This window comes from Pezoporus wallicus, unplaced genomic scaffold (genome assembly GCF_028554395.1).
Source record: "Pezoporus wallicus isolate ANWC-B61680 ecotype Strahan unplaced genomic scaffold, APGP_CSIRO_Pwel_v1 contig_14787, whole genome shotgun sequence".
Lineage (NCBI taxonomy): Eukaryota > Metazoa > Chordata > Aves > Psittaciformes > Psittacidae > Pezoporus > Pezoporus wallicus.
Window position 1 is genome coordinate 1 of NW_026640813.1, and position 546,163 is coordinate 546,163.

At 52.8% G+C, this 546,163-nt stretch overlaps 35 protein-coding genes, 5 long non-coding RNA genes and 4 other non-coding genes across 72 annotated transcripts; 27 read left to right on the forward strand and 17 right to left on the reverse strand.

The window, feature by feature from the left end:
• Positions 1-168: 168 nt before the first annotated feature.
• Positions 169-31,959, forward strand: PHF12 (PHD finger protein 12; the record flags this gene model as incomplete). Its single annotated transcript, XM_057420792.1, has 14 exons — positions 169-424; positions 14,842-14,914; positions 16,498-16,885; positions 17,441-17,561; positions 18,672-18,804; positions 19,518-19,682; positions 20,329-20,490; positions 21,591-22,407; positions 24,286-24,408; positions 25,764-25,907; positions 27,495-27,593; positions 28,156-28,238; positions 29,862-30,000; positions 30,753-31,959. Coding segments are annotated over 14 exons (3,038 nt in total), but the record flags the coding sequence as incomplete, so codon positions are not given.
• A 1,534-nt stretch (positions 31,960-33,493) lies between these two features.
• Positions 33,494-56,813, forward strand: FLOT2 (flotillin 2). 9 transcript variants are annotated; one of them, XM_057420749.1, is made up of 12 exons: positions 33,494-33,648; positions 33,733-34,044; positions 45,669-45,750; positions 47,954-48,044; positions 53,876-53,999; positions 54,396-54,514; positions 54,956-55,069; positions 55,152-55,271; positions 55,680-55,894; positions 55,986-56,169; positions 56,305-56,454; positions 56,622-56,813. In XM_057420749.1, exons 1-12 carry the CDS (start codon positions 33,552-33,554, stop codon positions 56,658-56,660), a joined length of 1,647 nt encoding a protein of 548 aa, XP_057276732.1. In that variant the 5' UTR covers positions 33,494-33,551; the 3' UTR covers positions 56,661-56,813. The 9 variants fall into 9 exon arrangements, with proteins under 9 accessions (XP_057276732.1, XP_057276731.1, XP_057276733.1 ...); XM_057420748.1 differs by lacking the exon at positions 47,954-48,044 and adding an exon at positions 49,957-50,047 and having other exon boundaries at positions 33,495-33,648; XM_057420750.1 differs by lacking the exon at positions 47,954-48,044 and adding an exon at positions 49,957-50,047 and having other exon boundaries at positions 33,525-33,648; positions 33,783-34,044.
• A 45-nt stretch (positions 56,814-56,858) lies between these two features.
• On the forward strand, positions 56,859-58,012 carry LOC130605335 (uncharacterized). Its single transcript, XR_008973665.1, has 2 exons — positions 56,859-57,651; positions 57,696-58,012. It is a non-coding gene; the product is annotated as an uncharacterized LOC130605335 (long non-coding RNA).
• A 3,572-nt stretch (positions 58,013-61,584) lies between these two features.
• ERAL1 (Era like 12S mitochondrial rRNA chaperone 1) lies at positions 61,585-65,945 on the forward strand. Of its 2 annotated transcripts, XM_057420806.1 has the most exons (11): positions 61,585-61,672; positions 61,751-61,885; positions 61,980-62,107; positions 62,212-62,289; positions 62,485-62,531; positions 62,863-62,924; positions 63,354-63,466; positions 63,707-64,087; positions 64,956-65,105; positions 65,353-65,433; positions 65,706-65,945. In XM_057420806.1, exons 1-11 carry the CDS (start codon positions 61,585-61,587, stop codon positions 65,826-65,828), a joined length of 1,386 nt encoding a protein of 461 aa, XP_057276789.1. In that variant the 3' UTR covers positions 65,829-65,945. The 2 variants fall into 2 exon arrangements, with proteins under 2 accessions (XP_057276789.1, XP_057276788.1); XM_057420805.1 differs by having other exon boundaries at positions 61,585-61,885.
• A 1,071-nt stretch (positions 65,946-67,016) lies between these two features.
• On the forward strand, positions 67,017-102,858 carry FAM222B (family with sequence similarity 222 member B). 2 transcript variants are annotated; one of them, XM_057420742.1, is made up of 3 exons: positions 67,017-67,145; positions 93,386-93,513; positions 99,739-102,858. In XM_057420742.1, exons 2-3 carry the CDS (start codon positions 93,432-93,434, stop codon positions 101,322-101,324), a joined length of 1,668 nt encoding a protein of 555 aa, XP_057276725.1. In that variant the 5' UTR covers positions 67,017-67,145; positions 93,386-93,431; the 3' UTR covers positions 101,325-102,858. The 2 variants fall into 2 exon arrangements, with proteins under 2 accessions (XP_057276725.1, XP_057276726.1); XM_057420743.1 differs by lacking the exon at positions 93,386-93,513 and having other exon boundaries at positions 67,029-67,145.
• A 6,260-nt stretch (positions 102,859-109,118) lies between these two features.
• Positions 109,119-115,271, reverse strand: TRAF4 (TNF receptor associated factor 4). The gene is made up of 7 exons (XM_057420808.1): positions 115,045-115,271; positions 112,538-112,589; positions 112,109-112,213; positions 111,855-112,016; positions 110,968-111,129; positions 110,740-110,895; positions 109,119-110,099 (listed from the first exon to the last, which is right to left on the reverse strand). Exons 1-7 carry the CDS (start codon positions 115,185-115,187, stop codon positions 109,467-109,469), a joined length of 1,413 nt encoding a protein of 470 aa, XP_057276791.1. The 5' UTR covers positions 115,188-115,271; the 3' UTR covers positions 109,119-109,466.
• Positions 115,272-119,092: 3,821 nt separating this feature from the next.
• On the reverse strand, positions 119,093-129,922 carry NEK8 (NIMA related kinase 8). 3 transcript variants are annotated; one of them, XR_008973673.1, is made up of 16 exons: positions 129,836-129,922; positions 129,310-129,515; positions 128,231-128,463; positions 127,423-127,554; positions 127,024-127,232; positions 126,566-126,645; positions 125,898-126,079; positions 125,551-125,701; positions 124,471-124,547; positions 123,240-123,357; positions 122,835-122,985; positions 122,457-122,620; positions 122,091-122,249; positions 121,785-121,943; positions 120,958-121,659; positions 120,173-120,215 (listed from the first exon to the last, which is right to left on the reverse strand). XR_008973673.1 is itself a non-coding variant. In XM_057420793.1 (15 exons), the coding sequence occupies exons 1-15, from the start codon at positions 129,880-129,882 to the stop codon at positions 120,187-120,189; spliced, it is 2,097 nt and encodes a 698-aa protein (XP_057276776.1). In that variant the 5' UTR covers positions 129,883-129,922; the 3' UTR covers positions 119,093-120,186. The 3 variants fall into 3 exon arrangements, 2 of the variants coding, with proteins under 2 accessions (XP_057276776.1, XP_057276777.1); XM_057420793.1 differs by lacking the exon at positions 120,958-121,659 and having other exon boundaries at positions 119,093-120,215; XM_057420794.1 differs by lacking the exon at positions 120,173-120,215 and having other exon boundaries at positions 120,591-121,659.
• A 750-nt stretch (positions 129,923-130,672) lies between these two features.
• TLCD1 (TLC domain containing 1) lies at positions 130,673-132,768 on the forward strand. Its single transcript, XM_057420810.1, has 4 exons — positions 130,673-130,924; positions 131,065-131,147; positions 131,478-131,560; positions 132,002-132,768. Exons 1-4 carry the CDS (start codon positions 130,728-130,730, stop codon positions 132,395-132,397), a joined length of 759 nt encoding a protein of 252 aa, XP_057276793.1. The 5' UTR covers positions 130,673-130,727; the 3' UTR covers positions 132,398-132,768.
• Positions 132,769-135,590: 2,822 nt separating this feature from the next.
• RPL23A (ribosomal protein L23a) lies at positions 135,591-137,630 on the reverse strand. Its single transcript, XM_057420809.1, has 5 exons — positions 137,531-137,630; positions 136,873-137,053; positions 136,423-136,599; positions 136,041-136,110; positions 135,591-135,657 (listed from the first exon to the last, which is right to left on the reverse strand). Exons 1-5 carry the CDS (start codon positions 137,553-137,555, stop codon positions 135,643-135,645), a joined length of 468 nt encoding a protein of 155 aa, XP_057276792.1. The 5' UTR covers positions 137,556-137,630; the 3' UTR covers positions 135,591-135,642.
• Positions 136,186-136,252, reverse strand: LOC130605380 (small nucleolar RNA SNORD42). Its single transcript, XR_008973674.1, has one exon. It is a non-coding gene; the product is annotated as a small nucleolar RNA SNORD42 (small nucleolar RNA).
• Positions 136,673-136,746, reverse strand: LOC130605381 (small nucleolar RNA Z17). The gene has a single exon (XR_008973675.1). It is a non-coding gene; the product is annotated as a small nucleolar RNA Z17 (small nucleolar RNA).
• Positions 137,631-137,918: 288 nt separating the features above from the next.
• Positions 137,919-140,974, forward strand: RAB34 (RAB34, member RAS oncogene family). Of its 3 annotated transcripts, none has more exons than XM_057420761.1 (11): positions 137,919-138,002; positions 138,655-138,780; positions 138,877-138,968; positions 139,333-139,398; positions 139,605-139,706; positions 139,785-139,849; positions 139,932-139,983; positions 140,114-140,195; positions 140,279-140,369; positions 140,466-140,573; positions 140,678-140,974. In XM_057420761.1, the coding sequence occupies exons 2-11, from the start codon at positions 138,727-138,729 to the stop codon at positions 140,743-140,745; spliced, it is 780 nt and encodes a 259-aa protein (XP_057276744.1). In that variant the 5' UTR covers positions 137,919-138,002; positions 138,655-138,726; the 3' UTR covers positions 140,746-140,974. The 3 variants fall into 3 exon arrangements, with proteins under 3 accessions (XP_057276744.1, XP_057276742.1, XP_057276745.1); XM_057420759.1 differs by having other exon boundaries at positions 137,929-137,995; XM_057420762.1 differs by having other exon boundaries at positions 137,949-138,002; positions 138,694-138,780.
• LOC130605338 (adenine phosphoribosyltransferase-like) lies at positions 140,936-142,501 on the reverse strand. Of its 3 annotated transcripts, XM_057420765.1 has the most exons (6): positions 142,323-142,487; positions 142,047-142,187; positions 141,812-141,905; positions 141,583-141,729; positions 141,400-141,495; positions 140,936-141,321 (listed from the first exon to the last, which is right to left on the reverse strand). In XM_057420765.1, exons 2-6 carry the CDS (start codon positions 142,167-142,169, stop codon positions 141,194-141,196), a joined length of 588 nt encoding a protein of 195 aa, XP_057276748.1. In that variant the 5' UTR covers positions 142,170-142,187; positions 142,323-142,487; the 3' UTR covers positions 140,936-141,193. The 3 variants fall into 3 exon arrangements, with proteins under 3 accessions (XP_057276748.1, XP_057276747.1, XP_057276746.1); XM_057420764.1 differs by having other exon boundaries at positions 140,936-141,495; positions 142,047-142,139; positions 142,323-142,501; XM_057420763.1 differs by having other exon boundaries at positions 140,936-141,495; positions 142,323-142,497.
• Positions 142,502-143,382: 881 nt separating this feature from the next.
• Positions 143,383-145,377, forward strand: PROCA1 (protein interacting with cyclin A1). The gene is made up of 4 exons (XM_057420811.1): positions 143,383-143,584; positions 144,397-144,529; positions 144,633-144,767; positions 144,849-145,377. Exons 1-4 carry the CDS (start codon positions 143,383-143,385, stop codon positions 145,375-145,377), a joined length of 999 nt encoding a protein of 332 aa, XP_057276794.1.
• A 1,874-nt stretch (positions 145,378-147,251) lies between these two features.
• On the reverse strand, positions 147,252-174,731 carry SUPT6H (SPT6 homolog, histone chaperone and transcription elongation factor). Of its 2 annotated transcripts, XM_057420745.1 has the most exons (37): positions 174,605-174,731; positions 168,552-168,693; positions 167,935-168,090; positions 167,689-167,759; positions 166,897-167,092; positions 166,147-166,231; positions 165,446-165,719; positions 164,265-164,366; positions 163,675-163,791; positions 163,063-163,152; positions 162,465-162,607; positions 162,050-162,201; positions 161,517-161,615; positions 161,269-161,398; positions 161,032-161,182; positions 160,458-160,612; positions 159,698-159,893; positions 159,073-159,212; positions 158,877-158,994; positions 158,274-158,350; positions 157,979-158,114; positions 157,424-157,561; positions 156,949-157,116; positions 156,337-156,464; positions 155,397-155,604; positions 154,799-154,946; positions 154,442-154,584; positions 153,568-153,708; positions 152,284-152,479; positions 151,911-152,149; positions 151,682-151,795; positions 151,073-151,197; positions 150,514-150,626; positions 150,224-150,301; positions 149,970-150,136; positions 148,453-148,640; positions 147,252-148,292 (listed from the first exon to the last, which is right to left on the reverse strand). In XM_057420745.1, the coding sequence occupies exons 2-37, from the start codon at positions 168,658-168,660 to the stop codon at positions 148,106-148,108; spliced, it is 5,178 nt and encodes a 1,725-aa protein (XP_057276728.1). In that variant the 5' UTR covers positions 168,661-168,693; positions 174,605-174,731; the 3' UTR covers positions 147,252-148,105. The 2 variants fall into 2 exon arrangements, with proteins under 2 accessions (XP_057276728.1, XP_057276727.1); XM_057420744.1 differs by lacking the exon at positions 174,605-174,731 and having other exon boundaries at positions 168,552-168,923.
• A 3-nt stretch (positions 174,732-174,734) lies between these two features.
• SDF2 (stromal cell derived factor 2) lies at positions 174,735-176,244 on the forward strand. The gene is made up of 3 exons (XM_057420747.1): positions 174,735-174,928; positions 175,009-175,205; positions 175,814-176,244. The coding sequence occupies exons 1-3, from the start codon at positions 174,739-174,741 to the stop codon at positions 176,099-176,101; spliced, it is 675 nt and encodes a 224-aa protein (XP_057276730.1). The 5' UTR covers positions 174,735-174,738; the 3' UTR covers positions 176,102-176,244.
• Positions 176,245-177,049: 805 nt separating this feature from the next.
• BLTP2 (bridge-like lipid transfer protein family member 2) lies at positions 177,050-190,593 on the forward strand. Its single transcript, XM_057420766.1, has 39 exons — positions 177,050-177,121; positions 177,871-178,000; positions 178,247-178,293; positions 178,526-178,688; positions 178,762-178,880; positions 179,452-179,512; positions 179,793-179,991; positions 180,127-180,250; positions 180,593-180,717; positions 180,804-180,871; positions 180,960-181,108; positions 181,335-181,453; positions 181,602-181,765; positions 182,127-182,391; positions 182,493-182,698; positions 182,852-183,941; positions 184,180-184,371; positions 184,456-184,658; positions 184,738-184,856; positions 184,930-185,150; positions 185,255-185,445; positions 185,530-185,629; positions 185,692-185,894; positions 186,176-186,470; positions 186,589-186,746; positions 186,827-187,033; positions 187,108-187,207; positions 187,383-187,565; positions 187,829-187,950; positions 188,031-188,186; positions 188,261-188,382; positions 188,469-188,649; positions 188,728-188,814; positions 188,900-189,010; positions 189,091-189,226; positions 189,424-189,548; positions 189,782-189,883; positions 189,984-190,118; positions 190,319-190,593. Exons 1-39 carry the CDS (start codon positions 177,057-177,059, stop codon positions 190,499-190,501), a joined length of 6,726 nt encoding a protein of 2,241 aa, XP_057276749.1. The 5' UTR covers positions 177,050-177,056; the 3' UTR covers positions 190,502-190,593.
• A 565-nt stretch (positions 190,594-191,158) lies between these two features.
• On the forward strand, positions 191,159-194,559 carry RSKR (ribosomal protein S6 kinase related). The gene is made up of 12 exons (XM_057420807.1): positions 191,159-191,265; positions 191,359-191,550; positions 192,174-192,257; positions 192,337-192,405; positions 192,541-192,610; positions 193,249-193,356; positions 193,482-193,522; positions 193,620-193,647; positions 193,752-193,841; positions 193,913-194,001; positions 194,074-194,184; positions 194,268-194,559. Exons 1-12 carry the CDS (start codon positions 191,209-191,211, stop codon positions 194,499-194,501), a joined length of 1,173 nt encoding a protein of 390 aa, XP_057276790.1. The 5' UTR covers positions 191,159-191,208; the 3' UTR covers positions 194,502-194,559.
• Positions 194,560-195,825: 1,266 nt separating this feature from the next.
• SPAG5 (sperm associated antigen 5) lies at positions 195,826-201,785 on the forward strand. Its single transcript, XM_057420812.1, has 20 exons — positions 195,826-196,607; positions 196,645-196,932; positions 197,018-197,210; positions 197,489-197,608; positions 197,721-197,813; positions 197,916-198,050; positions 198,158-198,251; positions 198,323-198,437; positions 198,531-198,612; positions 198,973-199,106; positions 199,369-199,534; positions 199,651-199,837; positions 200,050-200,121; positions 200,234-200,357; positions 200,536-200,647; positions 200,875-200,955; positions 201,040-201,183; positions 201,301-201,363; positions 201,445-201,525; positions 201,603-201,785. The coding sequence occupies exons 1-20, from the start codon at positions 195,826-195,828 to the stop codon at positions 201,714-201,716; spliced, it is 3,180 nt and encodes a 1,059-aa protein (XP_057276795.1). The 3' UTR covers positions 201,717-201,785.
• Positions 201,786-204,032: 2,247 nt separating this feature from the next.
• On the forward strand, positions 204,033-207,370 carry ALDOC (aldolase, fructose-bisphosphate C). The gene is made up of 9 exons (XM_057420758.1): positions 204,033-204,184; positions 204,918-205,037; positions 205,121-205,332; positions 205,415-205,469; positions 205,540-205,700; positions 206,064-206,147; positions 206,232-206,406; positions 206,491-206,690; positions 207,139-207,370. Exons 2-9 carry the CDS (start codon positions 204,926-204,928, stop codon positions 207,232-207,234), a joined length of 1,095 nt encoding a protein of 364 aa, XP_057276741.1. The 5' UTR covers positions 204,033-204,184; positions 204,918-204,925; the 3' UTR covers positions 207,235-207,370.
• A 680-nt stretch (positions 207,371-208,050) lies between these two features.
• PIGS (phosphatidylinositol glycan anchor biosynthesis class S) lies at positions 208,051-211,867 on the forward strand. The gene is made up of 12 exons (XM_057420804.1): positions 208,051-208,144; positions 208,225-208,364; positions 208,434-208,545; positions 208,961-209,050; positions 209,163-209,254; positions 209,411-209,609; positions 209,881-210,023; positions 210,125-210,239; positions 210,430-210,575; positions 210,686-210,786; positions 210,982-211,192; positions 211,303-211,867. The coding sequence occupies exons 1-12, from the start codon at positions 208,114-208,116 to the stop codon at positions 211,576-211,578; spliced, it is 1,656 nt and encodes a 551-aa protein (XP_057276787.1). The 5' UTR covers positions 208,051-208,113; the 3' UTR covers positions 211,579-211,867.
• Positions 211,868-212,664: 797 nt separating this feature from the next.
• Positions 212,665-227,955, forward strand: UNC119 (unc-119 lipid binding chaperone). The gene is made up of 5 exons (XM_057420791.1): positions 212,665-212,848; positions 222,201-222,314; positions 223,161-223,263; positions 224,102-224,274; positions 225,112-227,955. The coding sequence occupies exons 1-5, from the start codon at positions 212,731-212,733 to the stop codon at positions 225,222-225,224; spliced, it is 621 nt and encodes a 206-aa protein (XP_057276774.1). The 5' UTR covers positions 212,665-212,730; the 3' UTR covers positions 225,225-227,955.
• On the reverse strand, positions 219,769-233,951 carry LOC130605359 (uncharacterized). Its single transcript, XR_008973672.1, has 3 exons — positions 233,766-233,951; positions 231,235-231,307; positions 219,769-220,140 (listed from the first exon to the last, which is right to left on the reverse strand). It is a non-coding gene; the product is annotated as an uncharacterized LOC130605359 (long non-coding RNA).
• A 5,852-nt stretch (positions 233,952-239,803) lies between these two features.
• Positions 239,804-260,094, reverse strand: FOXN1 (forkhead box N1). Its single transcript, XM_057420788.1, has 8 exons — positions 259,975-260,094; positions 257,822-258,325; positions 255,585-255,695; positions 250,224-250,351; positions 249,329-249,425; positions 243,537-243,744; positions 242,466-242,993; positions 239,804-240,618 (listed from the first exon to the last, which is right to left on the reverse strand). Exons 1-8 carry the CDS (start codon positions 260,092-260,094, stop codon positions 240,350-240,352), a joined length of 1,965 nt encoding a protein of 654 aa, XP_057276771.1. The 3' UTR covers positions 239,804-240,349.
• LOC130605356 (uncharacterized) lies at positions 251,970-298,702 on the forward strand. 4 transcript variants are annotated; one of them, XR_008973669.1, is made up of 5 exons: positions 289,451-289,832; positions 290,123-290,775; positions 293,710-293,792; positions 298,044-298,076; positions 298,557-298,702. It is a non-coding gene; the product is annotated as an uncharacterized LOC130605356 (long non-coding RNA). The 4 variants fall into 4 exon arrangements; XR_008973668.1 differs by lacking the exons at positions 298,044-298,076; positions 298,557-298,702 and adding an exon at positions 294,520-294,915; XR_008973670.1 differs by lacking the exons at positions 298,044-298,076; positions 298,557-298,702 and adding an exon at positions 294,520-294,915 and having other exon boundaries at positions 290,123-290,264.
• On the reverse strand, positions 295,223-307,519 carry SLC13A2 (solute carrier family 13 member 2). The gene is made up of 12 exons (XM_057420779.1): positions 307,321-307,519; positions 304,075-304,203; positions 303,611-303,747; positions 302,372-302,598; positions 301,506-301,686; positions 301,166-301,288; positions 300,030-300,251; positions 299,832-299,933; positions 298,715-298,832; positions 297,776-297,937; positions 296,692-296,829; positions 295,223-296,068 (listed from the first exon to the last, which is right to left on the reverse strand). The coding sequence occupies exons 1-12, from the start codon at positions 307,420-307,422 to the stop codon at positions 295,937-295,939; spliced, it is 1,773 nt and encodes a 590-aa protein (XP_057276762.1). The 5' UTR covers positions 307,423-307,519; the 3' UTR covers positions 295,223-295,936.
• Positions 307,520-308,996: 1,477 nt separating this feature from the next.
• SLC46A1 (solute carrier family 46 member 1) lies at positions 308,997-314,181 on the forward strand. Its single transcript, XM_057420814.1, has 6 exons — positions 308,997-309,061; positions 309,879-310,203; positions 310,328-311,180; positions 311,648-311,731; positions 312,686-312,842; positions 313,362-314,181. Exons 1-6 carry the CDS (start codon positions 308,997-308,999, stop codon positions 313,435-313,437), a joined length of 1,560 nt encoding a protein of 519 aa, XP_057276797.1. The 3' UTR covers positions 313,438-314,181.
• Positions 314,182-315,467: 1,286 nt separating this feature from the next.
• SARM1 (sterile alpha and TIR motif containing 1) lies at positions 315,468-324,086 on the reverse strand. Of its 3 annotated transcripts, XM_057420775.1 has the most exons (10): positions 323,595-324,086; positions 320,468-321,086; positions 320,079-320,291; positions 319,874-319,965; positions 319,164-319,399; positions 318,966-319,059; positions 318,342-318,531; positions 318,117-318,238; positions 316,434-316,501; positions 315,468-316,010 (listed from the first exon to the last, which is right to left on the reverse strand). In XM_057420775.1, the coding sequence occupies exons 1-9, from the start codon at positions 324,047-324,049 to the stop codon at positions 316,462-316,464; spliced, it is 2,061 nt and encodes a 686-aa protein (XP_057276758.1). In that variant the 5' UTR covers positions 324,050-324,086; the 3' UTR covers positions 315,468-316,010; positions 316,434-316,461. The 3 variants fall into 3 exon arrangements, with proteins under 3 accessions (XP_057276758.1, XP_057276759.1, XP_057276757.1); XM_057420776.1 differs by lacking the exon at positions 316,434-316,501; XM_057420774.1 differs by lacking the exons at positions 315,468-316,010; positions 316,434-316,501 and adding an exon at positions 316,534-317,605.
• LOC130605355 (uncharacterized) lies at positions 317,181-320,461 on the forward strand. Its single transcript, XR_008973667.1, has 4 exons — positions 317,181-317,293; positions 319,500-319,626; positions 319,810-320,000; positions 320,121-320,461. It is a non-coding gene; the product is annotated as an uncharacterized LOC130605355 (long non-coding RNA).
• A 765-nt stretch (positions 324,087-324,851) lies between the features above and the next one.
• VTN (vitronectin) lies at positions 324,852-329,967 on the forward strand. Of its 2 annotated transcripts, XM_057420781.1 has the most exons (10): positions 324,852-324,866; positions 324,955-325,052; positions 326,718-326,866; positions 327,339-327,458; positions 327,701-328,015; positions 328,132-328,271; positions 328,501-328,657; positions 328,753-328,902; positions 329,386-329,658; positions 329,777-329,967. In XM_057420781.1, exons 3-10 carry the CDS (start codon positions 326,806-326,808, stop codon positions 329,893-329,895), a joined length of 1,335 nt encoding a protein of 444 aa, XP_057276764.1. In that variant the 5' UTR covers positions 324,852-324,866; positions 324,955-325,052; positions 326,718-326,805; the 3' UTR covers positions 329,896-329,967. The 2 variants fall into 2 exon arrangements, with proteins under 2 accessions (XP_057276764.1, XP_057276763.1); XM_057420780.1 differs by lacking the exon at positions 324,852-324,866 and having other exon boundaries at positions 324,907-325,052.
• A 211-nt stretch (positions 329,968-330,178) lies between these two features.
• On the reverse strand, positions 330,179-334,470 carry LOC130605343 (kinesin-like protein KIF12). 2 transcript variants are annotated; one of them, XM_057420772.1, is made up of 16 exons: positions 334,241-334,470; positions 333,826-333,891; positions 333,637-333,715; positions 333,435-333,556; positions 333,211-333,286; positions 332,974-333,108; positions 332,753-332,888; positions 332,496-332,587; positions 332,124-332,259; positions 331,925-332,043; positions 331,714-331,818; positions 331,349-331,638; positions 331,121-331,262; positions 330,757-330,893; positions 330,519-330,655; positions 330,179-330,390 (listed from the first exon to the last, which is right to left on the reverse strand). In XM_057420772.1, exons 1-16 carry the CDS (start codon positions 334,417-334,419, stop codon positions 330,326-330,328), a joined length of 2,016 nt encoding a protein of 671 aa, XP_057276755.1. In that variant the 5' UTR covers positions 334,420-334,470; the 3' UTR covers positions 330,179-330,325. The 2 variants fall into 2 exon arrangements, with proteins under 2 accessions (XP_057276755.1, XP_057276754.1); XM_057420771.1 differs by lacking the exons at positions 333,826-333,891; positions 334,241-334,470 and having other exon boundaries at positions 331,121-331,214; positions 333,637-333,727.
• LOC130605354 (uncharacterized) lies at positions 331,888-333,647 on the forward strand. The gene is made up of 3 exons (XR_008973666.1): positions 331,888-331,970; positions 332,995-333,130; positions 333,487-333,647. It is a non-coding gene; the product is annotated as an uncharacterized LOC130605354 (long non-coding RNA).
• A 97-nt stretch (positions 334,471-334,567) lies between the features above and the next one.
• SEBOX (SEBOX homeobox) lies at positions 334,568-335,334 on the forward strand. Its single transcript, XM_057420787.1, has 2 exons — positions 334,568-334,993; positions 335,071-335,334. The coding sequence occupies exons 1-2, from the start codon at positions 334,733-334,735 to the stop codon at positions 335,314-335,316; spliced, it is 507 nt and encodes a 168-aa protein (XP_057276770.1). The 5' UTR covers positions 334,568-334,732; the 3' UTR covers positions 335,317-335,334.
• A 1,003-nt stretch (positions 335,335-336,337) lies between these two features.
• On the reverse strand, positions 336,338-338,597 carry TMEM199 (transmembrane protein 199). The gene is made up of 6 exons (XM_057420785.1): positions 338,407-338,597; positions 338,247-338,320; positions 338,065-338,154; positions 336,910-336,946; positions 336,542-336,654; positions 336,338-336,451 (listed from the first exon to the last, which is right to left on the reverse strand). The coding sequence occupies exons 1-6, from the start codon at positions 338,576-338,578 to the stop codon at positions 336,356-336,358; spliced, it is 582 nt and encodes a 193-aa protein (XP_057276768.1). The 5' UTR covers positions 338,579-338,597; the 3' UTR covers positions 336,338-336,355.
• A 99-nt stretch (positions 338,598-338,696) lies between these two features.
• Positions 338,697-347,226, forward strand: POLDIP2 (DNA polymerase delta interacting protein 2). Of its 2 annotated transcripts, none has more exons than XM_057420783.1 (11): positions 338,697-338,734; positions 339,173-339,254; positions 339,794-339,891; positions 340,813-340,909; positions 341,355-341,430; positions 341,978-342,085; positions 343,284-343,420; positions 344,296-344,322; positions 344,504-344,629; positions 345,274-345,353; positions 346,756-347,226. In XM_057420783.1, the coding sequence occupies exons 1-11, from the start codon at positions 338,712-338,714 to the stop codon at positions 346,868-346,870; spliced, it is 969 nt and encodes a 322-aa protein (XP_057276766.1). In that variant the 5' UTR covers positions 338,697-338,711; the 3' UTR covers positions 346,871-347,226. The 2 variants fall into 2 exon arrangements, with proteins under 2 accessions (XP_057276766.1, XP_057276765.1); XM_057420782.1 differs by having other exon boundaries at positions 338,712-338,902.
• Positions 347,227-348,959: 1,733 nt separating this feature from the next.
• On the forward strand, positions 348,960-354,827 carry TSR1 (TSR1 ribosome maturation factor). Its single transcript, XM_057420770.1, has 15 exons — positions 348,960-349,093; positions 349,173-349,279; positions 349,479-349,695; positions 349,776-349,910; positions 350,437-350,864; positions 351,116-351,275; positions 351,425-351,585; positions 351,764-351,966; positions 352,385-352,547; positions 352,748-352,858; positions 353,173-353,305; positions 353,675-353,791; positions 354,049-354,189; positions 354,308-354,382; positions 354,457-354,827. Exons 1-15 carry the CDS (start codon positions 348,994-348,996, stop codon positions 354,633-354,635), a joined length of 2,430 nt encoding a protein of 809 aa, XP_057276753.1. The 5' UTR covers positions 348,960-348,993; the 3' UTR covers positions 354,636-354,827.
• Positions 352,032-352,124, forward strand: LOC130605382 (small nucleolar RNA SNORD91 family). The gene has a single exon (XR_008973676.1). It is a non-coding gene; the product is annotated as a small nucleolar RNA SNORD91 family (small nucleolar RNA).
• LOC130605383 (small nucleolar RNA SNORD91 family) lies at positions 353,338-353,430 on the forward strand. The gene has a single exon (XR_008973677.1). It is a non-coding gene; the product is annotated as a small nucleolar RNA SNORD91 family (small nucleolar RNA).
• SMG6 (SMG6 nonsense mediated mRNA decay factor) lies at positions 354,647-461,544 on the forward strand. Of its 3 annotated transcripts, none has more exons than XM_057420769.1 (19): positions 354,647-354,773; positions 358,244-359,975; positions 360,878-361,070; positions 361,767-361,877; positions 362,502-362,608; positions 363,682-363,760; positions 364,671-364,781; positions 365,429-365,641; positions 379,620-379,681; positions 383,249-383,394; positions 408,001-408,117; positions 408,611-408,779; positions 417,262-417,463; positions 445,637-445,813; positions 448,829-448,978; positions 455,757-455,910; positions 459,195-459,406; positions 459,662-459,743; positions 461,335-461,544. In XM_057420769.1, exons 1-19 carry the CDS (start codon positions 354,719-354,721, stop codon positions 461,463-461,465), a joined length of 4,203 nt encoding a protein of 1,400 aa, XP_057276752.1. In that variant the 5' UTR covers positions 354,647-354,718; the 3' UTR covers positions 461,466-461,544. The 3 variants fall into 3 exon arrangements, with proteins under 3 accessions (XP_057276752.1, XP_057276750.1, XP_057276751.1); XM_057420767.1 differs by lacking the exon at positions 354,647-354,773 and adding an exon at positions 357,302-357,411; XM_057420768.1 differs by lacking the exon at positions 354,647-354,773 and adding an exon at positions 357,302-357,411 and having other exon boundaries at positions 448,832-448,978.
• SRR (serine racemase) lies at positions 355,160-357,216 on the reverse strand. Its single transcript, XM_057420784.1, has 7 exons — positions 357,045-357,216; positions 356,782-356,917; positions 356,459-356,562; positions 356,267-356,386; positions 356,094-356,168; positions 355,669-355,878; positions 355,160-355,428 (listed from the first exon to the last, which is right to left on the reverse strand). Exons 1-7 carry the CDS (start codon positions 357,210-357,212, stop codon positions 355,231-355,233), a joined length of 1,011 nt encoding a protein of 336 aa, XP_057276767.1. The 5' UTR covers positions 357,213-357,216; the 3' UTR covers positions 355,160-355,230.
• Positions 461,545-464,693: 3,149 nt separating the features above from the next.
• Positions 464,694-467,879, reverse strand: HIC1 (HIC ZBTB transcriptional repressor 1). Of its 2 annotated transcripts, none has more exons than XM_057420778.1 (2): positions 467,493-467,879; positions 464,694-466,746 (listed from the first exon to the last, which is right to left on the reverse strand). In XM_057420778.1, exon 2 carries the CDS (start codon positions 466,685-466,687, stop codon positions 464,762-464,764), a length of 1,926 nt encoding a protein of 641 aa, XP_057276761.1. In that variant the 5' UTR covers positions 466,688-466,746; positions 467,493-467,879; the 3' UTR covers positions 464,694-464,761. The 2 variants fall into 2 exon arrangements, with proteins under 2 accessions (XP_057276761.1, XP_057276760.1); XM_057420777.1 differs by having other exon boundaries at positions 464,694-466,707; positions 467,493-467,878.
• Positions 467,880-479,888: 12,009 nt separating this feature from the next.
• Positions 479,889-480,677, reverse strand: OVCA2 (OVCA2 serine hydrolase domain containing). The gene has a single exon (XM_057420789.1). The coding sequence runs from the start codon at positions 480,600-480,602 to the stop codon at positions 479,922-479,924; it is 681 nt and encodes a 226-aa protein (XP_057276772.1). The 5' UTR covers positions 480,603-480,677; the 3' UTR covers positions 479,889-479,921.
• Positions 480,678-481,035: 358 nt separating this feature from the next.
• DPH1 (diphthamide biosynthesis 1) lies at positions 481,036-498,556 on the reverse strand. The gene is made up of 12 exons (XM_057420815.1): positions 498,425-498,556; positions 497,525-497,677; positions 495,208-495,271; positions 487,915-488,036; positions 486,136-486,290; positions 485,363-485,484; positions 484,165-484,233; positions 483,266-483,422; positions 482,257-482,357; positions 481,917-481,995; positions 481,634-481,765; positions 481,036-481,188 (listed from the first exon to the last, which is right to left on the reverse strand). The coding sequence occupies exons 1-12, from the start codon at positions 498,471-498,473 to the stop codon at positions 481,036-481,038; spliced, it is 1,356 nt and encodes a 451-aa protein (XP_057276798.1). The 5' UTR covers positions 498,474-498,556.
• Positions 498,557-500,020: 1,464 nt separating this feature from the next.
• On the forward strand, positions 500,021-528,520 carry RTN4RL1 (reticulon 4 receptor like 1). Its single transcript, XM_057420795.1, has 2 exons — positions 500,021-500,157; positions 525,807-528,520. The coding sequence occupies exons 1-2, from the start codon at positions 500,145-500,147 to the stop codon at positions 527,168-527,170; spliced, it is 1,377 nt and encodes a 458-aa protein (XP_057276778.1). The 5' UTR covers positions 500,021-500,144; the 3' UTR covers positions 527,171-528,520.
• The last annotated feature ends 17,643 nt before the right edge of the window (positions 528,521-546,163 follow it).

Below are 546,163 nucleotides of genomic sequence, written 5' to 3' on the forward strand. Positions count from 1 at the left end.
CCCGTGGCCATAGAAGGAAGTGCGGAGGGACGGAGGCAGCTCGCCCAATCCCCGGGAGAGGTCCTCCGGACACGGGCCCGGCGGGCGGGGCGGGCCCGGCACAGGCCTTGTGTCCCGTCGTCCCGTCCCGTCCCCCCCCCCGGGGGCCGCTTTCCCCTCGTCGGTGAGGCGGGAGAAGGGCGCTTGGGGTCAGGGTCGGTGCCAGCCCCTCAGAGGCGCTGTCTGTGTGTCTGTCCGTGCAGCAAATCCAGGCCCTCCTGGCTCCCCCCAAGAGTGAAGATGGGGAAAAGAAGAGCAGGAGGCCCGAGAAGGAGCCCAGGCGAAGTGGCAGGGCCACTAACCACGATAGCTGCGATAGCTGCAAGGAAGGAGGGGATCTGCTGTGCTGCGATCACTGCCCCGCCGCTTTCCACCTCCAGTGCTGGTAAGGCTCGGCGCTGTCCTCCTTCCGGATCCAGCCATCCCGGCCCAGGCAGCACCTTCCCTCCAGCAGTTCCTGCTCCCCGTTAGCTTTGCGCTGGGAAAAGGGGGGTGCACGACAGGAACAAAAAGGAGGTGCAAACCTGCAGCCCCCCCCCCCTCATGTCCATCCCCTTCTCCGTGGTTAATCCACGGCAGCCGGGGTGCAGAGCGTTGTGGCTGCCCTCCCTGCGGGTGGGGGTCCGCCACCCTCCTTTCTTTATGTGCTGAGCAGCGGCCGAGAGGCCTGGAGGAGGAGCGAGGCCCTGGCTGCGCGGCCTGCCCGCGCTGCTGCTGCTGCTGCCCCTGCCCGGCCTTCCTCCACCCTCCCCAGCGGGGAACTTCCCCTCCTCACCCCTCTCCGAGGGTGCTTTGCTTGGGGCGGGGGGGACCCTCCGGAGCGCTGTGGCCGGAGGGAGGGAAGGAAGCGGCGGTGGCGTCTCCGCACCAGGCCTGACATTCCCAGCGCTTCCGTGCTGCTGCAGCTGCTGGGAATAATGGAGGTTGCTGTCTCTGTGTCTCCCTGCCTCACTGTTTACAATATGGCGACCTTCCTTTAAATTATATTTTTATTCTCAGCGCCATTTTGGCTGCATTTGTGACTTCCAAACCCTCGCAGTGCTCCCTCCAACGTGAAAGCACCTTCCCTGTGGACAATCTGGCCCTCCAGGCTTTAAGATTGGCCGGGTTTATTCCTTTCCCTCCTTTTTTTCCCCTCTTCCTCCTCACTCCAGACCTGCTCTGGCAGTGTCTGCTGTGGACTGGGGGGCATTAGGATCCTCTCGCAGGGCGTTGGGTGGCTTTGTGGGTGAAGGCAGATCTCCCTGCATGCAAATCTGGGTGCAGTGTGGGAGCCGAGGTGCATGTGGAGGCGGTGGTGAAGCTCTGGTCGGTGCAGGCTGCAGCGGGGAAGGACTCTTGCTGCCTTCCCTTGCAGCTTCCTGAGCTCTTGGCACAAAGCGACCCGCTCCAAAAAGCACCTCAACTTTCCATCCCAAAGTTTTTCCCCTTTTTCTGGATGCATCCCAGGCTGCCTTACCCGAATCTCCCCTTCAACAGTTGACGCAGGCGGTTTGTGTTAAATTAGCACAGCCAGAATGGATAATGGAGTGGAGGAGGGAGCGGGGCAAGTCAAACAGCTGGAGCTCGGGCGTAGAGAGTATTCTTCCTTAGGGGAGATTTTTTAACCACATTCCTTTCTCTCTTTCATGCTTTGGAGCTTTGTTTGCCACCCTGTTACAGCTGGCTGTCTGCTTTTTTTTCCTCTCCCCCTTTTTTACTTGGTGGTTGCACTGCGTTTCTATGCTAATTGCAGGTCTCTGAACACTTATTAAACTGATTGCTGATACCAGGAAAACCGAGTGTGTGGTCACAGTTCTGTAGGGAGTGTCCCGTTAGCAGCGTGTAGCCAGGCGAACCCGACAATGCTGTAGCATGCAGCCATGACATCATCCCCTCCTACCCTCAGGAAGTGCTACTGGTGGTAGTGCAGATCCTCTAACATTTACTAGGAGGACACTAATTGTTTAATTATTTTTGTCCAGCGTTCTTGATGGGCTTTAATTTAAGTTCTTTGGGGGTGGGTTTTTAAGTTCTCCGTGGCATAGGTGCTTAAAAACTCAGTGTTTGCTTTCAGATGCTGCTGAGTGCATCCTGAGCTTTCTCTTAGCGAGGCTAGAGCAATGGTTAAAGCTTCACATTTTGAGGTGGAAGATCTGTGACTAATGCTGTAGGGCTTCCTGGTTGACTCTTGAGTCTTGGTTAAGTCTAACCGTAAATGAGACCGCTTTGTGCATGGCTAAATCTGGCTGAGTTTCATGGCTTAATATGGCAAGTTTCTTGTAGTTGGTGAGTGGGAAGCAGTTGTGTAAATCGGGTATCGGTAAAGCTTTGGCTGTATTTGAGTTAGTTACATTATAATTACTTTAAAGATACATATTTTTGGCTAGGTGGTCACCTTTTGAAACAGAAATGGAAGGAGCAGTTGTGATGAGGCTTTCTCACTTCAATTGTTGCCTTTCCTGGGGTATCCTTTTGACAATGGCACAGACTCTGCTGTGGGATGTGGCACGGTTTAGGGTGGCACAGGAGATAGGCTTCACCTAAAGCTCTCTGGCTTGGGTCTGGTTCTGCCTCCCTCCTCGTGGAAGCCTGTCCATGGCTTGGCCAGGGTCTTCCCGTGAACCAGGTTGTCTAGAAGGGATGCTCAGGTTTTGTTTTCCTGTTTTCTTCCCTTTGCCACCTGCATCTTCCTTGCAGTAAGCTTCTGCTCTGGCTATAAACCTAGGCATAAAGGCAGCAGTTGTAACTTCCTTTCTGCTTCCTTTTGTTTTTGTATTTGAAGAGTAGCAGCTGTAATGCAATGCTTGTTTGAAGTCATTTGAATAGTGGTTTAAATGCTCTGCTGGGGCATAGTAGCTGAATAGTGTCGACAGCTTACCTGTTCTTTAAATATTTATTGCAATCTTTAGCACCAGGTTGCATTTATTATCAGCATAGAAAAAATTAAAGAGAAATTAAGAAGAGCAGCTCTTAATTGGTCTGGGGTTTGTAATCAGTTGATTAAAGCTGTGTAGAGAGACCATACTATCAAAGACAATGAATGACAAGGGTGTGATCAGCCCATGTCACGCAGGCGACTGGAGACAAACCCAGGAGTTAACCCAGCTCAGTAGCCCATAAGCTAGTTTTGTGTCTTCCTGTGTCAAGAAGTCTTCTCTGTCGTGTTGCTTGAACCTGTAGTGAGCAAGTTGGCTTCATTAGGTGAGTGTGTGGTGCTCAAACTTCAGCACTTTGCTTTAACTTCAGTTTGGGGCCTGAACCTGTTGCCTTCTGCAGGAAACAGAAGGCACTCGGCCAAAATCCCCCAAACTTTCCGAGCCTGATAGTATTGCGCATCTCTGATGGTAAATAACAAGTTCTGTTGATGCACTGTGCAAGTGGCTTCCTCATTCATCTGTCAGTGTGTCAGCTCTTCTTGCAACTCCATTTCAGAACCTCTTGCTTGGCATGAAACTCCTGCAGGTACTGTGAGAGCCCACGGAGCAGGAGGATCACCAGCCAGGCTGCAGATAAAGTGCCTTGGTGGAAGGGATACAGGAAAGCGTAAAATCCCTTCCAGACACTTAATTTCAACATACTTGGATTAATATTGTGGTCAGGTGACTGTCTTCAGGTTTGAATTTACAGAGAGGGCTGGGTTTTTTTCAGTCCTTAGTAATTCTTGAAACAGAGCGAAGGCTTTTTAGCTCTTAAGTCTGCTTTTGGTTATGCTGTTTGCCCATAATCCGCTGCTTTGGGTAATGGTGCAGCCTGCATTTCCATTCTGATGTTCTGCCTTAACCCAGGCCCCTGGGAATGGTGTACGCTCCTTCTTTACATGATTGAAACCCAATTTTCCAGTGCTATTCTATTCTTCCCCTTTTATATCCTCCTTCTGGCTATGTGATTGTTAGAATTCCCTGTGTTTTCTGGAGCTCGTGGTAAACTCGATTCACGTTGAAGCCTGTTTGCAGAGTGCCTGATGTTGCAAATTCATTACAGCTTCGCTGAAGGATTAGAAAGATCCCTGGGAGAGGAAAAGTTTAGTTAACAAGCAGGGGGAGGGGAGTGACAACAGGAGGGAGAACTAACACAGAACAGTTTTGTGTTGGGGTTTTTTTTCATCCCTGTTTTTTAAGTCTAACTGCCCAAGTTTCTGGTTGGAGGAGCCCAGAATGACCAACCTTACTGAATGCTGCTCTTCACGGCCCTCTTACAAATCCCTGCTGCTGGCTGTGAGGCACTGCTAGCACGGCAAAGTGACCTGAGGTACCTAAAGCTGCCCCCTACCCTAAACAGACAGTACCAGTTTGATGGCACTGCCCAGCAAAACCACTTTCCTTAGCTGCTGGGAGAGGTACGCTGCACCCATACTAGGGCCTGCTAGCTCCATCAACACTTCCCTCTCCATGTTTATATTTGGAGCCTTTGGCTCCATTTCTCCTTCAATTTGGCAGTCTTTGCCAAAGTTGTCGAAGAACTGGAGTAACAGAGCTGCAAAGAGAAGGAGTGAAGCTTAAACTAGCCATATTTTCTATGAGTCACAGTGGGTAAGTGCTTTGCACAAAGAATGGAAAAAAGTTGTGTTAGGTAGGACATCTGTAACTCTTCCCCCCTTTACTCAGGTCTGAAGTGTCCTGCTTTTATCTTGGCATTTGGTCTGGATTTGGGTTTTTTACAGAAATATCTGTTCTCTGAGAGGGGAGGGAAACTTTAGCCTGTCTATTGTGTTAGTTAATCCTTCCTCTAACGGGCATCTTTGGCTGCCTCCAGAGTTTCAGGTGAAGCTTTGAATGGTCTGAAGCATCTGCTGCTGCAAGGAGTGGCAGGATGGCCAGAAATGCTGCTGGAGAGGTTAGCTTCATCTCTCATAGTGAACTATGGAGGAGCAGGTTTCTGTACATTGAATTCATTGTGTTGCTGGCACTTCTGACAGCTTCAAAAGCTTGTGGTTTAACTGCAGCAAGTTTGTATTTTGAGGCTTTCTGGGTAGTTTTTACATTAAATAACTGGCAAAACACCTGCTTGAATGTTTGTGAGTGCATTTTGAAGATCAGGGTAAGCTCTTCTGTTCCAAACATTAATTTAAATGTATCCACCTTTACTGATAGTTTGTTAAAACAGTAGTTTTAAGTATGTACTTTTTAACACCTCCCCCCCTCTGAAGTTTGGGCTTTATGTGTCTTTGGTTCTGATATTTGGTAGCATTGGGACCAGCCTGGTCTCCATCCTAAAGCAGAAGGAAGCAGTGGCACTGGCTTGGTTCCTAACTGTGGAGGGTCACTGCGCATGTGCCTGCAGATGTGGTAACATGATCAGTCTTGGCAGTTCTGTTGAGCAAAGTTGTACCAATGAGACCTTTCCCTCTCCTTGTTTTGTCCTAAATCTCTCCATGCAAAGGCAGATAAGGTCAGCCCAAATCTACCAATTTAAGCTGAGGGCACCCCAAAACCATTCACAGTAAGAATCTGATGAATTAATCTGACTTGGGGGCTTACAAACCACGATTCTCACCTGTGTGTGCTCGTGTTAAACTGAGAGTGAGCAAATTTTGCAGCATGGGCAAGAGTTTGGGCATTCAGATCAAGCTGTGGATCACAGCTGCTGCTCTCACTATCAGCATAAAGTGGTAGGAGCAAAGCATTAGGGTTCTGACACAGTCAAGAAGGGATGTTTAGCTGCTTAACTTAACACTTTGTCTTCAGGCATGGCTGCTGTATGGACTAGCATTATGTGAAACGTCCATAATGAACTGGAGCTGTTTAAAGGGCACGGTATGAGACTGTTAATAAGGAAAGTTCTCTGCTGTTTTGTCCCTTTGCTTGGGAAAGTGCCAGTTTTGTTGACTGGGACTTGTGGGACTGAGGACTCTTTCTTTTGTGGACTCCTGAAGTTCAGTAGATTGCAGTGGCTTCGAGGTGGGGTTCAGGCCTTTGTTCATGCTGCTTCAGAGCTGGTCTTTCCTGGTATGTCAGACCTGCAGGCGTGACTCATGGAAAGGTCTTCCCAGAGGAATTCCAGCTCCTCCAGGCATTTGCAAAGGAAATTCTTAATTGGATTAGATTCATAATACTAATCTGCTAATGACTGTTTGTTATGGAGATCTTAGCACTATCTTGTAAATATATTCACCTTATTTAGCTTGCCTCATGTCTTTTATCATGGACAAGCTGTTAAGATTGTACACCTGGCTGTGGATCTTGGGAATGGGAGGACTGTGTTTAGTACACAAAATCATGTAATACTCATAATTCTCCCCTCTCTTTACATTCCTCAGCATTGCTTTAGGTGGGGGTAGTAAATGGGAAGTGGTAATGATGAGCATGTCTAGCATCAGGCTGTGCTTCTCTTACAGAGGGTGTGAAGGACATCTCGAGTGGGGAAAGCCCCCACAGTGTTGTCAGGAACAGAGCTGTGTATTTTTGGTAAGAGACAGGACCAAATATGCTGCTTTTTCTTCCTGAAACTCACCTTTTTGACTTGGCTTGTAGGTGCTGTTGTGGTGGTGTGAAGAACACACTGCATGGAGGGCAAGGCTTCTGGCTGGTTCCTTGTATAGAACAGAGTCAATTCAGGATTTCAGTTGTAGCATCAATACTGAAACAGCCTTTCTGCATAATAAAGGCACTAACATCAATTCTGTTTATTGACCCACACAAGTGGATGGATGTTAAGCTGGTTTTGTTGCTGGACTGACTCACTGGTAGGTGTCGGGTTCTTGAGTTTTTCCTGTGCTCCGGAGCCCTTATTAATCCTTGAGTCAGTAGCAAATAGCAGGAACCTGCCAAGAAGAAAGAGAGCTTCCAGAGCAGGAAGGAGGTTCTATCTTCCTGAGAGCAAGTGTTACAAAGTCTGTATGGTCAGGGTGTGCTGCCTGTTGCAATATAAACCACATGTGAGGAGGATGTACCTGTGTTTAACCAGTCCGGAAGTACGCTAGGAGTTGTGACAATGCTAATGTATCCGAGGTTATAGTATGGATTTGTTGTAGGGAAATGAAGTAGTGGGTTTAAAAGAAGGGAATGTAAGCAAAAAGCATCTTGTCACGTCAGGTTACTGGCTAAACTTGTGATTTCTGTGGCATGGTCAGAATGTCACAACTGGCTTTTTCTCCTTTTTGTAGTCAATTTATGCTGCTTTCGACTCCACTGCTCTCAGGATATCTGCCCAGCTTCCTCAAAGGAATGCTGTGGTATCCAGTAGCTGTAAGCCAAGTAAAAATGGCGTTGTACCTTCCCTTTAACAAAGGGGTTGACAGATGTCAGGTGTAATGCCATTACATACCTTTTTAGGGTATGGAGTAAATGCTTCTTATGGCCAAAAATGAAGGGAAAAGAATCTATAAGTCATTCTTCCAGTCGGTGTGTCTGATCATGAGTACAAAAGGCAAAGAGCATCTCGGCCAGCTGAGGGAAGCGTGGTGCCTGAACCCAGCTCTAACCTATTTCTGCTGACGTCTGCTCTGCACGAGTCACTTGAAGTAAACTAGATGGAGCTGGAGATTACCCACTTTGAAGCCTGCAGAAAGCAGTGGCCTGAGGATGCAATTTAGGAGGCTGCAAACCCCATGCTGAATTTCTGGCGTGCACTAGTGATTGGTGTGAAACACCTGCCTGGACAGCCTCTGACTCTGGGCAAACAGCATGTGAACTTCCCAGTGATCTCCATCTAGAATAGCAACAGGAGCAGGATATGAAGGTGATCTGGAAAAAGCGGAGAAGAATGCATGCCCTCCTTTTGGTGGCTTTTTCTATCGCTGCTCTTTCCCATCTCTTCCCCTGTGTTCATGGGAAAGCCTCGTCTACCTGGAGATGTCAGAATTACACTTCACTTGTGTCTGTGTGAAGACAGATTCATCCTTTTGCTTTTATGGGTCTGTCCTTCATCCTCTTCTGATGTGCTGCTTTCCTTTTTTCCACCTTATTGCTTCTGTCCTTTCACCCCTGTCTGCTTTGAACGTGTTCAGGATGGCTGGGGCTGAATGTGGTCGCTCCTCTGAAACCTCTCAGACCTGTGTTTTGATTATTTTTTTTCTTCCCCCACCAGAGATGTCTCTTCATTTATTGTTCTTTAAAGGCGAAATTGGATGAAGTGATTCTCACTCGAGCTGTGTTGTTCCTCAGACCTTTCTTTTTCCTGGTGCTGCCCTGTGTGTCATCCTGCTTTGTGAAGATGACTTCTAATCTGTTAAGAAGATGGTGCTGGAAAGATCTGAACACTTAACAATGAACCTGGACACTGAATTCAGGCTATTGTTGCTATTGTCTGCAGTGAAGGCATGAGTGATGCATGGAAAAGAAACAGGAGTCAGGATGTGCAGAACGCTTGAATTTCTGCATCTGACCCAAATTTTCCAAAGTCAACACGTCTTCCTGTTGAATTCCATGATTTCTGATTAGAAATACAAAGCTGCATGCTTCCCTAGCAGATATGTCCCAAATATCAGAGTTTTTAACCAGTATCAGAGTTGTTAACCAACCAGACTTACTGAAAAACCAGATCAGGAAGCCTCAGGTGGTATTATACAGTTTTTAAAGCACATTTATTTATCTAGACGTACACTTGGTGGGTTTTAGACCTTCATGGAAGTTTAATATCTTAAAACCCACTATTTTTTGTCAGCTTTTAATGAGGGTTGTCTGTGGAATGGTCTCTGTGGGCCAGGTTCTCTCCATAAATAGAAGTCACTAATTACATCAGGTGATCACATGTGTACATGCAGCTTATCCAGTGTATTGGACTCTCCTGCTTGTCAAGCTTGAGACAGAAATGTTCTGCTGCATCCCATGTGAGGGAACTTTCTTGATTCCTTGGGACTGGCTGTGCATGGGGAGGACTCTGATGATGGTAGGAAGGGAAGTGAGGTAAGGTGGATGACACATGCATCCATGATGTTGTACTTGGCTTTCCCTTCTCAGGATGGGACTAGCAGTAGCAGTTTGAGGTTGGGTACAAGTAAATAACTTCACTGGCTTCAAAATACTCAAATTCACAATACCCCAGTGCTTTGGTTTGTGGTTCTTACTGCTGCCAGAGGCTTGAATGATGTTCTGCCCTTGCAGTGGTGAACACTGGCTGGTTTAGAAGGCAGAGATAAGCACCTAGTAAATGAAATGTTGGGATTTAGCATACCTGTCCGTGTTACTTCTTAGACTCTTAACTTGCAGTCTTCCTCCACTCTTGCACTGGCACATGGACAGATTATGTTAGTCTAATTTGTCCTTGTGTGCATCTTGTTTCTCACTGTCTGGCCATAAAATGGTGTTTTAATCATCCTTCTGTTCTCTGTCTGTTGCTGAACCCTTATTTCCAACTCTGGCCATGCTGCTGGAAAGATGCATGCTAAGCAGATGCACTGTTCCAGCTGATGGGATAGTTGGTGACCTGTGAAATGGCCACTTCAGCTCCCTTGCTTGCATAGTGGCAGCCAAAATAACCGTGTACTGATCTGTCCAGGTCTCCTTGCTGGATGTTACTAGTTTAGAACTTTTTCTATACATTCTCAGGGCTTTCACTTCAGTGTGAACAAAGTTATGCTGGCTGCTATCAAAGTGTTTTTCACTAGTTCCCTCAGGAGCAGATGCACCACTGATAAAAGTCTAGTGGCTGATGGTCTGTAGGTAGTGCGGATTGCACTACTGGCTTCAAGTAGGTAAAACTTCATAGGCAAGCCTAGTTGAGACCAGAAAGTTCCTGAAACTCGGTAAGAGTTAATGTGATCAGGTCATGCTTGCAAGTCTATAAAGAGCAAAGATTATGTCTGGTTTATGTAAGGTTTGGTGGTGTCTGCATTGGTGCTTGAGAAATGTTCAGCATTATCAGGGCGACTGTTTCTCATAAAACTATAGAATAGTTTGGATTGAAGGGAACTTAAAGCTCATCCAGTTCCAACCCCTGACACAGGCAGGGATACCTTCCACTAGAGCAGCTTGCACCAAGCCCCATCCAACCTGGCCTTGAGCACTGCCAGGGATGGGGCATTTCTTGTACTCCTGAGCGTTGGGACTTTACCCATGTCAATCAGCAGAACTTGGAGACCTTCACTGAGTAGTTTGTGCTGAAGAATAATCCTGAAACTGGAACAGGGGAGAGAGCTGACACTATTCCTAATAACCCTCTTGGAATCTTGACTTCTGTCTTCAGAAAACAGTAAACTTTCCATTGGTCCAAGAATTGCAATAGGAAGGTAAGGGAGTTGCAGTGGGGAGAAACTTGGAACGGCTGATAGCTTGTTTCATGTGCTTTTGTTACCTATAAGGTAGAGGCTCTGGGTGTCCTCCTCCTGTTTTGGAGCAGCTGTGAGCAGAAGTGTGTAACTTGGAACCAGTAAAACTGTTTCAAAGCCCTGAATCTGTAAGTGCTGTGACTTTCTGTGTTTCTCAATGGGGTGTTTGTAATGCCCTGACAGTGAGGTTGGTTTCCTGGTTTGTTTTAGTTGCGGCTGGCATTGAGGCGCTGCTGTTGGAAGCCGGGAAGCCTTGTTCTTTATGAAGCTGGTAGAACAGCTGTAGCTCTATCCCATCACTGGGATAAATAGGAGTCCAATAGAAGAGCCGAAAGCTTTCTTCCTTTAACTGGCAAACATAACCAGCATCCTTCATTATAAGCCTGTCACTGAGTTATTTAGAAGATTAAATGTTCTTGCCTACAATTTTTTCGTGGAGTTGCTATCTTCCTCTGCACAGAAAAGAAAACCTTAAGTCAGATGTTGAAAACAACTGACATCAGAGACAAGCTATTCAAGAAAGCCTCCCCAGACACTGGTTTGTTTTCCTGCCACCACGATCCCAGCCTGATAGCTGGCTGTATCCTGGTGGGTCCGGAGTGTGTTCTCAGCAGTGTCAACGTGCCTTTGACGCAAGATGGCCACCAGGAATGCCGTGTGTAAATAACTTCAGGTTTGCTTCCAACTGGTTCCTTTGAGAGCTGTAGCCCTGTTCATAGTGAAGAAGGTGCCATTCCTTGGAGTGTTTGTTTACTTATTTATTGAGGTCAGCAAAGTGAAGAGTAATTACGGGATTCAGACTGCAACAGGCATCTGATGGATGAGAGCTCCGGGGTGTGAAATTGAAAAGCTAAGTGGCTTCTTGCTGTTGTTTGCTTGATAAAAACTCCTAATGTGTGGGTAACTCTTGAAGATTTCTTTATTTCTTCATAGCCATTTAAACTTTATTTAAGGGAGGCTTTGCATGATGTTCTGACCATGGAAGAGCAAATCCTGACAACATAAATCTAGTTTGAATTTCATGGAGATGGCTTTTCTTTAGAAAAGAGCCATGAGGCTCATCATATGGCAAATGACTTCCTATCCGTGTAGTGGCTTTTGAATAGGCAGTGATAAATATCTCCTTTGATTTTCAGAGGCTTTGTATGAGTTGGTCTTCCAGGTGTTTGTATAGATCCTAACTTTGAAAGCCAGCCCCAGTTTTTCAGCGCTGTCTTTATCTTCAATTCAGAAGCGTGTTTGATTTGGGGCACACCAAACCTTCCAGGTAAAACAGTGCTGGTCACTGCTCTCTCCTGTGATGACAAAAGGGGAAACTCTGAAACAAAGGCTCGGTGGATCAGAACAGTGCAACTCGTTGGTGTGTAGTTGGGAGGAGATGTGTTGTAAGTGAAGATAAAGTTGGTGCTGTACAATTGCAGGTCCTGTTGGCAGCCAGCACTAGGGACTGGAGATCTGCGTGCTAATGAACCTAAGAAAGATAAGGAAAAAAGGGCCATGGTGCTCCTGCCAGAATGTTAATTCTTGCTGTGGTTATGAAGATCAAGTATCTTGTTCAGACTTAAAAATCAGTTTCTCTTATGCTTACAGTAAAAGGTTGACAGATGTGGTCATAACTACTCAATTAAAACAGCATTCCTTAGCGCTTCCCTGGCTTTACGCTAAGACCCAGGAAACGCCGTGTGCTCACAGAGGGGCCAGTGGTGCAGGAGCAGTGTTCATCAGTCTTTGTTAGTGCAGCAGGCTGCCTTGATGAACAGTTCATTAACCAGGAGAAGCAGAATCAGTCTTTTAATACACTTGCTATAGCAGCTAGGCCCTGACAGCAAGCAAAAAAACTCAGGAGGCTACTCTGAGAGCTAAAACCTCGCTGCTGGTCTGAAACTAATCTTTCCCCCTCCTTCCACAAGCCTTTGGGTAGCAGCATTCATTAAAACACTTCTCCAAGCTGTCATTTAAGAGTACTGTGCATGTAGGATCTCATGGTTGTTGAGCAGATAGTTCAGCATAACAAATGGGACAATAACATACACACTGAGGAAGAAAAGCATTCAAACTCTCCTCGGCACCTCTCAGGATTCACTGTGGCATTAATTGTTTCATTGTAAGAGGCATCAGGTTGAGGTAACAGTTAAAACAAATAACCAGGAGGCATCTGGCAGCATGCAGATCCCTGGCACGCTGCTTGGAATGGGGCAGACGTGTTTCCAGCGGTTCAGGCATGCTCGTCGGTGCCTTCAGAGGGATGAATTCCCTATGAACAAATCAAATACTGTGGGTTCTTTTCCCCCTGAGGTGTTGGGAGGGGGGGGAATGAGCCTGATGAATCCCTGCTCGCTGTAGCTGCAGATCTGAGAGCTCCGTTTCTAGCAGTTGTTGTTGCAGGATCCACCTTAGGGCTCGGAATGGATTTGCACCGCAGCAAGCACACGGGGGTCATTTGTTCCTCTTCTCCTTCCACCCCCTTTCCCTGCTTCTATCGGTTTGGGGCTCACTGCTTCAGCCAAACGTTTGAGGCTTCACGTAAAGCAGCCAGTAGTCGAGGTTTTGGTGCTCGCGTCTAGAGCCTGATCTCTCGTTCATCCAAGTCCTCCAGGAAATGAGAAACATAAGCTGCAGGTATGTTTGCGCGTATACGCGGAGCGCTGCGCTTCTGGAGCGCCTGGAACACGGAGGCCTCCGAAAGCCTGCTCTCCTCCTCAAAATGGCTGCCAGATGTGTTGGCTCTACTGAATTCCCCGGAGCCTGACACCAGAAACGCTAAGGTTGTTGCCAGTTTGGTTCTTGCTGCTGTCTTCCTTCAGTCTTCCAGGCAAGGCCGAGTGTGACCCTGGGTGGCTGCGGTACCTGCGGAGGTTTGCTGCTGGCACACTGGTGCGCTCGGGGCAAGGCTCGCCGGGACTCTGTTTAAACAAAGGAAGCGTGTTTGTTTTTACAGCTCAAGCTTGGGAGCCTGGGCTGGGATCCTGAGCCATTTCCCTGTGCTAGGAGCAAGATTCTCGAGGAAGGCAGCCTCTCCCTTTGCTGCAGAGCACAGCTCTTACCGGCCAACAAATACGTGTCTTATCGTCGCTGGCTTGTTGGTGCTGGAGACTTCTTAAAGCTTAACTTGGGTTTGGCTTGATAACTGTCTGTAGGTGAAATAAACAGTATGGAGACTCCTGAAGTGAACCGCAGTCTGCTTCCCCACGCTCATGTGGCTTCTTGGGCTGGTCTTGTAAGCTTGTAAGAGAGATGGGTTTGTTCAGCCTGAGAGGAGAAGGCTCCAAGGAGGTCTTAGAGCAGCTTCCAGTGCCTAAAGGGGCTCCAGGAAACCTGGAGGGGGGCTTTGGACAAGGGCCCGTAGGGTCAGGCCAAGGGGAATGGCTTTAACCTGCCAGAGGGGAGACTGAGATGAGCTCTTAGGCAAAGTTCTTCCCTGTGAGGGTGCTGAGGCGCTGGCACAGGGTGCCCAGAGAAGCTGTGGCTGCCCCATCCCTGGCAGTGCTCAAGGCCAGGTTGGACACAAGGGCTTGGATCAAGCTGCTCTAGTGGAAGGTGTCCCTGCCTGTGGCAGGGTTTGGAACTGGAGGAGCTTTAAGATCCCTTTCAATCCAAACTATTCCATGATTCTATGATGTCCCAGTCAGTGGGAAATGGAGCTTCTAGGTCCTGTGATAGCGCATCTCTCTGTTGAGTGTTGAGCACAAGGGAGCACTCTTGCTATGCAGCTGTCATCATTCTGCATCAGTAGGCAAACTTTTAAAAGTATTATCTTAAGCCCCACTGCATGGTAAGTGCCTGTTTTTCTGACAGCATGTACACTTCTTCTGCAACAGTCAGCACTTTGCTGAAATAACAAATCTTAATGATAAAGAGGTGTTGGAAAGTTCTTGGGCTAGTAGTAGGATCTGTAAGGAAAGTATCATCTAACATATGCTGCTCTGCTTCTAACTGAGGAGAAGTGTTTCTCGAAATAATCCTCCTTACTCCTTCATGTAAGTTGCTTTGGTTTATTTCTAGCATCCAAATGAGAATGTCATTTTGATGTGATACAGCTTTTATAGTAAGTACAAATCCATATGAGTAGGATGTATCTTGTGCTTCATAGCCAAGGCAAGCTGTATATGGTGACGCCTTTAAGAGTATTTGGGTTGCCTTAAGATAGAAAGTGGTTTCCACCATTAAGTAAGCATCCCCATGGATGGAGTACATGGGAAGCAGTGGGTAGACTTCATGGCAGCTTGTTCTGTTGGACTCATACTGCAAATCCAGGGGATGCAAATGCCTGGATACATGACTGTGCTTGCTGCATGGGAATCTGTGTAGTCTTACGTGGAGTAATCAAGTTATTTCAGGAGGCACTAGTTTTAGGATGGAGGTGTATGTGTTGTACACAAGCGAATCTTTTTATCTTTGCTATTCAATTCTAAGGCTGTCTTCTGAAATGGTGGAGGTGAGATGGGTGTTGTGGAAGGCTGCTTAGAGGTGTCCTCCGAAGTGGATGTATGCGGGGACAAAACCAGGGAGCATCTGTCGGGAACAGAACCTGCAGAGCTACCCTGACTCGGGCTGGTGCCCATGAAGAGAAGCCTTCAGAAATAACAATAAAGCATTGCTTTGTGCTTCTCTTGTAGCAACCCTCCGCTCAGTGAGGAAATGCTGCCTCCGGGGGAATGGATGTGTCACCGCTGCACTGTACGCCGCAAGGTAAAGCCTCTCCTCCCAGCCATGATCCCTGCCCTTAACCCTGTCTATTCAAAATGTGAACCCAGTGTTTTACAGCTTCCTCACCTCTTAATATGTACGTATGAGCACCAGGGTTACTCTTTGTGCTTGCAGTTGCAAGAGGCTGTGTTAGGAGGAAGCTTAAAGAAAACTAAAGGGTCTTGATGAGACCCTGCAGGTATTTTTAACCTCAGACAGGAACCAGAACTGAAGTGCCTGACATGTTCTTGCCAGGCTGTGCCTTTTAAATTGTTTTCCTTCCCCACACACTTCTGGAAAGGAGGGAGAGCTGAGGCACAGAGGAAATGGGAATGGCTCCCATGGTTGAGGAGGTGAGCTGTCTGCAGGTGAAACAGGAGTCATGTTAATGCAGCTTTGGCACCAGGGCTGTGATTCTGGTTAATGTGTGGGGGGTTGTCTTGAAGTGTGACTTTGCAGCAGTTGCACATCAGCAGAGGGTGAAATCACAGTGAGTTATGATTTCCTGGGCTGTTGAACAGGACGGGAAGGAGGTGATTGAGCAAGACTGTGGCTTGTCTTTTTTCCTTGATGCTCTTTCTCCAGGAAGCCGTCTTGCACAATGTAAACATCTTATTGCTGTGCCTACGTAAGGCAGCGTAGCAGAGGGTTTAGAAACTGCACCAAACTATCTAGCAACTGTTCCCTTGAAGTGACACCCAAAACAGATTGGAAGAAAACTGTATTCAGCCTTTTGTTCCTCAGTGAATTGCCTTGTTGTTTCCAGGGTGCTGTTCAGCCATCTGCTAACAGTTAAAATGAAGGTTGCAAATTGAAATATGATGATAAATATGATAGTATGATAATAAAATAAGTAAAAGGGGGGGGGGAGGAAGAAAAACAGTCCCCAACTTCTCAGTTTTAAAAATTGCCTACTAACACACTTTGCTCCTTTTGCAGACCATTTTAGTGATCAAATAGATTGGTTCATCCACATTGGTGATGCTGGAGCAGTGCGCAGTTGCCCATGCTAGGCCATGTGTTGTCCCCTCCTGCTGCAAAATGGACCTTGCAGTGATCCCAATGTATTGTTTTCCTCTACTGCAGTTCTCCCTGCCCACCTCATTCAGGATTCCTGTCATCAAGAGATAGCAGCATGTTGTTTGTATCTTGTGCTTGTATTCTCAAGCTGATCTTCTTGTTCTGCCATGGGTTTGGATGCACTGACAGGGTTAATAGGGTGCGTTGACAATGAACAGTCCACTGTGGAGTTTCTCAGTGAGGGTTAGCAGAGTAAACAGAGTTGCCTGATTTGGCAGGTATTTAGGGCTAGATGATGTGAAACGTTGTCCTGATCAAATACGGCTGTCCTGAAAGGAGAGGGACGTGCTGATTTCCTTCGCCATGCTTGGTTCCCTTCAGCTGTTTTGTCATCTGTCTGTTAGCTGCAGACAAATGGGGTTTGCCGAGTTAAGGCTTCACGGGGGAAGTTGTAGTAAGTGGCTTAAGCCTTTTCAGATGCTGTTTGTCTTCGATTGCATATTTGTCAAGGTTGATGTGCTTTGTTTGTGGCCTCCATGATAAGCCTGCCTATTCATGTCGTGCAGAAGCGAGAGCAGAAGAAAGAGCTGGGGCAGGTAAATGGATTGGTGGACAAATCTGGGAAAAGGACCACCTCCCCCACCAGTGACGCAGACCTGTTGGACAGGTCTAGCAGCAGCATCAGGGCTAATGCGCATGCCAGGATCTTGGAAAGGAGAGCAAGCCGGCCTGGCACTCCCACATCCAATGCCAGCACCGAGACCCCCAACTCAGAGCAGAATGATGTGGATGAGGACATAATTGACGTGGATGATGACTCTGCCATTGCAGAAATGGACTGTGGGCAGCCCCAGCTGAAGCGACCCTTTGAGCTTCTTATTGCTGCTGCCATGGAAAGGAACCCAACGCAGTTCCAGTTGCCGAACGAACTGACCTGCACCACAGCACTTCCAGGTGAGCGATGGCTTGTCCAGTGGTGGTGAAGGTGTCTGCAGTTGCATCCTGCTGCCATCTTCCCTCTTTCCACTCCTTACTCCTTAGTAGTTGTGGCTCCAGTGGTGCTTGCTGGTACAGAAGTACCCTTGGTCCTCCTCCAGCTCTCCAACAGTAGGTGGCCTTTCAGATGTGAGCTGTGGGGACACTTCTGCTGCATGCTGCACTCCATCAGTGCTTGTGATAGATGCTTGCTGTTGTCACCTTGGTCTAGATCATCAGTCTGAAGAAATAAATTCCAACTGTGAAAATACTCAATTTTGATTTATGATATGATAATCTAGTAACAAAGTAATGACTTGATGTATGGGATATCACTGAAATGATTAAGTATAAAATCCACCTGCCTTTAAAGACAGTCTGTGTCACTTAAGGCTAGATTTAGTGGTTGATAAGGATGCCTTAAGCAGCTCTCTTTGCCTTTTCTGTTTGTCTCTGCCCGAGATGATTATGTGCATCTATCAGAAAGCAAATCGCTATGTGGGTAACCCAAAGCCTGTCAAATTTTACTTTCAGGTACTAGTAAGAGGAGGAGAAAGGAAGAAACCACAGGAAAGAATGTCAAGAAAGCACAACATGAGTTAGACCACAATGGTTTGGTTCCCTTGCCGGTGAAAGTCTGCTTCACATGCAACAGGTACTCGACTCTTCCAGGGAGGCTGTTTGGTGTAGCTACACCCTTCACAGGAGCAAAGTTCTTGATGGAAAAATACAGATGACCTGTTCCCTTTCCCATTCTCCTTCATTACTTGCTTACAATCCTCTAAACAAACGGTGGAATAATCATCTTTGCTAACTAACAGATGTTTAACCATGGCAAGGGTAGGTGTGGCTCCTGCAGCCTTGTGTGGCTGTAAAAGGCTTTAAAACGTAGCCTGAAGAGCGTGAGCTTGTCTTGGGTATTTTTCTACTTTCTCAAGTGATGATGGTGTAGAATACGGAGGTATTTGTTTATGGCTCATGTGTGAGGAGGTGACCTTTAGGAAATAGGAATCTGCTGAGAGAGGTATAAGCCCAAGGCAAATAGGAATATTGTACTGAAGTAGTAAATCTGAAACCCAGTGCAAAACACTTGCTGGTTTTTATAACTGCAGAAAAAAAGGCACGCAATTGTCTCCCAGTGCAAAGCGTGAGTGAAACCAAAAAGCTTTATTTCAGGACCCCAGTCAGTGAGTTTCTGGAAGTGGGCGGGAGACTCGGGGGCTTTTGTGGGGAGCAGCTGGTGACTTTGTCATAGAGTGAAGACTTTAAAGCCTGGGGAATCAGATGTAGCTTTTTGGAGTTTGAGGCCTGTTCTGAGAACATCTTGTTGAAGTAAACGTCCCAGCTTCACACATGATTCATCTGAGGAAAAAAATGCAGTGACCTAAACCTGAGATTTCCTTTTGATCTCTGAATTTTGCTCTAAACAAAGCCACTCAGAACTGACAGACAAGGTCAGCTTGAAAAGTTGCTGATGTGAACCTGAGAGGTACTCGCAGCTTTCCAGCACCAGCATCTCTTCCTGCCATGGGACCTGTTCTGCAACGAGAAACCCTCATGTGTGTGGGCAAGTCCTTTTGCCTTCAGTGGGTCTTGCAGAAGGTCCACAGCGATCAAGTTACAAATCAGAAGCCTAATTTTAGTTGCATGTAACGTAGCGTAGGGGAATTGGTGGGGAAAGATAAGCTCAAGTGGTTAGCCAAGCTTGCCTGTGTGCTCAGTTTATATTCTGTATGGGACATAAGAGGCGGTTTTGTCTTTGCAGGAGTTGCAGAGTGGCACCTCTCATTCAGTGTGATTATTGCCCACTCCTGTTCCACATGGATTGTCTGGAGCCACCGCTTACTGCCATGCCTCTGGGTAGATGGATGTGCCCAAATCACATAGAACATGTGGTGGTAAGCAAGGACTATGATTGCAGTATGGTAACCGGATGCTGGAGTTTAAGCTGGCAGGTCCATTTAAAGGACAAAGTGCAACAAATGTAAAACAGCTTCTGAGCTCTTATTGCTCCCTGTAACGCCTGTAAAGCTCCCGCTGCAAGCAGCGTGCTCTCCAGAGGAATATGATGCTGCTGTCTGCAATAAAATGTAAAGATGGGGAAACTCCTTCCTGTAACTGATGCTGACAGCTCGGACTGCGGCTCACTGACAGCTTGTCTAGTTTTCTGACTGGACTCTTTAAGATCTAGATGAGCTTTCCAGAACTGTGATACAAAGCAGCACAGTGCTACAAATAGGGGAAGTAATTCTTTGCATGCTTAACCCAAAAAGCTTTCATTCCAAATGGGAGCTTTCATTCCAAATGGGAGTTTTCATTTGTGGAAAAGCAGTTTGCTTGAGACTTAAATACTCAGGAAACAGGGGGCTGAAACAAAGGGCTTGTGCCCAGACAGACTGCTTCTGGGAGCATTGATGCTGCTTAGTAGGCCTCTAAATGCTTTTGTATTCATCTCCAGCAGTGTGCCCTTTAACAGAAATGGTTAGTGCTGCAGGAAACAAATAGTCTAAAGCTGAGCTGATGCCACTGCTACGAGGCATTAAGAAAGTCTTAGGGTACAGTAGAGTGACCTGCAGATCCCTAACTCCTGTGGCATTATCTGATCACCCAGCTGAACCAGAAGAACTTGACCCTGAGTAATCGGTGCCGAGTATTTGACCGGTTCCAGGACACCATATCTCAGCACGTGGTCAAGGTGGATTTCTTAAACCGAATCCATAAGAAACATCCTCCGAATCGCAGAGTTCTTCAGTCTGGAAAGAGGAAAGGTTTGAAGGTACGTGTAAACAAGTAGGTGTTGGTGAAAATCCCTGTGTGTGTATTCCAGTTTGGAAGGGAAGCTGGCACGCCCTGCAGGGATAGCCTTCGGGGCAGGAGGAAGAGGGTGGGGTGTGAATGGAGGCGGTGGTGAGAGGTCTGGGAGTCAGCAGTTACTTTTCACTACGGGTGGAATTGAAGAACCTCGTTTTGCTGCCAGCCATAAGGTTCAGCTATTACAACTAAGCCTTTAAATCGAGCACAAGCATAAAAAGTGCAACACACAACCTCCTGAATGTGACCCTGCCGTCAGAATTGGGGCTGCTGTGTTAAACCTCAAAGAGTATTTGTTGCCAGAACACCTGAAAAATGCCATCCAGGTTTCCCTTCTTCTGTGGCCTTTTTTTTGGCGTGACTTCTGTTCTGCTGTAGCCACCATGTTGTGCTGAAGTCACGCCTGACCTAAGGGAATAAAAGCTATTAATTTCATCATGGCTGCATCAATGTGAAGTACTCAGTCCTTGAAACAGCTAATGTATTGTCTGCAGGGTTCCTTTGGGTCAGGAAGCAGCGAAGACGAAGCAGAGTGGTGGTTAGGCACTTTGTTTAACTAGTCATTCTTGAGTAATTGTTCTCATGTGTGATCTTCTTTCTCCACAATGTAGGTTCCTGATGCTATAAAGTCCCAATACCGGCTTCCACCCCCGTTACTTGCGCCTGCAGCAATTAGAGATGGCGAGCTGATCTGTAACGGGATCCCTGAGGAACCCTTGCAGAAGCACCTTTTGAACACTGAGCACTTAGCCAGCCAGACAGAACAACAGGAGGTAAATGAAGTCAAATGTTTGGACTCTGTGTCTGTAGTTTCTTTGGTGCAAAGATCCTCTTCCATTTCAGTCATGATCAGAGCAGTTGTCTAGGAAACCAGTCTCAAAATCATGTCTGAAGGTGATAACTTGTCTTGTCTCTGACACCCTTGCCCATTAAAACTTCATTTTGGCTTTCCAGGTGAAATGTAAAACTCCCCACTTGACACTTCAGGGAAGTGGTGATATAGTCTTCTGGCTTTAAGAGTGAAGTCGAGGGCTTTCTGTCTAGATGTCATCTCTATTTCCTAGCTGAGGGAGAAATACTTTCCACTTTGATTATGTTAGGCTGCTCTCTGACACATTTATTTGTATGTTAATGTCACATTTCTGGCCTGCTCTTTATTGCTAGAGAATTGGACTTTTAAGCCAAGGTCAAGTGAGTGTTTAAACCTTGTGTGAAACTTCTTGCCAGATTCTGCAGCACGAAGCCATGTTGCTTTGCAGTCAGTGGTGTCTTCATGTCCTTCTGTTAGCGCAGGAAGGGTGCTTCTATGTGGCAGGTGTATATTCACCATGCAGCTTAAAACTAGGAATAAATCTTTTGGTCTTCCTCTACCTTGTGAAAAGGGAAGATGTTCTCCACCCCAGCTTTGGTGGGTGACTCCCTGTAACACGAGGTAGATCAGTTTATCTTTCCAGCGTGCTACAGAGAAAGCTGGAGGATTGTGTTTGGATAGAAGCCCGGATCAGTGAAAGATGTGTTTGTAACCAGCTGAAGAGTTGCAACACAAGTGAAGAGGGGAAGGAGGAGTTTGGGGCTGAGGAAGCGCGTCTGCTGCCTTCTCCCTCCTTTCATCTCAGCTCCTCTCTGTGCTGTCCCTGGCCTGGAGATACACACTGTGTAACTTTGATTGTGCTTTTGTACCTCTGGACAAAACTTCCTTCTGATTCTAGATGAGCATCAAAGCAGATGCTGTAGTTCCAGGCTGCATCTGAGCACTCAGCAGCACAGAGAGGCAGCTGAATCTCTTTGAGCTGGGTGAATCATTGAGTAACTGTTGAGGTTTGAAGCACTGTCTGCCTGTGGAGCTAACCTGTGCTTTTTTCCTTCCTCCCAGTGGCTCTGTAGTGTTGTTGCGCTCCAGTGCAGCATATTGAAACATTTATCTGCTAAGCAGATGACTTCTCTTTGGGACTCTGAACAAACAGAGAAGGCTGATATTAAGCCTGTTATTGTGGCAGATGGCTCACTCGCCAACCCTTACCAGGCAGCTGACAAGGCACCCACACCTTCCCTCTATTCCATGTCATCCTGCACCTCAGGGATTACCACCCAGAATTCCTTGAGCTCCTCGCAATCCCAGCAGACTTTGTCACAGGAAGATGTCAACTGCAGCTCTTGTATAGATAAATCCAAGAAGGTGTCTTCTTGTGGGACTTCCAACGGGCCGACAGCCTCTGACATTAAAGTCAATGGTCCTCATTTCTATGGCGTTGCGTCCGAATCTTCAGCACAGTTGACTGACTCCCAGAGGCTGGTTGGGTCTGGTAACACAATCCCTGTTTTGTCCCATCGGCAAACGTGGCCTCGGCCCCTCACGCCCCCAGCGAGTTGTGGACTTGTGAATCACACCATCGGAACCATCGTCAAAACGGAGAACGTAGCAGGACCTGTTTCTTGTGCACAAAGGGGTTCTGTGCCGGTCACAAGTATGCCTACGTCCATATCAAGCTCCTGTGCCAGCCTGGAGACCACCAGCACTTTGCAAAGGAAGAATGTGCAGGCACAGATAGGACCGCCACTGACGGCAGACCTGCGATCCATGGGCTCCCCTCTGAGTGCCACGAGGGCTCTCACCCCGCCGCAGGCTGCAGGAGATGGGATCTCTGCTGTTGGGGCCACAAACCGATTCTGTTCACCAGCACCACCTTCAGGTACGTGCTAAAGAGCTGATCTTGGCCCCCCCCGGAGGCTGAGGAAGTGTTCAGGCTCAGTGTTACTCTGAGCCTCAAGGCTGTAGCGGTCTGCCCGTGTTTAACTGGGGATTGTGCTTTCTGTGGAGAGCTGGGAGAAGTTTGTCCCCTCTGTCTTGGCTCCCTTCATGGAAGCCACAGGATGTGAATTTGCTGCCTGCATATACCTGAGAAGCAGGATAGTAGATTAGTTTAATTCTGGCAAGCAATAGTTTTAAATCAGTTGGCTGCTGTGTCTAATGCTGCCTTAAAGCACTAGTTGCAAGGCAGTTCTCGCAGGATAATTCTGATCCTGGGATTTGTGTACACAGTAAACGCTCTGGTGTAATGGTTCTGTCCCCTAGCACGGATGTGTTTGAAGTCTTTAGCTGCATAGCCTTGGTGTTAGAGAAAGATGGACTTCAGAAGCTGTCGTCTGCTTAGTATCTGCTAGTCTGTTAATACAGGGAAGTTATGGACTTGGATATACCATCTCTGTCCCAGGTTGTACCCAAAACCCTTGCTGTTAAAGTGTATATACCCATCCTTCAGTATAAAAACATCAAGTCCGAGATGCTGATAGCTGTTGAAGTCAGAATAACTGCCCATGGCTCAAATTTGGCTTTGACAGAGCTCTCTTATGTCTCTTGCAGTTCCCAGCTGCTCAGTGCCAGGCCTGCATGCAGCGCTTAGATCCGAGCAGGCAACAGAGGCAACAGCTTTTTATCCTTAAAATTCCTTAATGAGTAACTTCGGAGCTTCACCTCTTGTTTGGAAGCAGTTCCAAGAGTATTTGGCCTCTTGCTTATTGCTGAACAAACTTGGTTACTCCGAGGCTCCTAGTTTGACCATGCCCTGCTTAGAAATGCAAGACTGGAAGAAGCTTTGGTAGTGGAAATGAGCCCACACTATAGGAAACTTCTTGCTTTGTGGTTTGAAGAGCACTGCAAACCCTACATAATTTTGCAGTTACTTAAGATGTTAATTAATTGCCTTTGCTGCAGTCTACAAAATGCAGATTAAACCATTCTTTTGGTGCAGTGTCTCTCGGGAGAGGTGTAAATATTTAGATTTCCCCATTTAATGTGATGTACATATATAGATTTACAATAAATCTTAAATTAAACTGTGCACATTTTGTTGCTGAGTACAGAAATACAAATCATTCATGACCTTTTCTTGGTGGTGTTGCCATAAATTTCAGGCTTACAGTAGCTCTGAGCAAACCAATTCAAGAAGATCTGGTATCAACAACGCATTAAAGGGATTTTGTTTCCTGGCACTTGCCATTGTCTCTTTCAGCTGTGTGGTCAGTGCCAAAGCAGGAGGGGTTTATTTTGCATATAAGAAAATCTGCTTTTAACTGTCACCTTGTTACTGGATAGTGAAGTACAGCCCTTGATAATTGTGCAGAAATAAAATGGGGCTGTTTGTACTTTTTAGGCATGTTCAGACCTAGACAAGCTCCTTGGCAAATGGCCCTGGGTTTAGTTAGCTTTTCCAGCTCCTGGGGGTTTGGTGCTCATCTTCCCAGTCTCTGTAGGACATCATTTACAGTCTGTCGTTGCTGTTGCTTCTAACAGGGGGTAGGAGCTTAAATGTATAGGTCCAGAATTCCTCTGGCAGCAGGATGTGAGAGGCAGGAGCTGGCAGTTGGCTCTGTGTTGGGAGCACACACGAGTCCTGTGAGCAGAGCAAAGCTAATGTCCTCTAATTCAGGCCATTTTCAGAGCATGACTATGACTATGAGCAAAATTAGTCATTCTGAGCAGCTTGGAAGGGAAGCGCAGCCTGAGGGCTGGGAGCATGTCTCACGAACGTCACAGTGACATATCTTCTCTACACCATCTTTCTCTGTAGATGGTAAGGTCAGTCCCAGCACCTTATCCATAGGAAGCGCTTTAACTCTACCCTCATCACTCACTTCAAACTCTGCAGCTATGTTGGACCTCACCAGTTCCCTGAAAGCATTTATGGACGGCGGTGAGTATTCAGTTTGTTATCAGTATCTGTTTGTTTGCTTCCCTACAGCATTCTGTCTCTCCTTAAGGAAAAGGATCCAGAGGTAAAGAAGGGTTGCAGTCAGGTGAGGGTGGAGCTGGGTATACATTACCTTAAATATGTCACATGCTTCCCTACTTGTAGTGTTGCCAAGGCAGCGAGGCCAGTGAAGTGTTTCTGCCTGGAGCTTTTCTGGGGAATGATCACAAAGCTATTGCACGGGCAGCTTTCCAGGTGGAATTCACATGCACAGACCTGCAGCCCTGCCATGGTGTGGTGCTCTCTGCAATCCAGAGCTGCTCCTGGCGGCTGTAAAGTCCAGTAACAGTAGGCCTTATGGTTGAGCGCTCACCTGAGTGGTGATGCTCTGATGGATCAGTTAATGTTCTGATTTATTTCTGCTTCTGTCAGGCTTCCAGACTGGCCTGTTTTGTATTTTCCCTTTGTTGCACTTGGCAAGAAATGCTAAACCTTAGTGGAGTGACTCGAGGAGGAGGAGATTGATGAACAGCACTCGTCAGTAGCATAGGGAGGCTGCTGCCAGAGACAACTTCTGCATCTGAAGAGCAGCCTTTCTGGCATTGCCAATGTTGACCCTCTTTTCTTGGGTGAACCCCAACTCCTCATCCTGCCCCAGCTACTTCTCTACCACCAGGAAAGGCTGTTAAAGTTCTGCTTCTTCTGCTTGACATTTTACCCATTGTTGATGTGAAGAAAGCTCTTGGAAAGAAGAGATTAGCCAGCCTGCTTGTTGCTAGAAAGCAGACCTCTGTAGGGCTTTACAAATATCAATACTTCAGAGCTGTCAGCCACAGATCTGTTTTAAAGTTCAATAATACTGTCTGAATTGCCCTGTTTGGTTTAACTGACCCTGCTATGTAAACCCGTGGCTCAAGAATGAGCCTGTAGCAGCTTCAAAGGTGGCTACACCTTTCCCCTGTAACGTAGGGTTGCACTTTCTAACTAGATAATGGAGCTTCCCAAGAGGGACCCAACCTGCTGCCTGAAGGGGCACGATGCCCACCTCTGCAGATCCACTGGTTCTGAGCCAGACCAGCAGGTTTTCAGCTTTGTCAGCCCTTGTTCCCCTAAGCTTCTGCTTGCAGCCTCAGTTGTAGCTCTGTGGCCGTGGTTAGTGCGCTCCTTGCACACTGCTCACAGGAGATGATATGAAGTAATAAATCAGCTCTGTGTAAGATTCTTGATACTGCAGAATTTGTCAAGTCTTTGCTGTTGAAGCAAATGGCACGTTTGAAAGCGGGACAGTTAAATCCACTGCAGCTCAGATTGCACCCTTTCCATGAATAACTTACTAATTGCTTTTTGTTTATTAACAGAGATTGAGATAAATATGCTGGATGAGCAGCTGATCAAGTTTCTGGCCTTGCAGAGAATACATCAGCTTTTTCCTTCCAAAGCTCAGTCTCTAGCGAGCAGTGTCAGTTCCCATCAGCAATCTCCTGTAGGAAACCACATTGAAGGTAAGAGCAGCCCTAGAATAGTTGGTTGATGTTGAGCCACAGCTTTTTGGCACTCCCTTGCTTATCCATTGAGGGAGATCTTCTCTTGTCTTCTGGTATCTGTCTGATGCTGCCTTTCATGTTTCTTTCATCCCCCCACTCTGGATATCCACTGGCCAGAAACTCCTTCAGGTCCCTCTGTTTAATTATTTATAGACTATGGCAATGGAAATACCTTCAGTAACTCCTGATTTTCTGCTGGAAATCTTTAGTGAAGTTGTGTTTTCTTCATCTTACAATTAGCAATGGGAAGGTTCAGCTGCTTGCTTTTTTGTCCTCACCTTTGATATGGGCAAGAGAAATACATGAATTCCTGCTCCTTCTTTCTGGAGAAGTTGCTTGTGAGACAAACACAAACAGGAGGATCTGAGGCACAGAATATATGTGCTGTCATTGCTGTGCAGGATAATATTGCTGTCAAGCTTGAAACACTAAATGCAACTAATGCAAATAGTGGAAAACAACTTGCTCCTCTGTTGGAAATCTCCAGATTCCCGAGTTCAGCAGTGGCTTTGTTTATGGGCACTGGTATCAGCATGCTAACACCTAAAGCTGCAGGGTGAACTGGCTTCTGTACCCAGTCAGTTTAGTCTGTTTCCAAGCACTAACTGGACAGCCTTGTTGTGGAAGCTGTTGCCTGCTCCCTCTCTGCTAGGCCTGGGGGTAAATATCCAAGATAAGATCTTTGGAAGTCTGCTACCAGTCAGTAACCTCTGAAACTCTGTGCTTGCCTGCTCTGCTGCTGTAGCATCACAGCATTCTCTAAATGCTTTGTCGGTCTTCTTTTGAACGCTGTTGTAGGACAGCAGCTGTGCTATGAGCTGTGTTCCAGTGCTGCTCCTAACAGATGAGGTCTGGAAATTCTTCAGCAGTCTTAACCCATCACCCTTTAGGGGCAGGAATGCTTAGAATCGCTGATGAAATATTTGATACGAGACCTTTAGTGAGCCCTTTTGAGCCAGACAGCTCAAAGGACTTGTGCAGGGCAGAGGTGGGGATCTGCATACTGCAGCTTCATTGAGTGCTGCTTGTCCAGTGATGCCACTCAGTGTGGCCAGTGTCCTTGATGTAGGTGGCTCTGGAAACAATCTCTCAGAACCCTCGTGTTCTGTTCTTTGATTTCACGCTCTTGGTGTAAAACTGCCATGCAGATGTGGTGTCAGGAGAGGCCTAAACCCTGTGGGGTTTTTGGTGTCAAAGTGACACTTAGGCTCAGCTCTTTGATTATCCAAAGAGGAAGCGATTGAGAAGCTAGTGGTAGGAAGCTGGTGTCTTCCTCACTGTGGCTCCATTGTGCACACTCACCATTAACATTCCCCTGCTGCATGGCTTGTGTGGGTGATGGGAGAGAGCAATTTTCTCTGGTGACTGGCAAAGAGATGTTTAATGCACAAACATTCCTAGAGGGTTGGGAGCTGAGGGTTAGGACAAAGCTGACTGCATCCTCTTTAGGATCTGTGCTTTTTGGAGAGTCTAGCACTGGGGACTGGGCTCAAGCAGCCTTTGTGGCTGATAACTTTGTTCAAGGGATTTCTTCTTCTCTTGCAGCGCAAAGAAAGGAAGTGCAAGCACGGGCAGTGTTCTATCCCCTCATGGGCTTGGGGGGTGCAGTCAACATGTGCTATCGAACCCTCTACATTGGGACAGGTGAGTAGCTTTTCCCTGGCCTGACCTTGCAGAATCAGGGTGGTTCTCCCTGACCTCTCCCTAAGTGTTTGCCAAGTGGGTGTAGAAGGAAACAGACCCATTCTGGACACTGGTGTGCTGGTGCTGGGATTCTTCGTTACCAGGAAACATGGCAATATTCCCCATCCACTTGAACGTTCGTGGGGTTGCACCTTTGTAACCTGGCTGGTATCAAAGGGTGGCTCTCCTGGAGATGTAATGCTTGACTGATGGAGAGAAGAGCTTATGGTTTGCTTGCAGGTTTCATATGTTTGCCTACATTCTTGTAGTGCTCTGGATAGACCCAAGAGCTGAAATGCTCTTCAGCCTCCCTGGAGCTGCTAGCCTTCCCTTCCCCCACTGAAACTTTGTTCTGTGGCTTATCGAGGCATTATTCATGCAGTCCTGGGAGCTCAGACAAAGGCAGTTGCTCCCCTGTTGTTTTGCTAATTGAAGTTTAATTCTGTCTGTTGTTCTCTGCTGCCTGACAGTTTTTTCCTGCCTCTGGAATGAACTGAGCTTGTTTTGTCCTTCCTATTGACAGGAGCTGATATGGATGTGTGCCTTACAAGCTATGGTCACTGTAACTACGTGTCTGGCAAACATGCCTGCATATTCTACGATGAGGTGAGTGCTTGAGTGTTGCTTGGTTTGGGGGTTTCTTATTTGGCATGCACAGCAGTAGGAGAGCTGGAGATGCAGGCAGCAGGTTGCCTTTGTGTGGGGCTCCTTTGTGGACTACAAAGTAAAGAGCCAGGGCTGTGAATGGTTTCACTCCATCGAAGGCTGCGTCAGCGTTTTCTGTCAAACCCTTTTCTGAAGCCCAGAGCTCTGCCAGCGTGATTCCTCTGAGCTAACTGCTTGTGGACAAAGCCTGACCACAAGTAAGCACTGTCACTGCTTCGTGTCCAGGGAAAGAAAAAGTCATGGAAATGGTTTGATGCTTTTTGATCCAGCTGCGTGTCGACATCAGACCGCAGCTGGAACAAGGCAGGGAACTCCTCCCAGGCTCTGCTTTCAGGTGTGGCAGTGCTGCTGAGCGATCATGCCATCTGCAGGACTCTGTAAATTCTTTATTGAACTGGATTTCAGTGAAGCTCTCAGCATAAACAGAGGTCTGCAGTTGCTCCTTGACTACAGGCCTGAGATTAGTTTGTTCTTGAAGTAAACAGGCTGGTGGGGCTGCCAATAAAAGCACTGCTGGAGATGTCTCTTAGCATGGAAACGGTCTTTGAAGCAAGATAGAGTCTTTTATATCACCATTAGTCAAACAGTTACTGAGCAGCATCCAGGATTAACCCACAGCCAGCTTTGGCCATTCCTCCAGTGCACTACAAGTTACAGAACACACTCAGTAATGGGATCCAGACCTTAAATCTGTGTTGAAGCATCTCCTCACAGTGGTCAGTCCTAAATCAGGCTCTAGGCACTGAACTTCTTCCACACTCCAGCAGGCCTCCTATGGCTGTGGTTGCTCTAGAAGGAGAATTTCCTCTTCCTTAGCTCTGTTTGCTGTTTCTGCTTCTGCCCATTGGCAGCCCTTGGTCTCTGCAGCTTAACAGGTTACTTGAAAACTCGCTCTTCTGTGCACGGGAAGCTTTTGTAACTTATTCAAGCTCTGTAGCCCCTGGGGGACAGGGTTTTCAGGCCTCATACGATTCCTGTGAGCTAACCTGAAACCTCCTCCGCTCTGTCAACATCCTCTGCAAAGCTCAGTTGAGCGTGACGCTGCTGGTGTAATGCTGCGTGTCAGGGTAATGTCTCCTGGCATTTCAGACTGCCTCTGTCTTGCAGCTGCTGCAGCACTCTGCCATCCCTCTTGCCATCTTGTGTCTGCTTTCCAAAGTGCATCTCCTCCCTGCTTAGGCACAGGTCTCAGGCCAAGCTTGCATTTAGTGTGCCTGTTAAAATTATGCGCTCCCTTTGGGAGAACCAGCTTGCATCCCTGCTTCCCGAAGGTCTGTTGGTCCAAGTGAAGTAGGAAAACTCTCTTCTCTTCAAAGCTGCTCTGGCTTTGCTTCCCTATGGAGAGCCTGCTCTTGCTGGAAAGCTGTTCTGTCAGCATGAGCCGGTCACGAGGGTCGGGTTGGTGGTCCCTGAAGCTGGAGGATATTTTAACTGCTCTTATTTAACCACCACCAGCAGGAGGGAAGGAGGGGTTGTGTTTCAGTGCTCCAAAAGGGTACATGGGCAGACGCCTTTCTGACTTGATGTCTTGATTCCCACTTCCTCCCTTTTTCTTCTTTTCAGAATACGAAACATTACGAGCTGTTGAACTACAGTGAGCATGGGACGACCGTGGACAACGTTCTGTATTCGTGTGACTTCTCAGAGAAGATGGCTCCCACTCCTCCCAGCAGTATTGTTGCCAAAGTGCAGAGTGTGATAAGTGAGTGTTGGGGCAGCACCAGCCCCATGTATGATCACAGGGAGCTCTTAGAAGGGCATGGGAGGAGGTGCAGATCGATTCCTTGTTGGTGGCCCTTCTTCTGCAGCAGCTGGTGAACCCCTTGCAAGAATCAAGGAATGGTTTGGGCTTGAAGGGATCTTAAAGCTCCTCCAGCTCCAACCCCTGCCACGGGCAGGGACACCTTCCACTAGAGCAGCTTGCTCCAAGGCCCTGTGTCCAACCTGGCCTTGGGTGCTGTCAGGGATGGGGCAGCCCCAGCTTCTCTGTGAAGGGGAAGCCTCTCCATTGGCTTGCAGCCCGGGCAGGGCCCAGGCTCTGCTCTAAACCCTGCTCCTGCCTCCAGTGGCAGAGTTACACCGTGCTGAGGTCCCTGCCTGACATCAGCTCTGGTTCAGAGCTGGACCAGTGGCTTTCCCCATGTCTTCCCCTTCCAGGCTGTGAGTAAGCGATCTGGGCTGTGCTACGGGCATCCCATCCCCAGATGGCCTACTCCTGCTTTCCACTTTATCAGCTCCCTCTTGTTTTGGCTGTTAAAGTGGATGTGTAAATGCCTTTACCTCTCTGGGCTGTGGGGAGATTCCCATTTCCCTTTATCACCCACTCCCTACAGAGGACTGAAACACCTCATTGCTGGAGGATCTTACCCAAGGCACCTCAGCAGTAAGCCTGTTGATGAAAACAAGCTGCCACAGCCCACCTAAACTTCACACGTTACCACTTTCCTTTTCCAGAGCGACATAAAAGCAGAAAACAAGAAGAGGAGCTGCATGAAGAAGCTGCTGTGATGAGTTCCCAGGCACAAGGACAGCATAGGAAACCCTGTAACTGCAAAGCCAGCAGCTCCAGCTTAATAGGGGGCAGCGGGGCTGGCTGGGAGGGGACAGCACTGCTCCACCACGGCAGTTACATCAAGCTGGGCTGCCTGCAGTTTGTTTTCAGCATCACTGAATTTGCGACCAAACAGCCCAAGGGGGACACTGCCTTAGTACAAGACATGGACTTGGAGGAGAAGCTTTCTCTGAAACCCCACCAGGTGCCCGTGCTGCGGTCCAACTCCGTTCCCTAGGAATTTTTTTTAGGAAGAGACCTTTTGGAGTAAAGGAAAATAAAAACACCTTCAGACTGTTGCAATGCAAAACTGTACAAAACCAAGGTGGGATTTTGTGTGTCGGCCCAGAGACTGTTCACACGCCGTTTGCATGAAATGAAGAACGTTTAACTTTTTTTAATTTTAACTTTTTTTTTTTTTTCATTTTTTTGCTCAAGTTTTAGGGGCATTTGCACATATATTTGTACTATACATTTCATTTTAAAAAGGAAAACTGCAGCGAGAGCAGGACGTGTCAGAGCGAGGGGCGACCGCTGTCTGACTCGAGGACTCTCCCTGACAGATAGTTCCCATGCAGTTGTAAAATAATCAGAAACTTGTTCTATTTTGTGCCAGTGACAATAGTTTTATATTAAAAAAAAAGAGAAATACAGTTTTCATACAGCAAATCTATACAATATCATTGTTTTATTTAATGTAAAGAAGCGCTCTTCTTCTTCCCACAGTTATTTTCTTTCTCCCATCCCTCCCTGCTATGGTTGCACTACAAGTAGCTACTGTGTATTATGGGCAGTGAGAAATGAGTTCTTTTCCTGGTGTCCATCCTAATTTTTCTTTCAGACAAAGGAAAAGCGTTGGGATTCTGTGTAAATACATCAGTGATGGCATTTTTTTCAATGTTTTAAAGCTGTGTACAGTGCTACATGTGGTATGACGTTCCTCAAATTGTCTATTGTAGCAGCTCGTTTGTCGTAACCTGTCTGTCTCCTTTTTTGTTTCTATGCCACCTCCCCGCAGAACAGCTTAGTTCCACTGTACATAGTAATTGTAACGTTTTAGACTTTACAGAAAACTTTCCTGTATTCTGTATATAAAAAAAAAATACTTCACATTCTGTTTTCTTGACTGTCTTGTCTTTAACTCTTGTCCCCACAACATGGAGCTTTCTGAGCACGGAAGAGCTGCGGGAAGGATGGAGGCATGGGAAAGTCGTGGTGGTCCAGAAGGGGTGGAGGGTAATAGGACGATTTTGAAGGGCACCAACTTGCTCCAGTCCAAGCTGGTATTGGATGTTTACAGGGATGGGGTGTTAAGAGCAGCAGAATCGTAGAACTCCACACTGGTTTGGCTTGGAAAGGAATTTAAAGCTCATCCAGTTCTAACCTCCCCCTGCAGTGAATATGGACATCCTCAACCAGGTCAGGATTAAACCACATCCAGCCTGGCCTTGAACGTTGCCAGGGTTGATTCATCCACCACCCCTCTGGGCAACCTCTGCCCGTGTTTTACCACCATCATTGTAGAGTTTTTAACTCGGAAGAGGGGAGATGCTGGAGCCCAGTGCCACGGTGATGGGCCTCATGCAGCCGGGAGAGTGCCTTGACCCCAGGGCGTGCTTCCACCGGGGCCAAAGGTCTCTGCACTCCGGTTGCGAAAGGAGCAGCGCGGCCGCGGCTCTTTCCCCGCCCTTCCCTTCCCTTCCCTGCCCTTCCTTGTCCTTCCCCTGGAGGCGGGACCCGGCAGCAGCGGGATGTGCCTGCGGGCGCTGCTCCGGTGCGGGCTGCGCCGAGCCCCGCCGCCCCTCGCCCGGCCCTCGCTGCGTGGCCGCACCGCCATCGTCACCGGTGAGCAGCGGGCAGCGCCGGGCAGCGCCCCGCACACCCGGCCCCGCCGCTCAGCGCTGTGCTCCGCAGGGGGAAGCGGCGGCATCGGCGAGGCCACGGCGCTGGAGCTGGCTCGCTGCGGGGCACGAGTCGTGCTGGCGACGCGCAGCGCCCCGAGAGGGGAGGCCGCGGCACACCGCATCCGCACGGTGAGAGCTGGGGCACCCCTGGAAACCCCCATGGCATCACATGGGGCACCCCCAGAACACCCCTATGGGCACCCCAAGGGAAACCCTATAGCACTCCTCTGGCACTCCTGAGACACCCTCATTAGACAGCACTGGGCATCACATGGGCACCCCAAGGGAAACCCTATAGCATTCACCTGGCACTCCTGAGACACCCTCATTAGACAGCACTGGGCATCACATGGGCACCCCAAGGGAAACCCTATAGCATTCACCTGGCACTCCTGAGACACCCTCATTAGACAGCACTGGGCATCACATGGGCACCCCAAGGGAAACCCTATAGCATTCACCTGGCACTCCTGAGACACCCTCATTAGACAGCACTGGGCATCACATGGGCACCCCAAGGGAAACCCTATAGCATTCACCTGGCACTCCTGAGACACCCTCATTAGACATCCTGGGCATCACATGGGCACCCCCAGAATACCCATGGGCACCCCTCGGAGACTCTTACGGCACACCCCAGGGACAACCCCGTAGGACATCTCCAAGCATCCCAGGGCACCCCCAGCACCCTGCAGCCCTCCCTCACCTGGGTGGGATCCATCCCCACCCCATGGTGCCCCAGCCCTGCCCCAGGCCGTGCTGTGCCCACAGGAGACGGGGAATCCAGATGTGCGATTCATGCATCTGGACCTGGCCAGCCTGTGCTCGGTACGCGCCTTCGCCAGCGCCTTCCTGCGTGAAGAACCCCACCTGCACCTCCTCATCAACAACGCCGGTGAGTTATAGACCCCCTTCCCCCCCCCCACAACTCCAGCACCCCCAGAGCACCCACAATGTGCCACCATTGCCTCCTCGGCAGGGGTGAGCGCCGGGGGCACGACGGAGGACGGCTTCAGCCTGGCGTTCCAGGTGAACCACCTGGGGCACTTCCTGCTGACGGAGCTGCTGCTGGAGCGCCTGCGGAGCTGCGCACCCAGCCGCGTGGTCATCGTGGCCTCCAGCGCCCACCGCGCCGCCCGCCTGCGCCTCCACACCCTGGGGAGCCCGGCCCCGGGGCCTCTGGGTCCCTTCCAGGACTACTGCGACAGCAAGCTGGCCAACGTGCTGCACGCCCGCGAGCTGGCCGCGCGCCTGCGGGGCACCGGCGTCACGTGCTATGCTGCGCACCCAGGTAGGGACGTGGTGCTCTTGGCATGGGGTGTCCCCTGGAGCGTGGTTTGCACTGGGGGCTTCTTGCGTGGTGGATGATGGCAGTGCGTGGAGCACACCTTGCGTGGAGGGTGATCTGCCTGGCGGCTCCCTTTGCACGATGCGTCCTGGGCGTGGAATATCCCTTTGCATGTTGTGCCCTCCTTTGCGCAGGGTGGCCTTTTGCACCGTGCATCCTTGGCATGAAACGTGCCTTCGCACAGCACGTCCCTTTGCATGAAATGTCTTTGCACAGCATGCCTGTTTACATGGAATATGCCTTTGCACAGCGTGTCTCTACATGGAACATGCCTCTGCGTGGCCTGTGTCTTTGCACGGTGCATCCCTTTGCACGACACACTCTTGGCATGAAACATCCCTTTGCACAGTGCACCCTTGCCATGAAACACGCCGTCGCACGGCGTGTCCCTGCGCAGGGGCATCCCCTTCCATGGCGTGTCCCTACGCAGGGTCCATCCCTTTGCACGGCGCACCCACGCACCCTTCTTGCACAAACCCTCGTGCCCCGTTCCACCATGCACCAGCCTTGCCCAAGCTCCGGCAGCACCCGAGGGAAAACCCCATTATATCTGCCCATCCAAAGGGCCCGTGGTGCAGGGTGTGACGCGTCTGCTCCGTCCCTCGCAGGGCTCGTGGACACGGGGCTGTTCCGGCACGCTCCGCTCTGGCTGAAGCCGCTCCTGATGCCGCTGGCCCGGCTCTTCTTCCGCGACGCGGCCGAGGGTGCACGGACGCCGCTGCACTGCGCCCTGCAGCATGGGCTCGAGCCCCTCAGCGGCTGCTACTTCAGCAACTGCGCCCCACAGGACCCCTGCCCGCCCGGTGGGGATGAGCGCCTGGCGCGGGAGCTGCGGGAGGGCAGCCAGCGCCTGCTGGGGCTGTGCGGGGATGGCGATGGCGATGGGGATGGGGACAGGCCCTTGCGTGGCACTGCTGCAGCTCAGCACTGAACGTGACCATGGTGAATGGAGCGGCCTCCGGTAATGCCTTGTGACGGCGTGGGCGTGCTGCGTGGCTCGCCTTGCACAGCCTGCAGTGCGCACACCCTGCTGTACACACCTATAATCACCATAGCTGGCACACCTGTGGTCACACTGCAGTGCGCACACCCTGCTGTACACACCTATAATCACCATAGCTGGCACACCTGTGGTCACACTGCAGTGCGCACACCCTGCTGTACACACCTATAATCACCATAGCTGGCACCCCTGTGGTCACACTGCAGTGCGCACACCCTGCTGTACACACCTATAATCACCATAGCTGGCACACCTGTGGTCACACTGCAGTGTGCACACCCTGCTGTACACACCTATAATCACCATAGCTGGCACACCTGTGGTCACACTGCAGTGCGCACACCCTGCTGTACACACCTATAATCACCATAGCTGGCACACCGATGATCACACTGCAGTGCGCACACCCTGCTGTACACACCTATAATCACCATAGCTGGCACACCTGTGGTCACGCTGCAGCGCGCACACCCTGCTGTACACACCTATAATCACCATAGCTGGCACACCGATGATCACACTGCAGTGCGCACACCCTGCTGTACACACCTATAATCACCATAGCTGGCACACCTGTGGTCACACTGCAGTGCGCACACCCTGCTGTACACACCTATAATCACCATAGCTGGCACACCTGTGGTAGCTGCAGCGCGCACACTGCTGTACACACCTATAATCACCATAGCTGGCACACCGATGATCACACTGCAGTGCGCACACCCTGCTGTACACACCTATAATCACCATAGCTGGCACACCTGTGGTCACGCTGCAGTGCGCACACCCTGCTGTACACACCTATAATCACCATAGCTGGCACACCTGTGGTCACGCTGCAGTGCGCACACCCTGCTGTACACACCTATAAGCACCATAGCTGGCACACCTGTGGTCACACTGCAATGCACACACCATGGCTTGCACACCCGTAGTCGTGCTGTGGTGGGCACGCTGTGCCTTGCACACCTATAGTGCTTAGTGGCGGGGGGGTGGAACTAGATGATCTTAAGGTCCTTTCCAACCCTAACTGTTCTATGATTCTATAATTACACTGCAATGCACACACTGTGCTTTGCACACCTGTAATCATGCTGTGGTGTGTACACTATGCCTTGCTCACCTACAGTGACACTGCAATGCACACACCATGCTTTGCACACCTACAATGACACTGCAATGCACACACTGTGTTGCACATCTACAGTCACACTGCAATGCACACACTGTGCTTTGCACAACTACAATCACACTGCAATGCACACCCCCTGCATTGCACACCTACAGTCACACTGCAATGCACACCCCATGCATTGCACACCCACAGTCACACTGCAGTGCACACCCCATACATTGCACACCTACAATCACACTGCAGTGCACACCCCGTGTGTTGCACACCTACAATCACTGCAGTGCACATGCCGTGTGTTGCACACCCACAATCACACTGCAATGCACACCCCGTGTGTTGCACACCTACAGTCACACTGCAATGCACACCCCATGCATTGCACACCTACAATCACACTGCAATGCACACACTGTGTTTTGCAAACCTACAGTCACACTGCAATGCACACACTGTTTTGCACACCCACAATCACACTGCAGTGCACGCACTGTGTGTTGCACACCTACAATCACACTGTGATGCACAGTGTGTTGCACACCCACAATCACACTGCAGTGCACACACAGTGTGTTGCACACCCACAATCACTGCAGTGGACACACCATACATTGCACACCCACAATCACACTGCAGTGCACACACAGTGTGTTGCACACCCACAATCACACTGCAGTGGACACACCATACATTGCACACCCACAATCACACTGCAGTGCACACACAGTGTGTTGCACACCCACAATCACTGCAGTGCACACACCATACATTGCACACCCACAATCACACTGCTGCACACACAGTGTGTTGCACACCCACAATCACACACACACACAGTGTGTTGCACACCCACAATCACTGCAGTGCACACACCATACATTGCACACCCACAATCACTGCAGTGCACACACCATACATTGCACACCCACAATCACACTGCAGTGCACACACCATACATTGCACACCCACAATCACACTGCAGTGCACACACAGTGTGTTGCACACCCACAATCACTGCAGTGCACACACCATACATTGCACACCCACAATCACTGCAGTGCACACACCATACATTGCACACCCACAATCACACTGCAGTGCACACACAGTGTGTTGCACACCTACAATCACTGCAGTGCACACACCATACATTGCACACCTATAAGGATGCTGCCGCGCAGAGCCCCCTTCCCTTCACACCCCACCTCGCACACACACACACACACACACGCACTCCCTGCAGCCCGCACACGCCCCTCCCTGCCCGCCCATGCACACACCAACATGGCGGCGACACCGCCGACCTCCCCAACATGGCGGCGACGGCGCCGCTGACCTGCCTAAGATGGCGGCAGCGGCGCTGCTCACCTCCCCAACATGGCGGCGCGCAGGGGCGAGGAGCCGCGCTGGGGTGTGGCGAGCGGCGCGGCGGGTTGTGGGAGCGGGCGGCTGAGGAGGAGGAGGAGGAGGAGGAGGAGGAGGAGGTGGGCGCCATGGGCAACTGCCACACGGTGGGGCCCAATGAGGCGCTGGTCGTGTCAGGTACGGCCGGGGTCCGTGTCATGGCGAGAGGGGAGACCCTGAGGGCATCGGGGTCTGCGTTAATGGGGTCTGCCAGGACGGGTCCCTGTCATGGGCGCGGGTGTTGGGGGTCTCTGTGCTGAGGGGGCTTGGGTGGTGCTCTGGGGGGGTGACCCTGTCATGGGGGGGCTGTGGGGAGGGTCCCTGGTGTGGGGGGACACAGGGAGCTGGTGGGGAATGGGGGACCCCGTCTGGGAGGGAGTGGGATCTTGGGGGGTGTGTTTGGGGGTACCTGAGGGAGTTGTGTGGGGAGACTGATGGGGCGCTGGGGGGGGGTCCCTGTCATGAGGGGCCGCTGCGGCTGTCCCTGTGCAGCGGGGCAGAGGGCAGCTCCCTGCAGCGGGGACCCCCGGCTCTGGCACCGCGTCCCCGGGGCGCAGTTGCGGTGCTGGCGGCGCACCCCGGTGCTGCTGCGCTCGGGTGATGTCGGGCGGAGGCACCCGCAGGGCTCTGGGACCCCGCCAGCAGCCTTTGGCTTGGGGCACCGGGAGCCTCCCCCGTGCATGGGGGCTTTGCTGGGGAGCGGAGCCGGGTGTGAGCGTCCCGCTGGGGCGGAGAGAGCAGCTCAGGGCAGCGCCTGGCCCTGCCGTGCCCGTCTCCATCGCGTCCCGCTGCCGCCTCGTTACCGGCGCTGTCTCCGTGCTGGCGGTGGTCACAGTTGATGCCTGTCACACGTGTGCAATGTCATCAGCAGGAGAGCTGGTTGCTTAAGTTAGGGTTCAATTGAAGCCGTAGCGAAATCACCAGGTCTGGTTCAACCTGTAGCTGCTTCAGTACTCGGACAAAGCTCCAGGCTGCGCTTTGGCAGGATTTAATGACCTATTAGGAGATGGAACAGCTTGCTGCAAGAGCTGGGTACTTCACTCTTTATCACAGGCTTGGGCCCAGTGCAAGATAATAACCAGGTTAGTTTACAGATGTTGGTCAATTCTGTCCTCAGTCATGTTACATCCTTTTGTCAACACTCAGCTAGTTTTGGGGCAGGAGCTGTGATATTCAGACCTAACCTTCCCTGCGGAAATGCATGTGAAGGTCAAGGCTGTGCTACCGTCACAGCTCTGCTGTGCATGTCAAACTGTGTTGTGGTGGTGTTGGAGCCAAAGCCTCCAGCGGGCTGTGGCCCTTACTTCTGGCTGCTCTGTTATCATTCCATCTCTCTCGGATAACAAACCTGTTACGGGAATTACTGGGGAGAAGCCAGAAGCAGGCTGCGGTTTTGGAAACAACGATGCTCGCTGTGGCTGCTGCTTCTAAGGAGTTACAAACCGCACCCAGCGCTGCCTGGGGCAGCAGTATTCCTTGTGCTTTCCCTGGTCTTCTGCACGTCTCTGCAGTTCCCAGCTGGGATCTAGAGCCGGTGCTGCACTTCCCTCCAGCGAGACCCCCATCGGAATCAGTGCTGCTTGGAGAATATGCCGTGTCTGGAGATGGGAGGACTAGGGAAGCCGTGCTCCAGGTGTGCCGGGATGCCTTCCAGCCCTTAAAAAGCTGGATTTTTGCATCTGTTCAGCTCTGAAGTGTACAAAACACAGCTTGCAGGATGAGCCAGCAGGAATCTGTGGCATCTGCTCACAATTCCAAGTCTTAGGCTTTCCCACAGCTGGGAGCAGCCAGCCGGGGACACTCCTCGATGTACAACCACATTCTGGGAAGGAAGCGTAAATCATGCCAGGCTCTGTCGGTCAGAACTGGGTTCTGTGCTGCCACCACACCACCACACGTGGTTTTCCTCTGCCGCTGCCCAACTTGGTCTGCAAGCGCTTGCTGTCTCCGGAGAGCACTGGCTGCGAGCTTCAGGGGCAGGCTGAGCGGTTGTGGGAGCTCTGCAGGGCCTGCAGCTGCTCCGTGCGTACACAATGAATGCCAAGGCATTAGTGGGAGGCGTGTAACTACAAGCAGTTGTAGTTCCAGGAACTTCAGCCGTGTCCCTCCAGGGTAAAGCAGAGAGGAAGGAGGGCGGCGGCAGCATTTACTTGCATGCTGTTAGGTTGGATGTGGGGGGAGAAGGGGAAGGTGAGAATAAACCGACAGCAAATAATATTAAAAGCAGGCTTCTGGCTCACAGTCTCGATTTGCCATACGAATGTTATATGAAGGACTTTGTGGGAAGGCACCTCCACCTCGTGAAGCTCACTGAAAAGTTTCCTTATTGCACATCCAGCCTGTGCCTCTTGAAGTTTGGGGTGGCACATGGGGGTTTCCAGGGAACGGTGTTCTTTCTTTTCACTGTCTTGTAAGATATTCTGGCTCCTCCAGTGCTCCAGGAGCAGCCAGCCGTGCCTGGGGAATGTCTGTGTGTGCAGGAGCTTTGCAGCCTTATTTGGGAAGCTGCTTCCCAGGCACAGGTCAGCACTCTAATGGCACTTACATCCTTCTGGTTGAGCAATATTGATCTCCTTCTAAGAACTTCACTCTTAGCCAATCTGTCCATGAAATGTAGAGCCCAGGCTCTACAAACCCTACAGAGGCAATGATGGTGTCTCCAAAATGTGGGCCTAACTTTGCTATCAAGGTTTGGTGCAAGTTCTGAGGAGGCTTTGGCATCGCTGAGTCTTCCAAGAGCCAGTCAAGTTTTCAGGGCAATACACAAAGTACCTGTTCATGCTGATACCAGAATGTTCCCAGCAGCTAAGTAGGTTTTGTTGGATGCATAATGCTGGGTTTGGGTTGAAGTCTAGCTTTTGTGGCTAAGGATCAATCTGCTAATTATGAAATACAATGCTAGGATCTTTCTGCAGTCTCACTGTAAGGAGATGTAATTTGTAATGGCCACGTTCATCTTACAGTCACCCTAAGTAAATAGTATGTTCTGGATCCCTACAGCTGGGACATTTTCCTTTGGGAATGTTGACAGTTGCGGGGCAGCACCGCACAGCAATGGTCCAACAGCCAGAGGAGCTTGGAGTGAGCCCTTGGAGATGGGTGATAGGGGAAGGTTGGCACCCATATTTCCGGGTCAGAACAAACTGCTCTTTCAGCATTAGTTCAGGGTATGAAAGGAGGAAGAAAGCGCAGGGGAATTGCCCAGTCAGCCTGGCTGTATTTCCTGGGAGAGCACTGAAACAAGTACACTGCTTGTAAATGCCTACAAGAAAACAATTCCTTGTATTTGCTGAGCATGAGCCATGTCCAGCTAACCTGACTTCCCCATTAGGTGGGTCAGTGCTCCAGGGGATGGGGAGAAGCCTCTGACGTGCACCTTGCCTTTACTAAAACCTGTTTCATGTGATTTCTCAGAATTCAGCTTGCAAACTACAGCCCAGCCCAGTCTCTCAAACTCTGCTTTCCTGCCTCACCCTTGGAGGCTCCCTGATCTCTGTCAGAGTAAAAGAAGTTTAAAAGAAGTTAATTCCTTTCTTGTGTAAACACTTCCTGATGCACCCCAGCAGCCAGGGGTGGTTTAACCCTTCCAGAGCTGTTCTAACCTCTTGCATCCTGTTAGTGCATCCCTTTTTTCCCCACAAGAACTGGTCCTGATTTGGAGCCAGTGTCGCTGTGCCATTTTCATGGTATTTCTCTTAAGTTGAAAGCCTGAAAATAAAGGTTTCTTGAGGCTCTGCAAGCCATTCCTGAGAGAGAGCTACAGTCCACAGTGCAAGGAGGAACTGGTTTCTCAGATACTGTAAAATTAATATGAAACTGCCTGGAAAAGGGTTGCCAGGGAACTTGACAGTGCCTCACTGTTCAGCTGAAAGGATTTACCAAGTATGTTCCTTGTTTTGGCTTGGATAATGGAATTGAGAATGTGCTTATTGAATTTGCAGACAGTACTGAGCTAGGAATGGATTTGAGAGCTTTGAAGACCTGGATTAGAATCAAAACAAACTCAACAGAGCGATGGAATGGCCTGGAAGAAATATGATGCAGTTCAACAAGGAGAAATGCGGAGAACAACACTTGGGTGAGAACAGCTGATAGCGAGAAAATGGAAGGAGAAGGTCCAGGCTGTGTCCTGGCAGAAAGATGTGGTGAGCAGCAAGAGCCATCTGAGGGTTGAGGTTGAGGTCTTCTACCTCTCACATCAGGCAAGCCATGCAGGAAACTTCTAGTGGCACTCATTGCCAGGTTTGAGTGCTCCTGCCCTTAGGTTCTTCATTTTGGCTGGCCAAGAATCTTCACCTGCAGTTGATTTATTGCTGCTTGTGGTGCTCCGTGGCTGCTGCCCAGAGTGCAGCATCACAGCTTGTTTCAAGTCTGTAGCACAAGGTTGCTGGTGCATATGGGGATGTAGTTTCTCCTCTGGGGGTAGGTCTTCAGCTTTTTGCAGGTGGTGGCACTCAAGGTTTCCCCTGTCAGGTAACTGTTAGATGTCCAAGACTTGCAGATGGCTCATCAGAAAGCATGGCAGGAGAAGGAAGTAGACAGAATAGCTTCGGAGCTTTCCCTTTGGAATTCTGGGGTAGCATCTCTGTGGTTTTGTTGTGTAACTTCATTGTGGTTTGTCTTCTGTGAGTTTCTCTTTACAAGATGAATCAAACTAAATGTGTGTTTTTAAACTCACTCTGAGCATTGATACTTCCAGCCTTTAAGCAGTCATTTTGATACAGATCACATCCAAAGCGAGCTAGCCAGCATCCGTTTCATCTGCTGTAGTGACCATCCAAGGATTTTATGGATTCAACTCAGAACCCTGCACTCTCTGAAATTAATTTTCGTTAACCTTGCCCCATTTCTGCATGTGGACAAAACCTCATTTTTATGCACAGCAGGGCCTAAGAACCAGACTGGCTTTAGTCAAGACCCTGCTTTATTACATGATGTTCTTTATGCCTTTGCTTTTTCTCTCATCTCCATTATGTCTTTTGTCAGTAACTGGTTTCAGTTATCTTTGTCCCCCTTGTCTTTCTGCACTCGTTTATTAACACCCCATGACACGGGGCCATTTCTCTACAAACCTGGCTTCTGTCCCACTGGACCGAGCTGTTTATTCCCTGTTTTGGTGATGGGTCCTTCTGGAGGAGGAGACTCCAGCACAGATTGCCCTGAACCGAGGTGAGGAGATGGCAGCTCTGTCTGTGCAGGTGAGGGTGATGGTGTCTGCTTTGTTCTTGTCTGCAGCCTGTGGCAGTCTCAGGGAAGGAATATCATTATCAAGCTATCATAGCAGCCTGCTTACCATGACCTGATTTCTGAACACTCACCAGTTCCTGCCAGAATACAAGCTCATTGCCTCCAGTTACCTTGGGAGAGCAAACTGAGTTTGTTCCCAGCCTCCCATTGTCCCAGCTTTGCTGTTTCGTGCCCTGTGTCCCTGCTGGGGCTGCTGTTCTTCCTTGCATGCCATCCATCAGGGCAGCAGCTTCCTGTGTCTGCTGAGAGCTCCATTTATCTCCGAACTCCCAAGCGATGAATCTCATCTCATTACAAAACCCCACCAAACCCAAACAGACAACGTGCTTTCTCCTGCCTCTGGGAATTCTTGCTTGAACACGGGACCCCTTCATTTGGGAAGAGGCCAGGCTGGATGGCAGCTTCCTGGTGATGAATCCTGTGTTTGTAGTGTGCCTGGCTGCTGCACACTGCCCCGGAAGAGGCAGTGGATGTTTGTGGAAACGATGGCCAAGCGACTGTGAGACCCGGGCTGCTGGAACAGTGGGTGTATTATAGCCGGAAAAGGCAATTTCTCTGCCAAATCTCATTGTGCAAGAGGGGTTATTCTTAAGCCTTGCAAAGATTTCGCTTTGTTGGTTCCTTTTTCACTTGCTCTTTGAGACTTGGGAAAGAGACTGCGGGACTGCAATGGAAAATGAGCGTTCGGCTCATCCGACTTGTGTTACCAGGACAGAGCTCTGCTGCGCTCAGACGTCCAGCCTGCATGAAAGCAACCAGCTGGCATCCTGCTCCTGTTTGATGTCTTGATTTTTCCCTCTTTTCCTTATGCTTTGAACACTTTTTGACATATAATCTAGCTTAGTAAACTGCTGTGGAGCAGCGTTAGGAAGCAAACAGGGGGCTCGCTTTGGGTGTGATGCCAAAGGTATTTCCTGCGGAAGGGAAGAAACATCTGTGTGGGGAGGAACGTTCTTGTGAGCAGTGGGTTGAGGGTGCAGGGTTTTCTCAGAACATTATTATGAAGCAATTACCAGAGGTTTGGTAAAGGCCACATAGACCTTCTGCAATCAAATACCTTTCCATGTGGAGCTGCTTTTCCCAGCTGCCAGGAACACCTCCCTTCCTGTTCTTGGAAAACAAGGGCCTGGCTAAAAGGCTGAGCTAACTGGGCTGACGTCCTCCAGGAAAAGTTAAGAGGCGTTGCAGTTGAAATGCTGCAGGATGTTGTATCATCAGCTTCTGTAACTGCTTGCCTGGCTGAAATAGCCTTCCAGCTACAGGAAGAAGCTATCCAGAGGCTGAAGAAGCTATCAGGAGGTTGCCTTGGAGGTGGCAGGAGAATGTTCCTCAGGCCTGTGGAGCACAGGAGACCTGAGAAGTGTGTAAACCCATCTCCATTTGTGTTTACTTGCTACTTGGAAGGTGAAGAATTGGAGACGAGGCTGTTGCTTATGGTTTATCAACCACTGCATGGAAGCCAGTGAAGCAGGTGGTACCTTTAGCTGAGAGCAGAAGATGGCCAAACGCTTTAGGATGGGACAGACAGAAGGCCTCTCCTGTGGTCCAGAGAGCTCTGCCAGCACACTGGCCTGGATGTGTGCTGCCTTTGCTTCTTCATTTTGACCTATTGCAGCTTGAAAGAGCTGTCTGCTGGTCTCATAGTTCTCCCTTTCCCCTCCCACGGCGTTCCAGCCGTGCTGTTTTCCCTGTGTGCCGGCTCTGGCTCTGTCTTGCCTGCGTAGATACATCCCCCAGGGCTGAAGCTGCTGCTCTGTTGGTGCAGTGCTCGCCTTGCTGGTGCCCTGGGGTGCTGCTGTAATAAGTATGGTTATGGATGACAGGCTAGGGGGGGACTGCTGGGTTCATCTGCCTGGGAGAAGGCAGCTCACAGCCCTGGTCCAAGCCAGGGCGCTGCAGAGCTCCTCTCTTGCCAAGCATTAAACCTGGGGCTGGTCGTGGCAGGGTGCTCCTTGAAAGGTAAGAGGGGGCTCATTCCTTGGATCAAAGATGTGAGAATCTTCTGGCTTCTCTGGGGTCAAATCTTAAGTGCATCAAAGGAGTTCTGGAAGCTGACCTAAATCTGGGCATAGCCAGCTCTGTGATGGGCCATCACAGCTCCAGGCACTGTAGTATTGCATGAGCCCAAACTAGGAGATGTTCTGGGGGAGCTCCAAGGTTCGTCCCTCCTCCAACAGTGACCTGCTAGCTTTTGGGTGGATTAAAGGGTGCAAGGGAAAGGAGATGGATTTCCTGCTTGGCTTTCCATAACAGAGCTGGTGCATCACGGTTAAAAATACTGAAGCATGAACTGTCTTTGCTAAAAGTGCTTAAACTGCTAAACAAAACTTAAATAAAATCCTGGTTTGAAATCCAGTCACTCTTTGTATGTTATTTCCCACTGAATTATCACAGTTTCCCACTTTTACAAGACAACTCTAAAAAACCACAGGTTGCCTTTGGAAAACTGCTGTGTGAGGCCCATGAGGGTGAGGAAGAGTGTTTTGTTCCCGGTAGCCAGCTGCATTATGGCTGACCAAGGGTGTTCCAGGGCTGCTGTGGATCTTGGAAAGAGTTTTCTGTGTTCATTATTCATCAGATCCTGCAGGCATGCTTGGATTTGTCTGGGTCATGCTGCAGAGCTTGGCTTGGCAGCACTGGTGCTTCCTGTGCTCCAAGGGGCTGGAGGAACCAATGACCCCTCCCCAGGATGCCCTTTCCCCATCACCCCAAGGCTTGTTTGAAGTTGTGCTCGTGACTCAGGTTGGTGTGTGTCATCCCTACATCTCTGCTGTGCTGCAGGTGGCTGTTGCGGCTCTGATGTCAAGCAGTACGTGTACGGAGGCTGGGCCTGGGCTTGGTGGTGCATTACTGACACCCAAAGGTAAGGACCCCCCCTGTTCTTTGTGGTTTTGGAGTAGGAATTCAGCAAAGCCATCCCAGTGGGGCAGTCAGCAGTATTTTTAGGAACATGGGACCTCTCCTCAAACCCAGTTGTTTATTTACAGAAACTCCACCAAGTTGAGAGGGCTGCAGCCTGGCTGGTCAGTGTGTTCCATCCTGTGCTGGTGCTAAGGAAGAGAGGAGCCCTGCTCTCCTCTGCTGTGCTCCAGGCTCTCACAGAGGTGCTGGGCAGCAAAGCACTGGGCTGGCTCATCCCTGAGCTCACCAGAGCTTGTCTCATGCAGTGGCTAGTGCCCCTTCCTGCTCCTCCAGGCTCTGTTCCTAGCAATGTGCTGACTGCTCTCACCTTGGGAGCAGAGTGTGTTCCTATTTAAAACCATGGGATTTCCTTTCTCTGCCTTTCCTCAGTCGTGGTTTTTGCTTGCTGCTTCTTCCTGCACTGGTCTCTGAACTAACATGCTTTGATAATGCTGCTGTCCTGCTCATACAGCTCTTTGTCTTTAGGATCGGTGGGAGTGTTGCTCTCAACACCTCCCCCATGCTCACTGATGCAGGTTTCCTCCATCTGTGTAAAAAAAAAATAGCAGGGAAAAAGATAATGATGAGACTTTTGGGTTTTGCACTGAGTGATGGTCAGAGTTAACCCTTACTGCCTGATCTTGCCACCTCTTCTCCCTGTTCACCTGTTGCCACCAGCAGACTAAGTGAGCACGTTCTGCCCTTGCTCTGCAGATGATACACTGCTGTAGCTGCTCTTCACCTCGAAGCAGGCAGCTTTGCCTTGTGCAAAGGGGTCCTGGCTGCTGCTGCTGACTGACTGGTGGCAGCTCCCAGGTCCTCTCCAGACTGCTCATACTCAGGGTTGCTATGAGAGCATGAAGAGGTCTCAGCTAACACCACACGTTTTAGCCTGGGCTCTCCAGAGGTGCTCATATGAGGCAGGAGGGGAAGGAAAGGCCCAACCTGTGGGTTCAGTCCTTAATAATTCCATTTGATCCGGACAAGCTTCATTCCCAAACTTCTGTGGGGTATCTCATGGGAGAACCATTGATTTAAATGAGTGGTTCCAGCTCCTCCTCTTGCGTGAGAAGCGCAGAGGACAGTGCAGGACCTTGACCTGCCGTGTGCAGGGCATAGCAGATGTATTCAGGAGGCTCACTTATTAAGTTAAGCAAAGGCTGAGTGCAGGGCCAAGAGCTGCTTGCCAGGAGTGAGCTGTCATATGATAGAGGTCTGTGCATTATTTAGCCAACGGGGCTCTTGGCAGCAATTCCAGCACCCACACAAATCTTTGACTTTAAAATCTATCCTCTGATTCACACCATGGGATACGGGGCTTAGTTCTCCTTTGGAAAACAGAACCTTTCCCAAATGAGCCGTGCCACGGATGGAGCCTGCTGCATTAACATGAAGAGTGAGGCAGATTTCCTCCCCTGAAATTAGGACATCTTTTCTGGGGCTGCCAGTGCTGAAAGCAAGAGAGGCAGCAGCAATTGTGTTCCTGTCAGCGGCATCCCGCCAGGTAGCACTAACCTGGGAACAAAAGGAACAGTTAGAGCTGGCAGGGTGCTGGGCTCTTATCCTGCTGCAACCTTGAGGACTGGGGAAGAAAAGGAAAGGAAAAGTCCTGTCCTTGTTTAAGGGTCAGGAAGAAAAGCAGAGAGGGAGGCAGCACGGTCTTGCATGCCTTTGGGGGAGCCAAGTGGCGTTATTCATCTTCTCAGGACAGCATTTGGAAGCACTCTCTTCTCCTCAATGCTTGAGCCAGGGGTGGGTATCCAGGCCCCTAGCATTTAAAACTTCCCTGTCCCCTCTTAAATGTTGGCATAGAAGCATCTGAATCATTACAGGAGGGAATTTTCTGTGTGTGAAGATTGCTTCCAGCAGAGAATTCCTGCAGGATGTCAGTCCAGGTGGGATACATGGCTCAGTTTCATCTGCAGTGACTTGTGGCGCACAGGGTTGAGATGAGCCCCTTCAACCTCATCAAAAGAAGCTGTGATGAAGGGAGCTGGTCTGGCCCAGTGTTAATGAAGCCCTGGGAGAAATAGGTGGGAGAAAGGCAAACTGACCAGGGAGAAGCTGAAACCTGAAAGTCTCGTCTTGTCCTTTTCAATGAGTGTCTTACTCTCTGATAACTGCTTTGTATATTTGCTGTCCTACCCTTATTCCTCGCTGCTCAGACTGTCTTTGGAGGTTATGACCATCCTCTGTCGCTGTGAGAATATTGAGACGTCGGAGGGGGTCCCACTGTACGTAACAGGGGTTGCACAGGTAATAATCCACCAGCTTCCTAACACTGTGTCTGACTTTATCCCTCTGTTCTGAGCAGCAGCAACAGCAGCAGCAGCAGCAGGATAACATAGAAACTAATGGTTTTCTAATGGGACAATTGAAATGTCAATACCCACCTCTCCTTCCCCTCCTCTGGCACTTGCCCTGGGGCGCACTCCATGGCTTATAGGTAATGCAGACAGATGCACACTTGGCAAATCCCAAATCCAGCATTGCTGTACTGGCTTCTTCTGATAATGCTGCAGACATTCGCCCCAGCTGTAACCCTTCACTTGACAGCACTGTTTCCACCGTGTGCTTGGTGGAGAGCAGAAGGGTATTGCTTTTGTGTGGAGCCACAAGCAGGCCAGACTGGATTTGGGGCAGGTTTTGTGCCATTTCAAAAGGAATCCTGTACACATATGGGCAAATGACAACTGTACCTGGCTCTGCAGTTTTGAATATGGGTTTCCACTCAGCCCTACTCCCTCTACACGGAGACAGTGCCTGGTCTGGATATTGTCACGTTTGAAAGTACAGCATAGAGACCTTGGATGAGTTGCAGCACACAGGACTGACATTTACACTGTGAGCGGTTAGGAACCGGTGTAACAGTAATTACCAAGCATCCCTGTGACTTGCTGGCTAACGAGCAGCACAGTCAATTAAACTCAAAGTGTAGGTTAGGTGTTCAGAAGGTTAAAATCCTGCACTAGCTGATTAAAGCTGTGAATGCAGAAAATGCCTCTGTGCATCCTGGACAGTGGGATCTGCTTTATCAGCTCCCAGCTCATGTGCCAGTTTCATTAGGACACTGGCCAAGGCAGGTATGAACTTGCAGAGATAGATTTCAGCACTTGCAGCCAATCCTGCAGCGACTCAGTGTGCACACAGCGGCGCAGTGCAGCCCCTTCATGGTTCAGAGGTTTGACCTAATGTTCGCTGACACAAGTTCTCTGTCCTGTGGCTCCTTGTCCTGACTCCCAGTCCCTTCCCGGCTTGTTAGGGTTGATGGGAGAGCCAGGCTTTGCTTCCTGCAGCAGAACCTGCCGTGGCCAAGCAGCATGTCTCTTGTTTCACCAAACCATGACCTGCAGATTGCCAGGTCTGGCCAAAGTAACTTGAGCTCACCTTGAGTGACTGAGAAAGCCCTGGAGCTGCAGGATGTGCAGCCTGATCTAGTGGAATGTGTCCCTGCTCATAGAAGGGGAGTTGGAACTGGATGAGCTTTGAAGTTTCTTCAGACCCAAACCATTCCATGATTCTATGATTGATCTGTTCCTGGATGCCTGATACTACATAGGCACGGCCCTAAAGAGCTGGAGACTCACTTCTGTCTGCCTTTGGATCACGGGACATAGGAAGAGTATCAGGAGAGGTGAACCAGATCAGGAGGTAGGTCTGTGTTAATGCTGACCCAGTGAGGGCAAAGGCAGGGCTGCTTCTTGCAGCATCAACACCAGGTTTTGCCATGCCCTGCACTCCATGGGGGTGGCACCATGGGGCAGGAGCACCCCAGGTCCATGCTGTGCTTTTAAACCAGTGACAGCAGCCAGCGAGAGCACCGGGGCAGCGCAGCGCAATGAGCCTCTGGTGGGAGGCCCTTTGTGGTCCCAAAGCTGCCAGCTTCTGGTCTCCTTCTAGCCCAGCAGAAGGGAAAGGGTCATGGTATCATTTGTAGCCTGGCTCCCAGCCTTCCTCTGCTGATGAATTGCTTTAAGCATTATCTGAAAATCTATTTCTTGACCAAAGTGTCTGTCTCCAGTCACAGGTGGAGCCTCTCGGCTGCATTCTGGGCCTGTCTTACATTACCTGTGATGAGTGCAGCAAGTTGCCCGGGGCAGGAGGTGCAAAGGGAAGAGCTGAGTGGGTGTAACCTGGAAACGTGCAAATATCTTGCGTTTTTTGGCAGGATTTCCCTAGAGATAATGACGTTACAGCCCAGGTGTGAGGACGTAGAGACGGCGGAGGGGGTAGCTTTAACTGTCACAGGTGTGGCACAGGTACAGTAACTCCAACCATCATTTCAGGAATGCATGTCTCTAAAGTACATCTTGTTTTCCTCCTTAAGAGGTGGCTCTTGTCCAGGAACAGAAGCCGACTGCTCTGAAATCCGTGTACACACTGTCCTTGTTGGTTCAGACACGTCCCATGTTGTGAAGGGAGTTGTGATCTGTCCTCCTCTTCCCAAAAATCATTCCTCTTTTTCCCCAGTCTCATTTGTCCACGTGGCAAATGAGCTGTTTGTGGGTGGCTTGACCTGTGTGTGAAATGCTGATGTAGTGTGGTGCCCGTGGAGCTGTGTGTGACCCTGCAGGACTGAGCCACTCACTCCTGAGGTAGTATTGAGCATTATGTTGCTTTGGATTATTATTATTAGCATGTGGACCTCGTAATTCTTCACGGTGAGTTAAAGCTTAAAAAAGAGCTTAATCCCTCCAGGCACTAAAATTTGTGCGTAAAATTGCTGGCTTTAGTTGAATTTTGATTCTCTCAAGCCTTCTTCCTTGCTGCTTGTGATAGCACACAAACAAGTAAGTTCCTTAGACTCTGAGCTAAGTCCTCATCCAGGGTCTCGTGTCCAGGTCCTGCCTTGGGGAGGATGCTGTCAGGAAAACGTTGTTAGCTTTTGACAGAACCTGACTCCCCAAACAGGCAGTTGGATGCTTTGATTGAGAATTGCTCCTGACAGCTCATTCTGGGTGTAAGAAACCCAAGAGAGTGGTTCTCAGTGCACACAAGGCTGTGGTCACCGTGTGTCCGAGGCATGTCCAGGTCTGTTGTTGCATGAGAGGTGACTGCCACGTTCCTTGAGGTGAGCAGTGATGCAGTGATGTCCCATGTGCATCTAAAGCCCCCCCAAGGGAGAGCACCATGGCTGATGCAGCCCTTTTAAAACCAAGCTCTTGACACACTCCACCCAGCGCATTCCAGCCCAGGTTCATTGGTTTGCTCTGACCTGACATTGCAGAGGGGCTGTGTCTGTGTAAGGGAGGATGGGATCCAGCCAGGAGTGGATTCTGAATTCACACACACAGCAGAAGGGCTGGGCAGGACCATGACTCAACAGTGGAGTGCCCATCACCCTGCTGCTCTTGGGGAGGAGCTACATGCACAGGAGCCAGCATCTTGGCCTCATCCTGGCTCCAGTGATGTGAATCAGCATCCTGGTTTTCCCTTTTCAGTTCTTTATATCCATATATATATCCCATATCCATATTTGTATCACATAACCACAGCAGTCTTTGCATGGTTGGCAAAATGCCTGCACCCATGTTCCCCCTCACACACATCTCACAAATGTGTAGGCTTTTCCTTCTCTATTTGGAAAAGGTATTTCTCTGAAGCCAGCACCCCTTTTTGACCCAGTTTGGGGACATCCTTCCATTGCCTACAGAATGGTCTAGGCTGGTACATGGTAACAGCAGGCTGGATGACTGGGTGCCTTGATTTAAAACTGCAGCTCCCAATCCAGCTCAGTGATGTTATTCTCTCTTCTCACTGTTCTTTTCTTTCACTCTCAATTATTATTAAAGGTTTAGGCTTGTGAGCTGCAAGGATTTGCCCTGCTGAAAGCAGGTTTGAGGCAGCTGGGGCTGTGCATGGCGGAGGTTACCTTGATTCTGCAGAAGTACTTTTGAAGTAAACCTTTTTTCTTTCAAGGGCTTGTGCAAGAAAGGAAAAAAAGCCAAGAAATGATTCCTAGAGACCTTTACCACCTTTAAGAGTGGTTGTTGTATTAATAAAGGGCTTAATGTGCATAAGGATGCTGTCCTTGTCTTGGTGTAATGAGGACACGCCAATAGCTTCTGTCTTGCGTTGGTTGAGTGCTTGGGGTGCTGCTGCCTTAAGCCACATTGGGCTTCGTATCCCCCTGTCCCATTCCTGAGCCTCAAGCCAATTGGATTGTCCCTGCCCAGCCCTCGCTGTGGCTGCAGCTGCCTGGAGCTGGGTGCAGCGCTATCGATCCACATTGGGATGGCTTTATGGGAGCTCTCTGATTTCCTGCCAGCTCCACTCTTTCTGATGTGAATGACTTTTGAAGCAGCCCCCGGTGTCGCAGTGCCCTGTCTGAAAGAGGCAACAAGCTGAGCGCAGATTGCTCAGCTCTGGCTTGTTTTGTGCACCCTTTGGCTTTGTAGGTTGACATCTATATTCAGCCCAGCTCCTTCAGGCCGTCCAGGGTTCACTGGTGCAGGCTTTATTCAGAGCCTGAATTGTTCTTGTTCCTGTTAAGCCCCCCAGGGACTCTCTTAACCAACACCCTGCTCCATCCTATCTGTAGTTCACAAAGGATGGAATTGCTGGCACATGCACACCATAAACCTTGCTGCTGAGTCTGATTGGGTTTGGTATTGCAAAACCCTCCTGTTTGCTGCAGGATGAGCCTTGTGCAGGACCCACACTGGGGGCAGCTCCGTGAGCAGCTCTCCCAACTCCCCCTTGTGTGGGAAGAGCACACTGCTGGCCTTGGGGTGCAAGGACGAGAAATCACCATGGCCTGGCCCTGTGGTTCTCCCTTAGGAGGTGGTGGCTGGTCCCAGCTATCCTGCTCCCTGGCAGTGCTGCTGTTTGGCTCCAGAGGTTAGGCTGCAGGATCATTTTGGACTCACAGGTTAACAGAGCAGGGATGAGGTCTATAGGCTGTGGACCCATCAGAGGGCAGCTTTGAGGAGGTCTCTGAGCCAGGACCGGGCTGGCATCACGGGTAGCAGCCAGGGCACTGTGCTGGGTGCCACCAGCATCTCATGGGACAGGAGGCGCTGCCCAGCCCAGGTGTCTCCATCAGAGGGTGCTGTGGGACTGGCTCAGCACCCAGAGGTCCCAGCAGAGCTGTGTGCCTGGTATGGCCCTGCTTCCTTCTCTGGTGCTGCCACAGAGACATCCCTATGTGCAAACTGGACCTGGTCCCCAGGAGCTGCCACTTTGGTGGGTTGTATCTCCTCATAGCTGGGTCCTGTAGAGCTCCACGAGCACACGTCTCGTTTTTAACCCACTTTGCCTTTCAAAAGCAGCCCCATGACCAGCAGAACCATCTGGAGACCCTGGATGTCTGGATTTAGGGATGCTTTTATGTGTGGCTTTGACGGGGAGATGAAAGCAGTGCTGGGGTAGTTGTGTCCCACCTCTGGGGTTTGTTATCACATTGACCATGCAGAGTGGGACAGCCAGGTCCTGGCCATAGCACACTGGGGTCACTGCAGAGTGCCTTTGGGAGCTCCCAGCCACGAGAAGGGCAAACCAGTGCACTATGGCCATCTCATCTCATCTCTCCTTGCAGGGAACACCGAATGGAGCCCCTGTTCCCAAGCTGCTCCTTGGGCATGTGAGACTCTTCCTTGTTCCCTGCTTTTCCTGTGTCAGAAAAGTTAATTCTAGTGAAGGAGGAGGAAGAGAAAGGTAACAGAATGGCTTTTGGACAGGGGTAGTACTAGAAAGCCCTCTCCTCCTAGGTCTGGTGTTGGTGCAGTAGCTCAGGGCTTTTTGGTAGGGTTTTCATCTGGTGGGACCTGCCCCAACATCACCCCATGGCTGCTGCTGTGGGGTAGATGGCTGCAGGGAGCACCTCTCCACACTGAGCTGCAGTGGGGTTTGCAGAGGTGTCTGCCCCATGCATGTGCCTGCAGCAGGGCTGTCCCCAGCAGCAGTGGCTGGTTTGGTGGCCTGGGTGACCGTGGTGACAGCTCAGCATGGTCCCTTGGAGCATCAGTAGCAGGGGGGCAGCCTGGTGGTGGTACTGCTGCTTCTGCTGCTGCTGCTGCTGCTGTTGGGTGCCTGTGCCTCTTTGAGCAGCAGCCTTCAGTCCCTTTGGTTTTGTCTCCTTTCTCTAGGTGAAGATCATGACCGAGAAGGAGCTCCTGGCTGTGGCTTGCGAGCAGTTCTTGGGGAAGAACGTGCAGGATGTGAAGAACGTGGTCCTTCAGACACTGGAGGGACACCTGCGCTCCATCCTAGGTGTGAGGGGACTCATAGTCTTGAAGGCATCTTGAGTAGCTTTCTCCCCTCTCTGATGGCTGCTCCCAGCAGTATCGCTGCCACCACAGCACCCACAGCGGGTGCCTCCTCTGCTCTCTGCAGAGGTGACATCTGAGGTGGTTCCACCCCTCCAGCAGCTCCTGGGTGTTGTGATAAATAGGTTTGCAGTGCCTGCACTCAGAGATGTCTGAGTCCCCATGGGATCCAGGTGGCACATGTGTCTGGTGGTTGTGCTGTGACACTGAGATGTTGGTGCACACCCTGGCGCCCAGACCTGAGGAGATTAGGGACAGCAGGGATGTTGCTGAGCTTAGACCCATGTTGTTGTGTGTTACCTGTTCCAAATAAAGCACTTCACCTTCCTCCCCTCTGCAGGTACCCTGACAGTGGAGCAGATCTACCAGGACAGGGATCAGTTTGCCAAGCTGGTGCGGGAGGTGGCAGCTCCCGACGTGGGTCGCATGGGGATCGAGATCCTGAGCTTCACCATCAAGGTATGCTCAGGTGCAGGGTGCTGTGCTATGGGGCAGAGCTGTAGGAGCAGCAGAACAGAGCCTGGCCCTGGCTTCTCTGCTGCAGTGAGGTGACAGACTCCAGCTTACAGCCGGCTCCAGCCCTCCGGGTGTTTCCATGACAGCCGCCGCTGCATGTCCTGTATCCAGGCAGATGGCAAAGAGCACCCAGTTAAATCAGCTGCCTCTGTAAACACAGCTTGAGGAGAGAGCTCACTGACAACTGAGCTGCCAGGGAGACAGAGGGAAGATGTCAGGAGAGCCCAGCTCCCCCTGTCACCCCTGTTTGATTTGGCAGCAGGCTGACATGGCTCATTCTGACCCTGGCCTAACTGCACCAGTGATTGTTCTGAGCTTCAGCGGGACACGAGCAGGATGGAATCACTCATCTGAAGTGGTTATGACTTATCTCCCCCTCTCCAGGATGTCTATGATAAAGTGGATTACCTGAGCTCCCTGGGGAAGACTCAGACTGCAGCTGTCCGGAGGGATGCAGACATTGGGGTGGCAGAAGCCGAGCGAGATGCTGGCATTCGGGTGAGTCCAGAGCCTTGCTGGGCTTCCTTAGAGCAGCCTCTTCTGCTCCAGCTGAGCTCTGCTCTCTGTTTCCTGTCTGCAGGAGGCACAGTGCAAGAAGGAAATGCTGGATGTCAAGTTCATGGCAGATACCAAAATAGCAGAGTCCAGACGGGCTTTTGAATTGCAGAAAGCTGCCTTCAGTGAGGAGGTCAACATTAAGGTGAGAGGTGTCTGACAGCACACTGCTGATCCCTGCCTCGTTCCTCGTGGTATTGGTATCTCTGGGACTTGTCAGATTCCTCTTCCTGCACGTGTTAGGAGAGCTGGAGGTGGGGAATCCAGGTTGAAACAGAGAAACCTGGGTTCTGTTCACAACAGTTAGGTGGGACGAGGAGAGGAAAGGATGGGGAGAGTCATCCATGCTGAACCTGGAGCTGGTGGGGCTCAAACGCTATGGAAGAGTGCATAGGGAAGGACAGCAAGTGCAGCTCTAAGGACTGGGGTGCCACCCCTGGGTTGAGGTTTGGGAGCAGGAGCTGTATGTATCTGCTTTCAGTGCTTGCCACGGGCCCTTACGTCCGTGCGCAGGAGAGGATGGCCAAGACCCCTCTCATGTCTCTGTGTGCAGACTGCAGAGGCCCAGCTCGCCTACGAGCTCCAGAGCGCCCGGGAGCAGCAGAAGATCCGCCAGGAGGAGATTGAAATCGAGGTGGTGCAGCGCAAGAAGCAGATCGACGTGGAAGAGAAAGAGATCATCCGCATGGAGAAGGAGCTCATCGCCACCGTGAAGCGGCCGGCCGAGGCCGAAGCCTACCGCATCCAGCAGATCGCCGAGGGCGAGAAGTGAGTGAGCCCTGAGCCTGTGGCTGCAGGAAGGATGGAGGGAAGCAGCGCAGGGATCGGGGCTGCTGGAGGGCTGTGTTTCCCTTTGCAGGGTGAAGCAGGTCCTCCTCGCTCAGGCGGAAGCGGAAAAGATTCGGAAGATCGGGGAAGCGGAGGCTTTTGTGATCGAGGCCATCGGGATGGCAGAGGCTGAGCGGATGAAGCTGAAAGCTGAAGCACTCCAGCAGTATGGAGAAGCTGCCCAGCTGGCTCTAGTGCTGGATGCGCTGCCTGAGGTGAGGAGGGAGCAGCATTCCCTTGCTCCGGGGAGATCCCAGGCTGGGCCAGGTCTCCTGTGGTGTGTAGGGAGCTTTGCCCAGCAGGCTGCTGAGCAGCTCCTTCACTCTGCTCATGCCACCCTGCTTCCCCAGATCGCTGCCAAAGTGGCTGCTCCCCTCTCCAAAGTGGATGAGATCGTTATCCTCAGTGGAGAGAGCAACAGCACCATGTCGGAGGTGAACCGTCTGCTGGCCGAGATCCCTGCCTCCGTGCGTGCCCTCACCGGTGTGGATCTCACAAAGGTGAGCCATGCACCAGCACCTGCAATTCCTGCAGCTCTTCAGGGCGTAGGGAATTGCCTGAAAGCTTCCAGACTCGTAGGGAGCCTTTCCTTGCCCAGCCACAGCGTGCAGGGAGCTTCCTGCCTCTCCCTTTTCCAGCCCTAACAGCTTCTTTTCCCCTCCTGCAGATTCCCCTCATCCAGAAAGCCACCGGAGCCCAGGCATGAGGCTGGCCAAGCCAAAGCTAGTGAAGATCACTCCCTGTTAATGCACTCAGACATCAACTGCCTTCAACACGTGGGAATTCCTTTTATATCAAAGACAATCAGGGTTTCATTTCGAAGCTCTGGTGCCTTATTTTGTAGGGCCAGAAGGTTGCATGTCCGATCAGCTGCTCTTTTTATTACCAAGCTCGGGGTGGGGGGATTTATTTTGTAGTTACCTGTTCTTGTACCAGGCTGGGGTTTGGATCCAAGCCCCAGCTACAACTGGCAGCTTGTCTGGTGTTGCAATCCCAGTGCCTTGCTGTTCTCTGTCCTCGGAGCAGAGGCTCTGTGGGATGCGGAGCTGGAGGAAGAGAACAGCCAGGACCCATCTCCTCTTGGCTCCCTGTCCTCCTCCTTGGGCACTGCCCAACCCCGGCCTCTGCCCATAGCCTGTTCCTGTGGCTTTCCCTGTTGGAGTGTCTCGGGACCTCTGCAGTGCTGGCTTGGCTTCCCAGAGGTGGCAATGATCACGGTGCCCAGGCCCATGCTGCCTTTCCTCAAGGAAGTTTCCTCCTGGGATCTGGAGTGGGGAGAGCCCAACCAAGCCCTGGCCTGGGCCAGACTTGGTGAGGCCCCAGCACCAGGAATGCCAAAAGGTAGCACTGTGCCAAAGCCACCCTGTGCCCCGAGAGGGAGGTGAAACCACTGTGGTGGCTGTGCCCAGGCGCCCCATATCTTGTTCCCCACAGCTCCTGGGTTAGAGGGAGGTTGGGGACCAGGCAGGCACTGCAGTGGGGCAGGGACCAGCAGCCAGGGCTGGTTCTCAGTGCAGGCAGTGCAGAAGCCCCTACCTCGCTCAGTCCCCTTGCCTTTAAGGCCAGTGGCTTTGCTGCCCTGAGTGACAATGTGAAAGAGGTTGTCCCCTGTCCGTGCCCCATAGAGGGCCCTGCGCTGGCCCCTGTCCCTTCCATGCCTGTGTTCAGTGTGGCTGTTGCCAAACCCTTGTGTGGCTGTTGCCAAACCCTTGTGTGGCTGCTGCCAAACCCTTGTGTGAAGCCAGCTGTGGGGTGCTGGGTCCCTCACATTGCCATAGGGTGAGCGCAGGGACTCGGGTCCCCTCCACCTCCTGTCAATGCCCCTTTCTGGCCATTCCCTTTGCCAGGAGTGACCTATGGTCACAGGTGGGTGCTGTGGGGCTGGTGGCACCCTGTCCCCCTCCCTGCCATCGGGGTGGGGAGGGATGGTGTTATCAGCCCCCCGTGTGTGGTGGTGCTGGCGGGTGTGCCGGGCGTTGTGCCCTATCTGCCTGTGCTGTGCATGGCTGTGTCCCTGCCACCCTCGCTGCTGGATGATAATAAAGCCTTGTCACCGTGTCCCTTGGCTCTGTCTTGTGCCTCCTGCACCCATCTCCCCTCATACCATGGCACCCATATCCCCAGCACTGGTGCTTGACCCGCTGCGCCACGGGGGCTGGAGCAGATGGGTGTCCCACTGGGATGAGGGGTGCATGGAAGTTAGGTCCCAGCTCATGCTGCTCCACAGCTCCCATGGCCTTGTGCTCTCCATAAGGTCACCGTGTCCCCATGGGCTCCTTGCCCCATGCCTGGGGCTGCTCTTGGTGGGGGTCGAGCCTTGTCCTGCTCCCATATGGATGAAGGTGGTGATGAGCTCCACAGCATCACCTTTGTCAACCCAGGAGCTGGTCACTGTGGGGGCACCCCACAACCAGCAGCACCCCAGGGTTTGGAGCAGGGCTGGTGCAGCCAGGCTGGTGGCACCACCTTGTGCTACCACCGTGTCCCAGGCTCATACACCCTGTGCTGAGGGACACTGGGGTGGCTCGGGGGGTCCCTGTCCTTCCTGCACACAGGAGCAGTGACAGCAGCCATGGGGGGGCTTTGCTCCACTGCTCTCCCTGCGGCAAAGGGGGTTCCTCAAGACCCCCCTGTTCAGAGCAGGGCACAGGCAGGACGAAGGGCCCCGTCCCTTGCACCCTGCAGCAGGGTGGCCCTGCAGATAGGTGGGGTGGGGACAGCGCTGCAGCCCCCATGCTCTTATCTGCAGCCACATGCACTGCCTGGAGCACGGCTGCGGGAGGCCTGCAGCAGCACCCGGGGGTCCCACATCAGCTCCATGGTACAGACCCTGGGGACACTGGGGCCCCTCTGCCCCATGGGGTGCAGCGCTCCAGCACAGGGCTGTGTTTGGGTACCCACAGGCACCCGGGCTGGCTGGGATGGGGACAATCCCACATGGCACTTTGCCTTTGTCCTGGTTTATGTGCTGGGGTCCTGTGCCACACTCTGGGGAGCTCTGCAGCCCCCCCCAGACACCTCTGGGTGACAGCAGGGGCTGAACACGAGGGGGGGGGCGTCCCTTTCAGCCCCCCAGCTCCCAGCATCCTGATGCCTGGGGAGAGGCTGAAGCTGGGGCTTCATTCACCTTGTGCCACCTCCTGCCATGGCCTGGCCAGGCCGGGGTGGGGGGGTGATGTGGGTGATGCTGCCCCTGTTCCTGTCACCCAGAGGCAGCAGCGGGCCTGGGGACAGCCCGTGTGTCAGGGCAGGGTCCCCGATAGCCGGACACTGCTGCTTATCGGGGTCCCCATGCAGGTCCTGGCAGGGGGCTATCACCTCCCTGCAGGCAGCTTCCAGGAACAGCAGCGTGTCCTGGAGCAAACAATGGGGCGCAATGGCACGGGGGGGACACACACTGGGGGTCCCCCACAATGGGGATGGGGGACACCTATGGCCAGTGGTTGCAATGGGGACAAGTATGACCAGGGTCATTCGCAGTGAGGTGACACAGTACCCTTGGGGACACATATGGCTGGGGGGAATGTCCTATGGGGACACAAAGGGACATCCCTCCAGGGAACACATCCCCTTGGGAAGGAGGCACATAAGACAAGGGACATGTACTGCTATGGGACGTGCCCCTGCAGGCTGGGGGCCCATCTTTTGGGGGGGACACACACACTGCAAGGGGCCATGTCCCTCATGGCAGCACATGTGGTACTTTGAAGGCCACTCACCCCAGGGGGACACAGGGCCCTCACACTCACATCCATGTTAGGGGGACCCCCTGCACACATGTGTTGTTCCCACCATCATCACCCTGGGCCCCATCCCCATGGGGTTCCCATGTCCCCGATGCATGTCCAACAGCTGGGAACCAGTCTGCAATGGGTAGCTCCCAGTTTGGGGTCCCCGCACCATCCTGGTGTCCATAATGCCTCTGGCATGGGGGGTGTCACCCTGAAGACCCCCCCCATCTTCAAGAACCCCATAGGCTACTCCAGGCTGGGTGGGAGCTGTTTAGGGCTGTGTGTCCCGTCCCCCCCCCCAGCGGGCATGAAGGGGTTAAGGGCGCCGTCCAGCTGTGCAGTGCAGATGTGAGATATGCAGATGAGGCAGAGCAGGTTTTATAAGGCGGGTGCAGAGCCAGCACCCCCCAAAGCCACAGTGACACCCCCAGGGGTAGGTACCACCTACTGGGAGCTGCTGCTCCGCTCTGGGGCGATGGGACTGGGGGGACAAGGAAGGGGTAGGGGGGATATTGGGATGGGGAAGGCATCAAGAACCTCCATCCTGCTCCAGGATGGTGGGATTGGGGTGGATAAAGAAGGGCTTGGGGGATTCAAGGTTAGGGAGGACACTGGAGCTTCCACCATGCAGTGGGACCGGGGGGATAGGGATGGCACAATGGGAATGCTGGGTGGGGAGGTGGTGTCTCTAACAGTTCTCTGTGTGTCCCCCCCACAGGCTGTGCTTGCTGCTCGCCCCATGGCACACACCACGCGCCGCCCCGGGCAGGATATCATCGTATACTGTAAGTTCACTATGAGACACTACAGTATAGATGATGTACTCCCCTGCGCTGCACCACCGCTGACGCACCGACCGGCCCAGGACCAGCACCGCGGGCATGGAGGGATGGGGGATGCGTGTGGGGCTGGGATGTGGAACATGGGATGGGGGGGGGGGGGGGGGTAATGGGTGGGGAGGATGGGATGGGGGTACCATGGGTGCAGCCAAGGACCTGCGGCCGGCGGGGAAACCGTTACCATTACTGAGTTTAGTAATGGTAACGGTTCTGCTGACGGCCAGGCACGCGGCACGGACGTGGCACAACGTGGCATGGACATGGCATGGACATGGCAATGGAGCCCCGGGATGGGGCACGGGGCAATAAAGGGGGTTACAGCACCATGGATCTGGCTCTTCTTCTTCACCGTGTCCACTGGGGGCTCTGGGCCTGGGGCAGGGTCACTGGGAGCACTGGGAGGCTCAGGGAGTGCATTTGGGTGTGGGTGGGATGAGGAACCTTGGGGTGCATTTGGGTGTACAGAGGTGCAGGGTGCACTGGGGTGTATTTCAATGGGAGAACTGGGGGGCACGTTGTGGGGACTGGGGAGACTTGGGGAGCACTGGGGTGTACTGCAGTGGGAGCACTGGGATGCACAGGGATGCATTGAAGAGGGGAACTGGGAGCACTGGGGCTTATTGGGGAGCACGGAGGAGTAGTGGATGTGTGGGGTGTGTTGTGGGGGCGTCCCGGGCATCCTGGGGAGCACTGGGATGGGCTGGGGAGTGCTGTAGGGAGCACTGGGACACACTGGGACGTGTTGTGGGGTGCACTGTGTGCACCGGGGTGTGCTCCAGAGGGCACCGGAGCTCACTGGGCTGTGTGCTGGGGGCACTGGGAGCCCCGGGAGGTGAAGGGGGGGCACCGGGACCACTGGAGGCTCCCACCGCCCTGCACCGCGTTGTGGGGCCAGCAGGGGGCACACCCTGCCCCGGCCCCTCCCATCCCGCTTCCTTCCCACACTGCCCCGCGGCGGGCAGCGGCGCGCTGCTCCCGCGCTCTTCCTCTCTCCTCCTCCTCTCTGCACCAATGAGAGCGGGCGGCGCTCCTGCTCCCGGCGTGCCCCGCGGCGGGCAAGATGGCGGCACCCATGGCCGCGGTGGCGGCGCGCTCCGTACGCTGGGCCGTGCGGGCCGCAGCGGCGGGGCCGCTCCGGCTGGGCCCAGGTGTGATGCGGAGCAGCGGGGCCGGGGTAACGCGGCTTTGGGTGCTCTCGGTTCATTCCTTGCGCTGCTTCCTTCCAGCCCCTTCCAGCTGTGTTCCGCGGCCCGCCCGCTGCAGCGGGAGCAGCTCGGCGCTGGGCAGCATCCTGGGGGTCCCCTCGGAGAAGCCGTCCGGAGCGCTGGGCCAGCACCCGCCGCCCCTTGCCACCAGCAGAGGTGAGCGGTCCCGGTCCCGGTCCCACCGGTGATGCCGGTTCTCTCTCGGTGGGGGTTAACAGCGTTCAAACTCCTCTTTTCCGCCCCCCCATAGAGGAGCAGGAGCGGCTCCTGCGGGGTCGGCCCGACCAGCCCCGCAACCCCAAGGTGCTCCGAATCGCCATCATCGGGGCGCCCAACGCGGGCAAGTCCACGCTGTGCAATCAGCTCTTGGGCAGGAAGGTGAGGCCGGGGCGCAGCAGCGGGCTCAGGGCGTTCAGGCCCTCTCTTTGGTGCGAGTCCCGCGTGTCCGATGGGTTGGGTTGGTTTGGTTTGGTTTGCTGCAGGTCTTCCCTGTCTCCAAGAAAGTGCACACAACGCGATGCAAGGCCCGCGGCGTTGTCACCCACGAGGACACTCAGCTGGTGAGCTGCCCTGCTTGGGCTGCGGCGCTGGGAAGCCTTAGAAGTGGGGGGGGGGGTCCTGTTTACACCCATATGTACTTCTCTATTTATATCCCATAATTTCTATCGTACATTCCCTTTATATCCTTCTGATTGCACAAATAAGTTGGGCTTGGTCACAGGCTGCAGGCAAACTTACAAGATTTGTCTTTCTAGGTCATTCTGGACACACCTGGCCTCACTAATCCCTTTAAAGTCAAAAGGTATCATCACTGGTGGTGTGGGGAGAGAAGGGGGGTCCTGTCCATTGAGGTGTGATAAAACCAGAGTGATGGACACCGGGAGTGACTGGAATGCGGGTTTTAGCCTTATTTTGGTCTCTGGGTTTTTTGTTGTTGCAGTTTCAGTGGTGTCCCTTGAGCCCTGTTGTGTTTGATTCTGCCCGTGTGTGTGTAACAGGGGATGTCACAGCCCTTAGGGCAGCCTCGTGTCAGCTGGGATGATGGAAAGGACTGTTTTCCCTGCCCCTTTGAGGGGAAGGAAGACGACTGTGATCCCCTGTGTCTGGCTTACTCCTTTGCATCTGTGTTTCAGACATAAATTGGATGCAGCCATGCTGACAGACCCATGGGACAGCATGAAACACGCAGACTTAGGTGGGTGCTCAGCCCCTCTTGGGTCAAGCCAAGCCCTTTATCTGCCACAGATGTTCACAGCCCCATGGCTGTGATACCTGGATGTTCACTGGGCAGAAAAGGCAGCCCTAGGAGCATGAAATAGGACGGAAGGGTGGTGAAAAGACTTAATACTGAGCTCAGGAGTGGATAAGAATTGCCTGGTGCCAAGGGGGAGCAGCCTGGGTTAATAATTGGGTTTAGATGTTAAGTTTTAGCTCGTGTGATGTTGTTTGGATGGCAGGGATAAACAGCACTTTATAGTTCTGTCGGTTAGAATTCTCCTTTATGGTTCCATCTGCATGGTACTCTTTAGAAGAGGGAGAAGTGGCAGCAGGAGGGCAGCATAAACTGTAGAGAACGTATTGGATAGTGCAGGTTTTTTTTATCTCCTTCCCTCTTTCCTGGCAGTTCTGGTTTTGGTGGATGTGTCTGATCACTGGACACGGAACTCCCTGAGCAAGGAGGTGCTGAAGTGCCTGTCCAAGTTTCCCCAGGTCCCCAGTGTCCTCGTTCTGAACAAGGTAAATGAGGAGCTTCTGCCTTCTACAGTGTTTTACGCTGGTGTCTTTAGACAGCACCATCAGCAGTGATGTGAGTCCAGGTCACTGTGGCTGGGTGTGCTTCTGTCCACTTCTACTGCAGAAGGCTTCTCCTGCAGCAGCTTCCTCCCCTGCGCGGTTTCCTCTGGCTCCTTCGGATCCAGGGCCCCGCTGCCAGCCTCATTTAGGACGAATTCCTGATGCCTCCCTCCCTCCCTTTAGGTGGATCTGCTAAAGAAGAAGTTCCTGCTGCTGGAGCTGGTCAATGAGCTGACGGAGGGAATTGTGAATGGAAAGAAACTGGAAGTGAGAGCTGCGCTTGAACAGGATTCCAGTTCTTCCGCAAAGTCTCCTCTTCAGATCACTCAGGCTTCACCATGTGAGAGCAGGGCCCCCGAGTCAAGCCCAAATCGAGCCCAAGGTGGCTCTGGCTTGGAAAACCACAGTGGTGTGAAGGCTTCAGAGTCCAGCGTTGTCACACGAGAAGCACAGCGGCCGACTGGAAATGGACCCAAAGAGCTGAAAGACAGGAAAGGTTGGCCGGGCTTCCAGGAGATTTTCATGCTGGCAGCTCTCCGTGGGGAGGAGGTGGATACACTCAAGGTAACTGCAGTCTGAGCTGGAGACTGGTGTGCTCTTACCCCTGTGAGACTCCAGTACTTCCTGCTGAGCTTCATGTCCTGGGGTGAAGTAGCAGAGCTGCTGTTCTCAGCCTGGGATCTGGGGGAAGTGTTGTCAACGTGCAGTATGTCCGTGCTGTACCTCCAGAGTTCTCTGTACAGGACTCTTATTTGGGGCTCTCCAAACAGCATCTTGCTCATAAAGATGAGGCCACCTAATGCGTTATCTTTGAGCTACAAAAGATACTGTGGGCTTTTATAACTCGTACAAATGGCTCTGGGGAGGTGTGACCCTTTGGTAGGGTTTCAGTTGCAGATGCTTCCCTTTCTCCTTTCCCGGCCACAGGTACTAAACTACCAGGAGAAGAGAAGGCTCCTGAAGGGGAGACCTTAGAGCAGCTCCAGTGCCTAAAGGGGCTCCAGGAAACCTGGAGAGGGGCTTTGGACAAGGGATGTAGGGACAGGCCAAGGGGAATGGCTTTAACCTGCCAGAGGGGAGACTGAGCTGAGCTCTTAGGCAGAAGCTCTTCCCTGTGAGGGTGCTGAGGCGCTGGCACAGGGTGCCCAGAGAAGCTGTGGCTGCCCCATCCCTGGCAGTGTTCAAGGCCAGGTTGGACACAGGGGCTTGGAGCAAGGTGCTCTAGTGGAAGGGGTCCCTGCCCATGGCAGGGGTTGGAGCTGGATGAGCTTTAAGGTCCCTTCAGCCCAACCCATCCCATGATTCTATGCTCTGAGGCCTGACCAGCAGCAGCATCCTCGTAGTGACTCACAGCAGGATGGGGACCCGGGTAGGTGGCGCCATGTGAGCGGTACATGACATCTGATGATGTGCTGTGTGTTTTGTGTGACAGCGGTACCTCCTCCTGCAAGCCAAGCCAGGCCCTTGGGAGTTTCACAGCGGGGTCTTGACCAGCCAGTCACCTCAGGAGGTCTGTACCAATATCATCAGGGAGAAGATACTGGAGTACCTGCCACTGGAAGTGCCCTATGGTGTGACTCAGGTGGGAAGCATGCAGAAGCAGACTTGCCTTTGAGTGTGGGATGAGAATCCCTTTATTTGAAGCTGTGAGATAGATGTGCCAGACTTTTCACAGCCCCCATGGGGTAACTTGGAACTGACACAATCAGTCTCACAGCGCCTGATGTGCGTTGAAAGGGGTTGGGGAGCCGAGCTGCCCTCTGAGGGAGCAGCATTTGTGGTTGCTGAGGAGCTTTGTGGACGTGCTGAGTGCTCACTTGATATTGCAGGTGACAGAGATGTGGGAGGAAGGAGAGTGTGGGGAGCTCCTCATTGTGCAGAACCTCGTGGTCCCAAGGAAGTCTCATATGGTGAGTGACAGAAGACAGATGGGTGCTGGGGAGTGTGAAATGAGGTTCCTTTGCAGCGTGTGTGCATCCTCGCTGTGATCCCCTCTCCTCAGCTGTGGGCTTTCAGCCTGGCACAGGCTGCTCATGCTTATGCCTTTCTGGGGTTGCCCATGGTTTGATCTTGGGATTTCTATCACTGTTGTATCCCCTGTTGTGTTGTTGGGGCAGTTCCTTCCTGCTGTTAAGCAGCATCAGGGTGAGCATGGTGAGCTTCTCTTTGGGTTTCAATCCAGATGATGCTGATTGGAAAAGGAGGGAAGGTCATCAGCAGGATTGCTCAGGAGGCTGGCCAGGACCTGATGAACGCTTTCCTGTGTGATGTCCGCTTGAAGCTCAAGGTGGAGGTGAAGAGTTGAGCTCTTTGCCCATGTTTTAACAGACTTGAGCTCTCTGTTTGTGCAGAGAAACCAGTCCCGTTTTCCCCCACGGGTCTCTTGGCGCCTTTGTTCAGTCCAGAAGCAGAGAGTGATGGCATCAGGGTTGAGGCCTGAAGTAGGATGTGTTATTCTCTGCGGGAATGGCCCAAAGCCTTCAGACCTGCCACTCTATGGAGCCCTTGTCACAGAGGACAGTGGAGCCCAGCACCCTCCTGAGCTGCACATGGATCTGGTGGTCGGAGGCTTGAGTTTCCTCTCCACATGAGGCTGTGCTCAGGTGTTTGGAGCCAGAAATGCAGGCCAGTCCCCATGTCCTGTTATACATCAACATCGCCGAGTGAGGAGAGCCCGGGCTGCTGCCCCAGCAGTGAGGAGATCTGGGATTTCTGCTCCTGCTTGAACCTGTTGAGCAAATCCTGCACCCACCAGCATAAGATCAGGGAGATGGTTTAGCAGCATTGGGAAAATGGAAATTGGGAGCTGCTGGCGGATATTCCACTGATAGGGATGCCTCATGGATCATCCACGAGCTGGGTGGAAAAGCCTCCCGTGAGGGGCTGCCTTGCCTCTGGGACACTGGGCTCTCTGAAATGCTGCTGTCCAGCTTCTGTATTTGCCTTGCAATAAAGTGAGGTCACAGCACAACTGATTGTTCCCGTCGCCGTTCTTCCTCCCCATCACCCAGACCTCGCAGCCATCGCCTTCCCTAGGCTTTGTTCCTGCTAACTCCAGGCTGCTCTTAGGTTTTTTTTTCCTCCTCCTTTATTCCCAGTTTAGCTTCGATCCCATTTCCTGCAGGTTGCACCTCGGTGGAGGGTAAGTGGGCAAGGAGAGGTTGGAGGTGTCTTGGTGGGTGGGAATATGAAGGGAAAGCCATGGGGAGGTCGGGATGAGCTGGGATGAGGCACGTGGAGCCTTCTTCCAGGCAGGAGCAGGGCACCCGGAGCAGTGGCTGGTCCTGGGGGTGATGGAGGTGTAGGAAGAGAAGAGGTGAGCTCCGTGGTTAATGAGCTTGACGGCAGGGCTCATTAACCCTTGCGCTCGCGGGGTTTAATTGACTTTGCCTCCCACCACCGCCAGGGGGCGACACGCCGCGGCGCTTCGCCCTCCTTTATCCCTCCCCGCGCATGCGCAAGGGGGCGGGCCCGGCGGGTCCGTTGGCGGGCGGCGCGCGTGCGCGGGAGCGGCTGGCGCAGCCACCACGGCGAGAGCGGGCGGCGGCGGCGGCGGCGAGCGGCGGGGCCGGCACGGGCACAGCGGCGGCGGCGCCATGAGGCCCGGGCAGGGGCACCGAGAGTAAGTCCGGGCTGCGGCGGGACGGGAGCGGCCGCCGCCTCCTCACCGGGGTAGCGGGACCTTCGCGGCCCAACCCCCACCCCCCCCTCCCACCCCCCATTGTCCTTCCCCGGTGTCCCCTCCCCCCACAGCGTGAGGTGCTCGCCGCTGTCGTGACCCCCACACCTCCTGTCGCGACAGCGCTTCCCGGAGTTCACCCCCTCCCCCACCCCCGGGGTAGCTCTTCCGCTCAGTCCGGTGTTACCCCCCCCCTCCAGCCTGTGGTCGTCCTTGTGAGGGGCCGGGGGGAGCCTGGCCGGGCCCCTCTGCACCCCCCACACTGCCAATGCCTGCCCCCCGGTAGCGAATACACAGCGGGAGTCGCGAGAATACCTCATCAGTCGCGACAGAGAAGTGCCTTCAGGAAGCGGGGGGGGTTGCGGTCGCGGTGCGTGCGGATCCTTTGTGTAATTCCTTCCCAAGAAAAGTGTCTGCTCGCCAGAGGTGTCCGTAACCACGGGGCGCTTTGATCCCCCCCCAGCCATGTGTTTGCGGGAGAGCTGCGGAGCTCCAGTTCCCTCTTTGCAGCCCTTTTACTGAGCAGAGTACTTGAGATGCTGTTGGTTGTGCAGAGCGTGAGCTTCCACAGCAGCACCTGCGAGGGCTTACGGACATCCTCCATCCTCCTCCCGCATCGCCTCCCGCTGCTCGGTACCAGTTTTAGGGCAGATCCCAAGCGCAGGTTGGGTTAGGTCAGTGTTCATTCATTCCAGTCGCTTCTTACCGCAGCCCTGCGTTTCCTTGTGCCACACCGAGAAAACACAAGTTGATTCGGCAAACTTTTCTTTGCAGCAATGCTCCCTTAGCTGCGTGTTGCACAAACCCTGCTCTTTGTTGCACGGGGATGAGGTTGGCTTCTCGAGTGATGTCATTTGTGCTGGCGATGACTTTGTGATTGAATAAATCCTGCCAGGCTCCGTGGTTCTGTGTGTGTGTGCGTGCCGGAGAAACTTCATCTGCTGCAGCAGCCAACGGGGAGGATTCAGCGAGCGGAGCGGAGTAGGCAGTAAGGGAACAGCGATGGCAGCTGCTTTTCCCCTTCAGCGCGTGTATTTCTGCTCGTGACTTTTTTCCACCTAAAGAATTTGAACTTGTTGGAGTCCTTTCGTTGAAGTAAATGCAGAAAGCAGTGGGAAAGATGCTGTCGAAGCATATTGGTGGTGAGAGCAGGCTCTGGCAGCCAGCAGCCTGGGGAGTGGAGGATGTAAGGGGAGCATTCAGGTCCTGGAAAGCCAATCCAGAGGGTCTGAAAACTCAGGGAGGGAAAAAGCAGCAGCAAGAGAATGAAAGAAGCAAATTAACTGGTGATGTTTTAGCACAGGAAGGTTCGGATCAAGAGCAACCATCAGAACAGAGGGTAAGATTTGCAATAAGTACAGGATCTAAGCCTTCAGGGAAGAATGATCCCATAAAGAAAGTCTGTTTGTAGTTTGTTATATGATATTTACAATGAGCAGAATTTCTGAGGTGAAGAAGTCAGAGACTGACCCTTTCCTGAGGGGAGTCACAGGAGCTGGAGGATGGGTTGATGAACAGGCAGTGATTTACAAGCATGGCTTCAAATATTCTCAGTATTCCTCAACTATTTTAAGTAGCCATATTGAGTTCAAGCCCAACCAGCCTGAGAGTCTGGAGAGAGGAAGCAGGAGCAGGAATTAAGCAAAAATAGAGAAATCTGACATAATGGATGACAAGGGAGAAGATGATTGCTGAAAGATGCCGGCACGCTCCCTGTTCCTTCGTGCTTGCTGTGTGTGTGTTGTGTTACACAGCTTTGGAAGTGTAAGAAAGAAAAGGGAAAAGAAGATGCTGAGATAAAAGAAAAGGCAGGTGCTTAAATTCTGTTAAGGATCAGCTTTGATACTGACAGTAAGTAGTGACCTTACTTGCTGCTCCCTCTCTGTCATTTCCTGAGCTTCTCAATTGAATAAATAATGGGCTTAGCACCAAACAAATACCATTTAATAAGATGGTATTTTTGTTCCCCCTCTCGCTTCACATTTGCAAACAGATTCACACTTTTTCTGCTTGAGCAGAGCCTCGGGTGCTATTTCTGTTAATAACGTTAAAAAAATAAGTTGGAGTATGGCCACATAGTATTGAGGGTTTTTTTTTCCTCTCCAAATGTAAAATTAAGGAACCCTTATGTTCCCTATAACTTGGATATTTGCCTTCATTTAAGTCTTATTTGTATTTGTTTCAAGTTGTCATCTGATAGATAAGCTTTTAGATCTACATGTGCTTCTGGGAACTGTAAGTAGATGAAGAGGCGAGGAAGGGATTTAGTCAAGGACTGAAGTATCTGTGTTTGCCAGAGATGCAGACTGTGTGATGTACAGGAGCCTCAGCTCATATCCTCGCCTGCGCCTGCTGGATATGGGATAGGAACTTGTATAGTTTCCTCTCCAGTGCAGTAGTTTTTCACCTTGGTTTGTCCATTCATCTTTATTCTGCTTTGGTTTTGACCTGGGCTGACACACAGAGATGGGCAGAGGAAGAAGTAGAGGTGGTTGCCCTGATTGCCCCCACCCCAAAGCCTCTATCACAGAAACATGTTGTATCCTATATATTGCTGGCTTGCTCATCTTCAGTGAGTGGACTTACTGATTTATGGAGATGGGAGATGAAGTAATGTCCATTCTGCATTTCTCTAAAGCTTGGTAGCTCCTAGGATTCTGGGATTTATGGAATTATTAAAGACACCACTGAGAGCATAGCCACAGCCTGACTTGCTTGATTTATTTAGCAGATGATCAGAACTTTCACATAATTGCTTTAAGAACATGTAGTTCACTGAAATACTACGCCCAGCAGTGGAGTAGCAGGTCACTCCGTCACGTTGTAGACTAACAGGGGCCTGCTGACTCCTCTGAAGCTGTTCATGGGGTAAGATGCTCCTGAAGATGAGTAAAAGCTTCAGCGTTTTCCTCATGGAATATATCATCCCACCACTCCCTATTTTCAGCATTTAAAACATTTCCAAACTGGGAAGTTAAGTGAATAATTCAGATTCTTACTCCTTGTGTGCTATTCCATATTCCCACTTTCCCATTGTATTCTGGGACTCCTATTAAAATCATAACCATAATGGTCTTGGAGCAGTTTTTCTTTCAATTGCAGATCCTTAGTTTGAATATGAATGCTGAAAGGAGTTTTCTTACACTCTTCATCTTTTTTTCTTCCCCCAAAAATTGCTTCCCAACTACTGATTCAGCTGCTCAGGAACATTGCTTCTGAAAAGGCATTCTGCTGACTGGCATCCAGAACAGTCGGCTTTGGCTTTGTCCAAAAATACTTTTCCAATGGATTGTATTCCTCAAAAGCTGCTGGTTTCCATGTGTTTAGTGATCTAGCTCAGGTTAGATCTAGGGCAGAAGCTTTTCCCTGTGAGGGTGCTGAGGCGCTGGCACAGGGCGCCCAGAGAAGCTGTGGCTGCCCCATCCCTGGCAGTGTTCAAGGCCAGGTTGGACACAGGGGCTTGGAGCAAGCTGCTCTAGTGGAAGGGGTCCCTGCCCGTGGCAGGGGTTGGAACTGGATGAGCTTTAAGGTCCTTTCCAACCCAAACCATTCCATGATTTAAATGGGCACTTAGAAACCAACAGTGATGATGGCCCATGGCTGATCTGGCTTCATAGACTCTGCGGACCCCGCTTCCTTAATTCAGTACGTTCTCTCTGGGTGTCTCTTCATGTCTCCCCACTCGTTTCATATTTGATTTGTTGTTGCTATAATTATTCTCCCCCTGCGCTCGAGAATTATGCATAGTTTACATATTCCCATTGCTTAACTTATTTATACTGTGTTTGAAGCTTGGTCCAAGTTTCCAGGGTTTGTGAAGAAAATGGTGATATTTCAGGATTGGAATCATTTCACAAGGAAGTTTGGCTGCAGTCTGGCTTTGGTGTGGAATAACAAGGGTGTAACAGGGGGGTGCTGGGGTGGGATTGGGAGAGATGTTTTAATGGAAGTTTTCAAGTCCCATGCAGTGCTTCTGATCTGCTGAATGTTGTGTGTGGAGCGGTTGAGTTGAACGTCTGGATTATTGATGTGTTTAGAGATAACTGAGTTGCTCCAAGCTTCTAAATGGATGCATTGATGGATGTACCTTAGGGAAATGTGTTAGAAAACAGGTTTTCTGTTAATGCAATGCATTGGTGACATACTTCTAAGTAAAATTCTGTTGAATTAGGTCCTGCTTCCAGTGTGAACGAGCTCTGTAGCATCAGTGTGCAGTAAGTAAGAAAGGTTTGTAATTTCTTACGATGTCTGTAGTAATGTGATACAGAAAAGGTGAACCATGAAAGTGAAGCTATTTTTAGTATTGAAAAAGAGACAGAAATGATCCACCAAGTGACACGTTGCTGACGTCTGTAGTGCAGCCAACCCAGTTAAGGTGCTGTATATTGTTTCCAGCAGGATTCTGATTGTTTTGGATTCAGAAACCGCATGAGAGCGAAGGGAAATGGGTGAAATGACATGTTCTGCTGTTCAGAGTGGATTTAGCATCCCCTTGTGTCATTCCGCTTCTGCATGGGCAATCTCCCTGTCCTGTGCTCCTCAGCTAAGATGTCAGCCACCCACAGCATTCCCAGGTGATTTTTTTCCTATCTGGTTGGTTTGGGCTTTCTGTCGGAGAAGAAATAGTTGCAGCTATAGTGAAAACAATGGAAAAGGGGGAAAAAACCATGGTTTTACTTGGTGAAATATTGCACAAGTCAATGTTCAGTGCTGTGGAGGGTTTTTATCCCCATTTCCTGACCCAGGCATATCCTTTGCTGTATCCTGCAGTAACTCTTCTTGCTTCCACATATTAAACTTGGAGCGTGTGTTTTAGAGCACTCACATATCACAGTCCTGCCCTTTCCTGTGTCTGTTATCTTGTCACTCATTCTGTTCCTTTCCATAGGCACTTTCTGCATGCAAGAATGCTTTGAAAACTATCATATGATTACCATATGATTACCTGAGCCCATACCATGTGTATATATAGCTTAAATACTGTTGGATAGAAATAGCATTGTATGAGCCTTTGAAGAAGAAAATGACACAGGTGCTCCCACTCTCCAAAGGAAACTTCCTCCCTCTGTTCATCTTTTTTGGAATCTGGAATGGAAAAAGCATACGTTTTCAACAGCTGGAATAGGGAGCCCTTCATGCCTACTTTATTGTTCTTCTCTTTATTGTTCTTGCTCTTGATTCATCCTGTTCTGTCACTCTCTGTCTTAATCTTTTTGCCTTCTAAGCTAGAGGAATATCGCGTGCTTTGGCTTCATTGTGGACAGGAAAAGTCAGGTATTTCCTTGCCTTTATTTCTCTTCCAGCTCATCAGCCTGTTCTGATTCTGAGTTGGTTCATTTTTCTTCCATCTTCTGCCTGGAATGGGTAATGTGTTCCTAGAGCTGGTAATTCATACATCCTCTGGCTTTAAATTGTTCACAGCTATGCTGAGCATTTGTGAATGAGCGTGGAGGAAAATCAATGTGAAAAGGCCAAAGCAGGCAAGGGAAGAGATCTCTTCCAGCACCTTTTTCCTGGTCACACCACTGCCTGGTTCTGAGTTTTCCTGTCTGTGAACTCTTCAGTGTTTAAATTTAGAAATGGCTTGTTTGGGAACAAGTCACTTTTAAGAGCCTTTCCAGAAGATTTGTGTGTAATTTAATCCCTTTCAGGTTTCCTGCTCTGTTGCTCTGATCCGAGTTTAGCTTGTTCTGCAGGGCTTTAGGTTGCTCTTTCTCCCTATCCCTCTCCCAGTATTATCTAGAAATTGGGGATTTTTTTCCTACTCAAAACTGCAGCAGCATTTATGAAGCTTTTTATACCTTTCCTATTCCCTGTTTCTATTCTGTGGCAGGGTAGAATCTTCAGAATGATTATTCTGTTAAAATAGCCCGAATGTTTCAAAATATAAATTCAATTTCTCTGAAGGACCTCATGAGTGACTATAGAATCATAGAACAGTTAGGGTTGGAAAGGACCTTAAGATCATCCAGTTCCACCCCCCTTGCCGCGGGCAGGGACACCTTCCACTAAACCACGTCACCCAAGGCTCTGTCCAGCCTGGCCTTGAACACTGCCAGCGATGGAGCATTCACAGCTTCCCTGAGCACCCCATTCCAGTGCCTTACTACCCTTACAGTAAAGAACTCATCATTGAAACACTCTAGGAATGGAATGCATCTGCTTTGGAAATGAGCCTGAATAATATATTTAATATTTCTGCTGTATAGCCTCTCATATTTACTATTCATTTCCAACCCGGTTTAATATTTCACAGCATCTTCTTGCAGATTATCAATGAAGTTGCCACTGAAGAACCCAAAAAAGGCTTCTCAAAATGTGTTAGTAAGACCTAACATTGCAACCACTTCAGTTTAAAAGGAGGGAAGAATTAAGATTTTACATACTTCCATCTAGTGTGTGTGAGGGAAATTGCATCCATAGTTCAAATCCCAAACATTCTCCAAGCAATTCCAGTTGGACAAGGGCCACCTCACCCGTTGGTCTTTGTTAAGCAGTCCCTGCTGATAAACTGTAGCATCTCCAAGCTGGCAGATTTTAGCTCTTCAGTATTTAGTGTGGCAGTAGCTTTGTGATGTCCATAAAATGGCGATGCAGGAGGCTTAAGAAAAATCACCTTTCACCGTGTGATGCTCATCCTCTCCTTCAGTGTGTTCTGCTCTATTTGCTTGACATTCTGTGCGAGGATTTCAGCTGCTTGATTTATGAATTATCGCTGTTGAAATAAAATTAAAGTGCCTGTTCAGTTATTTAAGAGCCAATTAAATCTGATTTTATTCTGAGGTAACATTTTCAGTGGAAAGTGCATAAAACACAGTCTGTGGAGGAAAGTTACGTCTAAAAATGTTTAGTGTTTGGGGTTTATAATCTGTGGTTTAGATGGCTTGGCTCGCTGAATAAAACCCATTACAACCTCACAGCAATGAGTTCAGATGGAAGAAGTTAATTCTATGTAAGAAAATAAACCAGTTTTGGTGTTTTCAGTGATTCTATATAGGGTCAAAAAGGTTCTTTTATTCAAGCAGGAGAAATTAATTTCTTGTTTGCAATGCTTTTGAAGAATATAAATTATTTATACCAGCCTTTAGTGACTTTGACAGGTAGAAACAATGGGTCTTGTGGGAGTAACATGTCTCCAGTTGTGAGTTGTACTGTCTTGAGGGATCAGCGTTTATATTCATTGAGTTTCCAGTATCAGAATGTGCTACTTGGTGTGAGGTCCCCACTCACAGGGGATGCTCAGGACTAGATGCTTCGAGAAATGCAGCTCTGGAACCTCAAGTGGTTCCTGCAGAATGGACAGAGATGGATCATTTATTGCATGGTGTTGGGGGGGCTGAGGTCACTCTTGACAATTCTGGTGGGGCCCAGATACACCAAAAAGCTAACAGTACCAGAAAACACCCTGCCAAGCTTTGTGGTCCTGTATTATATAGCAATAAATACAGCAGGTGGAGGATGAGCAGGTACTTTTCATTAGGCGTGGCAATTAAAATGCATCTCTTGATTGGGGCGTTTCTTGTTGGGGAAGCGGTGATGCCAGTTTAACACCGTGCATTATGTTTTCTGTGGGCTGGGGGGTGCTGGTGGAGACTGCTCTGATATTAAGGGTCTGGATTGCCTCATTTTTTATTAAAAATAAATCACATTGATGCGGATATAATTCTGTTTCTAACTAGACAAGCCTGCACTAGCCAGCGCTCGGGCTTGTGGCGTCTGTCTCCAGCTAGATCACAGATACGGAGGAAATGACTTATTTTAGTTTCCAACGCTTAGCTAAAACCCTGGTTTTGTGCAGATGGCACTGGAAGGATAGCACAAATGTGTATAAAGCACCATGTATCTGTACCAGAATCCAAATCTTCGGTAATATTGAGATTTATACTACTATGGTACTAGCGTGGGGGTGGTTTTAGCATATAGAATTAGATACCATGTGTAAAAGTTGGTGGGGTTGGTAAACTCCAGCCTGGCTGCTCCTTGCATCTTAGTGGGGAGCTTCCAGCTGCCCACCCTTCCTTCCCAGAACAGCCATTGGGAATTGTCTGGTTCATACCGGAGAATGATTTGGGGTTCTTGGATGTTGAGAGCAGTGCAGGGCAGGAGCGTGAGGATGCTTGGCTTTATGGAGAGGGTTGGAGATGGTGCAGGCGTTTGAGGGGTACCTGCTCCTCCATCAAAGGCTTTCATAAAACACTTTCATAGATAAAGAAAATCCCAATAGCGGCACTAATTCTAAATAAATGTTTACTAAACATCATTAATGGATTTTAAATGTTTTTAGGAATAGTTATTAGTCCTTCAGTCTCGTATGGTGAAGGGAGTTTGGTCTCAATGGGGGGGCTGCCATTTTAATGCTTCCTGGCAGGAGGCCTATTTTGATCATGCAAATTAGGTTGGGAAAAGTAGGCTAAGCCATTAAAAAGTAGGAGAGATCATGAAATTTTAAATGTTTAAGGTGACTGGTTTTCTAGTTATGAGCATTTTTGTTACCATCATTTACATATGTCACTTCATCTCCCTTAAATCTCGCATCCTCATCCCCTAACACTGACAGCCTCGGTGCCCGTTGCTCTCACATCCACTGCTCAAAATGGAAGTTGCAGTCCACTGATTATTTTATTCCCAGCAAGGTGCTTGGAAATATTGCCACGTGCTGTGTTTTGTTGTATAATTAGAAATGCAGATACAGTTTTTTTTCCATTGTGCTGTGGTTAATTTTTTCCTATTCTGTTAACATTAATAGGGACCGAAGGTTAAACTTTGCTTCTGTAAACTCTGGGTATTTGCAGGATGCTTATTGGCAAGGGGATTAATTCCAGCAGTGGGAAAGGGGAACACGTGCGGATGAGTGAGGGTAAGAGCCAGAAGACTGGATCCGAAGCGAAAAGATGCTGGAGTTCTCAGGATGATCTTCATGGGTTCCCCATCAGTTTCTGGACAAGAGGATGAGCTGCTCACCAACAGAGGGGCACAGCACTCGTGGAACACAGGGTCCTATTGAGGATGTGGGGAAGAGCCCCCTGCTACCCTTCCTGGCCAGCATGTGGATCCTGCAGGAACACTGCAGCCCATCCTTTGCATCCCGCTCCTCCGGCCAGCGAGTGCATCGGCAAAATGACTGTCTGGGTGCCTGCCGGCTCGCAGGCTTCATTTAATCCTATTAATTTTTAATAGGAAATTAATATTAAGCTAGCATACTTCTAACATGACTTTGCCTGTGTGCAGAAAGACCCTTTGATTTGTATTTACTTTGGAGGAGAAAAGCGTTGGATCCTGCAGGAGTGAGGGAGCCGGAGCACATGTGTTTAGAGCAGGGGCTCGTGTCTTTGTAGGGCCATCACCTTCAGCTAATACAGTAGTAATGCCCTGATCTGCTTCAATGAGCACAAATGTTGGTTGGATTTCAAATGTATATCTCTCACAGTAGCTCTCTGCAGCGGGGTGGTGTTTGTGGCTGTGCTGCTTGGATAAAGTGAGGGGAGATGAGGTTTTCCAAGTAAATGGGTGCAACAAGAGCATGGTGTGTCCATCGGCAGAGAGCTGACCTGACTGGTGCCTAGTGGAAAATGCCAGGAGTTGAATACCAATTTTATGAGGACTTCAGTAAATATTAATTTAGGTGATTTAGGGTATTTTTAATTGCTGCTTTCACTAGGAGCTGACAAAGGAGAGTTGTGCTGGAGATGGAGGGTTTGTACCCAGCCACCCAACTGTGGCTTTACCACGGTTGACGTTCTGCAGCCTCCAAAACAGTAAGCTTGAAACAGGAAGGTCTGCTCTGTGAGCTGATGCTATCTTTCTCATTAAGGTAGATTCTGGGCAAATAAGCTGCATTCCTTAGCTCTTGCAAGCCTTTTTAATTGTTTTTTCTCACAACCTTCACCTGATCTTATCACATCAGTAATTGTTGCATCATATTTGCTTTATTCTCTGTACTAGGAAGCCAGGTAATTGCTTTATACCTTCTAATGGGAAGTGTTTGGGAAGCCTGTTACCACTTACATGAGCAGTGCAGCAACTGTTGCAACGCTTGCATTATTTCTCTTCCTTTTCTGCAGCTCCGTGGGCAGCAAGTAGGAGAAGGGAGGCACAAGTGGCCAGCAGCTCGTCTAGAATTGAGTAGCAGCCATGAAGTTACTCAGTGGTTTAGACTCCATCATAAAAATAAAGCTACCAGCTCTGATGTGCCTTGTATTTAGGTGCATCTCATCTGCAGCAATATTCAGCCAGACTTCCCTTATGAAGTAGTATTGTAGGGTATTAATTATTCATAGTCAGTTTAATTCTTCTTTCTTGCATATTTAATTGCAATAGCATGCTGTATGTCACAGTGATTTCCCAGAAGAACTGTACACCAAAGGAAAACCATTCAGGTCGAGAGTCTTAAATATGTCGGCGCTAATCTTTGGTGTTTAATGTTGGAGCAGAGCAGGATATCATCAGATGTTTCTTGCAGGGAAACACTTATGCAAAATCATGATTTCGCTCAACCTTCTCAGCTTAACTCTTCAAGCTGGGGTAGCTGATTTGATTTTCCCTCGTGACGTTGACTTGCTCATTTAATGAGGGGAAAAAACACTTAATGGGAGGGAGGACGTGACTTTTGTTTTCTCCTCTGAAGGGGGGAGCCTCTCTCAAAGACATTGGAAGTGCCAATCGATTCCTTCCAGAAGATGAAGGAAGGGAATAAGATTTTTATTGAGTTCTTTGCAGTGATCAGAATAGCAATGCCAAGTGCTTGTGTGATTAAGATTTTAGTTTTTAACAACTAGGATGGGCTCTTAGTGCTTCGTGCGAGAAGATATTGGAGGCGCAGGAACTGCAAATGCATTTGCAATTTGATTTGCATCGTCCTCGTTCTAGAGCTGCCCCAGGCTTGCAAGGGACTTGGTGAAACGGAATCCCTCGCGTTTGGGGGCAGGATTGTTCTCTGGGATTTCCTGTAGGAGTTTAAACTTCTGAAAAATCTGTTTACAATGTGTCTGAACCAGAGGGTAGAGGACACAGTAGAGACTGTTATCTGTTTACTGCTCAGATAAGGAGGTGGAATAGATTGCTGGCCCGTTTCTGAACTCTGCTTAATGAATGGTTGCTAGGCAAATTGCATCTCAATCAGCTTAATCCTCAAGATGTCATTTACAGGTCTGCTCTTTGTGAGGGCCAGAACCGTGTGCTTTCAAACTGCACAGGCCAGAAAGTGCTAGCAAAGCAGCTTAGAATAGCTTGCTCAAAAATTCGGTGTACATGTGTTGCTGAGCTGCCCAATTTCAAGTGCCTGTTGTCGCATGGCCATGCGCTAGATGAGACGTTTGGTGATAGACAGGAGGCAGCAGCATCCGTAGCAGCATTCCTGGATCAGCACAGCACACACACATCATAACGTTTTGGCACTGGATGAACGTGAAAGAAAACGTTTCTAAATGGGGACTGCACTGCTGACGTGAGGAAAGGTATTTCTGTTTTGGCTGAGTTTGCTCTGAGCCAGGTGGGGTTTTGGGGTGTAGATGTGGGATGTGATTAACTTTGGCAAACAGGTGAATATGGGAGGTGATGTTACCTGGCACAGGCTGGCCTTGGGGAGAGAGCTCTGATGGGGTGAGGGCTGGTTGGTTGAAGGCTGCAGCCTGCCTCTGAACTGGTGGGCTTTCTGCTGCAGCATCAGGAGAGAGGCAGTTAATTGCGTATGCTGGTATGTGTGTTGCCCACATACATTAGGCTCGTGATTTAGTCCAAAGGAAAAAGTTTCCCAGCACAGTTAAGCTTTAACAGTCTCTCTGTAAGGGAAGATAACGAGATATTTGATTTTACTAATTTTCCATGACAGAGATTAATCATGTTGCAGGCAGAGAGCATTGTTCTTTGCATGGCTACACCTTCCTATCCTCTGAAATACATCCTCTACCAATGCTGTGTGTCAAGACACTGTAAATGCAAACTGGAAAAGGTTGGACTTGTTGAATGCTGAAACCATTTTAGAACTGCTTATGGTCACTGTGTGCTGATATGAAATGTGCTTCACGTGGCTTGGTTATTTAAAGTGGAGGTGAAAGCGTAGTCTGAACTTTGCAGTGCTTGCATAGTTTGGATGTGTGCGGCTTTTGTGTTAGTCAAAAATACTGTTAGAATTGTAGGAAAAGATGGGATTAAAATGTTGAGAGCCTCTCCAAATAAAGCATAAATAAAATATTCCACCTTAGTCACCAGCAGAAATGACTGCGGTGCTTGCATCTTGATGCTGTAAATGGGAAGAGGACTGTGGAACAGAAGACTTTGTGATCAGAGAGTGCTTTTCATGCAAATGAAGATTTTATTACATGCTGCTGAATCAGGGGCTTGTGTAGTGAGAACAGCACAGAAGTGATAAGATCACTCTGTCAGAGCTTGAAATTTTGCCCAGCATGTCTTTCAGATCGCTGAAACGGGCAAGAAACCCTCTTGTTAAGGGCGCAGCAGTAACTGATAGAATATTTGGGGGCAGAGCTTTTTCTTCATGGTACAGTCTGTCTGCAGCATCCTGCCACGTGTCCACTGCCCTGCTGTCAAAGCAATGAGGAACTGCAACCTGCAGATGACCCTGCAAGGCAGCAGAGTCAAAAAGCTCTGGTTCCTGATGGGATCCCAGTGCTGCTCGTGCTCAGATGGGTACAGATCTCTGCTGCAAGGTGGGAGCCCTTAGCATTGATTAGAGCAGATCTGTCCATCCTTTTGGCTGCCACATCCTGTGCTGCCTGTTTCCCAGTCATGCCAAGTGTTTTGCCCTGGAGGGCACCCATCCAGGACCAGCTCTGTTGGTTTTCCTTTTGTATTTGTTAGCTAGTGTCATCTTCCCAATGTCCTCCTTTCATGGATAGAACCGGTTTGGTTTACTGAGGGCTCTTGTTGCCAGCAGGTGAATGGATATGTGTAGTGGAATAGGCATTTAAATCTTCCCCTGCAGATGGGTAGTGTTCAGCATCCTGATGTGACCTTGGTAAAAGTTCTCTGGTGTGTTACTTTCCCTCTTTATTTATCTCTCCTCCTGTGTAGCAGCTTTCTTTACATCTGAGCTATTGGAAATCTGTCTTCTCTTCCTCCCTCCAGAGACACTGTCAGCCCAAGCTACTTAGATTGATGCCTGAATATTCTGCTTTTGCACAATCAGGAGGCATTCAGTGAAGTAGCAAGAGGAGAGGAAAGTTGAAGATTTAGGACTGACGTTTTTAGACACTTTTCAGTCCATGATTTTGAATAGTCCTGGGGAGGAAGGTCAGAGGCTTCCTTCACATGGGATGCCCCCATATGTGTGGGCTGAGCATCCATCAACGCATATAGCACAGGGGAGAAACATGCTTAATTGCCATCAGACTGCAGCGTGGAGCTCTTCATATTTCAAATTCTCGTCTGAAGAGTCGAGGAACAAAATCTAATCCTGCACATTCCTGGAGAGTTTCAGAGCAGCAGGACGGAACCTTTCCCCTGTTTTTTCTCATGCAAATGATGGGAAGGATTATGGAGTGTTTGAAATCTGGTTTATACTGGCTTCTGAATTTCATTTCAAATAAACATCTGGAGGGCTTTTTGATCTCCTGTGCAAGACTGTTGTCTGCCTCACTCCTTAAAATGACTTCTGCTTAATTTCTAGTGAAAGGCAAAGACCTCAATCCTTTCGGCCCAGAGGCCATCTAAATGGTTCACCTTCTGCAGTTAGGAATTTCCAGGAGCACACAGCCTATCCCACAGGTATTGTAAATCCTTGCCACTTGCGTGGCAGTGATAGATATCTCTTTCTCCTGTGCTGCTACTTGGGATCTGCAGGGCTGCTGCCTGTAGTGTAGCTCGTACTTCTGCAAAGCCTCATTCTCCCAGTGCTGAGCACGTATCCCAGTGGATGCTCCGTTAGAGAATAACATTCCTGTCCCTTTGCAGCTTTGAAGTCCAAAGCCCTCCTCCGGAAGATTGCCACTGTTTGCCTTCATCCCACCGTCAGAGCAGTGGAGCAGTGCCCCACAGGGAGTAATCAGTTATTTATTCAAATAGCCGTTTCATTTGGAGTATGTGTTCTCTTATTTGACAGGAGCTCACTCCTCTACTCTTCACTGGACACTGAAAATGTGTGCCCATGGCGAGAGCGCTGGGTATGTGCTTCCTCTGTCTTTCTGGCTTTGAAATGGGTTCCTGTTGCTCTTTGGCAGACCCTGAAGCAGCCGTCTGTGGAAGCAGCGTATTCAGAGCGAGAGTGACTTTACTTCTTTGTTTTCTCTCTCTATTTATGTCTGTATAGGATCAGCTGGTCCCACATTATGTGTGAAGTAGTTAAATTTTAGCCTGCATCTGTAGGATGTGATTTCCCCCCCCTCTCCTGCAGTCCCTTTGATCAAATCAAATACAAATGCAGCGCTTTCATTTCTAGTTTTGTAGTTTCAAAGACAATCTCTTGACATGCTCTAGCAGCCTGGACCCGAGTCTTTTGCCTTAGTCCAAAGGCACACTGTGTCTTGCGCCTTTCTCTGTATCAGCAGTTGCAATCTGCATTGGCTTTTATCTGTATCAAAAGACAAATGGAAGAGAGCAAGACACTGCAGGAATGGGAAGCAGACTTACATGTGCAATGGGAATATGTAATCCTTAGGTTCAGTTTGCCACATGGAGTACAGACCAGTTTCTGCTTTGGAAATCTGTAGCCTTTCCTCCCAGAAACGTGAGTTTAGATTTTAGGCTTTGAAGGCTGGTTAATCCCACATGAATTTTCCTGTGATGTCAACCCTTTCCTTCTAAATACTGGTTGGTTTGGGTTTTTTTTTTTGCATATGTCAACTATACAAAAGCAACACAATTTGAGAAATGAGCATTCAAACACTCTGTAAGCACTTTATTTTTGTCTGCTTTGTGAGCAGCTGAACACATGTCCAGGCTGAAATACACTGAGCTGCTGCTTCCCAGCAGTGAGGCAGCTCCTGGCCACACAGAACTTGGAACTCTGTCCAGTATCCTGAAAAAAACCTCTCCATCCTGGCAAAGCACATCTGCACATCTCCTGCTCAGCTGCATCCCCAGGGAAAGGATCCCAGCTAAGCCATGTTAAATCATACCCAGTTTCTCAGTGAGATGAGATGAGATGGTCGCTGTCATCCTGATGAAGATCTGCACTGTGTCTGATGGCGTTTGGAATGTCACAGTACGTGGTACCTCTTCAGTGGCAGTGCTTAAAGCAAAGTGTGTTTCTCTCTCTGCACTAAGGAGTCAGATTCAGCTATTCAAAGCAAGTTGCTAAATTGCTTTTCATTAAGTGTCTGAGCGCCAAGGGGTTTGGTGTGTGTTCCAAGGAAAAAAAATACATTAATTACAGCTATTGTGGAGCATTTATCAATCACACAGTTACAAACAGTGCTAATGCAGTTAATTGAAGGTAGAAAAATTTACCTTTTGAATTTGGTGACTGTAGCAATTCCATGGCTGGAAAGACAAGTTGCCTGGAAGTTAAAATCAAGCAATACTTTGGGGATTGCCTGAGTAACCGTGTCTCACACGGTGTTCACAGGGGCTGTGCTGCCCTTTAGCGTGAGATGCTCTATGGAGGTCAGGGCTATTACAGGCCAAGTTATCAGCAGCTCAGCATTCATGTGGGTGGGTTTGTGCTGTGTTTGCTGTTGGGCTGTGGTAGCAGCATTTGTTCTCTTCTTGCCCACACAGCCAGGTTGTGTTTTCCGTGCACAGGGATGTCTCACTGACTGTAGTACAGTTACAGCTGCCTCTTGTGGCCTGTCTATACAAGTTATGTATATTTGTGTGTCTGGTGTTGGTTTGTTTTGGGGTTTCTTAAGGGAAAGGCAAGTGTAGAGGAGGAAGGATGGGCAGGAGCAAACTAAAGTCTCCTGCCCACCTGTAGTCAGTAAAACTGACTGTGGGAAATAGAAGCCTTTTGTGTGTGTAAGCTTTGGATGCAGGCAATGTGTTGGCAGCATCTGAAGGAATCGGGTGAGATCCCACTGAAGTGTTCTATCAGGTCTGCAGACAAAAACCTCTGGTGCTTGTGGTGCACAGAGGTTTTGGAACATCTTGCACATTCGTGTTGCGTTCCCTGTGGCTGTTTTGAACTGCCAGCACTGCAGCTGGCTGGGTTTCATGCTTCTCAGGAAAGCACTGAGTACAGCAAAGACTTTTTATAGTAGCTCACAATTAATGTATTTCTTCTGTTGAGTTGTTACGAGATGGCCTTTACATTTCTTGGGGGATTGATAAGGACACTAAGTCTGGGTCAGGACAAGGGGGGCACCAGCGCCTGGTTTGGAAGGTTGGCAGGAAAACATCATCCCAGTGTCTGGTCCAGCTCTTCAGTATTCACCTGGTGGCTTGTATTTGCTGCTGGTTAGGGTTTTGTACGTGCGTTGCAGCTTCTGTTTGAGGTTCTTAGAATGCTTTTCATCTTTACAGTACGTTGCACGATATCTCTTAAGTACAGAAGGAGGTCTTATCTTGCCCTTACAAATGGTAAAATGTGTATCTAAGAGCTGGTGTGTCCGTGCTCCAGCAGGAAGCTCTGGCACTGTGCAGTTAGACAGAGCTCTCCAGTTTTGTGTCTTAAATACAAATTTGCTGTATATTTCTCCACGTGGTTTGTAAATGGGCTGTTAAAAATTCACTATAGGTGGGACCTTAATTCAGTATCCAAAGAGCTAAATACCAAACCCAAGCCACTGGCAGTGTGATTGGACAGGTCAAAGTGGTACACACACATAGCCAATGCAAACTGAAATCCATCCCCTGTGAGCTGCCCGCCTGTGTTCACAGCCACCAGCGCCCCTGGCCTGCAAGTGAGTCACTTCTTACTATTTTAATTAATATGCAAGTTCAGTTTTCTGTTTTGTATGAAGCCTCATTCATTCTTACCTTATTTGCAAATATTTCTCATTTTCAGGGGAATCTGTTTTTAAAACTGGCCTCAAAGCGTGTTTCTCAGTATCTAACCAGCGTCTGGTTTGCTGTTCGTGTGTTGCATAGAGGTGGAATTTGTTCAGAGTTAGCTCTGAAATAATATGTGTGGTTTTAACAATCAGCTTGCAATAAACAGGGGAAGATGGCTTCTTCCCTACTCGGGGAACTGTCCTAAACTGTGACTTCTGACGATATTCTAGAAAGAAAAACCGTCATGTTGGTGTCATGTGCAGCCACAAGGATTTCTGTAAGTCATGATTAAGACTTTAATTCTGGGCTTTTACAGAGCAAGTGTGGAACAAGTGAAGATAACGGTGATCTGTGCAAAGCAGCCACTAGAGAGGGAACTATGTCATGTTTCCTTTCCCCTTTGCCTAGCCTGCTGTTTGCTGCACTTAAGAACAGCTTCCTTTTGAGATCTGAGAAGGCGAGAAAGTTGAGAGGGAGGAATTCTGGCTGAGAGCAGCATGAGGAAGCTCAGAGCTCTTGCATGGCTTTTGTGGCAAAGTAAAACCCAGAATTACATCCTCGTGCTCTCCCAGACATCGAACCCATAGGAAAGCTGCATGTAACACCAGTGTGGTGCAGGCTCTTGCTAAGGATGTTGAGGTTACAACTGCAACCTCTCCACTATGGGAAGGGGGTCAATGGGTATTCTGGTCTCTTACCACTTGAAGGCAGAAGGAAGTTGCATATGAGGATGGAGAATGTCTGTTGATGGGAATGTGTGGTGCCTCCAGTGGGGTGTGTGTTAGCAGCATCCTGTAGTGCGGTAGTTGCCGGGCTGTGCTGGGTTGGATGGAAGTCATCGCAGCTAACCTTAGCACCCCATGAAAACATGCACACTCGTATCTGTAAGTCTATTTTGTGTTTTATAGTAGCTGCTGTGATATTCTAGGAAGAAGTTGGGTTTAGTTTGCTGAAAGGATAATGGATGCTTTGGAGGAAGGAATCTTTGTTTGCACCTCTCAGTACCTTGTTGCAGAAAATGGTATCTTCTATGAACCTTAAGTGATGGGTAGGGAATCTGGTTTGCATTTTGAAAATACAAGTGTAAGGCTAATACTCTGGGCATGTGATGATTTTGATGGCAATGCTGTGTCTACCTGGCCTCTTCTCTTAACTGCTGTAGTTCAAGTGTAGAATCCTTTGCTCCGTCTCCTAAACAGCCATGCAGAATTATGTACTGTGGAACGCAACTAACATACGTCCCAGACTGTTTCTTTATCCCTGTTTCCCACCGATACAACATTAAAAACTTGGAAGTTACCATATAAAAGGAGAAAGAAAATTAAAGGTCAGGGTGCTTTAGCGTAGTAAAAATTCAGAGGAGGCAGATACAAAGCTATTCAAATCACTTCTGACTTCAGGCAGGTGGATTTTCCTATTTCTTGCATATGTTCCCATGGTAAAAGTAGTATCTCATCTGTCTCATAGCTGACCACTAGCATATGTGTTTCAAGCACAGCCAGAAAATACTCCTTTGAAGCTTTGGCCAGGCCCTGCAATCGTCCTGACTTGTCTTTTCTACATCTTTCCTTCACCTTTAGAAGCAGCCTGCAACACCTGGCAAGACCTACTTAGCGCCTGTGTTGTCTGTCAGCTCCTGCCACACTGCAGAATACAGAGTTAAATCTAAAAATAGGCTTAAAAAGAGGTGAGGGCTTTGAGCAAAGTAAAGTAAGCCACTGATTTGGGTCATGAAAGGGAATTGATGTCACTGGTTCTCTGTCGCAGCTTTCTTGAGCGAAGCAGATCTGTTCTGAGCTGTGAAAACGCAGAGGAGCCGTAGTGAGCAAATGGCACTCAGGGCAGGGAGGGGTGCTTTGCTTCAGTCCTCCCCAGGAGCCTGCCTGGAACATGACTTTGTGAGAAGCCAAGGTGGTATTGAATGCTCCACAAGTTCATTTATCTTCATGGGCTTCTTCCGAGGCAGGAAACTGTCACTCACTGCTGTCCTTTTAACAAGGAGCGACGGTGGCATCAGGTGATTAAATGCTTCATCCCAAACTATGTCAGGAACCTGTGGTGAGCTGGATACCTCCCTCAATCTCTTCTGTCACAGACTAGCCCATAATCAGGAGACCAGTCTTCTAACATAAATCTGGTCAAAAATAACCTTAAGCCTCTGTAAAAGGAGTTATGTGCAATTTCTGCCCGTTTCAGAGTGATTATGTGGCTTCGGTAATGTTTGTTAAGTGCTTTGATATGCTTTGGTGAAGGGCAGAGTGTTAATAATTAAAATTGGAAGGAAGTTCTAAAGTAGTATGTGGGGATGACGACTGCTTTCTGGTCTGTTAGTTAACAAAAATGCAAAACATAAATGCACAAATCAGCAGGAATTCAGTTTAACGCTCCCTTCCCCCAGCCACCTGCATGGGCTGAGGAGAGAAAGCAGCTAATTGTCTGCTCTGCTGAGGAGATGAAAGAAGCTGGTCCTGCAACAGGAAAGGCTATTGAACTGCATGAAGGTGGTAAATTATCAGCACTGCAAACCGAGTTGGTATCTTTATGTGCTCGAAAAGCACGTTATTTGTACTGCTCTTCGCAGCGCCGGGGAGCTGATGAAACCAGCATCTCGTGACATGAATCTTACGTTTCAGGCCATGTAATGAAAGAGGTCAGTAAAACTGAAACTTGGTTTTGAAGCTTTGGGGAGCGTCGCAGGGCGTGCTTGGTGAGGACAGGCCCTCTTAATGGCTTTGTCTTGGCCCAGTTAAAGAGCTGTTTGCAGAACTGCTGTGATGTGCTGTAAAAGCAGGCTCGTGTTTGTCCATTTTACTGCTAGCAGTTCCATTTGCAGAGTGCAGGCAGGAGCAGGCTGCTTGCCAGCAACAGCTTCATTCAGATTAGGGCTTTAGTTCAATTATGTCCAATTAACTTTTATTGCAGATAGCAGTGATAATTACTTGCGAGTCAATTTTTTGGCTGTGGTTATCCCAAGGCTAAAGTCTGAGCTTGATGGATTTTAATAACTGAAGTGACGTATCGCTTTTCCTCTTTTCTCCTTCTTCTTTAGGCCTCAATTAGATGAAAGGTCAGAAGCTATGTAAAAATCCATCTTACAGTTCAAGCCAACTGTTCTCCTCTTCAGCAGATGCGTAGGACTGTGTTTTAAAACAATCTCTTGGGACTGACCTAAAAAAAACCCCAGGCTTTTTAAACGCAAAGATCATAACCTTGGGCTTGCTGCAGCTTTATGCAAAGAGGGAATTTGATGGAGCTGATGCCACACGTGGCAATACCTGGAGCCGGGAGCCGCCGCCTCGGCTTTTGTTACTGCACAACATCCTGTTCAAAATTGCTCACCTAGAAGCCTTTAGTGGTAGCCCTTGGGCATGAGGAGTGTGATATGAACAATATTCCATTTTAAGTGCTGTTGCCCCAAAGCTGCTTCATTTCTTTCCTTGTTGAGCGCTGGCATCGCAGCTTGGGGAGAGGAGCAGAGCTGCAGCAGGAGCCTCCCCTCTCCCAGAGCACCCCACAGACATTTAAATTCCCTCTGCCTTCCCCTCCAAACTGTTTAATTTTGTTGCCTGCCTAACATTATAAATGGAGGTCAGCCTGAAAGCTGAAACGGTTTACAAGCAAAATCATAGTTAATTAAACTGCAAGGAGCCAAAATTGATTTTGATGGAAACTCTAGCAAAGGTCCATCTGAATGCAGAAAGCCAAGAGGTCCTGTGCTGGCAGATGCTGACAGTGCATTCTGCTTGTCACAGAAGGCGACTTTCTATTGTTCACTCTTCCTATTTATTTCTCCCCAAGTACACTCGATGCTATTGTGATTTATTGCCATCTCAAAAGACTACCTCTGTGCACATTATTTTGCAGTTTTCCATTTATAAAACATTAAAGAGGATGTGATACCAGCCTGTGATGAATACAGGGCTAGTCTGGTAATTTTGTTCCAGGAAACAGTAAAATTTATCTCTGGCTTTTCAGCAATCCTGGGAAAGGGCCATGCTGGGAACTGCCCATGAATAAAGGGGGAGTTTTAAGGCAGGAAGCCTGTGGGATCTGTCCGTTGAGGCATGACTGACTGGAAGGAGTCATATCGAGCGCTGAGGTTGGCCATGGGGGTTCAGCATGTGCAGGTCGCACAAACAGCTTCTTGAACCCCTTAGATTTTAGGTTACTTCAGGAGAGGGAAGAGGAATGAGCCTCATTTGGTTTTGAGCAGCCTGAGTTTCCCTTGGAGCATGAAAATTGGCCAGGATTCAATTATGTTTCCTGGCAAGCTCTAACAGACATTTGTACCAAAGCAGCTTCACAACCAGAGTTAGTTTTGGTTTTTGTTTGCAGCATTTATGTTATGCTGAACTTGGAACGTGCCACATGCGCTGTAAATCCCGCTGGCAGTCATGGAACTACATGGAACTACCTTGGGAATAAGGAGAAGTGAAGTGTATCCACCAGCTCCAAGTGCTTAACAACCCTCACATGGCTTATGGGACCCCAGGGTGCTGGAAACTTGGAATAGTTTGGAGCTTTTCTTTTGTGTGGAGGTGGCTGCTCCTGCTTCCTCCCAGCCCCAGGCTTTGTCAACAATTCCTGCAGTTAATGGTGGAATTTCAAACATGCATGTTTACGTTCAGGGCCTAACTTTAGACTTCAGCAGCCTGCTTTCCTCTCAACCAGCTCAGCTTCCCATATTTCACCGGTCCAGGGTGGTTTACAGGGAGTGTTTCCATTGTGTGCTTACCCTGTAAGGCCTCTTGGGAGCTTCAGAGACTGGCGTAGCTAAAACTTGGCAAGAGCTCTGCATATGTGGTCTGTTTATATAATGATAAAGCTGTGTTAGAAGTTTCCTAAGAGTACCACGTTGCTCTATACCTAGGTTTTACTCTAGCTTCTAAAAGTACCCCCTGGCCTGGGGAGCAGTGGCTCTGGCAGAAGCGATGCTACACGTTGAATATCAGGCAGAAAAGAATATGTCTTTTTAGTCCAGAAAAGCAATATCATGGTAAATTTTACTGTAATTGATTCTTAGCTCTACAGGGGGGGTGTCCCTGGGCAATGGGTGGAGGTGAGTTCTTTGTCCTGCCTGGTGAGCATTGGTGGTGACAGGACTTACTCTGAAAACCAGTGCATGGGACATTGCTGTCTGGACCCTGATGTGCAGGTATGGCTGAACGTAACAGTCATTGTGGGGAAGTGAGAGTGACCCCCAAATCCCAAGCACTGCACATCCCTTTTAAGCTTAACATGCTTTGATTTGATGATTAATAAATCTTAGAAGGGAAAAAAAAAAACCCTGTTCATGTGTCTAAACCTGCTAACTATTTCATAGAGCATCCTGCAGTACGTGAGCTGTTAAAATTCTATCCTGCAGCCAAATTAGATTAAAATCACTTCAAAGCAGGGTATTTATTTATTTATTCCATCTAATGATTGTTTCCTCCAGAAATCTACTTTATATATAGTTTCAAGACAGAGCTCGTTGGGCTGTGTTTGGCAGCATACACAATCAGTTTAAAATACAAAGGTAAGGGTTTCACAGCTGCCATATTTTGCTGGGTGCCAAAGCCTACTGGTCTTGCTTTCCAGTTTGCAGCTGACTGGTTTACTGAGCCTGGTACAGTGCAAACCCCCCCCCTGGTTCCTAATTCCTTACATCCATTCCAGTTCCCCCAATAACATCCACCCGTCCTTGGAGGGACTGGGGCAGCTTTGCAGGTGCTGGTGCCCACACAAGTTGCTGCTGTGAAGGGAAGTTTACTGGTGAGAGGTCTTGATGTGCCAAGTCCAGTTTATCTCCTACTCTGGACTAATTAGAAGCAATAAAGCCAAGCTCCTCCCTTCACGTGAAGACCCCTGTTGACCTGAGACTGTGAGTATCAACTGTTTGAGACGCCCATTAGTGCTCACCTCAATCTCAGACACGATGGGGGGATTTCAGTTCATGTTATCTGCATGGTATGTTGGAGTTGTCTGTGTTAGCTCGTGCTGAAGAAGAGCCAGTGAGAAAGCAGCAATCAGGTGCTGAGTATCTCAAAGGGAATATATGTCAAATAATTTCTTACCAAAAAAACCTGAACGGGCTTGTTTGTGAAGACATTTCAAACACTGAGATCTTGATTTTGGAAAACACATTAATTTCATAGAGAACAGAAATTGGAGCAGGGTTTTAATTACGGGATTCAGTGATGGAGTTAAGGTCAGCACTTCTATAGCAGTCTGGATTTCTGTTTTAAATGCTTGGCAGTGACCTAGGTGGCATCGATTTGCCTATTGCAGATCAAGCTAAAAGAATGATGTTATGCTTCTACTTAAAGTTATAAGTCTAGTATTTTCTTTAAAATTATTATTGCCACCCCAGTCCTTACGAACTAAAATGATTATCTGTCTGCAGGAACAAGTTGCCTTTATAACCCTCTCTAAAACATTATTGTCTGTATTGGAGCTAAAGCTCCTGTAAATACATGTTTTGACCTTCAAGGAAATACTTGTGTCTTATCACAGAAGCCCAGCTCTTCTGAGTTTAATGCTGTGGCCACTCTTTAATCACTTGTTCTCTCTCCTAATGTGCTATTATTGTGTTTATTGCTGTGTCTGTGGCGCTGAGCCTCTCAGCAAGAGGCTTACTCCAAGAGCCACAGTGTTGAGGCTGTAATGAGCCTTAATGATGGAGCAGGTGAGCAAACCCACCGAGGATCTTGCTGTCAGAAATGCTGCTTGTTCAGTCAAAGAGCACGTTGAGTGCAGTGCTGTTTCCCTCTGTTGGGGCTGCATGGAAACTTGTCACCAGTTAAGTAATGTAGACACTGAGCTGCTTTGGTTGTGCAGGGATGGGAAGTAATCCTGGCCTGGCATCAGATGTTAACTGGAGGAAAAGATAGATGCTTAGGTGAGTATGAATATTAGGTGAGTATTAGAGAATGGTGTGACCTGATGGTTTGCTGACTCCAGGGAAGGCTCTTAATTTTGTTTGTCTGCTTTTCACTGAGAAATAGGTATTGTTTTTGCCAGTCTTCTGAAGTTGATGAAATGAAGCAAAAAGGAAAACACAGTGACTCTTTTTTCTTGCTGACTGCAAGCGTTTCTGTTGCCTCCTCAGGTAAAGCTCTGGCAACATGCAGTGCTTTTGTCTTCTGATTAAAAAGGAGCTGGCTTCTCATTTTGTCTTTTTGGTCATGCTGGGCATGATCTGGGACAAGAAACTGCTGCCCACTGGCTGTTTGCAGAGTTTCACTGAACCCTACATACTCAGAGTGGTAAATGAATCTCATGTGTAAAGGCTGACCAACTTTTCAATTCCTAAAGTGATTCCTTCAAGTTGTGGATGTGACAGGTCTTCAGTCATCGTTTCTGAGCACCTTCTGAAAGACTCCAACAACTCCACCTCCTACAGAGGATGAAAAGAAAACCTGGGTTTAGATCTACCTTACAAGGTTTTACAGCTACATATCTTCAACTTGTGGTAGTGGAGATCGTTGCTATCTCCTAGGAATGAAATGGAGAATGATGTAAACATGTTGGTGGTTGAGCTGTCGACCCTGCAGCTTGCTGAGGTTGTGTGTTTGTTTCTCACAGCCCTGAGTCACTGTTACTCTGAGTGGGAAGGGTGAATGGGCAATAGCTTGGAGTTGTCAAGCTGACATTCAGTGCCCAAACCTATTTTTAATTGTTAGTCTCAGTGGCACCCAGCGGGCTCACTTAGCAACACTCAGCTTCTGAGAGCTCTCACACAGGGAAGATGCAGAAGTCCTCATAAATTAATGTTTGTGTGAGGTTTTGTTGGCCGTTGGTTTAATCAACCTTTGCATGTTGAACCAAGGATGTAAACATGGAGCTAATGAATTCTACACAGCGAGTAATTGCTGTGCTACAGGAAAGCTTTAAGTCCGTGCTGTTTGCTGCACTGGTGCAAGTGGTCCTTGGGTGGTCTGAGGTTGAGTTTCAAATGAAAGTCATTAAAACATCCCTGTAGAGAAGTCTGATTCTGGAGCTTTCTGGAGCATGAAGGTGGTGGGGCTGTCCAGGACACAGCGTGGACTTTGCCTCACCAGGTGTCATCTGAAGGGTTTATGTTCTTTGTGCAGTCCTCAGCAGTGTGACTCAGAAGTGGCCTCTGTGGCTTCTCACACCAATCGGGAGCTTTCTGTTTCTCATCTTCTGGTCTTTGAATGCCTCCCCAGTTGCTTGAATTGGGGTCTGTGAAACTGACTGGAATTAAATCAGCCTATGACTTTTGAAGCTTTCAACTCCTGCTGTGTCTTGGGGGTCATAGAACAAACCCCAAGGCCTTTCTAGCTGTTCCTCAGGTGTTTTGGCAAAAGTACTCCCTTTAGAGCAGCACCAATGCTGAGGCACAGAAGAGAAGTCAATTGATTACTCCAGTTTGGCTCAGCCACCCTGTTCCCCAGAGCTTTCTAAAGTGCTTGTGGCCGGCTGTGGTTTGTCCCTGTGGCTGTGGCAGAGGGTTCTGGACCAGGAGGCCTCTTGAGACCTTGTTCCACCTTAAATACCTCTCCATAATTCTAGCTGGGAGTCTTTGAGCCTGCGTGAGGTTTGTTGAGAGACACCCCCCCCCCTTTGTACACCGATGATGGGATATGAGGGCAGCCGTGCAGTGTTTATGTATAGAAGAGCTTTAGTGCTCTGTGCATTTGTTTTGAGGTTTGATTTCCTAAATGCTGACCCTCTGCAGCAGAGGCTGGTGGCACCTCTGCATCTGCTTTGTGCAGGAGGCACGTCTGGCTGTTTGTCTAACCCAGGTTAGTGAGTCTCCTATGAAATGAAGGAAGTTGTAGCCATTCATCTTCCAGCCTAATGGACCACAGAAATTACAAGCTGTAGCATGCAGCTTAATCTTGCCACGAGGCAGAGTGCTGCATACTTTGCCTTCAATTTATGCATGCCGTGCCTTTTTATTAAATGTAAAAGAGCAGTTGACAGGATTTCTCCAGAGGACTTGCTTTGGCTACGCTTGGTAGGTAGCCAGCACATTTCAATACAGTGCAAATGAGTGATGGTGGTTTCTGTACCATTCGTAACAACCACCTTTGAAATGTGAGGGTGGAGTTATGGGTTATCCTCTGTGTGTCAAGCAGCAGAGGAGAGTGAGACAGCTATTTTAGTTATAACCCTGCAGGTGACCCACTTCTTGAAGCATGGCCATTGCCGTTACGAGATGCAGGAAGGACTGGAGCAGCGGTTGCGCATCTGTGCTTGGTCAGGCCTTCACCCAGGGATGGCTCTTTGCCGCTTTCTTTTCTCTGTTCCTCCTTGTATTATAACTTTGAATTGTCTCTCTGTTGTTGCAGTGTGCAGAGGAGTGAATGCCCCATGTTGTGTTAGTGCCTGTCTGCCATGCTGGCCTGTCTGCCAGGACCAGGTGACCTCTCCTTTCAGCTTCTTTCTTACACGCAGATGAACACTGGACTTCAGAAATGTGAGTGACGTTTTGTCTGCAGGATGTGGTTAACTGTTAAATCTGGCTCTGGTACAGCTCTGACATAAACATTTAGGATACAGTGGAAAAACTGTTTAATGTTAGAGTCTTTCTTTTGTTATGCCTTCAAGGCATCCATCAATAATGGCTCTGAGAAATGGCTGTGGAGGTTCACGTGTGTGCAGCAAGCTCTCCCCCCCAAACCCCCTTTCCTGGCTTTATAAAGGTTAATTTTAACCACAGCAAGATGAAATGCAAGTGAGGTTTCTGTGAGATTCGTGCCTCTTTGCTGAAAACATTTTGTGCTAAAAGTGTGCCAGCTGACTTGCTCCTTCACACAACTTCTTCCTGACTCTTTTTCACTTCCAGTCATTTAATTGCTCCTAGAAACCAATAAAAGTTGGATCAGGCTAATGCAAACCTTTTGAGGTCAGCAGCTCTGTTGTTCTACACACCTGGGGCATATACTGCAAATATTAGTGATCTAGCCCAAATTACTAAAGTTCAAAGTTTCCGTCTTCTTTCTGATGTCTCTTTGGTGCCTCTGAAAAGATGTCTGCAGAGTTCTCTGAGAATCCTTTTTTGATACCTCCAGTCATTTTTTTGATGGGTATAGTGGTGGTTTTTAGAGCAACTTATGCTTGGGAATGTAAGGTCACTGGCTAGAGATTTGTGTTAAATCTTACTCTGTCTCTCCTGTTTTGCACATTGATTGTTCAGCTGAAATTGCAGAAATACCAGGGTTTCTACATAAGATCTGTACACTTGGCTCTTAGGGCTGTGACCTGCCTGTCCTGTTTGGTATGTACACTGGGAGATCTCTGTACCCTCAGTTTGCTGATGGACTCATTGCTCCTTAAAACCCAAGCAGTTTACAGTCCAGTTGTAACTAAATTATTAGTATTTAAAGACTTGTGATGAAAATAGGTAAGATAATTTTGCAATGAAGGTGACATGCTCAAAGTCCTGATCCTGCCAGAAGTGAATGACACTGTTCATGTCCACGTGTGCTCCCCCTCAGCACTTGCATAGCATTTATGCCAACTCCACAGGCTTGGTAATTGTAATGACACTTCCAGCAATAAGTAAAAATCTTTACTCACAGAAGGACTTCCTTAGGTGGCATGAAACTGGGCACCTCTCCTTTCTCTTTCCCATTTCCAGTTCAAGATTTGCTGACCGATGCTTATTCAAAAGGTAGGCTGTTGTGGTGGAAACGTGCCGAGGTCCTTGCATCACATGAAGTTTCTTTTGATGGATCAGAAAGCTTAGTTCTGAAAGCAAATTGTTGAGGTTCATGTGAGGGTAGCTGTGCATAAATCAGGTATTTGCTAATTACACCTTTACAAGGCAACATGCCGATACGTGGGCAGTTTCTTAACCTGATGGTACCTGATGCTGTTACTGAGAACTGCTTATCCCTGTGCTGAAAGCATCTCTGTATCCTGCTTTGGGAAGAGCTCCGGGTACTGCATTTGAAAGAATTGAGGACATAAAGTAGCTGGCAGGCAGTGGGGGAATGCTCAGCTGTTCCAGTTTGTTCTGATTTATATGGAAAATGAAACTGCTTTTACAGACCTCGCTCACCCCTGCTGCAGATGTGTGTAAGATTAATTGGTGCATTTCTCTCCACACTGTATATGCACAAGCAGCCTAGCCCCTGGCCAAAGCAGAGCTGACTTAATGAGCATTTTTTAATGAACAGTGACTTGTGACTTTGGGGGGGTGGAAGTGGGCTTTAATAATAATGCTATTGCCTTTATGAAAGGCACAGAACTCCGCATGATAACCTTTATTCAGATTTACAGTGTTTGTATTCGTAATTTTTAAGTGTAGTTTTCCAGATTAGACTTTTTATTAATGCTTCAAAATCCACATTAGCTCAGTTAGCTTTTTTTTTTTCTCTCCTCACTTTCAAATAAGAGGCTTTCTTCTTAAAGCTGGTCTGTGCAGTGGGAGTTTAGAGGTTTAATATGCACATATTTTTTCCTTTCAAACTGATCACTACAGCACTTCCAGTTCCAGTGTTTTGCTTTGAATTCCAGCCTGCATCACAGGAAGGGCTCCCCCTGAAATTCATCCTTATCCACACAGGCGGTTTCTCAGGGACTCCAGGCCAGGAGAAACCTGACCAGTCAGTCAGGATACTCAAGACTGTTTGGGCAGTTTCTGGAGTTGCTGTGGGATATAGAAGCAGTGATGCAAGGTCTGAGTAAGAAAGGGTGGTTTTTACAACAGTGCTGTAAAGTCAAGGTGAAAGGTGCTTCTCGGAGAGCTCTTGTTGACGGGGATGAGATAGATGGATGGATCGATGGACAGGAGAGGAAAGAGCAGGTTGGCACTGAATCTGGGGTCATCACCAAAACGAGCCCTTTCTAGGGGTGAGGTCTGTTTCTGTAAACCCTCTAGCAGCTGAGATTTTCATGCAGAAGATGGGCACAGCGGGTTTTGGCTCATCCAAGCGCGGATGCTCTCGTTAGGGCAGAGATCCTGAAAGCCTGTTTGTATGTTGTTTAATGGTAATGAAGATTTAACCGCGGGCACTTTTAAAAGCAGTGGGGTTTAAAGCCTTCTTGTGAAATGCACTTAAAAGACGTTACATTGGTGCTGAGGTGAGGCAGAGAAATCTCATTTCATGATAAAAATAGCTCCAGCGGTGAGAGGCGCGCAGGGCCGTGACCAGATGAGTTGGTTGCCACGGGATTAGCAGGAGTGTGAACCTGCAGCTCACCAATTTACTGGGGTAATTGCTCACATACACAGCTTTCCCTTACAATACACGTGAAATAATTACTTTCCAACGAAAGTATTCTGCCCGGCATTTACCATTAGGTAGCTTTGTGGAGCTCATCCCTTTGTTTTTGTAATGTAGTTCCTTCTCTGCCATCCACCTCATCATTTTATGGCCTGAATTCTTGCACACGAATGATGAGCATATTCTAATACCACCATTTGGTTTGGTCTGTTCTAGCTGGTTTTCCGTTGACTTAGTTACCAGACCTACTTCATTTTTACTGGTTTGTAGGGTATTTGTAGGGAAACTCAGACTCTTGCTCACCCCATAATGCCTTTCTCCTATTTTTTTGCTGTCTTAATTATTACAGTCATTGACTCTTGCCTGTGGAACTACTAGCAAAGCACATTTTAAGCAGCACTTTGGGGCACTCAGAAATGCATCACCTTCAGGCCTGAGTAGAATGGCTGAGTTACTTGATAGTAAAAGGAGCATAATCTCAGCTGTACGCAAAACGGGTGCTGTTAGAAGTGATGAATGGGATTTAAAAGCTGGTTTGCCATGTGGTAGGATGCCAAACTTGATGTTAGTGCGTCATTTAAGTTTAACTGAGGGGTTATTTTCTCTCATCAGAGGAAGGGAGCACTTCCAGATTTGGGATTACAGATGTGTTGCAACTGATAGCTGCCGCCTGTTCAAACATTGACGTTTCAGCTGCTTTCTAAAAGCTTCCGTCGTAGTTTGTATAACAGAATAGGTCCTTGAGTAAAGGGATATTTAGTGTATCTGTTTATTGTTTCCCACCTCATTTGATAATATGCATATAGAAATGTAAACCAGGCTGAGAAATTTTGGTGGTGAAGGTGTCCTAAAGTGGCTGCATAATTTTTCATCTGAAAAGAAAAGCTTTGTGTGACAGTGCTGTGAGCATAACGTGAACCATTACACAGACAAATGTGGGCTCCTTTGTCTGTTGTCAGTGGTTCTCCTCTGATGGTGAGTTGCAAGGGTCATCTCTTGGGGAAGAAACAGAACTTTATGAGCATGGACAGTGCTAAGAATGAAAGGTTGGGAGTTCATGAAGGCTTTGCCTTTGAGGGAAGGTAAATGCCATTCCGAAGCTCTTCTCTCCACTGGGAGCTCACTCAAAAGGATAGATATAAACCACCTGCCTGCAGCGACAGGTACAGGGATATGAACAGAGGGGACCTTCAGGTTGATATCAAACGACCATTTCCTTTGATGAAGAGAAAGGGTGGTGGATGCTGGTGTTTGGACAGCACAGGGAGTAGGAGTACATACAACTGGTGCTGTGGTACGTGCTGTGCTAGAGCTGCAGGACAACCTGCTTGCAAAGCCGCTTATGTCACTAAAGACACTTCTAACATTTCTATAATTATCCTTTCTTTGGGTATCCATTTTCTGACCTTTAACTTTCTGAAAGTGAGTGCTCTTAGAGCAGTGCTGCTCTCCCTCACCTGTGATGACTGGAAGCTGCTGGATGCAGAGAGAAATGCCTGGTGCTCATGTATTCACGAGTCTTTTGGAGGCAGTCATTTAAGAGAAGCAGAGGTGGAATGGCCCAGCTCTGCCTGGAATATGATTATAGCAGGAGAGGCACAAGCATTTCCCTACATGTCTAAAGTTCTTTCCAGAAGCAGTTGGAGCTTGTGGGTAAGGTAGGTATCTGCTAAACCAGAGTAACCCCACACCCCTGTCTCCACAAGTCTTTTGTCTGTGTCTGGGCAGTAGCATATCTTTAATCTTGTGAGGGTATCACGTCAGATTGCTGTGTGATATGAGGATGCTGTCCTTAGCAGGGTGCCATGCTGAAGAAATAATTGCAAGCCATAAAATAATGCATGTGGAGCCTCCTTCCATTTGCTGAACTTGGACTGACAAGGGCTTCCTAATGGACAAAAAGACACTCAAAGTGCTTTCAGATGTCAGCATCTAGAAAAGAACTCAGATGTAAATGGAGGCTTGAGCTGAAGGCTTCAGATGTGTGCTGGGCTTCCATCACAAGGTTTTGGTAGCGGGTGGGGGTGCTGCAGGGATAGCTTCTGTGAGAAGCTTCCTCTATGCCCGATGGAAACAAGAGGAACCCACTGCTGGGCAAGGCCAAGCCCACCAGTGGTGGTGGCAGCAGAAGAGGGGAGGAAAACTGCGGAACTGCAGCCAGAGAGGAGTGAGAATATGTGAGTTTAACAGCTCTGCAGACACTGAGGTCAGTGCAGAAGGAGGGAGAAGATGCTCCAGGCACCAGAGCAGAGGTTCCCCTACAGCCCATGGTGAGACAGGCTGTGCCCTGCAGCCCATGGAGGTCCATGGTGGAGCAGAGATCCACCTGCAGCCCATAGAGGACTCAACACCAGGCAGGGGGATGTCCAAAGGAGTCTGTGACCCTGTGGGAAGCCCACGCTGGAGCAGGTTTGCTGCAGGACTTGTGTCCTCGTGGGGGACACAAGGCTGGAACAGTGTGTTATGGAGGGACTGCACCCCATGGAAGGGACCCACGCTGGAGCAGTTCATGCAGAGCTGCAGCATGTAAGACTGACTCGTGTTGGAGAAGTTCATGGAGGACCGTGTCCCATGGGAAGGGACCCCAACACTGGAGCAGTGGAGGAGTGTGAGGAGTCCTTCCCTGAAGAGGAAGGAGCAGCAAGACAATGTGCAATGAGCTGACCACAACCCCAGTTCCCCTGCACCACTGGGTGCGAGGAGGTAGAGAAAATCAGGAGTGAAGTTGAGCCTGCAGCAAGGGAGGGCTGGGGGGGGGTGAAGATTTAGTTTCTATTTCTCATTTTCCTACTCTGATTCGATTGGTAATAAACTAATTTCCCCAAGTCGAGTCTGGTTTGCCTGGGATGGTAACTGCTGAGCGATCCCTCCCTGTCCTTACCTCAACCCAGGAGCCTTTCATCCTGTTTTCTCTCCCCTGTCCATCTGAGGAGGGGAATGATGGAGCAGCTTTGGCAGGCACCTGGAGTCCAGCCAGGGCCAGCCCACCACAGTATGGTTCCCACCTCAGCATTATATGGGTGTAATGTTTAATTCATAACTTTCTGATTTTCAATTACATGGTAAAGATAGTGAGCATGGCTTGAAGAGCCATGGGGGAGGCAGCCTTAAATTAAGAAGCTAGAAAGTAGGCCACTACCACAAGCTGTAAGAAGTACTTCAGTCTGGAGACAGCCCAGTGTTCATAGCACGTTACCTCTTTTTGTCCAACTATAAACACACTCTGATGAAAACAGTTTTTGTTTTGCTCCCATAGGCAGGTCTTGCCTTAAGCTGAACTGGGGCTTGTGTTGGTCACCAGGTAATAAAGGGAATGCGGCATCTGGTACGTGACCCGCTGGTCTGGGAAGATGAGGTTCTTGCCTCTTGATTCCTTGGAGACTTTCTACTCTTGTTGTGCAACTGTCTTGCCCTGGGCTTGATCCTCCGATTGCCAGGATCGGTATTGATGGTTTTCCTTTTCTCCACAGGGGACACTACACAGAAAATGAGATCTGCACAGTATCCTACCCCAGCAGAATTGGATGCTTATGCTAAGAAGGTCGCCAACAACCCACTGACTATAAAAATCTTCCCAAACAGTGTCAAGGTTCCCCAGAGGAAACACATACGCCGTACTGTGAACGGACTTGATACTTCGGGCCAGAGGTACAGTCCTTACCCATCTCAGGCCACCACCAAAACGGGCCTCCTGGCGATAGTCAAATCTCCAGCAAAAGGAATTATCAAAGACTTTGACGGGACACGCACGCGTCTGCTGCCGGAAGCGATGATGAATCCCCCTTCCACCCCTTACGTTGCACCTAGCACTTTAACCCACCCCCAGGCGCTTGCTCGCCAGCAGGCTCTCCAGCATGCACAGACTTTGCAGCACCCCCAGAGTATCCCGCAGCCACAGACTTTGCAGCACCCTCAGGGTATACCCCAGCCACAAAGCTTACCGCACCCTCAGGGGATCCCGCAGCCGCAGGCGCTGCCGCACCCTCAGAACATGCAGCAGCCTCAGGGCTTGCAGCATCCTCAGACCATGGCACACCAGACTCTGCAGCACCCCCCAAATCCTTTGCTGCAGCCGGGTTTACATGGAAGCAGAAAGATGCCGGATGCAGACGCGCCGCCGAATGTGACCGTGTCTACCTCAACCATTCCCCTCTCTATGGCTGCCACCCTGCAGCAGAACCAGCCACCGGACCTGAGCAGCATTGTGCACCAGATTAACCAGTTCTGCCAGGCCAGAGCTGGCATTAGCACTACCTCAGTGTGTGAGGGACAGATTGCAAACCCCAGCCCTATAAGTCGCAACCTGCTTATCAATGCAAGTACCAGGGTATCTACTCACAATGTCCCTACACCCATGCCTTCCTGTGTAGTTAACCCTGTAGATCATGCTGCTGCTGCTATTCCTCCTGCCTCTGTTAATGTGCCCATGGTGAATATTAACAGGGTGCCGCCCGCGTACCAGAACGAAATCAAATCGGTTGCGTGGAACCAGCACCAGCTTGCGCATCTGCAGCAAATGTGTGGGGATGCTGCTGGGCCTGCTGGACTCGCAGGGAAGCACCCCCAGAGAGAGATCACCGGGCAGAGCTTCCCTGTCAAAACTTCAAACTACCCTCAAGAACTGTGCATGGGCCAGTCCTTCAGCTTGAAGCCCCCCATCGAGAAGCCTACACCTTCTCCACCTGTGAACGGGTTGCAGGGACCCTTGCCATATACCAATGGGCACTATTTCCAGCCCATCTGGAATAACATTCTGCCCACACCCAACAGTGACAGCTCTGGGTCCCAGGACCTCGCCATGCCTTTCCACGGGGGACAGCCGGCAGGAGCACCGCTAGATTGTGCAGGAGGAACTCATTACAGAGCTGGAGCTGGCCCATCCAGCCAGAATAACGTGATGCAGACCATGGATTACCTAAGTGGGGACTTCCAGCAGTCCTGCTTCAGAGATCAGAGCATGGCCGTGCTGGGAAAAGTCCATCGGCCTCCCATGAACCGAGCACCTGAACCAACCGATAGTCGAAATCTTCATATTCAACACCCAGGGTATAGATAGGCTGCAGTCACTTTCACAGACAAAAAAAAACATAGAGGTTTAGTCTTAATTTTAATTAATAAGCAAGGCATTTTTAACTTGCAAACTTGTGTGATCATTATAGTAACCATCAGAAGACAACATACTGTATATTTAAAAGCTTTGCTTACGTGTTACCTATCTCCTTTCTGTATCAGATACTTAACATGCCTTTTGTGTCAGAGGATTTCATTACACTACTTCACACCACAGCCCTTTCCTCACCATAGAACCCCCTTCTGTGCAGCTTCTGCTTAGCAGCTCCTTGCTGGACTGATGTTGAGTTGCTGCAGGGTTTCGCCAGCTCCATCAAGAGCAAGGTAGCGCAGCTGCTTAAATTTCCATCTCCGTTTCCTCTGAAGATTAAGAGCAAGAGGATTTGTCAGGAAGCAGGGCTTATTTTCAGCCGAAAGCCCATTTCATTAATGCATTAAACATTGACCATTTGCACTGTCTAAAGGCCTGTTTAATTGAAAAAGAAGCCTATGTTTGAAACGAGCTAGCTACGGGGATGTACTTGGGCATGAATACAGGACGAAGCTCTTCAGCTCTTCCTTGCCCACCTTTGTCATTTTAGACTTTGTCCAAAGTCAAAAGTCTCCGGCAGGTATTTCTGACACTTCTTTCTTTTGCAGACAGGGTATGGAGAAGGGGGGGAATGGTGGGTTTAGGAGGCAGCATAGCTGCCATAGGTCGCTGCCTTTTCTCTGCATTGTATTTCCCTTCCCCACTGCCTTTTTTGCCTAAGAGCTAGCTTTGTCTGAACCCCTCGCTGCTAGGAGTCTGGCTGTCCTCATGTGAAGGCATCCAGACCCACTGACAACTCCAAAAAGGGTTCAGCTTTTTGGTAGCTAAAATGAATTTCAGGGTGAGGAGACGTAATGAGTGCTCAGGGCAGTGTGGCACGGTCCCACTGCTGTGAAGCTCTGCTCGTGAGCCGCCGTGGGACCAATGGTCCCATATTCCTCTCCTTCGGAACACCACAGCAGGTTTAACAGAACAATTCCACTCCCTGGGGATTAGCAAAGCTCTTTCTAACATCCCTTTATCCCAGGGTCTCGGTGCCTAACTCCTCTTGTTCCTTTCCCACATCACTTCCAGCAGCTAGTAGAGTCAGTGACCGTAGGACACTACTGAGTAACCTCAGCATCTTGTTCCCCTCAGTGTTACCACAGCACACCTTTTCCTTCCTAACAGCTGGATTTCTTGTAAGTAGAAAATTCCTCATCTCCGTTAATGAGACTAATACTTGAACATAATGATCACAATCAAGTTTGGAAATTAAAAAAAAAAAAGAGAAAAAAAGAGAAAAAATCAATAAAAAAAAAACCTAAATGCATTGATTCTTTATATGTACACTGGCTAAAAACTATTGCTCTACACTGTAACTTTTAAGTGTAATATTTCTGTATGAATGTCGCCTGGTAGTGTGGGTTTGAGTAGCATTGTGTATGGGTGAACCCACTTGGCCTCAGCCATCCACTGGCCTCCCTCACAGCCCTTGGAAACAAACAAAGCCTTAAGTATTTGCTCCTTGAACTTTTCCTCCACGAGCATGGTTTCAAAGAGAAAAAAAAAACCACAAAACAAACCCCAATCTTTAAAAGACATCATACAAAAGTTAAAAACACAGAAAAAAAGAACAAAAAAAAAAAGAGAAGTAACCAGTTTTGAAGTGGTGTCCTAGTTGGCTAGAAATCCTTTCCGAGTTTTTGGGTAAATGGAGAAATTAGGAGACATTTCTTTGTATTTTTTTAAGTTAGACGTGTAGTCCTGGGCTGTAACAACTCCTTAGGTTTCAGAGCTTAGCAGAGTACGTTTCCTGACTCCTTGCGTAAGTTAGTACACTTATGGCGTTATTGAAATCCCTTCAAGTGTACTCTGAGCCGTTCTTTAGTGGGAACTCTTCTAGCAAAGCGAAGCAGTTTGACTAAAGACGGATTAAATTATGTGTTGGCTTGTGTTGCCTTATATTTAAAAACAGAAAAGGAAGACTCGCCTGATTGTGTTATGCCAAATGATAGCAACATGAAGTCCTAATTTATTGTTTATAATCGTATTCCTGCAGTCTGTGTGAAAACTGGTAAATATACATCTATGGAAGAACTAAAACCCTGAGGCTTTTCATGCAATATTTTTCTCAGTACATGATAGTGGAAGCCGAGGTTTGAGTCTGAAGCTGCTCCCCTTACGGTCTCCCCCCATCCTACCCCTCCTGAACCGATCTAGGGCTGTGCGATGACTTTAACCTGCTGAGTTAGTTCTGCTCCCTGAATCCTTTTCCTTTTTACTCAATAAACTACTGGCATCTCCTCTGTTCAGTAGCCTGCTGCAAATCTCAACCCAGACTGTTATTAAAAGCTGATTTTTCTGCCTCCTGCTCTTCTCCTGCGAGAGAGAGACCGAGTGGAGTCCCGTGTCGTGCTCTTAGTGGAAGTGGTTTTGAGGCCTGGGAGGTGTTTGGGATCGTTCTGTTCTGGGATCGTTCCGCAGGGAGAGCTGTGACCTCTGAGACTTTGCCCCGGGGCAGCAGGACCGGGAAGCAAAAACACTCCTGAGATTCATCCAGGTGGGACATTGCTTGAAAAATGGGAATCATTTTGCTATTAAAATATACTGAAATATTGCCTTTTGTTCTAGGAGTGAGATTTTTCTTTTAAACCGACCTTTTCCCTTCAGCAGCAGCCTGGTGCTGCCGGGCTCCTCCTTCCTTTCCCTTCCCCACCACATCTTCTGTAAAGAGGAACACAAACCATGACCTGCCTCATTCCCAGCTGCCGCTTTTGGGATCCAGCCCTGCCGCTGTCACTCCCAAAGGGAAGAGCACGGGAGGCATAAGCCCGAGGCTGATGGTCCAGCGCATGGCAGGAGTTGTGCTCTGCTGGAATCCCTTGTGCACACGGGTTTATTTCACACTGCCTGGTATAGAAGTAACGAGAAGGGCCAGGGCCACATCTTCACCCTGCGTTCTCCCTGGTGCAGATTGGCACAAGCCTTTGGGCTCCATGCAGTGCTCAGCTTGTCTCTTTGTAGGCTGCTGACTTCCTGACCTCCAGCACCAGGCTTCTGTTCCCCTTATGGGTCCTTGGAGATAAGAGTTCTGCTCCTTGGGGAAAGAGGAAGGTGTTGCCACTTGTTTTCCTCAGCTGTTTCCATTGCCTCATCACCACTGAGATCTTTCCCTTTTACAGCACCACACTGATACAGCAGAACATCATCATTCTGGTGGTTCCTCCAGCTGGAAGTGGACATTGCGTAGATCCTGAGAGGGATAAACATGAAAGCAGGGTAAACCCTTCCATGAGGAAGCTTCCCCTTCTGATGCTTCCAGCAGAAGCTCTGAAGCTGTTCAATCCCAAACCTGCTTTGTTACAGCCCAAAGTTAACATTTTATAGACACTTGTGCATTTTCCTTAAGCTTTACAATGTGAAAACTCCAGTCCATGGGAGTCAGCCGCTCCCGTAGGAACCAAGCAGGAATGTTTGCAGGAGAGAACTGGGAATTGTTGCTGGGTTTGATTAAACCACAGGCTGATTGTAAACACTGCTGCTTGTGTGCTATGGGTCCAGCCACAATTCCCGCTTGTCTGCAGGGAAAACAGAGAGACCTGGTCCCTCTGCCCCTAGGGCTGCTAAGGTCGGACTGAGAAGTGAGTGCCCTTCCAAGTGCTGACCTACCAGTGCGTGTAATGAGCTCAGTTCTGCTCACTGACATCATTCCAAATTATAAAGGGGCTTCATTACATTTGTAGACCCGTTCTGAAGAGACCCCTGTGCAGCTGTGGGAGGTTTTCTCCCCTCTGTAGTGATTGCACATCGAATTCAATCTATGCTTTCATCCCAGAATGACGCAGCAGCTCAAACCCCATCTCTATGTGCTGGAGTGTCAAAACCTTTCAGACACCAAGCTAACACCTTGCACGCTGTTCCTACTTTTCCCAGATACTAGGAAATGTATTTGTATTCCACGTGCTCCTCCAGAAGTTTGGGGTAAACCAGACCGCCCATCCATCTGCCCACCATGCAGAGACAGAGCCTCGGAATCCTCCATCCTGCAATCACCGGAGCATCTCTGGTAGCATCTTGGCAGCATCTTCATCTGTCCCCCCAGCAGGAGGAATCCCTTCTGCAGGACTCTTCACTCTGTCTTTGCAGGTAGTTAGACCTGTTTACTGGAGCAATAATGAGCCAGTGGGGACTTCTGTGTCAGCAGAGGTCCCTGCAGCCATAACTAAGCTTAAGGCCTCTGGCATACAACAGAGTAAGATCCATCCTTTTAAAGCTTCTCCCTTAGGGCCAAACAGGGTTTTCTTTGCAGATTTAATGGCTGTGTTTGGTTTTCCCCCTACACTGAGCTCCCTGTACCACGGTAGGGGTTAAAAGGGTGCAGACACTGAGGGGTCAGCATCACCCCGAGATGTTCTGTGCCAAAACCCAGCAGCACATTGCCTTGTGATGGAGAGGGGCTGAAGAGAACTCCTGGTCAATGAGGAGAGGGGCACGCTGAAATCAGCTCCTCAGGGCTTGGCTGGGGAAGCTTGTGTTGGACATCAGCCACCTTCGGATGCTCTTCCAATGTTCAACAAGGCCAAATTGCAGTAAAATGACTGGAGTATTTAATCCACTTCAGTTCATTTCCAGGCAATCGGGCGCACAGCATTAACTCAGATGGCCTCAGCGGTGAAATCACACCAGGATTTAACCTGGATAAACCCCTTCTCCTTCACCACCCTCTAAACCCCTTGGTCCTGGGGAGGGGGCGACCCCGGCCGGGTGTTTAATAAAGGATGTGAAAGCAAATTGCTCTTGTGTTTTTCTCCTGATATTAATGGCTGGGTTTGCATCTTGGCGAAGAGTGGCAATAATTGGCACACATCAGGGCTCTGCATTTGTATCCAGAAGAGCAGCAGATGCAGTGGGTTTCACCAGAAATTCTCCCTATCTCTATACCAGAGGTTCTGTAAGGTGTGAAAAGGATTTGGTGTTTAGTTAAATAGGAGCATCTCGGTGCGGTTGGGGTCTTAAACTAAGCTCTGGCCCTTCGATTTCCAGGGTATTTAGTAACACTTTCCTCACTGGCTTGAGCATGTTGTGTGATACTCACCGTGTTGGCCCAGTGGAGCAGGGGCCATGCTGCAAGCTGCTGGGCCTTTAGAATAAACCTTCAAGCCAACAACTTCCCAGGAAGTTTATTTTTAAACTCGAAATTTGAGGCTAAATTTAGGACCAAATCCATTTTATCGCTCCCGCTCCCCCATGAATGTTAAGAGCATCTCCTCCTCCTGCTCTGCAGACAGGGGCTTGCAGGGGAATTGCTCCAACCCCGTGAAGGTTAAGAGGTGCTTCAAGATCCGGTTGACATTTCCAGCCAGGCACCGCACGGAGACGTGGCTCCGGCTGCGACGTGCCGGGATAAAGGGAGCTGTGCTGTGGGGCTCATCAGAGCTACTGGAGAGCCGCACCTGATGGCAAACAGCACTTCAGTGACTGGAGAGGGCAAAGAAAAGGGAATAAGCCCCAAGCAGGGGAAGCAGAGGGATGGATCCTGGGCTTTGAGGAGCTCTCGGCTCCCTGGGGTTGGTTTTCCCCTTGGGTGGGCTTTGAATGAGCACAGTCAGGAGGTGCTGCACAGGCTTCAGCCAGCGGCACTGCCCGCAGTAGCTTTAGGTCATAAAGCCTTTAGGTCACAAATAACTATATGGGGGGGTTCTTCATTATTATTATTATTTGTAATATATAATAATATAATTATTATACATCATACATATATTACATATAATAATTATTATATAATTGTAATACTATATTGTAATAATAATATTATACTATATTGTAATAATAATAGTAATAATAATAATAATTGGGGGGCACAAGGGGCTGCCAACACCCTGCTGTGGTGTACGAATGGGACAGCTCCTATACAGTGTGTGTGCATATATATGTAAATATATATATGTATGTCTATATGTGTAGAGGTATAAATTATATACTACGTAAAACATCAAATACAACCTATAGATATACATATATATCTAAAGGTAAGATATGTGCAGAGAGGGATGGAGGATGTGCTCGGGGGATGCCCCTCACACAGCGGTCAAAGGGGAGCACAAGGGTCTGCAGGAGGCAAAACCGAGTGGGAACGGGCCCGAGAGCGGCGGCTGGGGTGAAACCAAAACACACCGCGAGGCGGCGCCACCGAGTCGAGCACGGGGGGGAAGCCGGGGAATGAGGAGGGGGAGCGCGGTGCGGGCTGGTGCTGGGCAGCGGAATGGGCTGATGATGGGCACTGAAATGGGCTGGAGCTGAGCACCGACATGGGGTGGTGCTGGACACCAGAACGGGCTGGTTCTGAGCATCAGAACGGGCTGATTCTGGGCACCAGAATAAACCGATGCTGGACACCAGTACGGGCTGATTATGAGCATCAGAATGGTCTGATTCTGGGCACCAGAATAAACGGATGCTGGACACCAGAACGGGCTGATTCTGAGCATCAGAATGATCTGATTCTGGGCACCAGAATAAACCGATGCTGGACACCAGAACGGGCTGGTTCTGAGCATCAGAACGGGCTGATTCTGGGCACCAGAATAAACGGATGCTGGACACCAGAACGGGCTGATTCTGAGCATCAGAATGGTCTGATTCTGGGCACCAGAATAAACGGATGCTGGACACCAGAACGGGCTGGTTCTGAGCATCAGAATGATCTGATTCTGAGCATCAGAACGGGCTGATTCTGGGCACCAGAATAAACCGATGCTGGACACCAGTACGGGCTGATTATGAGCATCAGAATGATCTGATTCTGGGCACCAGAATAAACGGATGCTGGACACCAGAACGGGCTGATTCTGAGCATCAGAATGATCTGATTCTGGGCACCAGAATAAACCGATGCTGGGCACCAGAACGGGCTGGTTCTGAGCATCAGAACGGGCTGATTCTGGGCACCAGAATAAACGGATGCTGGACACCAGAACGGGCTGATTCTGAGCATCAGAATGGTCTGATTCTGGGCACCAGAATAAACGGATGCTGGACACCAGAACGGGCTGATTCTGAGCATCAGAATGATCTGATTCTGGGCACCAGAATAAACGGATGCTGGACACCAGAACGGGCTGGTTCAGGGCACCAGAATGAACTAATGCTGGGCACCAGAACGGGCTAATTCTTGGCATCAGAATGGGCTACAGGACTGGCTGATGATGGGGTGGGACAACACGAGGTATGAGCACACTGCAGCAGCTCTACCCCTCTCCACCCTCCAGCCCAGCCCAGCCCAGCCGCGGGTGCAGCTAATTAGGCGCTAATTACATTAAGTCGGAGCAGCACTAATGCAATTGTGGGATTAGGCTGCAGGGATGCGACACCCTCATTGCCGCTGGGGTGATTGGAGGGGGGAACGGGACACCACATCCCTGAGATACCCCTAAAACACCCCCAGTGCCCTCCACCATTACCCACCCCCTTGTACTGAGTCCCTGCTCCCCCCAAGGTGTAATTGGCTTGCCTGGAGGGGGGGGGGGGCTGAAGGACACCCCAGGTCTGGTGGCACCCCCAGCACATCCCATTGCTGGTGATTACTGAGTTACCCATCTCCATCTGACCCTTCTGCTGCTGCCGGGATGTGGGTCAGGGATTACCACCCTCCGAGCCCCCCAGCCCAATGGCTGCACCATGAGCACCCCATTGCTGGGAGGGGGGGCAGCACACAGGGGTCCCCCCCGTCCTTGCCCAGGCAGAGGAAGGAGCTTTCAATCGGCCATAATAAATACAAGAGACGTTTATTGACCAAAACCAAGAGGCGGGGAGGGGGGGCCCGGGGTAATAAATAACAACCGTGCTCCCGGGGGGCACCAGCTTACAAAATATGGCTCTGGGCAGGGGGTCCCCATGGAGACCGGGCACCCCATGAGGGGCTTGGGGGTCCCAGCCCCCCAGCACCCCCCCAAGCACCTGAAAAGGGGCTGCAGCAGGGTCCCAGCCCTGGGATGGACATGGGCAAGCAGCCCTATCCCTGCCCACCCGAGCGGCAGGCAGGGGCTCAGCACCAAATGGGGCACCCCATGGCGGGTGCCCAACTCGTGTCCTGTCCCCCCGGGGAGCACCAAGGGCTCAGGCCAGGATCTTCTGGGGTATCTCCACCGAGGCTTTGATGAAGATGGCGTTATCCCGCACGTAGTTCCGCTTCTTGATGTCCTCGTGGGAGATGAACTTGGGGTAGCCGAAGCCCAGGGTGCTCTCGTCCAGGGAGCTGCGCGACGCTCCCGGCTTCTGGAAGTTCTTCCAGTTGGGATCGGGGTGGAAGGTCTCGGTGATGTGCTGCGGCTTGGAGAGCGAAGGGTCGCTCTGGTCCAGCAGGGAGAAGGTGACGCGGTAGGAGAAGGGCCACTCCAGCAGGTTGTCGTACTCGCCCGGCAGCACGCGGATGTACACGGAGAGGTGGCTGCTCTCCCCGCTCCCGTTGCCGTTAAGGAAAGCCGAGACCTGGAGCTTGTAGCCGTACTTGTGGGTGTAGAAAGGGGGGCTGAAGAACTCGTAGTTGCTGCGGGCTTTGGCTTCCTGCAGCTTGCGGGTGTAGTCGGAGATCTTCCAGATGAGGGTCCCGTCGCTGCTCACCGACAGCTCCTCCACGTCCCGGCGCAGCTCCAGGATCTCCTGACGCTGCCGGCTCACCAGCGCGCACACCATGCCCAGATGGACCTTGGTGCTCTCCTCCAGGTGACGGCCCATGGCCAGCTTGGGGCACTGCGGGGACAATGGGAACGTCAGCAGGGGCATGGGGCAGGATGGGAGGAGGATGCTGTGAGGTTGTCATGGAGATGGCTTTGGAGCGTGGTGGTACTGCAGCAGGATGGCACGGGGATGCTGTGGGGATGTAGAGGTGGCACAGGGACACCTGGTTGGGATGTCGTGGGGACACTCGGGTGGCAGAGGGGAATAGCGATGAGGCAGGACAAGGATAGGGATGCTGGGGAGGGACTCTTCATTAGGGACTGCAGTGACAGGACAAGGGGTAATGGGTTAAAACTTAAACAGGGGAAGTTTAGATTGGATATAAGGAGGAAATTCTTTCCTGTGAGGGTGGTGAGGCACTGGAATGGGTTGCCCAGGGAGGCTGTGAATGCTCCATCCCTGGCGGTGTTCAAGACCAAGGTTGGACAGAGTCTTGGGTGAGATGGTTTAGTGTGAGGTGTCCCTGCCCATGGCAGGGGGTTGGAACTGGATGATCTTAAGGTCCTTTCCAACCCTAACTGTTCTGTGATTCTATGGCATGGATGGGACAGAGCAGAATATGGACACCAGAGGGGACAGGGCAGCAGGAAGGTACGGGGATGCCACGGGGCACACGGGGGCAGCACAAGGATGCTCACAGGGATTCACTCACCCGGTGCTTGCAGCCAGCCTCCTTGAAGGGGCACAGCAGCATGGCAGTGCTGCAGCTCTCCTTGAGGTGCGTGGGCACGTCCTCGCGGGCGATGCTGGGCGTCCCGCACTGGTTGGGGCAGGGCACGGGGTACCGGGGACACTGGTACTGGTGGTTCTGGGGATGGAGAGCGGCCGTCAGCCAGGGGCAGGAGCTGGGACGAGGGGGTCCCCGTGGGCCCCGTCTCACCTGGATGGTGTCGAAGACGAACTCCTTGGCGCAGTAGGTGCAGGGCTGGGTGCGCTTGGGGCACTCGGTCAGGGCGTGCTGGGACAGCAGGCGCCGCATCATGCGGGCCCCGCACTTGTTCTCGCAGTACACGCTCTCCTGGGGACACGTGCCCTGGTGGCCCTGGGCACCAAGACAGCATCGTCACCCTCCGGCTGCCCGCGTGGGCCAGGGACGCGGCCGTGCCGTGCCCCCTATAGCCAAGCTGTGTCCCACAGGGTGTTCCCTACCCAGGATGTGTCCTCTATGGTGTCCTCCACCCAGGCTGTGTCCCCATGGCCAGGCTGTGGCCCCCACGGTGCCCCATGGCCAAACTGGGGTCCCACACCCGGGCTGTGTCCCTATTGCCAGGCTGTATTCCTTATGGTGGCCCCATGGTGCCCTGCAGCCCATCTAAGTCCCCACATTGCTCCTCCCGACCAGGCTACACCCCCATGATACCCACATCAAGGCCATGCCCCTTGTAACACCCCTGTCCATCTGTATCCTCTCCATGGCCACTGTGTTCCAGCACTGCCCCCCAACACTGCCCCCCCAACACTGCCCCCCACCACTGCCCCCCCACCACTGCCCCCAGTACTGCCCCCCCAACACTGCCCCCCAACACTGCCCCCCAACACTGCCCCCCAACACTGCCCCCAGCACTGCCCCCCAACACTGCCCCCCAACACTGCCCCCCAGCATTGCCCCCCACCACTGCCCCCCCACCACTGCCCCCAGTACTGCCCCCCAACACTGCCCCCCAACACTGCCTCCCAACACCCCCCCACCACTGCCCCCCCCACCACTGCCCCCCCAACACTGCCCCCCAACACTGCCCCCCAACACTGCCCCCCAGCACTGCCCACCTCGAAGGCCTCCCCGGTGAAGTCGCTGGCACAGAACTCGCACTTGACGCGGCGCTTGGGGCAGCCGTGCTGGACGTGCTCGGGCAGGTCGCGGCGGCTCAGCTTCGCGCTGCACCGGTTGGGGCACGGGATCACGTTGAAGCCGCAGGTACCGAGATGGGCCTTGGGCAGGGGGGCAATGGGATGGTGAAGGGGGGTCTATGGGGTGCATATGGGGTGCATGGACCCCCCACACGCATCCCGCTGGCCCCTACCTGGAGGTGCTTGATGAGCCCGCTCCAGCGGCAGCCCTCCTCGCTGTGGATGCAGCGGATGGCCAGGCTCAGCACTTGCGCCTCCAGCTCCGGGTCGGGGTAGATCTGGGATAGCAGCACCATGGCATCAGCATCCCAAAGCAGGCTGGGGTGGCGGGGGGCACAGGGACCCCTATCCTGGCCTGGCTGGGAGCTGTGGGCACGCTGCCCAGGGCCGGATCCCCCCCGCCGGCACACGAACAAGCTCCCTTTGTGGGGAATGGGGTTTCCGCTCCCGGCTCCGCGGCACAAAGGGCTCTTGCTTCCGCACGGGTGCCTGTGCCAGGCTGGTGCGGCTGTGCCAGGCGGGAGCGTGGGGCAGGGGGTGGCCGCTCAGTGGGGGATACAGGGATGGCGATGTCCCGCATCCCATCCGTGTGCCGGGCTCACCTTGGCGTACTCCAGGGGCAGCTGGTCCTCGGGGCACTTGAAGACGCCTTCACTACAAGACAGAAGGGTCCGGGTCATTGAGGGCTGGGAACTGCACCGGTGACACAGCCACCATGCCCCACAGGGTCCCCACCATCCCACCCCATGGAGCTGGTGCTGACCCTCCATCGCCGAGCGCTCGCCCCGCGCCAAATCCAGCCCATGGGGAGCCGCAGCTCTAATCCCGCTCCATCTGTCTGAGCTGGGAAATGCCCCCACCAGACACACACACACCCCCCCCGCCCCCCGGGCCCGGCACGGCTGCCCCGGTCCCCAGAGACCTGGACCAGCCGCTGTGAGCGTGGCACCATCTGGACCCCGATCCCCCCCCCTTTGCCCACCCCAATTCCCCTGGGATTACAGCAGGGTGCCGCTGGCGGCGGCCAGCACCGTGGTGGGGACCATGGGCACCCACAGCCTGAGATGCCGGGGCCCAGGGGAGCAGTGGGAGGCCACAGCTGGATGCCAGATGTGCAGCCCGGATGCATGGCCCCGGGGCTCCTGCTCCACAGGAAACGGCCCCACCAGCCACTGAGGTGAGGCAGGATATGGGGACACGCAGCTGTCCTGGAGGGGTCCCCATCCTGCTGGGGCCCAGGATGGGGTGCTCATCCCGAGAGCCATCCCTGAAGAGGGAATGGCTCTGCTCAGCCTGGCCTCTACGGGATGGAAAGCCAGGGATGGAGCCAAACAGGCAGCATGGACGGTGACACTGTTGGCCAGGAACCACCATCACTCCTGGCCCCCATGACATTGCCTGAGGACCGATGAGGTTGGCACCCGTGCGCCATTCCCAACGGACACTGGGACACAGCGCAAGGACCCTGGGTGTCCGGATGAGGCCACAAGGTTGTCCTGCGCACACCCAACCCCTCCACGTCTGATCACCGCGCACCGTTGGCAGGCGCCAGCGTGGCCTCAACCGGAGCTGCCAAGCGGATGTGACTCGGAGCAATGGATCCAGCAGCGCCGCCTGGCACGTGCTGGCTTGGGATGCCCGGGCACAGCGCAGTGACACCCCCTCCATCACCACCCCTGTGCCCCCCAAAGTGACATCCCCCCCCCCCCAGTGAATCCAGCCCAGTGCTGCCAGTGGGACCCCGTGGGGCACAGCCACATCCGTGTGCCCGCTCCGCTGGCTGCAGGTGTTCCCCTGGGGGTCACCAGGCACCCGGGCAGATGAGCTGCTCCCAGCCCCTTCCGGGGAGCCCATGGCATCGCCCCATAGCTGGCAATGGCTTCCCCGGGGGCATCCAGCCCTGCCTGCGCCCCATGGATGGTGTCAGGGTGCTGAGGCTGGCAGGGAAAGAGGGACGGCGACCCAAAGCCAGCGTCTAATCCCCAACAAAGCCTCCCCTTTCCTCACGCTTGGCCAGGCAGGGAATGTGCTGAGGCAGCGCCTGGGGGGACCGTCCTTGCCTCTGACCTTCGCAGCGTGCCGGGGAGCAGCGAGGTGATGGGGTGGGGGAGCCCCAGCACCCCCAAACACCCCCCCGAGCACCGCGCTGGGGCTGGATGGCTCAGCCCACGGGGGGGGTGTCAGTGCGGGACCCCCGTGTCTGACCTCGCTGATAGCGCCGAGGAGCCGCGGGACGGTGCGGGAGGGAGCGGGGCTGCGTGGCACAGGCGCGGGGAACGCCCGGTTTCACCGATACCGGTGACGGTGCCCGCGGGGCCCCCGCACCGGGCAAAGGTCGCTTCGTTGGGGCGAGGTGCAGGCGGGGGCGGCGGCGGAAACAGGGCCCCGAGGGCACGCTCGGCACCGCCGCAAGCCCGGCCCGGGGGACACCGGCACCGGGCACGGTGCGACCCCGGCACCGCACGGAGCCCCGCGGGCAGCAGCCGGCAGCGCCGGGGCCGGTACCGGGGCTGGGGTTGGTAAACAGCAAGCCCTTGGGAAGGGGCCCTGTCCCCTTGGTCGCTATGAGCGCGCACGGACCGGGTCTCGGTCACGGTGGGCACGGCCGTACCGGGGCAGCCGAACCCCCCCCCCGCATGTACGATCGCTTCCTCCAGTGGAGCCGGGGAGGGAAGGGGTTAAACACAAATCTCTGCGAGCGCTCGAAACTCGCCGCTGCGGGCTTCCCCCGGCCTCTTCCTCCTCCTCCTCCTCCTCACCGAGAGGGGCCACGGGCCGCTGCACCCCGTGGGGTGGCTGTCACGGGCTGGGCGAGCCCCGCACCCCTTCACCTCAACCCGGAGCACCCCATAACCCGCAGCACCCAACAACACGGGGTAACCCCTTACCCACCCCGGGACATCCCCAGGGCCGCCCCGACCTCCCCGTCCTGAGCACCCCGCGGCTCCTCGCACCCCTCCCCGGGGCCCCGCACCCGGTAGTGATGTGCGGGGGGGGGGGGGGGGAGAAGCACCCAGTGTCCCCCGTGTTGCAGCACCCCGGACCGGGGTGTGACCGGGGCACCCCATAGGGGAAAGGGTGCTCGTGGTGCGGCCACGGCGGGGCTCACCTGAGGAACTCCTGCAGGCAGGTATCGCAGAAGCGGTGTCCGCAGGTAGAGACGCGGACGGGCTCCCGCATGGGCTTCCCGCAGAGCGGGCACAGCACCCGCCGCCGCGGCCGCTCCAGCAGCTTGTAGTCGTAGCCCGGCATCCCGCCGCCCCGCTCCGCTCCTCCGCGCCCCGCTCCGCTCCGCGCTCAGTGCCCGGCTCCGCCCGGGGGCTGGACGGGGCGGTGGAACCGGACCGACACCGCCCCGCGCCCGGGGCCGGGCTTCGCCGCCTCCCGCACGGGCTCCGCCTCCCCGCACCTTCCCCCCCCAACCCGGCACCCCGGGGAGCATCACATGGGGGGGGGGGGTGTTTGGGGGGCACCGCGTTGGGTACAGACACCATGGGGAGCATCACATAGGATACAGCCCCTCCTGGGGGGGGTGGAACTCCCTGCACTGGGCACAGACCCTCCGGAAGGGATTTGGGACCCCCTGCATTGGGTGCAGCCACCCCAGGAGTCTGGGGAGCATCACGTCATGTCATGTCATATCGTATCATATCACATCATACAGTGCCAGACCAACGTGCAGACCCCCCTTTCCCGGCTGTAGCCTCCCCTGGCCCAGGCTGGGCTCTGGCTGCGGGCTGGGGGCACACAATGCGCTGTCCTCACTGCCCCAGTGTCCCCTCCTTGGGGGTACCACGCTCCTGCTTGGCAGCAACAGGACACAGAGGGGCTGCCCTGATTCCCCCCATGTGCCACAGGCACGATGGGGACACATGCCACGCTCCCGTGGCCTCATCTTACACAGATAAGTAGGATCCAACAGCATCCCTCCAGCCTGCGGTTCCTAACCTCACAAGAGCTCGGAGAAGGGAGAATAAAAGCAAATCTGTCTGGCTCCAGCCCCCACTTTGCTCTTGCAGAAACCGGAGCAGCATATGGGAGTATTTGCCCCTTTCCCTAGAGATGGAGACGAGCAGATGACAGGCTGTGAGCATGTGTTAGTCCCACCAACGCACGCTCCAGCCAGCTTCCCATTAAGGGCGGCAGTTGCTCCAGCCCCAAATGTTAGCAGTTTTCAATTAGCAAATGGCAGAGGAGAGGGATTCCTGGGGGACACGCTAAGCAAGTCAAGCTCTATCACTTGTCACTCAAGGAGCTCACGTTACCCTTCTCCCTGCTTAAAATAAACCCCTACAACAGCCCGAGGGGGAAGGCAGGCTGCCCGCCTGCTGCCCCAGCTGCCAAGAAGGGGATGGGTGGCTCTTTTTGGGGGTTACCCTGACCTGAGCTGCAACAGGGCTTTAACTCCTGACACCCAAATAGCAGGGAAGCTTGTGTCAACATACATGAAGGGCGAACAGTCACTGCAGGGATGTATGGAGCTGGCAGCCTCGGATGGTGGAGAGCACTGAGCTAAACTTTAACCAGCTCCCAGAGAGCTGGAAACCCAACGTGTAGGAACAAGAGCCGGTACAGGGAGCAGAGGGGTGCACCGGGCACCTCGGAGCTGTCTTAGGGGTGGCAGCCTGGGCTTGGGTTCACCCGGAGCCGTGACCCCCCCAGGGCAGGATGTACAAACAGCCCTGTGGTCCGTCTGGTTCTGCCACTAAGTCACAGCACCCCTGGAGCTGGGCTCGCCTTGAACAACCCTCAACCGGGACCTGTCTAAAAACCAGCCCCGGACACTGCTATGGGACGGGGCTCAGACCAAAAGGATGGGCCCTTGGTACCCCACGGGGTGAGGGGACCCCCTGTGCTACCCCATAGCAGGCGTAGGACACTCGGAATCATCACAGAACGGTTTGGGTTGGAAAAGCTCATCCAGTTGCAAGCCCCCACCACGGGCACGGACACCTTCCACTAGAGCAGGCTGCTCCAAGCCCCGTCCTGCATCACTCCTGCTTAGATGAGCTTAAAAAGCCTTCATCTCCCGTGACAGGCAGGGACCAGCTCTGAGTTTTATCACTATTTACCACTTCTCTTTGATGTTTTAAACCTTTCTCGTTCCTAACCTCGCTGAGGAGCATCTCTGCTAATTAGCCAGGAGCTGACAAAGCCATCAGGAGGTGCTGGCTGTGCCGGCAGGACGGCTGGGAGGTGTCAGACCCTGCAAACAAAGATCCTTCCCTTTTCCCCCCCTCTCCCTAAGGGAAGCCCTCCCCGCTCTCAACATCACAGCCGGGGCGTTTGTCTCACACAAAGGCGACACTCGGAGCAGGGCAATTCCCTTTGTGCAGGCGATATGTTCGCTGTCCGCCCTGTGATGGGTCAGTCCTTGAACCCATCTGGGCTTTGGGAAGCCTTCCCCCTGCCCTGCACACCCCTGCTTCATTCACCCCCCCCCCCGCCTTGTATTTAACTTAAACTGGACGGACAGAAAACAAACCTCAGCTTCTAAAGAAGTTAAGGTGGAGCGGTTTGCCCTGGGGGAATGGAGCGGGGAGAGTCCTCTTCCTGCTTTGTGCCCGGGAAAGGCGGGGGTAAGGAGAGCGAGGGTGCTGGACACAGACACAGGCTCACGGAACGGGGATGTGACCACAGCAGAGGGACCGGACTGAAATCAAATCAGCTCTGGGATCAGCAGGGGGGGTCGGGGCTGTTTCCTGCTGACAGCGGTGGCCCCAGGTCACTGGGATCTTCTGGAGCACAGCAACAGGGATGAGCTTTTCCTGGATGACAGTGACAGAGGGTACCTACACCAGCCGGGATGCACAAAGCATCCCTGCATCACCTCCCCTACCCGCTCCCTTCACCCCTTGCCTTCCTTAGCCAAAGAGCCACAGGGACACAGCCGATCCAGCACCAGCTCCCCAGAACACGGGAACAACACAAGGATAAAAGGGAGAAGCCCCAAGACCTGCAGCTTTCACCGGGAGCTTCTGCAAGGAAACAAAGCAGCAGACGTGAGGAATGCAGTGGCCTATTTGCCCGGGCTGCTGTGTGCCTGCGGCAGCGCGGACATGCCTCGGCTTGTCGCTTCAAGAGCTATTGTTGCTCGGGGCTGGGGGCCTCTTTGTTTCCTTTACCCTTTCGCCAGGCTTGGTCACAGCCTGGTATTAAATTATTCAAATCATCTCGCTGGGCTTCCCAGCTGAGCTGCTGCACGGAGCACGCAGGCTGCGGAATCCCCAGGGCTCCAGCGCCGGGCCCTGCACTAGCACTGGTCCACACGGGCTCCTCCGACCATAATAAGGCTGGTGACAGCTCAGCACTGCGGTGCGAAAGCATCGTTAAGCCATAAACCCCACTTCACACCAGCACATCAGTGGGAAAAGGGGGCTGACAGAGGCTCACCCCTCCATTTGGCAGCACGGGGAGATCCCAGTGGCTCTCTGTGCTGCGCATCCCATGAAGCAATGGCATATTGGTGCCACCACCTTCAACACAAAGGGGGGCAGAGAGCTCTGTCCTGCCATCCCAACCAGCTCTCAGCCCTGGCGAGGCTGTAGCAGAACATCAGCCCCTTCTGATGGGATGTGTTTGCATGTGGTGCAAGGAGCTCAGCAAGGAGCTGAGCACAACGCAGGCAAGAGATGTCTGTTGCTGTAGGAGCCGGTGCTGCCACCAGCTCGGCACAGGCAGCAGCGCAGAGGGGCTTTGAGGTGATTTAACCCAGCCCCGCAATCACCCCGGTGCCCAGGAGTGGGGAACACCCTCACCTCTGCTGACACCAGGCTGCTGGAGCCATCCCTATAACCTGCAGCACAAAGCGAGTGCCAAGGGACTGGCAGAGCCTTTGAATTCCAGTGAGCTTCCTGGGCTCCCAGGGTGTAACCGCCTGGAAAGGCAGCTCCAAAGCAGGGAAAAACCCCTGCTCCCACCCTGGCAGGAGCCAAAGAGGGAGGCAGTGTCTGCAGGCAGGGCACACGCCTCTCCCGGCCGGACAGGACCTGCTCCCTTCCCAACCTGGAGCCTGGGAGGTGAAGGGAAGAAAGAGCAGGAGAGCTGCTGGGATTCATTACCTTCCACATGAGAGAGGGATCAGTTGGCTTCTAGCAGAGCCCAGCGAGGTTCCCCTCATTGAACACAGGAAAGAATCACAGAAATAATTAGAGAGATTTCATCTCAGCCACCTCATGAAAGCCCTGACTTTATACACAACAGATTGGCAACGGCACAAAGATGGATGTGAAAGGCAGGAGCATTTGCAGTGTCAGACAGATCAGAGACAGGAGCTCATCAAAAACTGGCCCAGGGCAGATGTAAGTTAAAAAAAGAAAAGGGGGGGGGGGAAGGAAAGGAAAAGACCTTTCTTGAGATAAAACCTGCAGCTCCTGTCTGTGACATGGTGATATGCCCCCTCCTGCCTACAGACAGGATCCCTGGTGAAAGCTCATCACCCCCCTGGAGAGATCTGGGTTAAAAACCTTCAAGTGCTGACAATCACTCGCTGTGTTCCACTGCCTTCCGCTAGCTCAGCTGGGAGCCTGTGAGCTGGTCAGCAGCAGGATTTAGGGGCCTGAGGACAAATGTCAGCTGGAGGATCCTCTGGTGAGCTCCTGGCGCTGGGGGAGGCTCTAATTGGAAAGCTCCAGGCTGTGTTTTGGGGAGAGCAAACCAGGTTGTGCTGCACAAAGGGGCTGTTCACCCCGGGTTCGTCCTGCTGTGCAGAGCAGGACCCTCAGAAGCATGATAAACAGCCCAACAAATGGGTGAAATGCTCTTTGGGGGATGGGAAAGGACAGGCTTCTCTAATTAGAAAAGAGGTTTGCACTTAGTCACCCCGAGTAGTGCCTGGGGCCCTAACTCCAGACACTGCTGTGCACAGGCTGACAGCTCTCTCAGACACCGAGCTGTCAGCCTGGGCTCTGTAACCAGAGACAGTTTCCACTGGGAAAACAACCTTTGTGCTCCTCACCCTTCCACAGGCACTTCCAGCAGGGAGGCTTCCCCATTGACAGCAGCAGCGGAGCTCTGGGGATGCCCACCCCATGGCACATCCAGGGCAGCAGCTCTCGGGCACTGAAGGTTCACAGTGACCCTTGTTGATTCCATAAGAGAAACCAGCTCCGGTTCCATGGGAACCATCGTTAGGAGCTCCCTGTTTCCTGTTTGGAGCTCCTGAGCCTGGGGATGCAGGGCTGAGCCATCAGGAAGCGCTGAGAGGACAAGGCATTCCAGGCAGCTGGATGTGTCCCCTCCCGACTCAAACTCACTGGGAAGGCGACTCTTCCACAACAGCTGAAACACAAAGGGCAAGGACCAAGAATAAGCCACAAGCCACTATCCTGGTGAAGCTACAGGGAGCAGTGCCTGCCCCGCACAGACCAGATACCCAAGGGATGGGCAGCTGCAATCCTTGCCTTGCTATCCCAGGAAGCAAGGCCTCAGTAGTGGCACAAGGAGGAGGCAGCGCCCGGCACACAGAGCCCAAGCAGGAGTCTCTTGCAGCTTGTGCCCTCCTCCTCCTCCCTTCCAGCACACCTGCCTTTTCCCAGTTACTCCTGTGTTTACAGTGGGATCGAGCAAAGGGCACAGCAGCAGCCTCAACAATGAAGAGGGAGGAAACCCAAACGGGTCACAAACGGCGTTTGCCACACGGGAGGAAAGCACAGAGGGGTGCAGAACGGCTGCCCCAGAGGCAGAGCCCTGCTCGCCTGTGCCAGCAGCCTCTGTGGGGCAGATCACAGCCGGAGCTGGCAGCAGCAATGACACCGCACGTGGCACCAGCAATCGTGTGCTCTCTGGAGAAGCTTCCAGGCAGATTGAGCTGTGTGAAAGCCCAAATCTCAGCTTTTTACAGAGCTCCCGACGCTTTTTGCACCCTGGCTACTGAGGGATAGGGATAGCAAGGCCAGGCTGCTGCCCTGATGCTGCTGCTGCTGAGTTTGCACTGCCAGTACCGGGGCAAGCAGGTTGAGGTTTCAGACTGGGCAGTGCAGAGGGAGAGAAATGGGGCTACACGCTCAGTCCCTACACTTACAGTGCTGCAGGTGGAAGCCCACAAACCAGCTCTGGAAGGGGAGAGCAGCCTGCTGCAGACACAGAACCCTCCTGCTCCCATGACAAATGTCCTCCTAGTTTCTGAGCCCAGGGACTCGGCCGTTCCCTGTCCCCTTCACATGGCAGCACACAGCACGAGAGCTCGGCCCTCGCAGGGGAAGAACAGGAGCCACGGCCCATTGCGCTGCACTGGGGCAGTCACAGCCCTGCCTCCTCCCCTCCAGGGTGTAATTAGCCTGCTTGAAGTGGGCTGGGACTGGGATCCCTCAGCCCAGCACTGAGGCCATAATCAGCCCAGGAAAGGAGGAAGAAAGGCCCCTCCAGGAGCGTGGGCCAGGCTCCCATCATACACCCAGGGAACGGAAGGGCAGGTCATGCCACGGGCACGTTTTAACCACGCAGCGATGCTGCCTTTGGGCTGAGCAGAGAGGAACCACAAAACCAGTGCTATCTTTTCCAAACCACAATGGAAAGGCAGCAGCCAAAACGACGCCTCAAATCTCAGCTTCTATTTCAGCAGCAGCAATTAGAGAGCTGCTCCTTTTGGATCCTCAGCTCCCCGCCAATGTGGGAGTGCAGGAGAACCTCTTCTGCTGTCCCCCTGCTCTCCCAGCCCAGCGGAAGCATCCCAGTGCTGAAGGGGAATTTTTATGGGCCTCAAGCTATTTCTGTTCACCTACAGCTGGAGAGGGCCTAGAATAACACAGAGCTCACATGCCAGGGTTACTTGGGACAGCTCCAGTCACAAGGCATTGTGTCTGGCTGGGCTCTCACGGCAGGAATCACAGTAACAAAGCCTCTACTCACGCTTTACTGCCAGCAGCGTGTTCCCATGGCAGCAGGCAACGGAGGTCACCAGGTAGGGATGTGTCTCCTCCAGCTGCACCGGCTTTGGTGTTCCTGTTTCCTCATCCTTCCTGCCCAGGCGTCCCCTGGCTCCTTTCCCCCATGTGCACACCTCACCATCTGCAAAGGGATATATCCCTTCACTGCACACAGAGCCTCCCTCCTCCCTCGTACCTACCCAGGCTATCTCCTTGACCACAGCATGGACTGCAGGCAGAGGAAAGCTAGAGTCTGCTGCAGCCCAAAACACTGGGGTTTCATTCTCACCTGCACCAATGGCCACAGTAAAGGCATCCCCACAAGCCACCACAGTGACCTTCATCGCCTGGAGCCCCACAACCAGATGGGGTACACGGCTGTTGCGGCAGGAGCTGGTGCCCAGCTGCCCGTGCTGGTTGCTGCCAAAGGTGTAACACTGGCCAGAAGCTAACAATAGAGACAAGAGAAACAACTGGGTGTCACCTGAGGATGCACTGAAGCTCTTTGCTCTGTACCACGCTGAGCATCCACAGAGCTCCAGCATCAGGAGCAGGGTGTCTCCCTCTTCTCTGAGGTCTCTGCCCATGGGAAATGGCAGGAGGATGGAGAAATGCAGGTGCCCCTCAGCCAGGTGTTTGGGCACCCAGCCCTCACCTGTGACTGCAGCTGAGTGCGCTGTACCAATGTCAGCGCACACAATCGGCTCTTGGTTCAAGGGGACCGACTGGGCACACATGAACACGGTGGCCTCTTCCACTTGGTCCTCTGGGGAGGGCTCCTCTGCTGAGCTAATCCGATCCAGGCCCAGCTTGTTACACCTGCATGGGGAAAAGCACAGTTCAGAGCTGGCAGAATGGAGACAAACCCTGCCCTGGCATAACCACACCACCAGCAGCGTGATGCTGGGGAGCAGGATCACACAGTGAGCGATGTCTTCTACAGCCCCTTGCTCCCTCTTCCCGGGCTGAGCACAGATGGAAAGGCCCAGGAGGCTGTAACAAGCTCTGGAGCACAGGCCCTCACCCCTCTTACCTATTGCTCCCACAGGCAAGAATCTGGTTCTTCACAGTGAGGACCATGGAGGAGTCGATGCCACAGATGACTCTGTGGACCTCATGCTCCGGCGGGACTGTGACCTGCTGGGGGGAGTTGTGGCACTCCAGGGTACCCAGCCCGAGCCGACCTGGCAGAGGGAACAGAGCAGGACACAGCTGATGGCAACGCACAAACCTGAGCATCAACGTAGCTGCTCCAAGAGCCATAGAAGCGAAATCCAAACCCCAGGGGCACTGGCATGCGGTGAAGCAGCTGCAGCTCCTCCACACCCACCTACCCTGGCACATCTGGAGAGGACCGTGGGCAAGCAGGGCTGGTGAGAGGAGTGGGAACAGGCAATGGGAAGCACAAGCCCTGTTTTACCAGGCAGCCGTCTCTTACCATTATCCCCCCTGCCCCAGGCAAACACTTCCCGTTCGTTGGAAACTGCCAGGACGTGGGATGCGCCACAGGCCACCTGCACCATCTCATAGCCCAGCAGGGCCTCCACGATCTTGGGCTGGCAGGGGAAGAGCAGCAGCCATCAGCCGAGACCTCCCAGCCAGCCCCATCCCTCCCACCCGGCCCCCCAGCCTCAACACAGCGCTGGCAGCATCCCAGTTTTCATCCAACACAAACACCAGGGAAGGGTTTCTAGTTCCAAACAGCCTTCAAAGGGTTCAGAGACTACGTGCACGCAGCACAGAAGATAATGCAAACATCTCTGGGGCAGAAGAAAGCAGCCAGCACCAACGGTTTGGAGAGGGAAGGGTTGGGATTCGCCCCCCTGCCCATGTGGGGAGTGCCAGGGGCTGTAACGCACTCCCTGAGCAGGCAGGGGCTTGGTGCAGGATGCGTTGGCTGAAAGGCTCTTGTGTGCAAGAGCCGTGAGCTATCAGTGAGGGTGTGGAGAGACCAGGATCTCCACAGCTCACCCAGCCCCTGCTGTGACCTGCTGTTAGATCTGACACCTCGCCACAGCCAACCTCATCCTCATTATCTTCTGCCAGTGAAAAGCACCATTTGTTGGGATCTGGCTGCTGCTCCCAACTGCTCCCCCCCCCCCCAACTCTCCCCAGCAATAAGCTCAGCTCCGGACGGAGCCAGCTGACCACGGGGCCAAATGGCAGCAGTGCCTGTGCTCGGCTGGAAGCCATCGTGCTGCTGCCACATCCGAGGAGAGGGCTGGAAGGGAGCGATGTGCCCGGGGCCCTTGTGTTCGGAGCCCGTCGGAAGCGCACGGCTCTCCTTCAAATAGTGCTGCTTTTGAGCAATAACTTTTCTCAGTGAACCCTGGCAGCTGCAGGCCAAGAGTGGAGCAGGCAGGTGTGTGATTGGAGGCAGGCTCCAAGCTGGGAGCCTGCCAACAGCAACCACAAGGCAGCTCTTGACTTCCCCCACGCTCAAAGGGATCATTGTGTAGGGGCGGGGGGGAGAAAGAAGGAAAGAGAGACGCAGGTTGGGTCTTTTAAACCCCGCAGTGACAGGGAGAGAAAGGGGAGGGAGCTGGATGCCAAAGCACGGCTGGGATGCGCATCCCTGGAGCTGGGATGAGCCCTCTCACGTGGCGCAGGAGGCAGGAGCCATCCTGTGCCCCGGGGGAAGCAGCACGCCCAGCACCCTCACGACAAACCTGGCTCACATCCGTGAAGTTTCCGTGCCCCAAACAGCCATTGCTGCCGCTGCCGAAGGTCATGATTATCCCCCTGTCTGCAAAAGCAGAGGGAAGTCGTGTTACTGGCGTGTATGAGGCCCTGCAAGGCACACACACAGCACCCACTCCGGTCCCTTCCAACCCAAACTACTCTATGGTTGTATGATTCCATAACTTGCTGCAGGGGCCGGAAGCCTTTAGTGAGCTTCCAGAGAGCAGCAGCCTCAGTGTGCTGTAACAGCTCACCAAACAAAGAGCAGATGACAGGAGAGAGCTGAGATAACATTATTGCAGCTGTGTAACTCCACGGTGTGTCAAGGTGTTACACACACAGAGGCACTCGCTGAGCAGCCACCCAGCAGAAGGGGAGGCAGGAAATGCCATGGAGAAGTAGAACAAACCCATGCCTGCAGTTTGTCTATTGCATGTCTGCCATTTGCTGCCCTGATCACCAGCAGAAGTGCAAACAGGGCTCTAAAAGGACTACTGGGAGGGCTTTGCTCTACAAACAGCCTCAAGCTGGTGTGTGCGCTCCTCTCCCAGCCAGAAGCTGCCTGGTTCACTCTAAGGGGTCTTCAGACCTTATCTTCCTATAGCTGAGGACAACCAGCCCTATAGGAGCTCACACTGACTTCACACTGCAACGCCAGTCACTGATGGTCGCTGCTTGTGTCTGCATCACACTCACAGGGTGACAAAGGCTGAACTTCCCAGATGCTTCTCACACTGCAGTCCCCACTCTACAGGTCAGTTCTGGCTCCATATAACACCAATGCAGCCAGGACAGCAAAAGGAGGAGATCTGTAGCCCTCCCCACACCAGACACACCTTTGGGATCAAGTTGACCACTTGAGCATCATAGGAGGACCATGCCTGTTATCTCTGCCCCTTACCTAATGTTATATGAGAGGCCACGCAGACTTTGTGCCATCCCACCCCAGCATCTCCAGGGTTCCTCTCTGTGCAGGCTCCCCAGGCAGTGACACTACATTTACAAGCCCAATGCCATGCAAAGGGGTCTGGCACCTGGGGAGGCGAAGGCAGGAGGCAGCAGCTCACCTGTGAGGCAGGCTGTGAAGAGATCCCCACAGGACACGTGTTTGATGGTCACACCAGACTGACCCTCCAGGAAGCGGGACACAAACTGAGGCTGGAGCTGCTCAGTGGCTCCGGGGAGGGAAGGGCCTCCTGCAGCACCCATCGGGGGAGCCTGGTGGAGAGAAGCTGTGTCATCTGCGGTGGGGTTGGGGACCTCAGAGGAGTCCCTTCCCACACTGTGACCCTGGACAGTGGCGCTGCTGGATGCAGCGCCAGGGCTTACGCAGTGAGCAGAAGTGTGCTCTCCTCAGAACTCACACATCTGAGGCTTCCACGGCCACTGGAAGCCAGCAGTCCCCATCACTCACCTCCCACAGGATGAGCCTTCCCGACTTGGTGACCCCAGCCTTCTGTGTCCTGCCTGCAGACACCTGCACCACCTCAGTGTTAAGCATGGGCAGTCGGAGAGGGGTGGTGATCCCGCTCCCCCACGTGTAGATGGATGACAATGGAGGAGGGATTCCTGTCCTGGCCGAGCCCCCTCGAACACCTATGGGTCATAGAGAAATCATTAACATGGATCCATGACTCTCTTCCCACAGGAACAGAAGACACCAGCCAGTCTGGGTGCCAGCATAGCTGTCTGCCAGCCAGCAGAGCCAGACCAGTGCCTGGCCAAGGCTGGCAAGGGGCTGCTGCAGAGCTCCCCACCAGGGCTGGGAACAGGTCCTTGTATTTACCCCAGAATTGAGGGAAGTGGCACCACAACTGCTCTATCCTAATTGTTATCAATGCCAGCTGCACCGGCCTGCACCAGGACTTCCCCCTCAGCATCCCCCTGGCTCATTCCCAGCCTTTGTTGGGAACAGCAGAAACTTGGTTCAGGCACCCATGGGCTCCTCCAGGGCTCATGGAGGCTGACACCTCTTAATCTTCCCCTCTCCAGAAGCTCCAGTGCCTCTCTGACCCTCCCACCATCCAAAGGAAAGGGTCCTTCTGAATGGAGCTGTGTTGAACACACCGTGCCAGGACTCACCCCTCGGCCTGGCACTGCTCACTCGTCCCCCCGTCCGGCTGTGGGTCACAGTTGGCACCGGAGCCAAGGGTTTTTCAGGCCTGCCAAATCAAAATCCAGCCTTTAACATCAGCTTAGTCCAGAGGTCCTGCAGAGCCCTGGATCACAGAAGGTCTGGGCAGAGCTACAGCATAAGCCACGGCTGAATGGCCTCGGCAGGTGCTTTAAAACACCTGAGAAGGGAGTTGGCATCACTGTGCTTCCCCCTGAGCTCACAGCTCTGTTTGCTCTAATGACAAGTTCATACCTGCCATGGCACCTGCTATGGCCTCGAGCCACTGGGCCAGGCTTGGCCTGCAGCAGCTGCACATTGGCTAACACAGGAGAGCTGCATGGGGAAATGCTCTCTGGAGCTCGGTCAGACACGTGCGGGCTGTGGCAGCCTGCCCAAGGCACACTAAGGTGACACCTTCACTTGCCTTCTCATCTTGACACTGCCCACGTCAGTGTAGAGGTTCAGAAGGGGCCGAATGCAGATGGCCTGGGCCATGATCTCATTCAGCTGGGGCCGCTTGGAAGGATCCAGGTTCAGCATGCTAAGGATGAGCTGGCGCAGGTCGGGGCTGTATCTGTCTGATATTGGGGCAAACGTCCCACTCATGATCTTCAGTACCAGGGCAGGAAGATTCTGGAGAGACAACAAGAGACACATACAGTATCTGGGTGGTCAGAGGCGAGGCTGAGGAGCAGGAAGCTCTGAGCACTGCTCTCTGCCTTCACACCTCCAGGCTCAGTGAGAAGAGGGATCCAAGCATGCATTTGCACCTCTCTGAGAGGCCACAGCTCCCTGTGCTGTGTGTAAACTACCTCCCTCTTACCGCGGCTTCGAAAGCCCTCTTGAGGCTGGCGAGTTCATAGAGCACACAGCCCAGAGCCCAGATATCACTCTTCTGGTTGTAAGGCTTCCCTTCACAGAGCTCTGGGGAGATGTAGCACGGGGTTCCCACAACCTAGAAGAGACAATTTTACCATGATGCTGGGAAACTGGGGCAGCGAGGTGGAAGGAGAAAGGCTCAGTTTAGAGCACAGCATGCAGGCTGGCTAGAGCACCACCAACCAAAGCTTGGTGGAGCTGGGCTTTTTGTTCCTTGGTGTCAACATCTGCTTGAGATTCTCAGGAAAAACCTTGAGGATTTGCCTTTCTGGTGACCCCCTTTGCTCAAACAGAGATTACCTCTCAGTTTGCTCCCATTCACTGGAGAGAATCAGAGCCTGGAGCAATGAGCATGATATAAATGTCTAGTCACTTTAGACCAGGTGGGGAATGATACTCAAGCAGAGAGAGGAGATTAAGTCAAGGCAGGACAGAGGCACTGGCAGGGATTTTGTTGCCAAGTATGTGTCAGACAAACCCACAAATACCACCCCTCCCACTGTGACAACGGGAGGAGCCCTGCCTCCCCTTACCAGCGCGCCCAAAGAGCTGCAGCAAACTTGGGTGTGAAGACATCAGTTTATATAAACTCCAAGGACCAAAGCAGCACCATGACACGTGGATGTGGCCTACTGCAAGTGTGCTACATCCAACCTCGCTGCCAGCTTCCAAGAGATTATCCTGAGCCAAGTCCAGCTTCCAGCTGGCTGCTATGGTGGTAAGCAGCCCCCCTGCAGAGCCAGGCCACTCACCGTGTAGGCTTTGCTCTTGCTGCTCAGGATTTTGGAGATGCCAAAGTCTCCGATCTTGACAATCATGCGGTGCTTGTCCAAGAGGATGTTCTGAGTCTTCAGGTCACGGTGCAGGATCTGCTTGGTGTGCACGTGGTGGAGAGCCAGGAGGATCTGCACGAAGAAGTGCAGGATGGTGTCCTCGTCCAGCAGGGAGTTGCAGCGCTTATGAATGAACTCTGCTAGTGTGCCCCCTGTGATGAACAATAACGGGCTATCAGCAAGGGTGGCTGCACAAACCCAGCCTCAAATCCAGTGGGATTTAGCCATGGCATCTTAAGCCAAGCACATCCTGGTGGGACACGCAGCATGTCCTCCAGTGCTGCTGAGACCATGCAGAGAACAACGGCAGCACAGTTGGTGGGACAACGGAATGGCAAAAGAGAAGTTACAGTTGACATATTGTCAAAGGCAGCAGGAAAAGAAACGCTAAAATTACAGCTCTTGGAGGAGGACACAAACCTCAAGCGCAGAACAAGATAAGCCTGTTCTGCAGAAGGGAATTCTTGCTGTCCAAGAGGCCACGTGGCAAGGAGAGGCCCCTGTCGAGAAGGGAAGGTGCAGATTCAGGGCTCACGCACAGCTTCTAACAAACCCTGATGCAAACGCTGATTTCAGCTGCAACTCCACAGCAGATCTCGTTAGAAATCACACCTTCCCACACAGAGCTGGGGGAGCAGCAGCGTGGCCAAGAGCTGACACAGGGAAATGTGTGTGAAACCTAGGCCAAGGGCAGATGGCAGCACGCTCACTGGTGACAGAGGTGTTAGAAATCTTTGTTTTGGATATGATTAACATGCATAAGGCACAGAATCATAGAATCATGGAATGGGTTAGGTTGGAAGGGACCTTAAAGCTCATCCAGTTCCAATCCCCCTGCTATGGGCAGGGACCCCTTCCACTAGAGCAGCTTGCTCCAAGCCCCTGTGTCCAACCTGGCCTTGAACACTGCCAGGGATGAGGCAGCCACAGCTTCTCTGGGCACCCTTGGCTCATGGTCAGCTGCCAAGGAAGCAGTGACAAGGGACCCGAGGGCCTACCTGGGGCGTACTCCATGGCGATCATGAGCGCCTTGTCCTCCAGGAAGTTCTCGTAGTACTCGATGACGTTGGGGTGGCTGAGCAGCTTGAGGACCTGGCACTCGTTCTGCGCCGCCAGCCGCTCGTCCTTGCTCATCTGCTCCACCGGGATCTGCTTCAGGATCACCAGCTTCTGGTCGGCCTTGCGCAGGCAGAGGTGCACGATGCTGCAGGACGGGGACAGGCTCTCAGTGCAGGGGACATGCAGCCACCACCCCGGGGTGACACGTGGCCCCTGCCCCTCCCGTTGCCATGGCAACAGGGCCTGCACCCCAGGGCCGTGTCACCCCATCGCCATGGCAACAGACAGAGACCGGACACCCCCCCTCCCTTAGGGTACCACATACCGGCTGACCCCCCGCGTTGCCACGGCGACACTTTGTTGCCATGGTAACGCGGCCTGCCTCCCACCGCCGCTCCCCGCACACAGCCGGGACGTCCCCGTTCCGACACCCCCGGCTCCCCGCCGGCCCGGAGCCGCCCTCACCCGAAGGCTCCTCTCCCCACCACCCGGATCCGCTCGTATTTCTCCATCGCTGCCCCGGCCGGGGCCAGCCTCCTCCCGTCTCCATGGAGACACTTCCGGGGGTTCCTACGGCAGCCGCGGGTGGACAAAACACCGCCTGTGTCTCGCTGTGTGTATAGGGCTGGCGGGGGACGGGACGGGGACTCTCCGCTTCTACCGGGAGAGCGATGCCGCCCCACGGCGACCTAGCCCCTCGCTTGTGGGGGTACCCACGGCTCGGGCTCCCGCCCTGCACCCGGCGTGGAGGGGGGACAAGGGACCGCGCTGGCACTGCCAACCGCACGCTACGTGGCCGTGCTGCCATCTAGCGACCGGCTTACCGGGAGCAGAGCCACACCGTACCCGGGACACGCACACGGTGCCCGGGACAGATGCGCTGGACCCGCGGCACCTGTGCAGCAACAGGAGAGATGTGCAAAGCCCGGAATGGATGCGCAACGCCTGTCACGCACACGCGGTGCCAGCCCTGCACGGACACACACGCGTGTGCCACGCACGCCTGACCCGCACGGGTGCAACGCTTCGCACCGAGATAGCACCACAATCACGCACTACACCGGCAGGAACACGCACAACACCCCCAACCGGCGCAGACACAAGCGCAGCGCCTTGCACACGTGCGTGCAACACCCCGCCTTAACACACACATACACACGTGCGCGCCCCCCGCACGTCCGCTCCCGCGCAGACGGGGGAAGGAGGCGTGGCCAGATGAGGCGTGGCCAATAGGGTGGCGTGGTCACTTGGGAGGCGGGGCCAGCGCGGTGGTGTGGTCAATGGGGAGGCGTGGTCAGCGGAGAGGCGCGGCCAATGGGGGCGTGGCCAGGCGGCCGCGCCGCCGGAGCTGGGCGCGATGGGCCCGGGCTGGCGGGCTCCGTCCGCGGCGCTGGTGGCCGGTAGCGTGGCGATCTTCGCGGGGCTACGGCGGCTGGCGCTGGCCCTGCCCCGGCCCGCTGCCGTGCGGAGCCGCCCCGGCCGCGCCTGGCGCTGGCTGAACCTCCTCGTCTCTTTCGCACACTCCGTGCTGGCCGGGCTATGGGCCCTCTTCAGGTACCGGGCGGTTGGGACGGGAGAGGGGTGCACACCGTGCGAAACGGGAGCGGGGATCTGGACCCCTCTGCCCCCGGGTTCCCCTGGCCCCCAGGGCCCTGCCTCTGACCCCCTCCTTCCTTTCCTGTCCTCACCCCCAGCCTCTGGCACGCCCCGGAGCTGCTCTCCGACATCCAGGACGGCTACAGCGTCTCAGGGCACCTGCTGGTCTGCTTCTCCTCAGGTAAGCTTAGAGCCGGGGAGAGCGATGGCTGCAGTCACTCCCTGGGCTCTGCCCAATCCCTCTCCAGCACTCTCCCAGCACTCTGGGCTGTGGGGAGCCCTGGTTTAAGGGCCGGGCAACTTTCCTCCATACCTCCCGCTTTAATCATGAGCGTGGAGCCTGCAGACTTCCAGCCCCTGGGGCCTGGCCGTCACCCCACGCTCAGACAGGGTGGAGGTGCAACACATGGAGCATACTCACAGCACCCTCCTCCTCATTGCTGCTTCCCCTTACCGCAGCGGGTGACTGTACACAACCCAGATCCCCTCAGTGTTCTCCTTCGTCCCACAGGCTACTTCATCCACGACACCCTTGACATCATCTTCAACCATCAATCCCGCTCGTCTTGGGAATACCTGGTGCACCACGCCATGGTGAGTATGACCCCGGGGAGGTGAGGGGCCAGCACAGTCAGTACCACACACCCCAGAGCTCAGCCCATGCAGGTTTTGGGTGCTATGGCAGGGCAAGCTGGAGCCCTTCCCTCCGCCTCGCCCTGGCTGCCAGGTAGGCTGCACATCAAGGCAAGGGTGCCTGGCGGGGCAGGACTCCTGCCAGCGTCGGCTCGGAGCGCCGGGAGCCAGACAGGCTGCCGCGGCGGCGAGGGAAGAGCTCCCCAGCACAGGGAGGTGGAACTGGTCCTGGGGGAACTGGCTCTCCAGACTGGTTCTCCAGGTGCCTGCGGGGCTCTCTGTGTGTGGGGAGCAGCACTGTGTGGTCCCACTGAGGGTACACCTAGACCAACGGAGGGAAGGAGTCACCTTCCCCAGGGCGAGGAGAGTTTACCTTGTGTACCCTGTGTGTGTGTTCCCTAGGCCATCTCTGCCTTCGTCTCGCTCATCATCACAGGCCGCTTCTTGGTGGCAGCCATGCTGCTGCTGCTGGTGGAGGTGAGCAACATCTTCCTCACCATGCGCATGCTGCTGAAGATGAGCAACGTGCCTTCCCCGGCACTCTACGAGGCCAACAAGTACGTCAACCTGGTGATGTACTTCGCCTTCCGCCTGGCGCCCCAGGCTTACCTCACCTGGTACTTCCTCCGCTACGTGGAGGTGCAGGGCCAGGGTGCCTTCCTCACCGCCAACCTCCTGCTGCTCGATGCCATGATCCTCATGTACTTCTCCCGCCTCCTCCGCTCCGATTTCTTCCCCTCCCTGCGGAAGGGCTCTGCGGGGAGAGATGTGGATGGTGAGAAGTTTCTGATAGACTGAGACATGCGCGCCAAGGGGGGCCCAGGCTCTGGCTTCTGGAGGTTTTGGGCTCTTCCAGCCTGCTCTGATGTGCCTTAGGGCTTGCTCCGCAGCCCCGGGCTCTGCCTTCACCTGCTCTGCCGCCTAAAAGCACTTCCCTGCTGGACCAGCCCGAAAGCCTCACCTCGCCGCAGGGATGCCACCGAAACCAGGGGCACGGCTGAGGGAGAAGCAGCCCAAGCCGGTTTCCACGGGGGCAGCTGGAGGGCCAGGGGTGACTGCATTCTGCAGCTGATGGCCTGAGAGGGTTGCGAGGGCAGGGACGAGTCCCTCCCGTGGTGATGTCGGGTGTTATGTGCATTAAAATCGGTCTGATTACTGCTGCCGCAGCAGGCCTGAGCTGGCTCTTCTGTGGGGCAGAGCAGGGTCAGGGAGGGGATGATGGGAACAGAGTGATGGGAAAGGATGTGCCCCCATTCCCAGAGGAGGGCTGGCAGTCCTCAGGGATGGAGAGGACAGATTTCTGTTCTAGGGACCCTCCAGAGGTGCACTCAAGCCTCTTGGTCCCACCAGCTCAGCTGAGCCTTTAAGCAAGACCCCATCCCTCCCATGGATAGGTCCCTCTTCTTCTCACTCATCTTCCAGAGAGCCGGGGCTGAGCAGGGGAAGGGAGCCAGGAGAGGTATGGAGCCTTGCTGCAGTCCCTGACCCGGCTCCTGCCTGGCGGCGCGGAGCCTGGCTGCTCTGCATGACTCACCCAGCAGCCACGTGAAGTGGAGCTGGCATGGGAAAGCCGTGTGAGGCCACGGGCTCTTCCTGGAAGCCTGCTGCATGTTTGCATCCCCCCTTGGAGCGCTCTTCATTGGCACAGAGCAGCTCCAGCCTCCTGTGAGGGTGCTGGGTCCAACCCTGCAGAGGAAGGACCAGGCTGGCTCCAGCAGCACGCCCAGAGCAGCAGGAGGAGGGGTCAGCTCCCTGGGGCAGTGGGGCCAGAACCAGCCCAGCCAGTCCTGTGGAACACCAGAGCATTGGGAAGGCAAAACCTGCTGACGTGACAGCTCAGGGATCACATCGGACTGGCATAAGCAATATGGCTTAAAGGGACTCAGCTCCGGGACAGGATCCATCCCACCACCACCTCAGCTCAGGCACACATAAACTGGAAGAAGCTGGTGGTTAAGTAGGAGCAGCGGGGGAATCCCACAGGGCTGGGATGCTGCTGGGGCTCCCTTGATGCACTGCCACCAGGGAAGGTGCTGGGAATAGCCTGGCAGCTGGAGCAGAAACAGGACACTCTGGATGTGGGCAGGGACCTACGCCAGCTTCAAACCCTCAGAAGAGAGCTCAGCAGCCCCAGCAGGGCACAGCCTCACCCTCAGCAGCACGTCCTGGCAGATACACATCTGCCCAGCTGCAGCTGAAGCCCCATGGCCTCTGTGCATCAACTCCATCTACAGATCACCCACACAAGCTCAGGATCTGTTTCTCCTCACCCCGGTTGCTGCGCCTTTCCCCTTGTCTCTCTGCACAGAGCAGGTATGACTCCATCCCAGCTCAGGGCACCACCACTCTTACAGCAGCATGGAAGGGTCAGGCATGACAAAGCTTCCCGAAGCAGGGAGCCCTGTTTTCCCCCTTCCCTGCCTGGCTTCCAGATGGATCATCTCCCAGCAGTGCTGGGGCAGCTGTGGACCAGGCCGGCTGCCAGCCCGGAGCAAGGGGCAAAGCACAGGGGAGCACACAGCCAGCCAGCAGCAGCAGCCACCGTGCAGGGTCAAGGCAGACTGCAAGTCATGCTGATGTGAAATCACTCCTCAGTGCCTGTGCTGCAGCACAACCTGCTCCTCACCCCAGCAGCGGTACCAGCTTTGCTACAGGAAGGACACCTTTCCCCATTTGTCTTTCTTGGGGTGACTACAGTGGAGGCAGCACAGGGGTGAGGCAAACCCCCCTGAGCCCCTGCTGCTGCTCATCCCCTCCCCAGACCATGGGCAGGAGGTTGGGCTGGTGCCCGGGAAGCACCCAGGGAAGCTGTGCTCCTCCCTCCGGGTGGTTTCTCATCCCTCACCTCCTGCCTCTCCTCCCAGCCTGGCTGAGCATCCTACAGGGCCAGGGAGAAGGGGGTGCTTCCAGGCAGCTCCCACCTCCAACCCCAGGATCCCAGTTCCTTGGACAAGGTGAGGCTGTGACGGCAGCTCTGAGCACCAGGTTGAAGGCTCTCAAACCAAGGGCCACACAAACCAGCACAGATCTTTACCCCTATGGCAGCAGCTCCCCCTTCCCATCCACCCCTCTCCTGTACACATGCAAACCACCCCCAAAGGACTCTGAGAGGCTCAAGGAACTCAATGTCCCACGCCTCAAGAGCTCAATTAGCCCAATCAGTATTTGGACACAGCTTTCAACACCTTTCTCACTCGGGTCTAACTCCACACTTAAGATCAAGTACCTCTAAAAGCTTACCTGTTCTTTGCCTCCCTTTCCTGCTCACCCACATTCCTGCAGCTCTCGAACACTGACACGCCAGTTTCATCTACAAATTCAAGGAAGTAAAAGACTGCCAAGGCAGGAAGAAGTTTGAAAACAGCCCTGATGAGGACTGTGAACCTGTGGGGTTAGAGGAACAGTGCCCATGGAAACCAGGCTGTGATTCATACACTGCAGTGTGGGGAGTAGAGATCACACCAGGGAAACAAAAACACAGCACCTCTACTATTGGATTAGCTTAAGGGCTTCATCAAGTGAAGCCTGCAACATAGCAAAGAGCTGATAAGCTGATACACTTAGGAAGTGGTGTGACACTTGGCTTGTGCCAGATCTGAAGCATTCACACGTTTCTGTTGTTACTGCCTCCCTCCTGGGCACTCAACAGCCTGGGATATGCTCCACAAGGAAGGACACCAATCACAAACACATGCTAATTGCACAGGGCAGAAAAATGCAGGAGGATACCAGAGGCCTGAGGTAAATACAGAGATCTGAGACCTGGGGGACTGTCACCTCATGCTTTACCCACAGCAAAGGTCAGTGATGCAGGAGACCTCACCAGCAGGACAGCACGGCTCCCCGTGTGATCCCCCAGGGAGCAGGCAGCTCTGCCCACCCAGAGCCAGGGAAGCAGACAGGAACCCCCTTCACTGAAGTGAACCCCAGAAGTCGGCTGGGTGCTCTCTTTCACAGAGGCTGTGCTGGCACAAAACACAAGAGCCCCTCGGTGGTGTCACAAGGTTTATTCTCCTGTCTGTACAGTCCTTGGTAGATGCAGTTTAGATGATTCCAATCTGGAAAGAAGCAAAGCATGTTAAAACGGATGTTACGGTGGCAGGAAGGCAGAGCCTCCAACCAGGTATCACTGCATCTCCCCAGGATTCCTGTCCTCTGAGCACAGGCTTCTTCATCCCAGACCTGCCCTTATACAACAGCTTTATGCATTTAAACCACAGTAACTTGCACTAAGTCACATTCCCTCTTGCCTACCCCAAAAACCTCGAGGACTGAACTGTCCGCCACTTCCAGCAACACAGCAGTGGTCTTGCTTCTGAACCCCTGGATCCTGTCTTACTACCAGGACACCCCAAAGTGCTACTGTGCTCGGAGCACAATCCCTCATGTGTACATCAGGACAATCAGGTGGGGAAGATACAAGACAACCAATGTCTCTCACCTTGTTGGCTACATCCAGCGCATCGTAATCTGGAGCCAGTCGGACGTAAGCCTTCTTCTCTCCATCAGGCCTAGAGTGGAACAGGGGACATCAGAACAAAGGCACACAACAACTCCCACGTGCTCCACCTTCCCACTATACCAATGTGCATCAGTGGTTCCTTTGGAAACATCACTGCAGTCAGTGAATAACAACGTTTACATCACTTGCACAAGGCTCCCTGGGTGTTAGAAGGGCTCCCTGGTGAAGCCCCTTTGGTCTGCCACCGTCTCCCACTCCCACTGAGATGTGCTCAGTCACAAAGTGCATGTCTCAAAGCTTTAACACTGAACCACCACAGAGCTCAATCACCACCAATGACCTATTCTCCCCCTCTTCTCACCTAATCAATGTGTTGACCTTGGCCACATCAATATCATAAAGCTTCTTGACAGCCTGTTTGATCTGGTGCTTGTTTGCCTTGACATCCACGATGAAAACAAGGGTGTTGTTATCCTCTATCTTCTTCATGGCAGACTCTGTGGTCAAAGGGAACTTGATAATGGCATAATGGTCCAGCCTGCAGGAGAGAAACCCCGTGGTTAACAGAAGGCTGGAAGAAGCCATTTCTGCTCTTCAAGGGCTTTCTCTGGGGTGCATCAGTTGCCAAAAAAAGTTCTCATCACAAACTCTCAGGCTTTGGTCGCTTGAAATCATCACCTGCACCCCAAACCCACCCCAGGGCTCTGCCCAGCTCCCAAGATGGGACATTGGCAAGCTCTCACCCTGAGACCTGCAGCAAAGTCCACAGGGCTGCTTCCACCCCACACCACCCACAGCACCCCACACATACTTGTTTCTCCGTGGGGCGCTCTTCCGGGGGTACTTGGGCTGCCGCCGGAGCCGCAGGGTCTTGGGCCTGCGGAAGGTGGGCGATGTGCGGATCTTCTTCTTCTTGTGGCTGTGGACCCCCTTCAGGACGGCCTTCTTGGCCTTCAGCGCCTTCGCCTTTGCCTCTGTCTTCGGAGGCACAGCTACGATGACAAATCAGTCAGCACAACCAGGATCTGCACGGCCAGCAGCCGCTCCCCGGCCTGTCCTAACGGGCCATTGCTTCCCCTTGTCCCAGGGGGAAGGATCTCATCCATGGAGGGCTTCCAATGAAGATCCAGGACCCCCCCCACCAAGTACCCCACGCTCCTTATCTAACCAAGACCTACCCCAAAACGCTCAAGAACTGAAGTTTCCCCTTATAAAGCCTCAATTATGAACTTATTTCCCCCCCCCACAGACCCTCAGCACCTAAACGGGGCTCACCCCCTCAGCTAACCGCACCGCTGCAGGCCTCTCCCTCCACCTCCACGTGTCCGCAGCCCAGCACCGGACTCCAGGCTTCCCTTACGCCCTTCAACCGCTCATCCCGGCCTTCCCCGTTTACACCCGTAGCCCAGGAACCACCTCAACGCACCCCCATCACCACCCCATAGCCCCTCTTTGCCCCAAGCCCTCACCCTCCTTCTTCGCCTTGGGCGCCATCTTGGCCAGGCGGAAGCCGAAAGGGGCTACCCGCGCCAGACCGCAGGGGCTTATAACCTTAAATCTCGCGAGAGTTCCCCCTCTAGCCTGCCCCTCAACTCTCGCCGCGCCGCGGGGTATGCCGGGAGTGGTAGTACTCGCTGGCTGCCTCACTCGCGCATGCGTAGATGCGTGTTTTCGCCGTGGGGCATCATGGGAGTTGTAGTCCTAAGCGGCAGCGGGTCCCCTATCGTTGCCTCGACGGTGGGGACCGGGATGAGCCCCGGTGTGGGGGGGGAAATGGATGGGTCCCAGCGTGTAGGCAGCAGCCTTGCACACCCAGCCCCCGAGGAACCGGCGTCTTGGCTCCTCCCCGCCGCGGCCGCGGCGGGGAGGAGCCAAGACGCCGGTTCCTCCGGGGCTGGGTGTGCAGCGCCGAGCATCGCTACCGTTACCGGGAGGTTCGCGGTAACGGGGACACCCCCCCTCCCCTCCTCCCCGCTCTATTCCCCTGCGGAGGGGACCGGGATGGGACGGGGAGGGCTTGGTTGTGGACAGGGATGCGGTGTGGGGGATCGCGCAGGGGCACAGAAGCGGGATGTGGGGACACGGGGATGGTCTTGCTCCGGGAGACAGGGATGGTGGGAGGTGGGGAAAGCCACGCTAGGGGACGTAGGGAGTGGTGGGACACAAGGATGAGGGGTGGAAGTGCAATGGGATGTGGGGATAGCTGAGACATGGGGACAGAGTTTGGGAACACTGGGGGCAGGCATGCCCTGGGATGGCACTTTAGGGATATGTGGGTGGATGGGACATTGGGATGGCTGGGATATGGGGACAGCCATATCCTGGGGGGGCACATTTGGGATGTGGGGATGGCTGGGACATGGGAACAGCTTGGATATGGGGATAGACACACTCTGGGAGCTTAAGGGGGCTGGGACAGGGGGACATCCATGCTTGGGGATGTGGGGACAGCCAGAACACAGGGACAGACACGTCCCAGGGATGTGGATGCAACTGGAATAAGGGGACAGCCCCACTGGGGACACAGGGACAGCCCCATGGGGACAGCTGTGACACGGGGCCATCACCGCCCCCTTCTCCCTCTGTCCCCAAGCCCCGCAGTGGCCCTCGGCTCATCCCCACTGCCCCGCAGCCACCCAGCCCTCCCCAACACCCCCGCGGGACAATGAACATCCTGGCTCCGGTCCGCAGGGACAGGGTCATCACCGACCTCCCCCCGGTGAGCAGGGGACGGACGGGACACGGGCACCGGCCGCGGGGTGACCTCATCGAGCCCCACGCTCACACCGGTGTCCCCCTTCGCGTCCCCCCGCAGTGCTTTCGGAAGGAGGCCGCCCTGCACGCCCGCTCCTCCTTCCACCCCACCGTGTCCAGCGCCTGCCAGGAGCAGCGGACGGGCACCGTGGGGTGAGCAGGGGGTGATGCGGAGAGGGGGGGGGGGTCCCCACCGTGGGGGTGATGGGGGTGACACGGGGACGGCTTCCGCCCCCCCCCGGGGTTGGGGGTCCCCAGCGCGGGTGCCGCGTGGCTTCGGTTGCTTTGCGTGTGCCGAGCCCTGCGTCACGGCGCAGGAATGCGGCGCGGGGGGGGGACATGGGGGTCTGGGATGGGCTGCGGCTGGAGGCGGGAAGCACGGGATGTGGGGTGCTGGGGGGCTGCGCGGTGGCACCCCCCAACCCCATCAACCCCTCTGCTCCTATGGCAGCACAGGGGAGCTCCCTGTTTCCCCCCCCCCCAATAATCAGCCATGAGCCCCCCCCCTGTGCTGCAGGTTCAAGATCTCCAAGATCATCGTGGTGGGGGACCTCTCGGTGGGGAAGACGTGTCTGATCAACCGGTAACTGTGGTTAACTGGTAATGGGCCCCCGCCCGGGGGGGGGTTAATGGGGTGGGAGGGGACAGAGCAAGAGCCAACCCCCCTCCTAAAAGAGCAGCAGCACCGATTGGGCTGAGCCTGATTCCAATTGGAATCTGGTGCTGCGCACCCCACAGTGATGGGGTGAGAGGGGGGGGGCTGCTGACAGCCTTTCCCCCCCGCCCCAGCTTTTGCAAGGACACCTTCGACAAGAACTACAAGGCGACCATCGGGGTGGATTTCGAGATGGAGCGGTTCGAGGTGCTGGGGGTGCCCTTCAGCCTGCAGCTGTGAGTGAGGTGCCAGCCCCTCCTTCCTTCCCTCTGCACGCCTGTGCCCCCCCCAGTCACCTCCTGCACCCCCCCAAGGTGGGACACGGCCGGGCAGGAGCGCTTCAAGTGCATCGCATCCACCTACTACCGAGGAGCACAAGGTGAGGGCCCCCCCCCCCCACCATGAACTTGTCCCATCACAGTGTCCCCATCCCCATCTCACCCCTCTCCTCCCTCCTCCAGCCATCGTGATTGTCTTTGATGTCAACGACGTGGCGTCCCTGGAGCACACGCGGTAGGTGACCCATGGCCAAGGTGGGACTGGGGATGATGGGTGATGGTGGGGCTGGATGGAGGTCATGGGGACGGAGGCAATAGCAGAGTGTGCGAGCAAGAGGGTAGCGCTTGGCTGGTGACTCGCGTAGGCAATGGCTGGCTGATGCCCTGAAGGAGAATGACCCATCCAACGTGATCCTCTTCTTGGTGGGCTCCAAGAAGGACTTGAGCGTGAGTGTGCCCCCCTTCCCATGGGCTCCCTGTGCTCAGGGTGCGTGTCCCTGTCACCCATCCACCTCTTGGTTCATTGACAGACACCAGCCCAGTACAACCAGATGGAGAAGGATGCTCTCAAGGTGGCCCAGGAGATGCAGGCAGAGTACTGGGCTGTCTCCTCCCTCACCGGTGGGTCCCCGGCTGTGTGTGTGTGTGGGGATGCAGACCCCAGCATCCCGCTGGGTGATGGGGGACACTCAGTGGGGTTCTTACGCCATGGGACAGGGGAGAACGTGCGGGATTTCTTCTTCCGCGTGGCTGCGTTGACCTTCGAGAGCAGTGTGTTGGCTGAGCTGGAGCGCAGCAGCGCCCGCAGGATCGGTGACACCGTGCGTGAGTACCCCCCACCAGCACCATACCAGTGTCCCCCGTTGCCCCCTCTCTGTGCTGGCATCCCCCACTGTCCCCATCCCAACACTCTCCCCTTGCCCCTTTAGGGATCAGCAGCAATGAGAGCGACCTGTACCTATCAGCACCCCGCAAGAAACCCAAGTGCTGCCAGTGAGGGACCCCCCCACGCTCACACCTCTGGACCAAAGAGGGGTGGCCCCGGCTGGCCCCAAGGAGCCATCCCTGCTGTCCCCCCCTTGGCTTGCCCAGCATGGGCACCCATGGCTGGGGTGGGCAGGAGCAGCGCGGCTCCCTTCGCTATGCAAACACAGGTACTCGCACGGGGAGGTGCCCCCGGGCTCCTGTTTGTCTTAATAAAACCTTTTTTTATGCTTTTTAAGAAAGGTTTGGGGCTTTTAAGGAAGGTTTTGGGTCGGCTGCGGCTTCCACTGGCCCTGGGTGCAGCCTGCATCCAGCAGGGAGGATGGAGCAGGGGAGGATGGTGGCTGTCACCCAGGAGAGGTTGGGAACAGGCGATGGGTGCCTTGGACATCCCCGTCCTATAGAGCCAACATCCCTGTGCCCCATGTGGGATGCAGAGGGCACACATGGAGCCGGCCCCATCAGTTCCAGCCTAACTGATGGTGGTTGAAGCGGGGCTGCAGGCGCGGGGGGACGCAGTGGGAGCACTTGTAGCGCTCCTGGATCCATCGGCCACCCTCGCTGTCCTCGATGCAGATGGCAGCGACGCCTGTGGGGACACAGAGCGGGAAGAGCCACCACGGGGTATGGGGATGGCAGCCCCATTGCACCCATGGGCGCACCCTACCTGCCACGACCCCCCCCAGCCGCTCCACCAGCTGAATGGCCGCTCTCATGGTGCCCCCGGTTTCAATCCACTGGTCCACGAGGAGGATGCGCAGACCTGGCACGGGGCAGAGGCTGCGCTGAGCGCCCCGCTCCCCGCACCGGCAGCCCCTCAACCCAAGGCAGCAGCGCCCCACGGGCTCACCGGGTGAGATGGCATCGGTGCGGACCTCCATCACCTTCTCCCTGCCCGAGTAGTCGGTGTAGGGCTGTGCCGCCGTCTGCACGCAGAGGTGCCCGGCTTTGCGGATGGCCAGGAAGCCTTTCTGCAGCACAGCGGCAGCGGCAGAGCCTGGGGTAGGGCACGGCGCTGTCAGATCCCCCCCCCAGGGACAAGAGGCAGGGACCCTGGGCTCACCAACGTCCCCGCTCACCCAGGATGAAGCCCATGGCATCAATACCGGCCACCATGTCAATGGGGTCTCCTTGGAAGGGCTGCAGCAGGTCGGCCACGCAGTCCTGCAAGCCCTGGGGAGGGAACAGAGGTGCTGGGTGCCCACAGCCCCTGTGCCAGCATCCATGGGCACGGCTGGGTGCCCCGGCACCCCCACAGAGATGCAGCCCACCCCAGCCCCCCCATGGGTGCCACCGCCACGGGGTGCTGGGTACTTGCGGGTGGCAGTAGAGCCGGGACGGGTCCAGCCAGGCGTAGTTGGGACCCTTGACGTTGGGGGCCATCAGCGCCAGGTACCAGCCCTTCTCCTGGGTGGCAGGGACGTGGCACAGGTCCATGCGCAGGCACCGCAGGCACTGCGAGCATTGAGCGTGCAACAGGGGGGAGATCCCACACCCACAGACCCCGTGGGGCTCCCCACAGCACAGAGCCCCCCGTGGCCTCCATTGCAACCACTCGTGGGCACCCCAAGGTCCCCGTGCGCTCCGTACCTGGGTGCTGGCGGCGAGGCTGAGCCGATGGGACCGTCATGGGGAGCGTCACAGACAGCGACAGCTGAGCAGGAACAGCCTCTGCGGTGCTGGGCCCCCGCCAGCACCCTCGGTCAGCCGGGCCCTGAACCACTGCCAGGCCCATGGGTTGGGATGGGCACCCACTGGGATCCGCTGTCGCAGCAAGGCCAGGGCGTGGTGGGGAGCATTGGGGTGTCACCAGCACCCAGCCTTCTGCACCAAGGGTGGCACAAGGGTCAGCAAACCGGGGGGATGCGCAGGGTGCAGCCGTGCACTCCTATGGGGTCTTGGGGGTGAGGGGACTTTCTTAAGCCATGCACGTCCCCGTGGGGTGTTGGGGCATTGTCCTGCCATGCCAAGCACTGGCTCCATCGGCTGCCCAATGTGCCAGGACCATGCCTGGAATATCAATGGGATCCGTGGCTTGGGAGCTGGCTAAAGGGGACAAGTCCTGGCAGTGGTGTGGGGAGCTGCCTGCGGGCTGCCAGTCGTGCATGGGCACGGGGGCTGCCCCTTGGGAAGGCACCATGGGGCATCCATGGGATGAGGCATGGGGCTGTGGAGAATGAGAATATAGGACGGGATGTGGAGCTGTGGGTAGCACCCATGGGACTTGATGTGGGAAGCATCCATGGGATGGGATGCGGGAAACGTCTACGGGACAGGACGCGGAGCCGCTAGGAGCATCTGCACAACGGCATGCAGGGAACATCCATGGGCTGGGATGCAGGGAGCATCTGTAGGACAGGACCCGGGGCTATGGGGCTCATCCTTGTCCCATTGGGGCCGGGGGTCGAGCGGGGTCCGGCGCGTCACGGGGCGGGCTCGTTGTGTTACCGGTCCCCGCGCATCACCCCACCGGCTGCCACAGCAACGGGGCCCGGCCCGGCCCGGCCCCACCGGGCGGGGTAACCCCTTCCCCGCGGGCCCGGCTCCAGCACCCGGCTCTCCGGGACCCTCCGCACGGTGCCAATCCGCGCCGCGGGGCGGGCTGCGCGGGGCTATAAGGCGGGCGCAGGGCGGTGAAGGGCGCGGGGCCATGCGCGACCCGGGGCTGCTCCGCCGCTGCCTCCTCCTGCTGCTGCTGCTGCTGCTGCTGCTGCTGCTGCTGCTCTCGGCAGCCGCCCCCCGAGCGGCCCCCGGCACCGGAGCGGGGCGGCCCCGCGCCCGCCGCGGGCTCACCTACCCCGGCACGCTGTGGTGCGGAGCCGGCAGCAACGCGGATGCCTACGAGCAGCTGGGTAAGGGCGGCTCATCCCTGCCCCGTCCCGTCCCATCCCTTCCCGTTCTATCGCATCCTTTCCCATCCTTTCCAACCCTTCCCTTCCCTTCGTGTTCCATCGCATCCCTTCTTATGCTTTCCCATCCCACCCATTCCCCTCCCTTCCCAACCTTTCCCATTCCTTTACACCTTTTCCCTTCTTTTCACCCTTTTCCTTCCCTTCCAGTTCTTTTCCTTTGCCTTCCCATCCCAGCCCTTCCCATCCGTTTCCATCCTTTCCCATTCCTTCTTATCCCTTCCCATCCCATCTCCAGACTGCTGCTGCTCCACCCCAGCCCAATCCCAGTTCCCAGCCCAGTGCTGGGTCAGTCCCCATCCATCCTAGTCCAGTCCCATCCCAGTACTGTTCCACTCAAGTCCCCACCCCTATACTAGTTCAATCCCTGTCTGCCCCTGTCCAGTCCCAGTTCACCCTTGCCTAGTCTCCACCAAAAGGCTGGTCCATCCTGGTCCCATCATTGTCCCCATCCTGGTGCTGGTCCAGCCTTTATCTACCCTCTGTCCTCAGCCTGATCCCTAGTCCATCCTGCTCCCATTCTGGTTCCCTCCCAGTCCTTATCCTGACTCTATCTTAGTCCCTCTTTTGGTCCTGGTCCCATCCTTATCCCAGTCTCATCCGCACTGTGGTGCTGCTGCAGCCCCAGTCCCCGTCCCAGTATGATTCCAGCCCTGTTTAAGCCCACTCTAACACTGATCCCAGTCCTAACCTAACCTAATGGCAGCCCAGCCCCGATCCCAGCCATTCCCGAACCCCATCTTCCCTCCCTTTAGGGGAGCACCGGGACACGGACCGGTGCTGCCGGGACCATGACCACTGCCAGCACGTCATCCACCCCTTCACTGCACGCTATGGGTACCGCAACCTGCGCTGGCACACCATCAGCCACTGTGACTGCGACCGCAGGTGAGCATCCCCCAGCATCCCTCCAACCCTGCATCCCTGGACAGGGGGAAAAGAGTTTCCAGCCCCTTGGAATCCTCCCTCAGCCCAGCTCTGCCTATGGCAGGTTAAAGGAGTGCCTGCAGCGGGTGAATGACACAGCCTCACGAGTGGTGGGTCAGGCCTTCTTCAATGTCATCCAAGTGCCCTGCTTTGAGTTCACCTACAGGGAGGAGTGTGTGGAGCCCTACCTCTATGTCTGGTGAGTGCCCCCCCCGCCATGGGGACTGCCCCCCTGCTCAGCCCCACGGGGGTCACCTCATTCAGTGTCTCCTCTTCGCAGGTGTAAGGCGTACAACACAGTGGCCATCGCGGTGCCCAGGGAGCCGGTGATGTATGAGTTCGGGGGGGAGCTCATTGACCGGGCAGCCAGGCCCGTGGGGGTCCCTCTGAGCCCTCCATGGAGCAGCACTGATGGAGGAGCCGTCCCAAGGGATGTGCCTGCACACCCCCCCTCATCCCGCAAGAGAGCCAAGGAGGAAAGGAAAAGGAAGAAAGCAGACAAGAAGAAGGGGAAAGGTCTGAGAAAGAAAAGCTCTTCTGGAAACATGGAGCTGAGCGCTGCTGCAGCCGCTGTCCCACCTCATCCCACTGCAGGGCAGGATCCATGGGTCCCACTGCTGCCTTTGGAAGCAGCCAACACCATCCTGAGCGATGCCCCGGTGCAGGAAGGCTTGGGCAGGGATCCAGCACCAGCCACGGCATCCCCGGCTCCAACAACCAGCGGGAAGAGGAGGAGGAAGGAGAGGAACAGGAAGAAGAGGCTGAAGGGCAGAGCTGAGGCACAGCCTGCACGAGAGCCGCGGTCCTGATGCCCCCGTGCGGGTCCTGGCTCTGTAATAAAGTCACATCTGCTCAAGCAGATGGAGCTGCCTCGGTCCTGTCTCCTTGGGGAGGGAACATCACAGCAGGGACAGCATCCAGGGAAATCCTGGGGCTGATCCCACTTGTGGGGATGTGGGAAGGGAGCATCTGGAACTGGGGGGGGGGGGGGGTATTGAAGGGCTCTGAGCTGCTCTTTGCTGCTCCTACTGACCTGTGCCATCAGCCTGGGCACTGGGGACACAGCCCCTGTCCCCACACCAGCATGGGGCAGAGCCCTGGTTCATCTCCCCTGCTATAGAGCTGCAAGTCCCAGCCCACAGGGCTGCTCTTCTCTGGGGGACCTGTCCATGAATTGCATCACCCCATCTCTTCCACCCAACCCACAGCCTTGTCCCAGGGCTCCCACACTGGCACCAATGCCCCCAGCAATAGCGAGGAATGGGGACCTTGTCTCCTCAAACCCCATAAAAATGCTCTTTGAAGTGGGACAACAAAAGCTTTTCCAGCCCTGGGATAAAGGCAGGCGCTGCCCATGTCCGTGGATGGTGACTGCCCCCGGGCTTGTTCCCCTTGCTCATAACCAGGATAACACCCTGCAAAGTGCTTCTGAGCGAGGAGCATGGCTCAGCCCAGCATCCCCAGCGAGAGCAGGAGAAACATCTCCCCACACCACATTCCACAACAGGAACAAGCTGGAGCAAAGGAGCTCTGTCTCCCATCTTGCCACACATCCTTGGAAAATCAGACAGAAGCCCAGAGAGCAAAGCTGCTCCACACAAACCCCGCTATTCCCAAAGGACCACACATTGCAATCCCCAATCCCTGAAAGAAGCAGACCACATAAGCCCATGGCAGGGGAACACCAAGGCTGTAGGATGAATCCCACCCTCTGGAACCCTGCTAACGGGTGCAAAGCCCTTGTGGCCACCACAGCAAGCACAGACCTGGGGCCTGGAGGCAGCTTCCCAAAAGTAGAGTTTTTATTGAGGGTAAGGGCGAAACTAAACCCAAAAGAGAGCCAAACAAAAGGGAGCAGGCACCGCACAAGCAACCCCCAGCCCTGGGTCTGACACTTCCCTGTGGAGGAGCTGCTCCCGCTCCAATTCCCATCATATGGAGTTCAGGACGTAAGAAAACAGCGTTCAGGTCAGTACAGCCGCAAGTGCAGCAGCCCCGGGCCCCACACACATCCCCAGCCCGGCCTGCGGGGGGGGGGGACGACAGCACCGTGGCAGCCCCCCCAGTACTGCAGAGGAGATGGTGCCCGAGCCAGGACCTGCATTTCTCTGTGGAAACAGCTTTGCTTTGTCTCCTGGGTCGCTGCCATTCTTCAGGAGCATTTACATGCAAAAAAGACCTTTGTTTTCTTAGGATCTGCTGTTCTTGCTCACTTCCTAGAGAGAGGAGCCCGACCAGGAGCCCTTGGAAGGAACAAAGGCTCTGCTTCCATAGAAAATCCCTACTAACAAAGCAAGAGAGAGGCAAGTGTGTGCAACAGGAACGGCTCTCGGTGCTGCAATACCACAGTGGGCTGTTTCTGACACGACCAAAGTTACCCAACATTACCTGCCCCTTCCCAAGCCTCCCCCCAGTACCTCTCCCAGCCAGAGAGACACCAGATTCCAGGAGGTATCCCGGATATCGATGTGATGTCTCTGTAAGATACATCCAAACCGAACCATTATTCATCAGCACAACAGAAATCAGCTTCTCCAGGAGAGTTTCAGCACGCTCCAAGCAACAAAAGGAAGAAGGAGCATCCACTTCCACCACTGAACTCCGCTTCTAAGCAAATCCATCACTAAGAGGAGAGGGCAGGCAGGCAGCACGGGCTGCAGGCAGGAAAGCTCTCAGCTAGAGCTCAGTAGAAACACTATTTATTCACCCCTCTTGGTTACAAGTGGGCAGGGTTAAGCAGATACGGAGCAGGATGCCATGCACGCCCGGCTGCTTCGTGTTCTCCACCATAGGAGCAGCTGCGTTCCAGCCCCACGTGTCTGTCCCGTGCTTGGGATGGCTGCTGGTGGCTGCTGCTTTGCAGTCTGATTAGAAAAGAAATCAGAAATCAAAACTAAATAAATATTGTTCCAAAAAGAAGCCAAAGGAAGGAGCAAGCCTTTGGTACGAGAGCAAGACTTCGAGCTCCAGCGCTGCTGTGCTGGACCCTGATGAACACAGCCAGGGGTTGGCAGAGCATGAAACCGTGGAGCAAACCAACCACAGAAACTGAGAACTTGGGTTTGCTTGACACAAGCCCTGTGGTTTCTGTGCTCTCAGGGCTCGGGGAGATGACAGTCAGGGTTTGGGAGAATCCAGGTGTAACAGGCTCAACTCTAGGCCCATGGTTTGCACTTCCAGCTACGTTTGCTTCCTAGTCTTTGTGGTGAGAGCAGAACTGCTGCGCATGGACAAGAACAGACTCATCTGACATCAGAATTACTTTGCCGAGCTTCCCAAATGGTGAACCAGGGCCTAGAACACAGAGACCACTGCAGTGTCCCTTCCTATGATATAATTCTTTATATATAGTATATATATTTAGACCAGCCCTGCCAAGTCTATTCAGTTGCTCAGGTGCACGTCACTAAGAGTCACTTCCCACGATGTATAAAACAGGAGTTATGCGGCTAAGGGAAGAGAAGGTGTTTTCAACTGTTCACTCTCTTCTCCCCTTCCTAGAAGAGAGTGGAGGGGTCAGGTCAGGCCCAGCAGCACCTATCGATCCATCTCATCCAGCAGTGGTGTGGCATCCCCAGCGATGGACATGGGCGTGCTCTCGATCATGGGGCTGGGAGACGGGCGAGGAGTCAACCTCTGCTTCTGTTTCCTCCGCTCAGCCTCCTTCTCCTGCAGCCACTGCTCGGCCATCTTCCCCCAGTCGATGGCAGCGTGATTGGTGGTCCTGCGATGACACAGGCACAACGTCAGGCACATGGCAGGAGACATTCCAAGCCCTCCCTCCCCAAGGGATCCCATGCAGGAAAGGGGCAAGGCAAGCCCACCACACAGAAATCAGGATGGGACACGCAGATACATGTGCACCCAGCACTGGGACCACTCACTTTGGCTGCTGCCTCTGCCTGGAGCTGGATGATGGTTGGGACTGTGTCTGGGACTGGGTGGACTGGGGTGTGGTGTTGGCCTGGAGCTGGTACTGGGGCGTTGTGATCGGCTGGCTGGGGGTAGTGTAGGAGTAACTGGGGGTCATCAGAGGGGTGGCCACCGGTTGCTGTGCTGGAGTTGTGAAGACCTGCAGAGAGCAGATGGTGTTAGAACAGAGGGGCAAAACCTGCTGGGCTCTGCATTGCCCTGCTTGCCCAGGAGCCTGGTGCACGTCCTCACCGTGCACTCCCAGCCCTGCTGGAGCCCCTCATCTGGGCAAGGAGAAGTTTACAGGGATTGCTGCCCAGTGACTGTTGCCCGGGGAATGGGGACTGCAGGGCAGAAGGAACAACACCCTGCTGAGCACAGGGCATTTGTGCCCCTGAGATCTCCTGATCACCCACCCAACCTGGCCACCACATCCTGCCTTTCTTCTTCACCCCACACAGGGTACAAGCAGAGGTAAGGGCTGCAAGAGGTGGGCACAAGAGACACTTGGGGCAAGCTAGCAGGAATGATGTCCCACAGTGGGCTTGAAGAACCCTGTGAGCACAGCAGCTTCCGAGATGGCTCCTTCCCAGATCTCAAGCTGGCTGGCTCAGCCCAATGGAGTGTTTAGTCTCTGCCTCCCAGTATTCATCTCTCTTTTCCTTCAGATTGTCTTGATGATTAACACATTGGGTTATGCACAGTCCCTGCCTCTCCCCAGTGCTGGCTGTGCCAAACTCCATGAAAGCCTCCCAAGGTGGTCTAAAAGAGGATCACTCCTCCCTGCAAGCCTTGTCTTGCAGCACCTCTTCATAAGGTCTGGGTGTGTTTTTTGTACCCAGTTCTTCTGCAGCTGGATTTAGCCTTGATGGAGCTGGCAGTGTGGGCTGGGAGGAGGCAGGCACCAGCACACATGAGGAAAGGCTTCAGTGTAAGCTGAAACTGTCCAATTCCATCTTATTCCCTAAAAAGCCCCTGGGTGTTGGGTCAGGCTGAGGTGTTCTCCTGCTGGTGCAGCTCAGAGATTAGCACACTGAGCTGAAAAGCCTTGCAAACTCAGCACATAGTTTCACAGCTAATCTCTTCCCCTGGCAGCTCACGTTGCCAGTTCAGGGGCACAATCAGGAGGTTGTGCACCCTCACTGCTGGATCCCACCTCTCCACCCTGCCACATTCCTTGGGGGCCAGACCCAGCCTGCTACTTGCTTCCCTCTCCCCAGAGCAGGGCTGTGTTAGGGACCTCTTTCTTCAGCCACAGAAGGCAAGAGGAAGCCTGGTACAAGAACCCAGCCAGGCTCCCACTGGGTACCACAACTAGGACCCAGGTAACAAGTAACCTCTGAGGCTCCCAGTGGAGCCCCCATGGGATGGTTTCTAGCCACAAAGAGAAGCCATGCAGCACCTCCTCTCATGAACCTCATAGAAGCACAGAATACCAGGTCAGAAAGGGGACCATCTGGTCCAACCTTTACACTTAAGTGACACCTACGTGGTACGCGCTGCTGCCGCCTCCGCTGCCTCCATAGCCATACTGACTGGATGCCCACTGTGCAGGGGTGGCATTTGGATTCTGTCCCTGGCCTGTCACAGCAGCAATGGCACTGAACATCTGGGAAGTCATGTTCTGTGGCAGGGCATTCACTGCACGGGTCAGGTCTGCAAGAAAGATCCACCACTTAGACAAAGCAGAGCTTGGATGAGGAACTCGCGTCCCAGTTCCAACCAGGAAAGGCCTGCACTGACCTGCCAGGTTAATGTTAGCTGGAGTAGCATTAATGGAGGCTGGAGTCCTGGTCCGACTGCTGCTGCTTGGCGTAATACCTGTATGAAACACAAACCAAGAGAGACGAATTAGCTCTCCTGGAAGAGCAGCTGAAACTCAGGATTTGAATAAGCAGGCAACAGGCTATGTTACCAGGGAATGATGTGAGCAGGAGGCTCAGGGAGAGGAAAGGGACAAGCCCAACATTTGCTGCAGGGCCACTTGGCTGAAAGGCAAGACAACTGAGGCATTCAAGTTTTGGGATGCTCACCTGGAACAGGGTCCTGATAATGATCCTTAAACCATCGGAAGAGTCCGTTCACGGTAGGGAAGACCTGGCCCCGGTAGCGGAATCCTTCTGGTGTCACTGTCACATACTCTATCCTGTGAGGAGTGGTGAATGCAGGAGAGGACATGAGGTTGCAGACTGCTTCAGAGCCATACCTGCACCCTCACACTGACAGGTCAGTCAGAACAGGCATGGCCATACTGATAATGAACAGTCAGACCTACCCATTTTGTTGTCAAACAATTGCTCCAAAATACCATTCTTTTCCAAGCAAAATCTATCAATCTCTGCCTACACTCCTGTGACACCCCCTGCATAGGGCAGTACTGCTTGTAGCAGCCAGCTGGTTAGAAACACAAGTCTCTGGGGTAGGATTTAATCCATTCATGGGTCTTCTACTGTCAGAAGGCCACAGCCTGGGTAAGGGAGGCATGACTTTTACAGGGATACTGACAGAGCTGGAAGGAAAACTGGCAGCAGTAAGCTGAGGGGTGGTACTGGCAGTACTCAACTGCACATGTTGGGCTTGCCTCTCATTTACCTTGGTTTGCCTCGAGGTTGATATCCCAAGAGGAATTTGCCGGGTAGATCTTTACAGGCACTAATAAAGTAGGGAATAAACGTTGGCTTCTCTTTCTTGGTCTTTATGAGCAGCTCTTCCAGCTTCTAATTAAAGAGAGAACGAAGGGAAATGCTCAAGGCGAGTCTACATCTCCAGCAACACACAGAGCCCATGGGTATCTCCCTCCATGCTGTGGTCAGCCCTTTTTCTTCCCAGCCCTGATGCTCACAGTCCAACAAGGAACACCAACCACACTGCTTCTGCACAAGGCTGGTGCACAAATGTCAGCAGGTCACAGAAAGCAAATTACTCTCAGTGACATTTGCTGACAGAGCCACCCTTTGCTGCTCTGGCAGCACATCATACTCCCATTGCTCTCTTATCTCCACTGCTCCCAGACAGAATCTCCTATAGCTATAGCTGGAAAGCGACTGCCAAGCCCCAGGCAACAAGAGGAAGACCAGAGAGAGCACTCCAGCAGCAGCTTCTGACAGACACAAAGAGTTTAAGAGCTGTCCTGAGACAAAGAAATTTATGTAATACTCCTGTATCTCCTATGGAAGTTCCTACGTCCCAGGACAGGCTTACCTTCTTGTCTCCACCGTTGCAGTCCTGATAGTATTTGTGATTCAACAAGTCTCTGGCAAAAGAAGCCATTGGCTGGACATAGCGAGCAACAATTTCATCCAGGTCTTCAAACTCCTTCGAGGAAACACATTTAAAGAGGTATAGAGGGTGCATGATGAGGAACTCTTATTCTAGTATACAGCTCTCAGACATATATTCTGCACAGCAAGATGCTCTGCAGGGCTCTTACCTCTGTGTTAATCCAAAGCATGGAGCCCAGGCTGAAGGCATTCTCCTTGCCCTCTTCTCGGACATCCACATGCTGGTAAATCCCATCATTCACCTTCCAGGTGACAGTCAGGTGGTTCTCCCCTTTGCTACTTGGCCGAATAATCACATCCCCTTGGTCCATGGTCTCCATCATCTTCTCAGCTTGCTTGAAGCTAATGTTGTGGAATGATGGGTGAGCAATTACTCTCTTGATGTACGCTAGGGAACAAAGCGGAGTGTTTAGGTTTCCAAGAGGAACTGCTTCATTACAGCTACAGGCCTAATTGTGGTTATTCTCCTGAAGCACCCTGAGAGGGTGAGCATTAAGAGGGAGAATAAAATTAGAGGCTCACTTGTCCGCTGTTGCTTTCTTTTCAGGTCTTCCTCTTGTTTGTGATCTGCTGCCTCAGAGTCAAAGTCGTAGTAGGTATCTTTAGGCAGTTTCCACTCATTGTTCTTATCCATCAGGTCTGAGGTCCTGCAGGTCAGGTCTGCACTGAACTTCTCAATGTCAATCTTCATAATCCTGCAGTGAACGGTCATTCCCACCTACAGGAGAGGGGCAGGCAAAGCTCATCAGCAGGTCTGGCTGATGCACCAGCCTCCCTGCGCTACACACCAATCTGTGTGGGGTCATGCTGCCAATAGGAGGTACAAACTACCTCACCTACTTCAGACTGATACAGCCTTTAAAAGTGAGCCTTCAGTTCAAAGTGAAAATCAACTGATCCCCAAGATGACTAGAATCAAAAGAGATTAAAGGAAAAATGGGCAGTTCTCCAGCAAGTTACTACCTATGCTCCAGACCTCACGGGAAAATGCATGTCTGGAGGTTGAGGACAGCAAAGTTTGCTGCTTTACATATCTTTAACAATGGGAACTGCAAAACTGGACTTCAGTATGCACAAGAAAGCAGTTAAGGCTGGTCTGAAACAGAGTGGAAAACATCCAAAGGACTGCTGTAATAAAATGGGAAAGAAAATACCATCACAAACAGTGCAATGTCTTAGTCCAGTTAACCGTGCTGAAGTTAATGGCTCTTGAAAGAAATGCTGAGACCTTTGAGCTTTCAGGATTATCCATCACCTGCATGGGACCCCCAAAGACAGCAAAGATTTTAAACCTCTATTTCATCTTGTGATAAAAATATGTGATTCTGTGTCTTCCAGAACCCCAGTCCCCGTCTTGAGCAAGACCTGTAATTCTGGACCAGTAACTTTGACGTCCACAAGTGAATGGAGACAGAAGCAAAAGCTATGAGAGAAGGAAAGTGACCCCTGCATACCTAGCAGCAGCTTTGTGAACTCTTTAGAAAGCCAAAACAAAGGGCAGCCCTGCATTAGAATGCCTTCTGGTCTCCTAAACCCAGACTTGAGCCAGATGATAATAAATCCTTCTGCAGTGCAACATGTTAACTGATTAACGTGGTTTCCACCAGCTGCCAAGAGAGATTTGCACTGTGGGACAAAGACATTAACCAGAGCCTGAACTTGCTGCTGATTCAAAGTCCTTCAATGAAACTAAGGTTTGAAAAGTCATTTAGGGAATGGTGTTGTTAACCAAGCCCTGAATCTTTGGTACTGGCTCCAGGCTCTTCCAGCTCTTGCTGGATATGTGGAAATCCACTGCTTTCATACCTTTACTCTTTCTTCTGGCCGCTTGACCACCTTATCACTAAGAAATTTTGTTGGGATGAAGCCAGCGACCCCATTATCCAGACGTGTCTTCACTCCAATGGCCTGACCTGGGCAGGAACCGCTGTCAAAGTGGTTCCAAACCTTGAGCAAGGCAAAAGTAAAAGTCATTCAGCATGGAAACAAAATAGCCCCAGCAGCTAACACTCAAAACCAAGTCTAAAAGCTGTGTCAGCAAACTGGTGCAGCCAACAAAGACATGTGGAAGTGCACGGGACAGAGGACTTCAATGTGTGCTACCCTATTTTGGTTCTACTCAGCTTATGGGTGGATCTCTGCAACCAGGAAGGTCAGAACATTTTCAGATCCTGCACACAAGCTTGCAGCTAGGGCTGGTTTCTAATGAATGCTATAGGGTTTTAAAGCCATGGATTACCAAGGCTGGAATTCAGCAGCGTTTAGAAGAGACCTAAAGTACAGCTGCATTAAGCAGCAGGGAGTTCAGACAAGTTCTTAAAGCTGAGAAGGTGGCAAAACAACCTTCTGCTCTCAGTGTCACAGGCAGTTTCTTTGCGTAAAACACAATCCCAGATCACGAACAAACCTGCTTTATATATCTGCAAAGAACTGGCCAGCTTAGCCCCAGGTCCATTTCCCTCTTAGCCCAATTCACTAAAATCCATAATGTAGCCATAAAGGAGCTGTCAAATCTATACTGAAGCAATTAGTCTGAAGTGGAACAGATAGTTGCAGCCAAAGGCCACTTTCAGACTGGGCACTTGCAGATAACTTGTGTCCCAAGAACCCCACAAAATGCTCAAGCCTGCTGATTGCAGGCTCTCAACAAAGGCAGCCCCATGAGGAGCAGCAGCCCCACCTCGCTGAGCTCAGGGAAGTTATCCTGCTGACAGAAAGGACACTGCCAAAGGCCAGTTTCATCGTTCCGTATCGCCTGGTCGTAGCTCTCTCCTTGGGGCCGCCTGTGGGCTATGCCAGTCACGTTGCAGATGATCATTTTACCTGTGGTGTGATGGGAGAGGAGAAAGGAGGAATGAACAACTGCAAGCCAACTGTGGGGAAGGGGAGAGCCCCCATGTAGGTGTTAGAAGACCACCCAGAAACACTGCTTCAGACACATGCAACCATAGCACAATCCCAACATCACACTCACTAAGATCCCTCTGCCCTTTACACATCTGAAGTCAACTTGGGATGACAGAAACCAGGGATGTACCTATATAAAAAGTCTCTGGAGTTTCTTTGGTCAGCATATTGAAGACTTCTTCTGTGTTTGGAGAACGATATGGGGTTCTCAGGTCCTTGTACCTGCAGCTTAGTTCAGCCCGAATGTCATATAAAGTGATATGCTTGTCACCATAGCCCTGTGTGGTAATTCAAAGGTTATAAAGCCATGAGAGCAGAAAGGAGGCGAGTATGGAATTCAGTGCAAGTTATTAAAGAACTCAAGGAACTCATCAAACACCAAATTCAACAACAGAGGAACACAAAGAAGAACCCACCATCAAACTCAGTTACAGGATGTTGAGGTTGAAAGTCCCAATGCATTCAGAAAAACAGGTAATTTCAGGGAGAACTGCTTAAACGGTCTAATTACTGTCTCTGGCCTCCTGCCTCCCTCTGCCCCATGTGTAAGCATTTACTAGATGCCACTGTCAGACACTGAATACTCATACTGCCTGTTTATACATTTTACAACAGCTAAATGCTCAGCTCCCCGAAAGAATAAGGGTCACCAGCTATAAAACATAACGAACTGAGCTGCATAGCAGAGCTTCCCTCTGGTTCTCAGCACCAGGAACCCCCCTGTGCACCTGTCTTTCCAGTTCCTCAGCAAAGGCATCGAGATCCAGGTCCTTCAGACGCTCAGGGTTTTCCAAGATCTCCTCTAGAGCTCCTGCAGGATTAGCATCCTCTGCTGACTCATCGTATTCCAAGGCATCCACTGCCATCTTTCTTGCCCATTCATAGGTTTCAGGATGGACCCTGGACCCATCTAGGACTTCGATGTAGGAATCAGTGCTGAAATGAAACAAGATTCAGAGAAGGGCTCTGCAGGGTTCCAGAGTCACCTCCTTCAGCTCAATAATAAAGCACACTGTTGAGCACCACGACTGGCTGCGTGTCTGCTCTGCCACAGCTGTCTTCTGTGGAGCAAACTACAAAGGACACAAGGAATTCTTCCTTGCTAATCAACAGGAACCGACGCAAGACAAATTCCAGTCTGCAGCTCCTGTGCTGCAAAGATACAGCCAGGCGTTTTGGATGCTAGAGATTTAGAAATTAGGTTACTGCTGTCCTCCAAACACCTCTCTCTTGTTCAGTTACCAGTTACCTAGTGCTCTGCAAACTTCCCAATATTGCTACCAGTTTAAGAGGAAGCTGAATTGCAGAGTTATTCCTCAAGTTTGGAACTTTCCTAACTGTTGGTAGGCCTAGCAGAAGCTAAGCCAAAGTGCACAAGGGTTACTGATGGACATTCCTGCATTAGGGAATAACTGGTTTTAGTTTAGCTCCTCTTGACCACAAAGGGTCTTTCAAACCTATATAATTAATGCTGTGGAGCTCACATTGCTGCACGAGTTTAGCTGCCCTCAGGGATCAGATTAATAACCAACAATACCTGAACTTGGCCAGGAATCAGAGGCCACACAGAAATTCCTGGGATACGGGCTCCAGGGTACAAGACTGCTTCAGCCTTTGCTCATGCTAACTCCATACCCCATATGACACTGGATGCACTCCAATACCCACCTATCACCCAGTGACGCCGTGTCAATCTTGATGAAGCCAGCACAGTTGATAAACACCTTGGGTCCCATGTGGCACATGGTAACCAGCTGGGTCCTGTTCTCCAAACGTGTGTTGTTTTGTTTTAAGATCTGGAAAGACAGGGAATAGTAGAAACCTTGCTATTCAAACACAAGGGAAAAGCAGAGGACTCACACTGGACACTGCAGTGTTCAAACCATCCAACAGAAGCTTCAACAACTCAAACTGTTGTTCTCTGCCTGCATGTATGAAAGAAGATGATTCCACATGGAATGGCTCCAACTTTTGGGAAAAGCACTGGCTTTTTGCCTTGTGTTTTCTACTGCGTGAAGGCATCTTCCTACTGTTAACAGTGCATCTATCCCTGTGGGTTCAGGAGCCGCGTAGAACTGATGGACCTACTTGGATCTATCAAGGACACAAGTCTTTGCATAGCTTCAGGGTTGGGCGCAGTGAGGTAACACCTACTAAAACACATGTCAATGATGCTGTCAGCTGCATCTGGCATACAGGATCTTGACTCATCTCCTAAAAGCACTGCTATCAGGCCACATGATGCACTGTTTCTGTAAGCAGGGACAGAAGCCTCCTTACCTTCAGGAGATGGGTGCCTTTGCGTGGTCCCAGGCCACACACATACTGTAGCAAAGCCTGGCTGTGAGGGTGAGCAATGGCTCGATTGACATCCACTCCCACCTCATTCACACGGTTTATGAATTCGCAGTAGAGGGCATTCAGCAGCTCCTCCTTCACCACATGCTCCTGACAGAAAGGAGAGGTGTTAGCCTCACAAGGAGATGCTTGCAACACTTTGCCATAAGCAAGCTGTGCCAAACATAACATGCTGGCTCTCGAGAGTTGTGCTGCACCTCAGTTACCCCTCAAACAGCCTAAAGGCAGGAGGCAGATGAGTTAAAAGAGGTAAAAAAAAGGTGCTGTGTTTCCTGAATATTGCATAAACCAGGCAGGACTTGCATGAGTTCAATTTGGAATGCTTTTCTTTGACAACAAACTGTCCCAGGCCTCCCAAACAACCTTCTCTTGCCCAAGGATCTCATGAGGAAGTTACCTGCAGAGGGTGGAGCTTCAGGCAGAGAATATCCTCATCAGAGCTGCAGACCTGGGCAAATTCTATGAGAGGGTCCTGGATGCGGCGAGCAAGGGAGACAGCCTGACGCAGCAGAGGAGGGTAATCCCTGAACTCATTCTGCAAGAGAATCAGGGAGAACCCTGATGGTGTTTTCACACTTTGTAGCACAAGCAGCAAAGACACTTCAGATGGGGATTGGAACAAGGGAAGCATTTGGTGCTCAGCACAAAGAGAGCTGAGGTCAGAGGCTTCCAAGAGCTCTGCTGCAAGTAGGAATGAAACAACCCCACTCACCCAGCTGAGCAAGACTCAAATTTCAGACTACATCAATATCTACTCTGTACATCTGCTGGTGCTGATCTCTCCAGGGAAGCCTAAGTAAGATGCTGTGCCTTGATCCAAAGATCAGTATGTCACTGTCGAGACGGATCACACGAAGCAGAGGATGATGCAAGGCAGGGCCAGCACAACAGAGGATGAGACAGCACAAATGAGCAACAGACTAAGGGATAGCTGAAATAACAGAAGGTTCACCTCAGACTTCTTGCTGTTCATGTAGAGGATGGCCAGTTCATTGTCCACCAGCTCCACTCCAATAGAGGACAGCTGCTGCCCTTGATCCAGCTCATGAACAATTCTCTTTACATCCTCCATCAGCATCTGAGCATCCCTAGGGAGAGACAGCCAAGCAGACTGAGGGGAGAGCGCAAAGCTGGGTCCTGGGATCACTTTGGGAGATAATCCCACGGACAGAAACAAGTGAAATGTGGACAGGCATGAGGGAAGGACTGCAAGGAAACTGGGAAGTGGAAGGAACACAAAGACCGACCTGTTCTCGCCTGCAATTGTCACCACATGAGGCTTCTTGTTCAGAAGGAATTTTTTCAAGGTTTCAATATCCTGGGCCTGGAAGGGGAGGTGAGACAGGTCAGAGCAGCAAAGCTGGAGAGTTTCTGTACTGAGCTACTCCTGGGTACTGAACCAATCCTGGCTTCCTATTTCACAGGGTAAATCCTCCCCTAGTGCCACCTTGATCTGCCACCATGCCATGAACATGGCTAAAGGCCTTCTCCACAGGCCAGCCTTGCAGCTCCTGACCACTGTAAGGTCAGACAGGAAGGCTCTGCAGAGGAAAGACTGATGGCGCTGCGCTCTGGTGTTACAGAAAATCAGTGAAAGTAGCAATGGAAGTCAAAAGCCTGCCCAAGTGCCACTCCCCATAAGGGGAGCAGAAGAGATGAGCTGGAATATAACTGGAAACAACTCTTCTGCCAGGAAAATTACAGGGTGGGGAAAAGGCAGTATGTTTGCATGCAAGAGTGGCAAGGCCTGAGCTGTCTTCAGACTGACTATTGCCCACAGTGGATCGCATGGTACCAAAACCAACATGCAGACATTCATCCCAACAATAGCTGCATCCATCAAGGCTCACCTTCTTTTCCCTCTCTTCCTCACGCCAGGCATTCCTTCTCTTAGTGAAATGTGGCAGTCGGAGGAAGTCTGTAACCTCACCCTCTCCATTAACAAGGGCGCAAAACACGGGGTTGTCCCTGCAAAACAGAGATCACTCAGACATGGTGAACTGCTAAAGCTCTACATGGATCCAGAGGCAATTCCTGTCCTCCTACCTGGCTGAAGAAAAGGCAATGCCTAGCACCCGAATCCCCTTCCCCTGGTTTTCATCCATGAAATCATCATCTTCCTCCACTTGCTGATCAGGACGATACGAAGCTACTTTTAACCAGTTGTACAGTTTTCGGCTGCAAGCCTGGTAGAACAGGAAAGGAAATTGAGGAGGGAGAAAATCCACTGCAGGTGCTTTGGCAGAGCCCTTTTCCAGAGGGAAGGTCACAGAATCACAGAATGGTTTGGGTTGGAAAGGACCTTAAGATCGGGTAGTTCCAACCCCCTACCATGGGCAGGGACACCTCACATTAGGCCACGTAGCCCAAGGCTCAGGCTCTGTCCAACCTGGTCTTGAACACTGCCAGGGATGGGGCAGTCATGGACTGCTCAAGGCAGCAAGACTGTATTCTGCCAGGACTGGAACCAGCTCTGCAGTCCCATGGAGCCCATCTCCCCTCCCTATTGAGATGCCTGCTTTTCTTCTCCCACCTTGGGAAAGAACCAGATGCAGACCCCTGCCTGCCTTCTCCTCCTTCCCAAGAAAGAGCCTGTGTATGGCTTGTCAGCAGTAATCTCCAGCATGCTGCAAGACTGTTAGCATTTGTAACCCCAGCTCTCCCATCTCACCTTGAGGACATAATCCTTGGCTTCCACCAGCAGCTTGTTCTTCAGCTCTTTAGCCATCTGCACATAGAGGAACTGGTTGAGGGACCTCTCGATGGCCATCGTACGCTGCCGATTCCACTCCTGCACCTGATGGCTGAACTCATCCCGGTAATAGAACTGTTTGATTTCCTCAAAGTATGTCTGGTCACTACCATAGCTGCAAGAAGTAAGAGGAGAAGATATAAAAGTGCTTCAAATGCCTGCACTGACAGCACTACTGGCAGATTCCTGCACACGGATGCAATAGCAGCAGCTTGGCTTCAGGAAGATGCCTGGAAATTAGAAAGGAGAGGCAGTCCTTCATCAAACACTCCTTTAGTTGCAAGAGCTATGCTGTGATACAGATCAAAGCCAAATGCCATGCTGGTGGCCTGATCAGCACAACACAGGGCAGCCCACAGCCACATTGCACAGTGTGGCTCCTCAGATGTGCAGAGAAAGAACCAAGGAGTGAGTGTTGTTGGGGAAAAAAAGCATCACCTTTCAGAAAAATCCTAAAGGCTTCAGGGCTCAAATGAATAAGGGAGATGTTTTTTTCTTCATCTTAATGAAAACTTAGGCAGACAAGACTCTAAGAGGTTTGCCCGACTTTAAGGTGCAAGAAAGCACCAGGCCATGACTTCATGGGGCAGTTTGGGTTATAGAAGAGCTCTAACAGCACAGCAGCACTGGATGAACAAGCTCTGCCAAGGCATGAATGGCACAGCCAGCGAGGACTCACCCCTCCACTCCTTTCATGTCAATGCTGATATCTATAGTGAGCAGTGCCTCGTCCTCTGCCAGGCTCATTTTCAGGAACTGGTCATCTCGCAGCTCCTTCACAGGCTTGTTCTTCAAGTATTTAAAGGAATAGGCATAGTGGGCTTCATCGATATCCTGGGAGAGGACAGACAAGTCAGCATGCATGCAAGGCATTCATGAAGAAAGACCCTTCTGTATACCCCAGCAGACAATGGTTTTTATTCAATACCCTGTCGCCCCTATGCCTGCCAGTCTGCATTTCCTTCCCCAGCAGGACACGGTGGAATTCCTTCCCAGTCCCAGAGAAACAGAGACTGTTCCAATAATTGAAGGCAACATCTTAACAGCAAGAATCAGGTCTGATGAAACGCTGAGACTAAAAATGGCAGCACACTGCTGAGCTGGGCTCTGCAAACAGCCCAGCTCACACGCTGCTCTGAGATTCATTGAGTTGCCACTGACATGGGAGAAGGTTTCAGATGCAAAAGGAGCATTGTATGTTATTTAGATCCCTCCCTGAACTGACCCATACAGTTGGAGCTCCCCTTCCTTACCTTTTTCCCCTTTTTGGTTGGTGAAATGTTGATTTTGGCTCTTTCTTGGAAAGTCTGTCTCAGGACCTGCCTGACCAAAGGCTCCCTGGCTATCTGCAAAGCCACCATGTACCGGGCTCCTTCCAGCACAGCTTCAGGGCTTGGGAACTGACTAAAAGCAAAAAGGCAACATAAAGGCTTAGGACTTGAGAATGCTTCCAGATCCCCTCCCTTGTGTCACATTCCCCCCCCACTGACCTACACACATAATCCTTGGCCAGCTCCAGGGGCTCTGCAGGGAACTGCTCTGTCTCGTGACGCTGGTAACTGTCTCGGAGGTTCTCTCCAAACTGCTCAGGAGTCAGACCAAACTTCTTAGCCAGGCCATCTGGTAACAGGAAAACAACAAAACCGATAAGGACAAGCAGCTTATACTGAGCTAACCATCAGTTCTCCTTCTACAGGTAAGCCAATGCAAGCTCAGCATGACAGAGAGCAGCTCTTACCCAGCCCAGCTGTTTGACAGATGGTGTACATATCCCGCCGGGAAGCCTGCTTCAGCTCAGGCCCTTTCTGCTCATCATCTTCTGCATCCTCCCCATCACCTATGGGAAGGATATATTTAGCAAGGCCTCTTTACAGAGGCATCCAGACAGCTGCAGTGTGTCACAAGTACAGCACAGGGATTAAACACAACCTACATTGTGCATTAGATCCCCTAAATTCCACAAGCACATCTCAAAGGTCATAGTCTTAAAATGATTCAGGGTTAGAAAAAACACCCTGAAAACAGTATCTTCTCTTAAGTTTCATTCTTTTGTAGTTTTAATAGCAGTACCTCTGGGTTGCACATTAAAACACACATCAAGGTGGCTGATCAGAGATGCCTGAAAGAGCTGGAACTAACTTGAGATAGAATTGAGCAGCAGAGCTGCTCTGTGCAGACACACGGGCTTTCCAACAAACTTCCTTACCATTCTTTCAAACCAGGATTTTCAACCAGCCCACAATTAGGAGACTAACAAATCTGGGGACAAACCTTCCTCCTCTTCACCATCCTCTCGGATATGCTTCTGCTTCTTTCGAGCAGCCTTGGCAGCATTCTGCATCTTGGGGATGTCTCGCCCATAGTACAGCAGGAAGTGATTATACACGTCCTTCAGCTCGTCCATGGACTGCACGTCCTTCAGCCTACGGCACGTAAAGCCAGCATGTTACACCCTGCTTGCAGCTGAGCCGTGGTCAGAGCACTCAAGGAACCTGCTCTGCTACAGGTCACAGGCAGAAGGAGCACTTGGGTTCATCTTCTAAGAGAGACTTAAATATTTCTCAGTACCAGCTTTGTGGGGAGGATAAAGTCAATGCACTGCAGTGGCCAGATAGCCTGTGCTGTTTGGGCAAGTCAACACACACTTTAAGTTGTTTTGGAATGAGTATAAGTCATGGAACCATACCTCTCCATGTCAGTAGTATCCAGGGCCCTTATTCCATCAGCCAAGGGCTTGTCTGGGTCAGCAGAGATTTGTTCATACTGATAGGCCTGCATCTTCTCAAACAGCCGTGTCAGGTTCTGCTTGCGGATCTTCAGCTGGGTCCACTAGCACGGAAACAAAAGACTTCCAGTGAAATGCACCATCACAGTGCATCATGTTTGTCTCTTCCCTTTCCAGACAGGGAGCTCTCAGGATCACAGGATATTTGTCATACAAAAACAATCACCAAAATCATTATCCACAGCCAAGCCCAGATGCGACATGTGGCAGGTCTTATCTCCAATGTAGATTGTAGTAATAGAAGAAAATAAATCAAGGTTTGGATCTTCCTGATAGAAGGTCACTACACAAAAGGAACTTGGTGAAGGGAAGGACTGCTTTGAATTCTCTTTTGTCAGATAACCCTTTACCACCACAGGACAGCAAACACGCATGTAACACAGGTAAAAAAAGCACACAGGGTCTCCACAGCCAAAACAAAATCTGCTGAAAGTATCAGGCTAAGTGGGAAGACATCTTAAATATCAATGGGATAACAAGCAGTGAAAACACTCCTCACCTTCTCATCCCACTGCCAGACCCTCCACAAGTCATTGATGTGCAGCTCTGGCTCCACATACTCCTTTCTATAGAAGGCGATGAATGGGACCTGGGTCAGAAATGAGACTTGTCACCACCATGCAGGAGACCAGGCTGTTCCTGGCAGCCAGAAGTCCAGAGAATGCTCCTGTTCCACGTGGAAGAACAAGCTAATGGAGCAGCAGTGTAGGAAATATAACAAGCCATGCCCCAGCTCTTACGACTGATCCACCAAAGAACACACCACATAAACGAAAGAGCTTCTGCAGCATCAGGCAACACCTTAGAGAATAGGTTGAAGCAAGACTGAAGAGAGTCTGAAAGTCCTCCATCTCAGTTAACATCATTTGCTCAGGATCAGGGAAATAAGATGACAGCAGTCCAATCAAACAGGCCTTAAAAACCTGTGTTACCACAGCTCATATAAGATGAGCTGCACCAACAAGCACCATTTTGCCACAGGAGAGGCAACCAGGTATCTCAGTTCCTTCTAGTTTGCTGCCCTAAATGCTTCCAGCAGGCCTTCTGCTAATCCTGTCTGGATAAGGAGATAAGCAACTCAGACCTTGTCATGGCAATGGAGCAAAATTACCTCAAAGTGTTGATTTCTCATGAAATTCAGGGCTTCTTTAATCTTCTGGATGGTGCTGGGACCCTTGCGGCTGAAGCTGCTGCTGGCTTGTCCACGGTCGAGGTAGTCAGAACTTTCCTAAAAGGGAGAAACATGTTGTGCTGCTTGTATTCCTAAGCTGACCTCCCTAAATGACAAGCCTGGGCTAAGGGTGGAAAAAAGCAGTCTTAGGAATACAGGCTTAGGTACATGCTCTGATTTTAGACCACAGAAAAGCATCCTAGCCCTGACTGGCTTAAAGGAAGAGAAGCAGCCTCTGGGCAAAGTAACTGATGGTTAAAAGCAGATCATGGCTAATACTGGTTTAGTTCTAAGTGCACAGTGGCTCAGAGATCTTTCAATCACTCTTAGTTATTCTTGCAACTTCTCTGTGTGCCTTTTTGTCCCGTTTTGTGGATGCGAGAATGAAGATACATGTATGTTAAATGACCTGCTGAAAACCAGAAAGAAACATGTATGGGGCATCACATTCAGCAGTCTCCTGGAACAATGCCTCCAGACTGGAAATCTGGAAGTCAAGTAGGACACAAGTCCCAGGCATAGTCCTTTACCTGCAAGGAGATGGTGGGTGTTGCAAATGCATTCCTATAAATCCAATCAGCTTCCTCCTCCAACTCATCATCCTCAGCATTCTTCACCGGGATGGACCGCAGCTGTGGGGAGACAACAGAATGAGCAGAGGTATCTGCAACACCAGGGCTTTTGCTACCATCTTTCCAAAAGGCCTGGAAATTACTGCTTTGAGCTGCAGGTTGCCTATAGGGCCTCAACACCTCCCATACCCACTGAATTTTGCTAGGGACAGCACTTCAATATCTGCATTTTCTGAGCACACAAGAAGCCTGCATCAGCTTTACATCAGTAAAGGCAGCTACAGTTCTCTCAAAGGCTTGTGGAAAGGCCTGCAATGGTGTGAAATCTTTTGTGAGGATCAAGCCAGGGTATCCCTTTCTTCCTACCAGCCCCAAACCCTTGCAGTTACATCCTCTGTTTCAATCTGTTTGTTCTATCATCACTCTTCTTGCTGCAGACACAATAACAGAACATAAAGCAGCTCCAAACCCTTCCTGGGCTTTTAGTCTCAGACACTTCTCTTTCAGGAGCCTGCTCTAATCATCAGCATGAGGATGACAGAATGTCTGAACAGGCTATATAAGGCCAGAAGACATTACAAAGAGCACTTCCTTGTGCTGTGCACACTGGCATGGGAAAGCAGGTCCTTCTGAAGAGCTGGCAGCTTCAGCTGTCCCTTTTACAAGGAAGAGTAACAAGTCTCTGCACAGAATTACATTAACATAAAGGGAGATGGATTGCTTAGTGAAAAGCTGAATATAAGGTAAAATTAAGACAAAAATATGAGATATCAGAATGATTCCCAGCAGCACAAACAGGACTCTGCATGGAGAGCAGTGTAAGTCCCAGTCACCTGGATTAAAGTGAGTTACAATTGGTACAGAACAGGTATGTGCTGGCTGGCAAATGGGTGGTCTAGAAACCCCAGCAAACCTTCTCTGGCACTGTACCTCTTGTTAGCCAGAAGTACAACTCAAGGGATTCCTAACAGCATCCAGCATAAAGGACATCTCAGCTGAGCACAAGCCCGGGAGTGCAACACTGGCACCCAGTGGCCAAAGAGAACCTAGGACCAGTGCTAAAACCGGGCTTACACAGCTAACACAATTCACAACGTCATCTGAACACTGAAATACCTTCTGGCTCCCTCCTCCCTCACCTGGAACCTCTCAGGCATGTCTGTCATGCGGATCTCATTGTCCTGGTCCGTTAGATGACTGCTCTCCAGCTCACTGGGCTCATACATCTCAAAGATGCTTCGTCGGCTGACGCGCTTCTTGGCGGTCTTCTTGGGTCGTACACGGGTCTCCCCTTCAGTTTCTTCATCCTCATACTCATATTCCTCCTCCATCTCCTCGTCGTACTCATTGTACTTCTCAAACTCATCATAGTCAAAGTCCACACCAAAGATTTCCTGAGCTTCCTGCAAAGCACTGGAAGGCAAAAAGCTGCCATTTAGCCCCACAGTGAAGTTACAGAACATCCTTCTAGCCACACAGAAGAGGCCAGAGCACCTAAATCTAAGTTTTAGTTTCCCTCTAGGCTAAAAAAAATCGTATTTTTTTTAGATAAGTACTAAAAAAAAAATCATATTTTTTTAGATAAGTACACAATTCTTTGACCTTTACATGCAAACACCTCTCTTAGGGGACTGGTTTTGGTATCCCTGTAAAAAAACAACAGGGAAGGAGTCAGACTTCTAAGGAATCACAGACTAAAGGCTCCAGGTTTAAATTTACCAGGTTCCTTTAGGCAAAGAGACCAGAAGTACCCAGTCACAAGCTGAATCACTCTGAGGTTGCAAGACTCAAGCTGAGCACCGTTTTTGAGGCTCCAGGCCAACTTCCAATCAATACTTACGCATCTGTGTATCCAGGGAGCTTCTTTCGCCATTTTGGCTTCTTCAGAGGTTGTCCATCATCATCCACAATGAAGTCATCAATGTCTGGACACGGAGAAACAATTTACTAGTCAGGACCTCGCATATTCAACTGGTACCTCTCACAAAGCTCAGCTCAGCCAATGCAACTATGAGCCTTCAACACAGGCCTAGGCTGCCGCTGGCTGTCAGTCTGCCCAGCTACCCACAGCATCTCCTAAACCAACCTCAAACATTCCAGGAGCCTGACCCATAATAACAAGCTAGAATGTACTTCCAGACACAGGCAAAGCCATCTGGCAGCTATCTGCAGCTCAGTGCACTGAACTGCAGTCAGAAAAGGCCCTGCTGCTTCAGGCAGCAGACAGAAAGAATTCTTGACACTCCTTCAGTATGGTATTAGCAGTGGCAACAGGCCGATACTCAAGTAAGGCAGGCATGTGCCATGTGCTGTGCTACCAGGTACTAAACAGTGCCTTGACTTCCTTCCTTTGAAGCATTTCCATGTTAGAAACTTTCAACACCTCAGCATACGTAATGTGCTTCTGGACAAAGTGGTTTAGACAAGCTAATTCTGCACTCAAACACTTCATTCTAAAGACTGTACTAATCAGACCAAAATGAGCTTTACCACAACGATGCTACAGCCTTTAGTTACTTGTAGCTCAGAGAAAGCCTTAACTTGGTTCCTGGGCTTAACGCTTTGGATGTACTGACCATCCAACACTCACCAGATTCATCTTCCTCCTCCTCCTCTTCCTCTTCTGGTGGAGGAACGGGAACTTCAACAGCTTCCCCTCCTTCCTCGCCTTCACCATCCTGAAAGATTTCTTCAGCAATGGCTTCTTTCTCATGTTCTTCCTTCCCATAGTCTTCCTCCTCATCATCCTCATCATCGGACATCTTCCGCAAACGCCTGAATTTTTGCTGCAAGCAAAACAGCTCATTAGGGCCCACAATTCCCAGCACGGACACCAGGCTCAGTGGGGCCTCTGCCAGGCCATGACTGCACTCCTCTGACAGGGAGCAGGATGGAGCCCAGCAAAGGCACACAGGGGAGAAGGGCTGTCCCCTGGCAGCCTTGCTGCAGGTACTCATGGGGCTCAGCGCACACACACCCTAACTGCCTGCTGAGGACTGTGCCACCTGCATGCTGTCACCACCAGCGTTAGCCTGGCTTGGTGTGCCTCTAGTGAGCATTGCGGAAGGAGCTTTACAGCCCATAATAGCCTGTGGTGACTTTGAGGTTAGCATCATGCAGGAGAATGCCACTGGCACACAGGCTCCTAAGACTGTTGTGCAGAGGTGGGAAGGGAGGAGCACGGCAGATTTTAGGAACCAGAAGTGTTTTGCAGACTCTAGGAAGCCAGGTCCCAACTGCCTGGGCAGGGAAAAATGCCACTTCCTTCAAGCACTCACCCCCAGAAGGGTAGGAGCAGACAGAAGGCACCTCTTGCTCACTCCAGGCTCCTTCATGCTAAGAGCCACCACCCCATTAACAGCAGCATGGGAACACAACTCACTCTTTTGACTTTAACGCCCAAGTTCTCTTCAATGAGATCAAAATCATCATCCTCCAGGCGGTCGTCAAAAGCTAAGAGAAGAAAGCAGAGAAGAGTTACACTCTACTAACCTGGGAATGGACCAAGAGTACGAAGGGTACAGGTCATCCAGCCCCTGCAGACACCCAGGGCAGAGGGAGAGCTCTGCTCCCTGGCAGGACAGTGTGAGAGCACTGCACTGTGACCTGCTATGAACACAAAACTTACTGCGCTTTCTCTTTTTGTGGCCAACATCATCTTCAGAGTCTCCAGAGTCACTGGCTTCTTCCTCCTCTTCTTCTTCCTCATCGTCATCATCATTAATGAATCCTTTCAGGTTCCCCTGCTCATCCTGATCATCAAGATTCTCCTCCTCCTCCTCATCTGGTGTGAAGAGCAGCAAGTGTTAAACATGCACTCACTGGTTATCTGCCAAGACTCCTTCACACTATCCACACAGAGAGTTTAAAGTGAACACTTCTACTGACGCAGAACCCAGCAGCTGCTCTTGTCACAACCCCACTTCTTGACTCGTGATTTCATGCTCTTGCTGCAGATGGAACAGGTGGAGTGGTCACACTGGACAACCCTCCGCTTCTACTGTTTGCTACCAAACCGTGTGCCTGAAAGTGCCACGGGGCTGAAGCAGTGTATTTTCTGTTGCCAAGTATAAAACCACCTAAGCACTTGAAGGAAAGGAGGCACTTAAACAGCTGAGATGATCGACTACAGATGGCCATGCTATTATAGCACAGTTAATGCTCCATCTGCAGTCATGCGATGTAAAACAGAGCAGTGAGGCACCCAGACAACTCGGCAAACTCAGAACTGACAGGCAGACTCACCATCCTCATCCTCCTCCACAAACTTCTTGGTTACTCTGGGCACAACCTCCCCATCTTGGTTGTACTCTTCCTCTGACTCCTCTGCTTCACTTTCTACGAAGTCAGACATGGTTGCAGGCTCTCACACACGGCTCCAGTGCAACTGGGGGAAGAGGAAACGTCCATCACATCAGCTGAGCGAGCAAAACACAAGCACTTCCTCCTACAGGGTTTTGGAGAGAAGTCAGCTAAGGCAAGAGGGGTTGAAATTATCTATCAAGGCCTTGAATTACCCAAGGTCCACCTTGCCTGGACATCCCTGTCATGAGAGATTAGGCAAGCAAAGCCAGTGGCCAAATGCTGCCAGCTCCTGTCAACCCATGTCTCAGCAAGCAGGACAGGACCTGTCACAGCAGCATTCATTGCACAGCTGAGCTCTGGGCTGAGGCTGAACCAGCACATGCAGCCAAAGCCCTTCATCCCATCCATACCCTCCCACACAGCCAGGAAAGCTGCCACTGACACTGCACGGCGTTGGACACACTGTCCAACCCATTAGGATGTTAATGTGAGTAATCCTCACGCAGCTAATGAAGCCAGGGTGAAGTTGAGAAGGGCCTTGACTGAGTTGGAGGATGTTAGCAAGGCTCTGTGGAGCCCCATGGAGCAAACAAAAGGCCTGGGAGCAAACAAGGGGCTTGTCCAACGCCACTGGCCCACACAGCCAGAGCCAGGGGGCTCTCCCAGAGATAAATAAATGAGACCACAGATATGGGGTGTTTTGTATCCCCAGAACCTTTTGTTTGATGTTTTTCCCCAACTAGGGTTTCTGGAAGCAGTATAAATCCAGTCTGGTACAAAGGAAAGTCTGTGTCCATAAAGACACGGCTCAAGTTCTGCCTCTCTGAGCTTCCGCTTCTTGTGGTTACAAAGCCTGCTGTCATTTCCAAACTTTCCAAAGGAATTTCTGGGTTCCTTTTTACATACACCAAAACAAGAGCAGCTCACACTGTCAGCTATGAGAAAAAAAACCAAATTAATCCCTCAAATGGGTGTGAAGATGAAAACTCCTGCCCAGGAAGAACCACCAGGCTTTGGGAAGGTACAAAAAGCAGCTCAGAGGAAGTGTCAGATCTAAAGCAAAACCCTTCATGTGAAATTACATCTGATGTAATTTAACACACAAAAAAAGAAAGGAAAAAAGATGAGAACTCCATAGGCCAGAGAACAATACTTAAGCAAACATGCTTCCAAATGTTCCTTAATCATTTCCCACTGCAAACAAACAGCTGAAGGAAACTGGTCCCGTATGGAACAACCTGATCAAGGCTTTGCCACGACACTTCTTGTGTGCAGGACTTCTTGTTCCACCCTGAGACCCACACATCTGGTGCACAAATACAACTTAGGGAAAACCAGGGACTTATTCCTCACTTAAAAGAAAAGCAACAAGAAGGTGCAAGGCTGAGCCTGGATAACCTTTGAAGTCCTAAAGTACCAGGAGCTCCAAAGGAGCGTGTCGGCCGTATCTCATTGAGGAAAACCCACAACAAAGACAAGGGGAAAGACCTCTGCCAAGTTTCAGACACGAGCAGACAGCAGCTTGTACTCCTTGGCTGTGGATTACGTGGTTGTGGCCAACATCTATCTATTTGCCACGCTCCAGACAGGCAGACACTGCGGCAGGCCAACGCTACTGCTCTGCACCCAAACAGGATGAGTGCGTGCGTGCGTACGTACAGGGTGATGCCTGTCCTCAAGAGGACGCTGCAGAATTCACACAGGTGTATTGAGGGATCCCCTTCAGGAATAACTGCTCAGAGGGCAGTACAGATGCTGGTTAAACCCTGAAGCAAACACCACTGATGAACAGTGTAGCTATATACAGCAAAGGAGCAGGAACTGTTATGTTCGCCAGCCTGTGTATGAATATCATGTCAACCTCACATTTTCTCACCAATTCTTCTACAGATATCCATCAGGGTGTATTAACATACATAACAGGCTAAGTGGCTGTTCCTAGAACATTTCCAAGTTTAATAACCTCATCTCTCCCCTGCCCATGCTCAACACGCAAATCCAGGATGAAAGAACCCCCCTCATCACAGCACCACAGACAATTTCACTGTTCTCCGCCACTTCACCCACAATTCCAACCTTTTTTGTCATCACCTCTTCTACCACCTCCTGGCAATTTCATTTCATGTCAAATCAAATTTGTCTGGACATAGGGAATGACTAGGACTTAGGAAACCCGTCTCATTTAATGACGCAGCTGAGCAGGTTCCACACAAGCCAACCACCCACAAAACCGGGTGCTTTTGGCTCCAGTGAGATCCAGCTCAGGACAGCAGGGATGTCACTTAGCACAGCAAATGGAAGGGTACCTGTTACCAAGGAGATGTCGAATCAGATACGGACTAAAGGTGCCTCTCCCACCCTGAGTGCCAGAGAGGCCTTCATTTGAAATAAAACAGGACAGGAAGGTGGCAGAGACAGAGCGGGTGGAATCACAGAGCTCAGACCAGCACTGCTGCCTGGTCTGGGTCACACAGAGAGAGCCCCACTCCAGCAACATCACTTGTGTGTCACACAGAAGGGTTTAAAGATTCCATTGGATAAGCATTGGGCCAGCTCAGCTGTATCATGCTATGGGCCTTTCCTCAGAGCAGCACAGCAGCATCCCTGCTCCTGCAACACTGCAGCAGAGGAGCAAGTACTAAATTGCACTAGAGCACCAAAACGATAGGGAGCCCATGCCTAATCCTGCCCGCTTACCTGTGCGCAAGCAAACAGGTTCCTACAGGTGATATATATGTACAGCTTTAGCCAGAGACACACTCCAGCCACTAGACACTGACCAAGATGGACCAAAGACAACAGCAATGCTGTGACAGCACCAGAGCAGGCAGTGAGGGCAGGAAGGGTGCCCCCACATTGAACACAGCCTCTCCCACTCAACATCAACACCAGACCAGCTCAGGGCTGAGCAACTACACAACCTCTGCTTTCACCCAGCAGTGTCTGCATTTTGTCTGGCTCAAAGGCCCGGTGGCAGTTGTCCAGAGTCCACAGGCTCCTTTTAACTGGCATGACCCTGAGCGGACAACTCTCTTTGCTGTCAATACCAAGACTGCAGACATCAGGTCAGCAGGACCAGGGTAGACACCAGCCACAGGCACTGTGGGCTGCCTCCCTGGTTAGGCCAGGCAGCGCCTTCAGAACAAGGGTTGCTTTGTAATGAACTGGAAACCAGACCTGTAAAACCATGGCCATGCATCCAGATAGCTGCTGGCTGCTCAGGACTGCAAACCACGGCAGTGCTGGAGGCAGGAGCACTTAATTCAGCAAAACTTAATTCATTAGGTTTAGAAACGGAGGTACACTGCGAGCACCTGCAGAATATCAGTGTTATGGAAAAACCTCCTGCTCCATGCCACATAGGGTGGTCCTCTGGCAAGGCAGGGACATTATCATGTGCAGGATGGCATCAGGAACAGCTGTTACAACCAAGAATAACCAAGGAGCATCCTCACAGCAAGATACATTGATTATTCTTCACCAATCAACCTCAGGACATCATTGTTGATGCCCAAAACAGAAGAACCAAGTGCTAATCTAGGCTTTACTACAGCACGGGTGCTGAAGAGAAGCAAGTTCTTGGCTTCTCCCCATTCTTTGTGTAAGAAATAACATCAAGGCCTTGATCCAAGCTAACACTGGTTTTGTGAGGGGTATTTCTGGGTGGGAGATGGTTTGGGCAGGGACTGTTTTAACCTCTGCCATGTCACGATTCAACTCACAGTCCACTTAAGGTCACGTAGGTCCATTGCCAAAGCCACCACTGAACAGTTTTGCTTAGTTCTTAGTCTACCTTTGAAAAGTTAAGACTAAAAAAGTTACCCCTCTACTCTGCTCTCGTGAGACCTCACCTCGAGTATTGTGTGCAGTTCTGGTGTCCTCAGCATAAAAAGGACATGGAGCTGTTGGAACAAGCCCAGAGGAGGCCACGAGGATGATCAGGGGCTGGAGCACCTCCCGTATGAAGACAGGCTGAGGAAGTTGGGACTGTTCAGCCTGGAGAAGAGAAGCTGCGTGGAGACCTCATAGCAGCCTTCCAGTATCTGAAAGGGGCCTATAGGGATGCTGGGGAGGGACTCTTCATTAGGGACTGCAGTGACAGGACAAGGGGTAACGGGTTCAAACTTATACAGGGGAAGTTTAGATTGGATATAAGGAGGAAATTCTTTCCTGTTAGGGTGGTGAGGCACTGGAATGGGTTGCCCAGGGAGGTTGTGAATGCTCCATCCCTGGCAGTGTTCAAGGCCAGGCTGGATGAAGTCTTGGGTGAGATGGTTTAGTGTGAGGTGTCCCTGCCCACGGCAGGGGGGTTGGAACTGGATGATCTTAAGGTCCTTTCCAACCCTAACTGTTCTGTGATTCTATGATTCTAAGTTCAGCTGGAGAGGATTCAGAAAGCTCCATGAGAATAAGAGGCTGGAAACTTGACTCAGTTCAAACACTGGCCTAAGGAAGGCAAATCTATTTATTTGGCCTATTAAACGCCCATGACATTGATTTTAGCTTGGCATAAGTACATCAACAGCAGTAAAAGACTATGACAAGAGGGAGTGTAGGGGTGAAATGATGACTAGAGAGCAAGAGGCTGCAACAGGGAAAGCCCAAGCAGTGCAGCTCTGGAACTTCCCACACCTACTTTTGTTAGTTTTTAATGCTCCCCATTGGTCCCGCTGCCTCGATGCTATTGGGTGGCAGCACATCCTCTGCCACGGTTTAATAACACGGTGTGTGAAAAAGCACTTCCTCCTGTTTATTTTAGCCCTGCTGCATCAGAATTTCCTGTAAGAAACTGAAAACTCATCTTTCCTCCTCACTTTCTCTGACCTGCACGGGACTTCACACACCTGATTTGTATCCCACGTCAGCAAGTTCTCCCCTAAGGTAAGGAAGGGAAAGCTTCCCTTGCCCCAAACCTGCTCATCCACGCTGCTCCTGCCCCTTTTCCACTGCTCCTCTTTCAAGATGGGCAAACCAGAACCACCAGCAAGAGCCAGGGCACAAACTGCCAAGGCTTTATACAGCAACATAATGTCTTCTGTTCTGCTTTTGCTCCTTTAAAGCAATTCCGACATCTCCTCATTAGGCTACAGAGGGGTGATGGATGCATTAAAACAAAGTGCTGAGACACCATCAGCTCTTTCCTGCATTGTAAAAGCTGATGCAGAGTCAGTCTCTGCAGTGCTTGTGACCTTCCTTACACATGTAGTATCTCATTTACCACACCTCAACCACTCCACACTACCTGTCCTCTGCAGGTAATCACAACCTAAATAATTTAGGACTAACTTTTCCTTCTCCACAGCACCATACTCAGGAAAATAAAGCAGGGAGATGCCGACGGAACTCCACAACAACCTCACCCCGTTGTGGCACCACTCCTTCATCCCTACCTTTTTCTTTTTTGCCACCTTTTGGCCAGTCATTGAGCCCCAGAAGGGTCTTCCCAAGCTGCTGCCCCATGGATTTTCATGGGAGACCCTATCACAAATTGCTAAACCGAACGGAATGCTCCGGGAATCACACCTGAGGAGCGGGGCGATGCGAACCCCGCTGTAACAGAGCTCACACCTTGTTCCGTCCTCCGGGGATCACAACCACGCTCCCCGTGCCCACCCCTCACCCCTACCAGCGCTCCCCACCGTGTCACCGCTACCCCACGGCCCCTCCGGCGGGCGGGAGCCGCGGTGCCGGTCAGCAGCTTCCTCACCCGGGCCGCCTGCCCCCGCTTCACCTCCCCGAAGCCCCATCTCCATCACGGGTACTCCAAGAGCCGCCGGGCGCACAGGGCCCGCCGTAGGCCCCCCATAGGCCTGCACCGGAGCCGCCCCAGCGCGGCGCAGGAGGCCTCGGAGCCGCCCCAGGCCCGGCGCGGCCGCGCTGTTCCCCTGGCAACGGCTCCCCACGGGCCCTCCGCGGGGTGACCCGAACCCCAGCGCCGCCGCCAGCACTCGCCCTGCCCGGGGCGGCGCCGGTCCCGCCCGGTGCGGCCTTACCCGAGCGCTGAGGGGAAAATGGAGGCCTCGGCGGCGGCGGCGACGGCGACGACAGCGAGCGAGGGGAGGCGGAGCAGGCGAGCGGCGACCTCCGGGCGGGCGGAGCGGCGCTCACTTCCTCTTCCGGCGGAGGGATGGGGGGCGCCGCGGCGGGGAGGCCGCGGGTGCTCGCCCGGGTGCTTGTGCTGGCGCTGGGCGTTGCTGTGCGCACCGGGACCGGAACCGGAACCGGAACCGGGGTCGTCACCTGCGGCTCCGTGGTGAAGCTGCTCAACGTGCGGCACAACGTCCGCCTGCACTCGCATGATGTGCGCTACGGATCCGGTAACCGGACACCCCTCCCTTTCCCCCCTTCCGCCCCGTTCCGAGCCGGCCCTGACCGCGGTTCTTCGCCCCGGCCGCAGGCAGCGGGCAGCAGTCGGTGACCGGGGTGTCGGCGGCGGACGATGGGAACAGCTACTGGCGGGTGCGGGCCCGCACGGCGGGGGTCTGCGAGCGCGGCGCGCCGGTGCGGTGCGGACAGAGCATCCGGCTCACGCACCTGGGCACCGGCCGCAACCTCCACAGCCACCACTTCGCATCCCCGCTGTCCGGGAACCAGGTACCAGGGAGAGCGGCCGCACCGGGGGGCACCGTGTCCAACGGGAGCAGGTCCTTTCCCTGCGCACTGCCGGGTCCCCTTTGTCCCCACCAGATCCGCCTTGCTCTCCAGTACACGCTGGGTTCTCCATGTCCCTGCCAAGTCCCCCTCATCCTTACAGCCCCATCTCATTCCCCAGTCCCCACCAGGTTCTCCATGTCTCTGTCAGGTCCTGTCTGTCCTACTTGTCCCCACCAGCTCCATCTTGCTTCCAAACCAGGTTCCCCATGTCCCTGCCAGCACTTCCTTGTTCCCTGGTCCTGACTGTGCTCCCTTTGTCCCTACCAGTCCCACCTTGCTCCCCACTCCTGACTCCATCCCCCTTGCCCCCCACATCCCCACCAGTGCTCCCTTATTCCCTGGTCCCAGCTGGATCCTTCCCAGTTCCACCTTGTTCTCAGGTCCTTGAGATGGGCTCCTGTTCCGTCCCCAACACCCCAGTCCCAACCACACCCTCCATGTCCCAACAAGGTCCCCTCAGCCCCCTCCTCACTCTGTGGGTGACCTCAGCACCCCCAAGTCCCCCCTTTCCTCATCTCACCCCCAAAATAAGCTCTTTTGGACCACAGGAGGTGAGCGCGTTCGGGGAGGATGGTGAGGGTGATTACCTGGATGACTGGACAGTGCTGTGCACTGGGACCTACTGGTCACGGGACAGCGAGGTTCGCTTCCAGCACACCTCCACCGACGTCTTCCTCTCGGTGACGGGGGAGCAGTACGGGCGCCCCATCCATGGGCAGAAGGAGGTGCACGGCATGGCTGCCTCCAGCCAGAATAACTACTGGAAGGTGATGGAGGGCATCTTCATGCAGCCCAGTGATGTCTTCAAAGCGGAGCAGTACCACGCTGAGTTGTGATGGACACAGACTGCCTTCTGGGTGCTGCCCTGAGGTGGTTGGGGCCGCTCAGACAAGGGGATGGCCCCTGTTCTCATTGGGGTTTGGTGCCTTCCAGAACACAGGGCCCCAATTTTAACACAAAGCACATCCCAGACACAAAGCAGATCCCAGTGTCCTGAATTCAATGTGGAGCAGATCCTGGTGTCCCAAATCTGACACGAAGCAGGTCCAACATCCAGATCTGACCCAAAGCAGAGCCCAAGATCCAACACGAAGCAGGTCCTCACATCCTAAATTCAGGCCAAAGCAGATCCTATGTCTAGTCCTGATCCAAAGTTGACTCCAGCATCCAAGACCCAGCACAAACAGGTCTCCATGTCCCAAATCCAGCATAAAGCAGATCCCACCATCCAGACCTGACCTCAAGCAGAGCCCAACATCCAACGTGAAGCAGATCCCCATGCCCCAAATCCAACACAAACCAAATCCCAACATCCAGCCCTGACCCAAAGCTGAGCCCAGCATCCAACCCCCATCACGAACCAGCTCTGCACATCTCACGTCCAGCACAAACCAGCTCCCTACGTCCCGAATGCAGGAAGAAGCAGATCCCAACATCCAGACCCAACCCTGAGCAGGATCAGACTCCCCAGTGCCCCCCTCATAGCTCCCACCGAGGACCCCCGAACAAGCACCGCCCGGTGCCCCGTTCCCCCAGGCTCTGTACCCCAAACCCCGTTACCCTGCGGCCATAAAAGACCCGAATCCGCGCCCTTTGTGCCTGTTTATACGGGGAGCGCCGGACCCAGCGGGGCCCGATCCCCCCGCCAGCCCAGGCGGGGGCGCTGTTCCTGCCGGGAAGTGCCGTCGGGCTCCGCCCCTTCCAACCGTCACTTCCGGTGCGCGGCCCCACGGGCGGTGGGGCCGGGCCGGGGCCGCAGTGGGGCCGGATCCCGGACTCCGGGTCCAGTCTATGCCGCTGCCCGCAGCGCTGCTCGGGCTCCTCATCGCCGCGCTGCTCGCCGGGCTGCTGGCGCGGTCAGGGCAGGGGGACCCGCGGGGACGCGGGGTTGGGGGGCCCCGAGGGGTTATGGGGGGGTTGCAGCTGATATAGGGGTGTAAAGGGGTGCGTAAGGGTCGGGGGGGGACGGGGGGACAGGGGTATAGGGGGGGATCTGCTTGGGGGTGGGGGGGAGCGCGTAAAGGTCAAGGTGGGGGGGTGCATGGGGGTGGCAGTGGGATTTTGGGGGGGTTTGGGGCCCGCGGGGGCTTGTAGGGGTGATAGAGGTCATAAAAACCAAGGTGGGAGTGGGGTATCGGGGGGGGTCTGTTTGTGGGGGGGAGATTGTAAAGGCCCATGGGGATGGCGCAGGGGTGTGGGGTTTTGGAGTGACAGGGGTGGAGGGGCCCCATGGGGCTGAGGGTGAAGTGTTGGGGGTATGGGGAAGGGGAGTAACGAGGGGTTAAGGGTGATAAAGAGGGATGTCAGGAGTCGGGGGTGGCTTGCAAGGGTTTGAGGGGTCCTAGGGCTGGGTGGGAGGGTGTTAGGGGCTTGCAGTAGTGCAGGGTAGCCCAGAAGCATGGTTATGGGGTGTGAAATGGGCCCCTCAATCCAAGGGGAGGGATGTTAGGGCTTGTGCGGGGTGACCCTGCAGGGTCTCTGCTCCAGCTTGGAGCAGTCATGGAGGCAGGACCTGCTTGGTGGGTGCTGGAGCTGGAGCTTGAAGGACAAAGGGGGTCCCCGTCCCCAGTGGGAGCTGACCCTGGGCCCCCCCCCATCCCCGCAGATGGCTGGCCTGTCGCCTGGCTGTGACCTGGTGCCGGCAGAAGCTTCATGCAGAGCTCAAGATCGGCTCCTTCGGCTTCTTTTGGGCCCGGAACATCAGCCTCAAGTTCCAGCGGGAGCAGCAGACGGTGGTGGGTACCCAGCAAGGGGTGGCCACCAGTGGGTGAGGGCAGGCAGGGTGGATGGGGTCACTTCCAGGCTGGCAGCGAATCCCTGCGCCATAGTTGGTGCCAGGCCCTTCTTTCCATAGCCAAACTTGGGGTTTGGCTGCTCCCTGGGTGATGCCAGGGGTTGGGAGCAGAGTGGGAACAGCAGGATGAGTATCACAAGGCACAGCCGGGTTGTTTCTTCTCTGACCTACCTGTGCATCCTTGCAGGAGATTGACCACATCTGGATCTCCAGTAAACTGAGCCGGGAGCTGCCGTATGTATCCCTGCCCCAGCTCCCTCCTTCCTCTCTTGAGGGTCTGTCTCATGTCCTGCTGCCATTACCCCTCCTTGCAGTCCCTGTGGTCTGCTCAGTGTGTGAGTGAATCCCCTTCTTTGAGGTGGCAGTGTCTTGTGGGTGCCCTTGTGCTGGTCCTGCATGTCCCCAGGGTGGGAGCACCCCCAGATGTGGGGCTGGGTGTGCAAACTCCGGTGCTGTTCTTCCATAGGCGCTACTTTGAGCTATGTTTTGGCGAGGTGCGAATCCGCACGGATCTCCAGAAGGGCTCTGGGTTCCAGCCACACATCCCAGAGGCTCCCAGAGAAGCTGAAGGAAGCGAAAGCAGAGCAAACGTGACACTTAAACCCTCCCTGCTGAGGCTCCTAAGCCAGGTGAGGCACTGGCTCTGTGTGATGGGCTGCGTTGCTGTCGTACACCCCTCATGGTAGCATCTTCCCCTGCCAGCTCTTTTCCATCCACATGGACTCCATCAACATCATGGTTCTGCACTTGGCCACCTCGGAGTCTCTCTGGCACATCCAGGCCAGCAAGACACGTCTCCTCCTGACTGGTGATGGGAAGAGGTAATGCTGTCCTCGCACCCTGCTCTGCATCCCCAGCCTGCCCCTGGTGCCCTCCAACCCCAGTGTGGCATCTCACCTCTTCCTGTCCCACTCAGCAGCATCTCATGTCACCTGTGCTATGACACATTAACACCCCCCCCCCCCCCCAAGCTGGCCAGGTCCCTTTTCCCTTCCTGGGAAGCTCAGGTTGTGTGTTCTCCAAGTTCTGAGTTGCTGCAGTGTGCATGGAGTTAAGCTCTGCTTTTGGGAGGACTTGAAGCAGGGACTCGGGTTCCCCGTGTCACACAGGGAAAACAAGGACAGAGGGTTTAGAATGAGGGGTAATGGGTTTAAACTTAAACAGGGGGAGTTCAGGTTAGATACGAGGAAGAAGCTCTTTACTGTGAGGGTGGTGAGAGCCTTGGGCAGCATGGTTTAGTGTGGGGCATCCCTGCCCATGGCAGGGGGGTTGGAACTGGATGATCTTAAGGTCCTTTCCAACCATAACCATTCTATGAAAGAGAAGGCAGGGGGCTGGTTTGGAATGGAAGCAGCATGTTCCACATCTCCATCTGTTCCCTGCTCTCCCCAGCCTGACCTGCGAGGTGAGCCTGATGAAGATGAACAGCAAAGTCCTGTGCAGCAGCCAGCTGGTGAGTGCTGGGGAAGGAAGAAACCCAACCCTTACAACCTGAGCTCTGGGGGACACTGAGGACCTGCTCCAGTGTATCCCCGAGGCTGGGTGATGCTGCAAGGCTCTGGGGTCCGTGCTGTGTCCAGCACTTCACCTTCAGCATCCACCAGCTGGGAGCTGGGTGACTCCTTTGCCATGGTTTAGTGATGGGTTTGGCAACAGGTAACTGTTGGACTCAGTGATCTTAAAGGCCTTTTCCAGGCTATTGACTGTGATTCCTTGTTTGTATCCTGTTACAGGATGACACCTGCCTGGTTGAGCTGACCCTGGCGCTCTCCCTCTCACTGGAGATAAGCAGCAAGCGGCGGCTGGTGGGGGTCCGGCTGCATGTCCGGACCCTGCAGGCAGAGCTGCACGAAGGGCTCTTCTGCAGCCCGCTGCTGCACCGCATCACTGCCAGCCCCCAGCATAGCACTGCAGGGGAACAGCCCGGCACAGGTCAGGGATGGGCACAGGGACGTGGGCAGGGGATGGCAACACCAGTACTTGCACTGGAGCCACAGGGATTTGGCTGTGCCGTCGTGTGGGGATTTGGGCACGAGCCTCCCTGTGACTCTGTGTGTCCCTCTCCAGGCCCAGAGGAGCCCCTGAAGTCCCTGTCTCTGCTGAGCAGGGGCACGCTGCAGCTCATCCCCAGGAGGGCGGAGGTGAAGCTGGAGAACACCAGCACGGTGCTGTCAATGAACAGCCAGAAGAGGTGAGGAGGCAGGGAGAAGCTGTGCTGGTGCTGGGGACATGGATTTGGAGACAACTGCTCATCCCCTGCTCTGCTAGACCACAGATACCCAGTCTTAGAGCCAGTAGAAGGGACTGAGCTTGGCCTGGGGCTGGGCTCTTGGAGAAGGAGGAAGGCACGTGAGCTGGTTCTCCAGTAGGACAGTGTGATGGGATCCTCTGCTGATGGGATGAGAGCGCTGGGCTGGGCTGCAGCTGGGTGCTGGCTGATGTCTTTGTGCCAGTCAGCTGGGGATGAGAGCTGGGGAGATGGAAGACGTGACAGTGCAGTTCCCTTCTGGCAGTGACTCCCTGCTTCTTACAGGCACCTCACCTGGAGCTTGAAGCTGCTGCAGTTCCTATATCAGCGTGAAGAGGAGCAGATTCCCCTGCGCAACTTCACACCCACCTCAGACCTGGACCAAATGAGTGTAGACCTCCAGGTGGAGGGCAAGTAGCTAAGAAGGATCCTTTTAGGACACTGCTGCCATCACTGCCCTTTTCCACCCCTCACTTCTGTTCCTCTTTGCCCCCAGGTGGCCTTCTCCTGTCCCAGAGCCGCCAGCGCATCGTGTACCTCAACTCCCTGAAGACCAGCGTGCAGGTGAGTGGTGGCTGAGCACGTCCTTTGGGGTGGCTGGTCCAGCTCCTGGCATGAGTGGTTTTGCCACCTGGCCCCTTCCCTGCTCTAGGTCACAGCCATTGACCTCTCGGCTGCTGTGCTGCTCAACACCTGCATCATCCACTACCGCCACCAAGAGTTTTCCCTCTGGCTGGGCCTGTTGGCACAGGAATACTGGTGCCAGGCAGTGCCTGTCCCCAGCCAAGGGCACAAGGGAAGGTAAACTTGGCCTCTGCGCAGCTGCTGGTGTCGCAGCTTGTTTCCTCTTGCCTTGCCATGCTCTGGCAGGGGGCCCGGGCACCCAGCGTCTTCTCTGCCCTCTGCACGGCCTGTGGGATGGGGAGAGTGGTACAGAGAGTGGCAGATGGTTGGGGGGGGTCCCTGTGAACCTGCTCCCTGCCAGGCAGCACCCCAATAACAGCCCATACCTGCTTGTCCCACGCAGGAGCTATCCCCAGATCATAGCGCCCATCATCTTGTGTGCCTTGCTGTCCAATGTCAATGTGTCAGTGCAGCTGGGGGACACACCACCCTTCGCCTTGGGCTTCAACTCCATCTCTGCAGGTATTGGCACCAGGGTGGCTGCTGGGCTCTTCTTGGGGGTCAGTGGTGGGAATGGGGAGGGCCAGGGGCTGTGGAGCCCTGCCTGGCTGTGTCTGGGTTGCCCATGTTTGAGCCCTGCCTGCTCTCATCCCTTGCTCTCTGCCTGCAGACTACCAGCACCTCTGGCCGCAGAGCGTGCACCAGCGAGCGGTGCTGGCCGTGGACCACCTCTGCTGGCGTGTGGGCAACGACTCGCACATCCAGCGTGCCCCACACCCTCCTAACATGCACGTGTGGGGAGAAGCCCTCATCCTCGACTCCCTCAACCTGCAGGTGAGGGGCAAGCCTCAAGGATACCGGAGAGGGACTCTTCATCAGGGACTGTAGTGATAGAACAAGGGGTGATGGGTTCAGACTGAAACAGGGGAAGGTCAGGTTGGAGATAAGAAGTTCTTTGCTGTGAGGGTGGTGGAGCACTGGAACAGGCTGCACAAAGAAGTGGTAAATGCTCCATCCCTATGGTAAATGCCCCATCCCTGGCAGTGTTCAAGGCCAGGCTGGATACAGGGGCTTGGAGCAAGCTGCTCTGGTGGAAGGTGTCCCTGCCCGTGGCAGGGGTTGGAACTGGATGAGCTTTAAGGTCCCTTCCAACCCAAACCATTCTGCGATTCCATGATCCTGTTTTACCATGCAGGGCAGCTACAACCAGCCCCTGGGCATGTCCAGCGCCCAGTCAGACACCCTCTTCCTGGACTGCACCATCCGGGGGCTGCAGGTGGAGCTGTCAGACACATGCACTGAGTGCCTGGCCAGGCTGCTGCCCTTGTTCTGCCCACGGCCTGGTGGAGCTGAGCTTGCCAAGCAGCCACCTTCTACCTCCAGCGAGCCCTGGGGGCTGCTCTGGAAGGTGGATCTGAAGGTGGAGGATGTGAATCTTTTCACACTCTCAGCCCTAGTGGGTAAGTAGCATCCAGGCTGATCCCAGATGGCTGTCAGAGGAACCTGGCACGTCGTGGCGTGCCTCCTCCGTGCCTCCAGCATTGATGTGCCACCTCTCTAGGGGCCCTGGAGCTGCGGCTGGACACGCTGACTGTCCTGGGGAATGCTGAGAGCTGCACAGTCAGCGTCCAGGGCATGGTGCTGGCCTTGGTGAAGAGCATCATGGAGAAGATGCAGCCATGCTGCAAAGCTCCTGCCATCCCCAACCCAGTGGCCAACCTCTCCATGCTCTCTGTCACCTACCACAGCAGCATCCGCTCCCTGGAGGTTGGTTTGGGCACTGGGTCTCTGCTTTAGCTTGTCCTTGTTGGACTGGGGTGGATGGACCAGGAGGAAGGTTGGCTGGCACCGAAAGGCTCTGGAGAGGGCAACGGGGCTGTGCTGGACCTGGCAGCGACTTGCTTGCTCTCTCTGGTGTAGGTGCAGTGCGGCGAGGGGCTGGCAGTGCTGTGGAGCCCACCCGACCACATGCACTTGTACCATCACACCCTGGCCACCCTGCAGTGCCACGAAGCCTTGAGGAGCGCCCTCGGCCATGGGCCATCTCCCTCCTTACCCCCGGAGAGCGCAGCATCCCACCCCACCGCCCCTACTGAGACACCCCTCCAGCTGGATGGCACCCCCCCGAAAAGACTCCTGTCCCTGTCCCTGGAGCTGAGCTCTGCCAAACTCACAGCCTTCGTCTCCGAGGCCAACTACATCAGCCTGGCTGCCGAGCGGACCTCCGTGAGCTGGCACGGCGGTGCCCTGCACGGCTACTGCCCCGAGCTGGCCGCCGGCTTTGACGGGCACAGCATCTTCAGCTTCAAGGAGGTGGAGGTGAAGCTGCTGCCGGAGCTGGAGGAGGTCGTCTTGCACCGCTGCGCCTTCCCCACCCTGCGCACCCTCCGCAACCGCGGCTGGGCCTTCTCCTTCGCCAGCGTGAGCATCGAGTTCCCGTACCAGTACGACTTCTCCCGCACGCTGGACGCTGCGGTGGGGGTGCAGAAGTGGCTCAAAGGTCTGCACCGGCGCGGGCGCCCCGGCGTGCCGGCGCTGCCCCCGGACCTGCTGCTCAAGGTGACGCACTTCTCCTGGGTCTTCCTCGACGACGTGTTCGAGGTCAAGCTGCGAGACAACTACGAGCTGATGAAGGACGAGAGCAAGGAGAGCGCCAAACGCCTGCAGCTCTTGGATGCGAAGGTGGCGGCGCTGCGCAAGCAGCACGGGGAGCTGCTGCCCGCCCGCAAGATCGAGGAGCTCTACGCCTCGCTGGAGAAGAAGAACATTGAGATCTACATCCAGCGCTCGCGGCGCCTCTATGCCAACACGCCCATGAGGAGAGCCCTCCTCACCTGGAGCATGGCCCATCTGGAGCTGGTGGCCATGGCCGATGAGTCCTTCCATGGCACGGAGCGTGTGTTGGAGCAGATGAGGGACGTTGATGGCGTGAGCCCGTTTCCCACCGAGGGTCTGGAGATGGTCACGCAGTGGTGCCGCATGGTGAAGGGCAGAGCTGGTAGCTTCTTCGGTGAGTTGCTTTGCGTGAGGGTTGCTCTTAGAGGACAGCGTGGTGGATGCGTGGCCTGGGCTCGCAGGCCCTGACACCATGGAATGTGTGGCCAAGCAAGGGGAAATGAGCTTTGGAGGTTCATGGAGGTGGGAAGGGAGCAGAGGTGTGACAGGACAGCGCCTCCGTCTTGGCTCAGAGTGGGGCACGAGGGCAGCGTCCCTTTGCTGCCCCATCTCAGCCCTTCCTATCCCCACAGTGCGGATCCGTGATTACCCTCGGTACCTCTTTGAGATCCGGAACTGGCAGCTCTCGGGGCGGCTCATCGGAGCCGAGCAGAGCGGCCAGGCCTGCTCCCGGCGCCGCCAGCTCCTCAAGCTGGGGCTGCCCTGGGGGGATGCCACGGTGGAGAGGAACATGCACCCCCTGAAGTTCTACCACGACTTCCATTGTAAGAGCTGGAGGGACGGGGTTGCTCTGAGGCAGGGCTGTGTGGGACATGCACAGGGCTGAGCCAACCTCTGTGTGTCCTCAGCTGAGATCTCCCAGTTCACCATCGTGTGGGGGCCCTGCTGGGACCCAGCCTGGACCCTCATCAGCCAGTGTGTGGATCTCCTCACCAAGCCCTCAGAGGACCCCAGCGCCCCATTGCCCTGGTGGGACAAGAGCCGCCTTCTCTTGCACGGGGACTGGCACATGGATGTTGAACAGGCCAACCTACATCAGTTGGCCACCGAGGTGGGTGCTGCCCAGGCAGGGAGCAGAGCACGACGTGGCATCAGCTCACATCTGCTTCTCCCCATGCTTGTCCTTGCAGGACCCCTACAACACCACAGAGAACATGCACTGGGAGTGGAGCCACCTCTCCTTCCACTGGAAGCCCGGGCAGTTTGTCTTCAAGGGCAATTTGGACATCAATGTGCGCACAGCTTCCAAGTGAGTGTGGGACCGGGAGTGCAGGGGCTGCCACCAGGGTGGCAATGGGAATGGGGTCTCTTTTCCCCCTCAGGTATGACGACTGCTGCTTCCTGCACCTGCCTGACCTGTGCATGACGCTGGACCTGCAGTGGCTGTGCCACGGGAACCCCCATGACCACCACGGCGTGGTGCTGCGCTCCCCCGAGTTCCTGCCCGAGGTGCCGGCGGGGCAGCAGTACGATTCCTACCGTGCCTTCCGCTCCGAGAACCTCAACCTCTCCATCCGCATGGACCTGACGCGGCCCAGTGAGGGTGGGTGACGGCACCCCGGGGATCCTTTAAGTTTTAGCAGTCCTGGGATGGGAGCTGCTGTATCCCTGCCCCATGGCGCTGGTTGACGGTGGGTGTATCCTCAGAGCATTCCCAGCCCCGGATCCTGCTCTACAGCAGCACCCTGCGCTGGATGCAGAACTTCTGGGCCACGTGGACCAGCGTGACGAGGCCCATCTGCCGCGGGAAGCTCTTCAACAACATGAAACCCAGTAAGAAGAAGCTGGGGCAGCATTACAAGCAGTTGTCTTACACTGCGCTCTTCCCCCGGCTGCAGGCAAGTCCTGGGCGTGGGGATCTGGTGCTACCGACCCGCTTTGCCGGCGCTCAGTTCTCAGTGCCTGTATTTGCTCCTTTGCAGGTTCATTACTGGGCTTCCTTTGCCCAGCAACGGGGAATCCAAGTGGAATGCTGCCAGGGGCACATCTTCACTCGGGCCACGCAACGACTCATCCCACAAGGTGAGTGGCAGCACTTCCAAGCAGGACAGGGTCCTGGCAGACCCCTGTCCCCGTCCCCCCAGCCGGCACGGTGATACGACGCCTCATTTCAGAGTGGAGCATCACGCAGATGGTGAGCGACCTGAGCCAGGTCACCGTGCACCTCATGGCCTCCACTTGTGATGAGAACGCTGACCACCGGCTCGACACCCTGGTGAAGAAAACCCATCTGCTGAGCCTGTCCTCCCTCGCCTACCAGCGGCACAGCAACCGCACAGCAGAGGAGGTACCGCTGCACACGCATAGGGCACGGCCCAATGGCATCCCCCTGGGACAAGGTGGTCTTTGGGTGCAATGGGGAAGGGATTTGGCTGGAGAGGAGGTAGACCTCTGATCTGAGTGCCTGGCCAAAGGGATGCCCTGTTCCAGCCACAGCATCCCTGGTGAGGGCTGTGGAGTGGTCCCCACGCAGGGCATGGCAGGGCTCCCGGCCCCTGTGTGCGAGTCCCGTGGGCATGGGCCTGGGGGTGGCTTCGCCTCCCTGAAGCTCTGAGCCTCTGTGTGCAGGAGCTGCCCCTGCGGGATGGGGACGATGGTTTCCACACGCATCAGCTGCACTTGGTGGACCTGCGGGCGTCCTGGACCACCATGAACCGGGACATCGCCTTCGGCCTCTACGACGGCTACAAGAAGGCGGCTGTGCTCAAGCGCAACCTCTCCACCGAGGTGCTGAAGGGGCTCAAGATCGACACGCAGCTCCAAGCCAAGAAGCTGAAGAGGGGCTCGCTCTCTGCTCACTCCATCCCTGCCAGAGTGACCGTTCCCATCACCAGTGGCCGTCCTGAGAGAGCCTCCTCAGGGGGTGAGCACGGCAAGGAGGAGAAACCCATCACCGGCAGCGTGCATGGTAGCCCAAAGCCATGCCTGCCTTCTCCCCGTCATACCACACAGCCTTGCACTGAGCCTTCCTCCTTCCCCAGGGGCCTACATGCTGCAGAAGCTCATTGAGGAGACAGATAAGTTTGTGGTCTTCACAGAGGAGGAGTCGGGGGCTAGCGAGCAGCTTTGTGGCATCGCTGCCTGCCAAACCGATGACATCTACAACAGAAACTGCCTCATCGAGCTGGTCAACTGCCAGGTACCTGTCCTGCCCCATGGCCTGCCTGGGACAGGGGCTGTCCCTGCCCCACAAGGGCTCATCTGACCTCCCCCTTGCAGATGGTGCTGCGCGGCGCGGAGACCGAGGGCTGCGTGATCGTGTCTGCTGCCAAAGCCCAGCTACTGCAGTGCCAGCACCACCCTGCCTGGTATGGGGACACGCTGAAGCAGAAGACATCTTGGACCTGCTTGCTGGATGGCATGCAGTACTTCGCCACGACGGAGAGCGGCCCCACTGAGAGGGAGCCTGGGCAGCTCTGGCTGGAGGTGAGTGGATGCATAGGGAGCAGGCAGCACTGGCCAGGGCAGGGACAGCCAATGGTGCTTCCATGCCTTCCTAGGTGAAAAACATTGTGGAGCATCGGCAGCGGAGCCTGGACTCGGTGCAGGAGCTGATGGAGAGTGGGCAGGCGGTGGGGGGCATGGTCAGCACCACCACAGGTACTGCCCACAGCGTGGCTGCTGTGTCTGTGCCCATCCTGCCCCTGTGGGACCCCAGGGCTGGTGAAGCTGAGGGCTGGCTTGCCACCGCATGGTTCCAGGAGCTGAGTGATGCCCTGAGCCCCAATGTGGCAGGACCTGGTGCTCTGACCGTGGTCCCTCTGCCTGTCCCCAGACTGGAACCAGCCCTCGGAAGCCCAGCAGACCCAGCAGGTACAGAGGATCATCTCCCACTGCAGCTGCCGCATGTACTACATCAGTTACAGCCATGACATCGACCCCGAGCTGGCCACGCAGATAAAGCCCCCCGAGACCTCCGCCAACCAGGAGAAGGAGGATCTGCTGAAGAAGCAGGAGGGTGGGTACCTGCAGGCAGTGTGTCTTGGGGGGGCAGACCCACAAGTGCCAGCTAAGTCCAGGCATGGTCTGTCTTTGCCCCGCTGAGATCAGAGGGGTGCACACAAGAGGGGTCCCAGCCACATGGCAGTGCACCAGATGATGCTGGACATGCTGCGCCTGTGTAACCACCTTGGTTTATTCCCTGTCTGTCTCCATCCCTGCCTGGCCCCCACGTGCATCCCGTTTCTGGCCATGCTGAGGCTCCTCTGCGTGTCCCTGCAGGAGCTGTGGATACGTTCACGCTGATCCACCACGACCTGGAGATCTCCACCAACCCCGCACAGTATGCCATGATCCTTGACATCGTCAACAACCTCCTGCTGCACGTGGAGCCCAAACGCAAGGTACCCACACGAGGCTTCAGGTCACTGCGTCACCCACAGCACCCAGGGCAACGCTAACCTTCCCCTGTCCCCGTATCCAGGAGCACAGCGAGAAGAAGCAGCGGGTGCGCTTCCAGCTGGAGATCTCCAGCAACCCCGAGGAGCAGTGCAGCAGCATCCTGCACCTCCAGGAGGCTGTGAGGCAGCACGTGGCCCAGATCCGGCAGCTGGAGAAGCAGATGTACTCCAACATGAAGGTGAGCCCCATCTCCAGACAGGGCCTGGCTGCCTGCTGCAGGGCAGGGGGTGCTGAGGGCCGTGTGTCCTTCAGTCCCTGCAGGATGACAGCAAAAACGAGAGCCTGCTCGACCTCAACCACCGGCTGCGGCAGCAGCTCAGCCAGGAGAAGGCTGACCTGCAGCTGGAAAGCGAGGAGCTCAACATACTGATCAGGTAGAGCCCGTCCCTGGCTTTCCCCAGTGCTGTGTCCCCCCTTATTCCGTGGCTTCAACATCCCGTTGCTCCCCTGTGCGCTGCAGGTGCTTCAAGGACTTCCAGCTGCAGCGAGCCAACAAGATGGAGCTGCGGAAGCAGCCGGAGGACGTGAGCGTGGCGCGACGGACCGAGTTCTACTTCGCCCAGGCACGCTGGCGCCTGACCGAGGAGGACGGGCAGCTGGGCATAGCCGAGCTGGAGCTCCAGCGCTTCCTCTACAGCAAGGTAGGGATGGGCTGGTGGCACCCACAGCCCCCAAAGTGGGGCTTGGGGTGCGCGGAGCTGATGGATCCATGCGTGCAGGTCAACAAGTCTGATGATACAGCCGAGCATCTGCTGGAGCTGGGCTGGGTCACGATGAACAACCTCCTGCCCAACGCTGTGTACAAGGTAAGGAGCCAGCCCTGCAGCCCTGGGGACGCACGGGATGAGGTGGTCTGTCCTCATCCCAGCCACCCATCCCTGTTCCCTGCAGGTGGTGCTGCGTCCCCAGAGCCCCTGCCAGTCCGGCCGGCAGCTGGCACTGAGGATCTTCAGCAAGGTCCGGCCACCCGTTGGAGGCATCTCCATCAAGGAGCACTTCGAGGTGCTGGGGATTGATGGGCTGGGAGGTGGCTGAGCTCCCCACAGGGCACGGGCAGGGTGTGATGTGCCTCTCTCCCGCAGGTGAATGTGGTACCTCTCACCATCCAGCTCACCCACCAGTTCTTCCACAGGATGATGGGTTTCTTCTTCCCCGGCCGCAATGTGGAGGAGGAGGAGGTGGGGGATGAAGAAGATAAGTCCAAGCTGGTGACAACGGGTAAGGGGTTCAGGGTGACCACTCATGGCACCGGAGCAATGTCCTTGAGCAGCTCCATGCGTTTGTGGTAGCTGCTGGTGGGATAGATGTCAAAACACAGGGATTTGTGGTCATCCCTGCAGGCGGGTAGAGCAGAGGCGGGGTCTGGGTGATGGATAACCCTCACCAGCCACCATCTCCCACCCCATTTGACCCAGGGATCCCTGTGGTGAAGCCGCGGCAGCTCATTGTGGCCGATGACTCGCTGGGCCCAGGGAAAGGAGTTGCTCAGGGACTGAATCGGACGTCAGGGGTCAGGAGATCATTCCGGAAAGCACCCGAGGTACCTGCTGCTGCCTCTGGGGGAAGGGGGGGGATTTGGGGGGTTTGCATCCTTTACGTCCAAGCGATGCGATCCCTGCAGCATCTCATTTTGCTCACACTGCACCAGAGCAGCTCTCGCCTCTCCCCCATGAAGCAATGCTGTGGCTTAGTGCCCGGCTGCCCTTTCCCTGCTGCTTCCTGGCTCTGTCCCCTCTCCTTCCCTTCTGCTCACGGCTCCCCCTCTGTCCCCAGCATCCCGTGGATGACATCGACAAGATGAAGGAGCGCGCGGCCATGAACAACTCCTTCATCTACATCAAGATCCCGCAGGTGCCGCTCTGCGTCAGCTACAAGGTGTGGGGCCGGTGGGATGGGGGGTGCTGGGGAAGGGGACACAGCCCCTCCAGCTTGGGGGGGAGACCTGGGGCATCATCTCACACTGTGGGTCACCCAGGGCGAGAAGAACAGCGTGGACTGGGGCGACCTGAACCTGGTGCTGCCGTGCCTGGAGTACCACAACAAAACGTGGACGTGGCTGGACTTTGCCATGGCGGTGAAGAGGGACAGCCGCAAAGCCTTGGTGGCACAGGTACGTGGGGTCCCGTCTTGCTGTGCATCCTTCCTGCTCCCAGGGAGGCCGCGTGGAGGTCCCGGGATGCCCACCATGGTGGGCGATGCATTCCTTAGAGTGGGAAGCAGCTTCCCTGGCTCAGCAGCTCCAGCTCTCACCCATGCAAAGGGGGCTTGGGTGCATCCGTGGGATGCTGAGCCCCCTAACTCCCGGGGCAGGTGATCAAGGAGAAGCTACGCCTGAAGCCGGCAGCGGGCGCAGAGGCCCGGGGGAAGCTGGAGAGCAAATCGGATGCGCCCATCCAGCAGCAGGAGGAGTACGAGAAGGCTCGGCTGCTCATCGGCCTGAGCGTGGGGGACAAGAACCCCAGCAAGAAGTCCATTTTCGGCAGGCGCAAATGACGGCAGCACCCGGCGGGCCGGGAAGGGACCGGGGTGCCCCATGCTCCCCTGTGGCAGTGAGGGGTGGCCGTGCTGCTCGGTGATGCCCAAAGGGGGGGATTAGCCACATCCAGCCCCCCAGCAGTGCTGTTGGGGCAGCAGCACGGGGCTGTGGGGCGCAGAGTGCTCTGGGGCTGGTATGTGGGGTGCGGACCACCCCTCCATGCCCGGTGCCCGTGGTGCCCCTTGAGCTTCCGTGCTCCCTGCTGTGCGGGTTCTGGGCCTGGGGAAGCAGCAGGATGGCTCCAGGCTGGGAGAAAGGGGAACGGGAGAGAGTTTAAATAAAAGAGTTTTTAATTTGGAACCCTTTGGTGGCTCCTTCCTCGTGTCCCCGTTCACGCTGCGGTGCCGGGAGCTCAGCCCCTGCCCTTCCTCGGGGCACGCAGCATCCCCATCACCCCCGGTGTTGGGCGCTGTGGGTACCCCACCGGGTACCCCGGAGCAGGGGATGCAACGAGAGGACGAGTGGGTGATGGGGAAGTGCAAGGGGGTGCCCGAAGGGTGAGGAGCGCCCCGAGGTGGGGGGGAGCAGTCACCGGTGGGTGCAAGGGGGTAGCCCCGCTTCCCGGGGGTTGTCACACCCGGGCGGGGCGGAGCGGAGCGAGGCGGGGCGGCGGGGTTATGTAAAGCCGCGGATTACCGGGGCCCGGGCCCGGGGCGGCGCCGCGATGGGAGCATCGAGCAGCGGCCCCGGCCCGGCCCCGGCCCCGGTGCGGCTCCCTCAGGTGCGTGCGGCGGTCCCCGGGGTCCCCCCCTCCCGGTTCCCGGTGTTCCCCCCCCCCCCCACGCTGACGCTGCCCCCCCCCCCGGTTCCGTAGGGCCGCGCTGTGGGGTCGTGGGTGCGGGCGCTGTTGGGCCGTGCCCGGCCGGTACCGGGGTCGGGGCTCGCCCTGGTCCCGCTGGGGAGCACCGAGGAGCCGCCGCTGCCCGGGTGGCCGCTGCCGCAGCTCGTCTCGCTTTTCCTGCCGGAGTTCCCGGTGCGCCCCTCCGCCCGCCAGCAGCAGCTCAAGGTGCAGTCCCGGGGCTCCCATCCCCTTACCGGGGTCCCGCTGCATCCTAATCTGGGTCCCCGACCGTCCCCTCTGGGCACCCGCGCGTCTCGCCCTGGCAGGCGGGTCCCCTCGCACCCCGTTACCGGAGCCCCTGCACGTCCTACCCCGGTTCCCCGAAGCCCCGAGCATCCTCCCGCGCTGTCCGTGCACCCCGTGCCGCCATCCCGGCATCGCCTCCCTGGCTCTCCTCGGAAGCCCTTGCCCCGTCCCTTCACATCTTAACGGCTTCCCCCCTCCCCGTCCCCCCGTGTCCCCTTCTACCCCCGCCAGGTCCCCGTGCCCCGGTGTGAAGCCTCTGTGCGTCTTACCGGGGTCCCTCTGCACCGTTATGGGGTCCCCGTGTGCCCTACTGTGTCCCTGTCCCCCATCCCTATGTGCCCCACACCGGGTCCCCTGCATCCCGCTGTGGTCCCTGTCGGGTCCTCCTGGTCCCCAAGTGTCCCCATCACCTGCCATGGGTGCCCTGGACCACCCCGTGTCACCCTACACAGGACCCCACACCCTGTTCCAACCCCAAGCACCCTGATCCCATCTCCATGGGGTGCTCAGACCCTGATCGCCCCCCCCCCCCCCCCCCCCAGATCCTGGGCTTTGTGGCCAAAGGCTCTTTTGGGACCATCCTCAAGGTGCTGGACTGCGGGCGGGAGAAGGTCTGCGCCGTGAAGGTGGGTGCTGCCCCCCAAGGACCCACGTGTACCCCTGCCTGCCCTCAGCCCCCCCTGACACCCCTTCACCCCCCCCCAGGTCGTGCCTAAAGTGGAGGTGCTGCGCCGAGACACCCTCAAACAGTGCAAGGAAGAAGTCAGCATCCAGGTTAGGGGGAACCCCAGCCCATGGGGTGGTCATGGGGCTGGCAGAGGCCACTGGGAGGGTGGCAGAAGCGGGGTCCCCATGCCCCCCATCCCCACCCCGGGGGGGCTGCTCACCCTCTTTGCTTTGTGTCCCCAGAGACAGGTCAGGCACCCCTTTGTCCACGGGCTGGGGGACAGCTGGCAGGGCCAGCGCCACCTCTTCATCAGTGAGTGACCATCTGCCCCCGGCCCCCCCGCCCGCCCCACACACGTGTCCCCACCGCCAGCACACGTGTCCCCGCACACGCACACGCTCCCCCCTCCCTGCTCCCGCACGGCCCCCGGGGATGCAGGCGCTCGGCTGATGGCTCCCAGCCTGCAGGGATGGAGATGGGGACAAGCTGCAGTGGGGCAGGGATGTACACGGGGCTGAAGGAGGAGCCCCAGCCCTGGTGGCCCCGATGGCTGTGCCGCCTCCATGCCCGTGTCAATTCCGTGCTCCTGGTGCCTGTATGACCCTGGGGGGGGGGGGGGGGGGCATGTCACTTCGGTCCCCACCTTGGAGCTTGCCTGTCCCCAGTGCTCCTTGGCACCGTTGTATGTGGCCCTGGTACGTGCATGCTCCTATATGGTCTTAGTATGACTAAGTATGACATACCGTGTCACCTTAGCATGTTGATCCCGGTGCCTACATTGCCCTGCTGCTTGTGCCACCCTCTATCCCCAGGGCTTGTATCCCCACGGCGCATGCCCATAGCGGCCACATCACCTCGGTGCGCAGCCCCATTGACCCACCTGCCCCCCCTCCGTGCACATGCCACCCCCTTTCCCATGCCCCTCATGCCCGTGTCACCCGTCCCCACAGTGTGCACCTACTGCAGCACCGGGGACCTGCACGCGCTGTGGCGTGCGGCTGGGTCCTTCACCGAGGCCACCGTCCGCCTGTTCGCTGCCGAGCTGGTGCTGGTGCTGGGTGAGTGTTCACCATGCTGGGGACAGCACCCATGGGCCCCCCTGGATGGGGGGACCTGCAGGGATGGGGCTGCTGGGTGCTGTGGGAGGGGACCCATGGCTCTGACGGCTCCATCTTCCCCGCAGTGTACCTACACGACCTGGGCATCATACACAGAGACGTGAAGGTGGGTGACAGAGGGTTTGGGGGGTCCGGGGATGGGGTGGGGGGGTCTCTGAACCCCCCAGCATGGAGAAGCCACCCCAGCGCCTGTCTCATTTCAGATGGAGAACATCCTCCTGGATGAACGAGGTAAGAGCCTGGTGGCACTGGTTTGAGGATGCAGCATCTGTGGGGACACCCTGTCCATGGGGACGCCCCATCCTTGGTCCCCTCCGTGGTGTCTCGCCCCACAGGGCACCTCAAGCTCACTGACTTCGGCCTCTCCCGGCACCTGCAGTGGGGCGAGCGAGCCCACACCATCTGTGGCACCCTGCAGTACATGGGTAAGGGGGCAATGGGAGGGCTGCGATGGGGGGCACAGTCCCCCCAGGCACTCATCTACTCATCCCCACAGCCCCAGAGGTGCTGAGTGGGGGACCCTACAGCCATGCAGCCGACTGGTGGTCCCTGGGTGTCCTGCTCTTCGCTCTGGCCAGCGGGGAGGTGAGGACCATGGGGTAGGGAGGATAATGGGGCTCCATGGGGTGCTCCTAAATCCATTTTTGCCCCCCCCAGTTCCCCGTGGCACCAGCAGGGGACCACGTGGCCATGCTGGAGCGCGTCAAGCGGAGCAGCTACCAGAGCCCACCCGCGTTCAGCCCTGCGCTGGCGCGGCTGATGGCCGAGGTAACCGCCCCGCATGGGATTTGGGGTCCCCACGGCCCCATCCCGGGGGTGCCCCCTGCTCAACTGCCCTCCTCCCTCCCCAGCTGCTGTGCCACAACCCCCTGCACCGCCTGCGCTACCTCCATCACTTCCAGGGACACCCCTTCTTCCGCGGCGTGGCCTTCGACGCCGACCTCCTGCAGAAGGACCCGGTGCCGGTGGCCGTGGCCCCGCAGCCCCCGGAGCAGCCCCCGCCAGACCCCGCCACCTTCGATGACTTCGACTGCGATCTCGAAGTCCCTTCGACTGCACCCCCGGGCCGGCCATGCCCTGGCTGAGCCCCCCCAAAATCCCCCCCGGCATCGCTCAGGGACATCCCCCCGAACCCCGGTCCAGGGCCGGGCTCCCCCGTACCCCCCCCTTGTACCCCTCCCGCGGGAGCAATAAACCCGAGAGCCGCGGGCACCGCTGCGGGGGCGTCCTGCGGGGAGGGGGACGGGGACGCGGGGCTGGGTCCCCGCCTTGGGTCGGGGCAGGGCCGGGGGAAGCACCGGGGATGGGGGGGGGGGGAACCGGACCCGTTCCCCGCGACGGGTCCCGGTGCTCGGCGCTGCGCGGGACCGGCGGGCGTGGAGGGGGCGTGGTCTCACCTTAAGCCCCGCCCATAACCGCCTCGCCCCGCGGAGTGACGCGTGCGCTGAGCAACCAATCAGAGCGCAGCGTGGGTTTTCAAACGGGCGGCGGCGGCGGCGTGCGGGAGGCGGCGGGACCGGGACCGGGATCGGGATCGGGATCGGGATCGGGATCGGGATCGGGATCGGGATCGGGAGTGACCGGAGCGGGGCCATGCGGGCCTCCAGGACCCCCGCCGTGAGTGCGGGCCGGGGGGAGCCCCGAGTGGGGCCCAACGGGGTGGCCCCGACCGTGCGGGGCTGCCGTGGGGGGCGGTGGGGTGGGGGGGCCCCGGAGCGCTCCGGTGTGTTCCGGTGTGTGCATACGGGGGGGGTTGTGCCGCCGGTGACCCCCGGTGCTCCCCTCCCCGTCCCCTCCTCCCCAGGCGCAGCAGCGGCCCCGGCGCACCCCACTGCAGGAGCTGCGGCTGCAGCCGGGCGCGGAGCGCACCAGCCTCACCCCGCTGCTCCACCGGCTGCGGCTCAAGGTCGGGATGGGACCGGTTAACGGGAGGGGGTGTTGGGGCGGGGGGGCAATAGCGGGATCGTTGGATGCATTGGGGTGAGGGCAATGGGGATGTTGGGGTGCTGGGGGCCCACCCTGACCACCCCTTCCCATCTCCTTTAGGACCATGACTGTGCCACCCCAGTGCCCTGCACCCGTGGCCCCCGCAGCAGTGTAACCCCCGTGCCTTGTGCTCTAGGATGCCCCCGAAGTGCTGTCCTGCCTCCCCCCCGCAGCAGCACTCTACTGCCTTGCACCCCGGGGCCCCCCAGCAACACCATCCCGGAGGCCCCTGGGACTCTCTCCCTGGGTCCCAGTGTCTTGGAGCCTCCCAGGACTCCCACCCTGGTGCCCAGTGCCCCTGAGCTCCCCAATTGGACCAACCCAGAGCTCCCTGGCAGCTCCACCCCAGGGCCCTGCACCCCAGAGCCCCCCAGCAGCACGGTGCAAGCAGCCCTGGACAGCTCTATCCCAAGGCCCGGCAACATGGAGCCCCCCAGCAGTCCCACCCCAGATCCCTGTGTTCTGGAGCCCCCCAGCAGTCCCACCCCAGATCCCTGTGTCCTAGAGCTCCCCAGCAGTCCCACCCCAGATCCCTGTGTTCTGGAGCCCCCCAGCAATCCCACCCCAGGTCCCTGCATCCTGGAGCCCCCCAGCAGTCCTACTTCAGGCCAGCCCAGCATCATCAGCTCAGTGCCTTGCACCCCAAACTCTCCAGACAGCACCACAATAGCACCCTGCACCCCTGGGTCCTCAGGCAGCACCAGCTCAGACTCCTGCACCCCAGGCCCCCCCGGCACCACCTCCACCCCACAGGAAGGTCCCTTCCATGGGTGGCGAGTGGCACCCTCTGACTTCTCCTGCAGCCCCGTGGCCCCTGAGCCCCCATCTGCAGATGAGGGTGTTGGTTCCCTGCCTTGCCAAGACACCCCTGAGGAAGCCAAGTCCCCATCCCCTGCCCCACAAGAGCAGGGACCCCCTGCATCCCCTCCCATTGAGGCAGGCAGGTCAGAGCCTGCTGCACTGGAGGGAACAGCTACCCCCATCCCCTCACCCGAGGTGGCCTTGGGTGCTGTGTCCTGGGTGCTGCCATTAGTGTGGCTGGAGAAGAGCCTCAACTCCTCATCCCTGCTGGAGTCCCTGCGGCACAGCTTAACCCTGCCACGGCGGGACATTGGCACCAACATCACCCCAGTGCCTATTGCAACCACTGGCACCAGCGTCACCCCTGCGCCCGCTGCAACCATTGGCACCAGCGTCACCCCTGTGCCCGCTGCAACGTCACCCCTGCGCCTGCTGCACCAGCACCAGCGTCACCCCTGCGCCCGCTGCAACCATTGGCACCAGCGTCACCCCTGTGCCCGCTGCAACCATTGGCACCAGCGTCACCCCTGTGCCCGCTGTAACCATTGGCACCAGCGTCACCCCTGCGCCCGCTGCAACCATTGGCACCAGCGTCACCCCAGTGCCCACCACAGTCACCGGCACCTTCATGACCCCGCGGGACCTGCGGGAGAGCAGCACCAACACATCCACGGGTCCCCCTCCCTGTGCCAAGGACAACGCTGCCGAAACAGACTCCCTGCTCTGGCAGTAAGTGTAGGGCCGAGCATCCCCCTGGGGCAGTGCTATGGCACTCGTGGGCTGGCCCTGCACCAAGCCCTCTCTCTGTCCCCAGCTGTCCCCGGGAGCAGCTGAAGTCCCTGCCACGGGCAGAGCTGGAGGGGCGGCTGGAGAGCACCCTCATCATCATCGAGGCCCTGTCGCTTCAGCTGCGGGGCTGGAACGAGAACCAGCGGGCCCTGCCTGGCGTGGGGCCGGCTGAGCAGAGGGATGCGCTCACCCAGACCGATGTCACCCACCCCAAAGGGGTAAGAGTCCTCACTGGGGCGATGGTACCCTGCTCCCTGCAGCATTGGTGCTGCTGGTGGGACCGTGGCTTCACAGCCCAGTGGAGTGGAAGTAAAGCACCCAGCACTGCTCCCACCGTGTTCTCTCGCCTGGCTCAACCCGCTGAGCTTGCTGGATTTGATCCCTTTGTGCGGGGAAGCATCCCTGGCACATGTTGGGGGCAGGACGGGAGGGTCACGGCTAAGCAGTGGAGCAGGGCTGGTGCTAAGTCCCCTCTGCTCTGCCATGGTGCCCTTAGGAGGAGGAGATCTACCGCAACCTCTACCTCGAGCTGCGGAGGAGGACGGATGCTCTGCAGCGGCAGCGGGGAGTGGAGCAGGACCTGCATCGGGAGCTGAAGACGGCCGTGGAGGGCATGGTGTGTGTCGGATGCGTGCCGTGCCATGGGTCTCAGCCGGGCACAGTGTGTGTGTGTGTGGGGAGGGGGACTGTGCTCAGCCTGAGCACCGGTGTCCTTGTCCCTTCCCCAGGGTGCCTGGAGCAGGCAGCGCCTCCTGTTCCAGGGTCTCGCGGATGCCTCTCTCCAGAGCCTGCGGGATGAGCAGAGAGCACTCGCCCAGGAGGTGAGACCCTGTGGGGCCGGGCTGGACCCCTTCCCTATGGATTTGGGAACCCTGGCACACGCAGCAGACATCACCCGTACCCATCACTGTCTCCTCTCGCAGCGGGAGCAGGCGAGGGCCCTGGTGTCCCGGTGCCAGGCCCTGCTGGAAAGGGTTCCCAGCAAGCTGCAGATCTGCCTGGAGGAGCGGGATGCCATGAGGCAGCGAGCGGATGAAGCCCTCCAAGCCGAGCAGGAGGTAGGGTGTTACCTTGTGCTGGCTGGCCCCAGGCAGGGGGTGATTTGGGGGTACCCCATAGGGAAGAGCATCCCGAAGCAAGCCCAGAGCACACTGCGTCTCTGCAGGCGTCTCGCCAGCTGGAGGAGACCTCGGTGGCCCTGCAGGACACGGTGGCTAAGCTGGAGCAGTTGACAGTGGCCAACTCGCGCCTCAGCGCAGGTATGGGTGATGATGTGGGGCTGGAGCTGCCCCTGTGTCCCCCCCTACACTGAGAGCTCTGGCCCTTGCAGACCACAGCTCCCTGATGACCAGCCTGGCCAGCCTGGAGCAGGAGCGGGATGCACGGCAGCAGGAGCGGGATGCGCTGCAGCAGGAGAACGAGAAGCAGCAAGAAGAGATGGCCTGGTGGGTTGCGAGCCCCGGGGCAGGGCATTGGGGGCTGTGTGTGTGGCCCCATAGCCACCTCCTGCCATCCCTGATCCCACCCCACGCCCGCAGGCTGGCGCGGGAGCGGGAAGCGCTGCAGCGGGAACGCAATGGATTGTGCCAGGAGCTGCGGGAGGCAACCGAGTGCCGGGAGGTAGGAGCTGCCTGACCCTGCCCACACCATCACGCGCTGCCAGCTCCCATCATGTCCTCACGGGAATGCTGGAGGCTGGCCAGGAGCAGGATTAGCCCTTCCGTAGCAGGGGGATGAGGGCGGTTGGCTTCCTGCACGTAGTGCAGCAACTCCTCCTGCAGCAGTGATGGCCGGGAAAGCTCTCCAGGATAGTTTTCCCACTGGATGTAGATGTGGTGTTGTCCCCCCAAACTGCCCTGTGTCCCCGCTGGTCTTCAGGGGTAAAGCTGCCCCTGATAGGAAACAGCACCCTGAGGAGTAGGAGGGAGTGTGCCAATGGGACCCCTCATCCATGGCTGCGTCCCCCCCATCCTCTTGCAGTTCCTGGAGCAGGAGAACCAAATGTCCCGCACTCAGCTGCTGGAGGTGGAGGCCAGGCTGAGGTCCACGCTGGACACGCTGCAGGAGTGCAGCCAGCAGCACGAGGAGCTGATGGATTCCCACCAGCGCCTGCGGTACTGGGCACTGCTGGAACCCCTTCTGGTTTGGGGGAATCGAGCCCCTTTTGGAGGGTGGGGGATCCAAAGTGGGACATGGCTCTGGTGTAGTTGCTCAGGTGGGTGGAAAGGGCTGCGGGAAAGGCTGGTACACCCCATCCTGGGGGGAAAACTACCTAAATCCGTGAGGTTTTAGGTGGGAGGCAGGCATGGGAAATGTCCCCATCCCACGCTGAGGAAGGGGAATGCTGCCCCCACTGAGGCTGATGCCATCCTGCAGGGAAGAGCGGGCTGCCCTCAGCAAGGAGCTGGAGAGCACCAAGGCCGAGCTCCTCGACTTGCAGCTTAAGAGGAACAAAGTCTCCTGGTGCTCCAAGGACATCGTGGAGAGCAAGATGCGGCTGCAGGAGCTCGCTGAGTGCCTCAGGGCTGCTCTGCAGGAGGAGGTGGGAGCTTTGCCTTGGGGGTGGCCTGAGGAGCAGGCAGACACCCCACGCTTTGAGCCCCCCGTTGCCATGGCAGAGCAGTCACCGCTCTGCTCTGCTCTTCCTCCCCTCTGAAGGATGATGATGATGATGCTGCTGCCCCATCGAGAAGCAGAGCCTGGACCCCGGTCCCACGTACTCCAGGCTGGCAGACCCCATACCGTGTCCGGACCCCCGCCTGCCGCACGCCGATGTTCCGGACCCCACACCGTGCCATAGCGAGCTCCTTTGTGGGCAGCGTCCTGAAAGCTGTGTGTGGGGAAGGTGAGCTGGTACCCACTGCATGGCTGGGATGGGGATCCCTTCCTCCTGCCCTCCCTGGGAGTGCCTGGATTTCCCCTTGTAGAAGCTATGGGTTAGGTCGTGGCTCCAGCAAGCATCCAGGGTCTCCTCTGAGCGCCCTGCGATGGATGCGAGCTCAAGTTGTGCTCCCTGCAGCACACAAGGCACAGAGCATCTGCCCTCTCCTCTTGCAGATGCTGATGAAGCTGCTGGAGTTGGGAGTGCATTTACCAAGGACAAACCTGCTGCTACACCAAAGGCAATAGGTACCGGAGCTGTCACCCTGCCCTGGGCTCTGCATGGGGGATGCTCAGGACCCCTTCCTGCTTGGCTCTGTGTCCCCTGATGTTCTCTCACGAGCCTCTGCCCTGCCCACAGAGCCTGAGGATGGTTTGCTGGAGAGCGTGAAGCAGCTGAGGTCCGTGGTGTCCGACCTCGCCATGCTGAGCTGCCGCATCCAGGACCTGGAGCAGAGCGAGTTCAAGGCGCTGCAGACAGAGATGTGAGCTCAGTGGGGCTCACGTTGAGGGAATGGCCATGAGCAGCCTTGCCTGGGGGACCTGCTCTTACCCCAGCCCTGGGTTTTCCAGCTGGTGGGATGCCCAGGAGGGGGGTTGGTACCCGGCACCGTGCTCGGCTGTGATCCCCATCCCCTGAGCACTGGCGTTGTCCTCTCCCAGCTCCAACCTGCAGCTCCGTTTGGAGACGGTGACAACGGAGAGCCAGGAGAAGATCGATGCCCAGGCTGCCACCATCGTCAAGCTGAACAAGGCGCTGAGGGGCAAGCTCGAGGTGAGCTGATGCCAGAAGTGGGCCAGCACTCAGGCCAGGGCAGAGCCAAACTGGGACAGGCGCTGATCTAGGACACGGAGGAATCTGGGTGACCGGCTCTGGAGGTGCCCCGTGGGTGCTCCTGGCTTGTCTGACCTTCTTGAACGGGACAAAACCTGCTCCCCCCTCGGGCACTGAGGGCACCCAGGGCCAGGAACTCCCTGACACCGCTTCTTCCCCCTCTGTAGAGTGAGAAGGAGCTGCAGGACGTGGTGAAACGACAGGAAGAGAAGATGCTGCAACTCATCGACAAGAGTGGGGAAGTCACGGTGCGTGATGGGGGCTGTTCTGGGCCGCATGCCCGGGGGTGCAGGCTCCAGGACCCCCCTCTCAGCACCTCCTTTCCCTCATAGAGTCTGAAGGAAGAGGTTTTCCAGCTGAAGCGCTCACTGCAGCGTGCAGAGACAGAGGCCAAGGTGCTGTGGGAGGAGATGAGGGAACAGAGACCCAAGGAGGACACTGTCCATGTGCGGGAGCGAGTGCTGCAGCAGCAGGAGGTGAGGCTGGGGGGTGTGGGGGGGTGTCTGCTGTCATGTCCCATCCTGCAGGACCCCATGGACAGGGCCCCCCCACCTTGGCTCTTGCCCCACAGTGATGCTTTGCTCTTGTTGCAGATGGGCAAACTGCGGCTGCTGCTCCTGGAGAAGGTGGATGAGAACCAGCGGCTCTCAGATAAGGTATGGGGGAGCCCTGGGTTTAGTCCCCCTATTCCCTGAACAGCTTTAGGTCAGGTTCCTGACAGGCATCTCCCACCACAGGTCCAAGGGCTGGAGCTGCGGCTCCATCGCATCCAGAAAGTGCTGAGGAGCCATGAGGAGATGCAGGAGAAGATGAAGGAGGTGAGGGTTGCTCATTGCTCTCACCCTTGCTGTGACTGCAGCTCCACCACTGTCCCTAACTCTGCTGCCATCCCCAGGTCCTGGTGGCTGTCCCCGATGTGGCCCTGGCGTGCCAGGAGCATCACAGCCTGCTGCGGTACCTGGGCTTGAAGCCGGAGAGTGTCAGCAAAGAGGCTGCGGAGCCGCTATAGCCCCCGGGGTGAAACCTTCCCCTTGTTAATGCTGTAATTATTTATTGAATAAAGTTGTGTTGGCATTCACCCTGCCCCGTGTGCTGGATGCAGGAAGCTCCTGGTGCCCTGGGTGGGGACAACTGGTCCGGCTTGTGCCGCCTGCTCCCGCTCCATCCCTGTCACGGGGCCACGGGCACGGCTCCCTGCCACCCCAGGGCCTCTCCTGCTTGGCAGGGAACAGGCACCGTGTTCCTCAGGCAGCAGCACGGCTCCTCCTCCTGCCCTAGATTCCCTCTGTGCCTCCCTCCTGCCTCCCCACTGCGGGGGTACCCGAGGCTGCATCCTGCACCTCCAGCACATGGGGGGTGTGGGGATGGTTTTCCCCATTCACAGTGGGCCTTTGGCATGAAGCAGCATAGAATCATAATGTTTAGGGGTGGAAAGGACCTTAAGGTCATCCAGTTCCAATCCCCTGCCATGGGCAGGGACACCTCACATGAGACCATGTCACCCAAGGCTCTGTCCAACCCGGCCTTGAACAGGGATGGGTCATTTACCTCTTCTTTGGGCAACTTGTTCCACGGTCTCACCGTTGAACTTCCTCCTTGTATCTGACCTGACCTTCCTCTGTTTCACTTTAAACCTGTTTCATCAGGTCCCATGGACTTGTGCACATTCAAGTTTCTAAGATGATCTCGAGCCTGATCCTTTCCCAGTCCCTGCTTCTGCCTTCCAAGACTTGAGCAGCGTGGTCAAAGCATCGTGAAGACTTCATTCCTCAAATCCAGGGTCACCGGCTCTCCCGTTTCCTCCTGGAGAGGGCCCACGTTATCCCAAGCCTTCCATTTGGTAGCAATGCACCTATAGGAGCCCTTCCTGTTATCTCGGACATCCCTGGCCAGACCCAGTTCTGTCTGTGCCTGACCTGATCCGCAGCATCCCCTGGGTGCTGTGAGAGCTGCCAGCCAGGCACTGGGAGCTCAGCCAGCTCCTGCTCCCAGCCCCCCCTTGTCCCCTGCTGCTGCTTGGGGGCCTCCTGTGGGGGCTCCCCTGCTCCCAGCACGGTTCCATCCTCATCTCCCTCCTTCCCTACTGGGGCATCTCCTGCGGGATCCCCCTCCCGGTGTTCCCGACCCCAAGGATGCTCCCTGTCACCAGGGGGGCCAGGCTAGCGCCTCCCTCCCTTCTCACAGCCCAAAATAGCAGCGTTCCAACAAGTGCTCTGGTTTTTAATGGCCCGTTTCTCCATGCCTGGAGGGAGGGGGGGGGATATGACATTCCCCTGCCCTCTGCCGCAGCCCTGCGCCCTGTCTGGGGCGGGTGTTGCAACACCCAGGGTGCTGGCACCTTTATTTACCCTTGCACCCAGGAAACGGAGGTGTTCAGGGTTGCGATTCTGGTCACTGGGTGTGTAAATGGATCACGGGGAAGCAGCACTCGCTGCTTCCTCATTGTGTCCCTCCCTGCCGGCAGGGAGTGGGATACAGCCCCCCCCCCCCCCCAGGCTGGCTGGAGCTGGGATGCAGGAGGAGATGCGCTCCTATTCCCGGGATTAGGGCCATGCAGGGCGCATGAGCCCTCCTTTTACGGCGGGGATTCAGCAGAGCCGGGTGCTGGCAGCGGGCCCGGACACTGCTATTGTCCCTGCTCCGGATCCCGGCGGCTTTTGGGGGGCTCAGAACCCCCCCCCACAATGGCCTGTGCTGCTGGGGCTTGGGGGTCTCAATGGGGTGGCAGCAGGGGGGTGGCACAGGGGGGTCTTTGGTCCAGAGGTGATGGGGAAGGACTCTGCATGTAGCTGACAGTGGTAATGGGTAGGGGGGGACAGTGGGGTCCCTGGTCCAGAGGTGATGAGGGGAAGGTGCCTGCTTCTAGCTGATAGTGGGAGTAAGATGGCACACAGTGGGGTCCCGAGCCTGAGGGTGGAACAGGGGGGTCCCTGCCTTTGGGGTGATGAAGGGAAGGTCCCTGCTTGTAGCTGGCAGTGGTAATACACGGGGGACAGAGGGGTCCTTGGCCTGGAGATGATGAGGGGGAAGTTTCCTGCCTGTACCTGACAGTGGTAATAGGGGAGCACAAGGGGGTCCCCAGCCTGGAGGGTGACACAAGGGGGTCCCTGCCTTTGGGGTGATGAGGGGATGGTCCCCACCTGTAGCTGGCAGCGGTAATAGCAGGGCTAGGGAGGTCCCTGCTCCGGAGGTGATGGGGAAGGTCCCTGCCTGTATCCCGCAGCGGCACCAGGGGGGCACATCAGGGTCCCAGCCGGGGTTATAGCCCCGGGGCCCCCATCACGGGCAGGAGCAGCGGTTGCCGCCAGCGGGGGGTGTGCGGGCGGCGGCGAGGGGGGGCGGAGCGGAGCGGGCCGGGGGGCCGGTCCTGCCGGGTGCCGCCCCGCCGGTCACGTAGCTCTGCGGCACCGCAGCCCCATTTACCGCGGGGCCGGAGCGCGCAGCCCGCAGTCCGCTCGCCGCCGCCCGCCCTGCACGGTAAAAGGGGGACCGGGAGACCGGGGGTGGTGGTGGGGAACGGGGGTCGGGGGGGGAGACCCCATCGGTGGGACCCGGCCGCCCCACCGGGGCTCCGGGATGCATCCGTACGACGCCATCCCGGGGGTCGGGCAGGGCTGGGGGGGCTCCGGAGCGGACGAACCCCGGGCAGGGGGGTGTTGTTGGATGGGGGGAGCCCGGAGCCAGCCCTTGCGCTGGCGCAGCCCGAGCCCAGGCGGTGCGGCCGGGGATCGCCGCCCCGGTGGGACGCACCGGGCCCGGACGGCGGCAGCCTCGGGGTACCCCAAACCTCGGGGTACCGCAGATCTCGGGTAGTGCCACCCCTTGGGTCCATTCCATCCATCCCTCCCCGGGTAGCGCCATTCCCGGCGTGTTTCCGCCTCTCCCTTCCCCGGTGACCCCATCCCCGCGCTGCCGCCGTTCCCCGCGGGGTACCCCCGGCTCCGGGGTATCTCCATCCCCGCTCCCCCCGTGTCCCGTCGCTGCCCGGTGGTGCTGCGCTCCCTCAAGATGGCTGGGCTGGGGGCGGGCGAGCAGGCAGCAAAATGGCTGGGAGCTCCCCGGCATCCTCCACGAGGCCCGGGCCGGGCCGGGGTAAGGGCAGCAGCCTGCTGATGCAACGCGCCCGCCCCGTGGGGGGGGGTCCCCGGTACCGGTGGCAGACGGAGGTGCCGCCCCGTCGGTGCGTGACTCAGAGCCCGTCTGCTCGCAGCCGCCACCATGACGCACCAATACCCCGCGCTGACGGCCGAGCAGAAGAAGGAGCTGTCGGACATCGCGCTGCGCATCGTGGCCCCGGGCAAGGGCATCTTGGCTGCTGATGAGTCCGTAGGTCAGTGGCTTTGGGGGGCAGTCCGTCCCGACACCCCTTCCTCCGTTGCACCCGAGGCTGATGAGGGTGCTGGGTGCCCGCAGGGAGCATGGCGAAGCGCCTCAACCAGATTGGAGTGGAGAACACGGAGGAGAACCGCCGGCTGTACCGCCAGATCCTCTTCAGCGCCGACAGCCGGGTGAAGAAATGCATTGGGGGGGTCATCTTCTTCCACGAGACCATGTACCAGAAGGCTGACGACGGAACCCCCTTTGTGCAGATGATCAAGGATAAGGGCATCGTCGTGGGCATCAAGGTGTGGGGGGTGTCCGGTGGGTTTGTGGGGTGCTTGGAGGGTGCTGGTGGGGCTCAGCGCCGCCGTCTCCTTCTCTCTACAGGTAGACAAGGGTGTTGTGCCGCTGGCTGGGACCGATGGCGAGACCACCACGCAGGGTAGGTGCAGCAGGTAGTGGGATGGGGGCAGTGGGGTTTGGGGCTGTGGGGCTGACACGCTGTCTGGCAGGTCTGGATGGGCTGTCCGAGCGTTGTGCCCAGTACAAGAAGGATGGGGCTGACTTTGCCAAGTGGCGCTGTGTGCTGAAGATCAGTGACAACACCCCCTCTGCACTCGCCATCATGGAGAACGCCAACGTCCTGGCTCGCTATGCCAGCATCTGCCAGCAGGTATGTGTCTGTGGCCAGGCATCGCCCCACAGGATGGGCATTGACCCATAGGATGGGTGTTGACCCCACAGATCCATGGGGCTCAGCATTGCCCCGTGCCTGGCTGTCGCCCCATGGAGCTGGACATCAATCCATCGGCTAGGCAACGCTGCACATGGACGGGCATTGACACCCAGAACCAGGCATTGCCCCATGGGGTGGGCATCACCCATGGGATCAGGCATGGATTCATGGGAACAGGCACTGCTTCATGGGGCTGGGCATTGAGCCTTGGGGCTGAGCATCCCACTCCAGCTCCAGTCACTGGTCCCCATGGGAATATCCATGGACATCCCTATGATGGCATCTGTGTGGTGTTTGCAGAATGGCATCGTGCCCATCGTGGAGCCAGAGATCCTGCCTGATGGTGACCACGACCTCAAGCGGTGCCAGTACGTGACGGAGAAGGTGAGTGTTGGGGTGGGCAGCAGGGCAGGCACGGTGCCACGCTGTGCTGTGCCAGAGGGACTCCATGCTGCCCGTCCCCACTAGGTGCTGGCAGCTGTCTACAAGGCACTGAGCGACCACCACGTCTACCTGGAGGGCACCCTGCTGAAGCCCAACATGGTGACCCCGGGGCACTCCTGCCCCACCAAGTATAGCCCCGAGGAGATCGCCATGGCCACTGTCACTGCCCTGCGCCGCACCGTGCCCCCCGCCGTGCCAGGTACCAGCACCAGGACATGGTGGGCACCAAAAGGGGGATTGCCCTGCGGCCCCTCGCAGTGAGCCATAACCCCGCTGTCTGCAGGTGTCACCTTCCTGTCCGGGGGTCAGAGCGAGGAGGAGGCTTCCATCAACCTCAACGCCATCAACACGTGCCCGCTGGTGCGGCCATGGGCTCTCACCTTCTCCTATGGGCGGGCGCTGCAGGCGTCGGCGCTGAGCGCCTGGCGCGGGCAGAGGGACAACGCCACCGCCGCCACCGAGGAGTTCGTCAAGCGCGCAGAGGTGATGGGGTGGCACCAGGGACGATGCCCCTTGGGACAGGGGATGTGAGGGTGATGGGAGACACCGAGGGCTGTGCCCCATAGGACAAGGGATGCCATGGTCCCCATGGAGGGGATGCAGCATTGTGTCCATGGGGGACAGTGAGAGTTTGGTCCCCATGGGAAAATGGGGATGCCAAAGACCGTGTCCCCGTGGGTGACATGGGACATTGACAACTGGGTCCCTATGGGAAGAGTGATGCCAAAAGCAGTGTCCTGTGGTTACCCCACAGGGGCTCCACCAAGGGTTGTGCCTGGTGAGATGGGGGATGCCAAGCGCTCTGTCCCCATGGGAGGAGGAGGCCAAGGGCTGTGGTGTTGCAGGGGACCCCAAAGGGCTGTGTCCCCATGAGCTGGGGGACCCCAAGGGCTGTACCCATGGAGGTCACTGATGTCTCCTCTCCCTGCAGGTGAACGGGCTGGCGGCGCTGGGCAAGTACGAGGGCAGCGGGGACGACTCGGGGGCCGCCGGGCAGTCCCTGTACGTGGCCAACCACGCTTACTGAGCCCCCTGCGTGCACCCCAGCGGCCCCCTCCCTGCCACCGCTCACACCCCGCTTCCCCCCCAGCCACCCAGGGGAGCCGCCACGCGGGGAGGGGAAGGGGAGCGCGCCCCACGGGCCGGCCCCACGCAGATGAAATGTGGGGAGGGGGGGCCCTGGTTATACCCGGCCCCCTTGAAGGGAAACACCCGGGTGCCCCTTTTTGGTGTGGGGGGGCTCCGGCCAGGCCGCGTGGGGGGGGGCAGGAGGGGAGGTGTGTGTGGGGAGTGCCCCTGCCCTGCCGTAGCTTCGCAGTCCCGGTTGCTGCCGCCCTCGGGGCGCCTGTGTTGTGTTCGCCATGTGCACCCCATGTGTACCAAATAGCCTAACAGCGAATAAACGGTAGAGACAGCGCCGCGCCGCCTCCTCCCTCGCCGCGGGGCCCCGGGGCACCGTGCGCTGCCCCATCGCGGGCTGCCCCGTCCCTCGGGGTTGTGCTCACACGTGCGATGAGCTGCGCCCGGTCTCAGCGCACACACACACACACACACACAGCGGGGCTATGGGATCCCGGGAGGGGGGTGTGATCGGGAGCTCTCTATGGGCTATGGGGCCGGTGGGAAGCCTCTGCCCCTCCGCTGCCCCTTTTCCTGCCCCATTCCCAACCGCGGTGCTCAGACACCCACAGGGGCACCGCTTGTCCCTCCTCAGCACCCATAGCGGCCATGCCGCCAAACCCCACCTCCTCAGGCCCACTTCCATGCTCTGATTGGTCCCTTTACCTGCCCGTCTACTCCGCCGCTCTCCGATCTCCACGCCCATTGGCAGTTGTAAGGAAATGGGCGCTCTGAATGGCTGGGTTTGACATAGGCACCGCCCCGTCGGCTGAGACAGGAAGGGAAGATGGCGGCGGCGCTGGCGGCGGATGAAGCAGGTACCGGTAGCCCCGGCCCTGGTCCCGGTCCCGGTCCCGGTCCGTCTCGCCGGTCCCTTTGCTGAGCGCTGTCCCCGCAGAGCGGGCGCGGGGCCGTCGGGCCGCGCTGTCCTTCGCGACCATCGCCGTGGTGCTGGGGCTGCCGCTGTGGTGGAGAACGACCGAGACGTACCGCGCCGCGCTGCCCTACGGCGACATCGCGGGGCTGGCCCGGCTGCCGGTGAGTGAAGGTCGGGAGCGGGGCTCCGCGGGGCAGCGGCTCGGGCTGACGCTGCCGCCGCCGCTTCAGTTCCAGCTCTCGGTGCCCGTCGCTGTGGTGTTCGCGCCGGGGTCGGTGCCCCGGGACCTGCTGCGGCCGCTGCCGTTCCGGGACGTGCAGGAGATGGAGATACCGGTGAACGGTGAGAGCCTGCGGGTGTCCCTGCGCCGACCGGCCCGCCTTGGGCGGGGGGGGGGGCGTTCGGCCTTCCTTCCCTGCGGGGTCCCCAGACACGCGATCACCAGCAGTGCCCGGTGCTGTACCGGGGAGGAATGGGGACAGCAACGTGCCCAGGGTGCCACAGGAAATAAACCACTTCCTTTCCCTAGGGATAGGGACAAAGTCAGTCCTTGGAGGGGGGGATGCGCCCTGCATGGCGTGGGGCTGCCCTCCCGGATAAGGCTACATGCCATGGTATGTCACTCACCTGAGCTTGGTGCCCAAAGGATCCTGTGGTGTGTGCCCCCTGGGGTTGTCCCTTGTCCTTCTTAGTCCTATGAAGGACTAGGGAACTGGGATTAATGGATTCGCTCAGGTTCTGTCCCCCTCCCTGTCAGTGAGAACCAGTGTCACGTCCCGCTACGAGATGCTCTATCGCAGCACCACGGCTCAGGAGGAGGCAGCGCTGGATGCGGCTACTGCACGAGGTACCCGGATGAGGGTGTGTGGGAGCAGGGGGAACACCCTCTTCCTTCAGAGGCTGTGGGATGGGGATTGGAGTGGGATTCCCAGCCTTTCTAACGCCTTTGTCTTCCCCAGAGGCTGACGCTGCTCTGCACCTGCTGCAGGGCACCTCCATGGGCTCTCTGACCATGTATGTGGTTCCTGAAACCTCCCCTCTCCTGCCTCAGGTAGGGAGCAGCACCCTGTGGTGCCAGCCTCTTCACACTTCACCCCTCAAAGGTGCCCTGGGGAGGCATCCATCCCCAGGCTGTCCCAGCAGGCACCACGGTGCTGTTTTCCACCGTGTTGGCAGGAGCCCGCTCTCATCCCTGCCCTTTTCCCAGGGGATCAATGCCTACGTGGGGAAGCACCGCAGTGCCCTGGTGAGGGCTGTGGGGATGCTGCCCGCCCTCCGCTCCCGCCTCCAGGAGCTCACTCAGGTGATGTCCTTCACTGCCAGCTCCATCACTGCTGCCCTCTCAGACCGTGTGCCCAATGGCCAGCCTGGTCCCGATGCCCGGAGGAACTTGAAATCCAGCCTGGGTATGGATGTGACCCTGCAGCCCCATTCCCTGACCTCTGTCTGTCGGGGAACATCCCATTCCTGCTGTCCTAGTACCATCCCCGGGTGTCTTCTGCGGTAACAGACACCAGGGTCTTCCCTTTGCCCTTGCTGTGTGCTGGGGCATGGGTCCATGACCCCACTTTGGGAAGGAGCTTGGAGGAGGGTGTCAGCTCCTGCTGCTCTTGCCCAGCCGCAGCATCCACTGGCACTGCCTGTGCTGGTGCCTCACAGGCTGTGTGTCCTTGGCAGGGTACGAGATCACCTTCAGCCTCCTGAACCCCGACCCCAAGTCCCACGATGTGCACTGGGCCATCGAGGATGCTGTGAGCCGCTACGTGCAGCCCGTCCTGGACAAACTGAACTTGGTGGCCAACTTCTCTGTTGATTCACAGGTGAGGGTTAGGAGAGGCGAAGGGGGGAGCCCAGCCCTGCTGTCCCTGGGTGCCCTGGGACGTGCTGCTCTGCCAGCAACGCCTTTGCCGTGTGCCTGCAGATCCTGTACTATGCCGTCCTAGGAGTGACGCCGCGCTATGACAAGGAGTCCTCCAGCTTCCTCCTGAGTGCTCACAGCCTCCCGCACGTCATCAACCCCGTGGAGGCCCGGCTGGGTGAGCACTGTGCTCCTGGCCAGGCTCTGCTGAGGTCTATGGCCTGAGTCCCCTCCGTGCCCTGCAACCCCCGATGGCAGTGAGGGTGACCGAGCAAGCAGTGTCTTGCTGTGCAAGGAGGAGCAGGGCTGGGTTCTTCTCTCACCATCCCCACCATCCAGGGGGGTTCTTTGGCTCTATCCCGCTGCAGGCTCCAGCGCTGCCTCACTCTACCCCGTGCTAAACTTCCTGCTGTATGTTCCGGAGCGCTCCCATTCTCCTCTGTACATCCAGGATAAGGATGGAGCCCCTGTGAGCACCAATGCCTTCCACAGCCCTCGCTGGGGCGGCATCGTGGTAAGGGGCCATTGGGGTTGCTGGCTATGGTGGTGGCTCCTCATCCTCACAGTGCTGGTGGCCCTGCCAGCCCCAGGGCTCTTGTGCCTCACTGACATGTTTTCCTATAGGTTTACAATGTGGAACCTCCTGCTTCCCCCCAAGCCTCCCTCCCGCTGCGCGTGGATGTGGACATGGCGCGAGTGATGGAGATTTTCCTGGCCCAGCTCCGGTGAGGATGTTCTCTTCCCTCCCCAGGCCTCTGTGTGCTCCCTTGGCCCATGTGGAAATCAGTGGGGTTGGAGCCAGGCCATTAGGCACAGTTGAGCCCTGCTAGGACTGAATGAAGCAGGGAAAGGGAAAAGCAGGGAGCACGTGTGGGTCTGCAGGTGTGTGATGTGGGCTGGAACCTTCCCTTTTATCCCAGATTACTCTTTGGGTTATCTCGGGAAGAGCTGCCCCCAGAGTTCCTGCTGGAGAGCCCTGGGAATGAGGGGCTGGCTGACTGGGAGCTGGACCGCCTGCTCTGGGCGCACACCGTGGAGAACATCGCCACCGTCTCCACCACCTTGACCTCGCTGGCCCAGCTCCTGGACAAGATCGGGAACATCGTCATCAAAGATGATGTTGCCTCTGAGGTAGGGCTGGAGCACCCTGAGGTGGGGGCCGGGTGCTGCTGTGGGTGAGAGCCCAGGCTTCTCTGGTCCTCCCTATCCGGGACCTGACCATTGGTATTGTTCCCATGCAGGTGTACCGAGCAGTGGCCTCAGCACAGAGCGCCATGGACAAGCTGGCCGCAGGCCATCTGCACCCAGCCTTCCAGGCCAGCAAAGAGGCAGCCACGTCCTCGGAGCGAGCCTTCTTTGACCCATCTCTCCTCCATCTCCTCTACTTCCCTGATGACCAGAAATTTGCCATCTACATCCCGCTCTTCCTGCCCATGGCTGTCCCCATCCTCCTCTCCCTGGCCAAGATCATCCGGGAGGCCAGGCAGAAGAAGAAGGAGCCCACCAAGATGGACTGAGCCCATTGTCCTGGTGCCCTCTCTTAGGGTTGGGGCTGTCCCTACCTTATGGAGCCTGTTGTCATGGACCAGTGGCCCAAGAAGGTGCCCTACAATGGTGCCAGGGCTGTGCGCAGCAGCTTGGCTCAGGCCTGCTGTGGCCAAGCTCCAGGAGTGGGAAGAGGCTGCTTTGAGGGGTGGGAAATGCTCTGGATCAGCAGAGATCAGTGAGGAGGGGCCCTGTGCTCTGTTTGGAACAAGCTGCTCTATAAATAAAGACAAAACCCCAGTTGTGCTGGGGGCTGGTGTGGGGCTGTGTGAATCTCTCAGCTGTGTGGGTGCCCCCTGTGCCCCATTATTGACTTATGGGGTCTGGCTCCTGTCTTAGGGGTAATATAGTCCAAAGCACTTGTTATGGGGGACAGTTACAAGTTTCAGCTTTTGGAGGGCAGTTAATGGTGCCCATCTTGTTGATGGGTGTTGAGGCAGTTAATGGGATCTGGTTCATGTGGTCACTATATTAGCCTGAGGCAGTTGGGGAGGCAGTTATGGGGCTGTATGAGGTTATGGCGCTGATGACACTGAGCAGCCCTGAGGAGAAGGACTTGGGGCTGTCAGTTCATGTCGGTCCCCATGACCTGGCTTCGGTTTGCGCTTGAGCCCAGAACCACCCCCCTTGTGCTGGGCTGCACCCGCAGAGCATGAGCAGCAGCTCAGGGGGGGATCCTGCCCCTCTGCTGCTCTCTGGGACGACCCCCCCTGCAGTCCTGATCCAGCTGTGGGGCAGCAGCACAAGAGGGACGTGGAGCTGCTGAAGCGAGGCCATGGAGATGCTGCGAGGGCTGGAGCAGCTCTGCTCTGGAGCCAGGCTGAGAGAGCTGGGCTGGGTCAGCCTGGAGAAGAGAAGGCTCCTGAAGGGGAGACCTGAGAGCAGCTCCAGTGCCTAAAGGGGCTGCAGGAAACCTGGAGAGGGGCTTTGGACAAGGGATGTAGGGACAGGACAAGGGGAGACCGAGGTCTGTGCCCCCCGGGGCCGGGGGAAGCGCCTTCTCCTCCCGCGGAGGGGCTGGGCCGGGCGGGGGGCGGAGCGGCGATGCCCCTCCCGGTGCGGCGGGGCCGGCGGCGGCGCGCAGAGGGGCCGGGGCCGCTCACACCGGCAGTGGCGGCGGGGCCATGAAGGTGAAGAAGAGCGGCGGGGCCGGGGCGGCGGCGGCGCGCACCGAGGAGGAGCTGGGCCGTAAAGCGCTCATCGGGCCGGACGACGTGCTGGGGCTGCAGCGGGTCACCAGCGGTGGGTACCGGGGGTATGGGGTACCCGTAGGGTCTGGGTACCGCTAGGGACCATGGGATGCCGGACCTGGAGGGCTCGGGGCTGGGGATGCTGCCGTCCCCGATCATCCTCCTAGGGATGCACAAGCTGTAGAAGCCCCCTCATGCAGGGGTCAAAGCTGGTGAGATGCTGCTGGGTGCTCTCCTCATCACCCCTCTTCTCTGTCTGTGACCATGATGACCCCCACATCAGTGGGGCTGGGGGGTACCATCGAGGGGGGCTTCTCTGCAGCCCCAGTTTCCCTTTTCCCAGCATAGCATCACTGGTCTTGAGAGCATCCTCGGGAGCGTGGTGGTTGGGGGGGGGGGTGTGGAGGGGGTGGTGTTTGTTGTGCTTGGCAGAATGATCAGACAGGACCAGGCGGCACAGCGAGCTGGGATAAGGCATGTCCCAGCAATGCCCAGTGGTCTCCTGCCCCACTGCCCCCCAAAAAGGCATTTTTGCATGTCCAGGGCCCTTTTGGGTTGTCTCCGTGCTGGCAGCAGGTTGTGCAGGGGGAGAAGACTTGGGGCGGGGAGGATGGAGCTGGTCTGGGTGTCCTGCTCTTTGCCTTGGAGCGCTCTGTGGCGTGGCGCTGGAGCAGGATTCGTGTCGCAGGCCAGGGCGAAGGATGCGGCTGCGGGTATCCGTGCGTGCAGGCAGCGCTGGGGGCCTGTGTGTGTGAGCAGGGAGGGAGGGAAGCCCTGCAGGGGCTCAGGAAAAGGGGTTGTGGAGGCTCCTCTGCTGGTGCAGGGATGCTCTGATGGGCTGCAGCAGTGGCCAGGCCCTCCGTGGCAGGGGGAGCCGTGCAGCAGCAGGCACTGGAGTGTGCTCAGAAGAGCAGTTAGATGGTGAAGCCAAGCACCGAGCACTCTGTGTGCTTGCTTCATGGTAGTGCCGTGTACAGGGGCTGCAGGCATGTGGCCACCCCATACCCTAGCATGGCATCGGTGTGAATGGTGCATGGCTCTTGGTAAGCTCATTCCCAATGTGCAGGCAGGGCTGAGATGGACACCTTGGCTTCAGAGCCCGGCTGGGAGCAAGGCTGGTGATTGCTTGTCTCTTCCAACCATGGGGCACAGGGAAGATGTGAAATGCATGAGGGTATTTTGCTCCTCTTCTGCTGTAGGACTTGGTACAGGGAGTGCAATGGGTCGTGTCCAACAAGAGCCAGGCACTGTGCTGACCAGTGGGTAATGCCTTCCTATGGGAAATGCTGGGATGGTACACAGGAGCCAGCAAATGCTGTCTGCGCTGAACTCCTCAGTATGCATTTGGGGATATGGATATACAATACATCCACGTTGAGCATATTGTATCTGATCACTTGGGAATGTTCTGCAGCACCTCTTGTCAAGCTCAATTTTCCACCTGGTGGGTTTAGTACAGGGAGAAAAGGTACAAGAACGTTCTTCTGTCCCTTAACACATGATGGTTATTTGGGGCATTTGATGTCCTTTTCTCCTCTCCACACACCAGTGAGCTCCTAAAACAGATTGCCAAAAATACCAATGTGAAACTGTTCCAGTCTCCTGCTCCGAGCGGAGGATGCTGCAGGGAGGAGGAAGGAACAGACTGTAGGAGAGGCGTTCATGGCTCCCCCAGCCCCAGCCTCTCCCATGGAGATGCTGAGTTGGAGCAGACTCAATGTCCTATTTCAGCAACCCTGGGTTTGGTGCCCAAAGTTGTGGCGCTCCAGCTTGGAGTTGAAGAGGGGAGTTGGTGGTGGGGTTGCAGCAGAAATGTCCCGGTGTCCTGGACATCCTTTGCTGTTCCAGATGGAGTATAATTCATCTCTGTCCAAACTCATGGGGTGGTAACGTGTTGAGGGACATGTTAAGCCATGTGCTGCCCAGGGTCTGGCTGTAGTTTAACGTTGCTCCAGCAAACGAAGCCCAGGATAAACCATGCTAGAACAGGGCTTGGACTGCAGGGATGCTTACAGCATGAGTATCCTGTGTGTTTCTGAATGGCCTTCCAGCTTGAGTAGGGAGAGGCAGGATCCTGGCTACTGTATGGAGTGTGATACTCCATATAGGTCCAGGTCCAGAAAGGACTTCATAGCATGGCTGCCTGGCTCCGTGTTCACACCTAAGCTGGCCCTTGCAGCCCTGCATGTGCCTGGGGTGTGCTGATGGTGCAGATGCTCTTTTGGAGCCAGGGTTTGCTGCGTTATCCTTGCTCTGCCTGCTGTGGAGCTCCTCAATACTTCCTGATATAGGGGGTGAATCTGCTCCCCCTTCAGCCCTAGAAGAGCTGGGTCTCTCTGGAGCCAAGCTGCTGCTTATCATCACTGCCTGCTGACCAGGCAGCACATCAGCCCTGCTCTGGCATGTTGGGGCTAGGGAAAGCCCTTGCTGTTGCACCAAGAAGCACAGCTGGGCTTTCCCCTTCCAATAGGTAAATAATAGCTGATAAATGACCAAATAATGAGGCTGGGAGAGTGGAGATGCAGGATGTGGCTCTGTGGTGTAAGCATGTTTAGTGCTAACATGAAGGAACCCGGTCTGTGACCAGCCACAAGAGCCAGCTGGGTTCTGCTCTTAATGTTCTAATAAGCTTAAAGGGGGAGCTGTGCAAACTACCCTGCATATGCTGCATCCTTCCAATGCTCAGTTCCCCAGCAGCTCCAGGGTTGTCACGTTTCCGGGGTCCAGCCTCATGGATCTGGGATGCTACCTTGGAATATCTGTGCCTTTTGGCTGGGCTGGCCCTGGCCCTGCTCCAGCTGGATGAGGTGTGAGGCGAATGAGCCCTTTTCTTGGCAATTAGCAGGATTTGTGGCTTGCTCACACAACTGCGGTTACAAAAGGAGGAAAAACCTTAGGATGTGATTAATTTAAGATCATAAAGGAGAGGGGCAGAGCTCAGTTCAAATTGCAGTTAATTACTGAAGCAGCCGGAGGATTGGAGGAGTCTGCCTGCAGTGACTGGGATGTCGATGCCTGTGAATGCCATGTGCTGCCTTCTGGAGCCACCTGAGATGAGCTTAAGGCCAGGCTGGATGGGCTTGGAGCAAGCTGCTCTAGTGGAAGGTGTTGCTGCCCATGGCAGAGGCTGGAACTGGATGAACTTTAAGGTCCCATGCAAACCCTTCTATGAATCTATGAAAGCCTCTGCAAATCACAGCTTCAGGCACCTGGACGCTTCATCTGTAATACTATGTGAGGGCTTACATTTTAAGCTTCATTCTAAAGCTTATTTTAGCAAAGCAAAGGGTTAAATAATTGATTACATACCTGGAAACAATTACAAAACAAAACCTAAAAATAAGGAAGAGGCACTTAATTATTTCTGAAACTAATCTCTTCCCTGAGCTGTCATTTAGGATTTCTCTGAGTCTTCTCTTAGCAGCTTTAGCTAAAGGCCAGCTTGGCAGAGGGCTGCCTCGATGGGTCAGTCAGGGTAGAGCCTTAATGGGTGACTTCCCTACCAGTAGCATTAACAGGAGGATGTGCAAGAAGCCCCTCCTGGACCATCACTTTTTTTCCCCCACTTAATTAGGGATATTTATTGTATTAGGAGCTGTGATTAGCTGGGGGTGTTTGTGAGGAGGGTCTGAATCACTGTTCTGAGTTGTCTGGGGCTGTGGTGAGTTAAAGCATGTTGCTGTGTTGATTTCTGGTCACGGAGCGATACCCCAGAGCTGTGTCAAGCTGCTCTCACCACGACTCCTTTCCCCAGCAACACCACATATGGTGGGAACCCTTTCAAGGCTTTGTGATAACGCGCGGCTCGAAGTGTTGTGTAGATGAAGAGCTGTTTCTTTAGTAGTCTCACAGCACAATACGGGCTGTGAAGACCTCCAGGGGCTGCACACATGGTGTGTGTGTGTAGCGCAGTGGGTTCCTCCGTCTGCCAGTGCTGTGGGTTTGAGCCATTCCTGGTGGAAAGAGCAAAGATAAGAGTTCAAGTGGAAGTTCCCTGTTAAAGTCTAGGTTGGATGGGGCTTGGAGCAACCTGGTCTAATGGAAGATGTCCCTGCCTGTGGCAAAGGGCTGGGACTGGATGAGCTTTAAGGTCCCTTCCAACCCAAACCATTCCATGACTCTATAAGAGAGAAGCTGTGGCATACACCAGGGGAATCAGCCTGGGGCCTGATTGCCTTCTGTAAGAGCAAGGGGAGCTGATTTTGTTAATGTGCACATGGTTTCAGACTTCGAGTGCAATCAGCATGAACAAGGGGGCAGGAAAGGGTGTTTGGTTGCCTTGGGAATGGGAGAAGAGCAGCTCCATCCTTCCTCAGCAAGGCCTGGAGGACTGTGATCAAATGAATGGTGAGAGGGTGAAATCTGGAAAGCTTTAGCTAAAAAAAGATGGGAAAAAAAAAAGAGCAGGCTGCCACAAAAAGCAGAGCTGTTGAGCTGTGCAGCAGGACTCGGTGCATGGAGTGCTGCCAGCTGGATGCATTTTATGGGCTATAGGGACCTTGGTAAATGCCCCAGCTCAGAGCCTGAGCTGCATCCCTCTGCTCCATCCCCAGTGTTGGTCAGTGAATGTGGTGCTGTAGGGAAAATATCCCATGGGATCCTCCTAGCGTGTGATTTTCAAAGCAGGCTCATTACTGAGATAAACAGGAGGGCTGTAGGTACCTCCCTCCCTGCTTACCCCCAGTCTTCGCTTATGCAAACCCAATGGCTTTAGGACTGGAGTGGATCCTGACTGGCTTAGCTTGTTCTTCTGCCTTTATGGGCCTTGAACTGCTGAGACAGAGGGCAGGGGAAATGGTTTGGATATTTCTGTGATTGAACCCCGGTTGTCTAAGCAGACATATCAGCACTGCGTGAAACGTGCCCTGCCTTCCCCTCGGGGTCTTGCACTCTGTCCTGCGTCACCGCTCTGCATCTTCATGGGGTTCATGCTATTTTTGCTCGCTTCCTTCTGAGACTCTTCAATCTGATAATCTGCTAATCTCCAGCTCCTGGCGATTCAGCTGCACTTGTCTTTGCTTTATACCTGGCTTATGTCTTGGGAGTTGTCTTCAAAATAGCTCCTGACCTTGTTGGCTAATGCGTGTTAAGAAAGAGGCCTGGATAGCTGCAGGAGCCTTCTCATTCCACACATTCTTGTTATTGCTTGTGGTGGAGAGAAATGCCTATTGCAAGTCACTGCTGTTGCATTAGTTTCTTCTACAGCATCCTTATGACTTGCACCCATTTTTCCTAACCGGCTTAGGTTAGGAAAAATTAGGTTCTTACCCTAGGTACACTCTTTTTGTATCTGTGGGCTATTAAAGCCTTAAAATAGGAACCCAATCTGAGTTTACGCACTCTGATGAGCACTGCAGAAGTATCTGTAGTGTCTGTGAGGTGGGACATGTGCTTTGTCCTGGTGGCAGAGGAGAAGGGATCTTGACAGGAAAGTGCTGACCCTATTGCCCATGAACTCGTGATAAAATGTGTCCGGTGGGGTGGTTGTGATGGAAATCTGAAAATAGAGGATGGACTTTTAGCTTTCTCTGATGAGGATCAAACACTTAATCTCATCCAGTGGATAACTGAAATAACAGGTAGAGGGTAAGAGGAGAAAGTGCCTTCCTTAGCTGTCATCTTGTGTTATCTAGCACCGTATTATCCCTCACCTTTTGTGCTCTTTGGTAACACCATCTTGCTAAAATACACTGGCTGGAAATACACACCAGGGTTCACAGTGTACCATTGTTTGCAAGAGAATAGGCTGGGCATGCTCTCATTGTCTAAGGCTGTTTGGCTGGTTTCTGTTGCAATCTTGGCTGGTTTGGGGAGGGGAGGAAGGTTTCCTGGAGGAGAACCGGCTCTTCTCTGGGATTGTAAACAGGGAATGAGCATCCATTGTTTCTGATAGCAGAGCTAGAGATCTCTGAATGAAAGCCTTGCTATGGATTGCTGTCTGGGGGTTGTTTTGGAATCACTTTTTCGTACAAAGGGAATAGGAGAATTCGTGAAGGAATTTTCACAATCACCTCTGCTGCTTCCTGAGACCATCACGGCGATGCTAGTTATGCTTCCAAACTCTTCAAAACCATGATAGGTCTTCAGATAGGGAATGTAGGTGCAGATCTTGGGGCGTGATACGGGGATTATGGGAATGAAGCTGCAGAGGCACCAGCAGGAATGTGTGATGTGAGAAGTAGCTGCTAATACCAGGGTTGGGCCAGTTGCAGGAGTTTACTGTGGAAACAAGTTCAACTCAGTTGGGAAACGTTTTCCAGGAAGTTTGGGGATGTGGGAATTCACCTGGCTTTAGGAAGGAGTAGGAAAAGCTCCTCTCTTGTGACCTGTTTTTGCACTAGTCAGTGTGAGTACTTCAGGACAAAAGCCAATCTCTTGGGTTTCCTGAGACCGGGCTGATATGTCCATCCCTTCGTTCATTGTTCACACTGTGCTCTCTATCACGCCTGAATGAGGAGAGCACTGAAGGCTTGTTCAGGGAGATACCGTCATTATTTGGTTCTTAATGGGGAAATCTGCTTCAGGAGGAGAAATGGAAGAAACAAGGAAACGTTCAGAGACCAAGCCTACTTTCCTTGCCATGATCCCCTTCACTCAGTGGAGGTTTGAGCTGTCTAACTAAAATAGGCATGGATGCTGTCTCCACATCCCAAAGTGTGGTGACGGTGAATTAGGATAATGAAAGCACATGATGCATTTAAATGCGTCATGGAAGTGTGGGCAACTGGGCCCTACAGGAGTTTAAAAATAAGTCTGTTTGGGATGAGATTAGCAAATTTGACAGTGCTCAGCAAAGCAGAAGTACCCACCAATTGCAAGCAGCCTGTTCCCAGTCACACCTTCCAGTGTAGCTGTGGGATTCTGTAATGCATTGGGAGGGAGAAAACCCAGCATGTGGCTACTTTGATTTTTGAACAGGAATTGCAGCAAGCAAATGCAATACAGACAGAAAGGAATATATATATATATATATATATATACACATCTCTTTGTTTTTCCTGCTAGGAGACTGGGCACTGCCAGAGGAGGAAAACCACTTGATTGCAGTATTTTGGCAGCTGATCTTCCCAGATGTCATCCAGTTAGACACTGGCATGTTGACTTAAAACCCCAAATAGGTTTAAAATATTAAGGTTTAAAATATTTTCAGTGCACAGAAAGAGTTGGGGTGAAAACATCAATGAGCAGGAGCCTGGTGGGGCTTGTGTCCAGGGTTGACTCCTCTTTGGTGGCTCTGCTTGGCTCTCCTCTCCTCCAGATGAGTCATGGACACTGTTACTGGAGCAACGCTGCTGCCAAGCAGGGGGATAAAGCTGTTGCCATGGTGCTGGATGGGCAGGAATTCTGCAGGAGTAAAACCACTTAATAATTAACTTGCAGACAAGCGCAGCCTCAGACTTGCCTGCGTGCTCGAGGGAAGGTGTCCCGGGCTCCCGGGCGACTGAACCAGGCTCTAGTTCAGCCCCTCACTGGTCTGAGTTTGGTCGTGGGCCAAGGGAAGCCAAGCTGAGGCCATGGGAAGCTGCTCCTGCTCTTGCCAGTTTGTGCTTGCTGTTTGGAGCAGGGGAAGCTGTGGGATGGGTGAAGGATTTGGGATGGGTGATGAGTTTAGAACCCGAAGTCATTGTGTAGTTACAGGACATCTACCTGAGGACTGCTGAACCTCAGGGCTTAAGGCAATGGGTTGATACAGATTTCTGTTCCATCTCCTCCTCTACTGTTAAAAAGAGGATTTTTGTGCTGTTTTTAGGCGATTCTGTCTGACATTAGTGCTTTCTTGTGGTAGTGAGAAGGTTGAGCTTTTATCTTGCTCTCCCTGACAGCTTGGGTACTGGTGTTAGTTTTCCTTTGTGCTGTGTTGACAGGAAAGGGAAACCTCCCTGCCAAATGCCAGAGATGCTTTGAACACAGTCCTCTCCCTTAAAGGCGAAACCTTTGAGTGTTCACCCGATGATGGTGATGATGGAGAGCAATAAAAGTGTCCAGAGAGTACATTTAACACCTCTGTCCCTTGTACTGGTGAGCGCTTGGAGTGTTCTCCGAGTTGAGGAGATTTGCAAAGAATAAAATGCTTCTAGGAAAGCAGAGGTGCCGGATGTGCAGTTCATGCTAGGAGCAATCTTCCCCAGTGCTGACTACAGCTATCTTTGTCTCTCCCTGCAGAGGGACCTGATTGCTGTAATTACACATCCCAGCATGAGGGCCTCGCTGTCTGGTACTTGCAATGTGTGGCCTTTAGGATCTTCTCTTACTACACCACAGCAATCTTTTATTAACTCCTTATCTATGGGATGTGCTAACCACTGCCCTTGAGCAGTAACCCCCAACCATGATGTAAGATTTGTTATACCCAAGTAAGGGTTGTGATGGGTTTAGGTGTGATCTCTGAGTAACAGATCGCACTTTGTTTTCAGATCGTCAATGAATAAGCCTTAAGTGGATGGGTGTATCTGAATTTTAGGAACCGGAAAGCAGACAGGAATAAGTGATTAACTCAGACTAGCAGCAGGAATTAGTAGCCGAGAAAGGGTTTAGAATTAGAATGTTGAAGCATTACTTTCACCTTAGAACCTCCAAGTCTCCTGCAATCTGCAGACGCACAGTTGGTCAAAAGCTAACCTGGCTTGTATCCATACCTTTATTTAAATGCATTTATTTAGGATAAAGGAAGTTACTGGAGCTGCTTTCTGTGCTTGTATGTGCAGTGAAAATGAAGTACCACTGCTCTTTACCCAGAAAGGAGGCTGGTACCCTGATCAGGAAGCCGTCTCAGGGCACAGCAAGACTGAAGCCACAAACAGTGTCTTTGTCCCAGAGATACCAGCTCTGGTGGAAGCAGGGAAGGGCTTCGTTCCCAGACTGTTTTCCTACTACAGAGAAAAGCTTCGACACCATTTTCAGTGCTGAAGAAGTAGAATCCTTGCCTGGGACAAGCATCAGTGGAGAGAAGAGGCCATCCTTTGTCTGCAGAGGGCTGGAGATAGGGAAGGTGGCACAAGGGAGGACACTCCTGTTCCAGTTAAGTGCAGCTTAGTGGTCACAAAGCTGCTTAGCAGTTGTGTTCTGCCAGAGGGCAGTTTTTAAACCAGGCAAAGCCTCTTACACAGAAAAAGGGTAGGATTTGATGGAGGTGCTGACTGTTCTCGATGCCCCAAGGAGAAACGGATGCAGAAGATGCTGGCATAGGGTTGGGAAAAGGTGATGACCTCCCTGTCCTGTCCAAGCAGGGCGGTGTGAGCATTCAGACCTGAGACTGTCTTCATAGACATCACTTTTGCATTACAAACAGTAGCAGTGGAGATGCCTTTGGGCCGCTCTCACTGCTGGCTGTGACCTTTAAAGAATAGCCAGAAATACCTTGGTAACTGTGGGCAGCCTTCATTTGTATTTCCTTTCCTCTGCAGATTATTTGTGCACTCCAGAGGAAAATGTTTACAAGATAGACTTCACCAGGTTCAAAATCCGGGACATGGAATCTGGCACAGTCTTGTTTGAAATCACCAAACCAGCAGCTTCAGGTGAGTGCACACACAACATATTTTCACGGCCAAACCAATGCTAGTGTCTGCTTCCTTTTGCCTTTTCCTACTCATTTTTCTCCATACATTTCCCCAAAACAGGAGGTGCTCTCAGCTGCAAGAGGGTTAGAGGCTCAGCCTGCACCAGAAGTATCATTCAGGTGTCCTTTTGTACCAACACAGTGAACAGAGCTCATTGCTGCTGTAGTCATGACTGCCATCTGTGATGAGAAGGGACAGATGGGTGTTGTAAACAGAGACAGAGGAGGAGGAGGAGGTCACCGCGTGTTCGTTTCATGCTTGTTCATCAGTTTGAGTCTCCCTGTACATAGTTTAACATCTTTCCCTCAGGATCAGGAAAATGGTATTTCCAAAAGGGAAAATATCAACTGTGCAAATTACACAAATGGAAAGTTTGCCTTTTTTTTTTCTTCCCTTTTTCATAATTTTTCAGTGTTAGTTATAACCATCAAAGTGTTACCTATTGCCAGTGGTAATAAAACCCTAGGGCAAACATTCTTTTCCTGATCAAGCACTCTTCTAAGAAGGTTTCTGGAAGTTCTCTGTAGCTTGTAGCTGGCAAACCAGACATGCTAAGCTGAAACGGCTTGTTCAGTGTCATACTGCAGTCCTGAATCAGAGGTGGGAGCAATAAATCACTTTAGAACAGAAGAAGTGCATCAAACCAAAGGGCCATCCTCTGTCTCGGAGTAACCAGCAGTTGGTGCCTTCAAGAGGATCAGGCTTCCTCAGAAGAGCTTCCTGGCTTTTATGACTCAATAACGTGTGACTGCAGGCATTTTCACTGGGTTTCTGTTTCTCAGACTTGCCTTTGTGCTTTTCCAGAACGTGAACACAATGACAGGAAGGACATTGATCCCAATGCTGGACGGTTCGTTCGCTATCAGTTTACTCCAGCTTTTCTCAGACTTCGGCAAGTGGGAGCCACGTAAGTAATTGCTCCTGGGCTGCATTTTCTAGTACAGGAAACAACTGAAATCCTATTAAAAAATGGCTCTGGCTTGTTGATCCTGTCAGGAAGTTGATTTAATGGGGATCTTGTGTTGTTAGGAGGATTTCCAAGCCTCTTTGCTGGGTGCTTTGCTTTCTCCATCCCTTTAGCTTGTTTATTTACCTCTGGAATAGGCATGGAGTTGAAGAGATTCATGCTCAAAGGTGCAAAATAAGGTGGACAGACTACCAGATATTCCAGTGCTTTTCTGTGCATTATAGTTTGTCAGAGGCTCTGCCAGCTTTGGAAGATACTCTGCAGCCTTCCCCGTTGCATTCCCAAAGAGCCATTAATCCATAGATGCACGTGAAATGGTGAAGTAATGTTTAATGCTTTATGTACTCAAATGATCTTTGATGTGGCTGGTAGCGCTGCTTGCATCCATCAATGAAACACACCATGGAGATTTGGCTTTTTTTTTAGTGCCCACCCAAATAAGTTGTATAAAACCCCACAGTGATAAGGAACTGGTAGTCAGTGGTAGTGAAGTGCCTACAGTGTAGCTGGAGGGATCTTTCCTTCACTGCAAATGAGTTTAATTGTAAAATTGTCTTGCATGTCTTTTGAGTGAAAAGAATCAGACTATAGTATAACCTATGGTTTGTAATGCTCTGTTGCGCCCGTGTAGCTTTAAGAAAAGATAATGGTTTGGTTAGTACCATTGCTTTATGTTTTTGGCTGGTGTTTGTTTTAGAAGAGCTCTCTTCTACCTTTCAGCAATGGTTGCAAATCTTGCTTAAGTGAGAAAGCTCATTGCAATCTTCTTCTTTTTCAGGGTGGAGTTCACAGTAGGAGACAAACCCATTAATAACTTCCGCATGATTGAGAGGCACTACTTCCGGGATCAGTTGCTTAAGAGCTTTGATTTTGAATTTGGGTTCTGCATCCCCAGCAGTAAAAATACTTGTGAGCACATCTATGAGTTCCCACAGCTCTCCGAGGATCTCAGTAAGCTCTTTAATTACTGGGTGACCACACAGTGATGCTAATCTCAGTGTTTTGAGCAAGCCCTTTCCTAAAAGCTGGCTGTAGAAAGCGGGTAGGAAGAAGACTTCCAGGTGCTTTTGCATCTGTGTTAATACAGATTTTGTCTTCTAGCAGCATGTATCTCATCACCCACCAGACAGTTGCTGGGAGGCTTCAGTGTCAGGGTGTAAAAAAGATAATTGCGTTATAAAATAACCAAGAAAAAGAGGATTAAAAAGACATTCAATGAATGGATAGCTTAAACATTATGTTCTGGTTTAATGTTTGATGTGCTGCATTGACAGCTTGAGAGGTTTTAGTAGGAACATAACTTTTATTTTCTCTCCTCTCTTTTATTTTCTCTTCCTCTTTACTTCTTAGCAGCGGTACTAAATCTGTGTGATCTTAATGCTCTTTCACAACCCCTAATCACTTATGTCAGCACTAATATTGCAGCCTGTGGAGAAAACAGCAATGCCCTTCTGCTTACTTGTTGTAACACCTGAACCAGTTTCTTTTGAGTTGCCATTTAAAAGCAAAAGCAAATCCTCGGTCCAGACTCCAGTGTTACTGTTTTGAGGTTAGGTAAAGCACATACAATTTGTACGGCGCCTTAATATACTTTGATTGTGTTTGAGTTATTTAAAAGATGAATGTCAGTGAACGGTTTGGTAGGTCCCTAGTTTGGTTTTGAGGGTTTGCTGTGATCTGAGCAGTGCTATTAAATGTAATGAAACCCCGTGCAGGATGTTGCCCTCAGTGAGGCTTCTGTGGAACATGATTAATTTATATATATCCTTTTATTCCGCCCCCCTGCAGTTCGAGAGATGATCCTGCATCCGTATGAGACACAGTCGGACAGTTTCTACTTTGTAGACAACAAGCTTGTGATGCACAACAAGGCAGATTATTCATACAGTGGAGGACCTTGAGCACAGGATGGGCAGCCAACCCACGCTGGCCTTCCCCTTCCTATCGAAGCCGTCAGGGATAGCAACACCTCCAGTTCCGTTGCCTACAACGTCAGCTGGACAAGGATCCACAACCCAAGGACTCTTTGCCACAGTAGGAGTTTCATGACTAAATTTGCCAGTCTCATCGTTTTTGAGCTTTGAAGCAGACCCAGTTCTTCAGAACTTTAAGCGGTTCTAAATGGTCTTTGGATACCACTTCCCTAAGTTCTTTCAGTGTCTGCTCTGCAAATGGCCTTGTGGGACCTGAGGGATTTTGCCCTAATTCTGTGGATTTGTGTTCTTGCCCTCAAATATCTGTTAGGACTTGGTTGCTTTCATAAAGAATGTGATCTGAGAAACCACCTGAGTGGATGGATGCAAATGCAGAGTCCTGTTGATTTGTTTCTCTGGGTCAATTTCTCTTGTACACCCCATTGAAAATGTCAAGTGTAACATCTTATAAAAGCAGGTTTCACCTTTAGATTAGTTCTCAAAAATTGGTATTTCATCCTTTAGTTTTGGTCCTTCTAGTAATATTCTGTTTAATGGCGGAGACACTGAAACTCCCAGTGAAGACTGATAGTTCAGTGATAGGGCTGTTTTAAATCAGGTACTGTCCTTTTACATTTCAGATGAAGGCAAAAATAGCCTTGAGGGTTTTTAACTTCCATAAGCATTTTCCACTAATTTCAGTTTTTGCAAACTGATTGCAGAATAATCAGGAAAATTGGAAGGATTTTAGCTTTATTTAACATTTTTACATAGCTAACATGCAGCCTATTTGTGCTATGTGTTTTCCACGTCTATTTTCTTTCATCTCTGCTCAATACTAAGATAAGGGCTTCAGCACTGCTTGTTAGAGCAATGCTTTCATTTGTCTAGGGCAGTTGGAGAGTGCTGGAATTTCCAGTTTTCCATTTGTATCTGAATTTGAAGTATGTTATGAGGGTGTTTTCCCTTTGTTAAAAATGTTTTGCATTGGGTATTAATACAGGTGAAACAGTAAGTCTAATAATGTCAGACTTACTGTCTTAACATTAAGTCTAGTGTAACAGTAAGCTTATAACGTAGGACTTTATGCACAGCAAAAATTGAGCAAGAGCTCTCTTTTCAAACTCTAAGAAGTTCAAGACCATTTTTTCCCAAGTTTCTCAGCATGTGCTTCTTAGAAATGCAAAGAAGTAGCAGTATCAAAGGAGTAAATTAGTGTATGCAAAGCAAAAGCTGAGAAGGCTGTGGGGGATAGTCTGCTGTCATGAAACCCTTACTCTAAAGTTCAGTTCACTGATACTTTAAACCAATAAAAGGCAGTTGCAGTTTGTAGATATTTCTATAAATACTTGATGTCTCCATGTCTAATTCTGTGAGTTGAAGTGGAACATTCTATGTTAGCCTCAGATAGGTGTGATTGTAATGATTTTTATAAAATATCATTTCCAGTCGTGATGAAACATCTTTCTAGGCACAGCTGAGTGGAACTGCAAATGGTTCCAGCTGTGGCTGTCTGCCTAAGAGCAGGGAGGGTTTCGTGCTCTATCTGGGCTTGTGGTCACTATTAAATGTGTTACCATTTGTATTTGGCTTGGCTTTACTTCTGAGAGAAGATTCAGTTTTCTAAAGGAAAAGCAGTGAGTTTAGGGTACAGCACAGTTTTTTTTTTAAGAATCATAGCTAAGAAAGTACATAAAGTTCACTAATTTTACACAACTAGTATCTTGTAATTAGCACAGCAAGACTTGTATTTATCACTAGTTTTTGTTTCTAGTGTGTTAAATCATGCATTAGCCTACAGCTTACCTGAGAGTAAAAGAATTTTCTTGTTATTTGTATGATGCTTTGAACTCCTGATCAGTAAGTTTTATAGCACAATAATTACTAAAGGTGAGAATAGCTTGCAAAAGTCTAGGTCTTTCCCCCAGCCTGCTGGTTTTTTTTGCATCAGAGCTGTTGAACTATCTATGTATTTAATGACATTCTGCAAGTTTAAGTATTTATGAATCTTGTTCCAACTCTTGAAGGAGAAAAGACAGCGATTTGAAGACAAGGCAGCTCGTGTGTTTACAACTAGCACCCCGTACAAGTTTTTTTGGGGTATCTTTCAACTCTCACCTGCTGTTTGTCAGAATCATTTCTGTGCATAAGATTTTCAAAGCTGTCTAGCAATGGTGCTTGCCCCGGCTTGCCAGTCATACGTTTGTTTTTTCAAATGTATCGATGTTTTAAACAGAAATATAAATCTTGGTATATCTGTGGTGAGAGCAGTTGTACTTTGGTGCAGATTCTTGGGTTATTGTACTGAGTATCCTCTCTGTACAGCTGATCTGAGAGAGTCATCTTCTTTTTTATGCTACCTCCTTTTAAGACTTTGGACTTCAAGACCAAAAGTAATTTCATGAAAGTATTACTGTGATCAACAGAAACCTGAGTGGTAGATGTGCCCCTTTAAAAATGAACCTAGAGTAAGTTACCGTGTTCCCAATAGCGCAGTATGCTGCTGAATGGACTTCTTGACACTCTGCATTTTGTGGTAGGTTTGAGGTTAAGAGGTTTAACTACCTGCTGCTGCTCTCCTGGATTCTGCTGTTCTGATAATTCAGGTTCCATAGGTAATAATTTCAGGCCAACAGAGAATTCAGTGTGAATCAGATAGGAAATATTTTATTGAGTGAGTTTGTTGTCTTCTATTACTAGGAATACTCTAAACCGGGAACAAATAAATTTCTACCTATTTTAGCTTTAGCTTTTCAGTTTGAAGAATTTTACTTTGTTTTAAAAAGTCCCTACAGTTCACTGCAAATAACAGGTCCAGGTTCTTAAACCACAGCAAATGACAAAACTTTCTGTGGGGAGCGTAATGAAGGTGCTTTTTAACTTATTCTACTACAACAGTTGCCACTGTTAATCTCTCTGTTTCACATAGAAACACTTTGTTAGCATCTTTTTAAGGTCACCTACACCCATGTTTACAAACATGTGGGAATCACTGTCCAAGGGAAAGGTGCCATTCCTTTCTCCTTGCTTATGCAGCAGTATGTGTAGGGTTGACAAGAGCCATTGTATTGTGTACATAAACAGCACTAGAAGAAGAGTGTTTCTTCAAAGACTTGTGCAGTGCAGTTGCTGTTTTAATGCCACTTCTGTCCTTGTTTTGCATTGAAACTATATGCAATATTTAATGTTAAAGGCCACGATTTGTACAGCACTGAACAGCAACTTCCATCTGAAACGGAGCTGAGAGCTCTCAGGTCAGCTGCAGAATGAAACCCACAATTTTTTTTCCCCCTTGAATTGGCAGCTGATTTTTATTATAAACCGTTTGAAAATCAAATTTTAACAGGATTGTTCACAGGAGAATTTGTTAATCTCCTGGACTAGTTATTGCTTTGTATTTTAATATGAATCATTACTGGGTTTACTTTGGAAGTTCATCTCCAAAATCACCATATATTGGCTCTGGAAAGAGAATTCTTCGTATTTAAAAAACTATTTTAATTAGCACCACGGCTCTGTTTTAACAAAGCAGTCAGGAAATTCAGGATCTGCCTTTCTGAAAGTGAAAGAAAACATCTTAAGAGCTAACCAAGATTATCTGCTAATAATGACTTGCTGTTTCCTGTCATAAGACAGGATTAGACGTGTACTTTATGAGTCAATCTTGGAAAAAGAAACTAAGTCTCTGTGAGTGCTAACAGTGACATAATTTTTCTGAGACAAGGAAATTATAACTCAACACATTCTTCTGCTTTCTCAGTTTTGGGTTCCTGTGAACTTCAGGGGTTTTAAAGAAAAGCACCAGTAATACACTTGTGGTTAACTGCCATGCTCGTAGTCTGTCTCTATGTCTTCTTTTAGAGCAGAGTAGCGTGGCTGTGTGTGAAATACTGCAGGCTACCAAGTTCCAAATGCCTTCATTTTGAGCAAACAGTCTATTAGAGTTTATTGAGAAATAGTGCTACATGTTGAGCCCTAAAAACTAAATTCCAATCTTCATGACAAAAATTAAAGGTAACTCTTATTCATGCAAAGATGATTTGTGGTCTAATTAAGGTAAGAAAAGGCTGATACCCAACTTGTGTACTTAGTATTATAAAACTGTTCTGTTCATTATTCATAACTTGAAAAAATATGGTTAACAGCTCTATTTTAATTAGATCTGGCTAGAAATTAAACTATAGATTATTGCTTATTACAAGGGCAAGAAAAGAATTTCATCTAAATGGAACCACGAGCTTTAAGGTCATGGTGAATGTGTAATGCTTTTTCTCTTGAGTTTGAGATATCTGGTAATACCCATTAGCAGTTCTTTTCCATACCCCCCCCCCCCCTTCCATAAGCACTAAGTTTATACAAATGTTTTAATATTAATCAGATATTAAATCTCACTGACAGCTCGTATAATTTTCTAAAGGTGGAGAGTGTGGTACTCTAGGCCTCAAGCTGTAGCTTGGTTGTTTTCTAAATCATAGCCTGACTAAGCAGGTGAAATTGTGTGTTTTTGTATCTGTTCACAAGCTGTAGTTAACTGCCTCCCTAGAATCACTGTGTTAATGCCTGCTGTGATGTCTGCTTGTGTCTTAATGCTACACTGAGAAAACCTGTTTGAATGTGACATTGACTTTTTTTGCATAGAATCAGAGGTGTCTGCATTAAAATGTATTTATAAAAAATATATTTTTTGTGGAAGGAAAGTAGGATTCGAGTTAATATACCACTGGGGAAAAAATGTTAGGAACATTTTTATCCAGTTCATTTATAATTCTTTGTATCTTGTTAGTTACCTGATTTGTTTCCTATAAGAACATCCACTGTGGCCCATTTCGAGGCAATGCAATGCACTGTTATGCAGAGAATCTGGTTTTCAGAAAACTGGGAGTCTTTTGTTTCCTTTTGGGACAGTAGGAAACTGAGTAGGTTGCCAGGAGAGAACCTTGGCACCGAACCCACTTCTGTGGCTTTGGCTTCAGTAACTAGTCTGCCTGACTTGTTTGCAGCTAGATAAGTAGCGAGAGCCAATATTGAGACTTCAGGATAAAGAAAATTAGATGCTACAATTTAGTCTTCCTGTAGGAGAAGGGGAGTACTGAAATGAATTTATACAAGGATAAAATAGGGAGTACACTTGCCTAAAATGATTTAATATTGGCAGCTTAGTCATCAATGTGCATCCTAGGGAATCTGCTTAACTTTTTCCATTACCTTGGAAAATGGTTACAAACCATGTCACTTTCATCAGCAAGTGTTTCCTCTCCTGTAACAAACTGCAAAATGTAAGAAAGCTCAATAAATGATTGATCCTAGACATGAGGGTGGCTGTCTATTTCATTTAAATATATTAACACATGAAAAAACCTCCAATTTCCATTTCAGATGTCTTCCATCCATAACAGAACTCCAGTTTTGTGCAAATGGATGTAACCAGCTTCACTTTCTGGTGGTTATAAACTGAGCAACACACATGCGAAAACTCTGCAGTGGTTTGTGTAGTTACAAGAGTAAAACAATTAACAGGAAAAGGGTTTAAATGGGATTAAGCTTTCTAATATACAGAAATATCTTGGGGCATAAATAACTAAATGATTTTCAAAGTACATGAACAGAACTTTGGAGTTCACAGATGAGTTGTGCACCAGGTTGTGCTTTTTTTGGTTCCGCAGACTTACAGGGGATGCCTTAATAACACTGTATCAGCAGAACAATTCCTGTGTACAGGAACTTGGGGAAGAACAATATTAATACAAGGCTTTAACTTCTGGATTATTACTTGGAGCTGCATGAAATACCTGCTCCGTGTCCTGCAATAAGGTGGTGACCTTGAGTGCAGGTTGCTAACATGCCTGGTTTTCAGGTATCACTCATCTGAAATCTGGGATGAAGATATCAGTTCTCTTACTCAGGCTCTTGTAAAGCAGAGGATAGTTTCTGGTTTTGCCTGTACAGGTTCTCTGTGGTTAGATGCTCTCTTCTGATTAAACTTAACTTTCGGAATTACCTGAATAACTGGAAGCATCAGGTCTATTTTCTGAGACTTCTTGAAAGGACTGGATACTGATTTCACTGAACACCTAAAGAGATGAGATAGCAAAATCAGTCCTAATAACTCCAATAAGCAGGCTAAAACCTCTCTTTGATGCTCGAGTCTCCTTGAAAAACTTTTGGGGTTCAAGAGAACCTTTAAAAAGTAAATCCAAATTTCATTCAAAAGAAAATTTCCCAGTGTTCAATGTCTGCCAAAAATATACTTAGTTGGTATGTCAGTGTCATTTATTAATAAATATGCCTAATCATCCTGGAGATGTTCTGTGTCTCTCCTCTGATTCTGATTTCTTATGGTACTTATCAGCTGCTTAGCTACTGTGGAAAATCTGACGTGTTCACACCATGCTTCTAATTCTTCTGTCATTGTCCAAGGGCATTCATCTATCTGCGACTTGCATTCCCTTAACATTTCTTAACTGTAGTAGGAACATTTCCCAGTGATATAGTACTCCAAGTTTCCCAATGTAAACCTGTAAGACAACATATCTTATTTTTAAAGGAAGCTTTAGAGATTAAAGAAGTCTGCCATTGCATGCTAGGGTAAAACAAAGGTATTTATTCAACCTATTTAAGCCCACAAAAAGGGGTGATTACTTCACAGAGATAACTTTTTATCCTTAACCAGTGCTGTACAAGAACTTAAAATAGGAGGTGAAATCATGCTGGGTAATGTATTTTAATTAAAACTACAAAGAGAATTTAGGTAGGTAGAGCATAATTGCAGCTGGATGATTCCCAGCCATTATTTTGGAAACTGACAGGGGACCTTCAATAACAAAGGCCTGTTTTATTTAAAAATAATGAAATTATTTTAGGAGAGGGTGTAAAGCATGTTAATGAAGCTTGCACATGAAAGAGATTTGTAGCAAGGAATAAAAACAGGCAGGGAAGTTACAAACAGCAATATAGCGAACACATAATGAAATTTACTTTAGGAAAGGAAGTTAATACATGAGGGAGAGATGAGTTCCAAATGCTTTCGGTTCTTCCTTTGCTGCTGAATGACAGAATGAATCAGAATAGCAGACTGGGTATTTTATAATCTTTATAGTTTAGCTGTAGAGTAAGAAATCATTCCAGATAATGATTTATTGGAATATGCTGCGTTTACTGTATTTCCTTGGGGAGTTAGGCATGCAGCTGTACTTGCGTGCAATAGCAACGCTTGGCCAAAGGGAAACTGGCAGTAATAGGTAAAACCTTCAGTAAAATATCAAGCTGTCACGTTTATGTGTCACTTGCTAGCCCTGTGCATGGTGTAAAGTGTATTCCCTCAGGCATGCAGCCAAGCAAAGGAAGAGGGGTACAAAGCATCCTTTGAGTGTGTGCACGCAGACCCAGTTTTGGCTATGAAAGGTGCTACATGCACCAGACCTGAAAGCTAGAAATACCCAGGACCTATTTGAGTTAGAAAACCCCCCAAAACTCAACCCCAAAACACTTCCTTCATGAATGATGCTGTGAAAGGCATGGTTTTGATTTCCCAAACGCATACTTTAACACCCTTACACGTAACTGTCTAATTAAAAGCTGGCTGCTTTGCTGGCTGCAGTTTCACAATGCAGGAGAACGCAGGGTACAGGGTGTCCCCTGAAATTAAAGCGTGCAGGGAGACGTGATTATACATTCAGAGGAAATAAAACTTTCTGCCCCAGACAGACCAAGCCTCTTTAGCACCAGGACAACACACACCTTTTAAAGTCATTCCCTGCCTGGAGCTAATCAGCTGGCATTTGGCAGTAACTTGAATTTGACTTAACAGTCCAAAGCTGTTCTTTGCAGTGACAAATACACACACATGCTTCCTGCAGCTCCCTGGCAAGGAAGCACAAACCCAAGTGTCACCACTGAGATAAGTTTTAAAGGCTATTATCTCAGCTAATGTTTGAATTTCTCTATGAGAAGCTAAAATGAGGATAAACAGGGCAAGTTCAGGTTGGATATAAGGGAGGCTGAGATGAGCTCTTAGGCAGAAGTTCTTCCCTGTGAGGGTGCTGAGGCGCTGGCACAGGGTGCCCAGAGAAGCTGTGGCTGCCCCATCCCTGGCAGTGTTCAAGGCCAGGTTGGACACAGAGGCTTGGAGTAAGCTGCTCTAGTGGAAGGGGTCCCTGCCCATGGCAGGGGTTGGAGCTGGAGGAGCTTTAAGGTCCCTTCAACCCAACCCATCCCATGATTCTATAATTTCCACAGCTAAAAGCAGAGCACTTTATCTTATTAGATTAACCGGATAGTTGGTAAAATATTTTTTTCCCATTTTGGGTTTGGTTGGTTTTATTTGTGATGTTCTAAAGTCACGGAGTTAAAGGTAAGCGTAATAAATGCCTCTAGTAATCGTCTTAGCCCAGTGCCTCAGACGGGCACGAACACGCTGGGCTTATTCATGTTGAAATTAAATCCTTCGGTGAGAGCTGGAATTCTTTGTTCACCCAAATCATGTGAATTCCCTTCTTTAGCTTGTGTTTTTTGTTACTGGCATGTTTCTACCTCAGAGCTCAGCCACTCACAGCCACTCTTCCAACAGCACAGATCTGCTCAGCCGCCTCCATGGAGGGTTACGGAGAAAGAAGCCTGTAGGAAACGCAGAGCCACACCTGCCTTGGGTTGAGTTTATTGCTCATCCCCTTTCACCTCCACTTCCCAGCACACCAAACGCGCCTTCCCCGGCGCCATGAGGCGAGGCACGGCCCTTCCCGCCCTCAGCTGTGAGGCAGCGGCTCACGCCCAACGGCTCTTCCCGCCCTCCTGTTCAAATCCCACTCAGCAGCCAATCAGCGGGCGCGCTGGGCGCCCTTCGCTAACGGTCGGCGCTGCCGCCCTGAGGTGGCTGCTGTTTTCGGGGCTCGGTGGCCCTTTCGCCGGGCTGGTTGCCCTCCTTTCCTCGCTAAAGGCGGTGGGATGCGGTGGGATACGGTGGAACGGCGGCTTGGCAGCTCCCTGAGGGCTGTGGGAAGGTGGTGCTGGTGAGGTGGGCGAAAATCACCTCCACACTGCTTAAGAGGCTGCCCCCGCCCCTGCTCATCTGACGTGATTGATTTCCCAGTGACGATGGTGTGGATAAGGAACTTGGGTAATCTGTCTAATGTGATGGTGTTGGTTGTGCAGTTGGGCCTAGTAGGTCTTGTCAGGAATAATGTTTAGGGGTTATATTTGTCTCTTCTGTGCCCAGGTCAAAAATTAATAGATTCATAGAATCATAGAATAGTGAGGGTTGGAAAGGACCTTAAGATCATCCAGTTCCAACCCCCCTGCCATGGGCAGGGACACCTCACACTAAACCATCTTACCCAAGGCTTTGTCCAACCTGGCCTTGAACACTGCCAAGGATGGAGCATTCACAACCTCCCTCGGCAGCCCATTCCAGTGCCTCACCACCCTCACAGGAAAGAATTTCCTCCTTATATCCAATCTAAACTTCCCCTGCTTAAGTTTTAGCCCGTTACCCCTTGTCCTATCACTACAGTCTCTAATGAAGAGTCCGTCCCCAGCATCCTTATTGGCCCCCTTCCTATTCGGAATAGGAAGCCTTCAGTTCTTCAATACAATGATGTGTTTTGGTGCTTTGTTATTCACTGGGTGAATTACGGAGGTTTAATAGCAACCTGCTCTAGTGAAAGGTGTCCCCGCCCATGGCAGGGGTTGGAACTGGATGAGCTTTAAGGTGTCTTCGACCTAAACCAGTCTGGGATTCTATGATTCAGCTGCAGTTTGCTTATTGGCATTTATTGGCCCTGAGGTGTGCCATATGCTTTCTGTGCATAAAATTGGTTTGCCTTGAAGTTGGTGCGAGCTCAGTAGTTCTTGGAAACTAATTCCAGTGTTTGTTGGCATCTCATGGGCCTTGATTAAGAGAGGTTCAGCCCAGAAAAGGCTGCTGGGTTGTTCAGCTTCCTGCTTGCCTCTGAGCCCTTTGCTGTATGGAGCCCAAACTGAGAAATCTGTGCTAGGAAGACACCCAGACTTCATGTGGAGGTAGCAAAAGACTAAAACATTGTTATTATAGAAGGCTGAAGAGCACGGACTGCTGGTTTCCCACTGCCTCCCACTGGTGAGGGCTCTTGTCTGATGGTGGCTTCATGTTGGTGCCTGGTTGCTGCGATCTGTCAGTTTATCCTCCAGTCAGTGTTTGTTATATTGGTATTTGATAGCTGAGATTTTTCATCAATGGGAAGCACCCAGGGGAAACAAATCCAATGTGCATAAATGGTGTTCCCGCTGCTGTTTATTTTCAGGATGTCAGTGTTTTCAGTGCAAACAAGTTTTGTTTCTTTGCCTGGATAAAAATAACTAAAAATGCCATTTCTGCTTCTAAAAGGACTGGATTTAAATTTTATTTAAATTATATTTATATTTAATTTTATTGACTTATTTCATTATTTTAGTGAAGAGCAAATCAGTCCTCAGTTCAATCTTTGCTGTGGCCAGAAGTGGGAAGTGCTGCCATAAAGCTTCCATTTCCATTATGGCAGTGAGGGGCTGCATGGGAAACCATACAGCTCTGCTTCAGCTCCTGGATGGTTTGGTTTTGTTTGTGTTGGACCAGAAATGGATTAAGGGGTTAGAAAAAGCTTGTGGGGAAGTATTTACTGGTTTTAACACTTAGTAGCCTAAACACAAGCATACACACATGTATCTGGAAGCCTGAAATATACAAAAAGGGCATCAGCACCGGTAAGTCCTGGAATGCAAATACTTAATTCAGCCAGTAGTTTAAATTTACTTGGAAGTGCCAATAGGTCAGTTTCACTTTTATTTTCAAGCTTTGTGTACAAAGTTAGAGATACAAAGTAACACTGACTACTTGTATCTGTTTCATAATGCCTATTAATCACTGTCTGGTTTAAGCAGCTCAGTGCTGAGCCAGGGTTTTGAAAGATGGTGCAAAGATATGAATGTATCTGACAAGAGCTGTATCAACAGAAGCAAATGCATCTTCAGAGGTGATGGTTTTATATCAAGAACAGGAAAACGTGTGGGAGGCAGCCTGCTTTAGGCAGGAGTCTTGTAACAGTAAATTTGGGAACATTAAGTAGATTTAGGTATGTCAAGCAAAAAGGGCTTGAAAACATAGTTCCAATAGAAATTGCTATTACTTGAATTTTCTGAAGTCACTACACAATATTTTCTGAAACATACAATAAAAGAATACATGTTAAACTATTGAATCCTAATCTTTAGAATGCAATTTTTTCCTAATCGTATGTTGAGGAGGGCAACAGTGAACACTTTCTTCTGCTTAGAATTGAGAGATTTTTATGGTAATTATATTTCAGATTTTGGTGTTTATTTTTTTTTACTCCTGACAGAAATAGCTGTTTGCATAATGTGTTTGGTTTAGGCTGATGAAGCAAACATCATTGGCCTTAGAAAGCTTCATTCCTTTCCTTCTTCCTTCCCCTGTTTTCAGTGTCTTACTTAAAATGGTCTTTAATGCAAATGTATCTGCAATAGATTTGCAATGTGTGCAAAAGACTTATTTTACAGGAGGTAGGAAGTGAGGTGTCAGCAGCTCTTAAAGTTCTAGGAAAATGTTTGCTGTGCTATCAGGGGCTGTAAAAAATGATATTAAAAGTATGCAATAAGAATTGCACAAGATAAGGATCTTTCTTCTATATAAACTTCAAGTAGTTAAATATTTTTTTACCTTCTTTAAAAAATGATTGTTCCAGAACTATAATTTACAGCATGACTCTTTCCTCATGCACCCATATTTCAATTTCCATGTGTACCAGAATTGCTAATGCTAAACTGAAGCAAGACCAGAAAATTCTAGATGGAAGAGCCTGAAGGGGGTGGGAAGGAAAACCCAGAGGGTTTATGTTAGTTAACTTGCAGTCTTTGTTTTTAACATGACTCTTTTTTAATATAAATCATTACATGATTTTCCTTAGAACTTCTGTGAAATGTCCAACCATATTAAAATGGAATTCACTGGAGAAAATAAGGTGCTTAGAATAAATAATTTTATATAGGGATGACAAACTTTTCTTACGTAGATACAGTATGTCAAAGAAAATCAAGCAAAACAAAAGAAAAAAGCTTTTAAAGTGGTTTTTTTTTTTTGCCCCTTTTGTTCTTTGTCTGTTCAATCTTCAAAGCTTATTACTAAGAAAAATACGGAATGCAGCATGACATGTAGATTTCTTCCTCTGTTTCTCCACCTTGTGATCATGTGCATGGTATGTTTTGGTGTATCTGAGAGAATGCCCTCCACCTGTTCAGCATAGATCGTGTAGTATCTGAATGATACATATGAATTTACAAATGAGTGAATTGCTGTACCCATAAACTAGAAATCTTTAACACAGAAAAAGAAGCATAGGTTTTCTTGTTTTAAAAATCTGTATTTCCTTAGCAAATACCTTGCTCATCCTGGTAAAGTGTTGTCCAGAATCACAGTTGATTTGTGCTGTGGATTTGCTTTAATTACAAATATGTTATTGCAATTTTATTATGTTTCTGGAGTGATGGACCTTCCTGATAGACTTCACCTGCCATGTTCTCATGTATTGTCTTGTCATTGTTCCCCTCTGCCAAACGCAAAGTATTAGGAAGATGGTTAACTCTGTAGGGTAATGCTTTGCAAGGGTCTGTGATATTCTGTGTAGTGGCCATAGTGTGTTCACTGCATGGTGCTACTCAGTGTGTGTCATCCAAAGGGTTTTAAAAAGGGCTAATGAGAATTTGATGCAAACAGTGACTGAAAATAATTAAGAACTCATTATCTCCCTTAGGCCTCTGGAAATACTGATTTCTGTATCAACGCTTCGCTGTTTCCAGTTAAGGACTTCTAAATAGACAATTATCCTGAAAAGTCCTTGGGGATACAGGCAGCTGTATGCAGAATCCACTGATGTCGGTGGTCACTGGAATTAAATGTATCTGAGGAATTTGTGAGGGTTTGGACAGATGGTCCTACCCCAGTGGTGGGAGTGCTGGCACGGTGGTGGAGTCCTCTGTTGAAGTCAGAGAGAGTGTACACACAGAGCTCTGGAAACCAATCTCATAGCACAGGTCAGATCTGTTGTAAACAGTCTGCTATTTATAGATAACATTATTTACCAAATACTATTTTTGGCTTAAGAGTGATTTTGACATATTTTAAGAAATGATAGTAGCTCTCTGTCACAGGGCAGGGGGTCGGTTTGGTTTTGCTTTCCCTCAATGCATGGTTACATTAGGGCATATATATATATATATATATTTGATTCTTTTTCCAAAAAAGGTATTTAGCATAATATTATTGCTCTTAAAAGTTTGTGCTTGGTAGTTACTTATCTGTAACATGGTAACTCAAATTATTCTGAATATGTTGTTTAGCAGCTTTATACTTACTAAGGCTTATCATTTAATATGTACATTTCTAGTGATGTGGCATATTAAATTGTTTCCTTATTCCTTATCTAAATGTAAGGATGGTCAAGAATTGATTTACCCAGCTCTAGTATGTTTGCAGAACTCTGTTCCTGCTGGGTGTTTTTTTTTTTGCTTAAGCCACAACAAGCAGCTTGGCAAACTGAATGCATGTCTCACACTGCTTGTTCTGTTTGCAGGAAATGCAGAGAAAGAAGGGCTCAAGTCAAGTGAGGGTCTCTTGGTAGCTGCATCAGGGATTATGAACTTGCATCACGTGTTCTTCCTAAATCTTCTCTATCCGTCTGCCCCTAATCTGATTTTGGTTTAAGTCTAGGCTAGTAGGCATGGTTGAGACTGTTGATTTCATCCTGGGTTTGGCTTCAGCCTTAACTGGCAGCACCTTATGGTGGTACCTTGCTGTGGGAAAGTGGCTATTAAACCCACATGCATTTATTTTGGCAGTACTGTCCCACTGCTCTACCTGCTCTGTACTTTGCAATTCATTGTTGCTTTTTCACAGTGTGACCTGATCTGATGTAAATTTTAACCTCCTTAGTTTCTTCCAAGTTTCTGTAATATGTGAACAGAGATGTCACTTCAAGACACTTTTTTTTTTTTTTGTTATTTTTAGGCTCTTTTCCTTAGCACTGTTAAGGGTTCCTGCTCAAGATTGCTTTGGGTTTAGATTGCTTCACTTGAAATAAAGCGCTGCTCTGTCATGTCATGAGCAGCACCTCTATGGTAAATCAGAGAGAGAAATGTGTTCCTGAGAAACTGGCTACTGAGATGCCTTAGTTTAGCTCATGGTAGGAACCAGACACTATTCTAGTGCAGGAGTTAATTCAGCATTGTAATAAACCCTGTTGGATGCATCAGATGGCAGCTGGTTGTTAAAACAGGTGCTGTTTGGATTTGGCTAACCACAACTATTGTTGTTCTCTTTATTAGCATTTTTAAAAATCTTGATTTAGTGGTTGAATAACTCATCTTACTGTTCATTTGTCTGAATAAAAATAGAGGAATGAATGTGAATAATTTTCAGCCAAGTAAAAATTCTACTAAATTTTGTTCTTTTTTATTAAAAAAGCAAAGTTTTAAATTTCTTTTTAAACACAGTAAAACTTATATTTTTTGCTAAATTCTATCTGTTGCTTTGGTTTAGTCTGGCAGCAGCTAGTCCTCTATCTTCTAATACTTGCGGAGTTTTCAGTTTATGTTCTTGTTTACCAACCCCCAGAACTTCTTTCAAGGGGACTATAAATGTTTTAATATGCAGATTGGTTTTGAGTTGTGTGCAGAAGATGTTGTTGCCATCACTGGCTCCAAGAAATAAGTTACATTATTGTAAGCTCTGGCTTCTGTGTTCATTTGCAAGCAGCTTTCATTTTGAAAAAGAAAAGAAAAATGTCAATAATTTGTTTTCCTCTTATAGTCATTTGTTCCTGGAAGATAGAGAAGATGAGTGGCTTGATAAAATGGTGTTGACCAGTTCAGCCGTTAACAATATTATCTTTAAATAGTCTTTTAAACTTTCTTAGTATCTGTCTGTAGAAAATTGTCATAGTAAAGCTACATATCCTGCGGGTGAGTTCTGGAAAAAGAGTATTCTTATTCCAATGGACACAGTTTCAGCTGACATAAATCAGGCGGGTCAGTGTGTGGGATGGTTAGGACTGTATTCAGACCAAGTAATAATAACTAGGTTGGTGCGTGGTTCACATTAGTGCTATAGGTTTGGATCCAGTATTACTTAGGTAGGCAGGAGACACTGTATCCAGTTCCATAAAGGCAGAGTAAAGAGTAGTGAGCTGTAGGTCAGGCACATTGCTGTGTGGGGTTCCATTCTGGATGTTGATGCTATTGCTGCTGGTGTTCTCCATCTGGCAGTGAGAAGGGAAACATTGGGAAGACATTGGGGATGATGAAATGAGAACTAGGGGATCCACAGCTAAGCTGTCGTCTTTCAGCTCCTCCCAAAGGTTTCCTATAACAAAACAAAAGGGATTGAGTCAACTTTCTTCATATATGCTTTTTGAACATTGTTTTACAGGTCAGTAATTATACAGTTAGTATGCTGTGTGTGTAGGTGTTCTTAATAACCTGTGATTGAGAAAGGAAAAAGATTGATTAGATTATTCACTAGTTATTAGTTGTCTGTCACCTTAAATTTAAATCTGAGAAAGCAGCATTAGTTTAAGAAAATTATTTCACTTGATAATTAAGATTCTGTTGCAAATGTGTACTTAGGTAGCATAACTTCTATTTGAAACCCCCTCCCATCACTAATTTTGAAAAAGGAAATTGCCTCTGTTATCTTTATAAGTTATGGAAGAGCTATTGGCACTTTGTGGGACAAATCTGCAAATAATACTACTTTATGACTGGCCTTCTTGTATTCTTATGGTTCTCTAAATAGTGAACTAAGTCACCGGGTATCTGATTGACCTGACAAATCAAAAGATCTGAAATGGGACTTTTTCCTAATGTTTACCAAAACAGTTCTCATCTTTCTGCTGATATTTCTGCGCATATCACAGCGAAAGCCTGACATAAGTTTCTACAGGAGGGCTATATTTTTCATAGTAATCACTGAAGATTTCCTTGTGGGGACTGTATCAGGGAAAACTTGTTCTAAAGCTATGCCCACCGCCTGCAGACTGTCAAATGGGGTCATATTTAGCCATTTGCTAGAATAATGCTGATTTTTAAAAGAACTATTTTTAATGTGTGGATGCATAATGGTTTTGCTGCAGCTGTGCAGGCCTTGCCTTAAATTCTAATTTAAGTGTTGATAATTTTGATGGAATTGTACCAGATTGGTGAAGCATTCAGAATATTCACCATATAAATGAGCATGTTCCAGAATGAAGTGGGAAGAGGATCAGAGAAATGTGTGGAATGCCTGAAAGAGGAAGAAGCTGAGGATTCAAAAAACTGTTGTTAATCTTAGTAAGTGATCTGGGCATGACAGGATTGTGGAATAGTTGTGACGGCACAATGGCACTTGCTGGGTCATATAGATTATGGAGGTTTCTTTTGCTCTGTTTTTTAGGTTGCTTTTGTACCATGTTTTGCCTGTGCAGGAAGGCAGTTTTTGCATGTTATGTGGTACAGCAAGAGCTTTATCATTTGGAACCTGCAGGTTTTATTTATATATAAACACATATATAAATACATATATATGTATACACGTACGCACACATGGTGGGTTGGGTTTTTTCCCTTATTTTTAATGGAAAGCTATGTTTTTAATGTTCAAAATCCTGTCCATTCAAGGTGACTCAATTATTTCACATTAAAAAACCCTTTACTTGTCAGCATTGCATGACTAAGTATTTAAGAACACACCTTGGAAAATATAATTGTCCAGGGCATAGATCATGCCCTGAATGAATGTCTTGTGAAGGAGTAAACAGCACTCCTGTGAGTAGAGTTGTGGAAGGAGTTTGAATATTGATAAAGAAATATGTTGACATGTTAATTCAATCAAAATGACTTCTGCTTGTGCCTCTCACATGAGAATTCTCTTGACGTGCACTAAATAATTTTGCTTGAGTAGTTTTAAGTGAGAAATTTAAAAAATACCTTCTAAGTACTGTATTGTACTATTCAATATCAGCAGTTGTAATCAAGAGTAAGCATTTGGGTTTTTTCAAAACTCTGGATGTTAATCTGTTGTGCAAAATCATGTCTCCTGGTAAGCAAGTCTTCGTAGCAGTGGCAAGGACAAGTAGTTAAGAAAGAAGGATATACATGCATCTGTTGCAGGTTGTGATGTGATGTAATGTAATAAGCCTGACTCTACAAAATAAAAATGCCTGAGATGCCTACCTTGGAGATCAAAATCAGTCAGGGATGGATTAAGAGCATCGATATCATTGCTGAGATCTCCTTCCTGCATGAGCGTGTCCTGCATTGTCCTGGCTGTAGAGTGCTCTGTCAGCATCTTCACTCCACAGCTGGGGGGGGTCTGAGCCGGCAGCGGTGAGTCCTGGGTGATGCTAGGCTGAGTTCTGAGTTCACTTTGAGCCTCCGCAGAAGGAAAAAGGGTCTGAGGGTCGGGTGACTGTTGCATTAATGTACTTGAGATTTGAGGAAAACCCTGTGTTGATGTATAGCACGCAGTTTGCTGCCCCCCAAGCAAATTTGGCAACGGGTTCTTGACATGTAGAGCTCCTGCTGCGTGGATACTATGTAATGGCTGTGGTATACCGGAGGAAAGCGAGGGCTCGCATAAGGAATGGGATTGGACTGCCATCTGCCTGGAAAGGGATGCAGTTGCAACGCCAGTCGGACTGCAGGACATCATTGAAGATCTCAGCTTTTCGCTTTTGTCACCTATCAGTGTGTCAAGTTCTTCTACAAAACAAGAAAAGAGCCCGTGATTAACTTACTCCTAACAAAGCCTCAGTCTTCACAGCTTGCAGCTGGAATTCTAGTGTTCTTTAGGAAATGGGAGAGTGGAATGGCAAACGAGTGCTAACCCATTTATGATCACTCTTAAGGTCTGAAATGCTTTTCTAAATTAGCATTGCCAAGTGAGTATATAGTAAATTGCATCTCTGTGTTTAAAGGCTGGATACTATCAGTTAATTTCAAATTTTATTATCTAGTACTTATTTCAGTGTTGGTTTTACTTTAAAATTTAATGAGATGTCAAGAGAAAATGTTCCCTTGGTGAGGCTTCTGTGTGCCTATTTGGAAGCATTCCTGCAAAACCAGGTCTTATCTAATTCTGCTTTTAATTTTAATTCTTTGTTTTGCCAATCAGTTTATAACCAGGGAAGTTCTTAAATGCTTTCCTAAATCCTGTCTAAATTCTCTTATAGAGCTTGATGTCTATTGCAAATAAAAGTTCTGGGTTACACTGTTTGGGAACAAATACACTAATATATTACTGACCTGGCTTTGCCATACTCTTCCTTACGGCAACTGGGTCTTTCCTCTTCCATTTCTGAAGCTCCTCCTGCATCTTATCGATTTTGGCTGGATTCAGAGCCCACAAACAGCCTTTCCGAGAAGAATTGCCTGACTTGTTTTCAACTTTCTCAAAGCATTTGTTCAAAGATAAGTTGTGACGTACAGAATTCTTCCAGCCGTCCGGAGCTGTCTGGAAAAACAAATCCAGTCTAAGAATGGAACTTCAAGGAAAAAATACAAATATATTTCTCTATTTTGACTGGTTAGAGTATACTTTCTACAAAATGAAACTGGTACCATAGAAGGAAGCCACAAAAATGTTACAGTCGTGTGGTGTGGGAAGAGGAATCAGATAACATAGTAACTGATCTTCTAAGCAAAAGGTTGGCCTTGTCAGAGGGGCTACTGTATGTTTGAATTTGCAAATTACAAGAATTAAATGTGTTAAAGAATTATATTCCAGAACTGTGAACTAACAGGAAATCTTTTAATCCCTTTTAGCACACCTAGAAATATTTCAAACACTTAGTTGAAGGGCTGCGTGCCACTTGGATTCAAATGAGTTGTCCAGGCAGACTTCAAAAGCATTTTGGCATGCTGCTGGAGGTGTAGCCAATTACATAACCACATGGTTTAAGCAAAAGCCCAGTGGATGAGATACAGGTTTGTACATCTGATTGCTGCATCTTTTTGCTTTGCATTTTTTTTTAACTTGGTAGTAGAAGTTGGAAGGTCCTTTAGGCTGAACAGTGTGTGTGAGCTTCATTAAAATGATTCCTCTGTTTTTAGTTAGGATGTTTCTGATTGATGAGGGAAACAAAATTCCCTCCTTTTTCTAAGGAAGGGGTTTGCATTCAACTGCAAGAATGGAAAGAAAAGAAAGCTTAGTGCAAACCCTCAGTTTATACAAATTAATCTTTACAATATTTCTGTTTTCCCTGATTGCTTGTAGAAGAACATTGATAATTAATATTGCTGTAGGGAATGAAGAGGGAAATACTCAGCAAAACAGTCATGCTCGTATTCTGATGGGAAATGCTTGTTTGTTTGCTAGTCTGAAATGCTGATCTTGAAGAAACAGCACTGTATGCTTTTATTGCGTTTCAGTTTTTCTGGTGTATGTTTATTTGATCTCATTCATTTCTGTTTCCTTAGTCATCCAGCCAGAAAATGCTGCCCATCACATTAAGGCTTTGTAAATTAGTACGCATATTCATATCAGAAGATTCCTACAGTAAATTCCTGATGTGTCACTTCCTTGCTTTTCATTTGGTAGGTATTGTACGATGCTGTTTGTTGCAGATCCGAGTAGAGCTCTCTTAGCTTATTGCCACTGCACTGTAAGCTCAAAAAAAAAGGGAGTGGGAAAAATGACTTGCTATGTAATGGTAGGAATCAACCTGAAAAACCCAGCTTCCTTGTAGTAGATGCAACTGCTTGTCCAGCTACACCTCCCCTGTCATTGTAGGACCAGTTAAAAGCCCAGAATTGTAGCTTTATCTGTGTCAGTCAAATGATTCTTTCCAAAGGGTCTGCATTTGCAGAGATGAGAAATCTCAAGAGTGACTTCAGAGCTCATCAGATTTCAAGGAGTCTAGAGTATGTGAAGCCTTTTTGTTTTGTTTTAATCAGTTTTGGATGCTTTTTCTTGTTTCCAGAAAATCCTCAGCTATGTGTCATAAGAGCTAAAAAAAAAAAATCAAACAGCTCTCTGAAAGGTGGGTGACATTGTTTGTGTGCCGCTATTAATTCACATTCATGGATGTAAAATATTGGTTGTTGCAGTTGTTGACCAGAGAGCACAAGAAATAAAAATGATTTTCCGTAGTACTTTTAAAGAGGTTAAACATGAAAATTTCCCTTTTATGCATGTTAAGTTTCCTTTCCATTCTTAGGCCTTATTTATAGGGATCATTCACTTACAGAAAGCAGCTTTTGGATACTTTCTCTAAATGTTTCCTGGAGTAGCAGATCTCTTCTAGACCATCTTTTATAAATGGACTTGTGTCCATTCTTGCTTTCACATGCTACCCTGCATTTTTGAGCACGCTTTGACAGAAATACTGCTTTTATCAGGAATGCAAAATCTAGTGGGTTAAGGTGTTAAAAGCCTTACTGAAGAATTTCAGGGTCAAATTTAATACTTGCTCTCCTCATTAAATAAAGTTAATCAATAGTGGAAGTTAAATACATGTTGCTTACTAAAAAAGAAGCTACTTTCTCTTCATCGCGGCGCAATTTCTACCCTTTTGGCCCACCTGATGTCAGCATTTCACTATTCTGTCAGAGGGTCCCATAGGTGGAATACTGCATTTCTGTTTAAACAAAAAAAAGGGGCAAAACCTCCCTTTTTAAACTCTTTCTGCCACAGGGTAATATTAAAGCTGATGAATCAATTTTTCTCCTTTGCAGATCATATTCAAGTTGCTTTCTGGCAGTTCCAAAAGTAACTAGAACTGTTGCTCCTAGGTAAGATGCGTGTTTAGCTTACTGAAGAAGCTGACCTGAAAGAATATTCATGATTGTGCCCTGCATAGGAGGCTGTATCTAGACAGGATAATTAGTGTTTCTGCTAAGCACCAGGGAAGATGGGAGTGGCATGTGTTTCTCAGAGCTTTTCAGAATGTGTGGGGGTGTAAACTATGAGGTAGTTTTAGAAACGTAAGAGCAAAAAGTACACGGATTTCTGCTGGAGACTGCTGCCAAGAGCTGAGCAGGTTCTTGCATTAAACTTGGGATTGCTGAGCAGTGAAAACCAGTCATTTACCCAGGTAGGCCCTGAAGGAACACTCTGGCAGCGTGATCATGTTACAACTCTGTTAGTAGTTTAAGTTAATATTTGTTAAAGAACTGAGCTCTGGCTCCTGCATTGCCCTTGTACAGTTGGAATCTCCTGGCTACGGCTTGGTTTTGCTATTGCTGTACTCAGCAGAGCATGGATGAAGCTGTGTAGAGTTGGACACTGCAACTTGCTGTTCTAAGTTCATCAGACCACAGACCTTCCTAACCTCTTGGACCACTGCAATAACTCCAATTACCAAGATTAAAGCTTTCTGTTAGACTCACTAATCACTACAAAGACAAAAAGGATGACAAGCAAAAAATATTACTGCACAGACCCATTGATCCTGACCGCCTCTTGAAGTTTAAAGAGTTCAGTGATCTTGCAAAACCCTTTCTCTTTAAATCTAGGTCTCAAGAGAAGGGAGAGGTACATCAAAGAGTAATTCGACTTTAGCTGCGTAGATGTTTTTTTTAGGACGTAGGAGTTGGATTGCTCTGTTTCAACTAGAAATGAGATTGTTGCATCATAGAAACTAAATTTGCTGTGGCAGCGAATACAAGTTAATTTGACTAGGCTTGTATCATCTAATGTCTCCCAGCAAGATTCTGTGTACACTTGTACTCTGTTTCTCTCCAACTTTAATTGCTTCCCCTCTCCCTGTTGTATCCTGCTGTTTAGAGAGTTCTGGTAGCAACAACAAAATATTCTTTGCTGATTTTATAATCCTTTATCTTGCTGAAGACTGTATTTGTAAGTAAAATGCAAATAGAAAGCTGTCACCAAATAGTGACAGTCACAAAAAACTTTCCAGTATTACCCCCTGTATCATTCTTTTTCTATGATGCGTATAGCAGCAGTAACCTCATTCTCATCAATTTTTAAATGAATTAAGCAAAAGACCAAGTTTTGATAAGTAAGAAAGTGAAAGTTTAGGTATAAAACAGTTATTTAAAGCTGTGATAGAAATAAACCTTCTGTCAAGCTGAGCATGTGTATCCACACATGTCTGTATACACACAGGCAGACGTGAACACACCTATTTGTACATGTTTACACACAAAATATCACAGTATCTACAGTACACAATATTTACACACAACATACAGATGAGGAGAGGCTGTGTATCTCCCTAATGTTTCTGCTGTGTCAGAATGACTTCAGGACAAGGAAGGTGACACCTGCAGAGCCACAGTCTTGTGTCAGAGGAATTCTGTGCATGTTGGCAGCAGCAGCATTTGGTTTGCAACCTGCTGGTTAGTTAATTTTATAATGGATTGTGTTGCAAGTCAAAGGAGAATTAACTTCAGTTTGGTCTGTTGAATAAATGTGGACATCTGTAAAACTTATTTTTAATATTCCCACCTCTCTGCTTGAAACTCCTGTTATTTTTCCAGAAAACATTGATCAGATGGAATGCATTCCATGATTTGTGCATTATACTGGGGAGCGGAACTCCACAAAATACCAGTTTCAAGATGTTGGGGGCCAGCACCTTTTCCATACTCCTCAAACTATTTTCCTTTGGATTATTAATATTTTTTTTCAGCTAGTGATAAATGCATATAGAGTTATTATTCTGTTAGGGACAAAATACAAGTATTTAAATCTATTCTTGTTGTGAAAATGACAGGAAACTCACGGTTACTATGTTCTTGTCACATGCCATTCTGCTGCTCTTCCTTTCCCTGTTCAGATTACTGTCATTGCTGAATTCTCTGTGTGTTTAGCCTAAAAATCTGTTGTGTCCCTGTGACTTGAAGTGTTTCAGGTTTGTTTCAGTGGGTTACGAGCAGTCATGGTGTGATCGAACACTGCTTGAATTGTGATGGTACGTTTCTTTCTTTTTTATTTTATTTATTTATTTTTTTTCCTCCCTTCACTTGCTTGTAGCAAGCAGTTGAGCAGCTGGTGATTCCCTTGGGAGGAAATCTGGGAATGCAGAAGTGTAAAGGATCCTAACAGTTCTTCCTTCATGATAGCTCATGTATTCTATTACTCTGGTTACTGACCTGTTTGAGTTTAATTTTTTCTGGGCATTATTTATCCTCAGTTAGTGTCCAAAACCATTGCAAACTTGTATCTGAACACTGATTTCTAGTCATCCTTAGTGTTCTGAATACAAATGTTTCTCTTGTGCTTTATTTGGTTTTTCATGTTTGTTCTGGGTCTTGCTTTATTTTTCACAGTCTTGCTAACAGTTGCAGGTCACCTGGTCTGGACTTTTTAGTGAGACGGTTTTGAAGACTCAGCAATAATAAAGCTCTGTGTTGGGTAGCAGTTGATTCTATTACAGCTCTTTTTAAAATGTTCACTGTAATCCTTCTGCTCTTGGATCATGCCCTGACTAATCTCTTTCCACTTGCAGTCTAAGTGCAAGAAACCATTCTCTTATAGCATGGATTTAAATTTCAATAGTAACTGCTGCAAACCATACACCCTCACCTTCACCAACATTACAGTGTAATTATGAGCTTAATACTATTTATCACATATTATACTTCTCTTTGTACAGTGTATGCAAGTGATGAAGTTGCCCAAGACTGATATTCCAGCCCCAGAACAGAGCCAGATAACCTTGAGCCTCTGCTTCCACATGAGTCTGGAGGTGCTACTGGTGGCAAAGGAAGCCACAGGACCAGTTCTGCCTGTATTTGAGATCAGAGAGGAGGGAATGGATATGTTTTTAAAAGTATTTATCCTTTTGGTGAGTTGTTGGTGAGGAACAGCCACTGTTATCTGCACAAACTCAAAGTCAGAACAGTTCTTAATATCTTTCTGTGTTAAATATTGCCACATATCATGTTCATGTTTCTGCCTAGGCCTTAGATGCTGGGTGGTTTGTGATCATGAAGGTATATAGTGTGTAATTGATTTGATATTAATCTACCTAAGAAATGATCCCTTTTCATAGATCGAGTTCCCCTCTTTATTCCCTCTGCTGCCAGGTAAGCTGAGAGAGAGACTTCCCCCCCATCCCCTTGGCACTCACCTTAAAGTAAGGGAAGTGTTCCGTCATGAAATTGTAAATCTCACTGACTGGCAAACTCCCTGTCTTGCTGTTTTTGAGTGCCATGAAGATCAGGATGCTTCAGAGAGAGAAAGAAAAAAAATTTAGCTTATTCTGCTCCTCAGAAGCAGAAAATGAGTGTTTTTTCAGTGTATGTAATTACTGTGACTTGCACTGCCTGAGCATGAACACTGATGATACTCAAAGTTTCCACCCAGTTGTTTACAATCGGTCTCCTTACACTGCTTAACTTCTGGAGGTAATTCTGAAAGCACACATAGAAGGTCCAGCCAGGGCTTAAAATAAAGTAATACAAACTGGAATCAAGTCCACAGCCTTCAAATTCTACTAATGTGTTTTTATTTAAGACTGTGTTTGAATGATAAAGGCCCCAAGAAGAGTGTCAAAATGACAGTGAAAGAAGGTACAATTAAAATGCAATTGTCTGGTCTACTGTGTTAAGCTGCTCTCTGGGGGCTAAACCTGTGTGGTGACTGGCATATCTGATATGGTTTTTAGGCATTTATTTGCCATAATAACTGGAGAAAAAACATCAGATTTAATACAGGTCCTGGAGAAGACAACTACAGGTAATTAGTCTTGTGCTGATGAAATTTGCAGCACCTAAGGTTTTATACTGGAGAAACATCTAGCTGTTGTGGGGTGATCAAAACTGTTCACAAGCTTTACAACATTGCATTTCCCTCTGCCTTGGCCCCTGAGTCTGGAACATGTTGTGATTCATACAAACAGGACAGAGCACACTGGGAGCAAGACAAATAAGAATAAGCATGTTGTTGCAAATGATGCTGGAAATAGGCCATGGGTAAACAGTGTATTTCCTGTAACATTAGAACCTGAGAAAGTATGTTATTACCTGTAGGAGTAGATGGGTTTGGGAAACAGAGGCTGCTGGGATTCTTGACTGCTTTGAGGAGCGATTCGTTGGTAGGGGTAGTGCGAAGAAGTAATGTAAGTCACAGGATAGCTGCCTCCCGAGGAATACTGGTGGTAGAGTAAAGGAGATGTTACTTGACCTCTCAACAAGCTTTCAAAAATACTTATTTCTTAATAACATTATTAAGCTAGCTCTGAGGATGTTGCTTTCTGCCTATGTTTCATACCTGTTTTGCCAACCCAGATGTAGTCTTTCTAGCATGGTATGGAAGACATTAATATTACTTGTTAATACCCAAAAAGTAGAAGAAACAGGGCATGGATGAGGAGGAGCTCACTGATACGTTGACTGTTACCAGATGCTGTTTAGTGTGTTCCAAATTGAAGGATGTAAAAAAAGTACTTTCTTATTGCCTGTTATGCTACTGAGTTCTTGTGAAAAATGGGACTAACTGAACCCTAGTAATTGTCTCCAGAAAATTCATAACAGCATCCCAAAGCATCTGTTCAAATTGCTGTTACCAGGTGAGGAAGTAAAAAACCCCAAAACAACAACCACCAAAGCTGTAGTGGATGTGTACACAAAGTGGGTATGCTATTCTAGAATAAGTTAGTAGTGTCATTCCAAGGGACAGACAAGTGGCATATGAGATGTTTCTCAGAGGTGGTTTTCATATTGCCTACCTTGCGAGGCTGTGAGGCTACTGTCATAGTCAGTGGCAAGAAACAGGCTTCTGGAAGGGGCTGGGAGTTTAAGGGCTTCAGGCAGCTTTCCTCAACCCCCCGCTTTTCTATATCAGAAAGCTAAAAAGATTATCCAGGATACCTGAAATCAGATAGCATTTGTGCTACCCTCACCCTATCCCTTGGGACAAGCAGCAGAATGCTCCTCAAGACTGAAGTGCTAAGCTGTCTCCTCAGGAGATCTCTAAGCCTGTTCCACTCTCAAGACACACTAAAGAAATCACTGGCCTATCATGCAGTCACCAGGATAGAGATATGCCCATGCAAAAAAAAATGGTGAAAGAGGGGAGATAACATGCACAGATAGCCTGGATTGCATCAGAGTTTCTGTAGGTTTGTTCTCACTTTTTTAACACAGCAGTTGGTCACCTTTTTCTTTTCCAAATTACAGTTTAAACCTGCAAGTGAGCAACTTTCAAGAACAAAGAATCGCTCTGCTGCTGAGGTGAGATACCATCAATTTTGCTCTTCAAGAGGCAAAGGCTCCCACTGAACTCAGAGCTCAGTGTGAGAGGAATTTCTGCCTCTTACAGATGAATCTTTGCAGATGCCAGGGCTAGGGCATGGCCAAAATTAGGAGTCATGTCATATGCTATTAAAAAACTACCTGCATGCCTTCCCTAGTACTCAAAGGCTGCTGAGCCCTGTTCCAGTGTTTTACTGCTTAGATCTAGAAGTCATGTGTCATGAGAGTTTTATGGCTCCTTTGAAAGATTATAATGTAGCTTTCGAGACTGGTTGGGAAAATCTCCTTGGTAATTTATACGTCTCCTTAGTTTCTTACTGTCATTCCTATTTTCAGACTGATAACTTCTGTCGCTCTTGGTCTTTGTTGCCTTAAAATGCATGTGAGAGTTTATCATGTGCTTGCAAAATGTTCATAGTTAATGTATTTATTCTGGATTCTGAATAATTTATTTCAGTTTCTAAGTAATTTTACTGTTGTTGCTTGAGTTTTTTTGTCTGTTTACTTTTATCTAACACTGAACTGCCTGAAATGGAATGTGGACAAACATACTGAATACACTAATTTGTTTGCTATGGTAAACAGGGTGAAAGAAATGAGATGTACATACTCATTCATCGTGTCCTGCCTTGTTAAACTAAATCCTGGGCAAAACGGCAGTCTCCACATTAACCTTGAACTATTTTCCATGTGCAGTTCTGTGCTGCCTGGTTTGTTGCATAGTGTGTGGGTTTTGCACCAGAGTGGAAAACTGGGTAATTCATACAATGATTTTGATTTTATTAGTCTTGGTGGCTCTTTGAAAGGAAAGAATACAATGATGGGGCTGGTTGTGATGTCATCAGCAAGGGCAAGAACTGGGTGTTTTAAGGATTATTTCTGTTTTATTGGTTTCATTACTCCTTTTTGAGGGAACAGAGGCTGGGGAATGGTCTGGTATGACAGGCTTGAGCTGGTTTTACAGTCGCACAACTGGCATGAAAGGTGTCCATGTTTTATGGTGGGTGGGTAAGTGACTTCAGTAAGTGTCTGCTACTTCTTTCAGGTCAACAAGAAGTAATTTTTCTTATGAATCATCATCTGTGTTGTGTCCAGCAAAGGGGAAGGTGAGGCCATTTTATCATTTGGACAAAATTAACCAAAGAGTTGATGTCTCTCATCCCTCTAATGAAAAATGAGGCGTAGTTTGCACATCCTTCACTCCAGGCTAAAGGGCCCGTTCTCTGGAGTGTAACTTCCTAGTGATTTTAATTGCACTGCTCCATTCAAATTTTAAATGTAAAGTATTAATAATAGAGCTGCTTCATGCAAAAGATGTTATTCCACTTCTCCTCTGTCTTGTATCACATGTTCTTTCATTTTCCAGTATCTGATTATGGCACACAGACAGCAATTCTACCTGTTATGATGCTGGCTGCTTATGCCTATTGTTTCTTTCCTCTGAGTAGTAGAACATGTTGCCATACTTTTACTATAATAACATTAAGAAGCACAAATATTGAAAAGTCTAACAGAAACCTGCTGCATGTAAGAGATCTGTCACAGTGCCAGCCTGCAGGTGGATGGAAGCCTGTCCTCTTAGTGCTTGTTGTATCTTGCCTGGCAGCTCCCAGAAGGTGTATTTCAGCTTTAATTTTGTAGGTTTTTTGAATGTGGTTAATGCCAGTGTGTAGTAATAGTTCTGATGTGAACTCAGCAGTGACAGAGGAAGGGTGTCTGCCACAGGATGAATAAAGAAATTAGAAATACTCACTGAGTTAACAGCTGACTGGAGTTTCTGCTAAAGCAAGCTGACATTTATACTGTGAGATGTGTGGTACTGTGGCACATACACAATGTCTGTACTGCAGTCCCTGTGGGGAGCTAGTTTATATTTGTAGCAGGATAATCCTTCATCTGGGACCCTTCTAAAATAGCAATAAGGAAATAATCCAATTTGTAAGTTAGAATGATAGTGTAATATCACCTTTCTTAGCCTGTTTTATTACCTTTTATCATTTCTAGTGAGTTTTAGGCTAACAAGAAACTCTAGTTATGAAGGTATTGATAAAACTGAGAAGATAGTTACCTTTTTGCCACATTATAGGGGGGAAAAAAGGAGGTTTGGTGAATTCTGGCTGGTGGAATTCCAGAGTGGTAGGTAAAAGAAAAAGCCAGGAGTGAGATGATTCTGTAGCCATACTTCCTGACTCAGTGTAGGAGAACTGCTGCTCTGTTATTCATGCCTTCTCACATCTGTTTAGCAGCTGTACACTTGACAAGGAACCTGAGTTGAGAAGCTGGTACTTGAGGGTGCTCATTGAGCTTTGTCACACCAGCCTGTGGATCAGTTTAACTGGTCCCAGACACTAGAAGTTCGGAAAGGCCATAAAAGCTCTCCTAGTGGTTAATAGTCAGTCCCTATTTTATTCCATTCTGTATCTGAGGGGTTATCTACTGTAATAATGAAACATCTTCCTTTAGATTTCAGTAGACAGGTGGGGGATTTATAAGTATGAAAAATACACACTTAAATATGAAAATCCATTGCTGAGAATGGAATTCTTTCATTCTTCCTTAGTCATGTTTTGCCAAACAACTAAAATTCCTAACCAGTCACCTGTGACAGATGATTTAGTTTTATCAGTGCTGATAAAATCCCAACATTTATCTATTCTCATTCTTTATGGTCATCCAGCATCTGTTTTCAGATGTTACTTAAGTTTCCTCTATAAGAAAATCATGCCAGAAATAACCTTTCTTTTTCCTCATAAGGGACTAAATCCTGATGATGAATGGTATGATTATTATTTCAATGTTTCAGACTAGTAGCACCATATGAATTAATCCCAGTGAAATATCATACAGTAACCTGCTCTTTGTTTGCTTTGCACAGTTTGAAATCACTGCTCAGTTAGTCACAGGTTTTATACTTCTTGAGCAAGTTGAATGAGATGGTACAGTTGATTCCAGTATCAGTCATCAGCCACTGGGATCAAAGGAGTCCTAACTCAAGTGTGAGCTTTTATGGTCAAATATTTTATATATGTGAATTTGCTGTAAGTTTAATTCAGTTGTAAATGTTAGGAGCTATAGCGATTGTGCTGGCTTTGTACATGGATTTCTGCCTCTGTAGCTGTAAAATCCTCATTGCCTTAATTTCACTTTAAATAAGTTTTGGAGGTTGTTTGTTTTAAATAGGGAGTTTCAAGCAATGTTTTCAATGCATTGAACAGCACCACCATTTATATCTAGAGGAAATAAGTTAAATTCATTTCAGAGTCATGAGAATGACTTTGTGACACTCACCCTCCCTCTATGCCAGGTTTTCAAAGCTCAGTAGATCACACTCACTAACATCTATAAATAGGTACTAGGATCACATGTATTAAGCATTAAGGTATATATGTATGATCTTCCAGAGATACTGTGTATATATTGCTTTGAAAATAGGAACTGACCTGTATTCAAATGACATCTAAACACACTGAAGAACAAGGTGTCAGTTGCTGCTGTGCATTTTTAGTATTAACAATATAGTTACAGAAGAACAGCCCTAATATTGTGCATTCTCATGCATCATCAGCATTATTGTCAATTATGCTTCGCTGAATAATCTTTCACAGGGGATGATGTAACAGTCAAAAGATTGCAAAAGAGATGTGTATGCTGTCAAGCGCAAGGAGAATGAACATTCTCTTGCTGTTAATGTCTTGTTTTAAGAGTGGGTTTCTATCCTTATCTGAATTTTCAGTATGCAGCCATGTATATTTAATTTCTTATTCTGAAGTTAAAGCACAGTTAATTCCCTGGGATCCTGAAATGCCAACACTTATGTTGATAATTTATCTGCTTTCAAAGTGAATTTTCTTGAGCATGATGGTAAAAACATAAATAAGCAGAACTGAGATTCTGTTTGACAAAGCTTTTTTTCCCTTTTTTCTTCTGCCCATGCATTAATATTTAAAAAAAAAATTTAGATGTGGCTCTTTTAAGATCTCATTGTCATAAAAAGAATGTATGTATATAAACATGGCCCCACAAACACCACTTCAGCAGGCATTGTTTCACCTGTCTGTTTGTATTACTACCATAACCACTGTATCATTATAGTGCTAGAAATACGGGATTTGGTCTCTATATAGTACTGACCTGATGGAAAGGATGTGAGGGGCAATACATCTGCTGCACTTGAGGCTGATAGCAATACAAACCAGGCTGCCCTTCCAGGGGGGATGTCCTGAGCTTCATGTCTGGATCCTGCTAGAAAATATTTGAGGGAAGAGTTATTAGAGAAAACACCTCTACTTGAAATAGAGCAATTCTGTTAATTATAATTCTGATTTGTCTTTCCTTATGCTTACTACTTTTCTGGACTTGATCCTGTCACAGTAAGTGTTAGAATTTGATTTATATTCTAGCATACAAAAAGAAACATTTGCTGTGTTTATATAATTACCACTTTAAAAAAGGAAATCCCAAGCCAAATTGCATGCAAAGAGCAACTCAGAAAATGCCAGTTTCTGTTTATCTTTCTTCCCTACACACAAACTGCCTACTCCAGCTTTCCTTCTGGAGTGTGCACATGTGCCTCTGTCTCGTCTTCACATTGCTTGATTTTATCTTGCAGACTGTCAGTCCCTTGAGCTGATGCTGGAGTTATGTCATTAGCTAGAGGGTGAGGTGCCACAGGAAAGAGGTGGCAGAGATGACTCAGACTAAGGGGACTACTGAATTTGATCAAGATACAGGAAACATCATAAGAATGGGATTTATTTCTGCAACTGTGGAAATAAAGGTAGAAAAGTTCATCAAGTCTTAATTTCTCCCAGGTCTGCCCAGCTGCCTGTCCTGGATTCACATGGGATTTCAGTCTGTTAAGGGCTAAGGTTCTGAATATTAAAACTTGCTGTGTAGTTGGAATGCTGAGTGCACCATATGGTGTGTAGTAACACCATCTGCTTTAGAAGAGCCATTCAAGCAAACTGCGTGCTAAGCAGAGAGCTCCAGCAGTGAAGGGAATGATGTGCCTTGAGCAGTGTCCTTATCCACGCATCTAGTGACTGACTTTAGGTTCTTTTTCCTTAACATCAATAGCCAGGAATTTTCTTCTGAAAGTTGATGTCATTGACATTCAAGGAAGGCCATAAATACCATCTTTTATGGTATAGGTTAGTGTAGGGGGTGCATGTTAGACTTGGTTTGATCTCCTGGCACCAAGCAACTGCCACAGCAAATATTAATAAATATCCATGCTGTTTTGGTGACCATAAGATGAAGCATTTCAGAAATGTCGACTTGCCAGCAGCACGTAAGCTGTTCAAGGGATCTGAAGTTGCTGACTGTTCAGACATTAACAAGCAGCCGGTCATTTCCCAAGTACTTGCATCTACGTGGTAAAAGGCTTCTGCTGCACTGGCTTTACATTTGCTACAATGTGCAGCCCAGGGATTTGGGAAGAAAATGGGGATTTTTTTTCATCAATGGCTCACAGGTTTTGCGTTCAACTCATCTGACCTAGATGAGTATTTATTCAGGAAATAAGAGATTTAGATCAATTTCCTTCTTAACCTGAATGGCTTCAATCCCCAGGTATGTACCCTGACAACATCCCTCTATTCCCTGGTAAACTGTCTTAATCCAGGTGAGATGTTGGGGGTATTTTTAACCCTTCTTTCTTTTGGTAACCCTCAAATTCTTTGCCTCACAGCAGCAATTTAGAACCAGTGGTTAGGGCCCTCTCCTGGCAGGTGTAGTCATTGTTTTTGTCTGCTCTAGATTATAAAGATACGCTTTACACTTTGGATCACAGTAGAGATACTTTGTGGAGATACTGGAGGGTAATTTCCCTTGCTTTTTAGGGATTTGTGTGCTGCCTGAAATAGGCACTTGCTTCTCTCCAGCATGGATATCAGCCCTTTTCACTTTACTTTGCACTGCACATACCATAAACAGATCTTGTATTTAAAGTAATTCTGATGTCTTAGAGTTTCTCTTCTATTTGCAGCTCAGCCAACATGTAGCAAATCTGTCATATGTGTGAAAAATACTGTGCTGAGAATTTTTGTCCCTTGAAACCACAAGTTAATGGTAATTACTGCTGTAAAACCTGTTGTCAGGAAGAATCTGGATATTGAGTATTCATGTATTGTGTCTAGTGGAAAATCATTTGTCCTTATGCACCTTTTTGGGGACTGTTTTTCAGTAGGAAAAGGCCATGAAATAGAGAACTTCAACATGTAAATATGATTGTCTATCCTGAGCTCCAGCCTGCAACTTGACAAGAGACTAAATGCCCAGGTACTCTCATTAAGAGATAAGAAAATAATCCAAAAAGTATATTTTTGCAGTTGAAAACAGGGGGAAAAAAAGTAGAAAAGAATACTGACCATGACTTGTGAAGTGTGATCTTGACCTGTGGTGCTGTACTGGAGGCTGTTACACCAGGGTTGTTCTGTGGAGATGTTTGGAATGTGTGTCGGAAATGACTCTGACTCGTCAGGACCTGTAGATCCTGGTAGACCCTCAAACCCATCGATGCTTCTGGCATTTTTGAAGGGTGAAGCTTCTGGTGGGAGGTTTTGATGTGCTTCCTGGAAGACATCTTCACTGATCTGCCTCTTGTAAGGGTGAAAGGGGTTTCTGCTGCTCTTGAGAAACCTGTCATAATTTCCTGCAGTGCTTTCCTCATAACTGAACTTCCTGAACTTCTCGGTACTGAAAGATGCTTTAAATTTGTTCTTGCCACAGTGAATTCCTTGGCTTGTAGAATATCTCCCATGAATCTGATCCTGGGCTGGAGAAGCAGGGCTGGGGCTGTGAGAAGACTCTGAGCTCTTCCTTTCTGTCCTGCCGTCTGACTCGTATGGTTGGCAATTGTAACTGGGATTATCCTGCAATGGATTATTGGCATTTATCTAGGATTAGTATGAGCAAATATTATATTATTTTCATTATTTACAAAAAAGTACTTTAAAAATATATTGCTGATGAGAAGTATAAAATTAGTAGTCCCAGCCACCTTGATGCAGAGAAGCCCTAAAAGATCTAAGGGGGTTTCTGCTTACTTGATATTTAAACCTGTTCAAAAGTAAATTAATAAAAGCAATGAGAAGACTGAACTATCTTGGAAAAACAGGATGTCTCGGGTAACTATTGACTAGTTGGTCTTACAATTTCAGGGCAAAGATGATGTATGATCAAATGATGAAAGATTAAATGACAGGAATATGATAAGTGCAAGTCTTGTCATATACAGGTTTAGTCAAATAAGCTTGATCTCATTCTCTGATGGTGTTACAAGCTGCCAGATATGTTGGTAGTTACATCACTTCCTTTCATTAACATAGCCACACTCATTCTGTGAGACAGGGAGGCTCTAGGCAGACATCTGAGCCTTCTTCCTGTCTCATCTCCTCCCTTCCCTTTTGCACTTCAGCAAAAAGAAAATAACAGCTACTGAAGTGCTCTTTAATCTAGAAGAGAAAGGCTTAACAAGAACTAGTGTCTGGATCCTGGAGCTGAACACATTCAGCTTAGAAATTATGCGTATTTTCCCTGACATCAAGGATGAGTAACTACTTGGATGCCTGTTGACAAGATGTGCTTAAGTCAAGAGCAGGTTATTGTGCTCAGCGAAGGGGAAAATATAATGTTCTGTGTTACACAAAGTCAGAACAGATGATCAAGTGTTCCCTTTCGTCCTTTCCCCTCCAAATGCAGGTTGGTCTTGCAATACTTTAGGAGAAGAGGTAAAGGAATACGTGCCCTCATGGAAGAACCACATTCCAAGAAGTCCCAAAGGGAAGTTAGCCTAAAAGCTAGTGCTTTCTGAGTGAAGCATGGTACAAGCTTCTTCATTCTCTTGCACATGGGTCTATATTAAAGCTGTTAATGTTCCATTCTGTCATGGAGTCCTGCAGAAAGCAAATATGACCTCATGGCACTTTTGCCTTCTCATATGAACGCGAACTTGCTGAGTTTGTAACTTCTTCTTTCTTGCTTCTTTGCTCTTCTCTATAGTCCTATGTACATTTGTTTATGATATCTCTTGTTAAATAAGGATTTCACCCCCCCTAGATTTAATTATATTAAGTCATATGAATTTCAGTGTGTCAATAGATGATCCTAAGGTCCTTTCCAACCCTAACAACAGGAGAAAGATCATTTTATTCCAAATAAGACCCAAGGAATTCTGAAGTGCTTGAAGGTATCCTCTACTGGCAGGGTGTAAACAAATAGTTCTGATGTCTTTCTGTCTGTCTGCTTTTTTTATTTATTTATTTTAGAAACAGGGTGAGAATTACTTTCAATGTAGAATTTTTACTGGATTAGTAGCTAGGTGGATTTCCTGCTTTTAAAGTAATAGGATTTTTAAGCAATCAAATAGGAAACTTAGAGGGAGCTTAAGATTAGATCAGAAGAATAACTCTGGTTTCTGCTCCTCAAGAGTAAAACTTCCAGTGCCAGTTACAAATGCTGAGTGGTGCATCTGAACTTGTGCCTCTGAAGAAAGAGAACAGAACTGGGTCAGCTTACTCACAGTTTGCTGAACTGGGGATACTGAGTCCCCCTGTGTCTTCATGAGGTCTTGTTGATCCCTTTCCAGAGTGTCCGAAGAAGAAAACTTAATATTTGCTTGATCTTGGAGTAGTGAAACCATCACCAGAGCCACGCAGGCAGAAACCCTGTCAGGACAAAATCAAATAGTTTCTAAAACTGTAAAAGAAGCCACTGCATTATGTGCAGGTGTTGAGGCAGTGTCAGACATGCAGCTGGACAGTCCCTGTCCTGATGAGCTCCTAATTCAGTTGAATTATCTGGTATTTGCTGTTAAAGAAGTGTTCTGTAGATGGAATTAGAATTATAAAGATTATAAACTCTGATACAGAGTTTAGATGGATTTGCCACATGATTTTTGTAAAATAAGTCATTTCTTTGTTTTCTGTAAGTTCATAAGTGAATGAAAATGTATCACCTTGGTGTTATGCAAATTGAACAATATTACTTTATTGAGAGAATATAGATGCACCCCTGTTGCTTTCCATGGGACTATACCAAATGAAGAGGGTTTTGGTAGGATTACTCAGACTGATGATTGCTACAGACTGATGGTTTCATTTTGCTTTTTCATTAGTACCAATCCCTTCAGCCTTTTCATTCTATTTTGCATTATTAAATGTATCTGAGAGATGTAAATAACTCCATCATTCCATACCTGTTTTTGTTAGGTGGATCTCCTCTCAAGTTCCCAATCTTTGATCTTTGGGTATACGAGACATATCTGATGGTGCTCTTTGGATTAAGAGGAACACATTTAATCTTCTTGGATTTTGTTTTCTATCATGGGTTTTCCCAGTCCTTGTGCACTGGAACCATACACCCTCTTATGTCACACATATAACGCTGCACCAAGTTTGTGCCTATGTCAAGATTTCTTATGTTCATACTTAGATTTGTACAAGTAGGGGGGAAAAAAACACTTCAAGAGTTAATTTGCAAGGTCTTTGCCACGTGTTTAAATGGCTGTTAGGTAAATAACTAAGGGCTTTATTAGGTTTGATTAACAAAGATATATCACCTAGAAATGTGGAAAACCTTTTTGTCTTTATAGTTCAAAGGTAACTCTATATTTATGATGAGTAAGACTGCACTGCCTGAGGGGATAAAGCACAATGGGCCTTGGAAATCAAGTATGAGACCTATAGTAGTATATCAGGAAAAAATGATGTTAGATAAAGTTCAGAGATTTCTTAGGTGCAGACTCTTTTCTTGAGGCTGATGAGGAGATAGACTTCCTACTGACTCTCACCTGGAAAGAAGCAGGTGGGAAAACTGACAAGTAGGAAATACATGTGTGTATATTTGTAAGTGTTCCACACTGTGCCCTCTTAGTGCTGGTTTCCCACTTATCTTCAGGTTATACAAAGCTGTGTCTGACTTCTCTTTTACACTGCAATTTTTCAACCTAGCTTCCCAGTTTGTGGTCTTATACATTAGAATTTTATGAAAAGCTTTTGTAAGTTAGGATTCTTGTCCAATGGCTTTTGCATTGCAAGAGACATTTGACAAATGGTCACAAGTAAAGAAAAAGGAGGAGCTTCAAGAAAGATTAATGAAAATAACAAAATAGGTAAGTCTAAAAGCTCTGGATTTTAGATAATGCCTGAAGCTTTTCTCTTCTCATTGTGTTTACCATTAGTATCTGTGATAGAGCCAGGTAAAAAGAAGCATTATCTATAAAGAGCTAATTCAACAGGTTAGAAAGCTCTGGCTCTGCTTACTGAAGGCAACCACACTTCCTCTCTGGAAACAAAGTGAATATATCATGGTTATTTGGACAGCCAATACTAAACAACCAGGAAAAGCAAATTATTATTGTGTCTCCCCTCCAAAACTTTTGTTTATGAGTTTAATTTTGCTCTCAAGGAGGCTGATGAGAAATGAGGTGTTTTACGGCTGGTTTAAAACGATAAAAATCCTCCCTGCATAGTGAAAGTGCTTTACTGAATATTAAAGGAGAGACAGCCTTGTACTAAAACAATGTCAAGATGATTGTCTGCATTCAGTGGTGGTTACTTAATGCCTTTGTCAGGAATCCATTTCAGAGGGATCTCCCGTGGGGGAAGAATCCCAGGCCTACTACCACAGTGCTGTTTTCAGTTTACACATTAAGATCAGCACCATTCTTCAGCAGCTCAGGAACAGCTGCCTCTCTGAGTTATCCTTATCCTGGAGCTGGCATGCTATGGATACGTCTTGCTGTGAGAGAAAAACCTCTGGTTGCATACGTCTGACCTCCTAGTTTTTCTTGGAGTCCAACCTGCTCACTCCAAAAGCCATTTGCAGCCTCACTTGCACTGGTATGTATCACAACTGGCTGTGAATACAGGTAAGTAGAAACTGCCAAATTAATATACTGAAACCCCTTTGCTGTTCCAGTTCTTTAAATCTCATTTTCTTGTTTTTAAAATGTCCCTTTGTGACACTAACTTTAATTGCTGAAAGAATATATGCCAAAAACCCCAAACAACAAAACCACTTTGCATTCTTAATAGAGAATTTAACAACGAGAAATCAGACCACTTACTGGCAAATCCTCCTTAAGACAAGAGATTACAGTCAGTAGAGGTTGTCAGTAATCGGGATTACATGAAATCATTTACAATAAAGTGTTCCTGGGAGACAGAGAGCTTAAGGAAATTGTGGGTTGTCAAGCTGGAGGACGTGTTAAAAAAAACAATGATGCTTTGATTTGGAAAAAGGTGTCTGATTATCCCAGATGTAGCTGGAACCATTTCTCCTTAGCTTATGTCATTTTGACTTCTGTAAATGTTGCGTGACAATCCCGGGCTCCGGTGATGTGATAACTATCTTCCAAGAAGAAAAGAGTGAGAAACTGTAATCTCAGCTGAGCGTTTGGATAAGCAAGATAGCAGCAGCTGATCTATTAGCTCTGCATGACTGAAGTCCTGTGGCAGCAATCCATAGCTTAAACAATTCTGGGGTTTGTGTCTTTTCTGGCTATTTTGCTGGTGATACACTTCATCAAAGCTCGGCCTCAGCAATCCCAACTGCACTCAACGCTGCATGTTACTGTAAATGCCCTCTCCATCCCTTGGGGCTGAGATCAGTTTTCATGAGAGGAAGGTGTGTTTGGATGTTCCCCAATTCATAATTCATTCTGTGTGCATGCCTTAGGCAGCTCACTGATCCTTGCTTGACACTGGCTTCTGTGATCTACTCTCTTCTCTGCCCCCTCCCCAAAACACTAAATCATCTTTTTTTCCTCTCCTCATCATGCCAATGTTTTTCATTGTAAGAAAGAAGTAACTATTTGGGACTTCTTTTTTTCCAGACTCTTTTGTGAGAAAGGAGTCAGAGAAGCCAGTCTATAGTTAAAAATCTGTCTCTGAATGATGTCAAGTTCCAAATATTGTAGAAATGACCAAAATTTTGTGCCTAACACTTGCCATGGAGACAGGAATATTTCTACATGTAATAATTCATATGGGAAACTTCCAGAAGAAAAGGAATTTGTCAATGAGAATCAGAAGTTTTTGTGGTTTACAATAAATTCAAGACTTTTCTAAGCTTATTGCTGACATATTGACACCAAGCACTATGCTGGGTTGTGGTTGGTGATGGCTTTGTTGATCGCTAACATTCTTGTCAGTAAGGCTTACTCTATTTTTAGAAAGCATCTCCAGGAGCAGGATTTCAATCTGCACAGCACTAAACTCTGGTTCCAATTCCTTACTGCTTTGTGCTTCTCTTAATAGTATGTATTGGACCTTGATTATAGCATACTTGAATAGATGTTATAGAGCTTCTAAGGGTGGTATTTTCTGCTCTTCTGAATTTAGACCTGTTTGGGAGTCTAACTATGCTATTTTTGCTTTCTTACTCAAGGGCTCTGAGCTCAATCCTGTCATGGGTAGGTAGTGGTTACTGCCCACATTCAGCTATCTCTGGAAATGACTTCTTCATATTTAGTAGGAGCATGTGGGAAACAAGCTTAATTCATCAGGGCAAGAGCAGTGATAATTTCAACTATGGGTGAAGAAAGTTTGCAACCATGAAACCCTTTCTACATCATATTACATGGGATGTGTTTGCTCTTAGTAACTTTTGGAGAGGAAGAAGCATTTGGCTACAGCTCTTTACAGCTTGCATGATGTTACATCTCTCCATGTGAATCAATTCCTATGGAATAGTGACTCTGAGAGTGTTATAAACAGCCTGAATGTTACAACAGTGCGTGAGTTTATGTGTTTATAGCTGGTTTTCAGAACTCCATAGAAGTGTGGATTCTACTCAAGTAGGTCTGGTTGTGGAATAATCCCATGTGGGTTTGGGTTTGAGGCTTGTTACATGAACTGACACTTGTCTAGAATAATGATGAACTTTATTTGCTAAGTCTAAACTGAGCAGGTTTGTCTAGAGGGAGATGTTAGAGTTTAACATTAAGTCTAATGTAATTTATTATTTTCATTAGAGATTTGAGAGAAAGTAAATAAATTAATGATATCCACATGTAGTAGTAAATTAAAATTGCTAACACAAATATTATTGAAGGGAAGTGGGTACTAGAAACATGGTGGCATTATGAAATAGCAGAAGATGTAATGACAAATGGGAAAATGATGAGGAAGCAGCTTGGATCTAGCAGTTCTCTGAGAACCTGAAGAGTGATAGACAGTGAAGCAGTCTGCAATGTCACAGGCCATTAAGAAGTCTACCAAATTTCAGGTCACCTACATGAAGGTGAATTCACCTAAGAGAAGGATGCCATTTTTTATGAGATCATTCCTGAATTATCAGGGTTTATTTTTTCATCAACAGCTACCTGTAGGCAAGGCTGAATACCACTGTGTGCTCTAGAGAGACTTAGGGTAATTGCCACTGTGTCCAGATGTGCTCTGAAGCAGGAGTGGTGAGGAGCTTCCTGGTAGGTGGAGAGAAGAGTGGGGTGTTTGCAGCAGGTTTTTAATCTGCTCTAGGAACACACTTATAAAATACTACAGCTCTCTGTATAAACAACCTTCAAAAAGTCCTTGCAGAAGACTGTGATTTATTACATCCATGCTCCATTTTCCTCTTTTCCAGGCTGAAACTTCCTTAGTAAATCCCCATTCTGAAGCTTTTGGTTATACCTGCAGCCCTCCCTTGAACAACTTCTGCTAACACCCTTCTGGGACCAAAACAACATGTTGCATTCAAGATGTAGACACGCCACAGTGTTTACACAGCAGATATTCCCCAAGTGTACAGCAATTCACTCAAAACACAGAAAAGAAGGTCCCAGGATTGCTCCTTAGCATATCCTATGGATTTTGGGCATCTATTTTATCTCTAATGCTAAAGTATTCGTTTATGCACAAGTAGAAAATGTGGCAGGAATTCATGCAGTACGGCTGAGATAACACTATTTCTTGTAGACTGAGCAGCCCCATCACTTGGCAAGTCCTTGATGGAGAAAAGCCCCTCACAGGTATATAATGAAGTCAGCAGAAAGGGAGCTCAGGACAGAAACCAAGTGTGGAAAAACTTAGCTAAGAGGGTGAGTTTGGCATTTGGATTTTTCCCTCTTCATAATAAACACGAATACTTTTCCAACTACACCAGTTAACCTAATAAGACAAGCTGTTACCTCTCCCTGCCAGCCCAGCAACTCTGATGGTATTTTCCAAACCCTTTGCATACCCTGTCCTGTTTTCTGGATGAATGATTGCTCTGTTTCCTGAATGAGGAGTATGAAATTTCATTGCTTTATACTAGACATCTAAGCATGAAGTCAGACACAGTTCCAAGGGTTGAAGTAGTTAATATGATACAGAAACTCTGTGATTCTTTCATGAATAACCAACTTGGTTGGCAGGTCAAACCAGCACAGGAGATAACGGCATAGCGTGTTCATAGGCTGATTGTAGCAAGTGTGTAACTGAATTCTTTGGGCTGAATTCAGAGCAAGTTTTACTCTGCAGTGGGTCTGGGGAGTGGCAATATTTAGATGCAACACATATAGCAGGGGTCACTGCAATCATGGGACATGGAAAAGTCAGAGGAAGAAGCAAAGAGAAAGCAGCTAGCCATTAAGTTGGATGGTAGTTAGATGCCTTCTTTGGATTAAAAATCGTGAGCTGCAGATGATGGAAGCAAGGAGAATATGCTTGGGAATTATCCCTTTGCTTTTCTCCAGGTATCCCTCACTGTCCCTGCACCTGTGCTTCATTCTTACCTTTTATAATCGCCCTCTTTTGCACCACCTTTTTTTCTATTCAGTGTCCCTTTCTGCTATTACTGTGTAGGGTGTCACCTGCTGAGTATTCCTTTACCCATCCTCTTTCATTCCCTCTCCCTGCAATGACAGTCCACATCACTTTACTTTCTTCTATCGCATTATTAGTTCTTCTGATACATTCCAACATACCCCTTTCCCTTCTACTATAACTATTCTAGTTCCTGGTTGACACAACAGACCATGGGCTATCAACAGCATTTTCTGTGAGATCTCTTTTTCTAGAATTCATTAGATTTTAATTGAAAAGGAAATGTCAGCTGGGTTTAAAGAGATGACATTGGTTAATGTTTCAGTAAGTGCAAGAACCACTGTAACACACAGCATGGGTCAGGAACTGTCAGCTACTCTGTACCCAGCATGTAACGTCTTGTGGCCCGGTCCCTTGCTCCTTATGTGCTGGTGTAATACACGTGATTAATAGTAAGCTGTTCCCACGAATTACCTATTGATAGCTTAAGGGCTGTATGCAATGGGGTGTACCCTACTCATCCTCTTTGGGGAACATCGTGTAGGGGGGACATGGGGGACAAATGGCATAGATCCTTCAGCAGTCTCATAATTTGTTTTAAGTTCCTTTTCTCTCTCAGTGAGTCATGCTCATCTCCCTGTGACTTGAGAGTTCATCCTGGGATCTCATGCCATCTTTCTGTCTTTATGAGAAGGTGTGTATGATGATCCACCCTAATGGTTTCTGTTGCTGGCTGTGGCAGCATGTTTTATGATGGGTGTGGTACATTCCCATTTTCTCTGTTGTGCATGTACAGTATTCACCTTGCAGCCCCACCCGTGGCCACTCCCACCCTCCCACTGGGAATCGCCCACAGTAAGCTCTGTAATTACCTTTATTTGATCTGAGGAATGGATTTGGGAATCTTATTTGCACAGTCGTAAGCTGAGTATGTTAAAACAAAACAAAAAAAACCCAACAAAAACCTTTGACTGATTCACTGAGCAGGGATGTGTTAAGCAGAGAGAGCAGACACACAGTTCAGGGGCTGTTTAACTGAAGTGTGCTTGGAGTTCTTGCTTTGGAAATGTCTAACTACAATACCGGTATAACAGGGGAATTTCATCTGTTATCTCCTATTCTGAGTTCTTCATGTCAGCAGGCAAAGCTGCTGTAAATTACGGTTCTGTTAGTTTTACATTGAATTAAACTGAATCAGTGCAAAGTACAGTTCATACTTGTTTTATGTGTTTAGTCTGGGTTCTGCAGTGTAACTTACACAGACCTCTGACTCTCAGTGAGTATGCACTCAGAGGTAATGCAGCACTGGTTCAAGCATTTAGATTATGGGGAAAGCTTTGAAAAGAAAGAAACAAACCCAAAGAAAGACTCAAGCTCCTACCTGGGCTTTTTAAGATCAGAGGTCTTTCACCTGCAACTAGTAACTAATTCAGCTCCTCACAGAAGCCCTGCTGATTTGGAGTGATGTGTTCTGCTGACACCTATTCCTAGGCATGCATGAAAAATGTTGCATATAAAGTAGTAAAGATTTAGGGACAGGTAATGGAGAATGATATGTATTTCTTTGGAGGGAACCTACCCTCCAGTCCCAGCAATAGCCTTTCTGTCGCCAAACCTTCAGTGTTGTTTCTGTATGTGCAGCAGTCAATGCTGACTAGCATGTTAGAGTATTTCAAACAGGTATGTGGGGAAATTGGGCTGACAATTTGCAGATGATACTGTTATTCTGAGCAGTTGTGATAAAGATTAGGGGAAGGAACAGTAAAAAAACATGAGAAGGAAAACCAGAACTAGCAGATAAAAAGTTTCTTCCACAGTATAAGACCGTGGTGTGTTGCTGTCTTGAACAGTGCACAATTCTGGTTCTCCCTGTCTTGAAAAGGAGACAGTTGTACAGGATAGGTTGAGGAGAGGGCTGAAAGTCTGGTTAAAGGTTTGATCCAGCTTCCATATGAGGAATAAGTAAGTGGCTTTGGCCTGAAAGAAATTGATGGTGAAAGAATAGAAGAGATGTATTAAATCCCAGGTGGCATGGGGAGGGTAAACAGGCACTGAAGGTGTACTCCTAACTCAACAGCTCCAATGCCTGGTAGGAAGAAGATACAAAACTAGCAAAATTAGTTGGTTCTTTACACAGTGTGTAGCTGAGCTGTGCAAGGCCCTACCACAGCGGCTTTGTATGGATTCAAGGGATGGCTGGGCAAGTTCATAGAAAGGAAAATCCATTGTGGCTTATTCAATAGATGAACACCAGATCTGACTTGGGAGGTCTGTGACTTGCAAACTATGTTTACTGTTTCTATGCTTTCTCCTCATGTTTAGTCTTGTCCATTGCTGGAAATAGGATGCTGGGCTAGATGGGCCTTTGGTTTCACCCAGGATGGATGTTTCGGTATCATGTGCGTTGCATTGCACACTGTTTTAAAGACAAACCCAGACAATGTCTCATGTTCCAGTGGCATAAACTCTCTGCAGTGTAAAGGTAACATAGAGATACAGCTGTCTACTTACAGAACAAACACTGCAGTTATGGAGAAGGGAGAGAGAAAAAAAATGAAGGTGAAGAAATAAAAAGGCAAACACCTGATTATGCTAAACCTTTTCTCTCCCTGCCCCCACATTACAAAGTCATTCGCATCCCAGCATCAAGTTGAGAAGTTAGTTTTGTAATTTAAAGCACTGTCTTTGGAATATCAGGAGGAGCAAGAGACAGGCAGACAGAAGAATAAATGAGGGACAGTTTGGAGATTAAAGAAGCTTATAGGAAAATATGGTCTGACATTGTTTTGCAAAAAATGAGTAACATACAAATATGCTAATCCTTTAGGAAGGAGTAACTGCTGAGAACAAGATGAGATACAAGTAACTTGAAACTAGGAAGACTAAATAAAGGAGGGATGGGGAAGGAAAATCAGACTTAATAGGATGAACAAAATGAGGAGTTGTGCATGAAGGCATTAAACTTCCCAGGAAGGATTGTGTTCATTCTTTGTAAGCCTTGGAAAACTTAGTCTCCTCTTAGTACAAGTACAAAGAAAGTTCCCAAGGGAAACAAAAAGATAGGAAAATGAGGGAAGTTGTGAGAGAATAGACACAAATAAACTCATCCCCGTTTACAGTGATATGAGACAGCATAAGAGCCTCTAAAAACTGTGACTGTTGGCCATATACAACAGACTTAAGTTGCACCAAAGTTCATTCACCCAATTGACCTTCTCTCTGCTTCATTGTGAAGTGACCGATGCCTGTTCTTCCCTTCACCCTCCCCACTTTCCAAGTACTCACTCCTCTGCTACACCCACCTCTTTTCCCAGTGCCTAATTTATTCCTAGAGTCTATTTCTGTTTCATAAATACTGCTTCCTGATGTAAAAGCATCCATAAAAGAAAAGCCCTCCACAATACCTATTGGATTTTTAAGTTCGTTTTGTCTAATTCTCCATCTATCTTAACCCTTTTAGGAAAATCCTCCAAGCTTTGTGAAAATTAAGAGGAGCAAGACAAAGCCAAGTTTCTTTCCCCACTTCTACATTCCTGGTTGCTTAAAAGCACATTGTTCAAGACAGCATGCCTTAAAATGATACAAAATAATATAAGTTGTTCAACTAGACTGAACTTTTTGGCCAGGTTCATCTGCCTTGTGCAGTGTGAGGTGCTTTTATATTGATTTCTTTCTTTGGGCATTATCTGACTGAACAGGAGAGCAGAACTAAGGAATTTATAATCCCTGTGCTCAGCAAAGCCACTGAGAAGAAAATGCACAAATCTGACCTGCATTCCCCTCTTGAGGTGCTTCATTGTCCATCTTAAATCTCCAAAGTGCTCAATCAATAGAGTATCTAAGAAATGGAGACCATGAGAGTGGCCTTTCCCATGCTTAAGTATTTTGACTTTTAAATGAGTATCTGAAGTAACAGAGAGTCTCCTTCAAGAGCTATGTATGTATTCAAAATAGTGCCTCTGCTTTCCACTGTTACTTAACAAAATCCACATTCTCTTTGTGTGTCCATCTCATGAGTTGATCCCTTCAGGGTGATAAGTGAGACAACAAATAGAATCATAAAATCATAGAATGGTTTGGGTTGGAAGGGACCTTAAAGCTCATCCAGTTCCAACCCCTGCCACAGGCAGGGACACCTTCCACTAGAGCAGCTTGCTCCAAGCTCCTGTGTCCAACCTGGCCTTGAACACTGCCAGGGATGGGGCAGCCGCAGCTTCTCTGGGCACCCTGTGCCAGCGCCTCAGCACCCTCACAGGGAAGAGCTTCTGTCTTAGCTCTAACCTGAACATCCCCTGGGTTAGTTTAAACCCATTCCCCCTTGTCCTGTTGCTACAGTCCGTGATAGGTTTTTAATTCTTTCTGTCCCAAATTATGGCTAGTTAAAATATCTTCTGGGAAAATATTAAAAAGAATAATTTAAGATAGATTAAGTAAATCACAAAAATTAGAAAATGTGAAGGTCACAGTTTTTTTTAGGAGAAATGAAGTTTTAGTGCACAATAAGTAGCCTTCCCCATCTCTTGCTTATAGGAAGATCACAATGACTTTAGAAAATAGAGATTTCTTTCATCACAAAACACGAGGCAAAACCACCCTTGAAATAAAGGTCTGGAATTTCACAGAAACTGCAGCCATCCAAAACCAGCGTGTACAGAAACAGTTTTGCAATAAACAGTCTGAATAAACAGTCTCTGTTTCATGGAGGAAGCATCACTTAAGCAAGTGTAGTGAATTAAATACACATCCTTGATGCTCTTTCAAAATCCTTAATAGAGGTGAAAATTAGAAATGAGAAAAAGGCTGAAATTAAACAGGAATTATCTAAGTCCTGCATTTCCCCATATACTCATGTTGCATTTGACACACATGTATCATTATGCAGCTTATGAAATACATGAGATTCTTCCTGAGAGACTTGTGCCCCTTCTAACAGGGATTTTGTCCAGTCTCTCCTTAGTGTAAAAAATTAACTCCTTTACTGAAATGGAATCTTACAGTTTTGTGAGCAACCAGCTATAAAGAGCTTGAAACTATGCTCATTTCTTCTCTTAAAGTATTAAATTTCAGTGATACATAAAACATAATGAACTGAACTAAGGGGATTACCACATTAAAGAAAGAGATGTAAAACTAAGCCTATTGCAAAAGCCATTCTGTTTTCTTATGCATAAAAAATAATGCAAATTAAACTTTTTATAGGTGTTTGTTTCCAACACACACCTGATAAAGAATATTCATGAAGGGACTGGAAGTACAGTTTCATACTATTGCTAACTCTGGAGCTACTAATAGGAATTCCAGGAGAAAAAAGCAAATTGAGATATTAAAAGGTATTTATGTTTTATAATCCCCCAAATCTGTATCAACATCAATAGCAGCAACAGCTCAACATTTTACTTCCTTGTAAAGATCTCTGTGTCATACAGTTTTTCACTCTTTCTAGTTTGAGCTTTTTCAGATTGACTAAATGAGTGTAGGACTACTTTTATGATATTATGTTATTTGGGGGACTACAGACTGGAATGCAAAACCAGAACATAGTGTTACACATGCAGTAGAGCAAAGTAAAGATGTCAGCAAGGAAAAGCAGGTCCTGAGCAAATAGCATGTTGTTTGGAGACTTTAGAGGCTTATTCATGAAGAAAAGTCATGAAATTAAAGAATATGTTTCATTTTAAACTTTTCTGCATTCATATAGTTATTCCCTCTGATTTAATATGTTTTCCTTTGGAAAACATGATTTTATATTATGGTAGCTGTCAGCAAAGCGTTTTGTAGTCGAAGAGAAGATTTGTGTTTGGGATTAGTTATATCTGAGGCTATGTAAAGTGAATTTCTGTATGAGAAGCTTTTGTCAGCTTTCATTACTCTCTGCTGGTGAAGAGGCCACTCAGCTGCTGGAACCAACCTCATACTTTGCCGTCTTTGTCAGCTTGTTTTGTGGTGACAGTAGCTTCCTACAGCAGATCTCATGCTATGGTCAAAGGCCATTTTGCTCCGTGGTTGGGAGTAGAGCAGAGCTATGAGGTGCCTGGTTTTCTCAGCTATTGTTTCCAATCCATAACAAGATCTATATACCATCAGGAATACCATTGGAAAGATTCAGAGTCACAGGAAAGCTGAGGCTGGAAGGGACCTCAGGAGCTCATCTAGTCCAACTCGCCTGCTCAATGCCAGGTCAGCTAGATTGAAGTGAAGAGTATCAGCAGGAAAATGAAATGAAAAGCACATGCCTAGCTCTTCTGTCAGGGAAATCAGGCCCTGTGTCTGTTACAAAACCCATGCATGCTTGTTTAAACATTAAGCATCACTAATGAATGCACTGTCAAATCTGACTTGCTAAACTAGGGCAAAGGAATTCTTCTTATGGGCTCTTGATTTTGTTTTCTGTCAACTATTCCTTTCCTTCTCCCTATCCAAGTTAAATACTGCCACTTCTCACTTTTCTTTTTGTAATTCTTGACCTGCCTTACAGTTTTTGAGAAGCTCAGTGCTGCTGGAACAGGGAGTACACAAAAATCACTTTTTTAACACAGTTTTGTCAAGAATACATATTTTTCTATTGGTATGAAAAATAAAGGTGGAAACTTGATTCTTGGTGTCTAAAACCCATAAGCAGGTATTATAAAATCCCTCCTGCTTGTTTTCAGAATTCCATGGTGATAAGATTTGATTATCCATACTGTTCAATTCAAGGAGTTCACTCCTGGTACATTCTACCTTCAGTTTCAGTGTATGCTATTTCCAGTTTCTACATTTCCCTTCTCTCTTAAATTTTAGTTTGTCATCTTAAATCTGTGTATGTGTCTCTATATGTGGGAAAATCTTCTAAACCTGACCTTTTCCTGTTTTAATTGAATATATTCTTTAAAATTATTTTTGCTGTGGAGGCTTTCAACAAGGAAAATCATCACTTTGAGCCAAAATTTGCAGCCCCCTTTGAACTCCTTTTGAGCCATTCTACACAACACACAGGTGTATCGATACATCTGCCTTGGTTTTTCCTGTTTATAGAGTCAGAGAGGAAAAAAGAACAAGTGACTGAGTTATGCTGTGTTCCATTTGATTTTTAGCTGTTCAGTTTGACTGCGGAAAGCTCCTGCAAGCCAATGCATGTGAAATTAGGCTGCAGGGAACTCATCTATGTGAAGATGGACAGAAATCCAGGAAGCCTTTACTAGATTTCTAGTGAGTCTTAAGCACGGAATGGAAATGTGATGCAAAGAGTTTTTCCATCTGAGTACAGGTATTTTAAGCTGTGCACTGAACTGATATATACTTATGGACGGTAAATTTCCATAGATTTAAATAAGTGGGACTATTGCTCAACTCCTGAGAAGGCGGTGTGCAGACTATCCCAAACAGCACCTTGCATTAATGGCTAATCTTGAAAATGCTGGTCCTACTATGTAATTTTTCAGTGCTTTGAAAGGTTCATATAAAAGATGTTAGACAATAGGATCTCTTGGGTGTTACCAAACCAGAATTCAGATAGCACAAAGCTGACCCCAGCCCCATGTGGTGGAGCAGGTGCTCTCTAGACACTCTGCATTTCAAAGAAAAAGAAAACAAACCATCCCAAATCTATTCCTTCGTGGAAAAGTAGGGCATCCATTAATTACTGACCTTAAAGCCCAATGGAAAACTAACGGGGCAATGACAAGTCAGAGGATGAGAAATCCTGGGATATTAATGCTGTTTGCCTCTGATCTCATACACTGAAGGCTACGGGTGTTCTCCCCTCCCAGAGGACAGGGCCGAGGCCTTTTGACGTCTTCAGGTTCAGTCGTCCCAATTAATTTCATCCAAGTGAATTTGGAGAATCAGCTGAAATTACTGCAGAGCTGCAGGTCTTTGAGAGTGCACTGAGTGTGAGTGCCCTGTACAGCACTGAAAGGAGGTAAATACAGTGCCTGTCTGGAAACTAGCAAGTGAGGGAATTACAGACGGCAGATTTAACTTGAATTCCCAGAAAAGTCCAAAATTGAACAAACACCAAAACACCAAAGTAAGGAAAAAAAGACAAAAGTAAAAACCTTTATGAACTTATTAAGCAATTGTCATACCAGCGTAGTTTCCCTGCAGACTGGCCTTGCCAGAAGAGGAGGTCTGCAGGTAATACAGCTTGACCTTAGTGAGGCTTCTACACTACCTCCCATGATGTTCTCATGAGCAAACTAAGAACATGCATTTTAGGTAAAATTCTACTAGAGAGGAGGTAAAGGTGGATGGAACAGAGTATTAAGAGTCCCTGCTGGCTGTTTGTTGTCAGAATGAAGGGGTATTTTGAGTGGATTTCTTGGAGAGCCTGTTACTACTTGGGATTTTCATTAATGACTTGCATGATAGACTAGAGAGGAGCACTAATCACATTTGGAGACAGCATGAAGATGGAAGGCTTTGCATATGGATTTAGAGGAGAGGATTAATATTCAAAAGGAGTCAGAAAAAATGATGTGGAGAAAGTAAAACGCAGTTCAGTGATAACTGAGTTCAACATCTTGTCAGGAATAATAAACCCTGCAGATAGTGAATGAGAATAAGTGACTGTATAAAAAGGTGTAGAGGTTTTAATGGGTTACAAGCTGAGCTACATCAGCCACATCATGCCATAATGTAAAAGGCAGACGTGCTAGCAGGTACAAGGTGCTTAAAGAAATATATCCAGTGGGACTTGTGAAGTAACTCCTCGTGCTCTAGGAAAAGCATCAGCTGAAGGTTTGTGTCCAGTTTTGGTCACTGCAGTTTGAACCTCCAGCTTGGAGGAGGAGAGGAGTGAGAATGTTCAGAGGCCCAGAAAATGTGGCTTATGAGGAAACCTTTACAGAATTAAGTTGTTTAGTCTGGAAGAGAATTTATATTGAAGGACATTCCAGCTCTTTTTTTTCCCCCCTCTCCTTTGCTCTTCTTTTCTGCAGCTTGGGAGGACAGTGCCTAGCTGTTTAATTATTCCAGCTGGGAAAATAGTAAATTATTTCCTTCTATGAATTACTTACATTCCTGGGAGAACAGGTTCCTGTCTAATATTTCTGGCATCCTACCATTTGCCCACAGAGGGGAATGTTGCAGGGACCTGTCCTGGCAGGTCTGTTGAACCAGCAGTTAAGAGTTTGCAGGGCAGGGATACCTACCCATTCCAGGAGTAAAGTACGGGCTAGGTGTGGAAGTTGTAAGCTGACACTGGATGAGCTCCTTTGAGAGGCTCTAACAAACTGGTGAGGCAGCAGTACAGAGGGAAACAAATTGGGTTAAAATGACAGCATGTTTAGCTTCATTACATGACTCTGATGGAACCTCACCCTATATGCTTCATTCATTTCTGAGCACTTCACCAACAGAAAGATAATAATGCTCTGGATTGCAGGAGCCCTGTCTCATCCAAACATCTTAAAAAGATTTTACATATATTTACTAAGCCTCAGAAAAACACTGTTGAGATTTCTAAAGGCTCTGCAGGGATCACTTTACTAACCACACATTTAGCAGCTCCCTTCAATACTCTGCACCATTCAACAGGGCACAAAGAATGCAGATTTCACTTGAAAATGTTAGGGAGTTTAGGTAAGATACATATAATAATCTTACGTATTATTATTTTGTTTATATGATGCAAAAAGCAACGTTGTTGTTCTGTGGACAACCCTAAAGGTCCTTCATCCCAAATTAAAATAGAGAATAATATATTCTATTGCAGTTGTTTGGAATATGTGGCTCTTTTAAGTATTGGTTTGAAGGAAGAATAGTGGCATCTAGGCCACTTGGAAGAGGGTGTTTGCAAGAAGGTAGTGAGCACAGCATGTTAGTTTACATTGAGGGCTCTCAGTTTTCTCAGTGTTGTGGGAGATACTCCTGGTAGTATCTCATGTACGACCAGGAGGCTTAGTTGCACAAGGGGGCTGCAAAAATGGCCTGTGTTGTACAGTACTTAACTGATTTAGAAGGAACCAACAAAGCCAAGAATGTGTGTGGGGTGAGGAGCCATTTAGGAAAGCAGCAGCACAGTGGGCTGTGATTGTGAGGGCATGACTTGAATTTATGTGTGAAATATGGCAAAAGAGTTAATTATTTCCCTAATCTTAGTAAAAATTTCATAGTGTCTTTAGTAATAAATTTGACAAGACTTAGCTTTTAGTCTTGAACATAAACAGCATCCTGTTGTTAGCACCATGTTGTGTTAGGCATTGATTCAATAGTGACTCAGGAGAAAGAGCAGCACCTCACAGCTCTGCTTCCTGAGGTAGACAGAATGATGCCAGACTGGGGATTTACTGGTGGGCTCCTACTTAGGGTATTCCAGCCTCTCTCAGCCTTACAGAGCTTTTGAGAACTGCCACCTTGCTTTTAAATCCGAACTCAATGAGAAGCGCTTTGGGAGGATGTGGCACTGGCCCTACTCACAGATGGATGAGAGAGAGGATGGTTTTATTTGTACCTCTCACTTAATCTGCATTATCTCCATAATTACTCTCTTTGTATTTTGACCTAATGATTTTTGAGGTGCAGAAGAGCACAGAGGTGTGTTTGACCCAAATCATAAAGCTCTGGCTATGTGAGTAACAGTAGAGGACATGGCCACAAACAGTAAATACTATCTGCTTGAAAGTTACCTCTATGGCTTATGGACACTGACCTACCAAATACTGTTTTTCTTGTGCCACATCCAAAATAACACTTTTCCTTAGTTTGCAATGGACACAGTCAGAAAGAGCCAGCTTCCAACATTTCTGCATGAGTGAGGTGTAACCTGCTAGAATATTTTGCATCTGTAATTGTCTGGTTTCTAAGCAGGACAAAGTAATACATGTAAAAATTCTTCCTTATACACTCTTCAGTGCTTTGAGTCCCCACCTTTTAAAGGCTAAATATGGGGGAGGGAGGGGAGGATTGGTTTGGATTTTGGTTTTGGTGTTTTTTTTTCCCAACTTTATGCCTTTTAACGTTATTGCACAGATTACTGCAGAACTTGGGACCTCAGATCTAGCTGTGGCCACTCAAGGTTGCCATCAAAGGCTCTTTTGGTTCTAATGGGAATCAATTATCCCTATTTTTTGCAGGACTTGGAAATTTCTGTTTCAGCTTGTTTGGAGACCATATCATTGTCCCCCTGTTCTAGGCCACTTAACAGCCTATGAAACAAGGTTATGGGAGTGATTTCATGATTTAAAGCAGTTCTGCACAACACCACTGCTTGGTTGAAATTTCTGGTGTTTGCAGCCAAAAAGGTTAGAATATTGTTGTGGTTAATGTTTAATTTCCAGAAATCCTCAACGATTATGTTTTCTTTTTATTTCTGTTTTTACAAAATAGATGCTGTAGATGCTCTAAAAGGACATAGTGCATTTTATGTTTTTTTTTATGTGTCTTTCTTATTAACCCCTTCAAAAACTCTCTTTGAGCAGCAAGCTATTGTCCTATAAAAGGAAAAGCCTGTTATTACAAGGAATGGATCAGAAAGACATTGCTTCATGTGGGTGAGCCTCTTTCTACACTTTCCTCTTTCAGCCCAGTGTTTTGCAGTAATGGCAAGTGTCTTCATGTATTCCTATTTACACCTATCACAGTGGCATAGAGATACTTCCATTTACTCCCCAGAGTACGCGACTGACTCCTGTCTCAGTAACTGACACATGGCTCTGGTTGTATCTAGGAACACAGCAATATTATACAACTATCTATGCTTGTGTACAAGCCAGTACTTTCCTACACTACAACATTTGAGGTGAGTGTAGATGCTCAAATGATGAGGATGCAGTCCCTTACTTTATTTACATTGACACTACTTGTACCCGTCTCCCATCACCGGGATGAAGTAAACAATGAGCTTTAGTTGTATATTTTCTTGGCTGCATATAGAATACAGAGTATCACCTGGCTGAAAGCAAACTACACAATCCTTTACTCTTTAAGAAATATGCATCCTAAATATATAATATTTTTTGTTCTATGCTCATAATCAGTTATGCACAAAATACATTTCAGCCTAAAACCCATCCACTCGCTCACATCAGTATTCAAGTTAGAGACACATGATTCAGATAAAACCAAATATTTACAGAATAAAGTCTAATTCCCCAGGATTTAATCTGGTGTCCAGTAAACTGGCAGGAGGGCCAAGAGTGAATAATGGCTACTTGTTATTTATAGGTTTGATAATTATTGTGTTTGTAACACAAATAGTTCGTTTCTTGCTGGCAATCTAACAGTCTGAAACTAAGAAGTGAAAAGAAAGCGACAGACTTCCTGTGTATATAAAGAAATAACAAACGAGTTTCCATCTGCAACACTCAAATTCAGTCCTTTCTGCAGTCAACACACCCTAGCTCCTGTCTGGATGTCACTTCAAGTCACCTTGCCATAGAGAAGTAAGTCTAAAACAGTTTTCAACTACTACTACACAACATATGAGGCAAAAGCAACAGATTAAAAACAGAGGCCGCAGTAAAAACAAACTTGATTTCACAACATGCAACTTCCCAAGTTTTGATTTGCTATTGGAAAAGTTTGAAATAAATCCATTATGAATCTGTGAGACATGAGATTTCCCACTTTTTGTTTTTGGAAATACTTTTCATAATTTTTTCTTCTGTTATTTAAGTCTTTTTTTCCCCATGTAATAGTAAACACTTCCAGCTTTCTTTGTAACTAACACAAAGTAGCTTACATTAAGCTGGTCTACACCTGAGACAAGAAGAGCTTTTCCTTTAGGAATTCACGTACAGTCTTCATTTCTCCCAGTATTAGATAAATGGATCTATTAAACTTACCTGGTGTTTTCTCGACTCCTTCTCTTGCTACTCTGCACTTGCGGCTGGTGAATACCTATAGGAGTTGCCGGGGAACGGGATGTAGGTGCTGACCTTCCCCTTCCCTCAGCCTCAAGTTCTTCAAAGTCAGCCTCGGGGACTTCAGATTAAATAGATGAGCCAAGGCAAAAGAGTTCTGCTCCCCCTTCCGTTTGGCTTTCACGGCTGAGTTCTAAAAAGCCATATGAAGTTGTCAGAGGTTTCCTCTTACCTTTTTACTGAAGCAAAACGGCGTGCTGCTGCTCCAGGACAGGATTAGGTCATTCAAACAGCCCTGCAGAGAGAGTGGAGGCTCAGCGGTACAGAGTCTCCAAAGGCTGGAAAGATCTGATCTTACATCAGGTGAGAGAAGGCAGCTGGCTGGGCAAGCCAATAATTATGATATCAGCTCTTGTTCGCCTCGGGCAGTCCTGCATTTAATAAGAATACAAATATGACTAAGCTGCAGGTTTTTTTTTCCTTGTTCTCTTGGTAATTCTTCAGAGGAGTCGGGCAGGTATCGAGCTCTAACTGTCTGGAAAGAGAGTGCTGCTCCCTCTCAGCCTCTGGTTTTCTTTTGAATTCAAATACTCATCTGTTACTGTGTTTTGCAAGCCTATTATCTACCTGTGGTTATTAAAAACACTCTTTCCTGGCATGGATTTTGCCATACTATCAGAAAGCATCCAGCTGCCAGAAATAGGTGTCTGTCTTGCACTTGTTCAGTCTGAACTCTTGTCGTGGAAAGGACCTGGGGCTCCACCATAGTGTGTCAAACCAAGTCGCACCATTTAAACGTAAGAGGAGCACTACAAGGCCAGTATACTCTAGGTAATACTCTTCTCCCAGAACAGAATGCCTTAGCGCAGTCATAAAAATAGAACTAGATTGGAGGAGTGTATGCATTCATGTGGGCATGTATGTATATATATTTATGTGGAGAGGTTTGTTTTTTGTCTGCAGGTATGTAGAGAGGAACATGAGTTTAAATGTGCAGTTGCAGGAATAGGTATTTCTGCTGCCCATACCTGGCTTTGTGCACACTCTACAGTCCCCTACACAAACCTGATCACACCTACTGTAATAACACTTACCTACCTCATAGGGTGTTGTGAGGATTAATTAATGTTTGTAAAGTGCTTTGAAGATGAAAAGCCTTGAATGAGTGCTAAATATAATTATCATCATTCCACAAAACAGTAGAAACATCTTTGCGGCCCCCAGGTTATTGTATAGGTACACCCATGTTTATCTCCCACGATTATGGTGAGATACTGAATAAGGTCTTGAAACTTTGATAAAAACATGTTCTCTGCCTTGGAGGACGTATTTATATCCACATCAAGTTCATGCTGTTCATGAAGTGTTTTTGTGATTCCTGATGCAGAATACTTTACACAGGTTTGTAATAGAAAAGATCTACCATGGCATCTGTATGTCATAATAATGGTGGAAGAAAAGCCATGTTTTTCCCTATGATGAATTATCTCCTATCAAGAGTTTGCCAGTTTGATTTTATTAATCTGTTAGGAACTTCTGAGACTTGATGAAAAAGACTTTGTCAAGTTATCTGCTGGATCTCGTAGAGATAGTGGGCATGGAGTGTTGGTAGATATGCTCTTTCCTGATCTCAAAGATAGAGCTGGATAATTACTTGTCCTTTCCAAGGGCTTTCATATTTAATGTTCCTCAGGGTTCCATGTCTAAAACTGGCAGGGAAGATTCTGAGATGGTTTGGGCTACACTTGCCACCTTTCCTTCATTATTCCCAAATTCTGCACTACCCTTAATAGCCATTCTTACTCTGATGGCCGAGACAGACAAATCTGAGGTGGTTTTGTGTTAGTAACTTAGGTACTAACTGCACTAGCCCAGAACCAAAGCAGGCTAATGGCTTATTAACCCAGTCTCTGCAGGGAGCTTAGCAGCCAGCCTTGGAACCCAGACTGCTGCAGTGCTGCAGTTACTGGTACCTAAGTTAGGCAGTTTAACATTAAGTTGCTGGGTGTGTTTACTTGAGCTGGCGTCACAGGTCGATTGCAGTGCAGAGATAAGATCCTGAATGAAAGTGAACCACTGACTGGCAAGCATTATCTCTTCTTGCCTGGGATAACTATCAGGAGGAAATACCTAGAGGAAAGGGGGTGTCACTATTTGCTGCAGACTTTTCCTGTTTCTTACCAACGTGTATCACAGCCTTTATCAACATTCACCTTTGTGGACATGGAAGAGTGCAGCCCACCCAGCATTACTGCTACATAGTGTTTATCCTTTGGGTAGCAGAATAGTTTTGTCGAATTTAAAGTGAGTATTTTTTTTTCCTGACAGCTGTCTTGCAGTCAATGTGAAGAGTTTTGTTAAACAGTTTGGTCTTCAGGAGATGATGCCATATGCCAGAAGCAAAGAACAGAAGAGATCAAGGAGCTTACATCAGAACAAACGTAGTGTTGTCAGATCCAGACTGGCCTACTGTAATGTGTTACCTTTACATTTCTCCTTGGTCTGAGCTTTTGTTGAAAGGCTAAGGTACTTGTTTAGTACCTCAGTACTGGTAGTGATTCTGAACTGTTAAATTCTGTTCCTAGAGCTGATCTGCCATTTCTTGGGGGAAAAAAATAGCAGCCATCAAAGTTGCAGAGTAAATATTCATCATGTGAGTCAGTGGAACCAATTCAGTGAGGTCTGACTGAGACTAGAGTTTGAAGTAATAATGTCAGCAGGTGGAAATGGCTCTGATCACCTTTCTTGAAGGCTCAGTTGTCCACTGAAGATTACTAAAGTGGTAGTACTGTTTGATAGATCCATACAGGCAGTTACAGCAGAGGGAAAAGAAATGACAGTCTGCATGACTTGCCATAGCAGGATGTCTTTGTAATCTGTCCGGAATGAGTGGCTCAAGCTCCTGCTTCCCTATTTGTTTCTCTGGTTCAGGGGGAGTCATCCACCCTGCCTGATCTGCTTCCTGTAGTGCTGCGTTATGGGTATATGAGTTCATTTTATAATAGAAGTTGAAAAAATATGATTATCTTCTTATGTTCCACAGTTTGAGCCTTGTCTCAAAGGTATTTTCCTGGACTAGCTGGTGCTTTTCAAAGCACTGGAAATGGCTAAGCTGAGCTCCAAGGTGTGCATGAGACTTTGTGTCCAGTTCAGAATGTTTGATCAACTTTAACATAAGGTGTTCTTGGGCTTCCTTACACAGAAAACCACTCTTGACCTCACTATAAACCCCTCCTGCTGTTTAGAATTGGCAAGAGTGGTCTTGCTGATCTGGAAATGTGTCAGTGAGGAATTTTCCCTATGAACATTTTGTGTCCAGACAGAGGATCAAGTAATTCCTTTGCTAAAATATTCTTATTTAATTTAGTAGTGGGCTTATTGCCTTTTTTCTTCATACATTGTATTTTATTATGCAGTGATGGCAGCAGCATTTGTTATCATACATAGCTTTGGAGGCTTACAATTTTTGTATCCTAACATTTGGATGATAAGCTTCCAAAATGACTTCAGACATAATCTAACCAGCTATTCTGCCACCATTAACTAGGAAAAGTGGCCCAGCATCTCTCCCTTGGGATCACCCGAGGGAAGACACACCTGGGTGTAACTTAACCGTCTGCTGTGCTGCCTTTAAATAGTAGTCAGGGCTTGCTTTTTATCTTCTGAGATATCCCTAGGGAATACACACCTTGGTTTAACCTACATACACTTCGGCCCATATTTGTCCCTAAGAAATAATCCCAAGTGCATTTATCTGGTAGTTTAATGGGAATAGAAAAACTCACTGGTCAACTGCGCTTATGTCAGCATTCCATATAGAAAAGAGAATATTGTTCTCATTCCCTTCTGAGCTTCTTCTTGTGACAAAACACTGACATCCGAGGGTTTTTTCCCTGTCGTTGTTATAGTTTAGTGGAGCTGTGAGTTGCAGCATTCACTTGGAAGACTGAAGGATAAAATCCACCAGGGAGATGTGAATTACAGCCTCCGAATCTGGCACGCCCATAAGATGCTCTTTTGTTGGCATTTGCAGCACTTTCTGTTTGTTAATTGTTTAATCTGAAATTACAATATAAAGAACCATTATTATATATGAAATATTGTTTCCTGACCAGTGATTTAGTGTTACCTATAAAGCAGAGCATCTGGAGCAATGTGACAGCCACTATAAGCTCTTATTGTTTTGTTACTTTAGAAAGGAGGATGAGCTCAAGACGGGGCGTTCGACTTGACTCTGTGCCTTTCTGCTCTAGGTGAGATTCAGGGAGGTGATGTACACACATGTTACAGGCATTGTGTCATCTAGCAGGATGTTTTGGTTTGCTTTTTTGACAAGACTGCTGTTAGTATGCAACTTTCAATACAGGAGTGAGATAATTTAAGACAGATATTGGGCTAATGGAGTAATAATCTCCATTTCTTCTCACTGGTTTACTTTGTCTTGTGCATAGTGGTTTGTTCCTTATAACTATTCAGTATCATATGCCATGGTCAGGACCCTGCACCACTCCAGGGCAGCTGGACCTTCCTCCTGTCCTCAGGGAGGAATGCTTATTCCTCCTTGGAGCTGTATACATGTAAAGTTTCAGACCTCAAAATCAGGTTGAAATGTCCTGTAATGTATCAAAAAACTTTCTTCTTTTCTCCCAGAACATGATGCTTGAAGGGTTGGCAGCATCCTCTCAACTTTCCCTCTTGTTGACTTTACAATTCAGAGTCTTCCATGATTTTCTTCCCTTTTTTTGTTGCAAGGTTAACAGAAAGAGAGAAGCTTTCCTAGCCTGAAGCTGCTGGAGAAGTGGTAAGTTGGCAGCCTGGCTTTGTTTGCTCTTTTGTCTTCTTCATTCTTGGCTGCCAGGCTTTTCCTAACATCACAGAGTAGCACAGTATGAGGCTACTGGGGGAGTTTTGGTGACATGGCAGTGATATGGAGAAAGTTGCCTTACACCAGTTTCCAGAGAATGGTCATTTGCTGACCACAGTCTCTGTCAAAGTCAAGATTGTAGAAGAGTGTGGCCAGTGTCAGAAGACAAGTGACTGAATCCCAGCGGTAATTCATTATCAATCTGACAGTGACAGTGGCTCTGGAAACTTTGGTATTGATACCAGAGAGAAAAGAACAGTTGGCTGATCCTCTGTTTAGGCACCTCTCCTCTATCTGAATAGGACTTTCTAAAGGTCAGACCACATGAGATTCAAAGGAGAATGCTATTGCATTCTGGTTTTAAGGCCCTGAGGGACTGTGGGAGTTTCAAGAACATGTGGAGCTACAAGTGAGGCCTTTGAACTGTATGAGTCTTCCAAACCCAATCCTGTCACATTCATGATTCTGAATATGTTATGCAGGTTTGGCCACTTAGTGCTAAGGCATAAGCAATGAAATGATCACTCATACATTACTTCATACTATTGCTTCTAAGGCTTGCTGCCTGCTCTTTTGATTTTCCATTTATTTTAAGCTGCAAGATGATTTCAAAGGTGTTGAATAACCCACACCTTCCCCAAATAGTGTGCATCTTTTAGTTCTCAGGCTATTTTCTGGTCTGTTCCTCCTTGCTGACATTCTGTCATGAGCATGCAACATCCTTTCTGGAGCTGTGACAGCGCTTAGAAACAACATTTGTTTGTGAATGACAGGCAGTCTTGCTTTGTGGTCCAGATGAAGCATGTTAGCAATTTACTGTACTTACTTTGTACTTACCTACTCTGCAAGCCAAGATGAAACACATTCTATTCTTGCACCGTTCCTTTACAGCAACCGAAGAGAATCTGTTTTGGGTTGTTTCAGGCTCTCTCAGAACCTCCTTTGTCACTTCCAAAAAGCTTATGAATTTGCTAACAACTGGAATATTGCTCTTGTATTTGCCTTGCTCAACACATTCTGTGTAGAAGTCTAGGGATACTGCAGCTAGAGCTAAACCAGTGCACCTTCTCTGCACCACAACCTTTAACCAAGTTTCTAACCAGTTAGTGACATGATTAGTTCTAAACAGGATGATTAATATTTAGCTAACTAGAAGACAGCTAACAGTGTTTTACTCCTGCCAGAGGCTTAGGCCAGCACATGATTATCTTCTTATAACTGGCTTGGCACAAACATGTGTGTGTTGGTTTAGGGTTTTTGTTGGGTTTCTTTCTTGCTTTTTCAGCCCCTTAACCATGTCTAATAACCAGTACAACTGGTCTGTCTTCTTCCTTTCTTGAAGTGTGCTTGGATGTTCCTAACTACAGTGCTCCATAAGCAGCTAGTGCCAATACATGCACGCCCTTGGAGCTGTTCTCCACTTCCATAGACTTCTGGGGGAACATTTTTCCCAAGCTTCCCAAAAAGCACTGACAATGAGAGAGCTCCAGATGTATAAACAGGATTAGTAGTGTTGTATTGCAGGAAAAAAAAAAAGCTGTTTTAGGAATATGACTCAAATTTAGTTCTTGAAACATGAGTTTCTGAGGAGCTCATTAGAACATAGTTATAGTATTTATAGGCAAAGCTCATAGGTGCTTAATGCCACCACTCCAAGGTGTTGCCTCAACTTCTACCAGCTATTGATTATGAAACTTCTACCACCTATTGATTATGAAACAGAAAGAAAAAGTGGGAAGGGTTTACCTGGGGCATTCAAAAGGAATAGCATATGTGGGTATGTGCAAACACATGATGAATTATTTGACACTGTTTAGGGCACTGCTTGGATTTGGGGAAATACGCAGCATGTTCAGCAGGAAGGTTATGGAGCTATACTTGGCTGGTAGTCAGGGTTCTGAGCTAACCTGCCAAGCTCCTGTGTGCAAGGCTTTAGAGCCATATGGTCAGTAATGAGAGCTACAGGAGAGAGTTTCCTCCATCCTGTCCAAACCATTTTCACATCTTGCTTGGGCAATCCTTCCTTCATCTTTATCTTCACACAATAGTGGAAAACATAAAACCTTGTGCTTCCGCAAGCAGCAGTTGAAATCATCCCAGAGGTATTATCTTAGAAACTAGAAAATGATTCAATGAAAGAAGGAATGAATCATATAAATACTCAAAGTGTTGTACCTCAGCAATGTCCCTCCCTTCTTAGTACAAAGCAAAGAACAAAAGCAGGCTGCTGCCTGGCATGGGCCCCTCCTAGATGACTTACTGGGACTGTGAAATCATCAGAAGCCTCAGAAAGAAGTGCTTATGCAGCGTTTATGACTTTATTTTCTTCTCTGCACTTCTCTGTAAGCAGGGAACCGGTAGCTGTGTTCCCTTCAGTGCATATATTCTGTAAGATGGATGAGGAAGGGCAGGGACTGAAGCAAATATTTTATGTTCACACATCTCAGAAACTGGCTTTTTAGGGATAAACCATATTGCACAGAAGAGGGGGCATAAACATTATAAGGTCATGAAAATATGAAACCAGATTTTCATTGCTGAGGATGATTTTAAACACTCTCTTAGAAAACAAGCAATGTTAAATTGTGTGTGGTCTGTTCAAATGGAAAGTAATAATGGGAGGGAGAAATCCTGAACAGGCCATTAAGTGCTATTTGGCAGACAAACCAAGATTGCTTTAGCACTTAGAGGAGTTTCAGTGCTAAAAACATATTGATCTCAGATTGCCAGGCTTAGAGTTAAATGTGTGAGATAGAAGAGGCTGAGGAACCCACTATGGAAGGTATCCAGTGCAAATTACTTGATGAAAGATCATTGTACAAAGATGAAAAGAATTAAGGAGGATGAAAAGAAGTAATTGCAACTGAAGTTTTCATTCTAAATTCACTTCAAATTGTTTCATCTTCTTAAGCAAGTAACTAGGAGTTCATGTGATCCTCCAAGTGCCCCAGTCTGAAAGCTTTTTTGGGAAGCAGAAGGGTTGGTTCATCTTCATGCTCAACTCCTTAGTTTTGCTGGTTTGTTCGCTAGGATGAGAGCGCACTGCAGCTGTTCCCCATTGCTTCAGTGTCTCTTTGTCAGTGCCTTTTTAGTTTTCTTTCTCATTTTGTTCCTCTCTTGTTTTTCTGCACACAGTGCTTTTCACCCAGGCTCTTGTGACATCCATGGCCAATGTCTGTGAGGAATTGCCTCAGGCCAGTGTGACTTTCAAAGGATAAGACAATTTGTTACCTTGCCAATGAACAGTTTATTACATTTCTAATTATTGTTATTAGTCTGGCAGGTGGTGCCATGCCTGATATTTTTACAACTGCCAAAGATGCAGGTACTTCTTTCATGACACAAAATAAGCAGAGTAAGATTTAAAGAAGAAACAGGCATTCCGCTGCAGGACGGGTTTGGGAATTCTTTGCTCTAATGTGTAGATGACACATGGCTATTTGCTATTTCTATGTCTTAAGCTGAAACATATTGACTCTTGAAAGATTTTGTTGTGAGACCAATTGTAATGAGAGCGTGTTAGCAACATAAGTTAGATATGAAGGTATCTCTCCCTCCCTCTCAAGCTCTTTCCTCTAATCTCTATTACTTGTTGTGTAAATTAAAGACTCATCATATTTATAAACTGTAGCTCAGAGTTCACATTAATCATCACCTTAATATCCCTTTCTCAATGAAGATCTAAGTTCCTAAACATAGAGACCTTGCTTTCTCTGGTTTGTAGGGTTGCATGCCATCAGATGCAAGAAGTAGAGAGGATAGGAATACCCATGTACATTTCAGTATTAGCTAATGCAATTCCATACTGCCCCTTTTGAGCAGCACAGAACAGTTCCAGCCATCACTACCTGTCCAGAACAGCTGATAAAGCATGTCATGCCTTTTGCTCTGTCATATATTGTGTGGCAAGACATACTTTCTTAAACCGGTTTCACATTGCTTATTCTGCTTCAGTAAATACTGCATGATTTCATGTCACGCTGTTACTGAAGAGAAGGAACTCAGGGGGAGGAAGAGAGTTTATGACCTTTGGAAGCAGGGGCAGGAAACTCAAAAGGACTACAGGAACATTGTGACTTTATGCAGGGAGGAAATTAGAAAGGCCAAAGCCCAGCTGGAACTTAAACTGGCTACTGCCATGGAAGGCAATAAAAAGTTTCTGTAAATACACTGGCACCCAAAGGAGGAGAATCTCCATCCTTTCTTGGATGCAGGGAAAGCAGTAACAAAGGATGAGGAGAAGGCTGAGGGACTTAATGCTGCCTTTGCCTCAGTCTTTAATAGTAAGACCAGTTGTTCTTGGGGTGCAGAGGAAATGGTCAGCAACCTGCTCCACTACTTGGGCACACGAGGTACTAAGGGAGCTGGAGGAAGGGTGGTGCTCACCAAGGCACTTGCTATAATTCCTCAGCAGTCCTGGCTCACAGGGGAGGTCCCAATTGACTGGAGGTTAGTGAATGTGACACACTATCTACAAGAAGGGCCGGAAGGAAGATCTGGGGAACTGTCAGTCTAATCTCAGTGCCAGGGAAGGTGATGGAGCAGATCACCTTGGGTGCCATCACACGGCACGTACAGGATAACCAGGTTATCAGGCCCAGTCAGCATGGGCTTATGAAAGGCAGGTCCTGCTTGACTAACCTGATCTTCTGTGACAAGGTGACCCGCTCAGTGGAGGAGAGAAAGGCTGTGGATATTGTCTACATAGACTTTAGTAAAGCCTTTGACACTGTTTCCTGTAGAATTCTCCTGGAGAAATGGGCTGCTCGTGGCTCGGATGGGTGCACTCTTCACAGGGTGAAAAACTGGCTGGACAGCTGAGCCCAAAGAGTGGTGGCTGATCACAAGTGGTGTTCCCCAGGGCTCAGTACTGGGCCCAGTTCTGTTTAATATCCTCATCTATGATCTGGCTGAGGGGATCGAGGGCACCCTCAGTCAGGCTGCAGAAGACACCAAGTTGGGAGGGGGGTGTTGGTCTGCTTGAGGGTAGGAAGACTCCACAGAGGGATGTGAGCAGGCTGGATCAGTGGGCTGAGTCTGAGGGAGCTGGGGGTGTTTGGCCTGGAGAAAAGGAGGCTCGGGGGGACCTTGTCGCTGTCTACAAATACCTGAGAGGAAAGGGTAGCGACATTGGTCTCTTATCCCAAGTAATAAGTGATGGGATAAGAGGAAATGGCCTCAGGTTGTGCCAGGGAAGGTTTAGACTGGATAATAAGAAAAGTGTCTTCACCAAAAGAGTTGTCAAGCACTGGAACAGGCTGCCCAGGGAAGTGGCAGAGTCACCATCCCTGGAGGTGTTTAACGGATGTGTAGATGTGGCATTTGGGGACATGGTTTAGTGGTGGCCTTGGCAGTGCTGGGTTAATGGTTGGACTCCATGGTCTTAAAGGTCTTTTCCAGTTTAAATTATTCCATGATTCTATGTTTGGTCTTATGTAATCAGTATTGCAATAACAGCTACTTTGTTCTTAGTTGCATGGCTACTATCTTAACAAACAGGAACCATGTTTTGCTGTTGTCCTCATGACACAAAGAAACTTGTTCTTGTAAAAAAACCAAATCAACTTATTCTTTTTATATATTTTTTTTTACATATCTTCACTTTTTCCCTGTCTTCCCAGGAATATCAAACGATCTTATTCAGAAGAACCAGACACTTAGATCTGTTACAGTTAATCCAACTGGATTTTACTGTTTTATACATTAGTTCGAGGAGCTAAGAAGGTGGGACAGTCTTCTCTGTCCCCTCCATTAATGTTTTATGACACAGGTACAGTGGGACAAGACAACAAGTTTCCTTAATGCCACATCTACCTCCTGTATAAATGGAACATGAACTGGCAGCATCCTATAAGAAAAATGCAGCAATACATTTTGTATAAGATTTAGTGGTTTTGTCCTTCTGTGACTTGGAGGAACTGCAGCTGTACTAGAATAGCTTCAGGATTTGGCTGACTTATGTATGCACCCGCCAGGGCTCCAGGTAAGAACTGATCTTGCTGGAGCAGAGAGCATGGGCATGTTTTGGAGTCATTCCCTGCAGGGGCTGTTCAGCAGGTACAGTAGGCCAAAAGTGGCACTGGTTCAAAATAGTGGCTAAAAAGATATTACATGCCTGACTGCACCTGGTGCAGAGGAAGCTGAAGATGTCAGTCCCCTCCCCTTTCCCCATCAGTTGTCTCGTATTTCTGAGAGACAGGTGTGTGGTTACAGTGTAAACACACCAAAGAGTTTTCTTCTAGGCTAATAAAGTGCATGGTTTTTACCTTACAGTATCTGTGCCAAAATAGAGAAACAGAGAAAATTCCTGCACTTCCACACAGCACGTGGGGAGAAAGACACTTGTGTCTGGAGCCAGGATGGCAGACAGCACCCGTCCCTCTGGCAGCTACACTTTGCTGAATGCATTTCAGAGGTTTGTTTTTGTCTTGTGTACACATCATCTTTTCTGTCCACTGTCAGAGCATCTTAAATGAAGACATAATGTATGACTGTGACAGAGGAGTTTGGTTTCTCTGTGCCATTCTCTGCTCTTTTGTGACTATGCAGAAGGACTCATGTGCTCGCTGTGGTCGTTGCCTTTTGCCACTAATTAGAGGAAGAACTGCTCTGGTTTCATCCCTAAGCTTGCAAGTCTCTCAAAGTCATGATGATGTCACTATTTTTTATGTAGCCTGGATTATAAAGATGTAACACTAAAGGAATGACAGTGATTATTTCACGTTGACTGGGTGGTATCTTCTGAGACTACTATTTCTTTAGTACCAATTGTAACTCTAGATACCACAACACCACTTGCTTCGGTTGAAGGAGAAAAGAAAAAAGCACAGGTGTGAGGAAGTTGCATTGTACAACTGTGTTATCTGCAATGCAGGCAAGTGATTTATGATTGCATGTTTCATGGAGCTGGAATGATATTGCCAGAGGTAAGAATAAAGAGGAAAATTCAACCTCCCTTCAGGTGACAGACATCTTAAAAAATAAAGAGGATCCTTTTGAATTTTCTGGCAAGTCTCATCAGGAGAGTCCTACAGCAAAAAGGGAAACGTGTCTTTCCCTTTGCAGGCACTACAACTGCCCCAGAACAACCACTACTCACTGTGTAAGATCCCTTTGATAGGCAACCAGGGAAACTGCTGCTGTAGCCACTAGCTGTGCCCAGGCTGCGTTCCCCTTCTGCTAGTGCACACAACTTGCTCTTCTGACATTGTGCAATTCCACAGTAATACAGACATTTGTTTCATGGACAACACTGACCACTTTTGCCTTATAGAAAGAAATCAGCTCTGTAATCAGCAGAATTGATGACATTTGGCGTCCTATGGCTTTCCTTTCCTTCCAAAGCATGGAAAGTCCCAGGTCCCAGTGGCAGGTATTGGGAAAACTTGAAATCGTTCTGCTTCTCATTGGCTGGACAGGGATCAAGGGAAATGAGACTGCTGGGCTGGCAAGAGAACCTCAATACCAACCTAAAGTTGGCTGAATAGTATAAACTTGAAGCAGTGTGAAGTTTTGATGGTTTTGTTGATAGTATTTAGAGCACAGTGTCATCTAACAGCAATCACAACTAGAGCTTTAGCAAGAGAGATGTCTTACACAAGCACAAAAGGTCTGAGCCTTCAAGCAGTTGCTTCTGGTCTGATCTAAATCATGTCTAATGAGACAGAAGTGTTGAACCCTTGAATTAACCGCTCTGTTCCTTCTCTGTTTTCAAGTTTGTGCTTTGGGGTTTTTTTCTTTTTGCCAATTTGAATCAATTACATTAATTTTGCAGCTCTCCTGTCCTGCATTGCCTTTCAAAAGTGTTCCTCTTGTTCCGTGACTTCCCCTTAGCTATTTAAAAGTGTTTTCCGAGGAAGATCAACACCAGCGTGGGTGCTTGGCCTTGTTTTGGGAACCTTGGGCATGCCCTGGTGCAGTGCCTGCAGCCACTAGATGGCACAGGGCGAGGGACTCTACACCCTGAATAGCAACCTGACGTTTTCAGTCTGTTAAGTATGATTAAAGGATAAATAATACTAAATGTTTCTTTAATAGGAGAAAATGCACAGCATTGACAGTAGTGATTAAGTTGTATTAAACAGTTGTTATTCTGGACACCAGGTGATTAGTACATTCAAACCACTTCATTTCCAGACTTTGGCACTTGGTCATTACTAACTCAAATCGTAAAGTTCAGTGAATCAAGTTGTAAATAGTTTTATTGGTTCCGTGTTGGAAAAAAAATAGAGTGTTGTGAAATTCCTTGATGTTTTCAAGTTACGTATTTCCTAAGCTCTTTTATGTCTATTTTCTGTTCTCTAGTTATTCATCACTGCAGAAACGATAAACTCTGTTTCTGCCTTTGCGTACACTAAACCCAACATAGTAATTGAGAGCAGAGAGTTGTGTTCCTGAACGAATATGCCAAATGGAGAGAGCTGCACCTTTGCACTAAGATCATAGAATCATAGAATAGTTAGGCTTGGAAAGGAGCTTAAGATCAACTAGTTCCAACCCCCTGCCCCTGGACACACTGCTGACTGCATGCCATAGTTACCTGAGGGAGGAATTGGCTCCAAGCATGAGAGGGGAGCTGCTCTTACAGCTCGGGGAGAACGGCCCAGATTTACATACATGCTGACGGCTGCTGGATAAAACACTGGACCTTCATGTCTCTGTTGGTTTGTCTTTTGTTTTCTGAAATATTTTTCAGCTGTTTGAGAGTTATTTTATGTCTATTATATGATAAAGTTTCCTTCAAAGCAGTTTTTTGTTTTGTTTAATGAAAGCCTAGGAATTAAGTTGTAAGATCTAGATATATTTCAAGGTGTCAGCGCTCTACAACAAGGCTTCTTTAAAGTTCATTTTAATACCTTTTAAGTGACTGGGAGCAAGTTTTTGGTTTCTCCAAACCAAGTTGAGGATTAACTTTAACCTGTTTTGGCTTGAAAATGGACTGTTAAGTCTGTTTATGATTCCAGTGCCTGCTGAAGTGACCCTTGCATCACTTAAATGCCACTTTACAAATTGCTGGCAAGATGTTTATGATGAAGTGCCTTTCTCACTTGTAAGCTATTTTCATTGTTGTCTTAGCCTGCTTAACATCAAGCTGGTTTTCTGTGGGGCCATAAGTTGTAGAAATGCATATGTTTTACTGGGCTAAATCCTTGACATTCTCTTAGGTGTACATGTATGTGCCTGTAGAACGTGTGTGTGTGCGTGTGTGTGTGCGTGTGTCTGGGCAAGGCAAGGCAAGACAGCACCATAACTCCAGGGAAAATGGAGGAGGTGACTGCGAGTCACCCACTTACTCACTGGCATATACTGTGGGAAACCTGTATTTTGTGGTTTTGAAGAGCACTTGCTTTTTAGACAAGGCAGGCAAGGAGGCAGACAGCCCCTTCTGATTAACAAATTTATCACTTACAGCTCCTGTGTAAAACCAACTGAGTGTCAACCCCAAAATGAAGAGCTGCATTGGAAATCGCACCTAAGTACAGCAGGTGCTGAGCTGGCAGTTTCACAGAAGGTTGTGAAATTTGATCACACAATGGGAAATAGAGCCACTCCTTGAGGGCAATATCTGGAAACATAATGGGGAACCACCCTTCAAAGGTGATCTGTGTAATAATGGGGCTTAGAAACACTTTCTACCTGCTTTGCTTACAAAATGATGAACGTTTTTAATAGTGTTACTGGGTTTTGCACAAGCACACTATATTTAGCTGCACCTCAACTACTCCTGTGTTCAGACACACCCAGGGCAATAAACTGCCCAGTGCATACTTGCTACTACCATCACTTCAAGGTGGAAACTATTAATGAAATTATCTGTTCTGCTGATACCCTGACATTATTGTTGACTTCTCTGTCTCCAGATGACAGCTTTTCACCCCTGTTCTTCTGGGAGCTAAGCATCTGTACATCCCCCTTGTGTAACTTTCACTGCAGCCCTTTTCTGGTAAGTCGCTAACCTTGATATACTCATATATGCTAATGAACATGGAACACCCAGTGTTATTGCATTGGCCCCATGACACTCTGTGCTACTTGATGTCTCTCTTCTTTCTTCTTGAGATTGCCATAAAGATTGCACCTGTGCTCCTGCATGTAGTTATGCACACCACAGCCTCTGAATAATGTAGACTAATAGAAAAGACTTCAAAGAATCATAACACACTTTTAAAGGGCTGGAAGGAGAGGCTGATGGGATATGTTATAAGAATGCTCTATTTCCTGCTTAGCTAAGCAGTAATTTAGAAGGACATGTAAACTCTGGGCAAGTGTTTCAAAGAAAACAAAAAGCAAACAAAAGCTATGCACAGTGCCCTGATGCTGTAGACAAAGAGCAAAGAAGGGAGAGGCTTCCAGCAAATCATCTGCTTGAGTTTGTCATTTTTGGGTGCTCAGACACAGGATGAGCAGGGTAATGAAAATATTTAGACAGATTTATGTTATTTGATAGAGGTAAATGCAAAAGGAAAGAAGGTGAGTGAGTGGTTTAGCAGTGGCCTGAGCAAGTCATTATGTGATTGAAATCAATTACCCAGGAGCTCATTAGCAAAAGAGAATAAATGCCTTTCCTTCTCGTGCTGTGGATAGTTTATTGGATCCCTATCACATGTCAAATCAAACACTATCTTTCAAAGCCGCTGAAGGATTAATACCAAACTGTTCTTCCTGAGTAGGTGATTTTTCAGAGCAATGAAGCCATGAATGCAAAGGGAATCAGTGAGCAGCAGACACAAGAACTGTCTTGACAGTTGGAACTGGAGATAAACTACTGCAGGTCAGTGAATTCTAACATCTCATAAATCACATGTACACTGCACTCTGTCCTTGTCACCTCATAATTACCATAGAGAAAGAAAGAAGATTCTGAAGAGCATGCATGCTATTTTAGAGTGAAATTCACCCATGTTCACTCTCATTGAACCTGTAGGGTTCAAGTGGGACTTCAGAAATGCAATAGACTTTGGGCAGGCAACAACAAAACAAAGCATTTAGTGCAGGGTTCAAGGGCACCTATTGTATAACTGGTGTGTCTGAGCCCATTTATGGCACTAAGTGCTTGATTTGACAAAGTGTCTTTGGATATTCTAGTATCTTTGTCAGTTCAGTCATTAGGAACTGCAAGTCAGTTCCAGCAGAATAAGATTAAATATTTAACAGTATTAGAGGCTTTTGCAAAGGAAGATCTTGGGTTTGAGATCCCAAGAAAATTGGACTCCTAATAATGAAGTAATGATTACTTTAACAATAAGAGTAAATCAATTATGTTAACTTCTCTGATGATTTAAAGATATTTTAAGTAAGCCCACACACAAGCAGCTGGTACATGGAAGACAGAAGCACTGATATATAATGGGAAAATTCTCCATAACACAGGGGTACATAAAAAAATCTTTAATTCAATCATGTATATTTTAGGACACAGGGATTCTCTCCTTCTCAAAAGAATATTGCTCTTCTTATCATGACCTCACAAGCTGTAATCTTACATAAATAACAATGGGAGAGACATTCTAGGAATAAAATGGTCTTTTACATTCATAAGTGGACTGCAAATAAATACATTTCAAAGTAATATAGTGGGCTGACAATATGGGACTTGTCTGTAATCATACAGCACATGTCTTGCTGGGAATGCCCACAGAGAATTTAACAGTCATATACATCTTGAACACATACACAGCAGACTGTATACTCATCAGGATTAGGAGACCAGCAATGTACAGTCTCTTCTTTATATACACACTTCTCTTCTTTCTTGCTGCAGATTTCACATTCTGCAGGAGGAACTGGAAAAACAGTGTAGCACTTGGGGAAAATCTACCCTTGCAGAGACAGAAAACCTGAAGATACCTGGGACAGTTGGAAAGCCAAAGGTTACCTTTTCTAGGGTAACAAAATTGCCAGCTAAACAGCACTGTTAGGCAATTTTATTGCTGTTATCAACGGAGTGATTTTGCTTGTAGGTGGCTTGTCCTTTTCCACAGAGCAGGCCTGTCTCTTAACCAGTGCCTTGGCAAAACACACGTAGATGATAGTCTTGCTCTCGCTGCAGTTCCAACAGAAACTGTGTTGCTTTCGTGCCTCTCCATATTACGGGCATGTACCTGTCTTATTTGCCCAAGATGGGAAAGTTTGCAGTTGGAACAAAGATGAAGCCCAGGTGTTGATGGCTAGATTTATCGTCAGAACTCCTAGAATGTTGAGTACAAACCCAGATTTGGCCTGGAATTATAAAAGAGAAAGGTTACAAGCTGAACTGAGTTCTTTTTAATTCCTTGATGATTAGGGTTTTGTGTATGGTTAGGTTTTATCTTTGACCTTTTTTACAAGTCCATCATAACTCCATCCAATTACACCAAAGTTGGTTTTCTTCACAAATATAATTTGTATTAGGGAAAAATGAGTTTCCTTTGGATAAAACTAGAAGTTCTGAAATCCTTTTAATCCACTTTTGTGGGACTTTCTCTTCTGACCTGATGTCTGTCTCTAATGTTACTTTGGACTTCTTGGATCAATCATGGGTTAGAAAAGTTATCAAGAGACATGGTATCCTTGTCAGTCTTACCCTAATATAGTGAGAAAGGGCATCAGGGCAGCCTAGTGACATGGGCTGGCCTTTCCCCTTGTACCTGCAGGACTGTCCAGGTGGTTGGACTCTCACATCTCTATGATCTACCTTTGTCCTTTTCAATCAGTTAGACATTGTCATTTCTCATTGACAGCAAGATCTTACTGGAAGATGTTCAAGAGGCCTTGCCTTTTCTTTAAAAGCTCAAGGGCATCTTTGTAAGTGCTACTGTTCTTTATAATGATGAAAATTCTGAAAAGAATGGGCTTTCACTCACCATATCTATCACTTTGAGCTGTCCATAGGAGAAGACAATAGCATTAGGAGGAGTGGCCACTGGGAGCATGAATGCCAACGATGCAGAAAGTGTACAGGGCAGCATGACATAGAGTGGATTGAGGCAGATCGCTTCAGCCTGTGCAAGGAGGGAGAGCAAATATGATGGTTTTGATTGATAGACAAACCCACATAGAAATCTTTTGGCAGAGACTGTATTTGTTACGTCAGAAACCTCAATCTTTTACAAACACTGCAGCCACTGAAACGTTGGTTCTGCTTTAGCAAATTCCAGCCAATGTCTGTATGCAGCAAATGCAAGAAGTGATTTTGTGGTCAGTGCTTTGTGTTCCTGATGGTGGAATCTGATCACTCCTGCAGCATAAATTAATAATGGTTGTACTCCACTCTAAAAGCAGGAAAAAATGTTGCTTCAAACTGGTTAAGAACAAAACTCTGTTATCAGAGGAATCAGGGTAGCCCAAGCTCTGAAGGTGAGTGGTTTAGGGGTGAGACTGGTGCCTATGCAAACAGATCTTGGTGGAGCTTATTGCAGTTTCTGTGTGGAACCAGCTTTTCATGCTGCAGAACTGTGTCTACCCCAGCAACAGGAATCTGTGAAAATGCAAAAATCTGAATTAGGTCATAAAGCCTGACTAATGCTATCACCTTCAGAGACTTCTGGAAGGCCAGTGGTGGGAGTGAAATACAGTAATGGAATGTTGCAGGGAAGCAAATGCTGCTGCTGGTGCTGTCTCTATGCAGAACAAATAGGAAAAAACAAGTACAGCTGGCAGTGACCTCATGAGGTTGTTTAGGCCAGAAGGCAAAGTCTAATATGTCAATGAATTTAATCCCTTTATTTTTCAGCAGCCATGGTTTTAGAAGGGTTGAACTGAGCACAGTGTGTGTGAGTATATATGCATCCACATGCATATATGTACATTATAAATCTTGTATTCCTGATCAGATACATGAATCAGTGCTTGGCTGTGTTAGCCAGCTATTTATAATTGAGCAGATATATGCTTGGGAAAGAGTTGAAAGCTGTTGTTATAAGAGTGTTTTGAAATGCTGGAACTTACCATTGAAGCCAGAATAGGGAGGAAGAGGGTGGTGGTGGCCACATTGCTGGCACACTCAGTGAAAGTGGCAATAAGGAGACACAACAGGAGAGCAATAGCTGGGTGAGGGATTTGCTGCAGAGGACTCAGTTTGCTTCCTAACCATGAGGACAGATGAGACTCCTGTAACAGAGGAAAGAGGTTTGTCAGGACAGTAGGCTGGAGAGGAAATAGCCACATCACAGACCAGTTACATTTCTCATATTGATTCTACCTTCCCTTCTTACAGGAGCTCTCATGCAAACTGCTTTCTGTAGAACAAGTAAAAGGCAATGCTCATAGATACAATCATTTGGTAGGTTAAATAACAATAAACATGCTTTCCCTTGCAAAGAATTTAAAATAAGAAAAAGGTACTGCATTATAGTATGTTATTGATGGCAAATAATTATTTCTCTGGTCAAGTCATTATTGCACATGATCAACATTCAGGTCTTTTTGTTTTAATCTAAACATTTTTATCTGCTGCTGAAGGTTCTCCAGCTAGCTCTACATTTGTCTTCTAATTTAATTTAAATCCTATTTCCATAAGTAGTTAGTTTGAAATAGTTTGGAGGCCCATCCTGGGCACATCATCTCCTCATTCTTTCCACATCAGTTAAGGTTTATTTAATAAAACTTTCAATGTGTTGGGGTAGTTTCTTAATCATCCACTCTTCTAGAAACACAGTTAATGTGCTGCCTGGATTGGTAGTACCATCCCAGTTGCACAAGCAACAATAAGGATTTGTTCTCATCACAGGATTCCTCCTAAGGAAGTCTGTCCTACTGCCACTAGCTGAGGAGATGCATGTTTAGTGCTACCAGCATGCCCTCTTGTGTTCTGGGAGAGCACTCGTGGAAAGCAAGATGGAAAACACCCAGGAAGACACAAATACCAGGTAAGCAGAGGAGTGTTACCTCGCTGCCTTTAGCTAAGGCAAAGCCACCTCCCAGCAGAAACACAATGTTCCATGGCATTTTCTGGTGAACTACTTTCCACTCCAGGAGAGCTGGGGGTGCTTGGATCCTTGGCTTGCTGCCTAAAACCCAGAAAGATTTTGTAAGCCATTGTTGCATCCTCCAGAGAAAAGAGAACTTCCTGGAGGGAGGTGAGTTTAGTCTGAACATCAGGAAACACTTCTGCCAGCAAGATCCAAGTAGACTGGAATTATCTCTTAAAGCAATCATCAACAAAGATTTAAAACTTGACTTGCAAAAATACTGATGAGTGATCACAGTATCACACAGTATCACAGTATGCTAGAGATTGGAAGGGACCTCGAAAGATCATCTAGTCCAATCCCCCTGCTGGAGCAGGAACACCTAGATAATGTTACACAGGAATGTGTCCAGGCGGGTTTTGAATGTTTCCAGGGAAGGAGACTCCACAACCTCCCTGGGCAGCCTGTTCCAGTGTTCCGTCACCCTCACCGAGAAGAAGTTTCTTCTCAAGTTTAAGTGGAACCTCTTGTGTTCCAGTTTGTACCCATTACCCCTTGTCCTGTCATTGTTTGCCACTGAGTAGAGCCTGGCTCCATCCTCGTGACACTCCCCCTTTATATATTTATAGACACTTATAAGCTCACCCCTCAGTCTCCCCTTCTCCAAACTATAGAGACCCAGCTCCCTCAGTCTTTCCTCATAAGGGAGATGCTCCACTCCCTTAATCATCTTAGTTGCCCTGCGCTGGACTCTCTCCAGCAGCTCCCTGTCCTTCTTGAACTGAGGGGCCCAGAACTGGACACAATATGACACAATATGATGTGATGTGTAGCTGCTCCAAAAGGCATCGTAGAGTACAGGTAAGAGGGATGGAAAAGTATGGCAACATATCTGGTAAGTCATGTATTCTCTCCTGAAGACTCCAGCAGCTTTTACAGATGTGTGTACTAGTGTCCAGAACGTTGCTGGGATAAGTGTTTCCTACTTAGTTAAATTACAAAACCAGAGAACTTTCATTAGCTATGTGCCTTGCCTAGCCTAAAGCATTACAGCTATGCAGGAAGAGCAGTTTGAATTCTTGTTTAATGTAAACGTACCTGTTTGGTCATTGCCTCTGAAACTGATTGACACGTCAGAAGGGATGATGAACAACAGAACCGAGATGAAGATGGCAACTGTAGCATCAGTGACATAGCTGCAAGAGGTCAGGCAGATATTCAGTTCAGCTCTGTTCTCATTTTCATTAAATCTAGCTTACTTTATTCAAAGTGAGGAGGAGAAGGGGTTATACCTCGTATCATTTTTGTTGAACAGAACTGTTGCCCAGCCTGGGATGAAGCCAGGATCTCTTGTAAACCAGAGCACTACCAGTAGTACAAAAAGGACCAAAACTGCTATTTCTGCAAATTTCATTGAGCCCAATTTCTTGCTCTCTTCCTTGATAATGTCATAGGCCTGTTGCTCCTTTGCCTTTGCAGAGGCATTTGCAGCACACCCAAAGTTCTCATGAAAACTAGAAGAAGATGGACAAGAAATATCAGAAATTTGCCAGATATCCTTAAAGGTAAGAATCCAAATGTAATACATGATCATATTGTCTTTTAGATAGAAGTATTTATATATGCATATAGAAATCATATATATCATCACATCAGCAGCCATAGGTGTTGGATAGTAACTGCATTGTACTGTGTATTACCATGATGACCAGAGAGAAGCTTTGGGCCCCTGAAAACTCATCCTCTACAGACAGGCAGGGGTGCTATATGGACACATGGGGAAATAATGGCAATGTTGGTCTGAGTGACACGACTACGTGATCACCAGGAAGTAAACAGTTGCCAAGCTTTTTAAAAATGATGGAAAAGGAGAGTTTTAAAAGTGGAATTTCCAGCTGAAAGTGGTGGTATTACATATTTCAGGTATTACAGCACTCTTTCAATTTAAAAGAGAGGAGGATGGGGATAATCCAAAAGTGATAGGCTAAGTATTAAAGTGGTAGGCAATGCAAGCTGGTGGTATGGGGTGATTAGCACTGGGAATGGCACAATACGAATCCTCTAGGTCTGGAGCAACTCTTGTCACAAAGGTATTTACCAAGTGTAAGTAGAAATTAAATTCCTGGTTTGAAGCACAGCAGTCTTTCAGGGCCTGAAAGCAATGCTGCAGAACAGGTTGTATGCAGTTATAACTTCATGTTGTCATCTACCAAGTGTACTTAGCAGGGGTTTGATCAGATTCCTCAGAGGCAAAGTTACAGTATTTTAATAGATACTTAGTATGCTGCTCTGGTAGTGTCTGTTGTATGTGAGGACTTGTCACTTCTGTCTGACTTTCAAGCGTAAGCTCATCACTAGTCTTCCGACATGTAATGAATACTTGATAACAGGCCTGTCAGCTGTAATACAGTGTGTGAAGGGTACTTACTTAAAGCCCAAGTACAGTATCAGCAGCCAAATCCACGTCAAAGCCAGTAACAAGATCATGGTGGGGAAGGCAAAGGAGAACCAGGAGGCAAAGTTGACGATATTGCCATTTTTAGGAAAGAGCCTGTGGAATGCAGATGGCTGTTAGCATCCAAAATTCTGCACTCTTCTGTATTTAATGATTCAAAAAAGCAGAGGTACTGAGACCCACTAAGGAAGACAAGCTGACTTCCGAGAAAGTTACCAAATGGGTATTTTCCTTCTCTGTGTTGGCTGGAAGTCAGCTGTGGCAGAATGATGCACTTTAATGGGTATGTAACCCCAAATTCAGCCAGACTTACTCATCAACTTGTCCTTGCAGTATCAGATTTGGTGTTGTCCCAGTTAGAGTTGCAATCCCTCCAATACTGGCTGAGTAACAAATAGAGAGAGACATTCCCTTGCTGAGTTTCTTGTGTTTCTCCTCTAGCAGACTTTCATTTCTCTTTCTGTCTTCCTCGACTGTCAGGGCATAACTATTACCTAGGTCCCAAGACAAGAACAAAAGTGTTACAGGAGCTAGATTGGGTAGGAAAAGATCTTGTGCCTGCATAATTCAGTATTTCAAGGCTAGGACACAATACACAAAAAATTCCAGGAGGTACAACAGAGCCAGAGGAGTTGGACTGAAGAGAACTTGTTCTGTACCAGCACCTCACTCCTGGCACTGAGATTTGCATTTTGAGTTGTCTCAAAGAGGGGAAGAAGGCAAGACAGCTGGTAAAGAGAGATTGTTGTATGATTGCATATCTTTGGATTAGAAACATCATTTTAATCTCTACCCTTCTGGCATGAAATTTTCCCTCAGGAATTTCCTATTATCTGATAAGTTACACAGTAGATAACAATTGAACTAATATAACTATAGAGGGAAATATCAAACCTAATATAAAGGCTTCCAGTAAGTGAGAATTTACACATTTTGCTGTTTTGTTGATTAATTATCATCTTTTCATCTTTTCAATCTGTTTGTAACTTCAGCAAGTCAGTTGATCTTAATGTGCTTTTGTCTGGTTCATGGAAGAGCCTCTTAAATGCCATTGGATGCAGTCAGAATGCTTTGGGTACATTCTTCCTTCAGAATTTACTAACAACTCTAATGACAGTGAAGAAGGCCTCAGGTCATCCTCCATTACCCCAAAGAGAAAACCACCTGTAACCCACTCACCTTTTCCCTCTGTTTCTTTGGAGCTACCTGGCTTAGTTGACTCTTCCTGCAGTTCAAAGGCTTTATTGATCTTTTCAGATGTTTGGCCAGGTGAATTAGACCCTGCTTCTGACTTGTGCAACTGTTCCAGCACTGCTTGTGCTATTGGGACCATCATGGCAGTGGTGGCAGTATTGCTGATCCACATGGACAGGAAGGCAGTCACAACCATGAAGCCCATGAGAAGTCTGACGTGAAAAGGTTTGGAAAAGTCAGTTCAGAACTCAGCTCTGTGATGCCCTTTCTTCATTGCAAAGCTTTGCTTACAAAGCTTTTGGTCTGGAAACTGCTTAGTAACTCACACCCAGTACTTCCTCCTACCCTGGTCTGCTCTGGGAATGACACAGGAAGATTTCACAGTTTCAGCCAGTTATGTTTTTACATTCTTAGCACTAGGAAAGGGGAAGCTGGGAGCTTGAAGCAGTTTATCCAGTCAGTGTCCTGCTTATTCTACATGCTTCTGAGGAAGACATTCCACCTAAACAACACATATTAATGTATTATCATGTATTTCGAAGAGGAAAGCTGAATTTGAGCCCAAGTGGCAATCAGTTTAAGCCGTAAGGAAGATGATCTCTCTTTTTTTTTTGGCATTTTATCCCCTCTATTATTTAAGATTTTCTTCATATAAAATTCTAATCCATGTTTCAGTATTACTCTGTTATTTGTCTCAAAATTATTCTTTAGATGAGACGTAGATTATATATCAGATGAAAAGGGTTTTATCTGTATGTGTTTTTATTCTATTGCTTTGTAATTTCCTTCACTATTCCCTCTTCTTATGATCTGAGACAAATTAAATAGAGCCATGAAGCCTCTGCATAGCTTAAACTTCTAGTCTGGTAAACATTTGTTGTTTTCAAAACAAGCATCCCCATATTTCCTCTTCTCTCTCAGTTAGAGTATGTTTTTGTGTGGAGTCTTTCCTGACTGTCTAAAGCTGTGCTTCTGGCCAAGCCCAGCAGCACCCTTGTCTTTCTGGCACTGACTTATTGCTATTTCTCCACCTAAAGCCATTTGGCATTCCAGAAAGACACACCAGGTCTGTAACACATCAAAGGATCCCCATTTGCAAGGTCTGCTCAGGCACTGACTCACTTGGACTGTAGAAAAGCATTTGTAGGATACAGTTTGCAGATTCACATGGGAGACGATGGGCAACTAATGCCATAAAGTCCTTTATCCCACAGTGTTACTCACAGGGCTGGTCTCACACCAGTGATAAGCAAGACCCGCAGAGCAACGCGTTTGTGTAGGTTCCAGCGCTCAATAGCGATGGCCATCAGCAGTCCCCCAATGAAAAGCATATTGCTGTCCTTCAGGTACTCCCGGCACACCTGTAACATGGAACAAGGGAGAGAAAACAGTGACAAGGAGCCAAGAAAGAAGGCATCTTCTGAGGGAGGATCTCGTTCTGGAGACATTAGCATGGAGTAACTATGGATTGCATCTCAGCAGTGGATTTGCTTTGATTCAGATTAGCAGCTCCACCAAGAGTTCACTCTAGGCTCATGCAAGTCCTGTTCTATGGAGAGGACAGATAACTGCTGTGTATCAGAAGTGCCATTTGCTCTTCTTTGCTCTGAAAATCATGTTAGAAATAAACCCCAAACAAGCTGACCAGCAAGCACACAGGCAAACATGTATAGAGTATGATTTCTTACTGTTGTTGAATCCATGATATTCATCAATGGGAAGAACAGGACAGGGAGGAGAGCTGTGACAGCCAACGGCAGCACTTCCATGCACCAAAACAGTGCCATCACTATGATAACATAACCACATTGGGCCTCCTGACAGAAGAAGAGTACATGAAATCAGAACAGACTGTACATCTTACTTAAGCTTTGAGAAAGCAACAGCCCATAACTATATTCATTGCCTGACAAAGGGGTTAGAGAAAATGTTATTCTCTGTCTTCCCCTCCTATCTATCCTCCTACCTATGCAGATCATAATCAACTGACAAGCAATTCAACAACCTTGTGAGGAAAAGATGGGGGCCTCCAATGGGGAAAACAAAGAACCATAGGAAAAGAAACAAACTGATGACTTTGAACCCTTCATGATAAGGCTTAGCAGTCCCTGCACAGGCTTCGGGATTTTGCTGATGGAGGTGCAGAAACAGGTACTGAGCCAGCCAAGGTTCCCCACCTTTTTCTCCACGTGTTTCAGGACATGGCTCAGGTGAACCCCAACTCATTTCAACAGCCTGGATTCCTTGTACCTTAAATACCTTTATCTGTTCTTCACTGGATTTTTAGCTTAGTACAGACTTTGAAAGGCTCACTGACAAACCAGTCACAGACCAGTTTCAGCTTCCACTGACTATCCTTTGAAGGAGGTATGATCCCTTATTCCATGTTCCTCGTTCTGAGAAAACACTTTAATTCTTTGGAGAACCACTCCAAGCTTTATATACAAATATTTAACTTGGTCCCTATACACTAGATAGCTTGTCACAACCAGTTTTCACATAGATGAGCTGATGAAGAGAGTAAGGAAAAGTTAACACTGCAGGTTACAGTGTTTTCCTCATTTTGCAACTGGCACAATAATAAGTACCTGCAGATCCAAAGGAAGAAAACAGTGGTTGTGTGGGCTTACATTAAGGGTGGGCATGAATGAATGAATGAAATTCATATGAAATTGATCTCACCTGAATGAAAATGGAGTGATGCTAAGTAAGGAAACCATTAATGAAGAGATGGACATTGTAATGGTGAGATTACAGAGGATTAAACTGAGGAGCTAAGATAATGCCTGCCTGCAGGATCAAACTTGTGATGCTTTAGAACGTGCTGAGGACTTCTGGACATGGCCTGGAAGTTATGGAGCTGGTGAAGGGGAAGGATGAACAGGGAGGCTGAGAAGTCTGGAGGAAAGAATAAGATCACAATCTAGGTGGTAAATTACCAAAGCTGCAGGGTTGGAGAAGTAAACCTGAAAGAGATTAATGAAGAGATGACAAGATACCTTTCTGAGCCTTATTTTTGAATGACAGCATTCAAAACCTTAACTACACATCCTATCAAACACTTAAAGCAATTTTCAATATTGATGATCCTTTTTTCTCCCATTTTTCACCCTAACAGACACCAGTGGATGTCTTTTGAGAGACCCTGGCAGGGCTTTGGAACATATATTGTAGGCCCAGTGCTATTCTCCTCAGCCTGCTGTGCACAGGCTCCCAGGAGAAGCTGGAACAAGGCTTTTCACATGACCAGTTGTCCTGTAATGACATTTCTCTGTCATTAGACAAAATCTTGAGCACTGTTTGCTCTCATTTGTAATAGTTTAGTGCCCAAAGCTGTCATTATAGCACAGGTTAATAGCTCAACAGAAGAGAAAAATGTGAAATTCCACTCTGTAGTTTGTGTGCTCACAACCCCTCCTGCTGAGGCACCAGCTTTTCCTGCTTAACATACCACAATGCACAACCCCAACACAAGAAACCTTCTTACAGATTGCAAAGGGAAAAGTCCAGGACAGTTTGACTTTATTGTGTTATAAGTGACTACCTAGAAACCAAAGAGAGTCATTTTGAAAGAGAAACTGAACCAAAACATTTCATAGGCAATACAAAGGACTCATTGTATGGTAACAATGACTCCAGCAAGTAAGTTTGAACTCGTGGCCTCAGGATAAAGAAAACCCATCTCTCTCCTTCTGGCTACTTAAAACTGTTCTGAGCCACATCTCTTTAACTTCAGGAACCCTTTTGGCTATGGAATGTTAACTAGCAAAATAAGATTCTTTTTCCTGTTTTTTCTTCTTAGTAAGTTTAAGTGATACTTTAAGCTATTTTCTTTGCATAGCATGAGAATAAGAGGGCACTCCTCATCAGTTACCACATTTCTCCTCAAGCCAGTGCCATGCTCTCATTCTTGCTTGCAATCCATAGCTGCAAAGTCTCGGATAACATAGCTCCAAAAAGACTGCTGTGAGGAGGGAAAGGCTTTGGGACAGGCTGCATGAAAAGACAAGGAAGAACTCCTGGAGTGAGGATGGAGCCTGGCAAAGGAGACTAGAAACTGCGAGTCAGCAGGGATTTGGGGGCAAGCAGAGACCCAAGGAAAGAGCTGGGATTTGACGTCCAAAGAGCAGTGACAGGAGAGGTAGATTGAGACTTACTAATGCTGGGACTGCAATAAAAGACCTGAAAAGCAGAGATTAGATCTGTCTGCATGAAGAGATTGGGAGGCTGAGGAGTAAGTCAGAGCACTGGCAGTCTGCCTGCTCAGCACACTGCATTTGAGTGATCAGTGCCTCAGAAATACCTCAACAAATGCTACAGGGATTTGGAGTTAAGGAAGGAATTCTAGGCAAAGTGTCTTCTGAAGCTGGACAATTTCAGTTTTAAATCACTGTTTGGAAAGATTCTTATAGGAATATGCTAAAGAAAGAGTGAAATATTTATTACTTCATCCTCATGTATCAGAGTACCTTGTTCTTCTGACCAAGGAAAACGCCTCTTCTACCTGGCAGTGACAACAAGGGAAAAAAATGAAAGGAAAAAACAAAATATGGACTGCATTCTTTTAGGAAATCAGAAGGGGAATTAAAAATTGAGCCTTAAATTGTGTCTTAGGTTCACACGTATGAACTTCAGCACAGAAAGCCCTTTGCTACATCAGGCAGAAGCAAAGCAAAAGCCACAAAATCACTTGTCACTGAGCATTCTTCTAGAATATGCTATCACAGATGTATCTGTTTATCCATCTACATCCCATGGCTTCTATATTCCTTCACTACCAGTAGTCAAAGGAGTCTGCTCAGCAAACAAAAAAGATCTTCAAGCCGTAAATGAAGTGCCTCTGCGGAAGGATCTGTATGTTCTCAGCTCTGTCATTTAAAAGGAACAACTCTAAGGAGAGATTTGGAGATCAAATTCAATTTAAGAGGTCTTACCTTGGTAGGGACAGCCAGAGGCAGGGGAAGAAACAAGAGGGGTATAAGCACCACAAGCAGGTATTTCTTGCAGGCCAGGATAATCTGCAAGAAGCGCGGCATGGTGCTGGAGCTGGCCCAGTGCTGAAGGACCCTAGATCTGCTGCTGGAGGCTATATAAACACTTGGGAATATTAACCATTGACCTCGGGAGGTTGGGTGTTGTTTTTGGAACTGTAATCGGAGAAAGAAGGAAGAGAACAAAGAAGGGAGGAGACAGCAGAAAAGTGTCAGACCAGGTACTTTCTTCAGACAATCTTCCTGATAACTGCTAAATCCAGTAGAGAATTAACTCCTTGTGGACCAAGTAGGTTTATTAACAGCATCCTGAAATGAACTATGCTTTTTAATGAACACTAATGTCTTGTCTAATGCCTTCTTTGAGTAGGTACTGTTATTTCTTCTACAAAAAGAGAAACTGCTCCTTCATAATAGCTTGAAGGTCTGCAATACTCAAAGTGTAGAGCTTAGAAAGGTCAAGAAGCATTATATACACATCACTGTATTCACTGAGAAGTTCTTTGGGTAGCAAACCCCCACTAGAGCAGAGCTTCCAGCACCAAATGCCACATCAAGTCCCCATGGAGAAAGGGACTCACAGTCCTCCCCACCTGAGAGCAGGAGCACCCATCCTTGTGTATTACAGCCCTCATGACAATCCCTCTTTCTTCTACTCATAAGAGCAACCAGGGAAATACTAAGGTTTGGTCAGAACCCAAGCTCCCACCTGGCAGCCCAGTAGGTTATAAGTCAGGCTTAGGGACAGAGAGGGAACCCTATACTCTGATGTAGCCTGTTGTATCTCAGTGGATTGGGAAAGACTTGGCCACAGTGAATCATAGGCTGGGGTTTCTTAACCTTGCTCTTGCAGGTCTATAGACACAGCTTCGGTAGCCTGCAGGGTGTCCTGGGCAGGGAGGTGAGTGCTAAATGATGAACAGTTCTTGGTCATTTTAGCAAGAAACTCTCCAAATCCAAGCAGTGAATTACTTGGTTCTGTGAATATCCAGGAGTGGAACTAAACTTTCCAGTCCCAAAGGGGGTGTCGTGTTAATGTCACTTTGATGCCTTTGTTTGGTAGATCAAGCAAATGCATACTTCAGATAATGATGATAACATTTCCGTTTTATTGGTATAAATTGTCTCAGCTCTGTTTATAGCTTACTCAAGCAGAGAGGAGCACAGACATTAGGTCATCTGATGTCAACACCACAAAGAGCTTCTGCTCTTTCCCTCTCTCACCCCTTTTCTGCCAGGGCTTGTGATTGAAAACCAGTGAGGTTTCAGCAGCCAACTCACAGCTCTCTTGCAAACTTGATTTAGGCATACTGCTCACAAGAAACAGCATCATATAACTTAACTGCCAGTCCTGTGCATTAGCACTTCAACCCTTGGTACAAAAACGAATGAGAAAGCACTTTCAAATGAATTATAGTCATATTTTTGCTTCTATTTAAGGTTGAATTAGTGGCTGAAAAGGTGCAGTGACAAAATCAGCCAATGGCAAAGTAATTGTTCTACTTTCTACTCTTATGTCCTGAGTTTGCAATGAAAATCTAAACTGACACCTTCTTCTCATATCTCTCTTATGAAGGTTGGCCTCCAGCTGCAGCATGGCCAAGGGGGAATAAGTAACAATGTGGAATGATTCCTGCCTGTTCCTTAGATGCAGCACATCCACAGAGATTTTCTCCACTGAAAGGTGAGTCCTGTTGCTTGCACAGATGCTATAACCAGGCTCTGCAAGTGTGTTACAGCAGAATGACTGGTTTATGTGTTCAGGGGCATTGGTCAGAGCTTCACTTGTAGCCCATTAACACTCCCTCAGTGGTGTCAAAGGACTGATGTCAGTTTGCATTAACTTGGAACCACTCCAGTTTATGTAGACAGGTTAATCTAACACTGAATCAGGTCCTTGGAATTAAAAATATAACTTGGTCTTTCCTTCCTGATCTGCTCTTCCAGTCAGACCAAGCCCAGCAGGGAACCAAACAGCACAGCCAAAACCTCTGTGTTGCAGCTCTAAGTTATTTTGTCCTTTCAAAACAAGTATTTTCTAATGTGCTGTGAATCAATAGGAGTGATTACACATTGCAAACCGCAACAGTTGTCAGATCCTAGTGCATTTATGGAATCCTAGAATGGTTTGGGTTGGGAGGGACATTAAAGCTCATCCAGTTCCAACCCCTGCCACAGACAGGGACACCTTCCACTAGAGCAGCTTGCTCCAAGCCTCTGTGTTCAGAACCCTGCCAGGGATGGGGCAGCCACAGCTCCTCTGGGCACCCTGTGCCACCGCCTCAGCACCCTCACAGGGAAAAACTGACTACTTTAAAACGTTGATTATAACTTTTCCTTTGGAGGTAAGAGAAAGAAAACAGGGTTTAAGTTGGAATTTCTTTACCCATCGATCAACAGCCCCGCCAGCATTGAAAGCCTTGCGCACGGTAGGGATGCAAGCGCCAGCCCCGGCGCCTGCTCTCACTGCAGCTCACGCAGATCCCTCCCTCGTTCTGCAGGAGGAAGCGCTGCGAAGCCCTTGCCGGTTCCCCGGCGGGGCGGAGCGGAGCCGAGCCGAGCCGCCTGTCCCGGGCGGAGCGAGCTGCTCCGCTCCCCGCCGCCATGGCCGCTCCGCCGCCGCTCCCCTCCCGCCGCTGCCTCCCAGCGCTGGCCGCCGCGGAGCCGCTCCTCTTCCTGGCCACTCTGTCCCTCGGCCTGCAGGGCCCGCTCGCCACGCAGTACCTCTGGGACCGGCTGGGGGCCGAGCGCGGCTACAGCGGCCCTAACGCCACCGGCCCCGCCGGCTGCGGGAACGGCAGCGCGGCCACCGACCCCCTGCGGCAGGTGGGAGAACAAAGAAAGGCGTATGCGTGTGTATGGGGCGGGGGGGGAAGGTTGGAGGTGCTGTCACCCTTGTGGAGCTCTGGGGTGGTGATGGCCCTGGATCTCACGCGCCTGTCTCTTACAGGAGGTGGAAGTGCTGGTCTCCCGTTGGAACCTCTGCATCAACCTGGGAGGCTTCTTCGTTGGCGTCTTCTCAGTGACTCTCTTTGGACCATGGAGCGACAGCGTAGGTCGCCGTCCCGCACTCATCCTTCCTGCGCTGGGTATGGCCTTGCAAGCGGCCATCTATCTCCTCGTCATGTACCTCCAGCTGCACGTTGCCTACTTTCTCCTTGGCCGTGTTTTGAGTGGCCTCATGGGAGACTACAACCTCATCCTGGCCAGTTGCTTTGCCTATGTGGCCGACACCAGTGATAAACGCGCACGTACGTTCCGCGTGGCTGTGCTGGAGGCGTGCCTGGGCACTGCGGGCATGCTGGCCAGCATTGGCGGTGCCCAGTGGCGCAAGGCCCAGGGCTACATCAACCCCTTCTGGCTCGTGCTCGCTGCCAGTCTTGCTGCCACTCTCTACGCTGCTTTCTGTCTTCAGGAGTCGGTGAAGCAGCAGAAACCAGCCAAGCTCTTCACACTCAGTCATTACAAGGCTGTCTACAAGCTGTACACGGCCCCAGAAAACCCAAGCTCCAGGAGGAAGCTCGCTCTTTACACCCTGGCTTTCTTTCTTCTTGTCACAGTACATTTTGGAGCTAAAGACCTCTTTGTTTTGTATGAGCTTGGCTCCCCTCTCTGCTGGGCTGCTGACCTCATTGGGTACGGCTCAGCCGCCACCTACCTGGCTTACCTGAGCAGCCTGGGGGGCCTGCGCCTGCTACAGCTGTGCCTTGAAGACACTTGGGTGGCAGAGATAGGATTGATCTCCAACATTTCTGGACTGGTTGTGATTTCTCTTGCTGCTACGACACCACTGATGTTTACAGGTGATGCCTCTATGTCAGGCTCTTAGCTTAGAGATGCCAGGAGATTTTTCTCCTAGTTTCAAGCTCATAGAATCATAGAATGGTTTGGGTTGGAAAGGACCTTAAGATCATCCAGTTCCAACCCCCTTGCCATGGGCAGGGACACCTCACACTAAACCATGTCACCCAAGGCTCTGTCCAACCTGGCCTTGTACTGAACAGCCCGTGTACTGAAAACTGGGGCTTCACAACAGCAAAGCAGTCCTAACACTGAAGCTGAAAGTGCAACCATATAGTTCCTAGAATATTAAGTTTCCCATAAGCTGTATTACACTACAGACATAGACTGAAGTGCATTATCAGATGCAGGAAGGTGAATTTGGTCTAAATATAGCAGAGAGAAACTGGAGCTACTGATTTCTGGGATTGACTTTGGAGACTTTATTTTTCAGCTGAGCTTTCCCTAATGTGTTGTGTCTTGCTCACAGGTTATGGGATTCTGTTCCTTTCCATGGCAGCCACTCCAGTCATCAGAGCCAAGCTCTCCAAGTTGGTCAGCGAGACAGAGCAGGGTAAGGAGTTAGTATGCTTAAGCCATATCCTGAAACACTGGCTTCTTGAACAAGTGAAACCAAACTGCTTTGCGAGGTTAGGACTTCCCTGGCTCCTTTGGATTCCTGTGCTCCCCCATTCGCCCTCAGGCCCATGGTAGCACCGGTTCAGATGCTACATTTCAAGATAAGGACAAGGGAAAAAAGCAAGATGGAAAGTATTGCATTCAATCTCAGGAACAGTTTGTTCATCCTATTTGTTTCCAAACTTTTACAGGGAGCAAGAGTTAAAATGGATTATACAATGAGCAGAAAGTAGAGATTCCCTCACCAGAACTTCTTTCTGTAGATCAGTAACAGTGGGAGGGAACCCAGTGGTTTTGAAGGGTTATATCATTGACCATGGGGAAAGATCATGGATAACCCATCGGAGGAGTGTATTTGCCTTCCGGTAATTTATTTGTAGAGCTTGCACTTGCTCTTAACTCTGCACTGGAATGACTCTGCAGGCAGACAGAGGGAGGAGGTGACTTTGCACAGTTTGCGTTTCTTATATTATAATGAAGATGGCACATACTTGATACCACATTTATGATGGTAAGTCTATAAAGTGCAGTCTTTTGCTGTACTTAATGTTCAACAGGTGATAAGGTGTGCTTGGTGTAAACAAATCCACAGAGCCTTGTCTTGAAGCTTTATGATGAAGCTGATAGCTAATACCCCTGGTCGGCCACAGTGATGCCAATTGTGGAAGTCACAGAAACTGAACTTGCCAAGTTTGAACTTGCCAGGCCAGTGTGGTATGCCTTCTCTCTGCTCTCAGCTCTTCTTATCACACATGATACCCAGACGCCAGTTCTCTGGTGGGAAGTGCACAGCCTTACTAAGATTGACAGAATCCCACTGAAGGTGATGTGTTAAAGGCGTTTGTAGGCAGGGCTCTCTCACCATTAACCTCTTCCGTGTGTTTTTCAGGTGCTCTCTTTGCTTCTGTTGCCTGTGTGGAAGCACTGTGTTCACTTGTGGCTACAGGAGTGTTCAACTCTCTCTACCCTGCCAGCTTGCACTTCATGAGGGGATTTCCATTTCTTTTGGGGGCTATAATCCTCCTTATTCCAGCAGCTATTATTGGGTAATTTACTTCAAATGCCTAAACTTTGCCTTAGGACCTGTGAAGTGTAATATGAAAAATACCATTTACTTTGCATAGAGGCTCTCAGTTTTTAAGGTGTATTTTAAGTTATGCTTGTGAGAGGGTGTTTAGTGCCCCAGTTAGGCAGAGGAGGGGGTCCGTTTCTTCTTGCATCTGAATCTTAGTGATAGGATCCATGATGCATCCTGAGTAACATAGCTGCTGATGTTAAAAGCACTTCAAAGTCTTGAATTTGAAAGTCTTTCTTTATGGGAGAGATGGAGCTCTATTAGTGGTCTCTCTGCTTGGGGTTTCTTTAATCAAAGCAAAAGTTGTGTCGTGATAGAAAATAAATCCCCTGGTAAGTCCTGGGACAGAGAATGTGTTGGGATTTGCAGTAAAAGTGCAGCAGCTCCTGGCAGGGTCATTTTGTTCTGTTCCTTTGAAACTTTAAAGCTCAGTTCATTCAGCAACATGCCAGTGTGCCTCCATAGGCTCTGATTGTTCGTTCTTTCTTAGGTGGATAGAAATCTGGGACTCAAACCACGACTACGATCACTTCTCAGATGCTTCCCTGTCCCCTGCAGATGGCTGAGAAGCAACTTAGCAACAAGGACTTGGCCAGCTCAGCAGTGCCCATCTGAAGACTGCTCTTTATACTTTCCCTGAAGGACAGATCAGCATGGGAGTGACACCCTGCTTGTCCTTGCTAATCTTTAAATGCCAGATAGTTGGAAATTGTGGCTCTTACCACCAGTAAGAACTTGACCTGCAGATGTCAATGCCTCCTCGCTGTTGCGTTGGCTCATCTGGCAGAGAAAACCCAAGAGACCCAAAAGCCAATCAAGAGTAAAAGCTGTTGCTGGCCATTTGCAAGGCTGGTTAGTGGTTTGGGGTTTGGTGAGGAGGAAAGGTTCATGCTTTTAGTGGTGAAAGAAGACTGAATTCTGTTTTAATTGCCAAACATGTGCCCCTCTGAGTACTACAGAGGGATGAGCTGGTGTAGGGACAGGATGAGTGTCTTTGGAGGTAATTTGTTTTCATTGTGTGGGCGTAATTTTGTGTCATTGACCTCTGAAGTTCTGCTGCCCTTCCCAGGATATGTTGATGCCAGCAAGTAAGCCCCATGTTCGTAATTGCTCTTTTCGAAGCATTAACTGTATTGCCTCAATCCTGTTCTCTTAAAAACTGCCATGAACCAGCAGTTCTGTGTGCTCTGCATTGCACACATGGTTGAGATACATGCAATCATGTCTTTACTGTGCAGTTGCTTAGTAGACATGTTACTTTCAGAAGGGATAAAACCTCCATTGTCTTCTGCGGCTCTTAGAGCGCTTCACATCATTTGTCCTTGCCTCACTCTCGCTTGTCTCCATTATTTTCCTTCTGCTTCATTTATTGAAACCTCTGCAGTAAAGCAGCAGCAGCAGCAAGTTACCTGCAGTGTGGAGAGGGAGCATGTGAGAGTCCAGAGCCAGGAAAAATGCAGGTTTGGGACTTGCAAGCAGCCAGAGCTTGCTTTTCCTGAGCACTGGAGTAAAGCAGGTGGGAGTGCTTAGTCTGTAACCTGTCCTTCAATGTGCAGTAAATATGAAATGCTTACATACAGCTTTGTTCCCTGTTCCTTGGGAGGTTGTGGTAAAAGGGGGAGGTGGAGAAGAAGGGAGGTTGTAAGAACTTGGTGTTATGCCACTTGCTTTGTGTAGTTACGGCTGTGGACATAGGCAGGAGTTATGTGTCAGATTAACGGGCTAAGCCCAGAATCAGCCTCCTCAAGGAACAGGGCATGCTGTGAGTGCTGTGTTAGATGTTTGTAGCCGAACTGATTGTGAAATTAAGTCTTCTCTACTGTGGACACCAGTGCTAGCAAGTGCAGTGAAATGGAACTCCTGCACTGCCTCTGCTTTCCTGTTTGTGTCAGGGCATTTGCAAAGGAGAAGTTCAATAGGAACTATTGTGCTCTATTACAAAAATTACCCCGAAGTTTTTCTAGGCTCTCCTCCAAGAACTCCAGCTGTGAAGCAGATACAGGATCCATGCATCGTGACTCTGGGCAGCAGGTAGAGAGTCCCTGGGGATGCAGCGAGCTACAGCAGCCCATGCAGAGATGAGTGTGAAGCAGGAGTCCCCACAGAGAATGATGCCTGGAGGATGTCAGTTCTGCAGCCCCATCAGAGAGTGAGAAAGCATGAGAGCAAGAGAGAGCCAGGGAGAGAAGGCTACAGGGAGAGAAGCATGTGACACAGACAGGTGGGAGTTTTGAGTATAAACCAGATTTATTAATAATGTCTGAAAGAACAAGTCTAAACACTTTCTGACATGACACAGCAAAGGAAAAAGGAAGGGTGGGAACAGAAGAATTCACTTCCTTAATACTGCTCTAGCTGGAAGGGGCTAGGTATGGGATGTTCTGTCCAGAGCAGGGTGAGTTCCTTAAGGTGAAGATAACTGAATGATGGGGAAGCAGGAAGTCAGGGTCTGGGCAGCTGGAGCATGAGATGGGATCTCACTGCAGGTGACACCCAAGCTGTAGAGAACAAGTAAATCTGTATCTTGAATGGTGGGTGAGGAGGATTGCTGGAGAGCTCCTGGGACACCATGATCTTACTGTATTATTGTGGGGAAGACTTTGTGTGGGACACTTCAGTGGCCATGGAGGCCTTGGCAGTCAATCAGTACTTGGAATTTTCCCTGAAGCAGCTCACAAGCGGCTTTAATCCTTTGGCAGATTCACCTTTGGGCTCATCTGTTGGCTTCCTTGTGTTTAATCTGGAGATTAGATAGGTTCTATTTGTGATGAATGCTGGGCAGACACAGCTATTAACCTTTCCCTGGAGAGCAAAGATGCCATTAACTGTGAGCTGATAAGAACTATCCATAAAGCTGTGATTAAGCACCAGAATTTAACTTTTTTTTTTTTTTTTTCCCTTAAATGTTCATGGATCTAAGCCAAAAGGAAATGGGTTTGTGTTCCTGACAGTTAAGCAGCAAGGGTTCAGGGAGAGGCAGGAGAAGGACAAGGTGATTCAGATTCCTCATTACCTCCTGAAGGAGTTATCTTGAGCAGAGGAGCTTGCTCCTTCAGGGTGGTACATCGGCCTGGTCTCCAGAGCATCAGGGCAGACTGGTGCTCCCTGGCCATGGCTTCATCATCCTCCTGTGCATGCTCTAAAAAAGGATGTCTTCTTTGCATTATTCCCTTTGCATCAGAAAAGACAAACTCAGGTAAGAGCTGCAATTTCTGGTCCTAGTTGCAAAATGGCATGTTGTTGAGAGCTGCATGTTGTTGAGAGCCTGCTCACCCTTCGAGGCAGGCAGGAGAAGCAGGGTAGAGCTGAGAGGGCAGAACTTGGGGAGATGTGTCAAGGTGCCCCTGGTTCCTCATCTGAGTGTTAGTCCCCCACCCAGCTGATGTTCACACCTTGCAGGTGGTGTTCACACCTTGCAGCTTTCACCCACCCTTTGCATCAGCTTCACTCGTGATGTTTCAGGGTGAGTAACTGCAAAAAGACCTGGTGGGTGTTGAGGAGAGGTTGATAGAAACAAGCAAATGCTACTTGATACTGAATCCAGCAGAGACTAGAGACAAACCTGAGCCTGAAGAGCTTACCCACAGCTGTCAGGAGTGGCTGGCAGTCAGCAAAGAGATACACCAGCTCCTGTTTGAAGGAACAGACCATGGAAGCACCAACAGAATAAAACACAGCCAGTGTTTAACTCCACAAGTACAGAACAGCAATTAGCATCTTCCATATTTACATGGATATGTGTTCCAGAGATCCAGCCTCCTACGCCCTGTAAGTATAGACCTGATATTGTGGTAAAGCTGAGGCACCAGATGGTGGGAAGGGGTTGTTTCAAAAGCACTTTTTGGGAAGATCCTGCAGAAACTTCACATGATCTGTTGTCTGAAAAGAACAACTTGTCATAACCCCAAACTTCCATCGCCAGAGTTAGGAACACAAAGTGCCTTTGCAGCATTAGGAGGTGGAAGGCCCTGAAGGGGGGAGTGAGCTCACTTGATAAAAGGATGTTACTAGGAAAGAGAAAGCTGCTGCTGAGCCGTTGAGAAGGCCTCTGTGTTATCTTTCCCAAACACAGGGATTTCGTTAGGGCTTAGCTTTTGTTTGCCCTTTCCTACTCTTGGCGTCTGACCACGATATTCCCACAGCACACAGCAGAGGCCATATGATGCTTAGGGACCGTTTCCTCTCAACTGCTCTTCTCTCCTGCGTGTCCTCTTTGGTTGTATCCCCCACCAATTCCCAAGTTTTGGTTCCTCAGAAGACCTTTTCTCTTTGGACATGTTTCTCTTCCTCTTCAGATATGTTTTCCTCACATCCCCAGCACTGCAGGAGGTATAGCCTATGTGTCCTACCTTCCCAAGGGAGGATGTGGAAAACAACTCATCCATCCCAGAGTCCACCTTAGCTTAGCTCACCAGGCACTGTGTGAGTACTAGTCCTTTAGTGCCAAGGGCTTGCATTTGCAGGGCAAAAGGGGGGTAAATGTGCCACAGGCCTTGTCTCAAGCCAGGGTATTAAGGTACGGAAAAATAGAGGGATAAATCTGGCCCCACATAAAAAGGGGCCAGCTGGGGAGTCTCTGAGGGGCTGAGGCAGCTGTGCTGGCTCTAGGTCTGCCCCAGGGAGGACAAGCAGTCCAGGCCGTTCTCCGACCCGGCCGAGGAGTCCCGCGAGGAGCGTCCCTGCAGGAAGCGGATGATTTTGTCAATTGTGGCCTCCTGGTACTCGTGGGACCACCTGAGATCGAGGGGAAAACTTGGGTTAATGTTTCCTTCATGTGAGATGCCACAGGATGGCTCAGTTCATCTGGGCCAGGAGCCAGAGAGCCCTTTCCTCCAAGCCAGCTCTCTAGGAACCTCCTTTTTCCTCAGGGAAAATGGAGGAGCACTGGATGCTGCTGGGAAGTCCCTTTGTGCCTGCCAGGCTGGCGGGCTATGAGCACATTGGGATGCCATCCCAGGGGAAGCAGGAGGCGAGAGGAGCCTAGGGGGAGCTGTGGAAACTTCAGCATCACTCTTGCCTGGAGCTCTCAGCCAGGGGAGCCCCAAGCACAAAACCAGAGAAGGGCTATGGTGGGGACCTTTGCTCCCTTCATGCAGTGGAGAACCCAAAGTGACTCAGCTCCCCTTTGGCCTGTTCTGCCTGTTCATCTGTTTCTCCCTATTTCCTTGTGCTCTTTGCTACTGCTTATGCAAGCTGTTCTGTCCAAGTGCCAAGGAAAGCCATGGTACAGGTGCCTTTTACTTACTTGATACCATTGAATTTCAGGACAGCCCTCATGTCCTTGGGAAGTGTTTCTGGATCTGGCCACTCAAAATGGTCTGTAACAGGTACAATGTTCTTTCCAGAGTTGAGGGCTGTCACAATCTCCTATGAGAACATACAAGTGCTCAGGCTATGACCTGTGTCAGCCCACCATGGGCCTTTTCCTGCTCCAACATCCACCAGTCTCCTGCGTGATAGCATCTCCTACCTTGTGCACCCAGTCCTTACACTCAGGGTCTTCCATGCATTTATCCAGTGCGTTGGGTGAGAGGACCAGCACAAAATTCCTTGCACTCATGACACTCTGGATCAGTTTGTCCTCAAACTTCCCTGCCTCCAGCTTCTCCACGTCGATGAACACACTGAAGCCGTGCAGCTGCAGGTGGACCTTCAGAAGGCTGGTGGCAAGAGGGAACAGCACCATGAGGAGAGCTACCGGGTTTCACACATTCTCAGGCAAGCTGTGGTGAGACAGAGGAGCAGCGAATAGGCTCCCACAGAGAACAGCATGGTCCTTGAGATGCCAGCTGCCAGCCCAGCCTCCTTACACAGGGGAGCTGGACATTAACTCCCTGCTGTGATCCCCTACAGCCCTATGAGCACAGTGTGAGAACAGGGTAAGTCAGTGTCAAAGAAGGACAGGGTGGCAGTGACAGGACTGGGAATTAGCCTGTCCACCATGCAGCGTATGGCACATGCTGTCCTCATTTGCACTGCAGCTTTTGGCAGCCTCCCCCTCCTCTGCATCCTGCGGCTTTCCCAGCTCCACGCTTTTCCCACAGCTGATCACCAGCCTTCAGCCCAACACCATGTCCTTGCCTGCAGCACTCACCTGGCCAGCTGCGACCCGGTGCTCCTCCTGTAGCTGATGAATACATCCGTGCCATTGGATGTTGTTTGCAGCGTTATAGGGGAGTGAAGCATTTCTAGACAGAACAAACAGCACCCAGAAGTTAAAACCCACGCAACAGGTCATCCCAAACAACCCTCCACATTCACCCCCAGCCTTGAGCATCAGCGGGACCCTCACCCCTTGCAGCAGTGAGGATGCGGACACGGTGGAAGCCGGTGTTGATGTGACAGTCCTCCTGCAGCTGCTGCTCTGTCACCCGGTGCAGGAAGTTGCGGTTGATGCCGCATGTGAGCAGGTTGTAGGTGTACTGACGGAACTTGGGGTCGATGCTGCCCAGCCAGTCAGCCAGGTTGCTGTGGTCACACGTGGAATAGTTTGCAAAGGTCTTCAGCTCTGTCAGCTCCCGGAAAAACCTGGCAGAGAAACAAATGGAAGCATGTAGTGGGGCAAGGAGGCTGCTGGAGCAAGCAGGACTTAAGAGATGTTTGGTACCACATCTTCTTGTCTGCACAGGAGAGAGTGCAGCTATGTGCCATGGTGAAGAGTGAGCCAAAGGGATAGAAAAGGAGGAAAGTTGTGTGACTGTTGGTCTTCAGGACACAGAGGTATGAGGAGCTCAGCTAAAGGAGGAGAAGCTCAGGTAAGTTCCCATCTTTCAGGGTAACTTGCAGGATCCAACCTCCCCTGTGCCAGAAATAGTCTCTTCCCATCCCACCCCTCTCCCCATTGCCAGAATCTCTTTGGGACTGCATACTGCACTGGAAAAGTCCTGACAGGCCAGGATTTGCATTTTGAGGATCTCTGTTCTTGTCTTGGCAAGAAGGGAAAGGCACAGACCTGTGGTGATGACCATGAAGGAGGCCAGCATGGGCTGGTGGCAGTCCTACCTTTTCCGAGTGATACTGGAGTCCATCCCCAAATCTTTCTGCAGCTCCTGCTCCGTCAGCCTCAGGAGAATGTCCCCATCCACCTGGTGGTCCTGCCAAGAGAAATCCAGGCTGGAAAAGCTGTTGGGTGAGATGTTTACACCTCTGCTGCGAGATGGGGCAAAAGGGCCCATCCAGGTGTCCCTCCCCTGGCACACAGCCCTACCAGGAACCTCTGGCAGTAACTGTTGAATCCGATCTGCTGCAGCCACGTCTGCACCTCACAGGCCTTCCAGTTGGGAACCGTGGGCAGGATGCGCCGAGGAACCTCCTCCCCTATCATGCGCAGCACCTTCTTGGCCAGGGAGGAGGTAGTGCTGCTGGTGGAGTAGCACACTATCCTCTTCAGGCTCTGAGTAGCCCCAATCTCACTGAAGATCTGGGGACACAAAGGGAGCACACATCACTTTGCTTTCCCTCCTCCTCCCCACAACCCGTGCTGGGCCAACTGAGGACCAGAGTACTTGGGGAGCTCATAGGAGAGCAAAAGACACCAAGATGCAGTTGTGGCAATGCTTCCCTTCTGCATCTCCTTCCTTCAGACCTACCCTTTACCTTTGTTTTCTTCTGCCTGGTTTTGATGGCAGCCTCCATGCAGAGGTAGAAGGCAGCAATGCACTGTGCTTCCATCCTCGAGCTGTCCAGCAAAGGTACCAGCCTCTGCAGGTCATCTGCCGTCCTCCCCTGGCTGTTGTCACTGCTGCCCAGCATCTCAGAGGCGAATTGCTCCGGATCCAGTGAGGCGATGAAGGGCTCCACCAGAGCCAGCGTCCCTGACCGCTCCACCTCCTTCTCGATTTCCTTGTTGGTGGCCAGCACTGTGATGGCCAGGCACGCGTGCAGCCGGATCAGCTCATCATCTCTGGAGAACACCAGGGGGAAAAGCCACTCTGCTGTCCTCTTCTCGATCATCAGGCGCTGGTTGGCCTGCCCTCCATACATGGCACAGTTGGCCAAGGCCATGGCACAGTGCCGCAGCACGATGGGGTCCGTCCAGCGGCACCAGTACAGGATCGCATCCAGGCCTCCATCGGAGATGAGCTGGAAACAGGTCTCCTCAGTGTGCTTGAACATGTGCTCCAGGATACCAGAGACACTCTGTGCCAGCTGGGGAACATCCTTCTCCTTGGCTAAGTTCAGAATCACTCCCAAACCAATCCGAGCAATCCGGTCCCTGAAGGAAGGAGAAGCACAGGCAGGTGAGTGGCAGATGGCTGCGTAGGGACTGGGAGCAGTGACTGGTGTGTGAACTTGCTCATGCTTTGGTGGCATTTGCCCCATGAAAGCCAGATGTTTCCCTGTGGGACACAGCTGCCAGGTATGCTGTCAGATGTGATGCAGTGAGATGTGACAGGCTGGTGGTGGAAGAACCTGTCTGGGTCTGATGGAAGAGCTCCCGCTGGGATAGGACCACTGGGTGGTGGTGAATAGCCCAGGACCACCACATGAGAGGCTCTCATGCTTGAGATAAGACATACATAGCAATCAACAGCACGTGATAGGCAAATGCCAGGCTAGAAATAGATCTGCTTAGTCAGCTTTGCTGGGGGTGTGTGAGCTGCTTAATGTTTGGGGGTGAAAATTTGTTTGTCTCTCATTAGTGCTGTCCTCTGGCTGCTCCCCAGATGGGTGCCAAGCCCAGGACAGGGGTTTCACATCTGTCTGAGCAACCACACAGAACTGGCCAGGGGGGTCTGCCTGTCCTGCAATGACAGCATGTGGGAAACCTGTGTATTCCCTTAGTCCTGCACTCTCCTAGAAGAGGACAGCAAGAGCTCTCCTGGGGCAGGCAGCTGGGGACCAGCAGCTGCTGCTCAGTCATGGCTGGCCTTGGGAGCCCTCTGCTGTGAGAATGGTCTTAAAATGACACCTCAATAGGGCTGTGCCCTAAAAGCATACAGTGAGGAAGGGTGAAATGATGGGCTCTTTCCTGCCCTCCCTGAGCTTGCCAGGGCAGCTCCATCTCAGCCCTTAGGTATGACCCGTTTGGTGCCTTGGTGGAGCCGCTCCATTCCCAAGGCACAAGCGCTGATGTGAATGTTCCATGCTCTGTTGCTCATGAGGACAGCAGCACATTCGGTCCCAGTGAAGGTGGGGTGAAGGCACAACAGGCTCGCTGCGCTGGCAGGCAGGAAGAGCATTTCTGGGAAGCCTGTGGCCCACATGGCTCACGCTGACCTTGGGGTGGGTTTGGCAGCAAACACTGTGGAGAGCTCAGGGAAAAAAAGGCCCCAGCCTGGGACTGGCTCCAAGCCTGGACTCAGCTCAGAGCTGGATGACAAACACAGCCCCAGCAGGTCACAGGATGGAGATGGGACCGGTCCAGCTCCCAGGAGAGCACTGCTGCTGCTGCACACAGATGATGGGAGAGGCCTCTAAGAGACTTGGACCCTGAGGGGACCTTATACCTCCCTAACATCACTTAGAGGTTGATGGTGGGTCAGGCTGTGTGGAGTGAGGGGCTGGGAGCCCACTGCTGCTCTGAGACTCTGGCCCATGAACTACTTCTGGAGCAGAGATGGTGACTCCAGCAGCTGCTTTCTCTTGCCAGGAAGCTAAGTAAGTGCTGAATTCATGCAGTGCCAGTGATGTTTCCTGGGATTAATTCCACTCTAATGGACTTTCCTGATTTAGCTGTTGCTTCTTTTTGTCTGCCAGTGCACACAGTGAGGTCCAGGCTGCGAGTCCACAGCCCTACAGCTAGGCACATCACCCAGGAAGCCGGAGCAAGACCCCAAATTTGGTCAGACTTCCTCCACACACAAAAAAAAGCCCTGGCTGGACTTGGGAGCATGGAGGGAGAGCCAGGCTGTCAGAGTCATGCGTTTGCCTGTGGGATACCAGGAGAGAAAGGACTGATCCTGACCCAGCTCATGGCAGGTACATGGCTTCTCTCTGGGACCAGCATGCTGCAGTGCAGTGCTGATGGGGCATGTCAAACCAGGCACAGGGCAGAGAGAAGAGCTCATCTGTCGGGGACCTTGTGGCAATGCATATACATGTGTTGGATGTGCACGTTCCCCCTTGTACACACACTTGTACACAAACTTCCACCCTTGTACACAAACTTCCACCCCACCTCTACCAACACTTTGGCAGGGCCAGCCCGGTGCCTCTCACCTCTCCTAGGGAACAGCACATGCATCTCCAGCCTCTGAGCTAGGGACCATGGGCTGAGGGGCTCTAAGGGATGCTGACCCTCTCCTTATGGCCTTGGTCCAGCAGCAGGAAGTCTCTGGGAACTGGCTTTGTCCTCCTCTTCCTGCTGTGGTTATGGCTAAGGGGAAGTCGTGTCCCATCCTTTGGGTCAGATGCTCTGTGCCAGGCAAACTGACCCAGCTCAGCCACAAAGGATGTCTTGTGTGGGTGACCCCAGGCTAAGGGTGGCTCATGAGGACACCCTGATCCTCACCAACCATCCCTGAGCCTGAGGGGTTCACCCTCCTCACTCCAGTCAGGGAGGGATATCATTGCCTGGGTGTGACCAGCAAGTAGGGATCCCTCCGTGCAAGGACATGGATGGACATGGTGTGGAGCCGAGGGGGTTTGATGCACCAGGAGCACCCAGAGCAGGGAAATTTGGGGAGTGTGGGTGGGATGGTTGGAGGGGATGTGGGACGGCATGCAAGCCTGCAATGGGGAGGGCTGTTGCTTTTTGGGGGGGGGCTCTATGCAGACTCACCTATTTTCTGCCACCAGGATCTGCTCCAGGAGTTTTCCTGCCTGGCACTTGGTCTCCAGCTCCGCTGTGTACAGCAGGTTCAGCAGCAGGTCCAGGCCCCCCTCCAGGCGGATCACATCACACAGCACTTTGGCCACATCCCTCCCCAGTGTGGGCATCCCCCACGCTTCCTCCACCAGCTGGAACACCTCTGCGATGGACCTGCTCAGCTCCTCGGGGCTGGCTGCCTGCTTGGCGTGGGTGATGGCCTGGTGCAGGGCGGGCAGGATGCGGTCCAGGGCTGCCCGTACATCCGTGTTCACCCCGGGGGAGACCTCCCGGTGGTCCCTGGAGCTGCCAGCCCAGCTGCCAGCCTGGCTCACGCACTCCGGCACCTCCAGCCGCTCCGCACCCGACATGGTGAAAAACCGGCACAGTTTATAGAGGGAGACGAGCAGGGTGAGCACCATCGGCATCTCCTAGCACAGCATCCTCGGTCACCAGCCCGTCAGAGCCCCCAGCAGGACCACCACGCTCCTTGAGGGGACCCCAGGTGGTCGGAGGGGTGGCACGGGAGGCGGACGGAACAGGGCTGGGCTGCCGGCTCCTTCTCCCCTCTCTACCCAGCCGGGATGCGGAGCTGGAAGCGGTGGCTGGAGCCGCCTTCCCAGAGCCAGGCTCAGCATCCCCGGTCCTCAGGGGCTGATGTCACCCCGCGCAGGCGCCGCCTCTCCAAGGAGGGGCTCATGTCTGGGCAGCAGCATCCCCCTCCTCGCTGCAGATGCTCTGACATCCCCCCAGACCCTTCCTTCCACAGCCCTGCTGCCCAGCCTCACCTGGGGCTTGTCCCTCTGTCCCCATGGCACATATCCCTCGCCTTGCCCAAGCTGTGGAGCCTGTGGTCATCTCCACCGCAGGCAGGGACCCCCTCGCTGCTTTGACAGCAGGTCTCCATGACCCTGTGTGACTAGTGAAGGGGGCACAAAGTGGAAGTGAAGAGCCAGGCACCTTGATGGCCACAGTGGTCACAGTGAGGTTGTGGCCATCCTGGCGCTGTGTTTTGAAACCGTTTGTATCAGTGCAGGGGGTTAAATAGCTGCCTTTGCAGGGCGGAAATTCAGAGCAGCTCTTCTGGGTGGGCTCTGGATTTGCATGAGAAAACAAAGAGCAGGGGCAGCTTGGGCCCCTTTTATTTTCTTTTCCTTTTTCCAGGCCGGACGTGCTCAGGGCAGAAATGCTTTGGCCACTTCTTGCACTGGGAGGAGCAGCTTAAATCCTTGGCTTCAAAACCAGGTTGTTGCCAGCTCAGACTGAGACTTAAACTCAAGTTGATGTTTTGATGCGCCAGTCGCTTTTAATCCTCTCTGAACCCACTGCACAGGGACAGGCAGAGGAAAGGGACATCAGCTCACAGCAAAGGATGGTAACCGAGGCGTCCTGAGCAGCACAGCACTGCAGGAGAGGCTCAACACGGAACCAGTAAGGATTTTCCTGCTAAATTATTATTAAACAGGGGTAATTAAGTTAAACGGGCTGTTGCAATGCAGCACAGCTGATCGGTTTGGAGGAAGCTGCTCTCTGCAGGGGGCAGAACTCAAACCATTCCCTAAGGCTTGTCCTGACAAGCCCAGAGAGCTTTGCTTTGCTTTTAGTTTTACTTTGCTTTTTGGGAGGGATTTCCAGTGCCGGTTCTGGGAATGGCAAGGGTTCCTGGGGGATCAGCCCCATTGCCTGAGCTCTCCTTGCTGGCTCTGCTCAACCCTTGTGCTCCCCAGGGCCCCGTTGCCCAAACCAGCCCGTCTTTTGGGGGTCTCCTCCTGCCATGCTTTGAGCACAGCAGCCAGGGAAGGGCTCAGCGTGTGAGCTGGTGCATGGGAGCCTGGAGCAGCCGGAGGGAGCTTTGTCTCAGCCGATCAGCCAAAGCAGCTCAGACACTGCCCAGCCCTTCTCCCCCCCCTGCAGCCTCCCCGCAAGCCTGTGTCTGCTCGGAACTCCCAGGCTCGATTCAACAGGGATGGGATGAAAATTTAGTGCAGTGCTGGGCTGTTTGCACCCAGGGATGACACCAGCCCTGCAATAGCTGAGCCCAGGGGGCAAGGAGGGAGCTGCAGGAGAAGTCCTGCCCCAACAGCCCACATCTGGTGTCTGCCCTCGGCTCACCGAGGCTTTCCACATGGAAATGCCTTTCTTGAAACCAAATCAAAGCTCTTTCCAGTAAGGGTGGGAGCAGCCAATGCTGGGAACTGCCTGTGTCCGAGCTGGCAGAGGTGAGGCCCCTGGAACAGCGGGCACCCTGCTCGGGTTCTTCTCTTCCCAAATCTTACATCACTTATTCAAGCCCAGAGCTGCACGCGGGTGGGGTGGACGGGAAGGTGAGCCTCCCGCCCCAGCAGAAGCAGCCAGGGGCGGTATCTGTGTAGTGTCGTGTGTGTTTGCTCCTTGCCCTTGATTAAATAAACATCCCAGAGTTATCAGGAGCTGCCCAAAGATCTGAGTTGACATTAATTAGTAACCAAAAAGATGGGTTGGAAAGGGAACGATGGGAGCAAAATACACAGGATTTTGTTTGCGTACTGCAGTGAAAGTGCAGAGGGCTGCTGCTCTTCCTCCCTCCTTCACGGCCACTCACCTCTGGCCCCTGGTCCCTGTGCACAGAGGTGGCATCTGCCCCGTCCTGAGCTGCTGTATCTTGGGGCTCCCCAGCTCTGCTCCCAGCCTTGCCGACACTAAGAGAGCCAGAATTCCAAGAGCAGGTCCTCTGGGATGATGAAATATGGAGCTTTTCCCTTTGTCCTCAGAGCATCGCTCCTCATCCCCTCTTATTATGGTTTTTGTCTTGCCAAGGCTAGGCTGGCAAATGGCCTCCCCTTGAGTTGGAGCTTTAACACCACAAGGTTTGCTCTGAAATTAGCATGGCAGCACCTTAAGACTGGTTCCTGGCTCTGGCCTGCTGTCCTCCCCTGCTCTCCGAACCAGTGCCTGCATCAAGGCTGGGAAGAAGCTGCCTGCACACATGGGAAGCCCTGTTCCCCCTCAAACATACCCAGCTCATTATGCACTGCAGGGGATGCTGGGTGGGAGAATGTCTCTGCCCCTTTTCCCCTGCTCTGACCTTGGCCTGTTTGCTTTCTCCCACTGGGGCAGGCTGAGCAAACAGCGGCTGCCGGGGCCCCGGCCGCAGCCACGCTCCAGCCTGCACAGTCACAGGAGGGCTGTGCTCCCACCGAGCAGGATGAGGCTGCTCTTCCCTGCCCTCGTGCTGGCCCTGCTCACTCCTGCCCGTGCTGCTGAAGGTGAGCCAGCCCCAAACCGTGTGCCTTCCCCTTGCAGGGTGGGGATGGAGTGTCTGTGGCTCCTGGGCTGATGGAGGGGCTGGGGAGTCTGGACAGGGTGGGGAGACAATCGGGTAGTGGCCATGGCCACTGGCCACGTTGGCAATGCCTTGGGAGAAGGTACAAAGGCAAAACATGGGTTATCAGTGGTGCCTGGGCAAATCTCTGGTCATCCTAGTGCTGGATTGCAGCGTGGAGCTGGGGCCTTGGCACAGCCTGGTCCATGGCTGCCATTCCAGCAGGACGTGGGGTGAGAGCAGGGTGAGGTGCTGTTGTAGACCCCGGTGACGGGGTTGACCACAAAGAGGTGGGAATCTCCTCAGCTGGGATGTGTTTGTGTTTGCTTTGACCCCCGGAGCTGGGCTGGGGAGGGAGGCACTGGCCCCGCTGCCCACCCTTTGTTACTCCTTCTGTGCTGGGGTGGCTTTTGCAGACTCCTGTGTCGGCCACTGTGACGATGGCTTCGATGCCAAGCGCAAATGCCAGTGTGACACCCTCTGTGTGTACTACCAGAGCTGCTGCAGCGACTACTCCACTGTCTGCAAAGCCAAAGGTACTGGTCCTGTGGTTGTGGATGCCCAACAACAGTGGGGAATCAGAGGGGTCCATGGTGCACCTACAGAGTCCTCAGGGTGAGGTCTGTGCCAGGATTTGGTGCTGCAGCACCAAGGGGTTTCGGCAGCTGCACTGTGGGGTCCTTGCAAATCCATATTGCTTGGGAGCAAGCAGCTCCTGCACCCAGATCCCATGGGGGACACCCAGGGCTCCCTGGAACCCACCTGCTCCCTTCCACAGTGACCCGGGGAGACGTGTTTGCCTTGCCGGAGGATGACTACCTCGACTACAACTTCACCATCGACTTGGGCACAACAGAAGGCACCAGGGCAACCCCCACAGAGCTGCCCACAGAGCAACCCACATCCCTGCCTCCAGAACAGCCCACACTGGAGAGCAAACCAAATCCCGAGGAGACACCGACCGAGGTGCCCAGCACCACGCTGGATGGGTTTGGGGAGCTGGAGCCTGTGGAGGAGCCCGAGGAGCTGTGCAGCAGGAAACCTTTTGATGCCTTCACTGACCTGAAGAATGGTTCCCTTTATGCTTTCCGAGGTATCCTGGGGACATTTCCTGGGCATATGGGACATGCTACTCTGTGGGCTGACACTGCCAGACCACACTGGTGGCTGAGGTCCCTCCTGCTGCTCCCACCACCCCTCTCTCCCTAGGGAAGTACTTCTATGAGCTGGATGAGAACAGCGTGCGGCCAGGCTACCCCAAGCTCATCAGCGACGTCTGGGGCATTGAGGGCCCCATTGATGCAGCCTTCACACGCATCAACTGCCAGGGCAAGACTTACCTGTTCAAGGTGGGCAAGAGCCTGGCTGTGGGGCTGGGGGGGGTGTGCTCCTGGAGGGGCCAATACAGCTCCCCAACCCACCTGTCCATGCACACACACCCACAGTGGCTGCCAGGTATACCCATATCCTGGGCTCCAGGCAGCCAACAGCCTCATGATGGGGCTTCCCAGCATCTACTCACACCCTGGTGCTGCACCCAGCCCCCTGACCCCCCTACCTCTGTCCTGCACCCCCCAGGGCAGCCAGTACTGGCGCTTTGATGATGGAGTCCTGGACCCCGAGTACCCTCGTGACATCTCTGAGGGTTTTGAAGGCATCCCGAATGACATCGACGCGGCCTTCGCCCTCCCTGCCCACAGCTACCACGGCAATGAGAGAGTCTACTTCTTCAAGGGTAAGGGGCACAGTGGGCATGGGCAGGACACCGTCTAGCTCCTGCTCCCCCTCAAGGGTGTGTTCCCCACTAATGCCCTGTACATCCTCTCCTAGACAAGTACTACTGGTCCTATGACTTTGCCAACCAGCCCACGCAGGCTGACTGTGCGAAGTCCTCCCCCTCCACCGTGTTCAACCACTACGCCTTCATGAACCGGGACAGCTGGGAGGACATCTTCCAGATCCTCTTTGGCAACAGGATGAGTAAGGGCTGGGCCTACACTGACAGAGCACAGGGGGTGCAGGTACCCAGGGAGGAGGGAGCTATGCCTGGGAGCGTGAGCAAGCTGAAGAAGCTGTTGTGCTGGGTGGGAGTCCAGGATATGGACAGGAGCCCCCCCAGGCCACAGCTTCATCTCCCACAGCACCCAAATCTCTGCAGCTCTTATGCCCCACACTATCAAACCCATCACCAGCCATCTCACACCACAGTGTCACTGCTGGGGTCTGTTTATTCCCACTGGAGCTGGAGATGCCTTAGGAAAACCCCAGCCCTGGGCAAGGGAAATGAAAGATGGGAAGGTGGAGGAGAAAGGGGTTCAGCAGCACAGGGCTGATCCCAGCTCTGCCTGTCCTTTGCCCGATCGTGATGCCATCCAAGCTGGGATCCTTTGGAGCATCCCTGTGGGTCTGGGCTCAGCTCCCCCTGCTGCTGCTGCTCTCACTTGTCCTGTGGCTCTCTCGCAGCCGGGGCGAGCAGCCCGCGGTACATCAGCAGGGACTGGCGGGGGGTGCCGAGCCGGCTGGACGCTGCCATGGCCGGCAGGATCTACGTGGCCTCGCAGCAGCCCCGCAGGAGGAAGTCTCGCCGCCAGCGCAAGAGGTACAAGAGCCACCGCTCCCTGAATCTGGGCTTCTGGAGCTGGCTGCACAACGACTCCGACTCCGCGGGGATTGAAAGCGACTGGCTGTCGGGCTCCAAGTGCGAGACCCTCCAGAGCGTCTACTTCTTTGTCGGAGGTGAGTCTGGGGCAGCAGGAGATCCAGGGATGCTGCCACATCCCCGAGTTCTGGGATGCAATGGGAAGGTGCCCAGGGCTGGCAGAGAGCCCTGACTGCCGTCTCCCCTTCCTCCCAGACAAGTACTACCGTGTCAACCTGCGCACCAAGCGCGTGGACCTGGTGCAGCCCCGCTACCCACGCTCCATCGCCCAGTACTGGCTGGACTGCCCGCAGCCTGGGGAGGAGAGCACCTGAGTGGGCTGCACCAGAGCCACCAGCAGCACAGCCCCTAGATAGACGAATAAACTGAGTGCCGTGCAGGCTGGAGACCTCTGTCTGTCATCCATCCATCCATCCATCCATCCATCCATCCATCCCTCCATCCATCCATCCATCCCTTCATCCCTCTATCCATCCATCCCTTCATCCATCCCTCCATCCCTCCCTCCATCCCTTCCTCCCTCCCTTCATCCCTCCCTCCATCCATCCATCCCTCCATCCCTTCATCCCTCCATCCATCCCTCCATCAATCCACCCCTCCATCCATCCATCCCTCCATCCATTCCTCCATCCAGTGGTCTGTGCGGTCCTTGTCCCTGAAGGCTGTGGTTGTCCTCCCGTGTCTAATAACTGCCTGTTGGCTGTGCCAGATCCCTGCTGCCAGCCCTGTCCGTGTCTGTGCTGCTCAGATCTGCTCCACCAGCCAGTCCAGTGCCTCTTCCAACTGGAGGAGAGGGATGGTGCCAGCGGCTGCCAGACAGGAGACAGCAGGGTCAGGTCTGCAGCATTTCCAGCTCCACAGCTCCACACATGAGTGGCTGGGTGGGATGGGTGCTCATCCCCAGGGGACCTGGCCTCCCCCCAACTGCCCTGCTCACCTCTGGGCTCCGGCAATCCCGGCCACGGCGGTGCCGAAGGGATGACCCTTCCCTCGGGGCTGGGACAGCGCTCGGGGCCTGGCAGCTCCCGGGGCAGCGGGTGCCGGTAGGAAAAGCTCCTGCTCCTGCCCCGGCTCCTGCTGCGAGGACACATGAGCAAACCCAAATCGTGCCCCACCATCCCCTGGAACCCCAGGAGCTTCTGAGCTGCACGATGCCCACAGGCCCCGGCTCTCACCGCTTCCCCTGGGGTGGCTGGGGGTTCCCGGGAGCCTGATGGGAGCTGGGCAGAGCCGCGTCCTCCTGGCCTGGTGGCAGAGCACTGGTGCCTCCTTCGGGGGCCACTGGCTGCAGTGTGGGGAGCCCTGGCAGTGCCTGGAGGGTGAGCAGAGTGGTCAGGCTGTGCTGTGCCACCCCTTTCCAAATCGACCCCCGGGGCTGTACCTGGGACATGAGGGTATCAGCCAGCCCAGGGCAGCACTGGGGGCAGCTGGGGTGGCTGGAGGCAGGAGGCAGCTTCTGCAAGAGGGTTTAGCAGAGGGTGGGTGATTTGGGCACCCACGTGAGGATGCCCATGGAGCCCAGGGTCCCCCCATGCTCACCGGCAGCCGGGGCCTCATGGGGTGGCCAGGAGGGACATGAGGGGTGCAGGCGCTCCGCAGCAGGGGCTGGGTGTCACAGGAGCTGCGGGTGGCTCTGCAGGATGGGACATCACCACTGGGGTCTGCGGACAGCCGGGGCTGCCTGGGGAGCAGTGAGGGAGCAGGGCAGGGCATGGGCAGCCCCCAAGCCTCAGTCCTGCTCATGGGTCCCGTGTGTCCCCCCAATACCTTTGCTGCTCATTCTCCACCACGAAGTCCCTCAGGAGGCCGTAGAGGCTGGGCCAGGCTGGGGCTCCCTCCGATGGGAGCTGCCCTTCCAGAGGGGACTGATGCAGCCCTGTGGGGGCAAACCTGCCTCCCAAGCCTGGCCAAGCCCCCATCCTCGTTGGGGTTCCCAGGACCTCCGTGCTCCTCATGGGCACCCTGGGCAGGCCCAGCTGCTGGCGCAGGGAGAGGTTTTCCAGCTGCAGGGCATGGATTTCTTCCTCCAAGCTTTGCAGCACCTTCTCCCGGGATACCTGGGAGCACAAGGAGGTGGTTCAGAGGGATCCCAGCAGTGGCACAGAGCACCCTGCCCACAGCCCCTGCTATACCCTGTTGGCCAGGGGCCTGGTGGTGACCCTGCGTGCCCGGCTGGCGTAGTGCAGCGTGCTCAGTGTCTCTGAGAGGCAGCGTGAGGATGGGGAGATGCAGGCGACCTGCCGGTGGATGAGGAAGAGCTGCAGCTTTCCTGCCTGCCAGGGGGACACCCATTCCCCTCCAGCCTTCTCCGCCATGGGGTGAGACCCCTGCCCAGCCACCTACCATCAGGGTGACCCCGGAGCCGCCCAGGGATCGAGCCAGCAGCCGGGTGAGTTTGCTGTCCCGGTAGGGAACGTGCGTCCGCTTCCCGCGGGGTTTGGCCAACATAGAGATGCAGTGTCCTGTGGGGGATGAGCCCCAGGGGCTGCAACAGGGCTCTGATGGGGACCAGCAGCTCGTGGGGGGGTCCCCCAGCTCTTACCCAGTGCCAGGAGGCTGCGGTTGATGTTGTTGGCCTCCACACAGAGCTCCCCGCTGGAGCCCGTCTCCTTCACCCGCTCGCTGCCGGCCAGGTCCACGAAGCACAGGGTGCCCTGCCTGCTGGGGAGGGTGCTGGCCTGGCGCACCCATGGTGGGTGGGGGTGATGCTTTGGCCACCCTCACCCTATTCCCATAGCAGTGTCCCAAGCCTTGGCTCTGGGATCTGGCTCCCTGCTGCTCATCCCACCAACACCAACAATCCTTGGGGAGAAGGGTATGCCCCCCTCCCTCCCCCCCACCTCGGGGCTGTTTGTACCCCCCCAAAGAGCCCCGTGCCCCCCATGCCCTCCCCCTGGAGAGGACACGAGCTCACGTTCCGGCTGCGGATGTGGATGGTCAGAAGAGCGTGGCTGCGGCTCGAGTGCCTGTTGAGGGCATGTGCTGAGGTCCTTCTCCTCTGGGATCCTACCGAGGGGTGATTGAGAGCTGCTGCCCAGCCCCTGCGCAACAGGACCCTGCCTCTTGGCTGCCACCTGAGCCCCACCACCCCTGGAGATGGTCTGCAGGGGCTGAGCCTCCCCATACCCAGTATGACCCCCCTCATTGAGCCCAGCGCCCGTTGCTCAGCACCTTGCAGGAGCAGGCTGGCAATGGCCTCCAGGCTCTCGAAGTCCACACTGAGCTGATTCTCCACATAGAAACCACGGGTTTTGCTCCACCGCAGGGGCAGGGTGCATGGAGGCCCTGGGCTCAGCAGGTCCCGGATCTGGGGAGGGGGGTACAGCAGAGGGGAGGCACTGGGGACACGGGGTGGCAGTGGTGCTGGTCTGGGTGGCCGGGCAGGCACCTACCTGTTCATTGTATATCTCCAGGTAGGAGGCACTGAGAGCCAGGTCAGAGCCACGGCTCCGGCTCTGCTCCAGGAGGCAGGCGAAGGACCTCTGCATCAGCCCCAGCAGGGCCGGGGATGCTGCGTGGGTCTCACCCTGTGGAGATGCCAGAATGGAGGTGAGTGGTCACCCACGACCGGCTGAGAAGAGCCCATCCCACCACCATGACCCAGTCAGGCTGGGGGGGCAGTGCCGTACCTGGCCGAGGGGGCCCATCAGGGTGTAGGTCTTCCCGGAGCCCGTCTGCCCGAAGGCAAAGACCGTGCAGGAGAAGCTGCCGGAGATGCCGAGCCTCAGGCATGGCCCCAGGCGGTGGCACAGGGATGCCACCTCCCGGCACGGCCCTGGCACTGCAGAGCCGCCCGGGTGGGATGGGATGGGCTGAGAGGGTCGGGGTCCGCGCGGGGCCCTTCGGGACTCACCCATCCATCGCCAGCTCCACCAACTGCCTCATCCCACTGCCTTCGAACACAGCCTCCTGCGAGTCGCCGGCGTCAAACACGGCGCTGAACCCGAAGGTGGCGTCTTGCCGGGCTGCACTCACCTGGGCACGGGGACAGCGGGGGGCTCAGGGGGGGCCGCAGCCCTCCCACGGCCGGTCCCCCGCAGGGAGGTGGCACTTACATGGACGGTGCCGTCGCCGAGGCTGTGCACAACCCGCCGGTCCCCTCGCCGCGTCTCCGAGCAGGTCAGTGGCCGGACCCTGATGGTGTGTGTGTGGGGTGGATGGGTCCGTGGGGACCCCCGCTGTGCCCGTGCCCTGGGCAGGAGGGTCCCCGATGTGTCCCCAAGCCCTTTGTGTCCCCCCCTTACCTCAGCACCACTCTCAGACGCGTCTCTTTGCCCACCGCGGGGTTCCCCCGCTCCTCTCCAAGGCTCCTTTGGGAACAGAGGGCAGAGGGACGGTGGGTGCCCCCCAGGCAGGGGGGGGGAATGCCCATGGGCATCCCGGGGGACAGGGTAGGTGGGGAGCCAGGGTCGTGCTGTGCTCCCCCTGTCCTCCCGTCCCCACTGTGCCCTAGGGCCTGGCAGGGGATGCAGTGAAACATCCCCCCGTGTCCCTGCAGAGGGACCACCCTGGCCCTCCGCAGCCTTTATGGGGGGCGAGTCCCTCGCTGCCTGCCCAAGCGGCTGCATCAGCACTGCCCAGGCCCTGCCTGCTCCAGGACCCAGAGGCCTCGATCCCTTCGGTTCCCTCCGTGTCCCGTCCCCCCCCACCCCGACTTACGGTCTCTCCTGGCCCCGGGGGAGCGTTTTGGGCCGTGTTCCCGGCCGGGGCTCCCAGCTCTGCTCCCCCGCCGCCTCCATTCGCCCCTCGCTCGGGGTCTCCGGCCACTCCCGGCCGCAGCCGCCGCCGGCCAGCGCGGGCTGCCCCGCACAACCGGCACCACCGCTCCGGTTAAACATTGACCGGTGCCAGCCCCGCGGGAGAGCGGCCCCCGCGGCGGGGGCCGAGGCGGGGGGGCGGCACCTCGGCCCCGGGCACCAGCAACACCCGGGGGGCCCCGACCCACCGGTCCCGGCTGCCCCCGAGCCCTGGGATGCTCACGGACCCCACCGTGCCCCGCCGGGGGGAACACAGCAGCGCGGGCAGCGGCGGGGTCACCGGTCCCCGAGGGCGGATAAGGGGGGGCAGCGCCGCCCGCTCGGGGCGGTCCCAGCCCGTCGAGGGGGGGATAAAAGCCGGGTCGGCTGCGCGGGCCCGGGGGAGCCGGGCAGGATGAGCGCGGCCCCGGGCACCTCCCGAGCCCCGCAGCCGCTGCTCCGCTTCCCCGGCGGGGCGGGAGGACCGGGCGGCAGCCGAGCCCCGGGGCCGTGCCCCTGCCCCTGCCCGGGGGGCCCGCGCAAGCGGCGGCGGACCACGTTCAGCCGGGGGCAGCTCTCGGAGCTGGAGCGGGCCTTCGCCGCCGTGCCCTACCCGGACATCGCCACCCGGGAGCGCCTGGCCGAGCTCACGCAGCTGCCCGAGGCCAAGATCCAGGTGAGCGCAGACGGGACCCCCCCTTTGGCCCCGCGGCCGCCCCGTCGGTGTCTCACGGTCCCGTGTCCCCATCCCAGGTCTGGTTCCAGAACCGCCGCGCCCGCAGGATCCGCAGCGCCAAACCGGAGCCACCGCCGCAGCCTCCAGCAGCGCCCGCCGAGCGGGGTCCTTCCACAGCACCCCCCGACGGCACCGCCCCGGGCCCGGCTCCCAGCGCGCCTCCACCGGGAGCCCGCAGCCCCGCTCCGGGCCTCCCCACCTCGCTGGGCTCCATCTCTGACCTCATCTACAGCGCGGCCATCACCAACCTGGGCGAGCCATAGCCACGATGGGGACCCCCCCCCCCCGGCCCCGCACCATGGTTTCATTGGGGTGACAAGGGGTGACCTGCCGGTCCCGAGGATGTCATCCTATATCCCAACTGCCGGAGCCCCGCGGCGGGGCCAGGCCCCATGAGCCCCCTAATGCCGACTAATCTTTTGGATGACAATACCTTAATCTGGGGCTGCTTCCAGGGCTGATTGCTGCGCGGCCGCCCCTAATCCGCGGGCACGTTCCCAGGTGCCGGCAGATCCCCCGTATCGGATATTAAAGCGTGTTTGCAGCGGGGCTTAGCTGCCATCAGAGCATTAATCACCGTGTCTGGCCCTGGCAGGGCGCCCGCATGGTGGCCACGTCCTCAAGGGGTCCCCTCCCACTGTGGGTGCACTGAGCTGGCTCCTTTCCCTGCCCCATGGCCACTGAGAACCCCCTTGGGCTCGGTGCGGAGGTGCCACCCACAGAAGCTGGGATCCTTTGGCAGTCCATGCATCCCTCATCCTGCTCCTGGAGGGCTGGGAGATGTGGCAGCCCCAGTGTGAGGGGACATGGAGCTGTCCCCAAGCCCGTCGTGGCTGTGATGGACACCATGATCCTCCTGAACCGCTCAAGTGGATGGGATAAGGGCTCATCCCCAAATATGAGCTGGGTTGGGTGGAGAGATGCTCTCCTGAGAGTGGGAGAGGGGAGGTTGCAGCAAGAGCTGGAGTGGGATGCGGGATGTGGCGGGAGAGGGAAGATCCATGGCTCCTAGACTCCTGCAGCAACAGCATCTCCAGTGAGGCAGGAAGCAGGTTGCAAACACACTGCCATTTATTTCCATGATAAAAGGAGCCAGCAGGAGCAGGGGAACAGTGGGAGCTGAGCCCCTCTTTGTGCTGGGTTACGACAGTCCACCCACGTCCCCTCCTCTGTGCCACCGCTGCAGGATCGCTGCTCCAGGATCCAGGACGGAGGGATGCAGCAGGTACCGACAGGCAGGGGAAGACAAACCTGCCCCGAATCCATGACTCCGGGGTGGGGGAGGTCTGGAGCTCGCAGCGGTCAGAGTTTCCCAAGGTCCCCTTCCAGGGTCCGCACCATCACGTACAGCTCGGCCAGGCCAACCACGGAGGCCACGATGACCGCGGACAGGACCCGCTGGGGACACGGACAGAGAACAAAGCGATGCCGTGTGCACGCGTGTGTGCGTGCAGGGCCGGCACGGGGCGCGCGCCGGGGCTCACTCACCGCCGCCGTCTCTGCGAACACGTACTGGCTGCCCAGGTACGTGCAGGCGAAGGCGGCCGCCACCGTCACCAGGAAGTTGAAGATGGTGATGACAACGGCTCTAACGGAGCGGACTGCGGGGAAGAGACGGTGGGAATGGGTTGGGGGGAGCTGAGACCCTGCTAATGGGGACTCCCGCGGGAAGACGGGGGGATTCACAGGCTCTGTGCATCCAGAGGCAGTCACAGGGACAGCCAAGAGGCTGCTCCTTCGCTCGAGGAACACCTGCCTGCAGTAAGAAACCTGCCAGGGTGACAGCGGAGAGGGCAGGGCTGCGTGGTCCCAGCAGCGGGGCCTGACCCGCAGGAGCCCCCATCAGCAGCACTCACCTTGCCTCCCGAATTCAGCCAAGGACCCGTTTGTCTCCTAAAGGACAAAACCGACCCGTGGTCAGTTGTGTTTTAATGGTAACCATGGAATAAAGCTGCCCCGACGCCCTGTCTGGAACACTCCATGTCCTGAGAGCCGGGCGGAGCTGCGGCACTCGGGTTCCTTGGGAGTTCTGTGGGATCTGGCTCAAGAGCATTGAGAAGGGAACATTTCTGATCCGAGTGCTTTTTCCTGCCTGTGGGCTCCCTGCTGCACGTTTGGCTTTAACAGGGACACTGAAGGGTCTGGCCTTGTCACCGTGTCCATGCCTCCGGGAAGAGCTGAGTGTTGCAAAGCTCCACACACTCTGTGCTGACCTGGACACGGTGACAGGGCTCTGAGCACCAGATCCTGGCAGGGAAGCAGGGAAGAGTGGGATGAGCACACAGGATACGCTCCTCTGCTTCCCTGCTATTTGAGAGGAACGCTGCTGGCATTGCTACCCGGCTCTGCTAAAGCTGCTCTGGTTCAGGGATCATGGAATGGTTTGGCTTGGAAGGGACCTTAAAGCTCCTCCAGCTCCAACCCCTGCCACGGGCAGGGACCCCTTCCACTAGAGCAGCTTGCTCCAAGCCCCTGTGTCCAACCTGGCCTTGAACACTGCCAGGGATGGGGCAGCCACAGCTTCTCTGGGCACCCTGTGCCAGCGCCTCAGCACCCTCACAGGGAAGAGCTTCTGCCTAAGAGCTCATCTCAGTCTCCCCTCTGGCAGGTTAAAGCCATTCCCCTTGGCCTGTCCCTACAGGCCCTTGGCCAAAGCCCCTCTCCAGGTTTCCTGCAGCCCCTTTAGGCGCTGGGAGCAAAGCAGCTCTTCCCATAAGGGTTAACACAACAGCAGAGCACATTACCCTGGTCATTCAACTTTTACCTTAACACAAAAGATCTCATTTTAGACTACAACGAACACGGAGCCATTCAGACAAAGGCAGCACCAGTGCTCCCCATGGCACATTTACCGCAGGTTCCTCGTCTCCCAGCCCCAAACCCGAGCTCTCCATCACAAAGAGCCGTTCCCAAAGCCCCATCCATGGCCCCATCCCGCGCTGTTATCCCCGCACCGCCGGGTCCCTGTACCCCCCAGCTCCAACCCCGCTGCCGCCGCCGCCGCCGCTCACCCTGCCGGTGACATCGCGGGTCATCCGCCGGTACTCCTCGTTAGCCAGCCTGGCCTTGATCCGCTCCAGCCGCGCCACCAGCTCCGGGTTCTGCGGGCAGGGAAGCGCAGAGCTCCGCGAGCACCGGCACCACCACGGCTGCCAACACCCCAACACCCCCCATACCACCGGCCCCCACGTACCCGCGGCGGCACCGGCACCTCGGGCAGGTGGATCTCGCTGCCCTCCAGCAGCTCGTGTAGGCGCAGCGGGGACCCTGCGGTGCGGACAGGCCCGTTACCGGCGGCGAGGCCTATGTCACCGGGGGGGCGTGTGAGTGTGAGTGAGTGCGGCGCGGCCTACCTGCGTCCCGCAGCGCGGCGTGCAGGCTCCGCAGCAGGCTGAAGGGCACCAGCGAGCCCTCGGAGGCCAGCGCGGCCCGGAGCTCGTCCTGCAGCCCCCGGGGCAGCGCCGCCAGCTCCCGGCCCTCCGCCGCCCGCCTCAGCCGCGGCCCGGCCCGCACGGCCGACGCCATCTTGTCCCCGCCGTCACCCAGGCAACGCGGGGCCGCGACCATAGAGCGCGGAGCTAGAGCAGCACCCGCGGGGGCTGCCGGGAAGCGGAGGCGGCGGTGGTGGTGCCGCGGTGCACTGTGGGCCGGCGGCGGGATGTCGGGCTGCGCGGCGCGGCGGTACGTGGCGGCGGCGCTGAGCCGGGCCCGGGCTCGCGGGGCTCCGCTCTGGGAACCGACCCCGGTACCGACCCCGGCCCCTGCCCGCGGGCTGCGGGCCCTGAGCGCGGGCGGAGCCGCGGCCCTCCCGCTGCAGCTGCTGCCGCCGCGCAGGCACCTCTCGTCGCGGTGAGGCCTGTGGGGGTGTCCGGTGAGGGAGGCCCGGGGAGCCGCGGGGATGGGGCAGGAGCGGGGCCGGGGGGGGGGGGGGAGCTGTTCGGGTGTTTGGGGGCTGCCGGGGGGCAGGGTTGAGGTGTCCGGTGTCGTTTGCAGGGGGGGAGCCGGGCGGTCTTGTGTGTAATGGGGCGGGAGCAGCGCCTGGGGCTCCGGTGCTCTGTGTGTGCCCCCCCCCCACCTCCCCAGCCTAGGTCCGGTTCAAACCCCCCCTGTGCCCCCCAGGAACCGTGCAGAGGGCAAAGTGCTGGAGACCGTGGGGGTGTTCGAGGCCCCGAAGCAGCACGGCAAATACGAGACCGGGCAGGTAAGGGGCTGCCGTCCGCAGGGACCGGGTGCGTTGCCATGGGGAGTCCCAGTTCATGCTCCCCGCCTCTGCTGTGTCTGCAGTCTGTGCCAGCAGCACGCTCACAGGGATCTGCAGCGTGACACGGGTGGCGTTTGTGCCGCGGGGCTCAATGAAGGGGCTTCTCCTGGGCTTGGGAATCGGCAGCTGAGACAGACCCGGCTCTGCTCACTGCTCACAGCCGCTCCCGTGCGCTGAGCACTGGTCTCCTTCCTGCTCTCCTGCTGCTCTGCCACCTTATCGCTGCCTTACTTACTTGCTTTCATGGGATAACAGTGACATTAACTTCTCTCATCCCAGACTGCTGCTGCATCCGCACTGCGGAGCCCTGTATTCCCATCCCGTGTGTCCATGCCCTTTATAAACATTCCCAGTTTCACCTCAGTTAACAGGTCTGTTTAAACCTCACCATAAAAGGGCTTTTGGCTTCCTGTTCTGTGTCGTATCCGACTTGATTACAGCTTGCTGTGTGTTCAGCTGCGATTATTGCTTCCTTTCAGCTCTTCCTTCACAGCGTGTTTGGTTATCGAGGAATAGTCCTGTTCCCCTGGCAAGCCAGGCTCTACGACCGGGATGTAGCTTCTCCTGTCACAGAAAAGTAAGGAATTGTCCCGGTTTATTTGTTGTTGGACCCTTGCATTGACACTTTGTAGTGAGATTCCTGCTTGGGGGAAACAAGGCGTTCTAAGGACTGTGGTACGGGGCTGTTCTGCACGAATGAAGAGAGGTGCTTAAAGGAGGGGTGGTGCATGAGGATGAATTGTGTGTCAATGGGAGACAGGATGGAAATGTGGAGGATGAGTGTGTGTGAGGGACATAACGGGAGTAATGAAGTCATGCTCCTGGCATTTGTTAATATAAAGACCCCCCTCCCCTTGTGCTGCTCTTTGAGCTGGGACCAGGCTCCTGTGTTAGAATTGCAGCCTGGTGCCTCTGTAGAGTGCCTGGGTTTGCCAGCTGCCTCCCCAGCCCAGTCCCTACAGGACCTTGTCTAAAGCCCCTCTCCAGGTTTCCTGTAGCCCTTTTAGGCACTGGGAGCAAAGCAGCTCTTCCCCCAAGAGTTAAGGCAACAGCAGGATGTATGCAGGGCCTTAACGCATGGGGATGCCAGAAACAACGTGGAGGAGGGTCAGCAGGCTGGGATCACAGGGAATACCAGCAGGAAGAGATGCTGGCTTGGCCCAACAGCCACCATGCCAAAAGATCTCTGCTCTTCCTCCCTGGCCTGTGTTGGAGGCAAGGAATGAGGAGTAAGCAAAGAGAGCATCAGGGCACAATAGAAATGCTCACCCCAAACAGGAGACTGGGTTGAGCATGCAGGAATTCCGAGTCATCTGGGAACAGCGCTGTGCCTGTGACAGCCCCCACTGATTGTCATCTCTGCTCGTCTGTTGTTAGGGGTGGCTGCCATGGGTTTAGTTTGGATGGAGTTGAACGTCACAGGCTGTGAAATGTATTGCTTCTCTTGGTCCTGATGACAGGAAGGGACTTCAGCTCAGTGCTCTGCTTTTCTCCTTAGGAGCGAGAACGTGGCAGGCCATGGTTCCAAAGAGGTCAAGGGCAAAACACATACTTACTATCAGGTGTTAATAGATGCCCGGGATTGTCCACATATAGTAAGTAACAATCTTGGTATTGAAACTCAAATACCTGCTGTGGGAATGCTTCAGATGGACAGGCACTGAGAGCACATGGCTACGATGGCTGACTGGATGGCTCAGAATATAGGGACAGATTTGTTCTTCAGGACATGTTTTCCCCGAGAAAGAATCTGGAATGTCATAGGACTGTTTTCTGGATCAGGTTTTCCCTTTCCAGCCTCCTTTCCCCAGCCTGTTGGCATTCCTGCTCTCGCATACAGGTCACTCTGGATGTGAGTTACGGCACTGCAAATGCTGTTGGTGTGGAGAATTAGTCCAGGGGAATGGAAGGGAGATGTTGTGGGTGGACTGGTTAAATACAGTAGACATTACACACCTCACAAAGCACAACAGTGACCTGCACTGTGGGAACTGGCCCTCAGCCCTCCCCACAGGAAGACATAAAGCTCCTTTTCCTCAGTCCCAGAGGTCACAGACGGAGGCAGTGACGTTCCTGGCAAACCACGATGACAGCAGAGCCCTCTATGCCATCCCAGGTGAGCAAACCGCACTGTCAGCCTCTGGAGACGTGGGTGGTTGTGAGGTGAGCTCAGAAGATTCAAGAGTCACCTTCTGCCGTTGAAGAAGCAGCTCCAGTGCCTAAAGGGGCTGCAGGAAACCTGGAGAGGGGCTTGGGACAAGGGCCTGCAGGGACAGGCCAAGGGGAATGGCTTTAACCTGCCAGAGGGGAGACTGAGATGAGCTCTTAGGCAGAAGCTCTTCCCTGTGAGGGTGCTGAGGCGCTGGCACAGGGTGCCCAGAGAAGCTGTGGCTGCCCCATCCCTGGCAGTGTTCAAGGCCAGGTTGGACACAGGGGCTTGGAGCAAGCTGCTCTAGTGGAAGGGGTCCCTGCCCGTGGCAGGGGTTGGAGCTGGGTGAGCTTTGAGGTCCCTTCCAACCCAACCCATCCCATGATCCATGAACCAGAGCAGCTTTAGCAGAGCTGGGTAGCAATGCCAGTAGTGTGATCCATTCTTCTGCAGGGAGACTTCTGAGCTGCTTTTCACTGGGGAAGCTCAGTGGCTTTTGGGGTTTCTTTTTCAGGTTTAGACTACGTAAGCCATGAGGATATCCTCCCCTACAGCTCCACTGATCAAGTGCCCATCCAGCATGAGCTCTTTGAGAGGTTTCTCATGTACGACCAAACGAAAGGTAATTCCTGCCTTCAGAGGGAGCTCTTTAGAGCCAGATGCTTGAGGTGCTTCGTAACAAGTACCCACAACTCCTTGGATACGGTATAGAAATCATGGTCTAGTGGAGTCTGTGACTAGTGGAGTCCCTCAGGGGTCGGTGCTGGCACCAGTGCTGTTTAATAGCATCAACGACCTGGATGGAGCTGAGTGTACCCTCAGCAAGTTCACTGGTGATACTGAACTGGGAGGAGTGGCTGACACACCAGAGGGCTGTGTTGCCATTCAGTGAGACCTGGAGAGGTGGGCGGAGAGGAACTTGATGAAATTCAACAAGGGCAAGTGTAGAGTCCTGCATCTGGGGAAGAACAACCCCATGTAGCAGTACAGGTTGGGGGCTGACCTGCTGGACAGTAGTGAAGGGGAAAGGGACCTGGGGGTCCTGGTGGATAGGAGGATGACCACGGGCCAGCAATGTGCCCTTGTGGCCAAGAAGGCCAATGGCATCCTAGGGTGCATTAGAAAGGTGTGGTTAGTAGGTCAAGAGAGGTTCTCCTCCCCCTCTACTCTGCCTTGGTGAGGCCGCATCTGGAATATTGTGTCCAGTTCTGGGCCCCACAGTTCAAGAAGGACAGGGAATTGCTTGAAAGAGTCCAGCGCAGAGCCATGAAGATGATTAAGGGAATGGAACATCTCCCTTATGAGGAGAGGCTGAGGGAGCTGGGACTCTTTAGCTTGGAGGAGACTGAGGGGTGACCTCATCAATGGTTACAAACATGTAAAGGGTGAGCGTCAGGATGATGGAGCTAGGTTTTTTTCAGTGCTGTCCAGTGATAGGACAAGGGGCAATGGGTGTAAACTGGAGCATAGGAGGTTCCATGGGAACATCAGGAAAAATTTCTTCACTGTGAGAGTGACAGAGCACTGGAACAGGTTGCCCAGGGGGGCTGTGGAGTCTCCTACGCTGGAGATATTCAAGGCCCACCTGGACAAGCTCCTGTGTGATGTACTCTAGGTTACCCTGCTCTTGCAGGGGGGTTGGATTAGATGATCTTTTGAGGTCCCTTCCAACCCTTAGGATTCTGGGATTCTGTCTGCTTTGGGTTACAGTGAAACCTACTTTAAGTAGTTTCTGTAACTGTTGAAGGAGTTGCTCTGAGGGGAGACCACTGCAGACACAGTGACTTCTCCTCCTGAGCTCTCTTCTTTCCCTCCTGCAGTTCCACCTTTTGTAGCAAGGGATACGCTGTGTGCATGGCAGGAGAAGAACCACCCCTGGTTAGAGCTCTCCGATGTGCACCGGGAAACCACAGAGAACATCCGAGTCACAGTCATCCCCTTCTATATGGGCATGAGGGTAGGTCTGGGGTGCGTGTTGGTGGTACCTCTGTGATCTGCTTAACGTGCTTACTGCTGAAATGACCTTTTAATCACAGCTGTGATTCGTTCTGCTGATGTCCAGCAGAGGTATGAACACTGTTTTGTCATAGAGGTTTGGAAAATTGGCTTTTCCTTGTTATTTTCAGGATGGGAAACGGTCCTGTTCTGCAGAACAGTGTTAGCAGATGTTTTAGGAAGGGTTCTGAATTGGTCCTTTACTGCCTCAGAGGTGTGTGTGTAAAGTGGCACTGAAGCCATCTGTAACGACAGTGTCTGTTATCCTGCCTGGTGATGGGTGTCTATCCCTGTTAACGTGGGCTTAGCTACAGCCTTCTGGATTTAGCTGCTAACCATGTCCTCTTTATAGTGTAAGAACTTCATCTGGACCATCCCAAATGATGAAGCTCCAGTACTTCCGAGTGGGAGGGCTGGGAATTGCTGCAGCAGTTTGATTTCCAAGCCCAGCTGAGCAGAGCTGCCACGGAGCCTGGTGTGGATTTGCATGTTCTGGGGAGCCCAGCTGCTGTTTGTCCTGACCCTGTCAGGAAATCGGGTGCCTGAAGGCAAACAAACGGGTGTTTCTAGATGTGTAGACAGCGCGTGATTAACGTGGAGATGAACCCTCCATGGTCACAAGATCCCTGCGTATCTCCCACCTCATGATTCCATGTCTAGAGCAGAGCCAGTGCCAGGCGGTAACTGCTGGGAGAGCAGCTGCCTGTGCTCATGTGAGTTGGCTGCGTCAGCCTGGCATGGAGAGAGCCCCTCTGCTTGTGCTGTGCTGACAGCTGAAGAGGTTTTGGCACTGAGGCTTGAAGGGCAGCTGCTGAAGTCTTTTGTTTCTCTTGACAGGAAGCCCAGAATTCCCATGTCTATTGGGTAAGTGCCTTTTGTTTTACCAAGCAACTAAACGGGAAGGAGTTGATTTGCTGTGGCATCACTGCTGCGTGATAAGCTCAGAGGGAGAAACATCTGAGGGATGATGTTTCCCAGCATCGGCTATGGGTTACCCACTGTCTGCAGCTGATTCCCCTTGTTGATATCAGTCTCTTGTGTCCAGTGGCGCTACTGTATCCGCTTGGAGAACCTGGACAGTGAAGTGGTGCAGCTGCGAGAGCGGCACTGGAGGATATTCAGCCTGTCGGGCACCTTGGAAACAGTGAGGGGCCGCGGCGTGGTGGGAAGGGTGAGTGTTGTCTAGTGTCCTTTGGGATGTGCAGCTCTTTGCTGGAGGCCTCTCACTTGGGTTCATTTGCCAGGGAGCTGCTTGGTGGGCAGCAGAAATAGGTGGAATGGGGAAATGGCAATGAAAAAGGATCACAGGAGCTTTTAAGTCTGGTGTTAGTGACAGGCTGAGAGAGCTGGGCTGGTTGAGCCTGGAGAAGAGAAGGCTCCTTAAGGGGAGACCTTAGAGCAGCTCCAGTGCCTAAAAGGGGCTGCAGGAAACCTGGAGAGGGGCTTGGGACAAGGGATGTAGGGACAGGATAAGAGGGGGAATGGCTTTAACCTGCCAGAGGGGAGACTGAGATGAGTTCTTAGGCAGAAGCTCTTCCCTGTGAGGGTGCTGAGGCGCTGGCACAGGGTGCCCAGAGAAGCTGTGGCTGCTCCATCCCTGGCAGTGTTCAAAGCTTCACACTGAGTATTAGAGAATGATCTTAAATGACCAGTAATGGGAAAACTGGAGTGATACTGGGTGACTTGTTTGCTGTGCAGTTGATAGCAGTACTTGAGTGTGGATCTCCCCATTTCTCTTGCTCTATAAATTCCCTGTCTGTGGAGAAACACTGGGATCTGTTGCTGATGCAGAGTGGTCTCTTCTTGTCTTCTCAGGAGCCAGTTCTATCCAAGGAGCAGCCAGCATTTCAGTACAGCAGCCACGTCTCCCTGCAGGCATCCAGTGGTCACATGTGGTAAGAAGCACTTATTACTGCAGTGGTGGTTTAGCTCTAGGGACCCCACAGTGCTGAGCTGGGAGCTGGTTTGAACCTGGAGTTATGGCTGAAAGGTGGGTGGAAGTGACTGGATGTGTTTGATAGTAAAAGCTTCTCTATGGCAGTATCCCACTTAGATGATCTGTTGATTCTCTGCACCAAGAGAGGGTCCAGGCTAATTTATCCTCATCCTGTGGTCTGTGCCAGGCTGGATTTAAGAAGACATGGAGCAGTTCTGTGTCAGCTTCTGCTGGGCTCAGCTTCACGCTAGTGCTTCCCTGGCAGCAGGGATGTGTTCTCTTTGAAGAGACCTGGGTTTTGATTCTGTCCCTGAGTGAAGCTGTGCAGTTCTGTGTCCACAAGGAACTGGCACTTGGGGTTATTCCCAGTTTAGGCCAGATAAAACCTTTGGTTTAGCTGATGTTGAAGTCTCCTCTACCGTAAGCACAGGCAGGAAAGTGCTCAGCTGAGCTGTTCTCTTCCTGTGCCTCAGGGTTAGGGCACTTCCCCTCTGTTTTCCATTTCAGCTGGGTCAGCTTGTTTAGTGTCATCTCTGTGTGGACAAGAAATGCACAGTCACCTTTTGCCTTCTGTATGCCAGGTCTTTCTGCCTTGCATTTTGAAGTCAGTCTGTTTCAGGGCTAAGCTTGGAACTGCCTTTGAGTTGGGAAAAGCACGAGAGCAGCTCTTTGCCTATAGGGGATATCCCTATTTGCCAGGTTACACATTTAACCCTGGGGAATAAAACCAGCTTGTTTAGTATTTCCCTCTACATGAATCCTAAAGAGATAAAGGTTCTGCAGCTCAGAAGCTGCTCAGTTTGGTTTCTGGGGTTCTGTTGTGTCCTCTCCATCATAAGAACCTGTTTATCTCCACCATCCTCTTGCCCATGTCATGTTTTGCTGTACAATCATCTGTAGTTACGGGCAGTAAACAAACTGTAGAAGCACAGACAGATTCAGTTCTGAAAAGCAAACCAGAAGCTATTCCAAGTGACATCTGTGGTGGGATTTCACCCCCTCACAGGCTTCTTCGTGGGTAAACAGTTTGTAGAAATAGCTCAAATGGGTTTGTCTCCTGTGGAGTGGGAGTTGAACACTGCTGCAGACGTGTGGTGTGATTGCCTCCTGGAGGCTCCAGTCAGGACATCCTTATTCAGGGAATGTGTATTGGAGATGGGATGTGAACCACTGGGGAGCCCTCCAGTCACTGAGTCACCCTGCCAGGGAGATGTCCCTCTGCCAAACCCATGGCCTTGCTGCTGGACCTTGCAAATGCAGCCCCTGAGTCCCTGCCCAGGCGATGGAGGAGCTCCTGTGTTACCTTCTCTGTGTGTGTGTGTGTCCCTGGCCTGGCTGTGATCTCTGCTCGTGTTTTGCAGGGGTACTTTCCGATTTGAGAGGCCTGATGGCTCCCACTTTGATGTCCGAATCCCACCTTTCTCTCTGGAAAGCAACAAAGACGAGAAGACGCCCCCCTCCGGCCTTCACTGGTAGAGCAGAGCGAGCGCCGAGCCTCACGGGCCTCTGTGTGATGTAGACCTTGGCCTCCCCATTCCGCTGCAGCCACCACCAGGGAGCTTTTAAACATTTGAAACCCGTTTTTGTTTTAACTGATGTCTAACGGGGAGGCTTTATTTGAACTTTAACCCTGGCTCGCTCAGGCTGCTTGTAAACATAAGCTGTGTTCCAGTTAACCCTTCCCTTTGGGGTGCCTGCTGGGGTTGGAGCTGGGGGACATAGATCTGAGCTGCTGAAGAGAGGCTGCCCCGGCAGGACTGGACCCTTTCCAATGTGTTGTGAATTCTCTGCAATGTGAGGTTTCTCTAATAAACTGGTCCTTCCAGTTGCAACCAGTTCTTCCTTTATAAAGCCAGGCCTGGTTCCTGCATCCAGCTTGCCCTGGCTTGTTGCTCCCTCACCCTTTTCCTGTGTGCAAAGTGGGAAGTGCTTCAGGAAGGCAGCGGTGAGGCTGGTTTAGGGAGCAGGAATGCGAGCTCAGCTGCTCTCTGGGGTTTAGGCAGCACGTGGAGGAGCTCCACTCCTCATCACCCAGCTTGGCTGGGCTGTGCTGAGGCCATGTGAAGCCTCTTGTGTTGGAGAATAGAGACAGAAGGGGGGAGCAGGAGGTGCTGAGCACCATGTGCTCATGTAAGCTTTGTGTGGATGGTGCAGGAGAGCTGAAGGTCCTGCCCTGACACAGGGATGCACATCCCAGTGCTGGAGCATCCTTCCCTGTGGCTGTAACTGTACTTCCTCGGAAGTTTCTGCTTTGGCAGGAAGAGTTTTCACCCATGGTGCTCTCAGCTGTGGTGGGGCTGTGCTTGGCTTTAGCTCCTTCTGCTGGGTTGTCAGTTTTGGGTGTCTGTGCAGAGGTCACTGAAATACCTGTGAGCTTCTGATGTGGATTTGTGGGAATTCTGCTTTTACAGGCCCAGGGCTCACAACAGAGCCCACAGCGCAGCTCAGTGTTAGCTCTTCCTACAAGCCAGAGCAGCTCTCAGCAGGATTCCAGAGATCTGGAAGGGACCCTTCTGGCTGTCTCTGGGTTTCCAGGCTTCTGGATGACTCACTGGGACAGAGGCAGTTCTTCCCCTTGGCAGGAAGCGTCAAACCTTGCTCCTCTCCCTGGTCTTGCTGAAGCACTGAGGTGTAACTAACCCACAGGACTGCTGGCTTTCCTGACTGAGAAGTATCCCAGTTATTCCCTGAGTGCTCTCTGAGTAGCCCCTTTGCATTTGGCAGTGCTATGGGCAATGGACACCCTTTGGAAATGACAGTGGTACAGACTCGTGTGCCAGTGAGTACCTGTGTAGAGACTCAATGACTCCTGCTTCACTTTAGCCATCACTGGTCTCTTGATTTGTGTCATCCATCCTGGCAGGTAGGCCATGCTATGTGAGATGCTTTTAGAGTTTGAAAGGTTCAGCCGGCTTTTAGGGGTAGAAAAGGCTCTGTAAAGAACAGCTCCGGTGTTGCTGCCCCATACTGATTATCTGCAGGAGGAAAAGGGGAGAGGGGGGAATGATGATGATGCCTTGAGTTCAGAGGATCCAGAACCTATAGAACCTGCATTTCCCCCCCATGCAGTCACTGTTGGTAGCAGCTGCCCGGTCTCTCCTTGGCTCTTTGCTTTCCTGGCCCTTGCACCCTGCTGTCAGTGTTTAACCCCGCTGCTCACATGCCTGTGGTTGGGGGGGGCTTGCAATAACAGGGAACATCACATCCCATGTCCTGGGGGCTTGGGCTCTGCCAGGGACGTTCCACCAGAGCGGGGTACAGCCACAGCCTCCGGCCTGGGAAGAGCCGCTCTTGGCTGGATAACGAGCGACAAACGGGGCTGGGATGAAGCCCCAAGGGCCAGGCACGTTCCTGCTGCATTCACCTCTATGGAGCGGGGCTGAGCCTCCGCCGCCCTGCTCCTTCCGCCGTGTGTAAGCACCCGTACACGGCGCTAACCAACAACGAGCTCCCGGAGCGGCTCCGCTCCCACCGGGGCTCCTCCATCCCGTTACCTCACGGCGCCACCGCTCCCCTCACGCCGCCATCTTGGTCCGAGGTGCCGGACGTGACGCAAGCGGAAGCCCCGAGGAGGAAGAGGAGGAGGTGGCGGTGGCAGCATGGCGGCGGTGGGCGCGCACCGGCCTGGGCCGCTGAAGCAGCAGAACAAGGCGCACAAGGGCGGCAAGCACAGCGGGGCCTCGCAGCGCCGCGCCGGAGGTGAGGCGGCTCCCGGCCCGGTGTCCGCTCCGGTGTCCGGCTCTCCCCGGCCCGCCTTGACCGTTCTCTTCCCCGCTAGGCCGCGTGTCCGTCAAGGCCCAGCCGCGGCGGCGGCGGCTCCGCGACCTCAACCGGGTGGATCGGCGGCACCAGGCGCTGCAGCTCCGCCGGCAGCGCAAGGAGGCGGTGAGGGGGAGCGGGGAGCGGATCGGCTCCGTTCCGTGCGGGTCCAGCGGGGCCGGTGCGGGTGTCATGGAGGTGGGGGGGGGATAAGCACCGGGCTCGGTTGGGTTTGGAGCAATGAAGCGTTCCTGGGTTCGGGTTGAGCTGTGGAGGGAGCCGGGAGAGGACCGGAGGGGGGTTCACAGTGCGGCTCTGCCCGCAGGTGATGGCGGAGAAGCGGGGCCTGGGCAGCCGGGAGGGGCCGCCGCACCTCGTGGTGGTGGTGCCGCTGCACTGCAGAGCCGCAGCCCAGGACACCCTGCGCCTGCTGCAGAGCCAGGACTCGGCTCTGGTCCGCCTGGAGCAGGGCAGGGCTGGCGGCTTCGCGCTGCTCTGCCCCCGACTCAAGCAGCGCTGGCGCTTCGTGACAGCTCAGGCAGGTGAGGAGAGGCTGCTGCCGGTGTGGGTCTTGGCTCAGCGCCCCTGCACAGCCCCAGTAACGGAGGTGTTCTACTCGCAGGGGACCTTTACACTGTTCTAGACCTGGCAAAAGTTGCTGATTCCCTCCTGTTCATCCTGGATCCTGCGGAAGGCTGGGATGATGCAGGGGAATACTGCCTCTCCTGCCTCTTCGCACAGGGGCTCCCCACCTTCGGTGAGCAAGTGAGAAACGTTAAGGGCTTCTAACAGGGTGTAGGGTGAGGGGCAGCTTGGTGGAGGTTTACTGCTGCAGTAATTAAATCTCCACGTGTTAATAGGGGATCGGCAGCTGATTGCTGTTTCTGAGCATAGATCAGTCAGGTGAATGCCATTCTTGTACTGCCTTTTGCTGTCACTAACCTGGTTGAGGAGTGCTGGAGATAATAAGGGGTGTTCTAGGCTTAGGCCTCTGGGTGCACGGTGGGGTCGGCACTGCAGTCGTTACCCAGCTGTGCAGAGAGAAGGGATTCAGGCACTTTCTCACTAGTTTGGTTCCATGGTGTCATTTAGTCCCCAAAATCTCATCTCTGTTGAATACTGGATTTCTGCCCCAACTGTTCTCTTGAACGTGTGAAACTGCCTTTGCCCCTCATGGTGTGAATCTGTTTCTTGTTGATTGCTGATATCTGAGTGTGTGTCGCTTAAAGGGGTTTAAGGTTGATGCTCTCATCCTGACCCCTCTTCCATGCACTGCTCGGTAGCCCTCGCTGTCCCAGGAGGCACTGACTTGCCACCCAAGAAGCGGATAGATGCTAAGAAGAAGCTTTCCAAAGCCATTGAGAAGCGCTTTCCCGAGGCCAGGCTCTTCCCGCTGAACACGGAGCAGGAATCCTCACTGCTCCTCAGGCACCTCTCCACACAGAAGCAGCGGCACCTCGCCTTCCGGGACCGGCGTGCTCACCTGCTTGCCCACGCTGCTGAGTTTGTGCCTGCTCAGGAGGGTGACCTGGTTGGAACCCTGAAGGTGTCTGGCTTCGTGCGGGGACAGAGCCTCAACGTGAACAGCCTGGTGCATATCGTGGGGCACGGAGACTTCCAGATGAGCCAGGTGGATGCTCCCCCTGATCCCCTCTCTTTGAACCCCCGAGTGGTTAAAGGACAGAAGAGGAGTCAGGACATGGAGGTGCAGGTGTGTTGGAGGTCAGGGTGTTGCTGGTTGTGTTTAGAACATGGTGTTTCAGAACTTACATCAGGAAAACACAACTGGGTGTATGTGCTCAAGGGGAGGCGAAAGGGAGTTGTATTAGTGCCAGCTCTTGAGCAGAGGTTCCTCACCCACAGCACGTAATGAACATGATACTAAAAGGAACTGCAGTTAAAATCCATTGCTAGCTTGAGTTAGGAGTGTTCACAGCTCAGAACTCTGCTCTTGCCCTCCAGGATGATTCTGTAAATGGGACTGATGAGATGGAGGAAGATGTTAAGGTCCTGATGAAAGCAGATCCAAGCAAGCAGGAGTCCTTGCAGTCAGAAGTGGTTCCTGATCCTATGGAAGGGGAGCAGACATGGCCTACTGAAGAGGAACTGCAAGAAGCAGAGGGTGAGTAGCAACAATACTCCTGTATCTTTCCCTTGTCCCTGTTGAGGGTTGTTAGAAACCCTCGGTTGTTGTTTACACCTGTCTTGTGTAAATGGTGCTGAGGGAAAGGAGAATGATTCCTTCATTAACCATTGGTGGGAATCCTACAGCTTCCCTGAAGGCAAACAGGAGAGTGGTGAAGGTCCCCAAAGGCACATCCAAGTACCAGGCTGCCTGGATTGTGGATGATGAAGAGGGCAGTGAGAAAGATGATGAAGACACTGAAGATGATGACATGGATGAGGATATGATGGAAGAGGCAGTTTCCCAGGTACATCCCAAGAGCTGATGCTGCCGGTGGTGCTGTGGGGTGTTACTGTGTATTCCAGGACAATCCTGTCCCGTTTTCCTCTATGCAAGGGCACCACAAAGAGCCAGAACTTGCCTGGATTTCCACTGTTAGATCTGTCACGTGTTTGATGTTGCTTCTTTGGCTTCCTTTGTGTCAGGAGGGGGAGAGCAGTGGGGAGGAGGAGGAACCTGCAGAGGAGGAGTGTGAGACTATGACCGTTTCTGAGTGCTTGCGGGACGAACAGTACGACGAGAAGGTGGAGGAAGATGAGCAGATGTTGGAGAGATACAAACAGGAGAGGATGGATGAAATGTTTCCCGATGAGGTGGACACACCACGGGATGTTCCTGCCAGGATCCGGTGAGAAATGGGGTGCTCTCCTTGGAGAGGAGCTGGAAAGCACCCTTCTGCCTGGTTTGGTGAGGGCAGGAAGCCTGTGATGTCTTAGCCATGGTGTCTGAACCTGGCTGAAGGACTCTTCTGAAGACTCATTCTTAGGCTCTGAGGCTTCCAGGGGATGCAACAGTTGGGAGGCAGTGGGTGAGCCTGGGCAGGGAAAGCTGGGATCTTACCTAGGAGAAGGGAGGAGGATGGAAGAGCCTGGATGCAAGGCTGCTGTTTCTACCTCTCTCTGCACTAAGATCCCTTCTGAGAGCTCATGTCTGCTTTGCTGCCTTTGTCCTCTCCGAAGGTGTGAGTCCATGTGGACCACAGAAGTGGGCTGGCCGCACACCTGGACTGGTGAAGTAATTTGTCTTCCCTGTTATCCCTTCCCTAGGTTCCAGAAGTACAGGGGGCTGAAGAGCTTCCGGACTTCTCCATGGGACCCCAAAGAGAACCTCCCAAGGGATTATGCCAGGATTTTCCAGTTCCAGGACTTCTCCCGGACCAGAAAGCACCTCTTCCGGCAAATAGAGAAGGAGGAGACCGAAGGAGCATCAGTAACTCCCTCTTTCTGATCTCTTCCCTTATTGTGTTCCCTTGTTCCTAACAGGGAAGATGTCTCAGGGTGGTAACTGGGTGGATCTTTCAGGCAGCTGGTTCTCAGCACAAAGCCAGAAGTTCACCCTCTAACCCAGGCACGTTATTCCTGACACTCTTCTGTTAAGAGAACTATTCACAACCAGTCCTCTCCTGGCAGGTTGGCTGGTACGTTACACTTCACCTCTGCAATGTCCCTGTCTCGGTGATGGAGAGCTTCAAAGAAGGGAAGCCCTTAGTCCTGTTCTCCCTGCTTCCACACGAACAAAAGGTGATTAAATACGGTCCTGCTGCTATCTTGCAGCTCCTTGTCTGGTTCCATGGGTTGGAGAGGTTCTGCCTGCGGAGGGATTGGGCTGAAATCTTCCCCTGTTGCATTTTGCAGTAGGACCTTCCCTTTGGTCAGAGCAGGGGTGTTTGGGCTCGAGTGTCCGAGCCTGGCTGAGGCGTCTGCACTGGTAACCAGTGATCCTTTGGGAAGCCATTATCAAGAGCACTCACCTCTGCTGCAGTGTCCCATTGCTTTCTGCTCCAGCATCACTTCCAGCCCTGGGTCAGCCCCTCTCAGAGCTGCTTCTCTTCCAGATGTCCGTGTTGAACTTCCTGGTGCGCCGGCACCCGAGCCACAGCGATCCAGTGAGGGCAAAGGAGGAGCTGATCTTCCACTGCGGGTTCCGGCGCTTCCGAGCATCCCCCCTGTTCTCCCAGCACACCTCAGGTTCGGGAGGGACCACAGGGGCTGGAGTTTCCAGAGGAAGCCAGTGATGTCTTAGCCGTGGTGTCTGAACCTGGCTGAAGGACTCTTCTGAAGACTCACTCCTAGGCTCTGAGGCTTCCAGGGAGGCATTAAATAGTGGGGAGTGGAGGGGTTTGGGACTGGTCCAGGGAAGGGGGTGTCAGGCTCCATGCAGTGAGCTCATAGGATCACCTTCATTCCCAGACATTCATAGTGGCACAGGAGGGGTGTTTGTCACCCCTTTTCTTAAAGCACAGAGCCTGTTTGCTGGGGATAATGGGCTCAATGGGGTTTCCCAGAGCTCTGGTGACTGCTCTTGGCCTGAACTTGATCTTTTCTGGTCTCTCCTAGCCGACAAGCACAAACTGGAGCGTTTCCTGCGCCCGGATGCTGCCATGGTGGTGACTGCTTATGCTCCCATCACTTTCCCTCCTGCTTCAGTGCTGCTTTTTAAACAGAGAAGTAATGGTAAGTTGCTAAGTGCTGATGAGGTAGTGTCTGGGATCAAACATGAGTGAGCTGTTCCCATACCCCATTTACAAGTGCATCTATCCAGAAAAAGGCATCCCCTTCATGTTATTTGAGAAGATGCATGTATTTCCATCCCCATTATCACTGGCACCTTTGGCTGTCCCTGTTCTGGGGTTGCTCTGGGCCTGGAATCATTTGGGGGAAGGAGGTTTTGATGGGGTAGAAGAGGTGTTATCAGTGATTCTGCCTTGCAGGAATGCACGATCTCATCGCCACTGGTTCTCTGCTGTCTGTGGACCCCGACAGGATCGTCATCAAGCGGCTGGTGCTCAGTGGCCACCCATTCAAGATCTTCACCAAGATGGCTGTTGTGAGATACATGTTCTTTAACAGAGGTACAGCTCTGCTCTGTGTGGTGGGAAGAGGGGATGTGGAAGCAGAACTCCTGTGGGAGCGGTTGTGTTGGTGCAGCAAAGCCTGTTCCTTACCTGCCTTTTGTGTGTTGATCTCCAGAGGATGTGATGTGGTTTAAGCCAGTGGAGCTGAGGACAAAGTGGGGCCGTAGAGGACACATCAAGGAGCCATTAGGTAGGTTTGATTTGGGATTTATCCCTGTGATGCTGGGCAGGAGAGGCAGCTAATGGCCTCTTCTCTGTGCCTAGGAACCCACGGGCACATGAAGTGCCAGTTTGATGGACAGCTCAAGTCCCAGGACACGGTGCTGCTGAACCTCTACAAGCGGGTTTTTCCTAAATGGACTTACGATCCCCACGTTCCGGAGCCTGTGCCGTGGGTGAGGAGCCAGAGCACGCTGCCAGTGCAGGAGGTGGACATGGAATAACTCCAGCGTGGCTGGAGTTGGTGCCTTAGCTCCTCAGCTGCTGTTCTCAGGCCGCGCACAGTGAGGACAGCACTGATGTATGGATGTGTCACTGCTGGGGTCTGTACAGGGGTGGTTCTCTCCCCAGCTGCTGCTCAGGTACCAGCTACAGCTATTTATTTTAATGGAAAGTGTTTTCAAAAACTTCTTAAAGTGCTTCTGTCGTGGTGGAGGCTGAATGGGGAGGCTGTGGGTACCCCCTGCTCATTGGGGCTGTTCTCTCCAGCCACGTGTGCAGGGATTCTGCTGTATGAAGGACACGAGTTAGCTAGAAGTTACTGTGATACTGAGAAAGGTGAAGGGAGGGTGGCTGAGCATAAAGCCAGGGCACTGGGGAGAGGAGAACAGGCCATGCTTTGTTTCCACACCCCCAGTAGGAACCCTTTGCTGCGGAACCAAAGCACCTCCCTGCTGCAGAGACCACCCCCAGCTTCCTTTATCCATCCACAGAACCCTTTCAGACCTTTGGGGCTGTTCTGTCTGTTTTTAGTAGCACACAAACCAGACTCTACAAGCCCAGAGCGAGGCTCCCATCGCTGGAGGCACCGCTCCGTTCTCATTCCGCTGTCCCAGGGCGCTCTGTGAGCCAGGTCAGGGAGCTCAGGTCCACGTTTCCCCCGCACAGCACGATGCAAACGTGCTCCAGATCCTGAGGGAATGCCTGGAACCGCTCAGAGAGCACGGCTGCCACTCCTACGCCTGCTGTTGGCTCAATCAGCAGCTTCATTCTTTCCCACACCAGCCGTGTGGCTCGCTGTCGGGACAGAGCAGCTGCTGTCATTCCAGCAGCAAGGACCCGCTGCTCCAGGGCTGGGGAAGGGGCATGGGGAGAGCAGAGCTTCCGCCAGCCCTTTCCAGCTGGAGATGTGCGTGTTGGACATCTGCAGTGGGGTGAGGGTTGTGCTGCTCTGGGAGCTTATCCCTGGGACAGAGCTGGATGAATGGGAAGAGAATGGATGGAGACAGTTGGGAGAAGGGGACTGGGAATGTTCACCTTGATTTCTTCCTCTGAGACTGTCAGGACATCATCAACCAAGTCCCTGATGATGGGCCACGTGTTGGGGCCGATGTTGGTTCTCACTGCATCTGCGATGGTTTCTCCTGGGTGAGGACTGGGGGTCAGCTCCCCTCTCAGCTTGGACTGGTAACAGTCGTCTGCGTTGCATGGCTCAGCAGCAAACACCTTCACATCTGGTCTCAGAGCCTGCGGAGAACAGGAAGAGCCACCCGGATGAAATTCCTCCGTGTCAGCCCCCTGTTGCTGCTGGTGCAGGGGGTTACATTACAGCCATGCGGCCCCCAGGGATCCTCACAGCAAGGTCTCTCTGTTTCTAAAGAGAAAAGCTGCTCATTGCTTTGGAACCCTACGCTTCCCACCAGGACACGCAGCCACCGCTTCCCAGGTGACCCGTTGCCTACCTTGATGGCAATTGCTATTCCTGCAATCATTCCTCCACCTCCAACCGGAGCCACCACTGCATTTACCTCGGGTGCCTGTGCAGAAAGGAAGCGTTGATACTCATGTACCCCTCTCTGCTGTGCCCCTGCCTCTGAGGGGTAGGGTCCGGTGTCATGCACTGTGGTCCCCTCACCTGCTCCAGCACCTCCAGCGCGATTGTGCCTTGCCCGGTGATCACTGCTGGCTCCTGGTTGGGATGCACCATGACTCCTCCTGTCTCCCGCACCACCCGAGCTGCTGTCTCAGCTCTGGACTAAGGGAAAGCACAGATGCCACGTCTTGGTCTGGCAGGGCCACGCTCTTGCCAGTCCTCCCCACGCCTTACCTTGTCACTGGGCTCACATGGCACCAGCGTGGCACCGTAGCTGCGGATGGCATCTTGCTTACACTGTGGTGCTGTGTGGGGCACCACGATGTAGGCAGGAATCCCTGTGTGATGAAAGAGGCGAAGCCAACAGCAGAAGAGCTGCATTACTGCTTTGTCACACTGGGGTTAAGGAGAGGGACAGCCCTGCTTACCTCCAGCCATGGCAGAGCTGGGTGCCTGGAGCTCCCTCTGCCCAGCATCCACCTCTGCCTTTACCCTGGCCCCATGCCCGCTGCCCGTCCGCTCCCTGAGCTGGGGCTGAAGGTCAGGACCCACATTACCTTCTGCCTGGGCAGCGCAGGCGAGGGCCTGCCCGTGATTCCCACTGCTGTGTGTGACAACGGCGCGGGGCAGCTCCCCTCCAGCGCGCTCGCTTCCCTCCACCAGGCTCCTGACTGCGTTCAGGGCCCCGCGGATCTGCAAGGACACAGCAGCACCCTCCCTTAGGGTGGGTGACAGCAGACAGCGAGGTTCCTCCATCACCAGAAGCAACCGGTGCCCCGAGGCCGGGGGACGGCCGCTCACCGCCGCCATCCCCGCGCACCTTGAAGGAGCCGGTCTTCTGGAAGAGCTCGCACTTGAAGAGCAGCCTCCGGCGGGCCAGGCGGGCCAGGGCCGCGCAGGTGAGCAGCGGTGTGCGGTGCACCCGCTCCCGGAGCCTCCGCTCCGCCTCCCGCACATCGCACAGCCCCAGGCGGGGCGGCTCCGCCATGTGCTCCGCGGTCCCGGGGCCCCTACGCGCATGCGTCATCCGCAGCTGTTTTGTCCCTGCGCGGCCGCCGTCCGTGCCTCCGCCGGGGCGGGGCGGGGCGGGGGGGGGCGGAAGATGGCGGACGGGCTGGAGCGCGTCCGCGTCTCGGCCGCCGAGCTGCGGGACATGGTGGCGGCGCAGGCCCGCGCTGCCGGCGGCGGTGAGGGCGGGCGGGGACCGCGGAGGCGGGAGCTGGGGAGCGGGAACGGGACCGGGCTGGCGGGAGGCGGGAGCCGCCGCTTGGGCCTTCCCCATCCCGACAGCTCCGCTTCCCCTCAGCGGCACCGGCCTGCGGTGAGCGCACGGAGCCCGGCGCCGGTGGAGGCTTTGCCCCGCGGTTGGGGCCTCGCTGCCCGCTCGGGGCTCAGCACCCACCCGCCTCCCCCCGTAGCGGTGGCTGTGGCGGGGCTGAGGGTCGGTGGTCCCGGTTAGTGACAGGGGGGAAGAGCTGAGGTAACGCAGCCTGGCTGCAGCGTAGCGTTCGGTTATGTGTTGGCCAGGCTGCGTTCTCTGACGAGGTGCTGTGTAAATACAGCTACAGGGAGGAGGAGGGAAGCGTTACGGGGTTGCGAGCAAGGGGGGAGGACCCATCTTTGACTCAAACCGTGCCCTGGCTGGCTGGGGGAGGCTCCCGAAGCAGCGGCAACCACTGCTGAAACCTGGAGCAGCAAAAGTGCTCCCAGTACTCGCACACGCGTGCTCGTGTTTCGCACTGGGCTTTGTCCCTTTTCCCCTCTTGGTGGTGCTTTGAGGCAGAAGCTGTGGTGGGACTGTTTTGAGGGTGAATCAGGCCAAGGGTTTGGCCAGCTCTGTGACAGCTTCTCATTTTCTGCTCCTATAAACCTTGGCTTTTAGATCTGTTCTCTTGTTCCTGCCCTGGGGGTGGTAGGTTCTTTGTCTTTAATAGCTCTCCTTGAATATATGTCATTATAGTTGGTTGTTCCTGGCTGGTTTGTGGTGAGAATAACGTTGTTGTGCCTGTTTCTCCTCAGATACCATGAAGGAAGTGAAGGAGCCGAGGCACCGCAAGGACAACAGGCGCCCAGACCTGGAGATCTACAAACCTGGGCTCTCCCGCCTCAGGAACAAACTGGTGCCACCAAAGCCTGGGGCCTCGGAGAAGGAGAGGAGCAGGGAGGGGAGTCCCAGTGACAAGGGAGGGAGGGCTCCAGTCGTGGAGGATTTCACTAAAGGCGATGGCCCCAAGCAGAATGGTCCTTTGCAGGAGAATGAAGAGACAAAAGGTGGTCTTCAGAGCCCAGAGAGCGTGTCCAAGCAGCCAGTCTCGGATGAGTGGTGTCCCAAAGCCACCAGGAGAACCAAGAAGCCAGACCAGCAGATCTACCAGCCTGGGAAACGCCTGCATTCAGCTCCAAAGGAACCATCCCTGAGGTCAGGGACTGAGGAAGTCACCAGTAAGATGGAGCAGCTGAAGGTTGAGAGGGATGAAGAGACCGAGAAAGGGACTGGAAAAGACAACAACAGGAAACCCAAATCAACCAAGGAGGATAGAGAAGGGAGCCAGGCAGGGGAAGGAGTGAAAGCCTCAAGGGGAGAGAAAGGAAGACGACTGGAGCGAGGTGACAGGATGAGGAGAGCAAATGATGACGGCAAGTTGGGCTCTACCAAGCGGTATTCCCGCTCTGACAAGCGCCGGAGCCGGTACCGCACCTGCAGCACGAGCTCAGCTGGAAGCAACAACAGCGTAGATGGAGCCCCACTCGTGGATGGGGTGGAGAGGCACCAGCAGCGTGCCAGAGAGAGGATACGTCCCAGGAAGCAGCTCTCTGCATCCTCCACTGACTCCCTGGATGATGACCGGATCGATGAGACAGAAGCTTATGTCTCCAGCAGGAATCTGGACAGGAAGAAGCATCCAGAGCAGAGCCGAGCTTCTAGGAGTGAGAGTGAGTGGAGCAGCAATGGCAGGGAAGGGAAGGGATCCTTTCGAGTCACATTTGACAGCAGGACTATGAGCAGGGATGTCAGCCTGACAGACACAGAGAAAAAAAAGCCCCTGAAGGCATTTGGTAGTTGCAAGGACTCTGAGGCTCTGGAGGTGAGGAGCCATAGCAGAGAGCCCCAAGGGAGAGGCCGTGGGATCCTGTTCCTTCCTGCCAACACCGACCTCTCTGCCAGCACCACGGGCTCCCCAGAAGCCGTTCACCCCGGGCCCAGGCTGCTGCTCGGCGGGGCTGGGAGCAAAGGCCCCCGCAGCAGGGGCCGGGGAGGGACCATTCGCAGGCTGTGGGACCCCAACAACCCGGACCAAAAACCTGCCCTGAAGAGCCAGACTGCTCAGCTCCACTTCCTGGACACGGATGATGAAGTGAGCCCCAGCTCCTGGGGGGAAGCCCGCCAGGCCCAGACCTCCTACTATAAGTTCCAAAACTCTGATAACCCCTACTATTACCCTCGTGCCTCCGGTCAAGGCGCTCAGTATCCTTATGGTGGGTACTCCCTGCAGTATCCCATGGGTCCAAGCAATGGTGTGTACCCAGGAGCCTACTACCCTGGTTACCCCGGCCAGGCAGGGCAGTACATGTGTGGCCCACTGCCCCCAGCCCCTTTGAGTCCTGAGATGGAGCAGCAGATGAGGAACTTGCAGCAGCAGGAGCTGAGCAAACACCTCCGTGAGGCTGGGAACCAGGAGCAGCAGCTCAGCAACCTGCTTTCCAGAGACCGCATCAGCCCGGAGGGGCTGGAGAAGATGGCCCAGCTGAGGTGTGTGGCTGTGCTGTAGAGGGAGGTGGCACTGAGTCGTTTCCAGGGTGAACTTAACAGAGCTGTTATCCAGGGAATGGTGTCTCCTTTGGGGGGGTTGATATACTGGAGATGTTGGTGTCTCAGAGACTGGGAGATGGGGTAGTGGCTCAAAAGCTTCTCATGTTCTGGGTCTATTTGTCATGTGTGGGTATTGAAACTGTGGGTGAGCACACTGTTCATCTAGGCTGAGAGCTAAGCTGTGGATGGGGAATGCCTTGCCCATGTTTCAGGGGTATGGAGGAGCAGGACAAGCACCCACTGCGGCTCGTGGGTTCTTTTTGCTCTTGCTGGAGCTGCTTTCTCTCACTTCTAGTGCTCTCACATGCCTTCAATATTTGCTGAAATACTTCTGCTTCCTCACCTGGCCTCAGTTATCTGTCTGATCTGCACTGTGGCCTTCAGGGGTTCTGCTTACAAAGAGATGTGTGGGATTCTCAAGCTGTGTGCCTTTCAAGCACAGGGTAGTGTTGTTCTTGTCACCACTTGATGCTGTGACATACAGTGGTCCAGTGGGAGCAGCCTGGTGACACCAGCTAGTGAGAGGGACCTGCTGTCCCTTTGGCAGAACTGTAGCAGCTCTTCTTGCTCTTTGCCAGGCCCTGATCCATTCTAATGCATGCATACAAGGGAGATGGTCCTTCCAGATCTACCCTTGTGGAGCAGGAAGTGTGTCTGACCGCAACAGCTCCCATTTCCCTGTGGGATATGTGTGGAAGCATCAGTTTGCCGTGGTGGGAGCTGCTGAACTGCTTATGCCTGGTGCTTGCTGGATGAAAAGCTGCAGGTGGCTCAGCACATGTTCCCTGGCAGCTCATGCCTGGGCAGTTGCTGTTGTATTAACTAATTGTGCTTCCCTGTAGGGTGGAGATGCTCCAGTTGTATGAAAGATGCATCCTGATGGATATTGAGTTCTCTGACACCCAGAACGTGGACCAGCTGCTGTGGAAGAACGCCTTTTACCAAGTGATAGAGAAATTCCGACAGCTCCTCAAGGATCCTCAGGGGGAAAATGCCCAAGAAATTCGGAACAAACTGCTCCAGCTTCTAGATGAGGTGAGAGGAGAGAAACATCCCCAAACCCCACAGAAGGTTTGGGATTGGTGGGATTGGCTGGTGTTCAGAACGGGATGGTGTAAGTGGGCAACCGGTGTTCTCAATCCTCTTCATATCGGTGTGTGCCTTAGGCCATCCTCGGACAAGGAGGTTGCTCAGGCAGATGATGGGTTAGTGTGGGACGTGGAGGTCCAGGGGATGTTTGTTACAACTTAAGCCAGGCTTATTTTGGTTTGTTTCATATTAATTAGAAATTGGTTTAAGTTACAATGAGATGAATGCCCTGAAGTGGAAATGAACAGAGGTGTTCCTGGAGATGTTTGTGCCACCTTTATCCAGTGTGCTTTAAAGTCATACTGTAAAACTGTGCAGCTCAGTTTACTCTTTGTAGAAAGTAGGCTGGCAGTTCCATGAGGATGTGTTTTATAGGATTAGATTGGTGGGATGGGACTGCTGGAGGGCTTTAGTCCAACCTCCTGCTCAAAGCAGGACTCCTCACACACTAGATCAGGGCAGTCTTGATATTGCCTTGCTCAGTCTCAAACCTCTGAGGCCGGAAATCCTCCAACCTCCTTGTTCTGTGCAGAGAAACAGCCCAAACCTCAGGGAAAGGGACCTTCCTGCAGGCAGGAATAACGTGGTGGTTTTTTGCTCATCATCAAAGGCTGTAACATCCAAATACTGTGTGTTTCACAGGGCACTTCTTTTTTTGATGGCCTGCTCCAGAAGCTCCAGGTGTCCTACCAGTTCAAGCTGGAGGACTACATGGACGGGATGGCCATCCGCAGCAAGCCCCTAAGGAAAATGGTAGGTTGGCATTCCTGGAGGCTTCTCATCCTGAACAGATGTCACTGTGTTTGCAGGGAATCTTTCTCAGCTGCTAAAGAACTTGTTGAACCGACATTGGTGCATTGACATTTCTTAGCTTCCTTTGCAAAGAACTTGGGTTTTGTACCAGCTGAGGGCTGATGAAGGGAAGTAAGTGTCCAAAGGTATCCTGGCTTTGCTTTAGATATTGAAATCTCTTATTTCTGCCCATGGGATGCAGACTAATGACCAAGGACAGCCACAGTTGTGCTGCCTCCCTGACACTTGCCAGCACTCTGCCCTGAGCTGGGAGTGCAGGTGTAAGGGACAGCTGGGAAAGGATATTTTAATCCAGCTCCGTTCCCAGAGAGATGTGCTTGTCCAACAGCTGTCCTCAGATTAGTCACGGCCTGAACAGCTCTGTTCTGGAGAGAGATGGGATGTTATTGGAAAAGAGGAGGTGTTCAGGGGCTTGGCTTGCCCCTACAAATGCTGAACCAGTGCCATGGAGCCTTGTCATTTCCTTCTGCTGCCCTTCAGTGTGCCAGGGACCTCCTCTTTGCTCTCTGTGTGCTCCCTGGGGCTGAGCGGGTCCCTCGTGCTGTACCAAACGCTGCTTTGCAGGTGAAGTACGCGCTGATCAGTGCTCAGAGGTGTATGATTTGCCAAGGGGACATCTGCAGATACAGGGAACAAGCAAACGACACCGCCAACTACGGGAAGGCGCGCAGGTACGGTGCTCCTCACTGGAGCTGCTCTTCCTCTCTCTGCAAGGGATGTATCTCCTCTCATGCTTAAGCTTGCCTCTAGCCAAATAAGCCTTTCCTCTGCTATTATTGCAGCCCTGGGAAGCTGAAAGGTGTAGCTGAGGCTGTTTTGCTGTCCCAGAGAGTCATCCTCCAGCATGGATGGAAGTTTTTCCTGTGTTGATCCTGCAGCAGGGAGGGTTGATGCTGTTGGGGCTGGCAGAATGGCTGTTGTATTTAGTGGTAGCTTTGCAGCTAGGAGAGATTCCCATATGTGTCCATATGTTCTGGCTGATTCTTGGGATTTTCTGGCACTTGTTGCCTTCTGTCACTGTTTTCTCTGAGGCAAAGACGGGGGGTGTGGGAAGGAATGCAGTGACACAAGTTGAGCCCAGCATAGGGGATGGAGCACTGAAGTCCATGGAAGTCTGGAGAACAGGGCAGGGAAAGCTGCTGATTTTGGAGTGTGTGGGCATTGTGGAGTGTGCTGATGTCTCAGAGAATCTGGAGGGATTGCAGCAGGTTCATGACATGTCTGAACAGTGCTGATGGATCTGTGTGGCATGATAGAGGCTGGGGAGTGGATAATACAGTTGAGGGTAAATAGAGAAGACAAGGATGCATGGATGCCTCTTCTCTTGGGATAAGTAAATATCTTGAAACTACAAGAGCCTGAGTATCTTGGGGGACAAGCTAAGGGACATGAAGGGTTTGTTCTCAGCTGCCATGGAGCTAAAAAGGCGCCTGAAAGAGAGATGTTCCCTGAATAGCCTGTTCTCTGTGCCTGAGGCTGCACAGGGGACTGGGTCTGGCTAAATGCTCATCTTCAGGCTGAGCCAAGGGCTGGATCTGCCCTTTTCTTGTCCGTCTGCACCTCCAGGCCAGGCACCAGCTCACTGCCTGTGCAGGCTCTTGCAGGGAGAGGGCACTTGTGCAAAGGGCTTGTTCCCTGTAGGGCTGCCAACAAGGGGAATTCTACACAATTCTACACCAAGCTGCAAGGAAGGCAGCCTCGTGGCCTGTCAGTAAACCTTCCTCTTTGGTTCTTCCCTCTTCAGCTGGTACCTGAAGGCTCAGCAGATTGCTCCCAAGAACGGCCGCCCGTACAACCAGCTGGCACTTCTGGCCATCTACACGGTAAGATGCTCATCCAGGAGGGACAGGGAGAGCCCCTGGGGGCAGGGGGGGGTGGGCTGTGGGATTCCATCTGGTGGAGGAAGGTATTGTTTAGGGCAGTGCTCCCAGATGGTTTCTTTTAAGCAGAAGGAAGCTGATGGCAGGATGTGCTGTGTGGGTTCCAGCTGCTGTAGCCTCAGGCAGCTTTGTTAGATACACACCACTCCCTCAGGCTATTGGCGTTGTGGGGACTGTTCCGTGGGCTGTTGAGAGTGCAGATGCTTGAAAAGTGGGTTGTGTTTCAAGCTTTGCATGAGAGTTTTGTGCCCAAGGCCATGCTGTCATGAGGATGCTGTTTGTGTGCAGTGCCTTTATTGAACCTGTGGGCACTGGTCTGAGCAACATCTACATGTGACTTTCATAGGCTTTGTTCTTGCTGGCTGCTCTAGCCATGCAGGAAAACTTACTTCAAGGAGGCTGTGACAGCAGATAATGAAAGCATCAGACTGGGATATGGGCTGACAGGAGGCTGGCAAACTTTCTGGTTTTCCTGCCCCTCTGCTCTTTGTAAAACTCACATGGAGTCATTTCCATATTCATAGTAATGTATTTCCTGAGCTCAGGGATTCAGTATTTATACCTTTGTCCTTTACCACCATGGCTGGTGAGAAACTGGTGTGAGCCTCTGGGTTGATGGCTGCTGTAGAAGCCTCAGGGCTGTGGTGTCACCTGCACTCCCTCAACCCTGGCAGTGGGCTTGTACTTTGTGCTGGTAGCTGTGAAAGTGGATGGAGAGCTGAATGTCCTGCTTGTCATAGTGCTTGTTGTCTGTCCCAGGCAGTATTGAGGGACAGGGAAGGTAAAGTCTGGGAGCTTGGCTCTGAATGCCCCAGGGTGAGTGCCAGTTCTGAGTCTGGTTGTGTTCTTGCAGAGGAGAAAGCTGGATGCTGTCTACTACTACATGCGCAGCCTGGCTGCGAGCAACCCCATCCTGACAGCCAAGGAGAGCCTCATGAGCCTGTTTGAAGAGACAAAGCGTAAGGTGAGCCTCAGAGCTGGGCTGGGGAATGCTGCAGCTGCCCATGCAACTGTCCTGAGCTGGGGAGCTGTGATCCAGAGAGAAAAGTGATGGTGGCTTTTGGACTTGGAATCTTCCTTCTAAGAAATTCCGTGTTGGGAGTAGGGAGAGAGGCAGCCTTCAGAACGATGGTGTCCTCCTGCCTCTCCTCACTTGGATTTTGGGTTGTTTGGGCAGCTGAATCTCTTGTTTCTGGGTCACAAACTATAAAACAGCCAAGTCCAGCAAGGGCTGTAGGGTTGCTGTGGTTTGTGGCATGGCCTTGGCATGCAACATGGTCGTTGCCTTATCCCATAGGTGCCCCACACTTACGGGGCTTGTCAAGAGAGGCTGCAGTGCCTTTGTGCCCTAGAGGGTCACCTGAGTTAAAGATACAGCATGTTGGCTGTCACACATCTAGGGCTGGACACAGCTTTTCTTACCCTGGGGCAGTTGGAGTTGAAAACCTCTGACCTGCACTGTCCTAGGGAGTCGGAAACTGAATTCTGGTGCTGTCAGTGAATCACTGTGCTTGTGAAGCAGGGAAAGGGCTGATTTTCAGTGTAAATGAAATGATAGCCTTTTCCTGACCTTTGATCCCTGGGTGATGGGAGTCTGTTCTGCCTACCCAGGCCGAGCAGATGGAGCAGAGGAAACATCAGGTGCTGGATGTGAGCCCCAGCCGGCGGGGAAAGGGCAAGAAGTCCACACTGCGACAAGTTGGAGATGATGCCACACGGCTGGAGATCTGGATCCATCCCTCCCACCCCCGCTGCTCCCAGGGCAACGAATCCGGCCGGGATTCTGAGCAGGACAATGGTCTTGGGAACCTCAGCCCCAGCGATGTGAGTACTGCAGGAGGCAGCAGTTGGCTTTGGTGTCATGTGTTTGGAATGCAGTGGAATGACACTGGATCTGTTTTGCTTTCCTGTTGCTAAATTTTCCAGTGTTTTGGCTTCCCCTCTGGGAGCTGTGCCTGGGTCAAGCTGAGGAGCTGGTGACCTCGTGCCTCTCATGTTTAAGGCATGTTGTTACCATCCGTTTCTTGGCAGCATTGTGCTGGCGTGGCTGATACGGAATAGGAGAGGCACAAACAGAAGATGCTGTGAAATGCCTCTCCTCTGAAGGCTTTAACTTGGGCGAGGTTGCTGCTGGGAAATGAGGTCAGATGCTGAAGACCAGGGTTAACAGTGACCCTGTGAGCTCTAAGGCTTGTTCTGGAAGTGGGTGACTTGTCCCAGCACCACATGGTTGGGTGTTTGCACTGGGAATGTGAAAACCATGGGTTTCATTTCCAGTGTAGGTGTTCTGTTTGCATTGCTGCTTCTGCTGAGAAGGCAGACCCGTGCCTTTCCTTTGCAAGAATGAATCAAGAAGTGACTGAGGGCATCTCTCAGGCTGTTGGAGCTGGGTACCTTGCAGGGGGAGCCCGGGTGAACTCTGTTTGTCAGGCACAGGAATGCAGGCGAAGGCAGTGGTGGTTGGGAGCTCATCCTCTAGGAATCCTTGCACTGCTTTGGCACATGCCTCTTGCAGGAGGACTTGCCAGGGAGCTCTGGGCTGCCTGTCCTAAAATGGCTGTTGAGGATGGGAGTTTAGCAGCACTGGGAAGACCTTCTCTGCATTCTCCAGGGCCTGGAGCTCCTCCGATGCAACCACACTTAGAACTAGTTTGTGACTTCAGCTGGGTGGAACTGGGGTGAAGTCTTGGAGCTCTGAGAGATAAGCTCTGGCACGTTGCTGCAGCATAGTTAAGACGTTACTGCCCTTGGTTGTTTTCCCTCTCCTTCTGGAGAGCTCTGCTTCCTCAGAATCACTGAAGAGAACGTGCCAAGCCTTAGCCTCTCCATAAATCATTGGTAAAGATGCTTTAAGATGAGTGGGTTTGGGGCACTGGGGGTTTCTCTTTCTCCCATATGAGGCAGTGTAGCACTAGCAAAGCCAGGGGGCTGTGGTGTCTCATCTGCAGTGCTGTGTGCTAGAGCTTGCCCTTGGTCTGTTCCAAAGTGCAGGTTGCCGGCAATGCCTGTACATTATTGTGTCTCATTACTACCATTAGTCTTGATTTTCTCTATTCTCTGAAACGTTGGCTCACGGAAAGCATGAGCTTTCTGATCATGGAGAGGCTGAAATACAATGGTACAAGGGCAGGGGGAGCTGAGGGCCCGGGTTTGGGCAGTGCTGCTTTTGGCAGCCAAGGTGTTTGTACTTCGCTGTGGTGCAGTGCCGCACTTGTGTTGGTACAGCTGCTGATGGAGCTGTGCCGTGGCCACGTCACCCAAGTGATGTGCATTGGAAATGACCAGGTGAAAAGGAAACCTTAAACCTGTGTCCGTGCCAAAGCTCCCGAGCTGTGCGCTGGATAAAGGCAGCAGCGCTTCGGGAAGCCTTGGTCTCCTCGCTCCCTGAAGCTACAGCCTCTCACCCTCGTCCTCACTGCATCTCTCGATGGTTTCGGCTCCTTCTCTGCAGAGGAGCGGCTCAGGCCGTGCGTTGCCGCTGTGTGGCACTGTTTGGCTTCGGAAGGGCCTTGCCTGCGCCAGGGGCAGGCAGCAGCCCTCGTCTGGCAGCACCAGCACCTCTGCCCCACATCCCGCAGCCGGGCGGAAGGGAACAGCTCTTCTCCCAGGGGATGTGTGCCAGCGCTGACGTGTCGTTTGGGGGAAATGAGGCTAAATGGTCCCTTCCTTGGCAGCTTTAGCCCGTGGGAAGGCTGAGGCAAGCTGTGTGTGTACTGACAGCGTGCTCTGCAGGTAACTCCTCGGACATCAGAAGCAGATAAGCACTGCAGTATAGACCCTCACAGCTCTGGATGTGTGCTGGGCAGAAGTGTGGGAGAGAAGCTACTTGCACCTTCAGACTGCTTCCAGTGACTGGTGGTTTCACTGTGGAGATGCTGCTTTACAGGTGACAAGGGATGTTTCCTGTCCTCGTTGTGCAGGTGGTGAGGTGCCAGTCCTGTGGTGTGGCACATTTGGCAGGGAGATGCTGAGCAGGTACTCCCCCAGGACCTGCTGATGTGCGCATTGTCCCCATCAGCGAGCACAGAGTCTGCTCAGCTCATGCTTGTGCATCTCCTTTCAGTGCTAACTTGGTTTTTCCTTCTGCAGCCCTCTGCAAAGACACAAACATCTTTATTTCAGGGTTAGTAAGTGAATGGAGTTAGTAAAGCATTGATGGCAAGTCTGCAGAAGGCCAGCTCACCCTGCAGCCCTTGCTGTGACAAAGGAAGGTGGTGTGCAGAGCTGGCAGCCTGCCGTGCACTATGTGTTTAGGTAGGGACTTGGCATAGCTGCTGCATTTACAGTTTGCTGTGTTTTTCCTAGGAGGATGCAGAACTGGAAGAACATAGCATCTGTCCACAGTGAGGGGTGTTCATCTCCATTTGTTCCCTTCCTCAGTAACTGCATCGGGCACTGCTGGCTGGAAGGCATGGGGCGGTTTCAAAGCGAGCCGAAGAAATGCTTGGGTTGCAGCCTGGCTGCTTTGTGCTCAGGGTTTTGTCTGTTACACCTGCAGCCTTTGGGGGTTTCACTCTGTGAATGGCTCTTCTCTGTGGTCTCTTGTACGTTGCCTGTTTTTAGGTGTTCAGCGGCAGGAGAGCCCAGGCTGACTGCTTGGTAACATAAGGTAACATAAGGTCCCTTCAGGTGGGATTCCAATGAGAAGTGCAGAAAAGGAGGCTGAACCAGGGAGCAGTTGTGCTGCTTTATTATGAGACATCTGGATAGGGCAGAGGGAGCTGAGGGGCCCAATCTCTGCTGTTTCTTCTCTGCCACTGATTCCGTTTGCTGTGGGTCTGGATTAATCTTCAATCTGATCGTACCGCATGCAACCTGCTGCACAGACTGCATTGGGAAAGAAAGCAGGGCAAGTGTGCTGTCAGCCTCTTGAGAAAGTGTTAATATTGCACTGAGTTTGAGATTTTAATCACTCCAGTCAGGAAATGCTGAGTTAAGGTTCCCACAGTTGCTATTGCTACCCATGCTCTGCAGTAGATACTTCCTTGTGTTACCACACAGCCTGCATGCACTAATACAGATCGCTCCATAGCTGCAGCTAAGCTTAGGGAAGAGAGGTTTTCCCTTGGCAAGACAGTAATTGAAGAATACTTCTCTCCAGATGTCTGAATGCTTCAGCATCATTAAGGAATTAAGTCTCCTGGCCTCTCTGTGAGAGGTCAGCCTTGCAGAGCCATCAAAAGTTTGGGAGGGCCACCCAAAAAGCTCTTGGGAAAACTAAGGCCAGATCTGCTCTCTCAGCCTTGAGTGTCCCCTGCAGGAGCCTTCCTGCTCCCCCCAGCCTGCTGGATGAGGGTGGAGGTGTTGCATTTGCTGTGCCCATGGAGCAACAGCCCTTTTGCTGGAGCAGAGAAATTGGGATGGAATCATGAGCTCTGAGGTTCAGTGGGTTTTAACTTCCATTTCTTTACACAGGCTTTCTTCCCAGCAGCAAGGAGTAGGGACACAGTGCATCAGGGTTCAGCAGTAAATGCCACCAGGAGGCCTACAAGGAAAAGGAGGTCAAAGTTTTATCAGTACACTGCATAGAGAGGGTTTCTTCCTTGTTACCTACTGTATTCATCTCATATCTTGCATGTACAGGTGTCACTGAGGTTGTAAAAGCTGTCTTGCTTTATTTTCCTCTGTAGGTCAGGATTCAGCTGACTGGCAACTGCACAGCATCACACACAGGAGTGGTAGTGACCTGTGTTCAGAGTTTGGTGGCCTTGATGTCACTACCTCTGGTCCTTAGGAGCAGCTGGGTTGTTTTGGTGTGAGCTGGGCATCTGCATCTACACCACAGGGGCACCCCTATTTGCTGAGAGGCGCTCCCTTTGCTCTCACCTTGTAACTCTTCCATCACACATGGCTAGAAATAAGTGACAGGCAGAAGTGGAAATGATGCGTTGCTGGGATTACAGTTGTTCTTCCATATGGATGCATGGATAAGAAGCTGCTTGGGGACCTCCTTGTTTCTGTGGTGTCTGCCCCTAACAATGCTGACAGATTTTGGGAGCATTTCTCTGCACGGCTGGGTGGTTTTTCTCTTCCATACAGCCTTTTGGGAATAATCTCTACTGGTTGATAGTCCAGAGTTCCCTCAGTTGCTCCCTCCATGGTGTCAATGGGCAGAAAGATCCTTTTCCAGACCAGAGGCTCCTAAAAGATAAGCCCAAGCACCTGAAGCTGTGCCTCTGGTTTAGAAGGGCAGCGTGGAAGCGCAGGCTGGTGGTGGGACATAAACCAGGTCTTACAGCAGAACCTTGGGTCAGGCTGCTGTTGGTCGCAGGGAGGGTGGCTTGTGTTAGGTCAGGAAGTTTGTCTCTTCCATAGTCAGGTGCTCTCTAGTGTTTGGTGTGAGTGATCAGTCTGTGGGTGTTGCGTTGTGTTCTGCCCCTGCTGTCAAGAGACGGTGCTGCCTCCCCTCCAGCCCACTGCTTGTGCTGTGTTTCATCCCCACCTCTGCAGCGCTGCGAGCCTCTGCTGAGCCTCCCCTGCGGCATGAGAACAAGCAGGGAAGCTCTCTGGGGTGGGAATACCAGGCTTACCTTCCTTATTTGTATCCTTTATCCACCACCCACATGAAAAAGCAGCAAAGAGATGTTGCATGCGTTATGTTTGTGCCTGAAGCGGGACTCGAGAGGCAGAAACCTGGAGTTCCCTCTGTCCTGCCGAGGCAGCCTCCTTTCCTCACCCCCCCTCCAAGCCTGCAGGAAGCTGTGGAGTTCGGTTACTCATTCGTGGAGGTCAGGACTAGGTCTGGGGTTGTTTTTCCCTTTGTGTTTAGGAAAGAGTTTACAAACTGCTTTGAGCGTGGGGGAGCTGGTGGCGTGCGAAAGAGGCTTCTTCGCTGCTAGATTCACATTGATTCTCTGCCCTGCCTCTTGTTCTGCCATCTCTTTCTTGGCTGGCAGCGTGAGTACTTCTGAGTGCCTTCCCCAGCCTGCAACCCTTCTGCTTCCTAATACGACCTCGGTCACCAAACCACCTTGGGGCTTTATTTGCACTCGAGTCGTTCTGGTGCGCGTGGTGAGGTTGGTTTCTCTCCCCTCACGCTGAGCACACTTCTCTGCGGAGGAAGTAAAACAGTGCCAGGCTGCAGTTGAAACTGGTTAAACACTAAAACCACACTCCAGGCCTCTCTGGGTTTGAGACGTGACATTCAGCCATGCAGCTTAGCACTGGCTTTTTTTCTGCCCACTGGTTGTGCACCCTCCGTGCTTGCGCTTTGTTTTTCTTTATAAACTCTATTTTTTTTACTGCAAAATGCTGGTAAAAACCTTCTCAGCTGCAGTTTGTGTGTTAATAATTCGATCAGAAATGCTGCTGCGCCTTGCCTGGGCTTGTGTTCTTCCATGGATGCTCAGTGCTGCTCCACTAAAGCTCCTGGAGCTCACGGAGCCTGGTTATTGATTGAAGCCTGTGCATGCGTGTTGTGGAGAACCCACATGTTGCTTTCCAGCACAACTTGACCTCTTGTCACTACCCAGAAAGTGAAGGCTGAGCTATTGGTAAAAGTTTCCAGAAGTTGGTGTTGGTCTTAAAAAAGGAAGGGGGGGGGGGGGGGTTGGTGGAAATAGGATCGTGTTAGTGGTTTTATTTAACTGTGAAGAACAAGGCAGGGCCTGATGTTACTTGGATGGGAGAGACACCAACATGTTCTCCTTCCGGTAACAGGCATCTGGTGCTAATGTGTATAGAAGTATGGTGGTGGATCAGAGGTGGGAGCACTATGAGGACATCAGTGAGTTATGCCTGTGTGAGGAGCTCTTCTCTAACCCAGCGCCCGGAGAGGCTGTGGTGAGGGGAAGGAGACTTCAAGTTCCAACAAGCTTCTCATACCCTAAACCCAAGTACAGTCATCCAGAAACCGCCTTTCCCTGTCAGTCACTCTTTCCTCATTTCCTCTCCTGCTGGTGCTGATCAGGCAGGGATTTGTGTGTAACCAAACCCCCCTCCTGCTGCTGCACATCAGCCCTTCCTCGTGGCAGCGGGGTTGATGATCCGTGCACTGCAGAGTGGGGTTGGGAAGGGTGGGTTTGCCCTTCAGACAAGGGTACTGCCAGCATCTGCAGGATGGGTAAAGGAAGTCCAGTGCCTCATGGGAGGGTTGGGAAGTTTCCCAGAGCAGGGTGAAGGATGTAGACAGGGATTTCTCTTGAGCTGCCTTTTTTGTTGTTAGTCTAACCTTGAGCTTTGTCTGAAGTTGGCCCAAGCCAACTCTTCCTGCTGTCTGTTGTATGTTTTTTTTTGGGATGGGCACCACATATTCCAGAGCCAAACCTCTTAATTCTGCCATGGGGAATGTTTGTTTCTCTTCAGTGTTGAATGAGCCATTTCCAGGCTTCGTAGCCACTGTGGAGGTGGGTATTAGGAAAGAAACTTCCTTCCGGAGGATCAGGGAGTGGAACCTGCTGGAATCTGTGTCATTTCCTCTGTCCTTGGCTCTCCTCTTCCTCCCCAGCAGGCTTCACTGCTGTGTAACTCGCAGTGGAGAGGGAGATGCCTTCATGGCATCCATCCCTGTTGGTGAGCATGGCTGGGAGAGCGGGAGCATGAGGATCGCGTGATACGATGCTGTCATCCTTCTGGAAGGCTCTGTCTCTGCTCAGCCTGTTGTCCAAATGTCTTCTCTGTTGGCCTGACTCCATCCTAAGCCTTTCAGGGTTCTTCAGTCTTCACCCTTCTTCATTTGTCACGTTATCTCCTTCCTTCGTGCTTTAACCCCACAAATAATCTATTCCAGTGTAGAACCTACTCAGAGCAGCACTCAGAGCTACACTACCAGGAGATGTCTTCTGACCAGAACTCATCGCACATTTACTGGTGTCAGTCTTCTGTTACCGGAAGGAGATGCTGTTTACTCCTGGCAAACAGTATATGTTTGAGTCTAAGCTGCTTTTTGTTGATTGGGACTGTTTCAGTGCACAGCATGTGGCCTCCCCGTTACCTGTTGGACAAAGAGCAGCTCTTCCCGGGTCATCTTCCTTTCAGTGCTTAACTAGATCCAGCCTTGAAGAGCCGAGTTTGTATCCTAAATGACCCGCAGCACCAGAGCCAAATTGTGAAGAGTTTTATGTTGAAAGTGAACTTGATATCTCAGCTGAGGACTCGCTGGCATGTTTGCATAGATTCAGAGAGTTTATGGCCAGCAGGGACCATTAGATCATCCAGTCTGATCTCCTGTATATCACAGGTCCTTAAATTTCACCCTGCTACTCCTATATGAAGCCAAATAACTTATGTTTGGCTAAGGCAGAACTTCCAGAAAGACATCCACACTTGAGAATCCACCCTTTTCCTGCGGAGTTTGTTCCAGTGATAACTGCACTGGTTCTGAAACACTTAGGCACAGAGTGAATGTTTCCAGTTCTTGCCTTGTGCTATTCCACGAGTGCAAAGAGCCCTTAAGTACCATGAAGGCACTTTGCACCCTGCCATCAAATCCTTTTTGATACAGTAAACAGATTGAGCTGTTTAATCATTTTTAGCCTTTAAAGCACTTTTATGGCGGGTTTTTGGCCCCTTCCCAAATTTTCAGCATCCTTTTATAAAGAAGAGCGCTGGAACTAGATGCAGTACTTCAGTGCCAGCCTCACCAGGGCTGTATGTAGCTGTAAACATGCCGTAAAGTGCCTGCCCTCTGCTTGTGCATCCAGGGGATGAGTTAACCCTTTTCACTGGACATTCCATTGGGAATCAAGCCACTGTTGATGCAAAGTCACTACTGAGGCTCTACCAACATCTTCCATCCAGTTCAGTGAGGGGCCCTGAAGCCGCCTGCTTTTTAAAAGGTCAAACAAGTTTTAATGTATTTAGTGGTAATATATTTGTCAAGAATAGCTGAAGGGGTCTACAAGGGTGCTGGAGAGGGACTCTTCCTCAGGGACTGTTGCTTTAGGACAAGGGGTGATGGGTTCAAACTTAAGCGGGGGAAGTTTAGACTGGATATAAGGAAGAAGTTCTCTACTGGGAGAGCGATGAGGCTCTGGCACAGGTTGCCCAAAGAAGTGGTAAATGCTCCATCCCTGGCAGTGTTCAAGGCCAGGTTGCATGAGCCTTGGGTGACTTGGTCTAGTGTGAGGCATCCCTGCTCATGGAAGGGGATTGGAACTGGATGATCCTAAGGTCCTTTCCAACCCAAACCATTCTGTGAGTGTTGCATATTAGTAATTTGTAGAAACCAAACTTCAATACAGGTTTGGTTGGAAAGGAAATAACATGCATCTAAACAGTCTGTTTGACCTGTTTGCCTTAAACTGAAAGTTCTGTGCTGGTAAGTTCGTTATTAAACAACGTTGACTTTATTTCTGGGGGAGATGTTTGCTTTGAAGGCAGTGAAGTTCCCACAGCTTGATCTTTACGTGACTAAAGTGGACAATCCTCTTGCTTATGTTTCTCATCTCACTTGCTCCCTGCAGGGATGAAGGGAAAAATCCAAAGCTCATTGGTTTTGCTGAGGGGCTTCCTAAATGCCTCTTTTCTTCTCTTGCTGGGCTGCTGACTTGTAACTCTTATTGCCATGAGATGTGTCCTGGAGCTGCTGCACTGCAGGAGATGAGGGAGCTGCAGGAGCCTCTTGAGATCTTTTTACCACTAAATTGATTTTGTATGCCTCAAGGCCAGGATACAACAGGGCTCCCCCTTCCTTCCATGTCACAGCAAATTGGATTTTGTATTTGTGCAGAGTCTCACGTTGGGTATCCGGATTTTCACTGGAATTGCTTCGAATGCTATAGAAATAAACCCATTTCAGGGCAGGGCGCTGTGACTGCTAAACAGAAACCTGCAGTAGAACACGTGGCGAGAAGCAGGGAAGGCAAGCTCTGTATCCCTTTGTGGTTGCAGGTGGGATATGAAGAGGAATGATTATGGTAATTAACCAAGCTGGAATTTGCCCACAGCTCTTGTGGGTACCTTGTAAATACTGCAGAAATGCCAGACAGCCTTAATAGCCCTTTTGTCTCGTCTCCTTTATGGAGGTAGCCATTTGCACAAAACACTTCCCACCAGCACTTTGTTGGGACTGCACCTGTAGCAGTAAAAACCTCCTCTTGGTATCTCGCCCACTGCAGCATCTCGGGCTTTTCAGGAGGCTCTGTCTCAGTGCTCAGTGTTGTTTCATTGGGATACTGCCCTGGAAGGTACCAGCCAAGGGCTGGGATGGTTTGGGATAAAGGATTAGGGTTATATTTGTGGGCTCATTGCTGCTGTTGGGCTGGGAAGGAGCTGCCTGCAAAAGTGAATAATAATAATAATAATATAAGGAATCTTAATGTAAAGAAGCTCTTCCCTGTGAGGGTGCTGAGGCGCTGGCACAGGGTGCCCAGAGAAGCTGTGGCTGCCCCATCCCTGGCAGTGTTCAAGGCCAGGTTGGACACAGGGGCTTGGAGCAAGCTGCTCCAGTGGAAGGTGTCCCTGCCCGTGGCAGGGGATTGGAGCTGGATGAGCTTTAAGCTCCATTCATCCCAGACCATTCTATGATTAATAATCAATGTGGTATATCCAGCCCTTGAGCTGCAAGTGAGAATATGGCACGGTTTGGGTGCCTGGATGTTACTGCACATGGATCTCAGCAAGGAAGCTGTGCCTGGAAAAGCCTGGCTGCCCAAGAAAGCCGGGAAATACTTGGGATGAGTGTGGTATGTGTTCTGAAGCAGAGCTGTGCGGCTCTGTGGTCTGTATCCCAACCCCTTGTCACTGAGGAGACCCCCAGATTCGGGAGAACATCCTGCTGTGCTCCAGCCCCTTCCACTCCGGTGGAGGCAGCGCGTTTGCTACAGGCAGTTTTGCATCTGGTCTCTTGATTAATGGACTTGTCTTTTGCAGCCTATTTTGACTCTGACACCGCTTTCTGCTCCGCAGATGCTTTGCTGATGTTGAAGAAAGTTTGCCTCGCTTGATAAAGACCAGATCCTGAAATTTACTTCCAAACCTGAAGTAACAATTTTGAACTTGAAACGTTTTATTTCCCCAGGAGTCACTGCTCCAGAATCCTTCCCTTATTTGGTGCCTCCTTCACAGCTGGGACTGATGCTCAGGTGCCAAAGCTCTGTGCACTCCTCACCCTGAGCCAGATGGGTCTGTGCTGGGTTCACGTGCAGCAGCTCTGCTTCCCAGGCCTGGATCCTTGTGCTCCTTTTCCTGTGCACCCTGGTGGCATTCCCAGTGTTTTCATGCTGGGGTGGGACACCCTATTTACAACCCCTTCCGCTCAGGGAATGGTCTGTTGAGGCTGGGGTTTTGCTTTCTTCTTTCCTGGCTCAAGACATGACAAAGCCTTCCTGAAGCTGTGTGCCTGCCCTTGCTCTGTGTGCTGTCAGGACATACTCCTCGTGGCCTCTAAGTGATTTGAGCTTGGCTCTTCCTGTTCTGTTGCTATCTGTGCACTCTGCTGCTCCACGAGGAGTTGTTAGTCACTGTTGATTCCTTCCATGGTAACACATCCAGTTTAGCTGGCGGTGCGGTGTGTGGATGCTCCCCAAGCAGCAGTGTGCTGCTTCCTCTGGTGAGGTTGCCTCTTCCCAGGTGGATTTAGTCTGTCTGCACATGCTGACTCATGACAGCTAAACCAGCTGTTTTCAGCTCCAGGCACTACTGTGTGCAGGGACCCCTTCTTCTTGACAACTGGTTTGTTTTTATAACTAATGCCTTCGCTATATGCTCATAACTTCCATATCTCTGATGCCCGTTTTCAACTGGAAGGGCCAAAATCTGTTCTTTCTTGACATAGTTTTGTGGTTGGATGAGCTTGGCTGGGGGGGCTTTTCCCAAGCAACCAGCTAGGTTTGGTTCCTCATCCCTAAGAGCAAAGGGCAGCGATGGAAGTGAACAGGGAGCTCCATCTTCCCATGGCATCAGCACAACAGGAAACCTTTGGAGTGGAGCCGCCTTTGGGCTGCACAGGGAGTGAGATGAAGGCCAGAAGTTGTTGCAGGTCTCACGTCAGGGCAGGCAGCACTTAGCAGGGCTCTGGGGAAGCGTTCCTCTGCCCTGTGTGAATGCAGAACAGCGCAGTGGAAGTCACTGGTTCCCTCTGGCCGTGAGAAGCGGCGTTTGATGGGAGGAGCAGGGAGGCTGAGGGACAGGTGAGTCACTGGAGAAGGAGTCATTCAGAGAGAAGCCCAGTCAAAGCAGCCCCGTGGCCTTAGCGTGAACTCAGAGATGAAAGGTCCAAAGTTAAGTGATGAGCTCATCAAAACCTTGAGGCTGTGAGAGAAAAAGTGGTGAAAGAAGCTTCAGAGGTGCCTGCTTGAGATGCCATAGTGCTGGGGCACACAGGGCTCTGCCCGGGCTTGCTGGGTTCGTGCTTAAGTTGGCAGGAGGTATGAAATACTCTTTCCTCGAGGCAGGTATCCTGCTTACTTAAAAGAATATGTATATATATATATGTATATATACAGATATCTCTATTCCAGTTCAACACTGGTTCCTGTGGAGTGCGACTGCTTAGTCCTTAGGATTGTGAGTGAAAAGGCTGAGGGGGAAGCTTGCTCTGGGGAGATGGGGGTGAAGGTGATGTCCTGGTGAGCCCTCCCAGAGCATTGTGTCTCGTGGGAATGCTCTGGGCACGTCCCTGCTGGGCGCTGCTGTCACTTTCCATTCCAAGTGGGGAGTTTTGGTACTCCCCCGCTGCTGGGAACGTGGGGTGAGGATTGCAGGGTGAGCACTGCGGGTGAATGTGGGCCTTGGTGGGGGGGAAACTTGTGCCCCAGTTTCTTCCTTTTTGCACATGCAGCCTTTCCAGTAGAGATGGAAAGCCACAGGCTCCTGGTCTTTTCCATATCCCCCATCAAAAATCTCCTCCAGCTCCTGCTTGCTGTGAGGCACAGCACTGTCCCACCGAGGCGCTTGCACTTGAGTTAGGGACTGCGATTGGGCTGTCTCTGTCAGGGGATGTGATTGCAGCTGGAGCCACAGAACTGGTCACAAACCACTTTTCTCTTTCCACAAGCTATTGCCTGAGTTAAAAACTAAGGAGGTGTTAAAGGTTTCAAGCTCTGAGCTGCTCTGGTGTCCTAAGGAGGATGGTGGAGAAGCAGCTGTATCCAAGCTTCCCTGGCAGGGCGATGCAGGGCTTTGCTCTGGTGTCCCAGTATTCCCCAGTCTCTTCTGGGTTTCATCTGCAGAGTTCATAAAATGGTGGCAAATCAACTGGAGTTCCAGTGGAAAGGGCTCTTTAGGGCAGCAGTAAAACAGCGAGTAAGCAAGAACCCCCTTGCTGCAGGGGCCAGTTTAATTGGTCTGGCTTGTTTTATGAGGCAGGTTTTATGTTGAAACTCGCACATGGCCCAGGAGCGACTCTGCAGCAGGGCATCATTCTCCTGCATGGGTCCTCTGGGAATGCAGCCCGGGTTAATTACACCTAAGTGAGGAATCACACCTCGTGGAGCAGCTGGTGTAAGTCACCGTGAGGGGTTGAGGGTGGAAGTGGTGCCAGGGCTGCCGGTGATAACCATCCCCTGCAGCCGTCGGCTGGTGCCTGTCTTGCACTTTCTCACTGTGGCATTGCCACAGCCTTGCCTGCTAATCTCATCCTCTCTCCATGCCTCTGACCTGCCCCTGGAAATGGAAGCGGTGCTGCTGACCTCTCTGGAAGAGTTCAAGGTATAAAAGTGTGGTGTGAATGGGTTGCTCCTGGCCAGCATCTCCCCACGCAGTGCTTGGAGCCTGGCTCTGAGTCTGGCTTTTCTCACCGCGCTGAGGCTGTGCAGGCACAGGAGGGAAAGCTCTTGCTGTGGGGAAGGTAAGAGCCAGGCCAGTCTGCTCTGAGTGTGTGACACAGCCACCTCCAGAGCCAGGCAGTGACTCCTCACCCACCCACAGCCTTCTCCAAAGCCAGTTAGATAAGGGCTGGGAAAGCCCAGAGCTCTGCCGAGCTAGCAGAGGTGGCTTAGAGCAGGAGTAAGTGGTTATTCAAGTCAGGTTTTGGTGTTAACTTGGACCTAGGCAGGGCAGGAAGCTGCTTCACGCTGTGTGCTGCAGCCAGCTCCCCCTGTATCCCCTTAGCTCCAGGTTGTTCTGGTTGTTGAACAGCAGTTCTGCTGCTGCAGGCTTTCAGAGGTGTCTCTGGTACATCTGAACCGGCTCCCTCTCTGTAATTACTTAAGTGGGAGTGAAGTGAATCACAGAATGTGTTCCAAGGGACCTTAAAGCTCCTCCAGCTGCAGCCCCTGCCACGGGCAGGGACACCTTCCACTAGAGCAGCTTGCTCCAAGCCCCTGTGTCCAACCTGGCCTTGAACACTGCCAGGGATGGGGCAGCCACAGCTTCTCTGGGCACCCTGTGCCAGCGCCTCAGCACCCTCACAGTGCTCCCTTCTGAAAGCTGCTCCTTGAGAGGACCCAAGTGCTGAACTCCCCATGTTGGCTTCTCAGCAGAAGAGCATCAGTGAGGACATCCCGCTCCTCCTCATTGCCCCGGCACTCAGAGCACTGATAAACCTCCTTCTGTTGGTTGTGTGGGGTTATTTCGGTGCCGTGTTTAATGCCGTTTGTGGTAAGGGGGCTCCTCCTGTGTAACCCTCACGCTGTGTAGGACACCCTCGGGGGGGGGGGGTACCCGCTGTGCGGGTGCTGTGCGCGCAGGGCCCGGCAGAGGGCGCTGTGTCTCCACCGCCCCGTCCCGCTCCAGCTGTTTGGCGCTGGGTCCCTGGGATGACTTTGGGCATGTCCATTTGGTTCCCATCTCCAGTGCCACCCCCAGCATCCAGGCCAGGTTCTTCTGTCACTGGGGACATTCTTAATTCACAGGAAATCGGAGAGAGTTTAATTGTTTTCTCCCCTCTCTCTCTCCCCTTTTTTTTTCCTTTCCCATGCAGCTGAACAAAAGGTTCATCCTCAGTTTTCTCCATGCCCATGGGAAGCTGTTTACCAGGATTGGGTAAGTGTGCAGGATGTTTATTTTATTTTCCTACATTACAAGTCTTTTTGGAATTTAATATTGTTAGCAACTAAGCTGTGTTTGGAGCTGAGGGCACAGGGTGTGAATTCTTGCCGGCCTAGCCTCCTGGTTCTTATTCTCCTTACCCGCCCTCACATCCACACTGGTTATTGTTTGGGCTTTTTGTTCCCCCACCTCAAGGCCCAGTCATGCCCATGCATCAGAACCCTCTGGCAAAGGATAAGCTCCGATGGCTGATATACACACAGGAGGGACTACATGCTGTTTTCTCTCTGCCGTCACCTAACACTTCTCCTTCCCCTTTAATTCCTGGTTTTACCTCATTCTTCCATTCCCCCCTGCTTTTAGCCAGCTGTGAGGTGGCTCTGCCTGTGAGGAGCACAGAGCCATCAAGGCAGACCCACGTGGTGGCTGAAGCATGTTGAGACAAGCCTTGCCCTTCATCTCCTCGCTGCCATTTCAATGGGAGCCTCGTAGCTGAGAGCTGCCCTGGCTGTGGGAGCTGGTTTCGACACAGCGCCCTTGGCAATGTCTGTCAGAAGCTGCTTTCAGGTAATTGAAGAGCTGCCCTTGAAGCAAAGCAAGCCTGGTTCAGGCCCAGGCTGAGAGCCCAGCCTCAGAGACATCCTTATCACCCAGGGAGCAGAGCACAGCCTCGAAGCTGATGGGCACCATCCCCATGGAGCTGTCCCTGCCCTTGCTGTCAGCTGGTGTAGAGACCTCACATAGGTCCAGATAGTCTCTGGCAACAGTAGTCTCTGCTTGAGCCTGCCAGTGCCTCGTGAGCAGATGTAATCTCATGAGCTCTTTTGGCTCCCTCAGTCTCTTGTGGAAGTCTCTTGGCTACAAGTTACAGGGCTGAGAGACCTTTTCCAGGACAATTAGATAAAGGTAATGTGGATGCAAAGTGGCATCTTGTGCTTGTTGGTGTGCTTTTGACGTGGGTTCCCTGCCTCTGGGCCTGTCCCCTTTCCCTCCTGGAGCAGGGAAGCACCGATCCTGCCATGCAGCCTGAAACCTCGGGTCTTGCTCCATCCATGGGATGAGCAGTCAGGAGTGGCATGTGCTTGGCTTTGGACCCTTCATAAAGCAATGAGAAGCAGGAGCTGTGCTGGCCAGTTTTATTGGAGATGTGAGGGGGAGAGCAGTATGCTCACTGCTGGTGCTATTGATCAATCCTGACTCACAAGGCACTGACGATGTGCTCGTGGGCAGCAGTGAGGAGGCAGAACTGGATGTCCTCCTGCACATAGGAAAACAGGAGGAAAGCTGTTAGAGCCTATGGAAGGTTTGTTAACTGCAGCACGGCTGTGCCGGAGGGCAGAGCATCCGGGCCAGTGCTGCTCCTTAGCTCTGTGGGGAATCCGAGCTAATCCCAGCAGTGGGATTAATGGGAATGCTGCAGAGATTGCTTGCACATTGGCTCCTTAGACTTTGAGATGAAGATGCAGCGTTTGAGGCAGTTGCTTCCCAGGACAGTCATTTAGAAAACCCAAGTATGTTTAATGGTAGAATATCCCTTGAAGCACTTAGAAGGGAACTAGAAAGTAATACCCTGACACAGGAAGAGAAAATGGTCCAGCCCTGCTAAACAGCTTCCGTGCTTAAAATAGGTAAAAGGTGAGGAATAACTGAGTCCTCCTTGGGCAGGATCTTAGTGGTTTATCCCTAAAAACTATGGAAAAGATGATGTTGCCCTAATTGGACTCTTTTGCTCCTAAACCCACAGGTAAGCACTTTATTAAATGCTTCCTCTCGGCTCCTGACCTGCTGGTTCTGAGCTCAGTGGGGTTACTGCTGTGCTGTTCCAGATGTGCTGTGCTATCAAAGCACAGCTGGCGGGGCTGAGGAAGCCCTCACTCCTTCTTGTTATTCCATAGCAGTAATCTTCATCTTCTCACTAACAACTCCTCCTGCAAAGGGCTCTTCCATCCCATGTCCTCTCTGCACTAAGAGGATGTTGCTGAAGCCTTTCGAAGCAATCAGTTTGCTCCAGTTCCCTGGCTGCACCCCAAATCCAGGGAAGTTGCCTCTTCCAGGCAGAGCAGTGCTTATGTACCAGTGGAGCTGCTCCATTCTGCCCAGTTACAAGGGGCTTGTTTTGTTACAGCCCCTATTTGTGTGAAGGTAACAGGCACCTTGAGCTGCTCCAGCAAACAGTGCCCGGGGGAGGGTGCCCCTGCTGCTATAGGCAGAACCTCTTGTTGAAAGGCATCTGTGAAATATGGTTCAGAAGCAGCAAGCCATTCATGTATTTATAAATAGAGCCTGTTACTGCCCTGAAAGGCTGTTGGGGAAGCCCAGCAGAATTGCCCATGTGGGTTACCAGAAGTGGCTTGCTAATCCAGCCTGTAGCTTGCTGATATCACAAGATCTGAATCTCTGGGGGGAAGATAGAGGAAATTGCTATGGAGGCCTCTGAGGCTGCCTGCCCCAGCTCCTCATGCTTCTCCCACTGTGGAGTTTGGCTCCTTTGCTCCCCTGTGGGCACAGCAGTGCAGTGTCACTGATAACTGGAGCGGATGCTTGCTGTGAGATACTGAGTGTAGCTGTGGCTTTTTCTAGTGCAGGAGCAAGAAGCAGCACAGAAAGCTCAGCAGCAAAGGTGGTGGGACAGGAGGACCTCAACAGTTTCCCAGGTTTCCTGGTTACAAAGTTGTCTCCATGGAGTACCAGGGGAGGACTCTTTGGTAGGGCTGTTACGGGCAACCAAAAGTCATTTCTGTGCACAGATTGCTGCCCACTTTTTGACCCCACTTCTCTAGGGAGGTTGCTGAGGATCCAACAGTAACCTCATGCAATTCCCTCCGTGCTGTCAGATGAAGAGCAGGGTGAATGCGTCAGGTTTGCTTGGGTGCTTGTGAGCAGTGTTGAAAGCTCACCCCATCCCCAGCCGTGGCACTGCAGCCGCTGGCTGCTGTGTCCTGATGAGCGACAGCAGCGCCGCGCGCTGCAGGGACCAGCTCCAGCTTTGATGTTTCCAGCAGCAGTTGTTAGTCTGCGAGTCCCCGTCCTGTGGGGCTCTAAGTGATGAAGTTTAGGGGCTCAATCACAGCGTGTAGCCTGAGGGGACAGGGCTCAGTGCCATGGGATCCATTCCTGCAGTGAGGAGCACAGGGATAGGCACTGTTCTTGCGGAGGAAGCATGCTCTGGCCGCCGTACAACACGCTTAGAGTTGCCACATCCGCAATGTGGCACCAGTGTGTGCAGTTTGCTGCAGCCTGGGTTTCTTGGGAGTCCCATGGGCTGCTCCTGGTCCAAGCGAGCTGCTGGCCTCTTGGCATCACTCCCAGCTTGGTAGAAGTCAGTAGAAAAAAATGGTTGGTCAGAAATGACTCATAAAGGCCGTGTTTTCCTGCCAAAAGAATGCTGCCTGCTGGTCACACAGCAATCCCTCGCTACCCTCTCTCTAAGGAAGGCTTCAGCTGCCTCTGTTGCAGCTCCCGGATGGGACACAGCACCCAAGGGTGTTCCGCTTTGCCGGGAGTGCCACCAGAGCACCCTGCACCCCTGGGCATAGCCTGAGACTCTCTCTTTGTCTGCAGGATGGAGACGTTCCCTGCGGTGGCTGAGGAGGTGCTGAGGGAGTTCCAGGTCCTGCTGCAGCACAGCCCCCCTCCCATCGGAAGCACCCGCATGCTCCAGCTTGTGGCCATCAACATGTTTGCAGTGTACAACTCCCAGCCCAAAGGTACCACATGCTGCTCGAGGGGAACCGCGCTGGGGGATCAGCCTGCTTGTGTGGAGCAGGGAGGGGGGCATTACCATGGATGGGGGAGCAGTAGGGTGGTTGAATGCCTGAGGGTGTAGGGACAGCAAAGGGACGTTGGTTGGAGGTGTCTGAGGAGCGAGGAGGCATCACATCTCCCGGGAGCCTGAGTCATCGAGCACAGAAGGAAGGCATTGCTCCATGGCTCTGCCTTCCACTGGGCCCTGCACAGTGCCTGTGCTGCACTGGGAAGATGTAGGAGCCATTGGCTGTTGGGAGAGTGGTGTTGGCTGTGATTGCTCATGCAGGTGGCTGGGTGATGTGATGCTGCTCTCTGAAAGGTCAGGCTGGAGGCTATGCCCCACACTGAGGCACCCAGAGACCAAAGCAGATCTGGTATTACTCATCCTCCTCCCCATCACCTCCTCCATCCGCCCATGTGGTCTCTGCCATAGTTGAGTTTAATGTGTTGGTTGCTCAGCAGAGATGCCACCAAACCAGTGTCTTCCACTGAGTTTGAAATGATGCTTCCGGGGATGTGTCTTTCCCAACACACATGGCAGCAGGTACCCGGGTCTGTGTTTGAGAGCAGGGATGCAGCTGTGCATCCTGGGTGGGATGAAGCAACGTTTCACTTGGGATTTAGATCCCAGAGATGGAAGTCTTGAGCTGATGGATTTCAGCTGAAGCCACCATGTGGGTGATCAGGCCGAGCCCCAGAGCTGCTGCTGGCAGATTCCTCCCTCGTGAGCCTGTTGGCCACTTGTCAGGCTGGTGGTTAGTGGCCAAGATCAGCTGATGGAGTTGAACCAGCACCAGCCACGGGGGCTGGGAAGCAGCTCCTGTGTGCCTGCTGCCCGGCCAGCCCTGCAGGCACCCTCCTTTCCCAGGGGAAGCTGTCAGTCGTGCTGGGAAGCAGCTTTGCCCTCCCACCCTCCTGCTAGATGCCAGCCAGCAACAGTGTGTTTATCTTTGAGCTGCAAAGTACTTTATGATTATGAGCAAATGCCTCTGTGTGGCCCCTGGTAGGTGTATTAACAGTGTGTGTGCTGCAGCTGGGAGCGGGTGGTAAAGAGAGGAAGAGATCTGCCTGGGCTGTGTGGCAGGTCCCTGTGGATCACTCCCAGCTCTTGGAGCACTGGACTCTGCTCTTCCATCCATAGCGGGGTTGTGGATGTGAGTGGTAGGAAGTGAGTGCTTTTTATCTCCTATGGAAAAATCAGTATTCCAGGAGTTTTCTGCCTCCTGTGTGGGTATCTGCCAGCTGCTCCCAGCTTCTGGATCTCTGCAGAAAGCAAACCTGGTCCTGCTGGGGTCTGTGGAGTAGGTGGCAGTGCTCATGCAGTTCCTGCAGGTCGGATGGCCCTGCTCTGCCATCTGATCCCTGGTGCCCATCAGGGATTTCCCTGCGTGCTCCTTGCTCTGGTGCCCCTAAAATATCACTGGGACTGTTGCTGGCAAAGCAAATCCTGTCATCAGCACAAATGCCCTCGTGGTCTGTGAGCCGAGTGCTGGCACAGCACAAGTTGGGCTCGGTGCTGGCGCTGTGATACTGGGAAGAGCTGGATGCAGAAGGGAGGGAGGAAAAGGAAAGGGTTTAAAAGGCAAGTGAGAACGTTTGCTGAATGATTACCAAGTGCCCAGCGCGGAGTGAGGGTCTTGGCTCCCTCCCCAGCGTGTGGGCTGCTGTGGGCAGAGCGTTGGCTGGAGCATACGGCAGGAACGCTGTCGGGAAGGTGCAGGTTTCCATTTCCCAGCACATGAGTCACCTCCCTGCGCTGCAGTAGCAGGGGCAGTGGTGGGAGAGGGTGCTGATCCATCCCTGTGGGGCTGGGGGGGGGGGGGGGGCACAGGGAGCACTCCCTGCCTGCCTGCATCCCCACTGCCAGGGATTACTGGGGAGCCGTGAGCCAGGCTCGCTGTAGTCAGAGCTTGGCTGCGTCAGGTCTGTAGAGCTGGATCTAAGTTTGCCGTTGGACCAAACAGCCTCCAGAGATCTCCTCCTACTGAAATCCTTCTGCAAATCTGGGATCAGAGCGTGTCTGTGTCCTTCCCATCGCACGGGCCTGTCTGACCTTCAGCTGTGAGCTCCCAGTAGCAGGAATTGATCCATGGGTTCAGGGCCAGGGGAGGGAGGTCGGTCTGAGATCTTCCCTTCCCTGCTGTTCAGGGTACTTTCCCCAGGGAGAGCTGCTCCCTCCCGCCCATCCATGTATTTCCAGGTCTTTGGAGACACGGTTATTCCTGAGAAACTTGTGGATTTGTTGTTTGCGCCGTGTCTGATGAACCCCTCGTGCTGTGATGCAGTGGTGCCAGCAGTTGTGGGGCAGCGTTGCCACTAAAACAGTCTTGACTTGGGGAGCTCCTGCAGCATTTTGTGTTCGTGAGCACAACATTTAATCACAGCTACAGCTTTCCTCGCTGTTGCTCAGGCTTAAACACACCAGTCCTGCCTCATCTCAGTCTCTGCTTCCCCTGGTTTTGCTGTAGATGATGATCTGTCCCCATTGCTTCAGTGAGGCAGCAGGGGAGGCTGGGGACTCGTCTGTTAATGCTTTATGTTGCTGCTCTTTGCTTTTTTACTCATTTTCTTTTGCTGTGGTGTGGGTTTGCTGGGGTCCCTCAGGGATGTCCTTGCCCTGCTGTGTGTCCCCCATATGGCAGTTGTGGTGTGTCCTCCTGTGTGTTTCTGGCTCCTGGTGGATGCCACTTCTTTGTAAATCAATTTGTGCGAGGTTGCCAAGTGCTCTTCTAGAATCATAGCATCACAAAGTGGTTTGGGTTGAAGGGACCTTAAAGCTCATCCAGTTCCAACCCCTGCCACGGGCAGGGACACCTTCCACTAGAGCAGCTTGCTCCAAGCCCCTGTGTCCAACCTGGCCTTGAACACTGCCAGGGATGGGGCAGCCACAGCTTCTCTGGGCACCCTGTGCCAGCGCCTCAGCACCCTCACAGGGAAGAGCTTCTGCCTAAGAGCTCATCTCAGTCTCCCCTCTGGCAGGTTAAAGCCATTGCCCTTGGCCTGTCCCTACAGGCCCTTGTCCAAAGGTTTCTTGTAGCCCCTTTAGGCACTGGAGCTGCTCTAAGGTCACCCCTTAAGAAACCTTCTCTTCTCCAGGCTGACCCAGCCCAGCTCTCTCAGCCTTTTTTGGGGTGCACTTGGGTGTTTCAGCTGGTTTCAGAGCCAGCTGTGAGCAGCACGTGGCATTTCACCACCTCCCAGTGCAGGTCACTTCTCCATCCCCAAGTACCCAAACCCAGAGCCCCACGGTCACTGCCTGGTGCAGGCAGCAGAGCTGTGCTTGTCCCCAAGGGCCAGCACCAGGCACGTTGGAGCTGGTCTCAGCTGCCTGTGCAGCCGGGCAGCACTGGGCAGACCCTGGGAGATGGATTGGTTCTGTTGTTTTCTCTGACAGAGGAAGCCAAAGAATTCCCACATGAAGTGTTTCCCCTGCTGCTCCGCATCAAACAGCATCCCTCCGAGTGAGCCGCTCGCCCCGTGGTGCAGGGAGGAGTGTGGCCAGCAAGGGTCCCTCCGACCTCCTGTTGGGAGCATTCCAGGTGGGAAAAGGCTCCTTGGAGACCTTAAACCCATGGGGCAAGGAGGGCCCACCCAGGGGATGGGCACCCACTCTACATGGCAAAGACATGCAGTTACTAGAGCTTTCCATCATCACGTAGGCATAGTGATGGGCCATAGTGGGGGCTCTGGCTGGGGCAGGACCTTAGTGGGGTGGCCCGTTTGAACAGTTTGGTAGCCATCTGCGCCGAGCGACTCGGGGAGAAGTTTGGATCCCTTTATCCCGACCACAAGCACGCCAAGAATGTTAATTTTTTTTTAATTCTGTAATTTGGGGAAATAAAACTCTGGTTTGTGAGAGGCCTAATTGAAGCCGTGCTTGCGGCAGGGGCATCTCGGTGAGGGGAGAAGGAGAGGAACCCCCCCCAACCCAGCCCCATCTGTGCCCAATTTACTCCGATCTGGCCTCTCTGAGGCTCCCTCTCTCTCTCTCTCTTTAATAATTTGTTTTATAATTCCTGGAATCAAACCCATCTCAGACACACTGTTTTATTTTACTGTATTATTGGATTATACTTCCTATAAATCACTGGATGTTATTCATAGGCCACCACCAGAATAACTTCCCCTCTCTTCTCCTTCCCCCCCCCACACCCCATGGCCCCGCATTCCAAACAAGCACTCACCAAAGTTGGGGGTGCAGCAGCACGGGGCACCCTAGAGACACTTCCCGGAAATCCCAGCAAATTTGCCTGGCTGTGGGTGTGAAGCATCAGGCTGCAGCACCTGGATGCCTTCTGGCATCGCGGGCCAGGCGCGTTGTGCCGGGTGGAGGTTGTTAGGAGGTCGGGCTTTAGGTGGAAGTGGAGAGGGGAGGGGGCTGCCATATGTGCATCCTCAGCACATGGAGGGAATGAAGTTGCATCCCCCTGGGGCCGAGCAGAGTCAGGGCATGGAGGCACAGGGAGGTTCTGGCCTAGCTTTAGCTTGAGGGTTGGGAAAGTGGCTTGTGTTTGAAGCAGCGGGGAAGCTGGGTGAGCAGCCTGGAGGCTGGTGGAGGAGGAGGAAAAGCTGCTGCTTGAGCAGCAGTCCCACTGTCAAAGGAGGGTTCAAGAGGACAGGTAGTGTGTCAGGGTCACTGCTCCTTGGTCCGCCTTCTCAAGTGGAAGGTGGTTGGGTTTTCTATGTTGAGATAGAGTTTGCTGGGAAGCCTTGTGCAGAAAGGGAGGATTCACATCCTGCTCCCTGCAGTGGGTTCAGAGTGGTGTGCATCCCCTTTGCACCGCCACACCAGTGCAGAGTAGGTCAGTACTGCACAGGCCACTGGGTGTAGACGTGCTCTGCCTGGCTCACGGAGAACTGCTCTTACACAGTGAGCATCTGCTAACTACAGCCTCTGCAAGGGTTTGCTAGTGTGCATGGTCCTGCTTGCTCCTTCAAGACCTATACCAGCTTCTGAGATGCTCATCTCTCCCAGGTCTTGATAGACACCACAAAGGGTCTATAGCTTAGTGCAAACCAGCTAAGCAGGTACAGGAATACCCCTTTTGGATGTGAATTCTCCAGCCTGGCTGGAGAGGAGGCATCAAACCCAAAGAACCCCCCCAAAATGAGGCTGTGCTTTGCAGCCAGCAGCCTGCTCCGCTGCCACCCTGTACATGGATGGAACGTGTTTTGCTTTGCTGACCACAGCTGCTTTGGTTGCAAGCTGAAGCCTGAACCCTTAAAATATCCCCTGAGTTGTTGCTAATGGTGTCTACCCCCAGCAGAACCTCACCTCTGACCATCTCCACAGCTGTTTGGTTTCTTGGACCCAGCTTTTGCTGTCAGACCTTAACTGCAGCATCAGAAAAAGACTCAGCGGAAGCAGGTACCGCTCTTCTGCTGCAGCCACGTCTCAATGGCTTTTCATGAAGCTCTAACCACATCTTGCATATTGGAGCAGACAAAAGGTGCTGGGAGTGGAAAGCAGAGGAGTCCAGTGCATTTGACTGGGTTTAAAAATAAAGCAGTGCTGTGGATGGTTTGCTTTGGTTTGGTGGTTTTAAAATTAGACGCAAAGCAAAGCTTCATAAACCTCAGGCTGTAGATAGCAGAAGCAGCAGCTTGATCTTTCCATGTCTGGGGAGCAGAACTGAGGCCTTTTCTCTTGAATTCCCCTCTTTGCATGGTAAATATGTGCTTCACCAGAGTCCAGCTGGTACCTTTGTGCTCTGTGGGACATGGGCACAACATCAGGGAGGTTGGTGAAGATCGTGTGTTGCAGGGCTGTGTCTTGGGGAGGCTGAGCATCTGCGGTGCTGTGCCACATCAAGAGCAGAGCCTGAGGTCCCTCCACCTGCCTGGAGGACTCTGTAAGGCAAACACAGCCCACTTGGTGCTAGGAGGATGGGGTTTAGCAGTGTTGTAGCTGCCCTTCTCTAGGGCTTTGTTGGTAATGGAGCAAGTGTGGAGTGAAGTGTCTGGACTGAGCTCACCAGCGTGCACCTGGTGTGCTGGTTCTCTCTGAGACTGGGCAGTGCTGTCTTCAGCGAGGTGGTCTTAAGACTGAATGCTTCCCAAAGGCTTAAGTCTGGAGGAACTGGATGTTAAATTCCCTTCACATTGCTGCTCTTACTCACTTCAAGCCAGGCTGGACAGGGCCTTGAGCAACCTGGTCTGGTCAAAGGTGTTCCTGGGGCATGGAACTGGATGATCTTTAAGGCTCCTTCCAACCCAAACCAGTCTGATTCAGTTTTGAGTTGTAATCAGGAGAGGAAACCCAGAGCAGGGCTGGCTGCTGCTGCTGTCCATCCTTCCCCATGCTGCTTAGCTTGCAGAGAGGCTCTAGAGCAAGTGCTGAGCTGTGCCAACAGGCTTTTATCCTTAACCTGTTGTTGAGTGATGTCTGCTGCTCGCTGTGTCCATGCACAGGGGGAGCAGGATGAGAAGGATGAAACAGCACAGGGAGCAATACCTGCGTTGCTCATCTCCATGGCCACACAGCTTCCTGGGTGTCCTGAGGGGCTGGCATGTGTCTGGAGGTGGCAGCTGGCCCTCCAGAGCCAGTTGGGAATGCTGGAGGTTGGCACAGTTGCCTTTCCTCTTGGGGAAGGAAACTGTCTTGGACTTGAGACACATCAGCAGAGTTCAGGTAAAACCCTTCTGGTCCAGACGTGTCTTCAGAGCCTCCCTCTTGGGCTCTTGAGGCTTGGTGGCAGCAATGTTTAGACCAAAGTCTTCCTTTGCTTATTCCCCTCTGTTTCCTGTTTAAAGGGCAGATTGTCACATATTTGGGGATTTATTTACTGTAAATTGGAGCTATTTTCCTGGCTGCTGGCTTCTGCCCTCTGATGCAAGACTCCCGAGTGAAACGTGTGTCCAGAAAGCCCTGTGACTCCTTTTCCCCCTGCCACAAGTGCCAGCAGGAGATGCAATACTCCACGCGCTGCAGGGAATTTCCACTTGCAGGTCAGGTTTCTGAAATCTAGACCTTGGCTTTGGAGGCAAAAGATTGAGCAGGGCTTTTGTGGCAGGGAAGGGGAAGCTTGCCAGCAGAACCAAGTGCTTGCTGGTGCGTCAGGCTCTGCAGTCCAACCGAAGAGCAGTAAAAGCCCCTGTTAGGTAGGGTTGGATGATCAGGCTCTGGTTTTGCCTGTCACAAGCACATCCTTACGCCTGCTCTTGAAACTGTTCCACCCAACGCAGGCTTGATACCGAGATCTCATTTCAGGGCAACAAGTAGAGGGGAAATGATTTGTAATCACAAAATTCGAGTCTGCTTTAGAGCCAAGCTTCAGCAGCCCCAGCAGCAAGTCAGGACAGAGCTGGTGACAAGCGAGGTCAGGTTGGAAGGGGCTTTCGTGCTGGCATGGACCTGCTCTAAACACTGAACACTGAAGCAAGACCATGATTGTGATGAAGAAGCAGCGTTGCTGTGTGAAGCGAAAGGCAGGAAATGGAGCATTGGCACAAAGCAACCATGTGTCCTGCTGTAAAATGAGTAAGGAGGTGCCTGAGGCTGCTGGCCTGAGGCTGTGCCTCACCCCTGCTTTGGTGCTGGGGAAAGAGGGGTGCCAGGGAGCCTGAGTGGGGTTACACCAGGTGCAGTGGCTTTGCTGAAGCTTTAGATGTTTGCAGCGAGACAGGAAATCCTCTCGCTTTTAAAGAGATGTTTCTGACTCTTTAATGTGCATTGAGCCTTTGATTTCCTCGTGCTTCTAAGCAGCACCGAGTCAATTACTGTATTTCTGGTTAATTCTCAGAGAGAACATTGTATAATTAGGCTAATTATGCTGCTTTGTGAAGCTGTAAAACTCCTGATTGAGCTTGTGGGGCTGTTTTATAACCTGCCAGGTGTAGGCAGGGAGGGCTGCCAGCCCCATGCCCCATGCAGCCTGCCAGCTCGGTCAGGGTGGCTTTCTTCACTGGGGCTGCTCCATGGGCTTGTCTCCTGCCAGCTCTGTCATAGCATCATGGAATGGTTTGGATTGGAAGGGAGCTTAAAGGTCACCCAGCTCCAACCCCTGCCACGGGCAGGGACACCTTCCACTAGAGCAGCTTGCTCCAAGCCCCTGTGTCCAACCTGGCCTTGAACACTGCCAGGGATGGGGCAGCCACAGCTTCTCTGGGCACCCTGTGCCAGCGCCTCAGCACCCTCACAGGGAAGAACTTCTCAAGATCTGATCTAATCCATCCTGTTCATGGGCTGCAGCTTCTCAGTGAGTTGGGTGCCTGGTGCCCGTGGGGCTTCAGCTGGGACTGAGCACCCCTGGGGGCTTGTTGGGATCCCTTCTTGCTTTAATGCTGGGATCAAGAATGGCAGCATAACCAAGGCTGTGTTTCCATTTCCAAGTGCATCTGCAGGGAGGAGGTGACCCTGAGCAGGTTTCTATATGGAGACCTTTTATTTTCCCTGATTAGGGTCTGCCTGAGACCGTGCGTGCCCGAACAGCAGGTTCTTGGCAGCACCAGCTCTGCCTGTACTCGTTGATGGTCAGGAAGAAGGTGAGGACTTGAGTGTGACCTTCACAAGTTGCCTTGGTAACGTGATGCTCAGTCCAGCTTCAGAGCCAGTATGTATTGGGGCAGTTTAACGTTGCCTGCGTGATGGCACTGAAGATATATGGCTCTTCTTTTGATTTAAAGGTTATTTTTAATGCTGATTGATGTGGCTTGTGATGGATGTGGTTAAAGCTGACCATAGGGCTGGCTTGTAGGTGACACCTGCATGGTAAGGGGTTTGTTTGAGGTTGGCACAGGTCTCGGCATGCGCTCTCAGGTCCCTCAGCCTATGGGATGTGCCAAGAGGCAGACAGGAGAGTATTGCTGTGGGTTGGGAGATGCTTTGGCTGTGAGATATCTTCATTCCCCTATCTCCTGTCCCTCCTGGGAGCGTGTGGTCCCCTGACCCTGCCTTGGTGAGCTCCCAAGTGCTTCTCCAGCAGACCCAGGAGCAGAGGAGCAGTCTTGCGTAAGCAGCGCCTGCTCTCCGGGTAATGGCACGGAGAAGGAGGCGCCGGTTGCCAAAGGCGGGTTGGGAACAGCAGAAACCCTTCCGAGCAGGGCCCGAGGAGCCAAGGTCTGACAAGAAGACCTCATGCCTGGTGCTGGGAGAGCACGGGGCTCATCCCGCTCGGGGGGCCCCAACCAGCAAACCGTTGCCACATGGGCTGGTGTGTGTCTCGGAGGAGCGGAAGGGATGCTCTCGGGTCCATCTGCACGGGGAGCGGGAGACGCGCCCCAGCTGGTGCGAGGCCCTGGCAGCCCCGGGAGCTGCTGTCTGTTGGGGTTTACTGCTGTCTACGTTGAAACACGGCTTGGGAAGGAGGGTTTGAAAGGGGTTGGTGGGGGGGGGGGTCTGTGGCATGGTGCCAGTCCCGGTTCGCCTGGCCTTCTCGTTCCTTTCTCCTCCTCCAATGCTTTAAAGTCACATTTCCAGGCCAGACATAGAATTAATCTCTGGGCACTTCACATTGCTGGCAGCGCAAAGCAGGATGTGGGATCTTTTTTTTCTCTCTCTCTGCGTCTTGGCTGACTTTTTTACCTCTCGAAGAATTTGGAAGGGCCGTGAGATTCCCCCCACCCCCCCTTGCCTCTGTGCCGTGCAGTTTTTCAGCACGCTGATCACCCTGCTGTGGCTTCACCCTAATAGATTTCATATGCTGACACAGTTGACATCAGTACCAAACTATTTTACATGTGATCTGGTGTATTTCCTGAGGAAATCTGCAAGATATTTATTAAGAACTAATAAAATAAACCTCTCCATGAGCTTTTAGGTAGTTTTCAATTTTTCATGTCTCTCTCGTTTCCTCTTATCAATGAGTTTCTATTTTTCTCCCTCCTCTCTGACCATTGCAAAAGGAAACAAAAATAAATGTTTTAAACCCGTTCCTGAATGGACACTGGGAATATTTCTGTAGTGATGTATTAACAAAGTCGTATTTTTAGTGCTGTATTGTCAAGACTAAAAATATCCCGCTGCAGTGCATCCTTTTTATAGGGCTTTGTGTGTGTGCGCGCTCGCCGTCGTACAAGCTTGCACCAGCGTGTAAAGGTCTGTCTTTGTACTGCTGCAGCGCTGCCTCCCCATCGCAGCTGGACTCCATTAGGCCTCGAAAATTAAAGTAATCCTGGTTAAGAAAGGGAAAAAGAATTAATCAATCTCACAGAACAGCGTTTCCCCCGCTGAGCCGGGATACCTGCGCGGCTGCGAAGGGCTCCAGCAGCCCTGGTTTGTGTTTTGGGCTGGTGGCTTTGCTCTAGGGAAGGTGTTCCCTGCTGCCACGCAGAGCAGCAGGGATGGGGCGAGCTCGCTGGCGGGGATGCCTGTGGGTTGCAGTCACTGAGTGGGTTCCTGCTTGTTTGTCATGCTTGGGAAGGCCTTTGGGGCTGTGCTGTGCTGTGCTGGTGGGGCTGTGCATGTAGCTGAGGGCAGGCTGGGTGCTTCTTGTTCTGAGAGGAATATTCTACCTTCCTGCTCTGCTTTAAACTGAAAGAAGGGAGTTTGAGATGAGCTCTTAGGCAGAAGCTCTTCCCTGTGAGGGTGCTGAGGCTCTGGCACAGGGTGCCCAGAGAAGCTGTGGCCGCCCCATCCTTGGCAGTGTTCAAGGCCAGGTTGGACACAGGGGCTTGGAGCAAGCTGCTCTAGTGGAAGGGGTCCCTGCCTGTGGCAGGGGTTGGAGCTGGAGGAGCTTTAAGGTCCCTTCAACCCAACCCATTCTATGATTCTATTTTTACCTCCTTCAATTAACTGTGTTTGTAACAGAGAGAACCAAAGGTGGGAGCCGGGCTGCGAAGCCCCCTCCTCTCCATCCCCTGTCCCCGAGCCGTGCTGCGAAGCATCTCTTTTCTCCTTTCCACCCGCACTCGATCGATGCAGCCCTTTCCAAATATAATCTGCTCAGTGCTTCGCATCCGCAGCATCCCTGCGGAGCATCCCGGCCGCTGGGAACAGCCTTGGCGTCACAGGTAGTGGGTGCTGTGACTGACGGGCGACCCGTGCGCACGGTGTCTTCGTGTGTCTCACGCTCCAGCCGGGTGCGAGTGTCGTCCGTCCGTCCCCCCCCCTCCTTGCGCCCGCCCCTCCGGCGGCTCGGCTCCTCTGAGTCACTCGCTGTTGTAGCTTTACTCACGGGTGCCTTGCTTTTACTGTCTGCTGCTGTCTGGAGAGCTGCAGCCTTTCAGCTTCCTGTCGAGCAGTTCAGCGAAAGCAGTAATTAGGGCCTGTAAAAATTGATTTTTATTAGCCAGAAGTGTTGGTGGGGAATTGGCCATAATTTGAACCCAGCCAGATTGGAGATTAATAAAAAAACCTCCAAAAAAATCCAAGATCTTTTCAGCAGAAACCCCAAGGCTGTTCCTTGCAGACCCTTCCCGAGGCAGATGGGATGGGATAGCGGCTGGGGAAAGAGCGGCCGGCAGCGCGCGCCTCTGCTGTACCCGTCCTTGAGGGTGTTTGACACTGGCATGGGAAGAAAGGAAACCTTGTTTTCCAAGAACTCTGCTCTTTCTCAGCTTGATAAGCATTTAAAATAAAAGCTGCACAATTGGAATTGGCAGAGCATCCTCATTCTTTTGTCTGTCTGTTTATTTTTTTCCCCCTTCATCCCTCGACATGTGCGCTACAGCCCAGGGTTACTGCACCCCGCAGAACCACAGGCCTGGAGCTCTGCAGGCGCATGCTGAGCTCTGCCCACCCCCAGCCTGGCTCTTTGAAGCCTGGCAGAGCAGCAGAGATCCGGCTCCGTTCCCAGCTGGGCCCCGACCCTGGCAGCCTCCCGATGTCCAGGGCACTGAAGTATTTGATGTTTTCATCCCCTTTCTGTTCCCCCTTTACTTGCAGGGCAGCAAACGCAGAGCTGGAGCGGTGGTTTTTGGATGCGGGCTGCGACCGTGCTATATGGACCCGATCACTTTGGTATTTATAGACTTTGTTAGAGCAGCTCGAGCGTGGCCAACACATTGGAGCAGTCCGAGGGCTGATTCCTGCATCCCTGGTGTCAGGGATTGGAGAATTCACCGCTCCACTCAGGGAATAGGGAAGAGCCAAGCCCCTGCACACATGTCACGCTGGGTTACTGCTAGTTGAATCAGACTAGGGAGTTACTTCAGGTTACTAGTCCTGGTTGTTGCTTTGGTGGAAGGCTGTTGCTTCAGGTTAGGAGTGCTTGTTTTTCGCTTGGCAGCTCGGCTTGGAACCTGGGGGGAACTGTTTCCCAAGGCATATTTTTGGGTCGAAAAGTGAAGGTCAGCAGTTCGCGAGCGCCGCGCTCGCAGCCAGCTCTGTGGTCTCAGCCTTGTGCCACCGGGCCAGCAGCACTTGAGATCCTGATCAATTGATCTGCAACACTATGAAACCACGAAGGGCGACTGCCAGTTCAAACTCCCCGTCTCGCCCCGCTTTTCCCCACCCAAAGTGTCTTTCTGCCCGTATCCCCTTTCTTCCTGCCTGTCTCCCTCCCTCCCTTTCGGCTGTGTATTGGAGTTTTTGTCTATCTTTTTCCATCTCTCTGTCTCTTTTCATAACAGTTTTTAATAATGTTTTAGTTAGTTCCAGCCTTTTCCCTCAATGGATCCCATTGGAAAATGCATTTGAAAGGAAACAGTTATACACTTCCCTTCCTTTGAAACTCTGTTGGCACCTTTTCCAGTGCAGTAAACCATACAACATGGATTTTCAAAGTTTCCAAACACAGACATGCTGGCGTTAAATTTATGAAAACCTATTTTATTCGGCTGTATAGTAACTGTGAGGCTCGGAGCTGCTGCTCGCAGTGAAACCGAAGCTCACTTTGGAACTACAACAGGTTTTCAACTCTCTGCAGGAAACAGCACGGCGCTGGCTGGATGGGAGAGCAGGATCCCTCGGGCTCTCCGCTCATGAGGTGTATAACAGCAAAGGAAAAGGGTGCTCAGGCACCCCATTCCCTTCCAGTGCAGCCTTTCCCTGCGGATGGGCCCGCTGGGAATGGTGCAGCAGTGGTAGCTGCAGGGAACTTCATGGGCATGCCAATCCTATCTCAAATCACAGGGGGAAAGAGGAATTTGGCATAAACCCGTTATGTCTTATGGTTGTTAATGAATGTGGAAGGTTCAGGCTTTTTAGTTACTGAGTCCTGTGGCGGATGGGGGCAATAGCTGGGGCGAGTGTGCTGCAGTCTGAACGGGGTTTGGGGACCTGAGGCTCCAGCTCCATCTGAGCTGTTGGAGCACTGAGATCGTATTTGCTAACAGGAGGGCTCGGATGTTAAACTTCCTGGAATGGGTTCTCTGCGTGCTGTGGGTTTTTGCCTGTGGTCTCAGCCCTTCCCGCAGGGAATCGCTCGCTTGACACCTGAGAACCTCCCTTTGGCACAGATTTCCACAGGAGACCATGGTCCTTGCTCACCACGAGAGCACAGGTGGGTGAATGTGGCTGTGTCCTCTCCACAACCATTGTCAGGGGTTGTTTCCAAACCCAGCGAGCCTCAAAGCCAGCACTCAGCAGCACTCCCGTGCACTTGAGGTGTGGGGGAATGCAGATAAGGCCTCCTGTGATAGATGAGATGATGACGTGGCAGAGAGATCCTGGGCTCAATTTTCCTGTTGTCCTTTTGCTTGTAAAATTCCTTTCCCTTCACATGGGACTCTTACAGAGAGGTCGCTGATGAAGTGTTACCGTCATGCTCTGTGCCGCATGGAGCATAGGAAGAGCTCAGGTCCAAATAATTAGATAGTGTAAACTCAGTGGCTTCTGTCTTAAAACATCTCTGCTTTGGATGGCTTTCTGCATGGTATCTCTAACATGCACAGCTAGGGAATGGAGCTGAAGGAGGAGAACAGGTTTTCTAGTTTCTTGACTGCTCACCTTGGGATGCGGGAGATGAGTTCTCTGAAAAACATGATCCTGAGGAGCTGCCTTTGTTCCTACTCAGAGCAGAGTTGCCCAGCATCTCCATGTCACCGTGGCCAGCAAGTGAGGGACACATAAATACTGACCTTCCCTGGCCTGCCTTTCCCTCTCCATTGTCCCACCTGAACCATAGAATCCCAGACTGGTTTGAATTGGAAGGGACCTTAAAGCTCACCCAGCTCCAACCCCTGCCACGGGCAGGGACCCCTTCCACTGGAGCAGCTTGCTCCAAGCCCCTGTGTCCAACCTGGCCTTGAACACTGCCAGGGATGGGGCAGCCGCAGCTTCTCTGGGCACCCTGTGCCAGCGCCTCAGCACCCTCACAGGGAAGAGCTTCTGCCTAAGAGCTCAGCTCAGTCTCCCCTCGGGCAGGTTAAAGCCATTCCCCTTGTCCTGTCCCTACATCCCTTGGCCAAAGCCCCTCTCCAGGTTTCCTGCAGCCCCTTCAGGCACTGGAGCTGCTCTGAGGTCTCCCCTTCAGGAGACTTCTCTTCTCCAGGCTGACCCAGCCCAGCTCTCTCAGCCTGGCTCCAGAGCAGAGCTGCTCCAGCCCTCACGGCTTCTCCGTGGCCTCCTCTGGACTCACTCCAACAGCTCCACATCCCTTGTGTGTTGGGGGCCCCAGAGGCTTGGTTTCTTCTTCCCTTGTCTGTCCAAGCAGATGAACCAACCGATACATCACTTGGAGTGGCACATGAGAGCTATTTGATAGCGAGCACCCAGCTACCCATAGGCTCCCACCTTGGCAAAGCAGGGGTGGATGGAGGTGGCAGAAGGCACGTCCAGACCCTGTCGCCGTTCCTTGCCAGACTCCCGGTTCCTGCTCCAAAGTGCGAAGGTGAGAGGGATTTCACTGCAGTGGTCAAAGGATTTTTAACTTGAGAAGAACAATCTATTTTCCCTAACCTCATTCTGGCAAATGCCTCAACCTTTGTAGATGAAATTTTCCCAATAAATTCAGCTCGAAGAAAGCTTTTGGCACGAAGGATTGCAGCCTAAATGGTTAAAGTTTGGCAAAGTCCTTCGGAACTAAACCCCGGGTCTTAGAATGGAAAGTCTTAGGTAAGCTTTATTGTAGGCACAGTGGCTGGGCTGTGTGACTGAGGCTGGGGATGCCCCTGGCCTTACCCAGGGACACTGGAGGTGACCAGGGGCTGGAGCAGGAGGTGAGGAGGGGCTTCAGGCCTGCAGCATCCAATGAGGACCTTTTAGTGAGGGGGGGTCCATGGGTTTTGCTTTACATTTTGGCATTTGCTTTGCGAAGTGGCCCTCAGGAAGCTGTAGAAAGAAGAGCAGCAAAGGAGGGAATGTGTTGAAACGGAAGCTCAGCACTTTGCTGTTCCTGCCCCATCAAAGGGCTGCTTTCTCCAAATGTGCCTGTCTGCAGGCGCTTTCTCTCATTAACTTTCCCTCCAAGCTTGAAGCTCTCCCCAAGGTTCACACCAGAGGAGGCATGTTCCAGGCTGTCTGCTTGCATTTGCTGCCAAGGACATGCCCACCTCCAGCATGGAGAGGGTGGAAAAAGGCTGCCTTTTATTTGCTGCGATTGTCCTGGTACAACTTCACTCCGGGCTGGAGTAAATCTCTTGGGAAGCCCTGTTCACACCTCCTCCCCCGTTGTAAATAACATCTGACACAATTATGGTTGGGCGCACGCAGCTCCTGGGTGGGATGCTAGTAGCAGCTTGCCATGCCTGCTGCGTAGCACCGAGCCGGGCTCCCATGGCAGCGTGTTCCCTCCAGCACATGTGCTGAGGAGCCTGCTTTCCTCCCTGCCCCGTTTGGGGTGAGGTTCAGGGCTCTGGCTGTGCAGCTGGCTTCCTCGAGAAAGGCTGATAGAGCTCTACAGACAGAGGATGGGGCCATCAGGGGGTTTCTTGTATAGGGCTGCAGCATTGCAGTGCCCCAGCGTTTCCACCATAGAATGGTTTGGGTCGGACCTTAGAGATCATGCAGTTCTCATCCCCTTGCCATCCACATCCTTACTTCTTTAGGTGCAGTATTCCCTGTTTCATCCCGATGCCCTTCACATGTACCAACCCCTGCTCGCCTTCAGGCCCTTGCAGCCACTCCGGTCCCATCCTGCTTGTGCATCTAAGGGCAAATATTCCCTCTGCAGCAGCAGACAGCTGGTTCCAGGCTGGTCAGGAGCTCTATACACAGGGACAGACTCGTTTCCAAGCTAGCCGGGAGTGATGTACATGTGGGTTTGCCAGTCTTTTAGCTGCCAGACAGGTCAGGTTCATGCTGTGTCAGTCACTGGCAGCAGAACCAGTGGCTCTTGAGGCAAGTGAAGGTTTTGCTGTGCCTGTGTTGGAAGTCCTAACATCACCTCAGTCATTTGGAGCAGCTTTGGTGAAGGCAGTGCTTGAGAATTAAGTTCCTCTGATGATTCCTCAGGCTTTGCCAGTGTGGGTGAGACTGTAGGTGCCTTTGCCCCAGCTGTGATGGTTGGGGGCTGACGTGTCTTAGTGTGAATGTAGCTACTGAAAACAGAGGCATGTGTGTTTCTGGAGGAGTGTTTGACACTCCATGGGGTGGTTCACATCCACAACTGACTCTGCAGCCTCGCTGGGGCCGGGGGGGTGCAGGGCAGCACCCTGCCAAGCTGGGTCAGGCACCCCGAGCACGGAGGGAGAGCTCCGACGTGCTGCTTAGTGCAAGTGGAAATGGCTTCAATCTGTGTTTTGACTGATGGGTCTTTTCAGGAAATTTCTGAGAATAACAGTTCTAAAAATGGCTGCTTCTTTCCACTGATATTTCCTGGAAAAGGCTGCAGTTAATTTTAAACCACTGTCCTTTTCCCTTTTCAAGTGGAAATGGCTCTGGGCTTGTCCTCGAGGCTAATGTCATTCTCTCTGTGCTAGCCTGGGTTGCATGGAGGTGAAGGGGCAGTGTGCCACTGCTCTGACCACCTTTTGCAGGACCTATTGGTCTCCCAGAGCTGCAGAAATCGGGGTGTGGGGGGCACTCTGTGCACGTGTCTGCTTTCTTCATGGCAAGGCATAAGCATCTCTTCCTGACTCACTTCACAATGATGTTCTTTGTCGGTGACTCCTGGCCCGTCCCCAGCACACAAGTCAAGTCATTCCTTTGCCCAGCCCCAAGCCCTGTTTGCCGGGGTCAGGAAGGATATACTGAGCTGGTTATCACACCCCAGCTGCAAGGATCCAGCCCCGTGCGTGGGGATGGGCAGCTCCTGGCTCATCCGGAGGGAGCTGGCACCCTTTGGGCAGGCAGCCCCTTGGTGTCGGGCAGAGCCTGGCTTCCCCTGTGGCTCTCGGGCAGGTTTGCTGCTTCGGGTGGGAATTTGTCATTAACTTTTATACCTTCCCCTGTAAACCATCTACCCTTTTTTATGATGTCATGAGGGATTCCTTAATTTTGCAGCTGCTTCCTGGTTACGTCAGAGAAGAGCCTCCCGTCCTAGAGCCCAGCGCTGCAGTCCAGGACGGCTGGAAACAAATGAAGTGTTGAATATCTAATGGCTTCCACAGGGAGAGCTGCTCCATCCTCCCCAGGCCCCCGGCATTCCTCACCTCCTAGGCCTCCCTCCTTCCCTCCCCTCGGACAAGACGGGGTTTCAGCACGGAGCAGAGGGAGCTTCAGCTCCTGGGCGGCCCCGGCTGCTTTGAGCACACGTGCAGCAAGTGCTGCCGGGTCTGGGTGCTGCAGCAGAGATCCCCCTCACCCTGGGGTCTTCCTGCTTCTCCATGGGGAGAGGTTAGAGTGGAGAGGTGGCTTAGGGCCGTCCAGATTGCTCTGGTGGGGATTCAACCCTGTGTGCTGCAGGTGGTGCTGTCCAGCTCAGCCACAGGGTACCAGGAGGCCAGCACAACCCCTGTGAGGGTGCCCAGAGAAGCTGTGGCTGCCCCATCCCTGGTAGTGTTCAAGGCCAGGTTGGACACAGGGGCTTGGAGCAAGCTGCTCCAGTGGAAGGTGTCCCTGCCTATGGCAGGGGTTGGAGCTGGATGTTCCAATTCAAGCCACTCAGGGATTCTATGACTCTGCAAATTCAGTCAAGGAGCATCTTTCCAGGGACGTTGCCCATCATTCCCAGGTCCTTTTCAGGGTATAAAGCAGACCTGAGCAAGTGTCTCCATGTTCCCAGGCTCTTTTGGGGGCAGACGAGTGTGTGTGTGACTCACTGGGAATGGAGAACCAGGAGTGCCCGTGACTCACAGCTCCTCTGCAAGGGAATGTCAGGGACATGCCCCACAGTTGTGAGCATCCCCCTCGTTTTCCTGCTTTGTGTTCCCGTTGGTTTTGTGCTGTTTTCACGACAGGGAGGCTGGACCAGGTGGGAACAGCTCCTCACCCTCTTCCTGCAGACAGCCCCATACCAGTGGGCTGCCCTGCACCCTGCCAGCGCCGTGTCTGGCAGGGAGTGACTCACAGGGAAAGCAAGCACTTGGTGTGTCTGAGCAGTCAGAGAGCAAACGGGCTGCCCTCAGGTGGTGTCAGCTCAGGGGTGAGCAGCTTCTGTCTCCTGCCCCGCAGGGCAGCACTGGCTGGTGACTCAGTTGTCTGTGCTGTGAGCTGCTGACACATCAGCCTCAGGCACAACTCACCCTCAGGACTGCACTCACCGAGCTCCTCCACCTCCTGCATCCCCTGCTCGGCCCCTTATGTCACCCTTGGGACTGTGTCTGGAGACCTGTTTGTTGCTTTGATGGTTCTTACGGTCCCTTACCGTGTCTGCAGGGAAGGTGGGTTCAGCTGGTGCTCCTCTGGAGCAAAGCACAGCCCTGCTGCTCTCTCTGCCTGCTCTGGGGCCACCTGCTGCCGGCGCTGCTCCAGGCTTCCCGGCCTGGAGCCGCAGCTCAGGTTAGGATGGAGGGGCCAGCATGGAAATACTCACTGGAGTCCTCCTGACCCTTGGCTGGAGCAGCCCGCTTGCCTGAATCAAAGGAATCAGCTCTCCTTCGAGACTCTAACACTTGTTGGCTGGTGTTTAACAGCGAAAGACTCGGCGCTCCTCGTGTTGCGTTAGCTGGGATGGCTGGAGGAGCACGTCTGCTGCTTGCTTGTGAGCTATGGGGTTCCCGGGGCTGGCTTCCACCGCTGCCCACAGCGTGCTTGGAGCAGAGCAGCTGGGAACCCTCACCTGTAGCCCCCCTCTCCCCTCCCCATGAGGGCCTGTGCTTGCCCTGATTGTCCCTCGCAGGATTTCCTTCGGCACATGGCACCGGAGAAGCTTCCTCCAGCAAATCCTTCTCCTCGGAGGCAGCCGTCCCTTTGCATCGCCTGCTCTTTTTCCCATTCCCGTTTCCTGTGGCTGGTTGCGTTGCCCTAAGAGGGGTTTGGCACTGCTGTTTTGCACACCCTAGTGGGAGAGGGGATGTGTTTATCACTTTTCCTGGAGATTATCTGTTTAAGCACTCTCTGACAGTTACAATAACAAGGGCAGCACGTTGTGTTTCCCAGCAAAAGGACACTCGCTGCTGAAAGATGTATAGCACTAATTAGAAATACATAACATCCGGCCACATGGCAGCCTTCTCCCGGCCGCTCCATTTCCTGAGCTCAGACGACTTTGACGACAGTTGGTTTATGTTTTCCATGGATATAACGTGCTCAGAGAAGCACCAGTTTCTCCCCGTTACAGAAAAGTCCCTTTTCTCTCTTGTCTCTTTCTCTTCCCCCCCCCCCGCCTTCCCAAGCACCCTTTTCCCTGTGGAATTTAGGACTGCAGAAAGCCTGGGTCGGAGCTGAGCTCGCAGCCCCTGAGTGGATGCAGCTGAAAGGCCAGGTAGATGCTTGCAGAGGGCGCTGCAGCAGGCTCTGTGCAGAGGAAACTGCCTCCTGGTAGTCAAACAGCATGTTCTGAGCAAACCAGGACCCAGCTGGAGGGGGGGGAAACTCCTCTTTCCTACATGCAGAGAAACAGGAGGACTCTGCTGCAGCTCAGAGGGGTTTCTGAGCATCAGAAAACCCACCCATCCCTGGTTCCCAGCTGCTTTTCCTCTGTGCTCGCAGTCCGATGCTCATCAACTTCCATCTTTTCCATCCCATCCCCTCTCCCTCCTTTCATTCTTGGCCTGTGCTTCAGAGCACATAGCCTGGGCTCCATTGGAAGAATGTGTCCCATCTCCAGCTCGCAGCAAGCAGCAGTACTAGCACAAGGACATACATTTGGAGGTCCCCACGTGCTGGATGGGAGCAGGGCTGTTGTTCTGCTGCCTGTAGCGCAGGTTAGGTATAAGGAAGAGGGAGCATGCTCAGGGAGGTGAAACCTTAGAAGGTTTTAGCTGCTGCAGTGAATTCCTGTTGAATATGGAAAAACTGCTGTGTTTCGGATGTTCATAGCTTGGCCAAGTGTGGACAGGGCAGGAAAACTCTTTGCTAAAAGGGTTATCCTGCAGCAAAGTCGCAGATCCCCTCTCCAGGATTTGCAGTTGCTAGATTAGCTCAAGGAAAAGGCTGTAAGTGGGGTGTTGCAAACACAAGGGGAAGGGGAAGGCACTGTCTTGTTTCCTTGCCTCACAAGTAGCCGAACTCTTCTGGCTATAGACTTCCAGAAGAATTCGGGCTGAGACAGGCACCCAGCATGGAAACTTCAGCTCCCATAGTTACAGCCAGAGCCAACTGGAAAAGGGTCTTATGAGTGGCTTGTGTCAGGCAGGCTTAATAACAGGGTGCTCAAAGCTCTGCTTGCAAAAGACTGAGCTCATGTCCAGCATCTGGAGCCCTGACATCTGCACGGGGCTTGCAGATGCTCTCACTTTTATTTTCTGGTGCAGAAAGACAGGTCTTGGAGGCAAATTCAAGCGTATAAAGTGTGGGGTAATGCGCATCACCCAGCCCGTTGTTTCAGGTTGATGACATTCCTCCTTTAACACGCTCTGCCTGCTCCTTTCTAGCCCTGTGCAGTGTTGCATGTACCTCAGGAGTTTTGCTGGTGGGGTTGACGTGGGGCTCCAAGTGACCAAGGAACAGATCCAGCCTAAGAATGCTCCCTGCTGTGACCACAGCGTGGTTCCATGGGCTCTATTTGGTCCAGGAGGTGGTGGTGCAGCACGTGAGGGTAAGGGCTCACCCCAAGTCAGTCTTAGCTGCAAGTCCCAAAGCCCTGAGCTTATATTGTGGTTTAACAGCAGTTATTTAGGTACTGGTGCCTCCTCTCCCCCCCCCTCCACAGCACTTTTGATGGCGATGGCACTGCTGAAAGGTGACATTTGTAACTCCAACAAGCTGCGTGCTCCGGTTCACAGGGTGGCTGCGCAGGCGGGAGCTGGGAGGTGACGTGGTGACAGGAGCTGTTGAGCTGATGCCGGCGTTAACAGGACGTGTCTGCCCCGTTGCAAGGAGGGAAGGTGGAGGGGGGAACGTGTTGTGGTTGGTGGTGCACAGCCTGGTGTAGTGATGGATAGTTTCCTGTGGAGTATCACTTCTCCGTGTGGCACCTTCTTTTCCATGTGATCCCTGCCTGTTGTCTGCACTGTTCCCTGGCTGTGTGGCATCGATGGTGGGAATAAAGGAGGGATTTCTGATTACAGCCTGATTTAGGGTCTCGGGGTTGGAAGGGGCAGCTTTAGTTGATGGGATGCCATCGATGCCACCTGAACGTGTCTCTGGTACCAAGCTTTTGGTGACTGCCTGTGGGGACAGGATATGGGATTGCCTTTGGACCCGATGCTGCAGTTCTGCTTCTCCTGCACCCTCTGTGGATATGGGGAAATGACAGGGTTTGTCCTGACCTGGGCGGTCAGGATCTCTCTGTCTGCTCTTGTTAGTGGTGTCCCCAGGTTATACAAGTGCTATTCAGCTGCAGGGACAGGAGTCATCCAATTGTCACTCCAACCTCCAAGAACATCTCTTTCCACGTAGTTCATGTCTTAATGCATCGTGCATGACCAGCTCAGCTTAGAGGTTACAATGCCCCATTACAATGCTCCATATCAGTTTTGTTGCTCCAACCCCCCTTTCAGCACATCTGTTTTGGTGCCAGTGTGGGCTCAGACACGTTGTCCTGTGGGTGATGGACCTTGCTATGGGTGCTAAGAGCTCATTTCCTTACTGCCCGTTGCCCAAAACACTCCACAAGCTCTATTTAAACACCCTAATTACATGAGCCCTTTGCTCATACCCTCACCTTGACTTGTCTCCTGTGGCAGCCTGGGCTCTGCTACCCCATAGCAATTGTGACCACTGTCTCCAAGCTCCCAGCTCCATGAAATCCAAGGCTCCCGCCTCCCAAGGAACGTGGTGAAAGGCATAAAGAGAAAGTTTCTCTTGATTTATGGCTCTTTCCTCTTTGTCCTATGATTAAGCTCTTAAGAGCTATTGCTGGCAGGGCTGGTGGATGTTCAGGGGTCTTGAACAAGCACCCACTGGGATGCTTGTGCTTCCCTGCAAGCTGGTTAAGCTGGGGGGGAGCCCCCTTGGGATGAGGCTTGGCTGGGGGAGGTTGGTGTAATTTAATGATGAGGTGACAACATCCACAAGCAGCTGAGCTGGAGCCATGGGGAAGTTACCTTGAATTGGGTGTCTTGTTCCTCTTACCTGCACATGGGCAGCTTTTCAGGTTGTACAATGCTGAGCATCCTGTGGTACATGAAAGCACCGTGGCTTTGTGCAGACTGGGTGTGAGCTGGTGGGGATGTGGTTCGTGTGTGCAGCAAGAGGAGCTGTTTGGAGGTGAGGCTGTAGTGCGGGTCACACATGGCTGTACCTGTGACAGCTCGTGTGCAAGGAACGTTTTTACTCTCTTTTGGTTGTTTAATGTTGTGTGGGAGCTTGTAGCCCGCAAGAGGAGCTGCTGGTGGCAGTGTGAAGGGCTGAGGTGCTGGTTCCAAGCCTGGACGTGGCCACTGCAGAGCATTGCCTCAGCACTTGTACTCGATCTCTGAACTACATCAGTGTTTATGACCTTATAACAGCCTTGCAATACCTAAAGGGGCTGCAGGAAACCTGGAGAGGGGCTTTGGCCAAGGGCCTGTAGGGACAGGCCAAGGGGAATGGCTTAAACCTGCCAGAGGGGAGACTGAGATGAGCTCTTAGGCAGAAGCTCTTCCCTGTGAGGGTGCTGAGGCGCTGGCACAGGGTGCCCAGAGAAGCTGTGGCTGCCCCATCCCTGGCAATGTTCAAGGCCAGGTTGGACACAGGGGCTTGGAGCAAGCTGCTCTAGTGGAAGGGGTCCCTGCCCGTGGCAGGGGTTAGAGCTGGATGAGCTTTAAGGTCCCTTCAACCCAACCCATTCCATGATTCCATGATCTCGCCCGAGCGCAGGAGGAGGGCGCGAGGGGCAGACAACTGTAATTTCTTGCACTGGACCATGGCCAGAGCGCTGGGACTGACACTCTTAATTGTGGGAAAGGCTTCATGAAAGAGATTTACTGTCCCACAGTGGTCACATCTTTAGTTTTATGTTTCCTCCAAGAGCTGACAGCCCCTGCAGTACAGCACTTCCTACCAGTGCTCTGCGGCACCAGCTCAGCCCTGCCTCTGGGCGCCCTTACTCGCTATTATGTGCCTTGGTGCCACCCTGGGTTACCCTCAGTGGGCTCCCCACTGGGTGCTGAAATCACTGCCAGCTGTAAGAACTGCCCCAAATCAAGCCTAGAGATCTTCTTCCCATTTTCCCCTGTATTCTCTAGGTGGTTTTTAGCTTTTTCCTCGTTGTTTTTAACCTCCCACCCCGTTGCTCTGCAATAATTTGCACTTAAAACCCCACTGTTTGTTCTCTGCACCTCAGATGTTTCGCTAGCCCTGAGAGCAACAGGGTCTCGACGTCTTGCTTTAGTTCTCTTGCCCTTTGCTCAAAACCCTCTGGCCTGCCACATCACAGGACTCCTGCTTCCAACACCATCTCCTTGTTCTCCTTCCCCATCCCGGTGCCGCAGCTTTACTCACACGGGCACCCATTTGGAGCCAGTGCTTAGGTGTTTGCATTCCCTGCATCCCTCCAGGGAAGCCCCCAGCCAGCTGCTCTCAAAGGAGGACGTGAACTGGGGGGCAGAGGGGATTTGGAGGGCAGAGGCTGCCCCTAAGGCTTTAAAGCCTCTTGTGAGCAGGCAGCACGGTGCCCGGGCAAGCGCGGGCAGCCTGGCATACCCAGGGGCTCTTGGCCTGGGTAAGTGGAACCAGCTCCAGGCAGTTCCCCCAGTCCAGCTCCCTGCTGCTCTCAGCAGCCTCAGAAGTGGTTTCTGGCTGGGTGTAGATGTGCCAGGGGGGATTTGCTCTCACTCCCAGCCGGCTCTGTTTGGAAGAGCTGTGGTCGTGTGGCATCTACTTGAGTAACAGCTTCAATTAAACTCTCTTGACAAGCTGTTGTGTGACTGGTGAACTAATGGGAGGAGCCCCCTCCTCAGCTGCTGAGGTTCAAACTCCAGCAGGGACAGAGATCAAACATGCACCTAATTACCCTTTTAACACTTAAACATGGCCCCCTCCTTCAGGGGGAAGGCAGCAGCTTCTGTGCTGGGATCCCCCAGTGTCAGCTTGGACCAGGCTGGCTCAGCCCATGGGGTGGGTCAGGTATGATGTGGGCAGTGGGATTGCAGCTTTTTCCCACTCCAGAGCTACTCATCACCTTTTTCCTCCTCTATATGGAGCAGTTGTGTTGAGGGCAGGTGTGAGGTGGGAATCACCCATCCATGCTCCATGCAGGATGCAGAAAGGGAGGCTGCAAAGGAGAAGGAAGATGGAGCATCTGACCTGCTCCTCTCTGACCCCCCTCTCTGTCTCCTAGAGTGTGTCTCTGAAGACTGCCGCTCTGTCATCCAGGAACAGGCCACAGCCCTGGGGCTCTCCATGTTTGCCCTCTTGGTGAGGAGGTGCACCAGCCTGCTGAGGGAATGCATGCCAGGTAAGGGGTTCCGTGCAGGAACCAGCCAGGTTCCCGTGAGGCAGCCTGGTGGGGTTCAGGCCCTTGATCCCTTCCCCTCTCCTTGTATTCTCCCCGAGCATTCCAAGTTCTGCCCAGTTTACAGCTGGATCATCTGACAGGAAAACTGATGTGTGTGCACAGACAGAAACGTTTGGAATAAAGGGGTTGACTTAAGGCGTGCTTTTAGCCAGCCTTCCCAAAAGCGGGACCTCAGAATCCTCCCTCTGTGAGGATTCTGAGGAGGATTCCCCACTGCCCTCTATAAAAGGGATCACAGACATCCCAGTTTTCCTCCCTGGCTCGTCTGTTTAGGGAGAACAGATCTGTCTTTGTGCTTGCTGTGGGTTGTGGCTGTTCCCTTGTGCATCCAAGGCTGGGATGCTGGGATCAGTGTTGTGCATCCCCAGTCCCTGCCCAAGCCTGGCTCCTGGCTGCGTTGAGCTTCCTCAGCTCTCACATCTTGTATTTGCAGTTCAGCCACAAGACGTGGAGCAGGAGGATGAGGAAGATGACATCAAGGTCTCTGCCTTGCCCCAGGACCTGAAGGAGCTGCTCCCCAGCGTGAAGGTCTGGTCGGACTGGATGCTCGGCCACCCGGACACATGGAATCCTCCTCCGATCTCTCTGGAGCTCCCCAAACAGTACGTGCATCCTCTGCTCTGTCTTCTGGTGCCTGCTCCCTCCTTGTGCTACCTCCCCCTTTGCTCGTGCTTACTCCTAGCTGTGGCACTCTGCCCTGAGCCCCCAGGAGAGGCTCACTGCACTGCACTGTTTGGGAGGGAATTTTCACCCTTGGTGACAATTCCTTCTTCATCGATGCTTGGATGGGGCTGAAGTGTCTCTGAGGGGGCCTGGTGGGTGCCCTTTGCTTCTGTGTGTTAGGAGATGGCCTATTTTTACCATCAACTTAGGACGTGCATCTACTTCTGTTGGGATACATCTCCTTTACGTGCTTTGCACGTAGGCAGGACCTTCCCCTCGACAAGAGGGAAGTCCATTTCCAGCATAAGCACTTCGTTGCCTTTTGACTGAATGAGGCCAACCTTGGTCAGGCTGGGCTGGCCTGGAGCTCCAGAAGTGACCTCCCTTCAGCTTCAGAACCAGCTTGTCTCTACCTCTGCACCACACAGAAGGGTTAATCTTCCAAACCGGCTCATTCCAGCCCATTAGTCCATAATGCGGACTAGGCAATTTGCATATTTTTGGACAGAAACTCGAGCGAAGGGGCCAAGTATGGAGTATGCAAAAGAGTGTCTGAGCATGCTCCGTAGCTGCTTTCCCGCAGGATTTTCCATCTGCCTCTGGTACTCCGGATCCAGAGCCTGAAATCACGTCTTATTGTTAATCCAAAGAAGCCAGAACCCAGGGTGATGGGAAAGGCGCATTAGGAGTAATCCAGCAAAGTGGCTTAACCATTAATGGGTCCCCGCTCCGTGCGTCAGGTCCAGTCCCGCTCTCCCGGTTTATTGCCTCTCACTCCAGTTCTTTTTCATTTGGCTGAGGAAATGGAAATCTCACACAGGAAGTTCTGGGCCTCATTTTGTGGAGATGGAGTCTGTTTTCTGTTTGTCGGCTGCTCGGTGTGGGACCGCTGCCTGCTCATGTGAACTGCTGCCCATCTTTGGGCAGGAACTCCAACTGGGATCTGTCACGTGAAGCCGCCTGCACCAATCCCCCCCGTTCCCTGCGCAGGGAGACGCCGCCGAGCCCTTGGCGACGGGCAGCCAAGATGGAATTTGTGATGGGCTTCGGCACAGCCAGCGCTCGGCGCCTGCCTCCCCCCTCCTGCAGGGCATGGGGCTGTGTCCCTATGGATCAGGTGCCGGCTCCTGCGTGTCCCGTGGGGTTGGGTTGGGGGGCTCTGCTCCACAAGGCTTGCTTGGTGGAGGAAGGAGGGTCTTCGTCTTGTAGCAGAGGCCCAGCTGCTTCCCCGTCTTGCCTTCTCCATGGAGAAGGAGCAAGCAGCCCCTCTTGTCCCACTGTGTCCAGGGCATGGGCAGCCTTCCTCACGTTGGCTCCCAGCTCCTCCATCCCGGTGCTCTTTGGCTCTGTCTTATCCATGGTGCTCTTTGAGCCCAAACCTCTTGTGTGGATGGGTGTTAGCAATCCAGGACTCTGGAACAGCAGTGGTTGAGCTTCCCTGGATGTGTGTAGTGATGAACAGCAGGGAACCAGCTCCGCTCTTGGGCATGACCTGGGATTTACAGCCTTTTCCCTGGAGGCAGGAGAGGAAAAAGGAGCACTGGGCTAGTGTTTCAGCTCTCTGTTGACACAAGGCTGCTGTCTGGCCTGGGGCTGTGCAGTAACCAGGTAGAATCACCAAGTCCTGAGGCTTAGATAGGAGCAGTTTCAAAAGAGTTTGGAAGTAAAACACAGGTCAGAGCAGCAGGCGTGTTGGAGTAAGCCAAGGTTTGTGGGCAGGCTGAGCTCAGGAACAGAGAGAACATGCAAGGAGCGAGCACAGATGCCAAGTTGCAGGACTAAGTGGCCTGTGCTGTTTCCCACATGGTGATGGGACGCGCCGCAAGGTCCCCACCAGTAGAGAAGCTGCTTGGACACACTGAAACTGCCTCGCAGTGCTCCGCAGCCATCACTTCCATTGACGGCGCACACAGTAAAACACCCCGAAGCACAGAAGCACCCTGCCAGGATGCCATGAATGTGCTCGAAACCCCAGGCCCCGTACCCACCTGGCAGCCCCACTAGAGCAGCAAAGACCTGGCCCAGAGCTTGCATCAAAGTGCAGCTCATCCGGGGCCAGCACCACTGCCAGGATGACGGCCTGGGCTGGGGGCCAGCGGGGCAGCTTGTCAAGACTCCACCAGCGCCTGCATCCCGCGCCGCACATCCCAAGGCCTCCGCGCTCGCCATGTTCAGGATCACTCCTCCTTTAGAGAGCTGAAGGAGGGAGAAGGGGGGGGGGGGACACTGAGAACGTTTAAACTCAGCCCAGCTGTGGCAGTTGGTTTATTGCTTTCAGCTGGTACTTGAACCCGGGTCCTTGGTCTTGGAGTCTTTCCCAGGTTTAATCCCCGGAGCTTTCTCTGCAGCTGTATGACACTGCGCTGACCCCGAATGAGGATAGGAAAATAGAACCCGTGCCAAGCCAGAGTCTCTTTTTCATTTGGAGTCTGGCTGTCTGCCCATGACCAGGGTTACATAATGGGAAACATAGCTGGGGCTCTGGAGAGCCCGCGTTTCACCACGCTGCCCAGACCTTCGCGTTCTGATGCTATATATCTTCCTAATTGTAGCTCGGATGCATTTATCACACTGCTGGATTTGAGTCCTTGCAGTGAAAAAAAAGGAGGAGAAGAACTGCAAAAGCCCACACCAAATTCCTCAGCTCGCTGCTTTCCCCCTTTGCATGGAGGTGGAGGGAAAGGTGTGAGGGGTGAGAGGTGCCCACCATGCAGGAGTGGGCTCTGTGGAGCCGGATGGGAGGCTGCATCCTCCGGGTCCTTCTCATGGCAGGGGTTTGGCAATGGGCTCCAGCTCCTGACAGGCATCTTCTTGCTACCTGGGGACTCAGTGGTTCCAAATCCAACCCAAATGAGAAGCTTTCCCTAAAACCACTCTCCTTGGTCTGAAGTGTTCATCCAGCTCTTGGCCACACCAGCGTGGTCACTGCGTTGTGATGGGTTTTCAAGCCAAGAGGGCTATAGAGAGGTGACAGCCTGCCTGGATTTGGAACTAGATGATCTTTAAGGTCCCTTCCTACCCTAACCATTCTGTGATCCCTCTCTTGGGGCTGCTTTATGTATTGGAGCGGTGATTTTGGGAGAGGGGCTCAGCGAGTTTTCCATTGCTCTTTCCTCAAGTGTTTCCAGATTAGGAGCTAAACCTGACCATGGACATCTCTCTTCAGCGCAGCAGTGTCCCGTGGCTCAGGGACTCTGTGTTGCCAGGTCTTCTAGCAGCCAGCAACAGTCACTTCTGTATCTTACAAGTCATTTATATCTGCATGTTTCATGGCAAACGCTGCGTTGAGGTCTGAGCAGTTCAGAGCAGTTGCACTAACGTGTCACTGGGTTGGAGAAGTGCAATTCAGACCAACTTTCCCCTGGAGTGATTTGTGGAGATGAGGGTGTAAAAAGCAGGAAGCCTTGGGGAGAGGGGAGCAGGGTGGATCTCCTTAGGCGGAGATATTAGCAGCAGATGGGGCGAAAGGCAGATCTCCAAGTGAATCCATCTTCTTTTGGGACATATGGCTAGGAAGAGGGCTGGGCAGGGGACAGCAAAAGCTTCTCCTTGCTCTGCTGTGTTGCTGCAGTGAGTCAGTGGCTAAGTGAAGCGCAAGAATCGATGGGGAAGCCTCTGGCTAGACAGACAAACTGCTGCAGGGCTGACCCTGGCAGATCTGTGCTCCTTCCATGCTGAGGCGAAGGAAGGGCCTCTCGGTTTGTGGAGGGCTGTCTGCAAGCATTTAAAAATGGTTAATTTAAACCAAGTATTCAGTGAAACCCAAAAGCTCGGAGCGCATTCTGGAGCTTACCTTCCCAGAGAGATGTGCCAGATCGCTCTCATCGCATCGCTCGTGCAGGGAAGTGTCTCTGAGATGGCAGCTCCCACTGGGAGAGATGGACAGAGTCGGGGACAGGGGTGCCAAGACCTTGCTGGAGACTAAATGGAAAATCCCTTTTGCGGATCTCAGCCTTCAGCAGTAATGCCGGCCACCGCGGTGTGCCTATCAAGACACCAAAGCGAGCGTTCCGAGGTGGCTCCGTAGTGTAAACCTGGCTGAGAACGAAGGTAGCATTGACTGAAGCAGAAGCCAAGACTCTCTGTGGTGAGGGGGCTGTGGCAGAGCAGAAGCTGGCTGGGAGGAGGCTGCACCTTTCTGAGGAGAGCATCCCTCTGACTCCAAAGGCAGGTTCCCAGGAGAGGAATGGGTTTATGGATGCCTGGGGGGCCAAAGGATCTCTGTACAAGGCAGAGTGGGGGAATCACTGAAGCCACAGGGCAGAGGGGCTGTGATCACCTCATCCCTGCTCTGGGCAATTGTGAGTCCAGGACATGGCTGGTGAACCCTGGGAAGAGCTCCCACTGCCAGTCCCTTTTGTTCCTTGCAAAGGAATCACAGAATCATGGAATGCTTGGGTTGAAAGGGACCTCAAAGCTCATCCAGCTCCAACCCCTGCCACGGGCAGGGACACCTTCCACTAGAGCAGCTTGCTCCAAGCCCCTGTGTCCAACTTGGCCTTGAACACTGCCAGGGATGGGGCAGCCACAGCTTCTCTGGGCACCCTGTGCCAGCGCCTCAGCACCCTCACAGGGAAGAGCTTCCTAAAACAGAAGCTGCTTTTAATTCACTTTCCCCTGGGCCAGGAGAGAGGAAAACTCAGGCAGGAGGGATGCAGAGCACTTTGTACAGGATGGGCACTGGTGCTGCCTCACACCCGGAGCCGGTGTGTCCATGTTGCAGTGATCCCGAGGTGTTTTCCATCTGCCCGGCAGCGCGGCTCTCGGCGGCCAGGGAACACAATGCAGGGCTTCTTCTGCTCGGCGCTTTCCGGGTTTGTTCTGCAGCTGTGGAGTTGGACTGTTAGTGTTTAAACAAGCTGGTATTACACAGGAAATGGCCACCTCCACAGGCCCCCGCAGGCCTGGAACATGGGGTCATTGTGCTTGATATTAATCACCAGGCAGCCCCCGGTGAAGATGCTGGCTTGTGCCACGTAACGCCCATAGGGATGCGGTGAGCATCGGTGTCACGTCCTCTCCTCTCCGTGCCTTCTGCCTTGGGATGATTCCCGCCCATGGTGGGCATCACCTTTACCAGGAGCCATCCGCAGGCAAAGCTGGGCTGTGAGCACACACTTGTGCTCTCCCCAGCGCTGCCTGGCCGGGCTGTGTCCTGTCGGCGTGCAGCTGGGCTGCGCTCGCCCTGACAGCTACATTAAACCTGGAATCCTGAGGCAATAAAAAAGAAATTAACTCTTATTTTTTTTTCCTGTCCTGGTGGAATAAGCGAATGTAAATGTGTCTGTGGGGAAGGGAATGAACCCCCCGCTCCGAGGAGAGACCTCGCGCTAACCCCCTGCTCGCTTCCTTGGTTAAAAGCTCTGGGAGCCTCATCCCCGTACCTGGGAGCTGCATGCCTGGGCTCAGTGTCAGTAATACAGGGCCTCCCTCCGCAGAGGGATGCTGAAGCTGTGGCACTGGGTGGATACAGCGATTCCAGGCACCTGGACCTGCCTTGGCTTTTGCAGAGAGGCTCCGGTGAGGTGACATAAGCCAGAAACGCCTGGAGGTGGCCATGGTGTTATCCTGGGAAGAAGCCTGACAGGACTCCCGAGTGTTGTGCAACCTTCCAGGGCAAGTGCGTGTCCCAGCAGGGGATGTGTGGGGCTGCACAGTGTCAGGATGAGCTCTTAGCCCTCACTGGCGTTGCCGGTGGGTGGCAGCTGGTAAATGATCTCGGTGGTGCCGGCACTGGGAGATGCACTGCAGAGGAGGAGCTGCATCCAAAGGGAAGACAGGGAATTGTCAGACCTGCTCTCTGCAGTGCTGCCTCTGCACCACAGGAGCAGAAATGCCTAAACCTTCGTCTTTGTTGGCTTTCTGAAGGCTCTGAAGGGGTGCTGGATGTGAGAGGGTGCTCAGGGCCGTGTTGCAGTGAGATGGTACCTGGGGGGCCAGCCCAGTCTGTGTTTTCAGTGAAGCAAGCTCAGGGTGGAAACTTAGCACATCCAGAATGACAAATGTGGCAAGGCACTGGGAAGCTGGAGGGAGCTGGTGGATGAAGGGGATAAAGTGACAGGGACTGCTGTGGTGCTCAGGAGGTGGCGAGGGGCTGCAGTGCTGCAGAGGGCCCACAGAGCTGTGTGGCTGCAGGGGTGTTAGCATCAGCTCAGTGACTGTTCACATGGCATCTTCCTGCCTTTGGCTCCCTGTTCTTCATCTGGGCTGCTCCTTCACCCCTGTCCTGCTGTGGATCTCAGTCCTGCCCAGCATCCCACTGCTACCCTCTGCCTCCCTCACACCCTCACTGGTCATCTCCATCCCCTGCCTCCAGCTCTGTTTCTTAGGGAATACCGGCGAGATCTCTTCAGTGTGTTGCTTTCCCTTCTCCTCCACTGTGGCTCTCTCAGCCCTCTGGGAGCATCCTCTGCATCTCTGCCTGTCCCCACCACCCCAGTGCGCCTGTTCCCTGTGGCTGCAGCCGCTCTCCCCGTACCTCTCCCCCTCTGATGCCTCTGCACCTCCTTCATCCAAGCCGGTGCTGGGGCCCCACCAGTGCTATGTGACCGGCTGCAGGCAGCCAAGCCCAGTTGCCAGCAGGGCACTGGGGGAGGGCTGAGCCTCCCAAGCCCTGTGCATCTCCCATGGGCAGAGCTCGCCTTGGAGGTGGCCCAGAGCAGCCCTATCACATCCGGTGCTTGTCTCTGCAGCCAGGGCTGGAGGATAAACTATCAGGGCTGTGGGGCAGTGGATCATTCCTCTTATTATTTTCTTCTTTTGCAGATAGGGGTCGTGGAAAGTTCAGTTCCTTTTAACCCTCGAAGCTCTGTTTATTTTCCAGCTGGTAGCACAAACGCAGCGTTTCCCATTACATCACAAAGGGCCTCGGACAGATCCCTGCACCAAAAAAAAAAGAAGAAGAAGCAGAAGTAGAAGAAACGTGTTGCAACTGTTTATTTTTTTCCATATTTAAACATTTCTGACAGCCAGACCTGGCTGAGCCAAGCGATGGAGCTTTGTGAATGAACCCAGCTCCTGGTGTCTGTGACCAGAGGGCCCTCGCATCCCCTTGCAGCAGTGTAGGGCTGGGGCTGGCTTAGGGATGCGGGCGACTCTGCGGTACATGTGTGCTGATTACGTGCCGGGCTTTGATTAATGGCTCCTCATTCTGCCTGGCTCCCAGGACGCTCTTGAAAACAAGATGTTTCATTTCAGTGTGCTTTCCTGGTACATTGATTCCCGTAAATAACCCAGTGCAGACTCTGTCCACCTGGAGCAGTTCAAAGAGCAGGGGGCCTCCCTCCAGCCCTGCACTGCCTTGGGCTGCACCGGTCACTGCTGCGCTCCGGGTGATGCTGTGCTTTTTGGGTGCCCCAGAGGGATGGAGGAGCAGCCCTCCTTAATGCCAGCAGAAGCAAGCACATCAGCCCCAGTTTACCCTGTTTCGTGCTTTCAGTCCAGTTAATGCACTAGAAAACCTCTACCTGAGTGCTTTTAGAAATGCAGTGCAGTGCAGTGTAATAGAATCAGATGGTTTGGGTTGGAAGGGTCTTAAAGCTCATCCAGTTCCACCCCTCTGCTGTGAGTAGGGACGCTTTCCACTAGAGCAGGTTGCTCCAAGCCCCATCCAGCTGCATTGCTCTGTGCTTGTTCCCTGCTTCCGCCACGCTCACCCTCCCTGGGGTGCTGGGTGCTCCCCAGGGTGTGCTCAGCGATGGGGATGTGTGATGGGATGCGGTCCAGGGCTGCTGGTGGCCTCATGTTCCCACTCTGGGAAGGTGATGCACCACAGAGGCAGCTCTGCAGGTCAGTTGTGAGTGTTGAAACTGTGGCCAGAAGCAAAACCTGGCTTCTTCCCACCGGGGCTGGGGTTTAACAAGGAAAAATCTCCTTGCTTTAGGGCACACGGATGCAGCAGCATGAAGGAGAGGGGTGCCCTAGGCTGGGCCGGAGCCCCCTGGGCTGGGTTAGACTCTCCCTAGGCTTGGCTGGGCCCCCCCCCAGCCACCTCTGTTGCCCCACAGCAGCGTGGCTGCTTGCTCTGTCCTCCCAGCAGGCTTAACATTGAGTAACAAGCATCATTTCTCCCATCTGGAATGAGCCGGGTTCCCGCTGGCGCTGCACGGGGAAGCCGCTTCCCGCGCATGTGCCGGCTCGGGAACGGGCAGGAGTGGGCAGAACAGTGGGAAGGGTGAGATCCTGGGAGCTGTTCCCTGTGCAGGGGGGTGGAGGCAGGACACGGGGTGGTCGGTGTCATGGGCTGCAAGCCCCGGTGGGTTCGGGGCCAGCGCAGCTGCGGCCGGAGCCCTCCCGGTGGGGTAGGTCGGTGGTGGTGATGCCTGTGCCTCGCCTCACCTCTCTGGTATTCACTGCAGCATTGCAGGCAACTCCCAGTGCATTCCAGCCCGGAATTGCTCACGTCTCTCCTCGTTCTCCCAGGGTCTCAGTAGATGTGTGGGCGACGCTGGCTGACTTCTGTAACATACTGACCGCAGTGAATCAGTCGGAGGTGCCCTTGTACAAGGACCCAGATGACGACCTTGCCCTGCTAAGCCTGGAAGAGGATCGGCTGCTCTCGGGCTTCGTTCCCCTGCTGGTTGCCCCCCAGGAGCCCTGCTACGTGGAGAGGACCTCGGACAAGGTCAGCACTAGGCCAAACATCCCCCCTTCGATTCCTCCGCAGACTTTTATTCTTGGGAAGTTTTCTGTGCAAACGGAACACGATTAAGTCATTGAGAAGGGTGTTAAGGGAAAATATCGACCTTTCAGCCGCTGACATCCAGCTCTGTGTCATGAAAACCCCTCTCGACTTCCTCTGGTGTGTGTGTGCTCGCTGGCATGTTGTATATACGATCATTTCCTCACTTGTTTAAATAGTGCAGCTTGTGTTGGCAGTGCTCTCAGTGCACTCCAAATGGTTTGCATCATGCTTAAAGCACCCTCCCCCTCCCCCCGGCCACAAAACTCTGCCTTAGGAAGGCAGCCAGGACTTTTTTCCCTTCTCTAAAGAGGAGAGTGATAAATAGGTGACTAGAGAGAAGCAGACACCATGTGTTAACGTACAAAAGGCTTTTAGGAATATGAAGCATTCCCCACTGCCTGCTCTCTATTTTCCTTTCTTTGCTCTAGGAGCCCATTCGAGCCTGAACTTTCCTTTGGCTGTTTGTTTTTAAAGTCATGAAATCAGTTCCCTTGTTGAGGTGGGGTTTGGGGGCTGCTCTCTGCCACCACCTGGCCAGAAGGGACCTGGGGGCTGCACTCGGAGAACGTGTCTGAACCTGAGAGGAGGAACGGGGCCGGGGAGGTGGGGGGGGAGGATGGAAGAGGCACAATGGCATTTGTTTTGCACTCCCTTGGAGGCACAGCAGGATAAGAGTGGCTCTCAACAGTTTCCTGCTTGGAGGCAGGAGCGCTGCTCATCTGGGAAGAGCTTTCCCAAGAGGTCAGTGCTCCACGAGGAGATGCAGAGGCTGGTTTCAGTGGAGAGCCTGTGTGTGATGGTGGTGATGTGCCTTCCCGTGTGCCACTTCTTGGCGTTGTCCTGAAATGACAGTGAGGAATCCAGGACCTTTCCCACAGAGGGACCCAGGAGATGTGGATTCCTGCTTCACTTCTCTCTCTGCCCATGGAAAAATGGATTTTGAAGGCTCTACTTGAAGGGGTTAAACCAGTGTGGTTGCCATTGCTGCCTTCAGTTTGCCCGGTGTGTGTTGTGTCCTCACTGGGCTTCTGGGAACAGCCCCAGTGCCCCATTATCTGCACAGGGAGTCTTTCCCCCACAGCCACAAACCAGAGCCCAAACAGGCAGGTGAAGGGGCTGAGCAGCTCCTTCTGGTGCCCCATAATTTGTGGGAAAGGGTTTGGTATTCCCTGGATTCTGCCTCTTGTAACCACACACTGGTTTATTCGGAGTGCCATCTACCTGCCCTGCCAGGCACTTGCACTCATCTTTGTGAGAGGAGAGCCATGACCCTGTCCTGTAGCTACATCTGGGCTTCCAAGCTGTTTTCTCTCTGTCCTGGTTCCCTTCGGTTCTGGTGCTTTATAAAGGAACTCCAGTGTTCCTGGCAGGAGCTGGTGCCTTTCACAGCTCAGCAGCAGCCACCTGAGCATCCGCACAGTGGTATCAGCTCAGCTCTGCTGGAAAGGAAGCACAGATCCCAGAGGGAATGAGCCTGGCCTGGCTGTGTCTGCCCCCTTTTCCCTTCCTTTTCCCTTCCTTTTTCATTTCCTTTCCCTTCTCTTTTTTCTTTTCCCTTCCTTTTCCCTTTTCCCTTCCCTTTCTCCACTTCTGTGTCTCTTGTTTGGTTTGAAAACAGCTGTCTTTGGAGCCATGATCCCACGCAGCAGCCTGGGGTGGTGTTGGCACAGGTCCGAGCCCCTGTTGTGTCCCAGTTGTGTTGTGCCGCCTTCTGGTCTCTGCCTTGTGCACCAAACACATCTCATGGAGGTAGACAGAGGAACCCACTGGTACCAGCACCCCCCAGGACACACTGAGCAGGAGCAATGGGTTCTGCAAGGTCTCTTCTCAACTCAGTCTGGTGAAAGAGCAGGGATCTCACAAGCCTGACTTCCAAGAAGGGACTGGAAGATCTGTTTAGTCAAGAGGAGACTGGGTAAAATGCAGTGAGCTGTTGCAGAGAGGAGCAGAGCAAACTGACCTCCAGCTCCATGCTGAAAAGCACAGGAAGGAATGGACATAAATTGCAGCAAAAACTGGGCATCAGGGAAGGCTTCATACTTTGGGTAGTTAAACACTTGAAAGCAGCCTCCTTAGTGACTCTGCAGGGTCTCTTCAGCCTTGGAGATGTTTGAAAGCAGGTCAGTGGCTCTCTCAGGTGTAACTTGAGTGGAGGTGAACACCTTGGCCAAGGAGGCATGGTGACATCTTTGGATGCTCCTACCCCATTTGCTGTGATGGGAGTGGAGTGGCAGCCGTGTCACTGCAGTCAAATGATGACTTTGTTTCCCTAAGGTATTCATGCAGTGAATGGTGTGACTGCCCAGAAGTGGGCTGTTGTAGGAGGCAGTGCAGCCCAAGCACTGCCCAAGGTGTGACAGAGGGGCCTTTCACAATGGACTGTGGACAAAAAAGCCCTTTCCTGCCAAGAAGCCCCAGTCCAACTTGTCTGGGGATGCCTGTGTGTGGTCCCAAGGGCACCATCTGCTCCCTGCCCTCCTGTTGGCTGGCAGAGCCCAGATAAACCTGACTCCTCAGCAGATGCATCTCTGGACTGTTTGTAGTGTCTGCTGTGCTCATGCCAGCGTGGCTCTGGGAAGCATGCTTTGGGACCTTTCCTATCACTTGCATGGCTAGGAAGAGGTGGTTGGCTTTTTACTGCAAGGATAATAGCTCACCTTGCTCACTGATGCTCCAAATCCTTATCCCATGCTTTTGCACCATAGTTTTTTAATGAATTTGTAACGTTTTGGAGGAAAAGAATCTGTTGGAAGGCAAGACTTCAAGCTGAAAGAGGGGAGATTGAGATGAGCTCTTAGGCAGAAGCTCTTCCCTGTGAGGGTGCTGAGGCGCTGGCACAGGGTGCCCAGAGAAGCTGTGGCTGCCCCATCCCTGGCAGTGTTCAAGGCCAGATTGGACACAGGGGCTTGGAGCAAGCTGCTCTAGTGGAAGGGGTCCCTGCCCGTGGCGGGGGTTGGAACTGGATTTAAGGTCCCTTCCAACCCAACCCATTCCATGATTCTATGACGACTGGAAAGCACTGGGCTCAAAATGGTGTTAGGTTATTTGCTCTACCAAGAGGATGCTTGGTTTATAACCACCATAGGACAAACGCTGTGCTTCCCTGTTCTCTCTGTTCTCCACATCCCATGTAGCAGGATGAGTGCAGTGTTCAGCCAGTTTCTCAGCAACTTTCTGAGCGTTTGGCCTGGCTCTTATTTGGAGTGCAAATGCTCTGACTCCGTTCGTTGCCATGAAGCTGCGCGTTCGGATTCCTGCTGGAGCCAGTGTGACACTGAGAGCTTCCCATCGTCTCCTGCACTGTCACTGAAGCTGTAACCAACAAAAGCTGGCTCCGGGGGTGAGCATAACTTGGTGATGTTTTCCTGGGCGTATGTTGGGCAGATAGCCATTGCAGCTTGTGTGATGGAGCACCATTGAACGTACCAGTCAACACCAAACTATGCAGCCTGGTGCCTGAGCTCTCAGACTGTGTCTGCAGCATTTGCAGCCGAAGGAGATGCTGCCAGGACCACACTCACCCAGGACTGCACCCGAGGCAAGAGCAGGGAGCAGCAACATAGAACCATAGAGTGGTTTGGGTTAGAAGGGATCAACCTTAAGATTATCCAGTTCCAGCCCCCTGCCATGGGCAGGGGAACCTCACACTAGAGCATGTCACCCAAGGCTCTGTCCAACCTGGCCTTGAACACTGCCAGGGATGGGGCATTTACCACTTCTTTGGGCAACCTGTGCCAGAGCCTCACCACCATTACAGTAAAGAACTTCTTCCTTATATCTAACATGGACTTCCCTTTTTCAGTTTGAACCCATCACCCCTTGTCCTGTCGCTACAGTCCCCGATGGAGAGTCCTTCTCCAGCATCCTTGTAGCCCCTTTTAGACACTGGAAGCTGCTCTGAGGTTTCCACAAAGCTTCTTTTCCCAATGTTCTCAGCCTGCCTCTGGCCCCTGATCATCCTGGTGGCCTCCTCTTGACTTGCTCCAACAGTTCCATGCCCTTCTTAGTTGCGTACACCAGAACTGTTCCAGGTGGGATCTCACAAGAGCAGAGTAGAGGGGCAGGATCACCTCCTTCAACCTGCATGGCTGAGTTAAGGTTCAGGATGAAGGAGGGTTGCAACTATGGATTCATCAGTTGGTGTGAGGTGGTGCTGCCACAGGGGACTTGTCATGGAAAACACTTGGGTTGTGTTGAGGCTAAAGCAAGTCCTGGTGACGGTGCATCCGGTTCTGTTGTTGTGCAGCCCTGGGAACATGGGGCATGCCCTGGATTGCTCAGCTCCCACTGAATCCTGTTGTCTCTGGAGCATCCTGCTCTGCAGTGACCCCCTGGAGCTGGTGGCAAGGCTGGAAGCTCAGCCAGCATGATGCAGAGCAGGGAGGTCCCTCTCCTCTCTGCAGGCTCATGGTAGCACTGCTTGCCCACATCCCTGGGAGCTCCGCATGGGCTGGATGCATCCATCACCCAACCCCACACACTTCCACATGCCCCAGGCAAGGGAGATGTGGAGGAGAAAGTGTTAATGTCCCTTCCCACAATAAACCTCTCTGCATGGGGGGTCCTGAAACCTGAACCTCTCCCTCCTCCCCCAGCCCTGACACACGTTAATAAAAGGTTTTTAAAGCCAATAAAAGGCAGCAGCAGCCCCAGCTCACCAGGTCCGGGGCCCAGGGTCCTTGGGAAGGCACTTCACAAATGTGTTTTTTGCATTTTCAGGCTTTTGGCTGGTGAATAAGATTGAGGAGAAATACTCCTTCCCCTGATAACAATACAGTGAGACGCAGGATCAGCAGTGTGTGGATTAAAACCAGACGGTGCATGATTAATACATATGCTTATAGGGCTAGTCACTGTGGTTCCCTCCTCTCCAACAGCAAGGCACTTTTCTGTGCTCTCTCATGTGTGGAGTGGCCTGTGTCAGATCCTCGGCACTCAGCTAGCCTCAACCCTGTCTCACCTCACCAGGTGAATGAAAGCCCTGAAGCTTGCAAGGCTCTGAAGGATAACTTAGCAACACAGCGACCCTACACACTGGGTACTACGTGGTTCCTCCAGCTCCAGGGTGGCCGGTTAGCTTCCCACACTTGATGCTGTTCTTCTGCTTGCTTCCTGCTAGTTGCACTGCTCACGTGTCAGTGCAGATAGCCTAAAATGCAAGCTTTGCTCTCCTTAGAAAACACAAATCCCTTTCGTCTGCGCTGTGCAGCTCAGGTGAACAGTCCAGATCGAAGCCTTTCCCTAATTGCTCCAATGTACTCTACATTTGCAGAGTTGGTAGCCTGTTTAGAAGCTAATATTATTTAGGCTTGGGCTAAAATTAGTCCTGTCTTGTTCTTCACTTCACTTGTTTATGGTATTTCAGTCTTCTTAAGACTTGCAGATATCTCTTGACAATGTGTAGCCCTGTCTGATGCATCTTGGAAAGGGAGCCCCAGGTTTACAAGGCCAGGAGGGATAGCTGTCATAGGGACCAGGCTCTGTCATGCCTCTAAACACCAGATGTTTGTCCTTTCTGAGACCTCATGACTGCTGGGATGCCAGGGATGAAATCCAGGTTAGAGTGGCCACACTACAGGGGTTTTGGGAGGACTTCTTGCAAGACATCAGAGGAAGAGTAGCAAGACCCAGACTCTGAGAGCACAAACTCTTTGTAAGCAAAGAGAAAACCCCAGTGAGCAAATGTAACTGTTTTCTCAGCATCCTTTCCATATTCCCATTCCATAGCCTTGGAGCATCTCCCTCCAGCTTGGCAGGAGAACGCATTCAGCCCATGAGAGCGAGAGCTTCCAGCTTGGAGTTTAGTCCAGAGAGGAAAAGGGAAACTGTGAGCAGAGATCGGAGCCCCAAGGAGGAGAGGCCAAGGAGGAGTCATCCTTGAGAAACTCCTTCCATTCCTGCCCGCCTCGCTTTCCAAACCAGCAGTGAAGGATCCTGCCCCAGGCAGCCTTGCTCCGAGTGGGAACTTGGCAGGAGCTGGCAGCCCCGAGGCAGCAGTTAGAAATGTTTACATCTTCTGACCAGTATGTGAACTCCATCCCAGCCTCGACCTTCCCTTTCATGTGGTGCCTTTGGACTGTAAAAGTCAATTAGGCTAAATTATGGGCCATGGTGGAAGGCGATGTCAGTGGGTGATGGAGGAGAGCTGGGGTTTATGCCACCGTGAAGGTAGAGTGCAGAACGTCACCTGCTTTGAGCTCCTCCTCTGTCCTTGGTGTTGCCTTGAGCTGCAAGTGCCAGGGACTGTGTGGATACCACGGAAGCCTCTGTCTGCCTCTTCCAAGTGCCGTTAGCACAGGGGGAAGTGTCAAACTGAGTCCTTGTCCCCGGGCCTGAGTGGCAGAGGAGGGTGCGCTGCTGTCTGTTGTGCTGTTTCAAACGCGTCTACGTACCTATGAGCATGAAAGCTGCTGCTGCATCTCCTAGGGCTGTGTGAGGCGTCTTCCAGAGAGGTCTTCTCTTCATTTATCATTTGGTCTCAGCTTTTAATCACTCTTTAAGCTACAAGAGATTTGAGCATATTCTTAAAACCGTGTTTCCCCAGCTGAAGGTAAAGGGAACTCGTGGCAAACAAGCCCTAAGACGCTGAATACAGCCCTGGAGAAATCCACAGTGTGGAATAACAGCTCAGGCTCTGCAAAGAGAGTGGGTTAAAAAAAATCCCTGTGTAGCACAATAAATCTAGCGAGTGGAATCTGAGGGAAATGATCCCATCTGGAAAACTCCGGCGCTGGTGCTGCTGAAGGCTTAAGGAGCGCTGCAGATCGCAGAGAAGCAAACCCTGCAGTCTGAGGATGACAGGCTGCTTAATTGATGTCCATTGCAACTGGTACTCTGCCAGTTTGTGTTGGCCACCGTCCAGCAGCGCTGTAATGTTGGGGCCAGGTGTGAAGCGTTTCTGTTCCGTCTTGTTCCCAAGCACCTACAGAAGCCTCACGCATCCCACTGGGGGCTTGCAGCCCTGTAGGAAACAGCTGTACAGGTATAGGTGAAAGGAAATGTCACAGCTGGGCTCCGAGAACTCCCCCGGGCGCCCTTTGGGGCTGTGAGGAGGTGGCCACTGTCACAGGCACACCTGCCTGTCTGTCAGCAAGGTGCTTTGAACGTCAGGGAGCTTGTGGGAGGAATGTGCGGGTCAGAAACAGCCCCCTTGTCTTCAAAGAGGAGCCCACGGTGCCGTGCGTCAGTGCCGCGAGTGGGGAATCCAGGCTGGGAGAGCCCAGCGTGCTGGGAAGCCGAGGGAGCTCTGGCCGTCTCCCGCAGGAGACCACAGAGAGATCTCCAAGGCAGGCAGGTTTTGGAGGAAGCTCGGAGCCTGGGTTTTGAAAGGTTGAGAATCCATTGGGATCCTCAGCAAAGTGTCCCGGGAGCCAGTTCCAGTCACTGTTAGAAATGTGGGTTATTTCTGGGCTCAATTTGTTCTGTTTTGGTTTGCTCTAACGGAGGTTTGCTGGACGTTGGGATGTTCTCCGTGGCTGCTCTCTGACCCTCATCTATCAATGTATCCCACGTCCCCCCCATCCCTTCCATAGGTGAATAGATGGACTGAGGGACCTGGTTTGGAGCCCCTGAGCCATCCTCAGGTGCTGGTAAGTGGTTTTCCAGGCTCCGTGTGTTGCTCCGTGAGCTGCTTGTGAAGTGGAGGTGACCACTGCGCTCTTCTGCTCTCCGTTCCCACCAGCATCCTACAGCCTTTGCTCTCTTAAAGGCACAACTTTGGGTTGAGCTGTATTAAACAGCGTGGGGTTTGCTCTTGAGCAGGCAACTGAGCAGCTTTCAGGCTTTATCCCTCGGTGAGTTCCTCTCTTCAAAGACTGGGAGGGCAGGAGCTGGTGTCTAATCTGCAGGCTTTATCAGTCAAGGTTTTCTTTGTCCAGGTCACTGAACCTATTGTTAAGCAGCAGAAGCCCAAGCAAGCTTCCCTGCCAGGACTTGCCCTCCTGTTTACGCTGACATTTTAAGACCTCTGTTGACCAGATTTGAATCCAGGCCGTATCCTGTGCACTGCAGTCTCTGGGGCATAGTAGCTTTTCACATCCTCTTGTCCCAGCCATGCAGAGTGCTCGTGCTGAGGACAACTGCCTGCCTGCTGACACACAGCCGTGGCATCGAGCTGCAGAAACAACCTTGAAGGCAGCAGGAGTTCAGAGCAGCTCCTTTGCCACAGCCAAGTATTGACAGATCCCATAGTCCTGGCACGGTGGTGAAGGGGAGCAGATCTGACTCCCTCCAGTGCAGCCCCCTCCTCTGCAGAGTCCTGCTGCTTTGCCTCCCATCCTGAAACTGAGTGCTGCTGTGTGAGAGCTTCAGTCTCACTCCGAGGTGAGGAACCACCTGCCAACGTGCTAAGATCCATTTACAGCACCTCTTCGTGTGCCTGTTAGTGAGCGTGAGAGTGGCTTTGTGGTCGGGAGGCAGCTTGCAGGGAAGGTGCTCTCTTCCAGGCAGCCATGTCTTGGGAAGTAGGGAGGGAAGAACCAGCAGTTGGTGGAAACAACCTTCCCTACTCTGCAGATTCCTCTTTCCTGGCACGTGGAGGGAGTGAGCAATGCTCCAGTGCATGGGGAAGCTGTGGGGACCTTGCTCAAGTGGATTGTGATGTTCCCATCCCTTCCACCCCTGCCTGCTGCCAGCCTTGGAGCCACCTCTGCCTCTCCTCCAGGCTCACTTTAGCCACTATCGGCTCCAAGTGATTCAGGCAGGCTGGGTGTGAGCTGTGCACATGTACCAGCACGTGTGTGGGTCCTCAGCCAGGGCTGCACAGTTTGGCTCTGGTGTCAGCAAAAGGCTGGAAGCGTGATGTGATCATCAGCTCGAGGCAGAGACTGACAGGAGAAATCAGCCTTGTCCCTTGCCTGGTTTCGGGCAGTGTTGGATCTTCTTGTGCAGATCAGATGACTCTTGTTGTTGAAGGTCGTTGCTTCTCTCACCATCAAGCCAGGTTTGCAATGAGATGGAAAACTTGCCTTGCTTCGGTCCTTTTGTCATAAAAGCTGCTTCTAGAGAGGCACAGATTCTTGGGAAAGGGGGAATGTCATAGAACCAGCAAATGGTTTGGGTTGAAGGGACCTTGAAGTTCATCCAGTTCCAACCCCCTGCCACGGGCAGGGACACCTTCCACTAGTTTCTTTGAGCAGCTCTGACCATGTGTTCCTGGAGTCAGCATCAATGGAATGACCTTGGAAAGGAGAGTCAAACCATGAAGTCTCCTGTGCAGCAGCACCTCGGGATACACTGCCTGCACCTTCACTTCCCTCAGGGCTCTTTAGCAGGTAATGGTCTTGCTTCTGCTGCACCAGCTCCCTAATGACACAAAACCTGCCACATCTTGGCAGCGCATCAGGCCTAGTACATGGCTCTGGCTATAAATGAGTTATTCACCATGCCTTTAGTGTACTCAGAATGACATATTAGGGCCCAGACCTTATGGAATTTGCTGATTAGTCTATAAGTAGATCGAAAGGCCTCATTAAAACACCATTAATGCTGGATCCCCTCCCAATGAGCCATCTCTTATTGCTACCCAGAGAAACTTGGAGGAAATGGAAGGGCTGCTCTGCCTGACCGAGCTGGTCCCTTCTTGGACAACCTTTTGTGTTAATGTGGTGCTTCTGATCGTGCAGGGGGTCCCTGGGACTCAGGGCTGCCTCTTTGCCTCATGCTGGTTACTTTGCCACCGCTTAGACTCTGCACTCCAGAACTAAACTCAGTGTCTTCATCCCTGCCCGTGGCTTAGCTTTGGGGGTGACCCTGTTTCACAGCACTGTTCTATCTTTGGCCAAGTGAAATGCTTAAAACACGCCTGCTGAAGCTGACCCGGCTGTGGTATCCACCAACGCAGCTATTGGAAGGACCTCAGGAAACCTGAAAAAAGATCCAATTAATAACTCCTCATTGTTATCCTGAATAAGAAAGATCCACGTCCTGGGAAGCTCGCCAGAGAAGTGGACTGGGTGGAATGCAGGGAGTGGTCAGCCCAAATAACAGATGGGGATCTACTCTGTCTCTATGGGAGACGGAAGGTGACCTCTGTCATTGAGCTTGGAGTCTGCTCCCCACGTTTGTGCTCCCAGCTGGACCTCCCGTTGTTGTTGTGCATGCCAAATCCTCCTGCCAGCACTGGGCTGAGTCCTGGTGAGGATGGAGAGAGCTCAGCTCCCACTGCAGTCCGGAGCCGCAGCCCTCGGCGTCCTTGTCTCCATCACATCCCAGATCAGAAAGAGAAGACACCACCGTGGTCTTAGTTATTTTCTTCCCTCGCCGTCATTGAAGTCCAGGCACTTCCCAGGCATTAATGAACGTATCTCCACAACACGTTGGGACAGAAGGAAAAGCAATTTCCTCGCTGGAGATTGGCAACAGAGGTACGCGAGGCTGAGGGACTGACCCGGGTCCCACAGGAAACCTCGGCTTCAGGATGAGAACAAACCCCTGATACCCAGGATTTCAGGCCAGTGCCTCAGCCCCAGGCCACCCGTGTCCCTTAGGAAGACGAGGGGGTACTGAGTGAAGGTTCACTGGGAAGCATTAACATTCCTCCCAAAGGCAGGCCTGGCACGAGCAGTATTCCTGCAGCTGCTCTGACTGTGTCTGTGGTGGGACACTAAAAATGCAGGATATTTAATCCAGAGAATTTAACCTCATTTTTCCCCCCTATTTACATATATTTCTTTAAACAGAAGGTAAAGCCCGTAACTTACTGAAACTAACAAAACTGGCCATAACGTTTTGCATACCAGCACTTCACAGAAAGCATTTTCTCCACCATATGCAGCAAATATTTGTCCATATAGTACAAATAGCAACAATAATACTTATTGCCAGTCATTTTATTGATTTCCTTTTTAAACTTTCCCAAAACTTCACTGTATTTGGGGTAGGTGGATGCATAGAGAACCACAAATCCCTATTACGAAGACGGATGTGTTTTCTGAGGTCTGAGAAGTTATTGCCTGCCTCCTCTCTTCGGTGTGTGAACTTGGTTCTGCATTTACCTTAAGCATCATGGTTATGGCCGTGGTTGATGTGCATTTTGGGGGTTCATAGAGTGATTTCTGGTGCTGAAGTCACTTTTGAAGATCATATTGTGCTCTTGATGCTCCTTGAACTTGTACCCATTGCCAGCTTACATTGTTAGCACCCTCTAGTACCAGCAACTTCTTAGTTCAGCATCTGTCCTGATGAGCAGCGGTTTGATCAACTCTGATCTGAGCTTTGCAGAAACCTGAGGGGTGAAATGCCCTTATCAATCTTACCTCATCAGGGGAGACCTTAGAGCAGCCCTCCAGTATCGACAGGGGCTCCAGGAAACCTGGAGAGGGGCTTTGGCCAAGGGCCTGTAGGGACAGGCCAAGGGGAATGGCTTTAATCTGCCAGAGGGGAGACTGAGCTGAACTCTTAGGCAGAAGCTCTTCCCTGTGAGGGTGCTGAGGCGCTGGCACAGGGTGCCCAGAGAAGCTGTGGCTGCCCCATCCCTGGCAGTGTTCAAGGCCAGGTTGGACACAGGGGCTTGGAGCAAGCTGCTCTAGTGGAGGATGTGAGCATCCTCAGTGCTTAACCCGTGGAGGCAGCAGAGCCCTCATCACGGCCGCTCTTTGCTCCACAGCATCTTCATCCTCCCCTTTTCAGCATTTCAAACCCACCACTTTGGCGAGTGGTTTCTTGAGAGGAGTTACTTGATGTTTTGTGTGCTTTTTTTGTCTCAAGTGAAACATCTTGGCAAGGTGGAATGTGAGGACAGGAGAGAATTTGCTGGAAGTTCTGAGAATTAGCACATACGTGCTAACGGGATATAATTTCTGACCTGTCATGTCTCTCCTCATGCTGAAGTGCATGGGCTGCTCCTTGTGATGAAATCCTCAAAGCCTGCTTTAGATGGCTTCAGGGCAGCCTGGTGATGAAGAGGAAGCCTGGTAGACTGTTAGCCCTCAGAGATGTGCTACGTGCTCCCATCCTGTCTTGGGCAGTGCCGCCCCTTCCTGCAGGCACTTCGCTCCTCCTGTAGCTCATGGATCTCCTGTTCCCTTGGGCAGGATTCCCACTTTTCAGCTCTTCCCAGATTTCACCTCGGTTTCCCCCTTTTTAATAGGAATGCTTGGCCTCTTGCACTCGGGCTCGGGGAGGAGCAGCTTGTTTCTGTGGCTGGCCCGGTGCCAGATGTCATCACTTCAGGCAGTGCCACGCTGCACATCTTCAGCGGTTTGAAATGGAGAGACTGAGAGAGGGAGACAGATAAGATCAGCAGCTTTAGGTGATGGCATTGTTTCAAATAAACCATGCATGACCCAAAGCTTCCACTTCAAATGGGGAATGAAATTGCTTCATCCTTTGACAGCTTGCTCCATGAAAGAAATTTATCTTCGCTTAATTGCTTTAGATCCCAAGAGGCTGTGATTTCTGTGTACTGTAATTTCTAGGAGATAATTATATCAAATTAAAAATATATGTGACTAGCCCACTGCCGAGCATGAATGCAGTGGCCAGAGAGCAGGAAGGAAAGAGGCACCGCATCTGACTCATGCTCACAGGTTATCGCTTCCTTTCCTTCTCATGGTCCTTGGCCATGGCGCTGGGAGACCCAACGGGAGAGCGTGCGAGGGACTGGGTGCCAGCGTGCTTGGAGCTGGGAATGCTGCTCTCCCAGAGCTTCTTCAGCATCCTGCCTTTGCTTCCCTGCTGGGGCATGGCTGGGTTTGTCCCTCATTCCTTGTCACTTGGGGCCAGCAAGCGTGGCCAGGCAGAGGTTGGCAGTGCCTCTTTCTGGTTACTTCTTCTGTGTAGCTGTACAGTAGAGCTGAGGAACAAGAAAGCTTGTTGATTTAGAAACATGTATATTTAGAAGCAGAGTGTAAACTTCCTGCCCAGGCTGGGATTGGATTCTTGACTGTGTTTGAGTTTCCAGTTTTCATTTCCTTTGCCCTCATACTTAACATTGTGTATCTGTGTCCCAGAGTGTGCCCCAGACTAATCTCTCCTTAACCCTCCCTCGCCCCACGTTTTAGTCTCATTATTTGCACATCAGTTCCAGTTCTTTGCAGGAAGCAGCGTATCTCCTCATTGTCACTTGGTGCCATGGCTGAGCCTGGGCTCCTGCAGGTCTCCTTTGTCCCTCTGGAAGTGACCTCAGACCCAAGCAGGGTCAGAACTGTTATCATCCCTCGGAAGAAGACGGACTCTTTTGCCACGGGTTGAAATCCTGAAGGGACATCCCTCTTTGTAGCTCCTGGGGAACAATCACTGACCAGTTCTAGAGGTGAATCACTCCCTCATCTAAATCTTCCCTTTCCTTTAAATCAGACCCTCCTTGATGGCTTCCTGTGAGCTCCTACCCTTGCCATTGCCTCTGCAGCCCATCTCCTGTGGGACAAAGATAATCTTGTTCCCCCCCCTCCCCAGGGCTGTGACGGTTTTAGTGTGTGATCCTGCATGGCCTTTGAAATGGTTGTCAAGAATCCAGGGCCAGACCTGAACTCCTCCTCAGCCCTGTGATGTGCAGGCTGGGTTTTGAAGTGTGATGCTGCTTCAGCTGTTCCCAGGAAGTCCGCAGGGGAGCTGTGTTAGGACTAACGAGGTAAAGTCCCCGTGTGTATCTGGAGGGGATCTGCTCAATGGGCTCTTTGATGTCATCTCAGTTTTTGGACTTACATCAAGTAAGTCTGAGAAAGAAAAGAAATGCTTTGGCTTCGCCTAGGACGTTTGCACCTGAGCGAGGTGACCTGTGCTTGTCCTGGTGTCTGAGGAGGAAACCCACAGCCACTTACAGAGCTTGGAGCATGGAGCTGGAGGCTTCTGGTCCCAAAAGCTGCCCACCACACAGGCTGGCTCCCAGGGGTGTCTCAAGTGTTGTCACATGTAAAACGTCTTCTCGAGGCAGTCCTTAAATGTAACCCTGTGTTCAGGGTGCTGCTATGGTTAGTGAGCATGGTATGATGGTATGATACCCCCCTGAGCACAGAGAGAACCAGCCCTCAATGATGCTACCTAATGTACTGTGTGGTTTGTTTCAACCTGAGCAGCATCTTCCATCTCCTTGTGTCTCTAGAGCCTGAGGAATCTTATGTTGGGATGCACAGTGTGATACCCTGATACACCAGCCCCATAATAATTAGCAGCTAATCAACTGGAAAGGGATGTTCTGGTAAGGACAGTGTGAAGTGGGACATGATTGGAGGTGAGGGACCAGCTGGGCATGGCACTGCACAGCCACACCAGTGAGGTCAATAAGCTCAAGCCCACACCTTTTGGTCCGTGGAGTTAACATCTGGCACCTTCTACCACTGTGGGCTGTTTCCTGTGTTCTCCCACAAAAAACTCTGTCAGCAACAGTCCCTCTGCCCATCTCTTGTCCTTTTCCTTGTCTTTTCTCTGCTTTCTTTGACATACTCTTTCATTTGCTCCTTCTTGTTGCTGTCAGTGAAGATTATATCACCTGGAGCCATCTGAAATACAGGTTCTGCTCTTATTAGCTTCAAAGCCTGGCTGCTCTTCTGGCCAAAGCCCTGAGGGACAAGAGGGCTGCAAGGGGGTGGCCACCCCATCGCCCCAGCTGGCAGAAGAGCTTACATGCAGCAGAGCACAAGGAGCTCTCATCTGGCTCGAAGCTCCCAGCGCAGTCGGCATTTTGCTTCAGAGGCCACGAGTGAATGAGTTAATGATGATCCCAGATGGCTTCAGAGTTTGCCTCTTGCCACCCCTTCCTGTTCCCCCAGGATCTCAGATGGTGGCGGGAGATGAAGTAAAATCCTGGGGTTTGTTGTAAAGTTCATCCCTCTCCTGAAGTCGTGCTGGAACTTGTGTGTGTTGTGTTGGCAGCTTCAAGGGGATGCTACCTGGTAATTAATTAGTTGTCAAGAGACAGCCCAGAGGTTCCAAGTCTTTATATTCTTGCTAATAGAAGTTGCTCTGATTACATTCCCCCCCTTGGCTGGAGGGCTGGAGGGTGCAGAGCAGGAGCTCTGGTCCATGGGCAGCTGGAGCTTCCTGGCTTTTGTGGGACTCCTCGGAGCGTGCTAGCACACGCTTCCATGAGCATGAGCAGTCCTGAGCCTTGTCTTTGCCAGTTCTGCTCCTCGTGTTTCTCATCACACACTTCCCAGGTGAGCCCTGCCATGATTTCCTTCAGCTCCTCCTCAGGCTCTTCCCTTGGCATCAGCATTCCCATCAGCCCTTCCCCTGCAGCCCCTTCCCCAGCCTGGGCAGAGGTTTTCCATGTGCTTGGCAGAGCCCTTGTCCTGAGCTAAGCTTAGAGGAACATTCCGTGTCTACAGAGATCCCTGGTGTTCCTCTCGACCTCACTTCTGTTTCCTTCTTTCTGTCTTTACCTCCATGTTTTCATGAGCAGATTTAGGTTTCTTCTTGCAGAGAGAGGAGTGTGGTTGAGGTTGAGAGGTGCCTGGATTTTGGGGTCCTGTCTCAGCCAAGCAAGGCGCTGTACACACAGAACTGGTCTGGAGCTGAGTTATCCCATGGTTTGTTAAAGGGCCATTTACATTTTTGTGCACTATTTTATGGGTTTCCCATCTTTTTGCAGAGATTCTCTGCCAACAACTGACAGTTCCCCCTTTCCCCTTCTCTGTGTGTCGTTCCCCCCCCCCCCAGCAGCCTGGTTGTGTCTGACATCTCAAGCAGCTTTGTGCCCATTCAGAATCAGCATCTTTGGAGCTGAACCCCATCATCCATCCAAACTCTCGTCCTTATTGTGCTTCTCTGGTCCATCACCACCATTCCGAGGGGAGCAGTGGATGACATCCCAGCTGTGTGGGAGATGCCACTCTCCTCCTCTCCCTCTGCAGCAGGACACAGGCATTTTCTGATGCATCCTTCAGCAAGGTACTGAAAACCAAACCTTCCCAAGGCTCCAGGAAGCACTTGCCCAGGAGTGAGCTACTGGGTTCTCTACTCTGGAGACCTGCAGGAGGTGGCCATGGCCTGCCAGCCATAGTGACCCAGGTACACTGGTGTGATTGGACCTCTCTGTTGATGCAGAGTGGTCCATCTCAGCCCAGGATGGAGCTTGCTTGTGCCTGGGAGACCCTCCAGCCTTCTGCTCCTCCCGAGCACCCCTGGGTAGGCAGAAGCAGCAGAGCAGGGCACAGCAAGGCGAGAAGCCAAGCTCTTTGAAGCCCATCTCTGCTACCTTAGGGGGCAGCTCTGCCCTTGGCTGATCCCAGGAAACATCCCATCCAGTGTCCCTGGGGATGCTGTAAACAAGCAGCAGCAAGCGGTACTGCTGTGCCGGATGCTCTCACGCCTGCCCAGTGCCTTGTCTTCCCTTCCCACCCCCGGGGAGCTGGGATCCAACCCACCTGACAAGGCTGCTTGTGCACACATATGGTCCCTTCTCTTTGTGTTTAGTTAAGTGTGGGAGGACTCGATGTTATAACTCCTGTAGCTTTCAAGCTATTGTTGCTGCTGATACGGCCCCGCGAGCAGACGTGGCAGTTGTACAAGCATGGCCCCATCCCTAACAAAGGCAATTAGGATGCTATTCTGTTGTAGCTGGGGGGGGAGAGATTTCTAATGTCTGGAAGGAGCAGGCTGGAAAGGGCATAATCTAATGCAGAAGATGAAGACAAAGGCATTTTGGAGGCAGGATGTGGGGAAATCGGGGGCATGACAAGCTCAGAGGGCACATCTGCAGCTGGAGTGGGGAGAGATGGTCTTTAAAGTCCTTTCCAACCCAAACCATTCTGTGATCCTATGGTTCTAGAGGAGCCCAGCAGCTCGGGGTGCAAGGCAGGAGTGAGCAGGAGGGACACACTGCTCTGGGCAGGGACAGGGAGGTGTGTTGGCAGGGGTGAGGGTGAAGAGCACCCTTCGGAGCAGGAGATGGTTGTCCTGGCTGGGAATGGTGAAGGTTCACACTGAGGGCTGGAAATAAACCAACCCCCGATGTGATAACACCAGAGCGTGATCCTGCAGCGCGGCGAGCAAAGGAGATGGAGGTGACAGCAGGGACAGGAGAGCTCAGAGCAGGGTGAGGGCCACCACCACATCCGTATGGTTTAGTTCCATTCACCCGGGGCAAGTCAGGAGGCTGTTCCCAGTCCCAGGGCTGGAGCTGCGTTCCATCCTGCTGGCTCCTTCCTCGCTTGGCTTTCTCCAGCATGTGCCGTGCCTGTTTGTTTGCTTGCAGTGATTTCAGTTGTTTTCTATTTTAGCTTCTGACCCCGAGTGCCTGAGCTGGGGCAGGCAGGCACCGTTTGAAAGCCGCCACTTGGCGGCAACAACTGGTGGAGCAGCACCCATCTCGCCCCTCTTTTCACACACTCGGAGCTTCCCAAAGCATTAACCTTTGGATTAAGATTTTCCATGCTCGCTCTCTCCGCAGATGTGATGTCTGAGCGTTGGTTTGGGTCGATGTTTTTTGTGTTTGCTGGACTCGGGTGATGGGAGAATGAAAGAAATACTTTTCCCATTTGAAAAAAAAATATATAGCCTCTTTATTTTTTTTTATCCTTCCCTTTCCTTCATTTAATTTATTTGGGGATTCACCAAAAATGGTTGAAGTTTGAAGCTGCAAATGGCTTGGCTGCAGCCCCGCTGTGGGCACTAGGAGAAGCGCTGCAGCTCCTGCCGTGGGGCATCAGCATCGCAGCCTGCACAACCCACTGCAGGTACATGCAGGCAGAGCTGTGCTGGGAGTCAAGCTGAGTGAGTCCACATTTGGAGGAGGGCAAATGGGTTTTGGGTGGTTTTAGGGAGAAAACAAAGAGGAACCGTTGTTTTGCAGGCCCCCCGATGCACCGGGGCTGCGGTGAGTCAGGCGCAGGGCTCGCTGGGCTGGTTCCAGTCCTCTGCTCTGCGCTGCAGGTCGTGGCATCGCTGGGAGAGGACGTGTTGTAGGCATGGTGATATGGTCACCCCCGGGTTGGGAGTGTTTTGGCACAGATCCTGCCTCAGGGTCCTTGTGCAGCGTGGCTGTGACACCCCTTTAGTGTGGGGGGAGCTCTTCTTCATTTCATGCGGTATCAGCCAGGGGCTGCACCTTCCCTTGTCCTGAAGCCAGAGGCTCCAGTCTCACTCTTGACACCTCCTTGTCCCCCTTGGACACGCTCAAACACTCTGCATTTCCCTGCATTGTTGGGTTATTTCTTGGCCGGCTGCAGCACCCCTCCTCTCCGCGCGCTGCTCATCGGGTGGGGACCTGTGCTGCTCACAGCAGCGCTCGTCATGTCTGGCCTGCAGCTCTGCCAGAGGCCAGAATTGGCTCTGGGTGCACGGCTGGATCGCGAGGACGGTGTTAGATGGAGGGTGGAGTGAGCGAATACCCCTCTCTTCCTACTGTGCTTTCAGGAAATATCTCTACTGCAGCTGTAAGTGTGAATGAAGTCAAAAGGATGGATCGGTGCCCCTGCTCCAGCCCACCCCACTTGTCAGGGCCCATCCAGAGTCCCCACCCTATTGTTCTGGTTCAGCTCCTCCGTTGCGGGGCAGGGGCCCTGCTCTTCCCTCAGCATCCCGCTCCCGGAGGAGGAGCTCTGCAGAAAACAAAGGCACAGCGAAGAGTTTTCCTCTCCCCATCAAGCCGCCGCTCCAATCCCTCCTTCCTTTCCCTAGGTGTGCTTGCAGCTCTCAGCCCGCTGGAAGCTGCAAGACTTGGGCCATTAATCATCTGCCAGAAGAGCTGAGCACTGGGTATAAGTAGCAGAGCTCTGCTTGCTCCTTCCTTAGAGACAGAGCAGGATCTGTGCGGGACGGAGCTCGCATCCAGCGCACGAAGTTACCTCTCTGGTAGGCGAAGGGAGCGTGTCTCCCCCCTCCTCGAAGAGGACATGGGCTGTCAGGCACAGGAACGTCATCGGGAGTCCCCTAAGTGGCAGCATTTCCCTATAAAGCCAAATAAGAGCCTTTGTCCCTCCCTGGAGTGGCTGCTGGAAGCGGTGTGAGCCGCTGAGCGCCGGGAGCGCGCTGCCGCTGCGGTTCCTGCGGTGGGTGGGAATGCCAGGGTTGCCAAGACCTCTGGGGCTGCGGTGTCGCAGCCGGACCCGGCTGTGGTGGCATTTTTCTGGTGTTATTCCAGTGCCTTCCATATCCTCCACCCTCTGTTTTCAAGGGAATTTAATAGCGGCCCTGACGGAGCAGCCGGCGGTCGGAGGAACTCCTCCCTGCACGCAGCAGCCCCGTTAGCTGCCCTTTCACACGGGCTCTGCTTGCTTTTGAGTTCAAAGCAAAGCTGTTTCTCTACCAGCTTCCAAAGTCGAGTGGAGCTGGAGTGCCCTGAGCATCGTCCAGGCCTGGCGTGAGGCGCGTGGGGCAGCGCGGCGCTGACGTTGCTCAGTCTGGCTGCTGGTTTGTGGGGCAGAGGTTTCACATCGCATTGCTCTGACTCAGGTATCTGCTTCCTCTGATGTGGGCAGCCCTCGCTGGAGCTCGAAATCACCCCGTGTCTCCCAAGGGATGGTGAAGAGCTCCCCCAGCGCTGCCACAGTGGGCCGGTGGCTTGGGTCCAAGGGGTGGTGAAAGCAGCGTTGCAGGAGCAGCATCCACCACACGTTCTGAAGTTCCCCTAAAATCAGTGGGGCAAGTGGCCAGTCTGTGTCCTGGCCTAAAAAATCTGAAGGAAATGAAACACACACGACCTGAGCACGTTAACTTGGGGTTTGGGCTGCTGCTCCCCATAACTCACCCACCCAGCTGGGTACCAACCCAGGGACCTCCTGCTCTCCATCCAACTCCGTGCAGCAGCAGCATCAAATTCCCTTGGCAATGGGGTGCTCAGGAGGCACCTTTTGCAGTGTTCAGTTGTGTTTTCCTGGCTGAACGGCCTTCCCTGAATTCCCTATCATTCTGCCACGGAGACCAACCACTGGAACCAGTCTCCCCAGCGCAGGATCCCAGTTCAGCAGGTCTGGATTGTCACCTGCTTGTATCTGAGGAACTGAAACCCCGCCATGGGGAGGCTGCGAGCAGCAGCCAGGTGGGAGCTGTGCTGCTTGAGGAGCTTTCAGTGGTTCTCATTAAAGCAGGCTCCTGGAGCCTCAGTTTCCTCAAAGAAGAGAAAATCCCAAAGACTTTCATCCCAGTTCAAATATCCACCGGAGCTGTGGAAGTTGGAGTGGGAGCTCGGATGACAGCCTCTGAAAAGCAACCTTAATGGAGTGCAAGTCTGAAATGCTCAGAGCAGCAGCAGCTGTGCCCTCTGCAAGGGCTTGGCCAGCATCTAATGCAAGGCACAGAGGGGAAATCTGCCCAAGGAGCCCCCTCTACTTCTGAAGCCTTTGGCACCTCCATGGGAGATTTAAATGACAGACAGACAGAGAGGGCCTGTAAATACTCACTTGGTGCCAACCAAACCACAAAGAAGATAGAGCATTTGTGGTGCAAGGAAGTTGAAATATTTGTGGTCAAACTTAAAATTCGACATAAAACTCTCATCTGCCGTGGAAGGCGTCCAGGAACTGCATGGAGAACGTATAAGCTGTGTAAGCTCACAGAGACAGCTTCCCAACCAGCTCCTCCAGGAGCAGGCAGGACAGTCCAGCTCTTACCTCTCCTCTCCCTCCCGCTGCCGAGGTCAGAAGTCAGGTTTGTGAGGGACACAACAGCCCATTAACACCTCTTGGGGTGAAAGTCCACCCTGCATGGGTGTTAGCAGTGCTAACACCGGGCTTTCCTGGCTGCTTGTAGCAGAGGTCACGCTGCAAGGGTGAGGGGTGGATGGTGATGAGAGCAGGGCAGGTGGATGCTGGAAGGCTTTGCACCTGTGTTTGCTGGTTTGGAGTGGTAGATCCTCATCCCTGTTCCCCCTTGTTGTGACTCTTTTCCTTCTACCACCCAACTTCCCACTGTTTCAGTCCTCTGCTACACCAGACATTGGTGTCTTCTCCCATGGAACAGGAATCATGTGGGTCACATCACGGGGCTGTTGTCTGCTTGTCTCCATGGGGAAATCCTTGTGAAAGAGCTCATGGGTTTGAGGGCACAATACCTGCTCTGCCCCACATTAGTGCACACCACCTTCATCTGCTTCAGTGGAGGGTCTGGATGAGCTGAGTCGAACCTCCACATGGCACTGCAATGAGTTGTTGTGCTGGGAGGGGACACGCTCAGCAGCCCTGGACTTGGTTCCTGCCTTTTTTCCACGTATCCTGCAGAAAGGGCTCTTACTGTTGCAAGAGCAACGTCGAGATTTGCAGCAGAGATACCGGCTTGAACATTCACCAGCCGCATTTCCCAGATTCCAGGAGAGCCAGATCCTAGTCCTGGTGCAGCAACAGCTTCTCTCATCACCAGCACAGTGTAGATGAACCTGAGAACCACTGGGAATGGAGACATGCAGGGAAGGACCAACCTCATCCCCAGCACCAGCATCTCCTGGAGCTGTGGCCTCAGAGGAAGGGCAGCATGTGCGTGCTGAGCACGGAGCGGTCCCCTTTCCCTTACTAAGCAATCCTCCCTTCCTCCACCAAGGAGCCTGCTGACCACTTTCTTATCTTCCTTAACTCTGCAAAACAATCTCTGGCAAGGCAGGCATCCTCCGAAATGGCAGAGGAAATCAATTCCCCCAGTCCCTGAGAAGGAAAAGCCTCCTGCAGCAGGGAGGAAAGCTGACGGTGGTGCCATATGGGCTTCACTTGAGGATATGGATCTTGAATTCCTCCTTCCCCAGCCAGGGACCACTGGCTTGAGACAGGCTTTCAGGGTCTTGTCTTCCCTTGTTCCAGCAGGATCCGTAAGGGAGGAGTGGAGCAGGGTCCTTCGGGCTTGGCTTTATGGTCTGAATGTTGCTCTTTTTTTCCCCTGGGAAGTTTGGGGATGTGCTGGGAGCAAGGATGGGAGCCAGGAGGGCACCAGGATGCCTCTAACAGGGAGTCCCTGGCTGTGATTTGCTGTTTGTCCTGGAGCCGTCTGCCTCTCCCACAGGTTTCTTCCAAAGCTGAGGTGTTTTAGCCTCTTCTCCCCACCAAATGTGTGATCCTGTGCTCAAGGTTTCACCTCGGAGAGCAGGGATGCCCCAGGCATTTCACTGCTGCCGGGATCAGTTTACCCAGCACTGGGGCATGTGGCCGCAGGGCTTGGAAGCAAATGCTTCCTCCCATGGAAATTCCTGCAGCAATTCCTGCAGCCTCTTACTGGAGGCAAGGTTTTGCAATGTGGGGAAGCCCACGGCTCTTGCTGAGCTGTTGGCAGGGATGCTGGAAGACACAATGAGAACCAGGCTGGAGCCACACTCACAAACCAAATGAGACATCTCCATCACCCTCCGGAGACGTTCCGTACCCCATTGTCTTCTCTGGGACTTCTGCTCCAGACTGAAGTGATGCTTTTACCTCATTTTGCTGCTGCCCCAATAGAGGCATTCCCAATTGGAATGGGCTCACAAGAGTAAAATGAAGTAAGCCAGTCACACATCTCCTGCCTGTAAGGTGTTGGATGTAGCTGGAGCCATCTGCTCCCAATTGCAAACACTGCTGCTCACTGGAGAGATGAACTGAAGAAGAGGTTCTTTAGCCCATTCAGCAGGTGAATGAGACCTCAGGTCAGGTCTTCCCAAGCATCAGCAAAAGCCAGAAGCTTGGTTTGGAAACCATCAGAAGCTTTCTCCAGGCTGTGTAGCTCCTCATGCTTGAGAGGAGCAGTTGTGCTTGGACTGGAGTCACCCTGGGCACAGGAGCACAGGAGGGGTCTGGAGGATGGCTTTGCATCCAGAGCATCTTCTTCAGGTGACTTTGGTGGTGACTCTTCCAACCTGCAGCACCCTCAGATGTATTGTGGCCTAGAGGAGCAGAGATGCAGTCTGTATTCCTGCCCCACAGCCACTAGGTGCCAGTCAGGGAGAGAGAACTGACCCCTGGCAAGGGGAAGGCTGGTGCAGGGATCCCCTTCTCTAGGGAGGGTTTTCTGGGAGCAGGCTCCAAACCCTACAACTCCTCACAGCTTCCCCGGTGTTGCTGCATCTCTCCTTCATACCCTAGAGCTGCCAGGTGCCCTGGGTGCAGCTGGAGGAGCGTCCTGGTGGGAGTCTGTGCAGGCTCCTCAGGGCTTCATCTCATCTCTGACACCAAAACTTGGGTGGCTCAGCTCACATCTATCACTTTGCACCTTCCTATGAGCCGTGTGTCTTCTCTACATCACTGTGTGGGACAAGGGAGCCCAACAGACTGTAATGATGGTGGGCAGGTGGCTCTTGTTCCATGCTGCTTTCCAGTTTTAAAGGCCGGCCACATGGCCAAGGCTGGAAAGGTGGAGGTGTTTGCCAGGGCGAAAGCACATCTGTGCCAGTGCAGAGGTCAGAACTGAGCCTCTGCAAGGCTCAGGGTGCTGGGGAGAGGTCTTTGGGGAGGCCCTGCTTTGCAGAGAAAGTGGCTCTCCAGCAGTGGCAATGGGGAAGAGCAACTGGAGTGGTTCTTCTGAGCTTCCCTTGTCTTTCCTGTTTTCTGATGCACCTCTCTGCTCTGATGGAGCATCAGATACGGATGTGATGGATCCTTTACCTATTCATGCTCTTGAGTTGGTGCTAGGTGCTGCCCGTGCCAGGGCACACATCAGACATACGTCAGAGCCAGCAGTGCCTTGGTGTGATCCCCATTGAAGCCACAGTTGCTCTCTCAGGTCACACACAGTTGCAGGTATGTGGGAGCAGCCTCCAGCGAGCCTGCTTGTGGGCTTAGGTGAAAGCAGAAGGAGCTGTGGCTGAAGCCAGCTCTCAGCTGCAGAAACCAGGGCTCTGATCCTGCTTTGAGTGCTGCTGCCCAGCCATGACAGAGGTGTTGGTCCTCCCTACCCCGGTGCCTTCAGACTGCATTTGGCACTGAGCAAGGCGAGGGGCTCCTTGGGCCGAGGAGGGAGCCCGGAGAGGCTGGGCTGGGCTAAGTGCAGGGTTAAAACCCAGCCCAGCTTCTGTGTGCAGACCTATGAGGTGAAGACACAGAAGGGATGAGACCAAAGCGGGCGCTTTCCTCCGTGCTCCTCCTCCTGGGCACTGGGCCTCCCTCCGAGCTGGCTCCCCAGGGATGGGAGGAGGGAGCACAGGGCACTGGGAGGCATTTAGCCATGGGCTGAGCGGATGCTTTAGCAAGGTCAGTGCAGATGGTTCAGCTGGGTAATGTAGACACTGTGTGGTTTAGATTGTTTGGGGCTCACTTGGTTTCAGCATCGTTCAGCTGGGCTGTGTTTAAACCCATGTGGCAAAAACAGTGTTATCCTCATCCTGGATCCTGCCGGAGCTTGGCTCTCAGTCTCAGTCCTATCCTGTTCCCATCTCCGAATCTGGGATGGGATCTCTCCACGCTATGACTCAAACTTCTCATGTCCTTTTCCCCTTCTGAATCCAGCTGTCAGGATGTGCTTGTGTCTCCCCCTCGCACACAGGAATGCAGAGCCGGCAGTGGCAGCCTGTCCTCTGAGCAAGCCCTTCTCCAAATCCACTGCCTCCCTTTGCTTTGTGGAGCTCAAGCTGCTTGGTTCCCTCCACACACCACCAGCAGCGCATTGCCATGGGGCATCCTTCTTTGGACCCCTTCCCTTTGGGATGCTGCAGGTCCCCGTGGCCGAGCAGGGCTCCCCTGGCCAGCTGGCTTGGCAGCGGGAAGCTCTCTGGCCTAGCTGAAGGAGTCTGCATTCCTCCTCACAGTTATTTGCTCTTTAGGACGCTGTGTAAAATTAACAAGTTGTAAAAGCTGATTGAAGGCGGCGGTGGGTGTGACAGCGATTTGCTTAGCAGCAGGAAAGCAAAGCAGCAGGGCCAGGGCTGCTCCCCCCAGCTCTAGCCTTGCTTCTGACCCAACATGAGCCCCACATTGAGCCCGTGGCTGGTTTCTGATGGTGTCACCCCACCAGCACCATGCACATGGTCCCCCCCCGCCAGGCACAGCACTTGCAGCTCTTGGAGTGAGATCCCATCCCAGACACTGAAGCTTTTCCCCTCAGCCTGCTTTATCTCCAACCCCAAGGCCATAGAGGGGATCAGCTTCATTAATTAGATCTGGGGACCCCTCATTGCTGCTGGACCCTGACTGTATCACACAGGGTGATAATGGCACTGGCGCTGCAAAGTGGCTGGTACAGTTAATGCAGCCCAGTGGGTCTCTCCAGGCAGTTAGTGTGTGTTAATGCGTGTCCTGCTGCGTCCTCCTCGGTGACCAGCATGTTAATGTATGACCCATGCATTAGCAGTGGGAGCAGTAATGAGCCTCTCAGCCCCGTGCCCGTGGGTGGCTGGTGCTGGGCTCCGATGCTTTAATGTCTGATGCAGCAGGAGGTTACAAAGCCCTCCTGTGATGCAGTGAGGCTGGTGAGCAGGGCCACTGCAGCCTGAGGCACCCAGGGGCTGCATAGTGCCTCGGTTGCCCCTGGGGAACTGAGCCCGGGTCACGGCCGGGGGCACCAGACCACTTCAGCACTTCTCAGTTTCAGTTTTCCTTTGAGAGCGGCTGTGTGCGTGTCAGGCCTATTTTAATCCCCAGCCGTGACTCCAAGCCAGGCTTTCAGTTCCTGCTGTCTCACTGCGCTGCTTGGAGGGGGAAGGGTATATAAGGGGTGGCTGTATTCCCTGCTGGGGCCAGGGTGTCTGCTGCCACAGCACCAGGGACACCGACAGAAGGCATTCTGTGCTTCGCCATTCCCTTGGGAAAGGTGGGTATAGCTCCCAGCATCCTCACCGCACTCCGCTCCAGGGGATGCAGAGCACCTTCACATCCATTCCCGCTGCCCTGGGCACTCACATTTCCACTCCAAAACGGGAAGTTTGTGACAGAAGTGGGTTGTTCTGTGGCACGCAAGGTCCTGCTTCAGTGTTTGAGAGGGACCTGGGTGCCAGTCACAGGTCACTTCTTTCCCAGCATCTCAGAGGCTGGGCTGCCCCGTGGCCTCATCCTCCTCGAGCGGGGCTGCACGTGATGGGGATGTGCAGAGCATTTGCTCCTTCCCTGTTTTTCATTCATGTGGGCTGGAAAAATGTGTTCATGAGACGAGTTGCTGTGGCATTATGTCATGGCTCTGCACTCGGGCTCTTCTCTCCCCAGCAGATGAGCTGAACTGAAGCATGTGCTGTGCTGGCTTGGCAGGAAATCTGCTGTTTCCTACTTGTTCCTTCTTCAGGAGAGGAAGGAGCAAACCCACCTGCCCTTGTCCGCAGCCATGGGTGAAGGGAGCTCTTCTGCAATCTGCCTGATCATTCCCAATATCCTTGAGGCTCTCAGTGGGATTTGAGCCTTTGCTGTGCAGAAGGCTGCACTGCAGCTGTGTCAGCCCTTCGTGCATACATGTGAACCTCATGGGTCCTAAACTAGATGAAGTGGCTTTTATTTCTAGAGGTGTATTGAGAAATCCCTTGGGAATGGTGTTGGGATGGGGTTCTTGGACAGTTCCTCCATCCCCTTCCCAGATGATGCTGCTGTTGGCTGCATCCTGGCGTCCCACTACACAGGCACATTCCCAGCAGCCTGGGCACAAGGGAACTGCAGATCCAGGACTGGAAAATCCCTGTTCTGAAGCCACCCCGTATGAGTCAGGCCAGGTCTCCGTGGCACTTTCCTGTTGACCTGGGGATGAAGCAGTGAGGTTTCCACCACTTCCCCTGGGCCAGGGCAGCCTGGAGCTCTCAAGAGGGATATTTCCCATGACAGCCATTCCCACTTTGCTCCTGTTCTCTTTCCTTCTTGACTTTCCCCTGCGCAGAATCGTTCCTAAAGGAGAGCCAGGAGAATGGGAATGTTCCTGTGGTGACACTTGCTGGGATTGCTCCTGGCTCCATGTCCCCAAACAGCAAAGAGCGCTCCCAGGAATGAGGGTCCTCAACAGCCCAACCTGCTCCTGGAGCTGCTGAGCCTGCGTCACTTTGTCCTTTGCTCACGTCTGTCCTCTTCATAGGAGCCAAATCAGTGGTTAGGGGTCCTACATCTTTATATCACCCACCTCTCCATAGGGGAGGAAGGGGCTTCTCCTTCCCCTCCACTCATCAGTGCAGGTACCGGGGGATGCAGGGTCCCTGGTGCTGATGCCTGAGGGTGCCTTGCGCAGGCAGTAGCCGGGGTGGGAGGTTGGAGGTGAGAGGAGGGTCAGGTTTGTGACCCGCACCGCAGCGACGGGATGGTTAAAATTAGCCCGCAGAGAGGAAACTGGCAGCGCTGGGGAAGAGCACAAGTTTCCTCTCACGGCAGCCCGGCGCACGCTGCCAGCCCTCAGCTCCACGGCACAGCCCCAGCCAGGGCACGCACCGTGAGCACGCAGTGGGGAGAGCAGGCAGCATCCCTGATGGGGACTGACTCCGGTCCCACCTTTGGGACACGGGTGGTTTGCTCTGTTGGTACAAGCAGAGCCAAACCAGAGTGAGGGCTCAGGAGGAACTCAGGCTTTGTCTCCATAGCGTGTAGCGTTCCTAGCTGCAGTTTGCTGACTTTCTCCCTATAAATCTGCTGCTGGTCAGCAGGAAGCAGCACAGGAGAGCTCTGCAGGTGCAGAACCCCACTGAGAGGGACAGAGTCTGAGCTGAGGCCGGTCATGGTGGAGGCAGCGGCAGCGGCTGTGCCGCACGGGATGGGGCCACGGAGGCACCGGGCTCCCGTGCTCTGGAAACTCCATTTGAGAGCCTCATAAATTGGGTAATTACCCAAGCTATTGAGTTTCCTTCTGGCCAGATCCGTCCCAGCCTCCCCAGTTGGTCCATGAGATGGGCCCATGGGATGGGGTTGTGCTGGAGGCAAAGAGGGGCCTCGGCTTCTATCAAATGCCCCCACCGCCCACTCTCACACCTGCATCCCCCCTGGCTTTGGGGGGGGAGAATCTGGTGATGGAGCCAAAGCGAAGCAGTGAGGACAAGCCACATCCTTCACCTCTCATGCTTCAGCAGGACTTCTCCACCACTAAGCAGCCCTGCGGGCCCAGGGTGCACAGGGGAAGCAGGACAGGGGCTGGGGCTGAGTGTCCTGTCTCCGCCTGCCTCCTTTTCCCTTGGGGATAATGGGCTCCGAGGCATGGGCAAACCCCTTCCATCCCTGTTTAGTAGAAGAGGCGCACCCCACACATCCCCACGGTGCTGTGCGGTGCTGCCTGAATCCCACAGGGCCTTCTAGCCCCGAACATTTCCCCCTTGGCCGTTGCCCATCTGCGTCCCCTTTGCACTGACTCTGTTTTCCTTCCCCTCTCCCCAACCCCCTCGTCCTCACCCTGTAGGTTATTGCAGCCGACTGCAAGAGGGTCACAGTTCTGAAGTATTTCCTGGAAGCCCTTTGTGGACAAGAAGAGCCTTTGCTGGCATTCAAGGGTGGAAAATATGTGTCAGTGGCACCCGTCCCAGACACCATGGGAAAGGAAATGGGAAGCCAAGAGGGAAAACAACTGGAAGATCAGGTACCGTGCGGGAAGAGCGCGCCTCGGTGAAGGAAGAATCACCCCTGTGGGGCCCAGCCTCTGCCTGCCCTGCAGCTCCCACTATTTATAGCTGCTGTGGTCTGCATTCGATGGCTGGGGGGGGGAGGCAGAGAGGGGGGGACAAATGGTGCACAGCCCTTGTCTCCCGAGTGTGCTTCCCTCGTGCCCTTTCCTGCCAGTCCAACCCGCGTGCCTCTATCTCGTGTGCTGCTATGAGTTCCAGATGCTGCTTTTCCATACCCAAAGCAAGGAGGAAAGGGGAGGGGGGGGGAAGCTTTAAGAACATGCAGCACCACAGCCCCCCTGGGGGGGACGAGGTGGGCGAGGGGGTGTCAGGGTTCAGCTTCAGGATCAAGTTTATAGCCGGGGAGCTGGTTGCGGCGGAGGCCTGAGCTCCAGCCTCCAGCACACGTACAGGAAGAGCTGACATTGGCGCCCCGTCCCTCCCCTGCCTCTCACATCCTGATGTGATTAAGGAATTCAGCTCTTGTTTTTCTGCCCTTGCTTGTTCCTGTAGGCCTTGCTTCACTCCAGGCTCCGTGTGTGTGTGTTTAAGGGCCCTGCCAGCCGCTCTGCAGGTTGACTCTTTTCTTCTGTTTAATCTTGCAGTCGGAAAGGCCAAGGAAACAGGAGAGAGGGGGCAGAGGCGTTGGGAGCAGGGAGCTGGGTGGCCCTGGCGCTGCCCAGGCTCGCTCTGGGTCCCCTCCTTGCACTGGGGACCAGCACTGCAGAGCTAGAGCGGGTGTCACCCCATGCAGGCAGCAGCACCTTGTGTCTGGGTGCCCCACGGTGCTGTGCACCCCAGGGAGCTGACAGCCAAGGGAACCCAGAGCAAGGGACTGTAGTGACAGGACAAGGGGTAATGGGTTAAAACTGAAACAGGGGAAGTTTAGATTGGATATAAGGAGGAAATTCTTTCCTGTGAGGGTGGTGAGGCACTGGAATGGGTTGCCCAGGGAGGTTGTGAATGCTCCATCCCTGGCAGTGTTCAAGGCCAGGTTGGACAGAGCCTTGGGTAAGATGGTTTAGTGTGAGGTGTCCCTGCCCATGGCAGGGGGTTGGAACTGGATGATCTTAAGGTCCTTTCCAACCCTAACTGTTCTGTGATTGAAGGACGTGCTCAGCACCCTCCTTGTCCCAGGCAGGTCCAGCTGAGCAGGGCACAGATTTTAGGTGATGTTTTTGCACTGATGCTCAGAGCAAAACCCCGGGCAGCAAGAAATGTCTCTGTAAGGTGGGAGATCTGAATCCTTGTCTTCTTCTGGAGGTTTCCAAGCTGATACCACCAGAAGCATGTGATATAGGGGGACCTTCAGGTTCTACCCAGTGTCATGGCAGGGATGGGCCTGCTCTCCAGAGCACCCCTTTTGTTGGGTCTGTCCCTCCAGTCTCTGCTGTGAACAAGCACAGGAGGGACAGCTCCCTCCTGCCCTGTCCCACAGTGTGTGCTCAGCTGTGGGAACCTCTCTGTGAGCAACTTGCACAACCCTGGAGCTTCCTCCTTGGGCTCAAGTCGCAAGGGAGCTTCCAGCCTGCCAGCGTGACCACCGTCACCCTGAGCAAGTGGATCCCACCCCACCACAGCCAGTCTGCATCCGACAGATGCTTTTCCCCAAGGCCCTTTTGACATCCCTTTGGGCAGCATCCCCCATCCCCTGTGGTCCAGGCTGTCCCAGCAAAGGGAAGTAAGCCTGAGGGCTCCATCTTCCTCCTTCCCATGGCTAAAAAGTCACAAGGAGAGAAGAGCGCACGGTTCTGTGGCCAGGCAGGCGTGTGGTCTGGGTGAAACGATGGAGTGCACAACTTCTGCAGTGCTGGGCTTGGTCTCTATTAAGACTAAGAGCTCTTGCATGAGTCCCTGCTGCTGACACATGCCATGGCAGCCTCCACGGGGCAGGGAGTATAACGATGCTCTTGCCCCTCCAAGTGTTCCTCTTGTTCAGGATCCATCCCTGCAGTCCTCTGGGGGCTCAGAACAGGTCTTTTTGCCTGGGTGCCACCTGGAAACTCTTCCTAGCCCCATCACAAAGATTTGGGTGCATAGGGGAAGGCCAGTGTGGCCTTCATGTGAGGTAAGAACAGCATGGCTCATCCCAGTGTCTCCAGTTCAGGCCCTGCAGACAAGGGTCTCTAGGAGAGGGTGAAGGTGCGACATGGTCCAGACATTCCTTTGTGGGCATGAAATTGGAGAACCTGGGACCCTTCAGTTCATCACATACAAGGTTCCAGGCCATCAGGAGCACGGCAAAGGCAGACTAGAAGTAGGATGCAAATGTTAACAGAGGAAGTCATTAACCATTGAAATGACTGACCTCGAGACACAGTTGCTTCTCCATCATACAGAGCCTTAAAATCAAGTTTGAGCATCTCCTTCTAAAACATCTGCTCCAGCCCAGCTGGGAGTTCTGGGGTGGGTGCAGGAATGTCTCTGGCCTATTCAGAGATCAGAACACAGAAGGGGAATGGGTTCTTTGGTCTCCTGGGTTCCTGGATCCAGGTTTCTTGTTGAGAGGACCAGCTTTGTGCCTAAGAACCTGATGAGGCAGCAGTGTTAGAACAGCATTATTAGGGAGAAGCAGCATTGCTCCATGGGATATGCAGCCTAAACAGCCAGGCAGAGTAGACAAACCTGGGAATACCATAGTCTTACAGAAGTGAAGCCTATAAAACATCACCCAAGGCTGTAGGAAGAGTTTACCAAGGTGAGGAAGAGGGTTTGATTTTAGAACAGAGCTTGAAGCAGGGCTGCCCCTTCCCTGCCTGGTCACTGCCTTTCCTGCCTGTTGCCTCCTGTCTCACCTTATCATTTCCTGGATGTTCACTATGATTTATTTTGCTTGCTTCTTTTGGATGCTTAGAAAGAGTCACCCATCATCAGATGGTGATGGACCATGCCTGACAGGGATTTGTCTGCTGGAAGGGAAAGAGCAGAACAAGCACAGTCCCCTTCTGACTTATATCCTGTTCTTTTTGTCTTCCTGCATTTCCTGGAAGAAGGAAGATGATGTGAGGATCGAGGCATTTGAAGATGATTCTGAGGCTGAAGGCAGTGGAGGAGAGATGGACATCAAGGAGCTCAGAGCCAAGAAGCAAGCCCTGGCCAGGAAAGTAGCTGAGCAGCAGCGTCGTCAAGACAAGATTCAGGTAGGATGGGCTGTGTGACTGCAGCACCCGAGCTGGCTGAGGAGCTGCTTTGCTTTGGGACGTGGGCTGATCCTGTGGTGCACAGCCACTTCCTTGCCATGCGCCAGGACCTTCAGGATGTCACTGGAGCTTCCAGGGTGTAGGTGCCGGGCGCTGCCTCTGTGTAACCCAGCAGCAAGCTTAGCTGTGGCCCTTTGGAAGAGCCAAGTCAGTGTGTCTGTCCCCACCCAGGGTACGATCTGCCCCGCCAGGCTTTGAGATTGATGTTTCGGGGACTTTGGGACTCCTGTGAAGGGTCCCAGCTTCTCCTTGGAGCTGCCAGCACACCCATAGCTGCCGGATGTAGCGCGGTGTGTGCCAGGCAATGAGCTGTCCCCTGGCCCCGGGGCAGAGGCTCCGTGGCAGTGAGAAATCAGCTTTCCTGTGCAGCGGGGCACAGGCTGACAGGGGAGAGGGTGGGACGTGAACAGCAAGAGTTCATGCAGGAGCCAGCAGCAGGAAAAATAGCCTGTGAGCGGCTGCAGCAGCCAGAGCGCCGCTTGCAGAAGCGTTGCCATCGTGATGGGGACAAACAGACGGGATACAGGTGATCCTGTCCTGCCCTTGGCCTCAGCTGAGCACGCTTCCCGGTGGGAGCTGGTGAAGTAGAACGGAGTGCCCTGGGGGCAGATGCCTGGCGATGCACTCTGTTGCTTTAAGAGCCATCTCCCATGCATGGCTGTTGGCTGCCTCGCTCCTCGCGAGCCCTCTTCCTCCAAACCTCTTTTTTTTTCTTGCAAGAAAGCCCAGATGAGGATTTCTCAGCAGAGGAAAAAAATCCTCCCTGGCTCCCCTCCCCCTCACCTCCGCCCTCTCTAATGCCCAGGGCCCTTCACTTCCATAATTCTTCATTTTCCAGCCTTGAACGCAAGCCAGACACATCTGTCTGGCCATATGCGTGAACTCCGCAGTGTGTGCCGAGGTGGTTGTAAAACAGGGCTGCTGAAGGCCCTACTGGGAGAGCGTGCACATGTGTACCCTCGGGCTACTGGCGCCGGGCCCAGAACCACTGCGCTTCGCTTTTCCAAACCCACCCCAAAACCTTTCAGATTTCACCCTTTTTTCTTCTTCTTTTTTTCCTTTTTCATTTGAATTTTGAGCAATTCCGAGCGAGGCGAAGGGAGGGCTCCCCCCCCCCCACCAGCAAGTCCATTATTGTTGGCAGGTACCTTGGTTCCCATTAATATAAGGAGGAAGAAAAGCAGCAGCGAACTGAGTGAGAGATTGGAGAGATGGGCTGTAAATTAAAGCGGCTTGAAGCCTTCCAGCCTCCCAGGGTTGTTAAGCGGGAGGTGTAAGTAAATTCCCCACTTCCCACTGCCTTGTACAGACACAGCAAACAGGAACTGCACATGTTGAAGGGAGGGCAGCGTGCAGCAGATCCCAGCCCCGGCCACCAGCCCAGCTGCAGCAGGGCCCCCCGGGACGGCCGCTGCCCATTCTGCAGGGAGAGTGGGGGCTGCTTGATGCTGTCAGGGGTTTTCTCCCCCCCAACTTGGCGTGCTCCTCCCTTCCTCCCCAAGCCGTGCTGGGACTGATGCTCGCAGGCAGAGAGAGGTCAAAACGAGGGTGTGGGCAGCTTCAGGGGCTGCACAGCTGAGAGCTGAGGTGCACTTGGAGTCTGAAGGAGCGGGGTGGAGGAAGGAGAAGTCCTTGGGGCTGCAGTAAAGTCATGCAGTGCATTGCTGGGAACAGCCCGCAGCAGAACATGTGTGCTTGCCCCTGTCTTCTCCCTGCCCTGGCACCCACCACACGGCTGAGCTCGGGTGGAAAGTGCTGCCTGGGGAGGCCAGCACAGCATCCACCCCCTCTCTTAGCCCATGAGCCTTGACCTTTCTGATCTTCCAAAGAGATTCTGTGTTTCCTAGGCCCTGCCTTCTCTGTTAGAACCTGTTCCTCTCCTTCACTGCTCACCTATGGAGTTCCCACATCAGCTGCTCTCTGAGCCCCCCTTTCACTATCCGAGGGACAAGCCACAGCTCCACGTATTCATCCAAGCCCAGCAGATGCAGCTCCTGTCTCAACAGGGCTGAGAGCCTCAGTTCTGCACCCACAGCAGCGTGGCTGTGCCTGCATGGTGGTGGGCTCAGGTCCAGAGAGCCCAGGTGCCGTGGCTGCCTCCCATAGAGCCTTGGATGCTGTGTGCAGGGAGCCAGGGCAAAGCTTTCATCTCTTGGCCATCCGTTTTCTGTCTGTGCCCAAGGGCACTGCGGTGTCATGGCCTCATCCTGTGCTTCTCACAGCTAAATTCATTGTCTTCTCCCCAGCACTCTCTTTTTCCTGTGCTCCCCACCTTTTGCAGATGGACATCATCCACCTGATGCTTGTCCCAAGTTCATTGCTGCTGCTTACCTGCCCTGCAGGTCCTCATTGCAGCTCCCAATCACATGTACACCTCATGGAGGGGGATTTGATCTTCACTGTGCTCCTTCAGTCCCTGCCTTGGCACAGGGCTGTGGCTCAAGCTTCTGGGGGGGTACAGGTCCAGACAGGAAAATGACAGAAGGGGGTGTCCCTCAGCCAGCACCAGATGTAGAGAGAACAGGAGAGCTCAGCTCCATTCTGCTACATGAGCTTGGACCCCAAAACCAGCATTCCGAGGGGTGGCAGATAGGTCAGAGTGGGGTTAGGTGATAGTCCCTTGTGTCCCTGGGCTGCCCTTTGCTGCTTGGCCCTGGGTTATGGGCTGCCTGCCTCCGTTGCCAGCCTGCCCTTGCCCTCACCGCTTGGCAGACTGGAATGGAGCCACCTACCAGCCCCATGTCACAGCCTGGTGACAGCAGCGATGCAGTGAAAGACCAGGCCCATCCCTGGGTGCTGTCAGCTATTTGGAGGGTCGGGAGCCCATGCAGGCAGGTGGACATGAGGAGGAGGCAGCGGTAGCAGCTTCAGGGCTGTGCCCAGCCGGCACCAGGCCCTGCAGCGTGCTCCCTGCTGCTTGGCCAAGCCCTTGGTCCATGCTGTTCAGCGTCCTTTGTGCCGCCGCTGCGCGTTGGGAGCGGTCGGGTTTCCTGCCCGGTTGAAAACATCCCACCTGAAACATAACAGGCTCTTCCTCTGGATGCTGCTATTGTTTTACTCAGCATTACAGAAGCAGCTTAAACCCGGGACGGGCCAATTATGACATGTCTTCCCCAAAATAACCACGCTGCTGTCCCTTCCGAGCCCACGGCCGCCCCCTTTTAAGATGCAGCCGTTCCTTTTGTGCGGTGGTGCTGGCGGTGTGAGTTCAGCAGCTAAATATAACCGGGTCCCATTCACGCTCTCCTGGGCGAGCAGGGACAATGCACACGCGCCGGCACGCACCTGCCCGGGAGCCTGCGGAAGGCGGACACCCACCCAGCGCGGCTCCGCCACGGCGGCGGCCCCGGGGAGCTACCAGCCACGGGGCACGTTCGCTCCTGAGGAAGACGCTGGGAGAAGAAGCCTTGGGAGGAGGAAGCCCCGGAGCAGGGACTAGAAAGGCATTGTTCTCAGCGCTGGAAAATCCGCCTCCCATCCCTGCGGAGAGAGCGCGCGGGGTTGGGAAGGGGCAGAGGCGCCGGGTTTCTCCCCCCGGTGGGTTGGAGAGGAGGAGAGGTGCTGGCAGGATGGTGACGGCCCATCCGTCCTGGCAGAGCGGTGTGACCCTGTATGACCCATCCCGAAGGCGGTGGAGGGTTCGTCTGGTCCGAGCTGAGCACCAGGCCTCTCCGTGAGCGCGGCGCCTGGAATCTGTGCGCGAAGCCCCCTCCTGTTCCGTGCTTGTGGCGGAGACCCTCGGGTCTCCCCCGTTGGCACTTTAGAGAGTACCTCTTAGCCGCCTGGCTTATGGGGAGACCGGTCCACACTGGGAGCCTTTAGCCAAGCCCCGTTTCCTGGGAATCCCCCAGGTGATTCCAGCTGATGGATGAGCTGGGAATTTGGGACCGTGCGGAGTGTGTGATCTCAGTGCTGCCACCAGCTGGGGGAGCCACCGGCGCTCCGGCCCGGCTCCTGGGAGAAGCCCCCATGGCCAGAGCGTGGCCAGGGCTGCGGTGGGAGCAGCTCTGACAGGAGGTGGGACACAGGGAGCATCCTTAGGGAAGCAGGTTGCCCCCGGCCTCAGAGGTCATTGCCAGCCCAGCACTGTGGCTCTGCCGCTGAGCCATGCAGTGTGCTTAACCCCAATGAGACGAGGCTAAAATCTGCCTGTCCTAGAGCACTTGGGTCAGGGTGAGGCTGAAACCGCTGCTGTTTCGACCACAGCGCTCTCCTCAGGGCGTTCTCCTCTACAGGGCACCACCTCCCCGCCCTCACACCGGGGAAACTGAGGCACAGCAGGGTCAGGATGGGAAATGGGGCTCATTGACGGCAGCCATCACAGCGCAGAAACCGAACCCTCAACATCCCCATCGCTCCCCCTTCCTCCCCACGGGGTCCGTTCCCCACGGCCCCAGCAGAAGGGTTAAGGCAGCGGTTCCCCGCACATGGGCTCCCTTTCATGCCTGGCGTGGGGCCAGGCGGTGTCCGCATGAATCAGAGGCCACTCCTCTCCCCCCCCCCCCCCAAACCCCTTGGCCGGAGGCTTCTGCAGCCTTTTACTCACACAAACAAAAATAAATCTCAGCTCCGGCCTCTGAACTCGGCAGAGGCGAGTTTCCCTCTGGCTCCCCGAGCGGCCCGGAGCTGTGCGAGCGGGGACTTGGCACGCTCCCCCGCCGACCTCGCTCTTTCACTCCCGGCGCATCCTGTGTCCTTCTCTCACCGGGCGGCCCGGCGAGCGGAATGGGACGTGACGGCCGGCACAGCCGTCGCGAGCGCCTGCCAGGAACCGGCCGGGTACGGCCTGCGAGAAGCCAGTGCCACACACATGGGCTGGTTTCTGCCCCTGCACCCCCGTGTCCGAGGGGTTGGTGAGGTGCCCTGCCCCTGACGTCGTCTGCACCGGCCGTGGTGAGCTGTTGCGGGCAGGGAGACGTGCTGGAGTGGAGGTTTGGGTCTGCCACCGCCTCTTGCTCTTGTAGGATTGGTGTTGCCCATTGGAGTTTGGGGTGGTTTCAACCCCTCTCCTCCCCTTCCTGCAGTTTTGGGGCCGTTGAGCTCTTTAGCTGCTTCACAACTTCGATCTGGGTCTCTGCATTGGCTGATAGGGCCCTTCTGGTGGAGGTCAGTGGGGGCAAATGTCTCCTCTACATCCCCAAAACCCTGGGGACAGACCCTACCTCCTGCTCTCCTCATGGGGAAGGTGCCAGGATTGACATTTCCCATACTAACACCCCTGGCTGAAGGCAGAGTGCCGGCAAGGATGCCATCCAGCACACGGCTGGCCACGGCAGCATCTATATGGTGGCTCTGGGGCCATCACAGCTGCCCCTGTGCCATAGGGCACATCCTCGTGCTGATGTGCAGCAGACAGGACCTGGCACGCTCCCTTGCTCTGCCCATCGCCCCTTGGGCTCAGTGGGAGCTGCAGCCCCAAAACTGGTGCTGCCAGGAGGAGGGTGTGAGGCAGGTGATGAGGTTAGGGTTGCTGCCTTGCCTGGAGGCACTTGGGGGAGGTGGCAGCATCAAGCTTGCCTTGATTTAAAGCCAGATGACAACACTTGGAAATGGATTAAAAACCACTTCTTTCCATGGCCACTGCTGGCCCGTGCAGCTCCTCATTCCAGGGTGCCTCCGAGGCTTTGGCGTGAGGATGGGAGGCTTCAGATCCTCGCCCTGTGCCCCATAACATTGGGCACAACGAGGCTCTGCAGTCACCTCCTGTCCCCAGGGCACAAGAGTGGGTGCAGGCCCAGTCTCACAAGGGTTTGCATGGTGGATGTGATCCACAGCAGTGCTGCTGTGCTCCGTGGGTGACCGGTTCCTATTAGAGGCAACAAACAGCGAGTCCAGGGAAGCTATTTTTAAGCAGAGGAAGCACTAGAATAGCATCCTGAGTTTTTTAAGCCTGTGACTTACTAAAGAGCCCGAGTCCTTCGATAGCGTCAAAAGCAAGATGTGAGCTCTTGGGTCCCATTTTGGCAGCTGGCATTGACCAGAGATCCAGGTGCAACCCTGGGGGGAGGGTTGTTAGTGAGACCCAGCAGACCCTCCCCATGTGAGTGTGAGCGCCTCTGCTCTCAGCCAAGGACAGGACTGTGAGTTTCCAGGGCTGGAACCCACCTGGTTTCCCAGCTGGATAGAGTAGGAAAAGGCAAAGCACATGCAGGAGCTGGTGGGACAGGGAGTGAGATACTCAGCCAAGCATCCCCACCCCGCAGACCTCCCCTCTGGCTGCCTGCTCAGGGTCCCCTTGTTAGGATGCCTTTGGCAGCACTTGTGTGTCCCAGGCTGGTTTGTTTTGGCTGTTGTTGCCTTGAGCTGTTTCCATGCGGAGCCCCAGAGCCCTCACCCTCCAGCCTCGCTTTCTCCCTGCTGTTTTCTATCAGGGCTGGTCTCTTGGCATTGATGCAGATGATCCTGGCAGCTGCCAGCCCACAAATGGGACAATTCCCAAAACACCTCCACTTTTCAAGGCTGGTCCCGGTTCTCCGTCGAGCCGGTTTTCCTGTGCTCTCTTGGAGGCTTTTGCCATCCCATTCACATGTGCTGTAGCTCTACAAAAGCTGGTATTTGAGGCGTACAGGGAGGTTGGATGCAGCCTCCAACCGCTCTCCTTCACACAACGCCCTTGCTGCAGGAGGTGTGCGTGCCACCAGGCTCATCTTCTGCTTTCAGAGTCCACAGGTCATAGGGTTGACGTCCTCCTTACTCATCGTGTGTCCTTCTCCTCCAGGCTGTGCTGAAAGACCAGAGTCAAATGAGGCAGATGGAGCTGGAGATAAGACCTGTCTTCTTGGTGCCAGACACCAACGGGTTCATCGACCACCTCAGCAGCTTGATAACGCTGCTGGACTGCAGGAAGTTCATCCTGGTGGTGCCCCTCATCGGTGAGTAGAGCCAGTGCTATGGCAGGGGCTTCCCCTCCTCTCTCCGTGCCCATAGCGCCTGTGTGGTCTGGAGCCTGTTGGCTCCTGCCATGGGGCTGGCCTCCATCCCCATCTCATCCCAGCTGTGGCCAGCATTCGTTCGGACCATGTTTCCCTTCTCCCTTCCTGCGCGCAGCACTCAACAAGCTCCTCTCCTCCTGGTGCGTTTGGGGGTGCCAGGGGTTGGGAGAGGCGGGCGGGTGTTAAATGGGATTTGGAGGGAATTCTGGAGGGAGCGAGGAAGAGCAATTGTTAAACAATCAGAGCAGATAGCTTATCCCAGCTGAGCTGGGGCTTAGGCAGCCTGAGCAAACGGCCAGCCTGGGTCCCAGCGTCTCCGAGCTGCTCAAGCCCGGCCCTTCTTTTTATCCTTATAAAGCTCGCAGTAAAACACAAGCTGGTTCCCGTTATTGGTAAACATTCACCCTGGCAGATAACAGCCCTGCTGCTGGGTGGTCTCCCGGGGTGGCGGCAGGATTGGGTTGGATGCCTTTGCTGGGATTGTTTGATCCGGGCTGGAGGTACCGTTCCTCCGGCCAGTGTCACTCCGGCACCCGGCGTATCCCAGCTTCCAGCCTGGCATTCAAATGATCCCAGAGGGCAGCAGGACAGGAGCAGGGATGAGCCTCACGTAGCCCACAGGCTGCCCCATCCCCGTTGCAGCCCCAGGTCAGGGATCAGCCTCACATAGCCCACAGGCTGCCCCATCCCCGTTGCAGCCCCAGGTCAGGGATCAGCCTCACGTAGCCCACAGGCTGCCCCATCCCCGTTGCAGCCCCAGGTCAGGGATCAGCCTCACGTAGCCCACAGGCTGCCCCATCCCCGTTGCAGCCCCAGGAGGTCGGGGATCAGCTCTACCCCATGGCATCCCCAGCATCTGGGTAGTGCTGATCTCCCGGCCCGCAGCACACAGGGGTGCCTGCCCTCCGAGCCATGATGGGGCTTCCTTCTCAAGGCCTGGTGTCCAGCAGACAGCTCTGCCTGCCCCAGAGCCAACGTCCAGCTGCTGCCTTTCCCTATGGAGTGAAGAGCCTGGCTCAGGAAGGATTCCTGGGGCTGAGGACAAGACCTCTGGATGCGGGGAGCAGGGCTGGCCACCTGCCCAGCTCAGCACGGGAGCTGCCAAATAGCTCCATGGCTTGGCACTGCAGTGCCAGGGCTTTGTGTGGAAGGCAAGGAAGGCAATAGCACCAGCAGAGCCTGGGCAGCCTTGAGGGCTGCAGAGTGTGTTAACACCTGAGGGAGCTGGGACTTGCCCTGAGCCGTGACTCTGCCTCTTAGTGTCTTCCTGTGGTTGTCTTGAGGCTTCCCCATCCAAACCCCAGCCAGGGGCAGCAGTCCCAGGAGAGCTGAAAACCCTGGTCCTGTCCTTGTCCGAGATGCTGCTGCCCTCAACCTGCAAAAGGATCAAAGGGATCCTGGCCTGCTATGGGCAGGAGGAGCAGCAGACTGAGCACCTCCAGTGTTCTCCTGGCCTGCTGCCTCCCTGCACAGCCCGTCATAGCGGCACGGAGTAACTCATCTCCCACTGCTGAAGCACCCTGAAACCAGTGACTCCTTGTCCATGCTGCTTGTTGGTCACATTCCCCCTTGTCCTCCAGGAAAGCCATCAATGCTGAGACCCGGGTGCAGGCAGGAAGACCCCATCCCCAGGGATAAGCCAGGGGCCCATGGGTGCTGAGAGCAGAAGCCCTGGCGCCACGTCCCATCGCTGGACCAGAGATCCACATGGGACGCTCCTCCCTGCTCTTCCCCGGGATGCAGCAAGGGGTTAAGCACGCAGCTTCTCGTTGGGTTTGTTTCTCTTGCTCTTTAACCTGCTCTGTGCTCCTCGAGGCTGACCCCACCATGGAGAAGCCAGGCCTGGTGCAGAAGCACAAACAAGCCTCCCCTTTGAAGCCTGTTTAGCTTGGAAGCAGGAAGGCGGATTTCGGGAGGGAATACCAGCTTTTCCTGTTTGATGTTCCGTTCTTGCACGGCTCCCCCCACCCCGGGCCCGGGCGTGCATTGTGTGGAAATGGCAGCATCAGGTCGGTAGCAAGAAGAGTCTTTGGCCAGCAAAGAGCAAAAGCAGCTCCATGCAGCTTTAATTTGAATACCCAGACAGTGAGTGCCAGCCTCACCATGGAACAGAGCGATCACGCAGGCTCCCCGGGCAGTGATTCACAGCACTGGGGAGAGGCCTCAGACCCCGAGCTCTCTTCCCCGAACCCCCAAGGAATGCATAGTTCCCACTTGAACTCAGGACTTGGCTCCAGGCTCGGAAACAATCTTCAGAAATGAAGCCATGGCTAAAACACACACTGTGCGCGCAGAGCCTGCCTCGCGCACACGTGCGCCCCAGCCCTCGCGCCCTCCCAGCCAGGGATGCTCCTGAGCACATCTGGATGCACCCTCATACCCGCCTCGGGGGGCATCTTGCCCCTACCCTGGGATCAAGGGGCTTTTCCAGCAGAGCGGGTCCCTCGTGGAGCTCTGCAGGGGTCCCTCGGGCTTCTGCTGGGCTCAGGGGGCTGGAGCAGCAGGACAGGAGGCTCTCAGTGGGCTCCAGGGAAACAGGCTGGGAACCTGCCTGATCCCAGCCTTAGGTTTGCTTCAGGCAGCATCTGTCAGGCCAGATGCACAAACGCACATGGGTGAGGTGTTAAAGAGAGTGCTCCTGAGAGGGCAGCGACAGGTGGGAAAATGGGGCCAGGACTTGTGTGGGAAGCAGTGCCAGGGTGGGAGCTGCTGGATCCCACGTGTGACCGTTCCCACATGCACCCCTGCAGCAGCTTTCTGTGTCTCAAAGTAAGGACAGGGAGCTGGGAGGTGCAGAGCCGAGCAGTGCAGTGCAGGGCAGGAGCAGGCTCCAGGAAGCAGTGGTTTCCCAACACCCTGGAGCACGCAGGGATGTGCTGTTGGTTGTGCTGCAGGAGCGTGTGGGGCAGGGGGCACAGTGATGCTCCCAGTGTCTCACAGAGCACAGTGAGGTGTCCATAGGGAGTGTTCCTCCCCACTGCAGGAGCGAGGTGCCCGTGCCGTGGGGGCTGAGCCAGGTGACCCATGGAGGTGGAAGGCAGCAAAGCTTTTCCAGACCCGCAGCCAAGTCCAGGAGCACAGGGACACTGCAGCAGCTGAACCCAGATTTCCTGAGCCAGCTCCCAGTGCCCCGGCCCCGAGGCCTTGGCAACTTGCATGCTCCAGCAGCAGGTCACGGGAGCACCTTGTCCCATAGTAACTGTACCTCCTCTTCCTGTTTGAAGTGATAAACGAGCTGGATGGCCTGGCCAAGGGCCCGGAGATGGAGCACCGCGCTGCAGGCTATGCCCGCCAAGTGCAGGAGAGAGCCAGGAAGTCCATCGAGTTCCTGGAGGAGAGATTTGAGAGCCGGGACAACTGCTTGAGGGCTCTGACCAGCAGAGGCAACGAGCTGGAGTCCATCTCCTTCCGCAGTGAAGACACCACTGGCCAGCAGGTAAAGGAGCATCCCATACACGGGGGGCAGTGCTGCTGAGGGCTGGAGGCTCTTTGCCACCATCTCCTTGTAGGGGGGAAACCAGGGGTTCTGGGGTCCACGAGCTCTGGCCAGGGGGTGGCTCTGTCCCCACCTCTGTAGGCTCCTGCGGGCTGCGTGTGCTTTGGCTCAGAGCAGCCCTAGCAGGGTGTCCCGAGCCAGTGCAGAAGTTGTGGTGATGGGGATGCAGGTTTTCATCCTGCCCTTTTCTTCCAGGGAAACAATGACGACCTGATTCTGTCCTGCTGCCTCCACTATTGCAATGACAAGGCCAAGGATTTCATGCCCTCCAACAAAGGTAGGACACCCTCACATCCTCTCTGTCCCTTCTCTGCTGCATTCCACAGACTCTCCTCCTTCCTTTCTCTTTGGAGCTGATGATCTCTCCCACATTTTGCCTCTTTCAACACCAAGGTGCCACCTCCTGCCTCCCAACAGCCCCAGGCTGTGGCCCTCCCCCTGCATTGCCAAATGTGCACCTCACTTGTGCTCTGGGGATGCCGCAGCCTGTGAGCAGCCCACTGTAAATGTCCACGGAGCTATTCCTTGGTGCTGGCAGCAGTGATGAGCGGCCGGCAAGAGCCTCGTCCCCCTGAATCGTGGTGCCTCCTGTCCAGGTCCCTTTTCCCTCCCAGTGCCAGATTGGCATCAGCCACGTGTGCAGGGATCAGCCATCCCCCAGGCTGTTGCCAGAGCAGTGGGAATGGGAATCGCATCAGCAGCTGCCCAAGAAATCAACCCGCATTTGTCAGTGCGAATTCTTAGCAGCTTAACTTGTCAGATCCACAGAGAAACCGTCACCAAATGTTTATGTGCAAATGATGCTGAATTTTGAAATCATGTGGATTATGGGGAATGGGGCCTGACAAGCTGACAGCCTCTGGTTTGTAACAAGGAGGCGCGTCACCAGCGCGGAGCAGAGGATGTTTATTGTTACACAGTTCTTAAAGTGTCCGCGTAAAACCACCCCATCCCTCTTCCAGCAGCCCTCAGCCCCAGGCCTGGCCTTGCTCTGAGCCCCTGCTCCTCTTCCTCATGCCACGGGCCCGCCAAGGTGCTCGCCCTGCCATGCTCAGCCCCAACACCGTGACCGTAGCCCGCGTTCCTGGCCACGCTCCCCTTCCCCTCGTCCTGCCGCTCCCTGTGCAGCCAATCTGGGCCCATGTTGGGCTCCCATAAACTCTGTTTTTTCCATTCCCATCCTGGCTCGGAGGCACTGTGTTTCCTGTGCTCATAGGAACAGTACTCTGGTCACAGGACCCAGCTGCTTACACATACCCCATATGCTTCCCCTGCTTCGCACACACGTAAGCGTGGCTCCCACATCCCAGCCCGGCACGTTGCGTGCGGGGCAGCTCATCCATCTGGGGGCAAGATCCCTTCGGTTCTTTCTCAGGCTTCGGCTCTCCCTGGCTGGCTGAGCCCCAGCCAGGAACGCCTCGGTGTCAGTGGCCACTCCAAAAGAGCTTCACACACACACAAAAAGAGAAGGGGTGGTTTTAGATCTTATAACGAGATCACCAGAATAATAGCACCAGCTTCCTGCTGGAGCCAGGGTCGTGGGACGTCTTCCTGGCCTGGCTCAGGCAGAGGGGACCTCCTGTTCCCTGCCGGGTGCACCGCACCGTGCGGGCAGCACGGAGCCCTTGGTGCTGCTCCACGGCCTTCCCGGCCCCAGCGATCACAAATCATCCCCCAACCAGCACTGGGAGCGGGGAGGAGGCAGCTTTGGGATGCAGTGCTGCCTCCGAGCCGCGCTGCCAAGGAGCAGGGAGCTGGGAGCGCTGCCGGGTGGCCCTGCCATGCCCAGGGTGCAGCACCCAAGGAGGACGGGGACAGGGCGGTGTGGGATGGTCCCGAGCTTCCCGCTGGTCTTCCTCTCGTTGCAGATGATCCCATCCGTTTGCTCAGGGAAGTGGTTTTGCTGACGGACGACCGGAACCTACGAGTCAAAGCGTTGACCCGCAACGTGCCGGTGCGGGACATTCCCACCTTCCTCAAGTGGGCTCAGGAGGGCTGAAAAGGGGCCGAGCAGCCCCCCAGAGCGAGTCACGCACGCAGCCTGTGAACGGTGGCAGAGCGGCTTCAGCCGCAGCACCACCGCCTGCCAGCCCACCATGAACAATGCACGCCACGTCTTCAACCCACCCCAGAATGGCCAAGCTGAGAAGGGGCAGACCAGCCGGGGAGGTCATTGCTGTGGATGGTTCACGTGGAGGCTTCGGGACGGTCAGGGTCCCAGCGGCCTTTGGGCAGTGCCGGAGTGGAGCTGGTGAGCCCCGCTGGCGAGGGGAGCTTTGGGTGAGCCCCGGAGCAGCAGCCTTCTGCTTAGTTTGCTTGGTTGCAGAGAGCTCGAGTCACGAGTCGGTGGCTCTTTGGGTCGGTAGGCTGCGTAGGGCACAGACCAGGGACACGGCCAGCGCGGACTTTGGGATTGCTTAGCGTAGCTTGTGCCCCGGGGAGAGGCCGTGGACATCAAGGGCAGGTTCCCTCCTGCCTCTGCCTGCGTGGCCCAGGCAGCCCCTTCCCCACCCTGCACCTGCCCCATGCATGGGGTGCTGTTTGTGGAGGTGTTTGTCCTCTCCCTGCTGCAGGGTTTGATGTTGAGTTCCATTTCTTTCGCTATAGCTTAGTTTTCAGGTGCATTGCCCCTGCCTGCTTTGCTGGGGGGGAGGCTTTGAACACCCCCTGTCCCCCCGTAGCTGTTTTCTGTCCTGCCCACCCCAGCCCCGTCCCTCCTCCCCACACCCCTTAGTCCCATCCCTTTGGACATGCTTTTGACCCAAGACTCAGCTTGAGGCTAACAGAATTCTCCAGGGACCCCAGAACCAGCTGTCCCACAGGTCCCATGCATCCTTTTATTGCCACTTGCTCCTTTTCATGTGCGTGACCCTGCTTCTGCTGGAGACATCCGCGGCTGGGAGAGTCCCCTCTTGAGTTGCCCCTTCACCATGGACGGAGCTGGGAAGGGCCTTATCACTGGGTTAAACTACAGCACTGGGGTGCTGCTGAGCCCCACTGCATTGTCCCATCAGTACGTGCCCCATCCCCAGCCCAGTTACACACCAGATACAGAAGCTCAGAGGGAGCATTAACCCGCGAACCGGAGCCGCTGGAGCTCTGTCAAGCCCCAGTCCCACAAGCGGAGGGTGGGAGTGACCCTTTGGGGTGCCACGGCCGTGGGATGCGGTGTCAGAGGTGGCGGAGGAAGCAGCAGGATGGAGCCCAGCGTTTTCCTTCCCTGTGTGGGTGGCTCGGTCCCGGTGTCCGCATCAGGAAGCGCGGCGTTATCCCTGCCGGAGCCTCGGCAGCGACGGGGACAGCCGGGGTTGTGCTCATTGACCTGTGCTGCTCTTCACCCCAGCCTCGCTGCCCACGAGCAAGGGTCTGTGCTGCAGGGCAGGGCCTGGCCCACAGAGACTTCGGGGTGCCCACAGACTGTGGCGTGCACAGAACCATGCCCACGGCACCCACACGCCAGCGCCATGCCCAGCCCCGGTTGTAAGCAGCACGTCACAGACTCTGCCTTCTCCTCCACGCTGGCTGGGTTTAAATGTATGTTTTCTATCAGAGCTGCCCCAGGGCTGCTTTGCAAAGCCCTTCCCGGGGTACCCTGCAGGGACACCGACCACGGGCTCAGCCATGGGACAAGAGGCTTGGGTACCACCGATGAGCTGGCACAACAGCCTGGGGCCGTCAGTGCCAGGCTGCTGGCCCGAGCCCGTGTCCGGGGCAGCGTTCGGGTTGGTTTGGTGAGATGGTTGTAACCAGTTTTAGTATTAAACATTTCTCTGTGCAGCGCGGCCTCTCCTTTGCCATCAGCAGGCCAGGTGCGGTTGGAGTTGGGGCAGGGGTGGCCCTGGGAGAACACGTTTGTGCTTCCAGGGATAACCACGGCTCTATCCCACCTTCATCCGCTGCTCCCCTCAACCGAGGCAAGCCCTATACACAGCAAAGCCCCTCACCTCCCCTCTGGGCATCTCCGCGCCCACCCAGCACAGCCTCTCCCGTTATCACCTCTCAGCACCGAGCAGGGTGCCCCCCCATCCCCCCAAGAGAAGGATGAGGCCACGCACGTTTAATGTCACTTTATTGCTCATTTGGTTTCGACTATATTAAAAAAAGAGGGGCAAGGAGCCCATGTACAAACCGGACGTGATACAGAGGGGGGCCGGCGGCTGCCAGCTGTGCTTGGGGTGCTGCCAGCCCTGGGGACCCCAAGGAGGGGACAGGAAGGGACCCTGGGCAGGAGCGGCCAGCTCAGGCTAAGGCACAGTGGCTGCGAGGCCTCGGGGACAGTCCCCATCCACCCCATGGGGGCCTCATGTGCAAAGGAGAGGGGGGGAGAAGCTTCACATTAGCCCCAGGCAGAGGGGTCAGGGCCCGGGTTGGGCTGGGGGAGCTTTGGCCACACCGAGCATAGGTGGGACTGGGGGGGTCCCAGGTCACTGCAGCCCCGTGCCCCCCTCCCCTCCCCAGCCCCATAGCTGACAAACCAGACTGCTTTGTCTTTGTCGTGCCCCCCCCACACACACACACACCCCCCAGCCCAGCCCGGCCACGCTGGGGTCGGGCATCTTTGGCAAATAATAATGATAAAAGAGAGGATTTGAGGCGAGGGTGAAGCCGCCGGGTCCCCCCCCCCCCCCCGAGCATCCCTGATGGCTGGGGCAGTGCCCAGGGGCTCAGTCTGTGACAGGCCCTGCCCCAGCTCCCGAAAACACCGGGGGGGGGACGCTGGGATGAGGCCGGGAGCTCAGTGCTTGCTCTGGTGAGGGTACCCCAGCCACCCCCCAGCCACCCCCCAGCCTCGGCCACCGTCCCCCTCTGTCCGGCTGTCCCCGTGCTCCCAGCATGGCCATGGAGGGGGGGGGGTGGTTTGGAAGGCACAACCCAGCCCCACGCTCACCGTTCCCATCGGGAAGGCTGCCGGCAGCGACGGATCAACTGCTCACGGGCACAGTCCGGGTCCCGCTGCGGGCTGATGGGGGCAGCCGCCACCAGCGTCCCCCCCCTCCTTCGCCCGGGGTGGCCCTGAGGTAAGGAGCGGGCTCATGTCCTCCGCAGCCCCTGCTTCGCTCCCAAGGGGGGAGCCGCACCACGAGGTCAGTCCCTGAATTCCCGGCTTCTCCCGTGGCGGAACGCGGCTCCCATGGGACCCTCCGCTTCGAGCCAGTTCTCCGGGAGCCATCGGCAGCGCCGGGGCGAGGGGGGGAACCGGGGGACGAGCATCCATCGCCTCCCTCCCGTCCCCATCTCCACGCGGGGCAGCGAGGGGACCCCAGGGGCCCTCCTCACCCCCCGGCCGCGCCGGCGCTAGGGCGGCGAGTAGCGCTCTATGGTCCGGGCAGCCTCGGCGTGGAGGTGCGGAGCCTGCACCAGCACCTCGGCCGCCTTGTCCTGGCTCAGCCCCAGGTGCTCCGCTGTGAACTTGGCCAAGGGGTAGAGGCTCTCCATGGCCTTGGGGTCGCTGAGGAAGTGCGAGGTGTGGGAGAGGAGCTCGGCCGCCTTCTCCTGCTTGAGCCCCAGCTGGTCGGCGGTGAGGCGAGCCATGGCGTAGACGCTGTCGGGGAAGTCCAGCTTGGCTTTGCCGTCGGGGCCGGCCGCGTGCATCTTCATGTGGCTGATGAGGTTGCGCTGCTGCGCGAACTTCCCGCCGCACACCTGGCACTCGTAGGGCTTCTCCCCCGAGTGGATGCGCATGTGCTCGGTGAGCCGGTACTGCCGCGTGAAGCGCATGCCGCAGGCGTCGCAGGCGAAGGGCTTGAGGCCGAGGTGGCTGCGCATGTGGCGGGTCATGGTGCCGCGCTGCGTGAACTTCTTGCCGCAGATGGTGCAGGGGTAGGGGCGCGTCAGCCAGTGCGTCTTCTCGTGCTGCCGCAGCGTGGCGGGGTCCTTGTAGGACTTGTCGCAGGACGAGCAGCGGTAAGGGCGCAGGATGTCCCCCAGCCCCGGGCCGCCCTTGTCCAGGAAGGGCACGGCCTGCTCGGCCGCTGCCTTGTGGTACAGCTCCTCTTCGTTGTGGGCCTCCACGTGCGCGTTGAGCTGCTCGGAGCTGGGGAAGCCCTTGCCGCAGGGGATGCAGACGTACAGGTTGTCGCCCAGGCTCTCCGGCTCGTAGCCCAGGTGGTTGCAGTAGCGGTCCAGCGCGTCCCCGGGCGAGGGGCCCTCGCTGCTGCCCGTCTCCTCGCTCGTGCTGTTGTCAGGCTCCAGGTCGTTGCTCTCCACGCTGGGGTAACGAGGCTGCGGCGCCGCGGGCGGCGACTCGGCCTTTTCCTCCCGCTCCAGCTCCTTCTCCGCCTCCCCTTCGTCCAAGTAAGGGCCGAGGGGCTCGTGCTTCATCCAGCGGTACATCAGCTCGCGCCCGTCGGCGCGCGGCAGCGGGGGCTCGGCGCAGGGCGGCGTGCTGCGGAACGGGTCCGGCACGTGCGGGTGCCCCCCGGGTTCCCCCCCCGGCGGGGAGTCCTTGTAGGCAGCGGCGTGGCCGCCCAGGAGGCCGGCGCTGACGGGGGGGCTGTCGTGCCGGGGGGGCAGCGAGGGCTCGCGGGGCTCTGCGGGCAGCAGGCGGTCGGTGGGCAGGAGCTGGGCGGAGGGGCCGGTGGGGCTCTTCTTGGAGAGGTCGAGGCCGCAGGGTGGGGAGCAGTGGCGCTCGGGGGGGCACAGCCCGTGGGGGTGCAGCGGGGTGCCCTGGGCGGCCGAGGCGTAGAGCTCCCCGCACTGCGTGTTGAGCGGCGCCGACGGCTCCACGGGCGGCAGGTCCACGGGCCGCGGCGTGCCCGAGTAGCAGGCCTGGATGACCGGCGTGGCGGCGCGCAGCCCCCGGCCCAGCTTGTAGGGCGCGTAACCCCCGCGTAGGTGGCAATACTTGCCGCTGCGCTTCAGCTTCTTCTTGCACAGGGCCACCAAGCCGGGGATCTGGAGGTAGCTGGCGGCGGCCAGCACGGCGCCCAGGCTCTGCTCGCCGCCCGGCTCGCACTCGGCCAAGCGGCCGGTGTAGATGAAGTCGAGGATGAGGCGGAAGATGCCGGGGCTCACCATCTCGTGGTCCAGGTTGAGCAGGTTGTCGTGCACCACCAGCGACTTGAGGTAGGCGCTGCTGGCCGCCAGGATGTTCTTGTGCGCGCGGAAGAGCGCGTTCTGCACCACGATGATCACGTCGCACAGGAAGCCTTTGGTGCGCTGCGTGTTCAGCTGCAGCAGCAGCTGCCGCGAGTGGCTCGGCACCTCCATGGCGTCCAGCATCCCGCTCCGCACCCGCCGCCCTGCAACACACCGCCCCGTCCGTCAGCGCCGGCACGGACCTGGAGTCGGGGAAGGGGGGGGGTGTGTGGGGGGTGTTTGACCCACACGTCGGGGGGCTCAACCCATGTGTGCGTGTGTGTGCATGGGCAGCTGGAAGGGGAGGGCCGAGGGCTCAGCGCCGCACGCTGCTGCGCCCGGGCCGCTCTGTGCGGCCGCTCGGCCGGTGCCACCGCTTATATGGGGGCTCGATTCGGAACGAACCGGGGGGGGGGGGGGGGGGGGGGGACGGGACGGGAACGGGAGGGGGGGTGAGAACCCCCGGAGGCTCTCGGAGAAAGTGACATCACCCGCGGCCGCCGCCAGCGCCGCGCCCCGGCCCCGCCAGCGCCCGGCACCCCCGCGACCACCTGCGGACCGCGCCGACCGCTGCCCCTCCGCCCGCCCCCCCGGGGGCCGCCGCCCGCCGTTACCTGCGCAGCGCCGCTGCCCCGCGGTCCTCCCCGCCGCGCCTCCCGCCTCTTATGCGCCCCGGTCCCGGGAGGCGGCCGGTGGTGCCCCCCCCCCCCACCGGAGCCCCCCGCCCCCGTTTCCTCTCCCGTCCACACACACACACACACACACACACACACACCCCCGCCCTCCGTTCACCTCGGGACCTCCCCTCCCCGCCTCCGGTCCGGTGCCGGGCCCCAGGTGGGCAAAGCCAAGCGCCGGCGGAGCTGCGCTTTGGGGTGTTTCTGTCTCTGTCTTTAATGGCTCTCTTGGTGCCCCCCACCGCCTCCTTCCCCGTCCCTTTCCCCTTTACCTGGGCGCCCGGTGGCCTCCGCCAACCAGCCGAGGTCTCGGTGAACTCTCATGGCTCAGCCCCGGGGGGGCCGCCGCCGGTTGCTGTTCCCCTCCACCCTCCTCCTCTTCTGCTGCTGCTGTTCCTCCATACCCCGCGCTCCCGGCCGGTCCTGCGGAACGGGAGGAGGAGGAGGAAGAGGAGGAGGCGGCGGTGGAAGAAGCAGCAGCGGTTCCTCGGGGTTCCCGACGCCGCCAGCTCGGAGGTGAAACCCGGGCTGCGAACTCCCCCTGACCCCGGCCTGAACTCCGAGCAGCGCCGCTGGCTGTTAAAGGGACGGCGGGAGGTTTTCCTCCTCCCATCCCCGGGCGGGGCACCGACAAGCCGGGCCCCCCCTTCCCTCCCTCCCCATCCCGGTCTCCTCCTCCTTCTCCGGACCCGTTTCCCCCTCCACACACAAACCCCTTCCAATCCCGGCCTCTTCCCACCCCGACCCCGCCGCCCCCTCGGGGGTCTCCATCCCTTGGACATCGGCCTTTGCCCGCAGCCACCGAGCTCCCGCCCCGCCGGGGCTCCCCGGGGGCTCCCGGCCCCACTCGGTGGCTCCGGGTAAATGCTCTCGTGTGTCCCGTCCCCCCCCTCACCACCATCCCGCGCCGTCGGTGCCGCTCGCACGGCGCCATCTAGCGGCTCCGGTGCGCTCCGCCGCCGCCCGTTACCGGAGGCGGCTCCTCCCTGCGCAGGTGCGCGGTGGGACCCGACGGGACGGGCGGTGGGAAAGGGTCCTGCGAGGGTCCGGCTGCTGCGTTCGATGCAGGGAGCTTGGTGCCGACCCATGGTTGGGGGGGGGAGCACCCATTGGGTGCTGAGGGGGAAACCCCAATGGGTGCAAGCGATGTAGGGAAGGGGTTTTTAGGGTTGGGGGGGGGGGGAGCAGCCGGCCCTAAGCCGCTGCTGGTGGAGGAAGGCACAAAGCGGGGCGGGGGGGGGGGCTCAGCGCTGGCGCCCAGATGTGCGGTGGCGGCTCAGGGTGGGCCGGGGGCTTGCGGTGGTTTGGGATGGGAAGGAGGAGGAGAAGGGGTGTGGAGGGGGGACGACACCAGGTTTCCATCCCTTAAGAGGCTTCTGGGCCGGGGGGTGCAGCCTCGGGTCCCCCCCGTGGCGCGGGGGGAGCCGCGTGTCGCTGCTTCGAGCTTTCACTTCTCCTTTCTCACGGCCGCAGCCTCTTGCACAAGAGCAAAGCAGCGAGAAGGGCACCTCCGGGACGGGTGCTCACCATGGGGGGGTCCCCGCTGGCACCCCCCGGCCTGAGCAGGGCGATGGGGGCAGCCCGGGTGCTGTGGGGGCTTCACCCCATGACCCTGGTCTTTCAGAGAGTGGGATCCCAGCCCCTGGGACAGGGTTTGGCTATCCCTGAATGAAGAGGACGGGTGCTGGCGTGGAGGTGGTGGCAGCCGCATCCCTGCTCAGCATCCCTCATTTGGAACTCATCCTCACATTCCCATCGGGCCCAGCTCACTCTGGGACAGCACCCTATGGACCAGCACAGGCTCACACTGCCCGTGGGCACCACGCAGAAATCCCCCTCCCTGCTCCCCATCTTGGGCTCATGCCTACAGGAAGCATCGGGATCCTGGGAGCGGGACGTGGGCGACCCTCATTACAGAGCCGTGGTTTAATCCCAACTCCCCGGGCACTAATTTCCTCCCCTCCCTTTATCGCTTTCCCTGTTCCCCCCCCCCCCCCCCCTTCAATTAAGGGCTGGAAGTGTTTCAGGCTCTGGCAGCGAGCTCTGGACGTCGCTGTGAGCGATGGCTCCCGCGGGCTCCGTCCCGGTAATTTATGGGGCTGAGCTGCATAAATCACTGCAGCGAGCGGCTCCCAGACAGCTGCTCCCCCCCCCGGGGCCGGCCGGGACCCCCGCCTGCCCCAGCTACCTGCTGAGTGACGCCGAGCCCTTGGGGCAGCCACCAAGGTGTGTGTGGGAGAGGGGGGGGAATGGAAAACCCTTCACCTTTTCCACCCATTTTGGCAGCGATTCCCCCATCGCCGGCCTCTCCCAGCAGAGCAGGGGTGGATGGGTGCCCGCAGGGCATTGGGGCAGGTGGAGGCGGGGTGGAGCAATTGATATCCCCATTCCCATCATGCGGGGGAATCCCAAGTCCAAAAGCTGCTGGGGGTCCCCATGGATGAGGTTGGATGGGGCTTGGAGCAACCTGGTCTAGTGAAGGTGTCCCTGTGGCAGGGGGTTGGAGCCGGGTGAGCCCTACGGTCCCATTCCATGCCGGGATTCCTTGGTTCTACGACCTGCGGCTCACGCTGAGGCCTGCGGGATGGGAATGGCCGAGCTGCGGGGCTGCCGGCAGGGAATGGGAACGCGCAGAGGGGGGGGGGGGGGGGGAAGAAAAGGGGGCATTTTCGCCTCAATGTGCTGAGCAGATTGGAACCAGCTCTGGTTAAGTCATTGGCTCTGTTGGGAGGTCTGAGCTGGAGCGTCTCCCGCCCGTGCCCCCTCCCCACGATCAATCAAAGTTGCAGCAAATTAGCCCAGATGCTGGGAGATTCGGTTCAAATCCAGCTGTGGTTTGGATCGCGTTCGCATGCCTGGCTTCATGTGGGACCTGGGCTCTTGGACAGGATACAGCCCCCCGGTCTCTGCAGGGCCCTGTTTCCCAGCGCAGCCTCTCCCCAAAGCCCACACACATGTCTTCCATTACGGCGCGTTGGCCAGCCGGGCCGCATCCGGCACCGCCGGCAGCCTCAGCCCCCGCTGGCTCCTCACACTTCATTCTCCCCATGGAGCTGGGCTATGGAAGCCCCCCGGCCCCAGCACCGCGGCCCCTGTGTCCCCTCTGCCTGCGCTGCTGGGCTGAGGCCGTGCAGCTCGTGACAGCGCTGAGCTGGGGGTGCATGGGTGATGCCCACCCTGCTCATGGGATGCTCACACTGGGCTCCACCTGCTTAAAGCTGGACGGAGACACAGGGTGCTGCTGGGGTGCCCCCGCATGAGAGGATCCCTGCGGGGTGATGGGAAGGGTTGACCCCCTCTCTTGGCATGGGACAGCCCCTCCACCAGCCAGGCTGTGGTGGATGCCATTGGGTGGGCAAAGGGACCCCTTCTTTTGGGGTGATGCTCAGGTGAAGGGGGGGCCATGCTCCTGTGGAGTGCTGCTTGGTGGGGCAATGGGAGCCCAATGGGTATGCTGGGGAGGGGGGAAATGTTCGGTCGGACAAAGGTACCTACCCCACAGGGTGATATTTCATGTGGTGCTGGGGCCCTTTCTTGTGAGGGGACGTTCAGGTGCACAGGCTCACGCAGTGACTGAGGTTGAGGACCTCAGGAGTTATCACCCAGCCCTCAGCTAAAGCTGCCCAGGACCTTGCCCAGATGCCTTTTGGCCATCCCCGAGGATGGTGACTTCACCACCGCCCTGGACAGCCTGTGCCAGTGCTCCCCTCATAGGGAAAGATGCTCGGTGCTGCCCAGTGAGGAGCTCCATGGGTCAGTCCTGGCACTGGGCACCACTGAGCTGAGCCTGGCTCCATCCCCCTGCACCCTCCCTCCAGGATGTACGTACGGGGACCCAGTGCCCTGAGCCTTCTCCGGGACGAGCAGCCCCAGCTCACCCATAGGAGAGATGCTTCAGTCCTTTGATCTTCATTGTGCTGCTTCACTGGGTCTGTCCACACCTCTTGTACTGGGGAGCCCAGGAGTGGCCTCCCCAGCGCTGAGCAGAAGGGAGGGATCCTCATCCTCATCCTCACCCTCGCCCTCCTGGCGCAGCCCATGGCACCGTTCGCCTCCTTTACCCCAAGGGCACGTTGCTGGCTCATGGTCACCAGAACCTCCGGGGTCTTTGCTGTGGCCTCTGGGATATCCTGACCCCTACGGCTTTGAACTTCCCCTTGTTGCACTGAACGAGGTCTCTGTCAGCTGGAGGGGGCAATGGAACCCCCTTCCTTATGGGGTGATACCTGATGGGGTGGTGGGACCCCTTCCCTGCTGGGTGATGTGCAGGTAGGGGAGGACCCCATCCCTGTGGGGTGATGCTTGGTGGGATGATGGGACCTCTTGCCTTATGAGTGATGGATCATGGGGCAGTGAGATCCCTTCCTTGTGGAATGATGCTCAAATTGGGTAGGAGCACTTCCAGGGGTGTAATACTTGGGGAGGGGGAAAGAGAGGTGATGAGACCCCCTTCTCTGAGGGGTAATGCTTTATGAGGCAATGGGACCCCTTCCTTGTGGGCAGTCAAACGAGGGCACCCATCCCTGCCAGGTGATGTTTCATGGAGCAATGGGACCCCTTCCCTGTGGGGTGCTGTCTGATAGGGTGATGAGACCCCTTCCCTGTGGGTCAATTGACTTCTACTGTGGGACAATACTCAAATTGAGTGAGGAACACTTCCAGTGGGGTGGCATTTGGAGGGGGGAGAGGTGATGGGACCTTTTCTCTATGTGATGACACTTCATGGGGCAATGGGACCCCTTCCTTAAGGGGTGATGGGACCCCTTCCTTAAGGGGTGATACCTGATGGGGTGATGGGACCCCTTCCTTAAGGGATGATACCTGGTGAGGTGATGGGACCCCTTCCTTAAGGGATGATACCTGGTGAGGTGATGGGACCCCTTCCTTAAGGGATGATACCTGATGGGGTGATGGGACCCCTTCCTTAAGGGATGATACCTGATGGGGTGATGGGACCCCTTCCTTAAGGGATGATACCTGATGGGGTGATGGGACCCCTTCCTTAAGGGATGATACCTGATGGGGTGATGGGACCCCTTCCTTAAGGGGTGATACCTGATGGGGTGATGGGACCCCTTCCTTAAGGGATGATACCTGATGAGGTGATGTGACTTCTTCCTTTTGGGGTGACGCTCACTCAAACAGGGACACCCATGCCTGCCAGGTGATGTTTAATGGAGCAATGGGACCCTTTCCCTTGTGGGGTGCTGCTTGATGGGGTGATGGGACCCTTTCCTTGTGGGATAATACCTGATGGGCTGATGGGACCCCTTCCCTGCAAGCTGACAGGGAAGCGATGGTGCGATGCTTGCCGGGACGATGACCCCCCCCCCTTCCAAATACTTCTCAATACGATGCTGCCACCCGCCTCCCCTTTGGCCGGGGATGCTCAACCCCAAACAAGAACACGCATCCAGCCGGTATTCCCAAAGGAATGGGACTCCCTTCATTAGCCAGTCACGAGTGGGAAGCCCACGAGATGGCAGCAACGGGCCGCTCTCTGGGATGTGTGTGTGTGTGTCGTGTCCCCCCCCGCTTTCTCCATCACTCCCCCCCCCCAAGAGGCCGCTTTATTCCCCCTCCATCTCGCCCCGGTACCCCCGACGCGCACCGGGGTGCGCGTCGGGGGTACCGGGGCGAGATGGAGAGGGTATAAAGCGGCTTCGGACCCGGGGGGGGGGGACCCACACACACAACAGCGGAGCTACGCAGCCCGTTGCTGGTGGGCCGGCCCCAGTTGCTGACTAATCCCGGGGCTGAGTCACGGTTGCGGCGGGGAGCGCTGCGGCAGCGCACACCCCATCCCCTCCATCCCCTTCCCAAAGGGAGAACCCCTATGGGCATATGATATGGGGGAAAGGGGGGCAAAGGGGGACACCCTCTTAATATCCCCTTCATGGGGGGGTTTAAGGAGTTTTGGGGGGTTCTAAGGGGGAAAGCACAGTGAGTTGATGGAGGATGAAGGATGCTGATGGGGTTTGGGGGGTGTGTGTGTCATTCCGTGAGTCGTTCTGTAGGTATTTGGGGGTGTATGTATGGGAAACGGGGGGGAGAGGGGGGGGTGGTCGTGGCCTGGGTCCCCATAGCAGCGTGCGGCCTTGCGCAGCGGCGGATGCTGGCGGGCGCGGATGCTGCTGTCAATGACAACGCCGCTGTTGCTGTGGAGACCGCTATGATGCTTCTCCAGAGCAGAGTGAGGTCAGACGGCTCCAGCAGGAATTGGGGAGGGGGTGTGTGGATGGATGCATAAGGTGGGGGGGGGGGGGGGGGGGGAAGGATGCCCCCATGGATACCCCCATTTTGATGGGGGGTGGTACTTGGGGTGATGGGGAGGGCAGAATTCACTCAGCCAGGAACCCACAACCCATCCGGCTCTGGGACAACGATGGGTTTGGGGATCCCAGAGTCTGATCAGATCCCACTGTGAGGGCCAGAGGACGACAAGGCAGACTGGTGCAGCAATGGGGTGCCCTCCCTCAGTACTCTAAACTCCCCCCCCCCCATCACTTTGTGCTGTTCCATCCTCCTGCAGGACACTGGGCTGGCACCCATGGGCGCTGGTGGCACTGGAGGGATGGGGATTCTGCCCAGGGGCAGGCTGGAGATGCTCACCAGGACATTGCCGTGGATGGGGTGTACAGGGGGCACCCCCATGCTAGTACCTGAGTGTGGGGACCCCTGAGGACTTGTGCAACCCCTTCCCACGATGGGGGTCTCCAGTAACCCCATCTCACCAACACCACAGTCAAGCCACAAGGCCGGGATGGGGCCACGCTCCATCACAGTGGGGTGGTCAGGGAGCAGTGGGTGCTCTGGGTTCTTTTGGGTGCCCGGTTGGAGCCCTGAGGGTCCGGAGCAGGCGCTGCCCCACAGCGCAGCCCTCGGTGTGATGGGACCCTTTGCTTGTGCCTCGATGGGTGCACGGCCCCGAGCCTGGAGCAGGTGGAACGCGGCTGTGGGATGCTGGATGCTGAGCACCTCGAGGAGCCGGGGACCGGGGGGACCGAACGGATCAGGAGTGGGAGCCGGGGAAGCGGGGGGGGGTCTCGGTGGTCCCGGTGCATCCCGGCCCCCTGCCCGGCTCGGGGCCGCTCGTCCTCCCCCCGCGCCGATATAAATAGTAGCGTCTTCCCGTTCCCTAAATTTCCTCGCTGACGTAGCGCTCACGTCATTGTGTAGGTTGATGCTTTTCTATGAATGAGCCGAGATCCCCGTTACTACGAGCCCGATCCTATAAAAGCCCCGCGCGCTGCGGACAGCGCAGCACCGCCACCGGCGCCGTCCCCCCGCCGGGACCAGCAGCGGGGAACCGGGACCGGCCCCGGCCAAGCACCGGGGCCCGCAGGAGGTAAGGCACCGGCAGGGCTGGCCCGCAGGTAAGCAGGGACGGAGCCCGGTGCGGGAGCGGGAAGGGGCACCGGGAGCTGCACCTGCCCCCCCCCCGGGGATGGAGGAGGGGGGGGGGGGGGGGAAGGGGGGGGGCGGGGCGGGAGAACCGGGGGGGGGGGGGGGGGGGGGGGGGGCTCTGCGGCGGGAGGCGCGGTACCGCCTGGCGCAGCCCCACGTGCGGGCCGGGGGGCGGTGGGGCCGAGGGGGGGGCGGAGCCGCCCCGGGGGGGAGCACGGCGGGACCCGATCGCCCGCACCTCGCCCCACGGAACGGGGTTGGGGGGGACGGGACGGGGAACCGCATCCGCGTGTGTGTGTGTGTGTGTGTGTGTGTGTGCGTCCCGCGCCGGTGGCACCGGCGCCTGCTTCCCCCCCCCGCCCCGAGCCTGTCCGGTCCATCCCGGACGGGCCCCCCCAGCCGCATCCCGCTGTCAGCCAGCAGCCCCCAAACCCCTCGGGTTCCCCCTCATCCCCTCCCGCTGCCAGCCCCGCAGCCCCGGGGGGGGGGGGGGGGATCGCCTTCATCCCGGTGGACGGGGGGGGGGGCGTCGGAAGAGCGCGGAGACCCCCGTCGAGGAGAGCCCGAGTCAGCGCGTCGGCACCTTGGCTCTAGACTGCTTACTGCTGCGTAGGGACAGGACAGTAACAGTCTACAGTCATGGCTACTGAAGCATGACCCACCGCCGGCACCGGCCCCGGCCCCGCCGCAGCGCCGAAGGGGGGGGGAAATGAGCTGTCCGTGGTGCTGAGCCGTCGGGGAACGCTCCCCACCGCCGCGTTGTGTGTGTGTGGGGGGGGGGAAGGCAGAGGAATGGGTTGAGGATGGGGGGGGGGGGTGTCCCGGTGCCCGCCTGACCCCGCTCTCTCTTTCCCCCCCTGCAGACACCCCACGGCGGACGCCCCCCCCCCTTCCTGCTGCAGCTCAGGTAGGGGGGGTCCCACCCGGCGGGGTGGGGAGGGGGCGGCGGGGAGGGAGATGTAGGGGGGGGTGTGGATGGTACCGACACTCCCCCCCCCCCCCTTTAAGCACCGGACACCCCTCACCCCCCCACTTCGAGCCGCGGGGGGGGGGGTGTCGGTCGCGCTCGCTGCGGTGGCGGGGCCGCCTCCTCGCCGTCGCCAAGGCACCGGCTCCGTGTGTGTGTGTCTGTGTGTGTGTCCTCCGCCCCCCCGACGCCGCCCCCCCCTTCCGACGCCGCCCGGGCGACCGTGGCTTTAGATTGTTACTGTGCCGCTGGGGGGGTAACAGTCTACAGCCATGGTCGCCGGGCCCGGCGGACTCGCACCGCGGGCAGCAGCGGCTCCCCCATCACCCTAAACACCCCCGACCACCAACACCACCTTTTAGCCCGTCGGGGGTACCGGAGAGCGTTAGGGTCCCGTCGGGGGCTGCCCGCCTCCCGGGGCAGTAGGAGCTCACATGCAGGATGCAGCTCACCGCACATCAACTCTTACTGTTCGGGGGGGCGGGCGCCGAGCGGCTCCTCCTCGGACAACGGGAACGGCGGGACCCCTCCGTGCACCGACAGCACTGTCCCTCCCCGGCCCCGCAGCCCCTCACCTGCCCGGAGCCGCCGCCCCATGTCCCGTCCGTGTCGCCGTCGGGGATGCCCGGGGAAGGGGGCAGCGGGGCCGTTCTCGGTAGCGGAGCTCGGGCCGGCGCGGCGGGGACTGAGCGGGGCCGGGCGGCGGCCGGGGGCGGGCGCAGGTTGCACAACCGGCCCGGCGCGGCCAGGAGATTCCTGAGCGGCGAAGTCAGAGCGGCCCGGCCTGCCCCGGCAGCGGGCACCGGGCCCTCGGCGGCCGGCGGCGACCGGTACCGGCCAGGCAGGGCCCCGCGCAGGGGCCACCGGGGACCCAGAGCCCCGGGAGATGGGGCTGGATGGGGAATGGTGACCATGGAGATGCTGCACGGGAGGGGGGGACAGGTCCCAGCCCCTCCCCACAAACAAGGACTTTTAATCCTAAGGGTGCTGCAACTCCAGCACGGGGGTCCCATAGGGATTCCCCACGGGGTGCCCCCTAAGGCGGGGGTTGGCCTTGCCCATGCTCCCCTTTAGGAGCACCCATCAGCTCTGTCCTCACCTGGGGGGGGGGGCACAGGCTAACGCTGGGGTCCCCAGGGCCATGGCACAGCAAGGGGGTACCACAGGCACTGGGTCTCTGCCGTGTCCTGCTCCATTCCCTAGCAGCGATTCCCTTTGCTCCCCGCTTTATCCCACTGCTGTGGATGGCAGCTGGCCACGTGCCACACACCTCCAGGAAGGGGATTTTGGGGCAGCCCCACCACCGCTCAGGTAAAGTCACAACCAACTTGTGTTTAGCACAGCAAAAGTTGCTGCTGGCCACCAAAACCATTCCCTGCAGGGGCTGCGGCATCCAGGACCCTTCCATGGGTGATGGGACACATCCCATGGGCAGCACCGTGGCCCCTGGACCCCATGCTCCAGCCCTGGGAAGGCTCCGTCTGCGCTGTTGTTGTTTTGAAGGCCAAGTCTCTCCTGCTGACATCCCTGGAATCAAGTTCTGTTTCCAGAGTCCTTAAAAATATCCCGGATTTCTGACACTGGGATTTGTCTTCCAATGGTGTTTCCAAGCCGCCGGGCCCGCAGCCAGCCATCAGCACCGGGGGATGAAGGTTGTCCGGCTCCCGTGCTCCTCCTCAGCATGGAGACTCCCCAATTGCACACTGGGACAGTGCTCAGTGGGGTGCAAACCTCAGCCTGGCTCCCGGCAAGCATCCCTGTGCTGGGGTGGGATCGATTTTCCAGGGGGATATCCAGCAGCCGTGACCCTATGGAGCCCCACAGCTGATGATGGAGCTGCTACAAGTGTGTCCCGTCCCCCCCCCCCGGCTGGGAGCTCTCCGTGCATCCCTATGAGAGCCCCCGAAACCCAGCCTGTGAGCCGCTCCCAAGGGGGATCCACGTGGGAACGGTGGGGATCCGGGGTGGGTTGAGGGGTGCAGGAGAGGTGCTGCTGCCTCCCCCCGATGAAGGCAGGGTCGCTGCCCGCCCGCCGCACTCGCTGGTGTTGCCATCCCACAGCTCTTGGCGAAAGGAGCTTTTGTGATTCAGCCGTGTTTATCCCAGCCCCGCGGCCCGGCCCAGCGTGGGTTTCCATGGAAAACTTCCATCCAAAACAAGGAGAGAAGGAGCTACAGCGGGAGTGACTCAGCCACAACTGGAAGCTTCTGCGGGTGAAGGAAGACAAGGGGAAAGGAAGGGGGGGACTGGTCCCAAAGGCTTCGTCCCGCTCCCGGCAGCGGGTCCCAGGGATGGCCCCGGCTCTCTCCCGTTGGGGGGAGCTGCATTGTGTAACCATCCGTGGAGCACCCTCCTGGAGCACCCCACACCCCCCCCAACAGAGCCTCTTGTGGGGACAGGGGAGGAAGAGCATGAGATGAGTAAGGCTCAGACCCAGCAGGATCCGCACCCGGAGCCCACCGGGTGGGCAGCGGAGGAGGGCCTGAGTCAGCCACGGCACAGGGGAAGGGATGTGGGTGTCTGGGGGTGGCAGCAGCACTGGCGGCACATGCTGGGCTCCTCCTGGGCTGCTGGGAGAGGGCTGGGGGTGCTCTGGGGTAGGGAAGGACCCCACTTGGACACGGGTGACTCCCATAGCACCAGGCTGGGTAGCACTGGTGGCTGGCCCCAGGTTGGGGTTTGCTCTGTCACCCCCCCTTGCTCAGGGACCCCAACTGCAGCACAGTGTTTTGGGGGAAAACCCAGCTCCTCTGGGCCCTGTGGGGTGGGGGGAGAGGAAACCCCCGTAGGCTGAGAGGTGGGAGGACACCGGTCTCTTGCTTCCAGGCTCAACTGCATGGGGTAGCATGGACCCAGACCTGGATCTGGGACAGGGGCCAGCATGAAGGTGGAAAAAGAGGTATTCCCAAGGCAAATCCCTCTGGTGATAGACACAGCAGCCACTTCCCTCCTGCCATTGCACCAGAGGCCAAGCACCACCTTCCCCTGCTGCTCTCATGGGGGGGGGGGGGTCACCTTTATTTGTCGCTATGAATTTCAAGGGGTACAGGAGCAGGTCCCGCAGCACCCCCGTCCCGCAGCACCCTCTGCCCCAGCTCCCCGCAGAGCCGGGCTCCGTCCCAAGAGCAGGGAGCTGCGGCGGGACCACGCCGGTGCGTGCCTGCGGGCCCGCAGTGCAGGCGCCGGGGCTGCAATGCCTCCGCCACGCCGCTGGGCAGGGAGAGCTCCGTGGTGATGGAAGAGCAACCACTGAGCTCTCTGCTGCCATCCTGCCTCCGCAGCACAGACACGGGCACAAGGTGCGTCTCTCCCCTGCCAAAAAGCGGCCTCTGGCACCCCCAGTACGGTAACCAAGGGGTAACAGACACCAGAGAGGTGACACAGTGCTGCGCTGGGAGGTGATGGAGCAGGCAGGCTCTGCCCGAGCCCCACATCCTCCTGCCACCACAGAACCAGCAACAAGGCAGAGGGCAAAACACATGCACGAGGACTTGCTTCTGCTTGGGATGGTTTTATCCCAGTGCAGCTCCCAGGCCCGTTCCTGGCTGAGCAAACACTGAAAGCGCTGCTGGTCCCTGTCCCGAAGCCTGCTCCTTCCACAGCATCCTCCATCCCTCGCAGTGCACACACCACACTGCACAAACAAGGGGCAAATGAAGAAGTTTCACCTCATTTTTCTCTTTTACCAAGTCCATTGCACTGTTCCCCCAAGGAGAGCCGTGATTAGGAGCCCTGGGTATGGTACCTCTGGGCTGCAGAGAGCACCAGTCAAGCAGGACCCCTGAAATTATAATAATAAAAGATTTCCATGTTTCTGGCAAACACAGGAACCAAAAGCACAGCGACAAGTTCTTGTTCACAAAGGCACTTGGGACAGAGGATGATACAAAAGGTCCCAACACACCGAACCAGCAGGTATTTCATTCCTGAAAGGAACACCAGCCACACACGAGAGGCTTTACAGACCCAGACCAGCTGGAAGGTTGGCTTAAACTGATATTAAAGCACATGAACTTTTGGGGTAAGAGCTGCAGAAGCCGGGTGCGCTGCAGACCTTTGCTGGGGGACCCTGACTTTGAACACCTATTTAAGTGTCAGAGCACCTCGCACAGGGTCACCCTCCTGTCCTCAACCCCATCGTACCCACACACTCGTATCTATAACATGCCTGCAACAGGGAGATGACAAAGGGCCATTCAGCCTGGACGAACACTGCAGAGCAGCAGGGAGGTGTCAAGGGCTCTTTGGCCCCTCTAGGGGTCACAAACACGGTGCTCTGTCACCACCCCACGGCTCGCTACAGCACCGTTTATTACAGAGCCTGTCATCAAACCGTCCCAGCCTCCAAGGGCTCAGCCTGTCCCTGTGCAGGGCAGAATCGGTCCAAGAAGTCCAGGTACGCCTTCCTCTGTGCTGCAGCCGCAGGGACAAAGTGCCCGCCGGGGTGGCTGAGGACAACAGGCTCCACAAAGCACTGCGCCAGCTCCCTGCTGAGAGAGGCCGCGATGACAGCATCGGTGTCCCCCACAACGTGCAGCGTGGGCAGGGCGATGGGCTCCCGGTAGAAGTGCCCGTGGGCCGGGGCTCTGCTGGCAAAGCCGGCCACCAGGATGGCGAAACCCACCGGGAAGCGGGGATCGCCGCGGGCCCGCAGCGCGCACACCATAGCGGCCAGCGCCGCGCCCTGGCTGAAGCCCAGCAGCCCGTCAATGGGCCCGTGCTCCGCCAGCGCCGCCGCCACGGCCGACAGCGATTCCTCCAGCCCCGCCGGCTCCGCCGCCGCTTCCGCCGCCTCAAAGGTACCAGGCCCGGAGAACCACCAGCCGCGGGGGGGGTCGTCGTTGCCGTCCTCACCGCCGCCGGGCACGGTGTGCGGCGCGCTGACCGGCACCAGCTCGGCGCGGCCCCGCAGGGCCTTGCGCAGCGCCCCGGTGCGCTGCCGGAACCGCGGCCCGCTCTGCCTGTACCCGTGCAGCGCCAGCAGCCGCAGCGGAGCCCGCTCCGACATGGCTCCCGTGGCCGCCGGAAGCCAACTGAGGCACTTCCGGCAGCTTATGTCCCTTTTCCCGCCGAAACGCTTCGCGCTCATTGGACGGCGCGGGGGAAGAGGGCGCCCCCTACTGGTGGGAGGTCGCGGAGCCAAGAAGGATGCCGCGGGAGCGGCGGGATGGGACCTCCGGTGGGGCGGGACGGGACCCCCGGTGGGGCGGGACGGGACCTCCGGTGGGGCGGGACGGGACCTCCGGTGGGGCCGTGCAGGAAGGCTCGTCCATCGTACTGTCATCCAGTCAAAGTATGGGGTGCACCCCATCCATGCAGGTGCTGGTACCGGCAGCCCCCGGTGGTGCTTACCGTCGAGGAGGGGGGAACAATGGTGCTGCCCGCTGTGCCTGTGCCGGGTCCGGGAGCATGGCGACAGAGGACTGGGGTGCAGGCTGTGCTCAGGAGGTTGCTGGGGTGCTGATGCTCTGCCCATCCTTACTGGTGCTCTGCCCATCCTTACTGGTGCTCTGCCCATCCTTACTGGTGCTCTGCCTGTCCTTACTGGTGCTCTGCCCGTCCTCCACTGGGCTGGGGGGCACGGGTGGCTTCCCCTGCAGCAGAGAGAAGGGAGTCAGAACCGGGTCCCAACCTTGACCTGAGCCGTGATGAGCCTGCCTGTGCTCAGCCCACAGCACCCCATAGGGCACGACTGGGGGGATCCCCCCCCTCCTGGGGAGCCGTGGAGCCAGATGGGTGCTCACCCCGGTAAGGACCGGGGGAAAGACTCGAGGTCCCCTCCTCTCCACCGGGCTGGCACCGGCCCCGTTACTGTTCACCCCGAAGGAAGCCACAGGGTGGCGCTTTTGGCACATGGCACCGGGCACCGCATACACCGGGTACCGCATACACCGTATGGCACCGTGTACCGTACGTTCAACCCGTGCCAATGCTCCCAACGCCCGTCCCTTCCACCCCACAAGGCCACCAAGAGGCAAAGAGATGCAAGAGAGATGGCAAAGGGATGGAGAGGGGAGCTGGTGGCACCATGCTGCCCACCTGGGCCACCCTGCCGCGGTGCAGGGGCTGTGTGCCGGCATGGTTCACCGTCCACGGCCCCAGGGACTGGCTGGCATAGAAGTCCATGGGGTAAGGTTGCTGCCACTCGATGTCCTGGAGAGCCACCATGGCCTGTGGAGGGGACAGGAAGAGTCCAGGAGAGGTCCCAGCCTGGTGTGCTCAGCAGGGCACTGCTGCAGTGAAGCTTGTGGCACAGGGAATCCCACTGGTTTCACATGAGATTGGGAATCCCAGTGGCACAGCCCGGTTTGGGGGTCCTCACCTCATAGGGTGTCAGCAGGGGCTTGCTGAAGGCTTCTCCCCAGTCGATGGACAGGCGGGGACAGGCTACCTGCACCCACCTGGAAAGGAAACGCATGGTGATAAATAGGGATGAGGATTTTGGGATGAAGAAGCCACAAAGTCTTGCAGCAGCCCCCTGGAAGGAAGCTGAGGCAGAGCCACCCTGCCAAGGACAACCATATCCTCTCCTTGCATAGGAAGGACAAGGGTGCACAGCGCCAGCAGGGCACCTTCCAATGGGAATCAGAGGCCTGGACAGCGATGAGGCACCCTGGGGACCCCAGCAGAAGGGAGTTTGAGGGGGGCTCAGCAGCACTCACGCATCCACATCAGGGAAGAGCTGCAGCTTGCTGGGGAAGATCTCAGACAGCAGCACCCTTACGAAGGGCCGACCCAGGGCATGGAGACGCGATTCCAGGTGCTGCAGGAGGGAAAAAGGCACCACAGGGTTAGCAGAGCCCAGAGAAATGTCCCTGGCAAGCCCCCTACGGCCCCTTTTCCTGGCCATTAGACCCTCTGTGTGTCCCAACTCTGCCCCACAGCCTCATCCCCACGGCAGTGGCAAGGCACACGCAGCGACAGGGATGGTGGCCGTGGCTCCAGCTCCATCCCAGCTCTCCCCAGCGCGTGCCTCAGCCTAATGAAGTAATTACAGCTCAATGACAACAATCTGTTCTCGTTAGCGGCTGCCTTCCCTGGGCCGACCGCCTGCTGCGGGCTGCCTGCGGCCAGGAGCTACGGGAGGAGGAGGAGGATGGCCCAGGAGGGGCCAGGGACGGACGTCCTTGTCCTCCGGAGCTGGCACTATCCAACCCTGTGCCCAGCCAGCCCCTGCCATGCCTGTGTCCTGCTGCTGCAGAACAGAAGCTGCTGGGCCCTCCCCACTCAGTTCTGCCCGCTGGTTCCTCCTGCACTGCCCCAAATCTCACCTGCAGCTCCCCAAAACCTTGGGCTCAGGGCACCCCGCTCCCATGGGGCTGAACTCCCCTCGCCTGGCCAGGGTGCAGGAAGTGTCAGTGCGATGGCTGAGCAGGGACAGTGAACCCTCTTGGAAGTTCATCCAATTAAAGCAAAGCCAGGGAATTAATTGCCAAGCTGCCCATGCAGGGGGGTCTTCAGGGCTGGCCAGCTCTCCCCAGCAAGGGGCAGGTTTAACAAGGCCTTCATCAGCTGCTAATTGCCCTGCCTGCTCAGCTAAGCCTAGAGGCCAGTGGCAAGCAGTGGGCTGCCAGGTCTACCCTCACCCCAACAGCAAGGCCAGCGCCAGTGGTACCATTCTTTCCCCTTCCCAGGGGCAGTGCCCAGTGTCCACGGGGAAGGCGCTGGTACCTGCAGGATGCTGGGGGAGCCCTGTCGCCCCAACGTGCCCAAGATGAGCCCCCAGGAGCGGGCAGTGGCAGCGGTGCGGATGGCGTCCTGCCGGGCACGGTGCATGCGCTCGTGGCTGTAGTGCTCCTGGGAGAACACCTTGCTGTAGGGATCATACCTGCAAAGCAGAGCCCATCACCGACCCCTTCCCTCCATGCGGGCCCCAAATTATACCCTCCCCTCATTAGCACTAATTGCCTCCCAGGGCATCCCTCCCTTTGGCTGCAGAAGAGCCCAGCCAGCTCACTCAGGGTACAGAGAAGGGGACAAGTCGAGTGTCCCACCTCAGCCCCCCAACGTGGCAGAGCCTGGGCTCCACACTCAGCTCCGTGCAGCGCTCCCCCTCATCCCAGCTCATCAATTATGAAGAAATCTTTGATTTGTTGCTTTGTTTGACGAGGAGAATTTTAATCAAATCCCACTCGGGTTTCGGCAGCTTCCCCAAGCGCCATAAACCTGACGCGCGCCTCCCGTTAGTAACAAACGACCTACTAGGAAATTCAGATTTCACCAAATGGCCCCAGCCTTTCACTCTTGATATTTCATCTGCTTTCAGCAGCCTCATCATCGCACTTTATGGCCTCTGCCTGCAGCAGCCAGGGCTTTAATGGCTGCACCTCCACGAGCTTTCACAGGTACTTGTCAAAATGTTTATATTCAGGCGGAGTAAATGGCTGGTGTTCATCACCCCCTGCACCTCTTCACCCCTCACCTGCCTGTGCCCCTGCCTGCAGCTCAGCCCTCAGGTTTGGGGTGCTTGTGGGGGGGGGATGGCGGGGAGAACCGGTCCCTGGCATGCTGGGGAAGCTGGGATGCTCCTCACTCTGGGGACCAGAGTGGTACCCGTGGGCTGTGCGTACCTGTAGGCAGGTATCCCGGGGTTGGCAATCATGATGGACTCCAGGTGGAAGCGCCCGTCGCCCAAATACCTGCCGAGAGGGAAGGAAAAGCTATGGCACACATTAAACAGCAGCCCCCATCCATGGGCCTGCTGGTTTCCTAAGCCACAGTGTGTGGAGATGCTGGGAATGCAAGCTCCCGCACTGGGATGCAGGGCAGTGGGCAAAGCTCCCCATCTCCATGCAGCCCTCTGGCGGGCTGGGGTGGGAGAAATGAAGAGGGATGCTCCTGGTGGCCAGGAGCTGCTCCATCTCAATGCCTGCTTCCAGATGTTGCTGCTTCCATTTCTAATCAGATTTCAAGTCAGCAATTACATTTCAAAGCCTTTCATTCAGCTGCCCTAATGGAGTGAGGGCTTGGAAAATGAATTCAGACGTAAAACTTGACTAGATTTTGCCCTTAATTGGAGAATGACATTTTGGGAGATCAAAGCTAATTTGTCTGCAAAAGTTAGCCCCAGAGACATGGGGGGAAGAAGAAAATAACAACATGGGGAGGATGCAGGTACAGCAGATGCGTGCACTTGAGCACCACAGCTCCATCGGCACTGGGAACAGCCCACCCTTACCAAAGCAGTGCCAGCCCTGCCTGCTCTGACACCCCTGGGAGACAGGGAAAGCAGCACCTCTCCCTTGCCACTGGTGTGGCTCAGGGTGAAGCCAAAGACCCCCCGATCCCATGCCCAGCAATCCTAAATCCCATCTCCCACACTGCCATGCCTGGGAATGCACCAGCACAGCATTCCCAAACCCACACCTGGGCTCCCCGGCTCCCCCCAAGGGTGGGGTCCTTGTGTTTATTTATTCTGGAGCACACTGTATTCACAGTACATTAAGCATTTCCATTACCTAAAATAATTAGGTGATAGGAAGCGAAGTGCTCCCTCTAATTTGCTGTCCTTAAATAAAATTAATGTTGCCATGATGTTGGGCCCCGGCCATTTGTCTTTTCCAATTATCCACCTGCCCTTCCATCTATTATCTATTCTGATATACGACTCAATTATTTCCTCCGTGCTAGGAGCACACACCACTCCGAGCAGCACAGGGAGATGGAGGGGGCCCATCCATGCCCATGGATGTCCCCCCCGCCTCGACTCACTCCATGCCCAGGCAGGGGGTACAGGCAGGAGGAGCCTGGAGGACCTCAGGTACTTACACAATGGCATCTGTATCCTGGGCAAGCCGTGGTGATGTGCAGCCCAAAATCTCCCCTGGGGACAGCGGCTTGCACTGGGGCACACACACCTTGTACTGGGAGCGCAGCTCCTGCGCTGCTGCCTATGGGAGACGTGGGGTTAGCAAAGGACAGACCACGGCATCGAGTGTGGCTGAGGCTGGTGATCCTTGGCAGTGTTGGGGACACCCCAGCCCTGGCAGTCGCAGTTGTTGTGCCTGAGCACAACGGCAGTGGAGGGGAACCGCTCTGCTCGGGGCAGCACCCGGCTGGGTAATGGTCCTGCTCAGCCAAAACGCTCAGCAAGGCTCAGCCAACATATCAATTAAAAGACAAGAGAACATGCTCAACGCTTCAATAGCCCCGTGTTTAGATAGACATGGCTCAGGAGGCTCATTCATCTCCTCCCGTCCTGCCCAGCTGGCTATTCAGGGGCAGACAGACAGACCCTCCGGAGCTTCCCCTGCCGCTGCCGGCACTGCATCAAAATGCCAAGTGCTCCACTGCCTGCCCTGACATTTACAGAGCAGCTCCCGGGGGAGGCAGGGAGGGTGCCGCCATGAAACATTGATCAGAGTTATTATAAAGTACTTGATCAACATTACAGCAGCAGCATATTATGGCAGCGACTCGACAGAGGGGAACCGGCACCACCAGCACCCCGGGGCAGCCGCTCCAGCCACAGAAACAGAGCAGGGTCGAGGTGGAGGAAGACACGAGCATCATCCTGCACTGCCCGGGTGCCCCCATCTCACCTGCACTGTGGAGACAAACTGGATGGTGCTGACGAGGGCCAGGGAGGTGCCCGCTGGGAAGTTGAAGCGAATGGTCTCAAGGAAATGGGCTGTGTCGATCTTGATGTCCACGAACACGTAGAGCATCTTCAGCCCCTGCGTGGTGTCGATGGGAACTGGTGAGAGGAAGAGAAAGGGTGCGAGTGTGGGGTACACCCAGGGTCCTGGTGAGCCCCTGGCTGCTGCTGTCTGCAGCTGGGGGGATAAAGCACGTTCGTGGGGCTCCCTGTGCCCTGACTTCCCCAGGGTGCTCTGTGCCACCCCTCTGCCCCTGCTGACACCCCAGGCAGAGCGTGCAGATGGGAGCCATGGGGAGCACCTGCTCGTTTCTCTCCTGGATAATGGCAGCCTGGGGAATCAATGAACACAAATCTAATTACCCCCGGTGCTAAGAAGCCTCTGTCACCACGATTAAGTGAATAATTAAAGTACACAGAGTCCACATCGATCCACGGCTCCGCGTTCACTTCCCATTTTGGCGCTCTTCGCCTGATCACAATTAAGTGCAAATTACTCCCTCCCGCGGGGCACGCGGGGCCGGGAGGGAGAGGGCAAGCACCCGTGTGCTGCATGGGGGCACGTCCCACCAGCGGTGACAGCAGCACCATGGGCAGCCCAAAAGGAGCCCAGCACCCTGGGACACATTCAGCCCTGGGCAGGCAAGGACCACGGAGCCATAAGCAGCGGATAGTGGCTGAGCTGGCGACAGGAGCAGTTCCAGATGTGATTCCCGTCTTCTGGAACAGCTCAGCTCTTGCCCAGGCACACTCCTAAGCACCATCATATAGGGTCCCTCTCCACTGTTCATTCATGAAGAGCAGGCCACAAACTAGAGGGTTTATAGTCCCTGTTCCAGTGGTGCCCGTAACCCGCCTTCCATAACAAAGCACTCAGCACAGATATTTATCACTGCAAATGCTCACGCCGACAAAGCTTTTAGGACAGAGTTCTCAGCTGGGGAGTCTGTATTTCACCCAGAGCCTGGTGTGATTCTTCAAACCCATTTATACGGCCCCATAAACGTCCAGAAGGGCTGCCAGGTGCCGGGAGCGCGGCGGCGGCAGCAGGGACGCACTCTCCTGCTGCTCGCTATGACAATTCTGCAGATCCACCTTAAAACCCAGAGTGCCTTATTGTTATTTTTGGGCTGATTCCATCCTGGGTGGACTTCAAAGTTAGCAGCATCTGGGACAGCAGCACAGTTTCCATGGCAACTGGATCCAGAGTACTGTCCGCCTGGGGAGCACATAGCCTCCTCCTCCCTTCCCCGCCCAGCCTGCGCTGCACCCGCAAAGCTGCCTTCCCCAGCTCGGGATGAGCGGGATCCCCAGCACATTGCTCTCCTTTATCATCATTCCCAACATCCCCCAAAGCCCAGAGCAGCCCCCCAAAAACCCATCCTGGGCGAGCAGGGTCCTGCCAAGCCATGGCCTCGCCGCTCTGCTCTTGGGCACGGCGCCGCGATGCGCGCGCTGCGTCGGCACACGGCTGAGCACACCGAGCCCTGCTGCCCCCCAAATCCTGCCCGCAGGCAGCCACCCAGCCAGCATGGCCCCATCCAGAGCCAGCAAGCAAGGCTGGAGAACAGAAATCCCTTTGGGAAGGGATTAGCCCTTGGCACCACATCCCCGAGCTGGCGCTGAGCAGGGCGGGGAGCGGCTCTGCGCTGCACGGTGGCAGCCTCTGCAGTGCCACCACGCATGGCTGCCTCAGCACAGCCCCAGGGCGAGTGTCACCTACTCAAGCAGCTGTGTCCATAGTGCACCAAGAAGTCAGCACCCAGGGCCCGCGCTGTGTAGTCATCCATGCAGCACGCACCATAGGTCACGTCGCCCATCACCACCGCCTCAGCGTCGGTGAACCTGCGGGGAGGAACAACGGTGAGGGAGGGTGCGGGACCGCAGAACCACGTCCTGCCCCACAGCGGGCATCGCTACCATGGTGGGGGGGGGACACCCCGCGCTGCCGTCGAGCCGAAGAGGACAAGCACTGGCTACTCTCTGAGATGTCAACATGATTAAGCTGGAGAGCCGTAATCCGCCTCTTCAATTGGGTAAAGCTGTTTGCAATTCAGCGGATTATCTGCTCATCAAACAATACGCTGCCAGCTTCCTAATGCTCCAGCGGGGAGAGGAGCACAGGGAGACCCGGCGCAGCGCGGTGCCACTGCTCCCACCAGCCAGCCCTGGGGACCAGAGCCACTGGGATGGGCAGAAGAGTCACACAACCAGGCTGGCTGAGCCCCCAGCCCCCTGTATCCTAACTTGTGCTTGGCTACATCACCCATGGGTGCCAGTTTGGCCAAGCTGGGTGCTCTCCAGGACCAGCTACAGTGCTTAGCTGGCACTTGGCAAGGAAAAGCACTGAATGAAGCTGGCGCTGTTCCCCTATCCCAGCTCCAACATCCCGGTGCTCCAGTCTGAGCCCACTTGGCAACCGCTGGCTGGTTGAGGGGCACGAGGTGGCAAAGCTGAGGCTCTGGCATGATTTAAAGGTGCCACCTTTGTGGGTATTTTACGGCACCATTTGGGGGGATTATTAGCTTGGCTGCCTTCCCAGGGAGCTGCCGTGGCACTTCACGGATGAAAGCAGGTATTGCGATGACAAAGCCCTGAGCCTGAAGGGGCTGCTTAAAGCAGATGCTAATTCCTTATTTACTCCGAGGTCACACCAGAGGCTGTAGCTCGATGCCAGTGGAGTCCCCCTTGACACTGACGTGGGGCTGGGGTGAAGAGGCCACGCCAGGGGAGGAGAACACCCTGGTACAGCATCACCCCGCAGCAGCACCCGGTGCTGGCTGGGGACCAGGGTCCCGCACGTTCCCCCCTTCGAGCGCCACGCTGGGAGCGTTAACGTCGGTGGCAAGAATAGAAATGGTGGGCAGAGCTGGGCAGATGGCAGAAGGTGGAGAAATGGTGGAGCGTGCTGAATATTAACAGCTCCGGCCCATCCGTCAGCGCCCGGGGAGGGGAACAAGGGAGTAGTTCCACTGGAAGCACCCCCGGAGAGAGGGCAAAGCCATCCCCACCTCCCACGTACAGCCTGAGCATCTCCCGCTCCCTGCAACGTCCCAAGAGCTGAGGACACAGCTGGGTACTGTCAGGAGATGGAGCAGATCCAGCCAGCACCCAAACCCCATGGTCCCTCACCTCTGGCAATGAGAGGACGGCTCCTCCGCTCCTGCACGGCCACGCTGCGTGGCTGGGGGCTGCTAGGAAGGTTCGAGAAGGCTCTTCCCCACCCCGCCTTGAGCCCCCAGCCCCCTTCCCTAATGAGAGGTGATGAGATGAACATGAATCAGACTCCACACATCTCAGCAAAAGTGGAAAATTATTCAGCTCCTTAAGATTCAGGACGGGGAGGTCTGACTCAGAGCAGCAGCCAGCGCCGCTTAATTTTTTATAGATTAAAATGTATGCAAATTGGCCCAAACCCCAGAGAAAGTCCCTGGGGGTGAAAAGCAAGAAAGTGAAATAGCAACAGTGGAAGGAGGAGGGCAAAGGCACCCGTGGCCCCTGCCCAGCGTGTGGGGCTGCAGCCGGCATTCCATGGCCACCAGCCCGCAGGCAGGGAGAGATGAGGCTGAGCCCTGCCCTGGCCGGTGCAGGGAGCAAAGCCACGGCTGAGCATGAAGGGAAGGGGCCATGGGATGATGCTTGGTGAGGATGGAGCCCAGTGGTGCTGCCATTGTGGCTGGTGAGGCTGGAAGGGTGCCCAGAAGCAGCCCAAAGGCACCAGGATGGGACAGACCGGGGTCACCCGCGCTGGCTGGGCTGGCTGCTGGAGCGGAGCAGCAATCATCCCTTGAGGCAAATCAAAGGCAAGCGCGGGGGCCTCCCCTTGATGTTTTAATCAGTTCGGTGTCGCCAGAGCCTTTCATCAAACTACAGAGGAAGGAAACATCAATTAGCAGCAACCTGCCTGCGATGCGGGTCAGGGAGCTGCGCACCAACCAGGCCGGACCGGGATGCAGGAGAGCTGCGGTCACAGGAGCATCCTTGAGGGTGTTTTGTGTCCCTGCGACTCGTGACAGCCATGGAGAGGTCCCGGCAGCGTGCTGGCAGGAGGACACGGTGACAGGGCTGTCCCCACTCAGCACCGAGCTGCTCACTACAGCTGGGAGCTCATGAATATTGAACACACGGGGAGGTTATTCATCTTTTACGTCCCGCAAAGCTCGGCTCATTCTGAGAAACCACCCGGCCTTAGCATTTTTCTCATCTCCCCCTAATTCATTGCCTCCTCTTTTAAACAGATGGCTCCCAAAATCCCATTTATAAAGCACCATGCTCAGTGCTGGCAGGATGAGTGCCTGCCCGGCCCCGATCCCAGGCCACTGGGATCCCCAAACCCTTCCAGCCCCACTCTCCCCTGGCCAACGCAGAATGGAAGCAACAACAATGCAGGGACAAGGTGGGAGCTAGAGACAGCAGATACAGGGCCAGCATGTGCCCAAGCATGGGGCAAGCCAGTCCCCATCACCTGAGTGCAGATGCCAGGCTGGAGCAGGACTGATTTATCCCAGCTCCTAGACAAATAAATGGGAGTGTTTGGTGCTGGCAGGAGCGTGGGGTCCCCTGACACCAGAGCAGTGTGCGAATGATACCGTGCTGCTCCTCACTCTGTGAAGCTGCGCTGCTCTCCCCATCAGAGAGAAGTCCTCAGCTCTGGCACATCCATCGTGCCTGGTGCCACCAGCCCTTGGTGGGGACTGGGATGAGAGCAGCCAGCCCGGGGGGATGGAGCTGGGGCTCCTGTGTGCTCTGCTGGGACAGGGACACGGAGTGGGCTGCTCCTTGGATCACAGCCACCTGCCTCATCTGCATGTGGCTCTTTACAGCACAGTCACACTGTGGCGCGTTGTCACCTCCCTGCCTGGGGATAATGCCCTGCAAATACCCCATGCCCTGTCCCCTGGGGTAAAGGCAGAGCCTCACCGTCACCCCACCACCCTACACCCACTGCAGCACCCAAACCCAGCCCATGGCAGTGGCTGCTGCTCTCCGGGCGCAGGGGGCTGAGCGCAGCCCCGGCTGAGAACAATGCGTGTAATTAGTGGAGAAGCCACCAAGCCCCATTACCAGACTCCCAACTTCATTAGCACAGGAAGACTGCACCTAATTAAAATAATGAGTTTGCAATTTTCCTGCAAATGGCGCTGGAAGAGCCCTGCTGCAGCCGGGCAATCCCTGCTGCTGGGTCAGGACAGGGAAAGGTGCAGCACCCACCTCCATCTCCCTCAGGACCTCCTTTGTCCTCACAGGAGGTGCCAGGGACAGCCCCGTTATCCCAAAGGACATGTCCTGGGGCTACCCCGGCTTTGCTGGCCCTTTAGGGAACAAAGTAAGGCAAACCAGGCACGGTTCATAGCATGGCAGAGCCACCATGACCATGCAGCACACAGGTGCCTGTCCCCTCTCCTCCAGGGCCAGGCCATAGCATTGCCCGTTGGTGTCAGCTCCATGGGGACACGAGGAGGCGGCATGGGGCGCACGGTGGTGGGTACCACACCACAACAGGCATATCACAGCCCTGGGAGGTGACAGCAATATAGGCTCCACACACTCCCCCCTGCCACGTCCCCCCCACACCATCATCACCCGGGCTGAGGTTTTAAACATCTCCAATGAAGTGAGAACTTCATTCTCCCTAATGATGCTGTTGTGCGGTTAATGATGGTGATTAAATTCCCCTGCACAGCGGTGCAGCACCCGCTGCCAGCACCTCCAGCTTGCGCCTGGAGGACAAGGGGAGAAGGGAAGGCAGCGCTGGCCGGCCCAGCTCCGTCTCTGTGCAGCTGGGGCTGGATCCTGACTTGGGTTAGTGTCCCAGGATGGCCCTTTGGGACCTCTCAGTGATGCTGCCAGCTTCACCGCGCTGCTCAGTGGCACTGGGGACCAGCCATAAGGGGCTATTTTGTCCTTGCTGTCACAACCACTGGCCATAGTGGGGCACTTAAACCGATGTCAAAGCTGCTGGATTGTCTGCATGGACGTTTAACACTATACAGATCAACCAGAGATGATTCAAGACCCCCATCACTCTGAAACATCCCTGTACACCGTAGCACCACGGGCACCAGGATGACCTGTGCGCTCCCAGCACCGCCTCACAGAGACACCCAAAAGCCATCAGGTCATTAGGAGGTGCTAAGGCTGCGACAAGGGCAGCCTCTGTGGACAGCAGAACAACCCCTGGTCCCCTCCACCATTGCCCATCCCTACTGACTGCTTAGCAGGAGCCACTCACCCCGTTGTGGCACAGGCAGACAGAGGGATTAGCAGCCGTGAAGCCCAAGAGCTGACGTTAAACACGGCATCAAAACCCCACCTGATCCTTCCTGGGGTGGCGAGAGGAGGGGTCCCCTCCTTGCTGCACAGACCCCCATGGAGCTGGAGGTGAGGGGGGGGCACCGCTGCCACCTCCCCAGCACGACAACGGCTGGGCTGGGGGGCTGCCCCCCTCCCGGAGCCGCAGTCCAAGCTTCCCCCCCCCTCCCACCCCACGCTCCTCTCCCTGCTGCCGCCCCCCAGCACGAGTTACCCTGCGCCGGATTGCATCAGCCGTGACAAACGGAGCCGATTTGGAAGGTGCTGCCAGAGCGTCGTGATGCATTTTTGGCAGCCCACCGCCCCACCACCAGCTCAGCAGACCCCGGCCCTGCCGCCCCCCCCCCCGCAGACAGCTGCTCCCCCCAGTGTGGGTTCGGTAATGACAAAGCCATTAACGCTAATTAAGCGGGCTTCACACACCGGTCAATGCTGTGAGCGCCTCTTGCCTTCAAAGACTCCTTTCCAGAGCAGTGACACGGTGACACTCCAGCTACATCTTCATCCCCGCAGCCCCTCGGGGCTTGGCAAGCGCAATGCTGGGAAGACCAGACAAGATGCTGGGGGGGGGGGGGGGGGTGTCCTCCGGGGGGGCTGCTGATTTCCACATGGCAGTGAGGGACATGGTGACACTGCCATCCCCCTGCACAGGGACATATGGACCCACAGCACCGCATCCTCCCTAAGCCACCGGTGCTGCAGCGCAGCGAGGCCAGGTCCTCGCGCTCCAGCACCACAGGGTCATGGCACAGATAGTGTATTGAAAGGCAGCTCCAGCAGAAGGGATAAATATTCCTTCTGAGCAGCAGCAGACACAGCGCCAGTCGAGCTGGAACACCCAGGGATGGGCACTGTGGTCCCAGCCCCACGCTCGGCTCTGCAGCCACTACCGGGGCACACAACAGAGGAGGAGCTCACTGGCATCCCCAAGCCCCAAATCTCACAACGAGGAGGGAGCAGAAGGCTGCAGGGATGAGCTGGGAGAAGGGCTGCATTGAGCAATGCCCCCCTTGTGGGCACAGGTATCCCTGGCACGCTCAGTCCTCCATCCCCTCTATCCCCAGTGGGAAGGGAACATGCACACACCCCCCCGCCCAGGGGTGACAGCACCCCAAGCTCCCATCCCCAGCCTGACTGCATGTGGATTCCTGTCACATCAGAGGCTCGTCCAGCCCCACTGCCAGGTGAGGAGGGGGTGAGGAGGGCCAGCAGGAGCAGCGGAGCCATGATTCCACATCAATGCCCGTGATGAATATTAATAGCAGGAGGAGGCAGCGCTAAGGAGGCCACCTGACGATTCACACCTCAACTACAGCCATGCAACCGGGTCCCAAACGTGTTCCCAAGGGAGCAGGGATAGGGCTGGGCTCATCCTGCCCATGGCCACAATCCTCCAGCACCCACTGCTGGTACCCAGCATGGCCACATCCACAGGCAGAATGAGGCACCCACTGCTCCCAGCAAGGCACTGGGGTGCTGCACAGTGGGAGCAAGGCAAGGACATGGCCTTGAAGCCATCTCAATCCCAACCACCAACCCGTAGGTGTTGCCACGTCCCCTCTCTCGGCTGGGCACCTCTACCCATGCAGCACCCATCTCCATCCACAACCTCTCACCCTGGCAGCCAGCACCCCCCCGGAGCACCCCCAGTACAGAGGGTGAGTCCAGCACCCTGCATCCACTGGGATGTGGGGCTTAAGGTTTCATTCAGATAAAAGAAACCCCTTAATCCGCTGCCTTTGAAGTCTGAGACATGAAAGCGGCTGGGTGCCAAAGCCGGAGAGGAGGCAGCTCCACTTAAAGGGACAAGCCCACACGGAGCTGCCCACACTCGCACCCATCCCCTGCCCCCCCCAGCACCCATCCCCTGCCCGCACCCACCTTCCCCCTGCTCCCTCGCCCAGCCCGAGCGTGGGGCTGCCATGATCCTGCGGGGGAAAACGATGGCAAAGCAGGGACAAAGCCATAGGCACGGCCCCCTTCCCACCCGGCACGGCTCCAGCTGCTCGGCTGGCGGCAGCAAGGAGGCAGCTCGCTAATGAGAGCTTCGACCCCGATGGCAGATGGGGCAGAGGGTGCTGTTAGCACCGCTTCACTGGGTAAAACCAGGGAGGGGCTGGGGAGGCAGCAGGGAAGGGACATTACAGCCAGCTCCTCTCCGGTTTCACCTCCCAAGTGGCATTGAGAATGAAGAAAGGAGCCACTTGGCGGGGGCTGCTTACAGACCCCCCCCTGCTCTGGGCCACCACCATGGCCTCAGGCCTTCCCTGAGAGCAGCAGGGATGGGATGGTGGCACTAGGAAGGACAGGAGACGTGCGCAGCAGCGGTGGCCCCGCTGCCCTCCCTCCCGTCGCTGGCGTCAGGCGGTTGTTAACACGGCTGCTCCCCGGCTCCAGCACCAACCCTGAGCTTGTCCCAGCTCCCAGCACAGCAGCGAGGACCAGGCTGGCACCCTGCCCGTCCCTTGTCCCCAGGGCTGGCAGCAGGTCCCTGTGATCTGCCGCAGGGCCACAGCGCTGCCTACGCTTGGATGTGGCCAAGGTGTCCCCGCCAGGGCAATCACACTGGGCCTCCCTTTCAGCAGTAGCTTTGAGCTTCATCCTGCCCAGGCAGCCCCATCCAGCAGCCGTCCCATTCCCAGCAACAGCCCCATCCCCTCGGGAGCCCCTGGAGCAGGGAAGCATGGAAAAGCTGTCATCTTACCGCTCAATGATGTCTGCGATGGTGCAGGCGAACATGAGGAGCCCTTCTGGCATCTGCAGGGCCACTGGGAAGAGAAACAGCCCCGCGGTTACGAGGGGCTGGAGGGGACACCCTGAAGCAGAGACTTGGGTACCAGCCAGGCCACAGAAAAACCCAAACCAGCCAGGAATTGGCCCAAAACCCCAGTGACTCTGGCAGCCGGGGTGCACGCGGTCCTGCTTTGGGCTGTATCATTCCCCCTGCTTGGATCCAGCCCCTCATCCCATTAGGAACCCGCTGACACTGCCGGTCTCTCCCGCTTCCCTCAGTAATGACTTCTACATTTTAATTAAGTGCTGCTCAGGAAAAGGCACTTTCTTCTGTTTATTTTAAACCTGCTCCTAATAATGTGCCCCTGGTTCTGCTGGTACAGGAATGAGTGAATAATCATCCCCTATTCAGCCTCTCCACATCACTCACTGTTCTACATCCTTCTATCATATCCTTCTTCGTTCACCTCTTTCCCAGCTAAAGGATCTAAATCTATTTAATCTCGCCCTAGACAGAAGCTGTTCCAAACCTTTGATCATCCCCGCTGCCCTTCCCCACACCTCCTCTCCTTGCTTCCCTCCCTGTTTTGGGAACAACGCTGCATTGTGCCTTGCAGGAATACACTCATCAACAAATGATGCTGCCTGGTTTGTTCCTTCCTCACAGCTTGGAACAATCCCTTTGCCTCTGCAGCCCAGCTGGGCCCCCCAGTGCCTGGGGTCCAGGCAGGAGCCCCTCCTGGATCCCCGCAGGGCTGCCCACGCCAGTGTAGAAGGAGCAGGGACTATGGAGGAGGAGATAAATGGAGGAGGCCCCATTAATCCCATTGTCTCACCTCCCCATCCCAGCAGTATCTATCCAAGCATCCTCTTTAGATCCCCCTCCAACAGAAATCCCTGTGCTGCCAAGCCCAGCCCATTGGCCAGCACGGAGCTATGTAAAGACCTGACCTAAACTGGGTTAATCTCACCCTGCTCCAACCCAGAGGGCGCAAGGGAAGCTGCCTGCGCTCTGCCAGCCCCTGCCTGACCCTGGATCAGGGCCGTGGCATTCCCCATCCCATTTAGGACCATTTGGGACTGCCCTCCACCCCGGACCTCTGCCAACAAGCAGACCTGCAAACCTCTCCCAGCGAAGGCAATAGGCAGCTCTGTGCCAGCATGGAATACAGGGAGAAAGGATAACACCCCCCAAGCCCCACTGCACACAGGACACAGGCAGGGCTGGCTGCATCCCGATGGGAAGCTGCGTTCCCCCAGCAACGAGCCCCTGGCTGGGCTGTGCTCAGGCAGGGTTTTAAATCCCAGCACGGCTGGTTGGCTGATGGGCTGCAATCCCAGCTCCCAGACCTAAATCCCAGACGCCTATTTACATTTAATTAGGAGGTGCCAAGCAGCAGAACACAGCAAGGAGAGCCAGAGCTGCACGGATGGGCAGCCTCAACGCGTCCCGCACCGCAGCCGGGATGGACCGGGCAGCCCCACAGCTTCCAACCCTTCGGCATCGCAGCCGGGCTCAGCCCAGCAGCAGCTCCTGGAACATCCCCTCTGATGCTGCCAGCCCGGCTGCAGCACACAGAGACATTCCCAGGTGGATGCAGCATTCCAAATGTGGCTCTGCCTGGAGCCTCTAGCACCAGCAACCCTGGGAGTGATCCCTGCCTACATATGAAGCTAGGGAGGGGACACTGATGACACCCAGGGATGCTCCATGCCATAATGCCTGCGGCTGATCACACACTGAGTGGGGGGGGGGGCGGACACCATCCCTGGCACCACCCCAAAGCATCCCGGCGCCTGCTCCAGGGCCACCACAGCCACTTCCCACCTCCCCAGGGCTACAGCAAGCCCCTAAGGAGGGTTCAGACCAGACCATAGCATGGCTCAGCTCCCTGCCAGGCCCCCTGGAGCTGGGAATTGTGGGGCTCTCTCTGCCCAGCCCCAGCAGCATGGCAGGAAAGCGCAGGGAAAGAGGAGAGCAGCAGGGACCTGGCTGGTATCCCAGACACATCTCACAGGCTGACAGGTCCGCGCAGCTCAACCTGTCCTGTCCAATGTGATTACAATCCAGAGATACAGATCTATTAAAGCCCCTCGAGGGGAGAAGAGCTCGCCAAGAGAGAGTTCAAACACGCCAGGACACGCAGGGCAGCTCAGCACCGTCCCTGCCCAGCTTCCCCAAGCCCCACACCCGGCCCATGCAGCTCCCCTTGCCACCGAGGGGCTCAGCATCACCACCCCACCGCACTGCAGCCCCAAACCCCTCATTGCCAAGGGTCGGTGCTCACCCTTCTTGGCCCGAGCCTGCCGGATGCGCCAGATGGTCTTGGGGATCTCAAAGTTGTAGTTTCGGGGCAGGGCTTCCGCCGCCTCCCGTAGCTCCACGTTCCCAAGGATCTCCTCAGGAACCTGCTGTGCCACGTGCCGTGCACGGCCTCGGCCTGCAGGACAAAAGTGGGGGGGCTAAAGGAGAGGCCAGGAGGGCAGCACGCCCCATACGTACCCCATGGACCACCAGCATCCTCACTGCCCTTACAGCACCCCCGGGGGCAAGCGGGCAGAAGGGGGTGAGTTTCTGCCCTTCATTATGGCATTTTGGGGGTAAAAGCATGGGGTTTTTTGCCCACTGTAACTATGGCCCCAAGAGCAGGCACAATCCTCATTGCCTTTACACTACCCCCGGGGATAAGCAAACAGAAGGGGGTGAGTTTCTGCCCTATGGCATTTTGGGGGTGAAAACACCCCTTTTTTGCCCACAAAGCACCCCTACAGAGGGGGCAGACTCATTCAATGGACCAGCAGGCACAACCCCCGATGCCTCATCCACAACACCCCGATGGTGGCGGTGGGTGGGGGTCCAACCTGCCTTATCCAGAGGATCCCGTTATCCCATTGCGGGGAAAACAAAGGCAACAGCAGCGGGTGAGCCAAGCTCGTCCCTCGGGCAGCTCATCCCGGAGCCGGCCCCCGCCGCCACCCGCCTCCCCACGGCTCGGCTCGGCTCGGCGGGGGAGTGACAGCAGGGCGCTTATTCACTATTTCCAGCCCAACACCGGCACTCATGAGCCAGCGAACCCTCCCCGCACGGCCCACGGCCGAACCGTCAAAGGGCCTGCTGGGCCGGGCCGGGCCGAGCCGAGGAACCGAAATAGAGCCCGGTAACGGCGTTAACCCCGGTCTCGGCCCACCTGAGGCGGGCACCGGGGCCGCGCTGCCGACCCTCACGGAGGCCGCCATTGCTCTGAGGCACGTGAAGGCGGGAAGGCAGCACTAAGCGAGCCCCGCGCTAGGCCAGAGCAGTCGCCGGCCGAGAGATCGAGTGTAGGGGAGGGATGGGGAAGGGGGGGGGGGAAGAACCGGCAGGCGACCGACGGGACGGGCGGTGCGGAGGGGAGCGGTGGGTCACACACACGGTGCCCCACGGGCGTTTGGGTGTGCAGTGGGATGTGTTAAGCGCTGTGGTGGTCGGGATGCCACGTTTAGCACCGGGGATGTGGCCCCGCCGCGTCTCCATACCGGTGATGACGGCTCCGGGGCTGCCGGTGGTAACGTTAACGCAGGGATGGGGAGAAGGCACCGGAGCTGCTGCCGTGTCCTCTCTCACCCGTGTCAGGGAGCAGAAGCCAAAGCCATGCGAGGGGTGGGGCAGGAGGGACCCCTGGGGCACGGGTAATGGACCGGGGGGGGACGGGGGGACAGCGGGATGCCCCCGAGCATAGCGGGGACCCGGGCGGGGCGGTGGGGACAGCAGCGCTCCCGGTGGGTTAACGGGACTGAGGGGAGGAGGCGAGAGGGACCCGAGAGGGACAGAAGGGACAGCCCGGGGACAGCGGGACCACTGAGACGTTGGGAACTCGGTGAGGAGTGCGGGGATAGCAGGGACTAGGGAGGGGAGAGGGGACAGCAGAGCTCCCGGTGGAGCATCCGTGATCCCGGCGGAATAGCAGTGGTAGGGCGGAGGGAACGATACGGGGCGGAAAGCACGGTAGGGAGTGACAGGGACCGTGCGGGGCAGAGGGGACAGCGAGAACAGCAGGGACAGCGATCTGGACACCGGGGGACGGAGGGAGCGATGAGAGGCGGAAGGGACGGCAGGTCCCCGGGGAGCGGCATGACCGGCGCTAGGCAGACGGGACCGCGGAGACAGCCGTGACCCCTGCAGGCGCGCACGGGTCGGGAAGCAGACCCCCGATGCTGTACCGGGACACCCGGGGTGGGGACACACGACGACACGGAACGACGGCGGAGCGGACGATGATGGTGCGGGGATGACGGCCGGTCCCAGGGGGACCGCAGAGCCCCGGAGGGGCAGCGCTGGGCTGTGACCGCCGGTGGGGCGGAGGGGACCGGGGGTAGCGGGGAGGGGAGGGAGAGCGGGGAACGGGAGCAGCGGCACTTTCACGAACTGTCCACGGGAGGCGGGAGAGACGGCGGCGGCGGAGGAAAAGGGGGGGGCCCGGCAGGGCTCGCCCAGCCCAGCCCAGCCCAGCCCGGTCCTGCCCGCCCCGTCGCTGCCCCGCCCCGCCCTGCCCAGCCCTGCCCGCCGCTGCAGGCAGCGCGGCACCGGCACCGGGCGCCCCTTTATAGGCTCGGTCCGAGGGGGTGGGGGGCGGCGGCGGCCCCAGCCCCGAGGGGGCGGCTCCCCCCTAAAAGCCGGCGGCGGGACGCGCGGCGGGCAGAGGCGCGGCCGGCGCTCCCGGTGCTCCGGGGCCGGCGCTCCCCGGTGCCGCTGCGGCTCGGCCCGCCATGCCCCCGCGGGGGCCGCTCGCCCGGGCCCCGGCTCCGTGTTCCCGGTGCAGGAGCAGCCACCGCTACCGCCGCCGCTGCCGCTCGCCGCCGCCGCGCCCGCGGCTCTGAGCGCCGCCGCCGCCGCCGCCGCCGGGAGACCGCGCCCGCCCCGGCTCCAAGATGCTCCGCCAAGGTGAGCGCCGCACCGGGAGGGCACCGCGTACCGCGGGCACCGGGGGCAGCGGGGCCGGCCCCGAAGTTTGTCTCCCCGCCGAAGTTGGGGCTGCGCCGCCGGGCGCCCCCCGCCGCCGCCGCGTTACCGACACCGATGCTCGGGTACCCCCTGGGGTCCCCGGGTAGCGGCACCGGCGGCGCACGGAGGGAGCGCAGCGCGATAGCGAAGGAGAGCGGGAGGAGCGGGAAGGAGGCGCGGCAGGCGCCCGGTCCCGCAGGACCGGGGACGCGGCGGGTCCCGCTGGTGCCGGGGTACGGCGGGTCCCGGAGGCAGCGGAGCTGCGGCGGGCGCGGGGGGGCGTCGGTGCTCGTCCGCTGGAGCGAGGGAACGGGAAACGGGGCTCAGCGGGGGACGCGGGGGGGGTTCGGCGGGGAAGTTGGGGCGAGCTGTCCCGTTCCGCCCCCCCGAGGAGATTCGCTCCGCTGTGACATCACGCTTATTTCCATGGCAACCGCCTGGGACATCATAGGGGAGCTTTTTGACATCACAACGAAGGGAGAAGCCGGTTTCCCCCGGGGGGTCCAGGACGGGACGGGGGGCGTGCAGTACCCCCTGCTCCGCCGCACCCTGGTCAGCCCTGGGGAGATACCGGGGACGGCGGCGGGGATCCCGGCCGGACCCCCCCATTCCCAGCGCACACCCCAGTTTGGGGTGAACCACACAGCCCCGGGCCCTGCCCTCACCACCACCATCACCACATGCCCCTCTCCAGCGAGGCTCCGGCAGCGGGAGAAGGTACCAATGCTGTGCCAGCACCCCCCAGCATCAGGGTGCGGATCTCCAGGCACGGCACAGACCCCGCTGCCATCCCGGGGATGCTTTTTCCCACTGGGAAGCTTTATCCCACTGGGAGGAATGTCACCTTGCGGCTTGGATGCTCCTTTCTCCAGCTCCTGCTTCGGCTTTGTTCAGCGTGTTAACCCAGCCAGGCTGGCGGTCTTGGGAATAAACCCTGAGCCCATGGAGCAGCTCCGGTTCCCAGCCTCAGTGCCCAGCCTTGATGCTGCTACCTGGAGAAAAAGCATCATCCAGGCTGGAAAACTGGGATCCTGAGGTAGAGGCAGGCAGCAGGGTTGCATCCCACCAGGGGTAGCCTGTTAAGGTCAAGATCTACAGTTTTCATTTCTGGAGCTGGGAAAACAACATGCAAATTGAAGAGCCTGTGGGCTAATGCACGACCTATTCTTAAAGTTTTTGTCTTGTTAAGCAAGGAAATAGAGTGCCAAATAGGCTTTGTTAAGTGGCAGCCTAATTAATTATTTAAAATCCTGTAGCTGTCTTTCATTAGAATTTATCTGTACACCAACCACAAAATCAGTCAAACACACTCATTTATAAGTTAATGCCGTTCCTGAATAATTCAACAGGCAGTTAGAGGAGGCCTCCATCCCACCCAAAGGCTCTGCCCTCCCTGTCTCCCCATTACCGGCTGTCTCCAGACCCTGGCATTTGCCCCAGTTGGGGTGCAGAGGGGACACCCCCCCCGTGTGAGGTGAGGGGAGATGGGGAGAGCTGCCACCGGGGCACAGGACCGGGGTGAAACCCCTCCGTGGGGCTCAGGGTTTTGCTGAGGGACGCGGCAGCACAGGGCTGTGCTGGTGGGAAGCAACACAGGCTGATGGTGGCACTGCCAGCGCCTTCCCCATCCTATTGTTGGGATCAGGGATTAGGGATGTGGAAGGATTGGGGCGGCGGGAGCTGAGCTCAGGGGATGTCTCCAAGGGGAAGCAGCTCTGTGTGCCTTCTGCAGGGGATGGATGTCTTCACACGTCGGGTGGCAGCATGGTTGGGGCGGCACTGCGATGCCTGTGGGTATTCTGGGCCCTCCTGCATCCCAGAGCTCCAGCTGCAGAGGCACTGAGAAGGATCCAGGGAGGATTTGGGGCACTGGGACATCATTGGTGGCATGGCAGCGGGTGACAGCATGGGCGAGGGTGCCAGCAGGACCAGCCCTGCGCGGTGCACCCTGCCCGAGGTGGCGGCAGGCAGCAGTGCAACGCTGGCAACGCAGGAGAAGGAGATTTCCAGGTCAAGGATGCCACCAAGGTCATGGGCAGCCATGTCCCTGCCACTGCTCAGCCCATCGACGGGGCATCCAGCCCTGTCCATCCCTGCATGGCAGCAGCCAGCGGTGGGCAGGGTGCGGGCTCAGGCTGGGCTGCGGTTCCTGCGCCGCGGAGCCAAGAGCCCAGAAACCTTTCTGCTTATAAAAGTTTAATCTCCTAAAGAGCTGAGAGGAAGCCACAAGCTCTCTGTGCCTGGCGAAGAGAGGGGGGTGGCTGGGGGCCGGTCAGGATGTGGTCCAGGCTGTCCTTGTGGTGGTGCTGGAGGGGGGGAATAAAGGGGGGATCGGGCAGGCGAGACCTGCCTGGAGCCAGAGCCGGGATGCAAAGGAGCTGTCGCTGCTCAGTGACCCGCAGTGATGGAGCCTGGCAGGGTCAGAGCTGTGTCCATGCTTGGATGAAAGCTGTTCCCACCTTTTGCCCACAGTGCTGCACCGGTGCCCTGTGGTCCCATCCGGCTGCTGGAGCTTGCAGGTGACATTCCAGGTGGCCTCCAAGCGCTGCCCTAAAAACACCAGTGAACCTGGAAACTTCAAAATAGGCATCTTCTGGTGTGATTTCACACCTACCTTTCCCCAGGGCACCCGATCCTGCTGGAGCTGCGGGCACTGGGTCCCTGTGATTTGCAGGATGAGGCTGCAAGTGGGATGTTGTTCCCTGGGGACTGGGCAGGGACTGGGGCTGCTGGAAACATCCTTTATCAAGAGGCAAACCCTCCATTTGGAAGCAAAAACCAAGCAGGGCAGAACAGGAGCCTGGAGGGACATGATGTGGGCTATGGGCAGCCAGGGATGCCCCCCAGTGGGGTATCCCCAGCTCCCAGTGATGCCCTTGTCCAGCCCTGGAGCAGCACAGGGGCAAACCCCCTTGCAGAGGAGTGACCCAGGACATGGCTATTTCAGCCCCACAGCGTTGTGGTGGCAACCACCAGTCCCACTTTGCTCCATATGGGTGATGCTGCTCCCCATTCCCAACCCATGGAGCTGCTCCAGCAGAAAACTCGGGCTTTGTTTGTGAAGTGCAATCCCAGGGTTTAGCCACGTTGGGTATAAAGTGGTTATTAACAGCAGATTATGTCTTTAAAGGAGCTTTGGTGGAGCAGCAGGCAGCAGCAGCACTCAGGCAATGCACCAGCACCCAAGCAATGGTGGCTGTTGTTTGGGATGGGTGAGGTGCTGCCCTGATCCAGCACCCGCCAAAGGAGGCTGGAGTCTGATTTAAGAGTGGAGGCAACAAGTGGGAGGCCATAGGGTGATGTGGGGCTGGGAGCAAGCAGGGTACTGATGGGAATCAATGAGGAGGAGCCAGGGGTTCCATGTGCCTGCATGGGCAAGGGGTGCAGGGCACTGCCCCAGGGGCACCTCTGGGATGCAGGAGCATCCTTGTCCTCTCCAATGAGGTTCTTCCCTGCTTTTTTGGGTGATGCTGCCTGAGTCCAAGGAGGGGATGATCTGGCTTGGCCTCGGGTCGCTCCACCAGCACCACAGCCGATGCTATCCCCACTCCCTCTGCCAGCCCCACGTCCCATCTCCCAAACTGAGGAATCACTGATCCCCCCCGTACCATCCCTGTGGAACGGCATCGCCATGGAAACCCGCAGCCCTGCGCCTGCCGCCTGGCAATCGGGGGGGGGGGGGACGACGACGACACTTTTAGGACTATTATTTTTACTGATGACAAATGATGGATGCTCAGCACTGACAGAGGAAACGCTTGTGCCCAGCACCGGGCATCACATCCCTATTTCCCAGCAGCTGGTGGGGCAGCGGTGGCTCTGCCCGTGTGTTAAGTGCTGGCAGCGGCAGATGCGGGATGGGGAGATACAAGGAGGACAATCTTCTTTGTGCAGATTAGGATTGGGGGGGTGGGGATGTTATTAAGCAGAAAATGCTCCATTTGGTGCAGAAAGCTCCTTTTCCTCTTTAACAGCACATGTGCCCGCCGGCTGCTTGCTTCCTGGCGGTGCTGGCACAGCAGCTTGGAGCCGGCACGGCAGCTTGGAGTCAGCCTGGCTTTGGTGAGCAGCTTTTTGTGATGCCTGGTAGCTCTGTGACACTTCCAGTGTCTCTTCCCAGCTCACGGCCAGCAGGATGGAACGGCAGGTTTGGGCCCTGGCGAGGTGATGGCACGGCAGGCTGGATGTCCGTGGTGGTCCATCACATCCCGGTGGTACCTGGCCGTGGGGAGAGCGCGGCACCGGAGCCGGACGGCATCAGGGATGCTCCATGTGCACCCCATGTCCCAACATCACCCTCACACGGGGAGGCTGCAGCCGTTGTTTACCGGGGAGCAGCAGCAGCAGGAGGGATTTGGGCTGCTGCGCTGGCAGGGCTCCTCACAGAGACAGCCCTGCAAGCGGAGGGGAGGTGCCAGCGGCTCTGCCAGCCCCTGTGCTGCACTTGGGAATTGCTTCTTTTTCCCTTCCCAGCTGTGTTTGCACTGGTTTGCTCAGGGAAACCCCGCTCCCGTGGCCGTGGATGCTTATGGTGCCACTCCAGGGGTGCAAAGCCCATCCTTGAGCATGGAGAACATCCCTGTGACAAGCCCGTGGTGAGCTCCATCATCCACAAGACCTTCCCCGAACCGGGCATCAATGGGCACGGGGATGCAGTTGCGTAGTGCAGAGCCCCTCTGATCCCCAAAGTGTGAAGGCAAAGGAAGGCAAAGGCTGCTCCTGCCCTCCCGAGCTGCAAATCCCACATGCGGGATACAGCCACCCTCTGGGCAGCGCAGCGGGAGCGGGGCCGGGATGAGCCCCCTCAGCGGGGATGTGCCGGGGTGTTTGTGCTAACAAGCCCGGCGCATTATAATTTCAATGGAATTTAAAAAACAAAATAGTCCTCATCCAAACGGCTCCGCAGTGCCTCTGCCAGGGCCTAAGATCTGCTGCTATCTGTTTCTTAATAATTGAGGGTAATAAATATGTATTTCTTTCTCCTTTCTCTCCGTACGCTGCCGCTTGTCAGCTCCCTGCGTCTCTCCTCTGATCAGACCCCATCTTTGCCATGTGGAAAGGGAGGAAAAAAAGAAAGGGAGAAAGGGAGGAAGGGGGGGGGGGGAGAAAGAAAAGATCCTTTAAGCAAAAAGGATTAAAGCCTTGAAAGTAGGTCTGCCCGAGCCGCTCGGCTCTCCCTGCTCCCCACCACTCGCAGCCGGGGCCAGGGAGGGATGCGCTGGGGTGACAGGAGCATCCTCCGGGAGCTGGGTCCGTCCCGAAGGGTGCAGAGCCTGGGTGGGCAGTGGCAAATCCCGCAAGGAACCAGCGGGCAACTTGGCAAAGCCGTTGTTCCCAGGCAGTTCTGCTTCGGCGGCAGATAGTCCTCGGTGTGCTTTAATTCCCCCTGGGTTTCAGATGGGGATGTTGGCTGGAGAATGATGGGGGGGAGGTTGATGGCAGGGATGCTGCGGGACCCCCCCCCCCCCCCCCCCCCCCCCCCCCCCCCCGGCCGGGGGATGCTGGGGTGGAGGAGGCGCTGGTGTGAAGGAGGAGGCTATTTATAGCTTCCCTTGGCTTTTGTTCCTTTTCCAGTAGAGCTCCTCTCAAAATAGAAGCAGCGCCGGCTCCGTGGCCACACTCGGGGCCCAGCCTGGCTGCAGGGGGCACATCCCAGCCCTGGGTATGGGAACACCCCCTGCGATGTGCTCCCATCGCGTCGGGCATCCCTTCATCCTGCATCCCTTGGGATGGGGTTGGTGTGGGATGGGGAGCGGCGGAGCTGCATCGCTACAGCCTCCCTGCCCTGGGGTGATCCCGGTGCTGGAGGGGGATGAAAGGATGTGGGGGGAGCAGGGACAAGCACAAGGTGCTCGTGGGGACAGTGCGAGCGCCCTGGCAGGGTCTTGGCCCCGTTTTGCATCCCAGCCGTTGTCTCTGCTCTTCCCTCCCAGCATCCGAGCGCCTCCCCCCCCCCCCCAAGCCCCATCTCAGATCAATGGAGCTGGGAAAAAACAAAACAAAACAAAGTAAATATTTAATAGGATCCAGGGAGCCACGGCGAGCGCTCCCCCCCCCCTTCTGTCTCCTCCAGCAGCCGCTCGCAGCAGCTCCCAAGCCCTAATGAGCCTGAGTGCAGCAGGGATCGATGGCGAAGGCAACCTCCGCAGAGGGGTCAGGTCCACCACGTGTGCTCCACCGGAGCTCGGGCTTGGTCCCTTGTGCCCCCCCCCCCCCCCCCCGGGCCTGCTGCCTTCCTCTTCCTCTTCCTCCTCCTGCCCTGCTTTTCCTCTCCCGTATCCCCTTTGTCCTCTCTGGCTGCCAGGAGGGATGAGGGCTCTGCTGCTCCAGCACAGGCATCCCTTGTCCTGCTGCCGCACAGGACATGAGCTGTGTTGGGTATCAGCTACAGGCTGGGGGCTTCCGCAGGGGGGTGTGTAGGGATGGATCCAACGTGGAAAGCTGGAGTTCTGTTCCCACAGTAAGGGAGCAGCTCCCTTATGGATGGAGGTGTGGGACTCCAGACACCCCCAGAGCTGGCACTGGCTCCATAACCTGTGCCAAGACACTGTCCTCCCTCATGGTGTGACCAGACTTGCTGCCTCCTTCTCGTCCTCATCATCAACCTCTTCCCCTTTTGCCTTGGTCCTCAATGGGGTCCTGCATCCCTGGTGTCCCCTGGAGACACTGTTTGGGAAGTGCTGGTGCCAGCCCCAACAATGCCAGTGTGGGACCTGCCTCATTGCGCTCTGGCTCCATGTGTTTTCCGAGCTTGGATGGTCCCTGTTGTTCCAACACTCATCAACAGGAGCTGCCACATCACCTATTGCCCCAGCACGGCCGGACAAGTCCTTGTTGTGCCCACCAGCCTGTGCCATGGGTTTAGGATTTGGGCTGAGCCGTGTCCCAGCCAGGCATTCCATGGGATGGATCCATGCATCACCACACAGCCTCATCCTGCCCTGGGATGCAGATGTGGCACACCGGATGCAAAACTCAAGAGAAGCACTGGGATGCTCTTCTCCGCCACCACAGTGCTTTGCAAACTGTTTTTCCATGGAAAAGCCAATTGTCCTTGGTGGATAAGCCCAGTGCTGAATGCTATCCCTGGGATGGAACAAGAGGAACACCCAACCCTGCCAGACCTCCAGTACCGTGATGCTCCAGCCAGGCTGTGCCTGAGGATGGCAACTGGGTTTCCAGCTGGAAAACAACCCGAGCCCGGTGTGGGGAAAGGTCCATCTCACGTCCCCAAGGTGACACCGAGCATCCTCCTGCAGCTCAGGGGATACAGGAGGGTGCAGAAGCAGGACTCCCCATGGGAAGGAGGCCCGCAGCGGCGCGGGTCCTGCATCAGCAGGGGCAGAGGCTGGTGGCAAGGTGCTGAGGAAGTTTTGCAGCAGCATTAGAAAATGTTGACATGTTTTCCTGGGTTTTTGGGTGTTTTTTTTTCCCAACAATTTCAGATCTGATATCTGCGCCAGATTGAGTTTGTAACCAGCTTTATTGTTTAAGCCTGCTGGGATTTCATCAAAGGCGTCTGCTGTTTACCCAGAACCATTTCATTGGAGAAAACAGCAAACAGACCTGCGTTTCTATCTGATTTCACTTTTCCCTTTTCCTCCTGAATTTAAGTGCTTGTGAAAAGCATGGCTGATAAGGCAGAGTAATGTGGATAAATCCCGAGGACTGGCTCGGCAGAGGCTCCAGCAGCTGCTCTGGGTTTATTAATAGACTGAAGGCAGTTGTGGGACCGGCTGCCGGGCTGATAGCCTGGAGCGAGGCACCGGCATTGGAGCCCACAGCTGGTTTTGACATCTCCAAGGTCCTGGCTCCTCGGGAAGAGGATCCATGTGGTGCTTTTTGCAGTGCAAGTGCAGATTGAAGCTGTGAAGGAGGCAATGTCTGTCCCTCCCCAGGGAGCGGCAGTGACCCCGTCAAGTGATGTGCTCCGTGACAAAGCCAATGCAGCCATGGGAAGCAGAGAAGGATGAAGGAGAAACTAAAGCCAAGAGGCCTTCTGCAAAGGGCATTAATCCTCCTTGCAGCTCGGTCCCTAGGGGTTGTGGTTGCCTGCCTTTGACTTCTGCCCATCGCTGACCTTGGAAACACGATGGAGAGGAGGGCTGGGGGCTCCAAAGAGGGTGCTGACCTGCGGGATGCAGCCCCTTTTGCTGCCGACCGCTCTGCCCCAGGCATCCTTCCCGTGGCTGCTTTGCAGGTCCTCATCACCCATCCCAGCGTTGTTTTCTCCAGCATCTCCCCCCTTTGGGAATGGCTTGAGTGGCCATCCCCACCTTTCCCTTTGGCATGGGCACACAACAAGCTGGGGTCGGGTCTTTCTCCGAGCCCCTTTGGCACCTCCTGGCCACGTTATCCCCGTGGCTCCTCGCCGGCATTCCGAGGACTTGTCTCTTCCATCGATCACACCTGCACGGTGACAATGTAATTTTTATCTCCGGTTGTTTATTTCTCCGACAGAACTACTTGTAAATTCCAACAGGAATATATAACCCCGCGTGTGACAGAGCCGGCGCACGGCGATTAATCTGCCCTCTGAAGACCTGAATGCACAAGTGTCCCAGTGTCACTCCTGGATGGGGTGTCAAGCCCTGGGGCAGCACCCTGGGGACGTGCAGGCACCCAGTGGCAAAGCATCCCCTGGTCCAGACGATGCTCCTTTACTCCTTACTATTGCTAGCAGCTCCAGTGGTCCCCATGGGATGCTCGCAGCCGAACCCGCTCTCCACAATCAGGCTCCTGCTCCTCTTTTGGGGAGGTTTATGCAAATAGGGCTTTTTTTTTTTTTTCTTTTCCTTTTTTTTTTTTTTTTTTGTTCTAATTCCTTGCTGCTGCTGCTGCTGCTCTGCTGTGCCCCAGATAGCAGAAGTGCTGAGGAGAGGTGTTTGCATCCGGTCCTGCGGCACCGGCGTCCAGCTGCCCTCCTGACCCAAGGGAGGAGGGATGCAGCAAGGAGATACCCCCTATATCCTATAGGGGTAAGGGGCAAAGAGCAGCCCACGAGGACACAGAGGGCCGGTACCTCCCCATCACACCAGGAAGGACGGGTGTTAGCACCCATGAGCACGGAGCAAGGATGGGGAGCAGGCTGTCGATGGGAGCTCTGCAGCAAGCCCCTGTGCCGTGGAGCTGCTTATTTACAGCCTCCTCCTCGGGAGCATCTGGGAAGCGAAGCGCGTCATTTCCAGAGAGAGCAAAATGCTGCATATTTCAGTGTCTTCTGAATTTTTTAGGTTTCCCTGAACTGTGCTAATGGGTTGGTGGTGGCAGGGAAAGAGGAAAGGGGGGGGGGGGAGAGAAGAAAACAAGGGCCCAGCCCAGCTCCCGGCCTGCCTTGCTGCTCCTCCGTGCGGCCACCACTGCATTGCTGCTCTTAAAATATTCAGTGCTGTTGGCCACAATTTCACAGCGGGTCAAAGCGAGCCGAGGCAGCAAGAAGGGAGGCAAAGTGTGACAACGAGATTAACCCCGGCCCGGCAGGTCCCCTCCGCGCTCGGCAGGCTGAGCACGACGTGCTGCAGCCACCTCAATCCCGTAGGGTGGGCAGTGAGGATGGAAGGGGTGCCTCCGGGTGCTCCAGCTTGCTGCATCCGTGGGGACAGCTCCAAAATGATGTGTAGGGGGAGTGGGAGCATCCTGGGTGTCATTGAGCATCCTCTGGGTTCCAGCATCGCCCCCAGGTATGGGATGATGCTCTTCTTGCTGCGAGCTGCTGCAAAGCCGGAGTTGTGCCGGGTCATGCTGCTGGATGAAGGGCTGAGGATGCCACCCCCAGGTCTCAGGGACATTGCTGAGGGTCCTCAATGCTTCTGCACCCCAAAACATCATGGTCCCCCAGGCCTTCTCCAGCTGTCACTTAGTGCTAGTGGAAGGTGTCCCTGCCCATGGCAGGGGGTTGGAACTGGATGAGCTTTAAGCTCCCTTCCAACCTAAACCATTCTTATGCTGGAGCATCCGATTTACGATGCAAAAGAGCCGCCACTTGAACCTAGAGGGGTTTGCTGACAGGGATGTAATAATCCTGCCATCAACTGGAGTTTGCTCTGCAGTTGCTGGCTTGCCTAAGGAGACTTCTGCGGCTGGTGGATGAAAATGAAGCAGAGAGTGGTCTGTGCAAGAGGGGATGGTGGCAGGTGTCTGTGGACCAGTGGGGATGGGCATGATGCAGCAGGCAGAAGCATCTGTGCCCTGGGAGCAATGTGCTGTCTGGAGGCTGCAGAGCTCCAGCAACTCCCCCTTTGCATGGGCTGCACACTCTGGAGCTGGGCTATGCTGCATGGCCAGCATGGCCAAGGCTTGGTTTTGCATCTCCTGCACTTCCTTTGGCTTCTCGGTTGTGTGCTGTAACTTTGGAGCTCACCAATAGCAGTAGCAGAGCAGCGCAAAGCCCTTCTCCTTGTATGCAAGCGTGGTGTCATCCGCAGGAGGTGCTGCAGCCGATGGATGCTCCCCTGGGCTTTTCAGGATGCTGTGGCTGAGCTATCAGGGTGTCCTTGGGGTGTCCAAGAGGTGGCTGCTGGCAGGGAGTTGATGGTGAAGTGACCATCCCATTGCCAGTGACAGCACCATCACTGCCTCATCCCTGGGGATACCCACTTAGGCCCAAAACCTGGCTCCCCCAGCATGTGCTGGTGTCCCCGCTGAGGTCAGGGCCCAGCCCTGGGGATGCCCTCCCGCATCCTGCAAAGAGCCGGGCTCTTCTCCCTAATTCCCCTTGATCCCTGTTAATGTACCAGCAGATGTTCCCATTATCCATTTAAATGCATAATCCTCCCTTGAATCCCGCTAAGCTCCTGGCCTTCCCGGTACCTTGTGGCAGTGCGTTCCACAGGTTAATTACGCATTTTTAATTAACCACCAAGCAGAGAGTGACCCATGAATAAGGGATGCGAAGTTCCAGCGGTTGGGAATAGTCGGTAAAACATCCCCTGGATAAAACAGCTCTCCTTGGATAAGCTCTGGAGATTCCTGGCTCATGGATCTGCCATGACCAGGGGACGGGACAGAGCCATGCCCCATGCAGATGGGACCCCCCAAATCAGGGTGAACCTCACCCCCTCCACACCTGCCTGCATCCATCTGAGCGCGATGGAGCAAGCGCAAAGAGGGAGGAGGAAGGAAGCAAAGAGAAGGGGGGGAAAACCAATTCACGTGTTGTGTTTAAAAGGCATTTTGGAGTGAATGCCGAGCAGGCTGCGGGGAAATTGCCTTCGAGGCCCGCTCTCTGCAGGGACGGAGCTGTGCACGGAGCAGGAGCATTCTGAGACTTAATTGCACATTTGCACGGGCTAGTGTTTTTATTCCTCCCAGGTCCGCGAGGTGGGCTTTGAAGGTTGCTGTCTCTCCGTAATGGTTTTCTTTATCTCCGCCAAACCCCGCACACCTGCGAGGTGGAGCGGCTTGAAAGGAATTGTGTTGGAATTGGCTCCCGGTTTAATAAATCTGCAAATGGAGCTGGGATGCAGAGAGGAGAAGGTGGCTGCTGCGGCTGGAAGCGCCCTCCCGCCTCGCTCCCCACCTCCCCTCTGCCTCCCCTTCCCCTGCCCGCTCCATTAGCTTGCTTTCAGCCTCTCTCCATGGGCCAGAGTGAGCGTGGGGTTGAATGGCCTGCGGTCCGGAACGCTCTAATGCCCACCCCGCCGCCTCCAGCAACACATTTATCCTGGCATAAACCTGCCTGTGATTCCAAATCTGGCAGCAAAAGTGAGAGTTTAGAGCCCTGCCGCGTCCCATGGGCTGTGCTGGATGGAGATGGTGCTATAAACCCCATCATGGGATCGTGGCATCATGGAACGGGTTGGGTCGAAGGGACCTTAAAGCTCATCCAGTTCCCCCACGGGCAGGGACCCCTTCCACCAGAGCAGCTTGCTCCAAGCCCCTGTGTCCAACCTGGCCTTGAACACTGCCAGGGATGGGGCAGCCACAGCTTCTCTGGGCACCCTGTGCCAGCGCCTCAGCACCCACTTCTTCCTAATATCTCATCTCAACCTCCCCTTTATGCTAACTATCCTTTGAGGACCCGTTTCCTTTCCTGTCCCCCAGTTTGGAGCTGAGATTTGCTCCCGCTGTAGCCATCAACCGTGCCCTGCCACCATTTCTCCAGCCCTGGTAACCCGCGCCGTGGCCCCGCAGGGGATAGTTAGCCAGCTCTCCACTTTGGCAGCAGAGCACAGCGCCGGAGAAGCACCGGTGGCCCGGTTCATCCGGCAGAAACACAGCCCCCAGCGTGCGCGGGGCACCCCGGCTGTCAGGAGGAGAGGAATGGGCAGCCACAGGAGTACACAGACAGGTTAATGGCAGCTGTGGATGCTGCACAATTGGATTTCACCTCCCTGCTTCTTAAGGAAGCAGCATCTCCCCCTCGCTGGGAAACCCGGCAGTCCCACTGCTGGCCCCAAGGAGCCTGGCTGGCAGCGGGGTGACCATGGAAAACACCCCAAAGTCCATTCCAAAGCCTCCCTTCCCCTTGCTGGGTTACCCGCAGAGGCCGCGCTGCCTCCTGCACAAGCCCCAGGTGAACAAGACACCAGGAGGTTTGATTGCATTGCAGGGTTTTGTTCCACTCTGTTATTCGCCGCGATTGAATTTGCTACCGCAGAGGCAGGAGCCGGCCCAGCCGGAGCTCCAGCGGGACCACGACCTTGTCTCTGTGTCTCCCTTAGCCCTCAGCTGGGTAATTTAGTGCTGGTGTGGGAGCTGGGTGTTCATCTTCCTCCAGCCGAGCATCCTGCTGTGGTCCAGCCCCTTTGCCGGAGCCAGATCCTTGCTCTGCCCCACTTTTAGTTGTTGACCTTGCAAATGCTTGCAGGGGAAGCAGCCGCCTTCCCAGCTCCCTCCTCCTTCTTTCTCACCTGATTGTGTCCCTCTGTCCTCATCTCCCTGGGTAGCTGGGGAAGGTTCACTGCCATGAGCATCACCTGAACCCCTGAGCACAGCAGAAACGCTGTGCAACACCCGCCCCCCCCCCCAAGTTTTAGTCACGCTCGCTGGTTCACGGTGTCAGATGGGAAATGGAACTTCATCTTTTTGGCTGGACTTCTGTAAAAACCCCCTCAGACCCATCCTGAAACCATGGCTCCTTGGCCCGTTTCCTCTTCGTGCTGGAAGCTGTGCGTTGGCAGGGCCAGGAGCATCCCACCCTTAGTGCGAGTGGTCTTCATCAGTGCAAACACACGCATTGGCACCGATGCTCTGCTCCCCTCTACCAACAGCAGGGCTGGACCAGACCTGGGACTGCAGCTTCATCCCACCCCTAGCTCTTAGCAGAGGCCTGAAACCATTCCCAATGGATGAGGAAACGCATCTAGGAGCTTTGGAAGCCGCTCTCTGCATGGACAGCGATGGCTCTTCACCCCCACCGCTGCGCCATCGCCTCTGCTCCGTGATTGAATTAGGAGCTGTAACCCACCTCCCTCCCGGGGCCGGTCCCCGCCGCGCCGCGCTCAGATGCTCAACTAGAGAGCTGTAATCGAATAAGGCTGAGGCAGACAGCGCGCTCGGATAGCCGGCAGGACCTCCTGCCTCCTCCCTGCCCAGCCGTGCCCTGATTTATGCTCCCAGCAGGGATTGTGCCTGGGACTCTTGGTCAGCCGGGATGGACTGCTCTGTTCCCTAAGTGGGAAGCTCGTGGGGTGAGCTGGGAGCGGGACCAGGCTGCAGTCAGTGCTGCACAACCCCTTGTTAGGCTGGTCCTTCATTTGGGGACGGAGCAGCGATAGGAAGCAAAGGGAGCCCTTATGGCAGCGGCTGCTCTCGGGCTTCCTGCGTGCAGGGAGTTAAAAGTTGTAATTAACAAAGTGCTGACGATGGGAAGGTGGGGTGGGAAGTGAGGAGTGCTAAATGAAACCTGAAAGGTTATTCCAGTAAGTGCCAGCACGGTTCCCAGCTGTGCTGGCTTTCCTGGGAGCTGGGGGATGAGGGATGGGATAAAGGGCGAGAGGATGAAGGATGTCGTTTGAGGATGCTCAGGCGCCGGCAACGCCTGCAGCACGCAGGGGCTGCTCTGTGCCCTCGCTGGGAGAGCAACAGCACAGGAAGATGTGGCAGGGGTTTCTTTGTAAGAGCCCCAGAGGAAGCTTGTCGGAGGCTGGCAGAAGCTCAGCACTTATTGGAGCGAAAATCACAGCAGGGGAATCAAAGCAGGAGGGGGACCGGCCACTGAGCGCTGAGGATGCTCACGCCAGCATCAAGCTGGGAGCGTGGTGGGGTGGATGCTGCCTGTTCTGCGGCTCCGGTGGCTTCTCTTCCAGCTGAGCAGGCAGCAGCACGGGCAGGCGGAGGCAGCCAGCGGTGGCCTCTCCCTGCCAGACGTGGCTGCTCCAGCTCTGGGCTGGTGCGACACCAGGGCTCTATTATTAGACTCCAGTAGGACTCAGTGGGTGGCTGTGAACTCCCTGATGCCTCCGGGAGCTCGGTAGATACCAGGGCAGAGAAGAGGCTATGGTGAGCTGTGTGTGTTAGCAAGGGGTGGAAGAGCCCCCAGGGCATGGGGGCACAAGGAGATGCGCTCCACAGCCTGGCAATTAGCTGTTGAACAAGAGCTTCGGCTGATGAAGAAGGCATTGATCCCCTGGGAACACACAGAGGGTTGCTGGTAGCCAAGGAGAGATGTTGCCCCAGCAGAGATGCGGGATGCAGGGCTCTGCATGAAGCCATGCCTAAAAACCACATCTGGATTTCACAGCATCACCTTAAAATGGCAACACGATGTCCCCATCGCTGCCATTCTTAGCAGACAGCATGGGGGAAGCACGTTGAGGCTGTGACACACTGGGATACCCCATCTCGTGCTGGAGGAGGGCTGGGTATACATGATGTCTCCCTGCTTCACTCCTCTCCCCCAGCCTGGTTTCCGAGCAGGATTGCTTAAATGCCTTTTATGTTGTGACTCAAATGATGAAAGGCCCGAAAATGGGACTAAGGAAGACGAGTTGTACTTCAGAATGAAAACCCCATGAAAGCAGCAGATGCTGTCATAGGAATAAACTGTATCAACAGCGATCAGATGGGAAGTGAAAAGTCAGAACAGAGTTGCTCCCTCTTTCCCTTTTCCAGTGCAAATCTGTGGGTCCATGAGTTTAGCCAGAATTGGGTAGGATGAAAGGCTTTGTCTGACAAGGTATTTCAAAGCATCTGGGAGCCTCCAGAGAAGACATGGCCACTTGGATAGGGAAACAGAGCCCCTCGGTTTTAATGAGCATCTCGGTTGCCTTCCTTTATCCTTCTGCCAAAATCTTCCTTTTCTTTTTCTCTCCCTAAAATAGACCCCAATTTCTGCTGTTTATAATTTGCTTTAACTTTGCAAACCATGCATTTGAGCACGAGGATGCCAAGGTAAAACACCCCTGTCAATCCATACAGCCCAGCCTGTTGCTTCCCCCTGTGTGTACCTCCCCATTGCGTCCAGGCTGCGGCCGGATCGGCACCACCATCTCCCAGCATCTCCCATTCCCTCCCCATTGATTTCCCATCTCCCTGTCTCCCCGCTGCGCGTGGCTCGTGCATGGGCTATAATTAATAGAAATGAGACTGCCGAGACCTTGCAGCCCCCATCCCATAATTACTTGGCCTTGCTGCATTCAAGGCGCAGCCACCGGCGATGGCAACGCATCCTCTTCACAAAGCTATTTTTACGAGGCTCTTAATGCATTTGCGTGGTGCTGGGGGATGTGCAGCATCTCCACCAAGTCCCCTCCCAGGGGGATGCACGGGGAGGGATATTTTGGGATGAGATGCCAGCGCCGGAGCTAGACAAAGCAGGCCATTAGCAACGCGCCGTGTGCTGGCCACGCTCATCGCTGCACATTCATCCCCAGCATCCAAGCGCACAGGTTTCGGGGCCTTGGCAAAGCGTTGATGCTCAGTGAGCGGTGACCCCTTGCAGCATCCCGAGAGCCACGGAGGGATCACAGCAGTGCCCCACATCCAGCTGGGCACACGGCATCCCCCTGCCGGGTCATTAAACCTCCTAAGGGCGCCGTGCAAGGCGCAGGTCGGCTCCATACGCCGGGCAGAGGAGCAGCAGAGCGCAGCTATTCGCAGGGCTCTGCTTTTAGCACTGGGCTTTTTGGGTACAAAGTTGAGTGCAAAGCACAGGAGGGGTCTGTGAGAGGCAGCCACAGCGTGCCAGCACACGGCTCCCATAGGGTTGGGCTTCTGCTGCTGCCTGCGATGCTCGCGTGGCTGCTGACCCACAGGGATGGTCACTTGGAGGGCTCATTGCGCCACGCACCCACCTTGTGAGGGAGACCAAGGGGCTGGGGAAGGTGCTGCTACCCGGTTTGGATGTGGGATTGAGGCCTGAGGCTCCAAATGACGCCATCCCCTTTCTTTTTTTTTCCTCCTTTATATTTTGGGGAGGAGAAGAAAATGTGACAGAGGCAGTGGCTTTGATGCCTGCACATCAACCTCCTTCCCCCCTGCTGCAGGCAGGATGATGTGCCGCTGAATGGGGAAGAAGGGAGATGACAGGCTCCAATTTGCCCTCTTCTCCACTGAACACAAGGACATCCAATAAATCAGGAATGCAAAAAGGGCTGAAAAGGGATGAAAGGGAGCCCACGCGGCACGGTACGTAATTGGCTTGTGGATCTCGGTGGCACAGGACACTGCTGGGGTCAGGACCTCAGCAGGATTACACGTTTATAGAGCTAATGCTCTTCCTATTAGCCGTGCTAGCATAAAAACCACTGCAGAAAGGCCCTTTGCCTCCCTCTTCCAGGCCAATACCTGCTCCATCCAGGTACAGGTCCATCCAGCGCATCCCTGGCTTCCCGCAGCCTCCGGTCTTAGCATCTCCTGTGGATGCAGGCTGGGTGACAGGGCAGCCGAGCGTGCACCCGGGCAGCTGTCACTTTGCTCTTCCATCTCACACGTGCTCCGTTCTGGCTGCATTTCTGATCCTAAAGGAACCCCCCGTAGGTCCCAGCCAGCCGCTGGAGGGGAAATGAGCTGGTGAATCTCCTATCGCTTGTTCAGCCTTCGATAGGGATCTGGCTGGTGCTCGTCTGGGGTGGGTTTTGTCATTTCATCTGCGCTTGTTTTGCTGTGGAGCACCTCTGGAGGGTTTCACTTACAAAGGACGCCCCATTCTTATTCCTACTGTGAATGAACTGCTTTGCATTTCTGTGAATGGGAAGGGAAACTTGTCACCTCAGGACAAAAAGGGAGTGGAAGTATCTGATGATCCCCTGAGAGCCTCAGACAATCCACTAAGCTCAAGTCATCCTCCTGCATTTCTCTCTCCTCCGGGGCAATTGGAATTATCAGTCCCTTTGGGAGGACCTCAGGATCTCCCTATCCTTTGCCAATTCCCATCCTGGCTTTGCTGGAAGCTGCTGGAGCCCCATCCTGTGCTGGGGACCAGCAGAGGATGCTTGGTGCCTGCTGGGGGTCAGGATGGCAGCACCAGGAGCTGAAGCCCTTGGCCATGCCTGAAATCCTGCAGTATCCATGCACGCCATGCTCAGGGTGCCCATGGGCTGTGCAGTCCTCTCCCAGAGGAGCGGGAGCATCCCTGTGCCCATTGACACCTCCAGTAGCAGTAGGACCCAAGGACCATGCGTAAACAGGGATGAGCCATTCCCCTCCAGTGGGCCACTGTGCTGGGAAGGTCCCAGTGGCTTTTGAGACACTGGTCCATCATGTGCAATGGGATGAGACACAGGGGCATGATAAACCCTCAGGCAGCAGGGAAAGGAAACTTGGGAGAAGAAGGCAACCCCTTGTCTCTGGTATCCAGGGATAGGACGGGAGGGAATGGTTAAAAGCTGCACCAGGGGAGGTTTATACTGGATTTTAGGAAGCATTTCTTTACTGAGGGGTTGGTTAAACCCTGAAGAGGCTTCCTTGAGAGGCAGTCGATGCCCCAAGGCCTTCAGAGGCATTTAGGCAGTGCCCTTAATAGCAAGCCCCTGGACCAGATGATGGGTGTAAGTCCGTTCCAATGGAAATATTCTATTCTATACCCTTCTATTCTGTCCTGTCCTATCCTGTCCTATTGATCTGCCTTCAACCCCATGCAAGCAGCAGCCCAGCCTCTGATCTAGTCTCCCAAACACCAGCTTTTAGGCTCCGCACCGTGGCACTGTGTTTGTGCCCTGTGCCTGCATCGGTAGGACCAGCATCATCCGACTGCAGCTGTACTCCAAGGGCATCACTGCAGCGGAAGGCGTGCTGCAAACCGGGGTTAAGCAGAGCAGATTACGCAGGGAAAACACACTCCCCACTCCCTCCGTTTCTGCGTAGTTAGTCCTGAAACAAGCTTTTAAATGAAACAAGTTTCCATAGCCGAGTTTCCAATCCCAAAGCCACTTCCACCACTGACCTCCTTTTTCCGCCCCCCTCCTTTTCCGTTAGCTGAAGCAGCAGGAGGAGGAGATGCAGACACAGAGAGAAGTGCTAATTAAACAGGGAGTTCCACATTAGGGTACAAATCCTCTGGACCAGCACAAACCCTGCCAATTTCTGTATTTATCTATTATTTTTGCAGCACAATTGTAATTTCCAGTGGTGCCTCCAGCACCAGGAGAGAGTTCAGGGGCTGCTCTCGGAGAGGATTAGCACGCTGGAAGCATTATTACTTTCCTTCGCTGTGAATTCAGGAGTGATTCCCTGATGGCTGCACTCTATATAGAAGTGAATCGGTACTAATTTGTTTTTGAGGATCACACATCCACCAACATGTGAAAGACAATCCTGCCTCTCGATGTATATTTCGAGTCAGTGCTACAGCAAACAATATAAAATAAGGAAGCAAAGGAAGCCAGACCCTGCTCATCCAAAGAGCCAGAGCTGGAAAAGAGCGGACTTTGATTCTTTTCTTGCTTATGTGAGTGGGTGCTGCCTCTTTCCAGCAGCGTTTTGGGCTTTGGCTGTGCTGCCTGTAGCGATGGGCAGCAGGGGCTTGGCCATTCCATGCACTGAAAGCCTCAGGGATGCTGCATCGGACGGGATGTCAAAGAGACGGAGCATAAAAGGCTTCCTCCTTATTCTTCCCTTTTAAATCATCCTGGAGTTTAACTGCAAGAGAGAAATAGATTAACTAATTGAATCTGTAATGACAGAGGGGCCGGGCACCTGGCAGGAGAGCAGGAGCCCCACCACCCATAGCTCCTCTGTGTGTGTGTGTGTGTGTGTGTGTGTGTGATTCAGAGGGACGTGGTCCATGGGGAGATATCAGAGCCGGCTGAAATGGAAGACAAAGCTATTGTTTCAAACAGAGCTATTGATTTTTACATTATTACACTATGAAATTTATGGTCTGGTTTCAAACTGCAATCGGAGTTAATGACCACCATCCAGAAACTTCCAGGTGACCTTGGCCTCGGCGTTGGGGGAGGAAGGTGAAAAGCTCTAGAGAATGGGTCAGCAAATGTAAACCACACTCCTGACGCCCAAAAGGATGTGGTTTTGGGGTGCTGCTCACCCCAGGTCTCTGCCCTGACTCCAAATTGGTGGACACCAAGGGTGGAGGGGGAGAACTGGACCTTCTCAGCTCCAAACAAAATCTGCTGCTGCTAAGCATCATGCTGCTCCTCTTGAAGCCCCCAGCCAGAAGCACCATGATGTTCTCATTGCATGGTTCTCCATCCTTAACTGCCCTCCTGGTGCAGCTTGGCTGACTAAGGGTTTGGATGGAGCTGGAGCTCCGTCCTTTACTGATGCAGAAATGCAAACTGGGGGCTCCAGAATGGATGAGAAGCACCCAGGAGCAAGAGAAACCCTGTAAGAGGGAAGAGCAGTGGCCAATGCCTGCAAAGGGCACGGCCCATTCCCAGCGCTGGCCGGCCCTCCCACTGCAGTTGTGTGAGGAGGATTTGCTATGTTGGGGCTACCAAAGTGAGGATCAGGGCGACCAAGAGGAGGTTTTTACCAGTTAACACATGAGATACCACTGACACAAGAAGGGTTTGTAGGGGCTCCAGCACTCCTCAGTTTAAAGCCTTAAAAGGTACCTCCTTATGCATCTTTTAGCACCAACCTCTTCCCGAAGCTTTCCTTAGCAATATTGGTTCTAAATTTCCTTGCATGCTTCTTCCTCTGGGAACACTCTTTTCATTTGCCAGTGAAGGAAGGCAATTTCCAGCAGCTGGAGATGGGGTTTTTTTTTTTGCTTGTAGTACCTTCTCCCTGGAACATCCCTGCCACTGCACCCGGAGCTAAAGTTGTGTGAAGCCGGTAGCCTCCAAGCTCATCTTCTGCCTCGGAGGTCATAATTGCCATTAAATCACAGCTTGCCTAACCAAATTATGCAAAACCGGAATGATCTCCAATGATTTTTATGTTGCTGAAACGTTCCAGAACTGCCGGGGTGATGACTGGGGGATTGGGAGCAGCTGTCACTCTATCAGAAACCATAACTCCAAACAGCTGGGATCTGTCAGTTATTTATGACACCGTTTGCGAAGGGGGGGGAAGAGAGAAAAGGATTAAAACATGATGAAGGTGGATGGGTGGCTGCCACTCGACAGCTGACAGGCAGCTCGGGCAGGATGAGAGCCCTGTCCCATGTCCCCGCCGGGATGCAGGGAGCAAACGCGCTGAGGATGCTCCTGCTGTGATCACCGCAGGACCACGGGGCAGCACCTTAAGGGGCTTTTTGCTGCTGCTCGCTGGGGAATTGTCCTGGTGACAGGCAGGATGGGCTGGTTTGTTTTATCCTCTGTGTGGCAAGAGAAGAGAGGGAAGAGGGAAAAAATCCCCCCTGCAGCTCCTAAGCACGGGTCTGACACCGCTTTGTCGCACTGTCCCAGATCTGAAGTTCCGCTCTTGGCTCTCACCCAGTTGCTGCCACTGCTCTGGCCTTGCCTTTCATCGTCCTTCACCCAGCAGATGGAATTGTGAACGTTTGAGGCTGCTTTTTCTCCTTAAGCAGTAGTTTCTTTCTCGGTCCCATCCTGAGTTAGCTCCCAGTTTCAAAGTGTCTTTTGCCCAGGGGTTGCCCCAGTTCACTCGGATTCCGAAGCCATCCTTTGCTAGCTCCAGGGTGTGAATAGGACAGGAAACGTCTCTCTGGTCCTCACTGACAGCGAGGTGGTGGTGTTACACCAGGTGTGAATTTGGCTTCAGAAGAGGGTGAGTGATGAGCAAACTTCTGCTCGCAGCTGGGATTATCAGAAAGGCAGAAGACAGATGTTTTGTCCCCACTTGTAGCTCGCTCTGCTTAAGTATTATTATTTATATTATGTAGTAGCTATACATAGTGTTTTATGGCAGTAAAGATACATAAATCAGCAACCAGAAGACGAGGGCTTTGCTCTAAAGAGCTTATAAATCTAACAGCTTGAGCAGCACCGGTAATGGACACAGTAAGCAGGCAGTCAAGTTGCATGTAGACATGAGCTAAGATAGGTCTCTCCCAAAGCAGATGGCGGTTTAGGAGAGATTTGGAAGAGAAGCAACCTGCTCCATCCTCTAGACCAGATCCTGCTGGAGATTTAGACGGGTCATGACCCATAGAAACTTGTCTGGGTGGAGAGGTGGAAGCATCCATCTGAGAGCAGCAGCTTACAGAGAGGGAATGGGCATGGGGTGGAAAGGGCTTGTGGTGGGGCTGCCTTTTGGGGAGCTCTGAAGCTGCATCCCTCCTAAGCCATAGTAAAACCTGTTAGTTCTTCCCCTCGAGCCTGAGGCTCCAATGAAAACAAGTGGCATCACGTCTTCCCAAATAAACCAAGGTTTTGCTTCACTTGGAGACACAGTAAAGTGTCATAAAGCTTCGAATGCAAGAAAAGTGCCAGCACAGGGACCCTGGGTGCCCTGGCAATGGGCTGAGCTGAGGCCAGCATCCCTGCTGCGATGGCAGCAAAGTGCTCCAACCCTTTGAACCTTCTTCCCCCCCTTGATCTTGGGTATCAAACCAGCTTCTTTTTGCCTTCTTTAAGTTTCTTCCTGTGCTGGCACCGGCCCGGAGGATCCTGGTCTGGGCTGGTGGAGATGTTCTGGTGTCTGGCTGAGCACGCTGGCTCCGGGTGTCTGCATTCTTCTGGCTGCTTTCAGCTCTTGCACAAATTGAGGCTTCACGCTAAATGCATTACGCTGTATAACAATTAATCCCGTGCTACATATAGAAAGTCCTTACTCATCAATAATGCATGCAGGAGGAGTGATTTTCACTCTCAGTAATAAGGCAAAGACAATGGAAACAAGCAGGTAATGGAGAACATTTATAACGATGTTAATCTAATAATGAGTCTAACGCTGTTAAAAGTAAGACTGCAAACTGGACGCATCCAAAGATAAATTATTTTGAGCATTCATTAACTGATGCCTAATTAATGCCCAATTAGAGAGATGCTGCATGGGAAATGGTTTGGACACTCAGACGAATTCATTCCAATCACTGAAACCTCAGTCAAAAGCAGGAGGCAGCAGAAGGATGCGGCGAGAAGAAGCCGAGGTGATAGTGCAGTGTCTATGGGAGAAAGGCAGGAGATGAAATCCCCCTTGCTGGCTCTATCGGTGGCAGCGGGGCTTTGTTTTCACTCACTTCCCTAGCAGGATCCTGTAGGGTTTTTCCATGCTTTTGAAGCTCTCCCTCCCCGGCGAGCTCTGACACGGGCGCTGGTGACCCTCCATCTGCCTCGCAACCTTGACAAGGCGCAGTTGAAAGGGCTCTATCAGGAATAACAAGTTCAACAGGCTGTAACTCCCCGGGGAGCCAGGCTCCTTCCAGCCTGGGAAGCCCAGCGAGACCCCAGCGCTCCTGCCTGTCTCATCCCAGCGGGGCTCGGCTGCTGCCCATTGCAATGCTGGTGTCACCAGCCTCAGCAGCTGCACGGCTCCATGACCTCTTTGTTTCTTGGGAGTCTCCTTTCTGGATCTAAATTTACCAGTCCCAGGAGCAGCTTCTCACAACAGTAGGCAAGCAGCAGGCTTTATGGGCTTGGAGGGAAAACATCCCTCATGAGACCATGCGCCATGAGTGCATGCACTGGGGAGTCCATATGGTTCCTCTTTCCAAGCCCTGCCCACCTAACTGTTATTTTTCCAAGCACCCATCCTTCTGTTTCCCAGTTCTCCTTACCACTGAACTTCAGTACATAGGTAGAATGACATCCCCGGCTTTTCTCCCTACCATTGTACTCTTGGGAAGCTGAGAACCAACAGCACCGTAGATGATCCCCACAACCACGTCTCCCTCTCCATAGGAACTCCAGCCATTAGCTCAAAACCTGTTAATTAAAGAGATGGACTCACTTCCCTCTGACCTTTACCTCTGGAGTTATCCCTGTGGGCCCGGAGCTGTTAACCACCGTGCTCCCTTTCGGCAGGAGCCTCTACCTTGGCCGTGCTCCAGGGAGACCCAAGCTGCCTTCATCCATTGCCACGCGTTGCTAACAGCCGCCTGTCATCACCATCCCTATACATGAAATCCTGTATGCTCCCAGATCCCTGGCCGGCTCCACCTCCTGTCAGTAATCCCGTTAGCCTGGCAACTGTCGTGTCACGGAAGAGCGCATAAAACTGTTGTTTGGAAGCAATATGTAATCTTCCAACCTGCTGCTTATAGCTGGGAGATGGTTTATTGATTCAGACCCTTGTGATTTGGTATTTGCAATAACAGACTCCGCATGTGGGAGATCGTCACAGCACTTGTGCCTGGCAGGATCTTACTAATAAACATCAGACCTACAGAAGGCTTCGTGCCTCGGTGTCACCGGGGTAAGACGGGGAACATGAAGCCGTCCTACCTTGGCGAAGCACATCCATGGGTTAAAAAAAACCCAGCAGAACACATCTACAAATGTAGCTTTACCCTTAACCATCCTTATCTGGCACTCGGATATCGCAATATCCTCAGGATACGGCTGTTCCCCAGGCTGTGCTTGCACGAGTCACAGCGAGGGCTCCCGTTTTGGCAGGGACCGCTCGGTAGTCAGCGCTGGCAATGATGCTCCCACCACCACAGCCCCTCTGCCATCGCAAAGGCACGATAGCAGAGCCAAAACGCTACGGTGGTGACTTGGAGAGCGTTCCTTTTCCTACGCAGCCGTAGGAGTTGTCGTGAGTTGGTGACTTACAGCCCCTTGCCGGCAGCGACACAGGGATGAGACATCAATCCCCGTGGCCAATGCTTTGTTTCCGAAGGGCAGTGCCTGGAGGAAGGCTCCCTCTTCTCATCGCAGCCAAGGCTTGGGCCAACGCTTTGGCTAGTGATGCTATTATTTTCCTATTCACAGCGCAGTCAGTGATGACTGCCTCTTACTGGTGATTTATGGAGGGTCTGAATAACCCTGTTTATCTAAAAACGACACAACTTTGCCTTGAAAGGATGAGTCCAGATGGACGTGTCACCTGCTGTTAACTAAATGGCAATAGATCTCCATGCCAGGCAAAAGGCAAGGGTAACCACAGAGTTATCCTTCAAACACAATTAATAAGGGAGCAGCGAGAGGGTTTTGCCTCCCACTTGCGTTCAGCTGCAGGCACTCGAAAGAGGGACTGAACAAGCCCAAGGGGTCCAGGCTCATGGACTCGCTGGTGATGACGGCGTGGAGTAATTAGAGATGAACTTCACTTCCACTCTTGTTTTTCACGTTCTTACAAGCTGAGCAGGACTCGTGGGCAGGATGACACTGGCAGCTGTGCGTTGCTCCCGTGTTACTCCCTTCCCCTGTAAGAAGTCCAGAGGCAGAATTCATTAGACACAAGCAAATTCTGTGTGTGAGAAGGGGGGGGGGAAGCTGGATCTAGGAGGAAAATCTGAATGAAAAATGACAGGTCTGGTGCCACGAGTCTGGAAAGCCACCGGGCGCAGAAGGAATAGCCTGAAAGCAAGCCTGGTGCGAGGAGTGGGAGCGAGACGGGGATGGGGTGGTGTAACCAGCACTCTGAGAGCTGAGCGGAGGGAGGGGATGATTGCTGCCTTCTTCTCTGCAGCGAGAAAGCCACGGTCCTCTAAGGCTGTAGCCTTAGAGGATGCAATATGCTTTGCCACAGGACATCCCTTTGGAAACGTGTCTTGAGCAGCCCGCTCCCAAGCGGAGGTTTCGGCTCAGCCTTTCCCACCAACTGCTGACAACGCGTTTCCTTGTAAACCCCTTGGGTTTCGGGGTGGGTGAAGGCGGTGTCTGACAATGGTAGTGAAAAGAGGTGGTGGGGATGGGTCTGTGCTGAGCACTGGAATTTCGGGTGGTTTGCTGGGAATTGCTAAAGCTCTGTGCCTTTTCCTCTCTGATATGGAAGCACGGGTGATTAAAGGGATGCATCACAGGAGGGATGGGCACCTACGAGGGTTGGCATCTCCTCTGTTTGCTCTCACACCTTTGCACCATGGCGTTCCCTTCACTGTGCTGCCTGCCTGCGGGCAAGGAGGGGGCTTTGCTCCTTGTGGATTCTCCCTGGGAAGGTTCCTCCTGCCTGTTTCAGGCTGGGAGCACAACCACGTGCCTGGTGCAGGCAGGGATTACTCCCTACATCACGTTTAAGCCACCACTCATCGCGGCAGCGTGGGTACCTCATGAGCGGAGAGGAGGGCTGAGTTAATAGGGAGTGTTTCTCACCCGGAATAGTCCCCATGGAAGGCGATGGGTGGGTGGGAGGCTCCCGGGTCCCCGCTGACGCCGCTCTCCCCTCTCTCTGCACAGGGGGGTTTGCAGAGCTGCTGCTGGTGCTGCTGGGGCTGAAGGTGCCCAGCGCCTTGGGCTGCCCCACTGACTGCGTGTGCTACCCGTCCCCTATGACCGTCAGCTGCCAGGCTCACAACTTCGTGACCATCCCCGAGGGCATCCCTGAGGATAGCGAGAGGATCTTCCTCCAGAACAACCAGATCACCTTGCTGCTGCGGGGCCACTTCAGCCCCTCCATGGTCACCCTCTGGATCTACTCCAACAACATCACCTTCATCGACCCCAACACCTTCGATGGGTTCGTCAACCTGGAAGAGCTGGACCTGGGGGATAACCGCTACTTAAGGGCTTTAGCTGCAGACACTTTCCAAGGGCTGGTGAAACTCCATGCCTTGTATCTGTACAAGTGCGGGCTGAGCTCCCTCCCCAGCGGGATATTCGGTGGCCTCCACAACCTGCAATACCTTTACCTGCAAGACAACCACATCGAGTTCCTTCAGGATGATATTTTTGTTGACTTGGTTAACCTCAGCCATCTTTTTCTCCATGGAAACAAGCTCTGGAGCCTCCATCAGAACACATTCAGGGGACTAATAAACCTGGACCGGCTGCTCATCCATCAAAATCAGCTGCAGTGGATTCACAGGCGGGCTTTTCATGACCTCCGAAGATTGACCACCCTTTTCTTGTTCAATAACAGCCTCTCAGAGCTGCACGGGGACTGCTTGGCCCACTTGGGAGCCTTGGAGTTCCTCAGGCTGAACGGGAACCCATGGAGCTGCGACTGCAAAGCCCGTTCGCTCTGGGAATGGCTGCACAGGTTCAGAGGCTCCAGCTCCAGCGTCATCTGCGAGTCCCCTGAGCAGATGCACGGCAAGGACCTCAAGGTGCTAAGAGCAGAAGACTTTAGGAACTGTTCAGGGTCCGAGTCGCTCCATCAGATCAAAACACACACTTTCTCCACAGCAGACAGAGGAGCCTCCAAAACCCATCACCCTCACCACTCCTCCAAGGAGAAAGGCAAGGAGAGAGGGGCTGAGAACAGTTTGCACAGCAGCCAGCCCGCCGTCCCCCCCGGCTCCCGGCCGGGCTATCGCAAACCCGGCAAGAACTGCACCAGCCACAAAAGCCGTAACCGAACCTCCAAACCGGGCTCCTTGGGACCGCGGAAAAACGGGCAGGAGGTTCCAGACTACGTGCCTGACTATCAGCACAAATACAGCTTCGGGGCGATGCCCACGCTGCCCACGAAACGCAAGGGTAAGTGCACCCGGCGGACGCCCATCCGCCCGCCCAGCGGCGTGCAGCAGGCAGCCGGTTGCTCGGGGCTCAGGGCATCGCTCCTGGTCTTTATGGCGGTGGTAGTGGCCGTCATCCGCTGAAGCGCGGCGCGAGCCCGCACTGCCACCCATCTACAAAGGACCAGAGTTTCTTTTCTTCTTCTTTTTTTGTACGTGGCTAGCGTTGGCCTGGCGAAGGGAAGAACGTTGTCTCGGCTTCTGATGGTCTCTCTCCGTGCCCCGGAAGGGCTGCCAACGCGGACTTGTGCCGAACGCAGCGGGAGCGGATTAAAAGGCATTATCACACCTTGTCACAAACAGCCTAACCGAGCACCCACAACAACAAACAACAAAGCCAACCTTGCAAGAGAGCAGATAACAGGGACGGTAGCCAATTGGTCGGTGACAACAACCGGACACATGGACTGTACCCGTGCTCTTGTGAGATCCTGTTCGTGCTGGAACGGCCCCTCCGATTACTGACAGGAACATAACTGCTGTAAAGACGATCACCGATTAAGCCTACATTGTTTCTCTGAAAGCAAGTGCAAGGACACGGATACCGATGTAATAAAGACATTGGTTCTCCCATGGTTTAGCCCTTTTTGGCTCCAAACCCAGAGGCCAAAGTTGGCTGGGAAGCTCTTAGAAGACAATCTCAACCCCCTGAATATCTCAGGCATTACAGCAGAACAGGGCTTTGCCTGCTGGGCTTGGAGTAGCCAACAACCAAAGGAAAGACTGATTCGAGGTGGAAGGAAACAAAGAACCAACCCCGACAAAGCCAACACTTAAAGGAATGAGGTACCTGCAGGAGGTGCGTCTTTTTGTAACCCCTGTTCACACACCTGAAAAGAAACCCAGACCCAACAGATGCACAGGCTCCCCCCTCTTCCCCTCAGCTATCCATATGTATGTCTTATAATGTTTATAAACTATATGGAAACTATATCTTTGGAACTAAGGATTGTATTGTGGAATTTATAGCAGACCAGTATATGGTTTTCCTTTTTCTTTTCCTCAAGACAACCAACCGGCAGCAGTGCCTACAGATGCTGAAAGCCATCGGGCGGGCTCAGTACGCGCGGGGCGGGGGGGTACCAGGACCAATGTTCTCAGCCATGCAGAGCACTAAACTGTGGGAGGGGGGTGGTTGTATGAAACGCAGCAAAGCCCATATGCAGAGAGCCAAAACTCACCCTTACGTCCTAATCTGTAACTGGGGGGAGAGAGAGATTAGTTAGTCCGAATATATAGAGCCATAGAGCTCTGTCTCCGTAGAGAGGTGCAAGGCCCCAAGGAGGAAAGGGGCTTTTGGGGGGGCTGGAGACAGAGAGGGGCTTCCAGCCATGGCGGTGGTGTGAGGACCTTTATAGGTGGACCAAGGTTTTCAGTGGGGCAGCAGGGAGCAGTTCCAAGGCTGCGGATAGTCCCGATAGCATCAGAAGAGGTTTTTCCCACGAGGAATAGGTTGTGTCATGGGAAGAGTCGGAGGAAGGATAACCTACAGCTCCTGGAGGGCTGGCGAGAAGCACAGAGCCCAGGGTTTCTGGTCCACCACAGGAGGGAAACATAGATGGTCCAAGGCAGCTGTACAAAGCAGCTTGAGGAGAGGTGGAGGAGAGGGAGCACATCTGCTTGTTCCCCTCATCCTAAATCCAACTCTGTGGCAGAGGGATGCGTTTGCTGGTCGGGGGCACGGCAGAGCTGGTGGCTTCACCCAGGAGGTGCGAATTCCCTGTCAGCGTGGATGTGCGAGACCAAACAGACACTGAAGTTAATGAAACAAGGGAAATAAAAGTGATCTTGGACAAGAAAAGGCTGCTGTGCGTTCTGTAACCGTACCCCAGCGGCGGCACGTTTCTATCCACGCGCTTTGGGGATGGAAGAGGGCATTTATGCAGTGGCACATCCCCTGGGGGTATCTGGGAATGCAAAGGGAATTGGCAGCTTGGGGAGGGGGGGGGAGATACAGCCTCTTCTGCCCATCTCACAAGTGAGGAGGACAAGGGCTTGGGTGCTTCGCTTTTAAATACCCTTCTTGGGAAATGGCAAGGAGAAGAAAGGAGGAGGTTACTTCATCAAACCCTCTTCCAGCTCCTACCCAAACTTTTCTGTCTACAGAGCTCTAAAGCTCCACTAAAGGGATGTCCAATGCAGCCAGAACAAATAAGCCGTGATCTGAAATAGCTCCCTCATGTCCTACTCTCTATAACCAATAGCAACTGAATGAGTCTGGCACTGTCCCTTAGAAGTGGAGGATGTTGTTATGTTGGTTATTTCGCTTCATACTCTGGAAATCAAAGCTCTCAGTGGGAGAATGAAGGAGAGGAGCACTTTATTAATATTTTCCTTTCAGTTTGTGTGTAACTCCTGTAATATCGGAGTGAAATGTCAGCACAGGAGATGCTAATGCTTTCTAAATGATGTGGGTGCAGCAGGCGCGATGGATAGCCTTTGAGAGGAATTGTAGCCGAACAGATTACGCCTGGCTCAAAACCCTAATTGTATTTTTAGTATCTTTTCCTTTAACACGTAGGAGAAATAAAGGCAACTCCACGGTGTATTACAAGCCTTGTCAATCAAGTGCTCTAACTCCCAGCAATAAAGGCTACTGGTTTAAAAACCGGAATGGAGACATGATGCGCTGCTAAATAAGAGATGTCACTTGACATGGTGTCGTGCTTCAGCCCAGCAGGTAGTTAAATAGCACACAGCACTTGCTCACTCACTGCCCTCCCCACAGTGAGACAGAGGAGAGAACTGGGAAAAAGAGAGTGAAATTCATAGGTTGAGATAAAGGCAGTTTAATAGGATAGAAAAGGAAGGGGAAATAATGATGATGGGGAAAGAATTAGGATACAGAAAACAAGCGATGCACAACCCGCTGCTTTATAAACCGAGCATAACATCATACGGCGTGGGATATCCCTGCATCATTTGGGCTCTATGGTCCTGGCTGGGTCCCCCTCCCAGCTTCACGTGCCCCCTCCAATGTCCTTCCTGGTGGGATGAGAAGCTGAAGAATCCTTGCCTTATTGTAAGCACTGCTCAGCAACAACTAAACCATCCCCATTATCAGCGTTATTCTCATCCTAAATCCAAATCAGCGCTGTGCCAGCTACTAGGAAGAGAATTAACTCTATCCCAGCCAAAATCAGGATACCGGGGCTATAGGTTTGTGGTGTTCCTCCTGCCTTTCCCTTAGGTGCCATCCCTCCTGGTACCCATCCTTCCTCCACCACCGCAGCTCTCCGAGGATAAACTGACTCTTCCTGGGATGCTCTGACACTTCACCTCAATAACTGCCTCCCCATCAGCTCTACCATGGCCCCTGCTTCACTCTCAGGTGTTCCCCCCCCCAAAAAAAAGAATCCCTTTATACAGCATGTCTTCATGCATTTTGAATGCTGCTCTGAGCCTGGCATAAATCCCCTCTTCTCCAAAGCAGCAGTCCCACAAGCTCAAAGCACACACCATTCCAGTCGAGCGGATGGAGGTATGACCATGACTTGTCAAAGGCAGTGTGGCTCAGGCTGGAGAAATTTGGGAAGCGGGTCCAGAGAAGGGCAAAGAAGATGGTGAAGGGCCTGGAGCACAAATCTAATGAGGAACTGGGGTTGTTTGGCCTGGAGAAAAGGAGGCTCGGGGGGGTTTGGCCTGGAGAAAAGGAGGCTCGGGGGGGACCTTATCACTCTCTACAGCTACCTGGAAAGAGGATGTAGTGAGGTGAGGTTGGTCTCTAGTCCCAAATAACAAGTGACAGAACAAGAGGAAATGGCCTCAAGTTGTGCCAGGGGAGGATTAGGTTGGGTACTGACACTTGGGGCCATGGATTAGTGGCCTTGGCAGTGCTGGCTTAACTCAATGATCTTAAAGGCCTTTTCCAATGACTCTCAACCTAAACTCCTCCATGCCCCACAGCTCCGCCTGTGCCACGGTGCACCTTCCCAGTGCAGGCCATCAACTGTGAACTGGTGCCAGTCACTGTCACAAGCTCAGCCTCTGGCCATGCATTGATTCCCCTATCTGGAGGGCAGGCAGACAGGCTGCCTATTGCCAGCGTGGTTGGATGCTGCTCCCCAGCAGCTCCCTGCAAGCTCTGAATGCTTCCCTTGGGAAACGTGTCATTCAAGCATCTATTTGCTCATGGGTTTCCCATTCCTTTAGCGTTCTCCATGTGCTCCAGGAGACGAGTCCCTGTCGCTGCCTTCCCCCTATTTACATCAGGGAGCTTTCACGCTCTGACTTTGGGCTGTTCATGCAAATCCTTCCCATTAAAAAGAGAACCCAGAAAAGACCCCAGCCTGTGCCTCTGGAAACTCACCCCCGGCAGCAGAATCCCGTTTCCTGAGTCAAAGCCAATTTTCCCTCCTTTGTGCTGCTTTTCCACAGTTTCATCCCATAATTGCTAATACGGAGCTTTCCGTGCACGCTTTGAAAACACAAACCCCACCACACTGCATCTCTTTCATCCTCCCAGGCAGGAGGAAACCCAAACACCCCTTGGATATTGAGGATAGATTCCCAGTTTATCAGTCCAAACCAAGTCCATGACTCCGCAGTTTTCCTGTATCCCCCATCGCTTCCCAGGCAACCCTTGTGCCCCCCCCCGCACCAATTCCAAATCATTGCCTTATATCAGTAGGTAGCTTTGCAGCTCTTACCCCCTTCAGAGAGACAAGAGCAGATCAAAAGCATCCCTTCACATTTCTCACAAGCTAAATAACACTTCTCGTGGTCCTTCAAGTTCACCCTTCCCTAAATCCTGTCTGTGTATGCTCTCCGTGCCTCAGCTTCAACCACATCCCCAGGAACACTTGCCAAGATCCCATTTCACGACTGAGAACATTTCTCTCTCCATCACTTATTACCCCCTTGAGGTCTTGTAGGTTGACATCACTCCTCTGCCCCACCAGCCCTCTTCTCTGCCTTTACCCATCCAGCTCACAGCTGCTTTGGTGGAACAGGAGACCACGGATGCTGCTGATGGGAAGAGCGATTACAGGGATGCTCTCGTATTGCTGTGTTGGAGTCACAGATGGAAGCAACAGCAACTGTGAAAACAGGACACAGAGGGTTGCAGCAGTGTTCGTGGTTGGCAATGTGTGTTTTGGGGAAGGTGCCAAACCACCTCTCTACCCACGTAACAGCAGTCCCAGGGGCAGGACCCCTCCACAGTCCCCATCCATCTCGCTATATCCCAACACACTCCATTCTCCCCTCTCCGGGAGAAACAGCCTTCAAAGGGGAGAAGGACCTTTCATCTCAGTCCCCCATGCCTGCTTAAATGTGGCCGATTAGGCAAACAAAGGCAAGGTTGCACTACCCAGCTCATTGCTAAAGGAGCTGCTCCCTAACACCCGTTTCTCTCCCCACCCTATGAACAGGGGTGAAACGCTCCCCGCATCCATCCGCGCCCGCAGACACATCTCGATCTCTCCGCAGGCTCGTCCCCACAACCGGAGTCCTTCCATCCTCTCCCTCCTTTGTGCAAACAGAATCAAAATAGCTGTTTAACAAATCAGCCATTACCTTCTCTCATGTCACCAATTCCCCGCTATCAGGTCGTAATTGGCCAATTTTCTCTTTTACCTTCTCCCTGCTCTGAATCCGTCTCGGGGAGCTCTGATTGTGTGTTAAAATATCCTCCCTAATTCACGGCTCAATCTCTCTTTCTGCTCTTCTAATTGCCCTTTTAACTCGCTTCTAATTTCTTTATAAACCTCCTAATCCTCTTCCTGCACAAGTTGTTTACACGCACCACGGAATGTATATGTATTAGCAGATGTTCCCGGGTAAATAATGCACAAAAGGATATTACTGCTTCACGCAAGCTGCAATTACTGCGTTGCCTCAGAATAAGCCCTGTTTAACCCTCCCGTTTAGGGCACACGCCCCTGCTCTCGCTGCACATCTCCAGGCTATTTCACTCCTGCTGCAGAACATTAACACCAGCACAGCTCACCCGCTACCTCCTGGGTAAGAGGGAAGAACTAAAAGCACAAAGAGGCTTGAAAGATAAAGGGAATGGGGCTGTTTTGCCCCACCAAATCGCCGCTGTTTCTTGGAGGCACGAAACACAGCAGCTACATGAGTGGAACACGGGGACATAACCCCAAGTAATAAACAAATATGATAGTCTCAGTGCTTGTGATTTATGGACAGCTTCCCTCACTCCCTGCTCCCGGGGAGTCGTGTCAAAGCCCTCGGTGCTGCAGGTCAGGCAGGCGCTGTTTGTTAAAGGCTTCCTCGAATTACTCAGAATTCCCTTTCTCCATCTCTTTCCTGCAATTTGTTTGCTGTCTCCTTCTCGCAAAGCACTGCGGTACCCACCAGATGCTTGGGATTTAGATGCCAGAGGGTGATGCTAAATCACGGGTTTAAAGTTACACACCTCATACGGATGAAAAAACCTTGGGTCATTGCCCAGGGAAAGCGACCACAGGTCCAGGTAGAAGTCAATGCTTTGCATCCCAGCTCTCCAGCTCTCTGAGGGACAAAAGGCATCGCTGGTACTTGGAAGCTGTGGGAGATGGGAGCTGTTTTGTACTTACACCCAACGCTTACGGAGGCACCTTGCTACTACCCGAATGCCCAAATCATGATTAACAACCATGGTCTGGCCACCTGAACATCTCTGGCCATAGCATCCGTGTCTGTCACGTCCATCCTGCCAAAAGCAGGTCCCGCTGCACCCTGTGAGGTGCCTGCACCCGTGCTGAGCCTGCCACAGGGACAGAAGATTAAAACAATGGAGAGGGAGGAAAACCAGAATCCAGTGGGAAAAGCAAGAGCTGCTCTGCCACGCAGGGTCAAAAGCAAACCACTGCTATTGAAACACAGAACTGCTCCTATGGCAGAGTGTGGCTTTCCCAGGCCATGATGGAATAATGAAACTTGGCCATTTGCTGACTCACCTGGAACGATTCCCCTTTCTTCCCCTGCATCTGCACACTTGATTTCCCAGAGAAGCTGACCCCATTCCCAGCAAGCATTCCCATCCCCAGGGATGGATTTGGGTGCACCAGCACCACTCGATCCCCCTCTGCTCCATAGCTCCTGTGGGCAGGTACCGCAGCATCCTCAGCACAGGACTTTGCGCTGCACCTTCCCCACCTCACTGCTGAGATTTAACACCTCTGCTTCAAGCCTACCAGCGTGCCTTGCTTATCTTTTTTTTCTCCTATAGACCTGATTTCTCAATTGTGCATACAAATTGTTCTCCCTGGAGAAGGTTTCCATCGTTATTCCTTCAGTCCATCCTTTTACAGCTAAAATAGCCCGCAATCAAAGGTCTTGCCTTCTCACAGGTCTTCTCTAAAGGAACGTTTCTAGCTGGGCTGTCTCATGAGCTGCCTCACATGCCCCCATGTCCTCTGAATAAGCTCTGTTTAACCTTCCTGGCAGCTCACAGAGTTCCTGTATTATTCTCAATTCACCTCATTCCCAAATATAAAAATTGAAAAAAGAACTGGATGGAGAGGAAAATCAGAGTGGCCGTTTCGGCACAGAGCCTGCCAAAGGGTCTGAGAGGGACCAAACATGCTAAAGCCATCAGTCTTTGCCTGCAGGGTACCGTTCCACAGCCCCATCTCCACTGCCCCTGTCAGTGGAGGGACCTCATCACATTTCCAGGGGCTCTGGATAGAAGAAGACCATGGAACACTTGTTCCTCTCCAGCTCTTATGCTTTTCTTAATGCACAGCTAAAGGAATCATAGAATGGTTCAGGTTAGAAGGGACCTTAAAGCCCATCCAGCTCCCACACCCAGGGGACGCCTTCCACTAGAGCAGGCTGCTCCAAGCCCCATCCAACCTGGAAGCATCCCCGCAGAGGAAAGCAGCATGCGGAGCGGCAGAACCACATCCTTGACATCGTGGGACAACTTCTCACCTCATCCCTGCATCTACTTAGCACGTAGAAAGCAAAAGGAAACACGAGAACACACACACACATATGGAGCCCCCGTTAAACTAAAGATACCGTGGGATGCTAACAGCCTGCCTCAACACACTGGCACTTCAGAGGCACGGCAGGACCCCGACCACTCTGTGTGTTGGGTGGCTGGAAGGGTTTTCCATAGAGCAAACAGGGGAAACCTCCAAAATCCCCCTCTGCAAGTGCTGCCAGCACAGCACTGCCCTGAAACAGCAGTGCCAGCCTCCTGATAGCAAAGAGACACCCAGCAGCCCTGCCTGGCAGTGTCTCCTCTGGTGATGCTCCATCCCGTGTCCTTGTAGGAGCCTCTTCCCTGGAGCGCTGGGGGGGAAGCAGCACCAGGACCCACACACACAGAGCACACAAAGGCTGTAGAAGCTCTCACCGGCAGCCCCATGGATCTCAGGAAGGGAGATGGGAACTCTCAATGTGAACATAGCGAGAGATGAAGCAAACGCATAGGAGAAGCAGAGGGAAGGAGAGCGTACGTGCAGGCTGGAGCGGGTGTGTGCAGCCTTGTTAAGGGGGGGAATGAAAGGGAAAGGTGGTCGTATTCGACTCGAGGATGAAGGAAAGCCAGCTGAGAAATTATTAGAGGCAATTATGTGAGCAGAGTACATGGAAAGTAATCCCAGCTGCAGGGAGCAAGAGAAAGGGGGGGTGGGGATGGAAGAAATCAGGATGTGATTCAAGGGGGCCCAAGAGGAAAAGCACAAGAGCAGCAATGACCTGGTTTGCAGATGGATCTGTTCCTGCTTGGATGCTGAAGCCCAGCCTCACCCAGCACACTCTGCTCTCCAACGGCTTGCGTGACTTCTTCCCTGGCTGGTCCAAGAGTCAGGCATGTGCATGCACCGCCCATCATCTGGGAATCATATTTGCCTTAGCAGCCCTCACAAATATAAGCACAAACAAGAATTCCCTATGAACATGAACCGTTCTCCTTCCAGCAGAGCTGGTTTCCAGCCCAGTGTAATTCCCTGTGTCCCTGGGTGTCAATATTAGTGACAGACGCTAATCACTTCATTGCTGTTTTCCCTTCTTCCTTATTTTTCCCCTCTCTGGAAATAAAAGCCAGTTCATTTGTGCTGATTCTGATCATTCTGAGTCATGCACTAAATACAACAACTCCCAAACAGGTTTCTTTCTCTTTCCCCTCCTATGTAGCTCCCCCCCACCCCGTTACACCAGCTACAGAAAAACCAACAACAGCTTCAAACACGAGGGCAAGAATGCAAGAAACAGCTCCTCCATCAAGTCAGCTCCCGGCTCCTCAGGCTTCCAGCACATCTCAACACAGAACTAGAGCAAAAGGGCAGATTATTTAAAGCCATTGCATGTAGGCCAATTTTCACTGCAGTTCCTTTTGGCTCTGATTTTCAGGCCCCAGCGGAGTGATGAAGTCATGAATAAATGCAAGTAAACTGAGCTTTATCCACTCTTATTTTGAGCACTGGAGTTTACTCACCTCATGCTGCTTCAGCTGGAACACCAAAAGGTGAGTTTAAAGGGAAGAAAACCAGAGGGGGAAAGCAGGGATAATCTACTGCTGCCCTTGCCTACTGATGCAGCAGGGCCAGCATGCAGTAAAGGCAGGGCTGGGATGCTGCAGACCTGCAGCGCTTCATGCTCCAGATATTGAGCATACACAGTTATCTTCTGGTGCTGTGGAAGGGCTGGAGCTGGTCCCCTGCTGTGTGATGGGCAGGATGAGGCTTCCCGTGCCCCTGCTGTGTATGAACTCGGCTGAGCAGGATTTACAGCAGGTCCTACCTAAAACACTGCAAGCAGGAAGCATCATTTGAGGAGGAGACATCCTCAATGGTCTTCACCAGAAGGCAGAGTTTGGTGGAGAAGGGATGGATTCTGGTTGAAGCCTTCCAAACTGAGCTCCAAACAGAGCCTATATTGGGAATTTAAGAGGTCAGCATCAGTCCCAGAGCACTTCACATGGCCATCAGTGCCCTTCCAATTAACAACACAGGACCAATAGCCAAACACTGCTCATCTGAGGACTCTCCCCATGGACACTGCAAACTGAAGATACTTTTGGAGCTGCACTGCAAAGGTTGTGTAATGAACTAAAGATGCTAAACACCACATTCTGCTCCTCGGAGCTGGGACCGTACTTGCCCACTCACCTCGTTTGTTCAACCTACAAGAGCTGTACCCGAGAGTGCTGGAGCCTGCAGAGACCCATATAGAGAGGATCTGAAGTCAACAGAGATAAATCCATTATGATTATCACATTGAGGAATACATAAAGGAAAGAGTGAAAGAAAGCAAGCAAGAAGGAAAGACACACACCCTTCAATCTCATCCCTCTGCAAGCATCCCTTCCGCTCAGCTTTGACCATAGCAGAGCGCCTGCTGCACTTGTCAACGTATGGTCCAAACAGCAGCGAGAGCCAGTTTCTTCAAAGTTCAAAGCAAATGGTAATAATGGAGTCCCTGCATTCCTGCTGTGTTTCTAAAGAGATGTTTTCTTCCTGAGCTCTACAGCATGGCGGGCTTAATCTGGAATGTCTTTTTAATCATAGCAGGAGTCCCAATTAACGCGTCAGGTTATCGTTCAAGTCGAACCAGAGCTTCGTGGCTGGAGCAAGGCAAGGAAAGGCTTAGGATCAAGGGATGGACAAGGACCAGGAGCACACCCGCATGACACCACCGGCCTCACACCCTCCTCAACCCACTGGGGTATGGGGAGAGCTTCTCCTCTGCAATAGGAACACACAAACAGGTCCCTAAGCAGCAGCTCCGATGACCACCACGCGGTGAGAGCGAGCGCGCCGGCACGCCGTCAAGCGCCGAATTGCTTTTACACGCACCTTCCCAAAGGGAAAGAAACCCCATCCCAGTCCCTCCTGCCTCAATCTGCAGGCGTGTAATCCAACACATGTGCTCCCAGCACGCAGGCAGGGAGGGGGACCTGCCACTGACCTACTTTCTTTTGTTGCTGGAAGTGCTGATCTCTATGCGGAATTCAGCGAGCAGGCAGATGCTGTCATTGGGGTCTGCTTTCACCTCTGCCTTACACTGCTTCTTACAGTGCTGCAACCACCAATTCCAGCCCAATTACGCTCGATTTATACCGGTCCCAGCGACAGGATGCTCTGAACTCATCCTGCCTTCAAGCAAGGAAAAGTGCTGTCTGTCACACAGTGGGTTTTGGCCAGGGAGGGAGGTTACCTGCAGCCTTTGGAGCTAAATGCTACGCTTACCGTGAGGAGGATGCTGTGGTCAGCATACCCTGACAGCCTGAGCTGAAGCAGCATGCAGATGGCCTTACTCTCATTTGTTTCTCATTTTTCATTCACAAGGAAGTTGGGTCCAAGTTTGGCTCTGCCTTGACCTGGAAAGAAAAAAAGCTCCTTAAAATTCAAACATACACATGGAGAATGTCTGGATTTTATCGTGAGTTACAGAAAACACGGGCTCACAAGCTCTGGAAAACACACGTTTCCATCCTCAGGTATAACAGAACCAGTGCGTGTGGGCAACCCTCCTCCTGGTCCCTGCAGCATCTCCTGTTAGGATGCTGGGAAGCAGCCCTGAGGTTTGGGAGTTGCAGGCTCACCGCAGTCGCTGGGGCTTGTGTAAATTGGTCTTTGGAGAAAAGCAACTCCTTCGCCTTATGCAAAACCACTCTTTAGTAACCTGCTAAAGAGCTTCCCCAGGATTTCTCTTCCCTGTGCTCCCAGGTAAAACATTGCTGCCTTCATTTTGCAGATGTGGAGATAAAAGGCTGTTAATGTTTAACTCGCATCCTTCAGACCTCGCCAGGCAGTTATGTGAAACAAGCCTCCCCTTCTGCAACGGCTTAGGGATGGACCATTTTAATTGATTAGCTTGCCCATTATGGATAAGCAAAAGAACAGCCTTGCAGTTGAACTGAGGTCCTTGAAATGCAAAAAGGCATCAGCCTGCAGTGTATCTGTAAGCCTCGGAGGCTAATTCCTACCCTTTCTGCTGTTCCTCTCTCCCTGGCTGGGATTTACCTAAGCACAGGGGATGCGACTCTCCACCAGGCAGGGGGGGGATTGCTTCACACGGACTTTCAGTCAACAGATTCTAATGATAAAACTGTTTCAAATCCGCACTTTGATTAAAATCAAAGCCATGGAAAAATCATGCTAAGGTTCATCTAATGAATTTTCCTTTCCAAGACTTTAGCAGAAGGCTGCCAAGGACTAAATCCGAGGGGGTAAAGCTAAATTTGATAGTCTGAGAGTCGTGTTCACCCCAAGTAGAGCAGGCTTAGCAGTATGAATAAATCTGGCATGGCCACCAAGAAAATAATCCCATCTCTTTAGCAGCATCAGTCTGCTGGGGAGAGGCTAAGAGGCATCGGAAGACAAAACAACAATCTCAAAGTGCATATAGATGAAATTAAAGGTTGTAGGTAATTAATTGCTGGATAAGATAATCACATCTCTGCTAAGCTAGAGCCGTGTGAGTCAGAGAAATCAGAGAGAGAAAACACGCTCGTCACTCGGTCCACCTCTTTACCAACACATGTTTTCTAGCACGGGTCCGGTGTAGGTTTCGCTTTGCTGTTTTCAAGTCAATGAATCAACTTCCCTGATATTCAGCCTAACGCCAAACAGGCGCTGTTGGCATTTTCCAAGGATGAATAAATAACCAGCAATGGCGTGGTCTCGTGAGATGGTCCAGGAAAATCCGGGGAGAGGTTTCCCCAGCGCACGGGTGGCTCAGTCACGCTACCCTCTGCTTTCTGACAGAACATATACATCTGTGTGTGTACCTCTCCCTATATATATCCTGTTACGCCGACGCCATCGATAGCCACCCATCCTTCACCTCTCCGCTGATGCTTTTTTGACTGCTGCTCCTCTCTCCCCTAAATACCAAGTGACTTGTTTGGAGGAGAGCTCATTTCTCCTGGCACCCTTACCTCACTCTTAGCAACCTTCTATTTCCAGTCACAATCTGTTGCAGCAAACCAGCTTAGGAGTATATAAACAAGCTGTTATGACCCCGCTGCAGGAAGGGGAGGAAATGGCCTATGCTTTAAAGTCATCTGCCTCCAATAATTAGAAGCAAGTAGACAAACATGAAAGCAATGACACTTCAATGCTGTGTTATTTAAAGGGTACCCCCGAGTCCCTCTTTACCATCTCGATTTGCAGACCCAATGCAATTCGCCAAGCAAAGAGGAGGATCACCTGCCTTGGGAGGGGGTCACAAGCATTTTCACCATTGCTGAAGTACATTGGGCTTTTTTCCTTTCTGTTTTAAACCTCTTTTTGTTTCCTAGCACGCAACATCACCTGCTTCTCACATCAGAAACCCAGAAAGGTTTTTATTAGTCCTAATGCTCCACAGAAGAATTAAGAGGTAACAGCACATATGTTCTGCTCTGCCCCAAAGACTGGGAAAGGGAGGAAAATCAGCTCTCCTGCAGCAATGCAGCTTTCACCTTGCTTCTACCATAGGCAGCTGCTGCTGAAGTGAGCACATCTATGCACAAGGAGCAGCCCCTGCACCACTGGCCTGAGAGGCGGAAGCTAAAGGTCCCATAAAGACAAATGGGAAGGTTTCTTTCGGAGCTGCCAGCAGAGGAGACTGTCTCCTTGTGAAAGGCAAAGCCAGGCTCTGCTTTATTCCACCTCCCAGACGGAAAGCGGAGGAAAAAGGCAAAATCAGCACTAACATCACACCTGGGAAGCCTGAAGAGCTGCGTGGCTCGAAACGGAATGGGGCACGTCTCCCATTAGGATTGTCTTGACATTACACTCGCAAACAACCCTCAAGTGCTTTTAGTGTAAAAGCCTGAAACTTGTTTGCTGAGGGACTCATCCACTTCAGCGGCCTGAGCAGGGAGCTGACTTCTCCAAAGCATCCTCCTTTAGGGAAACACAATGCCAAGGAGAGCAAGCACTCAGCACTTCCAAGGAGAGATTAAAGAGGAAAATTAGCGCAGCTACAGCTTATGCCCATACCAATAAAAGCAGGCATTTACCACCACTTTAATAATTAAAGAGATTTGTCACTAGTGACCAGGTTGTCACTGACTCATTGCACAGCCACCCATCGCACAGGGCTTCCCAGCGGGCTGCAGGGAGGAGAGGAGGAAGAAGAGAGAAGGGGAAGAAGGACAGAAGAGAGAAGGACGGATAGAAGAGAGGAGGAAAAGCATCCTGCTTTCCCCAGGAAGCTCTGACACAGTTTCTTCTGGGTTGGGACCCAAAGGTTTATGTTGAACAATTATTAGTTACACCATGTAATACCAACTGCATCAAAATGCAGGGACTTTGGGAGCAATTATCCCCCAAACCAGGCAGCACAGTGCAAGCAGACAATTAGGCTGCATGTTACGAGGCAGAAGCCAGGCATTAGCACACAAGCCGGCGCGCTGCGCACCGCACTTAGTGTATTTACAACACATGACCTAATAGTAAAAGCAATAATTAGCTACTATTAATACCAATGGAAGGAAACAGAGGGAAAGGGAAGCTGCATCTCTAAACACAAGTTCTTTATGCAGAGGTGGGTAATGCAAGCCAACAGTAAAGACGGCACGGTGTTGCGGCGTGAGCGCGCTCATCCCAAGCTCCAGATGTGGGAAGAGGGGATGGGATGCTCCATGGATGAGGGATGGTCTTTGGGAGCCTCTGCAGCTGTGTCACGGGCACTCCTGTTTGCTGGGAGGACAAGGACTCCAGGCTGAAGTAGGTGGATTTGAGTCCAACCTACTTTGCCACACCACATATTGAGCTCATATGTAATAGCAGCTTTCCATGGAGAACCTCTCCCAGAATTCCCAAACGAGATGAAGTCATATGCAAGCTGCTGAGGCTGAAACAGAGGGAAGACAGCCTCCCTCTTTTTACTTATCCAAAGTACTTCCAGGCAGTCAGGCAAGGCAACAACCACAGGGATGCAAACCCACACCACACCTTCTCCGAGAGCAAGGAACAGGACCAGCTCAAAGCTTTTGTTAGGGAGAAGAGGATGCTTTCATAATGCAGCCCTTTGTTCTGCTGGAGAAATTCAGCTGCTATAAATTCATTCCCCTGGTAAATGCTGCAGTTATCAGGCATTTTACCACGGGATTCCTGGTCTCCTAGTGAAGTTAAATGCAGTGCCATTACAGCAGCACTTTAACGTGTAAATATTACATTCCCGCTTCTTTAGGAGATGTTCATTTAGTGAAATAAAATCCTGCTAGTAAAACACCTGATCAAAGCCTTCAGCTGAACTGGCCCAGTAATTGCTCTAGGACTGGAGGGAGTCCAATGACTGGTTGCAATTTATAACCACTTTACAAGGGGAAAAAAAAGTCTACCTTGAAGCATCCGCTAAGGACCGAGTTGTAGATGAGCTCATGGAGTCCATTTACATCGCAGCTCTCTGTACCACTAAGTGGCCACTAATTCGTGCTGAATTCCTTTGTAATTCTGATGGAATCGCATCTGACAATCCCATAAATAGCCAAGGAGAAGAAAAAAAAAAAAAGAATAAGGAATAACGTTGCTACAACAAGGAGTAAAAAAGCAAAGGAATGATTCATCCTTCATGGTGAGACATGCCCTTTTCTATCATCTCTACTCACCCAAAAGAATCTGCCCAGCCCAAATTTCACAGCCAGGCCTGGCAGACACCGAGTTGTAAAGGGGTCACTCTCCTGAGCCACACACAGTTGCAGTTGGAAGGAAGCAGGGTTAAAACGTGAAGCTGTGAAGGAGTCTAAAAGACAATCATAAGCGCCGAGATGAGCTGCCCAAGGGAGGCTGCAGGAAAAGCTTGATGAGGATTCTGCTGCAGGCAGGGGGCTGCATTAAATGACCATCATCCCCGCTGTTATCAAAAATCCAAGGGTCCTGGTTGGAATAGGCCAGAGAGAATGAATGTAAAATAGGCCTATTTTAACCCTTTCAGTTCACCACAGAGGATCAGGGTTAGAAAAAGGAGGGGAAAAGACCACAATGCAGGAAAAAAGCAGAGTCATAAGTGTTTTAGAAGGCTACAACCCAGCTGGAGATGTGTAACATGGCAGAGCAGAGTTCAGGGTCATGTCAAAGAGATGGAGGGGTGGGATCTAGACACGTTAAGAGGTTTGGCGTTTCCTTCTTCCTGCACTGAGGGTGGATGCTCTCTGCTTTCTGGAGCCAAGGGGTAAAGGTGGGCTTAGGCTCTCTGCATCCCCTGGCTCCAGAAAGCAAATGCACTGGTTAATGGAAGAAAAGTGGTTTCATGACCTTCAACAGCACAACCTGGTCCAACAGGGCTGCGTTAGAAAGGCCACGATCCATCTGGGTAGCACCAAAATCAACGCACCAGCTCAGCTGAGCCTCCACACAGGCAAGCTCTGGAGGCAGCAGATTCCTCTCCTGCCTCCACGTCATCCGTAGGAGAAGAGGAAATAACTGGGCTATCTCCTCATCTTGTTCCACGGACCTGAGAAGCCTGGAGAGGATGGAAAAAAAGAGCTGTATTTTGTCTGCCTCAATTAACCAAATAGCTTGAAACTTTGTTATTTGCCTGGCACCAGTGGAAACAGGGCCCATATGCTGAACTAGAACAAGAACTTGAGGAATCGCTGCTTCAGCCGCGAGATGCCAAAAGCCAGATGGGGGATTTAGAACAGCGCAAGGCTGGCTTTAACGGGCAGGGGCAGCTCCAGCACAGCGTGTTCCTGGAAGGAAGCAACAGCCAAAGCCATGGGAAAGGGTTAAAAATAAAAGCAAGGGACTTTCTTATCACGCGCTCCTCGCCTTGCACTGAATTAACATCGGCATCAGGAAGCAGACAACACTCCAGGCTGCCTGGAAATTGCTTGTGCACTTCCAGTGTGCCCATGGCCATAACCTAGACAATATATGTTCAGTGTGAGGTGATTATTTAATGAATTAAAGGGGCAGATGCAGTGGGAGGAGATGAAGCCCTGTTCTGTTCTCCTCCCGATCACCGCTTCAGGACCAGCTTCACCCAAACAGCAAGAGAGCATCACTAGAAATACAACTGGCTGAGGCTTCAGCCCTTTGGGAGAGCTGAAGCTGAGCTGCATGGGTCTGCTGCAAGGCAGAGGGACATCCAGCGTGAAGCTGCACATTGAGATTCCCAATGGGTGCCATAATTATGGATAGGGAGTAGCCGCAGCATCTCTCCTTAAAGCTGTTAATAAAAGTTCACCTTCACCAGCCAAACCCATTCCTCTTTCCTAAAGACTGGAAGAGATTTTATAGCAGATTCATCACCTCCACCCTTTAATTCTATTTTTGGAGTCTATTGAACCTTTGCATATGCTGGAATGAAAAGAGTCTATATTAACACAACCACTTCTTTGTTACTGTAATGAGAGCCTCGAAACCACCACAAAGAGAAACATGCCTTTTAGCAGCTGAAACAAATTATTACAGCAACTGGGTCTTAAAAGGAATTTCAAGTAAAAATATAGTATTGCATGAAGTTGTTATGGCAACTGATGCTGTAGAGTAACTGCACTGGGGCAAGTTTTCCTCCTTCCTTCCTGCTCAGCAAAGTCTGGGTAAAACTTTATGATAAAACTCTGCCTTAATTAGTCAAATAAGTCATAAATATAGCTTATCCCAAATTCCTTAACATTCCAGCCTCATGCAGCCTGCGTGCAGCTAGTCTGCTAATGAGAAAATATATCTACTAAAGCCCCACTTACCATTAAAAATCCTATCCAATATCTTTCTAATACAATTTATCAATTTAAACACGTTGCACAATGTAATATCCCGCAACATTCCATTAAAATGATAAATAGCCATGGAAAAAACAAGGGATTAAACATCCTGTAATGTAATCTAGCAGTATTTAAACATAAATAAAAACATAAAACCTGGATGGGGGAGCATACAGTATTAAAGAGCAAAAAAGAGTGCAAGTTCAGTTACTGCTCCCTGGATTGGAGTATTAATAGGGACAGGAAGCAAGGCAATGAGAAATGACAGTCAACTTCAGAGGATATAAAATGTCCATTAGGCTTTGTTATAAGATTACATCAAAGCAGTTCATGTGTTTTAATCTGGGGAAAGAGAAAGCAGCTACTTGGGGTCTGTGCCTGGGGGCTGCCTCTGTGTACTGAACCAGACAGTTTGCATAATGAACAGCTTTTATTCAATCAGGATTTCGGAGCTGATAGCTCCCACTCAATGGGCTCCAGCACAAATGGGCTTGGAAATTGATGCTATTCTTCAGGCTCCACCTGCTGGCTCCAGAAGAATCATGGAATCAAGGAATGGTTTGGGCTGGAAGGGACCTTAAAGCTCATCCAGTTCCAACCCCCTGCCACGGGCAGGGACACCTTCCACTAGAGCAGCTTGCTCCAAGCCCCTGTGTCCAACCTGCCCTTGAACACTGCCAGGGATGGGGCAGCCACAGCTTCTCTGGGCACCCTGTGCCAGCGCCTCAGCACCCTCACAGGGAAGAGCTTCTGCCTGAGAGCTCAGCTCAGTCTCCCCTCTGGCAGGTTAAAGCCATTCCCCTTGGCCTGTCCCTACATCCCTTGCCCTGTCCCTACATCCCTTGCCCAAAGCCCCTCTCCAGGTTTCCTGGTAGCCCTTTTAGGCACTGGAGCTGCTCTAAGGTCTCCCCCTGAGCCCTCTCCAGGCTGAACAACACAGCTCTCTCAGCCTGGCTCCATGGGAAGCCTTCACTTCTTGGAAGGACATCAAGTTAAACCCCTGTATTACATTACTGGGATAAAAATCCAAGCCCAAGTTCTTCCTTTTTTGAGTTAAACCAAACCAAACCACAAACCAAACCAAAATACTCCCCCCCCCAAACCAACCAACCAACCCACCCCACAATGCTCAACCCCCAACCCCAAATCCCCATTCCCCACACTCTAAGCCCATGTTTTCCTTAGGCTGCCCCAACAATTCAGCTGATTGAAGTCTGCTTCGGCTGCTCTTGAGCAGCAGGAACGCTCCTGGAGTAAAAGGTGCTCGAGCTGCCAAAACCTGCCCCTTTGAACCCCTCTGCTTACCGAGGGACTCGGCGTGCGCGGGCAGGAGGTCAGAGCAGCCAGGGCACTGCTCCATTGAGCGTGTGCCTCCTGCACAATAATGACTTATTTAAATGTGCCTCTGCTGCTCGAGCCATTAGAAGATGCTCCATAAACAAAGGTGATTTTATGCAGACAAGAGCTGAGCCAGTCAT

Bases quoted from the DNA above. Each gene is read 5' to 3' on its own strand.
- FLOT2 (XM_057420749.1), top strand. From the start codon at position 33,552: ATGCATCTGGACCTGGCCAGCCTGTGCTCGGTACGCGCCTTCGCCAGC. The intron at 33,649-33,732 runs GTGAGTTATAGA...CCTCCTCGGCAG, and splicing joins CCTCCTCATCAACAACGCCG to GGGTGAGCGCCGGGGGCACG. The intron at 54,000-54,395 runs GTGTGAGGGGAC...TCCCCTCTGCAG, and splicing joins ACACCTGCGCTCCATCCTAG to GTACCCTGACAGTGGAGCAG.
- ERAL1 (XM_057420805.1), top strand. From the start codon at position 61,585: ATGGCGGCACCCATGGCCGCGGTGGCGGCGCGCTCCGTACGCTGGGCC. The intron at 64,088-64,955 runs GTAACTGCAGTC...TTTGTGTGACAG, and splicing joins AGGAGGTGGATACACTCAAG to CGGTACCTCCTCCTGCAAGC. The intron at 65,434-65,705 runs GTGAGTGACAGA...GTTTCAATCCAG, and splicing joins TCCCAAGGAAGTCTCATATG to ATGATGCTGATTGGAAAAGG.
- FAM222B (XM_057420742.1), top strand. From the start codon at position 93,432: ATGCTGGCCTGTCTGCCAGGACCAGGTGACCTCTCCTTTCAGCTTCTT. The intron at 93,514-99,738 runs GTGAGTGACGTT...TTTTCTCCACAG, and splicing joins GAACACTGGACTTCAGAAAT to GGGACACTACACAGAAAATG.
- TRAF4 (XM_057420808.1), bottom strand. From the start codon at position 115,187: ATGCCGGGCTACGACTACAAGCTGCTGGAGCGGCCGCGGCGGCGGGTG. The intron at 112,214-112,537 runs GTGAGCCCGGCA...CTGCTATCCCAG, and splicing joins TGCCCCTGGAGTACGCCAAG to ATCTACCCCGACCCGGAGCT. The intron at 110,100-110,739 runs GTGAGTGAATCC...TTGTCCCCGCAG, and splicing joins AGGCTGGCTGCAAGCACCGG to TGCCCCAAGCTGGCCATGGG.
- NEK8 (XM_057420793.1), bottom strand. From the start codon at position 129,882: ATGGAGAAATACGAGCGGATCCGGGTGGTGGGGAGAGGAGCCTTCGG. The intron at 127,555-128,230 runs GTGAGTGGCCTG...TGTCTCTTCTAG, and splicing joins GCAAGAGCAAAGCCTACACG to GTTGTGGGAACCCCGTGCTA. The intron at 124,548-125,550 runs GTGAGCTGCTGC...CTGCTTTTGCAG, and splicing joins CTTCACAGCCTGCCTCACAG to ACAGGGGGATAATCATGACC.
- TLCD1 (XM_057420810.1), top strand. From the start codon at position 130,728: ATGGGCCCGGGCTGGCGGGCTCCGTCCGCGGCGCTGGTGGCCGGTAGC. The intron at 131,148-131,477 runs GTAAGCTTAGAG...TTCGTCCCACAG, and splicing joins GCTGGTCTGCTTCTCCTCAG to GCTACTTCATCCACGACACC. The intron at 131,561-132,001 runs GTGAGTATGACC...TGTGTTCCCTAG, and splicing joins ACCTGGTGCACCACGCCATG to GCCATCTCTGCCTTCGTCTC.
- RPL23A (XM_057420809.1), bottom strand. From the start codon at position 137,555: ATGGCGCCCAAGGCGAAGAAGGAGG. The intron at 137,054-137,530 runs GTGAGGGCTTGG...TTGTCATCGTAG, and splicing joins GCCCAAGGCGAAGAAGGAGG to CTGTGCCTCCGAAGACAGAG. The intron at 136,600-136,872 runs GTATGTGTGGGG...TCTCTCCTGCAG, and splicing joins AGCGCCCCACGGAGAAACAA to GCTGGACCATTATGCCATTA.
- RAB34 (XM_057420761.1), top strand. From the start codon at position 138,727: ATGAACATCCTGGCTCCGGTCCGCAGGGACAGGGTCATCACCGACCTC. The intron at 138,969-139,332 runs GTGAGCAGGGGG...CCTGTGCTGCAG, and splicing joins CAGCGGACGGGCACCGTGGG to GTTCAAGATCTCCAAGATCA. The intron at 140,574-140,677 runs GTGAGTACCCCC...TTGCCCCTTTAG, and splicing joins CAGGATCGGTGACACCGTGC to GGATCAGCAGCAATGAGAGC.
- LOC130605338 (XM_057420763.1), bottom strand. From the start codon at position 142,169: ATGGACCTGTGCCACGTCCCTGCCACCCAGGAGAAGGGCTGGTACCTG. The intron at 141,730-141,811 runs GTGAGCGGGGAC...GCCCTACCCCAG, and splicing joins TGCCATGGGCTTCATCCTGG to GCTCTGCCGCTGCCGCTGTG. The intron at 141,496-141,582 runs GTGAGCCCGTGG...GCCCCGTGCCAG, and splicing joins CACCGATGCCATCTCACCCG to GTCTGCGCATCCTCCTCGTG.
- PROCA1 (XM_057420811.1), top strand. From the start codon at position 143,383: ATGCGCGACCCGGGGCTGCTCCGCCGCTGCCTCCTCCTGCTGCTGCTG. The intron at 143,585-144,396 runs GTAAGGGCGGCT...CCCTCCCTTTAG, and splicing joins GGATGCCTACGAGCAGCTGG to GGGAGCACCGGGACACGGAC. The intron at 144,768-144,848 runs GTGAGTGCCCCC...TCCTCTTCGCAG, and splicing joins GAGCCCTACCTCTATGTCTG to GTGTAAGGCGTACAACACAG.
- SUPT6H (XM_057420745.1), bottom strand. From the start codon at position 168,660: ATGTCTGACTTCGTAGAAAGTGAAGCAGAGGAGTCAGAGGAAGAGTAC. The intron at 159,894-160,457 runs GTGAGTCCTCGC...TACTTCTTGCAG, and splicing joins GACATGAAAGGAGTGGAGGG to CTATGGTAGTGACCAGACAT. The intron at 158,351-158,876 runs GTGAGCCTTGAT...CTCCCCTTCCAG, and splicing joins AGGAAGAGAGGGAAAAGAAG to GCCCAGGATATTGAAACCTT.
- SDF2 (XM_057420747.1), top strand. From the start codon at position 174,739: ATGGGGGGCGCCGCGGCGGGGAGGCCGCGGGTGCTCGCCCGGGTGCTT. The intron at 174,929-175,008 runs GTAACCGGACAC...CCCCGGCCGCAG, and splicing joins TGATGTGCGCTACGGATCCG to GCAGCGGGCAGCAGTCGGTG. The intron at 175,206-175,813 runs GTACCAGGGAGA...TTTGGACCACAG, and splicing joins CCCCGCTGTCCGGGAACCAG to GAGGTGAGCGCGTTCGGGGA.
- BLTP2 (XM_057420766.1), top strand. From the start codon at position 177,057: ATGCCGCTGCCCGCAGCGCTGCTCGGGCTCCTCATCGCCGCGCTGCTC. The intron at 178,001-178,246 runs GTGGGTACCCAG...GCATCCTTGCAG, and splicing joins AGCGGGAGCAGCAGACGGTG to GAGATTGACCACATCTGGAT. The intron at 181,766-182,126 runs GTGAGGGGCAAG...TTTACCATGCAG, and splicing joins TCGACTCCCTCAACCTGCAG to GGCAGCTACAACCAGCCCCT.
- RSKR (XM_057420807.1), top strand. From the start codon at position 191,209: ATGGGAGCATCGAGCAGCGGCCCCGGCCCGGCCCCGGCCCCGGTGCGG. The intron at 193,648-193,751 runs GTAAGAGCCTGG...CTCGCCCCACAG, and splicing joins CATCCTCCTGGATGAACGAG to GGCACCTCAAGCTCACTGAC. The intron at 193,842-193,912 runs GTAAGGGGGCAA...TCATCCCCACAG, and splicing joins TGGCACCCTGCAGTACATGG to CCCCAGAGGTGCTGAGTGGG.
- SPAG5 (XM_057420812.1), top strand. From the start codon at position 195,826: ATGGAGCCCCCCAGCAGTCCCACCCCAGATCCCTGTGTTCTGGAGCCC. The intron at 198,613-198,972 runs GTAGGAGCTGCC...ATCCTCTTGCAG, and splicing joins AGGCAACCGAGTGCCGGGAG to TTCCTGGAGCAGGAGAACCA. The intron at 200,122-200,233 runs GTACCGGAGCTG...CCCTGCCCACAG, and splicing joins TGCTACACCAAAGGCAATAG to AGCCTGAGGATGGTTTGCTG.
- ALDOC (XM_057420758.1), top strand. From the start codon at position 204,926: ATGACGCACCAATACCCCGCGCTGACGGCCGAGCAGAAGAAGGAGCTG. The intron at 205,701-206,063 runs GTATGTGTCTGT...TGGTGTTTGCAG, and splicing joins ATGCCAGCATCTGCCAGCAG to AATGGCATCGTGCCCATCGT. The intron at 206,148-206,231 runs GTGAGTGTTGGG...CGTCCCCACTAG, and splicing joins GCCAGTACGTGACGGAGAAG to GTGCTGGCAGCTGTCTACAA.
- PIGS (XM_057420804.1), top strand. From the start codon at position 208,114: ATGGCGGCGGCGCTGGCGGCGGATGAAGCAG. The intron at 208,546-208,960 runs GTGAGAGCCTGC...CCTCCCTGTCAG, and splicing joins GATGGAGATACCGGTGAACG to TGAGAACCAGTGTCACGTCC. The intron at 209,610-209,880 runs GTATGGATGTGA...TGTCCTTGGCAG, and splicing joins GAACTTGAAATCCAGCCTGG to GGTACGAGATCACCTTCAGC.
- UNC119 (XM_057420791.1), top strand. From the start codon at position 212,731: ATGAAGGTGAAGAAGAGCGGCGGGGCCGGGGCGGCGGCGGCGCGCACC. The intron at 222,315-223,160 runs GTGAGTGCACAC...GTGCTTTTCCAG, and splicing joins CACCAAACCAGCAGCTTCAG to AACGTGAACACAATGACAGG. The intron at 224,275-225,111 runs GTAAGCTCTTTA...GCCCCCCTGCAG, and splicing joins ACAGCTCTCCGAGGATCTCA to TTCGAGAGATGATCCTGCAT.
- FOXN1 (XM_057420788.1), bottom strand. From the start codon at position 260,094: ATGGTTTCACTACTCCAAGATCAAGCAAATATTAAGTTTTCTTCTTCG. The intron at 249,426-250,223 runs GTAATAACATAC...CTCTCTCTGAAG, and splicing joins AAACCCATCTACTCCTACAG to CATCCTGATCTTCATGGCAC. The intron at 242,994-243,536 runs GTCAGTAATATA...CTTGTTTTGTAG, and splicing joins GAAGAGTATGGCAAAGCCAG to AAGAACTTGACACACTGATA.
- SLC13A2 (XM_057420779.1), bottom strand. From the start codon at position 307,422: ATGCCGCGCTTCTTGCAGATTATCCTGGCCTGCAAGAAATACCTGCTT. The intron at 302,599-303,610 runs GTGAGTAACACT...TTTTCACGTCAG, and splicing joins ACTGGTGTGAGACCAGCCCT to ACTTCTCATGGGCTTCATGG. The intron at 296,830-297,775 runs GTAAGTTCCAGC...CTCCTTGCACAG, and splicing joins TCCCTATTCTGGCTTCAATG to GCTGAAGCGATCTGCCTCAA.
- SLC46A1 (XM_057420814.1), top strand. From the start codon at position 308,997: ATGTGGAATGATTCCTGCCTGTTCCTTAGATGCAGCACATCCACAGAG. The intron at 310,204-310,327 runs GTGGGAGAACAA...TGTCTCTTACAG, and splicing joins CCACCGACCCCCTGCGGCAG to GAGGTGGAAGTGCTGGTCTC. The intron at 311,732-312,685 runs GTAAGGAGTTAG...TGTGTTTTTCAG, and splicing joins GGTCAGCGAGACAGAGCAGG to GTGCTCTCTTTGCTTCTGTT.
- SARM1 (XM_057420774.1), bottom strand. From the start codon at position 324,049: ATGCCGATGGTGCTCACCCTGCTCGTCTCCCTCTATAAACTGTGCCGG. The intron at 321,087-323,594 runs GTGAGTCTGCAT...TCCTTCCTTCAG, and splicing joins ATCCTGGTGGCAGAAAATAG to GGACCGGATTGCTCGGATTG. The intron at 318,239-318,341 runs GTAGGAGATGCT...ATGTTCTCATAG, and splicing joins GTAAGGACTGGGTGCACAAG to GAGATTGTGACAGCCCTCAA.
- VTN (XM_057420781.1), top strand. From the start codon at position 326,806: ATGAGGCTGCTCTTCCCTGCCCTCGTGCTGGCCCTGCTCACTCCTGCC. The intron at 327,459-327,700 runs GTACTGGTCCTG...TCCCTTCCACAG, and splicing joins CACTGTCTGCAAAGCCAAAG to TGACCCGGGGAGACGTGTTT. The intron at 328,903-329,385 runs GTAAGGGCTGGG...GCTCTCTCGCAG, and splicing joins CCTCTTTGGCAACAGGATGA to CCGGGGCGAGCAGCCCGCGG.
- LOC130605343 (XM_057420772.1), bottom strand. From the start codon at position 334,419: ATGTTTAACCGGAGCGGTGGTGCCGGTTGTGCGGGGCAGCCCGCGCTG. The intron at 333,716-333,825 runs GTAAGGGGGGGA...ACACACCATCAG, and splicing joins CGTCTGAGAGTGGTGCTGAG to GGTCCGGCCACTGACCTGCT. The intron at 332,588-332,752 runs GTGCTGAGCAAC...ACCCCTCGGTAG, and splicing joins TGCCAGCCTGCTCCTGCAAG to GATCCCAGAGGAGAAGGACC.
- SEBOX (XM_057420787.1), top strand. From the start codon at position 334,733: ATGAGCGCGGCCCCGGGCACCTCCCGAGCCCCGCAGCCGCTGCTCCGC. The intron at 334,994-335,070 runs GTGAGCGCAGAC...TCCCCATCCCAG, and splicing joins TGCCCGAGGCCAAGATCCAG to GTCTGGTTCCAGAACCGCCG.
- TMEM199 (XM_057420785.1), bottom strand. From the start codon at position 338,578: ATGGCGTCGGCCGTGCGGGCCGGGCCGCGGCTGAGGCGGGCGGCGGAG. The intron at 336,655-336,909 runs GTGAGTGCTGCT...TCTTCCCCGCAG, and splicing joins GGCTGAATTCGGGAGGCAAG to TCCGCTCCGTTAGAGCCGTT. The intron at 336,452-336,541 runs GTGAGTGAGCCC...CCGTGTCCCCAG, and splicing joins TGTTCGCAGAGACGGCGGCG to CGGGTCCTGTCCGCGGTCAT.
- POLDIP2 (XM_057420782.1), top strand. From the start codon at position 338,712: ATGTCGGGCTGCGCGGCGCGGCGGTACGTGGCGGCGGCGCTGAGCCGG. The intron at 343,421-344,295 runs GTAGGTCTGGGG...TTCTCTTGACAG, and splicing joins CCTTCTATATGGGCATGAGG to GAAGCCCAGAATTCCCATGT. The intron at 344,630-345,273 runs GTGAGTGTTGTC...TTGTCTTCTCAG, and splicing joins GCCGCGGCGTGGTGGGAAGG to GAGCCAGTTCTATCCAAGGA.
- TSR1 (XM_057420770.1), top strand. From the start codon at position 348,994: ATGGCGGCGGTGGGCGCGCACCGGCCTGGGCCGCTGAAGCAGCAGAAC. The intron at 351,967-352,384 runs GTGAGAAATGGG...TCCCTTCCCTAG, and splicing joins GATGTTCCTGCCAGGATCCG to GTTCCAGAAGTACAGGGGGC. The intron at 352,548-352,747 runs GTAACTCCCTCT...CTCTCCTGGCAG, and splicing joins AGGAGACCGAAGGAGCATCA to GTTGGCTGGTACGTTACACT.
- SRR (XM_057420784.1), bottom strand. From the start codon at position 357,212: ATGGCGGAGCCGCCCCGCCTGGGGCTGTGCGATGTGCGGGAGGCGGAG. The intron at 356,387-356,458 runs GTAAGGCGTGGG...GCTTTCCCTTAG, and splicing joins CATGTGAGCCCAGTGACAAG to TCCAGAGCTGAGACAGCAGC. The intron at 356,169-356,266 runs GTGAGGGGACCA...CTTTCTGCACAG, and splicing joins CGCTGGAGGTGCTGGAGCAG to GCACCCGAGGTAAATGCAGT.
- SMG6 (XM_057420767.1), top strand. From the start codon at position 357,327: ATGGCGGACGGGCTGGAGCGCGTCCGCGTCTCGGCCGCCGAGCTGCGG. The intron at 365,642-379,619 runs GTGAGTACTGCA...TTTCCCATGCAG, and splicing joins GGAACCTCAGCCCCAGCGAT to CTGAACAAAAGGTTCATCCT. The intron at 379,682-383,248 runs GTAAGTGTGCAG...CTTTGTCTGCAG, and splicing joins AAGCTGTTTACCAGGATTGG to GATGGAGACGTTCCCTGCGG.
- HIC1 (XM_057420777.1), bottom strand. From the start codon at position 467,544: ATGAGAGTTCACCGAGACCTCGGCTGGTTGGCGGAGGCCACCGGGCGC. The intron at 466,708-467,492 runs GTAAAGGGGAAA...GGTGTGTTGCAG, and splicing joins GGAGGCCACCGGGCGCCCAG to GGCGGCGGGTGCGGAGCGGG.
- OVCA2 (XM_057420789.1), bottom strand. From the start codon at position 480,602: ATGTCGGAGCGGGCTCCGCTGCGGCTGCTGGCGCTGCACGGGTACAGG.
- DPH1 (XM_057420815.1), bottom strand. From the start codon at position 498,473: ATGGCGGCCTCCGTGAGGGTCGGCAGCGCGGCCCCGGTGCCCGCCTCA. The intron at 495,272-497,524 runs GTGAGCACCGAC...TTCTCTTCCCAG, and splicing joins GCAGGCTCGGGCCAAGAAGG to TGGCCCTGCAGATGCCAGAA. The intron at 481,189-481,633 runs GTGGGCAGCATG...TCTCTGCTGCAG, and splicing joins ACCGCGGCAGGGTGGCCCAG to GGGAAGCCACCCGTGCCCCC.